Raw genomic sequence first — 576,716 nt, 5'->3', positions numbered from 1 at the left:
GGCTTGCGCCACATCGCTGCGTCCAGAGTGTCATTGATGCCCCCTGAAAATGCTGATGTGTCCTTTAAGAACTCTGATGTCCCCAAACCTGCAGTAGAAGATCCCGTCGCCACCAGCTCGGCGACTATCATTGCTGTACCGGAGAGACTCTATTATGTAAGAAGCCGGGTCCGTGGCTTGCAGCCAGCTCCACCCAGACCAGCGGAGCCTCCTGCAGTGATTATGCCTAGGCCCATGGGGCCACCGACAATATTTACCCCTAGGCCTATGGGGCCTATACCAGTAAGGGTTCCATTTATGCTCCAGTTACCGCCTAATACAATTTTGTGGGCCCAGCCATATGTGGATCCTCGGGTCAGGCCCAATTTGCAGGTAGAACCAGGATGTCCCCACCAGTGATGACTCTAATGAACGTGATACATTCCTGTGAGTAGGCCTGCCAGGCCATGATCCATATTTGATTTTTGCTGAGGGACCCTTATTAAAGAGGATTTAACCCTTTCAGGACAGGAGTCCTTTGTTTTGGCCCATGTTGCTGCTGCCAGTTACCCACGGCTCAGTGGTAGTGGTCAGCCACTGAAAATACCAAAGGTATCAAGGCCACATTGTTTACAGGACCTCCTGCCTGCTTCCATAGTACTTGAACCAAGTTGTGCCTATTTTTGTGTTTGCACCTTTAACCCTTTTTAACCCCCTTTTCAGGTTGATTAAGGGATATTGCAGAACTTATTTTTATAAGCCATTTTAAATAATGTGGATTACTTTTATGTGCTGTGACTTTTATTATGCAACTTAAATTCCAAGGAAATGGGCCCAGGGATAGACTCCAATACACATGAGCCTCTGAGATCTTGCTACTTTAAGGAAATGCACCCAGAGATGGACTCCAATGTATGTGAGCCTCTGAGATTCTGTTCTTCTGCACTATATTCATGGTTGGAGGGTAACTATATTTAACACTTGCATTAACTAATCACAAGAAGGAAACCTGGGTACGGACTCATTTATATACCTTGAGCCTCCAAGAATTGTTATTTGATGTTTGCATTTTTCTATGGACTACCACTGTTTTATTATGGACAATTGCACTTCTACTTTTATTATGGACTATCCTGGTATAATTGATACGCTGCACCAGGTCAGCGCCCCTGTTCCCTTATACTATCCTGAAAGAAGAGAACGACGCCCTTTTTCACCGAACTTGTTCCTAAGCCAGGAGAACTGCTTGAGATATATATATATATATATATATATATATATATGTATTTGCAAATGTAGATGTATGTTCCTGCTTTGCATTATTTTTGTCTTCTAGGTGCAGTCTCCAGCTGGGCAGGGCCCCTTTATGTTGCGCCGAGGACGGGCAACGTTGTAGCGTGGGGGTATGTAGTGTCCCACTAGATATGGGTGGGCACTACACAAGGGTCAATTGGGTCACGTGTTACTCCTACTCCTAAGGGACAGTAATATTATATTTGACCATATACTTTAATGTATTTTCTATGTGCTTTTGCATGTATATTTCCCCTGTGACATGCATAGCAGGTCTATTAGGGTGTAGTTAGGCATCCTAGGCACTAGAGGGAGATAGGGATCCCCTAGTATAAATGTTCAGGCCCAGACAGGGAGGAGTTAGTATGTAGTCAGGAGTCTGTGGACACAGAAGTGAGAGGGCATCTTAGCCAGAGATATGCTGAGGGCCTCCTCCTGACATGCAGCTAGATAGTCCAGGCTGCTAGTTGCTACCAGGAGGCTAGTGAAGGATTATAGCCTGCCTGTTGATAAAGTGAGCCACAGTTAGCTCAGAAGATTACCCCAAGAGAAGAGATGTGCCTCCTGGGAGAAACCTGCAGACACCCGCAAGCCAAGCAGTGCCAGTAAAACCAGCTCAGATAAGTAAGCTGATGGGCAGAGGTACTATAAAGTAGAGCAAGGGTCAATACGGGAGGAAGATTAACTACCAAGGATTAAAGCCAGCATTTAGGCATCCGGGCCTTGGTATACAGCCAGCCAGAATAGCTGTGAGATAGTGCAGCCTGGTCTGTGGAGCATTAATTGTGTACCCTCCGAGTATCTTGCAAGATTATTACCTGCCATATTGTTGAGAATAAGCCTGCTTGTGGAACATTGATATAAGGGACTGCATCATCATCTGTATGTACAAAGTTGGACTGTTTAAAGTAAAGCAACATTTGGTTCACTATACCACCTGTGTACCTCACTTATTGCTACTGGAAACCGGTGTGCCACCGTTACAGGCACTGGCATCACGATCCTTAACCACCTCCGGACCGCCTAACGCAGGATCGCGTTCCGGAGGTGGCAGCCCTGCGCAGAGTCACGCATATATGCGTCATCTCGCGATGGCCGAGATTTCCTGTGAACGCGCGCACACAGGCGCGCGCGCTCACAGGAACGGAAGGTAAGAGAGTTGATCTCCAGCCTGCCAGCGGCGATCGTTCGCTGGCAGGCTGGAGATGTGTTTTTTTTAACCCCTAACAGGTATATTAGACGCTGTTTTGATAACAGCGTCTAATATACCTGCTACCTGGTCCTCTGGTGGTCCCATTTGTTTGGATCGACCACCAGAGGACACAGGTAGCTCAGTAAAGTCCCACCAAGCTACACTACACTACACCCCCCCCGTCACTTATTAACCCCTTATTAGCCCCTGATCACCCCTGATCACCCCATATAGACTCCCTGATCACCCCCCTGTCATTGATCACCCCCCTGTCATTGATTACCCCCCTGTAAAGCTCCATTCAGATGTCCGCATGATTTTTACGGATCCACTGATAGATGGATCGGATCCGCAAAACGCATCCGGACGTCTGAATGAAGCCTTACAGGGGCGTGATCAATGACTGTGGTTATCACCCCATATAGACTCCCTGATCACCCCCCCTGTCATTGATTACACCCCTGTCATTGATCACCCCCCTGTAAAGCTCCATTCAGACGTCCGCATGATTTTTACGGATCCACTGATAGATGGATCGGATCCGCAAAACGCATCCGGACGTCTGAATGAAGCCTTACAGGGGCGTGATCAATGACTGTGGTGATCACCCCATATAGACTCCCTGATCACCCCCCTGTAAAGCTCCATTCAGATGTCCGCATGATTTTTACGGATGCACTGATAGATGGATCCGATCCGCAAAACGCATCCGGACGTCTGAATGAAGCCTTACAGGGGCATGATCAATGACTGTGGTGATCACCCCATATAGACTCCCTGATCACCCCCCTGTAAAGCTCCATTCAGATGTCCGCATGATTTTTACGGATGCACTGATAGATGGATCCGATCCGCAAAACGCATCCGGACGTCTGAATGAAGCCTTACAGGGGCATGATCAATGACTGTGGTGATCACCCCATATAGACTCCCTGATCACCCCCCTGTAAAGCTCCATTCAGATGTCCGCATGATTTTTACGGATGCACTGATAGATGGATCCGATCCGCAAAACGCATCCGGACGTCTGAATGAAGCCTTACAGGGGCATGATCAATGACTGTGGTGATCACCCCATATAGACTCCCTGATCACCCCCCTGTCATTGATTACCCCCCTGTAAAGCTCCATTCAGATGTCCGCATGATTTTTACGGATGCACTGATAGATGGATCGGATCCGCAAAACGCATCCGGACGTCTGAATGAAGCCTTACAGGGGCGTGATCAATGACTGTGGTGATCACCCCATATAGACTCCCTGATCACCCCCTGTCATTGATTACCCCCCTGTCATTGATTACCCCCCTGTAAAGCTCCATTCAGACGTCCGCATGATTTTTACGGATCCACTGATAGATGGATCGGATCCGCAAAACGCATCCGGACGTCTGAATGAAGCCTTACAGGGGCGTGATCAATGACTGTGGTGATCACCCCATATAGACTCCCTGATCACCCCCCTGTCATTGATCAACCCCCCTGTCATTGATCACCCCCCTGTCATTGATCACCCCTCTGTAAGGCTCCATTCAGATATTTTTTTGGCCCAAGTTAGCGGAATTTATTTTTTTTTTTCTTACAAAGTCTCATATTCCACTAACTTGTGTCAAAAAATAAAATCTCACATGAACTCACCATACCCCTCACGGAATCCAAATGCGTAAAATTTTTTAGACATTTATATTCCAGACTTCTTCTCACGCTTTAGGGCCCCTAGAATGCCAGGGCAGTATAAATACCCCACATGTGACCCCATTTCGGAAAGAAGACACCCCCAGGTATTCCGTGAGGGCCATATTGAGTCCATGAAAGATTGAAATTTTTGTCCCAAGTTAGCGGAACGGGAGACTTTGTGAGAAAAAAATTAAAAATATCAATTTCCGCTAACTTGTGCCAAAAAAAAAAATTTCTATGAACTCGCCATGCCCCTCATTGAATACCTTGTGGTGTCTTCTTTCCAAAATGGGGTCACATGTGGGGTATTTATACTGCCCTGGCATTCTAGGGGCCCCAAAGCGTGAGAAGAAGTCTGGTATCCAAATGTCTAAAAATGCCCTCCTAAAAGGAATTTGGGCACCTTTGCGCATCTAGGCTGCAAAAAAGTGTCACACATGTGGTATCGCCGTACTCAGGAGAAGTTGGGGAATGTGTTTTGGGGTGTCATTTTACATATACCCATGCTGGGTGAGAGAAATATCTTGGTCAAATGCCAACTTTGTATAAAAAAATGGGAAAAGTTGTCTTTTGCCAAGATATTTCTCTCACCCAGCATGGGTATATGTAAAATGACACCCCAAAACACATTCCCCAACTTCTCCTGAATACGGCGATACCACATGTGTGACACTTTTTTGCAGCCTAGGTGGGCAAAGGGGCCCATATTCCAAAGAGCACCTTTAGGATTTCACAGGTCATTTACCTACTTACCACACATTAGGGCCCCTGGAAAATGCCAGGGCAGTATAACTACCCCACAAGTGACCCCATTTTGGAAAGAAGACACCCCAAGGTATTCCGTGAGGGGCATGGCGAGTTCCTAGAATTTTTTATTTTTTGTCACAAGTTAGTGGAAAATGCTTATTTTTTATTTATTTATTTTTTTCATACAAAGTCTCATATTCCACTAACTTGTGACAAAAAATAAAAAGTTCCATGAACTCACTATGCCCATCAGCGAATACCTTGGGGTCTCTTCTTTCCAAAATGGGGTCACTTGTGGGGTAGTTATACTGCCCTGGCATTCTAGGGGCCCAAATGTGTGGTAAGGAGTTTGAAATCAAATTCTGTAAAAAATGACCTGTGAAATCCGAAAGGTGCTCTTTTGAATATGGGCCCCTTTGCCCACCTAGGCTGCAAAAAAGTGTCACACATCTGGTATCTCCGTAATCGGGAGAAGTTGGGGAATGTGTTTTGGGGTGTCATTTTACATATACCCATGCTGGGTGAGAGAAATATCTTGGCAAAAGACAACTTTTCCCATTTTTTTATACAAAGTTGGCATTTGACCAAGATATTTATCTCACCCAGCATGGGTATATGTAAAAAGACACCCCAAAACACATTCCTCAACTTCTCCTGAATACAGAGATACCAGATGTGTGACACTTTTTTGCAGCCTAGGTGGGCAAAGGGGCCCACATTCCAAAGAGCACCTTTCGGATTTCACAGGTCATTTACCTACTTACCACACATTTGGGCCCCTAGAATGCCAGGGCAGTATAACTACCCCACAAGTGACCCCATTTTGGAAAGAAGAGACCCCAAGGTATTCGCTGATAGGCATAGTGAGTTCATGGAAGTTTTTATTTTTTGTCACAAGTTTGTGGAATATGAGACTTTGTATGAAAAAAAAAAAAAAAAAAAAATCATCATTTTCCACTAACTTGTGACAAAAAATAAAAAATTCTAGGAACTCGCCATGCCCCTCACGGAATACCTTGGGGTGTCTTCTTTCCAAAATGGGGTCACTTGTGGGGTAGTTATACTGTCCTGGTATTCTAGGGGCCCAAATGTGTGGTAAGGAGTTTGAAATCAAATTCAGGAAAAAATGAGGAGTGAAATCCGAAAGGTGCTCTTTGGAATATGGGCCCCTTTGCCCACCTAGGCTGCAAAAAAGTGTCACACATCTGGTATCCCCGTACTCAGGAGAAGTTGAGGAATGTGTTTTGGGGTGTCTTTTTACATATACCCATGCTGGGTGAGATAAATATCTTGGTCAAATGACAACTTTGTATAAAAAAATGGGAAAAGTTGTCTTTTGCCAAGATATTTCTCTCACCCAGCATGGGTATATATAAAATGACACCCCAAAACACATTCCCCACCTTCTCCTGAGTACGGAGATACCAGATGTGTGACACTTTTTTGCAGCCTAGGTGGGCAAAGGGGCCCATATTCCAAAGAGCACCTTTCGGATTTCACAGGTCATTTTTTACAGAATTTGATTTCAAACTCCTTACCACACATTTGGGCCCCTAGAATGCCAGGGCAGTATAACTACCCCACAAGTGACCCCATTTTGGAAAGAAGAGACCCCAAGGTATTCGCTGATGGGCATAGTGAGTTCATAGAACTTTTTATTTTTTGTCACAAGTTAGTGGAATATGAGACTTTGTAAGAAAAAAATAAATAAATAAATAAATCATAATTTTCCGCTAACTTGTGACAAAAAATAAAAAGTTCTATGAACTCACTATGCCCATCAGCGAATACCTTAGGGTGTCTACTTTCCGAAATGGGGTCATTTGTGGGGTGTTTGTACTGTCTGGGCATTGTAGAACCTCAGGAAACATGACAGGTGCTCAGAAAGTCAGAGCTGCTTCAAAAAGCGGAAATTCACATTTTTGTACCATAGTTTGTAAACGCTATAACTTTTACCCAAACCATTTTTTTTTTACCCAAACATTTTTTTTTATCAAAGACATGTAGAACTATAAATTTAGAGCAAAATTTCTATATGGATGTCGTTTTTTTTGCAAAATTTTACAACTGAAAGTGAAAAATGTCATTTTTTTGCAAAAAAATCGTTAAATTTCGATTAATAACAAAAAAAGTAAAAATGTCAGCAGCAATGAAATACCACCAAATGAAAGCTCTATTAGTGAGAAGAAAAGGAGGTAAAATTCATTTGGGTGGTAAGTTGCATGACCGAGCAATAAACGGTGAAAGTAGTGTAGGTCAGAAGTGTAAAAAGTGGCCTGGTCTTTCAGGGTGTTTAAGCACTGGGGGCTGAGGTGGTTAAAGGAACCTTGTCCCAGGCACTCAAAACACCCGTATTTATAGAGCCGGTCATTACGGACGCGGCGATACCTAATGTGTGCGTTTTGTTTTTGTTTTCTGCTTTTTATTATAAAATAAGCGGAAAGGGGCGTTTTTTTTCTTTTTTACTTTATTCATTTTATTACTTTATTTATTTTATTAAAAACACTTTTTTTTTAACTTTTTTTACTTTACTTTATTTATAACATTCACTTTTGGGGGTCTGATCCCCTCTGCAATGCATTACAATACATCTGTATTGTAATGTATTGCCTGTTAGTGTATGACACTGAGTCATACACTAACAGGTTGCCTAGGAGACCTAGCCTGAGGCTGAATCTCCTCGGCTCCCGTAGAAGGCAGTTCTCAATGCCGTGCAAGGCATTGGGCAGCCTCTGCATGGGATCGGGCTGCCTTGTATCGCATCGGGTCCCCGCCACAGCAGTGCGGGGACTCGATGCGATCGTTCACCTGACACAAACCTCTTCTATGTTGCGGTCAGCGCGGACCGCGGCATAGAAGGGGTTAATCCACCAGCATCGGCTTTTACAGTGATGCCGGCGGATACAGCAGGGGCCCGGCTACCAAGGACTGCCGGGCCCCTGCAGTGATCGTGTGCGCACCGCTCTGGTGCCCGTGCGATCACTATGACGTACTATTACGTCAAATTGCGAGAACTCAGTGGTTCCCATGACGTAACATTACGTCAAAGGTCGGGAAGGGGTCAAAGAATTGAAATTAAAATATATGAATTATAAGGGTTATATTATTTGCTGGACTTAGGTTTCCGTCCATAGCGGTCGCTGGATCCTGCCGACTACGCCAAGTTGGTAACCATGTACCGGGGTGTCCAGTCCTGCAACGTCATGTTTTTACCATCAAATTTTGGCAGATGACGCAATAACGTCCCCACAGGGATGTACCCTACTGGGGCGGGCATGGCGGGGCAAGCTGTATCATCGATGTTGGGGCAAGTTGGCCTTGCACTGGCGCACCCTGTGCTGGGTCTTGTACCGGTGCCATTGGCGCCGGGGGAAGGTCTCCCGCCGCATTCCCGTCCATAACGGTTGCTGGATCCTGCCGACTACGCCAAGTTGTAAGCCATGTACTGGGGTGGGCTCCCCAGGATACAGCGAAGTCACGAACGAGCAAAGCAACTCCGACACCCGATTTTGCAAAAACAGAATTTTACTAACACGTGGTACTGAACACAACCACAAATGCTAAGAATATAAAATAAATTTACATACACCCAGCCCAAAAGCTGAGACCCCTGTGTTGCACTGCACGACGCCCTCTGATGGATGCCGGAGGAAATTTAGCGGTACAAAAACTGCCTCGCCGAACCTATTATTACCCTAAAGCAAACACGAACAATTGTTTGGGTGCTTATTACGGGCTAGCCTGCGGTGCAACACAACAGTTTATAATCTTACCGTGCTCTATAGTATTCCCCCTCCCATAACTAGTCTGGTGGCACATGCCTGATTATTATTCCTGAGCAAAACGCTGAACTAGATGGAGTTCATGGGGGAGTTTATCAGCTCTCAAATGTGCAATGTCCCTTTAAGTAATGGAGTCCTTGTAGTAATAGTAGCAACACTTTAGGCCCGACACAAAGCAGAGACCCTAACTAGCTAACTACAGTTGTGGTCGGATCGGCTATCAGAAAGGTGAACCTAACTTATCTAACCCCTATCTACAACAAGCAGTGGAGTTATGCCATTACTGCCGTGGTAGGGCAGCCTAAAGGGGGCCACCCTAATGTGAAGTGACTGTAAGAAGGTGTGGGTGGGTGGGTGAAATCAGCTGAATCATCATCAGCCTGGGCCCACAGGTGCCTATAAATAGCCTAGTAATCAGCCAGCCTGGGCACACAGGTGCGTATAATCAGCTTAGTAATCAGCCAGCCTGGGCCCACAGGTGCGTGTAATTAGCCTTGTAATCAGCCTCCCCTCCCACAAATGCAGCAATATATTTGCTTAATACTTGTGGTCGGATCGGCTATCAGAAAGGTGAACCTAACTTATCTAACCCCTATCTACAACAAGCAGTGGAGTTATGCCATTACTGCCGTGGTAGGGCAGCCTAAAGGGGCCAAAAAGAGCAGACCTTGTTTAGAGTAAATATATACATATCGTTACGACACCCGATTTTGAACAGAAAAGACCCTTCACGATGGAGGTGCGGAATATACCGTATATATCACAGTGACTTCCATCTACCTTACCTCTTTGTCATGTGTACCGCCACATCGTTCTTGGAGATGGTTAATGCTGATGCAATTGAAAGAGTGTCTGGTAACCAGGAACGATTTACTCCTATGTTGACTAACATATGACCATATTACGAGAAGGTCTGAATCCTGAGAGACTGAAACAAACAATGGTAAATCTGTTGGAAGTGCCTAGATCAGGCATCTCAAACCGCGGCCCCCCAGCTGCCGCAAAACCACAACCCCCACAACGCCCTGCTGTAGGCTGATACCTGTAGGCTGTCCGGGCACCATGGGAGCTGCAGCCCCGCAACAGCCGTAGGGCCGCAGCCCAAGACCCCCGGCCCAGATGAACCCCAACCATCCGCCAAGGGCCCTGATCGGGCACCAACTGTTCCTGGTGGCAAAATACTTTACCTCTACTTATTCCCCAGGCCACACTTCCTATTAAGGGCCCAAAAGTCAGAACATGGTGTCTGCCGTCTTACTGTAGTAGTAAATTAAGTGAAATGTGTAAACCCACTAGGCCTGGGGAACCATCCACAGGAATACATGGCTATTTCGATTAACGAGCTAATGTTGCCTGTAATAAGGACAGAACGTACACAATACCTGCAGTTATGACAGAAAATGCTTAAGGTCGTGATAAACTATGTATGCTGCGCCTGTAGTCGTGATAGGACTTGTCGTGTCAGAAGAAAGTCAGGGAAAACAATAAAGTGAGTGAGACTCTAATGGCACAAGTCACACGTGCGAGCCACCACAATAAAATTGTATTGCAAGCCACAGATGACCGAGCCATGCGAGCGGGTCTGAAGGCAGAAAAAGACATGGAACTTACTTGTTGTGGGACCACGCAGCCGGCCTCGACTGGCGTTGTTGTGTATAAAATTTTAACGGAGAAGCCATACGTGAGAGACTCTAATGGCAGAGCCATGCGTGAGAGACTCTAATGGCAGAGACATGTGTAACACTAAAAGGGAGAAGCCATGCGTGAGAGACTAATGGTGGAGACATATGTGTAACACTAAAAGGGGAGAAGCCGTGCGTGAGAGACTAATGGCGGAGTCATGTGCAACACTAAAACGGAGAAGCCATGCATGAGAGACTAATGGCGAAGTCATACGTGTAAGACTAAACGGAGAAGCCATGTGTGAGAAACTCTAATGGCAAAGCCATGCGTGAGAGACTTTAATGGCGGAGTCATATGTAACACTAAAAGGGAGAAGCCATGCGTGAGAGACTAATGGCGGAGCCATGCGTGAAAGACTCTAATGGCGGAGTCATATGTGTAACACTAAAAGGGAGAAGCCATGCGTGAGAGACTCTAATGGCAGAGTCATATGTGACACTAAAAGGGGGTAAGCCATACGTGAGAGACTAATGGCGGAGCCATGCGTGAAAGACTCTAATGGCAGAGTCATATGTGACACTAAAAGGGAGAAGCCATACGTGAGAGACTCTAATGGCGGAGTCATATGTGACACTAAAAGGGAGAAGCCATGCGTGAGAGACTCTAATGGCGGAGCCATGCGTGAGAGACTCTAATGGCGGAGTCATATGTGTAACACTAAAAGGGAGAAGCCATACGTGAGAGACTAATGGCTAAGTCATATGTGACACTAAAAGGGAGAAGCCATACGTGAGAGACTCTAATGGCGGAGCCATGCGTGAGAGACTCTAATGGCGGAGTCATATGTGTAACACTAAAAGGGAGAAGCCATACGTGAGAGACTAATGGCTAAGCCATGCGTGAGAGACTCTAATGGCGGAGTCATATGTAACACTAAATGGGATAAGCCATACGTGAGAGACTCTAATGGCTAAGCCATGCGTGAGAGACTCTAATGGCGGAGTCATATGTAACACTAAAAGGGAGAAGCCATACGTGAGAGACTAATGGCTAAGCCATGCGTGAGAGACTCTAATGGCGGAGTCATATGTAACACTAAAAGGGAGAAGCCATACGTGAGAGACTCTAATGGCTAAGCCATGCGTGAGAGACTCTAATGGCGGAGTCATATGTAACACTAAAAGGGGTAAGCCATACGTGAGAGACTCATGGCGGAGCCATGCGTGAGAGACTAATGGCGGAGTCATATGTGTAACACTAAAACAGAGAAGCCGTGCGTGAGAGACTAATGGCGGAGTCATATGTGTAAACCTAAAAACGGAGAAGCCATGCGTGAGAGGCTCTAATGGCGGAGTCATGTGTGTAAAACTAAAACGTAGAAGCCATGCGTGAGAGACTAATGGCGGAGTCATATGTGTAAACCTAAAAACGGAGAAGCCATGCGTGAGAGACTCTAATGGCGGAGTCATATGTGTACAACTAAAACGAAGAAGCCATGCGTGAGAGACTAATGGCGGAGTCATATGTGTAAACCTAAAAACGGAGAAGCCATGCGTGAGAGGCTCTAATGGCGGAGTCATGTGTGTAAAACTAAAACGGAGAAGCCATGCATGAGAGACTCTAATGGCGGAGTCATATGTGTAAAACTAAAAACGGAGAAGCCATGCGTGAGAGGCTCTAATGGCGGAGTCATATGTGTAAACCTAAAAACGGAGAAGCCATGCGTGAGAGACTCTAATGGCGGATTTTTTATTTATTTATTTATTTATTTATTTATAAACCACTTATGCAGCACCAGTATGACTTGGGGACTCGCATAACCATGACCCTCTCCGACAATAAACCTAGGAAGCTAACCAGCCTACAACCATATTGTACCCCTAACGAACAACATGAAGAACGGTCATCGGGCCCCCGAAGCCATGAGGCCCCCTGAAGCCAAGAGATTGACCTGGATGACCTTACAGTGACGATAAGTAATTAAAACGTGAGCCAGACCTAATGGCAAATGCATAGACATTAGTGATCCAAACCACTTGCATGAATGAAACATTAACCAACCGCAAAATTGAAACAGATGGGAGAAAAACAAGAGCCAGAGGCATTGCAGTTCGCTAAGAAAAGACCCTTGTCGTGACAAACGAATGAACAACTGTGAAAACATAGTAGGAACTTACTCCTATTGGCCCACTGTCCGCTAGGGAGCTATTTGGTTAACTGGGGCGGGAGATCAATCTGCGTGAATGCGGACCAGAAGTAAAAGGAGACCAGTCGGAGTGAATGCAAACCAGGATTAAAGAACACCACCCATTTTTTATTTTTCCTCTCTCTTCCCCCCAAGTAAACAGAAAAAGGTAGGCCTAAGGAATGTAACAAACCACCGAGGAAAGAAACGTAAGCCTGAAAAGAAAGCAGCTATGTTTATCGGAAGAGCAGTATCAGAGCGGTGTGCTGATAGCCCTAGTAAGAATACTGAGTAACCATTATGTAGCAATGAAAAGAAATGCAGAGTTTAACACATGATGTAAGAACAAGTGGGTAAATGCAGCTCTGGATGTGAGTGGTGCCTAAAACATGGTATGGGCACAGCTCTGAGTATGAGCATGAAGAGCATGGTATAAAGCAGCCGTATGAATGCAATCTGAAAGTGAGCAGAGTATTAATGTAATGCAACAGCGAACGCTGCTCTAGTAGTGAATGGCCTATAGGACAAAATGTAAATGCAGACACACGGATGTAGCTATGAAGGTAACAATCCTAACCACGATCATTTGACCATGGAGCCCAACCCCCTTCGCCCCAGAGCGCTACAAGTCACGGACCGTGTAACCAAGTCCGATCCTACCGTGAATGCAAGCACTCGCCTGGCACCTTCTGCCATTGCCCAGGCGCAACCGAACCTCCACATGATGCTGCAGGAGTTTTTTTCTTTTTTTTTTCTTTTAATCTACCATTGATCCACATTTACCATCACTTAAACCTAGCACGCGTAGCTTGAGCCAACTGCAGACACGCGCCCCGCATGTAAACCAGGTATCAGAAAACATACAACCATGCCCACTCTAAGCACATGCTACCCCAATAACTGTATGCAATGGCCCCACCAGGCCTCTGAATAGCCGGACAAACAATACTAAAAACCATCGTTCGACCATTAGCGCCCAAACTTTTCTTCATCCCAGAGCGCTACATGTGGTAGACCGCAGCGTGGGTCCCGTACAAACAACTCCGATCCTACCATGAATACCAGCAACCTTCTGCCGTCGCCCAGCCGTAAGGAGCCTCCACACCATGCTGCTGACTCAGAGGTAGTGAAATCAGCTGAATCATCATCAGCCTGGGCCCACAGGTGCCTATAAATAGCCTAGTAATCTGCCAGCCTGGGCACACAGGTGCGTATAATCAGCTTAGTAATCAGCCAGCCTGGGCCCACAGGTGCGTGTAATTAGCCTTGTAATCAGCCTCCCCTCCCACAAATGCAGCAATATATTTGCTTAATACCTGTTAACTTATACTCCATGTGAGTCTGCCCCTGCATGTAACTCTGCAATCACTAATAAAGAAGCGTGAACATGAACATGGATGGTGAGTGCGATGCATCTTTTTGATCTTGCTTTCAATTATATTCTGCTTAATCTTCGCACCCCGTTTTCCTGGATGGTCGGAGGAGGCCAGGGCTGTGTTCCCTGATATCTCAGGTGCAGGACGGTGCCCTCAATACCTCTCGTTATATATAACTACAGGCCTGGTCTCAGTCTCTGGGCGCCAACTCTGCAATGAGGTGAATGTACGATCTTACCGATCCGGGTCTGCTCTTTATCCGCTGATGACTCTGAACCGAACAACCAGTCTCTCCAGCAAACATGAGGTCCTGCAGGGTATTAAACTTGTTCCTCAGCTCTTATCAGCCTTTCTGGAAACCGTACTTCTTTTCCCTGGACAGTATCTGGGTCTTGGACAATGATCAGCTTCACTCAGCTGCAGCTGTGGTCACTGAAGGGTCTTCTCACTCCTGGACCCATCAGATTCTCTGCTCAAGCATCATTCCTCGGTCTCAGCTCTGCTTCTAAGATGACTGCTGTGTCTCCTTGCTAGCAGGTTCTCAAAAACCCACCTCCTTTGAATATTCAAATATCTGCAGTCTGTTAGCTGTGTTTAAGAAACAGCCGCATCTTGTGGCAAAACAGCAGAATGTCAGTCAATAACAATGAATTGAATTCACACAGTGTTCAAACAATGAGAGCTGTTTCCCATCTCACACAATGACCTCCTCACAGGTCACAGAACATGCCTAGAAAACTGTCCCATAAAAGTCAATGATGTCCCCTCCTGACCATTGTGTCTATACCATAGGGCTGCCGTAAAGTAATCTTCTTAACGCTTTCTAAATTTTGTTAACAGCAGCTCAGGCAAGATGGTTGTCTCCCCAGTGTCGGACTGGGTTGCCTTGGGCCCACCAGTAAAATTTATTTTGGGGGCTCACCATACAGATACATTCAAAAGGTTTTTTTTAGATAAACTTAGGCTGGTTGAGGTGCTGTACAATGGCTATCTATAGGTAGTGCAGTAAGTCTACTGTGTCATGTGCTACTTGTGCAGGGGGTGGTAAACTAGGGCCCTCTTTGCTCAGGGGCCCACTGGGGGATTCACCTATACCCTTGTAGGCTAGTCCAAGTGCAGCGTCCCACTCAAGTAACTGTGGGCCCCGCAAACGTGTTTTTATCATGTATTACAGTGCTCCAGCCTAAAAAAAATACCAAGTAGCCATTGGCTCCTGAACTGAAAAATTTAGGAGCCAAATCAAATTTTTAGTCGCCAAATCGAAACTGAATCAAAATTTTGGTATCGTGACAACGCTATGCCGATCAGATCGGCGTAGGGTTGTTTTGAAACCAAAATTTTGATTCGCTTTCGTCACCATAAAAAAGTATTGCGATACTCAATACCGCGCAAAAAAAACAAAAAAAAAAAAAGCTGCGTGCATTTCGCATTTTATGAAACATTCAGCCCATAATAGAACCGTCCTATCCTATTTTTTGGGGTGACAAGTTGACTAAAAATGGCGAATGCTCACCGCATAGGAGATATTTTTGAATAATTTAATAGTTTGGACAGCGCTATGTAATATGTTTATTTATTTATTTATTGTTTATATATTTTATATGTAAAATTGGGAAAGGGGGGATTTAAACTTAATATTTTAGGGTACTTTCACACTAGCGTTATTCTTTTCCGGCATAGAGTTCCGTCCTAGGGGCTCTATACCGGAAAAGAACTGATCAGTGTTATCCCCATGCATTCTGAATGGAGAGTAATCCGTTCAGGATGCATCAGGATGTCTTCAGTTCAGTCATTTTGACTGATCAGGCAAAAGATAAAACCGCAGCATGCTACGGTTTTATCTCCGGCGAAAAAAAAATGAAGATTTGCCTGAATGCCGGATCCAGCATTTTTCCCCATAGGAATGTATTAGTGCCAGATCCGGCATTCAGAATACCAGAATGCACCCGCACTAAATCCGGACCCATTCTCTTCTATGGGGCTGTGCACATGAGCGGTGATTTTCACACATCACTTGTGCATTGCGTGAAAATCGCAGCATGCTCTGTTGTGCGTTTTTCACGCAGCGCAGGCCCTATAGAAGTTAATGGGGCTGTGTGAAAATCGCAAGCAAGTGCGGATGCGGCGCGATTTTCACGCATGGTTCCTAGGATGAAAGTCTATTCACTGTATTATTTTCCCTTTATAACATGGTTATAAGGGAAAATAATAGCATTCTGAATACAGAATGCATAGTAGAAGGTCAATATAATAAACATTGGTGGTGCAGTGCGCCCCCCCAACACTCCAGTATGATAAACATTGGTGGTGCAGTGCGCCCCCCCAACACCCCAGTATAATAAACATTGGTGGCGCAGTGCGCCCCTCCAACACCCCAGTATAATAAACATTGGTGGCGCAGTGCGCCCCTCCAACATCCCAGTATAATAAACATTGGTGGCGCAGTGCGCCCCCCATCACCCCAGTATAATAAACATTGGTGGCGCAGTGCGCCCCCCCAACACCCCAGTATAATAAACATTGGTGGTGCAGTGCGCCCCCCATCACCCCAGTATAATAAACATTAGTGGCGCAGTGCGCCCCCCCATCACCCCAGTATAATAAACATTGGTGGCGCAGTGCGCCCCCCATCACCCCAGTATAATAAACATTGGTGGCGCAGTGCGCCCCCCATCACCCCAGTATAATAAACATTGGTGGCGCAGTGCGCCCCCCCATCACCCCAATATAATAAACATTGGTGGCGCAGTGCGCCCCCTCCTCAAAATAATAAACATTGGTGGCGCAGTGGGCAGTGCCAATGAGGGTTAAAAAATAAAAAAATAATTTACTCAACCCTAACCCGCCTCCTGTATTTGTATAAGAAACGTTGGTGGTACAGTGCGACCCCCCCCCCCCCAAGTATAATAAACATTGGTGGCTCAGTGGGAAGTGCCAATGAGGGTTAAAAATAATAAAAGAAAATTAACTCACCTCCTCCAGTTGATCCGTAGCTGCCGGTCTCCTGTACTTACTTCTTTCTTCAGGACCTGTGGTGACGTCACTGTGCTCATCACATGATCCATTACAATGGTGATGAGCTCAGTGACATCACCACAGGTCCTGAAGAAAGAAGTAAGTACAGGAGACCGGCAGCTATGCGATCAACTGGAGGAGGTGAGTTAATTTTCTTTTATTATTTTTAACCCTCATTGGCACTTCCCACTGAGCCACCAATGTTTATTATACTGAGGGGGGGGGGGGGCCGCACTGTGCCACCAATGTTTCTTATACTGGGGTGTTTGGGGGGGGGGGGGGGCGCACTGTGCCACCAACGTTTCTTATACAAATACAGGAGGCGGGTGCCGGAATCAAATAGCCGGCACCCGACCTTTGTGACAGGGGGCTGCGATCAGCTACAATTAACCCCTCAGGTACCGCACCTGAAGGGTTAACTCAACTGCAGCTGATCGCAGCTCCCTGTCACAGAGGTCGGGTGCCGGCTATTTGATTCCGGCACCCGCCTCCTGTATTTGTAATACAGCTCAGTTTTCTTCATTGGTGGCGCAGTGGCCACAGCCCCTCCCCTCCTCCTGCCTCTTCTTATTGGCGGAGGCGGCGGCAGCAGCAGCACAGGGGGGAGGGAGAGACTCCTCCTGCGCTGCTGAGAACGATCATCAGCTCCTGTGCCCGCCGCTGTACCTGAGGACTTATTAGGCACCTTTGTACTAGGTGTAGGAGATAGCTTGAAGCATCTACATCTCCAGTTTAAATCCTGAGGACAGTCAGGCCAACTGTCAGAACAACATTGGAATAGAAGTTTCAGGATTCAGAAAAGCACCTTTTTATTCAAGGATTAGAATCAGGCCGGAGTTTTGACCAGTGTAAGACTTTCATCATTACCAGCCTAGTCTGAGCAGTAGTCTTCTTATGTATTACAAGAGCCTGTACTTCATTGAGGATTTGCATTTCCCGTTCCCCATATGTATGGGAGATTGTGCTTAATGCCGGATTGTATCAAGAGACTGTTTAATGCCTATGGATGTATTGTAATCAAGAGTCATCATCAGTAAAGTGCCATTTGGAGTTTCACCCTGCTTGCCTCAGACTCAGTTCCTCTATTAACACTATAGTAAATGATTGTACCTCCATATAAAAGGTACTGGCGTCACGATTACAGGGGACATTGCCACTGGCACATTAATACAGACCACCAAGGGCACCTCCAACCACCATCTGACCAGTGTCCCTTACACCAGAGTGTGCCCCAGAGAATCCTTGTGCCGTTCTCCTTTTCACTTATGCGAGCCTGCCGAGGGACGACCTAACCATGAGTAACCAGAAGTGTATTTATCTCGGCCCACCTATTGCTCACACCGTGACCTCACACATAATACCCCTGCAAGGTCTGGCATCCCGCACAAGCCTGATTGGGGGCACTACAGGGGGCATTATAAATACTGGGGGCACCTTTACTAATGAGGGCATTTTGGGAGAAGATGAAATACACACTTTAGCAGACAGTACCACACATAATATGATTAGATACACAGAACACCTGCTTGGCAATTTTTGGAAGTTTCAAACCAGGGAATAAGGAGGACAGTTTGCATGTGCAAGGTGCTGTCCGTTCACTTTAAGACCTGTCCCACCTATCTGACATGTATGGCATATCTTAGCCATATGCTATAGAATGTCCCAGATGGGAATATCCCTTTAAAAAATGTCCTCTTTGGAGTTCATTGGTTACCCATCCTTCAAGGGTTCCCCCCTGTACCCGTTCAATACACCCCTAGGATACCTATAGAAAACAGGGGCACTGGAGAAATGGCACAATTTAAAGGGATTGTCTTATCTCAGACAAAGGGGGCATATCACTAGGATATGCCCCCATTGTCTGATAGGTGTAGGTTCCACCGCTAGGACCCGCACCTACATTGAGAACGGAGCCCCGAAAGTGGTGGATGGCGCACTACACAGCCGTCCTACATTCATTTTCTATGGGGCTGCTGAAAATAGCCGAGCACTAGCTCAACTATTTTTGTCAGGCTCATAGAGGTGAACGGGAGCGGTGTCCGGTCATGCACTGTGCGCTCCTATTCACTTCTATGGGGAGAGCGCTTTGTGGTGGTCGGACCGGAGTCCTCCAGCCACCACTTTGTGGTGGGACCCGCACCTATAAGGCAATGGGGGCATAGCTTAGCCATAGGCCCCTATTGCCCTAAATGAGACAACCCCCTTTAATATATAAGAAAGAAACACAGCAATCTTTTTTTTTTTAAAGAAACACACACAAAAAACTTTATTTATTATCAAATGTTCTTGGATTTCTGTGGCTCTGGCCCTTTAAGGGAGATGGCGGCTCCTTCTTTACTTTCTCCTGGGATTCTTCCATTGAAGGAGGTTGAGTGTTGCACCTCAGGCAGATGTTTGGGGGCCGCAGAGGGTCACACACAGCTCTCACATTGTATAGAAAAGAAAGATCAGCAACACAATTCCGAAACACGAGGAGAAAAGCGGCCAAACTTACCCGATCTGGTCCTGTGCTGCTCATCAGAGGCACCTAATGGTGAGAGCCAGCCCTGGAGACTGAGGCTGGGGTCAGTGCGTCACCTCAATTTATACCCACCACTGATTATGACGTCATATGTAAATGAGCCATGGTTCCCATTATGATGCCACAAGTAAGTGAGTCATCTGCCAGGATTCTAATGATGACATCACAAGCAGGGTCTCAACATGACAGCGGCCATTTTGAATGTAATGAGGTACAGACTACAAATAATGGGTTAGCACTTTGTCCTTGCAGTACCCCAGAACAGGGAGTAGCTGCAAATGGTTTGTTCTTTAATCTAATGTTATGGTAAGTATTGTTTTGCCATGTAGTGGACCCAGCATAGCCATGTATAGATGGCATAGCCAAGGGTTAATAATCCTGGCTCAGTGCTTTGCAGGAGGTTGGGTAACCAGGATCTGCCCCCAGATCCATTAGGGGGTGATAAGTGAGAGTTGAGAGCGGAAGAAATTTGTGCCTTATGCTCCCTCCTTTTTAGGGCTCATGCACACGACCGTATGTATTTTGCGGTCCGCAAAACACGAATCCACAAAAAAATACGGATGATATCCGCGTGCATTCCGTATTTTCCAGAACAGCTGGCCCCTAATGGAACAGTCCTATCCTTGTCTGTAATGCAGAAAATAATAATAGGACATGTTCCATTTTTTTGTGGAACGGAAACAAAATGCACATGGAGTAACTTCTGTTTTTTTGCGGACCCACTGCTCCGATGCTCATCTCAGGGGGGCTGCCTGGGTGAAGAAGGGGTTATGTTCAGGCTCAGCTCTGAACCCGGACAACCCCTTTAATAGTCATTTTACTCGTTTTGAGGTTTTAAATGATACAAAGGTGACTAGTCATATTGGTTGCTGTGATGAGCGGATGGTTGGCCTGTCCCCTGCAGATGTTCATTGTGTTTTAAGTAAAATAAACCCAGAGAAAAGCTGCTGGCCCGGATAATATGTCTGTTCGGGTTTTGCGGGAATGTGCTGATCAGTTACTTCTTGTTTTCGTCGACATTTTTAACCTGTCATTGTGCCAAGCGGTTGTCCCATCATGATTTAAGATTTCAGCTATTATTCCAGTCCCAAAAAAAATCTGTAGTTGTTGGTCTAAACCAGGGGTGCACAACCTGCGGCCCCCACAGCCATGGTTTGCGGCCCCCATCCTTCTGGGAAGAGACACAGCTGATCACCAGCTCTGCCCTGTACAAAGCCTCGCTCCTCTGAAGTCCTAAGCTGAGTTGCGGTTACAATGCTACACTGCTCTGTCGCTGGAAGATAATGATGGCCTGGATGCAATGCCACAGTTTGGCCACTAGATGTAGCACTGTTGATGGGACTTAGGCTCAGCTTCATAGAGGGAGCTCAGTGGAAAAATTGCCAGCCCCCTTGTGGTGGTAAGCAGTGGCACATCCAGTATGTCACCAAATGTGAAGGACAGTAGGCATCCCCTCATAAGCACCTGATAATGGCCTATTGGACAGAGTGCAGGGCATACCGCGTGTTAAGGCACTCCTCTCTCAGCGGAGGATGAGTGAGCACTATGCTTTTCTGCAGCAGGTGAAGAGCACTTGTTCCTTCATCCAGATAACAGAACCAGAAGAGTGTTTCCTGCAGAATGTGGAACAGCCATGCTGGGATGTCCTGTGTATCCTCTGCTAGGGGTGCGCCAGAAGAGGGATGCAGCAGCATAAAGACTAGCAAAGGTGCAGGAGACTCAGAGATGACAAAGTGGTGCACGAGTGTTGGAAGTGGAGCACTGTCCTATGCCAGGGATGTGCTAAAGCCTGAGCCACAGACCAGGCCCAGGATCACAGGCTGCAGACCAGTCGTGGAGCAAGGTCCCTGACGAGGATGAAGTGAGGCACTCACCATGGTAATGATGATCAGGAGACAAATCACCAGAGCAGAGTCTGTAGGAGCACGGACATCTGAAGTGTTGCATGTGAGAAGTGGAATTGGTAAGAGATGTCCAATTTGCCTGCACAATACCAGACAAGAAAATGAGTGCGCAGAGCAGCGCCAAGGGAGTGTGGCTGTCCATGGACAGCCATCTGGCTGTATAGCTGTCTATTGGAAGAAAATATACTGTACAAAAAAATACAAATAAAAGGAAAATAAAAGTGCAAAAAAAACCTCTTTGGGGACATACAGTGGTGCAAAAATATATGAAATAAAAAAATAAAAAAAATAAATAACATACAAGTAAAAGAAAACTATAAAAAGGAAAAGTGCAAAATAAAATTGTTTACTGTTAATAAATAAATAAAAAGTGATGATAAAAAATTTTAAAGATACAAAATAAATAAAATACAAATAAAAGGAAAAAAAGGAAAATGTGCAAAAAAAAAGTCATTGTCCCCCAATGGTCTTTTTGTAGCAGAAAAGTATTTTTAAAAAAGTTAAAAAAATAATAAATAGTAAAATACATTTAAAAAAAACTCCCACACCAACCAAAACCATTACAAGTATCACCCCATTCATGTGAAACTACACATATTGTATAATAAAATGATCCAACACATATATTTGCATATTTAACTAATGAGCTATAGTTTGAATTAAAATTACTTTTAAAAAAAGAAAATTGTACAGTTTCCCCCTAATAAAACTAAAATAATATATTAAAAAGCCCTGTGTTATGTAGTAAAAAGCTGTAAAAGCTATAAAAGTTATTTTGGTAGTCAAAAAAATAAAAAAGTTACAAGTGTTTGAACCACGTGTGCTGAATCACAAAAAAGTGACTGGTCATTAAGGCCTTTTCAGGCCTGGTCATTAAAGGGTTAACCAATAAGTGCTTTCCCGGCTACTAAGTCTTCATACACACGACCGCACCTTTTATTTTGGTCCGAAGGACACCAGCCATGCATGTTTTGCATTCTGCAGAATGGAGTAACGGATGCGGACAGCACATGGAGTGCTGTCCGCACCTTTTGCAGCCCCGTTGAAGTGAATGGTTCCACATCCAAGCCACAAAAAAAAAAAGTGTCTCAGATGCGGACTAAAACAATGGCCGTGTGTGTGACCCTCAGGGAAAGTGCTTACTGGTTATTGCAGGGCACCTACAGTATATCTGGGTGGCAGGAGGCGGTAATAACCAGTGAGCGCCGTCCTCTGCAGTGAAGTAAAGCGATCATTTGTGAATAGGAGGCAGGAAGGAAATGTCGCCACTTAACCTGTTCCGGACACATGACGTACCAGTACGGCGTGATGTCCCAGTACTTAAAGAGGACCTTTCACATGGAAAAACATTGTGAATTAAGTATGCTAACATAGAGAGCGGCGCCCAGGGATCTCACTGCACTTACTATTATCCCTGGGCGCCGCTCCGTTCTCCCGGTATAGGCTCCGGTATCTTCGCTCTGTAAGTTATAGTAGGCGGTGTCTGCCCTTGTCCTGTGGGCGTCTCCTTCTCCTAGGCTGAAGCGCTGGCCAATCGCAGCTCACAGCCTGGGAGAAAAAAACCTCCCAAACTGTGAGCTGTGCACTGCGATTGGCCAGCGCTGCAGCCTAGGAGAAGGAGACGCCCACAGGACAAGGGAAGACCCGCCTACTATAACTTAGTGAGCGAAGATACCGGAGGGCATAACGGGAGAACGGAGCGGCGCCCGGGGATAATAGTAAGTGCAGTGAGATCCCCGGGCGCCGCTCTCCATGTCAGCATACTTAGTTCACAATGTTTTTCCAGGTGAAAGGTCCTCTTTAAAGGAGTTTCCTAGTTAAAATGATTTTTAACCAGTTCCTGCAGCATGGCCCCTGACACAGAAGATTCCCACTTTCCTGCTCCGTGCTGACCTCGCTGTCTCCCATCCTCCTGTCTCGGAGCACCTCTCCAGCAAATGACTGACTTTAGCGGTGACACGCTGCTTGTGGCCACTTCACCACTGAAGCCAGTCATTGGCTGGAGAGGTACAAGTGACTCTGCCCCTATCCAACCGGATGTAAACAGCGCTGGAACCAGAAGATGGAGACAGCGGGAGCGGCAGGGAGCGTATGAGTCTTCTGTTTCAGGCCCATGCTGCAGGAACGTGTTAAAAATAATTTTTTACCAGGAAATCTCTAAGCCCCTGTTACACGGCACGATATTCAGACAATTACTGGGAACAAATGTTCATAGGAACACTCATTCCTGATATCTGGCCGGTATAATCGTGCCGCTGATCAGCTGATAAACAAGGAATCGCTCGTTTGTCGACTGATTTGCATATTTTATCAGGATGAAAGATGTACAATTATCGTCGGCACATCTCACCGTGTAATCAGGAATGAGCTACCGATAATCAGTAGAGAATGAGGGAGGAATGCCTGTGGTAGCGATCATTCCTCCCCAGTCACTTTACATTAGCCGGTGTAATAGGCTGATGCAAACAAGCGCTGATTAACTTTTTTTGCGGCCCCTTGAAATAGTGCGATGTGACAATGCGGCCCCCAGACCAAAAAAGGTTGTGCACCCCTGGTCTAAACGATTATCGGCTTGTGGCTTTAAGCTCTATAATAATGAAGTGTTTTGAAGGCCTGGTAAAGGAATACATTGTAGCTAACTTACCGTCATCTTTTGATCCCCTACAGAAGGGGTTAGCAACCTCCGGCACTCCAGTTGTTGTAAAACTACAACTCCCAGCATGCTTGATTCACTTCTATAGGAGTTCTGAGAACAGCCAAGCAAGTGTGCATGTTGGGAGTCGTAGTTTCCCCAAAGCCGGAGTGCCGAAGGTTGCTGAACCCTGCCCTACAGTTTCCCTACCGTATTGGTAGGGTTGCCGCCTTTTCTTCAAGCCAAATCCGAACACTTTAGCACCTCGCGGCAATTTTTGGGTAAAGTATACACTATGCACATATTTTGTAATTAAATAATATTGTAGGTAATCACAAGGTATCACAATACATATGGAGTTAATCACAACTTTCCAAATGTTGTACTTAAAAAATACAATATTTGTGCTTTGACGGACTCTTTGTATAGGAAATGTTATTACCTATACAAAAGGCATGTTTTATGTGCAATACTAACAAGTGCAACACTTCAAATGTTTTAAATACCTTTTTTAGAAGTTCAGAGGTCCAGGTGTGTGGAGAAGGACGGCAGTCACGGCGTTGGTCGCAGAGGTTGACTCCCAGACGAAAAGAAGAAGAAACTGCTCCACGCGCAGGCTGCCGGAGAATGATTTCTCCCACGCTCCCTCTCTCTCTCTCTCTGATGTCACTTCCTCTCACTAGCAGAGAGAAGGAGGGAGGGAGTATCTGAACACAGCGCCGCCCTGCGCTAGCATCACTCACAGCTGATCGCCGCGCCGGCAGTGACAGCTGATCGTCTGCTGCTGACACCTCATCGCCCGCTGCCGACACCTCAAAGCCAGCCGCCGCTGACTGACACCTCATCGCCGGCAGCTCACAGTCACCACTTGCCACCACTCACCACCTGCCGCCGCTCACCGCCAGCTGTCAGGTGAGCAAGTCTGCAGTTTGAAATGAATCCTGTACCCGGGTCTGAGAAAGGCTTGTACCTGGACACAGGATTAGTGTTGAGCGCGAATATTCGAATATCGATTTTTTTTTGCGAATATCGGCAATTCGCTAATTCGCGAATATTTCGAATATAGCACTATAAATTCGCTATTTTGAATATTCATTTTTTTTTTTTATTGTTATATTTTTTTCTTTCCACTTCCCAAAAGTAGTTCTTACCTGTCCTGAGGATTCCTGGCTTCCTGGCTGCTCCAGTCAGTGCCCGTTGCCGCTTCTACCGACTTCCGTGCTCATGGAGCGTCCCCATCACCATGGGAACGCCTCCATACTAGAATGTACTGTAGGATGTGAGAATTAAGTTGAAATCGCAATTCGATTATTATAACTTGAATTAATTAGTGATGAGCCGGAGGTGCCATATTTGATTTCGACGAAATTCGCGAATATTCGCTTGAATATTCGTCTCATATTCGTCGAAATCGAATATTCGTCATTATTCTAGTTATCGCGATTAATATGCGATTTAAATAATCGCGTATTGCGATTTTTAACTTAAGGTAACTTTCCTATTGGTTTGATATCTAGAATTAGCGAAAATGACGAATATGACGAATGTATTCGTCATATTCCTCAAAACGAAGAAAACAAAGTATTCTCCATCTTCGTTTTAGCTCCATATTCGTCAACTTCGCTAATTCTAGCGATCAAATAGGAAAGTTGACTATAGAGACAGCTAAGTTTAATTCGCTATCCGATTATATTACTTTGCTTTTTTTTTAAATAAATAGAATAATTATAATAATTATCAAGTATTATAACTATTTTATTTATTTAAAAAAAACAGCAAAGTAATATTATCGCATAGCGAATTAAAAACTTAGCTGTCGCTATAGTCAACTTTCCTATTTGATCGCTAGAATTAGCGAAGTTGACGAATATGGAGCTAAAACGAAGATGGAGAATACTTCGTTATCTTCGTTTTGAGGAATATGACGAATACATTCGTCATATTCGTCATCTTTGCTAATTCTAGATATCAATAGGAAAGTTACCTGAGTTAAAATCGCAATATGCGATTATTTAAATCGCATATTAATCACGATAACTAGAATAATGACGAATATTCGATTTCGCCGAATATGAGACGAATATTCAAGCGAATATTCGCGAATTTCATAAAAATCGAATATGGCACCTCCCGCTCATCACTACACAGGATTACAAACCTGGACTGTCTGGGTCATTCCCGTACGGGTGGCAGCCCTACGTATTGGTCAATCAACTGAGGGAGCTATATCAACTTCATTCAGCTGAGGCTGGATCATTTGGAGAAGAATAACCTACGTGTACAGACTGTATATTGTTTGCCGGCTTTAGCTCAACACGATAACTCCTCAACAGCTGGTGGGGAAGCTTAGGTACGTTGGGGTTCGGCACTGCCTTGTGTGATTGGATTTTGAGTTTTTTTACAGGTCGAACTCAATATGTTAGGATAGGCAGGATCGTATCTGATTCTCTCCTAAGGAATAGTGGAGCACCGCAGGGCTGTGTTTGAAGTCCATTGTTATTTACTAGGTTGACCCACGATTGTTGTTATGCTTCAAATTATATTATAAAGTATGCAGACGATACAACAATTGTGGGTCTTATTCAAAATAATGATGAGACGGCATACAGGGAGGAGGTGAGAACTTTTGCTGAATGGTGTACAACTAATAATGTGACTTTGAACGCTAAAACATAAGGGAGTATTAGAAGGGCAGATTTTCTGCCTGGTGATCGCTAACAAGTGTACGTATGGACGCTCGTTATCGATCATCTTGCAGTGTAATATCGCCATCAATTACACTCGTTCATCTGGCAACCCCGCTCTTTCATCGTGCTGAAAGATCAGGATTTGCTGACGGCAGATCGTGCTGTCTAGTTACAATCTGCCGCCGGCAAACCACTGTACAGCATAGGGACGAGCGATAGCATAGTAATCGCTCCTCCCCATGTTGCTGAGGAGATCGCAGCATGTAATAGCGGCAGCCTCCTCCGCTAGCTAGCAAGCAAGCAATTGCCGGGACGGAACGCTTCCCTCCTGACAATCGTCTGCGTGATCGGGGTGTCTAATACACCCTTAATAATGGTACAATACACCCTTAAGGAGTTAGTGATGGATTTAAGAAGGAAACCCCCCTAAGTATGAGCCTATTGATATCAATGGTACCTTGGCTGAGATTGTTCACAGTGTAAAGTTTCTTGGGGTCCATGTTTCAGACATTCTGACATGGTCTTTGCATACCTCAGCATTGGTTAAAAAGGCGAATCAAAGACGTTTTTCTTCTGCGGCAATTAAAGAGACCTTCTTTTAGCTCCTTTGTACTTAGAACTTTTAACCGAGGTACGGTAGAAAGTGTGTTATGTGATAGTATTACCTTATGGTATGGAGGCTGTACCAGTATGGAAAAAAAGGCGTTGCAAAAAGTTTTAAAGGTCGCTGAGAAGATTATTGGGGCTTCTTGGCCTAACATTGAGAATGTGGCTGAATAAAAAGGGCGGCTCATAAAGCGAGAAGCGTTATTGGGGATTCGTTGCACCCCTGCCACAGTCTGTTTAATCTTTTGCCATCACAAAGAAGGTATAGGACAGGGGTCAGCAACCTCCGGCACTCCAGCTGTGGTAAAACTACGACCCCCAGCATGCACACTTGCTTGGTTGTTCTCAGGACTCCCATAGAAGCAAATGGAGCATGCTGGGAGTTGTAGTTTCACCACAGCTGGAGTGCTGGAGGTTGCTCATCCCTGGTTTAGGAGCTTGCAAAGTAACACACATCAGTATATAAATAGTTTTTATCTGTCAGCAATTTTATTTTTAAATAATGAGATGAATTGGTAGGGCCTTTATTATTTTCTATTTCTGTATGTATTGTTTTTTAGGGCGCTATCTATTTTAACTTTAATTGCATGCTTGTAATGTCGTTTTCTGTGCTTCTCGTACATTGAAATGACAAAAATAAAAACTTAGATATATATAGATAAAATATAGATATTTTTTGACATCACCATATTCTGACTTTTTTATACTTATGTCTCTCGAGCTGCGTGGCCCACATACATGTCCAGGTTTTATACTATTGCACTTTATCTTTTTCAGGTATGGTTCTATATTTCTTGATGCTACATTATCATTTATATATTACTTTCTTTCTTGACATTGAATTGGACTTTAGATTATCCCGGACTGCACGTGTTTGGACCCTATTGTGGACCTTGGTGGGCTGTGTATCTGTGCCTGGTTTCACTTATACCGGCACATTGTTCATTGTATACAATTTTTTAAGTGTTTGTATGTTGGTCCTGTCTACTAAAATTGTTTCAGAGATTTTATATCTATTGGATGTGCATCTTTTTACGGTTTTCTAAGCTCTTTGGCTTCTTGGTTATCGAGCTGCATGGGGGCTCATTTTTTGTGGGATGATCTGTAGTTTTTTATTGATACCATTTTGGAGTGTGTGACTTTTGGATCACATTTTATAAAAAAAAATTGGGGTAAGTGGAGTGATGAAAAAAAAAATTCTGTTATTTTGTCATATGGGATAAATATTTTTATATTTTAATAGTACAGGCATTTCAGATGCAGTAATGTCCATGATGTTTATTTTTTTCTATTGGTTATGTATTTATTTTTTATTATAGTGGAAGGGGGGTTCAATTTATATATTTTTCTTTTTTAACTTTTTTTTTAGTCCCTCTAGGAGGCTATAATATGCACTAGTCAGACTTATTTGCGGTTATCCTATAGAGTGCTGCCACCTGCAGGCCTCTATAGAAACTGCATCTCTGATACGCTGGGTCTTGGACAGAGTGCTGTCTGCATCTTTTGCGGCCCCACTGTAGTGAACGGGTCTGCATCTGACCCACAAAAAATGCAGATTAAACGCGGACCCAAACCACGATCCTGTGCATGAGCCCTAAGGGTGTACATATATTTATGCAAGACATTATTTTAGTTCTTTATTTTTCCACCCTAAAAGATTTCAGTTCTTCAATTGAATTGTACCGATTATAGGTGACATTAAGGCTGGTTTCACACGGGCGTTGCGGGAAAAGGTGCGGGTGCGTTGTAATGCGTTGAGAATCAGTGTTCTGTAGATTGTATTATTTCCTATTATAACATGGTTATAAGGGAAAATAATAGCATTCTGAATACAGAATGCATAGTAAAATAGCGCTGGAGGGGTTAAAAAATAAAAAATAATAATTAAACTCCCCTTAATCCACTTGTTCGTGCAGCCGGCATCTCTTCTGTCTTTAACTGTGAGCAATAGGACCTTTGATGATGTCACTGCGTTCATCACATGGTCCATCACATGATCCATCACCATGGTGTGGATCATGTGATGAGCGTAGTGACGTCATCAAAGGTCTTATTGCTCACAGTTAAAGACAGAAGAGATGCCGGCTGCACGAACAAGTGGATTAAGGTGAGTAAAACATTTTTATTAATTTTTTTAACCCCTCCAGCGCTGTTTTACTTAGCATTCTGTATTCAGAATGCTATTATTTTCCCTTATAACCATGTTATAAGGGGAAATAATAATGATCGGGTCTCCATCCCGATCGTCACCTAGCAACCGTGCGTGAAAATCGCACCGCATCCGCACTTGCTTGCGGATGCTTGCGATTTTCACGCAACCCCATTCACTTCTATGGGGCCTGCGTTGCGTGAAAAACGCAGAATATAGAACATGTTGCGATTTTCACGCAACGCACAAGTGATGCGTGAAAATCACTGCTCGTGTGCACAGCCCCATAGAAATGAATTGGTCAGGATTCAGTGCGGGTGCAATGCGTTCGACTCACGCATCGTATCCGCGCGGAATACTTGCCCGTGTGAAAGAGGCCTGTGGCCCCTTTCACACGAGCAAGTTTTCCGCGCTGGTGCAATGTGTGACGTGAATGCATAGCACCAGCACTGAATCCTGACCCATTCATTTCAATGGGTCTGTGTACATGAGCATTTTTTTTTCACGCATCAGTTCTGCTTTGCGTGGAAAACGCAGCATGTTCTATATTCTCCTTTTTTTTACGCACTGAAGTGAATGGGGCTTCAGTGAAAAACGCATTGAATCTGGAGGCAAGTGCGGATGCAATGGGTTTTTCACTGATGGTTGCTAAGGCCCCTTTCACACGAGCGTGACGGATTAGGTCCAGATGCGTTCAGGATGCGTTCAGTGAAACTCGCACTATATTTCAAGCAAGTTCAGTCAGTTTTGTCTGCGATTGCGTTCAGTTGTTCAGTTTTTTCCGCGCGGGTGCAATGCGTTTTGATGCGTTTTTCACGCGCATGATAAAAAACTCAAGGTTTACAAACAACATCTCTTAGCAACCATCAGTGAAAAACGCATCGCACTCGCAAATGCATTTTTCACTGAAGCCCCATTCACTTCTACGGGACCAGGGCTGCGTGAAAAATACATAGAACATGCTGCGATTTTCATGCAATGCAGAACTGATGCGTGAAAAACAACACTCATGTACACAGACCCCTTGAAATGAATGGGTCAGGATTCAGTGCGGGTGCTACGTGTTCACGTCACGCATTGCACCCGCGCTGAAAACTCGCTCGTGTGAAAGAGGCCTAAGGCCTCTTTCACACGGGCGTTGCGGGAAAATGTGTGGGTGCGTTACGGGAACACCCGCGATTTTTCCGTGCGAGTGCAAAACATTGTAATGCGTTTTGCACTCGCGTGAGAAAGATCGCGCATGTTTGGTACCCAAACCCGAACTTCTTCACAGAAGTTCGGGCTTGGGTTAGGTGTTCTGTAGATTGTATTATTTTCCCTTATAACATGGTTATAAGGGAAAATAATAGCATTCTGAATACAGAATGCATAGTAAAATAGCGCTGGAGGGGTTAAAAAAAATAAAATAAAATTTAACTCACCTTAATCCACTTGCTAGCGCTGCCGGCATCTCGTCTGTCTCCTTCTTTGCTGAACGGGACCTGTGGTGAGCATTCATTCCAGGACCTGTGGTGACGTCACTCCAGTCATCACATGATCCATCACATGACTGTCACGAGGGTGTCAAGAACCACGCCTGACTCCGTTATACCCGGGGTCAGGAAGTCGCAGCGGTTGGCTGCGCGTTCTATGTAAGATAGGGCTGTTTCCTTATGGTAGCTTTCTGGGTTTGCTTTGCAAACCCTTTTGGCTCACTCAGGGATCCGTAGCTCCTTCTCCTCAGCTGTTCCTTGTCCAGCACTCCCAAACCTCCTTATATTCCCCTCTCACACTTCTCTGGTTGCCATATATAGAGCTTCCTGCCTGGACATCTATTCTGACCCTCTGGAGCTGTGTTGCTGCATTCTCTGGTTGTTGATCCAGAACGCTACCCTCCGAATCCCTGTTGGACCTTTGTGGACTGCGGACTAGCGATCCCACCGGCCAGTTCACTATCTAGGGCTCATTTCACGGAAAGCCAGGGTTTAGGCACGTGATCGCCGCACGGGTGAGGAACCCGTCTAGGGACGTCAGGGCAGTCAGGTGCCAGCCGCAAGGTGAGTCAGGGGTCACCACCTTTCCCTCTCCCTTGGGCAGGGCTTTCCCTTTTCCCTCCCTGTGCGTGACGCCGGTCATTAAATTATATCTGGCCCTTATTTTTGTGTAGGTAAAAAAAAAAAATAATAATTTTTACCTACTTAGAATCCAGTATGGATCAAATTGCTGCTCTGTCCAAACAATTTCATGGCCTGTCTTTGGAGGTGGCAGGATTGAAGGTGTCGGTCCTCCAGCAACAGCAGCAATTACAACAGACCGCAAGCCCAGCGGTTGCTACTGGTAACCAGGTTGTTGCGGAACCCAAGGTCCCTCTCCCTGACAGATTTTCTGGGGGAAGGGACAAGTTTTTGACATTCCGTGAGGCCTGTAAATTATACTTTAAACTGCGCCCTTACTCCTCTGGTAATGAAGAACAGCGGGTGGGGGTTGTTATTTCCCTGCTGCAGGGGGACCCGCAGTCCTGGGCGTTCTCTTTACCTACTGATTCCCAGGCGCTTCGGTCAGTGGATGAGTTTTTCGGGGCCTTGGGTCTCATATATGACGACCCTGACCGAGTCGCACTGTCTGAATCAAGATTACGGAGAATCTTACAACAAGAGCGGCCGGTAGAGGAATATTGCTCTGACTTCCGTAGGTGGGCTACGGATACCCAATGGAACGACCCGGCTCTCAGGAGTCAGTTCTGCTCTGGGTTATCCGAAAGGGTTAAGGATGCGCTTGCATTATATGAGACCCCCTTTTCCCTTGATGCGGTTATGTCCCTTTCTATCCGAATAGATAGACGCCTTAGGGACAGGTTGAAAAAACCGGAGCCATTGGTAACCCCTCCCAAGCAGCAGTTAGTCTGTATGGACTTAGACGAGCCTATGCAGCTAGGAGGAACTACTCATCAGGTCTGTCCTCCTGAGGCTCGCCGTAGACAGGGGGTTTGTTTTTTTTGTGGGGAGAGGGGTCATTTCATTAATGTCTGTCCTTCTTTCCTCAGAAACAAAAGACCGTCGGACAACTACTAACCCCAGGCTGTGTGGAGGATGTCAGCCGGGGGGTATACGTTTCCTCCATACGTACATCGCAATTTGTGTTGCCAGCGGTTATTGTTTGTGGTGATAAGACAGACTTTATTTCTTTCTTTCTAGACAGTGGAGCAGGGGTAAATTTGATAGATTGAAAGTAAAAAGGGAGAGTGAGCACTCACAACGTCTGTACCATATGGAATTAGTTTTACTAAGACCTGATTGGTCAGATAAGGTTAAACACTAATACATTGAACACTAATGCATTCACATTAAAATACAATTGACTTAAAATATATAAAAATGTTACAATATGGTACCAAATATGATTTCCACTATTTGTGGTCGGGGTAGAAAGTTCATGGCCGCACTCCGTAACACTTGTAGCAAAAATGTCAGTAGCTGTGGATAGAGTGGGTAGAAGCGTCCTAAAAGTTCCTCATATAGTGCACTTCTGAGCGGACTCCTTATGTAATAATTCCTTTAGGAGAGTTCACTCCTATTAAGACAGTAAAGGCAATGTTCCAGACTTGTAATTATCAGTTCCTACCTGGTTCCTTGGTAGTATGTCCCACTGTGTGGCGTCTCCTCGAGGCGAGCGGTGCCGGCCGTCCGAGTATCTTCCGCCGCAAGTATCAGGCGGGTGACGTCACAGTATCGCGGGATCCTGGTCAGCGGTCTGCGCTGAAGGCTGTGTCTGTGTTAGCTTTGCCAGGAATTCATTCATGCATGGCCATGCAATCCATAGGGGGGTCCGGTATATTCGGTGGGCGCTTTTTCTCCTCTGTTTACCAGACGCGTTTCGGGGCGTCTACACCCCTTTCTCAGTGGTCAAAACCACTGACCACTGAGAAAGGGGTGTAGACGCCCCGAAACGCGTCTGGTAAACAGAGGAGAAAAAGCGCCCACCGAATATACCGGACCCCCCTATGGATTGCATGGCCATGCATGAATGAATTCCTGGCAAAGCTAACACAGACACAGCCTTCAGCGCAGACCGCTGACCAGGATCCCGCGATACTGTGACGTCACCCGCCTGATACTTGCGGCGGAAGATACTCGGACGGCCGGCACCGCTCGCCTCGAGGAGACGCCACACAGTGGGACATACTACCAAGGAACCAGGTAGGAACTGATAATTACAAGTCTGGAACATTGCCTTTACTGTCTTAATAGGAGTGAACTCTCCTAAAGGAATTATTACATAAGGAGTCCGCTCAGAAGTGCACTATATGAGGAACTTTTAGGACGCTTCTACCCACTCTATCCACAGCTACTGACATTTTTGCTACAAGTGTTACGGAGTGCGGCCATGAACTTTCTACCCCGACCACAAATAGTGGAAATCATATTTGGTACCATATTGTAACATTTTTATATATTTTAAGTCAATTGTATTTTAATGTGAATGCATTAGTGTTCAATGTATTAGTGTTTAACCTTATCTGACCAATCAGGTCTTAGTAAAACTAATTCCATATGGTACAGACGTTGTGAGTGCTCACTCTCCCTTTTTACTTTCAAGCTTTTATTATTATTGGGATCGGGCACCCAATTTAGAGTTAGCAGCACCCATCATAGCTATTAGGTGTGAGCCACCCGCCCACATATATACACTTAAATTTGATAGATGCCCATTTTGCCCGCACTATGGGTTTGTCTCTCTGTACGCTACAGAGACCTATTCCCATATTTGCTATTGATTCTGCTCCTCTGTCTCAGAGAAACCTCACCCACATTGTTCATAATTTACACCTTCGGGTAGGGGACCACCATAACGAGATGCTTTCATGTTATGTTCTGGAGGGGCTTCCCTCTCCGGTCGTGCTGGGTCTTCCCTGGTTGGTAGCGCACAATCCAGTGGTGGATTGGCAGGCCAGGGAGATATTGGAGTGGAGTGAGCAGTGCAGAGAAAATTGCTTAAATAGCAATTGCTTAGTCGCCTCCATAACTACCCTACCTACATTTATTTCGGACTTTGAGGACGTTTTTTCTGAAAAGGGTTGCCAGAAGTTACCACCTCATCGTCCTTATGATTGCCCGGTTAACCTTATTCCCGGCGCAAAATTACCCAAGACCAGGTTATATAATCTTTCAGGTCCAGAGAGACAAGCCATGAAAGATTATATCTCCGAGAGTTTGGCTAAGGGACACATCAGACCCTATTCTTCACCCGTGGCTGCAGGGTTTTTCTTAGTTAAAAAGAAAGATGGGGGCCTGCGTCCTTGCCTAGATTTTCGCGAATTAAATCGGATAACCATCCGAGACCCATACCCTCTTCCTCTCATTCCTGACCTGTTTAACCAGATTGCGGGTGCTAGGTGGTTCTCCAAACTTGATCTTAGGGGGGCCTACAATCTGATTCGTATTAAGGAGGGGGATGAGTGGAAGACAGCTTTTAACACCCCTGAGGGGCATTATGAAAATCTAGTTATGCCTTTCGGTCTGACCAATGCTCCTGCCGTCTTTCAACATTTCGTTAATGACATTTTTAGTCATCTAATCGGCAGGTTTGTGGTAATATACCTAGATGATATTTTAATTTATTCGTCTGATCTGAGAACACATGAGGTGCATGTCAGACAAGTACTGCAGGTCCTACGGACAAATAAATTATATGCTAAAATTGAAAAATGTGTCTTCACCGTTCAGGAGATACAATTCCTAGGTTATTTTTTATCTGCTTCAGGTTTCCGTATGGATCCTAGGAAGGTCCAGGCAATTTTGGATTGGGATCTTCCTGAGAACCTCAAAGCACTACAACGGTTCTTGGGCTTCGCAAATTTCTATAGGAAATTCATTAAAAATTATTCACTTATTGTAAAACCCCTTACTGACATGACTAGGAAGGGTACTGATTTTTCTAAATGGTCTGACGCCGCTAAAGTTGCTTTTTCCTCTCTAAAAGAGAGGTTTACCTCAGCACCTGTACTGGTCCAACCTGATGTCTCTCAGCCTTTTATTGTTGAAGTCGATGCGTCAGAGGTGGGAGTGGGGGCGGTGCTGTCTCAGGGTCCGTCTCCTGGCAAATTGCGTCCTTGTGCTTTCTTTTCTAAAAAACTATCTGCAGCAGAAAAGAACTACGATATTGGCAATAGGGAACTGTTAGCTATTAAACTTGCGTTTGAGGAGTGGCGTCACTTTTTAGAGGGGGCAGTCCACCCCGTCACTGTGATTACAGACCACAAAAATCTTCTGTACCTCGAATCAGCTAAGCGTCTCACCCCTAGACAGGCTAGGTGGTCGCTATTTTTTACCAGGTTTAACTTTGTGATTACCTATCGTCCTGGGGCAAAGAATACCAAGGCTGATGCACTATCTCGTTGTTTCCCTGGAGGGGGAAATGTGAGTGATCTGGTGCCCATTCTTCAAAGAGGAGTGGTTGTTTCTGCGGTACACTCTGTTCTGGAGGGGAAGGTGTTAGAGGCCCAGGGGTACACCCCGGTCTCTTGCCCCTCAGAGAAATTGTTTGTACCGTTGAACCTACGTTTCGAATTATTAAAGGAACATCATAATTCGGCACTTGCTGGGCACCCGGGTAGTAAAGCAACCTTGGAGCTATTGTCTCGTCGTTTTTGGTGGCCAAGGTTGCGTCAGGATGTATTGGATTTTGTGTCTTCTTGTTCTACCTGTGCGCCCGCAAAAGTTTCACATACACGTCCTGCAGGGTCTCTATTACCACTCGTCATTCCCAATAGACTATGGACACATCTGTCAATGGATTTTATCACTGACTTACCTTTGTCTGCGGGTAAAACAGTTATTTTGGTAGTAGTGGACAGGTTTAGCAAAATGGTACACTTCATTGCGTTACCCGCACTACCTAATGCTAAAACTCTTGCTCAGGTATTCGTCAGTGAAATCGTGAAGCTTCACGGGGTCCCTTCCGATGTTGTTTCGGATCGGGGTACCCAGTTTATTTCTAAATTTTGGAAAGCTTTTTGTTCCCGTTTGGGGGTACACTTGTCCTTTTCCTTAGCTTTCCATCCTCAGTCGAATAGACAGACTGAGCGTACCAACCAAAACCTGGAGACATATCTAAGATGTTTTGTGTCTGAAAACCAAGAGGTGTGGTCATCATATTTACCGTTAGCTGAGTTTGCCATAAATAATCGTCGTCAGGAATCCACTGGCAAGTCACCATTTCTTGGTGCATATGGTTTTCATCCCCAATTCTGTACTTTCAAAGAGGGGGGGTCTTCTGGGGTTCCCGAAGAGGAACGGTTTTCGTCATCTCTTTCATCGGTATGGCAGAAGGTGCAAGCTAACTTGAAAAATATGGGAGGTATATACAAATGCATGGCTGATAAGAGACGGTCGCCAGGTCCGGACCTAGGAGTGAATGACTATGTGTGGTTGTCTACTAGGAATATTAAATTGAAGGTTCCCTCTTGGAAACTGGGTCCTAGGTTTATTGGTCCTTACAAAATTGTAGCCATCATCAACCCCGTGGCTTTTCGCCTGGAGTTACCTCAGACTTTTAAAATCCATAATGTCTTTCATAAGTCGTTACTCAAAAAATATGTTCCACCTCTAGAACCGTCACCGCTGCCACCCCCTCCTGTTGTCGTGGATGGTAATCTAGAATTTCAGATATCCAAAATTATTAATTCTCGTCGGCCGCTCTCTTCAATATCTGGTGCATTGGAGAGGTTACGGTCCCGAGGAAAGAATGTGGGTTCCTGCGTCTGAGGTAAACACCGACAGGCTAGTTCGGGTTTTTCATGCCTCTCATCCTGAGAGACCTGGTCCTGAGTGTCCGGAGGCCCCTCGTAGAGAGGGTGTCAAGAACCACGCCTGACTCCGTTATACCCGGGGTCAGGAATTCGCAGCGGTTGGCTGCGCGCTCTATGTAAGATAGGGCTGTTTCCTTATGGTAGCTTTCTGGGTTTGCTTTGCAAACCCTTTTGGCTCACTCAGGGATCCGTAGCTCCTTCTCCTCAGCTGTTCCTTGTCCAGCACTCCCAAACCTCCTTATATTCCCCTCTCACACTTCTCTGGTTGCCAGATATAGAGCTTCCTGCCTGGACATCTATTCTGACCCTCTGGAGCTGTGTTGCTGCGTTCTCTGGTTGTTGATCCAGAACGCTACCCTCCGGATCCCTGTTGGACCTTTGTGGACTGCTGTGGTCGCCCACCTGGGTGTATGTGTTTGTCTGTATTGTCTGTCCTCTCCCTGGTGTTTCCCTCTTAGTTCAGTGGTGCGGACTAGCGATCCCACCGGCCCGTTCACTATCTAGGGCTCATTTCAGGGAAAGCCAGGGTTTAGGCACGTGATCGCCGCACGGGTGAGGAACCCGTCTAGAGACGTCAGGGCAGTCAGGTGCCAGCTGCAAGGTGAGTCAGGGGTCACCACCTTACCCTCTCTCTTGGGCAGGGCTTTCCCTTTTCCCTCCCTGTGCGTGAGGCCGGTCATTACAATGACCCATCACCATGGTAAAAGTTCATGTGATGGATCGTGTGATGACCGGAGTGACATCACCACAGGTCCTGGAATGAATGCTCACCACAGGTCCTGTTCAGCAAAGAAGGAGACAGACGAGATGCCGGCAGCGCGAGCAAGTGGATTAAGGTGAGTTAAATTATTTTTATTTTTTTTAACCCCTCCAGCGCTATTTTACCATGAATTCTGTATTCAGAATGCTATTATTTTCCCTTATAACCATGTTATAAGGGAAAATAATAATGATCGGGTCTCCATCCCGATCGTCACCTAGCAACCGTGCGTGAAAATCGCACCACATCCGCACTTGCTTGCGGTTGCTTGCGATTTTTACGCAACCCCATTCACTTCTATGGGGCATGCATTGCGTGAAAAACGCAGAATATAGAGCATGTGTAGTGTCCCACTAGGTAAAGGTGGGCACTGCACAAAAGGGGTTAATGTGTTTTTATTACCTGTAATGTTATGTGTATGCATTTCCCTGTGTTAGCTGGGTGTCAGGCCTGTCAGGGTGTAGTTTAGCCTCCCAGACGTTAGAGGGAGCTAGATAGCCCTAGATATATATAGGTAGGCCCAGACAGGGGAGTGGTAGTTCATTCCAGGGGACTAGAGGAGTTACTTCGTCCACCTGAAGCTCCTGAGGCTAGGCTTAGCTCAGTAGAGACACCCCGGTTGCAGGACGTCACCTCCTGGGAGAAACCACAGCCCTGCAGCAATAAAGCCAACATACTACAGGCAAAGATAAGTAACCCTGATAGGCAGATGCTTTGGGAAGAAAAGCAAGGATTTAATACGAGAGGAATATACAGTGGGGGAAATAATTATTTGACCCCTCACTGATTTTGTAAGTTTGTCCAATGACAAAGAAATGAAAAGTCTCAGAACAGTATCATTTCAATGGTAGGTTTATTGTAACAGTGGCAGATAGCACATCAAAAGGAAAATCGAAAAAATTACTTTAAATAAAAGATAGCAACTGATTTGCATTTCATTGAGTGAAATAAGTATTTGAACCCTCTAACAAAAAAAGACTTAATACTTGGTGGAAAAACCCTTGTTTGCAAGCACAGAGGTCAAACGTTTCTTGTAATTGATGACCAAGTTTGCGCACATTTTAGGAGGAATGTTGGTCCACTCCTCTTTGCAGATCATCTCTAAATCCCTAAGGTTTCGAGGCTGTCTCTGTGCAACTCTGAGCTTGAGCTCCCTCCATAGGTTTTCGATTGGATTAAGGTCCGGAGACTGACTAGGCCACTCCATGACCTTAATGTGCTTCTTCTTGAGCCACTCCTTTGTTGCCTTTGCTGTATGTTTTGGGTCATTGTCGTGCTGGAACACCCATCCACGACCCATTTTCAGTTTCCTGGCAGAGGGAAGGAGGTTGTCGCTCAGGATTTCACGATACATGGCTCCGTCCATTTTCCCGTTTATGCGAATAAGTTGTCCTGTGCCCTTAGCAGAAAAACACACCCAAAGCAAAATGTTTCCACCCCCATGCTTGACGGTGGGGACGGTGTTTTGGGGGTCATAGGCAGCATTTTTCTTTCTCCAAACACAGCGAGTTGAGTTAATGCCAAAGAGCTCTATTTTGGTCTCATCAGACCACAGCACCTTCTCCCAGTCACTCTCTGAATCATTCAGGTGTTCATTGGCAAACTTCAGACGGGCCTGCACATGTGCCTTCCTGAGCAGGGGGACCTTGCGAGCCCTGCAGGATTTTAATCCATTGCGGTGTAATGTGTTTCCAATGGTTTTCTTGGTGACTGTGGTCCCTGCTAATTTGAGGTCATTAACTAACTCCTCCCGTGTAGTTCTAGGATGCTTTTTCACCTTTCTCAGAACCATTGACACCCCACGAGGTGAGATCTTGCGTGGAGCCCCAGAGCGAGGTCGATTGATGGTCATTTTGTGCTCCTTCCATTTTCGAACAATCGCACCAACAGTTGTCACCTTCTCTCCCAGCTTCTTGCTAATGGTTTTGTAGCCCATTCCAGCCTTGTGCAGGTCTACAATTTTGTCTCTGACATCCTTGGACAGCTCTTTGGTCTTTCCCATGTTGGAGAGTTTGGAGTCTGCTTGATTGATTGATTCTGTGGACAGGTGTCTTTTATACAGGTGACTAGTTAAGACAGGTGTCCTTAATGAGGGTGACTAATTGAGTAGAAGTGTCTAACCACTCTGTGGGAGCCAGAACTCTTAATGGTTGGTAGGGGTTCAAATACTTATTTCACTCAATGAAATGCAAATCAGTTGCTATCTTTTATTTAAAGTTATTTTTTCGATTTTCCTTTTGATGTGCTATCTGCCACTGTTACAATAAACCTACCATTGAAATGATACTGTTCTGAGACTTTTCATTTCTTTGTCATTGGACAAACTTACAAAATCAGTGAGGGGTCAAATAATTATTTCCCCCACTGTATATATACCAAGGATATAAGCCACCATTTAGGCATTTGGGCCTTGGGATTGAAACCAGACAGGAGTTCTAGAAAGGTACAACCTGATTCTGAGTGCATTGTGGATTTACCCTCTGAGTATCTTGCATAACTTATACCTGCCATCTTGTGGAATAAGCCTACTTGCAAGCTGTAATACAAAGGACTGTATAACTACCTTACTGTATAAAGTTGGACTGTTCAGTAAAGAAAACGTTTGGTTCACTATACCATCTGTGTACCTCAATTATTCCCACTACAAATCGGTGTGCCACCGTTACAGGCACTGGCGTCACGAATCCAAAAGGGACCTTGCCCCAGGCACTCAAAATACCTGTAACATCCAGGGCACCTCATCCACCATCAGGCCTGGTCCCTACATACAGAGTGTGCCCCAGAGGAACTGTGTCTACCTCTCCTTCACTGCCGCATGCCTGCCCAGGGTTCTCCAATACAGTGAGCAACCCTCGATTGCCCAAAACCGTGACCTCACATCGCAATACCCTGCAGGTCTGGCGTGCTGCACATGCTGCGATTTTCACGCAACGCACAAGTGATGCGTGAAAATCACCGCTCATGTGAACAGCCCCATAGAAATTAATGGGTCGGTATTCAGTGCGGGTGCAATGCGTTCAACTCACGCATCGCATCTGCGCGGAATACTCGCCCGTGTGAAAGGGGCCTAAGGGTAGAAAAGTTTCTAAAATGATTATTCTTGGTCTGATTTTTTATCTTTTTCATAAAACAAAAACCTGACATTTTAACAGGGTTGTGTAGATTTATTATTTATTTATATTCTTATATATAGTGATACCCACTGTAAACTGGAACAGGGCAGTGATGTTACACTATGGCCTCATGCACACGGCTGTTCTGCGGCCGTTCCGTGCATTGGGGACCGCAATTGCGGTCCCCAATGCATGGGCAACATCTATGCAGCGGGCCGGACCCATTCAACTTGAATAGGTACGTGGTATGGAGTGATTACCTCTCTCTGACAGAGGAGCTCTGGCAATCGCTGGTGTGGAAACTGAGCCCTGTGCTGGGCTGAAAAGCTGAGTGTGTGTTGGTAAAGCAAGCCACCTAAAGCCTGCATTTTGACTGCTGGAGGCAGAACCGCCGACAAAGTGAAGTTTTTTTGCTATGCACAAACTTTCTACTCGGTGTGGACAAACACCAACCTTGCAAATAGTGTTTTTTGTTTGACCTTATGTGTGAATAAACAGGGACATTTGAACATTAGAAAACTAGTACTTTGCCTCTGTACTGCACCCACTTATCTTAACCACCAGAGCGAATCCCCACACGATGTTCTGTTTTTTCGGGTTTCCCGTCCTTATGGCTCTCCTCAAGGAAAAGAAAAGGCTCTCTGTAAGGACCAGAAAAGAGCCTTTAAATCTGGAAACAAGGAGGAGCTTAAAACTGTGCAGAAGGAGCTGAGAAGGAAGATCAGAGAGGGGAAAACCATCTACAGGAAGAAGATGGAGGACCAGGTGCAGCAGAATAACACATGCGAGGTCTTGAAAAGCCTGAAAACCATCTCAGGTCACAAACCGGGTCAAATCCAGACTGCAGGTGACTTGGGGTGGGTTAATGAGTTGAACAAGTTATTTAATAGGTTTGACCAGATATCCACCCCTCCCCTGACCCAATCCCCCATGCTGCTACAAACACACAATCTTCTTCCCCCTCAACTACCATCACTGCCTGTTCACCTCTTAGCAACCTACAACCACTCTCCTCCTCTACACCAGAGTACTCCATCGTTCACCCCCCTCCCCACATGCCCAACTTGTCCTTCACCACACTCCAGGTGAAGAAGGTACTACAGAAAATCAAGGTGCGTAAAGCTGGAGGACCAGACGGCATCAGCTCCAGGCTCCTGAAGTGCTGCTCAGACCAACTGTGTGGCATCATGGGTCACATGCTTAACATGAGCCTGAGGCTGAAGCTGTGGAAGACCTCCTGTGTGGTACCAGTGCCAAAGACCTCACACCCGAAAGACCTCAGCAGCTACAGGTCGGTAGCACTGACATCACACTTGATGAAGACCCTCGAGAGGCTGGTTCTCAACCATCTTCACCCCCTGGTGAGGTCTTCATTGGATCCACTGCAGTTTGCTTACCAGCCTAGCATCGGGGTGGATGACGTCATCATCTACCTCCTACACCGAGCTCGCCTGGAAGCACTGTGAGGATCATGTTTTTTTATTTCTCCAGTGCTTTTAAAACCAACCTGGACTTCTGAGGGACAAGCTGGAGATGGCAGGAGTGGACCACCACATGTCACATGGATACTTGACTACCTCACAGAATGCCCACAGTTTGTTAAATCTCAGGGTTGTGTCTCTGACAAGCTGATCTGCAGTATGGGAGCACCACAGGGAACTGTGCTGGCACCATTCCTCTTCACCATCTACACTGCAGACTTCTCCATCAACTCCCCAGGCTGCCACCTACAGAAGTTCCCTGATGTCTCTGCCATAGTCGTCCTTATCACAGGTGAGGACGACTCAGAGTACAGACAGGGGACACAGGATTTTGTGGACTGGTGTCAGCGGAACCAGCTCCAGATCAACGCGGGCAAAACCAAGGAGCTGGTGGTGGATTTCCGCAAACACAGGCCCTCTGCTTTGGTTCCGGTGAACATACAGGGAATGGACATTGAGGTGGTGGACTCTTATAAGTACCAGGGTGTTCACTTGAACAATAAACTGGACTGGAGCCATAACACTGATGCTCTTTTCAAAAAGGGTCCGTGCAGACTCTATCTGTTGAGGAGACTGAGGTCCTTTGGAGTGCAGGGGACGCTCCTAAAGACCTTCTTTGACTCAGTGGTGGCATCAGTCATATTCCATGGTGTGGTTTGTTGGGGGAGCAGCTTATCTGTGGCTGAGAGACAGAGATTAGATAAGCTCATTAAGAAGGCCAGCTCTGTCCAGTGGCGTACACACATTCCATGGGGCCCCGGTGCAAAACTGATCTATGGGGACCCACCCGCCGCCGCCGCCCCCCCCCCCCCCACAACCTGCCTTCACCCCCCCCCCCACTACCTCCCCTACCATTCACCCAACATGCCTCCCAACAGTACCACTTTGTGCGGGACAGGCCGATTTTGGATGGCAATCCTTCTGTACTGCGATCTGTGCATAACACACTGTTATGGGGGGATCTGTGGATGACGCACTGTTATGGGGGGTATCTGTGGATGACGCACTTATGGGGGGTATCTGTGGATGACGCACTTATGGGGGGTATCTCTGGATGACGCACTTATGGGGGATATCTGTGGAGGGCACTTATGGGGGATATCTGTGGATGACACATATATAGCATCTTATGCTATATATGTGTCATCCACAGATATCCCCCATAAGTGCCCTCCACAGATATCCCCCATAAGTGCCCTCCACAGATATCCCCCATAAGTGCCTTCTAGTAAAGTAATGTATTAGTGGGGGGAAGGGAGGAGACAGGGACACTTGCGGCGGGGCCTGTGCAGTGCCCGGCACTGTGCACACACCGGGGGCAGCTCCTACCTTCTGGAAGTTAATTCTGCTAATGGCCGGCAGTGGGCAGCCGAACTAGAGCGCCGCTGCCCGCCCTTCTGCTGCTGTGCTGCCTGTGCGCAGCGTGACATCTCTCCCTCCGTCATGCGCCTCCTGCCCCGCCTGCCTGCTTCATTCATAAAGTGGAAGGAGCAGACAGACGGGGCAGGAGGCGCATGACGGACATTTTTCAAGCAGATTGAGCGGCGCGATATGGCTGCGCGGCCGCCCACCTGCGCCACTTAGACGTAAGGGAACACTGACTGCAGGGGCCAGGGGGGTCCACAGGCGGCCGGGCCCCAGGCCCCTGGAGTGCTGGGCACGGTCGCAACCGCGACCTCTGCAACTCCTGTATGTACGCCACTGGCTCTGTCCTAGGTTGTCCCCTTGATCCAGTGCAGGAGGTGGGTTACAGAAGAACTCTAGCAAAATTACCATCATTGTTAGACAATGTCTCCCACCCCATGCACAAAGCTGTTGTGGAGCGTGGAGCTGACAGACTGCTGCATCCTAGGTGCACGAAGGAACGTTATCGGAGGTCCTTCCTCCCAGCAGCGGTTAGGATTTATAACCACCACTGTTTCCAAAAAAAAGGTAAATTTTGTGTTATGTTTTCCTTGTTTTTCTTCCCGACCTTTGACGTATAACTACGTCATGGGAACCACTGCATTCCCACAATTTGACGTAATAGTACGTTACGGTTATCCTCTCCGGTGCCCGCGCGATCACTGCAAGGGCCCGGCAGTCCATAATAGCCGGGCCCCTGCTGTATCCGCCGGGATTGCTGTAAAAGCCGATGCTGGTGGATTAACCCCTTCTATGCCACGGTCCCCACTGACCGCGACATAGAAGGGTTTTGTGTCGGGTGAGTGATCGCATCGAGTCCCCGCGCTGCTGTGGGAGGGACCCGATGCGTCATAAGGCAGCCCGATGCCGTGCAGAGGCTGCCCAATGCCTTGCACGGCATCGGGAACTGCCTTCTACGGGTGCCGAGGAGATTCAGCCTCAGGCTGGGTCTCCTAGGCAACCTGTTAGTGTATGACTCACTGTAGTACACGAACAGGCAATGCATTACAATACAGATATATTTTTTGTACCGAACTTTGTGGCTGTTCTGCTTTTGTCTGCTGTAGATAGGGTTCCCAGCCCCGTTATCATCAAAAACATAAATCACAGCAGTGGTTTTCTTTCATGGGTTTTATTTTTCATGGATATGCAGCAAAAGATTTTTTTTTGTGCAAACGTTTTATGTAAAACTTACATGAATAAAAAAAAGCAGGGGAAGATGCTAGTGCATACGTGGAGCCTATGGCCGCCGAGATGTGTGTATACGCACATCTCGGCGGCCATAGGCTCCACGTATGCACTAGCATCTTCCCCTGTTTACCTCCAGCGGCACAGTGCCTGACGAAGGCCAGATACGGCCGAAAACGTTTGCACAAAAAAAAATCTTTTGCTGCGTATCCATGAAAAATAAAACCCATGAAAGAAAACCACTGCTGTGATTTATGTTTTTGAGAATACAGATATATTGTAATGCATTGCAGAGGGGATCAGATCCCCAAAAGTGAACATCAGAAATAAAGTAAAGAAAAAAGTTTAAAAAAAGTGTTTTTAACCCCTTTATCACTTTAAGTGGTGATAACTTTAAAATGCTTTGACTTATCCAGGCTATTCTGAGATTGTTATTTCGTCACATATTGTACTTCATGACACTGGTAAAATGAAGTCAAAAAAATTAATTTTTATTTATAAAAAAAATACCAAATTTACCAAAATTTGTGAAAAATTGCAAATTTCCAAGTTTCAATTTCTCTACTTCTATAATACATAGTAATACCTCCAAAAATAGTTATTACTTTGCATTCCCCATATGTCTACTTCATGTTTGGATCATTTTGGGAATAATATTTTATTTTTTAGGGATGTTACAAGGCTTAGAAGTTTAGAAGCAAATCTTGAAATGTTTCAGAAATTTTCAAAAACCCAATTTTTATGGACCAGTTCAGGTCTGAAGTCACTTTGCAAGGCTTACATAATAGAAACCACCCAAAAATGACCCCATTCTATAAACTACACCCCTCAAGGTATTCAAAACTGATTTTACAAACTTTGTTAACCCTTTAGGTGTTCCACAAGAATTAATGGAAAATAGAGATACAATTTCAAAATTTCACTTTTTGGCAGATTTTCCATTTTAATAATTTATTTCCACTTACAAAGCAAGGGTTAACAGCCAAACCAAACTCAATATTTATGGCCCTGATTCTGTAGTTTACAGAAACACCCCATATGTGGTCGTAAACCGCTGTACGGGCACACGGCAGGGCGCAGAACGAAAGGAATGCCATACGGTTTTTGGAAGGCAGGTTTTGCTGGACTGTTTTTTTTTACACCATGTCCCATTTGAAGCCCCCCTGATGCACCCCTAGAGTAGAAACTCCATAAAAGTGACCCCATCTAAGAAACTACACCCCTCAAGTTATTCAAAACTGATTTTACAAACTTTGTTAACCCTTTAGGTGTTCCACAAGAATTAATGGAAAATAGAGATACAATTTCAAAATTTCACTTTTTTGGCAGATTTTCCATATTAATAATTTATTTCCACTTACAAAGCAAGGGTTAACAGCCAAACCAAACTCAATATTTATGGCCCAGATTCTGTAGTTTACAGAAACACCCCATATGTGGTCGTAAACCACTGTACGGGCACACAGCAGGGCACAGAAGGAAAGGAATGCCATATGGATTTTGGAAGGCAGATTTTGCTGGACTGTTTTTTTTGACACCATGTCCCATTTGAAGCCCCCCTGATGCACTCCTAGAGTAGAAACTCCAAAAAAGTGGCCCCATTTTAGAAACTACGGGAGAGGGTGGCAGTATTGTTGGTACTAGTTTAGGGTACATATGATTTTTGGTTGCTCTATATTACACTTTTTGTGAGGCAAGATAACAAGAAATAGCTGTTTTGGCACCGTTTTTATTTTTTGTTATTTACAACATTCATCTGACAGGTTAGATCATGTGATATTTTTATAGACCAGGTTGTCACGGATGCGGCTATACCTAATATGTGACCTTTTTTTTATTTATGTAAGTTTTACACAATGATTTCTTTTTTGAAGCAAAAAAAATTATGTTTTATTGTATCCATAGTCTGAAAGCCATAATTTTTTGAGTTTTTGGGAGATTACCTTGGGTAGGGTATGATTTTTGCGAAATGAGATGACCGTTTTTTTTTTTGCACTATTTTGGGGTGGGTGTGACTTTTTTATTGCTTGCTATTACACTTTTTGTGATGCAAGGTGAAAAAAAATGGTTTATTTAGCACAGTTTTTATTTTAAATTTTTTACAGTGTTCATCTGAGGGGTTATATCATGTGATATTTTTATAGAGCCGGTCGATATGGACGCAGCAATACCTAATATGTATACTTTTTTTTTATATATGTAAGTTTTACACAATGATTTCATTTTTGAAGCAAAATGATCTCCTTCATGTTTAACCCATTGTTTACAACAGGTATGCAAACACCTTTCCTTAGAATATGGTTCCCCAAAAAATTATTCCGTTTTGCAGATATTGTGGACTACAGAACTCTAGGTCTTCTATCATTTGACGAGCTAAAATCTTCCTATCAGCTACCAGAGTCTTCTAGATTCCAACATGTACAGATATGCCATTTTTTCTCTAGCCAGTTTCATTCGGTAAAAGTATCGACCCCCACACTATTCGAGAAACTGTGCAAACTATCGGTTACCACTCGGGGTCTCATATCAGACATATATCTCATTTTATCATCCTCATCTGTTACACACTCTTATATGACTAAATGGGAATCAATTCTTGGTAACCCTATCTCACGTGCGGAATGGACACAGATATGGGAAAGAGTTGCAAAGACGTCATCATGTATCACGCATAGGGAAAACGCATATAAAGTGTTAATGTTTTGGTATCATACTCCGCAACTTCTGAAACACCTTAACGTGGCTATATCAGATAGATGTTGGAGGTGTAAAACGGGTGAGGGAACCTATATACATATCTTCTGGGAATGTCCTATGATTGAACCTTTTTGGAGGGTGGTGGGGTCAGTCCTCTTCCAACTCCTCAGCATCCAATTTCCTTTTGACCCTTTTTTCTACTTATTGAATATGCCAAGAATGTCGTTAAAGAAGTGTTTCCTGCTCCTAACTTGACGGTGGTATTGGTTACCTACCGTCCGACCCTGTAATCCTCCCCTATTCTTCAACTTACCCCCCTCCCCATTCCCCCGATAAATTACCTCCCCCCAGTGTTCTATCCCCAACATTCCTTAATGAAACTCAGACACCGGGTTTGGAATAAATCGGCCACAGCAGCCGTTTTTATTAACATACAAAACATATAAAAACCATATAAAAACCATGAACATATATTAAATAACAATTCCCTCTGAGGGGAGGTCCTTGAAGCCCCAAACAACTGCAAATACCCCACCGGGGTGAGCCATCTTGACTCCAGCCGTTGCCCACCAGCTCAGAAGCACCACTGAATGGCCCCTTTTAAATCCGCCACCACTGGGAGTCCAGTCCCAACCATGGAGCCCTCCCAGCATCCTCCTCTGTGAATATAACCAACTTCAAGGACCTCCCCCCGCCACAGCTACCGTGACACATTAAGCCTCCCTGTGCACCCTTTCACCACCAGACCTCTCCCCCTTTATCTCCTTAAACATAGGGAGGGTGGGCGGGAGCTCTTTTACCAAAACTTAAAATGGTCCCTTTTCTCCCTTGGCTATAACTATTTAACCCCTTGACCCCTCCCCTTAAACTTAAAGCAACTAATCCTCCCTTTACCAAAGCCCCTTGACTCTCGCCCTGTTCACGCCCTCCACTGAACGGGCACCCCTCCACACCATCCTCGGGACTATGTCGAACCAGACAGTTACCATTCATGGGAACAACACCCATATCCTCAGCAGGTCAAATTTAATGTCCTGCAATAACTCGCGGAAAGGCCGTGCGCCAGATCATTACCGCCCACATGCAGTACTAACGCCTCGGGTGCCTTATCCTGCCTCACAAATTGGTGAATCTCTGGCAACACCCCTGCCCAAACCATGCCCCTGCGCCCCAGCCATCTTACCACCGCCACGGACCTTGAAAACCCCAACTGCTGACCGTCCGGCCGAACTGCTGCCCGGACGGCCCCCCAGAAGACATAAGAATGTCCGAGGATCCACACTAGGGCTGGCACCGCACCTGCAATGAGAAAAACAAAACCAAGAACAATCCAGCAACAACAACTCAGATGTCCCAACAAACCTCCCTTTTATTTGACCCTCGACCGTTCCCTTACAAACTATTCAAGCGAATGTAGGATTTAAAACGAATAGACTCCCATCACCCAATCTGTTTTATGATCTCGTCGCCCAACCTCCACCTCGCTGCCTCCGTCGCCGCCCCAATTCTAAAGGAATGACTCGAGTACCTCTCATGATCCAACCCCAGCCGAACCAAACATTTTGAAAAAACTGCCGAAAACTGGAAACGAGACAAAAAAGAGTCGTCCCTATGTACTAACAACGGCAATGCCCCGCTCCTCCTATCCCCCCAGTAATCCCGCAGACATTGAACCGGGCACATAGCACAACCCAGAACGTAAAACAGCACTACTCTCCGCCCCCTTCCCTCTGCATGTGTCTTAGAGCGGCGAATGAGGAATTCCAACCTATCGTGGAAGAACTCCACATCCCCCTTTTGTAACCCCCCTGCTCGCCGGACTGTCGGGAAAACCAACTCCCCCAAACTTAAAGCCCCAGAAAACGCCAATGAAAAGGCCAATCTAAATAACCGCTCCTCCGAGGCGGAACTACAAACCTCCCCTAACCGCTCCCCAGCTTCAACAATAACCCAAAGGACACTGGTCTGCTATCTTCCCCGGCCCGCGCCCGACGCCACCCCTTCAGCGCCCGCACGACCAAAAAGAACTTCGTCACATCTGGCCACTTCCTACACTTAAACCCAAAAGCCAGCCCGGCCACGCAACTGTTCATCTTCGCCACCGACCAACCCTCCTCTCTACAGTGGCCCACAAACAATAGCATCGGAACCTCCAACTCACCGTCCCCAACCCCCAACTTACTGCACCAATCCTCCCAGTACTGCCACGCTTTCAAGTACGTGCCGGGCGCCAGCGATGCCTGAATGAGACCCGTTACGGTTCTTTCAGTACCACCCATAGACAACTCGGGCACTCCCTCCCAAATTCTTCCGCCTCTGGGGCCAGCTGCCGGAAACGGTCCCACTGTGAACGAGAAAGAGCGGCCCCCCTAACCATGTCCAATCCACCCAAGGGCCCCGACACCCTCCACACAGGCAACGGGGACGTCCCCCCCATACCCCAGCCTGCTAGCAAACCCACCAGCCCCCCCAATAATTGACCTAAACCCCTGCCAAGATCTAACGGGGGCCCCCCAACACACCCAGCCCCCCCCCCCCCCGCTACCTGCGCTAACGTTCCCATGATATCTCACCTGGCTGCCTGGGTGCTGTGTCCCCATCAGCCGCAGATCCTGACTCCAGCAGACCGATCCTCCGCGTCGCCGCCTCTTCATCCAGTCCCCTAGCCAGGCCCAGGCTAGAGACGTTAGATCTTCTATCTTCCCGGGCTTGCTCAGAGGGGGCGGAGCTTTTTCTTCCCTGCAGTGTGGATGCTGGTGACAGGGGCCTGCTGCCGGATACCGCTGGAGCTGCAGCAGCCCCATTCCTCCCGACGTCCTGTACACGCTGGGGGGCCTCTTCCTCCGGTCCTGGGCTGGCGACCACCGCACCTGGTCCAGATCCCACACCGTCCGTCCCTGAAGACCGAGGTGACCAAGCCCGGCCACCTCGCAGGCTCTGCCTACAATTCGGATTCCTCCCACATCGGGGAGTACGGGAGGAAGCGGGGGGGCTGTTAGGACTGTGGGCTGTAGTGCGCCGCCAGATGGCCCGCCGCGGCTGGTTTAATATGGGCTGAGGCAAGGCTGGAGCCTCAGCCGCCCCCCGAAGCATCTGCTGCACCTGCTCCTGGATCCATCCTGCACCGCACACCTCTGTTGCTGCTCTCAGCTGGCTAATGGTCGCTTCAAGCTGCTCCATCTCAGGTACCACTTAGCTCTTTTACCAAAACTTAAAATGGCCCCTTTTCTCCCTTGGCTATAACTATTTAACCCCTTGACCCCTCCCCTTAAACTTAAAGCAACCAATCCCCCCTTTACCAAAGCCCCTCAAAACCCACCCCTTTAAACCCAGCCTATCACCTTCTACCTGGGGTCTCCCTGAACCAAACCCCCCGTCATGATGGCCTCCCCTAAAGGCTCTGCCCCCTGTCCGCCCATAACTTTACAGGTGCTAACGGCAGCTAGACGCCTAATTGCGGGGTTTTGGTTGAGGACAGACTTACCTACTCGACCGGACCTCATCAATAGTATCATGGAGGTTAGGAAAATGGAATACTTAGCAGCTTGCGCTACTAATACGGTTGATAGGTTTGCAAAGGTCTGGCAGATATGGGATGATTCTTATGCCCCCTATTCATAACGGTCTACCGGGCATCTGGTTTTGTTCTTTTCTCTCCTTTCCCTTCTGTGTCGTGTCCTATGTCTTTACCCCATGTTATTCATGTAATTAACCACACCTTTTGAGGGAAGCTACTGTATGGTTGTCGGAACTGTTGATCTATATTTGTAGAAGACTGATTGTATGTTTTATGGTAATTATCGCTCTGGCATCATTGCTTCTTATTGTGTACGATGGCACTGGATATAGAACAGTGATGGCGAACCGTTTACAGACCGAGTGTCTAAACTGCAACCCAAAACCCACTTATTTATCGCAAAGTGCCAACACAGCAATTTACCCTGAATACCAATATTGTATAGCTTCCATGTACTTTATCATTTAGCTATAATAACCTGTCTACATTCAATGCGCTGCCTGTGCTGTTCATAGCGCGCCCTGCGCTGACGAATGGCAGGAAAAGTCTAAGGCATATTGGTACACCATAGACTTTTTCCAGGGTGCGGGTGCCCACAGAGAGGGCTCTGAGTGCCGCCTCTGGCACCCGTGCCAAAGGTTCGCCACCACTGATATAGAATGTACATTTTGCTTTCCAATGTGTAATTTTGCTAATTGTTGTATGCAATATGACACTACAATTGTATTTTCTTTTATTGTTGGAAATACTTATATAAAACAGACAATTATAAAAAATAAAAAAAATAAAATCACATGACCTAACCCCTCAGATGAACACCGTAAAAAAAAAAAAAAGTGTAAAAAAAAAGGCATTTTTGTCACATTACATCACAAAAATGGCAACAGCAAGTGATCAAAAAGGCGTATGCCCCCCAAAATAGTACCAATCAGACCATCACCTGATCCCGCAAAAAATTAGACTCTACCTAAGAGAATCGGTCAAAAAATAAAAAAGCTATCACTCTCAGACAATGGAGACACTAAAATATGATTATTTTTTGCTTCAAAACTGCTATTATTGTGCTAAAGTGATTTTTTTTTTTAAAAAGTATACATATTAGGTATCGCCACGTCCATAACAACCAGCTCTATAAAAATATCACATGACCTAACCCCTCAGGTGAACACTGTAAAAAAATAAAATAAAGAAAACTGTCAAAAAAAGCCATTTTTGTCACATTACATACCAAAAATTGCCAATCAGACTGTCATCTCATCCCGCAAAAAATGAGACCCAACCTAAGAGAATCGGTCAAAATATAAAAAAAGCTATGGCTCTCAGACTATGGATACACTAAAACGTCATTATTTTGGTTTCAAAAATGCTATGATTGTGTAAAACTTAAATAAATAAGAAAAAGTAGACATATTAGGTATTGCCACATCCATAACGATCTGCTCTATAAAAAAGTCACATGACCTAATCCCTCAGGTAAACTCTGTAAAAAAAAAAAAACGGTGCCAAAACATCCATTTTTTGGTTACCTTGCTAAATCTGCCTTCCAAAAACAATATGGCGTTCCTTTCCTTCTGCGCCCTGCCGTGCGCCCAGCAGTTTACGATCACATGTGGGGTGTTTCTGTAAACCACAGAATCAGGGTAATAGATATTGTTTTATTTGGCTGTTAACCCTTGCTTTGCTACTGGAAAAAATTGATTAAAATGTAAAATCTGCCAAAAAAGTGAAATTCTGAAATTTCATCTCCATTTTCCATTAATTCTTGTGGAACACCTAAAGTGTTTTACAAAGTTTGTAAAATGAGTTTTGTATACCTTGAGGGGTGTCGTTTCTAAAATGGGGTCATTTTTGGGTGGTTTCTATTATGTAAGCCTCACAAAATGACTTCAGACCTGAACTGGTCCTTGAAAAGTGGGTTTTGGAAATTTTTGCAAAAAAATTTCAAGATTTGCTTCCAAACTTCTAAGCCTTCTAACGTCCCCAAAAAATAAAATGTTATTTTCAAAATGATCCAAACATGAAGTAGACATATGGGGAATGTAAAGTAATTACTATTTTTGGAGGTATTACTATCTATTATAAAAGTAGAGAAATTGAAATTTGGAAATTTGCAAATTTTTTAAAATTTTTGGTAAATTTGGTATTTTTTTATGAATAAAAATGATTTTTTTTTTTTACTTATTTTTACCCCTAGTATGATATGTGACGAGAAAACAGTATCAGAATGGCCTGTATAAGTAAAAGCGTTTGAAGTTATTACCACATAAAGTGACATGTCAGATTTGCAAAAAATGGCCTGGGCAGGAAGGTGAAAACAGGCCCGGGGTAATTTCTAATTACTCTTATTTTGCTCCTGTTGTGAATGTAATTGCTGCTGTTATGCCAAAATTTCCCCACTGAGGGACAATAAAGTGATTTTTTTCTTCTTATGGGTCTGGCCTTCCAATAACTGGATGAACCAGTCTGACGGCAAGTAACAGTAATGTGACGATAAACGTGGTATGTACAAGGAAACTCCAAAGATACACATCACGCACGCAGGGTTACGGTGTGACTCATCGCTCTTCTATGTAGGGATAGACGGCAGCATTTACCATTGTAAGGATCGGAAAATATGAGTAAAGTGGAACCGAGACCAAGCTAAACGTAATATCGAAGCTCATGTGATATTTACACATAAACAGGTCAACAATGGAGGTGCAAGTCATACATGAACATGGATGGAAACAATAACAGTTCCTAATGGATGACTGCAAGCAGAGATATTAAAAACTATGAGCAAATGATATGGAAGATACATTGGAAAATATTCAATTTCTCATTATACTGTACAATGAATCTTTATTTGCTGAATGTATACTATCTCTTTCAGGCTAGGGCTACACAGCGACATTTGTTGCGTGACTTCTTGTCGAAGAAAAATCACGCAACTTTTTTATAATGAAAGTCAATGGTGCTGCGCTGCAAAAATTGGTCCAAGTTGAATTTTTGAGCGAAGGTCGTGTCGCAGCATGTTACAGTACGACACCATCGACTATCATTATAAAAAATGTCGCATGACTTTGGTGCGACATGAATGTCGCGTGACATATGTCGCAATGTAGTTGTACCCTTTTTGTAATGCGAAACATGTTGCCGTGTAGCCCTAGTCTTAGGGGTTTGGCTACACGGTGACGTGTCGCAGAAAAGCTGTGCAACACAAAAATCTGTGCGACTGGAACTTGCTGTCACGTGACTATTTTAGAACTGCGTATCCTGCGCAACTTCCATTAAAGTACGTCTATATTTTTCGTGACTGCAAATGTCGCATTGAGACACTATCACTGCATGCTTGGACGCGTGACACACGTTGTACCCTAAGCGCTTTTTCACTCAAGCAAGTTTTCCGTCCGGATGCAATACGTGTTGTGTTAACGCAAAGCATCTGGACTGAATCCTGACCCATTCATTTCAATTGGTCTGTGCACATGATCGTCATTTTTCACGCATCATTTTTGCGTTCGGGAAAAATCACAGCATTTTATATATTGTGGGTTGTTCACGCAGCTCTGGCTCCGCAGAAGTGAATGGGGCTTACGTAAAATACAGAAGGCAACTCGATGCAATGGAAGAGATATAGGTCGTTATTCTTCACGCGTGTGAAAATCGCATGCAATCCCGATACAATCTGGATGGGAAATAAAAACGCACTGAACAAAATCGCTGAAAAAAACTGATTGAATTTGCATGCAAAACTATCAGTTTTTCCCTGAACAGACACAATCCTTATCCCTTGGGTGAAAGAAGCCTAAGGCTAGGTCTACATGACGACATTTGTCGCGCAACATAGGTTACAACTACACTGCAACATGTGTCGCACGACATTAATCTCGCGCGACAATTTTTATAATGGCAGTCTATGGTGTCGCACTGCAACATGCTGCGACTGTGACAGTCGCAGAAAAATCCATCTTGAATGTTTTTTTGCGACTGTCGTGTCGCAGACGCAGCATGTCGCAGTGTGACACCATAGACTACATTATAAAAATTGTCGCGCAACATTGGTGCGACAAAATGTCACGCGACAAATGTCGTCGTGTAGACCTAGCCTAAGGGTTGCCATACACATTAGTCTAAGGGCTCATGCACACAACCGTATGTATTTTGCGGTCCACAAAAACGGATCCGCAAAAAATACGGATGACGTCTGTGTGCATTCCGTATTTTGCGGAACGGAACAGCTGACCCCTAAAAGAACAGTACTATCCTTGTCCGTGATGCGGAACGGAAATACGGACATACGGAAACGGAATGCACACGGAGTAACTTCTGTTTTTTTTTTATTTGAATTGAATGGTTCCGCATACTGTCTGCAGAAAAACGGAACGGACAGGGAAAGAAAATACATTCGTGTGCATGAGCCCTAAAGCAGGGAGGCCTAACCTGCAGCCCTCCAGCTGTTGTAAAACTACAACTCCCACCATGCCCTGCTGCAGGTTGATAGCTGTAGACTGTCTGGGCATGCTGGGAGTTGTAGCTTTGCAACAGCGGGAGGGCCGCAGGTTGGGCATCCCTGGCCTACAGCTATCAGCCTACAGCAAGGAATGGTGGGAGTTGTAGTTTTACAACAGCTGGAGGGCCGCGGGTCGAGCATCCCTGGTCTAAAGTATATAAACCGGATGATTTCAACCAAAACGAACATCTGGCAGGTGAAACATTGCCACAAACGATCGTTTTATCCAACTGATGACAGACCGCCATTTTCTGAAAATAGGTTGGCCGTATTTTTACAATTTATTTAATTTAAAGAAATGTAATTTGTGGACAAAAGCTCTCTTTAAAAGGGCGTTCCCATAAAGCTCTTTACCCAACATGCATGCCCAGTTTAAACAACTAGACTGGCCAATGTGGACTAAAATGTGTGTGGCCGTGTCTGCGAGATGATCATTCACCAGACGATCATTTGTTCAACTGCTGTTCAACCATTAACCTACTGCTAGCTAATGTGCTTGACCGTCTTAAGCATGTGCAGCGCAGCCTTGAATACCCAAAGTCATTGGGCATGTGCCCTATGAAAGCGGCCGATTGGAATCTGTGCAGGATTCGGGAAGGCCAGGCGATGATGTTCCCTTAATGATATTAAGATATAGGAGTTGGGCACAGAAAGCGTGACTTTGAGGCGGAAAGTGTTGGCCTCCTTCACTTGAAGCAGCTAATATACAGTGGATATAAAAAGTCTACACACCCCTGTTAAAATGTCAGGTTTCTGTGGTGTAAAAAAATGAGACAAAGATAAATCATTTCAGAACTTTTTCTACCTTTAATGTGACCTATAAACTGTACGACTCAATTGAAAAACAAACTGAAATCTATTAGGTAGAGGGAAGAAAAAATATAAAAATAAAATAATATGGTTGCATAAGTGTGCACACCCTTAAACTTTGCACTTCTTTGCAAAAACACTCCAAATCTGTCAGATTGCGAGGGCATCTCCTGTGCACAGCCCTCTTCAGATCACCCCACAGATTTTCAATCGGATTCAGATCTGGGCTCTGGCTGGGCCATTCCAAAATTTAATCTTCTTCTGGTGAAGCCATTCCTTTGTTGATTTGGATGTATGCTTTGGGTCGTTGTCATGCTGAAAGATGAAGTTCCTCTTCATGTTCAGCTTTCTAGCAGAAGCCTGAAGGTTTTGTGCCAATATTGACTGGTATTTGGAACTGTTCATAATTCCCTCTAGCTTAACTAAGGCCCCAGTTCCAGCTGAAGAAAAACAGCCCCTTGGCATGATGCTGCCACCACCATGCTTCACTGTGGGTATAGTGTTTTTTTGGTGATGTGCAGTGTTGTTTTTGCGCCAAACATATCTTTTGGAATTATGGCCAAAAAGTTAAACCTTGGTTTCATCAGACCATAACACCTTTTCCCATATGCTTTTGGGAGACTTCAGATGTGTTTTTGCAAAATGTAGCCTGGCTTGGATGTTTTTCTTTGTAAGAAAAGGCTTTCGTATTGTCACTCTACCCCCTCAGCCCAGACATATGAAGAATACGGGAGATTGTTGTCACATGTACCACACAGCCAGTAATTGCCAGATATTCCTGCAGATCCTTTAATGTTGCTGTAGGCCTCTTGGTAGCCTCCCAGACCAGTTTTCTTTTCGTCTTTTCATCAATTTTGGAGGGACGTCCAGTTCTTGGTAATGTCACTGTTGTGCCATATTTTCTCCACTTGACGATGACTGTCTTCACTGTGTTCCATGGTATATCTAATGCCTGGGAAATTCTTTTGTGCCCTTCTCCTGACTGATACCTTTTAACAATGAGATCCCTCTGATGGTTTGGAAGCTTTCTGTGGACCATGGCTTTTGCTGTGGGATGAGACTAAGAAAATTTCAGGAAAGACCAATTAGAGCAGCTGAACTTTATTTGGGGTTAATCAGAGGCACTTTAAATGATGGCAGGTGTATGCCGACTCCTATTTAACATGATTTTGAATGTGATTGCTTAAAGGGATTCTGTCACCAGGATTTCACTTACTGACCTGTTAACCTGACCACTTCAGTCTCCATGATTTATATTACAATCTACTAGTATTACTGCCCTGTGTCTTGTATTTTGTCAATTAAATCACTTTTATTAATATGCAAACTACCTAAATAACCTGTCCCTCTGTCTGTTGGAGCCCAGCCGCACCCCTTCTCCTTGAGCACCGCCCCACTACTAATTTATTCACTCCTCATTGCCGACCACATATGCCTGGTGCGCCGTAATCCATGCGCTGTGGATAGACCTGTCATCGCCCGCGCGGTGTCCTAGCATCAGCCTCACAGAACACATTGCGCTGACTGGTCTTTCCACGGCGCATGCGCGAGATTACGGCGCACCAGGAATATGAGGTCAGCGATGAGGAGTGAATAAATTAGCAGTTGGGCGGTGCTGGGCTCAAGGAGAAAGTGTGCGGCTGGGCTCCCACAGACAGAGGGACAGCTCCTTGGGCTCCTTATTTAGGTAATTTGCATATTAATAAAAGCGATTTTATAGACAAATTACAAGACACAGGGCAGTAATACTAGTATATTGTAATATAAATCATGAAGACTGATGTGGCCATGTTAACAGCTCAGTAAGTGAAATCCTGGTGACAGAATCCCTTTAATTCTGAACACAGCTACATCCCCAGTTATAAGAGGGTGTGATGATGTGGCTGGAGGTACATTAGGCGGTCACTGGATACAAATTTTACTGTAGGCCAGTACAGGCCCCAAAAATGAGGCATTCACCTGACAGAAAAGAACTTGTGATGATGTGGCCTTTTATGCTGCTGTATATACATAAGACAAGGACCATTCTTTGTTCTGGGTGGTGGCGGATATGTGTCAATTACACGTGGTCATCACAGATGTAGAATTCCTCAGAGATCCATGACTCATTCATTTTTAGAAATGTGAGGTAGTCCACACTGTCGTGAGGTTGGCGAGTGGGCTTATCGGTCACGATCCCCCCTGCTGCGCTGAACGTCCTTTCGGACAGGACACTCGACGGCGGGCAAGCCAAGAGTTTCATGGCAAATTGTGCCAGCTCTGGCCACAGGTCAAGCCTGCACACCCAGTCGTCCAGGGGTTCCTTGCTTCTCAGAGTGTCCACATCGGCCGTTAACCCGATGTAGTCGGACACCTGTCGGTCTAGGTGTAGCTCGCCAGCTAAGACCTGTCCTAGGTTGTTAGCATAGCTGTGACGGTAACGTACACTACACACAGGGGGGAGGATAGTGACCACTGCGCTCCACCCTCACCCCTGGCCTGCCTACTTCCCTCGCAAGTCCTAATGACAGGGGACAACTAGATGGCAGTCCCTAACTTAGGATACGTGCTGGGAAGACAGACAAGACAAATAACGGAACGTGAACGGACCGGTTCAATACCTAGAGAGCTACGCAGTACTAAGGAATGAGCAGAGAATAGTCAGGAAAAGCCGAGGTCAAATACCAGGAGAGAAACGAAGTACAACAGGAGTCCACAAAGAATCGTCAGGTGGAAGCCGGGGTCAGGATACCAGGAGAGATGCGCAGTACAGGAGGAGCACGCAGAGAATCGTCAGGGAACACAGGATCAGGTAAGTATGCAGGAACAAAACAATCACCAGATACCTAAAATTAACAGGCAACCTGTGGCCAGCAGGATGCCTGTATTTATAGTGGGGAGTGAGGGTCATGTGACGTGGCTAGCATCACATGACCGACAGACCGACCAGTCGAGCACCGAGTGATCAGCTCGGCGCTCAAGGCAGACCTAGGAGCAGGGAGTCTCCCAGCTAGCAAAGCTGCCCTGGGAACAAGGTCAAACACAGATCCTCGCTCCCGAAGCTAAGCAGCAGGTCTGCGGCTGATGGGAGACCGAGTGAGCCTTCGGCACCCCGTTACAGTACCCCCCCTTTTACGAGGGGCCACCAGACCCAAGACTTCAGGCGATGGTCTTTCAGGGTGTTCTAAATGAAATTTTCTAACAAGTCTAGGAGCATGAACCTCCCTGGCAGGTACCCAAGATCTCTCTTCAGGTCCATACCCCTTCCAGTGAATCAGGTACTGCAAGGAATTACGCACCTTCCTGACATCCACTATTTTAGACACCACATACTCAACAGCATCATTAACAAGAACCGGCAGAGGCGAAGCTTTTGATGGTACTACTGGTTCAACATATCTTTTAAGCAGAGATTTATGGAACACATTATGAATGTGAAATGACTCGGGCAGCTCCAACCTAAACGATACTGGGTTAATTACCTCCATGATCTTATATGGTCCAATAAAACGTGGAGCAAATTTTTTAGAATCTACCTTGAGAGAGAGATTCTTCGAGGATAACCACACCTTATCCCCAACCAGAAAATTTGCGCCCCTTGAACGTTTCCTATTGGCTTTGAGTCTTTGAGCCTTTTCTAGGTTCATTTAAACCCGGGCCCAAACTGTGCACAGTTCAGAAGAGAGCCTATCCGCCTCAGGGTTAGAGGAGGAGACGGATGACCCAGAATGAAAACGGGGATGAAAACCATGGTTACAAAAGAAAGGGGAGACCCCAGCAGAAGAATTAACACGGTTATTCAAAGCAAATTCAGCCAACGGAAGGTATTTAACCCATAATTGCTGGTCATCAGCAACATACGACCTCAGGAATTGTTCCACAGACTGATTAAGGCGTTCAGTCTGCCCATTACTCTCAGGGTGGTAGGCGGAGGAAAAAGACAACAAAATCTGACATCTTTGACAAAAAGCCCTCCAAAATTTGGACACAAACTGCACACCCCTGTCAGATACAATATTTTCCGGGATACCATGTAACCGTACAATTTCTTTCACAAAAATAGATGCCAGGGTCTTGGCATTCGGGAGTTTAGACAGAGGAATGAAATGAACCATCTTGCTAAACCTATCGACCACTACCCAAACCACAGTCTTGCCCTCCGCCGGCGGCAGGTCGGTAACAAAGTCCATCGAGATATGGGACCAGGGTCTACTGGGAATGGGTAGGGGTCGTAGGTTACCAGCAGGGCGAGTCCTAGGTGTCTTAGACCGAGCACAAACCTCACAGGCTGACACGTAGGACTTGACATCCCTAAATAGAGTGGGCCACCAATAGGATCTAGAAACCAGCTCTTTAGTGCCCTCAAAACCAGGATGTCCACAAAAGGCAGAATCATGACACTCACCCAACAGCTGGAGACAAAATTGTATGGGAATAAACAACTTATCTGTTGGGGTGGTTGCCGGTGCCAGATGTTGTTGAGCCTTAATGAGAGCCGAGATATCTTGGGTTAAGGCTGCTACGAAGATATTTGCTGGTAGGATAGATTCAGGCGGTGCCTCTGTAGGCTGAAAAGCATGGAAGCCCCGAGATAATGCATCAGCCTTCACGTTTTTACTTCCAGGCCTTAAAGTAATGGAGAATTCAAGTAAAAAACAATGCCCATCAATCCTAACGAGGATTCGACCTCTTAGCAGATTCGAGAAACATAAGGTTCTTATGGTCAGTGACAACAGTTACACAATGCCTTGCCTTTTCCAGAAAATGCCTCCACTCCTCAAATGCCCACTTAATGGCCAGCAACTCCCGATTCCCTATGTCGTAGTTTCTCTCGGTTGAAGAAAATTTTCTGGAAAAGAATGCACACGGTCTTAGGATAGTTAGACTAGCAGGACCTTGTGAAAGGACTGCTCCTGCGCCGTCCTCAGATGCATCCACCTCCACAATAAAAGGTCTCTCCTGATCTGGCTGAATCAGAATAGGAGCGCTACTGAATGCCTTTTTTAGTGTTTCAAACGAAGTAATGGCCTCAGTAGACCAGTTCTCCAAATCCGCCCCTTTCTTAGTAAGGTCGGTCAACGGTTTAACAATTACTGAAAAATTCTTAATAAATTTACGGTATTGGCAAAACCTAAGAACCGTTGTAAGGCCTTTAAGGATAAAGGCCTTACCCATTCCTTAATAGCTAGTACCTTACCAGGATCCATCTTGAAGGCGTGAGGGGTCAGGACATGCCCTAGAAACAGTATCTCCTGTACACCAAAGACACATTTCTCTTGTTTAGCGGACAACTGATTCTCCCTCAACACCTCTAATACTTGTCTAACATGAGACACATGAGATTTGAAATCAGGAGAAAATATCAAAATGTCGTCAAGATAGACAATGACAAATTTACCTAAAAACTCTCTAAGAATATCATTCATAAAGTTTTGGAACATAGCTGGGGCATTGCTGAGTCCAAAAGGCATAACCTGATATTCAAAGTGCCCAGCCGGAGTATTGAACGCCGTCTTCCATTCGTCTCCCTCCTTGATTCGGATTAGATTATATGCCCCTTTCAGGTCAATCTTAGAAAACCAAGTTGCCCCCAGAACCTGGTTAAATAAATCCGGAATCAATGGGAGAGAGTATCTATTCTGGATAGTGATCTTATTCAATTTCCGGTAATTGATACAAGGCCTAAGACCACCATCCTTCTTCTTAACGAAGAAAAACCCTGCTCCCATAGGAGAGACAGAAGGTCTAATGTGCCCCTTACCGAGGCTTTCCTTAATATAATCCTCCATGGCCTTGCGTTCGGGCTGAGAGAGATTATAAATACGCCCCTTAGGAAACCTGGTACCTTCTACTAACTCTATGGCGCAATCATAAGGTCTATGGGGTGGTAGAACCTCCGGGGTAGGTGATGAGAACACATCAGAATATTCCTTTATGACCGTGGGTAATATATCAGATTCTACTGAGACCCCAGCTTGTACCACAGACAAGCACGAGTTACACTTAGGTCCCCATTTCGCCAACTCTCCCCTGGACCAATCAATAGTGGGGTTGTGTAATCGGAGCCAAGGCAACCCTAGTACCACCTCGACCGGTAAGTTCTCCAGTACTAAGAGGTAACATTTCCCAGAGTGGCACACCCCCACGGTTAAAGAAATCTCTGAGGTACATGACCTCACCATACCACCTACCAGGGGAGTGGCGTCAATAGCCATGACATGGATAGGTGTAGGAAGAGAAAAAATTGGAATACCCAGTCTAATGGCGTACTCAGAGTTAATAAAGCTGGCCGCTGAACCAGAGTCAATAAAGGCCTTACCCGGCCATTTATTAACCCCCAATGTTTAAGTGGGTGACCAGCAGGCCATTAATCATACACTGCTCAAAAAAATAAAGGGAACACTTAAACAACACAATGTAACTCCAAGTCAATCACACTTCTGTGAAATCAAACTGTCCACTTAGGAAGCAACACTGAGTGACAATCAATTTCACATGCTGTTGTGCAAATGGGATAGACAGTAGGTGGAAATTATAGGCAATTAGCAAGACACCCCCAATAAAGGAGTGGTTCTGCAGGTGGTGACCACAGACCACTTCTCAGTTCCTATGCTTCCTGGCTGATGTTTTGGTCACTTTTGAATGCTGGCGGTGCTTTCAGTGGTAGCATGAGACGGAGTCTATAACCCACACAAGTGGCTCAGGTAGTGCAGCTTATCCAGGATGGCACATCAATGCGAGCTGTGGCAAGAAGGTTTGTGTCCAGAGCATGGAGGCGCTACCAGGAGACAGGCCAATACATCAGGAGACGTGGAGGAGGCCGTAGGAGGGCAACAACCCAGCAGCAGGACCGCTACCTCTGCCTTTGTGCAAGGAGGAACAGGAGGAGCACTGCCAGAGCCCTGCAAAATGACCTCCAGCAGGCCACAAATGTGCATGTGTCTGCTCAAACGGTCAGAAACAGACTCCATGAGGGTGATATGAGGGCCCGACGTCCACAGGTGGGGGTTGTGCTTACAGCCCAACACCATGCAGGACGTTTGGCATTTGCCAGAGAACACGAAGATTGGCAAATTCGCCACTGGCGCCCTGTGCTCTTCACAGATGAAAGCAGGTTCACACTGAGCACATGTGACAGATGTGACAGAGTCTGGAGACGCCGTGGAGAACGTTCTGCTGCCTGAAAAATCCTCCAGCATGACCGATTTGGCATTGGGTCAGTAATGGTGTGGGGTGGCATTTTTTTGGAGGGCCGCACAGCCAGAGGTAGCCTGACTGCCATTAGGTACCGAGATAAGATCCTCAGACCCCTTGTGAGACCATATGCTGGTGCGGTTGGCCCTGGGTTCCTCCTAATGCAAGACAATGCTAGACCTCATGTGGCTGGAGTGTGTCAGCAGTTCCTACAAGACGAAGGCATTGATGCTATGGACTGGCCCGCCCGTTCCCCAGACCTGAATCCAATTGAGCACATCTGGGACATCATGTCTCGCTCTATCCACCACAGACTGTCCAGGAGTTGGCAGATGCTTTAGTCCAGGTCTGGGAGGAGATCCCTCAGGAGACTGTCCGCCACCTCATCAGGAGCATGCACAGGCGTTGTAGGGAGGTCATACAGGCACGTGGAGGCCACACACACTACTGAGCCTCATTTTGACTTGTTTTAAGGACATTACATCAAAGTTGGATCAGCCTATAGTGTGTTTTTCCACTTTAATTTTGAGTGTGACTCCAAATCCAGACCTCCATGGGTTGAAAAATTTGATTTCCATTTTTTTTATTTTTGTGTGATTTTGTTGTCAGCACATTCAACTATGTAAAGAACAAAGTATTTCAGAAGAATATTTAATTAACTCAGATCTAGGATGTGTTATTTTTGTGTTCCCTTTATTTTTTTGAGCAGTGTACTTTACCTCTCCTGTATAACGTTTTCTCATCCTAAATACCTATGACATTCCCTGTAATTTTTTTATACTCGTTCCAATGACAGGCTCTCTCAAGAGTCCTGTATTGTTATTTACCGTCACTACCTCCCTGAGTCGGTACTGGGAAATTTGCGCGCCCCCGTCTGCCTTTCTTGGAAGTGGTAGCCGTGGCCATCCCTCAGGCTCCCTCTCCGGAAGCGAATCCTGATTCCCCATTACCCGTGGTCACCATGGTAGGCGCAAAAAAGAACATTGAAAGTTAATAGAGCAGACATCCGAATAGATCGTCAACATCACGGGGACGTGTGATCAGCTTAGAAGTTATCTAGAGTTAACAAAGCGGCAGCAGGCCCTCACCTACAATTTTTTACACGGTCAGCTCAACGTCCGTTCCTCTTCCAAGTTCATTATCATCAGATGATAGTCTGGTCAACACAATCGTAATCACCGGGGGTCATGTAACTAATTAGCATGGAGGAGTGTCTTTGGTTATCGGAATGAACCACACAAATCGACTCGATCCACACGCTCAAAACGGCCATGCACCACCACCCACAGAATCGCGAAATAGGTATCAATCTGTCAATCCTTTCTGTGTCCGGGCCGGGTGAGGCTTCCCGTGCGTAGTCAAATTAAGCCGCAGGCTCCACTCCTGGTGGTGCCCTTCCATCAATTAGTTTAAGTTTCAGCTTTGCAACCATACTCCCCCCGGAACCCAAAGACTTTAGTTTCCCAGAAAATGCTCGGCGGGAAATGGGAATAACGCTGCGGGGGATCGTCTTCGAACCTCCAACTTAAGTTGTTGATTAATGAAAACGTTTGTGGCAACAAAGGTTTCGGCTGTGGTTCGGCTTGCGCCGGTACAAGAATTTCACCTCTACAGGTACAATACGGATGCCCCCAGCCGTTCCTCTTCCAATGAGTTCAGTTTGATTGTCCAAGAGTCCAGTCATGGCCCCAGTTCCAAAAATCACAAAAAATTTTGTCTGAACTTGCTCTTTATATAAAAGTAAATATACAGGAAAGAATGTTTCCTAACAATTTTTCATCTAAAATCGCTTTTATCTTCGGTTTTGTGAGTTTTATGGTCAGTCTGTAAAAGTGGCGTACAACTCGGGCAATATCGTTACTAGCAGCGATATTGTAGCCCAAGATGCATCCAGACATCCTCCCCATGCTGTCCCCGACCCATTTCGGTGGGGTTTCCATAAATTTCCTACCTTTTCCTATGAACCAGGCACCCTCCCCAGGGGGTGCCTGGTTTAATGCTCGGGTCCTCCCATTTACTTCTATAGGGCTCGGGTGCTCGGTAGAGCACCCAAGCATCCCGGTGTGCTCGGGCAGAGCACCCGAGCATCGGGGTGCTCGATCATCACTATTAGTATTGTGTTTAGAACTGTATACTGAACTAGATATATATGTGTTCACTTACAGTTCCACCAATTGCAACCATACAAATTCAATTGCAAACTACAAAGAGCAATCCATACAAATTACATACAGATCAGTAGAACTATCGGTCAAATCTCAGATATACCTCTCAGAGAGATCATAAAGTGCTTAAATAACTTAAAGTGAGAGTACAGATACTCAAGAGAGAAATATTTTATGCATACCGCCATTTTGTGATATCTTTTCAACACGTGTTTTGTACATGGACTATCTGCTGCATTTGGTGTGCTCTTTAAAGCTACTGTTTCCATAGAACAGCGCTAGAGGAATTACAGTCTGGTTAGACTAAAAGTCAGAGATATCAAAATTCTTCTAATGCCACAGCGCAAAAGGCACTTCATAGTGCTGCTCCTGCCACACTAGATGTTCCCTGAGGCTGGATCCGGAGGGCAGCTATCAATGGGTTGGCTGCAAAAATTATCTCATATTCGTAGTGACCAACACATCTTCAAACTGCCCTCTTCTTGCAGGTGCGGTAGGATTGGTACCTGCACCTGTTTCGCTGTGGGTGGAAATTCCTCTGACAGCGCCCGCAACAGGACAATGCAGCATCTCTCGCAGCAAGGCCTGGATATGCTGCATTCTGGCAGCCCTCTGTGATACTGGTAACATGTCCACCATTTTGTGTTTGTATCGGGGGTCTAAGTACGTTGCCACCCAGTACAGGTCCTTGACATTTATGCTTTTTATACAGCAGTCCCTCTTCAAACACTGGAGCATGAAGGCCCCCATTTGCACTAAATTGGAAGCGGTGGAGCGCCCTGGCTCCTGATCATCGCCCAGGAGAATGTCGTCCTCGGTCTCCTCCCCCCAGCCACGGACAACACCTGGGATCCCCAAAAAGTTTAAAGTCCCCCTCAAAGCCTGCTCTTCATGCTCCTCCTCCCCCCCAGCCACCATCCTCCTCTGACTCCTCTTCAGACTCCTGCTGACTTGTCCCAGATGGAGTAGCCCCCCCTGGGAATTCATTCAGCATTGCGACTTCATCTTCCAGCTTCGCGACGGCTTGATCAATGACATGACGCAATGCACGCTCTAGAAAGGCGTAAGGTAAGATGTCACTGATGGCGCCCTGGCTGCGACTGACCAGTTTGGTGATCTTTCAAATGGCTGCAGAAGTCTGCATGCATCACGCATGAGCTGCCACTGGTGCGATGAAAAGAAACCAAGCTCCCCAGAACCTGTCCTGCTGCAGAGTTCGTACAGGTAGTCATTAACGGCACGTTTCTGATGGAGCAGCCTATCAAGCATATACAAGGTGGAGTTCCAGCGCGTTGGGCTGTCACAAATCAGACGTCTGATGGGCAAGTGGTGTCGCCGCTGAACGTCAGCAAAGGCGAGCCATGGCCGTGTAAGATCTTCTAAAATGGCAAGAGATTTTCCTGGCCTGCCGCAAGACGTCCTGGACCCCGGGGTATAACAAAATTCAGGATGTGTGCTATGCACGGCACGTGTGTCATTTTGCCCTGTTTCAGCGCGCTCAGCAGATTGGCACCGTTGTCGCACACCACTTTACCACTTTGTCAAATTGAGCTGGGTTAGGCTTATTGCACACGAACGTGTGCGCCCCATGGCCGTATTGCGGACCACATTTGCGGATCCGCAATACACGGGCACCGTTTTGTGTGCATTCCGCATCACGGATGCAGACCCATTCACTTTAATGGGTCTGCAAACCGGAGATGCGGAATGGTGCGAAAAGGAAGCACGGAACGGAACCCGACGGAAGCACTACGGAGAGAGTGCTTCCATGGAGTTTCGTCCCGTACTTCCATTCCGCAAAAAGATAGAACATGTCCTATCTTTTTGCGGAACGGCCGGATCGCAGACCCATTAAATGTGAATGGGTCCGTGATACGCTACCCCACGGTGGGTGTTCGTGCAAGAGGCCTTAGCCACTGATCGGCCTGTGACCGCACAGCTGAAAGCAGTGCAGGACCGATGTGGCTCTTGGCTTCCAGGCACAGCACAGCATGGCACCGTCCCACCTGGGACGTCAAATAGGTTCTGTTGAGCTTGGGGGGCGCAGCGGAAGAGGCGGCAGCAATGGAAAAGGAAGAGTCAGCCGAGGAGGAGATGGAGGATGGAGTAGGAGAAGAGGCAGGCCTGCATGCAATCCTTGGCGGTAACACCAAATCCACATGGGAGCCACGGGTTACATGCTTGGCAGCCGTCAGAAGGTTCACCCAGTGGGCAGTAAAAGATATGTACCTTCCCTGCCCATGTTTGCTAGACCACATGTCTGTGGTCAGATGTATCTTGGCACCGACACTGTGTGCACAGATATATTCACTTGCCGTTGAATGTTGCCATATAGTTCTGGGATGCCCTTCTGGGAGAAATATTTCCTTCTGGGGACCTTCCATTGCGGTGTGCCAATGGCCACAAATTTTCTAAAGGCCTCAGAGTCCACCGGTTTATATGACAGTAGTTGGCGGGCTAGCAGTTCCGACAAGCCAGCGGTCAGCCGTTGGGCAAGAGGGTTATCCGGCGTCATCAACTTTTTACGCTCGAACATTTGGGCCACGGAAGCCTGCCTTCTGCCAGATGAACGCGATGACAGCACGATGAAAGGTGGAGCGGAGGACAAATGGGAGGAGAGAGGAGAAGGAGAAGAGGCAGGACGTGGAGTGCCGGGAGTGTGGCTTTGTGGGTTCTGACCGCGTTGCTCCCACTGGGCTCGGTGATGGGAGGCCAGGTGCCTTCTTAAGGCGGTCGTCCCTAGGTGAGTGTTGGGCTTACCGTGACTTATGCGTTGACAGCACAGGCTGCAGATGGCAACACTATTGTCAGCAGCTGACACTTTAAAAGAAAAGCCCACACTGCGGAGTCATATGCCGGCGTCCTGGGAGTGCCAGATGAGACCATGCATGGTGGATGGCTCGCTCGAGATACATTTGCAGTCTGCTTTTTGCCTCCTGTGCCCTGCGAGCTCTGCCTGCTTCTCCTCCCTCTCTGCTGCTCCTTCTCTCCCTCTGAACTCCCCTCCTCTTCCTCTCTTCTGGGCACCCACGTGACGTCCATCGACACGTCATCATCGTCACCTTCACCACCACTGACATTTGAGATCTCGGAGTAGGCAGCAACAGCGGGGACCACCCTCCTTAGGCTGATCTGGGTGGCGGCCGATGCTACCTCCTTATCCGATGCCAAGAATGGCTGCGCATCGGTAAGGTCTGGGAATGGATGGGAAAATAATTTCTCTGACTCAAGTGGAGGGGCTATGGTGGTGGTGTCTGTGGGGGTGCACACAGCAGAGTGAGGAGGGTGCAGATACAGAGGATTAGCAGGGTGCAGAAGCGGAAGCTGAGTGAGCCACTCAACCAACTCTAGTGTGCCCTTTGAAGTAATCGCACGCGCCTTCTCCAACTTCCTAGTTAGGTTCCGGCCTGGTGCACCTGCCCAACCCCTACCACGCCTGCGGAATGGCCTGCCTCTTCCTCTGCCTGTCATTTTCAAAATGACCCTGTGCCTAAGTCCCTAGAGAAGAGCAGTTTTGTGGAAGCAGGTATATCGCAGGCCTCAATCAATATTTCGTGCAAACAGGTATATCGAACCCCTTAAAGGGAGTCTATCACCATCATATGACCATATACAGTGCTTACATTGTCCTATAGCACACCTATACATGAATGTAATGGTACCTTTGTTATTTTCTTTAGACTTGCAGAAGCTGGAAAAACGAAGTTTAATTCATATGCAAATGAGCACCCGCAAGTGCCCTGGGGCAGCATTCACTGTGTTGGAGCCCAGGCTGCTCTGCCTTTTTTCATTGTTTCCCCATCCCAGCCTTTGCCTATGCCCGCCCTCCTATTCCCTTGTGTCATCCTTCGGTCCGGCCGAGATCCCGCACCTGTGCACTGTCTCGCCGGGGCATGCGGACTGCGATGCCCATTGTGGGCACTGCGCATGCCACATTAACGCTGGTTTTGCACCACTCGCTGGCGCATGCGCAGTAGTTAAAGCGATACCGTGCCAACAATGGGCATTGCAGTGTGCATGCCCCGGCCCGGCGAGGCAGTGTGCAGGATCTCGGCCGGACCGAAGGATGGCGCAAGGGAATAGGCGGGCGGGCATAGGCAGAGGCTGGGGCGGGGGAAACAATGAAAAAAGGCAGAGCAGCCTGGGCTCCAACACAGTAAATGCCAACCCTGGGCACTTGCGGGTGCTCATTTGCATATGAATCAAAGTTTGTTTTTCCAGCTTTTGAAAGTGTAAAGAAAAAGACAAAGGTTCCATTACATTCATGGATAGCTGTGCTATAGGACAATGTAAACACTGTATATGGCCATATGGAGGTGACAGACTCCCTTTAATCGGTATTTTGTGGAAGCAGGTATATCGAACACCTCAATTATTTTTTTTGCCACAACAGTTATATCACACCATCCTGTTTATTTGGGGCAACAGGTATATCGCAGCCCTCAATCTGTATTTTGTGGAAGAAGGTATATCACACCCATGCCTCAATCCGTTTTTTTGGGGGGCAGCAGGTATATCACACTCGTTGCAATTATTTGTTCCAATAGCGTTTGTCCCTCTGTATAGCTGCAGTATCACAGCAGAACCGCACACAACTGCTGCACAATACAAATGCACTATATTATACTTTCTATGTTAGAAGGTATATTATAGGTATATCACACCCCTCAGTATGTCACACCTATCGATAGCACACCTGTACCAGTGCTTAAAATGACTTTTGTGGCCCTATCAGCTAGCGTTTGGTGTCCCTAACAGTCTGTCCCTGCTCCACACAGCAACCTCTCCCTACACTGGCAAAAGACTGAATGTAAAATGGCGGCCAGATCAGGTCTATTTATAAGGTAGGGGGTACGTCCATGTGCTGAAATGTCTCAATTGGCGGTCCTGTACCACCCGATGGATGTGTCATGGGTCAAAGTTCGGCGCAATGCAAAAGAATATGGCGCGTGCGAATATCACCATATGTTCGCATGTTCAGCGAATCGCGAACGTGCAAAGTTCGCCGCGAAATGACCACCGGGCGAACCGCAAGGCCATCTCTAGTCTGGAGGTCTAATGGGGGTGTGACTGGGGGTCTGGAGGTCTAATGGGGTCTGGAGATCTAATGGGGGTCTGATTGGGGGTTTGGAGGTCTGATTGGGGGTCTGGAGGTCTAATGGGGGTCTGATTGGGGGTCTGATTGGGGGTCTGGAGGTCTGATTGGGGGTCTGGAGGTCTGACTGGGGGGGTCTAGAGGTCTAATGGGGGTCTGATGGTCTAATGGGGGTCTGGAGGTCTAATGGGGGTCTGATTGGGGGTCTGGAGGTCTAATGGGAGTCTGGAGGTCTAATGGGGATCTGGAGGTCTAGTGGGGGTCTTATCTGAGGTCTTACATGGAGGTCTAATGGGGGGGTCTGATCTGAGGTTTAAAACTGGGGTCTTATATGGGTCTGACATAGAGGTCTAAAGGGGGTTTGGTCTGAGATGGGGGGGATTTCATTTAGGGTTTTATATGGGGGTCTGATGTGAAAGGAAGAGGGATTTTTTTGTACTAGCGCACAAAATAAAGGGTTGTTTTTGTCCAGATGCAAGTACTAAAAAAGACCTGGCAGGAGAGGTTAGAGGTCCTCTTTAGTACGTCATGGCCTATGGATGTATTCACAGAGGTGAAAAGAGTGCACTTGGCCTCCGTCGGGCCGGTATATGTCAGTATACTCTTTTTTTCACTGCACTTTTCTATGTAGAGGCATTCGACAGTAAAAGTACATGGAGCAGTATATTTTTTCCAACATGGGGGCCAAGGGGGCGCAGTTCTTCGGCTCTTGATTGTGTAGCAGCTGCCCAGGAACATAGGAGACTATGACACATATTCAGTGTAAGTGCATTTCCCATATACTGCATACGATGTGTGAACAGCGCCTTACAGGTTATACTCACATTCTCACTTTTAGAGTACCTTCACACTAGTGTTAAAGTTTTCCGGTATTGAGTTACGTCCCAGGGGCTCAATACCGGAAAAAAACGCATCAGTTTTATCCTAATGCATTCTGAATGGAGAGCAATCCGTTCAGGATGCATCAGTTCAGCCCCTCTTACGTTTTTTGGCTGGAGAAAATACCGTAGCATGCTGCAGCTTTATATCCGGCCAAACATCCTGAACACTTGCCGGAATGCCGGATCCAGCATTAATTTCCATTGAAATGCATTAATGCCGGATCCGGCCCCAGGTTTTCGGGCAAAACGGATACGGTTTTGCGATCTGCGCGTGCACAGACCTTTAAAAGTGTATAATAAATAAATACCGGATCTGTTTTTCCGGATGACACTGGACAGACGGGTCCGGTATTGTAATGCATTTGTGAGACGGATTCGTTTACGTCCGGATTGCCGGATCGGGCAGGCAGTTCCGGGCGACGGAACTGCCTGCTGTAATCCTTTGCCGCAAGTGTGAAAGTAGCCTTAATTTCCATTGAAATATATTAATGTCGGATCCGGTACCAAGTGTTCAGGAAATTGCCGCATTGACGGATCCGGTTTTCCGGTCTGTGCATGCGGAGACCTTCAAAAATGTGAAAAGAATAAATACCGGATCCGTTTTTTTCCGGATGACACGGGAGAGATGGATCCGGTATTTCAATGCATTTGTCAGACGGATCCGAAAGCAAATGATATCCGTTTGCATAGGGATTTCCGGATCCGGCAGGATTCTTCTAACGCTGGTGTGAAAGTCCCCTTATTCAGTAATATACATCTAAACATCATTATTTATATTGTAATAAAAAGTGACCGAAACCCTGAGACACACACAAGGGCCCCATCCCCGCACACGCCCTGCACTCAGTAATCGCACTCCACGTCAGTCAAAACTACCAGCACTTCAGAGACATATTTGCGATCGCAGGCGCCACGTGACCCCGCCGCCGACCAATGGCAGAGCGGCAGCTGCAGGACCGGTTTACGCCGGTAGGAAGATGCTAAGAGCGGAGAGAAGGAAGGGGGAGGGAGAGCGCGGCGAGAAATGACGTCACAGGGGAGATGGGCGGGGCGATACGCTAGGGAAAATCTATAGCTTACGCCTTGAGGGAGGCAGTTAGCCAATCAGAGAAGGCCCGGCCACACCCAGGGGAGGAGGCTGACCAATCAGAGGCGAGCTTTGACAGAAGGCTGCTTGTGGTACATTCCTTGCACTTCCCAGATTGGAGATAACACGTAGTAAGTGCAGCTCGGCGCTACTCTCCCTACAAACCGAATTATAACGGCCCCGGATCGTCCGCCTGCAGCCGGAGAATGGCGTATCCTGGATACGGAGGGGTAAGTGGCCCTCACAGGGGGGGGAGCTGTGTGCCCACATGGTGTAGTGCGCCCCTACTGGTGTCCTCCATCCCCGGAGGAGGCGCATTGTGGTCGGGCGGTATCTATGGACGTGCCGCACGTCCGTGCCTTACACGCATATGGGGCACGTTTATCACATCCCCCCATAATAGGGCAGGCCAGGACATGCCCGCCAAGCAAAGGGCCCCCATCATCCCCTTACAGAGGTATTCCACCCTCCAGCATGTACCCCCCCCCCCCCAGGACTCCCCCCACATGGTCTATGGGGCAGGAAATGTATAGTCACATATGGGGATTACTGAACACGCCGTGCGAAAAACCTGCAACCGCTAGGTGTGTACCTACCTGAGCCCTCCCCCCCCTCTGCGGCTGTGGTGGGCACCGGTGTCTTCCATGCTAGCCGACAGACCCCCACTGGCCTAAAGCTGGCCCAACGTACTGATTTCGGTGGGACCAGCTGCCCATCTGACGGGTATGGGGGTCCCCTGACATTGGGGAGAAGGCGTTCATAGCTGAACATGGCCGCTAGATGTTTCCGTCAGTGACTTTCTCCCCGGCTGAGCATGCATGTGTGTGCAGGGGGTTGGGTTCAGCTAACGCCTGCCTAACATCTTTGCCAGCTTTAGAGATACCGCCTGGGTACTGTAGGTGTTCTCCGCTGATTTCTGAAATAGCAGCCGAACGCCTCAGTGACGCCATAACCGTGCCGGCGGAGTGGACTGGTGTCCCGTGTGATTCCGTACACCAGGGATCCGACGACGTCCCAGCTGTTCTGAAACTACAACTCCCAGAATCCTCCTTTCACCGCTACGGGAGTTACAAGAACAGCCAAGTAATTGGGCATGCTGGGAGTTGTAGTTTCACAGCAGCTGGAGCCCGGAAGGTTGCCGATCGCTGGCTGTACATGGTGGGTAACAGTGGCGGCAGATTTCTGCTCCCAGCCAGTCGTTTCCATTGCCGCCCCTCGTCTCTGCCCTGATACCCGTTTTCTGCTTCTCTTCCCACTTGACGGACGGATAAATCAGGAATGCCGGGAGCTGCTCGTACACGTTCCCGTCGCAGGAAGGAAAGCCGATATTGTAACCAGTTTCACAGAAGTTTTTCCTCTTACCTGGAGGCTCTATAGCCGGTCTATAAGGGCCCCAGACTGTAACGTACCGACGGTGTTCGGTGTCGCCACCCACCAGAGGAATTGTGCAGCTCTCATTGGTTCTCCATCAGGCATAGGCTACTGCCAGATAGCGGCAGAGGCGGTGGAGTCTCCACTTTAGTAATGTGTATTTGGGCATTTGACCCATGAGGGGGCTTCTGTAGTAGCCAGAGCTGCTGTAAAGAGGGGCTTCCATTCTGGAGATGCTGGTGCAGGCATGTCTGACATGGTCACCCATTAAAGGGGTTGTCTGGGTTCTGAGCTGAACCCAGACATACCCCCATTTTCACCCAGGCAGCCCCCTGATATTAGCATCGGAGCATTTTATGCTCCGATGTCCTCCCTTGCCCTGCGCTGTGTCGCGTCTGCCGAGCAGTGTTGCTGGTGACCGCCTAAAAAACGCAACGGAGGCCAAACGCAGCCAAATTGATGCATTCTGAACGGACCCTTATCCATTCACAATGCATTGGGGCTGAACTGATCCGTTTTGGGCCGCTTGTGAGATCCCTGAAACGGATCTCACAAGCGGACCCAGAAACGCCAGCCTAAAGGGAATCTGTAGCTCCAAGGCCTGTATTACACCAACAGATTATCTGACCAATAGTTGGTGTGTATAACAATGATCTATGTGTGTAATTGGGCATCATTTGTTTTTCTCCTTACGTACCGTTTTTTGCGTTCCATATACGGACCGTATACGAAACCATTAATTTCAATGGATCCGCAAAAAAACGGAAGGTACACCATATGTCTTCCGTTTCTGTTCAAAGATAGAACATGTCCTATTATTGTCCACATTACAGACAAGGATAGTAGTGCTGTTCTATTAGGGGCCGGCTGTTCCGTTCCACAAAAAGCCATACAGTCGTGTGCAAGAGGCCTAATACAGGCCTTGGTGGTGAATAGTGTAAATCGGGGATCAGCGACCTCCGGCACTCCAGCTGTTGTGAAACTACAATTCCCAGCATGCTCCATTAATTTCTATGAGATTTCTTCAAAGAGCAGAGCAAGTATGCATGCTGGGAGTAGTAGTTTAACAGCTGGAGTGCCGGAGGTTGCCTACCCCAGGTGTGAGTGGTGTGGAGGAGTCCTCTTGATGCATTTTACTGCTGATTTGTGGGAGCACTGCGTCAGAGTATGAAGATAAAAATTACCGTACATAACCGGACTCGGCACCACTTACACTATTCTCCGCTTAGGGCTTGTTCACACGACGGCGGAACTTTGGAGCTGGAAGCCGTGAAGGTTCTGCCTCCCATACATTTCAGCCACTAGACCGCTCTGCGATCCTCAGCGCAGCCTCGTATTGAGGTGCATCGGAGGCAGAAAGGACGCGGCCGCTGGCGGCTGCCAAATTCCACTGGGGAATAAAGCTGTCATGTGAATGGGCCCTTACTCTAGTTTGGGGGCTGTTTTACAGCTAAAAGATTCACTTTAAGGCCTGATGCACACTACCGCGCTTTTTGCAGATCGGATGTGGACCCATTAAAGGGAACCTGTCACCTCCAAAAGCTGGCCTGCTCGCACTGTGAATATAACTCGCCGGCGTGAGCGCGCACGCTGATTATTGCCGGCCAGCGCATGCGCAGTTACAAAATTATGCCAGGCTGACTGCGAGAGCCCGAGACGGGATCGTGCAGTCACAAGCGGTGCACCGCGCAGGGCGCCAGACTGGCACTATCCCAAGGAATGGTAAATATGTAAATCATGGTCAGGAGGGGACGGGTAAGAGGCGGACATTGCTTGACTTGAAGCAAGGAGGGCGCTGCCCCTTTGACTTCAAGCTCACTGCAAACAAAGCGCTCAGGAGACAAAAAAAAAGCGTTTTTCACAAGTATGGATTGATGAATTTCTGGCTCTCACACATGATCAATTACAGACGGGGGGCTGCTATAAGGTATTGCTGGCAGTTTTATATCACTTTTGGAGATGACAGGTTCCCTTTAAAGGGTTTCTCTAGGAATTAAGAAAATGAAAATACGTAAATATTACTTTATAATAAATTTCCCAAATACCTTTCATTACTAATAATGGCTCGTTTTGTCTGGAGAGCAATCATTAGGAGAAATAAAATGGCTGCAGTCCTACTAGTACACACAGAACCTGTCCTAATCACACAGGAGGACAAGTTACTTCAGAGCAGTTGGGTAAAGAGCTCACTTGTCAGAGGTTATGGTCCTGAATACAGTTTAATGTGATCTTCAGATGAATCTCTGTAGGAATCGGGGTGGATTTGATTTAAATCACTAGTCAGTAAGGCCTCTTTCACACTTGCGTTGTCCGGATCCGTCGTGTACTCCATTTGCCAGAGGTGCCCGCCGGATCCGTAACAACACAAGTGAACTGAAAGCATTTGAAGACGGATCCGTCTTCAAAATGCGTTCAGTGTTACTATGGCACCCAGGACGCTATTAAAGTCCTGGCTGCCATAGTAGTAGTGGGGAGCGGGGGAGCAGTATACTTACAGTCCGTACGGCTCGCTGGGCGCTCCAGAATGACGTCAGAGCGCCCCATGCGCATGGATCACATGATCCATGTGATCACGTCATCCATGCGTGTGGGGTGCCCTGACGTCATTCTGGAGCGCCCAGGGAGCCGCACGGACTGTAAGTATACTGCTCCCCCGCTCCCCACTACTACTATGGCACCCAGGACTTTAATAGCATCCTGGGTGATATAGTAACCATTCAGAAAAAGCTAAACGTCGGATCCGGTAATGCGCCAAAACGACGTTTAGCTTAAGGCCGGATCCGGATTAATGCCTTTCAATGGGCATTAATTCCGGATCCGGCCTTGCGGCAAGTGTTCCAGATTTTTGACCGGAGCAAAAAGCGCAGCATGCTGCAGTATTTTCTTCGGCCAAAAAACGTTCCGTTCCGGAACTGAAGACATCCTGATGCATCCTGAACGGATTTCTCTCCATTCAGAATGCATTAGGATAATCCTGATCAGGATTCTTCCGGCATAGAGCCCCGACGACGGAACTCTATGCCGGAAGACAAGAACGCAAGTGTGAAAGAGCCCTAAGGCTTGATTTAAATCATAGTTTTCTACATAAAGACTAATTCTTGCTGGTATAACTTATAATATGCAAGTAGATGAAGATTTTTTAGAATAACAACTTTTCATATTAGTTTGATTAGGTTGATTCTGTATTCATAGGTTTCTAGAAGTTCGGATTAAGGTCTTTTTCTCAACTCTGTTCATGTTGTAACATTTTTGCTGTGATGAAGAGGCCTGTGATCTCTGCTGAGTCAAATTCAGTTTTGAGAACTGCAAAAGTAAACCAAGCAGCTGTGATAATATCTTGTAGGCAGAGAGACTGCCCAATAATCTTAGGCTACTTGCACACTTGCGGCAGTGTGATCCGGCGGGCAGCTCCGTCATCGAAACTGCCCGCCGGATCTGCTGATCTGCATGTGGCTGAAAGCATTTATGAGATGTTCCGGATGCGGATCCGTCTTACAAATGCATTGCAAGAGCGGATCCGTCTCCGTTTGTCATGCGGACAGACGGATCCGTCTTGTAACTTTTTTCACGTTTTTACCGGTATTTTGAATGCCGGATCCGGCACTAATACATTCCTATGGGGAAAAATGCCGGATCCGGCATTCAGGCAAGTCTTCAGTTTTCTTTTCGCCGGAGATAAAACCGTAGCATGCTACAGTTTTATCTTTTGCCTGATCAGTCAAAATGACTGAACTGAAGACATCCTGATGCATCCTGAACGGATTACTCTCCATTCAGAATGCATATCAGTTATTTTCCGGTATAGAGCCCCTAGGACGGAACTGTATGCCGGAAAAGAAAAACGCAAGTGTGAAAGTAGCCTTAGGGCTCTTTCACACCTGCGTTGTTGTCTTCCGGCATAGAGTTCCGTCGTCGGGGCTCTATGCCGGAAGAATCCTGATCAGTTTAATCCTAATGCATTCTGAATGGAGAGAAATCCGTTCAGGATGCATCAGGATGTCTTCAGTTCCGGAACGGAACGTTTTTTGGCCGGAGAAAATACCGCAGCATGCTGCGCTTTTTGCTCCGGCCAAAAATCCGGAACACTTGCCGCAAGGCCGGATCCGGAATTAATGCCCATTGAAAGGCATTGATCCGGATCCGGCCTTAAGCTAAACGTCGTTTCGGCGCATTGCCGCATCCGACATTTAGCTTTTTCAGAGTGGTTACCATGGCTGCCGGGACGCTAAAGTCCTGGCAGCCATGGTAAAGTGTAGCGGGGAGCGGGGGAGCAGTGTACTTACCGTCCGTGCGGCTCCCCGGGCGCTCCAGAGTGACGTCAGGGCGCCCCAAGCTCATGGATCATGTGATCACATGGATCACGTCATCCATGCGCATGGGAGCTCTGACGCCATTCTGGAGTGCCCGGGGAGCCGCACTGACTGTAAGTATACCGCTCCCCCGCTCCCCGCTCCTACTATGGCAACCAGGACTTTAATAGCGTCCTGGGTGCCATAGTAACACTGAACGCATTTGGAAGACGGTTCCGTCTTCAAATGCTTTCAGTACACTTGCGTTTTTCCGGATCCGGAGTGTAATTCCGGCAAGTGGAGTACACGCTGGATCCGGACAACGCAAGTGTGAAAGAGGCCTTAGGCTACATTCACACGTCAGTATTTTTCTATAATCCGATTTTCTGTCAGTTTTTTGCGGATCCGTTGTTCCTGAAAATGTTTCCGTATGTCATCCGTTTTTTGCGGATCCGCAAAAAACGGAAACATGTATAAATTTCAATAAGCAAATAAAGTTGTTTGGATTTCTTGAAGAAAAAATAAAATAAAAAATTGTCATTTCCAGGAACGGATTCTGTATAAAACGGATGACATACGGAATGACATCCGTATGTCTTCCGTTTTTTGCGGATCCATTGACTTTGTATTGTACCAGGATCCGATTTTTCAGGAAAAGAATAGGACATGTTTTATATTTAAACGGACATGCGGAACGGAACAACGGAAACGGACAGCACACATTGTGCTGTCCGTTTTTTTTCCAGGACCCATTGAAAATGAATGGGTCCAGATCTGTTCCAGGAAAAACGGAACAGATCAGGAAAGAAAAAACGGACGTGTGAATGGACCCTTACAAAAACCTCTGGAAGAGCATGACATTGTGAATGGATTAATGGAATTTATTTACCAAACAAATTAAACATATACATCCTTATTCTACATAATTAAAAAGCAAATTTTTATTTCATGATGGAATAACCTTTGGATGGTAATATATTTTCCTCAAAAAGCATTTTATATAAAAAAAAAATCTGATTTAAATAAAAAATATTTCATTGATTTTTATCCACCCTGGTAGGAATGGAGTTCTTGAGGAGACATGAAGTACAGAAAGGATGGACAGGACAGACTGTGGTAATGGATACAATAGATGCTGTATCTCCACCTTCTCTCTGTACTTCATGTCTCCTCATGAACTCCATTCCTACAGAGATTCATCTGAAGATCATATTAAACTGTTCAGGACCATAACCCCTAACAAGCAGAGAGGAGGATGAGGCAGCTCTTTGCCTCACTGCTCTGAAGTAACTTGTCCTCCTGTGTGATTAGGACAGGTTCTGTGTGTACTAATAGGACGGCAGCCATTTTATTTCTCCTAATGATTGCTCCCCAGACAAAACGAGCCATTGTAACTAATGAAAGGTATTCAGGATTATATTTATAATAAAGTAATATTTAGATATTTTCTTTTTCTTAATTCCCAGAGAGCCCCTTTTATTTCATTGAGTTCGCAAAAATGTGGCCAGCACACCGTGCCCCCCTGCAAAAAAGATAGTTTTGCGGACAAGCATAGGCATTTTTACCATAGTGTGGGACGCACACGGCTGTTACCTGTGTTTTGTGGATCAATGGCTTGCGGACTACAAAGAGCATGCAGTCATATGCAGGAGGCCTAACTGGGATAAATGACATGTACTACCTTTTTTCTTTCACTGAAATTGGTGATTGGTATCATCCAAGGGGTGATGTCAACTGATCAATGCATTGAGAAAATTTGCAACCCCTTAAAAGGATGCATGGCAGGGTTAAACAAAAAAAAAACCTGTTACCGGTGCTCCAAGCTCCCTGCTGGACCGGAGGTACGACGTGCCTTCTACACGGCTGGCTGTGGTGCCGTGTGTGCATCCTGCCTGGCAATATAAAAAGAGGTTCCTGGTCTTGGAGAATAGGAGGTTTCCAAGCTATGTTGATTACAGGCCAACTGCAAGGGTGTTGAAATAATAGAAAAACCCTTTAACTCCTCTTCCGATCCAGCACTGCCGCTTTACACCCCCCGCCAGGCTGGCATAGATTTCAGTGATTTTTAAATGAGTCGGGATGTGCGGGTCTCAGCCACCTTTTTATTTAAATTGTTGCATAAAATAGGGCCTATGCAACAATTTGTGACTTTTTGGCACAACTATTCTGGTGCGGGGGAGTGGGGCTTAATAAATCTTCCTCAGTGTCCCAAAGCTCTTCTGAGCGCTGTGCTTCATTGTTCTTTAAGTTTTGGGATCTTAGAGCAAAAGTAGGGTGGAGCTGCTGAGGGATCTAAGATGGATAGAACCAGTGGGTCCATTTTAATAAAAATTCTGGATTACTCGCCGGTAATCGTTTTTCCATGAGCCCATGACAGCAGCCTTGAGAGAGACCGTCTCCATCCAGGACAGGAAACAGGAACTTTCGTGGAGAGCTCATAAGGAGGGACTCTGCCCCTGTAGCACCAGTTAATTGCGAGAACTTGTCCTAAACACAGTTTTTTTTTTTTTTTTTTGGAGGGGGGGGGGGGGGGCGACGACGACGACGACTTTGCACCTTTCATTTATATACATTTTATTTTTTATATTCATTTACATAAGTACCGTATTTCATGCATGTGAAACTGAAACATTGGGTGGGAATAAATCCCGGGTGCTGTCATAGGCTCATGGAAAAGCGATTACCGGTAAGTAATCCTGAATTTCCCCTACGCCCATGACAGGACCCTTGAGAGACGACTAGAACTAGCTTTGGGGGGACGACTACTACTACCGCTTGTAACACTTTCCTTCCGAAGGATAGACTATCATTAGAATTTAAATCTAACTTGTGTTGCCGGAAAAAAATACATGGAGACTTCCATGTAGCTGCCCTACAAATTTGCTCTATAGATGCATTGGCCCTTTCTGCCCATGAAGTAGAAATGAATCTGGTTAAACGAGCACCGAAACCCAAGGGGGGAGTTTCACCCGCTGAGGAATAGGCCAAAACGATAGCCCCTACTATCCATCTGGCTAGGGTTCTAGATGAAACCTTATTACCCTGTTTGTTTCCCCCCCCAAACTGCACAATAAGCCTAAAGGATTTCCTCCACTGACTGGTGACATTCGGATAATGAGACGGGCTTCTTTTAACGTCTAGACAATGGAGCCTCCTTCCCTTCTCATTCTTAGAAGATTGACACAAAGATGGGAGAACAATATCTTGGGACCTATGAAAAAGAGAGACCACTTTGGGCAAAAAAGATGGGTCGGGTTTATTGAGCACTCTGTCCCCCAGGATGTTAGTATAGGGAGGAGAGGTTGAAAAGGCAGAAATCTCACCCACTCTCCTAGTTGAGGTGATGGCCACCAAAAAAGCAGTTTTAATAGATAATGTTTTAATAGATAAATCGTTTAGCGGTTCAAAAGGAGGCGCCATCATCCTAGACAAAACTAGATTCAGATCCCACGGGGGAACAGAAGACCCGATTACAGGCTTAATTCTACTGACTGCTTTAAAGAATCTCCTAATCCAAGGATGATTGGCAATGGGGAAATCAAAAAAGGCACTCCGAGCAGAGACCTGTACTTTAAGGCTGGGTTCACGCGGGCGTTGCGGGTGCATTGCTGGAAATGTGCGATTTTAAATTTTCATTTATTTTTTCCACCGCGAGTGCAAAGCGTTCTAATGCGTTTTGCACACGCGTGAGAAAAATTGGCATGTTTGGTGCCCAGACCCGGACTTCTTCACAGAAGTTCGGATTTGGCTTAGGTGTAGTGTAGATTGTATTATTTCCATTATAACATGGTTATAAAGGCAAATAATAGCATTCTTAATACAGAGTCGACGAGATGGGGAGGAAATTCCTAGATAGGGGTTATCCGCATAAACTAGTAGAGAAAATGATACAAAAGGTGGGGGCCATTGACCGTGAGTCCACGCTCCAAGGCAAGAAGGGCAGGGATCAGAAACGTATTCCCTTTGTGTCCACTTATGGTGCCCTTAGTGGGGAGATTGCACGCATTATACGCAAGGAGTGGCATATCCTACAGAAAGGGTTACCTACACTAGGTGAGTTTGAGTATTTCCCCATGATGGCGTACAAAAGAGGCGCTAACTTACGGGATAAGTTGAAGACAGAAATTGGGGATGCCCGAGGGGATGGACAAAGGTATCTGGCGCAAAGGAGGTTGGGATGTTATCCCTGCCTTGGCTGCTGCAACTGTGGCAATATGGTGAAAGGAGATGCGTTTGCCCACCCCTATAGTGGTAAAACCTATAAAATAGAAGAATTTTTGACATGTAGATCTCGTGACGTGGTGTATATGATCACGTGCCCTTGTGGCCTCATCTATATAGGTGAGACCACGATGCAGGCCCGTGAACGGATTAACTCCCATAAGGGCAACATTAGAAGGGCCCAAGTGGATAAGCCTGTAGCGAAGCATTTTGTAGAGCGTGGACACTCGGTCAATCAGCTACGGTTCCGGATTATTGACTCAGTTTGTAGAAGGAGACGTGGGGGTGACGGGGATCGAATCCTACGTAGGAAGGAACTGAAGTGGATTTTTAAATTGAAGGCACTCCAACCGTTTGGGATGAATATTGAGTTCTGTGTGGTAGGGTTGTTGCGGGTATCGAAATTTCGATACCCAATCGATACTTTTGTCCCGGTATCGATACGATACCGGGATTTCCGTTTTTTCGATACTGGGCTGCGCTTCTGCGCAGTCTAGTATCTCTGAACATGAGCGCGCTGCTATCGGCGCGCTCATGTTCTCTCTCAGCAGCACGGGGAGAAGGAAGCTGTCCTCCCTCCCCCTGTGCTGCTGCCGCTGCCACCAATGAGAAGAGAGGGGCGGAGGAGTGGCGGCAATGAGAAGAGAGGGGCGGAGGAGGGGCGGCAATGAGAAGAGAGGGGCGGAGGAGGGGCGGCAATGAGAAGAGAGGGGGTGGAGGAGGGGCGGCAATGAGAAGAGAGGGGCGGGCGCACTGCGCCACCAATGATAGGATTACTATCGGAGCGATGGGAGGAGACATCAGCTTCACTAGTGGGCGTTCCTTTTCCCTTTGCTGCGATTGGACAGCGCTACAGCCAGGGAGAAGGAACGCCCACTAGTGAAGCTGATGTCTCCTCCCATCGCTCCGATAGTAATCAGCAGCATGTGGAGCAGGAGAGGAGACAGTAATGGGGCACTGCGGGCGAACGGAGCGGCGCCCAGGACTAAATGGTGAGTGCTGAGACATCGCTGGGCGCCGCTCTGTGTGGCCTAATAGTGAAAGTCTGGACTCATATACAGTAGTCAGTCTTTAACACATACAGGAGGCGGGTGCCGGCAGCAGAATCGCATTGCCGGCACCCTGCCCCTGACAGGGAGCTGCGATCAGCGGCAGTTAACTGCCGCTGATCTGCTAGTACCCGCCTCCTGTATAAAGGGGTAAAATTATTGGTGGTGCAGTGTGCCCCCCCCCCTCAATCCCCCCATCCCATTAAAATCATTGGTGGCACAGTGCGCCGGCCCCTCTCAACCCTCCAGTATTAAAATCATTGGTGGCAGTGGCCACAGGGACCTCTCCACTCCCCCTCATTGGTGGTGCAGTGGCAGCTTCTGATCGGAGCCCCAGCTGTGTAAGCCTGGGGCTCCGATCGGTTACCATGGCAGCCAGGACGCTACAGAAGCCCTGGTTGCCATGGTAACATCCCTGATGCTGTGTGCACAAAGCACAGAGCAGCAGGGACAGTGTGGAGTCCTATTCACCCTGATAGAGATCTATCAGGGTGAATAGGAAAAGGGATGAAAGATCCCAGGTTCTAGCCCCTAAGGGGGGAAATAGTTATTAAATAAAAAGTGAAAAAAAAAAAAACACTAAAATATGAAGTATAAATCACCCCCCTTTTCCCAATTTCACATATAAAATATATAAATAAACATATTACATCGCCACGTCAGAAAAGTCCAAACTATTAAAATATAAAAAAAAAATCTAGGTGGTGAATGCCGGAACAGAAAAAATAAAATAAAAACTGCGCGATTCGCCATTTTTAAAAATGAGGAATGCACGTGGCTTTTTTTGTTTATTTTTTTCGCGTGGTATCGAATGGTATCGAGTATCGCAATACTTTTTCATGGTATCGAAACCGAATCAAAAATTTGGTATCGCAACAACTCTACTGTGTGGGGAAGATATAGGTTATCCATGTAATGCTGTGACGAACTTGTACTCTGTATAGTGATTTTTAATATGTACCTATTTACATTAATGTTATATTCACTTATGCTCACTTTGTTTTACACATTGAACACTGCCTCGTGATCCACCTGATGGAGGAACTTGCCCCCCTCAAGTGAGAGTGAATATACGATCACTGGTTCTTAGGGATACGATGCCTTTGCCAGCATCACTAACGAGGGGCGGGCGGTTCGCTATTCGTCCCTAGCAACGGATCGCTGCCTGGGTGAGGAGTAGGAGGTGGCTCGGCGGCACTGATGATCGCTAGGATGGGTTAGTCTGCGATCATGTGGTCAGTGACTGACACGTGAGTGAACGGCGACTCCTCCTCCCCGGACATGCGCACTGGTTGCTGAAGGACGCTCTGGAAGCGTGCATCACGGAGGTGTGTGTTCCATTGCGCTTCACTCTCCAAATGGGAGGACACTTGTATATACGGTAAGCAAATTTATATGTACACACCTGGATGCACTGTGGATAATCATTGTATTATGTAATCGGCCACGTCCGTATGTGGAGGTGACTTACACTTTTTAAACAGGATCATTTGGGGATCACTGGGTGCTTGACAAAGGCTATGCTGTAGCCGAAACGTAGCAATCTTTTAAACATGTTTTGCATGTAAGCAGTTCCCAATAAAGGGATTTTCACCGGACATGTTGCCTCCGTTATCACTTATTGGATAGAAAAATAGGGATGGAGGGGTTAAAAAAAAATATTTAACTCTCTCCTCATCCACTTGTTCGCGCAGCCCAGATTCTCTTCTGTCTTCTTCTTTGCCCAGGAGGAAAAGGACCTGTGGTGACATCACTGCGCTCATCACATGATCCATCACCATGGTGAAAAAAAGATAGTCAGTCTCCCTCTCCGGTAACCGTCATTGCTGACCAGACTTGGGGCCTGAAATGAACTGGGTATTAAAGAGGAAACCTTTTATCCCTTCTACCTCCCTGTTTTCTTTCCAATTATTTTGCTTTTCATCTGTTTTGTTGAAGACTCATGTTTCTGCAAAAAAAAACTGCTGGTTCGTAGGGGGTTGTAGATGGGGAAAACCTTTCTTATTATCACAGGCCTTCTCTAAAAGATCATCCAAAACTAACCCAAAAAGAAAATCTCCCTAGAACGTGATAGAGCAAAGCTTATTCTTTGAACCTGTGTCTAACGCACATGTGAATATACTGTAAGGGAACATTCACCGCGCCGTGGTGCAACCGTGCACTCATGGGCACGTTGGCACTACGGTCGTGTGAATGTACCCTTAAAGGGAACCTGTCACCTGGATTTTGGGTATAGAGCTGAGGACATGGGTTGCTAGATGGCTGCTAGCACATCCGCAATACCCAGTCCCCATAGCTCTGTGTGCTTTTATTGTGTCAAAAAAATGATTTGATAGATATGCAAATTAACCTGAGATGAGTCCTGTCCCCGACTTCTCACGTACAGGACTCATCTCGGGTTAATTTGCATATCTATCAAATCATTTTTTTGACACAATAAAAGCACACAGAGCTCTGGGGACTGGGTATTGCGGATGTTCTAGCTGCCATCTAGCAATTGATGTCCTCAGCTCTATACCCAAAATCCCGGTGACAGGTTCCCTTTAAGCAAATCGCTCTCCTAGCTGAGTTGCAGGGGGCCTTGGATCTGGCATTTAATCTTTATTTTGGATATGGGATTCTAATTCCTGTAGCCATAATTTTAAGGACCTAGCGGTAGAGGTAGTGGCTATATTAGGCTTAAATGCCTGAGTAGAGGCCTCCCATACTTTAAGGTACAGCTCTGCCCGTCTATCCATCGGGTCTTTTAAAGTGCCAAGGTCTTCAAAAAGCAAAGCGGATCTCTTTGAAATTTTTGCAATAGGAGCATCCAGTTTAGGAGGCCTATCCCAACGTGATGACTCGCCCTCATCAAAAGGATATTTTCTCTTAACGTTCTTGGGAATAAAAAAAACTTCTTGTCATGTTTTTGCCACTTTTTCTGAATTAAATACTTTATATTTTCGTTTAACGGAAAAACTCTAGATTTTTTTTTTTGTGACCCAGATCACCAAACATTATATCTTGAATGGATTTGTGTTCTCTGGATTCATCCACCTTCATCGTGGCTCTAATAGCTTTGAGCAGAGAATCGGGGGGGAAATAAAGGTCTACCCGTGGATTCTTCAGCTGAGGAAGAGCTTGAGTTATCTAGGATTTCTCCTTGCTCATTCTCGTCCGAAGAGTCTGTATCGGATATGACATTAGAATGACCCTGCTTGCCCGCCGCTGAGGAAGGGAGGTATTTTTTAAAACCTTTTGATAGAATCTTAAACTTCAGATTTAACAATGTCTTTGATATTCTAAAGTAGTGATGGGGAATCCTCCTCTACCACCTTGTTAACGCAATGCTGACATAACCATTTAGACCAGGAAGGAGCGAGTTGTTGCTGGCTGGGATCCTTCTGACCGCGTGCTGATAAGGTTTAAAACCCACAGGTCGGGTCCCTGTCTGCGGCCCCTTATGGAAGAAGGATGTTTCTCCCTCATTTCTGGAACGCTGGCCACCGGAACCACATGCGTTCCAAATACCAGAAGTTGCATCACACAATTTCCAGTTCACGCATGGCGCGTGCTCAGAAAAGTTCAGCCCCCCCGTCCCTCTGTAAGCTACTAGAGGCCAGGGGGAAGAAACACTAGGCCCTGGACCTCCCAAAACAACGCCAGGAGGGTCCGGAGTGTCGGCATTACCTCCCAGTAACACCGGGACTGCCCAGGAACGCCGGCTCCGAGACCTAGAAGGATGGCCCCAGACTTAGCAGGCGGCTCCTAGTGGAGTCTTACGCCACACCAGGTAACCCCTTAACCTGAAACACATGCGGGGTTCCTGCAGCCTAATCTTTAGCTCTCCACTATAGGTCCTATCCATAGGACAGGAAACAGGAACTGGTGCTACAGGGGCAGAGCCCCTCCTTAAGAGCTCTCCACGAAAGTTCCTGTTTCTTGTCCTGTTCTCTCAAGGCTGCTGTCATGAGCGTAGGGGAAAATCCGGCACCAAGGAGTTGTTGGAATTAAACTTTCTATGTGTGAAGGTAATCCTGATATATGGAAGGGATTACAATAGGAGAAGATTACAATTGAAAGGAGGCTGTAGGAACCTGTTGGTGTCTGTAGCCTGGATACAGGATGAGATACGGCCTCCGGCCTGGACACAGGTCCTGCACACTGGTAAGTCACTGAAGCTGGCGTCCAGGCTGGTCCCATAAATGATCAATTAACCATAAATCTGGTGACCGGGCAGGACAAGGAAGTGGTGTAATCTGGAGAAGACGTTCCTGGGAGACCCTTGCTGCTGAGAAATGCCAGTTGGAAGCCCGGCCATGACTGGCATTTCTATCTGGGTGTGTTTTTATTAATGGTTTGTGTAAAAGCTTTAATTGCACAGATCACTTTGGTCAGAGCTGAGCTCATTAGGCGCCTATTATTCCTCAGGGGTATCACTAATTTGTGGAGGGTGAAATGTAATTGGCTTGGTTCACAGGATAATAAATACAAGACCTTTTTATATAATCCGAATCCACCACCACTTCTGACAAGCGTCCACGTCTCCTTTTACACCACTGTTCTCACTCAGTGGTCGGACGTCTTGGAGCTGACTTCTCTGAATTGTGACACTGGCAGTGTGTGTAAAGCGGCCATTAAAAGGGGGTATCCGACCCCTGAAATGCCCCCTCACCATATACCTGGGCTCCTCACAGACAATATACTTTCCTTTCTCCCCGGCACCCGCGTTGCTCCTGGTCTCCACACGGCTGCCGCTGCTTCTCCCCATTCGTGGATGAAGGCATCGGGGGGTGGGGGTGGGACATTCAGCCAACGGTGGACGGGGACGAGCCTCCCTAGCATCGTGTCCATCAGATTCTAGCTTATTCAGACTGTAGTTGTCGCAAGACTAAGTTTGAACCTAGCAGATACGGATTAAAGGGGGTTATCTTGTACCTGATATTGATGACCTATCCTACTTTATATTGGCGGGGTCTGACACCTGGGACCCCCGACAATCAGCTGTCAGAGGCCGACTCTCTAAGAGTGCTTCGGTCTCTTCCTAAGGGCTCATGCACACGAACGTATTTTGTTTCCGTGTCCGTTCTGTTTTTTTGCGGACCATAGTGGAACCATTCACTTCAAAAACGGAAGTTATTCAGTTTCCATATGTCCGTATTTCCGTTCTGCAAAAAAAAGAACATGTCCTATTATTGTCCGCATTTTGGACAAGGATAGTACTGTTCTATGAAGGGCCAGCTGTTCTGTTCCGCAAAATACAGAATGCACACGGATGTCATCCGTATTTTTTGCAGATCCTTTTTTTTGCGGACTGCAAAATACATCCGGTTGTGTGCATGAGCCGTAAGCCATGTGACATATCGACACTTCGCCGTACATGGGTCACATGGCCTAGTTGCAGCTCATCCCCATTCAAGTCAGTAGGGCTGAGCTGCAAAACCACAGCCACTACATAATGTGCAGCGCTCACCAGAGCTCCCCGAAAGAGCCGATGCCAGGAATCGGACCGCCGCCTATCCTGTGGATAGAGAACTAATAAAAGCGTGGCTGCACAATATTTCACATGCAAACAATAGAACTGAGAAATGAGGATCATTCTAAATTAAAGTGATATTATACCTACTATAAATGCAAGCACGACATCCACTGCTGGATTACAGGGGGGTTGTAACTATAGAAACGAGCAGTGTATAATATGGTGGAAAAATGAATCCAGCCAGCAAAGGAGGCAACATGGACATCGGAATACATTAGTAAATATGGCAGGCACAGCACAGGTGCTTTGCGCTGTGGCATTAGAAGAATTTTGATATCTCTGACTTTCAGTCTAACCAGACTGTCTATTAGGCTATATGCACATGACGGTTGTTTTTTGCGGCCTCCGTTCCGTGTGTGTGTTTTTTTTTTTTTTTTTTTTGTTTTTTTTTTGTGGATCCTATTCATTTCTATGGATCCGTTAAAAATGCGGTGGACTCATCCATTTCTTGTTCACGTCCGTATTTCCCATCAGCAAAAAAAGTATTGCATGTCCTATTCTTGTCCGCAATAAACGTTTTGCGGACCCATTAAAGTCAATGGGTCCGCCCAAAAAGCGGATGGCCAACGGAAGCCATCCGTATGTTTTTTTTTTGGCGGATGGTTGCTGGGAAACCTGTATATATTAAATTTCAAGAATTACAGCCTTCAAGTTTTTGTTTTGTTTTTGCGGACCGCAAAAAAACCAAACGCAACCTACAAATTTTGCGGATGAATGGATGTAAAAAAAAAAAACAGGAACACGGATCCGCTATGTAGCCTTAGGCCTCATGCACATTGACTTTCAATGGGTCCGTTAAAAACTCTGCTAATGCAGTTTGTCATCCGCTTCCGTGAATCGCGGTTCCAGTCCGTCAAAAAAATATAACCTGTCCTATTTTTTTCACTGAAAACTGTTTGCGGACCCATTCAAGTCAATGGGACCGTGAAAAAACGCGGAGGCACACAAGATTGTCGTCCGTGTCCGTTTTTTTTCCTATCATTTGCATGGCAAACTTGACTTAGACTTTTTTTTTGCTTTCCTTCATGTCGGAAACGGAAACGGATCACGGAACAACAGAACCCCATTTTGCGGAACGGAACACAACGGTCGTGTGCATGAGGCCTTACTCTGTAATTCCTCTAGCGCCGTTCTATGGAAACAGTAGGTTTAAAGAGCACAACAAACGCTTTAACTTTATTAACTTCAACTTTTCTTCATATATAACACTGCCGGCTCTGCAGCAGATAGTCCATGTACAAAACACGTGTTGAAAAGATATCACAAAATAGTGGTATGCATAAGATGGTGGTTCAACTGTTCAATCTTGCCATTTAACAAAATGGTGGATATATTTCTCTTGAGTATCTGTACTCTCACTTTAAAGGGAGTCTGTCACCTCCATATGGCCATATACAGTGCTTACATGGCTCTGTAGCACAGCTATACAGGATTGTAACGGTACCTTTGTTCTTTTCTTTAGATTTGCACAAGCAGGAAAAACGAAGTTTAATTCAGATGCAAATGAGCCCTCGCAAGTGCCCAGGGGCGGCGTTCACTGTGTAGGTGCCCAGGCTGCTCTGCCTTCTTTTCACTTTACTCTTCCCCAGCCTCTTCCTTTGCCTCATTGATGAGGCAAGAGACTTGGAGGGCGGGCATAGGCAGAGACTGGGGAGGAGTAAAGTGAAAAGAAGGCAGAGCAGCCTGGGCACCTACACACTGAACGCCGCCCCTGGGCACTTGCGAGTGCTCATTTGCATCTGAATTAAACTTCGTTTTTCCTGCTTGTGCAAATCTAAAGAAAAGAACAAAGGTACCGTTATAATCCTGTATAGGTGTGCTACAGAGCCATGCAAGCACTGTATATGGCCATATGGAGGTGACAGACTCCCTTTAAGTTATTTAAGCACTTTATGATCTCTCCGAGAGGTATATCTGAGGTCTAACTAATAGTTAACTTGCAGTTAGCAGTGACTATTTTCAGATTGGTTGAGTATGTTCTGGTATGGTTGTAATTGTAGCTTGCAATTTGTATCTGGCAATTTGAATTTGTACTTTGCAATTGGTGGAACTGTAAGTAAACTCATATATATCTAGTTCAGTATACAGTTCTATACACAATGCTAACAATATGAACATTATATAACTGTTTTAAATACCTATATTGGCCTCTTGTTCCCATAAAACTCAGCTCTCAGTGGAGTGAATGTTTCTTCAGCTCCTGTCTCTGGTGAATAATGATTCTAGAAGCAGGAGCTGTGGGAATTCCCAGACAGGCTGTGTGTGAGGCTGGTTGTGATTGGTGATAACTCTTGCTGTATGAGAAGCTGGCTGTGATTGGTCTAGACTTCTGCCCAGCAACAACAGATTAACACTATGCTTTCTGTTGTTTCTGCTGTGTCATTGAGCTTACCTTGCATAACAAAATGAATCTTAACCCCTTAAGGACACAGCCTTTTTACACCTTAGGACCAGGCCATTTTTTGAAAATCTGACCAGAGTCCCTTTAAGTGCTGATAACTTTAAAACGGTTTGACTTATCCAGGCCGTTCTGAGATTGTTTTTTCGTCACATATTGTACTTCATGACACTGGTAAAATGGAGTCAAAAAAAAAATTTTTTTTGCACCAAAAAATACCTAATTTAACAAAAATTTGAAAAAAATTAGCAAATTTCAAAGTTTCAGTTTCTCTACTTCTGTAATACATAGTAATACCCCCAAAAATTGTGATGACTTTACATTCCCCATATGTCTACTTCATGTTTGAATTGTTTTGGGAATGATATTTTATTTTTTGGGGATGTTATAAGGCTTAGAAGTTTAGAAGCAAATCTTGAAATTTTTCCGAAATTTACAAAAACTCAATTTCTAGGGACCAGTTCAGGTCTCAAGTCACTTTGCGAGGCTTACATAATAGAAACCACCCAAAAATGACCCCATCTAAGAAACTACACCCCTCAAGGTATTCAAAACTGATTTTGCATACGTTGTTAACCCTTTAGGTGTTGCACAAGAGTTATTGGCAAATAGGGAGGAAATTTGAGAATTTCATTTTTTTGTCTAATTTTTCATTTTAACCCATTTTTTCCACTAACAAACCAAGGGTTAACAGCCAAACAAGACTGTATCTTTATTGCCCTGACTCTGCCATTTACAGAAACACCCAATATGTGGCCGTAAACTACTGTACGGCCACACAGCGGGGCGTAGAGTGAAAGGTGCGCCGTTTGGTTTTTGGAAGGCTGATTTTTATGGACTGGTTTATTTACACCATGTCCCATTTGAAGCCCCCTGATGCACCCCTAGAGGAGAAACTCCCTAAAAGTGACCCCATCTAAGAAACTACACCCCTCAAGGTATTCAAAACTGATTTTACATACGTCGTTAACCCTTTAGGTGTTGCACAAGATTTAATGGAAAATAGAGATACAATTTCAAAATTTCACTTTTTTGGCAGATTTTCCATTTTAATATTTTTTTTCCAGTTACAAAGCAAGGGTTAACAGCCAAACAAAACTCATTATTTATGGCCCTAATTCTGTAGTTTACAGAAACACCCCATATGTGGTCGTAAACAGCTGTACGGGCACACGGCAGTGCGCAGAAGGAAAGGAATGCCATATGGTTTTTGGAAGGCATATTTTGCTGGACTGGTTTTTTTGACACCATGTCCCATTTGAAGCCCCCCTGATGCACCCCTAGAGTAGAAACTCCAAAAAAGTGACCCCATTTTAGAAACTACGGGATAGGGTGGCAGTTTTGTTGGTACTAGTTTAGGGTACATATGATTTTTGGTTGCTCTATATTACACTTTTTGTGCGGCAAGGTAACAAGAAATAGCTTTTTTGGCACCGTTTTTTTTTTGTTATTTACAACATTCATCTGACAGGTTAGATCATGTGGTAATTTTATAGAGCAGGTTGTCACGGACGCGGAGATACCTAATATGTATACAATTTTTTTTATTTATGTACGTTTTACACAATGATTTCATTTTTAAAACCAAAAAAATGTTTTAGTGTCTCCATAGTCTAAGAGCCATAGTTTTTTCAGTTTTTGGGCGATTATCTTAAGTAGGGTCTCATTTTTTGCGGGATGAGATGACGGTTTGATTGGCATCTATTTTGGGGTGCATATGACTTTTTGATTGCTTGCTATTACACTTTTTGTGACGTAAGATGACAAAAAATGGCTTTTTTTACACCGTTTTTATTTTTATTTTTTTACGGTGGTCATCTGAGGGGTTAGATCATGTGATATTTTTATAGAGCCGGGCGATACGGACGCGGCGATACCTAATATGTATACTTTTTTTTTTATTTATGTAAGTTTTACACAATGATTTCATTTTTGAAACAAAAAAAATCATGTTTTAGTGTTTCCATAGTCTAAGAGCCATAGTTTTTTCAGTTTTTGGGCGATTATCTTGGGTAGGGTATGATTTTTGCGGGATGAGATGACGGTTTGATTGTTACAATTTTGGCGTACATGCGACTTTTTTGATCACTTTTATTACCTTTTTTGGGAAGTAAGGTGGGCAAAATTCAATTTCATCATAGTTTTTTATTTTTTATTTTTATGGTGTTCACCGTTCGGGTAAAGTAACATGACCGTTTTATAGATCAGGTCGTTACGGACGCGGCGATACCAAACGTGTAGGGAATTTTATTTTTTTCATTTTTTATCAGTGATAAATGTGTTTTTTGATTTTTACTTTTTTTTCACTTTTATTCACTTTTTTTTGACCCAGACCCACTTGGTTCTTGAAGATCCAGTGGGTCTGATGTCTGAATAATACAGTACAGTACAATATATATTGTTCTGTACTGTATTTTACTTACACTGAACAGATCTATGCCATTCAGCACAGATCTGTTCAGCACCATGGACAGCAGGACGCCTGAGAGGCGTCCTGTTGCCATGGGAACCTTCCCCGTCTGCTCAGTACTGCTCAGAACTTCGCAGACGGGGAAGGGTAAGGAGGGGATCTCTCTGGGGGCTCTCTCCCTCCCCATCGGGGGGCTGCAAAGGCACAGCAGCCCCCCGATGGGAGAGGGAGGGAGCTCCCTGCGCTGTTAACCTTTTCCATACAGCGGTCCGTACGGACCGCTGTATGGAAAGGGTTAAACGGCTGACACCGCATCGCAGATGTCAGCCGTTTATACCAGGGTGCCAGCAATGTGCTGGCACCCTGGTATCCCCACTAGACACCAACGATTATACAAGGGGAGGCGGGCGGGGGATCGCGATCCCGCCTGCCGCACCGCCCGCCTCCCGCACCGCCCACACCGCCCGCAACCCTCCCCCTGCACCTCCCGCCACCATAAAAATCATTCGGGGGTGCAGGGGGGGGTAAATAAAACTTTTTTTATGGCATATAAAGTTTCTGATCCCTGCGGTCAGGGACTGCGGGGACCAGAAACTTCAGAAATCGCAGCAAACCGCAGGTCTGAATTGACCTGCGGTTTGCCGCGATCGCCGACATGGGGGGGTCACGGGACCCCCCCGCGCATTTAGCCTAGGTGCCTGCTCGATGATTTGAGCAGGCACCGGGTTCCGATCACTGCCAGCCGCACGGCAGTGATCGAAAATACACAGGGCGTACATGTACGCCCTGTGTCCTTAAGTACCAGGGCACAAGGGCGTACCTGTACGCCCTATGTCCTTAAGAGGTTAAAGGCATATTATCTTTTTTCTGCTTCTGTGAACACAAAATAAAATATAACAGTAATATGACATCCAAAACATGATGTCACAGTAAATAACTCTGCTTTTCTCTAACACATAAACATGTATTAAGGCTATTAGCAGGTTTAGCTGTATACACATATAAGCCATACTAGCAACCTAGGGCAGGTCCTAGCTGGCCAGCTACAGTAAGTGCCTTGTATTAGCTTTCTGTGCATGATAAATGCCATTTGCTGAAGTGAGACGACCCGTTTTTAATAGTAACTTATCTTTCATAAGACTTTTGAAGTGTCAGAAGTTATGATCGGTGCGGGGGGTCTTTGTGCTGAGACCTTTAATAAGGGGTACCCTATTAGGGGCCCAATGTATGTAGGGGAAGCTCATCAGTCCCCCAAAAATGAGCCTTTGGGGGGGTGGAGGGGTAAAAGAACATTTGTAGAAGACGCTACCAGAGGTCATGCTCGACCGAAATGGCTACCCAACAAATTATTGTTCAGCTGACAGTTACCCAATGAGTGAAGAGACTTGGGATTTTCCGCAGTGGGTTTCCATACGGCAGCATTTTACAGTATCTGGTCCTCCCCACGGCTTTTGTTTCCTGCTTGGCTGCAGAAATGAGGTGACCATATACCCCATGTGACTGCTGGGACATCGATTAAGCCAAATTGGGTGGGTTTTGGCCATGGCCACCACGACTCATTCCCTGAGTGGCTCCACCTCCTTGACTCCCTGAAAGGTAACTTACAGGAAAGGGCAGACATTAAAGGGGTTTTCTTGTTGTCTGTCCAGGGTAGGCCATCAATATCTGATCTTTAGTGGTCTAACAGTTCCCCCATCCTCCGCCCGCCCCCTGCCGATCAGGTGTTTGAAGAGGTTGCCGCCTCCTCACATCGCCGTACGTTGCATAGTGGCTGTGCTTGGTATTGCAGCTCATCCCCATTCACAAATAGACCATAGGATGAGTGATGTCACAGGACATTACTGGAACACATGTGTATGTAGATCAGGCATCCTCAAACTGCGGCCCTCCAGCTATTGTAAAACCAACGCCCACAATGCCCTGCTGTAGGCTGATACCTGTAGGCTGTTCGGGCATGCTGGGAGTTGTAGTTTTGTAACAGCTGGAGGGCCGCAGTTTGAGGATGCGTGATGTAGAACCTGGCCGTTCCCTCAAGACTGCAGTGTTGGGCCACATTCACATTCGGCGGGCTGTTCTGGCACAGAGCAGCCTGCCGGATCCTGTACTTCACTGCCGGATCCCCATTGAGTGCAGTGAGGCCAGCGGTAATCCGTCCGCTTCCCAGCATAAGGCTTCATTCACACATACGTGGATTTTCACGGACCGTGCTGAGTGCACGAGCGCAAGGCGTCATTGGTTGCTATGACGCGGTGCGCTTTGTGCAGCTGTACAGTAGTACACTCGTATGATCTATAGGAGTGTATTACTGTACAGCGACGGCGTCATAGCAACCAAGGACTCCATGCGCTGAGAACGGCAGTCCGGGTGAATGAGGTCTAAATGCCGGTTTCAGCCGGACGAAAACAGTTGCTTGCATTTGCTCCGGATCAGGCAGTCGATCTCCTTAACGGAACGTAGCCTTAAAGGGGTATTTCCATCTCAAGGATCCAGCGGCCAGAGGTGGTTTGGAACTACAGGAACAGCCAAGTGGGCTGTACTACTGCGTGTTTCCCTAGCTCCCGTGCAAGTGAATGGGAGTTAATGAAATGAGCTTTGCAGTTGTTTTTTTTTTGTACTTTTATTTCTGCTGCATGTGAATGTGCGATCAAATATACTCCATTTGGGCTCATTCAGACGGCCGTATGCTATCCGCAAAAATGCGGATCCGTTTTTTTGCGGATTAGATGCTGACCCATTTACTTCTATGGGGCCCTTTTCTATTCCACAGTTCCGCAAAAAAAATGAAACATGTCCTATACTTGTCCGTGAAAATCAGGACATGGCCCCATTGAAGTCTATAGGTCCGCAAAAATACTGAATGCTATCCGTTTTTTTGCAGATCCATTTTTTTGCGGATAGCATTCAGTATTTTTGCGGACAGCATACGGCCGTCTGAATGAGCCCTTAACCTGAATTGGAGGCGAGTGGATTTAATGAGGAATTGCAGTAGAATCTGCGCCTAAATTTGGTGAAGAAATTCTGCAAAATCTGCATAAACTATGCTGCTGCTGTGTGCACAGGCCCTTACCAGGGTGTGAACAGCAGGCTCGGGCCTTGCACTCATCACGCAGCACCTGCTCCTGATAACTCATCTATTTAAGGTCTCTCTGGTTCTCGTTTCCACAGCCCCCCACCCCACCCCCATCACCAGTTTGTCGCGCTTTATTCTTTTCCAGGAAACCAGTGCAAAAAAGAACTAATGTTTAACAGGGGGGCTTTGTATACGTTCTCCCATGTTTTATTGTAATATCTAAGCACTCTTATTGGTGGACTGATGGTTTACACTGACAAACTGATTTATACACTACACTATAATATCCACTTTTAAAGGTTGGCACCTGAATCTGGTACTTGTGTTGTACACCATGGTCATAATTGACATCTTCAACTAAACAGGATCTTGAGATTGTGTGTACCATGGGTAAAATTGGGTGTCCCTCTTGGCTGATTGGCTAAAAGGGATCACCTGATCGGCCCTGTCCTGATTGTGAGCGGTCTTGGTGACAGGTCCTCCTTACGGGTGGTAGCCTTCAGAACTGGCAGATTATCGTCATTGTGCACCTTCTGTTCCTGTTGCTCAGCAAGACCCTAGAGAGCATCTCTCTCTCTCGAGATCCGGCCTGTGTCTAAAAATGACAGCGCGAAGGCTGCCACTGACTCCGCCATGTTCTCCTATCAATGTTCATGTATTATATTTTGGATGTTCATTTTCATGTTCCACCTTCCCTGCTCTGAGCGGACCCCCCCCCCCCCTTTTTGTCACAGGTGGCTTCCTGATTTGGGTGGTTTTGGTAGTTTAGAAGCCAAAGACTACATTTCGCAGCGTGCATCATTGCAGTGCAAAGAGATTTATTACTATTTATTTTTAAAGCGCCATTCATTCCATAGCGCTGTAATATGAGATGAGGTATACAAACATAATACAGACAATTGCACTAAGCATAAACAAGACGAGTTACAAACTAGTACAGGAGAGAGGGCCCTGCCCGTGAGGGCTTACAATCTACATGGTATAGTAGAAGGACACAGTAGGTGAGGGTGAAGTTGGTTATGGCGGTATAAAGGCAGCAGGGTCACTGGTTATAGGCTTGTCTGAAGAGGTGGGTTTTTTAGGTTTCTTCTGAAGGATTCCACTGTAGGTGAGTCTGATATGTTGGGGTAGCGAGTTCCAGAGTATGGGGGATGCACTGGAGAAATCTTGGAGGCGATTGTGATAAGAGGAGAGGAGAGGAGGAGGTCTTGTGAGGATCGGAGATTGCGTGTGGGGATGTATTGGGAAAGTAGCTCAGATATAGGGAGGGGACAGGTTATGGACGGCCGTGTATGTATTTGTTAGTATTTTGAACTAAATTTGTTGGGCAATGGGGAGCCAGTGAGGGGATTGGCAGAGGAGTAACTGGGTGAGAGGTGAATTAGTCGGGCAGCAGAGTTGAGGATAGATTGGAGGGGTGCGAGAGTGCTAGATGGAAGGCCACAGAGGAGAATGTTGCAGTAGTCTAGGCGGGAGATGATGAGGGCATGTACAATTAGTTTCGCAGACTCAAAGTTGAAAGCGCGGATGTGGGAGATGTTATTGAGTTGGAGGCGGTAGGTGGTGGAGAGGGCAGAATCCAAGGTCACTCCAAGGCAGCGGACTTGGTTGACCAGGGATAGTGTGCAGCCATTGATTGTGATTGATAGGTCTGTTGGGGGGGGTTGAGCAAGATGGGGAAAGATGATGAATTCAGTTTTATCCATGTTAAGTTTTAGAAAGCGAGAGGAGAAGGAAGATATGGAAGATAGACATTGTGGGATTCTGGATAGTAGGTTGGTGATGTCTGGGCCAGAGAGGTAGATTTGTGTGTCATCCGCATAAGTGATACTGAAAGCCATGGGACTCTATGAGCTGTCCCAGGCCAAAAGTGTAGATGGAGAAGAGCAGGGGTCCTAGGACAGAGCCCTGCGGGACACCAACAGAGAGGTAATGAGACGAGGAGGTTTTCTTCCATTGCTGTTCTGCAGCCCTGGAAGCTTGTCTGAGTTTTTTGGTCAGGTTTTATTGTGTGTGAGGGGGCAACAATGTCCAGAGCTGTACTTATTGTGGTTATATAGGGTGGTGACAGTATCTGGGTCTTGGAGGGAACAAATGGTAGAGAGTTTGGGGAAAAGAGTCAGAAAGCAAGCGAGTCGAGATGTTTAAAGGGGTTCTGCACTTTGTTTAAACTGATCTATCCTCTGGATCATCAGCATCTGATCGGTGGGGGACCGACACCTGGGACCCCCGCCGATCAGCTGTTTGAGAAAGCAGCGGCGCTCTAGGAGCGCCGCGGCCTTCTCACTGTTTACCGCAGGCCCAGTGACGTCACGACTAGTATCAACTGGCCTGGGAGCGGCTAAGCTCCGTTCCCTTGAATAGAGCTTAGCCCCGCCCAGGCCAGTTGATACAAGTCGTGACGTCACTCGGCCAGCGGTAAACAGTGAGAAGGCCGCAGCCCTCCTGGAGCGCCGCTGCCTTCTCAAACAGCTGATCAGCGGGGGTCCCAGGTGTCGGTCCCCCACCGATCAGATGCTGATCTATCCAGAGGATAGATAATCAGTTTAAACAAAGTGCAGAACCCCTTTAAGGTTCCTGTGGGGGTGTGTTAGTGTGTAGACCGGGGGAGCAGCAGAAGAGACCAGTGAAGAGAAGGTGAGTATGTTGTGGTCGAATAGGGGGAGATGTGAATTAGAAAGGTTTGATAGGGAGCAGAGGCGGGTAAAGATGAGATCCAGAGTGTGACCATCTCTGTGGGTGGGAGCGGAAGACCACTGAGAGGCCAAAGGAGGAAGAGAGTGACAGGAGTTTAGATGCGGCTGAGTGGCCGGTGTCAATAGGGATGTTGAAGTCACCCATGATAGTGGGGATGTCGGCAGAAAGTGTAGAAGCCAGGTGTTAAGTTTGTTAAGATGGTGGCTGGGCCTGGGGGGGGCGGTAAATGACAGCTACTTGGAGGTTGGAGGGAGAGTAGATGCGAACAGAGTGTACTTCAAATGAGGTGAGCGTATTGGAGGGTGGCAGTGGAGTTGGGCTGTAAGAGCAGGTGTCTGATAGGAGAAAACAAACTCCTACCATGTTTTCAGTCGGGGCGGGGGTGTGAGTGAAATGAAATCCAGGTGTCGGCCATGTTTCTGTGAGACTCAGAAAGGAAAGTTTTCGAGAGATGAAGACGTCATGAATGTAGGACAGTGTGTTACAGACAACGAGCGTTCCATAATGCTCCTGCAAGAGGAACCAAAGGAGCAGGGGTCACAGGAATGGTTATTAGGTTTAAGGGGTTGCAAAAATTTGTAGTAGGAAGTAGAGGTGATGGTGGGGATTTGCTTAGGGGGGCCAGGATTTGGAGAGCTATCGCCAGCAATAAGAAGCAGAGGAAGTGTTAGTAGGTGAGAATAAGAGAGGCCATGAGGTATCTGTATGTGTTTGGGAAGGAAGTGTTTTAAGTTGCCAAACAGGTTTGTGCAAGCGGTCAGATGAGAAGATAAGATGGCGGGAGAGATGAATAGTTCCTTGCTGGGTAAATGGATATGGGGGTATTTCAGGAGGTTGTGGAAAAGTGGGAAGAAGATGAAAAATAGAAACATTGTTTGCATAACTATGTCTGTAATTACCTTTGGTCCCCTTCTGGTTCCATTCTGGTATAATTCAGTATGTGCACTTAAAGAGTTGCACTTGAAAGATGTTGCATTGAAAAGACCCAAGGACTTAGATTTATACCACTCAGTGTTCAATCACAGTGCAGACACATTGGGCCAGATTTATCATTAGCTCAAGTCAGAATAATGGAGGGAAAAAGTCGCAAAAAAATGCGCAAACGCTAAAATGGCGCACAAATTTGCGACTTTTTTTCTGCTCTGCACTATGCTCGCCAGTTTTCTGAAAGTGGGTGTGTTTTCTTATGTAAATGAATCTCTGGACAGATTCACTATTGGGACTATTTAAAAAGTCGCAAAAAAATGCGCAATTTCACTCCAGTGAGGACCATACTTATCTTAGACTTTTTAATAGAACATGCGACTTTTCGTAAAACGTACGACTTTTTCGTAAAGATGTGCGACTTTTGTAAAGCTGCTTACTGACGGATAAACTGCTACCATCAAACCACATTTATTACAGTCTTAAAGGGCCGGTCATAAATCTGACTTGGCTAAAACTGACTTTAGCCATATGTGAAAGTGGAGTGAGCTGTCAGAGTAATGATAAATCTGGCCCACAGACTTCAGTGTGTCAGCGATCTGCATGTTACAGCCATGTCTCCTCTTTTGCCGCGCGGAGGCATGGACACAGAAGACCTCTGCACACAACTGTTATTTTATCTGCCCGAATCCCGGCGTATCTGATGGGTAGCGGCTAGATCTCTGCCAGATCCTATTATAGTCAATGGGGCGGTAACATTTGGGTATACTGGATTCCAAAAGCTCCGAGCATCTTAGAAACCTTAGCGTTGTGTCCCGTCCCGTCCCCCCCCCCCCGGCTACACGGGGAACTGCAACCAGTCATATGCGATACACCATCGCTTTATAAGATGGAGTACCCCTTTATGTAATCAATGGGGTTGCTCTCTTCCTTGGGCGGCTGCCTTCCCCATATGAAAGGTTTCAACATCTAAATTTATACCGCATGGTCTGGACGCTATGATCTACTGGCCCCCCACAGCTGGGAAAAGTGACAACCAGATTGGAAGTGTGCACTGAGTGGTTGTCACACTGAGTGGGTAACCATTTAATGCCACGTCCTCTGCCTCATGCCTTACCTTTACTAAGCAGATTTGCCGTTCAGGAGTTTAGGAAGCTGTGAGAGCTCTGCAGGCAGCAATACTGGCTGTCCCCCAGCTTTCCCACTTGCATAGACTTCTGTAAGCTATCCTGGTATCTTCAGATGAATATTCTCACGTGACAGTATATCGTCAGTTGCCCTTTTCTTCCACTTTCTTCTCCATTGCCAGGAAGCTTGGGTGCAAAGGTTATTAGAGGGGTTCTTCTGCTATAAAAGTAGGGTGTCGTAGGCTGCTGATGTGTGGACGACTCATATGGAATACGTTTTTGATTGATCTTATCTCCGCTCCCCCTTTCTACAGCCGTATGGAAACATGAACCCACAAATGGGAATGATAGGGCAGACAATGGCACCGAATCTACACGGCGGCTTCTATGGACAACCCCAGTATGCTGCAAGCGATCCGATGTGGAGCTACTTCACAGCAGTGGCTGGACAGGTAAGATCTGTACAGGTCATGTCCTCCTCCTATGGGAGCACTTGTCTTACTTGAGGCAGCGTTTTTTCTACTGACAGTTTCCCTTTACCGTTCACTTCTACAGACAAATTATATGTAATTAAAGGGCATCTGTCAGCAGATTTGTACCTATGACACTGGCGGACCTGTTACATGTGCACTTGGCAGCTGAAGGCATCTGTTTTGGTCTCATGGTCATATGTGTCCACATTGCTGAGGCAAATAAGCCTCTAGGAGCAACGGGGCTTTGCCCTTACATCTAGAGTCTCTGCTTTCTCTGCATCTGCCACGCCCCCTCTAATTTGATTGACAAGGCCAGACAGGCGTGATGATGTTTTCGCTGCCTGGACTTGACAAAGTGCAGAGTGCACGGCGGTTGCAGAGAGAGCAGAGCCTCTAACCGTAACGGCAACGACCCCATTGCTCCTAGAGGCTCATTTGCATATAGTAAAAAATCTTTCTGAGCAATGTGGGCACATGTGAACATAGGACCAACACAGATGCCCTTAGCTGCTAAGAGCACCTCCAACACGTTAGGCAAATTCATAGGTGCAAATCTCCTGATAGATCTCCCTTAAAAAGATTCTGTCAGAAGTTTTTGACCATGCTGAACTGCTAACGACACTAGGTAGTAGCTGAGAACAGTGCAAACATACCTTTTGTGCAGAGCTTTTATTATGAGGAGTAGTGTGGATATGAACTTTAATTCTGCCAGTTTCTGGTCCTTCAACTGCCCTGGAGGCGAAGCTTTACTGTGAAGTGCTGTCTACCTTGAGCTGCATCTGAGCGACAACTCTAGTGGTCTCCTGGCTGGATGCTACAGCTGTCACTCAAAGGGGAGGGGCCGTAATGCAACTCGGTGAAGGGAGCTCTTCACAGTGAAGCTCCGCCTGCAGTGCACTGTCAGGAGCAGAACCTGGCAAAATAAAAGTTCATATTCACACTACTCCTGAAAATAAAAGCTCTGCAAAGATACAGGTGTCCTCTTCCCAGCCCCTACCTAGTGGTGTCTGCATTGTTAGATTTGCTGACGGGCTCCCTTTAAGGGTACATTCGCACGACCGTAGTGCTAACGTGCCCATGAGTGCACGATTGCACCACGGTAGGGTGAATGTTCCCTTACGCTATGTTCACATGTGCGTTAGAGGCTCTGTTCGGGGCCTTCATCACAGATCGGAAATAGTGGAGAGAAAAGTCTTGCCTACAGGGCAAACCTTCTCCAGTATGGACCCCATTATAGTCAAGGGGATCAGTTCAGCTCCATCCCTGTCAGTTGTGTGCTGAATCCGGAACTTCCGTTATTTTTGTTGTTCTGCTCCTATAACAGAACAGAAGAATGGAAATAGATAATGCTGATGTGAACGTGCCCTAATACCGGAGTGTCACTGAGTGTTGCCGGGTTTCTGGTGGGTTAGCAGGAGGCGTCAAGAATTTTTAGTTTTCAGCTGCTCTGGGTTTGGAGCCGTTCTGCTGATGGCTTCATTATGGGGAGTTTTTACATCAGTAGTTCCCTAAAGTTCTCTGCTCTCATCGTAGAGACGTTGATGCAGTATGTTTTAGTTCCTGCTAAGGGGGACCTGAACTGTTTCTACCATTAATGGTAGCCTTTCACAAGAGGCCTGAAGATCTGCTTTTTCTCTGTTTGTTTGCAATGGAAATTCTGATAAAGGGTAAATGATGAATGGTGTAATGTTATGTCATATCCTGTGTGAGGAAATGATTGTACTTCTCAGAGCTCGTTCTGTACGTGTCTTACAAATAAGATCTTCTAGGAACTCTCCAGGGAAAACGTATACCCTGTTAGCCCAGTACAAGGCCTGAGGGCCGTCACTTAAAGGGATTATGCACTCCTTTCCAGATCTATGACTGGTGTGACCCAATTTGGTTATGGTAATACTTGCCTAATGCCTGGCACTGGGTCCCGACTCATGGTCCCTCACTGGCCGCTGCTCCCCTTGCACCATGTGAAATGGTCGCATGACCCAAGGAAAGCAGATCACTGCCGCGGCCAGTGATTTGGCTGCAGCTGCATCAACAAAGTGGAGGCCAGGGAGCGAAATGAGTTGGGACCCAGTGCCAGGGATTAGGCAAGTATGATCACCAACTTGGGTCACGTCTGGTGCGTTCCCGATAAATGCTTGACATGTAAAAGGATTTTTAGGGATTTAAAGGGGTTGTCCGAGTTATGAAAAAAAAAAATATAGCACTGAAAATCTGATATATAACTGAGCTAAGCAAGTTTTATGCAAAAAAAAAAAAAATATATATATATATATATATATATATATATATATATATATATATATATATTTCCTCATTTCCCTGGTTTCTTTTCTGGCCCTTTGTTTACATGCAATAAAAACAATCTCTGCCCCTCCCCCTGCACTGCTAAGGGAGTGGATACAAGAGCTGCCTGCTGGGAGACTCTGCAGCATGTTGTATGTGTAGGACTACAAGTACCAGCTGTATAATGACACCGCTAAGGGAGTGGATACAAGAGCTGCCCTGAGTGCTGGGAGAATCAACAGCAACTTGTAAGTGTAGAACTACAAGTCCCAGCTGTATAATGACACTGCTAATACACACAGGATCTTCGCCCTACCTTCTTGTGCAATGCTCTCTGTAGTCTGTCAGATCCTGTGCCCAGAATTGTCACTGCTGCAGCTAGCCAGTATGTGCAGCTGAAGGGGTTAAGAATCTTAGGGGGAGAGCAGACAGCAGTGAAGGGGGGCGTGGCCAGCACATATCAAAGCAGGGAGAGAAGCTGACATCACAGGTCATGTGACCCTCAGTGAAACCTGAGAAACCAGCCACCGGAGATAAAGTGAGTTAATTGGAAAGCTGTTATATTTGCTTAGTTAGGAACATAGAACAAAATAATAACTCGGATAACCCCTTTCAAGATATTCCAGGTGCTGTCCCTTTAAGAGAGACCTCTTTAATTTAGCAATTCTGTATTTGTTTCTGTAAAAACCAGTATTGGCGCTGATGCATTTCTCACAAACCACACCTTATCTGTAGATCAAGCGCCCCTTTGGTCAACAGTTTTGCAGCCAAGTATGCATGTGCTCTGATGGGGAAGATGGGAGAAGGCTGTTCCTAGACGCCTGGCAGGGGCTCATCTCTCCTGACATCTGCGATCGGGTGAGAGGCGGCACATTAGACCGGGACCATATCACCGTTCTGTTTTCCATTCTTCTGATTCATCAGCAGAACAGAAAACGCCAGGAAAAAAAACGTATTCTGTATCTTAACCATCCGTCGTGCTCCGTTTATGTACATTTTGCATCTGGTTTAACCATTTCCGTCTAAGGGTACTTTCACACCTGCGGCAGAGGATCTGGCAATACAGACGCAAACTGATGGCATTTTTCAGATGGATGCGGATCCATCTGAAAAATGCATTGAAACACTGGATCCGTCTCTCCAGTGTCATCCGGAAAAACGGATCCGGTATTATTATTTATTTTTTAACGGTATGCGCAGACGTGAAAAGCCAGATCTATTTTGCCGGAACACTTAGTGCCGGATCCGGCATTCCGCAAGTGATCAGTCCAAAAAAAACGTAAGAGGGACTGAACTGATTCATCCTGAACGGATTACTCTCCATTCAGAATGCATTAGGATAAAACTGATCAGTTCTTTTCCGGTATAGAGCCCCTGTGACTGAACTCAATACCAGAAAAGAAAAACGCTAGTGTGAAAGTGCCCTAAGTCTTTCTGCAACTGCTACAAATTGAAAATGTCTGAAAAAGAACTTTTACAATGCTTCAGTTCTAGATGAATGCTTTCTTGCCTGTAATCCCTTTTGGGTGTGTTTTTAACTAAATGCTCTTCTGTAGGATGGTGAAATAGACGCTGAAGAACTGCAGAGATGTTTAACCCAGGCTGGAGTTAGTGGCACCTATTCCCGTAAGTCCATTATACCCTGGTTACTGTCAGTACGGCGGTTTTACATGGAACGTCGTTCTTAGATGTGTGGTGTGTGAGGGTTAAATAGATCCTGCACCCATTACCAAGAAAGCTGTGGATAAAACTCATGTTGGGTAAGCCCTCATGCACACAACATGGAGGCTCTGTGCCAATAAGCTTTACGAACCTCCACATGCCCGAGTACAGTGCCCTGTCGGGTGCCATGTGGGTCACGTATAATGGCTCCACACAAAGCTTAGCCGCAATAGGGGAGTGCACGAGGCCTTGGCGTAGGGGAAAATGTTCTTGGTGATAAAAACAGGGATCAGCAACCTTCAGCACTCCAGATGTGGTGAAACTACAACTCCAAGCATGCACATCTGCCTGACTGTTCTCAAAACTCTCATAGAAGTGAGTGGAGTATGCTGGGAGTTGTAGTTTCACCGCAGCTGGAGTGTCGGAGGCTGCTGACCCCTGGTGTGCAACATCTGGTAGTGCTCCAGTGTTATCTGTGCGAGCCAGATGTCTTTTGTAATGAGCTTTGATAGGGGAATGTATAGATTTGTATATGCTAAACTGAGTGGATTGAAGGGGCGCTACTGTCAACATGTTTATCACGTTACCCTATAGGCCATTATGCTATGCATTAAAAAAAATTTTTTTTAGTTTTCTATATTATATTTTTTTTTAAGGGTTTTTTCAGGGATTTTAATATTGACAACTTATTCTCAGGATAGGTCATCGGTATCAGATTGGCGGGGGTCCGACAACTGGGACACCCGCCGATCAGCTGGATGAAGGGAAGGCCGCGCTCCATGCGACCTCAGCCGTCCCTTGTTTGTAGGGTTGTTGCAATACCAAAATTTCCATTCTTTTTTATGGTATCGAAATCGTATTTCGATACTTGATACCATTCGATACCACGCGAAAAAAATAAAACTCCAAATGGAATGTCCGGCCGATAATCGAACAGTCCGTTCCTATTTTTTTGGGGGGACAAGGTGACAAAAAAATGGCGAATCGTGTGTTTTTAATTATAATTTTTTTTTTCTGTTACGGGCTTCACCACATAGGAGATATCTTTCTATATTTTAATAGTTAGCACTTTTTTGGGCGTGGCAATTATGTAATATATTTATTGTTTATATAGAAATTGGGAAAGGGGTGATTTAAATGTAAAATTTTTATTCTTCAGTAGCGTCCTGGCTGCCATGGTAATCGATCGGAGCCTCAGGATTACACTGCTGGGGCTCCGATCGGAAGCTGCCACTGCCACCAATGAGGAGGAGGGGACCCTGTGGCCACTGCCACCAATGACTTTAATACTGGGGGGGGGTCGCACTGCGCCACCAATGTTTTTAGTACTGGTGGTGGGGGCACGCTGCGCCACCAATAAAGATACATAACCTTTTAATACAAATACAGGTGGCGGGTGCCGGCAGCAGAATCGCATAGCCGGCCCCCGACCTGTATGACAGGGCGCTGCAGTCCGTGGCAGTTAACGGCTGCGCCTGAGGAGTTAACTGCCACGGATCACAGTGCCCTGTCAGAGGTCTGGTACCGGCTATGTGATTCTGCCACCGGCACCCACCGCCTATATTTGTATTAATGGGTGAGTTATCATTGGTAGCGCAGTGGCCACAGCCCCTCCTCCGCCCCTCTCTTATTGGCAGCAGCGGCACAAGGAGGGGTGGAGAGACTCCTCCTCCCTTGTGCTGCTGAGGAGAACATGGCGCGTGCTGAGAGCAGCGTGCGCCATGCTCTCTGATACTAGGCTGCACAGTAGCGCAGCCTAGTATCGGTAAATGTCAAATCCCAGTATCGAGTCGATACGGTACAAAAGTATTTGATTTAGGGATCGATAATTCGATACCCGCTACAACCCTACTTGTTTGTTTACCTGCTTGCCGTCGACATCGCAGAGGTCAGCAGGCGTAATTACAAGCCGTCTCATTCATTTACTACACGACTCTGTAGTATTCAAGAGTATAGGAAGGAGCCGTCCAATAGAAGTGAATAGGAAGGCTTGTAATTGCACCTGCTCACCACTGTGCTGTCTTCAGCAAGCAGGTAAACAATTACACGGAGTTCGGCCTTCCTTACATCCAGCTGATCGGCGTGGAAAACCCCTTTAATGTAACCCTGGACTATCCCTGTGCTCATCTCTCTGCGGTGGAGGTGTGATTATATTGGCTTGTTCAGGGCAGTATCTCCGATTGCTGGTAATCATTGACTATGACATGCAGATAACCTTTCGTAGCACCTTTTAGAGATCTATAACTTTGTCTTGTCTTTGCCAGGAGTTTTAAACTGGTTTAATACTGATTACTAGGGATGAGTGAATAGAGTTCGGATGAAGCATCCAAACTCGGTTGGCATAAAACTTTGTTGTAATGCTGTACAGTATTAGAATGTATTGGCTGCGATGAGCCGAAGTTATTACTTTGCGAAGTGTCGCGAGACTTTGTGTAATAACTTTGTGAATTACTACTGTAAAAAAAACCTTAGTACCGAACTCTGGTTCGGTTCCAAGTGGTACCTCCCGCCCCGTACAGTATATTACAACTAAGTTTTATTCGAATCTACTTCAGATGAAGTATCCGAAGTCGATTTGCTCATCCCTACTGATGACCTATGTTGAGGACAGGTCATCATTATCTGATTGGTGGGGGTCCGACATGGTGGGGCTTGAACAGGCTGCAGTTCTCCAGATAGTGCTGTTGCCTCCTCGCCGCATATCAAGCAAAGTGCTGTCCATTGGATAGTGGATGTGCCTGGGCCATGTGATGAACGTTGCGTCACTGGCTGGGGTTCCAGGAGTTGGACCTTTTCCGATCAGACACTGATAACCTATCCTGAGGATAGGTCATAAGTAGTAAACACTTGGACAACTTTTTTTTATTTTTATTATTATTTTTTGGCATAATGTGACTATTTGCAGGTTTGTACTGAGTGGTTTGTGTATTCAAGTAATTGTCAAAATTTATCTATTTTATTGTCTTATTTTCTTTCTATTTTAGCCTTCAGTCTAGAGACCTGTCGGGTTATGATTGCCATGTTGGATGTATCCTTACACAGAATAGAAAGTGAAATATGAAAGTTTGTTGTCATTTCAAACACGTGGTAAATAGGCAGATGCCATAAATGCAAAAACGAAATTGCTGAAATGAGAAATGTAGATTTGCTAATATAAATTGCATGTAAAAAATATATATATTTTAAAATGTAATTGCTGGGCCAAAAGGTTGAAATTGCAGGAAGCCTCTGACGAGAGCTGCTTTTCCTGTGTTCTCCCCCCTCCTCCCCACACACAAACAAATTCTTCTTTTCACGTGAAATGTTCTGGGGACATTCTGCCTTGTAGCAACCAAATGCACAGATACAGTCAGGTCCATAAATATTGGGACATCGACACAATTCTAACATTTTTGCCTCTATACACCACTACAATGGACTTGAAATGAAACAAACAAGATGTGCTTTACCTGCAGACTGTCAGCTTTAATTTGAGGGTATTTACATCCAAATCAGGTGAACGGTGTAGGAATTACAACAGTTTGCATATGTGCCTCCCACTTGTTAAGGGGCCAAAAGTAATGGGACAGAATAATAATCATAAATCAAACTTTCACTTTTTAATACTTGCTTGAAAATCCTTTGCAGCCAATTACAGCCTGAAGTCTGGAACGCATAGACATCACCAGACGCTGGGTTTCATCCCTGGTGATGCTCTGCCAGGGCTCTACTGCAACTGTCTTTTTGGGGCATTTTCTCTTCAGTTTTGTCTTCAGCAAGTTAAATGCATGCTCAATCGGATTCAGGTCCGGTGATTGACTTGGCCATTGCATAACATTCCACTTCTTTCCCTTAAAAAAAACTCTTTGGTTGCTTTTGCAGTATGCTTTGGGTCATTGTCCATCTGCACTGTGAAGCGCGTCCAATGAGTTCTGAAGCATTTGACTGAATATGAGCAGATAATATTGCCCGAAACACTTCAGAATTCATCCTGCTGCTTTTGTCAGCAGTCACATCATCAATAAATACAAGAGAACCAGTTCCATTGGCAGCCATACATGCCAACGCCATGACACTACCACCACCATGCTTCACTGATGAGGTGGTATGCTTAGGATCATGAGCAGTTCCTTTCCTTCTCCATACTCTTCTCTTCCCATCACTCTGGTACAAGTTGATCTTGGTCTCATCTGTCCATAGGATGTTGTTCCAGAACTGTGAAGGCTTTTTTAGATGTCGTTTGGCAAACTCTAATCTGGCCTTCCTGTTTTTGAGGCTCACCAATGGTTTACATCTTGTGGTGAACCCTCTGTATTCACTCTGGTGAAGTCTTCTCTTGATTGTTGACTTTGACACACATACACCTACCTCCTGGAGAGTGTTCTTGATCTGGCCAACTGTTGTGAAGGGTGTTTTCTTCACCAGGGAAAGAATTTTTCGGTCATCCACCACAGTTGTTTTACGTGGTTTTCCGGGTCTTTTTGTGTTGCTGAGCTCACCGATGCGGTCCTTCTTTTTAAGAATGTTCCAAACAGTTGTTTTGGTCAGGCCTAATGTTTTTGCTATCTCTCTGATGGGTTTTTAGTTTTTTCAGCCTAATGATGGCTTGCTTCACTGATGGTGACAGCTCTGGAAATGATCTCTGGACCTTTTATCTGCTCATTGTCATTAAGATAATGAGGGAATAACACACACCTGGCCATGGAACAGCCGAGAAGCCAATTGTCCCATTACTTTTGGTTCCTTAACAAGTCACATATGCAAACTGTTGTAATTCCTACACTGTTCACCTGATTTGGATGTAAATACCCTCAAATTAAAGCTGACAGTCTGCAGTTAAAGCACATCTTGTTCGTTTCATTTCAAATCCATTGTGGTGGTGTATAGAGCCAAAAATGTTACAATTGTGTCCATGTCCCAATATTTATGGACCTGACTGTATACGTTGCAATGGAGTGGAAAAAATCTGAGGCAAATATGGGGGGGGGGGGGAGGGAAATCTGCAACTTGTATAACCACAGTAATCACCAGCACACTAACACACCCTTTGTTTCACAAGACACTTAGCTAGACAATTGATGGCAACACACTGAGCATGCTCGACCTAACAAAGGCTCAGAACTACAGGTCGATGCCATGGTAATTTATGAGGAAACAGTGGGTAGCAGAGGAAGAAAACTACTTAACTACTGAACAGTAAATATGTGAAATTTACATTATATTTGGTATACACATATTGTGTGCCAGGACAGATCTGTTTGGCTTCACTTCGTCAGGCGGACAGCAGAACGCTGCAGCCTTGAGATTCTGTAGTAGCAGGCTCTGTATTTTTACATTTATCCCATCAGGCAGCTCAGCTGATGGCAAGTGTTTTGAGCTATTAGTAATTTAGAGAGATGCACAATGTGAAAGTACGATTCACACAGCTGGACAGTTCAGCCTTTCAGACAGAACAGCTGAATATTTTTAATAAAAACCAATAAAAAAAAATTTTTTTAGCCCAAAAGGAGTAAAAATGCAATTACAAAAAAATCGACCCCAAAGGTGTACATGTGCCTGTCTGTTTGTAACATGGCAGACAATGAGATCACCTTGCTTCAGGACAGAAGACTTCTGCGCTAAAGTTTTTTTTATTTCTCAAAGGAGGTAGTCTGTAAGTATAAAGTATCCGATAAACTCCTTAAGCAAACCAAAATCAGATGGACCATACTGGCAAAATGGGATTCAATGAATTCAAAGAGCTCTGGGGTGCATTGAGTGCCTGGAAACAAAACTTCTGTGCCATTGATCGTGACAGAAGTGGAACGGTGGAGCATCATGAGATGAACCAGGCCATTCTGTCTATGGGTAAGTTACTGAATGTGTGCTAACCGGTTAATGTTCTGTCTTTAGATCTTCTTTAAAGGGTTATTCCAATCTGAAAATGTATGGCCTATCCACAGGATGGGCCCTAAATGTCAGATAGTTGCGGGTCCCATATGCAGGATGCACGCTGATTTTAGAGAATGGGTCCTCCTCTAGCTCCACTAGGAATAGAGAGGTGGACATTATTGGCTCCCTCTAATGACCTCTATGGGACTTCAAAAATAGAAGTTAGTGGAAAAGTCTCACATGCGGCCACCTTCTCATTCCCAGCAGTCTGAGATAGGTTCAGGTTCCACTTCTAGGAACCTGCATTTATTGGAAATGTTATGGTATCTTGTGTGGATGTGCCGTAAATGTCCAGATGGGAATAACCCTTAAAGGTGTTTTCCGGTAAATATTTTTAATAAGCTCCTCTAGTGCCCCAGAAACAGAAGATTCATATTTACCTGCTTCCTGTTGCTCCATCCTCCACACTGCCTCCACTCTTTCCATCTTCTGGTCCTGGCACTATAGACATTTGGCTGGCTATGGGCATGGTCAAATGCTCCAATCCAGCCAATGACTGGCTTCAGCAGTGAAGTGCTGAATGTGACCACATTACCGCTGAAACCAGTTTAAATAGAAGGAGAGAATCCTATTTACCTGCTACCAGCCATTCCAGGCATGTATAGTGGTTCCCACACGTCCATCTTCTGGTCCATGGACTATTTACTTCCTTCCAGGCATGGGCATTTGATCCACTGAAGCCAATGACTGGCTTAAACAGTCACCTGTCTATTGTGGACACATCACCACTGAAGCCAGAGGTTGTCTGCAGCAGAACACATGACCAATGTCCATACTGGGGGGAGGAAGTAAGCAAGATGTGGACTGGAAGGTGAACACATGGGAATGGTGGAGTGCAGGTAAGTATCATACTTTCAGTTGCGGAGGCATTTTGCAAGCATCTGTTAAAACGTAGTTATTCCCAGACAGCCCCTTTAAGTCTATATCGGAATAGCTATTCATGATATTTTCAATTTTTGCAGTCTGTTATTTTATGAAATCTGGAAGTGTACAGATCCTGCAGCAATCTCAGCATTATGGTCCCATAGGGCTGATTCACATGACCATGTTCAGCCCAGCAAACAGGTTTTGTGTTTGGGCAGCACCTCTCTGACCGACCGTGGCTCCCTGACCCAAACTGACAGCATCATAGTAATTAGTGACAGTCAGTTCATATGTGATCGTGGGTCTATTGTACTGTGCTCACATCATGTATACAATAGAGCCGCAAATGGATATGAACTGACTGTATCAGGCTGGCCACACACGGGCAGCTGCTTAAAGTGTACATTAGTGATCTTAGAGGTCTCGCAGTAATTTCAAGTAATTTTTATGGTGCAGAGATGAGAACCATTAACAAGGTGCAAAGCTAAGTCTGCACAGATTTTAGTGAGGGGTTATCTCACTTCAGTTAATACAAGGCACTTACTAATGTGTTGTGATTGTCCATATTGCCTCCTTTGCTGGCTGAATTCATTTTTCCCCTCACCCATGATGGCACCCATGCGACCAGGACCTCCCATCCAGGACAGGAAACCTGAGAAGATAAAAAGGTTCACACCCCCACCACACCTCAGCTCTGTTTCCTGTCCTCCGGATAGGAGGTACCTGAAGAGCTCTGGCTCATTCTTCGTTTTGGTTCTTGCCTTCGGGAGCTGGGGAGGTCCGGGACCTATCCCTGGCGGTGTCAGTCTCCTTGGGGATCTGCTGCCTGAGACTGATCTTCCTCCTGCATTCCCCCTTTGCCTCCCAGGGAGCCGCTGTGGCCATGGTCAGGCGGCTCCCGGTCCGTTGCTGCGGTATGATCGGCGTCCCACTTCCGAGATGGCGGCCCGCTCTCTTGGGCGTTGCATGCGCGCGGGGACGGCCTTTTCCGGCACTTAGACGTCATACCCGGGTGCTTGCCGGAAGAGGTGGAGGCATCCTCTGACATGGATTAGGCGCTCTAAGGGGACCTATTGGTTTAAAGGAGTCGAGGCGCGAAATATAAATTGGCGGCATGAGAAGACAGCCAGCCTTGGATGCACACAGTGCTGTGCAGGATCTGGGTTCCCGCCAGTATGACGGAACCAGGTGAAACGGGACACGCCAACACACTGAAATCCTCGAGGCCCACAAGCTTGGTATTGGTCCTGAGGGGTGGGGAAGCTGGACTCTACTACTGGTGAGATTTATCCTCTCCTAATTAATGGGGGTGTTGTCTTGCTTTATTGTTATAGGCAGCAAAGAACCCTAAGAAATCATCCAGGAAAACTAAGCATAGAGTGTGGAACATGTAGAGTAGCCTTAGCTTTCTCCTACGTTAAGCCGCTATGTCAAGCATGTATAGATAAGTTGGTTATGGAAGAATCTCCCAACTTATCTAGAAATGAGAGCTTTAATACGGTCAGAGGTTAAAGCGTCCATTACATCACTTGGTTGGAGTCGCCAAAGGTCTACAGACAAGCCTTCTTATTATAAGGACTCTGATACAGTTTTTTCGGATGAAGAAGAGGATAAAGAATCTGGCCAGGCCCTATCGGAGGATTCTTTCTTTTTAGATAAGGGCTTTTTTTTCCCACCAGAAGATATCGAGCCATTACTGAAAGCTGTCAAAGCCACCATGCAATTAGATGTAAAACAACCTAAATCTATTGCTGACCAGGTTTTCGAGGGTCTTGGCTCTAGAAAGCATAGTTTTCCCCGTTCATAAAAATATGGAAGCATTAATCAAAAGAGAATAGAAAAATCCTGATAGAAATTTTTTCATTCCAAAAAAGTAAAGAGGAAATACCCATTTGAGGAATCTGTAGCAGGAATATGGGATAAAGCTACCACCGTAGATGCCCCGGTGGCAAAAATAGCTAAAAGATCGGCTCTACCCTTTGATGACTTAGGATGTATAGTGGATCCTTTGGATAAGAATGCAGAAGTCTATCTTAGGCGTGCTTGGGAGTCTGCCTCAACCTGTCTTAGGCCGGCCGTGGAAGTCAGGGTGTGATTTTACCCTCCTTCTGTCCAAATTCAACCAATAACCTGGAAGTGAAGTTCCACTGTTTTGATGTCAGGAGGTGTTTGCTTTTCTACCTAGAATCCACGTCAGCATGGAGGATTGACGAGAATCTACTTATTCAATTTGTGTGGATGAGGGGAAAACAATAATTGCTCTTACCGGTAATTGTTTTTCTTGAAACCCATGACGGCACCCAAAAATCCCCCCCCTTCTTTTAAACTTTGGGTTTATTAGAATCGCTGAGGTGTTGTGGGGGTGTGAACCATTTTATCTTCTCAGGTTTCCTGTCCTGTCCTGGTCGCATGGGTTTTAAGAAAAGCAATTACCGGTAAGAGCCATTATTGTTTTCCATCACATTATACACTGCTCTTTTCCAAGGTGGCCGTGACTGAGCTCCCACAGTCCCGGCCACCAGAGAGGCCAGTGCTTTTTCCTACAGTGTGCAAGCACGACCACCGCTGCTGGATTGCAGGGTGGACGTAAACCCTGGAAACGAGCAGTGTATAATGTGATGGAAAAATGAATCCAGCCAGCAAAGGAGGCAACATGGACAATCACAATACATTAGTAAGTGCCTTGTATTAACTTTATCTACATAAATGCCATTTGCTGAACTGAGACAATCCCTTTAAGTAAAAAGTATTTGTGTTGAAAGCTCTGCATTTTATTTGCATGCAGTTCTGCTGTGGTGCAGCTGTTACCATTTTCTGAATCTGATCAAACGAGGTAGCCTTCAGGGTCCTTTATGCAGAGACTTGACGATACAGACCCAATGCATGGGGCTGCCCCTCTGAAGATTACCATGTCCCCTGCTGATTTGACTCCTTGCACAGTGTCCATTACACTGCAGTGCACCTGACATGTTATCACTGCTCCCACTACATGTACACCTACCTCTGGCCTCCAGCGTCTCTATGAAATCTAGGGGAAAAAAACATGACCTTGAGTTTCTGTGTTTTTATTTTATTTTATTTTATTTCTAGGGTACAGGTTAAACCCACAAACCCTGAATGTTCTAGTGAAGCGTTACAGTAAGAACGGCAGGATATACTTTGACGACTATGTGGCGTGCTGTGTCAAGCTCCGGGCTTTGACAGGTAATGATTTATCTATTCATAAAGCTATGTGTAACTTATTAACCCCTTAAGGGCCCTTGCCGTACATGTACTTCACTACTGGACGGACTTGAGGACCAGTGACGTACATGACGCACCCGCACGTCACTGACAGCCGGACCCCTGCTGCATACGCCGGCATCTGTGTTTTCGTATTAACCCCTTGTATGCCGCTGTCAAAGCTGACTGCTGCAGTGGCAGGGACCCAATGGCAGAGAAGGCAAGCCCGATGCCTTCCATGGGCATCGGAGCTTGCCTCCTACAGAAGCCTGTGAGATCCAGCCCCTTAGGCTGGGTCTCACAGGCAGGCTGTCAGCATACAAGTTGACAGCCAATGCATTACAATACACGATGTATTATAATGCATTGCAGAGGGGATCAGACCCCCAGAAGTTGAAGCCCCAGAGTGGGACAAAAGTAAAAAAAAAACTGTTTTCCATAATAATAAAAAAAAAAAAAAGACCCTTTCCCAAAATAAAACGCAAAATTGTAAAAAAAAATAAATAGAAAAACAGACATAATTGTTATCGCCGCGTCTGTAACGACCGGCTTTATAAAAATATCATATGACCTAACCCCTCAGGTGAACACCGTAAAAATAAAAACTGTCAAAAAAGCCATCTTTTGTCACCTTACATCACAAAAAGTGTAATACTAAGCGATCAAAAAGTCATACGCACCCCAAAAAAGTACCAATCAAACCGTCATCTCATCCCACAAAAAATTAGCCCCTACATAAGACAGTCGCCCAAAAAATATGGCTTTCAGAATATGGAGACTCTAAAAAAAAAAAAAAAAAAAAAAAAAATACATTTTTTCAAAAATGCTTTATTATGTAAAACTGGAACAGACAACCCAAAAAAGTAGTCATGTTTGGTATTGTCCCGTCCGTAACAACCTGCTCTATAATAATAGCACATGATCTAACCTGTCAGATGAACGTTGTAAATGAAAACCGTACCAAAACACTTTTTTTTTTTTTTTTTTTGGTTACATACGGACGGCAGCAGGCGAGCGTCCTCCACTCACTGCGCCTAATACTAAAATGGACGGGTCAGAATTTGCGTGGCACAGAGGAGACCGAGGATGTCAATCACCTTTACAAGGGCGTGCCAAACTGTGAGAGGACGGAGCCTCTAGGTGCTGCAGCAACGCCCAACTAGCACCTAGAGGCTCATTTGCAATATGAACGGTGGCAGGGAGATATAAGTCATACAGTTATGTTCTGCTGACATTAGCGATGTGCTAATGTCAGCCAGCTACATATCGTTATTTCTGATGACCGAAACCCTTTAAGTAATTAAAAAAAAAAGTTCAAAATAGAAAAAATAAATAAATTATATATATATATATATATATATATATATATATATATATATATATATATATATATATATATATATATATATATATAATATTGTTATTGTTGCATCGTAACAACCGGCTTTATAAATATCACATGATCCACCCTGTCCGATAAACACCCTAAAAAAAAAAAAGCCATTTTTGTCACCTTGCATCACAAAAAGTGCAACTCCAAGTGATCAAAAAGGCATATGTTGCATTGGGCCGGACCGTGGTATGGTTACACGGACGCCAAATTATGCAGTTGGTCAGGATATGGGTATAATAGTCTATGGTTTTGTTCGTGACGCCAATTGCAGCGTGCGCAGGGTAGAGTCACAGGGCCCTTTTAAGGTGTTGTAACTCACGTACCAGGTTGGGAATGCCAGAGTGGTGTAACGTCTCTGTGTGGTAATAGCAATAGTGTCAACGGTGTCTCCTACCTTAGTACGGCTGGACTCCTGGATCCTGGCTCACTTGCAATAAAATGAGTGTGTTGCTAATAGGAGTAATTGAAGGATTAGCAGCAATAATTGAGATCCAGACCTTTGGTAAAGTTCAAATTGGTCTTTACTTGTTGCAGCATTAATCCACGTGAGATACAGCATTAGTCTGAAGTCCCAGCAGGTATTGGCAATGTGTGGCAGGAATCTGGCTTCTGCTCTATCATGTGCCTGGAGCTCTTTGCAGGATAAGTCGTCTGCTTAGTGGCTCTGTAATGTGGCAGGAATTTATTTTCTGCTATCTTGGAGACTGACTATCTGAGGAGGAATTTGGCTTCTCCTGGTCTCTGGACGGTACTCACAGTTGTGCTCACAGGGTATGCTGCTTCCTGGAATACTGGAGGTGGCTGCTTGCTTTCTACCTGCTGAGGCTGCAAGGCTCAGGCTGGGAATGATGATCAATTGTCTCAGCCGAGACAAGATCCTGGCTTTGGATCCCTATATTTGGGAGCTCCTACACGCACAGCCTTCCCCTAGCCGGGGTGGCTGGCACACTAACTCAACTTCCTTCTCTCCCCATGAGGTAGGATGTGGGAACATTCCACACCTCCTCAGAGGGGGGAGCTTAACTGGAATGTACTATTCCAGCCTAGAAACACTAAACTGACACTAAGTCCCTGCTAACACATTGCTGCCACCCGCTGGTGAACATGGAAATTACAGCAACATACAATTAACAAGGCTTAGCATGCACATATATGAGAATATAATGTGAAATTACACAAGATGACAAAGTTAATGCCCTTAACAGGTTGTAGCGGGGTAAAAGAGTTTCGTAACATAACTCTGGGATGTTACATGTCCCACAAAATGGTACCAATAAAACCATCACCACCTCCTGCAAAAATTGAGCCCCTATATAAAAAAAAAAAAACTATAGCTTTCAGAACATGGAGACATTAAAACCATTTTTTTTTTTTTGTTCAAAACTTGTGTTAAAGGGAAATAAATAAAAAAAAGTAGCGGTTAGGTATCGCTGCATCCATAACAACCAGCTCTATAAAAATTGAATAAACAGTGCCAAAAAAAGCATTTTTTTTTTTTTGTCACCTAACATCACAAAGTGCAACACCAAGCGATCAAAAATGCATATGCCTCCCAATATACACTGCTCAAAAAAATAAAGGGAACACAAAAATAACACATCCTAGATCTGAGTTAATTAAATATTCTTCTGAAATACTTTGTTCTTTACATAGTTGAATGTGCTGACAACAAAATCACACAAAAATAAAAAAATGGATTTCAAATTTTTCAACCCATGGAGGTCTGGATTTGGAGTCACACTCAAAATTAAAGTGGAAAAACACACTACAGGCTGATCCAACTTTGATGTAATGTCCTTAAAACAAGTCAAAATGAGGCTCAGTAGTGTGTGTGGCCTCCACGTGCCTGTATGACCTCCCTACAACGCCTGTGCATGCTCCTGATGAGGTGGCGGACGGTCTCCTGAGGGATCTCCTCCCAGACCTGGACTAAAGCATCTGCCAACTCCTGGACAGTCTGTGGTGCAAAGTGATGTTGGTGGATAGAGCGAGACATGATGTCCCAGATGTGCTCAATTGGATTCAGGTGTGGGGAACGGGCGGGCCAGTCCATAGCATCAATGCCTTCGTCTTGCAGGAACTGCTGACACACTCCAGCCACATGAGGTCTAACATTGTCTTGCATTAGGAGGAACCCAGGGCCAACCGCACCAGCATATGGTCTCACAAGGGGTCTGAGGATCTCATCTCGGTACCTAATGGCAGTCAGGCTACCTCTGGCGAGCACATGGGGGGCTGTGCAGCCCTCCAAAGAAATGCCACCCCACACCATTACTGACCCAATGCCAAACCGGTCATGCTGGAGGATGTTGCAGGCAGCAGAACGTTCTCCACGGCGTCTCCAGACTCTGTCACGTCTGTCACATGTGCTCAGTGTGAACCTGCTTTCATCTGTGAAGAGCACAGGGCGCCAGTGGCGAATTTGCCAATCTTGGTGTTCTCTGGCAAATGACAAACGTCCTGCACGGTGTTTGGCTGTAAGCACAACCCCCACCTGTAGACGTTGGGCCCTCATATCACCCTCATGGAGTCTGTTTCTGACCGTTTGAGCAGACACATGCACATTTGTGGTCTGCTGGAGGTCATTTTGCAGGGCTCTGGCAGTGCTCCTCCTCTTCCTCCTTGCACAAAGGCGGAGGTAGCGGTCCTGCTGCTGGGTTGTTGCCCTCCTACAGCCTCCTCCACGTCTCCTGATGTACTGGCCTGTCTCCTGGTAGCGCCTCCATGCTCTGGACACTACGCTGACAGACACAGCAAACATTCTTGCCACAGCTCGCATTGATGTGCCATCCTGGATAAGCTGCACTACCTGAGCCACTTGTGTGGGTTGTAGACTCCGTCTCATGCTACCACTAGAGTGAAAGCACCGCCAGCATTCAAAAGTGACCAAAACATCAGCCAGGAAGCATAGGAACTGAGAAGTGGTCTGGGGTCACCACCTGCAGAACCACTCCTTTATTGGGGGTGTCTTGCTAATTGCCTATAATTTCCACCTGTTTATCCCATTTGCACAACAGCATGTGAAATTGATTGTCACTCTGTGTTGCTTCCTAAGTGGACAGTTTGATTTCACAGAAGTGTGATTGACTTGGAGTTTCATTGTGTTGTTTAAGTGTTCCCTTTATTTTTTTGAGTAGTACCAATCCAACCGTCACCTCATACTGCAAAAAAATGCAACACTAACTAAGCCAATCGGTCAAATTTTTTTTAAAATATATGGCTCTCAGACTATGGAGACACTAAAACATAATTTTTTTGTTTAAGAAATGCTATTGTGTAAAACTTAAATAAATAAGAAAAAGTATACATTATATGTATTGCCACGTCTGTAACGATCTGTGTCACACGACCTTACCCCTCAGGTGAACGCTGTAAAAATAAACTGCTAAAACAACCAATTTTTTGGTCACCTTGCCCCATAAAGTGTAATAATGAGTGATCAAAAAATCATATGTATCCAAAAATGGTACCAATAAAAACATCAACTCTTCCTGCAAAAAACAAGCCACTGCACAAGACGATCGGCAGAAAAATAAAAAAATATGGCGTTCAGAAAATGAAGACAGTTGCTTTTTTTTTTTTTTTTCCAAAAATGCTTCATGTAAAACTCAAACAAAGAAAGTAGACCTATTTGATATCATTTTGTCCGTAACAAGCTGCTCTATAAAAATAGCACATGATCTAACCTGTCAGATGAATGTTGTAAAGAATAGTGCCAAAACAGCCATTTTTTGGTTACCTTGCCTCACAAAAAACGTAATATAGAGCATTTTAAAATCATATGTACCCCAAAATAGTACCAATAAGACTGGCACCTTTATCCCCTAGTTTCCAAAATGTGGTCACTTTTTGGGAGTTTCTACTGTAAGGGTGCATCAGGGGGGCTTAAAATGGGGCATGGCGTCTAAAAACCAGTTCAGCAAAATCTGCCTTCCAAAAACCATATGGCGTTCCCTTTTCTGCTGCACCCTGCCGTGTGCCCTTACATCAGTTTATGTCCACGTGTGGGGTGTTTCTGTAAACCGCAGAATCGGGGTAATAAAGATTTAATTTTGTTTGGCTGTTAACCCTCAATGTGGTAAAGAAAAAATGGATTAAAATGGAAAATCTGCCAAAAAAAAGTGAAACTTTGAAATTTCATCGACATTTTCCTTTAATTCTTGTGGAACACCTAATGGGTTAATAAAGTTTGTAAAATCAGTTTTAAGGTAACTTGAGGGGTGTAGTTTCTACAATGTGGGGTCATTTATACGGTGTTTCCACAATGTAAGCCCCACAAAGTGACTTCATAACTGAACTGGTCCTTTAAAAAGTGGGTTTTGGAAATGTTCTTAAAAATTGTAAGAATTGCTTCTAAAATTCTAAGCCTTCTAACGTCCAAATAAAATGACATTTACAAAATGATGCCTACAAAAAGTAGACATATGGGGAATGTTAAGTAATAAATATTTCGAGGTATCTTTCTGTTTTAAAATCAGAGAAATTGCAATTTTGAACATTGCAAATTTTTCTAACTTTTTGGTAAATTTTGGATTTATTTTATAAATAAAGGCGAAATATATCATGAAGTACAATGTGTCATGAGAAAACATTCTCAGAATGGCTTGGATAAGTAAAAGTGTTCCAAAGTTATTACTACATAAAGTGACACATGTTAGATTTGCAAAAAATGGCCTGGTCCTTAAGGTGAAAAATGGCAGGGTCCTGAAGGGGTTAGAGGGCATGTCTAGTTAGGAAATCTCGTTTACTATTGTTCCTTTAGGGTTAGAGCGTCTCACCGCTGGGACCCCCAAGATCTCTACAGCAGGGGTCCCGAGTCTACTTTCTTCCTCCGTGCAGAACCACAGTGAGGAGAGGCTTGAATGAAGTTGCGACCATGCATGTATGGTACCGTTCCAACCAGTCTATGGGAATGACAGCGCTCAGCTGCCTCCATTAGCCCCATAGACCTTGACTAGAAGGACGCATGCCTGACTGCATCTAGGTTCAAAGTTTTCTTCACTGTGGTCATTCAGTGAGGGGGGGAATGGATGGACTCGGGACCCCTATTCTGGGGGTCTTGGGAGACCTTGTGTTGGTTCCTTCTGAAACCTGACCTTATCCCCTTTCCGGTGGATAGGATGCATAACAAATCCCTTAACAGGGGGATACTCCTTTCAGTATCGCCCCCACATTTCAACAAGTTCACTGATATCAATACTTCTTGTAATGCCGGGACCTTTTGCAGATAAGGGTACGGCCACAGAGTTTTTTGGATGAGGTTTCGAGGCAGGTCTGCCTACATGATTTTCAGCCAAAGCCAGAAGTGGATCCACCAGGAAGAAGTATAAATGGCTCCACCATGAAGGAGAAATAGGAGGATATTTCTGAACCCTTTCGAATCCACTTCTGGCTGGAAAATCCTGCCTCAAAACCTCCTCCAAAAAACTGTGTGGCCGTACCCTTATCTGCAAAAGGTCCCGGCATTACAAGAAGTATTTATCAGTGAACTTGTTGAAATGTGGGGGCGATACAGGGGAGAAGGAACACTTGCTGTTGGATTTCTCTGTCCTGTATTTTAGCCAACTGCACGTTTCTTGTAACTACGTAACCCTAGTATGTGCATCACCTTTTTATGTACCTGTGGGTTTGAATGCACTAAAAGGGTTGTCTAATTTATTGAACCAAACTTGTGCAATGTATTTCCGTGATCTCCAACCTGGAGTCTTGACAGGTGGCGTGCGACTTCCAAGGCATACTGGTAGTTGTAGTGGAGATTGCTGTTCTAGAACAATTTGGTGCCCAAAAGACCTCTGCTACTGTGAATGATTATGGGAAGGCAGGGCCATAAATTAATGGTCTTGTGGTGTAGCATCCGTGGCTTTATCCCGTGTACGAGAGAAAGGGAGTAAAGGCTATGACCACCTTTTGGAGGCCTGTTTTTTATTGATTTTAGATGTATTTTGGGCCAACGCATATTATAGGTTTTTTATTCCTTATGACATGTTTTAGCCCCAAATACATCTAAAATCAATTAAACAGGCCTCCAAAAGGTGGCCATATGTTTCCCAATATTTAGCAAGCTGCAGAGAGAGTGGTCCCTCTCTGTCACGGCTGAGGATGGGGGAAATCCTCAGCCGTGCAATGCCAGATGCTGTAGGCCTACTCGGCCAGGAGAACAGGATAGGGAGCAGGTCACCTCCTAACAGCGTCCCTACCCTGACCCTAACTGCATGGGCCGACCTTAAAGGTAGGAGGACCCATGCGCAGGAACCTCGGATCCCTAACTCACCCTCCGTCCGGTCCCTGCGCTAGGAGTCAGGGTAAGACGACCTACTCCTCCTAGACGCGGAGGAGCAGGAGTCTCACTGGCCAAGCTGTTGGGAAAAAGGGGAACACAAACAGTTTTACGGGTATGGCAGGCGAACTAGAAGTTCCTCCAACCTGCCACAGCCTTGCTGACTGGATCCCTGAGCAACAGGAATCCAGAACCGTAAACTGCACAAAAGTGACAAGGAAGGTCCCAACAGAACATCACATACAACATGACATACAAGAAGGCATAAACATAAACTTAAACTTAAATCTATGACCACAGTGGTGGCTCTCACAGGCAGATGGAAAAACACAGGAGGCTGCTATCAGCAAGCATGCTGAAGCAACCTCCTGAGCCCTGCCACAGAGAGAGGTTATATAGGCCCAAAGTGGCCACACCCAAAGGAAGGACACACCCAGTGACATCACACACACACTGGGAAGGGAGTTAACCCTACACACACCACAGAAGGGAAACTCACAAAAGGGAAAAGTGTCCAACAGATCACACTGTGGCCGTTGCCGCAAGCAACGACATGGGTGGCACACGTTTCCAGGGAGTCAGCCCGAAGGCCGGGACAATGCCACCACATGTACAAAATACCACCTAAGGTTGCCACGGGTAACCACAGTGCGGGGAATGATGTCCGTGCGCACACAAACATAAAACACAGTGCACACCAGACATACAAACGTGCATCCACAACAACTCCCCGGGAACCGCACACAAGGCTGTTGTCCGCGGCAACCGCACCGAGGCCAACTACATAATGCCTCAGCTGCGGTTGACACAACAACCAAAACCGCGGGCAACTGTATGCGACTCCCAAGGAGTCACGACCATAACTGTGGCCGTGACACTCTCTGACCTCTCCTGGGGAATCTTCTAAGCTGATTTATGACCAAATCAAAGTAGACCTTGTATAATAAATCCCCTTGTAAGGTGAAACTCAAATAAGACTCTAGATAGTCTTCTATGTAGATGATGTTGTAGTTGCATTAGGTTTTATTTAGTTTATGCTTTTATTTTTCTCAAATATTTCTAAGAACTAACAAACAAAAATAACCTTTACCTCTGTCCTTGTTCACACAGACGTTTTTCGACGAAGAGACGCCTTGCAGCAAGGAATGGTCAGCTTTATGTATGATGATGTAAGTATCTGCACAGTACAAGTTGGTGTCACTCTGATCTAGCAGTGTTCTCCTAAATTATTCAGACTGATAAAATTTTGAAAACTTAAAAATTTTGTAGCAAATTGTCCACTGGGATTTCTTACAAAAACAGACCCTTTTCAAAATGAAGCCCATGATGTCATGGGCTTCTCTTTTCCTATGCGGGGATCCTCCAGCGTGCCTAACATGACATGTGGACAGGGATTTTTTTCTAACAGAGTGTCCCTTTTGGAGGGCTGTGGAAAGGTTAATGCTGCATAGCTGAGATTCAGAGGTTACTCGACTCTCCAGACTGCGTCTTTGTCCTTGCAGATAGATCTAAAAGAAAGCTGAATGCAGAGGGTTCCTCCTTGCACTGATGATGAAGATGAGCGTAGGAGGGGAAAGAGGGCAGTGCAACTGTTATTGTAGGGTTGTTGCGATAACAAAATTTTGATTCTATTTCGATACCATAAAAAAGTATTGCGATACTCGATACCACGCAAAAAAATAAAACTCCAAAAAGCTGCGATCAGCGGCAGTTAACCCCTCAGGTGCCGCACCGTACTTCGCAGCCTAGTATCGATAAATGTCAAATCCCGATATCATATTGATACCGGGACAAAAGTATCGATTGGGTATGGATATTTTGATACCCGCAACAACCCTACTTCATAGTTTTCTCTGTGATCGGGGGGAGATACTCAGGAAGGTTCTCCCCGATCAGGGGGAGCTCAGGGAGTCTGGAGCAGAGAAAGGATAACACTTGCAGAGGAAAAGCTACATATAGAAATAGGCAGAAGTGATGTGTATGAACTCTGCCTGTCCTGAGCTTTCACTTTTAGCAGATTTTCTCTGCTCTGCTCAGGTCCAACGTTTAGCCCCAAACATAACTTTTTACACTTTTTTTTTTTTTTTCCAACATTTTACAGTTTGATACAAAATTATTATTATTTTTGACCGGGTCCTATTTGTGATAATTGTCCAGACCGTAAAGGTCTATATCAGTCAGCCTTACCGTAGTTTTGTTCAGGCCTCCTGTAATTGAACACTGGCTTGATCCTGTCGCCATATACTTTGATGCTTCTTGTGTTTTTCCTCCAGTTCTTTGTCACATTTACTAAGATGTTTTGCCTCTTTCTTCTCTTGGACAGTTTTTGCTGACCACCATGGCCCTCTGAATATCCATGAAGAACATCATGCCAAACATGTGAATTCTACAAGGAAGGAACCAAGTGTATCTGTTGTATACTTTAGTAGCCGATAACGTACATGCGACATAAGTGCTGAAGCCTAATGCGTTAACTTATTTTGTATTTGTATACTAGGGCACAGGGGTCACTGTAATAAAATGTAATGTCACCCTCGCGGATCTGATTTTTCTTCCCATTATGGGTATAAAAGCCATTATTTTGTTTTACGCATAAAAAGTGCCTGCTTGTAATACGTTATTATGTTAGAAGGGAAATCGCTGTCACTTCTCTCCTTTTTTTTGAGTGTTTTGTTTTTGGGCTTTTCCATATAATATTTTAATCATGTATTCAGACCGATGCACAACTTTACAATGGAACAAATAAACATTTTTTATATACCGGTATATATTTTTTGTTGTTTCTAGCAGAATTTTGATGCATTTTCACGCCTTCCAATATCAAAAATAAGTCGGCGGCCCTCAATTTTAAGAACCATGGAAAATAAAAGACTTGCTGCCCAAAGCAACCAGAGCTCCACTTCCAATCTTTAATGTACATTGGAAAAATGAAAGCTGCGCTGTGATTAGCTGTGATGGATTATTGAGCCCCTCACTCGTTGGGCTGTTTCTTCTTCCATACAGATTGTCACCCATCTTCCCTAGAGTCTGACTTGCTGCATAAGTTACTAGGGTTGCACTCTGGTAAAGATGGTTAACAGGGGCACCAAACCACCACAAGAGTGCCTGCGCCTTCATAGCACAGGGTTGTGGGGTCTCCTCTTCCTCCTCCGCACAGCTTTGTAAGCTTTCTCTTTTAAAGAGAACTGGTCTGCTCTACTGACAAGTCTGTTGTAATAGTGAATTGTATTCACCATAGTTTAACATCTTATCGAGCATCTGTGGTGTGCTGTTCCTCTGTTATTCCTTGTCGAAATGTATGATAAATTGACAACTGGGTGTTACTAGTTGTGGGAGTGTTTCCCTACACAGTCTCACACTGTGCAGTCAGTGCCAGTAATACCAGACTGTGTAGGAGCATGCCCTTGTGAGAAGGGGAATGCTAACACCCAGTTTTCAATTGATGCACAAATTTCTAGGAGGAATAGCAGAGGGGCGGTATAATGTAGAGTTGTACCTGAAGATGCCCCAGAATTCTTTTTCATGGCAAATAAAATTATTTAGTGGAACAGACATGACTGGCGTGATGACCGGTCCGATCATGCGTAATATTTGAATTTTTTTTGCCAAATTAGTGTAATGTGGCAAGAAATGTACAGACAAGCGTGAAATTTTTCTACTAAATACTCTTTTGGGTTTTTTTTTGTTGTTTTTTTTTTTATATATACTGGTTACTCCTTTCATATTTTAACCCTGAAAGTTGTTCTTGCAAGAATCAAACACACATTTGTACTTGTGCAATCAAATACATGTATTTTATTAGTGTTTTTTTTATTTTATTTTTAACACCACCATTTGTATAAATAAAGCTAGTGAATTTCAATAATGTCATCCGTATTTTACTGTGTACTGCTTGTCATATATTGGTAGCTCTCGTCATTTTAAGACCATAGCATTTTGGTATAGAAACTGCGGAAAAACTAGACAATATAACCAGTATGCTTATGGTGTCTTAAAGGGGTTCTGCTAGAACAAGGATCAGGAACCTGCAGCACTCCAGGTGTGGTGAAACTACGACTCCCAGCACGCACACTTGCTTGGCTGTTTTCAGAACTCTCATAGAAGTGAATGCTGTGGGTTGTATTTTTACAACAGCTGGAGTGCCGCAGGTTGCTGACCCCTGTCCTAGAGCATTTAGCTTTTTTAGTTACCTGAAATGGTGCCACATTTGTCCAGGGCGCGGTGTCTGGTATTGTACACTGCTCAAAAAAATAAAGGGAACACTTAAACACAATGTAACTCCAAGTCAATCACACTTCTGTGAAATCAAACTGTCCACTTAGGAAGCAACACTGAGTGACAATTTCACATGCTGTTGTGCAAATGGGATAGACAGCAGGTGGAAATTATAGGCAATTAGCAAGACACCCCCAATAAAGGAGTGGTGACCACAGACCACTTCTCAGTTCCTATACTTCCTGGCTGATGTTTTGGTCACTTTTGAATGCTGGCGGTGCTTTCACTCTAGTAGTAGCATGAGACTGAGTCTACAACCCACACAAGTGGCTCAGGTAGTGCAGCTTATCCGGAATGGCACATCAATGCGAGCTGTGGCAAGAAGGTTTGCTGTGTCTGTCGGTGTAGTGTCCAGAGCATGGAGGCGCTACCAGGAGACAGGCCAGTGCAGTAGGAGGGCAACAACCCAGCAGCAGGACCGCTATTTCCGCCTTTGTGCAAGGAGGAGCACTGCCAGAGCCCTGCAAAATGACCTCCAGCAGGCCACAAATGTGCATGTGTCTGCTCAAACGGTCAGAAACAGACTCCATGAGGGCCCGACGTCCACAGGTGGGGGTTGTGCTTACAGCCCAACACCATGCAGGACGTTTGGCATTTGCCAGAGAACACCAAGATTGGCAAATTCGCCACTGGCGCCCTGTGCTCTTCACAGATGAAAGCAGGTTCACACTGAGCAGCTGTGACAGAGTCTTGAGACGCCGTGGAGAACGTTCTGCTGCCTGCAACATCCTCCAGCATGACCGGTTTGGCATTGGGTCAGTAATGGTGTGGGGTCGCATTTCTTTGGAGGACCGCACAGCCCTCCATGTGCTCGCCAGAGGTAGCCTGACTGCCATTAGGTACCGAGATGAGATCCTCAGACCCCTTGTGAGACCATATGCTGGTGCCGTTGGCCCTGGGTTCCTCCTAATGCAAGACAATGCTAGACCTCATGTGGCTGGAGTGTGTCAGCAGTTCCTGCAAGACGAAGGCATTGATGCTATGGACTGGCCCGCCCGTTCCCCAGACCTGAATCCAATTGAGCACATCTGGGACATCATGTCTCGCTCTATCCACCAATGTCACGTTGCACCACATACTGTCCAGGAGTTGGCAGATGCTTTAGTCCAGGTCTGGGAGGAGATCCCTCAGGAGACCGTCCGCCACCTCATCAGGAGCATGCACAGGCGTTGTAGAGAGGTCATACAGGCACGTGGAGGCCACACACACTACTGAGCCTCATTTGGACTTGTTTTAAGGACATTACATCAAAGTTGAATCAGCCTGTAGTGTGTTTTTCCACTTTAATTTTGAGGGTGACTCCAAATCCAGACCTCCATAGGTTGAAAAATTTGATTTCCATTTTTTTATTTTTGTGTGATTTTGTTGTCAGCACATTCAACTATGTAAAGAACAAAGTATTTCAGAAGAATATATTTAATTAATTCAGATCTAGGATGTGTTATTTTTGTGTTCCCTTTATTTTTTTGAGCAGTGTAGATTGACCCCATTTACTTGCATATCTCTATATTGCAATACCAAATACATCTTATAGGCGAGAGGTGCTGTTTCTTAGGCCTCATGCGCACGAACGTATTTTCTTTGTGTCCGTTCCGTGTTTTTGGAACCATTCATTTCAATGGTCTGCAAAAAAAAAAACTGAAGGTACTCTGTGTGCATTCCATTTCCATATGTCTGTGTTTCCGTTTCACAAAAAAAAAAATAGAACATGTCCTATTATTGTCCGCATTACGGACAAGGATAGTGCTGCTCTATTAGGGGCCAGCTGTTCCGTTCTGCAAAATACGGAATGCACAATGACGTCGTCCGTATTTTTTGCAGACCGCAAAATACATACGGTCGTGTGCATGAGGCCTTATACTGATGTAAGTCAGTATAAAGCCTCATGCACACGGCCGTTGGGTACGCAATTCGGAACGGAGTGACAGAATGCAACACCGGAAGCACTACGGAGTGCTTCCGCGGGGTTTCTTTCTGTTCCGCATCGCAAATAAATATGACATGTCATATTTTTTTTGCGGCGCAGACAGACCACAAACCCATTCAAGTTAAATGGGTCCGGCCCTCTGCACGGATGTTGCCCGTGCATTGGGGACCGCAATTGCGGTCCCCAATGCACGGAACGGCCGTGTGCATGAGGCCTAATTCTGTAGAAATAGTTATTTGTAACCTCCACTCAATCCTGTCTCTGAGCTCTACAGGCAGTTCTTTCCTCCTCGGGCTTAGTTTTTGCTCTGATATGCATAGTCCTCTGTGAGACCTTATGTAGACAGGGCTGTGTCTTTCCAAATCTTGTCCAATCAACTGAATTTACCACAGGTGGGCTCCAATCAAGGTGTAGAAACATCTCAAAGAGAAATAGGCGGCCCCAGAACTAAATTTCAACTGTTACAGGAAGGATCTGAATACTTATGTCCATGCAGAATTGTGTTTGTGCTTGTATACATGATCACACTCAATAAAAGACACCTTTGATATTTTAGAAACTACTGTTTTATTATCATAACAATGCATATATTCTCTCTAAATACTAAATCATTTTGCAAATATTTTGAATTGTACATAGTGAATTGTACGTTTCCATATTTACACATTTGTAAAATGTTTTCAAAATTTGATACTGCAAGCAATATAGAAATCCTAACTTTGATTTTTATTTTTTTATATATTTTTTTTTAATTGGGCTATTTATATAGCGTATACATTCACTAAAATGTGCTACTTACAATATGTACATACAGTTATATACTTGTAAAATCAAGTGCATGCCATCCGTACCCAAGCAGGGGGACTAGCCCGGAGATTGGGTAAATATCCTTACAAAATATAGATACGTTACATGTGAATTGCTCACGTGGTTTCTAAACATGCTCACACTAATCATGGTTGTGGGGTTTATTTTTTTTTTCCTTTTTGTGATCTGTGTAGTTTCAATAGCAAATGTGACCTGGCTGCTTCATGGTCTTGTGGGACTGTGACTTAAAATAGATGTTTTTTAAAAAAAAAGCAACGGATCATCGTGGTCATAGGAAAAGTTAAGCGAACTGTCATATTACAACTAATACAATGCAAAAATTGAGTCAGGCACCGTGAAATAAAATGATAGTTTACATATCAAACCGGTCTAATGGATAAAAAAAATGAAAAAAGAAAGGCCATGTTGTACATAGCAATCAACCTGATCTCAGCTTTTATCTCTTAAAGGGGTTGTCTCATCTGAAACGAGGGATTAGCCAGGCAACTCCCCTGCAGAGAAAATGTAGAACCCCCATGATACCCATTCAGATAAGGCTTAATGCACACAACCGTATCCGTTTTATGGTCCGCAGATCCGCAAAACACTGATACCTGCCATGTGCTTTCCAAAGCTTCCCAGTTCCACACATTCCCCCTATGCAAAAAATGCCTATTTGCAGAACAGACAAGAATAGGACTTTTTTTTTTTTGCGGGGCGGCGGAACAGACATTCGGATGCGGACAGCTCATTGAAATGAATGGGTCCGCATCCGATCCGCAAAAAATGTGGATCGAATGCAGACCAAAAATACGGTCGTGTGCATGGAGCCTAAAGTTGTCAAAACTAACAGAAAAACTTCCCAACCAATGAAAAGGCAGCTTTCATTTTTCTTCAGCAGTTTTAGAGATGAAAGCTGAGCTGTGATTGGCTGCCAGCTTTTTTTTTAATTTTTTTTTTTTTTTTTTTTTAAGGCTGATTGAGTTTTTTCATTTTATTTGAAAAAGGATGAAAACTATATGGAACTATTTCACATCTACAAACCATATATTGCTGGGTTTGGTCTATAATCTCTAAAAATATATATTTAAATAAATTAGAAATGTTAAAGCATACATGGATTCATCACTTGAGATCTGTACAATTTTCACAGCTTTTATTTGGAAGAATGAAAATCCATGGGGTGAGGCGTATCGGACCTACTGTTTTTAAATGGACAAGGGACGCTTTGGTTTAAGACTGGGGCACGTGTACAGTATAGGGATGAAAAGATTATGCAGCCTTAAAGGGGTTGTCTCATCTGGATCATTGGTGGCATCGTGCTGGGGTATGTCACCCATGTCTTATAGTTGCGGGTCTATCTCTAGAACAGAGCGCCCAAACTTTGGGAAGAATGCACTGCCCCGGCGTGGCCACCACTCCGCTCCCTTCCATGAAACTGCCGATGTAGCCGAGCCCTTGCTTTTGGGAGCTTTGTTCTAGAGATGGGTGCGGGTCCCAGAGGTGGGACCTCTGCCTATCCTAGCGATATGCCACCAATGTTTCAGCTGAGACAACCCCTTTTAACAGAAAGCAGGATCCCCTGTTAAACAGAGGAGAGAGTGGCTTCAAAGGGTGTATGTGTTTTTGGAGGACCCATGTATTGGATAGCCCACTTGGTCAAAATGGGCAAGCTGTAATACCCAATCTCCCCTGTAGGGGTGCTACAGGGAAATTGAATACCCTTTGGTTGATTCTTCCACAGATTGCCTTCATAGAGGCCTTCACCTGCATGACCAGCTTATCCCAAGGGATAAACCAGTAAAGCTCCCGACTCGCCTGCTTGATTCTAAAACATGGATCGCTATAAAGGATGATGATGGTTGTTGGTATGTTTTGAGCCTCATTCCACTAAGAGATGTAGCAGAGTAGTTTGTCATTTGGCACAGCTCATCATAACATTATCCATTATGACCAAGTTTTCATTCCCCCTCGCCCAGAAACAAAACCACTATGGATCATGGGTTGTGTCTGGTATTGCTGTCAGCCCCATCTATGGGGCAGATATATTTAGCCTAGCGCTTAGTATAAAGTCTAATGGTGAAAAACACGCCTAATTTATTAACATAGTCCTCCTAATAAAATTGGTCCATTTTCCGCCAGTTTGTCCGCCAGAAATTGAGGTCATAGCTGCCATAGATTTGACCTATAATTTACATCAGTTTGTGGTATAAATTATAGTGACTCTGATGGGCTGCAGGAGGCCACACCTCCTCCTGCTAAGCCCAACCCACTTTTGAAAATCAGCTTTAAGGGTAAAATGTTCTAGCTGAACTACGGAAAACTGCATAAATGTCTACTTTTTTGGCTGGAAAATAGTTGCTAACTTTGCCGCAGTTGATGAAATATACAGCAGATAAGATATGCTTTTACATGCAAAATGTAAATGTCTTCAAATCTCATCCACATGTAACATCCGGGCACTGCAGTTTATTCACAGAAATAGTGTAGGATGCAGAAAGGTGCCAATTGCACAAAAATTTCATAATAAATCTTATGCAGCTTGCAAGGCATGTCAGGTTCTGTTCACACTTGTTCATTTTTCCATAAGGTTTCCTATTTATTTAATTTTTTGCCTCTCAGAACAACATGCTCCTGTATAGTATACAGTTTTCAAACCAGCACCTGGATCTGAATACTTTTGTAATTGCATGTAATTAAAAATGTAGTATAGCCACTGAGTTATTCAATAAAATGTATCTGTATAGCGCCACCTGCTGTCTGTCCTTTTTCTAATTTCTCTGTCCTGCTCACTGAGATGGACACACATGCTCAGTTCCATCCATTAACTGCCACCAACTGCAGCAGAAAGGACTCACCCCCTAAACTGTCAGCTTGATATAAATCTAGCAGAGCAATGAATGGGGAGATCTCTGGATCCGTGTGAGGTACAGGGCTGGTTCTAGCTTTGTTAGAAAGAGATTATCATGTGCTCTATTATTTACATTTTTCATTGGATAATCCCTTTAACACCCTCCATTGCAGGACTACAATGTAAGGACCAGGACTGGGTGGGACACCACACCTTGGAGATCTTTGGACTGTGTGGTTACAGAATCTTATCAGTGTAAAATCTTGGGTTGTTATCTTTGTACTTTACGGCATATACAGGATATTGTAAAATTTTTACTGCTCACTTACATGTCAATTCCTAATTATAGCAGAGGTAGTTCAGCGGACTTCTTAAAGGGCTAGTCCAGTTTACAAAACCTATTTTCACTCACGTTGCGGAATGTGCGCAGCTCTTCAGCGTTGCAAGACTGAAGTGCAAGGCTGGAAGAAGCAGGAGAGAAAAGTGCCGAGTTTCACTTTTTTAATGAATGTTTTTGTTTATTTTGGACAACCCCAAATGGGTTGTCCTAAAACAGACCATGATCGGGCTGATGTAATGGACAGATGAGCCCAGATGCACAATCCTTCTCCATGAAAATAAATGGGAAACAGGCAAGGGGCAAGCTTGGCCGGTATGGATGCCGAGTCAGCCGCGCGACACCCAAAGAGTCTCATGTGTAGTAGGTCCTATTCTCATGCACAAGACATTTCAGGTGTTGTACACTTACATCAGCAGTTCTAGCACCAGGTGGTCTCCCTGCACAGACTAATGGTGGATAGACCCTTTTGAAAAAACATTGCAGATGAGCATCTTTCAAGTGAATGCGGCTGAGTTGAAATATTAGACATGACCCATGGACATGGTGGCCGTGCTACAATACCAGGCATGACCATAAGCAAGTGTGGCGCTATTTCTTGACAAAGTTTTATAGCAGGAGTGTAGCTAGTGGCAATTTGGCAGGCTTAATCGGCCTTGACAAGAGTATTTACATACAGGTCTAAGGCAGCAAATTAAGGCGCTCATTAACTTAAAAACACCTCCTTCGTGGCTTATATAAGTCGCAGGTTTTGTCGCATGGCATTGGAGAAAAGGGAGCGTGTCGTGGGTGGGGAAGACAGCAGTCTGGCAGACACGTCTCATTTATCATTTTCTATGCCAGTTTTTGCCATCGAAAATGGCTGAAATCTGCGCCAGCTCAATGTAGATGTAAGTCTGTTGCATCATGGCCTACTGGAGGAAGCGCTAAAGTTATGTGGAGGAAAACGCCGGTCTTAATAAATGAGCCCCTAAATCTTAGCCCAAATTGAAGGAAAATCGAGCTACAGCTCTGGTGGAGGTGGACACCACAAGTGGGATTAGACCAGAACCTCTCATTCTTGATATCAATGTATGTTCCTGCTGTGAGACCACCAATCTACTCATGAATGAGCCTGTATCCCCCCCCTACCCATAAATACTGTTTCTTGCAAATCTTCTGCTTACTGAATTCTCTAAATGTAGTGGTATTACTGCACAGCTGACACTGTACACAGAATAGTAGACTGAAGATGCACTGATGAATGTGAAAAGCTTAAAATGATAATGTCCAGCGAAGGTAACAATAACGAAAATCAACCGATGAGCTGAGATGATAAATAGAGAACGATTTGTATCCAATTTCCAAACTTATTGCTTTGCATTGGCAACAACCATGCACCAGAAAGACCTGACCTGACCACTAGGGGCACTGTTACATCACATCAATTCCATTAAAAATGGGTCGTCTGAGATTTTGACATTGATGGCCTATCCTTAGAATAGGTCATCGATATCTAATTTTTGGGGTCTGACTCCCAGCACTTTCTTCAATCAGCTGTTTGAAGGGGCACTCCGGTGAGCTCTGCGACCTACTCACAGCTTACTAAGCACAGTGCCGTACATTTTATAGTGGCTGTGCTTGGTATTGCAGCCCAGACCTATTCACTTGCATGGGACAGAGTTTTGTCTAGGCCATGTGACTCATGAACGTGACGTCAGTGGCCTGATGTCACGTTCATGAGTCATGCTTCAAATAGCTGATTGGCAGCGGGGCCGGAAGTTGGACCCCCCACCCACTTTTAATTAGACCCTGGACAATGTTGTACATAAAGTAAAAAATCCACTCACCTATTCCTATCCACTCCGTTCCTGCGCCAAGGCTCTGGTCCCCACCCCTTCCAGTCCCTTGCATGTATACTTTCAGTTGGGGTCATGTGCATCACTGCAACCATTCAGTGGTGACGCCTCCCCAAATGGCATGTTACCGCTGTGTCATATGACACTAGGGGACAAATCACGCAGAGGCCAGTGACTTTCTGCAGTGGGCCAAATGACCCCATTGGGAAGGTTACGGATGGACCTTCATCACTGAAACGGAGTAACAGGGAAGAGGTACCGTAAGTGGATTTTTTCCTTTACAGTGCCTTGAAAATATACTCTTCATACTCTTGAATTTTTGCACATTTTTTCACTTTACACACACAAACTTAAATATATTTTATTGGGATTTTTATGAGATAGACCAACACAAAGTAGTAAGTACTTGTGAAATGGAAAGAAAATGATACATGGTTTTCAAAATGTTTAATAATTAAAAATCTAAAAAAAACTGTAGCTTGCATTTGTATTTAGCCCCCTGTACTCTGATCCCCCTAAATAAAATCCAGTGTGATCAATTGTCTTCAGAAGTCACCTAATTAGTAAGTAGAGTCCACCTGTGTGTAATATATTCTCAGTATACCTACAGCTGTTCTGTGAAGGACTCAGAGATTTAATAGAGAACATTAGTGATCAAACAGCATCATGAAAACCAAGGAACACACCAGACAGGTCAGGGATAAAGTTGTGGAGAAGTGTAAAGCAGGGTAAGGTGATAAAAAGTATCCCAACCTCTGAACATCTCACAAAGCACTGTTCAATCCATCATCTGAAAATGGAAGGAGTATGGTAATAACTGCAAACCTGCCAAGACACGGCCGTCCACCTAAACTGACAGCACAGGCAAGGAGGGCACTAATTAGAAAAGCAGCCAAGAGGCCCATTGTCACTCTGGAGAAGCTGCACAGATTCACAGCTCAGGTGGGAGAATCTGTCCACAGGACGTGTACTCCACAAATCTGGCCTTTAGGGAAGATTAGCAAGAAGAAAAACACTTTTGATAGCAAGCCATAGGAAGTCCCATTTGCAGTTTGCCACAAGTCATGTAGGGGACACAACAAACATGTGGAAGAAGGTGCACTGGTCAGATAATACCAAAATGTAACTTTTTGGCCGAAATGCAAAACGCAATATGTGACGGAAAACTAACACTGCACATCACCCTGAACACAACATCCTCACCGTGAAAGATATTGGTGGCAGCATCATGCTGTGGGGATGCTTTTCTTCAGCAGGGACAGGGAAGCTGGTCAGAGTTGATGGGAAGATGAATGGAGCTAAATACAGGTCAATCCTGGAGGAAAACCTGGTAGAGGCTGCAAAAGACTTGAGGTTCACCGTCCAGCAGGACAACGACCCTAAACATCCAGCCAGAACTACAATGGAATGGTTTAGGTCAAACCGTATTCATGTGTTAGAATGGCCCAGTCAAAGTCCAGACCTAAATCCCATTGAGAATCTGTGGCAAGACTTGAAAATTGCTGCCCACAGACGCCCTCCATCCAATCTGACTGAGCGCGAGCTAGTATGCAAAGAAGAATGGGCAAAAATGTCAGCCTCTAGATGTGCAAAGCTGGTAGAGACAGACCCCAAAAGACTTGCAGCTGTAATTGCAGTGAAAGGTGGTCCTACAAAGTATTGACTCAGAGTACAGGGGGCTGAATACAAACGCACGCCACACTTCCCAGATTTTTATTTATTAAAAATGTTGAAAACCATGTATCCTTTTCTTTTCACTTTACATACTTGCTACTTTGTGTTGGTCTCTATCATATAAAATCCAAATGAAATACATTCAAGTTTGTGGGTGTAATGTGAAAAAATATGGAAAGGTTCAAGGGGTATGAATACTTTTTCAAGGCACTGTACTGTGTACTTCATTGTCCGGGGTTTAATTAAAATTGGATTTGGGTTTGAAAAACCTCTTTAATGATTCGTCTGCATGTTTTTGCTTTGTTTGGAGCTGTAATTGGGCCCCTGCAGAGACGCATGTGGCCCCTACTGTTTCGCTGTATGCCTATGATTTCATACAGAGGCATAAAGGGGTGACATTCTCATTGGATGGTGTATGTATGGAGGGGGGGATAGTTTCTGACCGGCAGCACACGGAGGATGCACAAGCTGCAGGCACACAGCTCAGCCATATGCATGTCTTTGATATTTTATTAATATACTACATTCGTTAGATAATAAATCATACCCCCTCATAATGTATATCAGAGGCCATATACCAATGTAATTAGGTCACTGACTCACTGTGAATACCATAAAGACATCTCCCAGTCAGCAGGAAATGCTCTGCACCCTGCACTTAACATGCATGTTTCCGGATCAGCACCCACATATAAAGGGACTCTGACAGGTCACATGATAGCACAATGCAAACAATAATTTCAGGGGACATTTTGCTACGGTATCAAACCCTGCTGAGCGCAATGATGTAGTGTATGAGCAGCCGGGGTTGGTAAATCCCAAGTATATGTAATATGAAATGCAATATAATATTATCCAATCAGACCAAATGCACCGGTAACATCATCAGACATTTGAAGGTGTGTTCCCATCTTATAAAATGACCACCAGATATAGCCGATGGGCTCTTTCTGGGGAAAAAAATAAATAAAAATAAATAAATAAATAAATAAATAAACAATTTTTTTTTCTTATTCTGGGAAATTGGAAATACTGTCCCTATACTGCCCCTAGTGGCCACACCAATCATGTCAGATTTCCTGCATGAAGGGACGTAAAGATCCCTCTTTCAGTCAGCATAAATCCATACATACACATTAATATTGCTACATTACATTACAAGGTCACAATCGCCATGCATTATTAAGGTGCATTTAGCGTGCCTCCGTTATATGTACAGGGATAACATATAGAAAAATAAACTTGTAAAAAATAAAGGAATATTTCATGTGTGCTACATACTGTTTATGTGTAATGTTACATACTGTTTAATATGTGCCTTAGGAATCACAGTCAATGTCAGGTGTCCAGTGGGACCAGAAACGAGATACTAGCGAGGACCTGGGAAGCATTGGTAGGGGTGTATGGGGGTGGGGGTATGAGGGCCAGGTAAATATCACCTGTCATTCTGATTTAAAAAAAAAAAAACAATGATGAAATGCTTTGGAATGAGTGGATGATGGTGTCTCTCAGGGCCAGATACATATATCATACAGTCCCATAGCAAAGCATGGTGCCCCGGGGAGAGATTTCTGCTGAATTTCCAATTTTCTTTATTAACGGGGTTGTCTAAGTTCAGCAAATGGCATTTATCATGTAGAGAAAGTTAATACAAGACCCTTACTAATGTATTGTGATTGTCCATATTGCCTCCTTTACTGGCTGGATTCATTTTTCCATCACATTATACACGGCTCGTTTCCAGGGGTATCTGCACTGCTGCAGGCGGTTGGCACAGGAGCTGCAGCGCATGCCGCCTATGTGCGCTTCCACGGTCCCGGCCACCAGAGAGGTTGGCGCTTTTTCCTATAGTGTGCAAGCACGGCCACCACTGATGCTGGATTGCAGGGTGGTCATAACCCCTGGAAACGAGCCGTGTATAATGTGATGGAAAAATGAATCCAGCCAGCAAAGGAGGCGACATGGACAATCACAATACATTAGTAAGTGCCTTTCATTTGCTGAAATGAGACGACCCTTTTAAGTGGAGGAATCTTTTAATAAATAAAAATATACATTCTGCACTGCCTCATCCATTTTACCCACTTTTTATGTCGGAAAAAGTGCAATACATGCTACATAAATATAGTGCTTTATGGTGTACTTACATCAGACAACAGGCAAAAAATTCTAACTCTAAATATCCCCCTCCCCTCCTACTGTTCTAAATCTCTTGCTTTGTTTCACACAATATATTATAAAACTGTATGTCTGTAGCCACCACTAGGGGGAGCTCCGTGCATAGGAACTTAGACAGTAGTTACCATTGAACTCAATGGCAGCCGTAAAACTCTCTTTGCACTAAACTCCCCCTAGATGTGTCTATAGGAAAAAAAAAATCTAGCTGTACGTAGGTAAGCATGAGACCGAGTTCAGAGGAACCTCCTCCCAATTGCGGGCCCCGTAGAAGTCACATGCCTGGCAAATGCTGGCAACGATTAGCCAAATTTGACAAATCTGTAAGAATGTACCCCATCTAGCATGTGCGAGTTATAGAACTAGTGTCTTCTTATGTGTCAGAAAGGACTTTAGGACACCTCTGGCATCTGGGCCTGGATGCCACCAGTACCTCTGCACCTCTTTAGGCCCATAAACCTTTCATAACTAGTTGCATATAAAGACATAACCCCAGACACAGATAGCTTTCTTGTTTCCAGTTGCCACCACAACCATTGTGAACATTGCCACATTATACTTTGTGGCAATAGTCATACATCCATATTTTAATTCCAGGGTTAAACTGTAATTCAATGTCAAATTTTATTGGCCTTTAGTGTTATTTATTTATTTATTTGTTTGTTTATTTGTTTATTTTTGTTAAAAATGACTTTATCGGCCATCAGTATATGTTAGGAATTGCCAGGGCTGGGATGACTGGTAGGCAGAAGTGGCCACCTAGGGATCCATTAAGGATAGGGGTGCATTTAAAGGGGTTGTGCAAGATAGTTTTTTGTTTTTTTGCAACATCTCCTCCCCCACTTGCTCAGACCTGTAAAGGGAAGTTTACCTACCTGCTTCCTAATCACTGGAGACTGGATCCCCTTACGTCATGACAAATGGTCATATGAGGCAAGGGGATCCAGTCTCCTCCACAGCCAGTGATTGGATGTGGCCATGTGAAGCTGTATTTTTTCATTGTGGTTGCTCAGCAGAACAGCCAAGGCCTGGAAGGGTAGGAGCGGAGAAACAATGCTGGGAAGCAGGTAAGTGAGCTTCCCTTTACAGGTCCCAACCCCTCCCTCCCATTCTTGCACAAACCCTTTTAAGCCTTGCCCTGGGAACCCAAAAAAATAAATAGATTGGGTCTATAAAACCCAACATAGAAAACTCTCATCTTTTCTGAATTGAAGCTCTGGTTTTAAAGATCATTGAGCTAATATCAGCAAAATCAATAGGGATCTGATCATCCTCAAAGGTGTCCTCAATAGTGGTATGAGCACCAATTTCCTTGCATAGGAATAGGGTTTAAACTACTGCCTGTTGTCACCACTAGAGGGAGCTTGGGTGCTTACTGAATACTGTTAATACAAGGGTAAGTCAAATATTATGCACACTCTTGTTGACAGATGGAGATGTAATATGTAAAAAAATGATGTAAAAAAATAATATATTTTTCTTTTCAGCTTAAAGTTGATGAAAACAAATTCTACAGCCAGGTGGCGGATATATACCTAAATAATAGTAGAAGAGTATGCAGTGAGCTCCCCTTAGTGGAGATTACAGGCAGCTACAGCGTTAAAATTTAATTCTATATCTAATCAGGAGATTTGGAGTCCTGTATCAGAAAAACAGAGCTCTGATCGCTAGAAAATAATCAGAACCAACAGGCAAAATTGGGAATAATGTCTGGGACAGGTAAATAGAATTTTTTTTTCTTCATGTCACAACGCTATGCAGCAACCCGCTTCTTCGCATTCATATTTATAGTGTGATGGGGTTCATCAGCAGATGTTCGCACTGAAGTATCAATACACATTTAGCCAAACAGTGATATAGTCATTTACCAGACGTCGACACATGTCCTCTAGGGGGCACTAGTGAGTCCGTTTGTTCCTGACTGATAAATGAAATACCGTAGCTATCCGTCCGGGTAATTGTTCCTATCACAATAGAAATATTCTCATACTCTGCCATACACAGCACATTTGTTAAAGGATATTCTAGTATCTCGGCTGCTCTATTCCGTTATGTTCCCTCAGGTGCTGTTCATCTGTATGCAAATACCCAGGACGTCTCTCCCGTCCTAAAATTAACATGCGAAAATGTTCTGGAAACCTATTAATTGCCCCAGGGACTAAAACTACAGGAAAAACACAGTAAAACTGAGACTTGTCAATCGCTTGGCAGAGCCCAGTACTCTGTGTGTAACAAGCTTTGCAAAAAAAAAATCTCCTTTTGGCTGTGTGGCTATAAAGAACTCGTTATTCAGTCACCCAAATCAGCATCTTGTGAGCCCATTAGATATGCACATAGATACATTTAAAGGCTGTGTGCACCTTCAGAGGCATTTTTTTGTGTGATTGCATTGTAATAATTTTTGGTTAAAAATCAGTTTTTAATTGGCCTTTATTTAAACTATTGAGCTGTTCTGTCACAAAGGGTTAACTGTTTTTCTACCTGTGTGACTGGAACTTTCACTTTCTGCCATCAAATTATTACTAAGAGGTCATAAAAACTTAAGCCACATTCTTATCAGTAAGATAAGAAGGTAAGATAAGAACTGAGCTATAATGAGTGTTTAGGAGGTCAGAGAGCAGAGATAAGGAGTCTGTCAGCTCCTGATCTGACGGAAAAGACAGAAAGTCCATGTACAGAAAAAAGGACTCTATATTTTTAATAAATCCCAATTTAATAAAGAATTTTTAGCCCAAATTGAGTACAATGCAATGATTTAAAAAAAAATGCCCCCAAAGGTGTACATAGCCTGTAACTTTACAGTCAAAAAATAAAAATAAAAAATTTATTTTTAATGGTGTCCCCTCTTTTCACTAACAAAAAAGACTTCATTAGGGATGAGTGAATCGATTTGTCTCATTCGCAGGAGTTCTTCACCTGTGAGGGTGGAGGCGAGGCGAAGAAGCGCCCACCTGCCTGTTTATTGACAGGGCTGGACACTCTTCCTGGCGCCGAAGCTTAAATTTGGCTTTGGTGGCAGCAACTGTGCATACGCTGCAACACTTCTGGGTAACAACTCAAGCGCAGTCGCTGCTCCCAAAGCCAAATTTCAGCTCCTGCATCACCACTAGCGCAAGGCTCAGATTGTCAGGGCTGAGCTATATGTCTGCCCCTGTCAATCAACAGGCAGGTGGGCGCTTCTTCACTTGTGGGGACAGCCCCTCACAGGTGAATAACTCCTGCTAATGAGACAAACTGATTGGTTAGAATCGATTCGCTCATCCCTGAACTGAAGGTCTTATAGACCCAGAGGCAACGCTATGTTTTCGATGTGGAGCCCTTTAAGCATGTAGGGTCTGTCTCATGAAGACAGCCCCTTTTTAAATGCCCTAGTTCAGGCATGCTCAACCTCCAGCTGTTGTGAGACTACAACTCCCACCATGCCCTGCTGTAGGCTGATAGCTGTAGGCTGTTCGGGCATGCTGGGAGTTGTAGCTTTGCAACAGCTGGAGGGCCGCAGGTTGAGCATGCCTGCCCTAGTTAATGGCCTCCTCTCTGTTAGCAAGAGTAAAGAGACGGTAAGAAAGATTGGTCCCTGCTCTGGTGGACCTGGTTACTTCACATATTACATGATTGGCCGCACAGGGGAAAGGTATGGTCAGCTGCAGCTTCCCTCAAGAGTGGCTGGAGCTGAGGCCTAAATTTTTTGTTTAAAAAAAAAAATAAAAAAAATTGAAAATTCTCTTAATTTTTCATGTTCTAAGGAGCAACTTGGTCAACTAGGCCTAAGGTTTGTATGAAGCTGTCCAATAGGTTTCCTATCAGGGCCAGTACAGGGTGGTTTTGTAGGGACAGTCTTTTGATTTACTTGCACTATCAATTCTCAATACTCCCAGGAACTGAAACTCACAGCCTACCGGTCACTACCCTCACCGCTTGAGAATGATAGTATCCACGTAGTGGTGCAGAACAGAAAGCGCCTGGGACTAATGACCTGCATATGGGGGTAGTGGGTGAGCCTTGTACACATGATGATATCTGATAACTTTTTACCCTTCCCAATATTCTCCTACATGATTACTGGTAATACATGTGATTTTTTTCTGTTTAGAGATTTTTCATGATTTGGTGATTAAAACTTTATAGATAGTCTTTCAGCTTGTTTTTCCAGTTAAACTAAGCAGAGTGGCACGTGGGGCTTGCAGAAATAAAGCTTCGGTCAAATATGCTGAGTGCTCCCAAGTTCCATCCCTATTCACAATAAGCCCCTCTTTTCCCTTCCTAATTGATGGTAGCAAAGAGCTTTACATATATTATCATCACTCACTGTCCCCAGCAGAGCTCACAATCTAAGTTCCCCATCAGTATGTCTTTAGAGTATGGGAGGAAACACGGGGAGAACATACAAACTCCGAGCAGACGTTGTCCTTGGTCAGATTGGAACCTAGGACCCCAGCGCTGCCTAGCCCTGTCAATCAAAAAAAGAAAGAAGGGGCTTACTATGAAGAAGGATGGAACTTGTGTGCACCGAAATGCTAGGGTGCACACAACATCTCATTTGCATATTTGAACAAAATGCTTTCTCTGCTAAATGTAGCAGTGGATTAAACAAAAGTATTCATTTCATCCTCTCAATTGTTCCTTTAAAGGTTTAATCAGACTTTTCTCAGTAAATAACGTAAGAAGGAGAAGTCGGCTTGTTGCCTCTTCACCTGATCAACATCATGAGGGTATAAACGCTTATTATTATCTACCTATACATACAACCAAATGGTTTATATTTGGGCAGGAGCTTTACCCAAACCAATTCAGCTTGGAAAATTTGTCTTTCAGATAAAAATGTATTCTATTTATAGGATTCCGAATTTTGAACCTTTCAAAAGCCCCATGGGCTGAGGTAGATGTTTAAAATAGAAGTCCAGTGGTGGTACCAGTAGTTCTGCAACAGGTAGCCAGAGTTGAATGATGGAACATTCACTCCCTGCAGCCAACACAAGGGGGAGCTCAGGAGCTTATTGCATACTGTTTTATTATGTATTCAGTAAGCTCCTAAGCTCCCTCTAGTGGCGGCAGCAGACAGAATTTAATCATTTACCCAGCAGATTTGGAGCTGTATATCAGGAAAAACTGAACCCCAACTGCTGTAAGGATAAATTACAAAAAATCATTTTTAGACCTATTAAAATTAAAAAATAAATTATGTTCAAGTATGGACTTTCAGTTTCTCAATATTAACATATATATTTATGTACATACAGTTTCATCCCTAAGGTTCAAAACACAAATAGGGGCATTTATCGAGGCTTTGACTTCATTACTGTGGAGTAAAAAGAAAATCACAAGTTATGGGTCACGGCATATTTGCACCATAATTTGCATCATTCTTGAGCTTCTCGACACTTTTCTAAAGTGGTTAGAAAAGGGGCCAGGGGCTTGGATCCTGGCTGTCATAGATTTGAGCCTCTGGCACACAGAGTGCCAGAGATGTTCTTGAAGGGGTATTCCCATCTGAGACAATGGAAGCATATCGCTAGGATATGTCTTAATTGCCTGATAGGTGCGGTTCCCTAATCTGGGACCTGCACCTACACAGACAACTGAGCAGGGAAGGTGGTGGCCGGAGCGCTCTCCCCGTAGCAATGTGGCACCGCACTTACGTGGCCACCCCTCCCATTCATTTCTATGGGGCCAACGGAAATAGCTGAGCCAGCGCTCGGCTATTTTTGGCGGACCCATAGAAGTGAATGGAGGGCGGCTGCGCATGCACAGTGCGCCCTCCATAACTTTCAGGGCTCTGTTCTCAGTTCCCACCTCTGGGACCCGCACCTATCAGACAATGGGGGCATATCCTAGCGATATGCCCCCATTGTCTGAGATGTGAAAACCCCTTTAATTTATTAAGAGGCTTCTGCCTCTTAATAAATTTGGCACATCTCACTCCAAGACTGGAGTATGGGAACCAAAGAGCTCAAAATCAAACTTTCCATGTGATTTCTTTCGATATCTTCCCAGTTCTGCTACTAAAAGGGACCTAAAACAAGTCTGTGCCGTATGCAGTGGTAGCCTCCTACCCCGGTGTCCTGTGATCATTGTCAGTGCGACAAGAAGACAGGCGGATGCTGGGCAACGTGGCCTACGATATCCTGCAGAGCGCACCACGTGGAGTAATAAAACTGATTATGCAATAGTATAGTATGCCAACAATACATGGTGTATGCAGTCACTTCAGCGAAGTTAGGCTACCTGCACACTTTGCTGATTTTCGTAATACAGTACCAGCAAAGTGTATAAGATTTGACAAATCTCACGCACACTTTGCTTCTTTATTCCGTGCACAAATTGACCTGCGGTGCGAATTTTGAAATCCGCAGCATGTCAGTTCTTTGTGCGGGTTCCACCCCGTTTCAAAGCAAGGGTGAGATCTGCGGCGAAACCACATCAAATCCGACCACAAAAACCTGCAGGCAACACATGACGTTTTTGGTGCGGATCTGTTGCGGCAAAGCACAGAAATCTGCATGGAAATGCGTAATTTCTCTTACACAGCAGGTAACCTTAGACTTATAGATTATACTCTCTGGAAGCATTAAATAGTGGAAAGTATTCACGTTTTTATATTAATATTATGTCTCTCAGAAATAATTTAATATCATTCTTCATGCGATAAAAAAAAAAGAAAAAAAAGTCGACTTCATAACATGCAAGTGTTAAAAAATAAAAAAATATAAGGTGCCTCGTGATGCTGGCAGTTTTATGTTTTAAGCGTACAGTCTTTCCATGATATCACATCATGACATCTCAAACATACCTTTAGTAAGCTTCAAATGTATCAAAATATACAGTACTTTTGCATATTAGATATCCATTTTTTTTTTTTGCCCCTGAGTCAAAGTAAAGAAGATTTTACGTACAAAGAGGAAAACAGCCATTAAAAGCACTTACAATAAATTTGAAGGTACTTAGAAAATGAACTCTTTTGGATTATTTTCCAGGAAGACCAGGGTCAGACTCATGCCTGTGCAGGGACATGTTCCCTTTGTGGTGCATGGAAGAATCTGGTAGAGATGTGTGTCTCATTGGGTTAAGATATGTTGTGCATTGCCTCGGCTGTAACTCTAGTGGAGGAGATTGGCGCTCTTGATCCAGGATCAACGTCAGGTTGTCCTCCGAGGCTGCATTTAGGTGAATCGTGTTAGAAATGGATTCTTTGGATTTTGGGGCGGGATTTTCAAAGTCCACTAATTCAGGGCTCTGTAAAAATAAATAAATAAAAAAATAAATACAATGTTGCAAAATGAAACTTTGCTACTCCTAGATAAAAGCTTATTGAAACGTGTGTCGGCAAAATTCCTGGGTGGTCCTCATCTTGTAGCCCATATTTTTTAATGTTCTTTAGTCCTTAGCATGGATTTCATAGTCATTTATGCAGTAATAAATGTGGATATTACGTTCTGGTCTACTGCAGCTCTTTTCTGTAGTTTTCAAAACCATATTCTGGGTCACACGACAGAACAGTTCATTCTGTTGTAAAATGGTATCTCGTGTCATTTGCTTATTCTTTATATTCACTGATGATGGAACCAATTACAAGCAGAAGATTATTCCTAATATTACATGAAACTAAACTTTCACTTCTGCTATATTTCCAGGAACAACTTGTGACACAGAATGCAAAGTTCACTGTTGTCATGGCGACGCTCCATGACCACTACCATCCTGCTATCCGCGGTGGGCACAGGCGCTCACCTAGCTTCTGCCCAGGACTGGCCGCCAGACTCCTGTGTCCATTGCTTTAAGTTGCAGCCTGCCTATTTATTGAACCTCACCCTGCAGCACTGCAAGGGTTAATTCCCTTTTTGCTCTGTGTTCAGCTGTTTGACTAAGGAGCTCATCGACTTACCTATATTATAGCTGCGACGTTTGTTCCATCCCTGGCCAGAGCAATATATTCCTTTTGGTTTCACTTGTTTGCTAAGCCCTGCATAAGAGCTAAAATCCATTTGTCTGTCCGACTTCTAACTGTTTCCTGGATCCTGACTCTCTGCTGCCTGACCTGATCTGTTCCTGTTCACCGAACTGATCCTGAGGCGGCTGCCCTGACCTTTGGATTGTTTAATGGATTCTCCTGAACTCTTCCCGCCCTGATTTTGCCCTTTTATTGAATATGTGTATTTCCTCCACACACCGGTGTCTCTGATCCCCATGGGTCAGCAGCTAACCACACCGGAACTATTTCAAGAAGTAGCAGCCTTGTGGCTCTCCTGCAGCGAAGGGAAGATCCCTGTGTAGGGGTTAAAGGGTGAAAACCAGGGGGCCACCAAGATAGCGCCCTCAGAGCAAGCCCAAAATCAAACCATTTGGTTGGCACAGTGGTTCCACACTCATTGACCAAAACAACTGTATATATCCTGAGCAGTATGAGGCGATAATCTGTGCACTACATCACTAAGTGAATTACCTCTATGCTGTGATGTCACTTTGTGCATTTTCTACTACTGTGACATCACTGTGCATATGATTTATGTGTTGTAACGTCTTTCTGTCAATTATTCCTTTATGTTATTTTTACAGTATGTATTATCTTAATGCTATGATATCTCTGCGTGCATTATGCCTGTATCGTGGCATTACTGTGTGCATGTCCTTGTCCTATGACATGACTGAATTTATCATATTTGGGCTTTGACATCACTGTGTGCATTATCCTAGTTATAACATCACTGTGTGCCTTATTGTTGTGCTGTGCCACCTCTGTGTGCATTATCCTTGTGAGTGACATCACTGTGTGCATTATCCTTGTGCTGTGACATCACTGTGTGCATTATCCTTGTGCTGTGACATCACTGTGTGCATTATCCTTGTGCTGTGACATCACTGTGTGCATTATCCTTGTGCTGTGACATCACTGTGTGCATTATCCTTGTGCTGTGACATCACTGTGTGCATTTTCCTTGTTCATTAGGGAAACACACAAAAGAACAGAGACCAAAGTAATCGTAAGGTTTTTATACTCAGGATTTGGTCCTGTAGGTGGTCTGTTGGAGTGGGGTCCCAAAGCTTTGCTATATGGTCCCGTAATGACTATAATGGACCAATTGTATATTTCCATTATGTTTAAAAATATAAATATATAATTGCGTTTGTTATCTCTGGTTTATTTCTCACTGACAGATCAGTATACGGCCCACAAAAAGGTTTATTCTAAATGGACAAATCCTTTAAGTGATGTCCTTCACTAAGGCTACTTTCACACGTGCGGTAGCCTTTTTTGGCAGGCTGTTCCGGCGGGGGAACAGCTTGCCGGATCCGTGCTACCGCAAGTCCACCATGCCGCCGGAAGACCGCACTGTGCTGTAGTTTTTGTCTGGCTGCCTCTCGGCATGTTTGCCTCCTGCACGCTCCCATTATAGTGAATGGGGCCGGAGCGGACTTCCAACAGCACGGCGGAAGCACGGATCCGGCAGGCTGTTCCCCCGCCGGAAAAGGCTACCACAAGTGTGAAGAGGAATGTTCTTTTCCGTGTACAGATTCACTGATTGCACAAGCACAACATTCATATGTCTGGAGACAGAGTATACGTATTTACTACATGCTTTGGCCACAGGGGTGGAAAGGGAACTTAAAGGGGCCCTGGAAAAAAAGAAAAAAGAAAAACCTAAGGTGTTGTAGGTGTGTCCAAATTGACAGAACACAAGTAGGTAGAGCCAACCACAGCCGCAAGAAGGCAGGGACAACAGAAACAGAGTGCACAAGTAGTGCAGCACAAAATACCGACCCAGCAAAACTCAATACCACAGTGCAGCACAAAATACTGCCCTATGACCATACTGAGGACGGTGATACAGGTGAATTCAGGAGGGCACCTGCTGGCCAGGTACATAATGCTGAGAGCATCAGATTGTTATGTACATGGCCAGCGGCCGTGAGAAGGGATCAGGTAGCCCCCTGGGCATCAACCCAACTGGAAATTTCCCTGTAGGGTCTATGGCCAGTCCGCCCCTGTTTGGCCATGTACTTGCCTGTGATGATGGAGAAAAGCTCCGGTCTGTTTTGATAGACGCACGGGAATGCTGACTGTTCACTTGTCTGACTGGCGGCCTCTGATATTCTGAATTGGCAGTTACCATGCTGTAGGCTGGAGGAACAAGCGAGGACGATCTCTGCAGGAGCTGTAGAATAGCTTGGATGTCAGCGGTCATCTGTGATTCTAACCTGTAATTATAAATAAACTGTGAATGAATGCAGATAATAAAAATCAACATAATAATCCCTGACAAGTAGATCACAGAGGAGGATGAGGCAACTCTTTAGCTCAGTGTTGTGAAGTAGCTTGTCTTCCTGTGTGATAAGGACAGGTTCTGTGTGTACTAATAGGACCACGGCCATTTTATTTTCCCTGACGATTGTTCCCTAGACAAAACAAGCCATTATAACTAATGAAAGGTATTTGGGAATATATTTATAATAAAGTAATATTTAGGTATTTTCAGTGATTTTATTTTCTTAATTCCAGGAGAACCCCTTAATTTTATAATGACTACAGTTGGGGCTTAGTTTTTCCAGATATACAGCTCCAAATCTGCTGGGTCTGCTGCCACCACTAGAGGGAGCTAGAAGAAGGACACACAGCAATAGCCTATTCCCACAGCCACCACTAGGGGGCTTACTTTATTATAAGGGGGAAATGATCCCAGGGATCAGAGGAATGAGTGCAGTGCTCACAGCAGTCTCATAGAAGTGAATGGAGTGATGGACACGCATGCACACCACCTCTCTGTTCTCAAGGAGCTGTTCAGCAGCACTTGGAGACCCTGTTCTTGTAATTGCTGTTGGTCCCAGTGGTTGGACCTCCAGATCAAACATTTATCCCCTGGGTGGGGATGAGAGTCACAACCCCTTTAAGCCCCTACCATCCTATTATGACATGGTACACAGGTCGTTCCTGCAACATAACATAATAGTGATGACTGGAGCGCGGGAGCTCTGTCTGCACCATCATTTGGAGTTGTCTGGCTGTATTTCACAGCTGTCACCTTCCTCTAATGACCAGGACCGTAGCAACTTCACTCCTTCAACCACCGGTCCCCCTAAAACATGATCATAGGGTGCCAATAGGTTGGTATGGCTGCTTATGGCCTAACTATGGTCCCCCAGGTCTGCCATCTTACTGCAACTATTGGCATAATACACTGCAATATAGAGGTATTGCAGTATATTATTTGAGCGATCAGGCTCATGTAAGTTCAAGTCCGTGAGTGGGACTAAAATGAAAATAAAATTTCAAATAAAATTTTAAAAATATTAAAAAAAAGAAAAATACACATAATTAGTATCTCTGTGTCCATAATGACTATGAAATTATCTCATTAGTTAATTAGAAAAAAGTTAACACACGGTGAATGCCTTAAAAACAAACCCTAAAAGTTTTTCAATAAATTATCTGTAACCCAAGATGGTGCCATTAAAACAAATAACTTGTCCTGCACTAAAGAAGAAGCCCTAATAAGCTACATCGATGGAAAAATAAAAAGTTATCACTCACGAAGGAATGGAAAGTCAAAACGTTTTTGTCACATCCTAAAGACTAAAGTAGACCATAGCATTTACCAACTGAATGTTCCTCACATAACCAGCAGAGGGCAGACCTGTACAATACTTTGCCTTTCTTGCCATTATCTAATTCTGGCATCAGACCGTTTCCTGATGTGCGCTACATATTAACTGAATATCAGCAAAATAAGGTTTTTAAGCTGTTTTGCAAATTTGTGAGTCTCATATGATATGAAACATGAGTGTAGACAATAGCTATCTATCTATCTATCTATCTATCTATCTATCTATCTATCTATCTATCTATCTATCTATCTATCTATCTATTATCTATCTATCTATCTATCTATCTATCTATTATCTATCTATCTATCTATCTATCTATCTATCTATCTATCTATCTGTCTGTCTGTCTGTCTGTCTGTCTGTCTGTCTATCTATCTATCTATCTATCTATCTATCTATCTATCTATCTATCTATCTGTCTGTCTGTCTGTCTGTCTGTCTGTCTGTCTATCTATCTATCTAGTCTATCTATGTATATCATGTCAATTTTGTCTGTCTGTCTATCTCAAATCTATTTGTATCTATCCGTCTGTCTAGCTCATATCCAGGGGCGTAGCTATAGGGGGTGCAGAGGTAGCAGTCGCTACCGGGCCCAGGAGCCTGAGGGGGCCCGAAGAACATGGTGCCACATAAGAAGACACTGGTATTGTAGAAAGTGCCTGCAGGTCAGGTTACACCTCTGGCTGGAGGGAAGGGGTTAGGTCAGGAACTTGACATGGAGAGGTGCCCTTTAAATGTTTGCCTCAGGCAGCACAAAGGCTATGTGCTTCCCGGCCCCTGGCCACAAAGCACTGAGGGAAGAGGGGCCCAAGCTGAACTCATACACCAGGGCCCATGAGCCTTTAGTTACGCCCTTGCTCTTATATATACTTATCTATCTGCAGTATACATCATGTATCTCTTATATCCATCTATTTAGCTTTTCGGGGAGTTTCAGTTGATCGCCCGGCCCTAGAATACACCAGCAGAGGATCTGACACCCACCAATCAGTAGAGCAGAGAAATGGTGTTGTTAGTCTAGGTACAGCGCCATCCACATGGTCTGCACCGCATATCAGCCCTGTTCACAGCGTCCCACAACTTATCCCAGACAAGTGTGCCAAACGCAGCTCTGCTACAATGACAAACTGAGCTCTGCTACATCTGTATATATATATATATATATACTGTATAATGTTAATTGTGGAAAGTCACAAGTAATGGACCATACAGTAACTGTTATAAGGCGCCAAAAGCAGTACAGAGGCTATTAGGAGATTATCCTCAACAGATGAAACATGTTGAGACTGTTCAGTTCTGAGTGAGAGAAGTATTGCCATTTCTTAGAAGAAGGTTCTGGCCATTTCTTCTAAACTCTATTATTTCTGCAGTCGGCATGCGAGGCAGAAAATCTAAGGTGACATTGTCCCATTTTCTTCTAGTCCCGCCACTTGAGCTAATCTTTCCTGTATATCTCCATACTAAAGGCCCAAGGCAAGCGCCGAGGCTCGTGGCCAGATCGGGCTGGCTGGTAGCGCACGTATTCACATGGAACATTAGCTTCTGACACATGGACCGGGCAAAGTCCCCGAGATCATCACACCAAATGCCAAAGACGGAAACCGCTCGGCAGAACATGGCTACAAGAATGTGACTGTATGCTGCAGCAACTCCAGCACCGCACCGTACGAACATGTGCACTAATGATAAATGACCGAGCGAACAGACACACAGCACTGACCCTGTAAAGGGGCACGAAGACTCCCTCAGGGACCCATAGTCCCTACAGGGAAATTTCCCGGTGGGCCGATGCCTAGGAGGCCGCCTGAGCCCTCCTCACGGCTGCGGGTACTTAATGATCTGATCCATCGGCATCTTGGCTGGCGGCCTTATGCATCATTACATAATAAGACACCATTATGACATCATAATCATAATGCATCATTCATCACATGACAACGATGACATCGAAATATATTGTGACCTTATAAGACTCGATTAGGATATCATAATGCATTAAAGGGGTTATCCGAAACTATAAACTGCCCCCCCCCCCCATATGCCGGGCCCCTCACACGGAATATACGGAATATACCCTGCTTCCTGAGCCACTTCCGGTCCCCGCACCGCCGCTGCAGCTTCTCCCCGTGCTCGGATGAAAACATCCGGTGTCGGGGGAGAGCAGCCAATGGCAAGGGGGACGGGGACGAGCCTCCCTAGCGTCACCCCTCCGCAATTGGCTGCTCCCCCCAACACTGAATGTTTTTATCGGTGCACGGGGAGAAGCAGCAGCGGCGTAGCGGGGACCGGGAGCAGCACGGGGAGCAGAGTAAGTATATTCCATGTGAGGGGCCCGGCGTATGGGGGGGCAGTTTATAGTTTCGGATAACCCCTTTAAGAAGTGCACTGTCATAATACATTTGTATAGAGTTTATAAGACACCACAATGACATCATAATGCATAAGTTATGACATCATAAGAGACCGATACGACATTCTAAGGCATTAATACTGAAATCACAAGACACCATCATTTATAAGGCACCATTATGACATCATCATGCATTCATTATGACATCATACAATAATTGTAGAGTTACGCCTTCAGCTTCATTGCTCAGCTTTTGTGAGGACCATAACAGCGTTCCTGGTGTGATATTTACGAATCAGCAAGCTCAGGATGAACAGTGCTTACGGGTTTTGCTGCAGATGGAATTGTGGGAGGGCAGCGAAGAAGAAGTGAAGGACAAGGCAACATGAATATGTATTACTAAGCAATGCCAAACCCGTGACTGCAGCCCATGCGGGGTTTCTGGAACGGCTCTTCACCATATTAGTCATTTACGGCATAAATTGAAGTCTCTGTTTCTCAGTGCTGAGTGTAGAGAGTGATCAACCATGGCTGGAAACCTCAGGGGTTCTTCTGGATCTTTATACTGATGCCCTGTCTTTAGGAGAGGTCATCAATATCAGGTTGGCGGGGGCGACACCTGCACCCCCACCCATAGCTCCAGTATCAGAGGTAAGTGCTGGAGCTCTGTCCACGGTGTAGTGGAGGTCACTGCAGTGCTGCTCCACCTGAAGTGAACTACGTTCAAGGCGTTGACCTGGCCTCCAAATTCACAAACCTTGATCCAACTGAGCATCTGTGGGACGTGATGGAAAAACAAGTCTGGTCCATGGAGGTTCGCACCTTGCAACTTACAGGATCTATCTTGGTGCCGGATACCACAGGGCACCTCCAGAGGTCTTGTGGAGTCCACGCCTCATGGGACCTATCCAATATTAGCAGTTAGCTTTAAGGGGGTTTTTAGCTGGTGACCTATCTTCTGGAATGGGCTGAGCTGCGATACAATAGACGGCGCTGTGCTAGGTGAGCCGAGAGAAGGTTGCAAGTACCAGTGCTGATCGGTGGGGGGGTCCTGGGTGTCAGTCCCCGATCGATCAGATACCGATGACCTATCCAGAGTTAAAAAGTCTTGGAAAAGCCCCTTCAATGTTTTGGCTGATCAGTGTATGACTATACCGAATTCACACATTCCGGTTTTATACAAGAGAATAATAAAGGAGCTTATAGGACAACCAGAGTTTGACCCCTTTACAAGCACCAGACCCACTTCTCTTACCTGTTCATCTGCTCCTGCATCAGATCTAACCTGTGCTCCACTTCTCCGTACGTCAGCTCGTTGTCACCTTCGCTGATCCCCCAGGCTACGTTGTTCAGGGCGTTGGTTATGCTCTGCTGTGGCCTGACGTTTTCTTTCTCCCAGCATCTCGGGCTCGCTATATCTGTCACAAAAAGAAAAAAAAAATAAGACGTCAGTACCTCAATTTTTGTCCTAGATATAGCATGCTGGGGTCTGTAGTTCCACACGACTGCAATAGACATCAGAAAGAGCACATTGTACTATTGAGACATACTGATTATGCAGCTCGCAGAGGACGATATTCAGAAGTATATAGGGGAAACACGGCTGTATTGCTCCGGTATCTTTAGAATAAAAATAAAATAGCTTAACAATGTATATCGATTCCTATATGTATCCATGGTTACAGACTACAAACAAATCCTTTGTAGTCTGATAATCTTGTCATGTGTTTTTGTGTTTCTCTATTTCATCTCCTCCCGGGGAGTGGAGTAAAGGTGGGCATACACATTAGATAGCTGACCCCACACGCTTCATTGGTCAACAAGAATTTGGCATGGGGAGGGGGGGGGGGCGTTTAAAGTTTTGCCTCGGGCAGCAGAAAGGCTTTGTGCTCCCCTGGAACTGGCCACAAAGAATTAAGGGAAGGGGGGCCCAAGCTGAACTCTTGCACCAGGGCCCGCGAGCCTTTAGCTACACCTCTGAATAGTATTGGTGGTTTCTATAAAATGAGCCACAAACTCAGCTCTGCTACATCTATATTTAAAGCTAGCCATAAGCAAATCAACGAAATGGATCTATACAATTTTTTATAAATTGGCAACGATTTCCCTTATGTTTATTGGTGCCGACCGATGGTCATGTGTCGTCCCACATATGTTCCTCTGATGTCCAGCATCACCCTAGTCTAAAATATTGGAGAACTGGTCAGGTCAGGCTGTAATTTAACCCATAACAAATAAACAAATAAACCAGTTGAACAGATATTTGTTCCAGTTAACACTGGTGGGGGGCATCTTCTTCTATCATAGTAAGTCTAAGCTTGTTCTTGTGCCCTAATTCCCTCTGCCAGTGTCGGCAGCAGCAGGCCGGATACCTTTGATGTCCCCTTAAATCTATAGAGAGCAGTTTTAAGGAAAAAAATGTTATTGATCAGCTTTGGTGCAGGCGGCCATGTACATCGTGTATCTCCAGCGGCATTACATACTGCAAGGTATCCTCCGCCTGATTGTCTGCTGTCCATTCCAACCTACCCGGGTGCAGGGTTACACGTCTGTTTCTTACAGACCAGATCATTAGATTCTCTGTTCAAGCCTAAACCTGTACAGATTACAAGGAATTCTATGCAGGTCCCAGCGATATCTGCACACAGCGCACCAGCGGTCTGCAAGGAGAGGGCACCATTGTAGCCATCAGGGACCTTATTTGGCTTGATAAGTAGGAGAAACTCTAAGATATTCTCAAAGGGGTTTAAAGTGGCAGTTCTCCAACGTTCCCAGGGCAGACAGCAGCAGTATGTGGACGTGCCTCCGCGCTGAAGGATACAGAATCTCGTGTAATTTAATAAAAACCAAAGGATGGATAGATAGATAGATGATAGATAAAGATAGATAGATAGATAGATGATAGATAGATAGATAGATAGATAGATAAAGATATATAGATAAAGATAGATAGATAATAGATAGATAATAGATATATACAGTAGATAATATATAGATAAATAAAAAAATAGATGATAGATAGATAAATAGATAGATAGATATGCGATAGATAGATAGATAGATAGATAGATAGATAGATAGATAGATATAGATAGATAGATACCTAGATATGGGGATAGATAGATACAACAACACAGATAGAGCAGCAGAACAGTCAGACTGTGTGAATAGGGTACAACTCCTCAGGGAAGGCAGGCTTCTCCTCCACTGTATAATACGTCCAAAGAACGAAGCAGCACTCCAAATTCTCATGAGGGGGTGATGACCCAATTTATTTCCCAGGCAACGTTTCGGCCTACTCAATGAGGCCTTTGTCAAGATGTAGTAGACAGATAAATAATAGATAGATATAGATATATAGATAAAGGTAGATATAGATGGATAGACAGATAGATAGATAATAGATAGATATAGATGGATATAGAGATAGATACAATGAGAGATAGACAAAAATATAGGCAGATGGATGGATAGATAGATAGATAGACAGATAGTTAGATAGATAGATTAACTCTCTAACTAGATAACCAGAAATAGTTTTGATATAGACAGATAACTACATGGAGATGGACCAGGCATACTTACATTAACCCCTTCACTTCCCTAGATCACCAGAGATACCAGAATTAACCCCCTGTCTGTCCTAGATCACCGATTACTGATCGTGCATGTAGAATATCTCTAAAGAGGAATACTGGAACATTTTCCACAGATACATTAGGGCAGTGACACTGTTGTGCGATATCTAAGTGGCATATCATGTGCCTCATGCAATTTACATCTACTGTATGACAGATTTTCCCGACACGGCTTGATGTAGGAGGACGCGGTTATTGTCTCGTACCTATAGGTCTAGACTTGATAAGAATAATTATGTTTTCTTCGGTTATTATCCGATTCTCTGAGGACGCAGTTATTACAATAAGTCACGGGGGCCACCTTTTTACCAAGAAGACACTGGTTTCTCTTTGTGCTTAGAAGCTTCTCAAAGACAACCTCAGGCTTGCTGTAATTGGATTCCTCCACTATATAAAGCAATCGATAACATTAGACTAGGAGCATACAATTTGCTGCGAGACTACAGCCAAAAATAAATCCTCATCGGGTTTCAATGGAAGTCGCCTGTGTTAAGCTTTATTACATTATTTGGCTATTATCAGGTTTTGTATTCATGTCTTCTGTCTGTAATGTTTAAGTAGGAAAGCTAAATAAAATATAAAAATAAATAAATAAAATATTCTGCGCATTCCAAAAAGACAGATTTGGATCCTGCACAGACTTGATGAAAATGCAGACTTTTTTTTTTGCAGACTTTCTAAATTTAGCACAGACTAAAACCTGCAGTGGGTTGCCTTGGTAAGAGTTGCTATGGCTGCAGGGACACAAAGCCTCATCCGAAATAATTCAGTGGAAAGAAATCTTTCAGTTGGAAAAGTCGATCAGGACAAGTTTGGGAAAAGAAGCTTTTGAGTGAGAGAAAGAAAGAAGAAAACTTGCCTTGCTCCCCAATAACCTGCCCAACGTCATAGGAAATGGGTCAATAAGCAACATTCAGTAACTGTATACAAAATGTTTTGAAAAAGTTATTTATTGTGTGTTCTATGCCTTTAAAAGACATCTGTCAGCAGTTTTGTACCTATGACACTGGCTGACCTGTTACATGTGCACTTGGCAGCTGAAGGCATTTGTGTTGGTCCCATGTTCATATGTGCCCGCATTGCTGAGAAAAATGATATTTTAATATATGCAAATGAGCTTCTAGGTGCAACAGGGGCGTTGCCGTTACACCTAGAGGCTCTGCTCTCTCTGCAACTGCCGCGCCTTCTCCACTCTGATTGACGGGGCCAGGCAGTGAAAATGCCATCATGCCTGGCTCTGTCAATCAAAGTGCAGGGGGTGTGGCAGGTGCAGAGAAAGCAGAGCCTCTAGGTGTAATGGCACCGCCCCCGTTGCTCTTAGAGGCTCATTTGCATATATTAAAACATCATTTTTCTCAGCGATGCGGACACATATGAACATGGGACCAACACAGATGCCTTCAGCTGCCAAGTGCACATGTAACAGGTCAGCCAGTGTCATAGGTACAAATCTGCTGACAGATGCCCATTAAGAACCTAAAGTTATAGATTAGAAAACTGCATAAATAGCAATTCCAAAATATAACCTAATAAACCAGAATCCTTCCCTATACCAATGAGAGTGATTGAATAAGCAGGATGCTGTAGACATGCATGTCAATATTTCTTACCTCGGTAAGACAGGCTTCTTTTCGTAAAGGTGATCTTATCAGAAGGGCACACAGCTTCTTCAAACTGAGGTGCTGGAGTTTTTGGGAAAGCAGAGCTAAGGCCACCAAGTTCTGCAAACAACGGCTTCTGCTCATTAATGGAAGAGGCCAACGAAGACGATCCACTTCTCCGTTTCTCAGCATTCGTCTTGTTATAGGAATAATTTCTCAGGTCATCTATGGAATTGTCTGAACCCTCTTGGCTGTTGTCCTTACTGACGTCTGCAAAATCAAAGGCAAACAGATGAGCAGTGATGACAATAAGCCTGCAGAAGACCCATGATTTCTATAACGTGTAAACCTACACCACGCACACATATGGCACTTACTTCAAAACAGTCATGATTTTTGGAGGACTGAACTGTAAAAGGGAGGGGGATGTATGATCATTTTCTTAATATTTTGGAGGTGCTTGAGTACAATGAGGAACTTAAAGAGCACCTTTCAGCATGATCAACCCTATTAAACCACGCATACTCCCTTGTTAGGCAGCCTTCACATAGTCAGTGTTTGGTCAGTGTATGATCAGTGATTTTCATCATTGATTGTGACACAGAGATAAGGTACAATGGAAATATTTGCCTTTTCTGTGTTTTTGACCTACACCTGGTTTTGGCTCACAATCACTCATGGAAATCACTGAGCACACACTGACCAAACACTGACTGTGTGAAAGTGATGGCCTAAGGGTGATGATGCTGTATCAAACGATCCCTTAGTGGTCGACATCAGTGGCGCCGTTGTAGAGAAATATTTCCCTCAGATCACCGTTTCACCACTGCCTATCCACCAGAGCCACTACTCCCTCACCTTATCCTCAGTCTCTTCCTGACTGGCCCTGTAATCCTGCTCATGCGCCAGCGAGCTGAACTGCACATGCACCAATAATTATCATATGAAATAAAGTGTTAGTAGTTTACCCAGCCAAGGTACTGTGCTGGGAGGATAGCCACGCTAACCAGTCAAGTCCTGGCTGGTTCACCTACCAGTGAGACTGAAAGCCAAGCAAATCGGATTCCTGGCAATCCCAGAGCTAGATGGGTAATTTATGTCTGTTACTCAGTCATTGCCAGTTGCCTGTGATTTTTTTGCATCCTGGCTCCTGCGCTTTGTGCTACCCATTACTACTAAATTTGAACTCCTCTTAATCTGACTGTGGTTTGTTTTCTGGATTAACCTCTCATTTGCTGATTTGCCTTCTACAAATTCTCATGGCATCCTGACTGGCTTGTTTTCTGGATTAACTTCTTGTCTGCTTATTTGGCTTCTACTATTTCTCCTGGTATTCTGACTGTGGCTTGTTTCTGGATTAGCCCCTCATCCTCTGTTTTGCACTATACATCTCTCCTGTTTCTGACCCTGCTTATCTGCTATTCTTTGCAATTCAGTATGATCAACCCTAACAGGCAGCATGACTGGTTTAACAGGGTTGATCATTCTGACAGATGCTCTTTAAAATGCCCCCATTGGTTAGTATGATGGTGCCATTATACTGGACACAGTCATCAATCCAATTCAGCGCCAACACAACCAATCCAAATTCCTGTTTGCCGAAGTATATTGTCTAAACTGGTAGAATCCACTTGACTGCAACTGTGTATTTAACGTTTAATGTCAAGTTGACCTTTGGAACTTCTGTAAATGCTGCACATTGTATTCCCCATTCATGAAAAAGCCACAATATGTCAGACACATAGGGGGTCATTTATTTAGACCGGTGTTTTAGACGCCGGTCTTAGTAATCCCTGCACTGGCAGTGGATCCTCCAAAGTTATTTAGAGGAGCCGGCCTCTTCATAACTTTGGTGCATCCACCGCCGGTATAAATCTTTGCAGATTTAGAAAATTTTCTGCCCCTAAAACAAACCACACACCCTTTTTTAGACCTGGCGTGATTGGGGAAAAGTCGCAGACAGATATACACCAGAAAACTGGTGTATATCTCATAGTAAATGACCCCCATTGTTCCTACCCATTAATGCTCCATCAAGCAAATGGAAAAATCCTACATGAATAATTCAAAATTTGGCGTCTGCAACAGCCATAACTCACAAATCAGCAAAAAACAAAACAAAAACAAAAAAGTTTTTTTGTGCTACAAACAAATGCTCTCAGGTTTCTTCCTCCAGGTGCCAGTGTGCTAATATGAATCGGTACCACACTGCCACTCCTTACTAAAAGAGGTACAACGTATCAGAGGCTGCCTTCCACATGCTGGTTGTTCATTTGCATTCACAGAACATTTGCATAATTGACATTTTTACTCATTTTCTACTTTTATTCTGCATGATTTATACCAGTATGTGTTCCAAATATGACTAAGATGATCTTATTTTTTTCCATATATTTTTAACATCATCTAACAAAATTAAATTTATCGCATTTTGCATCAACCCAAGATTAAGTTTTTCTTTAGCTTAGCACCATATGTTACCATTTCAACAAACTGCTGTCACATAAATAGAGAAAAAATAGCAGAAAAGCACAAAAGGCAAGAGCAACCGAAAGGGGAATTTCCATCTTGTGAAGTGGTTGCTTGGGGGCCGACCCCAGGGATCGCTTATCCTGAGAATGCTTCTGTGGTGTTCCGTGTTTCCGTTCCGCAAGAAGATAGAACTTGTTCTATCTTTTTGCGCAACGTACGGATCGCAGAACCCATTCAAATGAATGGGTCTGCGATTTGCATGTGGCTGCCCTACGGTCGGTGCCGCAGCACGGGCACGGAGCCCTTACGTTTGTGTGAAAGAGGCCTTAGGCTCAGTTACGGGTTAAAAACACTGAACAGGTGCATATCTTTTCATGATATCTTATCTGAGAGTAGGATTCGCTTCTGATTTTGGCTCACCATACACTAACTGCTGGAATTAATTGACCAGATAACTGAAGTGCGAACTCACAGGTCAATGTTAGCGTCAGGTATAATGTATAGATGTAGCCAAGCTAAACTTGACACTGATAACACATGGCACAGTGTTATCTTGGTTATCTCGTGACAAAAGCCATTGAAATCCATTGAAAAGTTAGTTATCTTTTTCTTGCCATTCTTTACTTAAAGCGCTAATCATCAAGTTTAGCTCGGCTGCATCTGCACTAAACCGTTGCAGTGGCCCAAGATTTGCCTCTGAAATAAGTTTTATTCAGATGGAAAAGAAGTCCTGCATGAAGTACTTTAATGATCTCTATCACACGGTAAGTATTTGGTCAGTTTTTGAGGAGAAAAAATAGTGGCCCAGTCAAGGAGTGGGGAGGGTGGTAACAACGAGAGGCGTCAACATAGTGGCCCAGTCACAGAGTGGGAAGGGTGGCAACAGAAAGAACAGTCAACATAGTGGCCCAGTCACAGAGTGGGAAGGGTGGCAACAGCGAGAGGAGTCGACACAGTGGCCCAGTCACAGATGGGGAGAGTTGCAACAGAAAGAACAGTCAACATATTGGCCCAGTCACAGAGTGGTGAGGGTGACAACTGCATGCAGAGTCAACATTGTGGTCCAGTCAAAGAATCGAAGGTGGGGACAGTAGCATTGGCAGTAACAGCACAAAATGGTGGCAGTAGGAGAAGATAGCAGCAGAGGCAGCAGATTTGTGGCATCAGGTGTGTGGCAGCATCAGAATAGTGGGTGAAGAATGTGTCCAAAAAGTAACTGGCCATTTTTCACAATGATCTATCGCTGCATTTCTGTAGTGATGGGATCAGGGGCGTAACAATCGCGGTGCGTCCGCGGGGTGGAGGCGGTATATGGGCGTGGCTGGAGGCGGAACATGGGTCGGGCCTGTAAGGGGGCCCTTGATCTATTTTGCCCGGGGGCCCTGAGGGTTCCCAGTCCGCCCCTGCGCACAGGCACGTCTTCTGAATGTTGCCAGCCCCGCCCCCCAGAGTGCTGCACAGCCACGCAGGGGAGAAGAAGAAGGAAGCAGGGCCCTCACCTCAGTCCGTGTCTGGCTGCCGCCCACAGACAGACATTGGTACCCGACCAGAGAATATAAGCCCAAGGTGTGTGTCACTGCTGCCACCCTGCCCAGTGCCCACTCCAGTATACCCTGTACTGTCATGTCACTCACTGTGCATGTTAACCCTGTACTGTGACTAACAATATAATTAATATGCACAGTGATGTCACATACAGTACAGCCAGCCCAGGGTTAATATGCAATGTGACATCACAGTACAGGGTTAATATGCACTGTGACATCTCAGTATAGCCAGGGTTAATGCAAAGTGTTAATATGCACTGTGAATATAAGCCCTGTACTGTGTTGACAACAAGCCCCCTCCATGTATCTTTTTGGGAGAGTCGGAGAAACGCTGTATCTCTGTCTCTCCCATAGAGATGAATGGAGGGGGCGTGCCGCTCTGAAGCCTAGCAGAGCCGGCGTTCTGGGCGCTGGGCACCAGATCGGGGCGCACCCCCCCAATCAGACATCTTATCTCCTATCCTGTGGATAGAGAATATCTTGTGTTCGTGGGGGCCTCATTTTCGAGTTTCGTCTAAGGCCTCACAAAGTCTAGAGCCACCTCTGGTCATCCCTCTGACGAATGGTGATAATGCGGCTGTCTCTATGCAAGTAACTCAGTATGCATCTGGCCATTTGCACAAGGAAACGGAGGGACTCCCGGCCTCCATCTCCATTGCATACTGCCATGGTCTGTCAGGGTCATTTGCCTGGTCTTCCTCATTCCCCTCGAGCTCCTTATGCTCCTCCTGCTCCTACTTTTCTCTCCTGGTGCTTGGGGCTATAAAACACCTATTGCTGTATACAATTCCTGGGCACTACTGCCCTCCCCCTCATCCTCATCATCCTCCTCATCCTCCTCCTCTGCCAGTTGAGCCCCCACAGGGCTCAGGTGGCCATTAAATGTAGACTCCACGTTTCCTGTCCCCTGGCCAGCCAGATTTATCAGCATCTGTTTCAGGATGTGAAATAGTGGAATGACATCATCCATCCTGTAGTCCTGGTGACTGACAAATAAAGTGGCCTGAGCAAACAGCAGGTGTCATGCAAAAGCTGCCACTGGCTAATGTTGAAGTTACACAGGGGAGTACTCCTGTCTGCCTGCATCATCAAGAAATCGTTCATTGCCTTCTTCTGCTCATATAGTTGGTCCAACATGTGAAGAGTGGAGTTCCAATATGTGGAAACATTGTATATGAAGCAATGTTGAGGAACACTATTGTGCCTTTGCAGCTCGAGGCGGGCATGTGTTTCACAGTAAGAGTGGCTGAAGTGCATGCACAGTTTCCTGGCCATTTTCAAGATGTCTTGCTTTTGGGTGGAAGACTTCAGAAACTGTGTTACAACCAGATTAAAGACGTGCGCCATGCAGGGTGCATGGGTCAGCCCTCCTTGATACAGCACCGACAGAATGTTCTCGGTGACCATGGTTCTGATCTTCAGTTGGCGAGGAGACAGACAGCATTTGATTTGTTGGCTGAATACACGGAGCAGTTACTCCCGATGTAACTCCATTCGCCCAGACTGGCCAGGTGCAGAACAGCGTGACACCATCATGTTCTGCATAGGTGGTATAGTGTAGGAGCACTCTAAAATGTGCCTACAGTGGAGGCTGAGGACAAGGTGGAGGATGAGGACGCAAAGGAGCACATTGGTGCCGGAATCATAGCATAAGAACGCGGAGGCGGCATTGCCATCACCTGCCCAACTTGCTGGTGTGGCTGGGCATTAACCACATTTACCCATAGGGCCGTAAAGGACATATATTGTCCTTGAACATACTTGCATCCCCACACGTCAGCACTGCCGTGAACTGTACCAGACACCGACAGGCTCAAGGACTGGCCTACCTTCTGCTGTATGTATGTATGCAGGGCTGGTACAGCTTTTTTAGAGAAGTAGTGATGCTTGGGACTCTCCACTTTGACTCCGCACAAGCCATCAGTTCTCTGAAATGAGTCAACCACATGAAAAGGAAGGGAGCATATTCAACTTCTGCACTGTTGAATGAGTGCACGCATACTTTTTGCAACTGCCTCGGTGATCTATTGATGGCGAAACGCATGACGAGGAGCAGGAGGAGAAGAAGAAATATCAGGACCAGTAAACAATGGGAAGGAAACACAGCTCTCTTCTGCTGAGGTGGTGGAGCCCTGACTGCTGAAGAAGTGGTGCGAGCCGCTGGAGATGCGTCATACTGTTGTACCACTACATTAGCGCCGTATTTTTCCCAGGCCACTTTATGGTGACGCTGCATGTGTTGACGCAGGTGCGTGGTGCCAACATTGGGACCCTGGCCGTGCTTCACTTTCTGCCCACAGATCCTACATACGGGCGCGCTGATGTCCTCCGGTGACTTGATGAAAAATTCTCACACCAGTGAATATGGTATTTTGCCCCCACCACTGTGTGATGACTGGCTGCCACTGGCTACTTATTTCACACTCACCAGTCTCATAGCCGCATCCCTGACCCCTTGCAACAACTGCTCCCACACGATTGTCATCATCGCTACTTGCACGCCTACAGGAGGAAGCAGCAAACCACTCCTCCAAATCTGGGCTGAGAAGTAGCTGCTAACTGTCCTCAAAAATATCCTCCTTGTTGAAAAAAAGAGCATAGCTGGCGGCATACATCACTTGCCTGGCAGAAGGAGCAGCAAAGTACAAAAGTACATGAAATTACAAAAGTAGATCCAGGTCCTGGTTTGAAAAATGCAGAATATTTTTTTGTGGGACAACCCTTGTAAAAGAAAAAACGTTGCTCCAGTTCTCTCTGAGGCTCACATGACAGCATTCTTGCATGGTTGCGCCCTCACATGACCCTAATTCAAATCACTGCCATCATCTATACCCTTCAGAATTCTTCAGTGCCATGTGGCTGGACTGTGGCCTGGTTCACCATGAGAAGCCGCCATGTCTATAATAAAGTGCCTCAATACAAACACATATTCAAAAATGGCCAAGACTAAAAGGCACAGTCCTGGTATTCTGGAGGTCAACAGGAATTAATTCCCATTGTCTGACTTACATTATTATTACCCAAAAGGAAAGTGATCTATTAGATAAATGCTAGGAAATAATTGCTTTTCAAACGCACAGGCTACAAATACCAGTTTAGAACTGGTACCACAAGCAACTCATGTGGCTACTGGCTAACCTTGGTAATAACAGATGCACTCAGAGGCTCGGACTGGCCCACGGAGAGCAGATGAACCCCCCTGTCTGGCCCTAAGCCATGTTGGGCCCCTAGTCCCCCACACTTAGATACATTGCATACAGTATGTCAACCGGTCTATATCCATAGAAAAACTGAGTACATTATCCGACAAACTACCCGGTGTATTATACATATATCAGGTGGGTATGACTTATAGGAGAAGACGCAGGATGACCAGTGTCCTTTTTCTCCATGGACGCCGCAGGGGCCCCCATAATCAATCATTTTGCTGCCGTTTAAGCATGTGTTGCTGGCTCATATAGCTAGGAGGACCCTAGTGCAAGGCAAGAGCCAGTCAGCAGGATACTGACAGAACAGTCTGAGGCACCGGCTAGGCAGCGGGCTACTGCTAAAAAAAAAAATGCATTTGATACAGTTGTTGGAATTTGGGAACGTTGGTCAGGTGACATTTGCAGTGGACCCCTAAAGTGAATTTTACTGGGGGGCTCTAGGCACCCCAGCTTGACACCGTCCGACCAACACTGGGCAGTATGGACACCCCAGTTATGTTCTGCTATGAAATACTTGCAGGTGCCTCCTTCTCATTCCATCTTAATATACATCCTTGGCTTTTACCGGCGGGCTTAAAACCCTACGGGCTCCCCCATCTGAAATCCATCTAAAACCTGTCATTATATTTGCCAGAGAAAGGTCAGCAAAAGAAGCCAGCGAGTTGTTAATTAAACACTTTTCTCAGCAACTCTGTCAAAATGAGGAGACAATTATGAGAAGCGACGTAACAAGCGCAGAAATTCTGGTTTTCAGCAACAGTGGAGACATTTCACCTGTCATCGGAGTGGTGTCCTGTATGTACAATGGTAATAGATAATGAAATGTGGTAAAAATCCAAACTGGACTGTAATAGATTTGCTTTTACTACACTTTTCTTAACCTCCTTTGCTTAAGCCTTTATTTTCTCATCAACATCGAATCTGTTTTAGCTACCAAATGTTCCCGGGGGTTGGCGCAGTACAGTGAAATGTGTACCTCTGGTAAATTTTTCCATAGATTTGAGGTCCTCAGAATGCCGTGGTTTCATATACTTAGCTCCAAATCCCTTACTAATGGCATACAGTCACATGATAAAATTGTGGCTAATTCAAAATCAACTGTATGCAGAACCTCTCTAAGCTCCCTCTAGTGGTGGCTGCAGAGAGAAAAAAAAACTGCTAAAGCTGACCATTTAGGGTGGGTTCACATATGCGTTGTGTATTCTGTTCTGTTATAACGGAATATAACTGAATTTAAGGAAGGAATGTAAAAAGGAAACCTTTAGAGCAGGGATGCCCAACCTGTGACCCTCCAGCTGTTGCAAAACTACAACTCCCAGTATGCCTGGACAGCCTACGGCTATTAGGGCATGCTGGGAATTGTAGTTTTGCAACAGCTGGATGGCCGCAGATTAAACATCCCTGCTTTAGAGGCATTCTGTCGACATTTGATCTGTCGACAGGACTTTTTTTTCTGTCTTATTTAACGGAGCAAGTTGGAACCGTTATTTGTGCCCATAGAACTCTATTAGTATGGATCAAAACAGAATACCTCTGAAGGGTTCCGTTATGCATTCCGTCCTTAAATTCTGTTATATTCCGTTATAACCCTGTTATATGGAATGGTATAACGGAATATAGAACGCATATGTGAACCCACCCTAACTCTTGTAAGACCTAATTGGCTTTTCCCATTTTGTAAAGTGATGGCATTTCACTAGGATCAGTGGGGCCCAACCTTTGGGACCCCGTCCAATTATTCACTGTTTTTCCCTGCATAGTGGCCTAGGCATTTGCTGTGCAGGCAACTGCAGCATAGCCATGGGACCGGCTGCAGTTCCCTTCCCGGCAGAGTGGAGTGGTACTGTGCAGGGAAAAGTTTGATACGGTCACAGCAAATCTTTGATGCAGTTCCTTAATTCTCAGGATCAGTGGTATTCGCAGAGGTCACTCCACCGCCAAGTCAAAAGTGATGGCATATCCTAGCTATATGCCTTCACCTTATAAAATAGGAATTTCACTTCAAAAGTTTTCTCTCTCTCTCTCTCTTTTAAAGAAGACATTCCATAGTCTGCAGTATTCTTAAAGGGGTTATCCAGGCTTTATTAACATTTTATTTTACCTGAAAATCGCTGAAAGTCACCGTGTAATCCCCTTCCGCCATTGGTCCTTGGTCACTACCAATTTCTGATTATTTGGCTGGAGCTGTGAGATCCCGTGCCTGCAGGTGACTACTCCAGCCAATCATAATGGATGCAGCAACCCTGACATTATAACGCATGACAGCAGAAAAAGTCTCCTCTGAATGCTTCTTTATGATAAATGCTGACCATTAAAAATGATGCTATGTGAACGTGGCCAGTCATGTGGAGGAGCTGAATGTCTAGGTCTCTTCTGAGCCAAACACTGACAGTGATGGTTAAGTTCAATGGAGAGAAAAACTGCAGTTACTACCTGTATGTCGGGGTGCTGGGGCAGCTAGTGCCATGAAATGCTCACCTCGGTCAGTTGTGCAAGAGGCACAACACTCCTACAGGCTCTGAAGGGTGGCCTTGGCAGGCTTCTTGATGCTTGTTCTCCGGTCCGCGATCAGGCCTGATGCAGGGAGGATAGCTGAATATGCAATGAATGGGGGCGCTGCCATAAGACAAGGCACCAAATGATCTATAAAAATGCTGCTTATTGTAGGCAGAACTATTTGTTTTAGGACCGCACAAGCCTCTTTGTCAGGTTAAATACAGGTATTGTATTGAACCCGATGAAGGAACCCGTCTGGCCCTGAAACGTTTTGTTCTGCCTACAATAAACATTTATATAGATCCTTTGGTGCCTTGGATCACAGCAGCGCCGCCATCCACAGCATATTCAGATAAAGGTTATATTGGTAGTTTAGCAGATGTTTGGCCACTGATGTCTATTTAAAGGGAACCCGTCAGCCTGTTTTTGCCTTCCAAACCAACCAGAATTCCTTTATGGTATCATGATGTGGTTCCCGATGGTGTCCTTATCTTCATTTTCTGACTTCTGAATGCACTAAAAATGATCTTTATTCCTCACTCCTGCAATATGCTAATGAGTCATTGCAAACCAAGGAGGTCGGCCTTAAAGTCGCTAACCTCACCCAGACCCTGCCCCTTCTACTTTGACTGATGTGTTCAGTCCTGGGAATGTCATCTCCTGGCTCTCCTGAGATCTCGCCTGGCCTCCGGATATCTTGCGCTTGTGTCACTGTGTAGCGTTGTCGGCACGTGAGCAGTAAAGCTGGGTGTACTCATTCCGGGTTAACTGACACTGGAGTGAATACACCCAACTTTACTGAACATGCTCCGACAGGACTACACACGTGCAAGATATCGGTAGGGGTAACCCGAGTTTAAGATGATAGGACATGATCGGTCATGCGAATTTGTCTGCCAGGTAATTTAATGAAAGTGAAGTCTCATTTGAGCCAGACCTTACTGATTCCTGGACAGTAAATAATATGTCATGTCTACTCAGGACACAGCACATCGATATTGTGGATTGAATAACATTTACAGTATATATATATATATATATATAGAATACAGATGCAAACCTGAAATGCATAACTAGACTAAACTAAAATACCTTCATCTGATCTTCCTTTAAAAGACAATTTCCTTCTTCGAAGTTTGCAGTTCTCTCCTTCATATTCAGTATCTGCTTGTGATCTTAGGAGCGCAGCCTGGGTAATGAAGCATACATGTTAATGACCCATAGATACAACTATCTTATCTGAGCAAAGCATGATATGGTACCAATAAACCTGTTTTATGCATGAGCAGAGTGGAAGATGGGAGGGGTAGTTTTGGTCCTAAGGTTGGTAGTAGTGCTCACAGTGGCCACCGCCAACCCCCCCTTCCCCCCAGCCTGGGCCTGTGCAGTGACTGGAGGGCATACCCTTTCTTGCCTTGGGGCACACCCTACTCTTGGGGCTCCTGTCTGGTGGTGATTTAGGAGCCCTTCATGTGAAGTGGTTTGGCAGGGTGCCAGTGGCTGGCGGATGATAGAAGAGTCAGTAACCAGGCCAGTTGATATCAATAAAAGTCTAATTTTAGTAAAGTGTAGAATAGGAGTAGTAGTACATCCAACAGTAATAAGTCTTAGTTTCAAGTAGTTCACAGAGCAATTCTTCTCCAACAGCAATGTATGGATAGCAGCAATGATGTGGATTGTAGTACTCCTCTCTGCCTGAAAGGAAGTTCCTTGTAAATGTTTCTGTAATTCCCGGGCTGAGGGGAGCAGATTTAAGTTAGGGCTGCTCAAACTGTCTCAAAGTGTGGAAGGAAATGCTAGCAATGTTCCCTCTCACAGCAGCAAAATATCTCTCTGTCATAAATGAATTAATAAGGATATCCACAGCACTCTTCAGTTTATGCAAAAAAAAAATTGATTCTTTTCATTCCATCAGCAGCATACAATGCGTCGTTTCGACTCAAAGAAGTCTTTATCAAGGCTTAATAAAGACTTCTTTAAGTCGAAACGTCGCATTGCATGCTGCTGATAGAATGAAAAGAATACATTTTTTCGCATAAACTGAAGAGTGCCGTGGATATCCTTATTAATTTGCTATCTGAAGGGATCTCTAGCCTGGACCTTTTCTCCGTGGGCACCACTGTTTGGACCTGATTCTTAGGTACCGGGACCACTGGTATGTTTTATCCCATGATGGGATTTGTAGCGCTGCTTACTATTTTGTATGATTCTCTGTCATAAATGTACACAATACCTTACTGACTGACTTGCAGATTCTGGACCTCCTGATTTCTCTTTCTCTCTGAAGCACTTTTGTTGATAAAGTTGTTTCCTTGGCCATACATTGTGTCAGAGATGAAGTTTCTCTGAGCTTGGTCCTAGCTCTGAGGAGCTTGCACAAGTAGGAGGTCCTCCTTCTTTCTCAGCTAGACTCTTACTACACACTAACATGGGGGTGGACCTAGGTCTATCTCCTAACAACTTAAAGGGATAAGCCAAGGTGTTAAGCCTAAACTGTCCATACAGTAAGCAAATACAGTAAATCCTAACAATTACATCAGCAACATAACATTACAACAATTTTCCCTTTGCAGTGACCCTTTTTTATGGCTTTTTATATTTTTTGGGCTAAGCTATGTAATGTATAACCATAGGACATAATATCCTGCATCCTCCTTACATAATCACCCACAACACACAGGCTACACTTGATTTTCTGTTGGTTTGACAATATCATCCAACATCACAGTTGCATGGCTTCTTTCTCCACTTTCTACAGTGCAGAATGGGTCAAGACTTTTCTAGCAAATCAAAATATGAGATCAATATCCAAGCTCCAACGCTGAAGCTCCAAGTTGAAGTATATTCAAGATATATTTAAAGATAGTGTTCTAGTAATACTAATAGTAATACATACTAAATATAGAAACGATACACACCTTTGAGATTTCATCTCTTAAATTAAAAGTCAACTCCAGATTTGTGAGAAACTGATCTGAAAATTCTGGATACATATCCAAAACTTCCAAAAGGTCATCTCTTTGGATTTTGTGCATGTCACAATACGTCAGAGCTCGTACATCAGCGTTTGATTTTCCAGGTTTGGCATAAAGGTGGACCATCTCTCCAAAAATATCATTCTTTCCTGAGGGGAAAAAACAAGTCTTTTAAAATAAAATATATCACCCCCTCAAGACGGCAGCTATTATGTGAGCCGAAACACTGCTCATTAGTATAAAGACTATTCATTCAGCCCAATGTGATAAATAGTTCTCATGCATAAATTGGATGCATATATACCATAATGCTTAGTAAAAAGACAAGAAAAATAAAGAATATGTAATATGAAATACCACTAGTCTACTAAGAAATTCCAATAAACAACTGGAACAATAGGAATGGCCACTGGGCCACCAGGATGAATAACGTACAGAATAACCAAGCATGTAGTCTACGTCACCACATCAGCTAGTAGGCTACTTTATGTTTCAGTCATAAATGCCCAGTAGAAATTCTCTTCATGAAACACCCCCGTCTATATGCCCTGTTAGGCCATAAGAACTTCATAGATGGGGTTCCTTGCCCAGGACTTCCCTCTATGAGTCAGAACAGGGAGCCACACTATATGTATGGCTCCTGTTCTGCAGACCACCATGTAATACTACATTTCCCTTACAGTGACTATGGCCTCCACCTGCAAAATCAGTTGTTTGCCCAGGGTGCCATAATTGGGACAAGGGATTATCAGCTGATTCCCCTGGGGTTTGCATTCTTAAAGGGGTTTCCTCTGATGAGACAACCACAGTAAATCAATAAAATAATCCTACAATGACATATCCCTAGATCATAAGCAAGTTCCACTAAATCACTGGAGCAATACAGTCTACTTGGTCCTGATTGAAGAGTGAGTCACCGAGGATGTCCAAGGAGGTCCATGGTTGTAGACTAAATGAAAATTAGATACTAAATCACTGCATGTAAGGAAATAGACACTGTGGGGCAGATTCCTCAAGACTGACGCTTCATAGTCCACTAGATGCACAACATTTATTAAGAGGCACAGGCCTCTTACTAAGTTTGGCTAATTTTCTGGTAGTCTGTGCGTCAAGGTATCAAGTCTATGTCACCCAGAGACCAACATTTGTAGAAACTCCCTGTCTGTTTAAAGGCAGCATGAATCTGTCCCTGGACATTGGGTTAGGAATAAATTCAGAAAAAGACTTGCATGATCCAATGCCTTGATGAAGCACATTATTCATGAAATGCGTTGCTGGAGGACGCCATGGAGATTTTAATATGCTAAATTAAAAGTTATGTTTTACTGTCAAGGCGCTGGATCACACAAGCCTTTTCCTATGTCAGCTATGAGCTGACGTAGATCTGAAATATAATTTCCGCCACGTTCTGTTACGCCCCACCATTTTTATCATCTTATGGTGGCGGTGCACCATAATTTGTGACTTTATTACTCCATAAAACTGGCATTGCAGCATTGATGGATCTGGCCCTACATATAAAAATCCGTTGATTGTAACCAACTGATTGATCTACCCTTGCTTTCCACATTGAAAGGTACAACTTAGGGGTCAACTACTTCTTTTGTACTTTTAGTTTATTGAAATGGGCTGTTCAATAGTCTTACCCTCACCTGATTCAATTGTGCAGAAATAGGAGAGATAAAGCAGAACATATTAAACTGTGGCACAGAATGATGGTGCTCTGTGCACCAGGAGCTGTAATCTAATGGTCCACATGATCGTCCTACAGTAAACCTTGACAATTTGCTCAAAAATCGAAAAATAACAATACTGCTTTTCATCGGATCTACAGGAAACCCAGAAGATCTTACCTAAAATTGCCACTACTATGTCATCTTTCAGAATCTCAATAGAGCCCCTTGACAAAAAATACAACGCCGTGAGCACATCTCCTGAGTGGACGAGAGTATCTCCGGGGGGCGCATGTGTGGTTTTAAACTTCATAGCCAAGGCTCGTAGACATCCTTTACTCGCTCCGTTGAATGCCTTGCAGTTCTGTAGCAATGTTTGATTGAGATGCAGGCAAATATCTGCTTGCAGGCATTCTGGGAATCCCTTGAGTACCTGGGAATACATAAATTGTAGAAGAGCAATAACTTGATGGATTAGAAAGACATGCAACACCAGGAAACAACCAGTGACGGGACACTTCGGGGTAAAATAGCAGATTTTCCATTGGTCAACTAGTATAACTTTCATAAGTATGCAGGGGAACATCTCCACATGTTGGCAGAATTTGGACAATTCATGTGGTGCACAATTTTTGGAGTGATTAGTGGTACAGTTTATATAGATAAGTATATTTTCTATGGTGCAGTTTGTCTCCCTTGAGAACAAAGAACTGGACTGTTGAATTTCAACATGCCCAATTCTTTTTTCCCCTGATATAAATCAAACAGAAGTTAGCTGGACACACATTGCACATTAAGAAAGTCATTTGGACTCCTTAGTCTATTGTGTACGACCACCTTTAAGTTAAAGGCCCTGCCTCCTGACCCTTACTTAGTTGCCAGGACCCTGAGGACTCTCTCGGTTTATGCTCATACAATGTACAAGAACCCTAGGCATTAGACCTATGAGTGACCTTTGATGTGTCCGCTAGACGGCTACATATGTCCCCAGTTCATGTTCACTCCATACAAAAATAATAGGTGAGCACAAATCCATATATTTGGAATCAGGGTTTAGTCCCAGTTCACATGTAGAGCAGAGTAACGGAATGTTCCAGTAAGTTCATATGCCTGGTAGGACTCACCAGTACCTCGACCAGGATATATGTTGAAAGTCACCAGGTCTCCTTTACAGTCTTGAACTGAAACAAAGTAAATGTTGCTCTCCTCTCTTCAGCCACTGAAAGGCTTCTATTACACAGGTCACTTGTCTCCTCCACGTTCCCAATCCTCGACAAGTATAACCGAGGAAAATCAAATGTAGTCTGCTCTATTGTAGGGAGCAAAAATAGTGTCTGACTGCCAGGAAAGGTTAAAAACCATAAATTTATTTGCCCTACTCATAAAATTCTAGTATAAAACAGCTTATCATAAAAGCATGTCGGCTCTACGCAATTTGCCCAACCCAGGGTTTCGTCCTCTCATGGCTTCTTTCGAGGCATGACCATACTGGAATTTTGTGAGTAGGAGAAATAAGTGTATGGTATTTAACCTTTTAAGGCTACTTTCACACTAGCATTTCTATTTTCCGGTATTGAGATCCGTCATAGGATCTCAATACAGGAGAAAATTTATTGTCAATGGGGACAAAACATAACTGAACAGAACGGAGTGCACCAGAATGCTTTCCTTTCCGTTTGGTTGCGTTCCCATGCTGGAAAGCCAACCGCAGCAAGCTGCGGTTTTCTTTCCGTCACAGAATGCAGAGCAAAACGGCATGACACACAATGCAAGTCAATGGGGGACGGATCAGTTTTCTCTGACACAATAGAAAATGGATCCATCCTCCATTGACTTTCAATAGAGTTCATGACGGATCCGTCTTAGGTATGTTAAAGATAATACAACCGGATCCGTTCATAACAGATGCAGATGGTCGTATTATCAGTAACGGAAGCGTTTTTGCTGATCCCTGCCGGATCCAGCAAAAAAGCTAGTGTGAAAGTAGCCTAACCAGTCTACACTATCTCTCTCTACAATAGAGCAGACTACATTTGTTTTTTCTTGGTTAGGGCGCCTTCACACGCTGGAGATTTTGTTGTAGAATTTTCTGCATCTGAAAATCAGTTCCATTCATTTGAATGTAGCGGCAAGCACATGGATTTCTGCAAGCCCCATTCAGGTGAATAGAACTGATTTTCAGGCACGGAAAATCCTGCAACAAAATCTGCCTCGTGTGAAGGTGTCCTTATACCTGTGGAGGATTGGGAACATGGAGGAGATAAGTGTGCTGAATAGTGCTGAGTGAATCGAACTCCACGAAGTGGAATTCGATCTGAATTTCAGGGAAAATTTGATTCGCCGTGAAGCTGAATCTCCTCATGCTTCGTAGTAACGAATACATTTTTTGAATGGTGGTAAAAAATAAAAAAAATCATACCTACTTCATCTGTTTGAGCGCAACAATGACGTCATAACGGGCCACGCTAGACCTTCAATCAAGATGGCGGCAGTGGCGATCAAAAGGATGAGGTAAGTAAAATTTTATTAATTTTCTATTTTTATATGTTACGCACTAATATCAATGTCAGATGCCCCGATCAGCAATGAACGCGGCATCTGAGGGGTGAGCAATGACGGGGAGCGGCGCACCCACTACTTATAAAGAAATGCGCTCTGTGATGAAGTAATTCGTCACAAAGCAAATTATTTTTATTTTGAAACAGCCAAATCAAATTTTTCAAACCTTCACCCCTTCATTTTCCTTTTACCCTGCTTTTCCACACTTGACCTCTGTGTCTTTACTGTAGAAGTCTTGACAATTACTATTTATTGGGTTTTATATATGGGCCAATAAGAAAAACTCCAGCTGAGAGGCACTGTTCCCTTTGATCAGTGATGGCGCGTACAAGAGACAGGGTTGCCAACCTGAATCATTATTTTTTCTTGGCCAACTTATCCAAAATTCAATAACGGCTAAAGTTTTTCACTGACAAACTGAAAAACCATAATAAAATAAAGATGATAAAGGTTTTAAGCAATATATGTCTATATCACAATATATGAGTTCATTATCAACATTCAGAAATCACAAAAAATCACTGAATCACCATTAGTCTGTAAAAAAAAAAATAATTTGATGCAACTATTTTTTTTCAAAGGTACTAGAAAATAGTCCTCTTTTTATAGACTATCCAGGAATTTGCAGACAGTTGTCAAAACTGCTGACAGCCAGAAATCAGGGGACTGGCAAAAATATGCCACACAAACCCTTCTCTTCAGTTTATATTATATTTCTAATAAAGCACAAGAGTGAGGAGGTCTGGCTTTATTACCCTCCAGTTGTATTTTCTGTAATGGACAAGTAGTAATGGTAATGTAATAGTAAAGGTAATGTCCCATGAAGAATATTCTACATTTTCCAAACCAGGACCTGAATCTGAATATTTTGGTAATGCCATATAATTAAAAATGTAGTATGGCCACTGAGTTATTCAATAAAAGGTATCTGTACTGTGCCACCTGCTGTTTGTTATTTTTCTTATTTGTCTGTCCTTCTCAGTAACAGGTGGTCACACATGCTCATTTCCATCCTTTAACTGCCACCAGCTGGATCTATCGTTAGAAGCTGTGGCAGTTACATGGTGAGAGCTGCAGCAGAAAGGACACATCCCCTGAAAAATAACACACACCCTGAGAAAGGACATGCCTCCTGACCTGCCAGCCCGAAATTTAGCAGCAAAATTGGAGCAATGAATGGGGAGATCTCTGGATCTGAGAGATTGTCATGTACTATATGATGTCTGATTTTCATTTTTAACCCATAAAATTCAACTTACACATAGCTATTGACCGAAACAATCCAACAAGGGAGGCCACCATACACATTAGATGGTCGGCTAAACCCGACAAAAACGTCAGGTTCAGCCAACATAGATCGAATGTGTTTGACTTTAGGGTTTCTCTGCATTTAGGCTTTTAAAGGACCACGTAGGAAATACAATTCTATAGTAACTCAGCACAAACTGGATAAAAGACAAAGGCTCTCTATTCATAAATTTTACAAGATGCGTTTTCATATTTGATGAAGTTCATTTTAGGCACTGTGACCCCCACCATGGAAGAATCTATATATACCGATGATAAATAAAACATATTTTACTTCTACTTGTTCAGCGTCAGATATTTCTAAAACCCAAAGACTCTGCTTTCCACTAAAGTGTCCATTTGAGAATCACTGAGAAGGAAATGCATTTAACCAAATCAACGTTGCTGATGGATTTTCATAGTGCCGACCCTGAATGCAGTTCTTGAGCTCATGATTTCAGACACACACCCCTAGGGCAACTTCCATTGAAAGCTAATTAAGCCAAGACTGTTTTTGGAATATGAGAAGGAACTGGAGCATCTGGAAGAAAACCCCATAAACAACCAACTCTACGCAAATGTTGCCTTTGTCAGATGTGAGCCCATAGTGAACCAATGATCTCAAATGTGAGTCCTAAATGGGCCCTGCTACTGCTGGACCCAGTTGTGGTAGACAGGCTGTGGGCATTCATTTAAATGGGGCCACAAAAGATGTAGACAGCAGAACCTGTGCTGTCCGCATCCGTAGTTCCGTTCCACGGCCCCGCAAAACAGATAGAGCATGTCCTATTCTTGTCGGCGGACAAGAATGGGCATTTATGTCATAGGGCCGGCCATGTGCAGTCCCTAAAATGTGGAACGTACATGGCCGGTATCTGTGTTTTGCGGATCTGCAATTTGCAAACCGCAAAACACTTACGGACGTCTGAATAGACCCTAATATGCAAAAAAATATCCACACACCCACAGCCATAAAACCCAAACGTAAATTGGACAGCTTATGCCTCCTTTGGGTAAATGGGGGCCTATGGACACCTGTGAAACATACAATGGGGGCTTACCTTATATCTATACAGCAAATGGCTACTGCAAAATGCAAATGGAAGCAACTGCAATGTATAATCTAGTTATTTCAAATTAACTCTAAGCAAGTCCATCATCATAGACAAAAACGAAGATTTTTTTTTTTTTAAGTACATAGTTTAAAGAAAAATGCCCTAATTAAAAAGACAGTAGCCTCCTAAAAATTAAGTCCTAATAAGATCTAAATAGAGATCTATATTTCTTGGGTTAATAAAAGTTCCAGTATGAGGTCGCTCCTATCAGGGCATTTCGTTCAATTTATTCTGTAAAGGGCACATCATTGGGTAACTAAGGGTCCAGGGTATGAATCCTCCTCATGGGCCCTTAGCAACAGCCCGGTACAGTTATCCTCTTTTAAGCCAGTTTTCTAGAGTAAAAGAACACTGAAATATTTTCCAGCCAGGGGCATCAGTACAGGCGCACAGACTGACGGATGTGGTACCTAACAACGGCTCTACGCAGGAATATGAATTAGGCGCAGCCTACGGCTGCACACCACCGGTCCATGATAAATCTGCCCTACTGTTACTATGTTGCAATATATCCCTCTGACTATCTTGGGTTATCTTTGATTATCCCTCCGTCTTTCTAAATTTCACCTCATTTATCCCTCCCCCCCCTCTCCCATCCATCCCATCCCCTGTCATAAGCATTTTAAGAATTTTGCTAATAAAATTTAGTCTGATAAAAAAAAACATTTACATTTTTCTCTCTCTTTATTTACAAGAATTATTTCACAACTTCCACAATATTACCTATAGGGGTCACTTTTCTGGGCAATACTTTCATGGAAGCCATAATTATTCCCTCTCCCTGAAATATAAATTTTAAGTGCCTGACTGGTCCAGAAACCACATTATCAAACTCCTGCTAGACATCAGGAAAGTTCACCCTTCTAAATGGATCAAACAGATTTGTAACCTTTAGACAGTCTCACTAGAGACCAGCCAACTTCAGAGCTATAAGAAGATACAACCCTGCCGGGCTATACTTTGAAAAATAAGTTTATTCCTGGTTTTATAGAAATACGTTCACTAGGGAACAGGCAACTATTGGCAGGCAAATAGGGAATTCATCATTATTCATATGAGAATATGACAGCTGACATATTTAGAAAACTTCTAGAGACCACCCAACGACAGCCACATGTTGAGGTAATAGCAGGTAATATTAAAATAAAAAAAGAATGCCACTATGAATGTGAGGAGTTTGGAAGAGAGACGTAACAGTGAATAATATTAACATCGGTGCTCATATACCAGCCTCTCACTGCTGACTTCCTGTAGGATGGAACAGCTGTCACAGAGCTGTTTTCTGGCCCAATGCTGTCATACAGCCTACGCTTCAAAGCTAAGTTGTATAAGAGTGTGGTCAAGAGGAAGCGAGTTTTAAAATCTTAAGTTTTGCAAATATTAGTGGTGATTTTTTTTGTTACATGCAATCATGTCATTATTCATGTTACGGCATTGTGTGTGGAACCACTGTTTCAACCTACATATTTGACTTTAGGCTACTCCTAAGGGCATTATACTGGCATACCCCTGGTATCCACCTTTTAAACCCTGTACAGGGATCTGGATGTTGCTGCAGAGGAACCACAAGGCCTCTACCTCCTGGAGTAGTCTTTGTATGATTGACAGCTGACCCACGGAGGTCACGAGACACCTGTGCAGGGGTCAGGTAAAATAGTAGTCAGGGACAGCCTGAAGTCAGGGCAGGCAGAGTACATGCTATACCATAAATAGTCTGAGGTCACGACTGGCAGAAAAGTGTGAATATGGAGATCAGGCACAGGTCAGGTCAGGCAGCAGAGGGTCAAAATTTGGAAAACAGGCAGAAAGTCAGTAAACAGGCAGGCAATAGAACAGCACACCTTTGCAGGATACTAACAAGCTAGGAAAACTATTGCTCAGGCAGGTGCCTTCAGTACCCCATGGCAGCAAGCAATAGGCTGAAGCATATTAGGGAGCTGGCCTTTTAAGAGTCGGAGGAGCGGTGTGTGCCCCACGGGCAGAGGAGGAGAGGCCTTGCCAGCAGCCAGCAGGCAGGCCACAGCTTGCATGGAGAACCACAGGAAAGAGGAGAGCAGTGAATGGGTCCATCCACACCATTGGGATAAAGAAAGCCAGGACTGGTAAGTTAAGCAGTGTTGATCCCGGGCCTCTGTAACAATTGGTTGTTTATCCTTTGTATTATAAATTTCTAAGAATTAATAGAAACTAGGACACCTTCCTAGCTTTGATTCATATTACCAAACACCCTCTGACTTGTCTTCAAGAAGTTCTAGTTATAAATGGCTACCCTCATCTTCAAACTGTACCCCATTCCAAATTAATATATTGAAAATCAAATTGCATTTTCCAAAATATATAGTTTTCCAGACAATGAGCACATATGTGCACCATAATAGGCAAGCTGTTCTGGTAATGTTGGAAACAATTGACCTAAAGAGGACCTGTAACACAAAAATGCAATGCAATTTGACAGCACCATGCTATGGAGCAGGAGAAGCTGGGCAGATTGATGTATATTTTTATGGGAAAGATTCAGTGAAACTGGTAATTTATACATTTATAGCTTTGCTTTTTCCACTTCCTGTGAACAGCTATCGGTACAGGAGGGAGGGATTATCAGTGATTGACAGCACTGTCAGTCACTGATAACACCTCCTCCCTGTACCGAGTAGCTCTTAGAAAAGGCAAAGACATAAATGTAAAAATCACCAGTTTTACTGAATCTTTTTCCACAAAAATATATATCAATCTGCTCAGCTCCTTTTTTTTTATGACAGTTCCTCTTTAAATCTATAACAAATAAGTCCATAAAGTAGACCATAAATGGCTATGACTTCAGACCCCTAAAATGATGACCCTGTATGTCAGATCTTTAATTGAATGTCAATGCCATATGCCTTGATCTTGTTCTAGGATATATCTTTGTGCTTTAGTTTGCTCGACATGATGATTTTCATAATGTTGCCATGCATGGCAGGTCACCAATACCAACCAACCAACTGTGAATCTAATTGGCTACAGATGACAATATACTGTGCACAGACAATTGAAAAGTTAACAAAAAAGGGCACATGCACACATCTGAGGATATGGAATCAACAGTCAAGTATAGACTATACATGTATATGTTTGGTAATAGTAAACATGTAAGTGGCATCGTTATTTAGGGTCAATGACTTGAGTTATGAGTCCAACACAAGATGGTCTTGGTATGGTGAAATGTAGGTCATCTGTATAGTAATGCCACCCTAACTATGAAATCAGTATTTACAATTATAAGTGCCTCCTTCGATGATCCTCCTAATTCCTGCTAAATAAGAGTGATTTTACTGTGTTTCAGCACCAGGCCAGAGTTACTGTGCACTCCCCGTCAGATTGTCATCACCATTGACTCTCAGCTACTATAGCTCACCAGCTAATACACTATGAAGATACTAATTCCTGTAATTTGTGTATAAGCTTCTGAGTTGGTCTTACTGTTTTTGAGTACTGTATGCCATCTAGTCCTGTTCCAGCCTGTTGGTTCAGTTCTGGTTCTTGTTTTTGAGTTGTATTATAAGGTTATTTTTAAGTACTGATTGGTTCTGTCCCCTTTAATTTTGTCTCTTTTGTGTCTCTGAGTGATCTTAGAGACACATCTCAGGACATCCGTGATGCACACCGGGAGAGACTGAGGTGTATAACTCTGGTTACACATACACATTAGGGGGGACTCCACTTGGAAGTTTATCCTTGGTAGGATGTAAGTATTGATTTGCCCCATCTTCTGTACACCCTGGGGTGTTGGTCATGTGTTATAACGTGGTAGACTGCCATGTTTATAGCATGGGTGACCAGATCCCTACCCCTAGGCTAGTGATGTTTATTTACTTTTAATTATTCTGCATGTGATTTGTCTATGTTATCTTATATTTAATCACACTTAGTAATTATATTTATTCACTTAGCCTGTATAAGCTTATTCATTCACAAATAGTCAAATTCACATTTTAAAACACAAGTATCCCTCACTTACCTACCCCACAGACTCTTCTGAAGCTATCTCCAACCTAAAAATCATCATGCTGAAAAGCATAAAATACCTAGCAGAGAGTACCAATGTGAAGCAAAGGATTGCTTAGATTCTCTATCTTTGTTTTGGCACTATCAAGTCTGTTTCTACATTGTTATATCATGTTTATGCCTTCAATCATAATGTGGTAATTCAGGGCTCAAAATAAACAACATAGTCCTCCCACAACTAATCCTATATGTGCAGGGGACTATAGAACCACTTCGGTCCAGTTGTCTTGGCTAAATCAATAGTTGCTGAGAAGTATATACAGACCAGGATCTTCCAGCATTGCCGGCCGCATATGCGTTCCAATATGCGTTCCAAGGACCGGAAGTGACGCATCGCGTCATTGCGATGCGGTCCACTTACCGGAAGTGCCTTCTCTTTGGCGTCCGGAAACACGTGTCAGCACCAGCGCTTAAAAAGCAAGCGCTGACACACTGCCATGAGCCCTCCAGTCTCCTAGCATACGCGCTGCACCTTCCACAGGGCCCCCCTCTGTCTGGTGAGTACATAGCATCATTTACACCATGGACCTGTTTTGTTCTATGTAAAGCACCGATTGACATATAACTAATTTATTATAGATCAGTATACTACTGCTATGAATGTCTGACATACAGTGTTTATATCTTCAGATTTGCATAAACACCTGTGTGAGTACATAACATTATTTACACCATGGACCTGTTTTGTTCTATGTTAAGCACCGATTGACATATAACTAATATACTATAGATCAGTATACTACTGCAATTAATGTTTGACATATAGTGTCTATATCTTCCGATTTGCATAAACATCTGACATAGAGTACCTTTTACCCTCAGACTCCATCATATATACGGACAAGAGGTACATATCTGTATACACAGCGCCATCAAGTATGCTAAGGAGCTAAGTACCATCTCTTCTCTTTTTTTAAGCACCATCTTTTTGCTTTCTTCATTCCCTACGTATATTACATTGTCATCACCTCCTGATGAGCTGCTGTATGCAGCCGAAACGCGTTGGGGTCGTGTCTTTATATTTTTTATATTAGACTTATTCTTTTTGTTTTGTTCACTGGATCAATATTTCCCGATCCAGCTTTTCTAAGTAGGGCATCACTAGGGCCATATCTAGGCCTAGGTACGGGGGCAGGGTGTCTCCACTATCAGGGGACATCCCTGTGCTAAGGACATAGTTCCATAGGGTCGTCTAGGGAGAGTAATTTTCCACAGACTTACCCAACATTACCCCCGTCCTTATAGTGATTCAGTATTTTACCACCTATCTATAATAGGAGGTTCGTTTTTTTTATACATCAGAGCATCTGAGCATATCGACCACTCTTGCTCATACCCATTTATTAATAAAGGTATCAAGTTTCCTAATTAAGCACGTTAATTTTCAATTTTCTTCCAATCAAGTCTATTCAGGTCTTAAAGGATCTTTCCATGTTCTAGATGTTGATGACCTAGCCTCAGGATAAGTTACCAAGATCAGAAGGGAAAGGGTCCGACACTTGGCACCCCCAGTGACCAGCTGTTCAGTGCCGGAAAAAAACACAATGGACTAAGCTGGAAGCAGAAAGCTCTGTCCACTGTGTAGTGGCCATGCTGGTTTCCTGCAGCTTAGCTCCCATTCAAGTGACCCTGCATGGAGACTATACAGTGAATGGAGATTTCTGCTTCCGACTCTATTCACTATGTATTTATTTTCCGGCACTGGGTGTCTGTTGAAAACAGTTGATCAGTGGGGGTGGGGGGTTGGATCGCCACTGATCTGATGTTGATGACCACTCCAGAGGGTAGGTCATCCATATCTAGAACCCAGAAAACCCTTTATTATTAGCAGTTATATAAATAGCTACAGTACTGTATATGTCTAAACCATGTTTCCTGCCGTTCTTTAATTATACTGTAGGTAACCATAGAGTGTGCTAATTGCTGAATAATTTCACAATAATTGGCAGAAACAACATTTCAGAAATAAAAGATTAATGTAGAGTACCAATTATCAATGCTGAAAAATAGCCTAATGCCTGAAGGAATGGTGATTTTTTTTTTATTGTTCTCTGCTTCAGTAAACAGATACATAAAAATCTAAATTCAATTACTTTACTCACAATGTGATCCATCTTTCTGACAATTACGTAAAACTAGATTTCCAAACACATAATATAAAAACATAACCGTTTATTGTGACTATAGCATTTAAAAAAAATAATGTCGTGAAGGGAACCTTCAAACTTTAACATGTTTTATTTTGCACTTACATAAAGGATATGTCTATCTTGGCAAACAATTATTCTTTATTGCTGCAATCGACCTAAAATTGTAAAAAATGAATCAACTTGGCAAATAGTCTTGAGCAACAATTTAAAGGTGTCCTACCGCTTTGTGCCTACAGCTTCTATGCTGACCTATATGTCTCCTGGGCTACAGACTACAATTACATCTTTGGTAGTTTGATCCCGAATTCTTTCTCCATTCCATCTGTACCCTAATTTGAGATAAGTCAGGAAGATGGAAGGCATTATGACTGCAGGATCAGACTACACAAGACTTTATTTGTAGTCTGTAACCACGGGGATACATAGGACTATACAGGAGCTGATGGGGCAAAATGATTAACCAAGACTATTTGCAAAGTTGCTTAATTTTTTTTATATTACATGGACTAGACTAATAAAGAAAATTTCTGCTCCCCTGCTATAGATAAAAATTACTATTGCCAACACTACAATAGCCCCTCTGTGCAGACTTTCTGTACTGCTGACTCTACTATAATACTACCGCATATCACTAGTGAGAGCCTTGGCCTCCTCGCAGCTCACAAAGCACAGTGCTATCAATTGTATAGTGGCTGTGCTTGGTATTGAAGCTCAGCCCCATTCACTTGAGTGGGACTGAGATTTGCCTAGGCCATGTGACCAATGAACGTGACGTCACAGGCCTAGGACGAGGCCTCGGTGCTCTGCTTCTTCAAACAGCTGATTAGCGGGGGTCCAGGGAGTTGAACCCCACAGATCAGATACTGATAACCTATCCTGAGGACAGGTCATCTGTATTAAACACTCAAACAACTCCTTTATCCCTCACCCATATACTTATCTTTTGAGATAAGTATCTCTTTAAATCATTTTACATCTTTCCTCTGTTGCTGACCATTCTGACCATTTAAACTAAATTTAAATGGTCAGAATGGTCAGCAACAGAGGCAAGATGGTCACCTTACTGTGCCACAATGGCCATTATTACTTGATAACACCCATTCAGGTGAGAACAAACATTTCTTCTATGCAGAAACCATGGCAACTTCTACTCACACAATGTTACTAGTGTTAAAAAAAATTCAGAGTTAATTAACACAGATTGTTGCAATCAACCCGCTAATTTCTATGTAAATGGAGTCATTTTAGTCGTTGCTAACTATTTTTACAATATCTGTAAAACCTGATACGGTGCAGGGTGTAGCAGCTCTAAAAAGTTTTGACAGGTGAATTCAAGCTTTGCATTATGTGACATTATCACTTCTATTTTTGTATGTACACGTTGTATGACACTGCAAGGGAACGGTGCATGATAAAGAGCGTCTAATTATACAGCAGGATTCCTGAATATTTCTGTCTTGTGCCGCAGTATGCTTGATTATCTACAGAAAATCCATGACTCATCAGATTACCAAACACATGGCACTATATGGCTGTGTTCACACGTTGCTTTGTATCCCAGTTGACTAGAACAGTGATAATTAACAAACATTAAAGGGCTATTTAAATTTAAAGGCTATGTACACCTTCAAGGGCAATCTTTTTATGATTTCATTTTATACATTTTGGGCTAAAAATCTTTTTATCAATTGATTTTAAATAAAAATATTGAGCTGTTCTGTCACAAATAGTTAAATGTTTTTCCTAGCTGTGTGAATCCTACGTTTCACTTTCACTTTTGTGCCAAATCATTATCTCTAAATTACTAAATGGTTCTAAACACTTATTTAAGCCACATTATTATTGGTTAGATAAGGATTGAGCTATAATGAGTGTTTATAAGGTCAGAGATCAGAGATAAGGAGCCTGTCAGGATTCGGCTACAAGAGAATCTCAGCCATGTACAGAGAAAATAGCTCCCAATTTTTTTAATAAAGCCCAATTGAAAAAAATTAGTTTTAGCTCTAAATGAATGAAATTATAAGAAAATGCCCCCAGGTATACATAGCCTTTAAATAAAAAAAATGATGTAATAAATTTAGATCATTGATACCTCACCGACATTCCGATGCTCCCGTTTTCATGCTTGCTGAGTCCCCTGACAGTCTTTACTTCCAGATGGCTCCCTTTTTGGCATATCATGTGACCAGAAAAAAGCAAACCGAATCGATTCATTCATCATAATTAGTTCTTCACCTCCGAGGACTGTCTCTGCTGCTAACAAAACTCCCCTGTGCCACTACATTGACAGGGCTGGACATCTCGATCAGCCCTGACAATTTCTGCTCCTCTGCTCTGAGTAGTGGCTCAAGCGCAGAGGCTCTGCTTCTGCTTCCTGAGCACTAACTGTTCATGTGCCACTACTTACTGTAGAAGTGTAGTGTAGCACATGCACAGTTACTGCTTTAGTATCGGTGGCATAGACTCTGCGCCTGTCGTTACTTGGAGAAGCGGAGCATGACCGACATTGTCAGGGCTGAGCGAGATGTCGGGCCCTGTTAATGAAGTGGCAAGGGGGAGCTTTGTCAGCAGGGAGGATAACCCCTTGCAGGTGAAGAACTCGTTATGATAAATGAATTGATTCGTACCAATAGATTTGATCATTACTACATGTGACCTGTGCGGCCAATCACTGGCTAAATAGGGAAGTCACTGCTTCAACCAGTGATTGGCTTCAGCATTCAATGTCTGTGCCGAGAAGAACCAGAAAATAAAGACCTGTGGACAACCTAGGAATCATCAGAATATGTGGAATGGTCTTTGACTTGAGACTGGACTTAGTGGTTTGACATAGGAAGGCTGGGGACAATGAGTGATAAGAATCTTCTCACGGGCTGAGGAATGTGCAGGAAATAAACTGGTACTGTGAAGACTTTTTATTGTCTGGATCAAAGGACATTTTTACACCTATGGCCACACTGGAATGTACAAGTATAAGTTGGTTGATAAATCGTTATTGAAGTATTGTACATGAAGCCATCAACCACATGTAACACATAGCTGATACCCTGCTGCAATAGCTGGGATTAGACACTTGCGCTTTCTCTTTCCGCTATTGAGATCTGTCATAGGATCTCAATAGCGGGGGAAAACGCTTCCATTTTGTCACCATTTATTGTCAATGGGGACAAAACTGAACTGAACGAAACAGAGTGCACCAGAATGCATTCCGTTCCGTTTGGTTGCGTCCCCATTGTGGACAGAATAATGCTTTTTCTGTCCACGATGCGTTGTGGAGCAAGACAGATCCGTCCTGACACACAATGTAAGTCAATGGGGACGGACCCGTTTTCTCTGACACAATAGAAAACGGATCCATCCACCATTGACTTTCAATGAGGTTCATGATGGATCCGTCTTGGTTATAATAAAGATAATGCAACTGGATCCATTTAAAACGGATGCAGGTGTTTGTATTATCAGAACGGAAGCGTTTTTATTGATATATGACGAATTCAGCAAAAATGCTGGTGTGAAAGTAGCCTAAACTGATAATAGCCTCAGATGATCCCTCTGTCACCCCATCTCCACCCCCACAATGTGATTAAGGGCTGCCGGTGGGTTGATGTGGAAGCTAGGAGTCTACTAAAGACCACCAGGTCTTCCATTTGTGTACCAGAAATGCCAACCATCCAGAAATTCCTTGACATGAATAGATATGTATATGATTTTTTTTTTAGGCTGGTGCTGGTTGAATAGGTCATTGTGGTTGGAATTATCATCTTTTTATTATAAAAGAGGACCTGTCACCACAAAATGCAACACAGTCTTCAGGAGGAAGGTTATAGAGCAGGGGGAGATGAGCAGATTGGTATATAGCTTTATGGGAGAAAATTCCGTAAAATGTGTAATTTAGACATTTAAATCTCTGCTATTTCTGAGGTGTTCTCAGTGATTGACACAGAGAATGCTATCAGTCACTGACAGCACCTCCCATATGAACAATGAAGTCAGAAATAGCAGGAATTTAAATGTATAAATTGCAAGTTTTTCTAATTCCTTTCCCACAACTATATATCAATCTGCTCAGCTCTGCCGAGCCTTTAACATGATGCTTGCAGATTGTGGTGACAGGTTCTTTTTGCATGCAGCTTGCCAATGCATTCATCTCAGTATACTGAGCTACAGACATGTATTTCTTATGATCATCATTCACTTTGGTTTTCCAATTTGTACTTATAAAATGTTGGCTATATGTGATTTTTGAATGTCCACAAAAAAGAAAAATTCAGGTTGGCAACACTGTTGCATACAAGCAGGGCATAATAGGATGCATGTCGGAGTTAGGGTCCATTCAGATGTCTGTAAGTGTTTTGCGGTCCGCAAAACACAGATACCGGCCATGTGTGTTCTGCATTTTGCAGACCGCAAATGGTTGGCCCTGTGATAGAAATGTCTATTCTTGTACGCGATTGCGGGCAAGAATAGGACATGCTCTATCTTATTTACGGGGCCGCGGAATGTGTGCTGTCTGCATCTTTTGAAATTAATGGGTCCGCAGCCAGAACTACGGACGTATAAATGGACCCTTATGCTGACCAGAATTGCTGTTTTCAGCTCATCAAGCCTCTCAAAAGTGAAATAAAGGTGATCAAAAAGCCATAATGTCCCCAAAAACGGTACCAGCTAACATTTTGAACTCGTCCACAGCAAAAACCACCTCTCATACATCTCCGCTGAACCTGCTAAAGACTTCTATAAGCCCCTCTTCAGCTAAGGGGAGAGTCGATCAAAATACAAGGAACAAAGAGCTCAGCTAAACCTTAGCATCTGTACCCCTAAAGCAAAACTTCTGACATGTCACCATGATGTGTCAAATGTTTTATAAAACTACAGTTACAATCATAATAGCAGATTCCAAACCTTATTTACAACCTTCCACCATGCGCCATCTAAGTGGCTGGACAGAGGTAAAGGGCTGCTTAGCCAGCCTATCGACACACAGCATGATAGGTTTTCATGACTTCTATGAGCCCATCATCATTTAACAAAGAGGGCTGATGAAAGTCAAAGGGGCACAGTACTCAGCTGAGCATTTTTACCACTTAATTTCAGTTACCAGTAGGGCTCACAGCACCTGGACCCCTCTCCATTTACTGAGGGATCATAGAAAGAGGTCCTCTACTCAGCCAGTTACAGTATTTGGCTTTTGGTAGGCTGATTCTGCTAATCACTAGGGCAGTTTCTTTCAGAGAAGTTTTTTTGTTTGTTAAGGCAATACCTTTAACCCTCCCCTCACTGATCGTTCTGGACAGTGTTGGTGCCGGCAGCAAAGGACAATACTGAGGGGCACAGGTTTAAAAGTAATATCAGGAAGTATTACTTTACTGAGAGAGTAGTGGATGCATGGAATAGCCTTCCTGCAGAAGTGGTAGCTGCAAATACAGTGAAGGAGTTTAAGCATGCATGGGATAGGCATAAGGCCATCCTTCATATAAGATAGGGCCAAGGGCTATTCATAGTATTCAGTATATTGGGCAGACTAGATGGGCCAAATGGTCCTTATCTGCCGACACATTCTATGTTTCTATGTTTTGAATGCATACTGTTTGGGGCTGTGTGGTTGCAGAAGGAAGAGGGGTCACTTCGAAGGGCTACTTCCTAGCTTGCCATTGAGCTACAGTCATAATGGTCTAAAGCAGATAATCTAATATTTTAAACAATACCAATATTGTGGCCCTAGCCCCGATACACAAGATATTGTTCTTAGAAATGGGTCCAAGTGAATGCTGTATATACCTGCAGTTTTCACTCCTGACCCATATTCTAACAGCTGTATCTCTTCATGTATCTCACCTAGCATTGTGATCTTAGTCTTGTTTAAAGCTGACATTGTCAGCTTTCAAACAAGTCCAGGCTTACACCTGTAGGTGCTACCCAGCCCAAGAAAAGTAGTGCCCCCTCACCTTTAGTTGTCTGTAATCTCATCCTGCTTGGGGGAGTGCTGACAGACTGCAAGACAAGAGAAAAAAAGATTCTCTCTCCATGTTTTAGGCTACTTTCACATCTGCACTTTTGTTGTCCGATTTTGAGATCCGGCATGGGATTGCAAAACTACAGCAAAACACTTCCGTTATTATAATACAACCAGCTGCATCAATTCAGAATGGATCTGGTTATATCATATATAAATTAACATGCCGGATCCAGCACTAAAACCAATGACTTACATGGTGTTTGGTGCTAGATACGGCATGCTTGCAGCGGTTTTGTGTCCTGCGTGGGAATGCAACAAACAAGAACGGAATGCATTCTGGTGCACTCCATTCGGGTTTGTTCTGCTTTGCCCCATTGACAATGAATAGGGACAAAACTGAATAGTTGTGCTGCAGTTTTGACACCCTGTGCTGGATCTCAAAATGGGACGGCACAATGCAGATTTGAAAGTATCCTTAACTGTACATGTCCCCATGGAGATAGTATCATACAATTCTGTGGATGCTATCACTGCCCCTTCACCCATCAATCAAAATCTACAATAAAAAAGTGAAATTTTTTGGAGTGTTTTTCCAATTTTGATGTTACTTTTTTTTTTGGGGGGGGGGGGGGGGAATGGGCATAAATGGAGAGCACAATTGTCCACACACAGTTTGAGCAGTTTGGTCCTGTATAGTATATACTAGGGATGAGTGAATCCATTCTGAACTACCTGGATTTGTTACGAATTTCACAAAAATTCTGCGGCCAAATGAATCTAAAATGGCCATTCGCTTTGGATAAATTGCAAAACTGTTTATGAGCCATTTTACTGTGAAAATTGGCGGGGAAAAAATAGGAAGAAAGAATATGGAGGATCACATGATCCTGGGAGTGGGGGGTCTTCTCCTTATTAGCTTAAAGGCTAACAGACAGCCTGTTAGCCAATCAGTGGGCAGGATTTTGGAAAGTGCTTTTGCTCAGAAGGAAGGAACTCCATTCTTGGACTAGTTTGCAATCTGGTATCATGTGTTTTGGCTGATACCAATTACAGACACGAGCCAGTAATCAAGGTGTTATTGGGAGCGTATAAGTAGAGTTTAGAGAGATTATATAGATAGAATTAGGTTGATTTAGGGTTTTATAAGGGAAAAAAATTGAGAGTAAGGAACTGGTCACTCAGAGTTGTGTGTTTCATATAGACAAGATCTGCATAAAAAAAAAAATCCTGCAAAAACCTAATTCTTTTATGTAAATGGACAGCCAGCCAGCCTTTTTTTTTGTTGGTATAAACCTCAAGTTTCCTACAGTTCATAGGCTTATTGCTTTGTATTATGTCAAGATATTGTGCAGTTTTAGCAAACACATTTTACTGCAATACCTGCATTAGTATACTTGTTTTAGAGAACACATTGCATTACTTCAAGATACTGTGCAGTTTTAGCAAATTAATTTTACTGCATTAATATAGCAGTTTCATTCAACACATTATATTGCCATTGCAAATAGTAAATACCAGTGTGCAGTGTGTTTGTAGAAAGGAGAGATATTTAATTGCACCTATATCTATAAATTACAGAAAAAACACTTGCAATTTTGCTAGTACTATTTAATAGTCTGTGTACCAAATCTGTGACTTTTCAATTATAGGCCTTATAGTAAAGTATCTGGCAAAGGTAAGAGTGCAAAATTAAAGACCCAGGTCTCATCATCCGAAAGTTAGAATGTGGGTGTCTGCAGTAGTGCAAATAGCAGTAGCAGTACCAGCCTTTCAGTCAGTATCTGAAGTAGTAGTAGGCCACAGTTCTCCCTGGCTTCCGATAGGCGCCACATTATTATGGAAGACTAACAGGATGACATTGTGGAGTGGATGGCTCACTCCCCCTCTCAGTCACAGCAGAATTATGTTGATGTCACCTCTGAGTCTGACACTGTGCCTTGGAGCCAGAGGTCTTCAGAGGTCACAGCATTCCCCCTGCTCCTCCATCTTGCGGCCCCAGAGAAGCCTTTCACTTGCATCATCTCTGTCTTCACTTCCCCACAAGGTGTCTTCTTTTTTCCTACGAAGAGACAACAAAACCCAATATTGTATGGAAGATGCTCAAGATAATCTCCCTATTGATGAGCTGTGTAAGAAGCTGTCTTTGGACTGCCATGAGGAAGAGGTTCAGACCTTATTCATAGCTGTGTTGGTGATAGTGGTAGTAGTAGTGGCACTTGTAGCCTCAGTGGTGGCGGTAGAGCAATCATAATGACTGTGGCACTCGGGGCAAATGCAGAACAGGGAATCGGGGGGGGGGGGGGGGTAGTCCATGATGACATATCACAATCTGATAGAAGTGGCAGTGAGAGCCATGATAATGATTGTGTGCAATACAGTGTCCTCAAGCAATACAGTGTCCTTTTCATCATAATAAGCTTCTTCTCTTCCTGCTCGGACCCCTCCTCCTCTTTGTCCTCCACTACAGTGATAAACATCTATAGCGGGATGTGTGGCCATGAGAAAACTATTCACAACCAGCAATTTGTTCGTGTGTAAGCTGAACTCCCACCTGGCCAAGTTGCTGGCGGAGTAGTTGCAGCAATACCACTTAGTTGAGGTAAATGTGGCACAGTTCCGTGTCTCACCCAAGTTTAATTCTGTTCCAATTTCTATAGTGTTACTACTTCTGGCCAGTTGTCCATAAAAATTGTTCTGTGCGCTAGATCCAGTGGGAAAATATAACTGTTCAGCAATTAAAGCAAGTCCTCCTTCTCACACATCCACAAGCAGTACAGTGTCCTTGCCATCGTCCTCATCAGTTACTTGTTCTTCTGCTCAGACTCTTTGCTCTGCGTCAGTAATTGATAATGAAACTCTACATGCTTAGCAATCTTGTGAGAAAGCTGAATTCTAACCTGGCCAAATTGCTCGCGGTGCAGTCGCTACAGTGCTACTCAGTTGTGGTAATTGTCATACAGTTCCACACCTTGACCAAAATGTAGCTCTTCTTTAGAATTTTATTCTACTCGAAGCCTACAGTCGGACTTTTGGCTAGTTATTCATAGTGGTGCTATCCCATGCCTTCAACGAAATGCAATTCTTCTATGCCGTCAGCTGGACTTTTTGCCAGGTGTTCATTTGTTTTTCAAAAATGTTTTTTAAATTGTCTCGTTTTCTAAATGACTGTGGCCTTTCTCCGGCACATACTTTGTTCCTTGACCCTATGGACTTCTAGGCAGGCAGATTAGAATAGTGGCTGGAAATGTCCCAGTTTGCCCTCGCTGTACTGTCTTGTCCAGCATTCAGTGCCATCTCAGAGAGGATTTTCAGCTTTGCAGGTCTCAAACGGACAAACTTGTCCTCTGCTAGTGTACAAAACATTACATTTGTCAAAATTAATGAGGCATGGATATGTTCAAGCCGATGAGTACAATTGCCACTGGTGACAGTGGCTAATGATCGCCAGCCCAATCATGCCACTGTTGCTGTCTGCCTTCCTACTATCATGTTCTATATGGCTTGGATGCTGAACCTCTAAAGAATGTGCTGGAGCCTAAGATTTTTTTATTTTAAGCCACGGGAGTACGGGCTCCAAAAATTAGGCATTCACCTGACAGAAAAGAACTTGTGATTATGTAGCTCGGGGTACATTAGGCGGTCACTGTATAAAAATGTTACTGTAGGCCACTGGAGTAGAGGCCCCAAACATTAGGCTTTCACCTGACAGAAAAGAACTTGTGATTATGTGGCTGGAGGTACATTAGGCGTTCACTTGATACAAATTTTACTGTAGGCCAGTACAGGCCTCAAAAATTAGGCATTCACCTGACAGAAAAGAACTTGCAATTATGTGGCTGGAGGTACAATAGGCGGTCACTGGATAAAAAGTTTACTGTATGTCACTGGAGTAGAGGCACCAAACATTAGGCATTCAACTGACAGAAAAGAACAAGTGATTATGTGGCTGGAGGTACATTAGGCGTTCACTGGATAAAATTTTTACTGTGGGCCACTGGAATACAGGCCCCAAAAATTAGGCATTCACCTTACAGAAAAGAACTTGCGATTATGTGGCTGGAGGTACATTAGGCGTTCACTTGATAAAAATTTTAATTTAGGCCAGTACAGACCACAAAAATTAGGCATTCACCTGACAGAAAAGGCCTTTTATGCCGCTGTAGATACATTCGACAAGGACCATTCTTTGTTCTGTGTAGTGGCGGATATGTGTGGGCTGGCATAAGGAAATTAAATTACACGTGCTCGTCACAGGTGTTGAATTCCTCTGAGATCTATGCCTCATTCATTTTTAGAAATGTGAGGTAGTCCACACTGTCGTGAGCTAGGCGAGTGCGCTTATCGGTCACGATCCCCCCTGCTGCGCTGAACGTCCTTTCAGGCAAGCCAAGAGTTTAATGGCAAATTGTGCCAGCTCTGGTCACAAGTCAAGCCTGCACATCCAGTAGTCCAGGGGTTCCTCGCTTCTCAGAGCATCCACATCGGCCATTAGCCCGATGTAGTCAGACACCTGTCGGTCTAGGCGTTCCCTGAGGCTGGATCCGGAGGGCGGCTGTCGATGGGTTGGCTGCAAGAATGATCTCATATCCGAAGTGATCAACACATCTTCAAACAGCCCTCTTCTTGCAGGCGCGGTAGGATTGGTACCTGCACCTGTTTTGCTGTGGGTGGAAATTCCTCTTCCAGCGCCCCCAACAGCAGAATGCAGCATCTCTCACAGCAAGGCCTGAAAATGCTGCATTCTGCAAGCTATCTGTGATGCTGGTAACATGTCTGCCATTTTGTGTTTGTAACGGGGATCTAAGTACGTTGCCACCCAGTACTGGTCCTTGCCCTTTATGCTTTTTATAGGGGGGTCCCTCTTCAAACACTTTGTATGAAGGCCCCTATTTGCACTAAATTGGAAGCGGTGAAGCGCCCTGGATCCTGCTCATCGCCCAGGAGAATGTCGTCCTCGGTCTCCTCCCCCAGCCACGGACAATACCAGGGATCCCCGAAAAGTTTAAAGTCCCTCTCAAACCCTGCTCTTCTTGCTCCTACTCCTCTTCCCAGGCACCATCCTCCTTTGACTCCTCTTCAGACTCCTGCTGACTTTTCTCAGATGGAGTAGCCCCCCTGGGAATTTATTCAGCATTGCGACTTTCTCATCTTCCAGTTCCTGCTCCTCGATGGCTTGATCAATGACATAACGCAATGCATGCTCCAGAAAGGAGAGAGGTACAATGTCACTGATGGTGCTCTGGCTGCGACTGACCAGTTTGGTGATCTCATAAAATGGCCGCAGAAGTCTGTATGCGTCGAGCATGAGCAGCTACTGACGCGGTGAAAAGAAACCAAGTTCCCCAGGTCCTGCTGCAGAGTTCGTACAGGTAGTCATTAATGGCACGTTGCTGCTGGAGCAGCCTATCAAGCATATACAAGGTGGAGTTCCAGCACATCGGGCTGTCACAAATTAGATGACTGACGGGCAGGTGGTGTCGCTGCTGAACGTCAGCAAGGAGAGCCATGGCCATGTAAGATCTTCTAAAATGGCCAGAGATTTTCCTGGCCTGCTGCAAGAGGTCCTGGACCCCGGGGTATTTGGCAACAAATTGCTGCACGACTAAGTTCAGGATGTGTGCCATGCCATGCACATGTGTCATTTTGCCCTGTTTCAGTGCGCTCAGCAGATTGGCACTCTTGTAGCACACCACTTTACCAACTGTCAAATTGAGTGGGGATAGCCACTGATCGGCCTGTGACCGCAGAGCTGAAAGCAGTGCAGGACCGGTGTGGCTCTTGGCTTCCAGGTACAACAGCCGCAGCACAGCATGGCAACGTCTCACCTGGCACGTCGAATAGGTTCTAGGGAGCTTGGGGGGTGCAGCGGAAGAGGCGGTAGCAGTGGAAAAGGAGGAGTCAGCCGAGGAGGAGACGGAGGATGGAGTAGGAAGAGGAGAAGAAGAGGCAGGCCTGCATGCAATCCGTGGCGGTAACACCAAATCCACACGGGTGCCATGGGTTACATGCTTGAAAGCCGTAAGAAGGGTCACCCAGTGAGCAGTAAAAGTTATGTACCTTTCCTGCCCGTGTTTGCTAGACCACGTGTCTGTGGTCAGATGTATCTTGGCACCGACACTGTGTGCCAGAGATATATTCACTTGTCGCTGAACATGGCTATATAGCTCTGGAAAGGCCTTCTGGGAGAAATATTTCCTTCCGGGGACCATCCATTGCGGTGTGCCAATGGCCACAAATTTTCTAAAGACCTCTGAGTCCACCAATTTATATGGCAGTAGTTGGCGGGCTAGCAGTTCCGACAAGCCAGCGGTCAGCCGTTGGGCAAGAGGGTTATCTGGCGTCATCAACTTTTTTATGCTCGAACATTTGGGCCATGGAAGCCTGCCTTCTGCCAGATGAACGCGACGATGGCACAGTGGAAGGTGGAGTGGAGAAAAAATGGGAGGAGAGAGGAGAAGGAGCAGGACGTGAAGCACCGGGAGTGTGGCTTTGTGGGTTCTGATGGCGTTGCTCTCATTGGGCTCGGTGATGGGAGGCCAGGTGCCTTCTTAAGGTGGTCATCCCTAAGTGAGTGTTGGGCTTACCGCGACTTATGCATTGACAGCACAGGCTGCAGATGGCAACACTATTGTCAGCAGCTGACCCGTTAAAAAAAGCCCACACTGGGGAGCCATGTGCCGCCAACTGTGACCGTGCATGGTGGATTGCTTGCTCCAGATACATCTGCTTTTTGCCTCCTGTGCACTGTGAGTTCTGCCTGCTTCTCCTCCTTATCCGCTGCTCCGTCTCTCCCTCTGAACTCCCCTCCTCTTCCTCTCTTGTGGGCACCCACGTGACGTCCATTGACATGTCATCATCGTCACCTTCACCACCACTGACATTAGAGATCTCGAGTAGGCAGCAACACCCTCCTTGGGCTGATCTGGGTACTGTCGTCAGACCGCTGGGTGGCGGCCGTTGCTACCTCCTCTTCCTCATCCGATGCCAAGAATGGCTGCGCATCGGTAAAGTCTGGGAATGGATGGTAAAATAATTCCTCTGACTCAAGTGGAGGGGCTATGGTGGTGGTGGTGGTGTCTTTGGGGGTGCTGTCACTACCAGAGCTTTGGGACGTTCTCACAGCTCTGTTTCTCCACCCCTGTGATGATGTCACTACTAGAGCTGGGAGGAGTTTTCTGTTTCCTTCCTCCCAGCTGTTTCTCCTCCGTTTGATTTCCCTGCCTTTATATTCCCCCTCCTCCTATTGTAGGTGTGGATTATATTTCTCATTTGGGTTGTAGCTCTTGCTTGAGTATGTTCCCTTGTATGCTATCCTTTCACTGGACCTGTGTTCTGCTGCAGCAAGTACTCCGGATATTGCCAGCCTGTCTTTGGATCCATCTTCACTGCGGCTGCAGCCCTTCAGCTAAGTGTGCAGACATTGCTGTGTATCTGTGTGTTTTCTGACTGGATCCGAGGCGATCACGGTTCCCTCCATATACTGAGCAGGGCAACGGTGGCCGTGCCCCTTCCACTATTGTAGGGGTTACAGTGGCCATCAGTTATAGGTACGCGGGCATGCCTCCTTCCACCATTTGGATCCGGGCATGGGCTTAGCAGCATAGGGAGAGCTTTTGAGGGTCGGACAGGGGTCACCCTTTATCCTCCCTAGTTTGGGTCCGGTCAGTAGCTCTATTTTCTGTGCATGCTCTTGTTGCTCACACACAGCCGTGACATTATAATCCACCAAAACCGTATTTTTTGACATGGATCCGCTTTCTGGCCTGGTTGACCGCATGCAGGGTCTTTCTTTGGAGGTAGCGGATCTCCGTCAATCTATGACTCAGCTTCAAGCATTGGGCTCTGCTCCGGCCCATGGAGTCTGTTGCGAGCCAAAGGTCTCACTTCCGGAAACGTTCTCCGGGGGCAGTGAGAGTTTTGTTCGCTTCAGAGAGGCATGCAAAACTCCATTTTTGCTTGTGTCCACATTCCTCTGGTAATCAGGAGCAGAGGGTGAGGATTGTCATCTCCCTGCTCAGGGGTAATGCTCAGACTTGGGCTTTTTCGCTGCCATCAGGGGATCCCTCCCTTCGATCCGTGGAAGGATTTTTTGTGGCCCTGGGGCAGATATATGATGACCCGGATCGTGTTGCTCTGGCCGAATCTAACTTACGTTTTTTATGCCAGAGCAAACTGTCTGCGGAGCTTTATTGTTCTGAATTTCGGAGATGGGCAGCTGATTCAGGTTGGAATGATGCTGCACTCCGGAGTCAGTTCTGTCATGGTCTCTCAGAGAGATTGAAAGATGCGTTTGCTTTCCATGAGTGACCAACGTCCTTAGAGTCTGCCATGTCACTGGTGGTACGCCTTGACAGGCGTCTAAGAGAAAGAAACGAGACCTCTCTGTCCAGCCATTGTCAGTTTAGGGGCAGTGGTGCGGACTCATTCAGTGTGCAGGGGATTCATCCTGTCTCGCTCCCCTCTGAGGAGGAGCCCATGCAGCTAGGTCGACTTGCCCCTGATAAAAGAGGATTTAGTCCTCAGAGTATGGTGTGTTTTTGTTGTGGGGGCATAGGTCATTTGGCAAATATTTGTCCGTCTAGGAGATTCTTGAACTGTACTAAGAGCGATAATAAGAGAAAATCCTCAAAAGGTAAATCATCAAACTCTGCTTCATCTGCTACTTTGGGCAAAGTTGATGTAGGAATTGATGCTTTTCCTCTGACCTGCAGTTCCCGTTTTCTCCTGTCTGCCAGGGTGGCGCTAGAGAGCAAAGTCATTTCTTGTGAGATTTTTGTTGATAGTGGAGCGGCCGTCAATCTTATTGACACTCAATTTGTAGCCATGCATGGTTTTCAGGTTTGCACATTAGAAAAGGATATACCTGTTTTTGCTATTGACTCTGCTCCACTCTCACAGAGATCTCTGAAGGGCATTGTTCACAATATTCGGTTAGCTGTAGGTGACACTCATGTGGAGGATATATCTTGTTTTGTCCTTAACGGATTGCCTTCTCCTCTAGTTTTGGGGTTACCCTGGCTCACTAGACATAACCCCACTATTGATTGGCAAGGAATGCAAATAAATGAGTGGAGTGACTTTTGTAGAGAGAATTGTCTTACAGCGACTTTTGCAGAGGTGTCTACTAAAACTGTGCCATCATTTCTCTCTGATTTCTCGGACGTGTTTTCCGAGAGCGGTGTTCAGGAGCTACCTCCTCACCGGGAGTTTGACTGTCCATTAACCTCATTCCCGGCGCCAAGCTGCCAAAAGCTCGCCTCTACAATCTCTCACAACCGGAAAGAATCGCATGCAAACCTATATCTCCGAGAGTCTCGATAAGGGGCATATTCGTCCCTCAAAAATCACCTGTTGCCGCTGGTTTTTTTTTTTGTTAAAAAAAAAGATGGCTCTCTGAGACCTTGCCTAGATTTTAGGGAGCTGAACCGTATCACGATTCGCGATCCCTATCCCCTTCCTCTGATCCCGGACCTCTTCAACCAAATTGTTGGGGCCAAGGTTTTTTCCAAATTGGATTTGAGAGGCGCGTACAACCTGGTCAGGGTCAGAGAGGAGGATGAATGGAAAACGGCCTTTAATACCCCTAACGGGCATTTCGAGAATCTCGTTATGCCTTTCGGCCTGATGAATGTTCCGGCCGTCTTTCAGCATTTTGTTAACAGTATTTTCTACCATTTAATGGGGAAAATTGTATTGATGTATCTTGATGATATTTTGATTTTTTCCCCTGATGTTCAGACCCATCAGGATCATCTTTTTCAGGTTCTGCAGATTCTGCGGGAAAATAAACTGTACGCCAAGCTGGAGAAATGTGTTTTTATGGTATCGGAGATTCAATTTCTGGGTTTTCTCCTCTCTGCTTCTGGTTTTCGCATGGATCCGGAGAAGGTCCGTGCTGTACTTGAGTGGGAGCTTCCTGAGAATCAGAAGGCATTGATGCGCTTTTTGGGTTTTGCGAACTATTACAGAAAGTTCATTTTGAATTATTCCTCTGTGGTCAAACCCTTACTGACATGACAAAAAAGGGGGCGGATTTTTCCTCTTGGTCGGAGGAGGCGCTTGCAGCTTTTTCTAAGATTAAAGAAAGTTTTGCATCTGCTCCCGTCTTGGTGCATCCCGATGTTTCCTTACCTTTTATTGTTGAGGTGGATGCTTCCGAGGTGGGTGTGGGTGCGGTTTTGTCCCAGGGCCCTTCTCCTGCCAAATGGCGACCCTGTGCCTTTTTCTCTAAAAAACTCCCCGGCAGAGAAAAACCATGATGTGAGAGATAGGGAGTTGTTGGCCATCAAGTTGGCTTTCGAGGAATGGCGCCATTGGTTGGAGGGGGCCAGGCACCCTATCACCGTTTTTACCGACCATAAGAATCTGGCATACTTGGAGTCGGCCAGGCGTATGAATCCGAGACAGGCCAGATGGTCTCTGTTCTTCTCCAGATTCAATTTTGTCGTCACATTCCGCCCTGGGATCAAAAATGTGAAGGCTGATGCTCTCTCTCGCTGTTTTCCGGGAGGAGGAAACTCCGAGGACCCGGGTCCCATTTTGGCGGAGGGGGTAGTTGTTTCTGCTCTATATTCGGATTTGGAGGCCGAGGTTCCAGGCTGCCCAGACTGAGGCACCTGCCCGTTGTCCTTCTGGGAAGTTGTTTGTGCCTCCTGAGCTACGTCACAAACTCTTCAAGGAGCATCATGATACTGTTCTTGCTGGTCACCCCGGGAGTAGAGCCACGGTAGATCTCATGCTCGGAGATTTTGGTGGCCGGCTCTTCGTAAGTCGGTGGAGGGTTTTGTGGCTGCTTGTGAGACGTGCGCTCGCGCTAAGGTCCCTCGTTCACGGCCTTCAGGTTCCCTTCTCCCGTTACCCATACCCTTCCCGTCTTGGACACACATGTCCATGGACTTTATCACGGATCTTCCTCGTTCCTCAGGGAAGTCGGTGATCCTGGTGGTGGTGGACCGTTTTAGCAAGATGGCCTCATTTCGTACCTTTCCCTGGTTTACCCAATGCTAAAACGTTGGCGCAAGCTTTTGTCGACAATATTGTTAAATTGCATGGCATTCCCTCTGATATTGTTTCCGATAGAGGCACGCAGTTTGGTGTCCAGGTTCTGGAAGGCTTTCTGTTCTCGCCTTGGGGTTCGGCTGTCCTTCTCTTCTGCTTTTCACCCGCAGTCGAATGGTCAGACTGAGCGCCTCAATCAGAATCTGGAGACATATTTGCGCTGTTTCGTGGCAGAGAACCCGGAGGATTGGTGTTCATTTCTCCCTCTTGCTGAGTTTGCTCTGAACAACCCGCCGTCAGGAATCTTTGATAAGTCGCCATTCTTTGGTGCATATGGGTCCATCCGCAGTTTGGGACATTCTCGGGAGGGGGCTCTTTCTGGTTTGCCTGAGGAGGAGAGATTTTCCTCGTCTTTGTCTACCATTTGGCAAAAGATTCAGAGTAATCTTAGAAAGATGAGTGAGAAGTATAAGCGTGTGGCTGATAAGAGACGTGTGCCTGGTCCGGACCTGAGTGTGGGTGATCTGGTGTGGTTGTCTACAAGAAATATTAACTGAAGGTTCCCTCCTGGAAATTGGGTCCCAAGTTTATTGGGCCTTATAAAATCTTGTCAGTCATCAATCCTGTTGCCTTCCGTCTTGATCTTCCACGGGTTTGGAAGATAACATAATGTATTTCACAGATCTCTCTTAAAACCATATTGTCCAGCCACACGGTACCCTCCTCTTTGCCTCTCCCTCGATTTTGGTTGATGGCAATCTGGAGTTTGAGGTTTCCAGAATTGTGGACTCTCGCATTGTCCGCAGTTCTCTCCAGTACCTCGTTCATTGGAAGGGTTATGGTCCTGAGGAGAGGATGTGGGCTTCTGGTGTCGGACATTAAAGCCACTCGCCTCATCAGGGCATTTTCTAGGGCTCATCCTGAGAAGGTGGGTCCTGGGAGTCCGGAGTCCACCCGTAGAGGGGGGGGGTGGTACTGTCACTACAAGAGCTTTGGGACGTTCTCACAGCTCTGTTTCTCCACCCTGTGATGATGTCACTACTAGAGCTGGGAGGAGTTTTCTGTTTCCTTCCTCCCAGCTGTTTCTCCTCCGTTTGATTTCCCTGCCTTTATATTCCCCCTCATCCTATTGTAGGGTGTGGATTATATTTCTCATTTGGGTTGTAGCTCTTGCTTGAGTATGTTTCCATTGTATGCTATCCTTTCACTGGACTGTGTTCTGCTGCAGCAAGTACTCCGGATATTGCCAGCCTGTCTTTGGATCCATCTTCACTGCGGCACTGCAGCCCCTTAAGCTAAGTGTGCAGACATTGCTGTGTATCTGTGTGTTTTCTGACCTGGATCCGAGGCGACCACCGGTCCCTCCATATACTGAGCAGGGCACGGTGGCCGTGCCCCTTCCACTATTGTAGGGGTTACAGTGGCATCAGTCTTAGGTACGCGGGCATGCCTCCTTCCACCATTTGGATCCGGGCATGGGATTAGCAGCATAGGGAGAGCTTTTGAGGGTCGGACAGGGGTCAACCTTTATCCTCCTAGTTTGGGTACCGGTCAGTAGCTCCTATTTCTGTGCATGCTCTTGTTGCTCAACCACAGCGTGACAGGTGCACACAGCAGAGAGTGAGGAGGGTGCAGATACAGAGGATGAGGAGGGTGCAGAAGCGGAAGCGGACGCACCCAACTCTGGTGCGTCCTTTGACGTAATCACACACCCTTTCTCCAACTTCCAACTTAGGCTCCGGCCTGGTGCACCTGCCTGACCCCTACCACCCCATAATCAGTATTTTGTGGAAGCAGGTATATCACACCCCTCAATATGTATTTTGTGGAAGAAGGTATATAGAACCCCTTAATCAATATTTGGTGGAAGCAGGTATATCGCACCCCTCAATCAGTATTTAGTGGAAACACTGACAAATGTAAGGTTATGCACATGGGAAGGAATAATGCAAATCACCAGTACATACTAAATTGCTAAATGGTAAAACACTGGGTAACACTGACATGGAAAAGGACCTAGGAATTTTAATAAACAGCAAACTAAGCAGTAAAAACCTGTGTCAGGCAGCTGCTGCCAAGGCCAATAAGAAAATGGGTTGCATCAAAAGGGGCATAGATGCCTGTGATGAGAACATAGTCCTACCACTTTACAAATCACTAATCAGACCACACATGGAGTACTGTGTACAGTTCTGGGCTCCTGTGAACAAGGCAGACATAGCAGAGCTGGAGAGGGTTCAGAGGAGGGCAACTAAAGTAATAACTGGAATGGGGCAACTACAACACCCTGAAAGATTATCAACATTGGGGTTATTCACTTTAGAATAAAGACGACTGAGGGGAGATCTAATTACTATGTATAAATATATCAGGGGGCAGTACAGAGATCTCTCCCATCATTTATTTATCCACAGGACTGTGACGAGGGGACACCCACTGCGTCTGGAGGAAAGAAGGTTTGTACACAAACATAGAAGAGGATTCTTTACGATAAGAGCAGTGAGACTATGGAACTCTCTGCCTGAGGAGGTGGTGATGGTGAGTACAATAAAAAAATTCAAGAGGGACTTGGATGAATTTCTGGAGTGTAATAATATTACAGGCTATAGCTACTAGAGAGGGGTAGTTGATCCATGGAGTTATTCTGATTGCCTTAAGTGGGCAAAATTGGCTTGTCCCTCACAGGTTTTCTTTGCCTTCCTCTGGATCAACTTGCAGGATAACAGGCTGAACTGGATGGACAAATGTCTTTTTTCCTTATAAATGCCTTATATACTATGTTACTATGTTACTAGGTGTATCGCAGGCCTCAATCAGTATTTAGCGGAAGCAGGTATATCAATCCCCTTAATTTGTATTTTGTGGAAGCAGGTATATCGCTCCCCTCAATCCGTATTTGGTGGAAGCAGGTATATTAAACCCATTAATCAGTATTTTGTGGAAGCAGGTATATCGCACCCCTTAATCAGTATTTTGTGGAAGCAGGTATATATTAAACCCCTTAATCAATATTTTGTGGAAGCAGGTGTATCGCAGGCCTCAATCAATATTTGGTGGAAGCAGGTATATCAATCCCCTTAATCAGTATTCTGTGGAAGCAGGTGTATCGCAGACCTCAATTAATATTTGGTGGAAGCAGGTATATCAATCCCCTTAATAAGTATTTTGTGGAAGCAGGTATATAGAACCCCTTAATCAATATTTGGTGGCAGCAGGTATATCGCACCCCTCAATCAGTATTTTGTGGAAGCAGGTAGATAAAAACTCCTTAATTAGTATTTTGTGGAAGCAGGAATATCGCACCCCTTAATCTGTATTTTGTGGAAGCAGGTATATAGAACCCCTTAATCAATATTTGGTGGAAGCAGGTATATTGCACCCCTCAATCAGTATTTTGTGGAAGCAGGTATATCACAGGCCTTAATCAATATTTGGTGGAAGCAGGTATATCGCACCCCTCAATCAGTATTTTGTGGAAGCAGGTATATCACAGGCCTCAATCAATATTTGGTGGAAGGAGGTATATCGCACCCCTCAATCAGTTTTTTGTGAAAGCAGGTTAATTGCACCCCTCAATCAGTTTTTTGGGGGGCAACAGGTATATCACACCCGTTGCAAATAGTTGTTCCAATAGCGTTTGTCCCTCTATATACCTGCGGTATTTCAGCAGAACCGCACACAACTGCTGCACAATACAAATGAACTATATACCTTCTATGTTAGAAAGTATATTATAGGTATATCACACTCCTCAATCAGTTTTTTTGGGGGCAACAGGTATATCACACCAGTTGCATTTAGTTACTCCAATAGCGTTTGTCCCTCTATATACCTGCGGTATCGCAAAAGAACCGCACACAACTGCTACACAATATAATTGCACTATAATATACTTTCTATGTTAGAAAGCATATTATAAGTATATCACACCCCTCAGTATATCACACCTATCGATAGCACACCTATACCAGTCCTTAAAAGCACTTGTGTGGCCCTATTAGCTTGCGTTTGGTGTCTCTAACAGTCTGTCCCTGCTCCACAAAGCAACCTCTCCCTACACTGGCAAAACACAGAATGTAAAATGGCTGCCAGATCGGGTTCTGTTATAGGGTGGGGGTGTCCATGTGCTGAAATGTCTCAATTGGCTGTCCTGTCCCACCTGATGTATGTGTTATGGGTCAAAGTTCGTCGCGAAACGACTGCCGGGCGAAACGCAAGGCCATCTCTACTTGCGAGTGTGTGTAAACAGGGGAAGGCATATGGCCACGTTAAGACATAATTTTTGGAACACATTGTTTTTTCTGACACTGTATGTCTAAACCCTATCTGTCTCCAATATGGGACAATCTCTGGAATATTTTTTCATTTTAAAAACGCATAAATGCAGTGTGTTTTTAAACGGGCTATTTGCTAACAACGTTAACCATCCATTTATCCATAAATATGTATGTCAGTTTCACACTGAACTTATTTGTTATTACTCTCACTATGTTAATGAGCCTAAAGGGATGGGGTAGTGGACAGAGAGAGCAAAAAAATTGAAGAAAAAAGAAAGAAAGACAAGACAGAAAAAATATAAGCCCCAGGAGACCTCAGAATATGATATACTATAAAACATTTCTAGGCAATTGGGGCACTTTTGATTTGGGTACAATATATTCGAACACTAAGCAAATCATTTACAAAAATTTGACTAATTGGAAACAAAAGAAATTTCAGGAAGTTCACTCATTTCTAGTATACAAATCTAAATACCTTAATGACCAAGCAATATTAACAATTTTCCTTTTATTATCCTGAAACAAAGCGAATTGTGATGGAGCATCTGCCGAGGTTATTGCTACACTTGTAAAATACAATCTGTTCATCCTTCGATACATGCAAAACATATGATTTGCTTATAATTTCTGAATAGCAGTTGTCACTTAGAACATTATCAGCGGGACTGACGTGTCCTCAAAGCCTTTAAATGTGAGAAATATAAGTCATTATGGACTGAATCATAATTCACACCTTTCACAATCTATTATATGCTATTAACATGTATGTCTTCAGTACAACTTGGAAAACATATATATAATTTATTAATATAATAATTTGTCTACAGATTTTTATTTTAAGCTGATTATTACAGAATTATTATCAAAACCCTTGCATAGACGTACTGTAGTTAAATAATGCAGTTGTGGCTGCATTTTACCACCTCTAGGGGGAGCTTACTGCCCATGAATTATCCATTTAATTATAAATATGTGGTCAGTTCCTCAGCTCCCTCTAGTGGCTGCTGCATGCAGTCAGAATTTTGTCATCTGACTACTGGACCGAAAAATTACATGATGAAGATTGAGAAGCTTGGCAATATAATTACACTGAATAGTCTGAATAGTTCCTGTTTATCAAGGCACTATAAATGACACCTTTTAGTTTGTAGACGGCTCCAGTATTTTAGAATGACATTTTATTTTTGGTTTGCCTGCCTGAAGGGTTTCTTTTACCAGTAAGTTGTATAAGTTCCTGGTGCTGCCATAGCCACTTGAAGTTAAGTGTTTTCTTTCCCTTTTGTATTTTGTTTGGGTTATTCTGTGTGTTGCATTTCCCTGTCATATGTATTAAGGCCTGAGGGAGACTCCTGTTCGTCCTTCCTTTTGAAGGAACAGGTTGTCTCAGTCCTGACATTAGTACCAGGGTCCTATAGGGTGAATAAGGACATTAGGTATTCCTGTGTATGAACTTACCTACCTCTGGGGTCTGTTCATACTGGTAGTTAGTCAGGACTTTTATTAGGGTTTTACTAAGAGGTGTCCATCTACTTTCCCTAGTTTCCAGGCCTTATTCCCTCACCCCTTTCCCTCCTATGTTCGGTGTGGTGTTTCCCTCCCACACCCGAACGTGACAGCAGGGCAGTAAAAGGGGAGTGTCTATATAACTAGCTGGGTGGGAGGAGCTATAAACTAGCTGGCTGTTGTTAGGGGCGGTGCCAGAGCTGTGGCAGAAAAAGTAAGATTGCATCATGGGATTGGTTGAATATAGCAACAGGAAGTGCTAAATACCAGATGGAAATAAACCAGAATGATTGGTTTACAAGGACAGGAAAGTCCAGATTTAAAAAAGAAAGAGCATGAGGAAGATGCTTGTACACGAGGAAACAACTACATGAGCATATGTGTTAAAAATCCTGAAAACCCCCTATTCTGCCAGAATCATGTATTGGTTGACCGTACATCTGAATGACCACTCTGTAATTTCACCAGGAAATGCCTGGGAAGCTTCCCTCAGCAAAATCAACTGTTTGAAAGAGGTGCAGGACCAGGAGTGATGAAATGGGGGCTACATTTTGAAGAACATTTTTTTTACAGTTCTCTTCATGATCTACAGTATATTACACGGTATCATAATAGTGTTGTAAAAAGACCAAAAGTTCATAGTTTAACTTACGGATGTAGTGGGGTTAAATCCAAACTAAATGCGTTAAGCAAACACCTTCAATTGCTTTTTAATGGCTTTTGTCTCAAGATAATGCGATGAGTTAAGAAATTTGAGTTAAGAGCTTGAGTGCTAACCCTGCTACATCTGTATTCTTCTGCAGTTTTGATTCAGAGCAATCATTGATGATCTATCTTCATACACAGTGTATAGAGCCTTCTGCTTCTAGCTCCATAGACAGTATAGTTTCAGCGCCAAAACATCTGATCAGTGGGAGTTCCATATCTGACCCTCACTGATCTGATATTGATGACCTATCTAGAGGATAGGTCATCAATATCTGTAGCCCAGAAAACTGTTTTAATCCCTGGATTATTAACCTCTCAAAACAACCATCTCAAACAATTGGTTACAAATAACTTCGACTTTAATGTTGCACTTATTCATTTCTTAACAAATTATGTTTATAGCTACAAAGCATTATTTGAAGTTTAGAAAAAAGCTAGAACTGATATAAATCTATATATACAAAGAAGGACATATGAATGTCTGTATGTATGTATGTATGTTCCGCGATCACTCAAAAATGCAACCATCGATTTCAACTAAACTTAGTATACACATCCCTTGCTACCTTGAAAGAAATATTGTGGGTGTCGCTCTCTAGGACGTACCGTTCCTGAGATATTCCCCAAAAATTACCTGCATTAGCTAATACAAGCCTTTCTCTTCATATCCCAACTGCCATACACACGGTCACATGTCCCTTATCAGCCAATAGAAGCTCGCAGGCCCTTAGTCTCCACATACACACAGTTTTACTTCAGGTTTCCATAACAACCCAGCCATTTTTCTTCACTATTGTAGGTCAGCTTTAGGCTAGGGCTACACGACGACATGTGTCGCATGACACATAGGGCACAACTACACTGTTACATGTGTCGCGCGACATTGATGTTGCACCAATGTCGCGCGACAATTTTTAGAATGATAGTCTATGGTGTTGCACTGCGCCTATCATTATAAAATTGTTGAGACAAAATGTTGCGCGACACATGTCGTCATGTAGCCCTAGCATTAAAGGGGCAGGGCACTGTGGAGGTCACTGTTAAAGAGGTGTTTACTGTGGATGTTACTGTTAAGGGGAAGGCTGCTGTGGAGGTCACTGTTAAAGGGGCGGACACTGTGGAGGTCACTGTTAAGGGGGCAGGGTACTGTGAGGTCACTGTTAAGTCAGCGGGGTACTGTGGAGGTCACTGTTAAAGGGAGGGCCCCTTAGGAGGTCACTGTCAAGGGAGTGGGGTGCTGTGAAACTCACTGCAAAGGTCAACGTTAAGGGGATGGGCTGCTGTGGAGGGCCCATTTTAAAGTGGCGGGGCACTGTGGGGGGGGGGGTCAGTGTTAAGGGGTAGGGGACTGTGGAGTTCACTGTTAAAGGGGTGCGTGCTGTAGAGGTCACTGTTATGGGAGATACTGTCATTAAAACACACAAACATTAAATCAAATAGATGAAATATACCCGTGTGAAGCCGGGTCTTTCTGCTAGTATATATAAAAGTAATCAGCTGAGAATGTTGGACTGATGGTGGACAATCACTTTAAAAATCAACTATCGCAATGTCTTGAGTTCCACTGCTTTGACAGTAAAAACCCCTTGAATGATAATGGTGAGACCCTAGTCTACATTTAGTGGATGGACGCTTGTCAAAGTTATTTTCTAGGTATAAAAGCTCATTAGAGACATCTCTGTATTAGCCATTGACATTCCTGTTCAGAATAATTTGGCCAACTTCAATTCTGTCTTCTTTAAGAATAATAGAAGTCTATAAAAGGGTTATTTTACTCTTACTGTAACAGCTACATTGGTATTTTCAATTCACATGGTTGATTGAATCTACACATTCAATGCTAACAAAGGTTATAATGATCTTTGTAACTAAGCTCCATAATTAGTCATAATAGGAGATTATAATTAAAGCATATAAATAATTATTTTTTGCCTGAAACCAAGCCACTTGTACTTCTATTTGATCAGCTTCATTAGTAATGCATGCATCTGAATTAAAATACCAGCTATTGTATGCAATAAAATATCTGACAACAGATAATATTAATATTCGGTGGGGAAAAAGAAAGCTGCTGTGTCTGACAAGGTATAGCCCCTATCAAAAAAACTCAGGCTAGCCCTTAATGGCACTTCAACCACATCAACCCTTTTGGCATTTCAACCACATCGACCCTTATGGCACTTCCACCACATTAACCCTTATGGAATTTCAACCACATCGACCCTTATGGCACTTCAACCACATGAACCCTTAGGGCACTTCAAGCAAATTAACCTTTATATGGCACTTCAACTACATCAACACTTACAGTACTTCAACCACATTAACCCATATGGCAGTACAACCACATCAACCCTTATGGCACTTCAAACACATCCAACCTTATGGCAGTACAACTACATCAACCCTTACGGTACTTCAACCACATCAAGCCTTACGGTACTTTAATCAGATCAACCCCTACGGCACTACAACTACATCAACTCTTATGGCACTTCAACCACATCAACCCTTATGGCACTTCAACTACATCAACCCTTATGGCACTTCAACCACATGAACCCTTATGGCACTTCAAGCAAATTAACCTTTATATGGCACTTCAACCACATTAACCCTCATGGCACTTCAACCACATCAACCCTTATGGCAGTACAACCACATCAACCCTTATGGCAGTACAACCACATCAACCCTTATGGCAGTACAACCACATCAACCCTTATGGCACTTCCACCACATCAACTGTTTTGGCACTTCAACCGCATCAACCCTTACGGTACTTCAACCACATCAAGCCTTATGACACGTCAACCATTTCACTGCACTTCAACCACATTCTATACCCTTATTATATTGACAGTTTGTGTGGTTTGGCATGGCTGAAGGTTTTTTGGAGTGGACAAAAGCTTTGTTGTATCTCTCAGCAAGTACCCAATCTCAACATATTTAATTTTTTAAAGGGTATGTATATTTTTGCAACCATTTTTTTCTATTGCTTCGATGTATTTGAAATAAAAAAGGATGCAACTTTGCATTCTTGATTAAAAATGCCCTACATTTTGTGTATGCAGCTTCTATGCAAACCTATGTATGTCTATGTTGACAAACTACACGCAAGCCCTGTGGAGCTGACAACCACTGGGGACCTACCTATTCTTCCTAGACATAAAAAACGACCACTCACCTGTCCGCGTTCCCACCACTGCTCCATTACTGGACACTTCTGGTCCCTGAACCCATGACCGCTGCAACCAATCAGAGGCCTCATTGGCTTGAACACTACGTCACAGCAGTGATGTACCAATAATGCTGGAAACAGAAAAGTGATGGGACCGAGGACAGGTGAGTGGGGTTTTATATGTTCATTTGGACAGGGGAAGAGCCCAGGGTTTGTTGTGTCCAAGGTTGGACAACTCCTTTAATCCTGGACTCTTGCATTGTTCCACTACCTTGCCTCCCTCTTTATAATCTACAAACAATAGAAGCTGCAGCCACAAACAACATATTTTTATAATGTTTATAGGTGCCTTGTAAGCAATGAAAAAATTGGCTGCAAACATCTTCTTATCCCCGGAACACAAGCCCTGGTAGTGGCGGATGTAAGTGGCCTGAAAACCATGTCCAAAGGCAGTAGGTGCATTTTTCTAATTTGGTAGTCAATGGATGCACGATTCTGCTGATAATACGTACGTTTTACCGACAAAGCCAATAAAAATCTATGTGAATACCCTTTCCTCCGCATTGGTTTTCAGCTGCATGTGGCTGTCACCATATTTCTAAATATGAAGTTAATCCCCCGATGTACTTCAGTGCTCAGTTCCTTTACAGAAGACTTTATGTGGCTACCATAAAGAGCTTTTCCAAAGCAACAAAAATTGGTGTCAGCGGGCTCAGAATGGGTTAAAAATATAAAAGAATTGATACTTGCCGATCGCAGTCCTTGTCATTCGGACCCTTTCTGGGTTCCCGCTAATGTGTGCTTCCTGTTCCCGTCTCAACACACAAGAAGTGTTCACTCAACCAATCACAGGCTAAAGAGGGTGAATGATACCTCTAGTGATTGACTGAGAGGGCATTTCCAGGCATTTCTTGTGTGTTGGGACTGGAGCAGGGAGCAGAGAGCAGCGGAGACTTGATAAGCATTAGAATAGCTTGGTAGTGGATTGGTGGAGGAAAGTATTGGTTGTTTTATGTTCCTAACCCAATATGAGCCCATTGTCACCAGTTTTGTGTTTACGTGTGCATCTGTTCATCAGTAACCAAGTTAAGTCTTTGCTACAGAGAAATGTATCAACAGTTTCATCTCTTGGATTTATTCCATGAGAGCTCTACTATGAAAAGGGGAAATGGAGGGGATTCATAATACGTAAGTAGTTGTCACATCCCTTCCCAAGCACAGAAGTGAGGGGCGTTATTCACACCTGAATACACATGGAAGCACTTGTTAATTGTTGTAAATGCATTGTAACAGTTTGTAATATACCCAAGCTCAAAATAAACTAACTTCGTTCTTTTGTTCTTTCCTAACACAATGATTTCATGCAGGTTGAGTCATTCACGAGGCGCATGCCGTCTTCCCTGTCTCGTGAACATACAATTCAGAGCCATCTATGGTAGCAAAGTGAATCTTAATCAAAGTGAGTTCTAAAATACAAGCCGCTTTATATAAAAAGAATTCCTGATAACATTCACTGGACAGAGGGCAATAGTCCCTGTGCCTTCATACGGCATTGAGATGCTTGGCAATATGTTTCCTGCAGAAAAACGCAGGAAGAAAAATTGTGGTTGTTAGTAGAAAGTGTGGGATCCTTGTAGACAGCTGCCAGTTCCCTTCTCCCCCCAAAACAAGTGAAGGGTAATACATGTGAAATTGGAGTGGGGGTATCTGTGAAATATTGGTCACTAGAGCTAGAAGCAATGCTTCTAGGACAGCTACATAACCCAGCGCATGGCAATACATGGCACATATGATTCAGCCAGTTCCTTAGGGAATCCGACAGAAGAAAACATTTATATTCCTCAGTATCAAATTGGAGGCATATGGAGATGAGGTAGACCCCCATACAAGTTTATGGCCTCACAGTTGTATGGACCAGTAAGTAATATGTACTTATGCTTGAGGTTCACATGGATGCTTGTCTTTGGTAAAGGAATAAGCCATGCTTTCAAATAATATTAGGTTTTATCCAGAATGGGGAGAGGAGAAAAAGCTGCTGCTGGACTCCTCTGGCTCATCATCACCCAGAGAACAAAGGGGTGGGCCAAACCTTCTCATCCCCAACATCTACCATCAGTGGAAGGTCAGGACATCCTCATGTTCAACAGATAGTTGGCCGGTGCAGCTAAAATGGTCAAATTCAGCCGACATTCAGCTAAAATGTATGATCCAGAATGTTTGGGATATCATTAGACCAAATTCCGTGAAGCTCTAGAAAGTTTATCTGTGAATGTTATAATGAATTATTATATAAGACCGCTTGTATTTGAGTTATTCCATGGTCCCACTGCACACATATTATACGTAATATGGAAACATATTTAGAGGCTGAATCATTTCTAATTTCTGGGAGCGTAACAAAGCATGTGCAATGCAGCATGATAATAGCAGGAAAGTGGCTTATATCAGCAGTTCATCATGAATAAGGCCTCTGGCATCAGTGTCTGGTTTAATGAATGTATACAGTCTTAATTTCTGCCCACACACGCTGATGAAGGCGGCTTAGCTGCAGGAGAGAATTTAAGTCCATTCTTCACTCTTGCATCGGCAAACTACTCACAATGTTGGGGGTCATACAATACTTTATACTTCTGACCACTGATGCTAATGGATAATTGTACATGCTGTGTTTGCAGCCATAGGAAAGGGGGGGGGGGGGGGTAGTCAGAAAGCCTAGTGCACAGGAAAACAGCAACGTGTCATTGTGCCAATGAAATATTACTTGCAGGCCTCATTTGCAACATGTGCATACTGTATTGTGGGCTCCGGGGAGGTGTTAGATATTATGAACTTTAATGCTCTGCTTATAAGATGAATAAACATTTTAAAACCATACATTGCTACTGGTGTGGCCTAATGGATGGGCGAAGTCTAATGCATGAGATGGAACCCTACTTTAGTGCTGTACTCGGCTGTCTCCGTCAGTCCCATAGACTGACCCATTTGAATTGAGCTATAGAGGGCATGCCTGACCACCGCCCCATTCAAGCTCCTCCTCACTGTGGTCAGGCAGCAAGAAGGAACCTGGGAAACCTTCCTAGTGATCAATCTCCATCAGTCCCACAGACTTTGAATTGAGCATGCCTGACCACTGCCCCATTCAAGCTCCTCCTCACTGTGGTCAGGTAGCAAGGAGGGGACTGGAAACTCTATTCTAGTGAGCAATCTCCATCAGTCCCACAGACTTTGAATTGAGCATGACTGACCACTACTCCATTCAAGCTCCTCCTCACTGTGGACAGGCAGAAAGAAGGAACCTGGGAAACCTTTCTAGTGATCAATCTCCATCAGTCCCACAGACTTTGAATTGAGCATGCCTGACCCACTGCCCCATTCAAGCTCCTCCTCACTGTGGTCAGGTAGCAAGGAGGGGACTGGAAACTCTATTCTAGTGAGCAATCTTCGCCAGTCCCATAGACTTTGAATTGAGCTATAGCAGTCACATATGAGTCTATGTGTCTATTGGGGCCCAAAACATCTCTGCCACACCAGTATTATAAATAGTAAATAGTACATGGAGGTCACTAGGGTCATGAACATGAGACACATTTGCGTCAGACACTGCATGGCCAAAATCATGGTTTAGATAGGATTGTTTTCCTGTGCTCTAGTTATAATCCCTACAATCGTTATCGAACTACACCACCCATCATGCTCTGCTGGCTACTGGCAAGGTTTCAGCTTTCTTATATTTGAAATTCAGTCTCTAAATATTCTACTTCTATCACTCTAGTTCATGCAAAGGGATGAAGCAAAATACCAGGTATAACATATGAACCACACTTAAAGGAAAGTTATATAAAATACCTCCTGTTCTTACCAGTGGTGGTGTTAGTCCAGGAGACAGGGGTTGAGGCAGGCACAAAAGAGATAAATCTATTATAAGTATGTTAGAATAAAGGCAACACAAACATTTATAGAAAAAGATCTAAACATATAAATAACTAAAATGGAAGAAAATTCTAATTCATCTACGGGTTATATAATTATTCATATATAGCTTATAATGGGTCAATATACATGCAAAGCGCTGGCATGCTATGGAAGGCATGGTGTTTTTTGCATCATTGTTATACTAGACCTTATACTATGCAGTACCCCATAAATTAAAAGAGAGAGTTCGTGAGTTGTCTTCTTCCTTTTGGACATTGGCCAGGATATGTTATACGGTTAAACTTTGCTAAGCAGAAACCCTTAAGTGCAACCATTTCAGTGCTTAGAAGTGTCGTCACCCAGCTGAATAACACCACAAGGAGTATCCATGTGGAAAACTGGGTGACTTTGACCATTCTGGACTGTTTTGGTTTTAACATTTTTACTATTGGCTAATGGCCAACAAATGTTCGTAAACAGGTGATCGGCTTTGTTGAAATTCTTTGGCTGGTCTTTGCCTTAAGATATGTGTTCATGGACAATCACTCACCAAATTTTCATTTGCTCTTACCAATTTTTTTTAAACCGTGTCCCTCATCCAACAGTACAGTCTGGCATGTTGAGGGTTTGAATGTATGATTGGTCGGCCACACTGATGACCGATCTAGATCTAATGCGTACATCTGGCTTTACCAAGGTTGAAAACCAAAACAACGTATAAGTAAAATCTTTAACAATTTATGTATATCCAGGTATTTTTCTTTATTTTACAGTGGAATATCTTCAAACAAGTTATACTACTTAGATGTTGGGTTGACATGTAGACTGAATTCAAAAATGTTAACCAGGATACTTTTGATATTGGGCATGGCAGAAAATCCTCTACTAAATTCTCTAATTTGATATCGGGCAAGGTGGGAAAATCCTCTTTGAAATTCATTTATTATATAAAGTGATGTACTCTAGGTTTAAAGGAATTTAAAGGAACTCGAAACCTACAAATGAATGACAATGTCAACAGGGGACAATGTTGCCCACACTGTTAGTCAGTTTGCAGCATTTTCTACATGTTACTGAAACAAACAGTCATGTCAATTTCCTGCAGATAACACATGTGTTAATATCCTGGTGACATCTTCTATCTTCATTTAGTGGCTAATATAGGGGTGGGGCTAGCAATCTTATAAACCTTGTCATACGGCAGAGAGGGCACAGCAGGGAAGCTCCTGCTCCAGCTAGTTGCCTTATACATAGACACAGAAATTTGAGGAGGAAGAGAGAAGCAGATGGATGATCTCCCAGTAGACATAGAACAGATTTCTTTATAGATATCTCAGTTTTAATTGCAATATGAGACAAATTTAGACCAAGGGAAAGAAGGAGAATAAATAAGTAATGAGATATGTTTCTGTGTTTGTATTTTCTATGTTTAGTGTCCATTAATCTACAAATCTGACGTGAATGACCCACCTTTCCCATATTGGCCATCTGCAAAAGTGGCCAAGTTGGATATAATTCCTGTTAGTTATATGAGTTCAACTATCCAGCAGGACAAGTTTGCATGGTTCCATGCATTTTTTGACAAATCTTTACGTCTTTAAATGGGTTTTCCAAGAATGATTTAAAATGGCCACCAGCAACCTGACCTAGAATGTGAGTAGGACTGGTTGCCACCACTTGCAGAGCTGCCCAGGGGAGCGACAGGACGGGGCCTCACTGCACACTACACTGCTCTATTATAGATGGTAATGATCCTGCCTACAGTATGCCATCATGGCTGAGCAGCCTGATAGGAACACTAACCAATATGTAGTATATACAAGTGCCAAAGAGCAGTGTGTGGTGAGGCCCTGCACCCTTCCCTTAGGCAGCTGTGCAAATAGCAGCAACCAGTCCTCGTCACATTCTAGGACAGGTTGCTGACAGCCATTTTAAATCATGCCCGGAGAACCCCTTTAGTCTCAAAATTTCATCATGACAAGGACATGGGTTACAGTTGGTCAAATCTTGGACCTTATTTCTAGTTCTATAATGTTACATAGTTGGACGTTGACTTGCTTAACATGATCTAATCATAACTTATATTTCTGGCATTATTAAAATATATTTTAATTTTAAGTAGATGCAGTACATTAAGTATAACATTGAAGATACCAATTTTAAATGTAATATACAGTACAGTTAATAATGTAATACAAATATATCTTATATAATATACTGTATATATCCATTACTGTACTAGATAATTGCCTTTGTTACCTGTTATTGGGTTAATTTCTGTATGTATTTCCTCATGTTTTTTGAAGTCCATTGAGGGTAAAGCAATCCATACAGTGATCAGAAATGAAGGTACTATGCCGTTTGTTGGCTACCATATATAACTGCAGTAATATTGGGCTATTGTACATATATTATCTGTCCAAAAAAAAACAATCCTAATGTGTCATAATATAAAAACCCTATGAACTGTCATCTCCTTTAGACCTCTGTGACCTTCAATCTACTCTAGACGCCTTCTTTAGATACAACTCATTCATGGTCACCTCTTCCCAAGTAAGAAAATTATCGAATACTGATGCTGACTTTGAAGCCTGTAACTAAAAGTATCAAAATGTTTAATTGCTTTTCTGTTTTAAGGGTTTTCTTAGCCTCAAATCGGTTGTCTCATCAGACTTTACCCCTTTTCCGTCTGCAGCTCAATACCTGCAATACCTCTTGGTACCCTCAGCAAACAGCTGAGATTTCCAGGTAAACCACATGTTCTGGTGTATGGGAAATATAGTACTAGGTACTATTCACATGAGTCCATTAGAGTCAGAGCTGCCCTTATAGAGCGGCTCTCAGTTCTGGTTTAGAGGAAGGGGTCCTTTGTGACACAACCATATTAAGAACCCGTTTCTCTATCCTGTAGAATATGTAACATTAAACTTTATAACATACTTACCTCTAAAACTGAGCATTGCTCCCACTCCCCCAGTCACCAGGTTACACTGCCGTTTCTTGTTGCCACCACTGCAGGTTGCAGTGTCTTCTAGCATCACATCATGTGACTGACAGCCAATCTGCTTTCTTAGTGACAGGTCCTCCATGAGTCACTGCCCCAATGAGCTATTGGCTGCTGTAGTCACAGTAATGTGATGTGGTGCTCGACAACACACTATTGCACAGCGATGTCAAGATAACATAAAGGGGTTGTCCCATCTGGACATTTATAGCATATGAATAGGATATGCCATAAATGTCTAATTGGTGCCAGTCCCACCACTTGGGAACCAGCTCCTATCTCAAAAACAAGGCCTCGTCATGAATACAAAGAAAGTTGCATTTGTGTCAATACCACTGCCTTCTCAAACAGCTGATCGGAGGGGGTCCCGAGCGTCAGACCCCCATTGATGTATTAAAATATCGGAAAACCCCTTTAAGGCTGTGAAAGACTGTAGGAGTGGTTATGGGCTCTTAGCACTTAAGATCATGGACTCCTTTGCAGCCTGTAGAACCATGATACACTTCTGTTGGGTTAACAAAGTAAATATTAGAAACACCTGTCCCTTGCACTGTTGTCATTTGTATTGCACAAAATTCTGACCTGGCCAGATTATTGGGACAATATTCGGGAATGAATGTTCATATGAAAGGTCATTCCTGATAATTGCCCCCTGTAAATATGCACCGATTACATGATAAATTTGTAAAATTCTCTTTTGTTGGCTGATCCAACATTTATGCGGCACAAAAGAAATTTTTTTGCAGCACATTGCGCTGGGTAAACAGGGATATGTTGGTGACAAACAATGAATCTGTATTCGGATGAATGATCACAGTAGTGATCATTCACCCCCATACAGAGGGGATGACTGCTACATGTAAATGCAGCTTTTAGAAGCTAACAATTTATTCCAGATCACTGCCTAATGTATCAGCCCATGTAAATGGACCACCAAGAGTATAACTGTGGCCAAGGATCCCAGACACTACCTTAATGTTTGAAAGATCATTCTACCCCGTGGTTTAGGAAAAAAATTAAAACATTGATGAGACTTTGTAAAATTAAATGAGAAGCGCCACAAAGACCACTTTTTTTAAAATAATGACTGCCAATGTAATGCATGATTAAACCTATAGGGTGCCCCCTTATGAAGTCCATCTTCCCTAATAAAAACATAAAGGTGAGAATTTTCTCTTTAAGAGTTCCCTAAAATATTTTTTCATTATATTACCTTCCTCCCATAGGAACATTCAAGGACAACAGTGTGAACAAAACTTACAAAGTATATACGGTAAAAAGTATATAAAAGTAAGACTAACCTAAGTACAAATCATATTGAGTTTTGATATATATGTACTGTACAATATTATAGTAGAGTGCAGTTTCATTTGAAAAAGATTAGTAGCATACCATATTCATGTCAATCCCATTGGTGTAGGTCCACGCATGTTGAAAGTATTCTTCAAGCCTCTGACGTAAAGGATTGGGAATTTGGTGAAATCTTATGAATTCTTTTACTCGGAGCATTTGCATGTGGTACCGTGCAGTTCCTGAATATAATCTTTGGATTATTGCAGACACATTTCCAAAAATACTTGCATACATTAATGCTGGATTGAAAAACAAAACAAAACAAAAAGATATTAGGTGAGCAAATAAATGCTAACAAAAAGAAGATATATATGTATATATATAAAAAAATATACAAAAATATTAAAAAAAACTTACCTTAAAAATATTAATTTTGAAAAACAACACAATGTTTTCCTACAGTATTTATATTCCACACAACCTACAGTATGTAGATCACTAACGGGAATGTATGTATTATAGGGAAGGTGTGCCTAATGTCAGCTGTAACTGCAGAAAATGGGTGTTTTTGGATAGAGAAGAGTCCATACACTGATACAGTCTCCAGGAAGGGATGGAATATTACTCCTCCCACCAGAAACCAAAGAGCTGCATACAAAGCCTTATCAGTGTGTTAGGTTGCTATTCTTCTAGGCCACCATCAGTGCAATATAGCTGTTAATTGTTATTATGTCCCTAGCCCTCTGAGGATAATGAGATGACTCTGCGGACTCTGCCACTTAAAGGCAAAAACATAATTTTTTTAGTTTTTCCTTGGACAGCTGCACTTCTGGTCATTCAGCTGTACGGAAACTACTACAAAGTCACATTCACTTGAATGGGGCCAAGCTTCAGTCCCCTGCATCAGTCCACGTGTATAAATATAACAAGGGGATGCAGGACTAAACCAGGCTCTAATCACTTAATTTTCAGAATTGGTGAAGATCCCAGAGGTTGGACACCTGAGACCATAAAGTAATGGCATATACTAGAGATATTGTATGTTATCATTTTACAACATGGGAATATCCCTTTAAGTTTCATAGATTTGCAAAAAGCACCCAAAAACAGACACATTTACCAAAGAGTAAAACTCCCTGTGACACTCAAAGTACAGCATGTGATCATGCCTCAAACCCATGCCGACTCTAGTGGCATAACATGTAATATTCTCCTGATATTTATACTAATGAAACCTATTTCTAGACCATTAGTCATTGCAAGTTACCTTCAGAGACATGGAGACCTTAGAAACCTGACTGAGCTAATTAGCAGTTGGTTTAGAGGCCTCACTGGGGAGAATTATAGATCACCCTCTTGCACTTAAGCAACAATTATCAAGGTTGGATATCATCGCAAGTCCATAAAGCAGAACAGCAGTAAAGGATGGAAGCCGTTTTCAAATTGATAGTCATAATGAGAAAAGTGGGAGTTCCGGGCTTATTTTATAACCTTCCATTGCAATTAATTTCCTGTCCAAATTGAGATGGATGAAAATCAATGTTGAATTACTTTTTGATATTCACTTGTCTTCTTCTCTATGCCAACTGTCTAGTTAAATGCCAATTCTCCAGTTCAATTTTTTAAAGTAACACATGTAACCAGCCAGCAGAATGGTATCTATTATCTGCTGACCTACTATATTGAGACCCCATCGATTGATATGATGAAAGGGCTATGGTGTTTCTTGAAGCACCATAACTCTTGGATTTTTTGGGTGGATTGAAGTAGTGCAGGTACAGATACAGAAACCCTTTGAAGTTCTCTGCACAGTGTTTGGACAGGAGCAAAAAATGCTTAAGGGGCTTGGCCATTCTCATCATCAGTTGGGGGGCCCAGAGGTCATACTCTTACAGCAAGTAATGGCATATGCAAGTGATATACTATCGCTTACCAAGATGACAAAACCCCGTTCTCCCACTTGAAAGGGAGCTGAGCTGCAGTACGCCAGTATGACCCCTACACAGTGGATGAAGCCTTTTGCTTCTGGCTTTGTCCACTGGTTAATTGCCAAAAACAGCTGATTGGTGAAGAGTGCCAAGTGTTGGACCCCCACTGACCTAACATGGACAAGCTATCCAGAGGATAGGAGGGGCATTGTGGCTGTCAATTGAAACTTGTTTGTGATCTCTCAGGTACAGTTTTATACATATAGGTCATCATATGGGAATGACCACCTACCCATATGTGTACCTCATTTTTACGAAAGGGGTCAAGCAAGATCTCAACCTATCAATCATTAGTAACAGTTATAGCATGCAAGTGACAGGAATGCCACTTGCTAATTACCAAACGAATTACGAAACCCTTTTTATGAGTTGAAACAATGTGAGGTGTTGCTCCAAAGACTACATGATCTAAAGTGTCCGAACACAAAAAGAACATATAATCTAGTATATATCACATTTATCTATATGCTACAAAAAGCTACATGGTCGTTCCTGCACCTCAGTGAGCCTCCTCAGGCTCCAGCCCCATAGGAGAGCTCAGGAATGATTGGACTATCCAGGCCTCCATGAATGGGAACGGACATTGTTGAAAGTTAGTGGCCATTCATTATGAAACAAAAAGCCCCCAATAATCACATCCCAACACATTTTGTTATAAGATATATTTGCTTTACACAGCCCTTACTGGCTTCAACAATTCTTTACAGATAAGGAGATTTTAGATCTTGGTACTTACAGCCGATCAACATAACACAAATGGAAAATACTTTTTCCGAGTTGGTGTTGGGCGACACATTTCCAAAGCCCACGCTTGTCAGACTGCTGAAAGTAAAGTAAAGGGCTGTCACATACTTGTCCTTGATAGACGGGCCAGAACTGGGATCGCTGTAGTTGTACGGTTTCTTTATTTGATCTCCTAAAGCATCCAGCCAACTAATCTTGTGAATTAAGTAAGGTCGTTCCACGTTGCCAATGGCATACCAGATGCAAGCTAGCCAGTGAGCAATTAATGCAAAAATGCACATGAGCAGCATTAGGACGGCAGCACCATATTCTGAATATCTGTCCAATTTCCTTGCAACTCTGACCAAACGGAGTAACCTTGCAGTCTTTAAAAGTCCAATGAGGGTGGTAGTCTGCAAAGATAAACATACTGAATTAGATAGTATAAGTTATAAAATTATGATTTCTGTTAGAATTAAGAATTTTTCTTTTTCTTGGGGGGTCTGCTCACTACGATGTTATGGTTTCCACTTCTACAGGATCATGATGGATCAGTTATGATCTGTTTGATGGATCTGTCATGATCTATTATAATCCATTAGGATCTGTTCCCCCATGTGAATAGGACTGTGTTTCACCATCAGGAGCAGTGTGGCGCTGTTTTTTTTTTACGAAAAAAACCCTTTTTGGACAACTCCTTCAACCAGTATAAATGTCATACCTTCTGAATGATAAATAAAAAAATATCATTGTATACCCCTTTTCCCATATTTCTTCAGAAAATACCTCCCAACTGAAAAGGCCACCCAGCACATTACAATTAGAGATGAGCAAATTTCTCAAAAATTCGATTCGGCCGGTTTGCCAAATTTTTGGAAAACATTCGGTTTTGATCCGAATTTATTTGCGGCGAATTGCGTTAAAAAAGGCTATTTCCTGGCTGCAGAGATCCTTTATAGTGGTGTAGAACACTGTGCCTTGGAGTAACATGCATATGGAATCTGCTGTGGTAGTGAAACAATACTGTGAGTCAGTATAACATGCAGATGACAGGCGTCGCTCTTAGAATCACTGCACACTTCACTTATTTGGCGGTTATGGGGCCAAAACTGACCAAATAACTCAAGTGTGAACTCAGCCTTACAGGTCAATGTTATAGTCAAGAAGAGGCGCACTCCTTTTACACCGTCGGCAGCTGATTCCACATAGATGTATACAGAACCTGTCCTATTAAACGCTTATACAAGTAGAGCCCCCCTGACAGAGTGGAGAGGGTGTCAGCAGTAAGTATGTGTTGACGTCACTGATTATTTTGCCCTTCCTCTGATCCGTCAGAACGATAACCCCCAAAAAACTGATCCTGTCTGTGGAGCATCCGCCTTAGCTCTGTCAGCATTTGGTCAGTAATCCATCAGTATTGCCAAAAAAAAACAGGAGTGGATCCAAAACAGAGATGACACATGAATGGAATATTTCTTCTGTGTTTTGTACCCACTTCTGCTTTTGGCTACCAAATCATAAGCCAATTCTAATGCAAAATAGGGATCATGTCACGCAGGCCTTACAGCTGTTACATAGACAGGATCCGTTGTGCGTCTCATTTTTCCTTCCTTCTGACAGTTAAGAAGAGGGGTCAAATAAATGATTATGTCAGCCAGGCCGGAGGGTGGGGAGGGTGGGAAAAGCATGAGAAGTCCACAGAGTGGCCCAATGACAGTGTGGAAGTGGCAGCAGCATCAGGAGGCCACAGAGTGGCACAATGACAGTGTGGAGGTGGCGGCAGCAGCATCAGGAGGCCACAGGGTGGCACAATGACAGTGTGGAGGTGTTGGCAGAAAAAATATCAGGAGGAGGCCACAGGGTGGCACAATGACAGTCTGGAGGTGGCGGCAGCATCAGGAGACTACAGAGTGCCACAATGACTGTGTGGAGGTGGCGGCAGCATAAGCATCAGGAGGAGGCCACAGGGTGGCACAATGACAGTGTGGAGGTGGCAGCAGAATCAGGGGGCCACAAAGTGGCACAATGAAAGAGTGTGGAGGTAGAAACAGCAGCATCAGGAGGAGGCCACAGGGTGGCACAATGACAGTGTGGAGGTGGCAGTAGAAGCATCAGGAGACCACAGAGTGGCAAGGTGACATAGTGTGGAGGTAGAAGCAGCATCAGGAGATCACAGAATGGCAAGGTGACATAGTGTGGAGGTGAAAGCAGCATCAGGAGATCACAGAATGGCAAGGTGACATAGTGTAGAAGTGGCAACAGAATCAGGAGACCACAGAGTGGCAAGTAGTGTTGAGCACGAATATTCGAAATGCAAATTTTTATCCCGAATATCGCAACTTTGAGAATTCGCAAATATTTCGAATATAGTGCTATATATTTGTTTTTCGAATATTCGTCATTTTTTTTTCCATCTGAAGTCATGATTCCTTCCTGCTTCTTGCTTGTGGGCCAATGAGTCAATGGCTCACAAGCAACTTAAGCAGGGAGGAATCATGACTTCAGATGGAAAAAAAATGACGAATATTCTAAAAAACTAATATATAGCACTATTGCTATATATTAATTTTTTAGCATATTCGTCATTGAAGAATATTCTAAAAAAATGAATATATAGCAAGAGCGCTATATATTTGTTTTTTAGAATATTCGTCATTTTTTTCTCTCTAAGGTGAACAGTCATTGGCCCACAAGCAACTTAAGCAGGGAGGAATCAATACTTCAGATGGAAAAAAATGACGAATATTCTAAAAAATGAATATATAGCACTATATTCTATAGTGCTATATATTCATTTTTGACCCACACCTGTATTGATCGCGTAATATTCGCATATTATGCGATCATTACCTTGCCGATTTTCGAGTAAAAAAAAAATGAATGTAGAATATAACAAATATTCGAATTCGAGAATATTCAACGAATATTCTACAAAATATTAGCAAAATATCGCAAATTGGAATATGACCCCTGCTGCTCATCACTAGTGGCAAGGTGACATAGTGTGGAGGTGGCAGCAGCATCAGGAGACCACAGAGTGGCCCAGTGACAGAGTGAGGAGGTGGGTGGCATCAGGCGGGTGGCAGCATCAGAATAGTAGCTGGGGCAGGTAGCCAGAAAAAAACGGTCTCTTTAGTCAAAATGTTGGTGTGGCACCATGGATGATCTAGTCTGATGCATCAGGCATTGGTGGATGGAAATCCTGGCTGATCCACACCTGATTCATCTTGACAAAGGTCAGTCTCTCCACATTTTGGGTGGACAGGCGAGTTCTATTTGGGGTAACTATGGCCCCAGCCGCACTAAACACCCGCTCTGATGACACACTACTGGCTTGGCAGGACAGCTTTTCCAGGGCAAACTCTGCCAGTTGCGGACACAATTCCAGTTTGGCTGTCCAGAAGTCCAGCGGATCTTCAATGTGGGGTGGTAGGGTGTGGTCTAAGTATGCCACCACCTGCTGGTTCAGGTCCTGCTCCAGGTCTAGCTGCTGCTGTTGCTGGTGAGTAGTTTCTTCACTAGGTGGGTGAAAAAAGCTGCTCATCAGTGACTCTAAACTCAAGTTGCTGCTGATGGAGCTGGAATTGCTCCTACCCCCCGACCTTGCCACAGCAGCCATGGCAGAGGTATGTGAGAGCAGAGGGCCCCCCGGTCAGACCTGCGAGAGGATTAATGATGAGCAAGTGAGCATGCATCGGGCCATTTGTGCAAGTCACTCAGAGGGACTCCCTGCCTTCATCTCCACTGCATACAGCTATGGTGTGTCTGGGTCCTCTTCCTCGTCTTCCTCATCGCCCTGTAGCTCCTCTGGCTGCTCCTGCTCCTCCTCTCCTGTTACCTGTGTAGAAAAACCACCCATTTTGCTACACATTACTTGTGCTCCAATGTCCTCCTCCTCCTCCAGTTCAGCCCCCACAGGGCTCAAGTGGCAGTGAGATGTAGTCCCCACATCTCCAGTCCCCTGACCAGCCAGATTTACCAGCATCTGTTCCAGGACATAAAGCAGTGGAATGACATTGTTCATCCCGTAGTCCTGGCGACTGACAGATAATGCGGCCTCCTCAAAGGGCCTAAGCAAACGAAAGGGGTCGCACATGAGATGCCACTGGCTGACATCAAAGTTACACAGTGGAGTACTCCTGTCCGCTTGGATCATCAATAAATAGTTTATGGCCTTTCTCTGTTCATATAGTTGGTTCAACATATGGAGGGTGGAATTCCAATGGGTGGGAACATCACATATCAGCCTATGTTGGGGGATGCTGTTCTGCCTCTGCAGCTCTGCCTTGCGGTGTACGAGTGGCTAAAGTGCGTGCAAAGTTTCCTGGCCATTTTTAGGATGTCTTGCACATGGGTGGAAGACTTCAGGAACCGCTTGACAACCAGATTAAACACGTGTGCCATGCATGGATCAGCCCTCCTTGACAGAGCGCCGACCCCATGTTCTTCCCGTTGTCGCTCACCATTGTCACGATTTTGAGTTGTCGCTGAGAAAGCCAGGATTCAATTTCTTGATGAAGGACACGGAGCAGTTCCTCCCCTGTGTGACTCCATTCGCCCAGGCAAACAATATGCAGAACAGCGTGACACCGCTGTGCCCTGCACATATGGTATGCTGGAGGGGCACTGAATTGTCCCTGCAGTGGAGGCTGAAGACACGATGGAGAATGAGGAGGCAAAGGCGGACATTGTCGTAGGACCAACGGCGTGAGAATGTGGAGGCGGAAGCATCATCACCTGGCCAAGTTGCTGGTGTGGCTGTGCAGGAACCACATTCACCCAGTGGGCCGTAAAGGACATGTATTGTCCCTGACCGTAGTTATACCTCCACATGTTGGTGCTGCCGTGCACTTTGGCAGACACCGACAGGCTCAAGGACTAGCCCACCTTCTGTTCTACATACGTGTGCAGGGCAGGTACTGCCTTTTTGGCAAAGAAATGACGGCTTGGGACTCTCCACCTCGGCTCGGCACAAGTCATTAGTTCTCTGAAAGGTGCAGAGTCCACCACTTGGAAAGGGAGGGACTGCAGCACCAGCAACTTGGCCAGGAGCACATTCAGCTTTTGCGCGGTTGGATGAGTGCACACATACTGTTGTCTCTTGGCTATCGCTTCGGTGATCGATTGCTGACGGAATAACTGACGAGGAACAGGAGCATCAGAACCAACAGATGATGGGAAGGACAGACAGCTCCCTTCGGCTGAGGTGGTGGAGCCTTGACTGCCTGAAATCGTGTGCGTACCACTGGGTGATGCAGTGGTTGCTGCGGCAGGCTGGAGCACCACATCGGAGCCACGGCTCTCCCAGACCACTTTATGGTGATGCTACATATGTTGACGCAGGGCCATGGTGCCAACATTGGCACCCTGGCCACACTACACCTTCTGCCCATAGATTCTACAAATTGCCATGTTCACCTCCTCCGGCGGCTTAACAAAAAATCGCCACACTGCCGAGTAGGTGATTTCACACTCCGCACTGCGCACTGACTGACTTCTACCGCAGCTGCTTCCTTGAACCCCTGCACCACTACTTTACGGGCAGGTAGGCTCCTGCGAAGCGGGTGGTCTACCCTGGGCACGTTTGGCTCCCGACCTCCCACTGCTGCCACCCTGCTGATTCCCAGCCATGCTAGCGAATTGCTGGCTCTGCCGCTGCCTCACGGGCAAGCTGCCACCCTCTTCTCCCAATGATGATGAAGCCTATAATTCACCCGGCTCCCAAGTGTGATCAGCTACATCATCATCGAGTACTGTCTGCACGTCACTAATGTCGTCCTCCTCAATGGTCTCTGGGTCAGGAGCCTGACCGCTTGCAACACCAGCTACCACGCCACTCTCCTCATCACTACTTGCCCGTCTACCGGAGGAAGCAGCGGATGTCTCCTTCACATCTTGGCTGGCCAGTAGCTGCTGACTGTCCTCTAGTAGCTCGTCCTCGCAGTATAGAGGGAATAGAAAAGTACAGAGGCAGGTTGAGGACAGGTGGGGGTACAGGGCCTGCTCTCGGGCCATGCCAACTAAGTGTTGTGTCTGACGAAACCCACGACTCTTGGCTGAGGGTGTCTGATGTCACTTGGGGCGAAGTGGATGACCGAGTCAACCATTCAAGAACCGCTGGGTTGCTGGTCAAGACACAACCGCTAGATGACACCGGGAGGCAGGCCTCTCGCTGCGACCCCGGCTGCCACGCACCCTTACTCTGCTGTGACCTGTGCCTGCGTCAGAAACATTTAGGCCGCTGCCACTCCCCTGTGCACAACTAAAAAAGGTGAGCACCTTTTCTCTCTAAACAATTTATTTTGTATTGAGCGTATTACCCTATTGTGCACCCCCCCCACCCCTCTTGTCTCTTTTTTCCCTTTGTGACCGAGTGGAATTTAGAATCACCCGTGGTTTCCAAAACTCTTATGTGCAGGGCCTGGCACCTCTCTGTCTGACATACTGTTAGATCAAATAAATAAATAAAATGTATATTAAAACACCCTAAAAAAGTCTGTAATTTTCTCACTTCACCACACAACGGCTAATAAGCCCTTTTTTCCCACTAATACACGCCAAAAAGGGCTTTAGAACATATAACTGCACTGCTGAACTGCAAATAGGCCCTTATTTTTTTCCACTTATACACGCCACAAATGGCTTTAAAACATATAACTGCACCGCTGAACGGCAAATAATATATTTTTTTGCCACTAAAACATGCCAAAAAGGACTTTAGAACATATAACTGCAAAGCTGAACGGCAAATAATATATATTTTATTGCCACTAATACACTCCAAAAAGGGCTGTAATTTTCTCACTTCATGACATAATGGCTAATAAGCCCTTTTTTCTGACTAATACAAGCCAAAAAATGCTTTAGAACATATAACTGCACCGCACAAGGGCAAATAAGACGTAGAAATATTTCCTTGTAATAAACCCTGTTAATGGCTGTATCAAACAACACTTGCACCCCAATAACAAGAACGGTCTGCTGGAATTACAGAGCTATATAATGGCAATTTTGATCTCCAGTCAGTGCAGCAAGGTGTAATAAGATTGTTCCTATTACCCAGACTGTAAACTCCCCTACTGAACCCTGCTCTGCTTCAATACTGTGGAATGATTCCTCACTATTATTTCCCTAAAATTCTATACAGCAAAATAAAAGTTTTAAAGTCTTTTCTACCACTGTCCCTAGCACCTGCTGACGTCTCTCCCTGCACTAAGTACACTGGAAAAAGGCTGAATGCAAGATGGCTGAGGCTATTTATAGGGCTGTGACATCTCAGGGCTGGCTGCTGATTGGCTGTATGCATGGCATTGTGGATGATCCCTCGTTCCCAGAGTTCCTTGCTCCATGTCCTAACATGTGCAGCAGCCATTTTAGGAAAAAAATTGATTTGTTACCACGAAGCGTGAGGAAATTCTGATTCGGTGCGAATCAAACTTTTCCTAAAAGTCGGATCGAATTCCACTTCGTCAACTTTGATTTGCTCATCTCTAATTACAATCATGGCCGCATTCATGCAATTTTGTGTTTAACTTTTCGAAAAACTCCTAAAAATAAAAGCTCAAGATGTGTTGGGCTCATACATTATACCTATGTCTACATTCATATATCATCACGTATACACCAGAACTGAATAGACCAAAAATCTCAATGATCCAGGCAGGGAGTTTCCCTGAAACGACATAGTCGAAAACAGCATCACAACTTTCACGTGGCGGAGGCCCAAGGCAGACCTCCGGGACATCAGGGAACCAGGACACGGCAACATAGTCCAGCAGCAACAAATAGCAAGAGCTGCAACAGGACATACAGACGTACGCACAGGCGCAATACTACACGGAACAGCGGATGTGGACACACTGTGCCACTGACTGGCAATGCTCTGAAGGGACGTTACTAAGCAACTCCCTGGTATTCACTAGAGTCTGAGGTGGTGAGGATAGACTTGAGCCAGTAAGGTAGTTGCCAGGGGCTACTCCAGAGCAATCCCTGAGTCAGTGGCAGCTGGTCCAGACAGACCATAAGGTACCTGAATTAGGCACTGGCATGCATAGACAGGCAGATAGAGATGAAACAAGAAGCAACGGCACAAACAAGAGAAACACACCTCAGAGCTACAAGGCACAGAACAGGCTAGAGATTCAGGCAGACAAAAGATTTAAGGCACACAGAGATTTTTGGCACACAGAGATTCCCCCTCCGGGGAAGCCAGGGACCCTCTTCAGAAGGCGGAACACAGAACAGACAACAAACAGAAGCAGTTAAGCACTGCCAGGCTATCGGATGCAGTTACACACTGCTAGGCGAACAAGGAACAGATCAGGAACAGAACATGACATAAAATGATACAGGGCAGGTACAGAACAGAACAGGACATGACAATAAACACCATAACAGAACAGGTACAGAACAAAGACCAACAATCCAAAACTAGGTCACACCATGCAGAATGGTAACAGGAACCCCGGGACAGAAGCAAGGTGCTACACCTAGCCAGGCACAGACAAAACAGAACTGACCTCCAGCCCCCAAAGCCCACAGACGAGGGCACCTGGAAAGCCCCACCCAGGCACAGATCCACAGGCACAGAACAGTGGAGTTAACCACAACAGAACCGGAGTACAGAACATGACACACAGGCTGCAGCACAGGCCGTTGCCCCTGGCAGCCAGCATACACGGAGACACCCGCAGCCAGTACAACAGAGCACAACCAACCCGTGACACCTCAGACAACCAGGGAAGCATCACAGGAAAAGTAAACATTCCGTGACACAACAGACACGGGGAAAGCAACATACACAGGCGCATTCAAGACACCGCAGCCAGCATGCAGCCCCAAGCAACCAGCCTGCACAGGTAACATCCTGCAGCCAATACGCAAGGGAGCATGCAGCCAGCCTACACGAAAAACTGTCACAATGAACCGCACTGTGACAGCAACACTGCAGCAATTTTTGGTAATTTGTGGCTGCTCAATGCCAGTTTGGTTTATGAATTTGTGAAAGCACCAATATTACAGCCTGAATTGTGCTCTGGGTGGTTGCCCTTTTTCTTTTGTGTAGGTGTTTTGGGTATACAGTGGACTAATATTCACCCAGAGAAGGAAATATTTGGAGAAAAAAACCATGACTAAAGGCTATTTATATGCTACAGATTTCCATACCTCTGCCCAATTCCTCCTGAAAACTCAATCCCCCATATATAATCTAATACAGATGTAGTAGAGTTAACACACATGCTTTATGAGACGTGTTATCTAAACTAAATGCTTTAAGCAAACACCTTCAACTGCTTTTCAATGGCTTTTGTTTCAAGATAACACGATGAGTTAAGAGTTTGTGTGTTAACCCTGCTACATCTGTAGGCTGTAGGAGGTTATTTTAGGCTAGCGCTGGACCCTTTTACCTACTGGACCCCCATGCAATTGCACAGGATGCTTTTGGTATGTCCAACCCTGTCCCTCTCCTATCACAGGATATGCCGGCTCTTGTCTCTCCCATGTTCATAAGGAATGATTATTTTTGTAGGAATATTTGCAGGTTTCTCTTCTACATGCTTATAAATTTTGCACTGGCTATAATGGGGAGGCAGATGGGAGCAGTTAATTTCCATAGACATAGCCTCACTAATTAGGAAGACACCTGCCTCCATCAGGTTGATGTTCAGGGCTATGTAAGGATTGAGCAGTATTTTAATCATGACTTCTCAAGAAGCTAGAGACGCGTTTCAATTTTTTTTATGATAGGCTAAATTCTGTAGTCTGCATATTTGGTAGCAGCATTAAGCTGACAGCATAGATGCCTGCTGTTCTTACATGTCCTAATTCAGAATCAGATCAGGTCGAGAGAGATTACTGCAGATAGGGGTTATGTGGAGGTATACATCCAAGGCTAATATAACTGTGTAATGGATAGCAAGAATACATTGTCCATGTCCTCCAGAGCTCAGTAGGATAGGATGCAAAAAATAAAAGATGCTGAAATATTGAAGAAATTAAACTTTCTAATTGTATCTCAATCTATATGAGCCGCAGGGGTGCACAGACGGCTACGGAGGAAGTCAAATGGCTTATAGTGGGGCGGTCACGTTCCGGAGGCCCAAGGAAGATCTCTGGGACGTTTTGCAAACAGGACAGGCAAGATTCAAACCAGGGACCAACAGAGTACTTTATTACAAATGTGAAAAGAACATGACAGTAAAGCAGTTTAGGCAATAGTGATAGCACTACCACAGAACCAAGTGCACGGGCAGACTAGAAGCAAACCCCAGAGGGCAGAGAGCCAGCGAGCCCCGTTCTTCACAGAGCCCCTGGTGGTGGGGATGAGCGTGGCTGAGGGCTCACTGGTTGCACCTTCAGGAAGGTCCGGGTACACTTGACCGCTACTTGCAGAGAACCACGCAGGTGCAAGCACCAGCGGAACAGACAACAGAACTGGGACCCAAGCAAACACAGGAGATGGATCAGACGACAAGACAAACAGGAACCAGCACAGAAGTAGATGCCTGGACGCCATACGGAACGGAAGCATGGCGGTCACAGGCAGAGCTTCACACAGACTAGAGATCCTCCCTCCGGAGAAATCAGGGACACTCTCACGAAGGCAGGACAGACACAGGAACAGAAGCAGTAAGGCACTGCAGGACAGACAAGGAACAGACTGGATCAGAAGCAGTTGGCACTGCCAGGCTGGACATAGAACAGGCAGGATCGGAGGCAGTTTAGCACTGCCAAGCTATCAGTTAGAGCACTGCTAGGTTAAACATGGAACAGAGTGCATACATCAATGACACAGAACAGGTACAGAAGATAAGGCAAGGCATGGACAAGGATAACAACATCACCACAGAGCATGTACAGAACATCAGACAAGGCAGTAACATCAATGCATACAAGGCAACACCACAAACGAGGGCAGATAGCAAAACCCCCTGGGTCAGCAGCAAGGGGCTACCCCCAGTAAGGCACAAGCCCCAAAGCTCACAGATAGATATAGCTGGATTAACGAGGGCACACCCAGGAGCAGCTCCCAATGTACTGGAGTAAATGAAAACTGCAAGCACTAAAGTTTCAACCTTTTTACTGAAAACCAAATGGATGCAGCAAAACAATAAAATGTGATTAAAAGTGTCCATAGCCTACAAACCGTATCAACTAGACCAGTGATGCCCAACCTGCAGCCATCCAGCTGTTGCAAAACTACAACTCACAGCATGCCTTGACAGCCTACAGCTATCAGCCTACAGTAAGGCATGATGGGAGTTGTAGTTTTACAACAGTTGGAGGGCCGCAGGTTGAGCATGCCTGAACTAGACTTAACGCAATTGCAGCAAATTTCCAGCTGTGAAAAGTTGCACAGGTTTCCTTTCACTGGAAGGAGAAATCTTTAAAATAAGAGATTGAAACCCCAGGTATATTAGATAGTGTTTTATATAGATGGATTTCAGGGGAAATTTGATTCACTGCAAAGCCGAATTTCCTCGTGCTTCGTGGTAGTGAATCGATTTTCCCTGAATGGCGGTAAAAAATAAAAAAAATCATACTTACCTCCTCCGTTTGACCACAAAGAGCCGGCCACCATCTTGAAGATCTCACACGAAGTCCCTTGCGCGGTGACATATGACGTCACCACACCAGCCGAGGTGATGACGTCATCACGGGCTGCGGGAGTTACCGCGCTAGATCTTCAATCAAGATGGTGACGGCCGGCTCTTTGTGGTCAAACGGAGGAGGTAAGTATGATTTTTTATCATATGAACGTGGCATCTGAGGGGTACAATGAGGGCGAGAAGGGAAGCACAATCGCCGCACCCTGTCATTGCACGCACTACTTACAAAGAAATGCGCTTCGTGATGAAGTAATTCATCACAAAGCAATTTTTTGGGTAAAATTCGACGAAGCAGTTGAATCGCATTTTGCAGTACTTCGCTCATCACTAATATTAGACATTTATTTTGCAGAGCTTTTCAATGGCAATTATTGTATAAATTATGATGTATAATGAAGTTTCGGTTTTGGCTAAAAATAAAGTATTAAATGAACTATGTGTTAATTATACAACTGAGTAAAAATGATGAGGAAGGAAATATATCTCTTGGGACTTGGTCATCTATATTTAAACATGAAAATCTCATGCTAAATCACAATTTCACATCATATCTCAGGGGAATAGAGCACCAATGATATAGCCTTGGGTTTCTTCACACACTTTCAGGAAATAGCTCTGTACAAGTCATGATTGAATTTCTACTATTTAGCAGATATTAATTTCCTTGCTGTAAGAATTCTACCGTTCAGGGACTGAGGTTTATAAAAATGATTCCTTCCTGGTAAATATTCAACAAACTGAAAGCTGCTGAAGGAATATAGATATATATATATATATATATGCCTGATGGAGGGAGTCTGAGAACACATACCTGCTTATATTATAAGGAGAGGTAAAAAATGTACCCAGAGAAAGACCCTCAACTGTGTACCACTGTATTATTACTAAATCTGGGATTCGTCACCCCCGGCCTCGCCTACTTCTCTTTGGCTCCCTCAATGTAAACATTCTCTTTGACACTGCTGCAGCCAATCGCTGGCCACAGTGGGGACCTGCTACCCTTGAGTCACATAAACCACATGACCATTTGTCATGAAGCAAGGTGTGCTGCAGGTCACCACTGCTGCCAGTAATTGGCTGCAGCTGTCACGTGACCCGCTTGAAGCAGGATGTTGACTCGGGCACACCAGGGAGCTGCAGAGCTGGCGGTGGAACCATTGATCTGGGAACCAGTGGCAAGGATCAGGAAGCACTGTACCTATCCCAAGGATGGGCCGTGAATGTAAGAGTCCTGGAAACCCCTTTAAATGGCACGCAATCACTTATTTGGATGGGCACTGAAGGAGATTTTTTAAAAGGTTTTTAGGATTACTGTGTTCTTTAGTACATCCTTCACATGCTTTTTTGTTTTTTTCAATTTGGACTCTACTGACCCGTTTTCATCATGTAAGGTTACTTTCACACTAGCGACAGGGCTCAACAAAAACGCTCAGGAAGGGTGGGTTCCCACTAGCATTATGCCATTCCGTTTATAACGGAATATAATGGAATGGCCAGACGGAATACAAAACGGAAGCCTTTAAGAGGCATTCCATTTTACTCCGTCCTAATTGAAGTCTATGGGCCAGCATAACGGATACATTTGGTTTCCGTTATGCAGGACGGAGAAAAAAGTCCTGTCGAAAGGAAACCAGACGGATCCGTTATGCTTGTCCATAGACTTCTATTAGGACGGAGCAAAACGGAATAACTCTTCAAGGCTTTCGTTTTGCATTCTATCTGGCTATTCCATTATATTCCGCTACAAACGGAACTTTTAACGGAATGGCATAACGCTAGTGCGAACCCACCCTTACTGATAATACAACGATCTGCATCTGTTATGAAGGGATCCGGTTATATTATCTTTAACATAGCAATGATGGATCTGTCATTAACTCCATGGAAAGTCAATGGAGGACGGATCCGTTTTCTATTGTGTCAGAGAAAACGGATCCGTCTCCATTGACTTGCATTGTTGGTCATGCCGCATCCCAGGACGAAAAGAAAACCACAGCTTGCTGAGGTTTGCTCTCCGGTATGGGAACGCAACCAAATGGAACGGAATGCTTTTTGGAGCATTCCATTCTGTTCAATTGCAATTTTGCCCTCATTGACAATAAATAGGGACAAAATAGAAGCATTTTTATCCGGTATTGATATCCTAGGACCGATCTTAATACCGGAAAATAGAAACGTTAGTGTGAAAGTAGCCTAAACCATTCACTTTCCATCCTGTATCTAGCACTTCCTGTTCCTGTATCCAACCAAACCCATGATGCACCTCTCCTTCCTCTGCCACAGCTCCATTACCGCCTCTAACAACTTCCATCTAGTTCATAGCTCCTCCCACCCAGCTAGTTACATAGACACTCCCCTATCACTGCCCCGCCCATGGACATAACATCAAAGGAAATAAGAAGGAGCTGCGTGGACATGGTCATGTCCATTTTTACTAACCTCATCTGAGCCAGATCCAAAAATCAGAAGATCGAAAGGTATTGCTGCGACCATATCTATTAGGAACCAGCCTTTGAAGTAATGAATCGCTATTTTTGCAGGGTCGCTGACAACTTCTTCATTATGATTAACGTATGTGGTCCGGAAGTTTATGAGTATATCGATTATGAACATGATATCTACCATTAGGTCTACAACATTCAGGGGGTTGCAGGAATATCCACACGCGCGCCTCTTCTGCTCCTCTACGTCATTCAGTAGGAAGGCAGCTGAGTAGGGTGTGAAAATGGCAGTGTATATAACAAGCAATAAAATTAGCCAGTCCCATACGGCTTTGAATGGGCTATAGTGCAATATAGTAAACTTATTGATACGAGGTGTTTGAAGTTTGTATTCCGGTAAGACATCGGCTCCCAGTGAGAGGACCTGTGGAGACACATCATTAAAGATGACAATTAGTGAAGATGTATTCCTTGTATTACCATAAAAGCTGACTTTTTATTACCCATTTTTACAATATATCACTGCAATATTTCACCGCTTTCTATAGGACACACATTTTGTGATCTTATTCAATGGTCTTATTCTATTGTCATATTCAGATGCACACACAAATGTAAATGATCTTATAGTATAGTTTTAAAGTTTGGAAAGAGACGAGAATCCCTCAAAGCTGTTATCCCACAAATTTAAAATTCTTTTATTTACTCACTTATCTGGTTTTCCAGAGAACTTTCTTCCCTTTCTGTTGACGGGCAGCAGCTCACATAAGACAATCAAGAACCTGCATCTTTCAAGATGCATTACATTTAGCTCTTGTTTCCTCCCCTGCATAGGAAACAATCCCATATATAGCCCCAGAAATACATACAGTATGTAACGCTCCCACAAATTTCTTCTCCACTGTCTAGAAAGATATGAATTTAGAAGTAGAGATGAATGAATGGAAAGTGTCTGTCTGGACCACTTCACCTGCTTCAGTATGAGATCACTAGACCAACACCGAGGAGAAGGGGAGCAGGGAAGGACGAGGAAGACCAGGAGGATAAACAGCAGGGGGCACTACCGTTTTCAGGGAGGAAAATGTTATATACATTAAAAATTAGCAATATTTTTATTGCATGTACTGTACATTACAATAATATTTCATTTGCAATGCCCCTTTTATTGCATGGTAGTACTTTTGGGGAATAACACCTTTAACCCCTTTGTTCCCCCTGTCATAAGAGGTGTATAGAGCGGGTCATGAGCTCCATACACAGTCGGTACCCAGCTGTAATGACCAGAACTGAAGCCCAATCCTGGTCATTTAACCCCTCAGATGCTGCTGTCAGTAGTGACCGTGGCATCTGTGGGGTTATCGGAGCCCCACAGCAAAATTCACTGATCCATTTCTATGACAGCCTAGGGCAGTGATGGCTAACCTTGGCACTCCAGCTGTGGTGAAACTACGACTCCCAGCATGCTCCATTTATTTCTATAGAGTTCTGAGAGCAGCCAAGCAAGGGGGGCATCTTGGGAGTTGTAGTTTTACCACAGCTGGAGTGCCAAGGTTAGCCATCACTGGCCTAGGGCCTTCTGAAGTCTCCCAGCATTCTCATACTGAGCTGCCTGCAGAGCTGTGCCTGAGGCAGCCTGTAAAAATCCTATATGTATTCTATTGCAGTATATGGGACAAGTGATTAGAAGATCGCAAGTACAAATCCTCTAAGAGGACTAAAAGTGAAGTGAAAAAAATAAATAAAAATAAAAATATGTTTTTAAAAATATATTTCACAAAAATATAAAAAATTCAAAATCACGGTTTCCTACTTAAATATTTAAAATAAACAAAAAATAAACATATTAAGAATCACTGAGTCAAAAACTGTTCAAACTATTAAAAGATTAAAGTATTTTTTCTGCGCGGTGAATGCCGTAATAGAAAAAAATAAAAGTGTGTGATCTGGCATTTTCAGTTACCTTGGTCTTCCCCCCCAAAAAATTTAATAGAAAGTGATCAAAAAGTCATATGTACTCCAAAGTGATAACGATAAAAGCTACAGTTCACCCCACACAAACAAGCCCTAACATACAGTAGCTCTGTAGATGAAAAACATAAAAAAAGTTATGGGTGTCAGAAGATGGCAATGCAAAGAAAATGATTTTTTTTTTCAAAGTTTTTTTTAAAGTAGTAAGAGAAAATGAAAACGATATAACTTTGGTATTACCATAATTATACTAACATTTGACATTGCCCCAATTATACAACAAAGCATTTCTCCCTGTTTTTCAATACAAGTGAAATGTCATTAAAACATACAACTTGTCCCACAAAAAATAAGCCATCATAAGGGTGCACGAACAGAAACGTTTTTTTAGTGTTTTTCTGACTTTCCTGCTTCACTTCACAAAGCCACAGAGTTACATGATAATATTTTTAACAATACATCTCCAGCACTTCTTTATTGCAAAATCCTTAAAAACATCTTCTACAATGATTAAAAACCATACCTACGCATTTCGGACATAGCATACCATGATTGGGGACAAGTCATACTATGTCCGAAACGTGTAGGTCTGGATTTTAAGTGCTGTACAAGATGTTTTTAAGTATTTTTAATTAAAGAAGCAAGGGAGTGCTGGAGAATAAATAATAATAATAATAATAATAATAATAATAATAATAATAATTTATAGTTTTTGAATTTATTAATTGTGGATACACCTGTTTCCAGCTCAGGACATCTCCGAGCAACTGTTATTTGGACATCCAACAGAGACAAGGCGGTGAGCATAATCAGTTTTTTGTGTATCTTATGATAAGATTTTACCTGCTTTCACCACTAGGGGGAGCTTAGGTGCTAAGTGCATACTGTTGTACTATAGAGTTCTATGTATAAATTGTCTTCAGTAAGCTCCTAAGCTCCCCCTGTTGGTGGCACCAAGTAGCTAGAATTATATGGTTATTTAGGGGATACAGAACTATCTTTAAAAATAGAGTCCTAAAATGCTTTAGAGAGTCATGATTAAATGAATCAGCACTGAATTTTGGGATTAAAAAAAAGTGAAGAAAACAAGTGTTAAAAGATAGACACTCACTTTAAGGTACTTATGACCTAATGCCCCATTATTATAGATTCTCCTCTTCTGACTCGCATACAGAGGAATAATGAACATATGCAAATGGAACGTTACTAGACCTTGGATCCTAGTCATTATACTGCATGAGGTGATGTGAGTCCCGCTGGTAAAGAGCGGGGCTGGATTTTTCATTGAAACCACTTATCTTGGGAGAAGCTCCCTCATAAGTTCAGCATTAGATTCTCTCTTTTAACAAACGGCTGAGTGTTCGGTAGTTTTATACCTCCGGATTTCATGATAAAATAGAAAATATAGTACAACAAAATATAATGCACGTAGCTTCTGAAATTATGTGCTCGCAACAATAAAATAGCTGAGTTGTTAGGAACACCACCGGCAAAATGGACTTGAAGAGAAAACATCTATTATCTCATGGAATGTACTCAGTGGTTAGTGCTCCATGAAACAGCCATGGCCTGAAATTACTACAACAATTTCACATTGTTACACTAACCACCCAACAATATAACTGATTTAAAGAGCTTTTATTTCCCAGTAGGTTGGCGCTTGCTGTAAAGCACGCTCGTGTATTGCCCTACAAAGCATCAAGTAGCCAAATATGAGGCTACAATTGCACCTGCCAACGATAAAATTGTAGGTATAAAAAAAGCAAGGATGTTAATATAAACAGAAGTTAATGTAAAATTGATTTTTTTTGTTGTGTCTATTATAGTCGTGGAATTTTCATGCCTTTTCTCCACACAGGTTGTATAGACATATTCTCCTGCCTGATGTGAAGTGGCATGAGAAGAGACACCACTGCACGTTGGGCAGCACAATTCTCATGAGAACCATCTGTAACCCAGCAAATGTCTAGCTTGGGGTCTATTCAAATTAAATTAAAATTAAATGTGACCTGTGCATGATACTCATTGGGCATCAGACGGTTGTGTTATACTTTCCTTCCCAGCGTGCAGCAGTGTCAATCCATAGGCTAAAGAGACTAAAGAGGCTATGCCATGATTAATTAAAAAGATAAAAATCATACATAAACTAGTACATGACAGCCTCTTTCTAACAAAGCTAGAACCAGCGCTGCACCTCACATGGATCCAGAGATCTCCCCATTCACTGCTCCAATTATTCTGCTCAATTTATTTCAAGCTGCCGGCTTAAAGCACTTGTCCATACTCAGAGGACATGTCCTGTCTGCTGCAGGTAGTAGCAGATGAAGGACGGAACTGAGCACGTCCTTCTATCTCAGTGAGCAGGACAGAGAAATTAGAAAAGAGCAAACAGCAGGTGGCGCCGTACAGATAGATTTAATTGAATAACAATACATTTTTAATTACATGCAATTACAAAAGCATTCAGATCCAGGTGCTGGTTTGAAGACGGTAGAATATTATTCTTGGGACAACCCCTTTAATCTCTATTTTGCTTTCCTTTGTACGTAGCTGCAGTCTTTTTGTCCTTGTAGAGTAAAAACAGCCTGTTCCAGTATAACATGTACAACACATCAGTCTTTACACTGTAGTCAAGAGGCAACCATTGGTACAAGGAGAAACATCTAAGAAATGGCTTGTCTGAAAATGGACTTTGTCCACTTCTAGTTGAGATCTGGCCAGAATCTAGCAGGGGTAGGAGCAAGTGTTTCATAAGTCATTCTGCATTAGTCAGCTCAGTAGACTAGAGTAAAAATGATCTCATGTCCAAAGTATGCGAATTATGGTTGGTATTAGAGATGAGCGAATTTCTTGAAAATTCAATTCGGCTGATTTGCAGAAAATTCACCAAAAAATTAGCTTTGTGACGAATTACTTCATCACGCATTTTTTTGTAAGTAGCGGATGCAATGACAGGGAGCGGCGATAGCGCCGCCCCCGTCATTGTACCCCTCAGATGCCGCGTTCATACATGATCGCGGCATCTGAGTGTACAAACAGTGTAAAATTAACATTAAAAAAACATTACATCAAACGTCCATTTGCGCGCTAAGGGCCGGCCGCCACCATGTTGCTTGAAGATCTCGGCCGAAATTATGTGCAGTGTGAGATTAGGTCATCACGCCGGCCGTCGTGATGATGTAATCTTGCACCGCGCGGGATTTCGGCCAAGATCTTCAAGCAAGATTGAGGCTGGCGGCCCTTTGCGAGAAAATGGAGGCAGTAAGTTTGAATTTCTAATCGATTCGCTAACACGAAGCACGAGGAAATTCGGCATTTAGGCTAATAATTCCTGAAATTCGGATCAAATTCCACTTTGTTGGATTCGATCCGCTCATCTCTAGTTGGTACACTCAAAAAGCTATACATTAGAGGCATCTAAGGACAGATAAATCAAGTTCAAGACAAACAAAATGCATGGCATGGATCCTAATAGTCCTAGAATGGAAGTGATGCCACTAAATATTCAATTAATTCTTGACGATGTGCATTTTTTGTGTTAAGTTACAAAGCCAAGTAAGGCCGGGCTCACATCACCATTTATTTTTCTGTTCTCCTGATCCCTTTAGAAGAACAGAAGAATAAAGAAAAAAACGGATCCTGCATTTTAAGAATTCGTTATGCTCATTTATGCACATTTTGTTTTAGATGGCAAAAAAAAGTCCTACAATCGGGACGTTTTTCCCCATCTGAAATAACAGATCTCAGGCAGAAATGGCTAAAACATGGCTAAGACCAAATGTGCATACAGTAAATAAGCATAGCAGATGCTTAAAATACAGGATCTGATTTGTTGACTATTTTAGTTTGACAACCCCATTGAATGTTCTTACATCTTCTAGGAAACTGAAGTTAAAATTTATCAGAAGGGATCTGACAGCGAGTAGTGACAATATGCTAATTAGAAGCCACATGTAATTAATTGACACGACAACTTTAATGAGAACTTTCTGCATTTGTTGAATTAATTGTCGTGTTTAAAGAACTGTCACATTGGGAACCTTGAATAAAAAGGAACGACCAAATGTGCAGGAAAGTGTGAAATTCATTTGTGATATGATGCAGTGAAAAACTCTAATTTTTACATCAATCATATTTGCCTTGAATGGAAATGGATGGTGTAGATTTCCTTCTGTTCTAGAACCGCAGTTAACATAAATGGTCAGATATAAACATTCATCATAAAATGTCCTCATTAGCAATAAGTAAGTGCACAACTACATTATAATGTTACAGGCTGTGGTATAATCCTGAGTATATGGAAGACAACAGCTCAGAAGGAAGGAAGGTTTGGAAGTCTATTTTCATATATGTCCCAGGAGATCAGCCATTTCTACCCAAATCTGTAGCTGGCTGTAAGGCAACTGGCTGCATTATCAGCCCTACCCCCCATTGCTCTGTCTGCTATTCGAGACTAGGAATGTTAAATTACATCCTTAACTAAATTGGTACACTGGCAGCCAGTCTCCGTCACTGCCCCGCTACTTCTATTAGGAACATTATTCATTGAGCTACTACTACTCCCATTTTAGCCATCACCACCACTCCCCTCCTTTCCTTGCTCTGTGAACAGTTGCACGGATGCTTCTAATTGTTAATCCGCTTTTTCTATAAATGCTGGGCTGCCCTCTTACTCCTTTCCTGAGCATAGGTTACTAGTTTACTAGTTTAACCTGTGAAGGTTTGCTATTTTGATTGTCTGCCAGTGTACCGTACTTCTCCCTATTTACAGACTCTGATACTCCTCTACCTGCCCTGACCTTAAAGGGGTCATCCGGGGATGAGCGATAGCATAAGCATGTAGTGGCAGCGGTCTCCTCCTCTAGTGATCAGGCGATTGTCGGAAAGGAACGCTTACTTCTCTACAATCGCCTGCTTCCTCTGCAGGTGTAATAGGACCCTTAGCTTGTCTACTGTACTGACCCTTTGCTGCCTGCCCTGACCCTGAATAACTTCACAGAATTGGACAAATTTTGCCTGCCTTGACCTCTGCCTAACTACTATGAGTATTGCCTGATCCTTCAGTGCTTTTCACCAGTGTCTCTGATCACTGTGGGTCAGCTGCCAGCTCCATCAGGATTATTCCATGAGGTAGCGGCCTGGTGGTTCCCCTGCAGCGAAGGTCAGATCCGTGTATAGGGGTTAAATAGTAAAAACCAGGGAATTGCCAGGAAAATACTCTTGGGAATAGTCAAAAGTCAAACCAGTTATTTGGTACACTGGGCCCACAACCATTGTCTGTTACATAAGCTTAATTTCTCTTAGCTATCTGCCAATAGATAACCGAAGAGCTCAGGTGTAAATTGGGAAATCAATCTTCTCTGGAAGATTTCGACATAACCGTTTTGCACACTATCGTGTGGACAAGTTTCTTTTGTTTCATTGTAATTTTCTTTGTTTCGCGCTTATTCAACCTGTAATTGGAAGAATGTCACAATTATACAATAATTGTCTGTCCTTCTGCAGATTATCCAAACATTACAGTGGAAATGCAGAGTCTCAGGCCTCTTTCTCTTCAAGAAACTGATGATTGTGGGTGCCCCCAGCATCAGGACCTCCCATGGCTGGCCTTTTTTCAAATGGCCTATTGGTAAATGGTTCAAACTAGACAACACCTTTAACCCTCATAGTCACCCAATCAATAAAGCTATCCACACATGGGCCAGAATGTCTGCCTGATCTAACAAAAATGTTGCATATTTGGGGGTAACAAGCACTTGTTAACGTTAGAAGTAACTGTTTATACAGTAGGCCAGACAAGAGTCTAATAGATCCTCCTCTTTTCTCATATGCAGAGTTACCAGCAATATAGCAGGGATTGATGGAACGGGCCAATATCTCCTCATTGATGAAGCATCTGGCCATTTGTGGTTGGGGGTGGCATTTTTTGTGTGTACACTTTGAACCTTTTCAGTAAATCTAATCAGTATTTACTAATATTATACAATAACAATTAATGTCAACACCTAAAGTAACTTCACACATGATCTAGTTTTCCATATCCAAACTGGAAGATATACCGTATGTTTCGCCCCATAAGACGCACCAAAGATTTTCATTAGACCTCAGATGAGATCAGCAATGAGACCCTCAATATTAATCAGACCTCAGCTCACAGCCCAAATCAGACCTCCAATGTTAATAAGACCTCAGCTCAGACCCCAATGTGAATGACCCTCAATCAAACCTCAGATCAGAGCCCAGCCATATGTAATCAGCCCCCAACCATATATGATCAGCCCCCAGCCATATATGATCAGCCCCCAGCCATAATTAGGCAGCCCCCAGCCATATGTAATCAACCCCCAACCATATGTGATCAGCCCCCAGCCATAGTTCAGCAGCCCCGCCACTCCTCTCCTCTAGTGCTCTTCTTCTTCCTGCTGTCGGCTGTGCTGTGACCTGACGCGCACAGCGTGAGGTCACAGAGCGCCCTCACACTGTGCGCAGCCACAGCACAGCCATCAGCCGAGGACCAGGAAGCGGTGAGTACAGAGCCTTCACTGCTTCCTGGTCCTCTGGTACTAATAATCGCTTCCAAAATGGAAGCGCTCATTAGTCTTCACTCCATAAGATGCAGGGAAATTTCCCCCCCACTTTGGGTGGGGGGAAAGTATGTCTAATGGGGCGAAAAATATGGTACTTCACATTGGATAGAACATGAAGTATAAATACAATAAATTCTGAAACTTGTAATGATAAGGCTGGTCATTAGCGTGATGATAAATACAAGAATTTGCTATTTTTAGTAGAAACCATTAATAATGTATATCCTTGGGAGGAATACTGAATTCCCTATGTGGACAAAGAATGACTTTTACATGACTGTAATCACTGTGTCCATTTCTCGAGGTGATTATTCTGCCAGGGTGCCTGCTCATGCACAAGCACTGTCTCACAGGCAAGAAAAGTCTGTATGTATTAACAGAATTGGCTTGACATTTTGCAGTCTTGTAAAAATGGACTCTTTATATGCATTTTGGTTATAGCAGATTGCCACTTATTATTTTTAGGACCTGGACTTAAGAGCTCTGGTGACAACTGCTGAGATAACCAATTGATTATATCACTATCCCCACCACTTAGTTCTCAACATGCATTGCTCCCCCCCAGAAGTTTTCTCGTTGGTGGGTCATCTTGCACCTTTATAATGGATCCCAGTTGCAGTATTATTTAGGAACTGTAAAGCATTGTAACTTGAGCTGTATAGGACTATTATGCAGGTGCTTATTACAGTATTTAATGGCCATTCTATGGTGGTATTGTTAGCCCTTAGGGAGAGATTTATCAAGACAGGTGTTCCCATATGCTAGTTTTGATCTCCTTGCACTAAGATGCACCTAATTATCAACAGACAGGTGAAGATGAGTTTTATTAAATTCGTCACATCTCTGCCCCTGGTGTAAAATTGAGCTATAACTTACACCAGTTTCTGGCATAAATTATAGTAAATTCAGAGGTCCGTGCTAATCCCCAACCCCACCTGCTAAGTCCTGCTACTATCCTCGACAGTTAAGAACAGTGTGAAGAAGCTTAAAAAGTTGCAAATTATGAAGCGTGCCATAATATGCAACTTTTTTACACCACAATTGTGGCATAAAATCCTTAGTTTATGCCCCACTTCAAGTTTTACTGGTAATATTTTAGAATAATTATCAATGAAAGATTGGCACACTCATACATATGGAGCCACACGGAATCTTAACAATTGTGCCAATCTTTCATTGATAATTATTTAATTTGAAGGGTGAATTCATCAGATTGTGCACCTTCCGTGAGTGTGTGGTCAGTGAGCTATTTCCCCAAAATTTTCAAAATATTTTAGAATAATTGTACATAAGGGATAACAAAATGAATGGCCGTAATATGTCTATCTGGCATTTTTAGCAGTCGCTAAGATTTTTTTCCAAGCTAGTGGGTGGACACTAGCTGGCTTCACATTTTTGCACACACTATACATGGAAAAACAGGTGATCTTGCCTAGTGACTCTCTGCAGCACACCACGAGATGCAGCAGCAGTAATGGAGGACATTGTACAGCAGAACTACACAATTTAGATGTAAATCCAGCAGTTAGGTTAGACAATAAATCATTCAAAATCAGCATCAATTTCTCTGTGTTAGTCTCTCTGTCTCTGTCTGTCTACAACAACCCCTCCATTTTCCTCATCCTCCTCACTCTCCCCTCTCCAGTAATCTCATCCTTCAGCAAACAGGCAGCCCATCATCATCACTGATGAGCTGGGAATGGAGTGAGTTAGTGAAGGGGGTACAGTGGAGCAGTCTAATAAGAAGTGAAGTAAGCATCATTCTGGATGATATATGGCCGTTTGTTGTATTCACTTGTACTCTTTATATCTGTGACAAAATTGAAACAAGACTTACTCATTAAAGGGAGACTATTAGCAGTTTTGACCATGCTAACCTCTGTGTGGGTTTTGGAGCTCAGTACAAACATACCTTTTTGTTTTTGCAACCTTACTTATTAGGAGTAGTGTAGGCTCTTGCAAGTGCCCGCGGTGGGGCTTTATCAGGGGCGGTGGTGCAAAAGTTCAGCTTGGACCCCTACTATCCTCAGTGCTTTGTGGCCAGGGACAGGGAAGCACATAGCCTTCATGCTACCTGAGGCAAAAATTGAAACAGAACCCCCCATGCCACATTTTTGACATAACCCCTTCCCTACAACCAAAGGTGTAACTTTTCCAGCATGCACTTTCTATAATACTGGTGTTTTCTTATGCAGCACAAGGGTCTTTAGGCCCCTCAGGCTCCTGGGCCCGGTAGCGACTGCCACCTCTGCACCCCCTATAGCTACGTTCCTGGCTTTACTGTAAAGGCCTCTCTGCATTTAGCGGCTTCATAGCCTCTCCCCTCTGCTCATGCCTTTGTAGTATCCAACCTGGAGATCAGTATATTTGTCACTTAGAGCAAAGTTGAGTGGCTGTGAAGAAGGTCAATACACGGAGAGCAGAGAGCATGTCACAGTGAAACCCCACCTTGGGCACTTGCAAGAGCAGAATCTAGCAGAATAAAACTTCATATTCACAATACTCCTGGTGAGAAAAGCTCCACAAAATGCATGTTAGTACAGCTCTCCAGCCCCTACTTAGTGCAGTCAACGGTTTAACATGGTCAAAATTGCTGACAGACTCCAATTAAATAGCAATATTATTTAACAACTATATGGTAGCCTAATCTACATACTATATAACAATATTACTTGGACACTATATGAAAGCATCATTTAGGCTCTACACGGCAGTATTATTTTAGAACATAAAGTGTACTATTTAGGTACTATACAACAGTATTATTTGGGCACTGTAGGGGAATATTATTTGGCCACTATTATGTGGTATCATGTAGGCTCTTTATGGCAGTAATATGTGAGTACTATATGGTGGCATTATTTATACCCTAAAAGGTAGTATTCTTTGGGAACTCTATAGTAGCATTACCTATGCACCATATAGGGTTATACTTTGGATAGTATAGCAAAGGAATGGGAGCATTTTCCAAAGATTTTGATCCAGTCCTGCATCTATATAAAGGGTTAAGCTCAGGTGCGTAGCTGTAGGGGAAGCAGGCGAAGCGGCTGCTTTAAGGTCCAAACTCAGAAGGGGCTCACCCAGGATGAGGTCTAAGAGATTTTATTGTAAGGGCCTCATAAACAGTATTATACAATTATTATATACATATACATTATATAGAGACACTGTAGGAAACGGACGGAGTGGCTGCCGGGCCTTGTATGAGAGAGCGATCTTAACTAGCCACAAGAGTGGGGGTTGCATGGGAGATGGGGGTTGAAAGTTTCTGGGGGTCCATTCAAAAATCTGCTGTGGGACCCAGTCATTTCTAGTTACATCACTGGTTAGGCTAGTTTCACATATGCAGTAAAGGTATCCAGCAGGCTGTTCTGGCAGAGGATCAGCCTTCCGGAGTTCACCTTATCCGGCCTAAATGGATAAGACCTTTCACTGAAAGAGTCTATTGACCATAATGAGATGTGGCGGGGATTACTGGCAAAGAGCTGAGATAGGTTTTGGCTAGACAAAAAAAAATAGCCCTCATGCCCGAAACCAGCCCAATCCCTGCTAGATACCCATTTATAGTCAATGAAGTCCAGTGGTGCACGGTCTTCCATGGCTATGCTGGATATGGTGAACTCTGGCAGGCATTTCCTCTACTGGAATAGCCTGCTGGATACCTTTACATACAGTACAGACCAAAAGTTTGGACACACCTTCTCATTCAAAGAGTTTTCTTTATTTTCATGACTATAAAAATTGTAGATTCACACTGAAGGCATCAAAACTATGAATTAACACATGTGGAATTATATACATAACAAACAAGTGTGAAACAACTGAAGATGTGTCATATTCTAGGTTCTTCAAAGTAGCCACCTTTTGCTTTGATTACTGCTTTGCACACTCTTGGCATTCTCTTGATGAGCTTCAAGAGGTAGTCCCCTGAAATGGTTTTCACTTCACAGGTGTGCCCTGTCAGGTTTAATAAGTGGGATTTCTTGCCTTATAAATGGGGTTGGGACCATCAGTTGCGTTGATGAGAAGTCAGGTGGATACACAGCTGATAGTCCTACTGAATAGACTGTTAGAATTTGTATTATGGCAAGAAAAAAGCAGCTAAGTAAAGAAAAACGAGTGGCCATCATTACTTTAAGAAATGAAGGTCAGTCAGTCAGCCGAAAAATTGGGAAAACTTTGAAAGTAAGGGCTATTTGACCACGAAGGAGAGTGATGGGGTGCTGCACCAGATGACCTGGCCTCCACAGTCACCGGACCTGAACCCAATCGAGATGGTTTGGGGTGAGCTGGACCGCAGAGTGAAGGCAAAAGGGCCAACAAGTACTAAGCATCTCTGGGAACTCCTTCAAGACTGTTAGAAGACCATTTCAGGGGACTACCTCTTGAAGCTCATCAAGAGAATGCCAAGAGTGTGCAAAGCAGTAATCAAAGCAAAAGGTGGCTACTTTGAAGAACCTAGAATATGACATATTTTCAGTTGTTTCACACTTGTTTGTTATGTATATAATTCCACATGTGTTAATTCATAGTTTTAATGCCTTCATAGTCATGAAAATAAAGAAAACTCTTTGAATGAGAAGGTGTGTCCAAACTTTTGGTCTGTACTGTATATGTGGAAGTAGCCTTAGTTTTATGGTAAAACAATGGGGCATGGACAGCAAGCATGGTCCGTCAGTTGCCATTTTAGACAGATTTCAAGTAATTTTAATATACCTGGTGGTCTAGAGTATTGAAAGGGTTGGCAGTTAACAGATCATTAGCAAATTTAAGTTGTCTCTGGAAATACCTTTCCTAAGAAATGGAAAACCCTAAGAAATGGAAGCAGAGGATAGCCAATTTGCCAGCCTCTAAAACTGGCCAATGTCCAAAACACCAAAATTTAGAAAACTAGAAAATAGGCTAATATACTACAACTGTCAGAAAAAAAGCTACAAAGTATAGTTTAACCACTATTTTTATGTGATACAAATGTTAGTAACAGATGATCTTTTATTATTAATTTCTTTCTACCACACTCTTGTAAAATCATTTCATTATTCCTTTATTATTATTTGTTTAATAGAAGCTCACAAAATATCTTTTAATCCACATTTAAATGCAAAGCCACAATATCTAAATGCTAGCATGCAAACCAATTAAATTCGGAATACATTAACAATGTTTATTTTCCACCAGCGAAGATGAGCAGTGACTTGAAATGTGCGATTATGTGATGATACGTCAATGAATATTCATTAGACTGGACATAGTGGTTCAAGATCATGAAAATTAATGGGAAGCATTAACTATACTATAAAACTAAACACAGTAATTTTTTTTATAACATCAGCTTCTAATAATTGACATAAGCATATTTCCAGATGTTTGTATAAAATAAATTGCACAGATATACCTTGGGGGAAATAAATCATTAAATCCATGCCAGTTTTAAGGCATAAAAAAGCTGCAATCCTTGTGTTTGCAACTTTTTAAACACCACTGTGCCTAATGTAGGTGCCAGTGGAGATTCTATGGTGCCCTTGACACTTGTGAAAAGGGTACATAGTAAGGGTGGGTAGAGGCCAGTGGGCCCGGCATATTTATCTACTTTAATGCCAGTTTTCTGTCGTAAAAACAAGACCAAAATCTAGGCGAGCTCTGAGATGGCGTAGATTTCGATTTAGATCATGGACTGCTGGAGGATGGCCTGCACCTCATCAGAGCAATTCTTTAAATGTTTTTAAAATGCTGTTTAGAACACCTCAGGCAAGATGGTTGCCCCCATAATCATGTTCAGAAAATAGAATTTGCAATCAGAAAATAAAAACAGATTAGACATTTTTTTACTGTCGGGGTGGACATGTACAGGCTCTTTTTTTTCCCTCAATGACACCTCCAAATGTATTTGATAACTTGAATTTGAAGTAATAAGAAATAATCAGAAAACCTTAAATCATAAAAATAAAAAATGGGGTAGAATATGATGTAAAAAAATATTCACTTTCAGAATGGAGCATTCCAAAACATCAGACTTTAGTCTGGGCATCAAAACCCCAAACATCCCTAGTTTTGAAAGGGTTCATTTACAAGAAGATGAAAAACATCTGAGGCTGGTATTTTGCGAAAAATTTGCAAGTATCAAAATAATTCGTAAAGATGTACTTAGGATAGGTCATCAGTATCTGATGGGTGGGGTCCAACACCCGGGACCCCTACTGATCATCTGTTTGAGAAGGCAGCCATGTTCATGTGTCACGTGGCCTAGGAGCAGCTCACCCGACATCTACAGTGTTGTGCTTGGAGAGCTGCGAGAAGGCAACGGAGCTCACAGGAGCGCCACTGCCTTCTCAAAACAACTGATTGGCGGGGGTCCCGGGCCTTGGACACCAAACGATCAGTTAAAAAACCTGAAAAACCCTTTTAAATACAGACCATGGACTGCTCAAAATAATAAACATGGGCTGAACGATATTCTACAGGGTGGGCCATTTATATGGATACACCTTAATAAAATGGGAATGGTTGGTGATATTAACTTCCTGTTTGTGGCACATTAGTATATGTGAGGGGGGAAACTTTTCAAGATGGGTGGTGACCATGGCGGCCATTTTGAAGTCGGCCATTTTGAATCCAACTTTTGTTTTTTCAATAGGAAGAGGGTCATTTGACACATAAATCTTATTGGGAATTTCACAAGAAAAACAATGGTGTCCTTGGTTTTAACGTAAATTTATTCTTTCATGAGTTATTTACAAGTTTCTGACCACTTACAAAATGTGTTCAATGTGCTGCCCATTGTGTTGGATTGTCAATGCAACCCTTTTCTCCCACTCTTCACACACTGATAGCAACACCGCAGGAGAAATGCTAGCACAGGCTTCCAGTATCCGTAGTTTCAGGTGCTGCACATCTCGTATCATCTGAAGGCAATCGTCTATGCTGTGAAGATACGAGATGTGCAGCACCTGAAACTACGGATACTGGAAGCCTGTGATAGCATTTCTCCTGCGGTGTTGCTATCAGTGTGTGAAGAGTGGGAGAAGAGGGTTGCATTGACAATCCAACACAATGGGCAGCACATTGAACACATTTTATAAGTGGTCAGAAACTTGTAAATAACTCATGAAAGAATAAAGTTACGTTAAAACAAAGCACACCATTGTTTTTCTTGTGAAATTCCCAATAAGTTTGATGTGTCACATGACCCTCTTCCTATTGAAAAAACAAAAGTTGGATTCAAAATGTCCGACTTCAAAATGGCCGCCATGGTCACCACCCATCTTGAAAAGTTTCCCCCCTCACATATACTAATGTGCCACAAACAGGAAGTTAATATCACCAACCATTCCCATTTTATTAAGGTGTATCCATATAAATGGCCCACCCTATATATTATATAATACTGATATTATATTATCTATGATATCTATAATTTTCAACAATAAATGTTATTATAATAATTAGTCATTATAGTTTATGTTAAAGGAGTTGTCCTATCAGGACATATCCTGCCTATATGCACTATTAGATCATATGGACATAATAAAAAAGAAGTCTTCAACTCAAGTTCTCTCTATGAGCAGAGCAGCAGACCTCAACAAACAGTGGATCACGCTCTGGCAGACTTGATCCATCAATTGATTAGATGGACGACCATTCATGGTAAAAAGTAATACTTTTTTCCATCTAAAGCGGATAATGCTCCATGGAAGCCAAGGCTAGAAGTGCGGGTGACATACCCTTCTGTCATTGTCATCAATAACATTAAAATAGAAAAGTAAAAACAGTTACATTTTCTACAACATTTAAGAAATTTCACAGCAACCAAGCATTTTTATCCAAATTTGCAATAAAAATGTAAAATGTTTAATGTTTAAGCTTTTTGTTACCTGTGTAACCTTTTCCGTAACATTGTGCGTTCGCTCCTTAACCTTGGGTGCTATAATGGCCTTTTCAGAAGATGGAGGTGATGACGCCTTTTTTTCATTTTTTATGTCTGAAAAGTTCAAAGTGAGCTGTGGAATTTTGTTGATTGTGCTGTATTTGTTCAGGTTTGAATCGGATGTAGAACCCAAAAGACTGGATTTGATATGATTAAAAGGGCCTGGAAGTAGTTAAAAATACAAGTTAACAATATACAAATAATATAACCCTTTTGATGAAAACACCAAAGGAGCATAAGTTTGTAAAAACGTATCCATTCATGGGTTAAATGACACGTAGAAATAAACAACCTTTCAAGCTTTTAGTTGCATATGAGTAGTATAAGTAAGTTCAGTGCTAGTGTGTGACAGCTTTGTGTTCAATAAAATAAATAATTGGTAATAAAGGATCATATTTAAGCACCAATTGTAGACAAAAAGGCCCCACCCCTGAGGTTCTATAACTCCACCCAGGAGCATCTTCAATGGTAACTTTCGAAATATGGGGAAAGCGCAATATGTCAGCGCTATATAAGTCAGCTAAATAAATAAATATGACTAAAACCTCATGCAGACTTTAAAGCTGAGTATAAGGAGGTTTATGGAGACGCATGTAGTCCCAGCTTCTCTAGGCTAGGAAGCAGTAGGCACTTCATGCCTCACACTTGCAGAGTTTGTGGTAGCACGTGGGCCATGGACTAAACTCTCCTAAGTCCCTAGTTGCCAATTTTGTGAAGGGGCCCAGGAGATTCAAAGTATCCTTTTGTGCAAGGTCCCTTCTTCTAGCACCATATTGCGTTTCTAGAGGAAAGTCCCTCTATAGTACAGCAACAAATGGAACATATCATCACAATTTCTTTTATATATGATTTTATATGAATATGACAAAATCTCTGCATGTCTACATATTAAATCGTATGCAGATAATGGTATAGTATCGACCCATAGACTTCTATGGGTACCATATTAAAGTTCCATACAACGCTGAGCCCTAAGTTAACACAAAGGATGAACCAAGGAACCATATTTATCCATTGTATCAATTATTCACAGAAATGTGTTTTTCACTTTTTTAAATGTGCACAGGATATTGAATGTAATAGGTGCTTTGGTCTTTCCATAGGCTGCCAACTGCATTGCTCACCTCATACAGTAATATATCAGGGATCCTCATGGTGAATTTGTTAAATATATCAATTATTACCTTTGTTTTTGTCTTTTAGAAGTTGTCAGAAAAAAAATGAATAAATGATCTACTTACACTACAAACTACAAGTACATTAGGGCTTGTCATTGACATGTGATGCAGTGTGCTCCATTTAATCCAATAAGTGTATATAAGATAGAACGTTCTGAAGTATGAAAGATCGTTTGCTTTATTCCACTCGAATAGTGCAGACCCTGCAATTATCTAGCATTATTTTCCCTCTGAGTAATTCTATGACTCACTAAAATCACCAATGCGATCAGTCTTGGAGCTGGATGCAACCATTGAATTGAAGGATACATTTCATTAGCCAGGAAACTAAAAACTTTGTGTGACAAAATATCAAAGACACCGAAGCTCGCAATAAAAGCCATAAGTCGTATCGATCCTGGGGAAATGTAGATTTGTATAATTGCTTGGTGCAGTTTATTCTCACTGTGTAAGTGATATTGCTACGATGAATCCAATGGAATAATACATTTTGCAAATTCATTTGTTTCCTAATGCTGCTTTGTTAGAAAAATAAGAGTCTTACTTCTAAAGCTTATTCGAGGTCAGTAGAGGACCTGTGCTCCTGAAGGCTGCACAGATTTCCCAGGTAAAGATTGTGACTAAAGGGACGTTTACTACCGTAATTATTGTTTAGATGTGAAGACATTAAGGAAAGGGCGAAGCTATAGGGGGTGTAGAGGTAGCAGTCGCTACTGGGCCCAGGAGCCTGAGGGGGCCCAAAGACCCTTTTGCGCATAAGAAGACACCGGTATTATAGAAAGTGCCTGCTGGTCAAGTTACACCTCTGGTTTGAGGGAAGGGGTTAGGTCAAGAGTTTGGCATGGCGGGTGGGGTGGGGGGTGCCGTTTCAATTTTTGCCTCAGGGAGCATGAAGGCAATGTGCTTCCCTGCCCCTGGCCACAAAGCACTGAGGGAAGAGGGGCCCAAGCTAAACTTGTGCACCAGGGCCCATGAGCCTTTAGCTACGTCACTGCATTCTTAATAAGCCCCTGCGTGTTGGTGTTTGATCCACTAAAGTTATGTAGAGGCGCCAGTCTAAATGCAAGCCAGCTTCCTAGCTGTCTTCCATTTAGACCATTTTCTATGCCTAAAACAGGTGTCCCATCCCCCCCACCTCAATTTTTTAGACCTGGCGTGAGCGGGGAAAAGTCACAGATTGCGGCGCAAATAACCTTTGCACTGCAATCTGCGCCGGAAATACACCTAATATATGCGCATTTCTGTATAGTAAATGGCTTCCTAAGTTCAGAATGATAACTAAGCAATGTATATTGAAAAAAAGCTTTGATCAATCTCTGCGGTATGCATGGAGGTCCATTGTCCTAAAGAGTTAGGGGTACTTTCACACTAGCGTTAAAGTTTTCTGGTATTGAGTTCCGTCCTAGGGGCTCAATATCGGAGAAAAACCCATCAGTTTTATCCCAATGCATTCTGAATGGAAAGCAGTCCGATCAGTATGCATCAGGATGTCTTCAGTTCAGTCACTTTTACGGTATTTGCTCGGCGAAAAAATACCGCAGCATGCTGCTGTATTTTCTCTGGCCAAAATTCCGGAACACTTGCCAGATCCGGTACAAAGTGTTCCGGAAAACCGGATCCGGTTTCCCGGTCTGCGAATGCGCAGACCTTTAAAAATGTGGAAAAAATAAATACCGGATCCGTTTTTCCGGATGACACCGGAGAGACAGATCCGGTATTTCAATGCATTTGTCAGACGGATCCGCATCCGGAAACAAATGGTATCCGGCAATGGACAGTTCCGGCAATGGAACTGTCTGCCGGATCCCTCTGACGCGAGTGTGAAAGTACCCGTATGCATGGAGGTCAGACATGCATGGATTTCAGTAGATATCTTAAAGGGAATTTTCAATCAAATTCCAGAATTGGCCAGGTATTAGAAAATAAAAAATTAGACCAACAGGCAAAATTTGGAAATGATTGTAAATATACTTAAAAAGATATCATCATTTTTCACTTTACTTATGGCAGCCATTTTGAAAAAGCGATAAAAAAGAAGTATAGTCATATGCTTTGAATTAGCTTTTCTGAACCTGATGGTAAAAGTTAAACTGTCTCTTTGTTGCTCTTGGAACATGCTGAAACAATGATGTTTACCGTAAGCGTCCAAGACGCTAATGGAATGGAAATCTAGGATTAAAGGGCCACAATTGAAATGAATAGGACCAGGCCTGAGCAGAAGACATTCTTAACTAGCAGTTCTCTATTCTGGCTAATATAGAGGCTCCCAAATGTAAGGACCACCTTTCAATGACATCCAAATTTCCTATAAGGCCACCTGAAATAGTTTATACGGCCGAAAAAAGACATCTGTCCATCCAGTTCGGCCTGTTAAATGATAAACGCTGAAAATAAATAAAAAAAACAACATAATTTATGTAAAGAAAATAAACAATCTGAGTGATATGTGCTCCGGGGGGAACACATAAATCATAGTAAAATGTACAACAGGGGATTCTGCATATTATGTGGATATAAAGCACATTTTATATCATTAAACATTCACTTAGAAGATTAGTAACTCCATGAGAACAATAAACAAATAGTCACAATGGTTAGTAAGCATACCATGTGTTACAGCCTCATAATCATACACAGCATGCAAGCTAGCAATTTCACACTCAAATACCACACTGAATGGTTTGCCGCAGGCATTTATTGACACCAATGTCTAGAAAAAAGGCAGAGAGCTGCATTACCTGATACATATATTTTACCAGCAGTTTTCTATAGAAACCAGTTTATAGAATAAGATTCTTTACATTTAGAGTTGGCCATACAGGGATCAATGGCTCCTAGAGTGCAGAAAGTTATCAAGAAAAAGTTACTCCGTTTGATCGAGGATTCCTATATGTCTAGGGATGAGCGAATCGCTCAAAATTCCATTTGGGTATGATCGGGCTAAAACGGTTGACCAAATTGATTCTAGCCAAAACAAAAGTCCTCCAAATGGCTTGAAAATTGTTTGACACTCTGAGGTCTTCTAGAACTCAACTTCTAGGCTCAACTATATGTATGACCCATGGTCTCTCTGTTCACAAAATATGTAAAAAGTCTATATTCTACAAATAGTTCCAGGAAAGCAGATGTGAGGAACCTGAGATCCTCACCACTGATCTCAATTACTCAGGGAATTGTTCATAATGAATTTCTCTAATATTCTAGTGTTTTATGGTGTGACATAAGAACTGGTTATCAAACACTGACTGGCAACGACCTGCCACAGGGATGTCCGGCAATTCCAAAATCTGGTCTGTTTTGCTATCAAAAGATCAAGGTCAGCAGATATGGGTATAAATATCATAGAGACCACTCCTGCACCAGCAAAGGAGGATGCTGAAGGGAGCTGGGCTTAGTTCATTTTGCTAAAGGGAACTGGGATTAGTTCATGTTGGGACTGTTGCCAGGTTGGCTCCTTCTCTCCATAGATATTAAAATCATACCAAGCAAGGTAGAGGAATCTGAGATCTGAGTCAGACCACTCAACTCTTTGGTCTCAGACCTTCTGTTCCATGATGCTGAAGAACATCCAAACTAGAATAGCTTGTCCTTCACATTAACTTACTCAAAGTCATAGTTAGACTTTCCTTCACTTAAGAGGAAAGGTTCAGTCTGCTGCCCTAGCGCTGCACCTAAATACCCTGGCCAAGGCAGGAAGGGATGTTGTTGTCCCCACCACCAGGAAACCAGGAGTGTTCTGCTCCTTTAAAACTAGTTCCCTCACTCTCTGACCTATGAATGTTCATTTTGAATCATCTATTTCCTGAAAATCTTTGTCTGTCCAAAGTAACCATAAGGTTCGGGGGATATCAGATTGAATGTTCTCAATAAATACAACAATGCACAGGGCAAACCGTTTCAGTGGGCATCATACTCCATAAAGCATGCATGAATATCTAAACTTCAAAAAATAAACCATACCCCCTGCCATCCAGGAATGTGAAACTAGTTTTAAGGAGACAAAAGAGGAGTAAATGAAGAAAATATGCAATACTTGCTTCTTTCAAATTTACCTCTTTGCTACCAGAGGATGAATAATGCAATAAATAACGATGTGTCTGGCAGCAAAGGAGTTAACTAGTTCTCATTATTGTACCTCCAACCCTGTAAAATTAAAAAATTAATACATCAGTGGTTAGGAGTTCAACTTTACACTGAGATATCAGCCTATCCATATGGCGTGCTGCCGCAGAGAAAGCTAGCCATCGGAAGCCAAACAAATTGACAGATTCAATAATGCACCTAGTTACTATCAGGCCAGCAGAGGGCACCGCATCTCATAGATCATGCAACAGGCAAATTAACATGCCGGGCAAAGTGGCACTCTTAAGCATTAAAGAAAACATTTGTTAATCACACATTACCTTTGATATCGCGACCATTGTCTGATATTCAGCAGAGCAAAAAGAAATATAAAAGAAAAAATTCTAAATAGCTTAGACTCAAAAAAGACAAAAAAAAATTGCAAAGAAAATGATGGTGGTTGTTTAAAAGGGTTTTCCAAATTTTTCAAAGTGATCCTCTGGATAGGTCATCAGTGTCTGATCGGTGGGGGTCTGACACCCAGGCTGTTTGGGAAGACACCGGCGCTCCTGTGAGCTCTGCAGCCTTCTGTTTGCTCACTAAGCACAGCGCCGTACATTGTATAGCGGCTCTGTTTGGTATCGCGTTCAGCCCCATTCACTTTTATGGGGCTGAGCTGCTCCTAGGCCACATGACAGATGAACGTGTTGAGAGAAGGCTGTGATGCTCATTGGAGTGCCGATGTCTTCTAATTCATCTGATCGGCAGAGGTCCTGGGTATCGGACCCCACCGATCAGATACTGATGACCAACCTAGAAGATAGGTCATCAGTATAAAAATTTCGGAAAATCCCTTTAAGGTAAAGAAATGAAAAAGTCACATAAATTTGAAATATTAGGGCCCAAACCTTATAGTCATTATGATTCAAAACATGGCTAAAAGTTGAATTTTTTTTTTTTGTAAGAGGTTTGTTTATTTTCCAGAAACAGCACCATTCTTGTCCATCGACTGTGCCTGGTATTGCAGCTTAGCCTCATTCACTTCAATAAGGTTATTCTGCATTACCAGAGACAACCAGTCAAGCATATGCACCGCTGCTCCATTCATCTCTCTTGTGCTATCTTGGCTACCTTCAACAGTTCCACAGGCTTTGATTGGAGGAGTAATGTGCATGATTGACCACCTTCTTGTGTGTCCAGTACAGGTCATCAATGATGGAGCCAGAATGAGAAGGCTCTGTCCCCTGTATAGTTTCTAGTGCTGTCAGTTACCTAAAACAGCTGGTTGGTCACTGTTTTGATCATCAGTATATAAGTCCTGGAACACTTTCTTAAAAGCTAAAATCCTAAGTGTCTACAGCCACCACTAGAGGGAGATCAGGCTCTTACTGAGTACTGCTATATTATTAAATTGCACATAAAGTATGCAGTGAGCTCCCAAGCTCCCTCTAGTGGTGGTGGCAAGTACACAATATTTTACCTTTGGCATGCCTCTTAGTTTGGCACGTCTTTTGGATGTCCGTATGGCAGAAAATCAAAGCTATGCCTGCTATGAGCAAGGGTAGATTGGTGCCATAATTTATGCCAATTTCTGGTAGGAGCTATAGTTAGTATATCTGTCAAGCTCTTCTGTTAAACTCCACCCACTTTCCTCATCACTGAAAGGGACAAGAAGACGGTCATAAATTGAACATTAAATTTCCCCTGAATATATATGCAGGGGATTTGGAGCTCTGTATCAGTTAAACAGCTCAGACCGCTATACAGTATATGTTAAAGGGTTGTCCGAGACTTTTATACTGATGACCTATCTTCTGGATAGGTCATCAGTATCTGATCAGTGGGGGTCCAACTGCCGCAGCCTTCTCTCTGCTCACCAAGCACCATGCCATACTTTGCAGCTCAGCCCTATTCACTTTAATGGGGTTTAGATGCTCCTAAGGTCACGTGACAGACTAACGGGATGTCACATGGCCTAAGCTAAGCTGCATGAAGGCAGTGGCGCTTCTGAGAGAGCCAGTGCCTTCTCAAACAGCTGATCGGTGGGGGTTCTGGGTGTCAGACCCCACGTCGATCAGATACTGATGACCTATCTAGAGGACAGCTCATCAGTATAAAAGTCTCGGAAAACCCCTTTTAGAAATTATTTATCACATACTTAGAGATAGACCTAAAAATGGCATAGAGTTGTATGGTAAGTTTTCACTTAAAATGACTATAAAATGGTCCTATTTTACATGTTATTAACCCTTTAACACTGTCTTACTAGAAGAACGCTGGCAGGAAGCAGTGAAGGATTATAGAAATACAAAAGATTGGTTTTTTAAGGTCACTGTCTGCTATTTCTAATACTGACTTCTCCTCTAAGGGAATGCAATACAGAACACTGCAAGACGCTTGGGAGAGAAATGTTTTGGAGAGAGACGCTCTGACCGGCACAGAGCTGAGATCAAGCGATCAATACCAATATCTGTTCCAAATAGCAATGTCTCCAGCTCTAGCTGCTACAATAATGGTTCCTTGCAACAGTGGTGCTAACTTAGTATTAACCCTTAACATCTCATTCAATAAATCCGGCACATACCTCTGGATTTGCCTTTTTGGACAATTATCTGTAATATTAAGACCTTCCAAACGTCTTCTTTTATGCTTACGGGATACATTTTCAAATGTCACAGAAGACAATCAAACCAATACCATGAATACTGCCAATTCTTACATCACCTAAGCCAACAAGGCCATTTCAATGTTGTAAAGTGATACTAAAGGTGATAAAGGACTCCATATTTTTTGTATCCTTCCCACACACATACAGTCCTTGGTAAAATCACAGTTGCCTGTGTCTGCCACTAGGGGGCAGTAATCTGTATGACCCTTCTATTAAAGAGAACAGGAAAAAATCTGCAGGTTGTATGAGATTGCAAAAATGTCCCCCAAATTTCCCCGTAACAGCCGCACTAAAGCCTTTCCCAGTAACAGCATGTCCATGAGGCTGCTACTGGGAAATTCTTGCCGTTTAGTACATTGTACATCTTGTCCCTAGTATCTAGTCTAATGTAATTACACAGATCACATATCATTGAAACCCAAATTCATTCATCTACAGTACAGACCAAAAGTTTGGACACACCTTCTCATTCAAAGAGTTTTCATGACTATGAAGGCATCAAAACTATGAATTAACACATGTGGAATTATATACATAACAAACAAGTGTGAAACAACTGAAAATATGTAATATTCTAGGTTCTAAGTAGCGACCTTTTGCTTTGATTACTGTTTTGCACACTCTTGGCATTCTCTTGATGAGCTTCAAGAGGTAGTCCCCTGAAATGGTCTTTCAACAGTCGTTAAGGAGTTCCCAGAGATGCTTAGCACTTGTTGGCCCTTTTGCCTTCACTCTGCGGTCCAGCTCACCCCAAACCATCTCGATTGGGTTCAGGTCCGGTGACTGTGGAGGCCAGGTCATCTGGCGCAGCACCCCATAACTCTCCTTCATGGTCAAATAGCCCTTACTTTCAACGTTTTCCCAATTTTTCGGCTGACTGACTGACCTTCATTTCTTAAAGTAATGATGGCCACTCGTTTATCTTTACTTAGCTGCTTTTTTCTTGCCATAATACAAATTCTAACAGTCTATTCAGTAGGACTATCAGCTGTGTATCCACCTGACTTCTCTTCAACGCAAATGATGGTCCCAACCCCATTTATAAGGCAAGAAATCCCACTTATTAAACCTGACAGGGCACACCTGTGAAGTGAAAACCATTTCAGGGGACTACCTCTTGAAGCTCATCAAGAGAATGCCAAGAGTGTGCAAAGCAGTAATCAAAGCAAAAGGTGGCTACTTTGAAGAACCTAGAATATGACATATTTTCAGTTGTTTCACACTTGTTTGTTATGTATATAATTCCACATGTGTTAATTCATAGTTGTGATGCCTTCAGTGTGAATCTACAATTTTCATAGTCATGAAAATAAAGAAAACTCTTTGAATGAGAAGGTGTGTCCAAACTTTTGGTCTGTACTGTACATATTTTGAGTGAAGAATATACAGTCTGGGTTATATATAATATTAGGAAACGGGACAAGCAAAGCTTCTGTGGTTGGAGCTATCTGACAGAAATTTCAAATTATCCTCAGCAAGTCCAGCGGTAAACTTTAAACTGTTCTATACCTGTCTGAATCTATCTGCAAACTACAGGCTGTTGTAAAATGTCTTACAGCATATAAACAGAACAATTGGACAGAAAGAAAATTTTAAAGGACAATAAACACAGAAAATTTACAAAAGTAAAGAAAAACAAAAAAAACACCACTTTCTCCCTTGATCTCCTCATTTCATTTGATCCTTATATTGCAGTTTAATACTGAGAACACAAAACAAGTAGCTCTTCTATATGTGTTCCAGGAGAATGCCATGTTCTATTTCCTCCTTCTCACAAACCCTTGACTGCAATCGGAGACTTAGACCTGCCCCTTTACTAAGTCCAGCCCTGTCTGATGTCTGACAACCACAAAATGAAAAAGATTAGGTAAAACTCAATCTCTTGTTCTCATCAATAATTTCTAGAAGACAAGTTCAGGTGCTGGCGGACAGTGCCAGCAAATGACTATTCGGTTTACTCTTACTCTTTCTAGATTTACTGTTTTCCCAACTGCCCTTATCTAATTATAATAATATTTATAACAGCAAATTACAAAAAAAATACAATACAAAATACAATCACCATAGACTTTGAATTGTCTCTTGTCAATTTATAAAAAAAATATATTAGTAAATCTGGATCGGTTAGCAAACAACCAATAAAACTGCCATTACTGCTCTCAAAAAGGTTGTCAGCCAGCTTTCCCAGACTCCTAAAAAGGTAATCTGTTGTATAACTAGTCATGGACAACCCTGGGCAAACGGGTGAACTTCTGTGAAAGCTGGATCGGAAGCTATACTGGTTGTCACCAAGCTTTCCAAATGTTGACAAGAACATTTAGCATCTTAACAGATGAAGACAACTTAAAGGCTAGGTACACCTTGTTTATGATTGCATTTTACTCATTTTTGACTAAAAATCATATTTTCAATTAGCCTTTATTAAAAAATATTGAGCCATTCTGTCACAAAGGGTTAACTGTTTTTCTAACTGTGTGACTGATACTTTCACTTTCATTTTCACTTTGTGCCAGTCATCTAATAAAACTTATCTCTAAACTACTGAGAGGTCATAAACACTTATTAAAGCCACATTCTTATCAGTAAGATAAGAACTGAGCTATAATGTCAGAGAGCAGAGATAAGGAGCCAGTCAGCTCCCAAAATGACGGAAAATACAGAAAAGCCACAGGCTGCTACTACAGCATCTCAGCTCTCTACACAAAAAAGGGCTCCATATTTTTAATAAGGACCAATTGAAAAAAATATTTTTAGATTAAAATAAGATTTTCATTGAAAAAGCATACCATTTGTCAAAGAGAGGTGGGGGCATTTCTAGGTTGTTTCTGAATGTTCCCACCTGAACATGGGTGGGGCTTGAACATCTCATAATTTGGGATTCAGATGTTGCAAGGTATGGTAGATGATTTTCCCTTCTGGAAACTGTTACAATATTTCAGCTACAGGTATATGCTTATGTTAAGGTTGAAGCCTGTGATGTTTCTTTTAAAGAGAGTGTATCATACCTTCACTTGCATGTCGGTCTCTGAAAACACTTTTGGGATGAATGCTAAATCCTTCAATATCCTGCACTGAAGATGCTCGTCTCATGCTACAAATGCTTTCTTTTGACCGTGAATGAGACAAGTGAGACCCTGCCTGCATTGTGTCCGGGAATAGCTGGTCCCATTGTCGTTTGGGTGAAGAATGGTCCAGAGGTCCAGTTATGTTAACCAAAGGTGAACACTTGTTTGAATCGATCAGTGCTTTTGTGTCATCTGCTTCTGATGGGCTGCAACTTTCCTTTGTAGGAGATTTAAAGTGCTTCATAGCCATAGAGTCATCACTGTGCTTGGACGAGTCCACTATGACGGCATCGGGATCTTCCTGCGGTAAGGACTGCTTTCTGTAATGTAAAAGTCTCAGTGATGGTAACCGGAATCCAAACAATTTACCTGAAAAGAAAGGAATAATTTGATTTTAATAAAACTTTTTACACAAATTTCTACAATTCTACAAGCAATAGGTAGATTGCAATCTCCAACTCAATTAATAAACATTTTATGATTGAGCACCCAGAGTTGTCAAACACCTTAATATCTTAATGACAATTAGCTAGAGCCGACAGCAGCTAAAAATAAAGCCTCTTTCGGGTAGGCCCAGACAGTCGGCACATTACACAGAAAGCCCACTTATTTCAAATAGTACCATGTACTACTTAAAGGGAACCTGTCATCGACTTTGTGCTGTCCATACTAACGGCATCATAAAGTAGAGACAGGCGAGTTGATTTCAGTGTTCTGTCATTTAAAAGTTAAAAGTAAGTGGTTGCCGAGAACCAACATCACAATCATTGCAGACTGGGCCTGGAAAAGAGTCCCGGCCACCTGAGAAGAGTCATGGTTATTCCTACCCACCTGCTGATGACTGACAGTCGTCTACCTAGTTTTTTCCCTTTCTCTCTAGTAGAGAACTGCCAATCATCAGCAGATGGGCGGGATAGCAGGAGATTATGAATAACCAGGACTCTTCTCAAGTAGATTTGACTCTTTTCCACGCCTGGGCTGCAATGAATATGATGCTGGTTCTCAGCAACCACTTACTTTTAGCTCATGAGTGACACACGGCTTAAATCAGCATTTCTGTCACTATTTTCCGCTGCCCCCAGTGAGATCAGCGTAAAGTTGATGACAGGTTCCCTTTAAAGGGATTGTCCCATAAAAGTATTCAGCATTCTTTGGAACAGCACCTGGATCTGAATATTTTTGTAATGGAATTTAATTAAAAATTTAGTATAGCCAGTGAGCTATTCAATAAAATGTATCTGTGTAGCGCCACCTGCTGTCTGTTCTTTACCTTATTTCTCCGTCCACCTCACTGAGGTGGTCCACCAGCAATATATTGTTAGAAGCTGTGGCAGTTAAAGGGACAGAGAGGTACAGCAGAAAGTACATGCCCCCTGAGAAAGAACACGGTCCATGAGCAGCCAGCCTGAAATGCATCTAGCAGAAGAAATGGAGCAATCAATGGGGAAATCTCTGGATCCATGTCAGGTACAGGGCTGGTTCTAGCTTTGTTAGAAAGAGATTGCAATATACTATGTGATGTCTGATTTCATTTTTTTTTTTACATCAATCATGGCATAACTCCTTTAAGTTACCCTGTAGTGGTGCTTTAGGGATGTTGAACACTTGCTGTTGGTTGTTAACAGATGACAGTTGAATGTTGGGGAAACTTATAAAGGGATGGTACAAAGACTATGGATCATTCTAAACTTTTTTATGATGATTTTTGAGAACACAAAGAAAAACTTTTAAGTAGCTTTCCAAATGTAATAATTATCTGCAAATAACTTACATGCAGTAAGATACTGCAAGTCAGCTAATGTCTGTGTAGCTGAGATGCCTCTGTAAGCCAATCTCAGTCTTGGTATTTAGCTCCTACTTTGTATGACACCCCGCACACTGAATACTTGGTTATCCCTCCTCTCTCCTACCTGTAGTGCAGGCCATCATACATTATATGCTCAGCATCTCTATTGCTCCCTGTCTCTGGAGGGATGATATTTCTCATACTGGGCAGCAGAAAAGTTTCTCAGTAGCAGATCTGCACTGTGTGTGAAGACCATAAGTACGGTAAATATAGCACTACTTTTTACTTGTGGTAGAGGGCCACAGCCATCTGTAAATAGAAGCAATGTCTTTGAGAGTAATCATGTGAACTGTAATCCCTTTTATTGATGATCCTGAATACTGCAAGTCCTAGTGGCATTGAAACAAATGTGCAGCACAGAGCTGGGTAAGATGTGAGAATTAAAAATAACTACTCCTGTTGTGATCCATGGTGGTATTACCTGATGAGCAATCAGCATCCCATTAGGTATTTTAGCTCTGAAAGCCTCATTAAATCAAGAAAACACACAGGAAAAGGTAATTACGTATACTGAAGAGGAGAACAAACTGCAGGAAGATGACTGAATATCACTACAGAAATCATGAATACCTCATTGACAAGTAGTCACCGCTAAATAAAATATGACTTCATGTGCCAAAATGTGGCGCCTCCATATTTTACCCTAAAAGCAAAGCATCTATCTGAGTAAATCTACCCTGGTAATACAGCACGTTTTGGGACAAGGCACTAATTCAATCACAGATTAATATGATATCTAGAGACAGAAGAAGATAAAGTATGGGTCAAAAGAATATTTATACTAAATGATAATGTTATACCACTTTTGTCACTATAAATGACTATAAAAGTAATTTAAGAACCTAAAACTGCTGTGTTGTACTTAACTTTTTAATGCAGCCAGACATGTATAGTAATAGAGGGTATAGATGTTATGGCTCCAGTATATTTGTACATGTAACAGGCAATGTATGAAATAAGGCATTGTATAAAATGTCTAAGTTTTCTACAGAATGCCTAAAATATTCAAGCAAAGTATGAAATTCTTAATATTTTAGACATTTCCTAGGCAGCCTATATAATGCCTAAAGGCAAACTAGCAAAGTGCAGAACATTCCCTTCCAGAGTTGGTCGCACAGCGACAGAGCCATAAAATGACCAAGTGCCACAAAATCTCCTCTTGTGTGAGGAAGACAATTTAGTGCCAATCTAGCCGTCCTTGTTGCAACAAGTGAGGACAATACTCATTTCTTTCTTATGTTTTTCATGCACACGGCGGGTCTGCAATACACGGGCACCGGCCGTGCGCACCCCGCATCACGGTGAATGGGTCCGCAGTCCAGGAGATGCGGTGCGGAATGGAAGCACGGACCGGAAGCCCACGGCATCAAGGTGAATGGGTCTCGATCCATCCCGGCCGCCGCACGGATGTTGCCCGTGCATTCGGGGCCGCAAATTGCTGTCCCCAATGCACGAAACGGCCGTGTGCATGAGGCCTAAGACAGTTCAGTTTTTCCGCTATTTTATAACAAATGTACTTTATTTAGGATTTCTTTTCTTTCACGTTTTCACATCAATAAAAGCTTCTTGACATTTCATACTTGGACTAAAGACTACTCGTCTCTTTACATATACCTAGGCAAAGTATATAATAGATTGAAATACACGTGCACGACCGTAGAGTAAATACCATTTTCCTTGCCTACAGTAGATATACACACTAAAATACATCTGTGCAGAATAAGCAATTGGGTTTTGTTCTTTTTTTCTTTTGTAGAAAATCCACTAAAAGAAATGCAGCAGCTCTACATTAATGTCCCCGAACATTGTCAAGGTAACAAAAATGGAAACATCCATGGTTTGTTCTAATCTCTACAGTGTATATGAAAAAGTAACTCCTTTTAGGAAATGCAGAGATGGCAGGGACACTTGGGTTTGCATAAAAGCTCTCCATCTCATAGCCCAGCAGAGTTTTAAAGGGTCAATGCAGATGTGAGATGGCATACAGATGTAGAGATCATTAACATAACATACAACTTTATTGATCCTGAAGGAAATTTCAGTGTCACAGTGCTGTACATAGTACAGGAGAAGGAGACAGAAAAAGATAACACTATAGTACAAATGGCAAAATAATTTGGGCATGTAGGGCAAGGTGTAGCTTGGCACAGTTCATGTATGATGCCTTACAGTACATCGCAGCTATATCAGTCTTCCGCTGAACGCGCTCCTCTGTTTGCCTACAGTAGTAGGGTAGAGATGAGCGAAGTTCTCTAAAATTCAATTTGGCTGCTTTGCTGAATTTTACAAAAAATATTTGCTTCTTGGCAAATGACTTCATATCGATTTCTTTGTAAATAGCGGATGCAATTACAGGGAACCGCGATCGCTGATTGTGGCATCTAAGATCCATAAAACAGCATTTTAGTGTTTGCAAATTGAAAAAAAAAAATTTAAATTATGCTTACCTCATTCATTTGAGCCGCCGTGGCCATCTTGCTTGAAGATTGAGCGTGAAATCTCGGAGGGCGTGTGATGAAGTTATTACGTCGGGCGGCATGGTGACGTCATACGTCACCGTGCACGAGAATCGTCAAGCAAGATGGCCGCGGTGGCCTTTTTTCGCACTCAAATGGATGTAAGGAGGCAAGTATGATTTTTTTTTTATTTCTACCGACATTTCAGGAAAAATCGATTCATTACCACGAAGCACGAGAAAATTCGGCTTCGAGGTGAATCGAATTTTCTGTGAAATTCGGATTGAAGTCCACTGCCTGAACTTCGATTCGCTCAACACTATACAAAGGGTGTAAAGTATTATCCATAATAGCCAGCAGCTTATTAAGTATCCATTTTTCTGCCACGACCTCCAGAGTGTCCAGTGTCACTCATTCCATTGAGTCAGGTGGACACGTTATATACATTTCTATTTACGTGTTCAGTTAATGCTTGCTTCCTCTGAATTCCTCAAGATTTAAGACCCTATCCTTAGGACACTTAGAAGCCCCCACCTCGATCTGCCAGGAACGCCCATGAAATATCTAGAAATACCTCAAAGGGGTTGGTCCCATGAAAAATATTGTACAGTTTTTAAACCAGCATCTGGCTCTGAATACTTTTGTAATTGCATGTGATTAAAAATTTAGCATAGCCACTGAGTTATTCAATAAAATCTATATGTATAGACTATAGCGCAACCTGCTGTTTATTTTTTGCTTATTTCTTTGACCTGCTCACTGAGATGGCCGCACATGCTCAGTTTTATCCTTTAACTGCCTCCTGAGCTGTGATAGAGAGAGCAGAGACACGCCCCCTGAGCTGGGATAGGGAGAGCATGGACATGCCCCCTGAGCTGTGATAGGGAGAGCATGGACACGCCCCCTGAGCTGTGATAGGGAGAGCATGGATACGCCCCCTGAGCTGTGATAGGGAGAGCATGGACATGCCCCCTGAGCTGTGATAGGGAGAGCATGGACATGCCCCCTGAGCTGTGATAGGGAGAGCATGGACACGCCCCCTGAGCTGTGATAGGGAGGGCATGGATACGCCCCCTGAGCTGTGATAGGGAGAGCATGGACACGCCCCCTGAGCTGTGATAGGGAGAGCATGGACATGCCCCCTGAGCTGTGATAGGGAGAGCATAGACACGCCCCCTGAGCTGTGATAGGGAGAGCATGGACACGCCCTCTGAGCTGTGATAGGGAGAGCATGGACACGCCCGCTGAGCTGCAGCAGAACGGACACTCCCCTTGAGCTGTCAGCTTGACTTAAATCTAGCAGAGCAAAGAATGTGGAGATCTCTGGATCCATGTGAGGTACAGGGCTGGTTCTAGCTTTGTTAGAAAGAGATTGCCATGTACTACATGATGTCTGATATTCATTTTTTATATTAGTCATGGGACAACCCCTTTAAAGTCCTGTTAGGAGGTAGACATGCCGAGATTTTTATAGACCTTACCCAGCACAAAGAGGAGTGGATAGCGGTGGGTGTAGCGCCCAATAGAGCCATTTTCCATATGGAACCATAAAAAAGGTTTCAAACATACTGTATGGGTAGTTGGTGCACCAAGGCTCATAATCTTCAATATATGTTTCTGACTAAAGAGAGAACACTACAGGTCCAGTTTAAACTGGGCTTCTATGTCGTATTTTGTGTACCTCTACACATGAGGGAAGGGGCACTGGATGTGGAGGTGTTTACTAGCCCATGTATTGATGTAATTGTTTTGTTCCGGTGTAATCTTGCATTCACTATAGTGCGGCATTACTTCAATCAATCATCTTCTAGCTACAGTAACACGTTGTAATATGAGTCAGATCAGTCTTGAGCTTCCACGCATTTCATTGACGTGCTGAAGCATTTCTAACGCACAGCAGTAAGTACACCCAGAGAAACATATATCTGAACACGTGGACGGCATTTTTTACATCATTTTATTCTATAAAGGTACAGCAAAATTCCAGTCTTTAAGATGTTCTGAATCTGCCAACACCAGAAACAGAAGACTGAGCGGAGAGAGCCAATTATCAGATTTGTCCCAAAAAAAAAAAGTGATAGGCGAATATTATATAAAAGCCTTCTATTTCAGGCTGGGGACCAGAAAATGTATACAATTTTGTCTACGACTCTAGCATATCTACATGCTATCAATTTGTAGTTCGCTGATGCTACGGTTTTACTATCAAAAGGAATATATCATCTAATCCTTTTATCTAATTAAATATTGAAACTTAGGGCTACTTTCACATGCGTTTTGGCTTTCCGTTTGTGAAATCCATTCACACACGGTCCAAAACGGATCAGTTTTGCCCTAATGCATTCTGAATGGAAAAGAATCCGCTCAGAATGCATCAGTTTGCCTCCGATCCGTCTCTATTTCGCTTTAGAGGAGCACACCAAAACGCTGCGGACACCAAAACACCAAAACTGAGCCAAACGGATCCGTCCTGGCACACAATGTAAGTCAATGGGGACGCGGGTGTGAAAGTAGCCTTAACCTGTTTTATTTTCTGATTGTATATTTTCTATTCCGTTCTCTGTACGCAGCCATTTTACTGTAGTGGCATTTCAAGAGATGTGCATAAAAGTGAAGAATACAACAACAACAAAAAAGTCACTTCCCCACAACCCCCCTCTTCAGTGGTTAGACAAGACCGCCCACACTCCCCATACAACTCCCTATCCACTCAGCAATGTAAACAATATAAAAATACTGGACAAGAGTCAAGAGTTTACTTTACTGTATGTTGCCCTGGCCCTATATGCCCCATTGGTGCCCCACAAAGTAGTTTTTCCCCCTTAGTGCCCCCACAGTAGAATGCCTCCTTAGTGCCCCACACAATAGTTATGCCCCTTTAGTGCCCCCAAAGTAGAATGCCCCCTATGTGTCGACCACAGTAGTATTTCCACTTAGTGCCCCTTTCATAGAATAGTTATGCAAGCTTAATGCCCTCACACAGTAGTCATACCACCTTATTACCCTCACACATTAGTTATTCCCCCTTAGTGTCCTCTTTACATTAGAATGTAACCTTAGTAGTTATCACAGTAGTTATGCCCCCTTAGTGCCTCCACACAGTAGAATGCCCACTTTGTGCCCACCACAGTAGTATGTCCCCGTAGTGCCCCCTTCACAGAGTAATTATGCACCCGTAGTGCCCCCACACAGTAGTCATGCCCCTTTAATTCCCTCACACAGTAGTCATGTCCCCTTAGTGCCCCCACACAGTAGTCATGTCCCCTTAGTGCCCCCACACAGTAGTCATGTCCCCTTAGTGCCTCCACACAATAGTCATGTCCCCTTAGTGCCTCCACACAATAGTCATGTCCCCTTATTGCCTCCACATAGTAGTCATGACCCCTTAGTGCCCCCACACAGTAGTCATGTCCCCTTAGTGCCTCCACACAGTAGTCATGTCCCCTTAGTGCCTCCACACAATTGAATGCCCCATTAGTGCCCAAACACAGTAGAATGTCCCCTTGTTGCCCTCACACAGTAGTTTTGCCACCTTTGTGACCCCTTACATTAGGGCTGCTCCTGTAGTGTCCATAAAATAAATAAATATACTCACATAGCCCTGTTCCCCCAATGAATAGAGCCCATCATGCTCTCTCCAGCAGCAGGCAACATGCAGTGACATCAACTTAGCTGAGCAGGCAACATGCAGTGACATCACTTAGCTGAGCAGGAGAACAAACAGGTTGGATACAGATCAGAAGGTGATCTTGGGCCCATGTGGTCTTCTACTTGGGCCCAGCAGACGTGATGATGTCACTGCTTCACGCCTGCTGGGGAGATCACAAGGGAAAGAGGCCATAGTGGTTGACAGACTCAATAGTCACACTTGGGCCTAAATTTCGGGCTTCAGTCCGGATGCTGAGTTTGTCATGCATTATGGCCTAGCCAGCACGCAAACAAAGTAATCATCACTGTGTGTGTGCTGACAGATGAGGCCTGGGTCTCCCTGCTACTGCAGGCTTTGGTTATTTGTAGCCAGTGAAGGGACTGGCATAGAAGAGAGGTGATAGATGAACAAAGGAGCAATAACTTAACCAGGCAGCAGAATTGAGCATGGATTGGAGGGGTACATGAGTTTTGAACTAAGTCCTCAGAGGAGAATGCTATAGTAATCTAGGTGGGGCATGATGAGGGCACACAGAAGAATTTTGCTTCACTCAAGGTTGAATAACTTTTTGAAAACTGTATTGAAAAGTATAATTGATTACGCTTTTCAAGAGAGACTGTGATAGTATTATAGACCAAAAAGTTTTCTAATGTACCAGTAAGGGGTTAGTGCCGTTCATTGTATCTGTAACAGAGAAGGTTTCTACCAGACAGAAGATGGCACAGGTCAGTGTGAACTGGTTTGCGCTGGCATCCAGTAGAGGAGGCTATAGTTGCAGATAAACCAAATAAGGTCCTAATGACTGGCTTTATCCACATAATTACTTTATTCACACATCACTAAAATATTCATACGCAGGTGTGATATGTGCATGTTGAATTAACTGTTTCCCAATAATTGGTAAAATTCTGCTGCAAAAATTAGGTGTAAAAAAAAATGATTGCCCGTCTTTTAGATAATGCTTTTATAAAATAAACGGGACGCAAGCTATTAGTCAAAGAAAATTTTGAGCATGGACCCAAACATAACAGTTTTTTGAGTCGTTTCTCGCTCACTGCCGTCATTATTGTATGGTTTCACTAATTTGGAATATCAGACGAAAGCAGCTGTGGTATTTTTCTACTGATTTAACAAGGGAACTACCCTAACAAGAGATACCAAGCATAGCCGTTATACAATGTACAGCGCTGTGCTTGGTAAGCATGGAGAAGGCCGCGGTGCTCACGAGAGCTCTGGTACCTTCTCAAACAGCTGATCGGCAAGGGTCCCGGGTGTCAGACCCCCACCGATCAGAGACTGATGACCTATCCAGAGGATAGGTCATCAGTATATAAGGCTCGGAAAACCCCTTTAAGACTTTGCACTATAATAAGTCTATATAGGTCTATACATTTAATGAGTAATACATTGAGAATGCGAACGAGGGACAATCATGTTCCTGGGAATCACAAAAAGCGAGCAACTAGGCAACATTCTCCGTCAGCTTTGTCATTTGAAAGCATCTCCTGATATGAAAGCTGCCTGAATACCCTGGACGACACACAATGCACCCAAAGGTTTTTTACGGTGTAATAGAAATATTCTCCGTAGGATCCTATTTGTAGCAATATCTCAGCAATTTTCACAGGGACTGAAAATGCATCAAGCGCCCGTGCTTGCTTGGAAAGCAGAGAACTCATACGCTGGAACTTAGCAACAATATAAGTCGGTCTTCTTGCATGAATTGTAACCATGGAAACGCTATAGTTATCTCACCAGAGACAAACATACCTGCATCATCAAGAAAAAAAATAGGAAAGTTTCAGACGGTTCTTTACTAGGTCACTGTACGTGATGGAGGTCTGCTAATGTTTAGCATCTCACCCAGCTCTGAGAACGCTGATGGTCTGGTACTATAAATTATGTACAGTCTATTTTATCTTTCTCCACTCAGAAAATTTGAGACATCATTAATTTGCATCTGTTCTGGCCTCTGTTCTGTTAGGAAAATTCTCTTGGCAGGCTGAATAATGAAGCCTAGTGAAGTTCTACCTGGGAAAACAATGGAAACTTAAAGGGAATGTGTCATCAGATAATTGCCTATTGGTTTTTTTATGTTAAACATATTTTTAAAGAATTTTTGATGATATTATTTTTCATTTTCCATGTCAATATATATACAGTACAGACCAAAAGTTTGGACACACCTTCTCATTCAAAGAGTTTTCTTTATTTTCATGACTATGAAAATTGTAGATTCACACTGAAGGCATCAAAACTATGAATTAACACATGTGGAATTATATACATAACAAACAAGTGTGAAACAACTGAAAATATGTCATATTCTAGGTTCTTCAAAGTAGCCACCTTTTGCTTGAAATACTGCTTTGCACACTCTTGGCATTCTCTTGATGAGCTTCAAGAGGTAGTCCCCTGAAATGGTTTTCACTTCACAGGTGTGCCCTGTCAGGTTTAATAAGTGGGATTTCTTGCCTCATAAATGGGGTTGGGACCATCAGTTGCGTTGAGGAGAAGTCAGGTGGATACACAGCTGATAGTCCTACTGAATAGACTGTTAGAATTTGTATTATGGCAAGAAAAAAGCAGCTAAGTAAAGAAAAATGAGTGGCCATCATTACTTTAAGAAATTAAGGTCAGTCAGTCAGCCGAAAAGTTGGGAAAACTTTGAAAATAAGGGCTATTTGACCATGAAGGAGAGTGATGGGGTGCTGCGCCAGATGACCTGGCCTCCACAGTCACCGGACCTGAACCCAATCGAGATGGTTTGGGGTGAGCTGGAACGCAGGGTGAAGGCAAAAGGGCCAACAAGTGCTAAGCATCTCTGGGAACTCCTTCAAGACTGTTGGAAGACCATTTCAGGGGACTACCTCTTGAAGCTCATCAAGAGAATGCCAAGAGTGTGCAAAGCAGTAATCCAAGCAAAAGGTGGCTACTTTGAAGAACCTAGAATTTGACATATTTTTAGTTGTTTCACACTTGTTTGTTATGTATATAATTCCACATGTGTTAATTCATAGTTTTGATGCCTTCATATTCATGAAAATAAAGAAAACTCTTTTAATGAGAAGGTGTGTCCAAACTTTTGGTCTGTACTGTATATTTAAACAAAAAACACACAATCCTGCAGTTTTCGCACTGGCTACTAAGCCTAATAATAGACGCTACTTCTTGCTTTGTTCAGATCACTTTACTGCAGTTATCTGCTTATCTGCCATTCTAATCCTGCCTGTAATGATATCACCTCTGTGTATAGATAAGACAGAATCCACCATTTACAATAGGTGATGTCACAACTTATCTATTCTGTCCTTGTACAATGACCTCTGCACAGGTCACAGAGCATGCCTAGAAAACTCTCCCATAGAAGTCAGTGAGGTCCCCTCCTGACCATTGTGTCTATGGCCCATGGAGCTGCCGTAAAGCAATTTTCTTAATGCTTTCTAAAAAAAAAAACTTAGGTAAGATGGCCGCCCCCAAAATCATGTCCAGGAAATGATTAAAAAATCCGTAATCAGAAAATAAAAACAAATTAGAAAAAAAGATGTGTCGCTAACTGGTTTTAACTGGCAGATAAAATGTTGGTGAGACATTTTTACTTTAACTTTCACGGACTGAAACAGAAGGGATCTATTGCTCCCCGTTAACATCAGCACTGGATTTCCATCCCAGAATCTGTAGACGCAGATTGTCTAGCGCTTTAGACTCCGCCCATCAAGTGCCCAGATATGGATATCCTCCCCCTATGACACCGTGAGGACCTGATGAATGGCCGGCTTTGGACAATCCCTATTTTTTTATGTGTCCCCAGAAATCAGCTGTGGAGAAATCTATTAGTGTTAAATTTTCCTGCAGCGCCATCACAGGGCAAACTGTGCATTACACAGTGGCCATTCAAATCATGGACAGGGTAGGTCCTGCAGAGCTAGAGACACGGATCGTAACTAGAGGACCTACCTTTATTAACTCATACTTGCCTAATTGTATATGAAAATGTGTTTTTAGACAATTCCTTTAACATAAATATAGGGGGTCATTTATTAAGACTGGCATTGTAGATGCCAGTCTTAATAACCACTGAGCTGGCGGTGGATCTGCTGTAGTTATGCAGAGACGCTGGCCTCTACATAACTTGGGCACATCCACTGCTGGTCTAAATCTATGCCAACTCCTTTGCTGGCGTAGATTTAGAACATTTTCTAATCCTAAAATAGGAGTAGAAAATGATAAATGAGAGGGACCTGGCGGCGCACCCAATTGCATGCCACCCCCCCCCCCCCTCTTTTTAGACCTGATGTGAACGCGGTACAGGTATACTTACTGCCTACAGTTTTGTGTCAACAGTTCTTATCAGGATCCATGTGTCTCCAATGGTAACAGAATAGCAAGAAAATGATCCTGCAGTCATCCTCCCATCTGAGCCTTTCATCTAATCTCCTTAGCAGAGGGGTCTGACAGACTAGAGCAGGGATAAGTAACCTAGGACCACGCCAGGTGTGATGAAACTACAACTCCCAGCATGCGCACCTGCCTGACTGTTTTCAGAACTCCCTTAAAAGTGAATGGAGCATGCTGGGAGTTGTAGTTTCACAACAGCTGGAGTGACGGAGGTTTCTCTGACCCCTGGACTAGAGTAACACAAACTGCATGGTCAGACTACACAGGGTCATTAATATCAGATCAGTGGGGGTCCGACTCCCGGCACCCTCGCCAATCAGCTGTTTGAAGAGGCCAGTGGCGTCATGTTCATCAGTCACATGGACTAGGCGCAGCTCAGTCTCATTCAAGTAAATGGAGCTGAGCTGCAATACCAAGCACAGCCACTATACAATGGATGGCGCTGTGCTTTGTAAGCTGTGAGGAGGCGGGTGCGCCGGACTCCCACTGATCTGATGTTTATGACCTATCCAAAGGATAGACTATTAATATTAAACTCCTGGATTGATGTAAAAAAATGAAAATCAGACAATCTCCACATTCATTGCTCCAATTGCTCTGCTAGATCATCTTCAGCTTGGCAGCTCAGGGGACGTGTCCTTTCTGCTGCTGCTCTCTCCCTGTAACTGCCACAGCTTCTAATAGAAGATATGGCTGATGGCAGTTGAAGATTTAAACTGAGCACGTGCGACCAGCTCAGTGAGATGGACCAAAAAATAAGGAAAGGAACAAACAGCAGGTGGCGCTATACAGATAGATTTTATTGAATAGCTCAGTGACTATATTCAATTTTTCATTACATGCAATCACAAAAGGATTCAGATCCAGGTGCAGGTTTGGAAAATGTACAATATGCTTGGTGACATCACCCCTTTAAGTAGAAAATCCAAATAGCCAAGCGCCTTATACATTTCACCTGATGACATGGCTATGCATGCACTCGGTGTATTCATATCTAGATTCCATATTTCTTAATTCTAAAACCATTTCCATGCTCAGTGACACTATTTCATTTCCCATCGCTTAGTTAGAGCCAGCCAATAAATCATATGTTTTCTAATGAAAACCATTAGCCATTTATGGATTCCCCCAAATTCATCTACTTACAAACAGGATTCGAGCCGGGTCTGCAGTTATTTAACTGCCACGTGAACTACTTATTGATGTCTTTAGAGGATTTTATTGGAAAAACATTAAAATTGTTCTGATGAAAAATAACAATTAGAAAAGGTAGAAGCAAAAAGTGGAACTACTGGTAATGGATGGAAAATGTAAATATTTGCCATCAGATACAATGATAGATGAAGTCATACATCAACTGGGCCGAACATAAGTTCAAAAGATTGTTTAGAGTATAGGAATCCCCGCCCGAAACAGCGCCCCTCTTGTGCAGTGGCTATGTCTGGTATTGCAGCTCAGCCACTTTGAACTGAATGGGCCTTGGCTACAATACCAGACACAATCCGTGCACAAGGGTGGCGCTGTTTCTTGGAGAGAAAAAAAATCCTTTCTCTGAAGCAGCCCTTTCAATCAGACATTTCAGAAAGTCGGATGAGAGGGGTTTCAGCAGGTGAGACCTTTAGGATTGTGAGAATGAATTTGCTTCTTTAAAATATGTCGGAGTTATATAGACTTGTATTGAGAGTGCTCACTTTTTGCCTTCCTGCATACGACCGTATCCGTTTTTGCAGTCCGCAAATGCCGAGAGCCTGCCGCAAAACGGACAAGAATAGGACATGTTCTATTTTATGAGGAAGCCGTGCAATGGACACAGTGAGCTGTCAACATATTTTGTGGCCCCATTGAGACGAAAGGGTCCGAATCTGAACCGCAAAAAATACGGATCGGATGTGGACCAAAACTACACTGTGTGCATGAGCCCTTAGTGTATGAATAGACTGGCGAGTACTCTGTGCTTGGTACTGCAGCTCAGCCCCTACACTTGAATGGGATGAGCTGCGTCTAGGCCGATCAGTGTGACGTCACTGACCTAGGTAGAGGCCGCGGCAGTTACCGGAGCGTTACGGTCTCTTGAAACAGCTGCTCCCCTTTAGTAGTAACAACTATCAATGTAAAAAAGTATATTTATTTAACAATTTTTAACAAACTATAAGCTTAACAATTCAAAAATCGCACATTTTTGCAATTTTAATGTGCATTTATGTAAATAGAAAATGCAAAAATATGTACAAAAGCCTGTATTATTCACACAAATTCCACATAAACCATGTCACTAGCCCAACACGTGATAGAGATATAGCTGACCTGTGTGAAAAACTGTTAGCTTTGTCTGGCCTGAAGACAAAAAGTTACCCTGGTCCTAAACTGGTAAAAAGGGTATTCACATTTGACAAAATTATTTGCCATCACGTTATGATTGGAGAGGGTCTGACCTCTGGGACCCTCATCGATCCTGAGAATGAAGGGGCCACAGTGATAATTTTATGCTTCCGCATTTTCTTATCTCTGCATTGAGGTGCTCCCACCACCAGCTATGCAGGGAACTGCAGCATGACCCCATTCACTCCAATGGAGCTGAGCTGCAGTTTCCCTGCACAGCAGGTGGTCAGCAGCACCACGGCATTGGATAAAACAGTGAAAGGGGTGCAGTGCTAATGGCGCCCCCTGGAGTTTAATCTATATAGTAATGTACATGTCCACCTACTAAGGTGGCCGCACATGCTCAGTTTCATCCTTCAACTGCTACCAGCCAGATTTATTATTAGAGGCTGTGACTGTTACAGGAAAACTGATGTAGGAGAAAGGACATGTCCCCTGAGAAAGGACACAGTCTTGGAGAAAGGACATGTCCCCTGAGAAAGGACACAGTCATGGAAAAAGGACATGTCCACTGAGAAAGGACACAGTCATGGAGAAAGGACATGTCCTCTGAGAAAGGACACAGTCATGGAGAAAGGACATGTCCCCTGAGAAAGGACACAGTCATGGAGAAAGGACATGTCCCCTGAGAAAGGACACAGTCATGGAGAAAGGACATGTCCCCTGAGAAAGGACACAGTCATGGAGAAAGGACATGTCCCCTGAGAAAGGACACAGTCATGGAGAAAGGACATGTCCCCTGAGAAAGGACACAGTCATGGAAAAAGGACATGTCCCCTGAGAAAGGACACAGTCATGGAGAAAGGACATGTCCCCTGAGAAAGGACACAGTCATGGAGAAAGGACATGTCCCCTGAGAAAGGACACAGTCATGGAGAAAGGACATGTCCCCTGAGAAAGGACACAGTCATGGAAAAAGGACATGTCTCCTGAGCTGTCAGCCTGAGAAGAGTCTAACAGAGCAACTGGAGCAATGTATGGGGACATCCCTCAATTCATGTGAGGTACCGGGCCGGTTCTAGTTATGTTAGAAAGAGATGGTCATGTACTATATAATATAAACTATACATATTACGGAATAACCCTTTTAAGGGTAGGGCTTCTTGGCAACAAAGGGTTGCCCAAAAGTTGAAGTAAAATTACTGCACATATCACTGAAGAAAAGAAAATTACCTTCTAAAATATAACTTTTAATAAATATATATAAAGATACTCCCACATAAAATAAAGAATCTGTCTACAGAATACATAAATACAGTCTAATATAATACAAGTAGACACCCACTCAAAGGGTGGAGGGTATATCTCCGGGTAAGACACAGTCACATCATTCGCTGATTAGATATCAAGGTGCTGCAGCATGGATCAGTCTGTTATGTTAACGGTATCATCCATAGGTGAAAGTCCGCTCTTAGGCAGTGAGATACTATCCCTGTATGGCTACCATGTCCCTGTCTAAAAGCGGAGTAATCGCCCCGAAAGGGACGGCCCCACTGATCGGTGTGTCTCACCCTGTACACTAAATCTTCCTTCCTATTATAAGGTTTCCAATATGGTGAATGTCTATAAATGATCACAAGGACCTTAGAACCGTGAGTGAGCACTCTGTGGCAAATATTTGGCTTACCCGGAGATATACCCTCCACCCTTTGAGTGGATGTCTACTTGTAATATATTAGACTGTATTTATGTATTCTGTAGACAGATTCTTTATTTGATGTGGGAGTATCTTAATGTATATTTATTAAAAGTTATATTTTATAAGGGTAATTTTCTTTTCTTCAGTGATATATACAGTTACACTTACATTTATTCTCCTAGACAGATCTAATAAAAGATGTGCCGGCGATTTTCTCTATAGAGTGCAAGCACGACCGCTATTCAGAAACAGCGGCTTCGGTGTAACATCATTGTTTGATAGAACGCTGCAATGTGTAATCGGCCAGCAGAGATACTTATACACTGCAGGCTCACTGCATCCATCATAAAGATGGCGTCATAAAGACACACATAAACATCATGGGAAATATATAACATGGAAAATTGGTTATATTGCCGTATGTCATTCTAGGAGGCCGAATGGCTTACAATGTGACTTGCCTGGCAGAACCAGAAAGTGTCATTTACAGCTGTAAAAACAGCTGGATTATATCAGAGCATGTGGATAATATATAGCATTCTTTTTGAACACTGTACAGTCGTGGCCAAAAGTTTTGAGAATGACACAAATATTAGTTTTCACAAAGTTTGCTGCTAAACTGCTTTTAGATCTTTGTTTCAGTTGTTTCTGTGATGTAGTGAAATATAATTACACGCACTTCATACGTTTCAAAGGCTTTTATCGACAATTACATGACATTTATGCAAAGAGTCAGTATTTGCAGTGTTGGCCCTTCTTTTTCAGGACCTCTGCAATTCGACTGGGCATGCTCTCAATCAACTTCTGGGCCAATTCCTGACTGATAGCAACCCATTCTTTCATAATCACTTCTTGGAGTTTGTCAGAATTAGTGGGTTTTTGTTTGTCCACCCGCCTCTTGAGGATTGACCACAAGTTCTCAATGGGATTAAGATCTTGGGAGCTTCCAGGCCATGGACCCAAAATGTCAACGTTTTGGTCCCCGAGCCACTTAGTTATCACTTTTGCCTTATGGCACGGTGCTCCATCGTGCTGGAAAATGCATTGTTCTTCACCAAACTGTTGTTGGATTGTTGGAAGAAGTTGCTGTTGGAGGGTGTTTTGGTACCATTATTTATTCATGGCTGTGTTTTGGGGCAAAATTGTGAGTGAGCCCACTCCCTTGGATGAGAAGCAACCCCACACATGAATGGTCTCAGGATGCTTTACTGTTGGCATGACACAGGACTGATGGTAGCGCTCACCTTTTCTTCTCCGGACAAGCCTTTTCCAGATGCCCCAAACAATTGGAAAGAGGCTTCATCGGAGAATATGACTTTGCCCCAGTCCTCAGCAGTCCATTCACCATACTTTCTGCAGAAGATCAATCTGTCCCTGATGTTTTTTTTGGAGAGAAGTGGCTTCTTTGCTGCGCTTCTTGACACCAGGCCATCTTCCAAAAGTCTTCGCCTCACTGTGCGTGCAGATGCGCTCACACCTGCCTGCTGCCATTCCTGAGCAAGCTCTGCACTGGTGGCACTCCGATCCCGCAGCTGAATCCTCTTTAGGAGACTATCCTGGCGCTTGCTGGACTTTCTTGGACGCCCTGAAGCCTTCTTAACAAGAATTGAACCTCTTTCCTTGAAGTTCTTGATGATCCTATAAATTGTTGATTGAGGTGCAATCTTAGTAGCCAAAATATCCTTGCCTGTGAAGCCATTTTTATGCAACGCAATGATGGCTGCACGCGTTTCTTTGCAGGTCACCATGGTTTACAATGGAAGAACAATGATTTCAAGCATCACCCTCTTTTTAACATGTCAAGTCTGCCATTTTAACCCAATCAGCCTGACATAATGATCTCCAGCCTTGTGCTCGTCAACATTTTCACCTGAGTTAACAAGACGATTACTGAAATGATCTCAGCAGGTCCTTTAATGACAGCAATGAAATGCAGTGGAAAGTTTTTTTTGGGATTAAGTTAATTTTCATGACAAAGAAGGACTATGCAATTCATCTGATCACTCTTCATAACATTCTGGAGTATATGCAAATTGCTATTATAAAAACTTAAGCAGCAACTTTTCCAATTTCCAATATTTTTGTCATTCTCAAAACTTTTGGCCACGACTGTATGTATTCGAAAATACAGGCAATTATTTAAGCAGTTTATGGCAGCAATATATTTGTACTGTGTGGTACGCTTATCTGTTTTCTGTATGACTCTATTTTGTGGATATGGCAGTATTATATTTGCACTGTATGGCGTTATTAGTGTTGATCGAGCATGCTCGGCCGAACACCAGTTCGGCTTGAGCATCTTGATGCTTGACACATGGCGGAACTCGACCGAGTACCACATGTACTCGAGCGCAATTCTCAAGTCTCGTCCTCGCATGTTTCTTGGCTGCTACGTAGCCAATAAACGTGCAGGGAGGTACTGGCACTAACTGTAATGCCATAGCGATGTTGGTTACTGACATTACAGTGATTGGCTGGCTGGAGAGATAGTGTAGGGAGTGATATAGGAATACATTTATTAGAAAAAAATTTCAGAGACCAAAAAGTCCTTTTAAGGACATCTGTGTGTGATAGCAGCAATATATATTTTTTGCGCATCCTGCGCTAAATAGTGTCTAATAGGTCGCTGCGGGCAGTTAAATTATCCGCGCAACATCTCCTGTGTAAAGTGTGCGCATCCAAAAAATATCTGTGACATCCCATGCTTAGCCCACGTCTTAAACTTAGTGGTTCAGCGGTTTCTCAAAACCTACCCCAATTTGCCTGAGCTACTGGCGAAGGTGCGCCGCGTGTGTGCACATTTCCGCAAGTCATCAATAGCTTCAGCCGGTCTGTCAACGCTGCAGCAGCGCTTGAATTTGCCAGCTCACCGGCTGTTGTGCGACGTGAGCACGCGCTGGAACTCGACGTTCCACATGTTGGACAGGCTTTGTAAGCAGCAGAGGGCAGTAGTGGAATACCAGCTGCAACATGGTCGTCGCCTTTCCAGTCAGTTTCCGCTCTTTACATGCGACGAGTGGGCATGGATGTCTGACCTCTGTGAGGTTTTACACAACTTTGAGGAATCAACACAGATGGTGAGCGGCGATAACACTATTATCATCGTCACCATCCCACTTCTGTGTCTACTCAAACGCTCGCTGCTCACAATTAAGGACAACGCTTTGCATGTGGAAGAGGTGGAAATGGGGGAAGACAATACACAGGGTGATAGCCAGACCACCCTCAGTTCGTCTTCTCAGAGCGAATTGGATGATGAAGAGGAGGAGGAGCAGGAGACGGTTCCCTCCGCTACAGAGGGTAGTACCCATGGAAGTTTAATTCCATCTGTTCAGCGTGGGTGTGCAGATGAGGAGGAAGAGGATGAGGAGATTGAGAGTCATCCTCCTGATGACAACAGCGAAGTCTTGCCTGTTAGTACACATGTCTGACTTCATGTTAGGCTGCCTTTCCCGCGACACACGCGTTATAAGTATTTTAGACAACACGGATTACTGGTTGTTCACCCTTCTCGACCCCTGCTACAAAGAGAACTTCTCATCTCTCATTCCTGTGGTGGAGAGGACTAGCAAAACGGTGCAATATTAGAAGATCCTTGTTGACAAATTGCTCCAAAAATTTCCATCTGACAACGCTGGCGGCAAAGTTTGTAGTTCCTTGGCCAACCGAGGAGGGGAGACCACGGGAACACACAGCAGTTCCAACAGAGTCAGGGCAACACTCTCCAAAGCCTGGGACAGTTTCATGACATCCCGTCAGCACCCTCTCCCTGATGCACAGCCTAGTCTCACAAGGAGGGAAAATTTTTGAAAGATGGTGAAGGAGTACGTAGCAGAGCAGTGTCAGCATCCTCAATGATCCCTCTGTGCCTTACAACTACTGGGTGTCCAAGCTGGACATGTGTTACAAACTGGCACTCTATGCCTTGGAGGTGCTGGCCTGCCCTGCCGCCAGCGTTTTGTCTGAGCGGGTATTTAGTGCTGCTGGGGGCATAATAACTGATAAGTGCATCCGCCTGTCAACTAAAAAAGGGTGACAGGTTGACTCTTGAACAAAATGAACAAGGCCTGGATTGACCATGACTTCTCGACTCCACCAGAGGAAAGCGGCTGAACTTAAAGGCACTTTAAATGTGTTGTTTATAATATCCTGAATACACTGTGTAACGGGGTGCCGAAGGCGCACTCGGTCTCCTATCAGTCACAGACCTGCTGCTTAGCTTCGGGAGCGAGGATCTGTGTTTGGCCTCGTTCCCAGGGCGGCCTTGCTAGCTGGGAGGCTCCCTGCTACTAGGTTTGCCTTGAGCGCCGAGCTGATCACTCGGTGCTCGACTTGTCTGTCGGTCATGTGACGTTGGCCACGTCACATGACCCTCACTCGCCACTATAAATACAGGCGGCCTGCTGGCTACAGGTTGCCTGTGATTTTTGTTCTATAGGCTGTGTACTTTATTGTTATTAAGCTACTTCTGGAATTGAACCTCGATCCGCCTCTTGACACATTCTTCTGCCTGCTCCCTGTATCTTGACGCTACTTCTCTGATTTTGACCTCGGCTTGTTTACGGATTTGTCTTTGCCTCTTCCCTTGTTCTGACGTGACCTCCTGGACTGACTTCGGCTAGTTGACCCGCCTCGCCTTCCGTTTTTGTTCTACCTCTTGTCCGCCTATTGTAACTTCTCAGTGGCTGTCCTCTTCCCTGCTGTCTCTTTCTCTCTGCTTGCACTTAGTAGGTTAGGGACTGTCGTCCAGTTCCGCTCCGTCACCTAGGGCTGGTGGTGCAAGTAGGCAGGGACAGGGGACCGGGTGGCAGCTCAGGGGGTGCACCTCCGCTCTATCTTGATTCCCGTGACTCTACCCGTGACACACTGTATTCCCATGCACCCCTTCCACCACAAACAAGGGTATATGGTTGAATCTTCCTTTTCTCATCCTCCTTTTCCTCTTCCATTATATCAACCCATGCTTATTCGTCGCATATAATGCCCTCGCATATATGCCCTTTGCATATAATGTTTTACAGGGTCACCTCAGCTGCAGGCCCTCAACTACAATGTTTTACAGGGTCAGCTCACCTGAAGGCCCTTGCATATAATTTTTTACAGGGTCAGCTCACCAGCAGGCCTTCACCTACAATCTTTTACAGGGTCAGCTCACCAGCAGGCCCTCGCATATAATTTTTTACAGGGTCAGCTCACCAGCAGGGTCAATGTTTTGCAGGGTCAGCTCACCAGCAGGGTCAATGTTTTGCAGGGTCAGCTCACCAGCAGGGTCAATATTTTGCAGGGTCAGCTCACCAGCAGGGTCAATGTTTTGCAGGGTCAGCTCACCAGCAGGCCCTTGCATATAATTTTTTAGAGGGTCAGCTCACCAGCAGGGTCAATGTTTTGCAGGGTCAGCTCACCAGCAGGGTCAATGTTTTGCAGGGTCAGCTCACCAGCAGGGTCAATGTTTTGCAGGGTCAGCTCACCAGCAGGCCCTTGCATATAATTTTTTAGAGGGTCAGCTCACCAGCAGGCCCTTGCATATAATTTTTTAGAGGGTCAGCTCACCAGCAGGCCCTCGCATATAATCTTTTACAGGGTCAGCTCACCTGCAGGCCCTCACCTAATTATACCTAATAGCTAATTTGCACGCATGATGCCTTGGATGTAGTAGCCGTAGCCGTTTCTCAGGCTCCCTCTCCGGAATGATGCCCTCTTTTATGTGTAATAAAGGGTGTATTGGAGTGCCGGTTCCTTGTAATTTTTGGAAGCCCTTTCACTCAGTGCATAGGCTTTATGAGTGTAGGAGTCCCACTACCTGAACAATTGTACCACAATGTGAATGAGGCCCTCCTTTATGTGATAAACAGGTTGTATCGGAGTGCCTCTACCTTGTAATTTTTGACAGCACTTGCACTTTATATACAAGTAAATATACAGAAAAGAATGTTTCCAAACAATTTTTCCTCTAAAATCTATTTTTTTTCTGGTTTTGTGCGTATTATTGTCAGTCTGTGAAAGTGGCGTACTACTCGGACAACATCGTTCCCAGCAGCGACCTGGGAGTCCAAGATGCATCCAGACATCCTCCCCATGCTGTTCCCGAACCATTTCAGTGGTGTTTCCATCAATTCCTGACCTTTTCCTATGAACCAGATACCCTCCCCTCTTCAGAGCAGGGGGTGCCTTGTTTAATGCTCGGGTTCTCCCATTGACTTCCATTATACTTTGGTGCTCGATCAACACTAGTTATTATCTGTTTACTGCATGGCACTATTCTGTAGATGTGGCAGTATTATATTTGCACTATTCTGTAGATGTGGCAGTATTATATTTGCAATATTCTGTAGATGTGGCAGTATTATATTTTCACTGAATGGTGTTGTTATCTGTTTACTGCATGGCACTATTCTGTAGATGTGGCAGTTTAACTGTATATCTGCACTTTATGATGCTATCTGTTTCCTGTAAGATGCTATCCTGTAGATATGGCAGTATTATATATGCCCTGTATGGTACTGTTATCTGTTTGCTGTATGATACTATTCTATAAATATAGCAGTATTATATTTGCACTGTATGGTACTGTTATTGGTATACTGTAGGACACTATTCTGAAGATATGGTAGCATTATATTTTTTACTCTATGGTGGTATCTGATTACTGTATGACACCATTGTCTAGTTACTATATGACAGCATCATATTTGCTCTGTTTGGTCCTGTCACGGTATCTTTTTACTGCATGGCACTATTCTGTAGCTATGGCAGTATAATATTTGCACCTTATGGTGGCATCTGATTACTGTATGACAGTATTCTCTAGGTACTGTATGACAGCCTCTTATTTGCTGTCACAGTATCTTTTTACTGTATGGCACTATTCTGGAGATACAATATGGCCACAATATGTTTGCAGTGTACTGTATTGTCCTGTTACCAGTCTACTACATGACACCAATAGGTGGCACTACCTCTTTAAAGCCTTACGCAGACGTCCGTGGAACACGGTCCGTGAGATACCGGACTGGCATTGCAGGAGCGCACGGCGTCATAGTGACATGACAAGGAATACCGTAATACAGCATTGTATAACGTGACATTGTGAGCTGTAGGCAAAAACCGTTTGCAGTCCTTGAGCTGCTGCCTTCAGGGATGTCATTTTTACTATTTAAGAGGCAGTGTCAAAACCTGATGCACTGGAGCATTTTTACCAGAACATTTCAGTGGTCCGGAGGGCATCATTTACTAACTCTATGTGACCAGATGGCATTCACTCAAGCTTTAAAAGAGAGACTACAGCAGAAATTACCCTGGCTCTAGTCACAGGCAATCAAAGACGAGGACTCTCAATAGATACAGGACCTGACAGTTTCTTCTCTTATCTTCAGAACAGCCCAGAGAACTTCCCAAGATCGTCACAAATCACTGAAGCATCATCCGGCTACAACCGCGCCTTTCATCTCCGCAATAGTTTTTCTTTTCGTTTATCAGACGGTCTTTGATATCTGAAACTGTCACTTTTATACACATAAAATGCAGAGGCTGTCAGTGTTAACTGCCAAGGAGGCGCACAGGAAGCACGCCTCACAACCTCATTTATTGTAAGACATAAAATAGATGCATAATAGATGTGAGATGGATGGATGATGTAAAGATAGATGCAACATAGATACTTGGATAGATCAGATGGATGGATAGATAGATAGGGATAGGGTTGAGCGAACCGGTGGAAGTTCGGGTTCGCCCAAACTTCAGGTCAAAGTTCGGGTTTGGGACTCGAACTTGACCTGAACTTGACCCTAAACCCGAACCCCATTGAAGTCAATGGGGACCCAAGCGTCACTTGATTATTTTCCATTATAACATGGTTATATCGGAAAATAATAGCATTCTTAAGACAGAATGCAAAACATATGGCCATTTAGGGGTTAAAAAAAAACAAAAAAACAACTCACCTCCTCCACTTGATCGCGCTGCAGCAGCTTCTTCTACCTTTACGGAAAAGAAACTGCCAAAGGACCTGTGATATGCGTGATGACATCACCATGTTAAAATGGAAAATAATAAAGTGTTCGGGTCCCCAGTGGCTTCAATGGGGTTCGGGTTCAGGGTCAAGTTCGGGTCATGTTCGGATCCCAAAGCCGAACTTTGACCTGAAGTTCGTCCGAAACTATCCCCATCATCTATCTATCCATCTGATCTAATCTACCTTTCTATGTTGTATCTATCTTTGTATTATCCATCTATTAACCATGTTATAACGGAAAATAATAAAATCACCCAAACATCAAACCCGAACCTGGACTTAAGTGCAAAAGTCTGGGTTCGGGTCCGGGTACCCGAACTCGCAAAGTTCGGTATGAACTCGAACTTTGCAGTTCGGGTTCACTCATCCCTAGCAGCAATGCATCTCAAAAAAGTTGGGACAGGAGCAACAAAAGGCTGGAAAAGTAAATGGTACTTATAAAAAAAAAAACAGCTAGGGGAGCAATTTGCAGCTAAAGATTTTTTGACAGATGATCGCTAACGAGCGTTTGTATTCAAGCCAGCAGGTGGCAGCACTGAATTGTAATATAGCTTTTTATGCATAGGATAATGGAGAAAATTCCATTTCTCTACACAAATTGCATTCTGATGACTGCAAATTGTGGTCCACTTGGGAACAAAAAAAAAAAAGTTCAAAAAATATATAAAAATTCAAATCATCCCCCCTTTCCCCCAAATCAAAATACAAATACTTAAACAATAAAACAATCAACATTATGGGCATCTCTGCATGTGAAAACACCCATTCTATTAAAAACTTATCCCATACAGTGAATGGCATAACTGAAAAAATGGCTGATTCACCATTTTTTCATCACTTTACCTCCCAAAAAATAAAAGATCAAAAAGTTGTACACCCCCCCAAAATGGTATTAACAAAACCTACAGACTGTGCTGCGAAAAAGGAGCCCTCATACATCTCCATAGACATAACTATAAAAAAAAACTTGGGGGGAAAAGGGGGTGTCTGAAAATGGCGATGAAAAAAAAGAATTATTTTTTCTAAGTTTTTTTTTCTTCAGTATTAAAATGCAAGAAAAACTATACATATGTGGCATTGTTGTAATCATACTGACCTGGAGAATGAAGAGCACAAGTCAGCTTTACTGGGTAGTGAACGTCATAAAAACAAAACACATAAAACTGTGATGGAGTTGCGTTCCCCCCCCTCAATTACCTAGCATATACCCTAGTATCTGGTAGTGCAGTACCCCAGTATCTAGTAGTCAGTACCCCAGGATCTAGTAGTCAGTACCCCAGTATCTAGTAGTGCAGTTCTCCAGTATCTAGTAGTCAGTACCCCAGTATTTAGTAGTGCAGCACCCCAGTATCTAGTAGTCAGTACCCCAGGATCTAGTAGTCAGTACCCCAGTATCTAGTAGTGCAGTTCTCCAGTATCTAGTAGTCAGTACCCCAGTATCTAGTAGTGCAGTTCTCCAGTATCTAGTAGTCAGTACCCCAGTATCTAGTAGTGCAGTTCTCCAGTATCTAGTAGTCAGTACCCCAGTATCTAGTAGTCAGTACCCTGGTATCTAGTAGCATAACTCTTAACTTCGTAAACGAACAAAGAGGGAAACATTGTGCGGTGCGCGCAGCACTAGGCCACGCCCCTAACTCCGCCCATAACATAATTATACACCTAATTCCACCCAGTCCCCTTAATGCCCCACATAGTAATTATTCCCCCTTCATGCCACCGCACAGTATTTATGCCCACATTGTGCCTCCTTCACAGAATTATGCCCAGCTGTGCTTCCAGTAATTTGCCCACTTATGTGTCCCCAGTAATATGTCCAGCTGTGCCCCCAGTAATATGCCCAATTAAGTGCCCCAAGTAATATACCCAGTTATATGCCCCCAGTAATAAGCCCAGCTGTGCCCCCAGTAATATGCCCAGTTATGTGCCCCCAGTACTATGCCCACATTGTTCCCCCATTAATATGCCCACATTGTGCCACCAGTAAAATGACCACAATGTGCCCCGAGTAATATGCCCACATTGTGCCCCCTGTAATATACCCACATTGTGCCCCCAGTAATATGCCCAGCTGTGCCCCAGTAATATGACACATTTTGCCCCCAGTAATATGCCCACATTGTGCCCCCAGTAATATGCCCACATTGTGCCCCCAGTAATATGCCCACATTGTGCCCCCCAGTAATATGCCCACATTGTGCCCCCCAGTAATATGCCCACATTGTGCCCCCCAGTAATATGCCCACATTGTGCCCCCCAGTAATATGCCCACATTGTGCCCCCCAGTAATATGCCCACATTGTGCCCCTCTCAGAATGTAAAAAAAATAAACACCACATACTTACCTTCTTCCTAGCACAGACAGCTGTCAGAAAGCGGGACATACCTCCCCTGTACCAGGACAGCGGGACAGCCACTGAAATCCGGGACTGTCCCATCAGATCCGGGACGGTTGGAAGGTTTGTAGTAGTGCCGCACTACCAACACTGCCAATAAAAATCACTGCGACAGGAGCCCCTGACGAAGCTTGGAGCGAAACCCGGGTCGGGCGTGCACAAGACTGCTGTGTTTTATCTCTTTTGATTTGCCTATACCACTACTGACGTTTGTGAGTATAATAAATGTTTATATAAACATTGGTGACAGTGCTTCACTATCAGGGCAAATTTTCTGTGAAAAATGGACTATGGGAAGAAAAGAATAGGAGGAGCTTGTAATGACGGCTTTCGTCTGATATGCTTGTATACCCGCGTGCGCTTATGAGTATAATACCAGGAGTGCATGGGGTTAATGATAGCAGCACTTCACTATCGGTGTGATTTTTGATATTCCACAGGAACGAGTGGAGGAGGAAGTTGTCTGTGGAAACCAATATTTTACCAATATACGCAGAGGCGGATGGTTCTGACTTGGAGTGGTTATCTTGAAAATTGTTAATAATCGCGCGGTCCTACAAGACGCATGCAACAAGAGCTGGATTCGTCCGCACAATGATGCATAAGTGCTGTAGAGCAGCAGCACCCATGTGCCATGCCGCCGATTGACAGCTTTCTCCCTATACACAGTACAGGACGGAAGCTGCCAATCATCCACCCTTCGTGAATACCAGGACTACAGCACTTGGGTCCCACTAGAGTTCTCAGGGATTTTAAGAAAGCTACTGCACAGCTGAAAGTGACTCTGTGGTGGAACCAGGGTAGGTCACAGGTCTCTCAGATAGGGCAGTATAAACTGGCAGTACAGTAGACTCCCTTAAACCAGAGGCTAATCTGTTTTGATGGGTGAATCCATAAGATTCCCTGTCGCTTGGTGTCATCAGGTTTTGTAAAACAGTGTCACATTCCTGGCGGTCGCAGGTCCTCATACTGTTTGTTTGATTCTCTATTTCTAATCAAGTGTCAGCATGGAAGCCACATCCACAGTATAACAATGCAATCACACCTCGCACACAAGGTCACAGAGCTGCTATTCCTGCGCTGTGACTGCAGTGCGAGGCTTATAAAGCCGCCATCGAGTACACAATCAGCTGCGTCCCTCGGATTTAAATATGTTAGAATGTCTACCAGGAATCTGCAAACACTTGCATTGTCACAGAGACATTTTAGCATTCTATTAACCCACTGAGACATGCTGAAGCAGCGATTTTAGAAAGAAGCAATATTTTACAGCATTCCCGTCTAATACGTTAAAGAGTCACTGTACTTTTATACAATTTCATTTTATTTAATAGAGAATGGTGTAAATGGGGAATTTCTAAAACAATTCATTCAAAAAATCTACCTGCATCCACCTGAAAAAAAGGTGTAAAGTTATGGCCACTAGGGGGCTCACTTCCACCTAAGTTGCAGTCTACTGCCTGTTGTCATACTAGATCTGTCCCTAGTAACAGAGACTCAGAAGACAGCCGAGAGGAATTGGGGGCGTAAAAAAAACAACCCCCTGGTGGTGAGTTTGAACCATGCACCACCGCCAATTTACCATGTGCTTTTAATTAGATAGATTGTACAGCTGTATTCTACTTTGCCCATATTGCAGGCTGACAGCCTGGGAGAGGCAGGTGTAGGATATAGCTGGGTGCTACTTTGCCCAGATTGTAGGCTGTAAGCCCAGGAGAGGCATGTTAGAGTAGGCCCCATCTGATTAGAAGCCACCTTGTCGTCTGGTAGATGGGCCCAACATATTTTTGATCAATTATATGCGCAAACTGCCCTTGCAGTAAGTATGGCCACCAAGCAGTTATTTTTTATTCAGTATTTGCTTATATCTTTGTGCAATTGACTAGCAGTGTGCTGTTACCTGTAGTTCTACTAATTCCAAGGAATTGGGGGTGTGTCAGAGTTAGCTGAGATCCTGAGCCTGATAAAACAGCTGCTTTTACACTGCTTCTGAAAATTAGAGGTGCCTCATGTGTGTCTGTAAGTGTGATTTTTACCCTCCTTAACTGTTCTGTGAGCTCCAGAGCTGAAAATACACATAATGGGAAGTAAGGAAAAGGACATCATAGCAGTACAGTGCTGGCAGATTCCACAGAAGGGAGACAGCCCTGCTTCTGAGAGAAATGCATCTAGCTCTGCAGATGAAACAGGGAATAAAATGGCTGAAGGAGACATTAGGGAAGCCCAAAAAAGACCTGTTTAAAAAAAAAAAAACTCAGGTGAGCTTTAAGGAACTCTTTTATTAAGACCGGCATTTTAGAGGCCAGTCTTAATAACCCCTATAGCTGGCACCAGCCTCTTCATTACTTTGGCAGCTTCCTTGTTGTCTTACATGTAGACCATTTTCTACACCTAATGGTACTTTCACATTAGCGGCAGGGGACTCCGGCGGGAGAACAGCCTGTTGGATCTGTCCTGCCGCTAGTTCACATGTGCCCCCGGAATGCCGCTCCGTCCCCATTGACTATAATGGGGGAGGAGTTCCGGCGGCAGCACGGCAGCGCACGGCGAGAGGCAGCCGGACTGAAAGTACTGCATGTCGTACTTTTTGTCCGGCTGCCTCTCGCCATGTGCTGCCGTGCTGCTGCCGGGACTCCGCCACCGCCCCCATTATAGTCAACGGGGATGGAGCGGCAGTCCAGGGGCACACGTGAACTAGCGGCAGGACGGATCCAACAGGCTGTTCACCCGCCGGAACAGCATGCCAGACTCCCCTGCCGCTAGTGTGAAACTAGCCTTAAACAGGCGTAGAAAATGGTAAATGAGACGGACCTCCCGGGCACCTCCTTCACCGACCATCTCCTTCCTCGCTCACACCACACCCCCTTTTATAGACTTAGCGCGAGCGGGGAGAAGTCGCAGATTGTGGCACAAAGGACCTTTGCGACACAATCTAGGCCAGAATTACGCCTAATTTAGGTGTATTTCTGTTTGATAAATGACTCCCTAAGTCTTTTAACATCTTACTTATTCTGGATGAACAGGTCATACATAGAATTTGGGTGACAACCACTTATGATTACTCTTACAGAGCCCAAAGGGATTGTCATGCAGCTTTCAGTCTTCACTGTACTTCTGGTATTCTATTTTTGAACTAGGATGCTCAGAATCAAAAATACAGCAATTGGACATGCCAAGAATTTTTGAGAATGTTGATGTCATGTACAAGAGAGTCACTCATAGCCACGGAAATGCCATGAAGACACAACAACGTCAAGATTTTCCTAAGGGACTGTGCAAAAGTCACGGTGATGAAAGAACTTGATCTCTAGGCTGCAAAGACATATGTGTTAAAATGAAAAAGTGTCCGGTCAGCAATTCCCTTTCACGTGGAAATAATTTTGAGTGCAAGATATAAAATGCATGCTGACCTCACATGAAAAATGATAATTGGATGCATGTAGAACAAAAGAACCTCCATTTATTCCTAACAATGCCTATATTCTTAGCAAACAATAAGTGCAAATATAGATTAACCTCCAAAGTGCAAAATCATAAAATCTATGAGAGGGGTGAATGCAAAAAAAGGACCTCATGAAAAAAATGAATGGTATATTGGGAAATGCAGACATGAGTGATTTATGCTTCAGGCGTTTTTCAATACCATTTATAATAGGATACCAGAATTCCATAGTCCCAAAGAGGTTGTCTACTTTCGATATTCTCCTTTTATTGGAAGGGCTCCTCCAATCTAAAGCTAATCAGATTGTTTTCCACTGCTGTGCCTCCTGGCAATCAGCTGGAATCTGTGCAGGAACCTGACAGCAAGTGTTCATTTTCCCTGCAGTGTGTCATGAAAGGGTAGGGAAAATTGCGGCCCTGAAATCCACCTGGACCACTGTCCTTACCTACTGGCACAATCTGCCCTGAACGGTGGCCTACAACTTGGCGACGTACCCTGACTTAAAGGGGTTATCCAAAAATGGGCACCTCACATAGAATATACTTATTCCCAACGACCACCGCTGCGTCTCCCCATTGCACAGATCAAAACATCCGGCGATTGGGGGGGGGGGGGGGGTTGGTTTGATCAGCCAATAGCAGGCTGCGACGGAGATGAGCCTCCCTAGCATCGCGGGTGACGCTGCTCCAGCCCCCACCCCTGTTGCCGGATCCGCGCGATGGGGAGATGCAGCGGCGGCCATGCAGTGATAAGTATAATCTTTATGAGGTGCCCGGGCATTGAGGGAGTCATTATAGGGGTTGGATAACCCCTTTAACTAAACACAGGGACCTTGGTCAGCACCAGGCAGGCAAAACCAGGACCGGATCAGAATCCAAAAGATAAAGTCAAATACACAGCAAAGTGAAACCAGGAGATAACGTCAGAGACAAGGTCAGCAGGCTAGGTGAGGTGGTCACATCAGAGACAAAATCAGGGAAACAGGCAAAAGGTCAGCAATTCAGAGTAAGAAACATAAAAGCGGTCAGGAATACTAATCACAGGCAACTGTGGCCAGCAGCTGCCTATTTAAATAGCCCGTCCTCAGGAAGCATGTGATGCCGGCACCGCACCTGATTGATCCTGAAGCATTACATGGTGCCTGTTGAGAACCATGGGCTGTGAGCCTAAGACACAGACGTGGTGGGTCTTCCAGAATTACAGATGTTCTTTGTAGCTTCTGTGGCTCATTGATTCTATCTATTAACACAGAATTCTCTAAGGTTACATGCTCCTTTAAAAATGGACACACTCTCCGTTTTTCATGGCCATTTTGAATCAGTGTGTGCATCCATTTACATCCGTTTTGTATTCGTTTTTCATGTCCGTTAAAAACAGACATGAAAAATGGATGAATTTGATTGGCAGTTATTTCTAGACCCACCCTTCTGAGAACACCCACAGGATGGTAGGCCCCCAGCTGAAATAATATCCCCCATAGTGTAGGAATTATTATTTGTTGCTCCCCCCAGCTTTAATAATGCCCCCATGTAGGCCCCATCTTAAATGATGTCCCCCATAGTGTAGGAATTACTTTTTTAATGTCCCCAGCTTTAATAATTTGTTGGTTTTACAAAAAAAAAAAAGACCTCTCACCTTATCCACTTGCTCGCACTGCAGCAGTCTCTTCTCTCTTCACAGAACGGGACCTGCCGAAGGTGCGCGATGACGTCACTGCACGCTCCCACGTGGTTACGTCACCACGCAGATCGCAGGTCCTTCGGCAGGCCCTGCTCAATGAAGAGAGAAGAGACTGCTGCACCGTGAGCAAGTGGATAAGGTGAGGTTTTTTTTTTAACCCCTAAATGGCCATATAGATAACGTGTACCCATTTTTAATGGCAGTTAGACGGGTGCACTCCTGTCAATCGGCCGTTAAAAATGGTCCCATTGATTTCAACAGGGTCCGTCTGGCCGTGGAAACGGTCAAAAATAGGACATGTCGTATTTTTGGATGGACGCTATTCAATGTCCGTTAAAAGAACGGCCATGTGAATAGCCCCATAGACTTTCATGGGCCGTGTGTCAGCCGTTACTTAAATGGCCGTCACACGGCCATTACTCACTGTCATGTGCATAAGGCCTAACGTTTATTTCACTAATGCCTTTCTGAGAGACGGACGTTAAGAGTGGACACATTCCATTGTATGGGGGCAGTCTGTCAGTGAAAAACGGACAAGATAGAACATGTTATATTTTTTGACATCCGTCGTGTGCATGTAGCCTATACTATATAAAAAAATGGGGTTTGTAAACAAAAACAAAACTACTTAAAAGAACACTACCATCATTTCTCTCCACTTATTAACAGCCTGCATATAAACGTTCAAGGTTTTTATTTTTAATGCAAGTTAAGATGGTTTTCTGGATATTATTTTTTGAGCTATCATACTGTTATCCTAATTCTACAACCGACTATTGTATTAAGGCCCCTTTCACACGAGCGAGTTTTCCGCGCGGGTGCAATGCATGACGTGAACGCATAATAGCACCCGCACTGAATCCTGGCCCATTCATTTCAATGGGTCTGTGTACATGAGCTTTTTTTTTCACGCATCAGTTCTGCGTTGCGTGGAAAACGCTGCATGTTTTATATTCTGCGTTTTTCACGCAGCCCTGGCCCCATAGAAATGAATGGGGCTTCAGTGAAAAATGCATTGCATCCGGAAGCAAGTGCAGATGCAATGTGTTTTTCACTGATAGTTGCTAAGAGATGTTTGTAAATCTTCAGTTTTTATCACGGGTGTGAAAAACGCATCAAAACGCATTGCACCCTCGCGGAAAAAACTGAACACAACTGAACGCAATCGCAGACAAAACTGACTGAACTTTCTGGCAAAATGGTGCGAGTTTCACTGAACGCACCCTGAACGCATCCGGAGTCAATCCGTTTACGCCCGTGTGAAAGAGGCCTGACAGATAACATCTTTCCCTTGCAGCAGCAAGAAAATGATTCCCCATCTGTATGGGAGTTTTGTCTCTCTGTGCTGACTTTTGTTTAATTTTTAATGAAAAGCAGCCAAAAATTCTTTAAAAAATAGTTTTCTTGGAATATTGAGTTTCAAAAAAATTCCTTTTCTGATGGATGTGTCCCTTTAATACTGCATTTAAAATATATATTTCCATTCAAAGCTTTAAATGGCATCACAGGATACATTTACGCCTTTCTCATCAGGGGCATTCCCTGAGAAAGCAGCCCCTGGGGGGGATCAGCTGATCATCCTGGATCCCATTCCCAACACACAGAACAGCTTATACAGAGAGGCTCTGCATTCTGGTTCACAGACAGGGTCCCTTAATGGGGGATCCTCGTCTATGATGTCCATATGCCTTACGGCAGTGATGGCGAACCTTTTACAGACCGAGTGCCCAAACTGCAACCCAAAACCCACTATGTGCCGACTCGGCAGTTTATTCTGAATACTACAGTTCAATACAGTATATCTTCCATGTACTTTATCATTTAGCTATAATAACCTGCCTACATTCAGTGCGCTGCCTGTGCCGTTCATAGCGCGCCCTGCGCTGATGAATGGCCGGAAAAGTCTAAGGCATATTGGTACATCTTGGACTTTTTGCACCCGCGCCATAGGTTCGCCACCACTGCCCTATGGCATATAACTAGAGTTTGCGTTCATGAGACAAGCCTTTGGAGGACAACTCTGGAAAGAAGGGAAATGTTAGTGCACCCTCATGAGTCTTCCAAGTCCGCATTTTGCTTATTTTAGGGGAATAATCTGCAAGACACAAGTTTGACCTTTTTAAGTGGCAACACTATATCTGCTTGTGTTTTAGACTATATCTTTACAGAACATGCACATATCCACTTTTAATTGCATCTTAAATTTTGTTGACATCGTTAGTTTGCACAGGACATATCATCAATACGATCTAATAGCTTAACAACCCATAACTAGCATCAATGATTAGCTGAAAGGTCAGCTTTAAAAGGGAGTAGTAATTAGAACATCCTGCAGTCTAGAACATCCACCATCTGGTGGTCAATAGTATGCAGGACCACTGTATAGAGATGCAATAAAAATGAAGTAAACCCTTTAAAAGGAGGCTGCCAGCTGTGGATCTTGATGATTTGCGTGAATTCTGTGTGGCAGAGCATTCCTCAGACAACCATTGATAATCTCACTGATAACTTGCCAAGGCGTGTAAGTGCATGCATTTTTGTGCGTAGCACTCGCACCTGATACTGAATAAATCAAGATGTTTCGAATATTTTGTTTCCTTTTTTTATCATTTGCATAGAAATAACATGTCTATCGATCCCATGATTTCCATCATTCCTTGACTTATCTTTAGTGTTGCAATTTCAATGTTGAGAAGCTTATATATATATACATTTCACTCATATCGTACAACAGAAAGCTACAAAGTTACCAAATCAAATGCTTTATTATTAACTTACGATTTTCTGCCTTGATTGGAAGAATTTGGCTTAATTTATCTGGGGAACTTGGGCTTTCATCCGTTGTCACGTGATCAAAATTAATGATGAACATCATCGCTACACCTTCCTGGTTCTTTACTGGTATGACATGTGTGCTGCAGATGAACGTTGATCCTGAAAATGGAAAAATAATTAGAATTAATTCAAATATTGCACACTCAACGTTAATATTAACTTCACAATTTTCAATCCCACAACAGTGAAATTGGCAATTGATTTGGATTGCAACTCGGGGTGGTGGGAGCGACATCATTCATAGAATCCAGGGCAGCCGAAGAGAGAACCAGGTGAGTATGTTTCAGGCATGGAACTATAGTGCAGGGGTAGGCAACCTCCGGCACTCCAGCTTACTTGCTCTGCTCTTCTAAGAACTATCATAGAAATGAATGGAGCATGCTGGGAACTGTAGTTTCACAACACCTGGAGTGCAGAACGTTGCTGACCCCTGCTATAGGGAGTGAAGAGGAAGCAATCACACTGTGCCCTGGGGCCCCTGAGAGGTATTAAAAGCCTGCATGCCATAAACACCTATATCAGGCATGCCCAGGTACAAATTGTGCATCAGTGCCTAGGAGCTTCAAGCTATGTCTCTGCTATACTGTATATGCACTGCTTATTTATATTCTGTGTTGCCCATGGGTCAGCATGTCCGCTGTGACTAGATTGTGGCTATGCAGCCCCACACACAGCAGCTGTGATGAGATGTATCCTCTTGGACCTTTCTATCATAGCCTGTATTGATTTTTTCAGGATTGGACAAGACGGGCTAGCCTTTGCTCCCCACTCACATTGATAAGCCTTGGGTGCCCAGAACTCTGTCACAGTTTCACTAATTGTTTGTGGTACTCACCACCACATACTAGTTGTTTATAGGATTGGAAAATTATATATCAAATATACAAATAATAAAAACAATAATAAATGCTACAATGTAACAAAATAGAAAGAATAAATAGCAAAAGTTTTACGAACTTTAGGAGTAAAAAGAAGAATTCTCAGTCATTTCTATAATACATTTCTCCCCTGCTCTGCAATGAGCAGTTGGATCCTAATTTAAATGCATCATCTAAAGTTAAAAGTTACAAATATAATTAAAAGTTTTGTATGCTTCTACTTTTAGCTTGGTCATTAATGTGTAACGGTTAATTTGCTGCCATTGATTAGTGCAATAATAGACCGTGCAGATGTCCTAGTTTACAAGTAATTGACAAAACTTCTTTGTTGAGAAGTAAGGCTTTTTTTGCTGACTGGGAATCAATTTCTTAATATCTCAAAGCTTGGCATACTCAAACAAAAATCTTCAAATAAAAACACTTTCATGGAGAAAAGAAAACAACATCTAATCTAGCAATCAAAGGCCAATGTATGCTCTGGGGACTGTCCGTATAAAAAGAGTTGCCTTTGTCCATAATCCCTACTTGTTAGAAGGCTTCCTTTGACAATAAGTTGCCCACAAGGTTCCCACTTGTCCCAAAGATTAGATGTACATGGCGGTAAAAATTTGGCTGTAAAAATATTCAATTTCCCAGCATAACCAACACCACACAAGCAACAAAATATTACATAATGTCCACAAAGGATCCGGGACCTTAGAATTCTTTGATAAGGTATATTAGGTAGAGAATTACTCCACAAATGCCACCCTCCACCATTGAAGGTTGGGACTAAAAGTGGCCAGTTCAAGTGTTTGATGGGCACCCAGATGACAGGTCACCACAGATCACACTCTTATGGCTTGAGACAAAATGGTTAAGCTAGCTTGTTAGCGTTGGCATATGGTATTTTTGAAGCTCTTGCAGTTGTCCTCCCTCTCTCAAGCCTTCTTGATTTCTGCAAACCCAAAACAAACTGAGATGGCTCCACAGTCCTGAGGTTCCTTTACCCTTCTGCAAGAGTCCACAGATACCATAGCATGTGAACAGACTGGCGGTACTTTGCACAACCCATAGACAAAGTCGTTGCATGCCCACCTACTGGCTCTACTAATGTTTCCCAAAAATTCTGTTCACACAGGGCCACCAAAGATCTTTATTTTTAGGACTTCTAGAGCAATAACCACAAGACTATGTAAACCTCCAATTCACAGTGACAAATGTCAACTTTCACTAGTGACACTTATCATTACTCTCAAAACTGGAACAGCAAAGCTCAAGGATGAATGCACCATAGAGGCTATCTGTTATGGGGCCCTTAGGGAGAGAGATCCCAGCCCTGATTGATCCAATTTCCTCTGCCATTGGGGTTAGAAACCTGTGCAGGACTCTTCAGAGGAACTGCCTTTGCGAGCAAACAAGACAGTGAAAAATTGGTAATGAAAACAATATAGAGAAGGAAAAAGAATGTCCTTTTGTCCGGGATGCAGAACCAAGAAAACCCCTTTCTTACCCACAGCCCAATTCCAAGCAAAAAAAAAGGCCATCACTGGAGTGCCATAGATGGGTTTACTTCTCCTTTTGTAGAGGGCTCATGGTTTGGGTGATATTATTAGATATGCTGCTAGGTATGCTTAAAGGTTAGACTTTGACTATAGGGTAGTTATCACCAATAGGGGGCACTACAGAGACAGTTTTCCTTCTCTTGGTAATCAGCTAATCTGCATATCCCTTTACCCAACACTACTTTCTAAGATCCTGGCTACCCAAAAAGGCATTCTATCACCTCGACAGTAAGTGCAATGGTCAGTCTTCATTCTTTCTTTCTGTATTAGGGTATGTTCACACAGCAGATTTATTTTGCAGCAGAAACCTCTGCAGTTTCTGCTGCGGTTGTTCACTGTGATTCCACAGACCAGCTCACGGCCTTGCTAATCCATGAGGGGACACCCTCCACGGCTTCAAGCGGCATCCATCCGGACACCGCGCCAAGAAGGGACACGTCGGTCACGGCTTTAAACCACCAGCCTCTGGAATTTTGCCCCGGAATCCTCCTTGTGAACAGGCCTTTACTGTTATAAAAAGGCTAGGTAAGACTTTTTCTGAAGAACTTTCTCTGACTTCCTCTCCTTTAGCACGGTTTATCAATTTGTTATGATCAAGCTGTTCAAGTTTTATCCATTGTGTCTTCAAAACCATCTCCTGAAACGGTTACACAGCGGCACTCGCTTCAGTTCCCATGGAAACAAACAAAATGACTTTAGTAAACAGAAAATAAGCAATTTAGGATTGTTCCACAAATACTAAAAATAGCAATGCTGGAGGATAGGCAGCTCGGCCGGCGCAGACTTATTAAATAAATGCTGTAGCTTCCGCCATGGAGAATAGCAGTCTTTAGGCTAATGAATAATGTTTCATAAAGCTGTCTTAGCGGAGAGGGGATTTTTCATCTGAATGTACAGCCATGATATTTCCCTTTTTGTGCAGGCGTCAGCATTTACAAACGTTTTTTTTCTATTGTTTGTTTACATTCCCGGCCTAAAAAAAGAAAGAAAGAAGAAAAACAAAAACAAAAAAACAAAACACGCCGTTTTATCTGGAAAGCTCCGGACTGCAGAAGACAAAGCACAGTCGGTCTTATGTATCAGCCTAGCCTCAGGGTAAGGTACTGCACTTTTGCTTCTTTTCTCCCTTTTTTTTTAAATTACAAAACCCCAGCTACAGATGTTAGCTTAGGCCGGGTTCACATCACCGTTTCGTGTTTCCTTCTTCTGATCGATCAGAAGTACAGAAAACAAAAAAAAGGATCTTTTATTTTGAGCATCCGTTATGCTCAGTTACGCTCATTTTGCAATTTTGCATCCGTTTTGGCCATTTCCGTCTGAGATCCGTTTTTTTAGACAGAAAAAAAAGTACCCCGTGGAGGTATGGCTAAAACTGAGGATAACGGATGCACATAATAGAGGATCCTTTTTTTCTGTCTTCTGTTCTTCTGACAGATCAGAAAAACGGAAAAATAAACAGTGATGTTAACCCGGCCTTAGGGTACTTTCACACTTGCGGCAGAGGAATCCGGCAGGCAGTTCCGTCGGCGAAACTGCCTGCCGGTTCCGTCAAAACGTATGCAAACTGATGGCGTTTGTAAGACTGATCAGGATCCTGATCCGTCTTACAAATGCATTGAAATGCCGGATCCGTCTTTCCGGTTTCATCTGGATAAAACGGATCCGGCATTTATTTTTTTCACATTTTATTAGGTCTGCGCATGTGCAGTCCGGAAGGACGGATCCGGCATTGCAGTATTTTGAATGTCGGATCCAGCACTAATACATTCCTATGGAAAAAAATGCCGGCAAGTGTTCCGGACTTTTGGCCGGAGAGAAAACCGTAGCATGCTGCGGTATTATCTCCGTCCTGAACAGTCAAAAAGACTGAACTGAAGACATCCTGATGCATCCTGAACGGATTGCTCTCCATTCAGAATGCATGGGGATAAAACTGATCAGTTCTTTTCCGGTATAGAGCCCGTAGGACGGAACTATATGCCGGAAAAGAAAAACACTAGTGTGAAAGTACCCTTAAAGGGTTTCTCTGCTTTTGTTATATTGATGACCTATCCTCAGTCACACATCACCGCATGAGATTTCACAAAGTTTCTTCAATGATATGGCCGCGATGGTCTCACTGTGAGCAAATGGATGAGGTATGTTTTTTTCCCCTTTTACCGCCATTTCAGGAAAAATGTATTCGTTACCACGAACCGCGAGGAAATTCAGCTTCGTGTCGAATCAAGTTTTCCTGAAATTCGGATCGAAGAGTACACTTTGCTCACTTTGATTCGCTCAACACTAGTCGTAACCCCTGGAAACGAGCAGTGTACAGTCGTGGCCAAAAGTTTTGAGAATTACATAAATATTGGAAATTGGAAAAGTTGCTGCTTAAGTTTTTATAATAGCAATTTGCATATACTCCAGAATGTTATGAAGAGTGATCAGATGAATTGCATAGTCCTTCTTTGCCATGAAAATTAACTTAATCCCAAAAAAAACTTTCCACTGCATTTCATTGCTGTCATTAAAGGACCTGCTGAGATCATTTCAGTAATTGTCTTGTTAACTCAGGTGAGAATGTTGACGAGCACAAGGCTGGAGATCATTATGTCAGGCTGATTGGGTTAAAATGGCAGACTTGACATGTTAAAAGGAGGGTGATGCTTGAAATCATTGTTTTTCCATTGTTAACCATGGTGACCTGCAAAGAAACGCGTGCAGCCATCATTGCGTTGCATAAAAATGGCTTCACAGGCAAGGATATTGTGGCTACTAAGATTGCACCTCAATCAACAATTTATAGGATCATCAAGAACTTCAAGGAAAGAGGTTCAATTCTTGTTAAGAAGGCTTCAGGGCGTCCAAGAAAGTCCAGCAAGCGCCAGGATCGTCTCCTAAAGAGGATTCAGCTGCGATATCGGAGTGCCACCAGTGAAGAGCTTGCTCAGGAATGGCAGCAGGCAGGTGTGAGCGCATCTGCACGCACAGTGAGGCGAAGACTTTTGGAAGATGGCCTGGTGTCAAGAAGGCCATCAAAGAAGACACTTCTCCCCAAAAAAAACATCAGGGACAGATTGATCTTCTGCAGAAAGTATGGTGAATGGACTGCTGAGGACTGGGGCAAAGTCATATTCTCTGATGAAGCCTCTTTCCGATTGTTTGGGGCATCTGGAAAAAGGTTTGTCCGGAGAAGAAAAGGTGAGCGCTACCATCAGTCCTGTGTCATGCCAACAGTAAAGCATCCTGAGACCATTTATGTGTGGAGTTGCTTCTCATCCAAGGGAGTGGGCTCACTCACAATTTTGCCCAAAAACACAGCCATGAATAAAGAATGGTACCAAAACACCCTCCAACAGCAACTTCTTCCAACAATCCAACAACAGTTTGGTGAAGAACAATGCATTTTCCAGCACGATGGAGCACCGTGCCATAAGGCAAAAGTGATAACTAAGTGGCTCGGGGACCAAAACGTTGACATTTTGGGTCCATGGCCTGGAAACTCCCCAGATCTTAATCCCATTGAGAACTTGTGGTCAATCCTCAAGAGGCGGGTGGACAAACAAAAACCCACTAATTCTGACAAACTCCAAGAAGTGATTATGAAAGAATGGGTTGCTATCAGTCAGGAATTGGCCCAGAAGTTGATTGAGAGCATGCCCAGTCGAATTGCAGAGGTCCTGAAAAAGAAGGGCCAACACTGCAAAGACTCTTTGCATTAGGCCTCTTTCACACGACCGTTTTTTTTTTCCGTTTTGCGGGCCGTTTTTTGCGTTCCGTATACGGTCCGTATACGGAACCATTCATTTCAATGGTTCTGCAAAAAAAACTGAATGTATTCCGTATGCATTCTGTTTCCGTTTTTCCGTTTTTCCGTTCCGTTAAAAGATAGAACATGTCCTATTATTGCCCGCAAATCACGTTCCGTGGCTCCATTCAAGTCAATGGGTCTGCAAAAAACACAAATGCATCCGTATGTCTTCCGTATCCGTTCCGTTTTTTGCAGAACCATCTATTGAAAATGTTATGCCCAGCCCAATTTTTTCTATCAAATTACTGTATACTGTATATGCCATACGGAAAAACGGAACGGAAAAACGGAACGGAAACGGAAACACAACGGAAACAAAAAACGGAACAACGGATCCGTTTAAAACGGACCGCAAAACACTGAAAAAGCCATACGGTCGTGTGAAAGAGGCCTAAATGTCATGTAATTGTCGATAAAAGCCTTTGAAACGTATGAAGTGCGAGTAATTATATTTCACTACATCACAGAAACAACTGAAACAAAGATCTAAAAGCAGTTTAGCAGCAAACTTTGTGAAAACTAATATTTTTGTCATTCTCAAAACTTTTGGCCACGACTATATATTGTGATGGAAAAATGATTCCAGCCAGTAGAGGAGGCAATATGGACAATCACAATACATTAGTAAGTGCCTTGTATTCACTTTCTCTACATGATAAATGCCATTTACTGAAGTTAGACAACCCCTTTAAGCAGTGCTGCTATATTCTTTTTAGAAAGAAGAGACTTTCCCCTTGCAACCCTTCCAAACAAGTTATACTTGTTCAGTCTCTTTCCAACTGTGCTGTCATGAACTTGAACATTTAAAGTGGCATTCTCATATGAGATCACTAGGATATGCCCCCATTGTCTAATAGGTGCGAGTCCCAGCGGTATCTCCTAAACGGAGCCCTGAAAGTGATGGAAGGCACAATAATTTCTATTAGGCTGGCGAAAATAGCCGAGCGCTGCCTCAGCTATTTCCGTCAGGCCAATAGAAGTGCGTTCCTATTCACTTCTATGGGGAGAGCACTTGGTGGTGGCCGGACAGGAGTCCTCCAGCCACCACTCCGTTCTCAATACAGGTGTGGCTCCCACCGCTTTCAGACAATTGGGGCATATCCTAGCGATATGCCCCCATTGTCTCAGATGGGAAAACCCCTTTAATATTCTAACTGAGGCCTGTAGAGTCTTAGATGGATCTCTTTGCAACTTTTTGCAACTTCTTTGAGCATTGCATGGTTGGACATTTGGGTGAAGTTGCTTGGACTTCCAATCCTGGGAAGATTTTCAACTGTCTTTAATGTCTTACACTTGCGAATATTTCTTCTCACTGTAGAATCATGAATTTGGAGGCCACAGAGCAAGTAACATGTAAACTGAGAATTCCCTAATGGGGTATATGAAAATTGATTTTCTCAACTTGATAACTTCTTTAGGTCAAAAATGGCCTGGTCTACAAGGGGTCTACAAGAGGTTCCAAAAGAAATGTTAAAGTAGGGGATGGGTAGTGGCAGAAAACTGTATCTGGGTATCTGGGATAGCTTCATTCACAATGTCCACATTACCTGTCAGTCCAGTTTACTGCTTGAGTCACTAGAGATGTGATACAGAAAGGACGACACTCCCTTTGACATCACCGTGCAGACATTGCAAAGCTGAGCCATAAAAACCTTAGTCTCAGGCCTGATTAGCATCTGTCAGGAATGGTAATGGAAGCCACGTAAAACTGCCAACGCATCTTATCTTCCACCGACACATGTAAATGGACGACAGCCTGATGAGATGCTGTTCCGGGTTGACCTTTTACACAAATGAACTTTGCAAAACCATTAAAAAAATATAAGTCAGAGGATTGAGTTAACACGTTGGAGCTATCCGGGATGTGCCTCAGTGGCCGAGCCGGAGGAGCTTGTGTTTTATTTGATTGTCTTATGGTTAATAATTTAACGCCCTTCTCAAATGGTACCAGACAACATTCACCTACAGCGGCCGTCTTGTCTTTTAATGGAAAAAAGGAATGCAGATACGATCATTGTTTACCAGTCTGTTTAAAGGAAATGTACGGCCTAAAAGAAGCTGAAACGCCGTCATTTAGCACAGAAACTCTCTCCTATCAGGACTGCGCCAAAGTCAGGATTTAATAATATTACCTTTCATTCTACAAAGGACATTTTTGACATTATTATGACATCATATATTTCCGGAGCAGCTGACTGCGGAGCAACTGCGACCAAAATTTGCACAAAATTTAGAACATGGCGCAGAATTTATGCAAATCTTTACTTAAAGGGGTTATTCCACCTCAACATTCCATATGTACCACAAATGTCAGATAGGTGTGGGTCCCACCCCTGGGACCGGCTCCTTTCTCAAGAACAGAGCCCCCGAACAGAGTCCTCTCAATTCACTGATCCATCCAGCGATTGACTATTTTTGGAATTTACGTAGCAGTGAATGGGGGGTGACAGCGCTTTCATGGCTGTTCTCCTTCCACTTTAAGGGCCCCGTTCTGGTCATAGGAGCGGATCCTAGAAATGGCACCTATCTGCATTTGTGGCACACCTTCGCGATATTTCATAAAAGTTACGATTGAACAACCCCTTTAAGAGTTTTAAAAGGGTTTTCCCACTAAAAACACGTATTTCCTATGCACGGGATTGGGGGTAAGTGTCTGATCTGATGGCTGGGACCCCCAGGAATAATGAAAAACAGAGGTCCCTTATGAGAATGGAGTGGAGGTTGGCATTAATGATGAAAAATTTGATTTGGCAGCTTCGCCGAACTTCACCAATTCGTTATGAATTACTTTGTCACGAATCACTTTCCATAGTATGGAGCGGGAACAATGATGGGGAATGGTGATCGTGCAAACCGTGTGATTTAACCCCTCAGATGCTGCGTTCAACGCTGATCGTGGCATCTGTGACTCACATTCAGTCTTTTGGGGGTTAATCAGGGGTTAAAAAAAATTATACTCACCTCATCCACTTGCTCACAGAGAGGCTGTCCGCTCCTGCCTTGATTGAAGAAAACGGTGAGCGTGATTACGTCACTGATGATGTCACCGCGTTTGATCGTTGGGGGTCTGACACCCAGGACCCCCACCGATCAGCTCTTTGAGAAGGTCACAGATACATTCATTGGTCACGTGGCCTAGGCCGTAGCTCAGCCCCATTTAAGTGAATGAGGCTGAGCGCAGTACCTATTGTGTAGTGGACTGCCATGGTGCCGCTCCCCTTCACTTCAAAGGTGGCAGCGCTGGGGTTGCTATCTCCATCCACTACACAACGGATCTAACTGTGTCAGTTCTAGCGCCAATTTCCGGAACCAGTGATACTCTGAAACAGCTGATTGGAGTGGGTGCGGGATGCTGGACTCCCGCCGATCAGATATTGATGACCTATCCTAAAGACAAGCCTTCAATATTAAAATTCTGGAATACCTATTTTAGCTGATCTTTAATAAAAATGGCCACCACTGAATTTACCGTCCATCTAATAATAGCGTCCACGTGTTTTCATCCCTGCTTTATTACGTGCGTTGTGTGATTTACAATGCAATGGCATCTGCTTGAGTTTGTAGGGATTTATCATGTGTAATTCCGCGCAGGTTTACAGCAGTCAAGCCCATTCGTGTGGTTAGCGAATATACCGTTTTGATAAATATCCTGTGATGAACATAATCGTAGTGCATCCATTAATCCCATAGGAAATAGGTTTAGCCAGCATACACTAATCAAGACGAAAATCTTCCCCTTGCATTTTATAAGGGAGCTCAACGGCATTTACCACTTCAGAAATTTCCACGCTTACACGGCGTTACCTTTTCAAGAATTTCGCTTTGCCTCTGCCTGCCGCATGACATTTCATTTTTCTAAATATTCATTTTCTTTGTATTGTCAGCACTTTCAGGCCATCTGTTTTTTGCTTGCCGGCTCCGTCTCATGATTCACTGTCAAACTCTCTTATGTCCTACAGTTCCACGCTGCGTGTGCATGACCTTTCCAACCGGATATGGGAAGAGCATGCCAAAATAGGGAAACCCCACTGTCTTCATTATAGAGCGCCCTTATCCTGGAAGCATGCACACCACTGCCAACTATGGAAAGCATCTGTTCATTAAAATACAATCAAGCACAGGCTGTTCTGTTCGCGGTAAGGCTGCTAGGTGTACTCTTCCCTTTGGGCTGCGGTCTCACACCAGAAGTTACGCTGCAGTGCGGCATATCATCGCTTTTTTTTATTTAGCAAAACAGGGAAATGAGCATGTACTATCCAAACCTGGTGATCGAACGACGTTACTATAAGGTACCGAAATAACACCATTCAACCATTAAAGGGGCTCTGCTCTCTCTGCAACTGCCGCATCCTCTCCAGGCAGTGTACAGGCAGTGTAAAAGTCATCAACCCCCCCCGTCCCTGTCAATCAAAGTTGAGAGAATGCGGCAGATGCAGAGAGAGCAGAGCCTCTAGGTGTAATGACAACGCCCTACAAGCTCATTTGCATATATTAAAACATTGTTTTTCTCAGCAATGCAGACACATAGGAACATGGGACCAACACAGATGCCTTCAGCTGCCAAGCGCACATGTAACAGGTCAGCCAGTGTCATAGGTACAAAACTGCTGACAGATGCCCTATAAACGGGTTATCCCATGATTAAAGTAAAAAAATGAAAGTCAGACATTATATTGTGCACCTCACATGGATCCAGAGATCTCCCCATTCATTCCTCCAATTGTTCTGCTAGATTTATTTCAAGCTGGCAGCTCGTGGGCATGTCTATGCTCGGGGATGTGTCCTTTCTCTCCCTGTAACTGTCACAGTTTCTAACAAAATATAGAGCAGGTGGCAGTTGAAGGAGGAAACTGAGCATGTGTGACCACCTTAAAGGAAATCTTTCACCAGGATAATCTCTATTGAGGTAAAGCCATGGCCTAATAGCACTTAGTGCCTTATTTCCAGATGTGCCTTTGTTCCAGCAAAAGATGTTTTTTATCCTCTGAAAATCCAGTTTATTTGGTATGCAAATGAGCCAGTAAGGTGCCCAGAGGGGCGTCACTCTTGCAGAAAGGAGCCCAGACACGCCCCCTGCCCCTCCTATATCACATTCAAGCCATAACTCTGCCCCCCTTTTCCCTGCTCCCAGCACGAGGGCGTGCCTGGGCTCCTTCCTGCAAGAGTGACGCCCCTCTGGGCACCTTACTGGCTCATTTGCATACCAAATAAACTGGATTTTCAGAGGATAAAAAACATCTATTGCTGGAACAAAGGCACATCTGGAAATAAGGCACTAAGTGCTATTAGGCCATGGCTTTACTTTAATAGAGGTTATCCTGGTGACAGATTTCCTTTAATGAGGAAAATAATAACAGCGGTGTGGCGCTATACAGATAGATTTTATTGAATAGCTCAGAGGCTATACTAAATTTTAATACTATGCAGTTACAAAAGAATTCAGATCTAGGTGCTGGTTTGAAAAATGTAGAATCATGCCAGATAGGTCCCACCTCTTTCACCCCCTCTTAACTGGCATTGATGGCTCTTTGGGGGTCCTGTTCTGGAGATAGGAGGGGATCAAAGAGGTGAGACCTGTCTGGCATTGATGGCTATTTGGGGGTCTTGTTCTGGAGATAGGAGGGGGTCAAAGAGGTGGGACCTATCTCCAGAACAAGACCCCCAAAGAGCCATCAATGCCAGATAGGAGGGGGTAAAAGAGCTGGGACCTATCTGGCATTGATGGCTCTTTGGGGGTCTTGTTCTGGAGATAGGAGGGGGTCAAAGAGGTGGGACCTATCTCCAGAACAAGACCCCCAAAGAGCCATCAATGCCAGATAGGAGGGGGTAAAAGAGCTGGGACCTATCTGGCATTGATGGCTCTTTGGGGGTCTTGTTCTGGAGATAGGAGGGGGTCAAAGAGGTGGGACCTATCTCCAGAACGGGACCCCCAAAGAGCCATCAATGCCAGAAAGGTCCCACCTCTTTGAACCCCTCCTATCTGGCATTGATGGCTCTTTAGGGCTCCTGTTCTGGAGATAAGAGGGGGTCAAAGAGGTGGGACCTATCTCCAGAACAGGAGCCCCAAAGAGCCATCAATGCCAGATAGGAGGGGGTCAAAGAGGTGGGACCTATCTTAGATGAGCCAAACCCCCTTTAAGAATTTTCACCTGGAGCTGCATTATTTTTTTTAGTACTAAATAGGGGGTCCCTGGTCCTGGCAGCGATGAGGGCACTGTAACTGAACAGATTAAATTAGACTTAGATCTCTCTTTTCTTTTCTCTCTTTCATAGCCATTTTGGCTTACTGCATTGACACTAAGATAATGTACACGCTGAGATGGCCATTATTCCAGGTTGTAAATCGTATACATTGTGGTTTCTGAAGTCATAAACCGGTAATGGTAAAATAAACCTGCTGGGCTGAGGATCCTACAAATATTGCATCCCAGCTATAAGCGGCTTCCATCTCTGGTCATTTGTTTTACACCAGTGCGTCAAGAGGGAATCTCTGAATAGTTATATAGGGGACATTAAGTTGAAGGGTATTCTGTAGCAGATGGCAAAGACAACAACGTTTTCCATCAAGAGAGGCAGTAAAAAGGCTATTGCCGCCTCATGAGTACCTGGGGAAAACTGAACCTTGTCTTCTACACAGTAATGAACGCATAGGTGCTATTTAAATATAAGTCCTAGCCAAAGGTTTACTTAATGAGCGGGATAAGCGAGGGGGAATACAATGGAAAAAACAGAAATAAAACAAACACAATTTTTATACAGAAATTGCTACATAGCTTACAGTGACAGCCTATATAATCCTGAAGTGTACATTCCAAGCTTACAAAAGAAAAGAGTTACATACTCAGGGGTTGTCAAGATTAAAGGGGTTGTCTGTAATGTGCCATTCCTCTATTATTCCTTCTAGAAATTGTGAATGAATTGCTAGTAGTTTGCAATAAAGGTCAATCTGGGTATTAATGTCAACAGTGGTGATGCTACACGGGTATTGAATTATCGCTGCCAGATTCACCCACAGATTACATTTGATCACTGGGGGTCCAAGCAGCAGAATGTCTAGTATTCATTTTTTCTTTTAATACAAAGTGATGGAGTCAGAGAGAAGGCGGTATCTGAATCTACTGCTGTGCTTCTGTATTGCATTGTGCTGGTTTGGAACTTTTTGGCTTTTGGCTTCTCGTCTCAGGAGGCTGTTGTAATACCCCAGAGTGGTATTACCATTCCTACACCCTGCTATTGTCTTTAATGGGCTAACCATAATGTATTTATTCCACGTCCTCTTACACTGTGCATTCATTGTTCTGCTATGTAACTGTTATTTGTTGTATTTCATGTAATGTGCCTGGTTTACCAGCAAAGAAGTGAACCAGTCCAATTTCCTACCAAGGGAGGTGCTGTCTAGTCTAGAGTTGGAAGGAGAGGAGTATCACCCCGACTCCTTACAGATTTACAGACAGAGTATTGCGAGAAGGGTCAACAGCCAATGGCACCCCACTCCAAAGGTACCAGAACAGCCCTAAAGTCCAGCGACCAGACTAAAGCAGAGTTTAGCATAGCAGGGAGAGAAAGCAGAATAGTCAAGTTTGCCTGCCAGTTTACCCTAAAACCTGCTGGAACCAAGAGAAAGACCAAATATTGTCTGGATGCAAGTTGATTCAAGTAAAGCTGTTGAACTTTCACAAAGTCTGGACTCGAATATTTCTTCACCTCCACCATTACTCTCTCCTTTATTGCTTCGGAGCCTAACCTTGGGGAGCAACGGTATCCAGGTAGGAGCACCGTGACACACAGAAAACTGTTAAACCGCACCACACCACTCTGCATTCTGATAAACCTGGGACGCGATCGGCCCGGGGGGGGGAAGGGATGCTGCACTGTGATTTTTTTGTCTGCGGACTTGTAGCAGATACCAGAGAGACCTTACTCAGTCATCAACTGTAATTAGAAATGAGATCTCGATTTACCATCTTGGGCTGTAAGAATGGCATCAGTAAACATGGTATATGGGTCAGTATGAAGCTTAAAGCATTTCTCATCCAATGCTGAGAACCTCTTTAGTGACTCCAGCAAATGACAGGCAGAAGACGAGACATTAAAGGCAAGAGTGACTTCTTTAATTAAACTGGAATGGAACCTAAATGTTAAAACCTTTGGGCAATGCTGTTAGAAATGTAACTAAATCTGCTTGTCCAAGCCTGTGTAATGGGCAGAAAAGTAATACTATAAAAAGTATCCTAGCATGGCGGCATTTTCTCGCTCACACAGTAATAACATACAATGAGGTAAGTTATGTGAAAATACAGGCGATAATATCTCATGATTTTGGGTTCGGATACCGGTAAGTATCCTATGGTCTATAATAAAGGCTGTCACACAGAGGGGACATTTATCAAACTAGATACTTCAGGTTTTTGGTGTAAAAACGTAGCACGACATGCAGGGGCGCACCACCAATGAGGCCAGGTGAGGCAGTCGCCTCAAGCAGCACCAGGTAGGGGCAAGAGGGGGGCAGCAGAAGGGCAATGAGCGCTGTCATTGTGGCATAGGGGTTAGGTTACGAAATTGGCATGGGGGGCGCCATTTCAGTTATTGCCTCAGGGAGCAGAAAGGCTAGGTGCACCCCTAACAACATGCCAATGGCTACATTTCTGAGACATTTAGGAGACACCCCACTTTTTAATGTAGAAGTCAAGACACACCACTTGAAATGTTGCAGAAAAGTCACATCCTACGCCAGGCAACTCCCCGGTGTATTTTTTATGACTAAGGCATACAGTACAATGCAATTGCACTAAAGTTGAGTGAACACCTAGATGTTCGGGTTCGGGGAGTTCGGCCGAACTTTAAAAAAAAGTTCGGGTTCGGGACCCGAACTTGATCCGAACTTGGACCCGAACCCCATTAAAGTCAATGGGGACCCGAACTTCACTTTATTATTTTCCGTTATAACATGGTTATAACGGAAAATAATAGTATTAGCTTTTTCAGATCTGAGTTTTCACTATCGTGAAAACTCAGATCCGACAGTATATTCTAACACAGAGGTGTTCCCATGGTGATGGGATTGCTTCAAGTTAGAATATACTAAGAACTGTGTACATAACTGCCCCCTGCTGCCTGGCAGCACCTGATCTCTTACAGGGGGCTGTGATCTGCACAATTAACAACCCCCCCATCATTGGTGGCAGCGGTGCGGCAGTTCTGATCGGAGTCCCAGTTTAATCGCTGGGGCTCTGATCGGTTACCATGGCAGCCAGGACTCTACTGCAGTCCTGGCTGCCATGGTTACTTAGCACTTTTAGCAGGATTATACTTACATGCGCTGTCTGTGGCCGGCCGGGCGCTCCTCCTACTGGTAAGTGACAGGTCTGTGCTATAAGCAATGCGCCACACAGACCTTTCACTTACCAGTAGGAGGAGCGCCGGCCGGTCACAGACAGCACATGTAAGTATAATGCTGCTAAAAGTGCTAAGTAACCATGGCAGCCAGGACTGCAGTAGCGTCCTGGCTGCCATGGTAACCGATCGGAGCCCCAGCGATTAAACTGGGACTCCGATCGGAACTGCCGCTCTGCTGCCACCAATGATGGGAGAGGGGGTTGTTAACCAATGATTTTAATTAGGGGGGGGGCCCGCACTAGCCACCAATGATTTTAATAAGGGAGGGGTGGGGGGGCCGCACTGTCCACCAATGATTTTAATACTGGGGAGGGGGGGCCTGGCCCCCTGCTGCCTGGCAGCACCTGTGGGGTTAATTGTGCGGATCACAGCCCCCTGTAAGAGATCAGGTGCTGCCAGGCAGCAGGGGGCCGTTATGTCCACAGTTCTCAGTATATTCTAACTTGAAGCGTCCCCATCACTATGGGAATGCCTCTGTGTTAGAATATACTGTCGGATCTGAGTTTTCACGATCTAACACAAATCCGATGGTATATTCTAACATAGAGGCATTCCCATGGTGATGGGGACGCTTCAAGTTAAAATATACCATCGGATTTGAGAAAACTCTGATCCAATGGTATATTAATATTACCCGAACACCGAACCCGAACTTTTACTGAAATGTTCGGGTTCGGGTGCCGAACACCGTAAAGTTCGGTACGAACCCGAACTTTACAGTTCGGGTTCGCTCAACCCTAAATTGCACCAAATACATGAAAACTGTGCACCATTTAATAAATACATATACAGATTTAAAAGTGACATAAAAACGATTTCAAATCATTAATGTCCACCAGAATCTGTAGAAGTTAAGTAAGACAATTTTTACCTTATTTGCAATTTCTAGTCCTTCGAATGTCAACCATATAAAAATATGACTTCTTATCCATGGTTTCTAAGAGATTGCACATGTTCAATGCATCCTTCAAGGAGGATCTTTTGGCTCTCCAGACATTCCTATTTTAATAAATCATTCTGGAAAATCTTTTTTGATAGAGCTCTGCATTGTGCCATTCCTCTGTTACTACTCCTGGACATTTATAAAACAGGAGTAGTAACTACTTAAATTCCCCTTTTAATAACGATTTTGGAGCATCTTCTCATATAACTTTACTTTGTTTCTTTCCACAGTCATTGCTACTAGAAGTTTATTAATTAATCTGCAACTGGATGTTACTAGTTGGGGGGGGGGGGGGGGGGGTCTCTGCACAGTCTGACATTATCAACCAGTGCTGCCAGTATCAGACTGTGCAGGGACACACACCCAAATGGTAACTCTCAGTTGCAGAGTCAACTTCTAGCAGCAATAACTGAGGGACGGAAAAACTGTTATTTGGAAAGATGTTCCAAAATCATAATTTCATGATTAATAAAATTATGTAGTAAAAAAAGACATGTCAGAAGAGGTAAGAGGTCTTAAATATATTGACAACTGGGAGATACCATTTGGGGGGGGGGGGGTGTCCATACACACTCTGACATTGTCCAATCAGTGCTGACCGTAGGCAACACCCTTTTCACAATGAAAATGTTAACAGTCCAGTTGTCAGTTCATTGGGGGAGGGGGCTGGTAAACAGGAGAACTAGGCATTTCTAACTGATAAAACATATTACAAAGTTTCTTGTGGTCCCTTATATGACTAATTTATGCAACGTTGTGTGATAAGTTAGTGACCATTTAAAGTTTACTACAAAGTTCTGAAAAACCTTTCTTTGTATAATATTGCACATCTTACGATTAAGCTAATCTATAAAAATTAACACCTTCCTGCAAATAAGCATATCGTTATACCCTAATAAGATGTAATGGTAAATCCAGTGCACAACACAGGCACAGCTTGGGTGCCAGCTGTAGTATACCATTGGCATGTCTGGGATTGGAGTTACATCTGATACTGATCCTCTATGCCTTTAGATGCCCTGGCAGTGGCGTAACTACCGGGGAAGCAGCTGCTTCGGGGCCCGGGCTGCCAAGGGGGCCCGGCGTCCCGGCAGCGTGTGTGACAGTTTATTTTCAAGTTCGTTAAATATTGATGTCTTACTGTTCAGGGCCCCTTCACAGCAGCTGACCAGGCCCCCTCGCTAATGTGATCTAATCTTACTGTCTCCTAAAGTCTTCTGATGTGTCTGGGATTCGAACCCACAACCTCCAAAGTCTGAGTGTATCAGAGGCAAAGCATTTACCCTCACAACCATAAAGGCTGCATTACAACTGATTGAAAAAAAAATGAGACTTCTACTGTTATAGCTGGCTAAGTGTACATCTATACACATGACAGCTGCCCCAACACACCCAGCACTGCTATATCTCTATATGACAGCTGTCCCAGCTGTTACTGCCATGGGGGGAGAGGGGGGGCACTTGATACTGGCACATGGGGGGGAGAGGCACCTGATACTGGCACATGGGGGGGGAGAGGGGTTGGCACCTGATACTGGCACCTGGGGGGAGGGGAGGTTGGCACCTGATACTGGCACATGGGGGGGGGGAGAGGCACCTGATACTGGCACATGGGGGAGGCACCTGATACTGGCACATGGGGGGGGAGAGGGGTTGGCACCTGATACTGGAGGTTGAGGGGGGAGAGGGGTTGGCACCTGGGGGGGAGGGGGGTTGGCACCTGATACTGGCACATGGGGGGGAGGCACCTGATACTTGCACATGGGGGAGGCACCTGATACTGGCACATGGGGGGGGGAGAGAGGCACCTGATACTGGCACATGGGGGGGGAGAGGGGTTGGCACCTGATACTGGCACCTGGGGGGGGGGAGGGGGGGTTGGCACCTGATTCTGGCACATGGGGGGGGAGAGGCACCTGATACTGGCACATGGGGGGAGGCACCTGATACTGGCACATGGGGGGGGGGAGAGGGGTTGGCACCTGATACTGGCACCTGGGGGGGGGTTGGCACCTGATACTGGCACATGGGGGGAGACACCTGATACTGGCACCTGGGGGGAGGGGGGTTGGCACCTGATACTGGCACATGGGGGGGAGAGAGGCACCTGATACTGGCACATGGGGGGGAGAGGGGTTGGCACCTGATACTGGCACCTGATACTGGCCCCCTGGGGGGGAGGGGGGGGGGGTTGGCACCTGATACTGACACATGAGGGGGGGGAGAGAGTCACTTGATACTGGCACTTTTTTTTTCGTTACCATTGTGCAACAAGACAGCTTACAAACTTGTTTTGCTAGAGTCTATGAATAGCCTCCATTCATCGGGAACATGTAACTCCTTCATAAGACCATTTACATCAGTACAGAAACTGACATCGCTTTCCATTGCATAGTATGCAGCTAACTTGGTGTGTCGATGACGAAAGTGTGAAGTTGTGGTGCCTCGTTGTAGCAAATTCCATTCCTGAAGTCTAGAAGCTAGCAGTTCTGACTTTTCTTTAGATAATGACAGATCTCTTACCAGATCATCTAAATCTAATTGGCTCAGCAAGTGCGGCTGACCCTCCAGTTGTTCTGGATCGGGAAATACATTGTGACAATCAACATCTTCTTCTTCATCAGGATCAGAACCGTCTGTTCCAATTGCTGTTCCTGCTCTGGGAGGGGCAGGCACTGGATTCTATACATCGTGTGGTACTGGTTTAAGAGCAGACTCATGGTCAGGATACACAATTTGTGACTTATTTCTCTTTGAATATCTGGTGATTTTAGTCATGCAAAAGTAACAGTCTGAATGGTGATTTTTCTGCTTACGCCAAACCATAGGCACTGCAAAAGCCATGCCTTTCCTTTTACCATTCAACCACTGCATTAGCCCAGAGTAACACACAGTGCAACAAACATGAGGTGCCCAGCTTTTATCTTGATCTCCAATTTTACAGTCAAAGTAATACTTTTAAGCAAGACGCACTCGCTTTGTCAGATTCTTGCGCTGATCATAAGTAGTGTGTTTGCCACATATGTAGCAGAAATTGTCTGGATCATTAACACATTTGCGTTTATCCATCTAAAGTTTCATAACTGATAGCACTATAACAGATCACTTTATCAAAATCTGTCCAGCTTGCCTTATATACTTACTGCTGACATCAGCCTGAGTGCTTTCGAACAGATCTGGACATGTCCATTGGATTATCTCCAGTATAATGCATTAATATTATAACTGAATAGGCTTTGCATGTATAACTTAAAATCTAGATGTGTCAGGCAAATTCCAAGTTCATATTTGGAATCAGCGCGCTCATTTTTGTATAAATCAGATGTTTTTCTCTCAGTAGCAAAATCATTGTTGCGCGGTAAATGGTACACAATATGACAAGTCAATTTATCTAAATATAATGGCTTTTATTTGATCAGGGAATTCCTTCATGACTTATAATATTCTTCTAATTTACAGTAGGTAACTAATCTGATGCACGGTCAATGAGTATTAATATTATAATGTACTGTCTGTGTATCAGTAGTCTATCTAAATCGCCAGAAATGTGGTGTGTGCCAAGAAACGCGTGCCAAAAAAAATAATAATCAATGTTCCTGTATAATATTTGTGTTTCCTTCCATAGGCAAATGTTGACTCGTGTTGATATGTGCTCCCCCATGAGTCATTTCTCCAGGTCCCTTTGCATTTGTGACATTACAAGCTGTTGGGCACATTAAAATATTCCATCTGCAGCATCATTTATTTATCCAGTAACAGGGAGGACATGTTAACACATCATCTGTAAAATCTTGTTGTTATAGCAATGCTCACCCAATGCAAATAGAGCTGCGAGTAAGTTGTGCAATTTGCTGCTGCTGCAAAATGGCCTTTATATATTGTTGGCATAATGCATTTCACACAGCGGGAATAAGTAAATGCATAATTGCATATTAAATACCAAATTAATGCAGATTCTAGTATACATTATGCAACTATTTAAAAATGCTGCTCACAATGATTTAAAGGGAACCTGTCATGTGGATATTTGATTATAATCTAACTAATTATATACAATCATTAACTACTAAAAAGTGTTCTAGACGTATTCACTTACTGGTGTGACAGATGGTTACCTCATAATATACACACAAAGATGCCACATGCCGTATGCTAATGAGCTGATTTGAGTCCAGCGTGATGTCAGTGAGTCCAGCGTTTTTTTAATTCAGAGCTATAGCCACTCCCCTGCCTACCTGCTGCTGATTCATATGGAAAATAACTGTCAATCAGCAGCAGGTAGGCGGGGAGAGTCAGGAGCTCATGAATATTCAGGACTCATCATTATCAGCTGGAGCTTTTAAATACAAGATGTTGGCAGATTGACTGGGTCAATTAAAGAAAGTGACCCAGCATTTTGCTAAGAGAATCAGTCACTTATTTATGTTGCCCTTAGTTAGGACACCATAAAACTGGTGACAGGTTCTCTTTAAAGGTTGTATCCTCAGAATGAATGGCACCATATAATACATTTTTCCCGCAGTGAATGCCTCAGGGAAATCTCTGGCTGGGTACCCCGTTATGGGCAGAAATAAATAGGTTTCAGCTTTACAGATACATTCAGTCTGGAAAGCTGTGGTTGTTTGAGATTAAAGACTTCCAAAACATGATCAACAACATTTTGATTGGAATGCCCCTTTTAAAACCCAGCAGGTCCTGCAACCCCATTTTAACTACATCTAACAGGTGTGCTGTCCCAACTAATGGTTTCTCAAACTAGAATTCATTATTGGATTCTGTTACTAGAAGGACCCGGCTTGGCACGGATATATTTCATCTATTTCATTTAATGTTTGTGTGTGTTGTTAAAAGTTATTGACAGTATCCCCCATAACAGTGACCTCTACAGCAACCCGCCCCTTTAACAGTGAACTCCACAGTCCCCCACTCATTAACACTGCCCCCCCCCCCCCACAGTGCCCCGTCACTTTAAAATGGGACCTCCACAGCAGCCCATCCCCTTAACTTTGACCTTCACAGCAGCCTGCCCCTTTAACAGTGAGTTTCACAGCACCCTCTGCTGTGGAGCACCAATGTCGCGAGACACATGTAGCGATGTAGTTGTATCCTATGTGTCGTGCGACTTATTGTCGTCGGGTAGCCCTAGCCTAAACCTAACCTACAGCAATGAAGAAAAATGGCTGGGTTGTTATGGAAACCTGAAGTACAACTGTGTGTATGTGGAGACTAAGGGCCTGCGAGCTTCTATTGGCTGATAAGGGACATGTGACTGTGTATATGGCAGTTGGGATATAAAAAGAAAAACTTGCAGGCTTGTATTGGCTAATGCAAGTCATTTTATGGGAATATATCAGGAACGGTATGTCCTAGAGAGCCAGTCTAAAACCTTCCCGGACACTTGATAAACCTGTGTTCCAAATTTGGTGAAGATCGGTCCAGTCGTTTGGTCGCGCAAAAAGAACAGATAGACAGATGTTGGGACAGACAGAAACTCATTGTATACCAGCATGTTACCTCCACTGTATTCTTTCCCAGATAGTAAGTGTTATGTGTACCAAGTTTAGTAGAAATTGATCGATGAGTTTTTAAGTTACAGAGCAATATGTGTGTAGCAAAAACAGTTGGAGCATACAAACTCCATGCAGCTGCTGTGTAGGGGCGTATGACCCCAACAAGATTTCTTTCCAGGTAGCAAGGGATGTGTATACCAAGTTTCGTTGAAATCGATGGTTGCGTTTTTGAGTGATCGCGGAACATACATACATACAGTGCCTTGCAAAAGTATTCACCCCCTTGACTTTTTTCGTATTTTGCTACATTACAGCCTTAAGTTCAATGTTTTGTTAATCTGAATTTTATGTAATGGATCAGAACACAATAGTCTAAGTTGGTGAAGTGAAATGAAAACAATATATAAATTAAACTATTGTTTAGAAATAGAAAACAGAAAATTGGCATGTGCGTATGTATTCACCCCCTTTGTTAGGAAGCCCATAAAAAGCTCTGGTGCAATCAATTGCCTTCAGAAGTCGCAAAATTTGTGAAATGATGTTCATCTGTGTGCAATCTAAGTGTCACATGATCTGTCATTACATATACAGTACACACCTTTTTTGAAAGGCCCAGAGGCTGCAACACCTAAGCAAGAGGCATCACTAACCAAACACTGCCATGAAGACCAAGGAACTCTCCAAACAAGTAAGGGACAATGTTGTTGAGAAGTATAAATCTGGATTTGGTTATAACAAAATATCCAAATCTTTCATATCTCAAATCTATCATCCAAATGGAAAGAACATGGCACAACAGCTAACCTGCCAAGAGACGGCCGCCCACCAAAACTCTTGGACCGGGCAAAGAGGGCATTAATAAGAGAGGCAGCACAGAGACCTAAGGTAACCCTGGAGGAGCTGCAGAGTTCCACAGCAGAGACTGGAGTATTTGTACATAGGACGACAATAAGCCGTACGCTCGATAGAGTTGGGCTTTATGGCAGAGTGGCCAGAAGAAAGCCAATACTTTCAGCTAAAAACAAGGCACGTTGTGAGTTTGCGAAAAGGCATGTGGGAGACTCACAAAATGTATGGAGGAAGGTGCTCTGGTCTGATGAGACTAAAACGCTATGCTGGCTCAAACCCAACACATCACATCACCCAAAGAACACCATCCCCACAGTGAGACATGGTGGTGGCAACATCATGCTGTGGGGATGTTTTTCAGCAGCCGGGACTGGGAAACTGGTCAGAGTTGAGGGAAAGATGGGTGGTGCTAAATACAGGGATATTCTTGAGCAAAACCTGTCCCACTCTGTGCGTGATTTGAGGCTAGGACGGAGGTTCACCTTCCAGCAGGACAATGACCCCAAACACACTGCTAAAGCAACACTTGAGAGGTTCAAGGGGAAACATATAAATGTGTTGAATGGCCTAGTCAAAGCCCAGATCTCAATCCAATAGAAAATCTGTGGTCAGACTTAAAGATCGCTGTTCACAAGTGCAAACCATCCAACTTGAAGGAGCTGGAGTAGTCTTGCAAGGAGGAATGGGCAAAAATCCCAGTGGTAAGATGTGGCAAGCTCATAGAGACTTATCGCGGCTTTCAGCTGTGATTGCCGCAAAAGGTGGCTCTACAAAGTATGGACTTTAGGGGGGTAAATAGTTCTGCACATTGACTTTTTCTGTTATTTTTTCCTATTTGTTGTTTGCTTCACAATAAAAATTAAAAAAACATTAAAGTTGTGAGCATGTTCTGTAAAGTAAATGATGCAAATCCTCAAACAATTCATGTTAATTCCAGGTTGTGAGGCATCAAAATCCCCAAAAAAGTCAAGGGGGGTGAATATTTTGCAAGGCACTGTACATACATACACACACACATATATATGTCCTTCTTTATATATATATATATATATATATATATATATATATATATATATATATATATATATATAAAATAGATAGAAAATAGCTGTTATCCACTATACTTAGTGTACTTTGCTGCCATCTAGTGGTCGTTGTTATATTTGATTTTATGAAGTTATATATGGTTGTATTTCATTATGTCATTCATGTTGTAACTCCTCCTCGTCTGTGAGCTCACATTCTGTGTCCTTCAATCTTTTCCTGTTTGTCAGACATACATCACAGAGCTGGAGAAAGGATCTTCTTTTCACCTCTATCATCATTTCCCTCTACTTGAATTCTACAGGCAACTGGTGTTGCTAAGAGAATGATTATAGCGAGTTTACTATCTTCCATTGCTTGTACTAGAGATTGCTACTCACACTCATCACAGACTTCTCTCATGTATATCAGTGATAGAATAAAACGCTTGTGGAAGAAAGTCTGCAATATAAGTACCATTCTAAAGGTAGATCGGCCTCTTTGGAACCCAGTTATCTGGTGCTCTCTTTCTGAAAATTCTGCAATGTCACATCTGTGGCGAAAATAACCTCGCCACTGGGTTTTGGAGGGGCCTGTTTGCCAGCCTCTTGAATTATGGCCCATATACTATCTTTGAAGGTGAAGATAGACCGGCTGCACAGTCTAAATCTGTGGAACTGTTTTGGACAGGAAAGCCATGCTTGTGGTCGGTCAAATGTGACTCATGGAATTCGGGAACCCCTGCTCGGATCTGGGTGATTTTTGGATATTTTGTTCTCCCAGATCAGAGCTATACATTGATGTATAATATATGGGGATATGTAGGGTTTTGAGGTGTTTTCTGTGTTTTGGGACAAATGTTTGTTTTCTGCCTGTGAGTGATTAAGTTAATTGTATCACAGGCAGAGCCCATTGTATTTTGTTAATTGTGTCATAGGCAATGCCCATTGTATTTGTTGATTGCGTCACAGACAATGCCCATTGTATTTTTATAATTGTATCACAGGCAGAGGCGGGATTGTGTACAATTGCTGGGAGTATTTCTATACTGTAAATGCATGTGATTGGCTAATGTAAAAACTGTCTCAGTCTTCCACAAGGTCCCCAGGAGGAGTGTCCCTTGCTGGAAGACCTGTATAAAAGGCTGACATGTAGCCCCATTAAAGAGAGTTCCTGTTTTACCCTCAACATCAAGCCTCGTCTCATGTGTGGGGGAAAAGGCTGCATCTACACTAGGGATTGCTATATGCTATATACTCCCCTGGCTATAATCACTGAGCTCTTTTAAGAGCTTGTTCCTGCATCGTTCGCTGAAGGAAGAGAGGTTCACCCACTGGAGCCTTGTCGTAGGTCCAGGGTGGGTAGGAAGTGGCGAGACCCAAACCAAGCTGCGGCGGTTCGTGGGGTCGGCAGTGCTTACGGTGTCGAGCGGAGTGCTTGGAGCCCTCGGGAAGCACTAGGAGCATCCATTAACGGAGGTACCCAGTCGGGGTGCCAGGAGATCTGTTACAACATCCTTTACCAGGTTTCTGGTGTACTCAGCAGATGGTAACATCCCTTCTGCTGTGTATGGAGCCATAACTATTCCTCAGCCTGGTGCATGCACAGATTATGTGGATTCAGGAGTTTGTGCATGTACCAGCGAGTTTGTGCACATACCAGCAATTGTAAGACTATCACAAGCTTTCCTGTATAGGCAGCTCAGCTCCTATTAAGTTGATTGGGAGCTTAACTGCAGTACCCTGGAAAAGGCAATACATAATCTACAGAGATGTCTGCCTCCAGTTCCACACACTGTATAGTCTCCACTGCCGCAGAAAACTGAAACAGCCGATCAGTGGGGGTACCGGGTGCTGGATTTATATTTAGGAGGGGTAGCTATCCCAGGGGTAGCTTAGGAGCTTAATATTTATACATGAAAGGGTTTTTCCAGGACCAGGAGGAACCCTTTTCATATTGTCAGGTAGGATGCAGGGGTTTAAAAGAAAAAAGAGACTCACATGTCCCTGGCACTCTGATTCCAGGACTGAGCTCCCGCCTCCTCCACTTCCGGTAGATTGGAAGTATATTGTGTCTGTTTCCACGCATTTCGCTGCTGCTGGCCAATAAACTGCCTCAGTGGTGGCATTTGCAGTCACAGCACCTGATCACTGCTATCAGCGGGGTCATTGATTGTCTGGCAGCAGTGATGTGAGCGTAAATGGCATGTCACACTTCCAGTTCAGCAGGGGAGGTAAGTGGAGGAGAAAGCAGTTTTATGAACCCCTGTCTGGCCATATGAAAAAGGGTTCCCGGTCTAGGAAAATCTTTTTAAGTTTAGTAATAAAAAGGTATACAGTAAACTCCTAAGCTCCCCCTAGTGACCACCATAATGTTATAATTTAAAGGGGTTTTCTAAAGACCCTGTATAAGACTACCCAATATGACCATTTAGGCCAGTGATGTCTACAACAGTCACATTGCAATGCAGGAAACAATTTTTAAATTTAGATAATTCTCAGTTGTGATCAACAGTTTTTTTTTTTTTGTTTTTGTTTTTTTATCCTGAAAAGCCACTTTAAATGTATGAAGGGGATGTGTAGCTTTGATATAAGGACATATTATGTAATTTAAATGAGCTCATGCTTGGGGGACACTTTCTGAAACTTGTGTGCAACAGACTATTAGGTCCTACAGAAGGTGGCCACGCTATTACAATGTATAGCAGAATTTTTCAAGGGTCATGCGACCAAAGCGTGGCTTGAATCACCTACTGACTAATTTTTTATTTGTGTACATAAAACTTATATCTTTATTATTTCACTTTAAAAGTTAAACTCTAAATTTGTGATTAAAACTCCTCAGAATGAGCGGTGAGACTGTTGAATATATTTATATACCTCTACTCAGTATATACCACTGGATGAAAGGGCTGCCTGATAACTTTCTCAGGGTTTACCCAAACTCCAAAATCTTCACAGCAACTTTTATATTTAGTTGCTTGTGTGTCTCTGCTATGAGAGCTCACTACGCTCTATCTGATTCTAAAAATTATGCTCCCGCTTCCCTACATGTTTCGCCGAACCTTCGGCGTCCTCAGGGGATATGCAGGTTTGCAATGGAGGGGGCGGTCCCTAGGTTTTATGGGTTCGGTTCATGAAGGTCGGATGGCCTCGGCCAATCCGAGCTGTACTTTTAATGATTGGCATGGCTTGATACCAGTTATCCACGTCACCACCCCCTGATTTAGCATGATTCTCACTGCATTTGCAGTGTACACCAAAAGTATACTTTGGTAGGATCTACTTTTCCAATGGAGGCCTCCGTCGGGTGAATGGGGCTTATGGATATGGTTGACATATGGGCTGGACCATTTTCCGCTATGGTATGAACATAATCTTATAATCTTAGATAGTTTGTCCGAAACAGTAGTAGATTCTGGGAACTACTGTCCATCAAAAAAGTGGAAAAATATGAGTTTTAATTCTTTCAAACATTAATTAATGACAACATACATCAGATCTATTTAGGCTTTTGCCTCATGTATTGAATCCCATTCTAATGGCTCATATGTAATGAATGAATATGTTTGAAATAGAAGTGTAGCTGCACTACAAAGAGCAAGTGCCCTAGGTGTGGAGAGCACCACAATAAACCACTTTTACCACTTTTGGACAGGGTGTCTAGAAACCAGGCTTAGATGACTGCAGTACCCCGGAAAACCTAGTAGCACCTCTGCCTTGAAAACAACACATTGAACATCTAAGTGTTGCTTGTTATAACTTATATATAACTTTTCATATTAGGAACGGTTTATGTCTGTAGTGCTACGTAAAATGATGAGTTGCACTAAATGCCAAACTCAGCTCTACTATATCTGTACAGTATACCATAATATAAATGGGCCCTATTCATCTATATGTAAAGAATGCAGTGTGGCCAGGGTAACAATAAGGTATACAGCACAGGACTCCACCTGACAAATCTACAAGTAAGGGCTCATGCACATGACTGTTGTTGGCCGTGCCTGTATTGTGGCCTACAAACAGTGGGTCCGGCCGTTTGTGCACCACAACATGGATGCGGACCCATTCACTTGAATGGGTCCGCAATCCGGAAGGTATGGAACGTAGGCATGGAATCCCACGGAAGCGATACGGAGCACTTCCGTGGGTTTCCTGTCCGTGCCTCCGCACTGCAAAAAGATGGAACGTGTTCTATTTTTTTGATGTGTGGACGGATCATGGACCCATTCAAGTTTAATGGGTCTGCATCTATCTGCGCCAGCCACACGGACAGTGCCCGTGCATTGGGGACCGCACATTGCGGGCTGACCGCGCGTTCGTGTCCATGAGCCCTAAGGATGACTTATTCAACCAAAGAAGATCGGTAGTATAGTAATTATAGTGACTAAGGATATTACACAATTTGGGCTCAAATTACTAATGGCTATTTCCGATAGCCATACAATACAAAGCCATTTATATAATATAATACAATAGAAACCCATGAATTCAAACCTGTTTCTATGTTACTTTGTTGCATTTGCTGTAAACATGGAGGCAAAACAAAGAAAATATACAAATACAGTTTAATCAAACCTCTGGAGACACACAAAACATCTTTACTGAGTTATCTTCTTCCAGGAACTCTTAAGGGAACGCATTTACATTACATTTTACTGCTGAAGCCTAGAAAAAGTTTCCTTCTTATGGTTAGAATACAGCAACAGTCACAAATTTCCCATATATTTTATTAAAATGATATGCTCTGGACAAGTTCTAATTACTGTACAAATCATGAAATTGCTGAAGAAGGAGCCATACTGAACAGTCATATAAAAAGAATCGAATGGAAAACGCGGCCAAAATGGGCGCAATTGAATTGTTCTCTAGAATGGTCTTCATTACGCAGCATAAAATGACAGCAGTAAGATACAGTTATACTAATCTCAGAAAATACTTACCATGTGCAACATTTAATGAGATGAAGCAAAGACATGGGATAATACCTAATTAAATGAGGACCTTTTTCAGCGAGCAACCAGCAATCTAATGAAATTTAACTCTTGAGATGTTTTAATGGTAAAACCCAATCTGGAATACAATATTTTTTTTATATTGGGAAAAGGTTTTTAAAGTAAAAATCCTTGATGGCATCTGGTTATGGAATACAAATAAGGATGTCCTGCTAAAGTTAAAAAATCATCAGGAAATTTAAATTATTCTGCCCTCCTCTTTGGTAAAGTTTGAAAATGCTACTGCCATTTTAAGAAGGCTGGGTGATAATCAACATTGCCACCATAATAACTTTATCAGGAGTTGGCATAGAGCTAAACCGGTCTAGTAGAGGAAATTTGCCAATACATGTCTCCGTAAGGATGTAGGTTTTGGTTATTTTTGGCCATACACATTAGAATAATTGTTAATTTACTCATTCTGCGGTCCGGACCTGCTACCAGCAATTTTCATTTGGGTGAGCCCAAATACCGGGCCTGCTATGTTCATCCATGTAGGCTGCGGTCTACTTCCTGGCAAAGTCTCCCATCCTGTACCCATAGGGCGCACTCCCTGAGACTCTTAAAAAAACAGCGCATGCACCCTAATCCTCTCCAGCAAATGGCTGGCAAACTTAAGTATTTTCAACCTTCCCCAGTTGGAGGGTGCCTGACCAATAAGTCTCTTAGCTTCCTACGTTCCTTCTAGGTGTGCTGTATCTTGCTGACTGGCCATGTACAACCTCTGCCCATTTACTCGTATTTGATTCTGACCTGACCTGAGCCTGTTACCCAAATTGATCCTATAGTGCCTGCCCTGACCTAGGACCTGATACTATATTACGCGCACTCCTAATATGAGGGTGCCTGAGCAATAAGTATTTTAGATTGCTAAATTCCTAGTAGGTGTGCTGTATCCTGCTGTCTGCCCGTTTAACCATATTTGATCCTTTGCTTCCTGACCTGTGCCTGTTACCTGAATTGATCCTATACTGCCTGCCCTGACCATACTGCACACACTTCGCCAGCCCTGATCTTAGCCTGTCCCTGATTACAATTCCTCCTGACCCCTCAGTGCCCTGCACTGGTGTCTCTGAACCCTGTGCATACGTTGTTAACACACAGTTACTACTCCAGGAGGTAGGGGCCTGAGGCTTCTCCTGCACCAAAGTCCAGATCCCTGTATAGGGGTTAACGTTTGAATACCATGAAACTGCCAGGATAAAGCCCTTTAGTTAGCCCAAAGCCAAATCAGTGGTTTCTACACCCCGTGCTGCAATAAACGTGATCCAAACCCGGTAATTTTGGCATGACCAGCTGGCCATCTTATGAGTATGGGTGTGTCCTGACTTTTCCACGACAGCAGATGTTAGGTGAAAGAAGGGTTAGGCATGTTGGATTTCAACAAGTCCTCTATTTTATCCTAAAGGGATATAAGCCAAAGACAGAGATGTCTTACAGAAGCTCATTCTCCTCTCCCAAATGAAAACCCATGCACACTCACTATGGAAGAAATAGCTTTTGGGCAAAGGAGCATTTTCCCAACAACTATCTAAGGCCATATTTACAGTGTTGGCAAACTAAGGATGTCTGGGTAAGAAACAGCACAAGTCATCAATAGCAACACAGATAACTCTTATCTAATATTATGTACACACTGTCAAGTCAAATTAATTAGAAGGATGGAAATAGACAATTGAATAACCTTTGCCATTCTACTGCATTTGTAGTGGGAACTGGGCATCATTTATGCAGGCCTATAAAAAAGGAACTGAAAAATCTGGTCTTGTACCAAGCCGTCCAGCTGAACAGAGAGATGTCGGCTTTTTTCTAACCTTATCAGATATCAGGTGCAGATTTATGAACAGAAAGTTGCAAAGTTCTCCCTAACTGGTACACGTTGCCAAGAACTGCTGACGAAAGTGAAGCTCCTTTACAGGATAGAGACAAGACTCTCACTGGCACCACTGTCACACGCAGTTTTTTTTTGCCAGAAACATGATAAGAACTGTCCAACTGCTCCACTTATCAAGCCATAGAATAAATAAGGAGAAAATTGTACTGCTGGAGTCTTCCACTTCCTTTAAGAAGCAAACTGTTTTGGACATATAGTGATGGCTCAGAAGTAATACTTCAGCAGTGTGATTTGCTCCATTGCAGCTCAATTTCATCCATAAATTTTTAACCATTTCAATGTCAGCAGAGGCTGATCACTAGTCTCTCCTGTGTGGAGGACTTCCAGTGAACTACAAGATTACATAATTATTTCTAAAATCTGTTCTGGTAGCTCTCAGGTAACTCCCCACCCGCCCAAAACCCCCTGCTTGTTCCTCTATATTTCCGTCTAGAGCTGAGGAATATATAATTTCTGCACTATCAGACCAGAGGAGCGGTGATATGATTGACGAGCCCATACAGTGATTAGAGGCAAAATTATAAAACTCCCCTGACTCACAAAGTATATACTTTGAGTGCTGTATGTAAAATCTCCAGTGTATTTTCTCACTGCTCTGCCTCCTGCTTGTACTAGCTGATCAAGAACCCTATCACATGCAGGATGCAGGGAAGACAGGCTGAAGCAGTATCACATCATTTCACCTGCTGCAAGGACCCAGAGCAGAGCCAGTGTAGTATGTGAAGATACTCTGACCTTCTGCCTATGAGAAACCAGAGGCATCATGAGAAGTGTAGGCTGCATTAGGGGAACCACATCAGAGAGGCAAGAAGGAATCAAGACAGAAGAAAACCCGTAAAGGGCACATAAACTCAAACAGGTATACACATGGCACACACAAGAGCATCTACATTATCCTTCAATGATAATTTAAAATGGAATTTTCCTTTAAGTGACCCTAATCACGAGCTGTAGATGAAGACTTTGGCACAGAGTTCTGTTTTCACATATGCTGTATTGATCTGTTGCTCTAGCTGATTTCTTCACAAGTAAATAGATTTAAATGGGTCAAATGACCTGCAATGTTCTCATGGTATAGAACGACAGACCAACAGTTTGATGGATATTGAACAGGAAGCAGTTGAATAAGTTGACCTTTTTGTACTTTAACCCCTTCAGGACCCTGCCATTTTTCACCTTAGGGACTGGGCTATTTTTTGGCAAATATGACGTGTGTCACTTTATGTGGTGATAACTTTAAAATGCTTTTACTTATCCAAGCCATTCTGAGAATATTTTCTCATCACATATTGTACATCATGACAGTGGTAAATTTGAGTCAAAATATTTCATTTTTATTTATAAAAAAATACAAAATTTACAAAAAATTTGGAAAAATTAGCAATTTTCATAATTTCAATTTCTCTGCTTTTAAAACAGATAGTGATACCTCCTAAAATAGTTATTACTTTACATTTCCCATATGTCTACTTCATGTTTAGATTATTTTGTAAATTACATTTTCTTTTTTTGGGACATTAGAAGGCTTAGAAGTTTAGAAGCAAATCCAAAACCCAATTTTTAAGGACCAGTTCAGGTCTGAAGTCACTTTGTGGGGCTTACATAATAGAAACCACCCATAAATGGCCTAATTTTAGAAACTACACCTCTCAAGTCATTCGAAACTGATTTTACAAACTTTGTTAACCCTTTAGGTGTTCCACAAGAATTAAAGGAAAATGTAGATGAAATTTCAGAATTTAACTTTTTTTGGCAGATTTTCCATTTTAATCCATTTTTTCCAGTAACAAAGCAAGGGTTAACAGCCAAACAAAACTCAATGCTTATCACCCTCATTCTCTAGTTTACAGAAACACCCCATATGTGGTCGTAAACTGCTGTACGGGCACACGGCAGGGCGCAGAAGGAAAGGAACGCCATATGTTTTTTGGAAAGCAGCCCCCCTGATGCACCCCTAGAGTAGAAACTCCAAAAAAGTGACCCCATTTTGGAAATTATGGGATAAGGTGGCAGTTTTGTTGGTACTATTTTAGGGTACATATGACTTTGGTTGCTCTACATCATGTTTTAGTGTCTCCATATTCTGAGAGCCATAGTTTTTTTTTTTTTTGGCCGATTGCCTTAGGTAGGGTCTCATTTTTTTTGTTGGAAGAGATGTCAGTTTGATTGGTACCATTTTGGGGTGTGTATGACTTTTTGATCACTTGGTATTACACTTTTTTGTGACGAAGATGACATTTTTGGCACAGTTTTTTTTTTTTTACGGCGTTCACCTAAGGGGATAGCTCATGTGATAGTTTTATAAAGCAGTTGATTACAGATGCCTTAATACCTAATATGTCTATATTTAACAAAAAAATCATGTTTTAGTGTCTCCATTTTCAGAAAGTCATTTTTTTAATCTTTTGGGCGATTGTCTTAGGTAGGGTATCATTTTTTGCGAGAAGAGATGACGGTTTGATTGGTACTATTTTGGGGTACATATGTCCTTTTGATCGCTTGGAATTACACTTTTTGTGATATAAGGTGACAAAAAATGGCATTCTTTGCTACGTTTTTATTTTTACTTTTTTACGGTGTTCACCTAAGGTGGTAGATTATGTGACATTTTTATAGAGCACGTCGTTACGGATGCGGCGATACCTAATATGTCTGTTTATTTATTTATTTTAAACACTATTTTATGGTGAGGGAGGCTTTTCTTTTATTTGAAACTTTCATTTTTTTATTATAAAAAAAACATTTTTTTTCACTTTTTTTACTTTTTATATTTGTTCCACTGTGGGACTTCACGTATTCAGGGTTTGATCCCTGCTTCAATTCAGTACAATACATTCTGTATTGTACTGAATTAAACAGTAAGACGCTGACAGTTGCCTAGGAGACTCAGCCCTCAGGCTCAGTTGCCTAGGAGACCCAGCCCTCAGGCCATTGCAACCATCGGCCTCCTGTCAGCTTGGGGCGCCAATGGAGTCAGTGGGAGCCCCCTCCCTCTGTAAACCCCGCACATGCGCGGTCAGCGCTGACCGCGGCATGTGAAAGGGGTATTCCGTCGGCATCACCGCATAGATCGATGCCTGTGGATGCTGCGGATCGGGCGGGTGCAAAAGCTCGCATCAAGTACATGTACGTGATAATGCGTGAAGGGGTTAACATTGCATTTAGTTTTTATTACTTTTGCACAATAAAAGCCTTTTTTGGATCACCACATGTCAAGAGCCATAACTATGTCTCTCTCTGTGTGGTTGTTTTACGGTTTGATTTTTGTGAGACAAGTTGTAGTTTTCACAGACACCATTTTGGGGCACATCCAACGTATTACTTTTAGGAGTTTTTCAACACTCATGATACTTTTCCACGAAGAGCTCACAATGGCAGAAAACAGCAAAAATAAGCAAGAGTTAACCACCATTCCTCCACTGTTCCTGCGCTGACTACCCCTTGGTGTTGTTGACTAGCCTCTGGTGTCTTTGCAACAGAGTTGTAAACAGAAGGCTATGTCCACTGTGCAATTGCATGAGTGCGTAGTGGAGCCTTCTGCTTCTGATATATCGTTTTCAGTGCAAGCAATTGCCTGAAACAGCTGATTGATGGAGATGCTGGGTACTTGCATAAAATGAATGTCTGGTCTTCAACACCATTGTTTTTAAACTGGTCCATGATGCTGCATTTATGATACTCCGGTGGTACAGTGCAATTACAACTGCTCTGTTGTTCACTTGAGCATATGAAAAATATTGGAAACCCATCAGATCATATTACAATGATCTAAAATGTAATATTAAAAATGATTATAAAACACAGATTACTAAACCAACAGTAAGAATATGATCAAGAGATTGCTACATACATACTGAGAGAAGTAAGCCTCAATGTCTCAATACACATCAGAGTATGAACTAGCAGAAATCTGGTGGGAGCAGCCAACAATCTAATGTGCATAGAGAGTTCCCAGCTCCACCCTGACAGATGTTGTTGGGAGGAAAGAAGGATTGGGCACAATTCATTTCAACACCCAATACTCTTGTTCCCTGGGAGGATTAGCCACCACTAGAGGTTCCTGGCAGTGGCTTTCTTCTCTGTCCCTATTGAGAAGACATACATGATCAGCTGTGTATGTACATGGGAAAGCACGGGGACATAACTGTTTGGGCCACAGCTGTTTAAGACATATGGGCTTTTCTACAAACCCCACAGAGTGACCAGACCAATGTTAGTAATCATGATCGCCACCACTGGCTAGCTCCATCACTGCCCTGCTGGCTCTGCAGGTCCCGGGTCTACTGACATGAACATCCGGTTTGACACTAGGTCATGCAACTGCTGCATCCAATGACATGTCTTCCATGCATCAGGTCATTGGGTCACGTGATAGGTATAAGTGACACATCACCACTGTGGCCAGTCACTGTGACGCGGGCACACCGAGGACCTGCAGAGCCGGTGGGGCAGCAATGGAGCTGAAACCCAGCAAAGAGGATCAGGTAAGTATGGTTACCACCGTGGGTTTGGCCATGCTGTTGGGGTCTGTAGAAAAGGTCAGCAGGGGAGAACAATCCCTTTAGTCCACGTGGTCCATCAATGATAATTTAGTTGACAGATCCACCACAATGTAGATAGGAGCCATATTACAAGAATGAATTAAGTCCAATTTAGAATCTACATTCCAATTAGGCATCTTCAGCTCCTAAATCAGCACGAAGGAAGTATGAATAAGAAAACACTGTTATATTCAGCACTCAGCTAATTGATTGTGGCTGGTCTGAGTCCTCTGTAGGGCAGGTTGATATTACAACATATTAGTACAGTAGTTTATGAAAGAATCTCGAGCTGGTGGAGGGTATCTAATAAGAAATGCCTTCATCTGCTTTCCCTCAGGTTTAGTTAACCTAATGTTCTCTTACAGATATGCAGCATTTTAGTTCAGGCTGATGGTGATGTCATTTTACTGCATGAGAGATAAGCAGGAATATCATAAAAATAACTCCAAGTGTCCGTACAAGTCCTTCCTTTTTCTCCCTCCAGTCACACTTTATAAGGGAAAGAGATGTTATTACATATAATCCTAATACTGGAACCAGCAAAAAATGAGAGATTAGTAGCCGGCTCATTCTTTAAAGTAGTGAACCTAAAGTAGTTGACCTGATTTGGTCAAAATTTCAAATCCAGACGACTTCCCCTCCTTAGCAGGTCTAGATCTCATATTAGGAACAGCTGTTTAAGCTGCTGGTGTTACAACACAATGTCGGTATGCTGCCACACATAGCTGCTGTGCTGTATTTTTCGTGCGGCAAAAAAAATGCACTTCAAAAAGTTATGCTGCGTTTTCTTCCAGTAAAGGGAAACACACAGCAAAACCTAATTACATTAAAAAGGGTTATCCAGCTATTAATAATGATGACCTGTCCGCAGGATAGTTCATCATTATCAGATCGGTGGGGGTCCGACACCCGGCATTCCTGATGATCAGCTGTTACGGGAAGGCGTAATCTGAGCTCTGGTGAGTGCAGCCGACTCTCGGCATCTCTCCCAAGCACAGTGCTGTACATTTTGTAGTCATTATGCTTGGTATTGCAGCCCAGACCCATTCGCTTCAATGCACTGGGCCACTTGATCGATGTACGGTGACATCCCATGGCCTAAGAGGCCACAATGATCACATCGTTTCAACCTCTTCTAACAGCTAATTGGCGGGGGTCCTCGGTGTCGGACCCTGCCGATCTGATGTTGATGACCTATCCTAAGGATAGTTCATCAATATTTGCTACTGGATAACCCCTCTAATTACAAAATAGAGTTACATTAAGGTAAATATAGGCATGTTGTTGCAACAATGCATGTTTTTTTGCTGTGTTTCTTTTTTTTTGCCATACCAAATACGCAGCATAGTCGCGACATGTGGCAGCACGCTAATTCTATAAATTATAATGACCACTTCCACCACTAGGTGAGGTGTCTTTCCTGAGAGCTCCGCATTGTGCAGTTCCTCTGTTATCCTTCCTGGAAATGTGCGGTAAGCCATTAAGGAGCTGGAGCGGAGGATAGGAGTGGCATTGGCTACGACTATAGGATGTGTTGCGGTGGTTTCCCTCAGGCTGTTGCCCCCTAGAGCCAATGCAGTGATAGGAGGGTGCACCCTTTCCTCCCTCAAGGCACTCCCTGTAGTTGAGGCTCCTGCCTGATCGTACAGTAGTTTGAGGTGCCCTTGATGTTGGTAGTTGTATGGGTGCATGGCATGAGGTGTAGTAGTGCAATTACCAGTGTATGGTGTGGTAGGTGTCAGATAGCGAGGTCAAAGGTAAAAGAATAAATGCCTATTATTTGAGTGCACATTAGAAGTTGCATTACATCCAACAGTAAACTGTATGCAGTGTCCTGAAACACACTGCTTAATGTTGTGATTGTGTTTCATGTAAGCTGTAAATGTGTTCTCATAAAGTTGCATAGGGAGGGGGAGGGGCTAACAAGCCTCCCAGGGCTAACTCCGCCCACACTCAGTGTGTGCACAGTGCAGGAAGAAGGTCAGTGTGTGATGTCTGAGGACAAGCTGAACCTCAGCAGCCATTGTGGAGAGGTATCCAAACTCCATACTTAGTTTCATTCACCAGCCCATAGAAGGGAAAAGATCACAGTATCTCCAGACAACTCAGAGAGGGGATGAGGATATTGACAAAGGAAGGTAACTGTCATTTATCAGACTCCAGACTCCTTTGCATTAGGTGGAGAGATCTCAAGCTACAAGCTACAAGCTACCCACCATAATTAACCCCTTAAGGACTTAGGACGTATCGGTACGGCATGGATCCCGAGTCCTTAAGGACCCATGACGTACCGGTACGTCATAACTTGAAATCTGTATTCCGGCGCCCGAGGGGTTAATCGGAACAGGATTTCGGCTGAAATCATTCAGCCGGCATCCCGTAACAATGCAGGGGGGGGTCATTTGACCCCCCCGCATCGGCGATCGCAGAAAACCGCAGGTCAATTCAGACCTGCGGTTTGCTGCGCTTTGTGCAGTTTCTGATCCCCGCGGGCCCTGACCGCGGGGATCAGAAGCTTTAGTGTCCCTAAAATATATATTTTACACCCCCCCCTGCACCCCTGCATGATTTTTTGCCGGCGGGTGGTGCAGGGGGGGAGTTGTGGGCGGTGGGGGCGGTGCGGGAGGCGGGCGGTGCGGCAGGCGGGATCGCGATCCCCCGCCCGCCTCCCTTTGTATAATCGTTGGTCTCTAGTGGGTATACCAGGGTGCCAGCACATTGCTGGCACCCTGGTATAAACGGCTGACATCGATGATGCGATGTCAGCCGTTTAACCCTTTCCATACAGCGGTCCGTACAGACCGCTGTATGGAAAAAGTTAACAGTAAGAGGGAGCTCCCTCCCTCTCCCATCGGGGGGCTGCTGTGCCTTTGCAGCCCCCCGATGGAGAGGGAGAGAGCCCCCAGACAGCCCCCCGAGAGATCCCCTCCTTACCCTTCCCCGTCTGCGAAGTTCTGAGCAGACGGGGAAGGTTCCCATGGCAACAGGACGCCTCTCAGGCATCCTGCTGTCCATGGTGCTGAACAGATCTGTGCTAAAGGCAGAGATCTGTTCAGACAAAGTGTAAGTAAAATACAGTACTGTACAATATATATTGTTCTGTACTGTATTATACAGACATCAGACCCACTGGATCTTCAAGAACCAAGTGGGTCTGGGTCAAAAAAAAAGTGAAAAAAAGTGAAAAAAAAGTAAAAATCCAAAAACACATTTATCACTGATTAAAAATGAAAAAAATAAAATTCCCTACACATGTTTGGTATCGCCGCGTCCGTAACGACCTGATCTATAAAACGGTCATGTTACTTTCCCTGCACGGTGAACGCCATAAAAATAAAAAAATAAAAACTATTAGGAAATTGAAATTTTGCCCACCTTACTTCCCAAAAAAGGTAATAAAAGTGATCAAAAAAGTCGCATGTACGCCAAAATAGTACCAATCAAACCGTCATCTCATCCCGCAAAAATCATACCCTACCCAAGATAATCGCCCAAAAACTGAAAAAACTATGGCTCTTAGACTATGGAAACACTAAAACATGATTCTTTTGGTTTCAAAAATGAAATCATTGTGTAAAACTTAAATAAATAAATAAAAAGTATACATATTAGGTATTGCCGCGTCCGTATCGACCGGCTCTATAAAAATATCACATGACCTAACCCCTCAGGTGACCACCGTAAAAAAATAAAAATAAAAACGGTGTAAAAAAAGCTATTTTTTGTCATCTTACGTCACAAAAAGTGTAATAGCAAGTGATCAATAAAGTCATATGCACCCCAAAATAGTGCCACTCAAACCGTCATCTCATCCCGCAAAAAATGAGACCCTACTTAAGATAATCGCCCAAAAACTGAAAAAACTATGGCTCTTAGACTATGGAGACACTAAAACATTTTTTTTGTTTTAAAAATGAAATCATTGTGTAAAACTTACATAAATAAAAAAAATTGTATACATATTAGGTATCGCCGTGTCCGTGACAACCTGCTCTATAAAATTACCACATGATCTAACCTGTCAGATGAATGTTGTAAATAACAAAAAAAAAAACGTGCCAAAAAATCTATTTCTTGTTACCTTGCCGCACAAAAAAGTGTAATATAGAGCAACCAAAAATCATATGTACCCTAAACTAGTACCAACAAATCTGCCACCCTATCCCGTAGTTTCTAAAATGGGGTCACTTTTTTGGAGTTTCTACTCTAGGGGTGCATCAGGGGGGCTTCAAATGGGACATGGTGTCAAAAAAACCAGTCCAGCAAAATCTGCCTTCCAAAAACCGTATGGCATTTCTTTCCTTCTGCACCCTGCCGTGTGCCCGTACAGCGGTTTACGACCACATATGGGGTGTTTCTGTAAACTACAGAATCAGGGCCATAAATAATGAGTTTTGTTTGGCTGTTAACCCTTGCTTTGTAACTGGAAAAAAAATATTAAAATGGAAAATCTGCCAAAAAAGTGAAATTTTGAAATTGTATCTCTATTTTCCATTAAATCTTGTGCAACACCTAAAGGGTTAACAAAGTTTGAAAAATCTGTTTTGAATACCTTGAGGGGTGTAGTTTCTTAGATGGGGTCACTTTTATGGAGTTTCTACTCTAGGGGTGCATCAGGGGGGCTTCAAATGGGACATGGTGTCAAAAAACCAGTCCAGCAAAATCTGGCTTCCAAAAACCATACGGCGCACCTTTCACTCTGCGCCCTACTGTGTGCCCGTACAGCGGTTTACGACCACATATGGGGTGTTTCTGTAAACTACAGAATCAGGGCCATAAATAATGAGTTTTGTTTGGCTGTTAACCCTTGCTTTGTAACTGGAAAAAAAATATTAAAATGGAAAATCTGCCAAAAAAGTGAAATTTTGAAATTGTATCTCTATTTTCCATTAAATCTTGTGCAACACCTAAAGGGTTAACAAAGTTTGTAAAATCTGTTTTGAATACCTTGAGGGGTGTAGTTTCTTAGATGGGGTCACTTTTATGGAGTTTCTACTCTAGGGGTGCATCAGGGGGGCTTCAAATGGGACATGGTGTCAAAAAACCAGTCCAGCAAAATCTGGCTTCCAAAAACCATACGGCGCACCTTTCACTCTGCGCCCTACTGTGTGCCTGTACAGTAGTTTACGGCCACATATGGGGTGTTTCTGTAAACTACAGAATCAGGGCCATAAATAATGAGTTTTGTTTGGCTGTTAACCCTTGCTTTGTAACTGGAAAAAAAATATTAAAATGGAAAATCTGCCAAAAAAGTGAAATTTTGAAATTGTATCTCTATTTTCCATTAAATCTTGTGCAACACCTAAAGGGTTAACAAAGTTTGTAAAATCAGTTTTGAATACCTTGAGGGGTGTAGTTTCTTAGATGGGGTCACTTTTATGGAGTTTCTACTCTAGGGGTGCATCAGGGGGGCTTCAAATGGGACATGGTGTCAAAAAAACAGTCCAGCAAAATCTGGCTTCCAAAAACCATACGGCGCACCTTTCACTCTGCGCCCCGCTGTGTGCCCGTACAGTAGTTTACGGTCACATATGGGGTGTTTCTGTAAACGGCAGAGTCAGGGCAATAAAGATACAGTCTTGTTTGGCTGTTAACCCTTGCTTTGTTAGTGGAAAAAATGGGTTAAAATGGAAAATTAGGCAAAAAAAAGAAATTCGCAAATTTCATCCCCATTTGCCAATAACTCTTGTGCAACACCTAAAGTGTTAACGAAGTTTGTAAAATCAGTTTTGAATACCTTGAGGGGTGTAGTTTATAGAATGGGGTCATTTTTGGGCGGTTTCTATTATGTAAGCCTCGCAAAGTGACTTCAGACCTGTAGTGGTCCCTAAAAATTGGGTTTTTGTAAATTTCTGAAAAATTTCAAGATTTGCTTCTAAACTTCTAAGCCTTATAACATCCCCAAAAAATAAAATATCAATCCCAAAATGCTACAAACATGAAGTAGACATATGGGGAATGTAAAGTAATCACAATTTTTGGGGGTATTACTATGTATTACTGAAGTAGAGAAACTGAAAGTTTGAAATTTGCTAATTTTTCTAAATTTTTGGTAAATATGGTATTTTTTTATGCAAAAAAAATTAACTTTTTTGACCCAATTTTAGCAGTGTCATGAAGTACAATATGTGACGAAAAAACAATCTCAGAACGGCCTGGATAAGTCAATGCGTTTTAAAGTTATGAGCACTTAAAGTGACACTGGTCAGATTTGCAAAAAATGGCCAAGTCCTTAAGGTGAAATAGGGCTGAGTCCTTAAGGGGTTAAAGACAAAAAAGGCCATTTGTCAGAGTATAGTATTCCTAGAGGAGGATACCGAAGTATAGGATTATACTACACAGCAGAGATAGTTTATCCCTCCAGCCTGGGGAAATAAGAGAGAGAAAGACTGATTGTTATAGAGGATGATTCCTTATGCAACTTCTGGGAACTAATGTGAATCACTGTAAAAGCCGCCTTTATGTAAATGACTGCTACATACCTTGATTATCTGTGGAACAGCTTCAGTAAAGTACTGGGAGTTTGTTAAAAGCTGTAGTCTCCCTTATTCTATATCATCATTTCAACTCTCTATATCATCATTTCAACTACTGGCGTCAACTACAGTACTACATTTCAACTACTAGCATCACGAACCAGGGGCCCAGCCGCAAAAGCACCTTACACCAATTACTGTCAACGGCACCTTAACCAACATCTGGCTGGTGTTCCCTGCAAACGAGAGTGCCCCGGAGGATTTCATTCTGTCTTTCCATCCACTGCACTGTCGGGCCCCAAGGGAAAACTAAACTGTGAGTACTACTATCCTCGGCACCTTGTCACCAGTACGCTCACACGCGCATCCTTCATAGGGAACCCCGGCATGCTGCATGTACACAGTGCAAATCCTATCCCAAATGGCAAGCAATAAGGAAGTGGGTGTGTCCAGAGAAACTGGTCACAAGAGAGAGCGCAAAATAGGGTAGTACGTTCCGTGCACAATAAAAATTGGTTAAAAAAAGTGAAGGTATAGATAGGCACAACCCTATTGTTGGCATGCAGAAAATCTGTGAACCAGAGGCCGGATATGCTGCTGTAGGAGTAAATCCTTGGTGCAGAGAATGCCCTATTCTTCAAGGCGACAATATGGAGAAAAAAAACTGTACCTCCTCTTTCAGACTCAAAGTATCCAATGCCAATGGAACTTAAGATTAACAAATCTTCTTTATTACGAACAAGACAGGTACAAGACAATGCGTTTCAGGTGTACTGAGGCCCCCTTCATCAGGTATCATACCTGATGAAGGGGGCCTCAGTACCCCCGAAACGCATTGTCTTGTACCTGTCTTGTTTGTAATAAAATAGATTTGTTAATCTTAAGTTCCATTGGCATTGGATCCTTTGCACCTGAAAGAGGAGGTACTGTTTTTTGCAAATGACAAGTAATAGCACTTTTGGTTTGCTTTAGCTTGCTAAAGTGTCTCTCTCTAGAATCTCTGGCTAGCAACTGTAATCTGGCAATTATGGCTGCAGTGTCCGATGCGGGTTGCAGGTTTTAAATTAATGTCTACCCAGAATGTGGTTAAGTGTGATAGGTGTCTTAACTGTAGTTCCTCACAAGCAGCAACGTCTGGATAGCTGAATTAGCATTTTACCTTCCTGACTCCTATGCTTTAGCCATGCATATTCCTAGGTCGGAGTACTCATTCCATAGCACAGAATTACAGTAAATTACAAAAGAAACACTGCAGATAGCCCTGTATTGGGGTATTGCAAATGTAGGATAAATTAAAGGGTCACTGAGTTCTCAGAAAACTTTTGATATGTCATAGAGATTGGGTCTGAGTGCTGAAACCCCACCGATAGAGCGTTATAAGAGGAGCGTCTGATATCAGTCACATATGATGTAATGTCTCTGGAGGTTATATCATCGCTAGAGCGTTATAAGAGGAGCGGCTGATATTAGTCACATATGATGTAATGTCTCTGGAGGTTATATCAGCGCTAGAGCGTTATAAGAGGAGCGGCTGATATTAGTCACATATGATGTAATGTCTCTGGAGGTTATATCATCGCTAGAGCGTTATAAGAGGAGCGGCTGATATCAGTCGCATAGGATGTAATGTCTCTGGAGGTTATATTAGTGCTGGAGCGTTATAAGAGGAGCGGCTGATATCAGTCACATAGGATGTAATGTCTCTGGAGGTTATATTAGTGCTGGAGCGTTATAAGAGGAGCGGCTGATATCAGTCACATATGATGTAATTGTCTCTGGAGGTTATATCAGTGCTGGAGCGTTATAAGAGGAGCGGCTGATATCAGTCAAATAGGATGTAATGTCTCTGGACAGTGCACCGCCCCCATCATTTAACCCCCCAGGTGCCACGATCAATGCTGATCGCGGCACCTTTGAGTGAAGGCGGAGGAATGTGGTTCCCTCTAATAAAAAAAGATTTATCCGTAACAGTTTCAAAAGGTTATTTATAGATTGTATTTCTTTACTTATTAGCAAATGGGTGTGACAGGGGAGGAGCCAGGGGTGGTTAATGGGCAGAGTTAGGGGGCCTAATTCTGATTCTTGCTATGGGGCCCAATGAGTTTTGTGTACGCCCCTGGCGCTGCCCACTAGACTCCTCAGCATAAAAAGATTTTAAATCGATAAATCCTAAATTCGACATAATCTTTTCTCCAAAAAACATATATCAATCAAGCTCAACTCCTGCTCCTGAATGCAGATTAGACAGCATGTTCAATGGGACATGTTCTCTTTAAAGCTATATTCAGAATTCTACAACATTTTTGTTGTCTGTTTCTAAGGGCGAACCTTGACACTAGCTATAAATATTAACATAGAAAACACATAATATATTCAACTTTTTCTGTGCATTTCAATTGTTTACACTTTAAGTATTTTTAATCTGTTACTCTTAGTTCCATATATAGAGATGAGCGAATCGAAGTTGGAATTCAGGAAAAATTCGATTCGCACTGAATCCGAATTTCCTGACATGTCGTGGTAACGAATCGCATCTTTTCCTAAAATGGCTGCTGCATGGAACAAGGACTTCTGGGAACTCTGGGAACGAGGGATCACCCTCAATGCCATGCATGCAGCCAATCAGCAGCCAGCCAGCCCAGTGATGTCAAAGCTATCTCGGATTCAGCCATTTTACAGTCTACTTAGTGCAGGGAGAGACGTCAGCAGGCGCTAGAGACAGTGGTAGAAAAGACTTGAAAACTTTTATTTTGCTGTATAGAAGTTCAGAGAAAGGATAGGGAGGAATCATTCCACAGTATTGAAGCAGAACAATGTTCAGTAGTGGTGGAGTTTACAGCCTGGGTAATAGGAACAATCCTATTACACCTTGCTGCACTGACTGCGGATCCAAATTGCCATTATACAGCTCTGTAAGCAAACATTTTTGTTATTGGGGTGCAAGTGCTGTTTGATACAGCCATTAATAGGGTTTATATCAAGGAAGACGTCTTATTTGCCCTTGTGCGGTGCAGTTATATGTTCTAAAGCCCTTTTTGGCGTGTATTAGTGACACAAAAAAAAGTATCTGCCATTGTGTGGTGAAGTGAGAAAATGACAGCCCTTTTTGGCGTGTATTAGTGGCAAAAAATATATATATTTGTCGTTCAGCGGTGCAGTTATGTGTTCTAAAGCCCTTTTTTGCGTGTGTTAGTAGCACAAAAAAAAAGTATTTGCCTTTGTGTGGTGAAATTAGAAAAGTAAAGCCCTTTTTGGCGTGTATTAGTGGCAAAAAAAAAAATATTTGCCGATCAGCCGTGTAGTTACTGTATATGTTCTAAAGGCTTTTGTGGTGTGTATAAGTGAAAAAAAATAAGGGCCTATTTGCCATTCAGCGGTGCAGTTATATGTTCTAAAGCCCTTTTGTGGCATGTATTAAATGTTTCTGGCACAGGTCGCAGTAGAGTAGGGGGGCATGGCAGCAGGAGTCGCAGCGAGAGGCCTGAGCTCCCGGTGTCATCTAGCGGTCGTGTCTTGACCAGCAACCCAGCGGTTCTTGAATGGTTGACTCAGTCATCCGCTTCGTCCCAAGTGACATCAGACACCCCCAGCCAAGAGTCGGTGGGTTCGTCAGACACAACCCTTAGTTGGCATGGCCCGGGAGCAGGCTCTGTGCCCTCACCTATCCTCAACCTTCCTCTGTCCTTTTCTGTTCCCTTGGCCAGACAAGTATTATATGCTGTGGGCTCAGCTACACTATACAGCGAGGACAAGCTACTAGAGGACAGTCAGCAGCTATTGGTCAGCCAAGATATGGAGGAGACATCCGCCGGGCAAGTATTGATGAGGAAAGTGGCGTGGGAGCTGGTGTTGCGAGCGGTCAGGCTCCTGACCCAAAGACCGTTGAGGAGGACATCAGTGACATGCAGACAGTGCTCAATGATTATGATGTAGCTGATCGCACTTGGGAGCCGGGTGAATTAGGGGCCTCATCATAATCGGGAGAAGAGGGTGGCAGCTTGCCTGTGAGGCAGCGGCGGAGCCAGCAAGTCGCTAGTGTGGCCGGGAGTCAGCAGGATGGCAGCAGTGGGAGGTCGGGATCAAAATGTGCCCGGGGTAGACCACCTGCTTCGCATGAGCCTACCTGCCTGGAAAGTAGTGGTGCAGGGGTTCACAGAAGCAGCGGCGGCGGGAATGGTTTTGCTAGTTCATCGCTGAGCTCTTTTAATAGCTTTGGGTGTATCCCATCAGGCCCCTGTGACTTATTTGTATTGATTTTAGACAGCTGACTTAGAACCTCTTCCTCTGTAAAGACACATGCATCAAAAGATTCATTAGTCTTCTTTACTAACTGAGGTCCTTTTCCTTCATTTTCCTTTGTAAAGACTGAACAGAAGTATTCATTGAGGCAATCAGCTAGTTCTTTATCTTCTTCCATATACCTTCCTTCTTTTGTTTTTAATTTTGTAATTCCTTGTTTTAGTTTCCTTTTTTCATTTATGTATCTGAAGAATGCCTTATCGCCTTTTTTCCCTGACAGCTAATTTCTCTTCTGCCTGTGCTTTAGAAGCTCTTATAACTTGTTTGGCCTCTCTCTGCCTAATCTTATAAATTTGCCTGTCATCCTCGTTTTTTTTTATTTATTTTTTTATAATTCCTAAATGCTATCCTTTTGTTTTTAATGATTTTGGCCACTTCTGCTGAGTACCACAGTGGTCTCTTCCTTTTTTTGCTTTTACTGACAAGCCTAATGCAATTTTCTGTTGCCTTCAATAGTGCCTCTTTTAAGTAGTCCCATTTCTCCTGGACTCCAATGAAACTGTTCCAATCTGATAGGGACTCGTATACCACTAATCTAATTTTAGAAAAGTCAGTTTTTCTAAAATCTAAAACTTTTGTTTTTGTGTGGTGTGACTCAGTCACTGTACTTATAGTAAACCACACTGACTGGTGATCACTAGATCCCAAGCTTTCCCCTACAGTAATATCATATACCAAATACCGGGCGAACAGGAAGACGAGGCAGAGGACCCAGACACACCATGGCAGTATGCAGTGGAGATGGAGGCAGGGAGTCCCTCCGAGTCACTTGCACAAATGGCCCGATGCATGCTCACTTGCTTGCGTAGTGACAGCCAAATTGTCACCATTCGGCAGAGGATGACTTCTGGCTCTCCACCTTGTTGGACCCTGGCTACCAGTCCAAAATGGGGGCCTTTTTTACACCCGCTGAGAGGGAGGACAATCTGAACTACTGTAGAGACATCCTATGTAGTCAGTTGGCCGCTGCCTATCTGCGCCATTGTCCATCCTCTCGCAGGTCTGACCGGGGGGATGGGGGGTGAGGGGGGGCTTCTGGGGGGCCCTATGCGCTGGACTACTGGGCAGCCAAACTGGATTTGTGCCCGCAACTGGCAGAGTTTGCCCTGGAAAAGCTGTCCTGCCCGGCCAGTAGTGTAGCATCAGAGTGGGTGTTTAGTGCAGCGGGGGCCATAGTTACTCCAAGGAAAACTCACCTGTCCATCCAAAATGTAGTGAGACTGTCCTTTGTCAGGATGAATCAGGCATGGATCAGCCAGGATTTCCACCCAACAATGCCTGATGCATCAGACTAGATCATGCATAGTGCCACACCAACACTTTGACAAAAGATACCGGTTTCTTCTGGCTACCTGCCTCAGCTACTATTCTGATGCTGCCACCGGCCTGATGCCACACATCTGATGCCAAGTGCTCCTTCTTTCATCCACCATCTTCAGCTGGTACTGGTATTGCCACCTACCTCCCCACTCTGTCCCCGGGTCACTCTGTGGTCTCCTGATGCTGCTGCTGCCACCTCCACACTATGTCACCTTGCCACTCTGTGGTCTCCTGATGCTGCTGCCACCTCCAAAATATGTCACCTTGCCACTCTGTGGTCTCCTGATGTTGCTGCTGCCTCCACACTATGTCACCTTTCCACTCTGTGGTCTCCTGATGCTGCTGCCACCTCTACACTATGTCACCTTGCTACTCTGTGGTCTCCTGATGCTGCTGCCACCTCCACACTGTCATTGTGCCACCCTTTGGCCTCCTCCTGCTGCTACTGCTTCCACCACCTCCACACTCTGTCATTGTGCTACTCTGTGGACTCCTGATGCTGCTGCCACCTCCACACCATCATTGTGCCTTCCTGTGGCCTCCTCCTGATGTTGCTGCTGCCACCTCCACACTCTGTCATTGTGCCACTCTGTGGTCTCCTCATGCTGCTGCTGCCACTTGCACACTGGCATTGTGCCACCCTGTGGCCTCCTCCTGATGCTGCCACCTCCACACTGTCATTGTGCCACTCTGTGGACTCCTGATGCTGCTGCCACCTCCACACTGTCATTGTGCAACTCTGTGGCCTCCTGATGCTGCTGCCACCTCCACACTGTCATTGTGCCATCCTGTGGCCTCTTCCTGATGCTGCTGCTGCCACTAGCTCCACAATCTGTCATTGTGCCACTCTGTGGCCTCCTGATGCTACTGCTGTCACCTCCACACTGTCATTGTTCCACTCTGTGGCCTCCTCCTGATGCTGCTGCCACCTCAAAACTCTGTCATTAGGCCACTCTGTGGTCTCCTCATGCTGCTTCCACCTCACCACTATGTCATAGGGCCACTCTGTGGACTTCTCATGCTGTTCCCACCCTCCCACTTCATGACTGGGCCACTATTTTGCCTTTTGGCCTGGCTGAAACTGACATCATGATTTATTTTACCCTTCTTGTGATATGTCAGAAGGAAGGAAAAATGAGACGCACAACGGATCCGGTCTATGTAACAGCTATAAGGCCTGCATGCAATGTACCATATTTTGCATCAGAATTGGCTTATAATTTGGTATCCAAAAGCAGGGGTGGGTACAAAACACAGAAGACATGCAAATATTCCATTCATGTGTCATCTCTGTTTTGGATCCACTCCTGTTTTTTTTTTTGCAATGCTGATGGATTACTGACCAAATGCTGACGAGGCAGATGCTCCACAGACCCCCGTTTTTGGGGGTTATTGTTCTGACGGATCAGAGGAAGGGCAAAATAATCAGTGACATCAACACAAACTTATTGCTGTCACCCTCTCCACTCTGTCTAGGAGGCTCTACTTGTATAAGCTTTTAATAGAATAGGGTTTGTAGACATCTATGTGGAATCAGCTACCGACGATGTAAAAGGAGTGTGCTTCTTCTTGACGCTAACATTGACCTTTAAGGCTGAGTTCACACTTGAGTTTTCGTTCAGTTTTGGCCCTGTACGGCCTCTTTCACACGAGCGTGACGGATTAGGTCAGGATGCGTTCAGGGTGCGTTCAGTGAAACTCGCACCATTTTGCAAGCAAGTTCAGCCAGTTTTGTCTGCGATTGCCTTTAATATAACTGCCTATTCTTGTCCGCAAAGCACGGACAAGAATTGGACTTGTTATATTTTTTTTGCGGGGCCATGGAACGGAGCAACGGATAAGGACAGCACACCGAGTGCTGTCCGCATCTTTTGCGGCCCCATTGAAGTGAATGGGTCTGCATCCGAGCCGCCAAAACAGCTCGGATGTGGACCAAAACAACGGCCATGTGCATGAGGCCTATAGAACATGTTGCTTTTTTCAATCAACGAAGAAATGATGCGTGCAAAAAAACGCTCATGTACACAGACCCATTGAAATTAATGGGTCAGGATTCAGTGCGGGTGCTATGTGTTCACTTCACGCATTACACCCGCGCAGAAAACTCGCTTGTGTGAAAGGGGCCTAACTGCCCAAATAAGTGAAGTGGGCTGTAATTCTAAGGCCCCTTTCAAACGAGCGTGACGGATTGGCTCCGGATGCGTTCAGGGTGCGTTTCGAAAAATTCGGTGAACAGGCCGAATTGAATCTTTGAGAAATTCGCTCATCTCTATCCATATACCATTCAGCCAATAGATAAAGATGCTATGACACAACAATTTGTATTTCCCTCAATAGAACTTTTTTTATGTCTGCCCTTTACCATAGGTACGTAACAAATCTTCTGAACAATTTTTTTACCTCTCCAAAAGGGAAAACACTACCTATCCCTGCCTGTAATAAATAGTGTTAAAATAATTGTAAATCTGTCACCCTGAGACAGCAATTTTTCCAGATTTATTTCTGTGCCTGAAATGTGTTAGTCTTCCGTCACGATTGTTTATTACACCCTCCAAACATTCTAAGGCTTTAGCCGAGGTTTGTGCACTTGTCTGAGTTCTATGCCCTCATTGATTTGTGTCTCTGCTTCCATTGTTTGCGGCAATCTCAGAGGGCCAGCTCCTTTCCAGCTGTCCTGTTATCTCTTTACACTGTGTATGTGTTTGTATTGTCAGTTAAGTACATGGTAACAGGTTAGGAAACCCCCTTCTGTGTAGGAAAAGAATTGATGTTGTCTCTGTATCTGTCAGCATTTAACTGTCTGAGTGCTTAGAAAACGGAGAAAAAGAAATCTGATTGCACAGGTTGAATACATATACTTGTTCCTTATAACTGGTCCATAAAGGCACCGCCGATCGCTCCACACTTATTTGTCGGGTGACCACAACTTTTATGTGGTGCCTAAATCGTTGATTGTCAGCAGCATATTGTTCTGTATAGCCAAGGATATGCTGCTAACAGACAATAAATCTGTATGGGGAAGAATACAGCGTTAATACATTTTTTGCGGATCGCGCGCAAAACCAATCATTTCTATTGGTCCACAAAAAACGTAGATAGCAGGTGAATGTCACGGATGTGTGGCTGTTCCATTTTGTGCATAAGAATTCTAGTAGGATAATGCGGCATCCACATGGCCGGTATAGGTATTTTGCGCATCCGTGGTTTGTGGACTGCAAAATGGATTTGGTCGTGTGCAAGATGCCAACTCTTCCTGGTGACCAATCACTCTTGGTTTTGGCTTCAAAAACTGCATGAAGAAACCTGACTGTCCGGTCGTACCCTTAGAAAACTTGCCTATGTTTGTAGAACGTGGGGTGGTGCGCTATCACTACACAGTTAACATCAGACACATTATTCCTCTCGAAGAATAATTTGTAGCACTGATGAGATCAGTTACATCAGAGCTGCAGGGGGTGGTCATTACCTAACTGTACAATACAACTAACTCTACAATTCGTAGTATTGCTCATGTTCGGAATATTTTACATATTCTTTATCTGCTAATATAACTGCCTGTCCTTAAAGTCTGCCGGCCTCTAACTGGCAAAATAACACAACGCTAATAAAAAAAGTATTTCACAATACTTTGGGGTGGGGGGAAGGTATTTATCAGATATCATTCTCCCTACACCACTTTTCTGGTGTAAAAAAGTTGCAAAACTTTTAAAATGCCCATTGCAACAAATCTTTTCACAAATGGCGTTTCTATGTTACCCTCACCACTTTCAGAAAAAGTGGCATGGTGAAGGTGAGGAAGAGTGCGGCCAGAAGCCCTGACACATTTATCTTCATTTACGCCAGTTTTCTAGCGTGAATGAAGACAGGAATGTACGACAGCTCGAAACTGTCCTAGATTTCCGTCTAGGCGCATAGACTGCTAGAGGATGCATCTAATTTATAATGAGTCTATCACATGGCTATGCGCAAGGAAAAAATGAAAAATGATGGCTCCTGGAAGGTGGGGAGGAAAAAAACAGAAGTAATGAAAATTGTCCTAATCCTTAAAGGCTATTTACACCTTTGGGGGCAATTTTTTATATTATAGCATTGTATTTATTTTTAGCTAAAAAATTTTTTTTCCCAATTGATCTTTTTTTTAAAATATGGAGTCCTTTTTTTCTGTACAGAGCTGACAGACTCCTGATCTCTGACCTCCTAAACACTCATTATAGCTAATTTCTTTCCTACTGATAAGAATGTGGCTTAAATAAGTGTTTAAGACCTTTTAGTAGTTTAGAGATAAGGTTTATTAAATGGCACAAAATGAAACTGAAAGTACCAGTCACACAGCTAGAAAAACAGTTAACCCTTTGTGACAGAACGGCACAATATTTTTAATAAAGGCCAATTGAAAATATGATTTTTAGCCAAAAATGATTAAAATGTTATCATAAACAAAAATTGCCTCCGAAAGTGGGGATTTGGAGCTCTGTATTAGTAAAGTGAATCTCTTAGCAATATAAACATAATTTACTAAACTAAATTCATCATATTTTTTAACTTATGAAAGGGACTCTGTAACCCCGATTTTGGACCATTATCTACAGTTATCCATGAGTAGTACTACAGATATGGAGTCCAGATCACTGTTTTATTTTTCTACTGCCCCCATTCCCCCGCTGTCAGCGCTCATAGCTGCATTGAAATACATTGTCAGGACTGTTAGAACAGCACAACAGTCCAGACTTTCTATTTCAGTGCAGCTTTGAGTGCTGACAGCGGGGTAATGGGAGCCGTAAGCATAAAAAATATTGATCTGGACTTCTTATCTGCAGTACTACTCAATTTATTACTATAGATAAATTGTCCAATATCAGGGTCTTCATGCACACGGTCGTGTCTGTATTTCAGTCTGCAAAAAAAGAATGCAAAATATGGACACCTTCCATGTTTTTCTCACTGCCATCAATAGAAAGGGCTATACCTTCCACAATATGGACAGTATTAGGAAACTTTCTATAATCTGTGGAACAGCCACACGTATTCTCAGAACATACTCCTATGTGCATGGCCCAAGTGTGCTAAATGAAAAATGAGGATGATGGACAAATGAAGAATATGATTGTGTGCGTAAAGCCTTAGACTTAAATAATAAATAAAATAAAATGAAAAAATAATGGTGGCCAAGGTTGGACTCTCTCTTTTTTCACTAAACAACTGCCATATTTGTGTCACATATATCCAACCCATATGAAGAGAACAAACACACGTTTAACCAGACCTACAGAAACCGTCTCCTTGAGTTATGCTGTGAGGCAGCGTCTTGTGAAATGTAAAGCCCGGCTATTAATATCACAAGCTCAGCGTTGCGTTGATGACTTTCAAAGTCCTCTACATGGCAGAATAACTGATGATCCTAGGGGCCCATCACTGCTTTAAATTTTTAAAGCGCCCAGATAGAAATTCAATATGACCTTATTATAATACACTTCATTATTCACATATACGGTTGGGGTATTAGGGTCTTCACTGTCAATTTAAATTTATAAAGGCGTCATGATTCCAGTTACCATCATTCCTTACTGTAATTTGGATCGCACCGTCTACGATGGCCGGTGCTGACACAGGGCAATTGCTCCCTTGGCTTGTACGTAATGACAGAATGTAATGACAGAGTTAGGACAGCGTTGCGGAGCTGGTTTTGTAAGGGCAGCCTCAGGGGATGCCGATCAGAACATCCGCAGAGGTCATTAGTCACCATTAGAGATGAGCTAAGTTTTGAAAAATTCGTTTCGGCAGCTTCGTCGAAGTTTGACAAGGAATTACATTTTTTACGAATTCATTTGTCACAAATCGCTATGTTAAAACTCCATTCAACCTATCAGTCAATGGAACAGTTTTTAGCAGCTGCTCAGACAGAAGTGCACCCGTAACGGCCATTAAAAACGGTAATACGCTAGTGCAATATGGCCATTTGGGTTTAAAACAAAAAGTACTCACCTGATCCACTTGCTAGCACAGAATTTGTCCGCTCCTCTCTTGATTGAAAAAGACCTGCTGAAGGACCTGCGCTGAGTGTGATCACCGTGTGCTCCCAGTCATCATCCCCACGTGATCACGCTCAGAGTTTGAGGTGACGTCATCATGCTCAGCGCAGGTCCTTTGGCAGGTCTTTTTCAATCAAGAGAGGAGAGGACTGCCTCTGCGTGAGCAAGTGGATGAGGTGAGTATATTTTTTTTCTGTTCTTTTTTAGACCACTCCAGCCGCCATTTTAGGAAAAATTATTCGTTACTTAACACGAATTGCACGGAAATTCATCTTTGTGGCGAATCGAATTTTTCCTAAACTTCGGCCTGAATTCCACTCCGTCTCTGACTGTAACATATATGTTTTTTTACTTTCTAGATAAACTACCATATTCTTGCCTCATGGGTTACATTTTCCAAAAATGTGTTTTCCTTCTGTTGCGATCATTAGAATAATTGTGTCTTGAAAATCCAGTTTGGAAGAAGTGACTGATGGTCTCTATATGGCACCCAGCGGTAATCCTTTAATCTGGCTATATGTATTACTTCCTATTTAAATCGATAGCTGTTACTGTAGCAACTTCTGCTGTTTTCAGTGAATGAATGACAGTGGAGATTTTAAATTCCCTGGGGGAAGGGGGGATCAGTCTAATCAATTGTCATTTCTTTAATACATCTATGAAGTATGACAATAGAAATGCTTACAAATCTAATCTGTAATGCTTCAGGTGGGAACTGCCAAAATACTGCAGACTATCAACATATCCTCTGTCCATAGGATTGGTTTCTTTCTGATAACTGGAGGTCCAACCACTGAAACCCCCACATTTAAAAGAATATGCGCCCTGTGCACCCTACTAATGGAGTAGCCGATCGAGCATATGTCCTATCGCTTCATTCATTCTCTGTATTTGGCTATCTCTGGCAGTTCCACACAGAATGAATGGAGGGGCAGCACATGCTCAACTGACACTTCATTCATTCGGGGGCCTGCGACCCTTGTTCTCATGATTGGTGGGGGTCCAATCAATTGGACCCTCACCAAACAAATACTTATATGCTTTATCCTGGGGGTAGGAGACAAAATTTTACATCATGGGACAACCTCTTTAAGGAACTTTTTAGACTGCTCAAATTAAAATTTTGCAGTGGCCTGGCAATAAGGAATGTTGTTGACATCAGGGCCAGAATGACGGATAAATGGAGTAGGTGGCCGCCTAACAGCACAATTCCTGAATAAAAAAAATGCACTGACATAAAAAAATGGCTTATTATTTAGACAAAATTGTTGTTTTTGAGGGTGTTAATGTTAATGGGTTAATAGATCATCAATATTAGATTGGGACGGACCAGCACCAGCATCCTAGCGGATTAAGCTGTTTAAAGAGGCTCACTGGAGCGCCGCAACCTCCTCCTATGCCGCTGACATCACGTAGCCTAGGCGCAGCTCAGTCCCATTCAAGTGAATGGAGCTGAGTTGAAATACAAAGCAAAGCCACTATCCAGTGGATGGTGATGTGCTCGGCATGCTGTGAGGAGGCTGCATCGCTCCCTGGAGCACCACATCCTCTTCAAACAGCTGCTTGGCAGAGGTCCCGTGTGCCAGACCCCAGGGGTGGACTGGGAACTTAAAGGGGTTGTCTCATCATGGACAATGGGGGCATATCACTAGGATATGCTCCCATTGTCTTATAGGCCCACTGCTGGGACACGCACCTATATTGAGAACGGAGCCCCGCAAGGTGGTGGCTGGAGGACTCCGGTCCGGCCACCAACAAGTTGGCTCCCCATAGAAGTGAATGGGAGTGTACCACGCATTCGCGGCCCCCGCTCCCATTTATTTCTATGCGGCTGACAGAAATAGCTGAGCCAGCGTTCGGCTATTTTCGCCGGCCCCATACAAAATTAATGGAGGGCGGCTGCACATGTGCAGTGCACCCTCCTTCACTTGCGGGGCTCCGTTCTCAATATAGGACAATGGGGGCATTTACTAGCGATATGCCCCCATTGTCCATGATGAGACGACCCCTTTAAAATGGCCCTGGAAAAAATACTAAAACTGGCCCCATTTTGTAGTTGGGTCCAAATTGATGGAAGGCAGGGGCAGTTATACCATATTGTGGCACATTATACTAAACCAACAGAGCCAAATACCACAGCCCATTACAAAATACATCCCCAAAAACTTCCTCTGGCTGGTCCCTTGGGCATCGGCCCACTAGTACATTTTCCTGTAAGGTCTATGGCCAATCCACCCCTACTGCTCTGATATAGGATAGGTCATCAATAACAGAATTTTGGAAATCCCCTTTAATGTTCCATAAATTCATGGCAAGTGCAGGAGAAGTGGGTCTTTTATAAATGTTTCTATGCCAAAGGTGTTTTGCGTCAAAATCTGCGATTTGTTCCCGCTCACACCACTTTTGCAAAGTGGTGAAAAAAGGGGCGTGGCATGGGCGGGTAAGAGGGAGGGCCGGCAGGCACATCTCATTTATCATTTTCCACGCCAGTTTTTGGCAAGCAAAATTACCTTAAACTACACCAGCAAGGTAGCAAGGCCAGGGGTAGCAAGCTCCAAAGTTCCACCGGCAGCGCAGAGAGATTAAGACCGGTGTTTGAATAGCAGTCCTTAATAAATGTGCTTTATCTGTACATACTGTGAATTTGCGGTAAAACGCTGCAGCTTTGCCATGTGGTACTTGCCTGCACAGCACACTACCGCCCTGCATCCGCAATGAGGACACCCAGCCTAACACACTGAATGGGCAATTAAGTCTCTCAAATATGCACAGGATTTCTTGTGATGCCCTATATCGTTGTATCTTCGAATGCAATCTGAAATCTGCTCTGTAGTTTTTAGGTAAAAAAAACAATATTCTGTTTCATTCTGAACAGAAGAATACAATGTAGGGTGATGGCCAATGGTTGGCCAAGGCTCCAGCAGACAGCTGGGTATTATAGCCTCATTAATTACAGCTGTTTCTCAGGGGGGCAATAATGGCCCAATAGGGAACTGATTCCTCCACTATGTAAGGCTGCTAAGGAACTGAATGAACAGCCAACTTACTTTATTAGAAATAACTTAAACTGCTGAGCGATGCACTAAAGTTAAGCCTCTTTTACAGAGAAGAAGCAATTTGCTTTGTTTTCTAACACTCAGGATCACATGCAGATGTATCGGAGCGGAGTTTGTCACATAACTTTCTGATTAACTTTTATTTACTCTTTCTGAGAGGGAGATGGGAAAAACAGCAATACTGCTTTACGTTATAAATTTTACGGCGTTCATTTTTTTTTGTATAAATAACATAATATCTCTATTCTCTGAGTCAGTACGATTACAGTGATATGAAATACATATAGTTTTTTTTACATATGACTACTTTTTTAGCAATAAAACCCCTTTTTTTAAAGAAAAAAATGTTTTTGCATTGCCGCTTCCCAAGACCCATAACTTTTTTTATTTTTCTTTCTATGAAGTTGTGTGAGGGCTTGTATATTTCATTGGTATCATTTTGGAGTAAATGGCGTTTTTTGATCGCTTGTTATTATGTTTTTTCGGTGGCAACTAAGAATAAATGAGCAATTCTGTAATTTATTTTTTATTTTTTACGGCGTCCACCGTAGGGGATAATTTACATAATATTTATGTAGTCCGGGTCATTACAGACACGGAAATAGCAAACATATGGGGAAGATTAATTTTTTTTCAATTTTTTTAATTGAAAAGCGTAAAAAAAAAAAAAGGGATTTTTTTTATTGAATAAATTAGTTTTTTCCCCTTTTTTTTACCACTTAATAGTCCCACAAGGAGACTATAACATACAGCTTTTTGAGTGCTTTTAGAATGCAATGCACTATCCCTATAGTGCATTGCATTTTAATGGCAATGCTATTCTGACATTGACCAGCAGGCTGCGCCAGTGAGGCTCAGCCTGCTGGAAATTACTGAAGGCTGGTCTGGGGCCTCAGGACCCCAGGAAGCATTCACACACATCACACCCCGCGATTGCATTTGCTCCCTCTGTCAGCACTTTACATGCGGCGGGCGCCATTACCCGTAGCATGTGAGAGCCGGGTCCCGGCTCCCCGCGGGAACCATGCAGCACTTATACTGGGCCGCCATAAAAAAAATGCGGCCCAGCCTATGGCCCCATAGTGACCGCCGTAAAACCACGTATGGGTGGTCACTAAGGGGTTAATCAGTAGCGCTACAAAAATGAGTCATCAGAAAGATTTCTGACCTCACTGTGCCGCCATTCAAAGGGCTTTTCTTTCCATTTCCTGTGTCATGACGGGACTGGCAGGGACCTGCTAAGTACTGAAACATCGGCGGCAGGAGATCAGTGAGGCGAATAACATTTGCACTATTAAAAAACGAAAACCCTTCCAGGATGTATCAGCTCCACTGAAGTATCACATTACACATGTGAAACAAGTCCATGGAGAGGGAAGGAGAGAGGAAGTGCTGAGTAAGACAGGACTCCAGGAGTGACATTAAAGAGACTGCTGCAGCTACGTAGGAACTTTATCTCAGCCCAAGTGCTTAATTCACAACTATACATGTCAGTCCTTCGCTGTAATGTCCTCAGTGACCCTGGACTGCTGAGTGCATATGAGAAGGTTGGGAAGAAGATTCTCCTCTACTTTATGTGTGCAGTGGATGGCAGCTAGTCTCCACCTACCATCTTCGGAAGAACTGCAAATTAGACATTCCCAACGCACAGAAAACTATTAAGAAATGTCAGATACAAGTCATATAGTCACCAGACACAGTGTTATTCCTCATGTACACACACTGTACTATTGATAAATGCAGTTTGTTGAAAGGTTAGGTACGCTTTATTTTTGTGACAGCACCAGTATATTTTGGATGTGTAATTAAGACAATAAATTTGTAGATTATTACAGGGTGAACATTATGGCACTGAATCAACCGAGACTGAACAAAAAATAAAGTACATTGCTCCCAACGCTATACTATTCCGTCACATTGAAGTGGATATAACATATGCCACAAGGTCACCAGTTTCACCACTATATATGAGTGAGGAAGAAATTACACTAACATGATACCAGCACTGACTATGGCTACAGTAGTGTTGTGATGGCACTCCATTCCTGCTACTGCCTCGTTCTTCCCTGCGGGCACAGACGTCATGCTATTAACTCTGCTCGCCACTGATCATCTCTGCCCTGCTTTTTTGTCAGTTGTGCTCCCAGCTGGGATCTATGTCTATCTGTGCCAGCTGTGGCCAGCATGCCTCCTGCCAGGACCTGGGCCTGTTTCTTAGGTCGTGTCCTCACTCTCAAGGCAGGGTCGTAACTACCATAGTGGCAGACCATGTAACTGCTATGGGCCCCAGGGCAAGAGGGTGCCCAGTTGGGACCATCTCTTCTTCTAATGGGGGTGAAAACTTGGTCAGGACTCTACCCTCTATAGAAACAACTTTTAGCAAACGAGGCAGTGGAAAAAACTGCTATGGGGCCCTTTGTTCTCTATGTACGCCACTGCCAGCATGTGTTCATCAAAATGTTTCCCCAGCCAATGGCTGGCTGTCCCTGTGTATATTTGGCGCCATCCTCAGTGGGAGAGTGCCTAAGTTTAAGGGTTTCTAGCATCTAGTAACCAGTGAAGGTGCGATCTCTTATTTGACCGCACCTAGCCTCACTACCGATTCTGCGCTGCAGAATATGTTGGCGCTATATAAATAAAGATTATTATCAATTGTTATTATTAATAATGAATAAAGATTATTATTATAATCTGCTCTCTCGCCTCCTGTCAAGAACTTCGGTATGTGTCTCACTTTGCTCCTTGCCGCCTGCCCCAACCTTAGAATTGCTATTTAGATTATACATGTACTCAGCCTGCCCTGACCTTCAACTGTATTCAGGCTATGCCTTTTGCATGATCCCTTGGTGCTTCGCACCGGTATCCCTGACCCCTGTGGGTCAGCAGCCAACTACACCATGACTACTCCACGAGATAGCAACCTGATTGGCTCCCTGCTGCGAAGTCCAGATCCCTGTACAGGGGTTAAAGGGTGAACACCAGGAAGCCACCAAGACAAAGCCCTTAGGTTTAGCCCAGAGTCAAACTGGTTAGTTGGCAGAATAGGTCCACACCCACTGTTTGTTACAAGTACATTAAAAATGGAAGCCATAACAAGTGACTTGTTAAAGGGTAATGTTGCTGTTGACATTCCCTTTACCATTAACATATTAGCTGCATTCTTAACATAATCATGGTTGGTGTGATGGAACTGTTCATAAAAGGATGCTCATGAATCCAGGTTGAATTATATTGGAGTCCTGAAATTATTTATTTTATGCACTTACAGTATATAGAGCTTTTATATTCTGCAGTGCTTTACAGACATTAGCATCATTTTCGTACAATTAGCATCAATCTAAGGCCCCTATCAGTATGTCTTTGGAGTGTGGTAGGAAACCAGAGAACCCGGAGGAAACTCACGCAAACTTGGGGAGAACATAGAAACTCCATGCAGATGTTGTCCTTGGTCGAATTCGAACCTAGGACCCCAGCGCTGCAAGCCACCGTGCTGCCCAAAAAAGTAAAAAGAAAATTATTATGAGAGTGTCAAATCAACTACTGGCTTCTTAATTTCCTAGCAGTCAACTGATTTAAATTTTGTGTTTTTTGCATCTGCGTTTATTTATTCCGCGTGCATGTATTTATAGTAAAACATGCAAATTTTTGCTATTTATACTCCTAATTAACAACTGCATTTGGCAAGGAACTCCTCCTAATATTCTGTATACCGCAAAATATTTTCCTCCCAGCGAAATAATTCTAATACAACGATTTAAACATGGAAATTTTATTCTAATATTACGGCTCTGATCCCCTTCGTTTAACAAAGCAACGCTGTTAATCTGTTTCTGCTGTTGGGAAGTAGAAAGATTTGCATTATTATGCAGCGGAGCTGATGAACGTCTCTTCGAGAAGACACGTCTACCAGTGCATTCTTTCGGTGCGTTAGAAGAAATGAGCTCTACATCCATGTTAATGGCCAAATTACATTTTCCAACAATGTTTATTCCTCGAGGAGGATAATATCATTAAAGAGATATGCAGCCGAACGATTTATAATTGTGTAATCTTATAAACCATGTGAAGCTTTCGAACACGGGACCTGACTCATGTCATGATCTATGTCAGACATATAATATGACAAGTAGGGCTACAAAGATGTCTCTGAGCACCTCCAGTCTGAAAAGATGTGTGTGTGTTAAAATTCAGCCCAGGAGCAATGCATGATTTGTGACATTAGCCAAAGGCCTCTGTCCCAGTCAGTATTAATAGGCCCCGGGCCGATAAGGGTATTTGGTATCAGACAGCTCTGACAGTTTACTATTTTATTCCATATCACAACATTTGGGGTCACCGTATTAAACAGAAAATGACAATGTCACATGTCATGTATAATTGGTAGTCAAAGAGGTTGACCAGTGTTTTTAAAAAAAATTGTTTTATTTGAAATGAATGAGGCTGAACTGCAATACCAGTCTCAGCCTATATACAGAAGTGGTGGGCTTTCTGAAAGCAAACCTTTTTTTCTAATTCTAGCCCAATCATAAGCTAAATCTGATATTAAAGAGGTTTTCTGATATGAAAATCGGGTGAATGGTTTTACAACTGTGATAATAAAAGGACCGTCTGGGGTGAAATAATCTCATTAAGGGCTCATGCCCACGACCGTTGCCCCGCCGTGGCTGTATTGCGACCCGCATACGGCCGGTCCGCAATACACGGGGCACCGGCTGTGTGCATTCCGCATCACGGATGCGGACCTCTTCACTTCAATGGGTCCGCAAATCCGGAGATGCGGTGCGGAACGGAACCACAGAACGGAAGCACTACGGAGTGCTTCTGTGGGGTTTCGTGCTTCCGTTCCGCAAAAAAGTAGTGCATGCACTACTTTTTTGCGGTGCGGACCATCGGATGCGGATTGCGGACCCCATTCAAATGAATGGGTCTGCGATCTGCATGTGGCTACCTCAAGGTCTTATCCGTGCATTGCGGACTGCAATTTGCGGTCCAGCGCATGGGCAATGTGCGTTTATGCTAGTGGGCATGAGCTCTAAAGGAGAACTCCGGTGACAACTAACATTTCCCATTTTAAACATTTATTATGACATCTTCCCCTGTTTAAGTTTTTTTAGTAGCCTGTGGGTTATCTGCAATATCAGTAGTTTGCAACAAATAATTAAACCATGTAGCCAAGATCTCAAACTAAAATCCCATGTGGAAAGGCTCTTACAAAATTCAATACATACAAACTGGCAAAAAAAACTTTCTAGCCCTATTATGATCTTCTATTGCTGTGTCCAGCCAATCTATCATCAGCTTTAACAGTTGTTATTTTTTTTGCAAGACTGCTTCATTAAAACAGCTACTTGCACGGTTGCCATGGGTTACTGCCATTGTTACCATGTTATCAATATATCAATATTGATGTTTAGAGTTCTATTAGCCAAACATACGACCTCTGAAGTCAGCTAATTAGGGCAATTTTACTAGATGTCAGCAATAAAATGATTGGTAATCTCAACTACTTTTTATTGACTTCTACTGGTTCTCGAGACATTAATCCACACAAGGCCAGGAACAGCAATTCTTCACTTAGTTTCTACTGTCCCCCCTCCTTCCCCAAAAGATAAATATAATATATGGCACACTGAGTAGTTAGGTAAAAAAATGGAGACATATATTCAATGTGCTGTCTCTAATTGCAGAATCCATCCAAAACAGTCATTTTTCACAAATTGATATTTGGCCCTGACAATGTACAGAGGAGCAAGACTATAAATCCACTGCAGACACTATCGCTCAGATCCCCAAATAGTATTTTTTCTTAGCAAAATGGTGGTTGCTAGTTTTGGGCGAGCATGCTCGGCCGAACACAATTTTCGAGTCTTCTCCCTGCGCATTTGTTGGCTGCTACTCAGCCAATAAACGTGCGTGGAAGTACTGGCCCTCACTGTAAGACTCCATTCACACGTCCGCAATTCCGTTCCGCATTTTGCGGAACAGAATTGCGGACCCATTCATTTCTATGGGGCCGCACTATGTGCTGCCCGGATCCGGAATTGCGGATCCGCACTTCTGGGTCCGCAATTCCGTTCCCGAAAAAAATAGAACATGTCCTACTCTTGTCAAGATTAGGCATTTTCTATTATAGTGCCGGCGATGTGCGGTCAGCAAAATGCAGAACGCACATTGCCGGTGTCTGTGTTTTTCGGATCCGTGGATCCACAAAACACACACGGATGTGTGAATGAACCCTAATGCCGTAGCCATGTTAGTTACTGGCATTGCAGCAATTGGCTGGCCGGAACGCGTCATCGGGTGCTATATAGCACCCGATGACACGTGGTTCGGCTCCGTCTTAGTCAGGGAGAGCTGCAGCAGAAGGGACAGATAGGGTAGGGACAGGAATTGTTTAGTGTTAAAAAGGTGTTAGAGACCCAAAAGTCCTTTTAAGGACTATTGTTTTATATGGCTGCTATATATATTATTAGTACAACCTGCGCTAAATTGCGTGCAATTGTTTGGTCGCTGCTGACAGTGACACAACCTCTGCTACATCTGTTGTGTTACATTGGCGCATCCTACATATCTGTGACATTCAGCGCAATTGTTTGGCCGCTGGTGACAGCGACATTATCTGCGCTACATCTACTGTATAACGTTTGCGCATCCTAAATATCTGTGACATTCAGTCTAATTTATTTGCGCATACACTTACAAAACCTGCGCTACTGTACATGTGACATACTTTCAAGCATATATACCATTTAATATGCGTGGCCATTCTGCTGATGGTGCACGCAGAGGCCGCGGCCCTGGGCGCGGTGAAACTGTGCCTGCTGCCAGAGCACAAGAAACACACTCATCCACGATACCTAGCTTCATGTCCCAGTTTGCAGGGAGGCTTAGGACACCAATCTCGAAGTCAGACCAGTGCGACCAGGTGGTCGGTTGGATTGCAGCAGATAATGCTTCCAGTCGGTTAAGCACCAACCTGTCTTCCACAAAGTCCAGTCTCAGTAGCCAAGAGTCTGGTCAACAGAATCCTCACCCTGATCCTCCTTCCTGCCACCATGGAGAGTCTTGGCAAACAAGTGATCCCACACTCAGATATTCAGCGACCATTCATTGATTTGGGCCTCTCGCCAAGCCCGCTTGAAGAGGGACATGAGGAGATCTTGTGCAATGATTCGCAAACTCTTGAGCATCCACAGTCAGAAGACGATGACGGTGTGGAACGGCAAATAGTGTTTTACAAGGTGGATGATGATGATGATGAGCCACAGTTGCCAATATGTCAACGGCAATTAGTGTCTCAAGAGTTTGATGATGAGGATGAGACACAGTTGTCAATAAGTGAGGTTGTTGTTAGGTCAACAAGTCAGGAGGATAACCAGAGTGAGGAAGTGGAAGAGGAGGTGGTGGACGGTGAAATCACTGGGAAGGTGGCAAGCCGAGTGAGGACAGCAGTACAGAGGGGGAGGGATCCACAGCACCGCAACAGGCTGGAAGAGGCAGTGGGGTGGCAAAAGGGAGAAGGCGGGCCACACCAAACGGGCCAGCAACTGTTCCCCGCCATTTGCAACCTGTGCCGTACTAAAATAAGCAGGGGCATGAACACTAGTAACCTCACCACCACCAGTATTATCTGCCACATGGCATCAAAGCACCCTAATAGGTGGGCCGAACGCCTGGGTCCATAATCAGTGTCTGCGGGTCACACCACTGCCTCCTCTTCCCCTGTGTTACATGCTGGCCAATCCCCTGTCCAAGAAGCAGGCACGGATGCCTCCCGCCCTGCACCTGGACCTTCGCAAGCACCATCAGCTAGAAAATCCACTTCTGTGTCCCAGCGCAGTGTACAGATGTCCATATCCCAGGCCTTTGAACGAAAGCGCAAATACCCAGCCACCCACCCACAGGCCATAGCCTTACACCAGCATGTGTTCCGTAAAATCACCTGTGCCCTGCCCCTGACCAACGCAGTTATTGGGAAGGTCCACTTAACGACTGACACATGGACAAGTGCTTTTGCCCAGGGACGCTACATTTCCCTGACGGCACACTGGGTGAACTTTGTGGAGGCCGGGAGCGAGTCGTACCCTGGGATGGCACAGGTGCTACCGACGCCAAGGATTGCAGGCCCTACTTCCATCAGGATTTTTGCCACCACCCACATTAGTGGCTGCAACCCCCCCCCCCCCCCCTCCACCTCCTCCTCCACTTCTACCTCTGAATTGTCATCTTGGAGCACCAGTCAGCCATCAGTCAGTAGCTGGAAGCAGTGTAGCACTGCAATGGGGAAGATGCAACAGGCCGTGCTGAAACTAATTTGCTTAGGGGACAAACAGCACACCACAGGGTATAAGGGACCAGACTGAGCTGTGGCTCTCGCCACTCAACCTAGAACCAGGCATGGTTGTGTCTGATAATGGCCGTAATTGGTGGCGGCTTTGGAGCTCGGCAAGCTCATACACATACCATGCCTAGCCCACGTGTTCAACTTAGTGGTTCAGAGGTTTCTCAAAACCTACCCCAATTTGACTGAGCTACTGGTGAAGGAGCGCCGCGTGTGTGCACATTTCCGAAAGTGATCTACAGCTGCCACCGGTCTGGCAACACTGCAGCAGGGCTTGCAATTGTCAGCTGGAACTGACGTTCCACATGTTGGCCAGGCTTTGTGAGCAGCAGAGGGCAGTAGTGGAATACCAGCTGCAACATGGTCATCTCCTTTCCAGTCAGCTTCCGCTCTTCACAAGCGACGAGTGGGCATTGATGTCTGACCTCTGTGAGGTTTTACGCAACTTTGAGGAATCAACACAGATGGTGAGCGGAGATAACGCTATTATCAGCATAACCATCCCACTTCTGTGTCTACTGAAACGCTCGCTGCTCACAATTAAGGCGGAAGCTTTTCATGGGGAAGAGGTGGAAATGGGGGAAGACAGTACACAGGGTGATAGCCAGACCACCCTCAGTTCTTCTTCTCAGTGCAAATTGGATGATGATGAGAAGGAGGAGGTGCAGGAGACGGTTTCCTTTGCTACAGAGGGTAGTACCCATAGCAGGTTTATTCCATCTGTTCAGCATGGATGGGCCAAAGAGGAGGAAGAGGATGAGGAGATTAAGAGTCATCCCCCTGATGAGGACAGCAAAGTCTTGCCTGTTGGGGCACACATGGCTGACTTTATGTTAGGCTGCCTTTCCCGGGACCCTCGCGTTATACGCATTTTGGCCAACAACGATTACTGGTTGTTCACCATTCTCGACCCCCGCTACAAAGAGAACTTCTCATCTCTCATTCCTGTGGTGGAGAGGACTAGCAAAATGGTGCAATGCCAGAAGGTCCTTGTGGAAAAATTGCTCCAAAAATTTCCAGCTGACAACGCTGTCGTCAGAGTATGTAGTCCCTTGGGCAACCGAGGAGGGGAGACGAGGGGAACACACAGCAGTTCCCACAGAGGCAGGGCAACACTCCACTCCAAGGCCTGGGACAGTTTTATGACACCCTGCCAGCACCCTCACCCTGATGCGCAGCCTAGTGTCACAAGGAGGGAAAAGTTTTTGAAGATGGTGAAGGAGTACGTAGCAGACCGTGTCAGCGTCCTCAATGATCCCTCTGTGCCTTAAAACTATTGGGTGTCCAAGTTTGACACGTGGCACGAACTGGTGCTCTACGCCTTGGAGGTGCTGGCCTGCCCTGCTGCCAGTTTTTGTCACAGCGGGTATTTAGTGCTGCTGGGGGCATAATAACTGATAAGCGCATCCGCCTGTCAACTGAAAATGCTGACAGGTTGACTCTTATCAAAATAAACAAGGCCTGGATTTCCCCTGACCTCTCTACTCCACCAGAGGAAAGCGGCTGAACATAAAGGCACTTTAAATGTGGCTTTTATGGTGTATTGAATACACTGTATTCCCATGCACCCCTTCCACCACAAAAAAGGGTATATGGTTCAATCTTCCTTTTCTCGTCTTCCTCCTCCTCCATCAGATCAACATGCTTATTAGGCTGCCCTCACTCCTAATGTTTGCGAGGGTCAGCTCAGCAGCAGACCCTCACTCCTAATGCTTTAGAGGGTCAGATCAGCAGCAGGCCCTTGCCCCTAATGTTTTAGAGGGTCAGCTCAGCAGCAGACCCTCACTCCTAATGCTTTAGAGGGTCAGATCAGCAGCAGGCCCTCGCCCATGTTTTAGATGATCAGATCAGCAGCAGGCCCTCGCCCATAATGTTTTAGATGGTCAGCTCAGCAGCATACCCTCACCCCTAATGTTTTAGAGGGTCCGATCAGCAGCAGGCCCTCACCCCTGTTTTAGAGGGTCAGCTCAGCAGCAGACCCTCACCCCTAATGTTTTAGAGGGTCAGATCAGCAGCAGGCCCTTGCCCCTAATGTTTTAGAGGGTCAGCTCAGCAGCAGACCCTCACCCCTAATGTTTTAGATGGTCAGATCAGAAGCAGGCCCTCGCCCCTAATGTTTTAGAGGGTCACCAGCAGGCCCTCGCCCATAATGTTTTAGATGGTCAGATCAGCAGCAGACCCTCACCCCTAATGTTTTAGATGGTCAGATCAGCAGCAGACCCTCGCCCCTAATGTTTTAGATGGTCAGATCAGCAGCAGGCACTCATTCCTAATGTTTTAGAGGGTTACCAGCAGGCCCTTGCTCCTAATGTTTTTAAGGGGCAGCATCAGGCTATCAATCATAATTTTTCAAGGGTCTGTATGATACCCTCTTTTATGTGTAATAAAGGGTGTATTGGAGTGCCGGTTCCTTGTAATTTTGGAAGCCCTTTCACTTAGTGCATAGGCTTTATGAGTGTATGAGTTCCACTACCTGAACAATTGTACCACAATGTGAATGAGGCCCTCCTTTATGTGATATACAGGTTGTATCGGAGTGCCTCTTGCTTGTATTTTTTGGCAGCACTTGCACTTTATATACAAGTAAATATACAGGAAAGAATGTTTCCTAACAATTTTTCCTCTAAAATCAATTTTATCTTTGGTTTGGTGCGTATTATTGTCAGTCTGTAAAAGTGGCGTACTACTCGGACAACATCGTTCCCAGCAGCGACCTGGGAGTCCAAGATGCATCCAGACATCCTCCCCATCCTGTTCCCGAACCATTCCAGTGGTGTTTCCATTAATTTCTGACCTTTTCCTGTGAACCAGACACCCTCCCCTCTTCAGAGCAGGGGGTGCCTGGTTTAATGCTCGGGTTCTCCAATTGACTTCCATTGTGCTCGGGTGCTCTTAACAGAGTGGCTCGGTGCACTTAACTGCTCATTTGCATATGGATTCTGGAGTACTTCTCCAGAATGAAGCAAGGGATCACTAGGTGAAAGGTATCAGCTGAGGTAGCCCTACATGTTATAGTGTCTGGTGCAACAGTGAATTTCCTGATGACACATTGCCTTTAAATAAACCACAGAGCTACATTTTTAAGCTGGTTGTATGATATCTGGTCATTGTGTATTGTTCCCTTGCCTTAACTGGAGCAATCTTGTATCACTGTGTATTTCCACCGCTGATTAATCCTCGTTCACCTGTACAGTACGTGGTGTGGGTGTGATTAATGATATACTATACTTGAATTGTATCCATAGTAACAAAGCTTTGTGTTCCGCTCCGTGAATTTGGGTTACGGGGTTTTGTGATTGATAGGGGCAGAGCATTGAGCAACCTTACTAAGCAACTTCTATTTTAGTGTATGTTATTATCCAACGTGGCTTCGTAGATGATGTGGGACTATATATCACAGCACGTCTTACGATCTGTGCTAATCGGTACCGATGGATTGAGTGGTGGACTTATGAAAACTGTCTAAAGGACTTATAGTCTCTAGTCTTTAGTCGCTATCATCTACATCAGAGGCTTCGCAAATTTTTCCCATCACTGATAGACACCTTGGCATTACCCAATAGACTCCATAATTTGTCAGTAGGGTCCACTAGTGCCTGTGGCATGAAGGTTTGTGGCATCTATTGTAAAAGGAAGCCATTTGTGAACACAGCCTTAGATACAGAGTGTTAAATGGGTTGTGTGAACCTGAAAGGGTTAAAAGAGTATGTATACTGCTCCAACTTACTAATATAGAGTATGTTCCAATTTGGTCCCCAAACATTTTCTGTAGGACAAGAGGTGCGGGGTCCAGGCTTTGTTCATCTGCACTCCCCACAGGAGCAATTATCCAGTCTGCACTGTAAGAACAGGATACCTACAGGAAAAGCAGCGCTGGATGCATGGTCTACACAGAGCGGCCATTGCCAAGAGATCCGGTAGGGAACGAAGGTACTGTAAGCAATGCCTGTTCCATCCTTTGCATCGCTGGTCGCCAAGAACAGCCCTGGGAGGGTCAGATTTGGAGGCATAAACCAGATTTAATATAAATCATATTTATTGAAACCCAGACAGAACCCTATAGACAGTCCTGATTTATCATATAGCCCGTATAGTAATTGCAAAAATAATACAATAGTGTAAAACTATCATAATATATTATGACAATATAACTAGTGCAATAGAAGACAAGACAATAGAAATAGACTTAGAGGGAATGCCAAGCTATGAACACATTTTGTTTCTAAATAAATCCAAAATTAGAATGCCTAAAGGCTATGGGGGCATTCTTACATTATTATTGTATTCTGCTTACCTTGGATTAAAAATCATTTTTCCAATTGGTCTTCATAAAAAAAATTCTAATGTTTGGCTCCTACGGCTTTTAGTTTCACTGTATCAGCAGAATGATGCTTCTCCTTCTCAGTAAACCTGTCAGAGAGCTGCTCTGATGGCTCGATCTGTAGCCATTTTCTTTACTTTCACAAAAGCTCAATAACACTCATTTAAACAGAATTATGATCAAACTTTTAAAGCTAATGGCTTTAATTAGGGTTTATGAGGAACGCACACATAAGAGCTATCATTCCAGCTTTCAGTGCAGCTCTCTGATGGGTTCCAATAGTCTGCAAATGCAGTGAAACTAAAGCCTGTGGAAGAAGGAAAAACTGTTGAAAATCTTTAAAAAAGACCAGTTGAGCAAATGATTTATAGTCCAAGATAAGTAGAATGCAACAATAAAATGTAGTCCCGAAGGTGTCCTTTAATGTCTTAATAAATCGTTAGCGTGCTCGTACACTGTGATTGTGCGGTCTACTAGTTGCAGGGCCACACCTGTACTTGACAAGGCTGCACCTGCACTTTCTGCTGTTTCAAATGACAAGTACAGGTAAAGCCTGGTAATTACTGGTAACTTGCAAGAGCATCCTACCACACCGTAAACAGGCACTCTTAGGCTGGGGCTACACTTTTAATTGATTTTTAGCTATTGAGTGATAGCTGCAGTGCACAAGATTGCATACAAGTGCCAGTACCTCAGAATAGGCTACTGGCAAATTGTTTCTGGTTATTTAAATGTTATGTAATGTTATTTAATGCTTCATACAACCTGGCATAGTTTTGTATAGATACGTCAGGGTTAACAAACCTGACTCTGCCCCTGTGGGAAGCTGGGAAATGGACTTGGGTACTTCCATAGTTTAGGTGGTAGTGTGTTAGCTACAGAGGTGAGAGAAGCTACATGTACTCAATACTCAGAGGACTAGGCCTACATTCCACTCATTACCTCTGAGAGAACCACAGAGAGAAAGCCATTTCTACTTCACAGTACGGTACTCTAGAGAGAGATAGGAAAGAACAAAAAGGGTCCAGAGTCTGCATGGCCAAGCAATGGAGTCAGTCAGTAAGGCATTCGTTGTTTTAGGCTGATGGAGACTTTACTGCAGTGAGAGACATTGCTAATACACCCTTCACACTTGGACAGGGTCCTGGCCAGCTGTATCTTAACCCTGTATTCCTCAGCTGGGAATTACAAACAAGTCTTGCTAAAAACATATTGTCAGCCTTGGAGTCTGCAGAGAGATACAGAAAAGATACAGGAAAGGAGTACCACAACCCCCATCCATTCTTCTATCCATACATCTTTATCTGGGAAGATTTGCACTGTGAATTGTTTGGAACTGTCTTTTGATACAGTTGGGTGTACTACAACTCCCATTCTGAACTTTAGTAAAGGGAGACTAATTTATTTTCTATAACTGACCTGGATACTGACTCTAGCACCAGCAACAGCGAGTGCATCTGCTGCCTTGCACCCGTGCAACACTCATAACACCATGGGAACCCCAACTACCACGAGGCAGGAGCCCCAACATCAGGGTTTTACCCTGAGGGAAGAAAGGGGGCAGCCTCCTGTCATTGCCTGGTGTAAGGATGGCCACTGTGGGTTACGAGAATAACTGTTTCAGCCAGAGCCACCACCACTCCCATCATCAGTTACCCTCCTCCCAGGCTGGAGCACAAGTAAATTTACTGCTTTGGACTATAGCTGTCATGCCCTATTTAAAATCATTCAAAAGTGCTACAAAAATATGTAGTCTCAGCCTTACAGCCCTTAGTGTTGTACTGAATTTCTACTTTCCTAATAAAGAACTCCCTATACCTTGCATTGAATTAAATTCTTAATTGCTGGCTGCCTGCGGCTACCACCAGGGGGAGCTTAGTAGTCTGCTGCATACGATTTACCAATTGTGCTAGAGCTCCACTTGTTAATGCTGCAAGTAGCCATTCATCTATCATTTAAAGGTGTTGTCCTATCTACAGGATAGGGGTTAAGTATCTACTGGGACTGCTGGACTGTTCACAAAAAAAAAAGGGTCATGTTCCCCTAATAGAATGGAGCAAGTCCAGCATGCATGCTGCCCCTCCTTTTACTCTCTGTGGGATTGCTGGAGTTATCTAAGTACAGAAATAGCTGATGGTTGGATCAGCATTTAGCTGACATCTATTACATGCTATAGTTAGTATTAGTTATACCCCTATGGTATGTCAGCATCGTTCTAATGTGAAATGGTCACTTTTGGCATCTTGATACAATCACAAATAGAAATTTAGATGAAGAAAATGTCAGTATCTGATCTTATCATCAACACTTTATAGGTCAATGATAGGTTGGATGAGTGATTTTCACCATAAACTGGCAGCGATCAGGAAAACCGATTTGTTGGCTGATCAGATCTTCTATGGGGGCATAAAAATGTTGGGTTGTCAGTAGCACATCTCCAAATGTAAACAGGGGATGTACTGCCGCCATAATGTAAATTGCATAGTTTGTCCCCTATGCAGTTTCCCTCGGTTGGTGTGAAGGATTTTTAAATGAGAGCCGATTAACTTGTTTTATCATTGATCGGCGATTGTTATGACCCAATATTGGGCCGACTAAAAGGACTCTAAGCGTCAAAAGGTTTAGATCTGGCAAATTTCCATAATACCTGACCACATAGTAACGTAGTAACATAGTTTATAAGGCTGGAAAAAGACATCTGTCCATCTAGTTCAGCCTGTTACCCTGCAAGTTGATCCAGAGGAAGGCATCCGGTTAAATATTCTGTGCATTTAAGATAAAATGAACTAATATCCTTCTGGTACCGAACACAACGACAGAAGAGAATTATGAGCTAAGTTATAATGTTGCATCTGACTTTTAAATCAAGCATTTCACTTTCTTCTAAATTTGAGACAGCTTCCAGACGCCAGCTGGAGCCACAGTTTGGTAGCTGATGTATGAGTTATTCTCCTCTGCAAATCCCTAATTTCTTTAATCGTGTTCATTACTTGAAGAGGTTGTCTGACTTCAGCAAATGGCATTTATCATGTAGAGAAAGTTAATACAAGGCACTTACTAATGTATTCTGATTGTCCATATTGCCTCCTTTGCTGGCTGGATTATTGTTCCACCAACATTACACACTGGTCGCTTCCAGAGGTTATGACCACCCTGCAATCCAGCAGCGGTGGACATGCTAGCACACTATAGGAAAAAGTGCCGGCCTCTCTGGTGGCCGGGACCGTGGAAGTGTCATAGGCAGGCATGTCAGTTAGACCCCCTTGTATCTGATCTGCAGTGGTGGACATAATCCCTGGAAAACCCTTTAGAGACAAGGCAGCCAAGTGATCAGCAAAATACAGCTTTAAAGATGCTGCTGCAAGGTGAGGGGTGACAATTCAGACATCACCACCTACCTAAACCATCACTAGGCCTGAATAACTTCAAGCGGCACCTAAATCCACAAGGGCTTGCTAGTGCCAACCTATTGCCTTCAAAACAGCCACCATACCCCCTCATCTTTTGTGAGAATCTGCACTTTGTACTTTATACTGCTGGATGTGCCAGAAGTTATATTTTATACATTTATTTCTGGAATGATTCTTCAGACTGCATTTTTCACTGCACCGAACCCCAAAGAGTGACAACCTGAGGGAGTACACTGTGACATAGCATCTTATCAGGTCCACTACTACTCCCATCCTCAGTACAAGCTTCTCAGGGGCTTGCTGCACATTACAGAGAAGTACTGACCTGAATGGTTGGCAATACAGCCAATGTGCTGAGATATAATTCTCCTATGTAGCTGTGGAGTCTCTTTAGAGCAGTGTTGGCGAACCTATGGCACGGGTGCCAGAGGCGGCACTCAGAGCCCTCTCTGTGGGCACCCACACCCTGGAAAAAGTCTATGGTGTACCAATATGCCTTAGACTTTTCCTGCCATTCATCAGTGCAGGGCGCACTATGAACGGCACTTTACGATAAATAAGTGGGTTTTGGGTTGCAGTTTGGGCACTTGGTCTTAAAAAGGTTCACCATCACTGCTTTAGAGTCTCTCTCTTGAGATCCCCCATCTCACTCATACTTCTTAGCCCCAAGACAATTGAAAAACATGGCGCTCAACATACAGTATAGTTAACAAATTTTCTTTATTGCACTTGGATAGGAGGCCTTGATCTCCACCTCCTATGTACTTGCAAGTACAATAAAGAGGATTTTGTAACCATATGGTGCCATATTTTACAATTGTCTTGAATTATTGAGTATGAATTATTTCTCCATGACATAGAGAACCGCCTATGATCTGTTTACATTGTTTAGTAACCAGCGGTCGTACGCAGTGATTGGGTGAGGCCTCAGTAGTGCCAGCTCCTATTTGTTGTGTCACTCATGCTTCTGCTCACTCCTCCTCCCTCCCCTCTCTCTAGACTTGACATATGTAATATGTGTTTGGATGTTGACAATTGGGAACTGGACCATTGAGACCCCAGTGGCGGACCAAAGGAGCCAGAAACCAGCAGTAGGGAACAGGTAAGTTAGCCATAAGGGGGGGGTGGAGGCAACCAGAAAGGCTGCCAAAGCTAGACCCTAAAAAGTAAGCAGCTCTGTAGTAAGCAGCTGTGCAGTTCCAATGCCTGGTTCCGAAGCATGTGAAAACAGCTGATTGGTGGGGGTGCTAGGAGTCAGACCCACGCCAATCTCATATTGATGACTTATCCTAAGGATAACTATGTCCTGAAAAACGCGTTTCACAAGACAAACAGTCCTGTCACTATCTCATCATTCCCATTATCCACGTGGTATCCTCCCAAAACTCCTTTCCAATGACTCTCACCCAGCCTTCAAATAGTCCCACCCAAATGAAGCCTAGTTTTTCAAGGAAGAAAATCAACAGACTCTCAATACGCAAAATCATTCCTTTTCCTACTGCTGGAAAATGAAGTTTGTTTTGGAACTTGGTGCATCCCACGGGGTAATGTAGCTTAGCGTATTATGCCTGTATCAGCAAAGTACTTTTAAATGGCATCAACCAATCACACACTGTATTTCCAGAAATCCTCATTAAAATGGAAAACAAAGTTCTAGTTATTCATTACATTACACCAGAGTTCCAGTAATTGCTTTTATAATACAGAAATCCCCTTTTATGTAGGTTAACTATTTCAGCTGCATATTTCCTTTCTATTAGATGGAACATTCACTGCTGGCAGAATACACTTTTTCTGTTGGATCACAGCCAAACCCGACACTTGAAGGGGTTTTCCAGGGACAAATATTTACTGGCAACAGATTAGAAATCCACTTATTCGAACAGTACCTTGGGTAGCATGCAGAGTTCGTCTTCTCAGTGGATCCTGATGTGTAGCCTATCATCCACTGCCAGTGGGTGGGCTTTTTAATTTAAAACACCCACTCACTGCCCCTGAGGAGCAGGCTGGGAGCATTAATCATTGTCAGAATTAGGTTGGTTTGACATAGCCATAAAACAGTTGCGTCTGTGTTATGATCACGACCACTGTCATTCATTAACCATAGAACCCTATGGTCATCAAAATTCTGTTAATTTGGGGGCCCAAATGTTGGGTCTATAATGTTGATCCTAAGATTACCCGGTATTATGGACGCGCAAAATTTGGGTTTACGCTGAACTTACACCACAAGCCCCAAAAAGTGGTTGTCTCTTTTAACAAAACCATATCAAGTGGCTAACTTATATAATATTATATTAACGTATTATTATTATTGATATTAATAATATTATTATTATTTAGCTAGTACTGATTACAATAGTCTTGTTTTAACTGGAATATCCCCTTATGCAAATTACAATCTGTCACTTTCACCGTACTCAAGAACTAGAAGACATAGTAAACTGCTGCTGGCGATCATTACCTTGCAGGGCCTGGACCACAGAGGGACTTTTACATCCATGCAGTTTCCTGATAAGTGCGTTTGGATAGCCTATAGGATTTCCTAATAATTAATGAAACATAAACTCCAAAACAAAACAAAAAAACAAACAAAAAAAACTATACTTCAAAGGGATTGTCTCTCAGAGAAGTTGTTGCTTTTCAACCCCTAGTAAACACCTGATATTGCCAGGGCAAGTTGCTGTTCACCATCCATTCCCACTGCAGTCGTTGTTCCCAAATGCCTTACATGGCGGTATGATCACTTTAAAACCAGTTTTGTTGGTGAGAGACTCCCTTTAACAGACTCAGGTTCAAGAAGAAGGAGAAGAAATGAATGACAGATCTGTTTGGCAAACAGTAGCGCATCTGATGTAGGTTTTACAACATCAGCCGCTACAGTGGAAAAGCAAATTCCCACTGTGGCCTAAATAATTCAAAACATATCAACCCAAGTGACAAATGCTGCTGACGTTCCAGCCGTATAAGGCTTATAGACATGATACATTATTATGGAGGATATACCGTATAAGAAGGCATCCACTGTCATTGATTTGGAGGCTGGTTCTTGAGTAATACATAGGTACAGGGGTGACTCTTCTGGTGTGTGACCAGTGCAGGGATACACAAAACCTCCCATGTGCTTGTTATGGAGAGATGGGATCTGTCTACATTCCCTAAGGGCGGCTGTATGGTCATGTTATTTGGGCACTGCGTGGTAAGGTTATTTGGGCAAGATATTCTTGTATTATTTAGGAAGTATATGGCACCCCATATGGAGAGAGTCATCAAAAGAAGGCACTGCACAGGACTGCATCCAACCTAGGGCTCACCCTGCTTATACAGTATATGCTTAGATGTAATGATCAGCAAAATGAGACCTGCGAGTGTCAGTTGCCTTCCCAACTGGTAACACCTTTATTGAAGACTGCAGGCAATTCATTCATAAACTTTTAATAAGAATAATAGAAGAATGACAAAACATCGACACAACATAGAGTCAAGAGTAGCTGCTTAGTCCAGAATTTTTATTACATGGAGAATGCAAGTTGATATGTCAGGAGAGGTGACAGGTCCCCAACCTGCAGTATGCGTACCCCAAGAGGTGCACACCACAGGGTGAAGGGGTACATGGGACTACACTAGCACCTAGTAATGGTTGCTAGGGCCTCTTGGTAATCAACTGTATTGCCATCCTCAGGACAGCAATATAGTTGATTGCTGCAGTCGGGCATGGGAGCCGACGTCTCCCTGCCCCCCCCGCTGCCTTCTCTCATACACTACAGGCACTAGGCAGGTGCAGGAGGTACAATGTCATCATCATCAGGCCGGAAGAGACCTTGTGTCCTGCTGCACAGCGCAGACAGCGGCATGGAGGTATTTGCATTTGTTATTTTCATTTGCTACCGTGGTGCAGCACTATTGGGCCACTATGGGGGGAGGGGGGCTTTATTATAACTGGGGTAGCACTTCTGGGGTGCTGTAAGGGGGTCATTGTTATAAATGGGACAGCACTATTGGGCCACTATGGGGGGAGGGAGGCTTTATTATAACTGGAGCACCACTATAGGGGCACTTTAGGGGGATCATTATTATACGTGGGGCAACACTATTAAGGCACTATGGTGAAAGTCATTATTATACCTCAGGAAGCACTATTGGGGTACTATAGGGAGAGTCATTATTATAACTGGGGGAGCACTATTGGGGCACTATAGAGGGGGTCATTATTATAACTGGGGGAGCACAATGGGGACATTAATACTACAGGTGAGACACTAATACTACTGCAGGAGATATTTTTTTCTACTAGAACAAATTATGGGGACTTTATTAATACTTGGGGCACTATAGGGGGAATTCATATTCATACTACTGGGGCCACTATAGGTGGGCATTATTACTTCTAGGGCATCTGGGGGCTATAATACTACTGGGAGGCACTGTGGTGAGCTTTGTTACTGCTTGGGCACTATACGGGCATTAGAATTACTGAAGGCACTATAGGCAGGCATTATTACTTATGGGTGCATAATTACTACTAGAGGCATTATCGTGGGCTTTATTACTACTTGAGGACTATAGGGAACATAATTACTAGTATGTGCAATATAGGGGAATTATTACTTCTGGGCCACAGTGAGGGATATTACTATTGAGGGCCACTGTAGGGGCACTATGGGAGAGAACTATGACTATTGGTGGGACTTTAGAAAGCACTATTGCTGTGAGCACCCTAGGACATTATCAGCTTACCACTATTATGTTTGGGGGACACTATGTTTATGGCCCCATTATTGTAAGGTTGCAATAATTATTGAAGGGGGGGGGGGGGCACTGTCTGTGTTGTACTAGTATTGTCAAGGAGACTATCTGTTTCCAATTATAGTATTGGGGAGCAGAGTGGGCACAGTATTAAGGGTGGCAGGATAGGGGGGTTCAGAAGGTTGGAGAGGATGATGGAAAATTAAGAAACGAAGAAGTCTGCGTGAAAAACTCTGCAGAGACGAGACATGCCTGAAAGAAGTCATCATGGCGGTCTGGCCAGAATGGAGGAGATAAGGAAAGAGAAAATCTATATCAGAGGAGATGTTACTGGATGTAATAGGCAGGTGGTGCTGTATTCTCCTGTATGTTTGGTAACGCTGAATGTAATTTAAAAAGTAATGGTTATCTCTCATGGGTCCTAATGTGGTGTCATATTGACAGGAAGGTTAACTGCTGACAGAGGCTTCGAACAGTGCCTGTGACGGTGGTCTGAGAACAGCCTTATTTGGTTAACATTTATCACTGTTCGCTTCCTTGGGGGTACTCGGTTCAAACTTCTTGTCACTAGTGGGTACTCAGCTTGAAAAAGTTGAGAATCACTGCACTAGACAATCTGTGCAAACAAGCTCCTGAGATCCGTTAGTGGTTAGACCCCATTCCCATGCATTGTACTGTACATCCGGTACTGGAATTCTGCAATTACTCCTCAGTGATCAGCTGAATATTAATGCACACCGTCTTATATGTAGTACCTTTATGTCCATCAGTTTTACAGGAAGAGATAATTGATTAGACGTCTTCTAAAATGAGCAAATCAAATGCCTAATGAAAACGTTAAAATAAAACAGAAAAATATTTATTAGTATAATAAGTAAAAGGAAAATAAATAAATCTGGATAAACCCTATCAAACACCAAATAGGCAGATATCCCAATGTGAATGAGACAGGGAAGAATTAACTGACTGACTTGACAAAAATCTGTGTGTCTATAAATAAGATGCAAAACCCAAGAACGTCAGATGTGATCCCTAAGGCTACTTTCACACAAGGTTTTTGCTGGATCGGCAGGGTTCAGCAAAAACACTTCCGTTACTGATTATACAATTCTCTGCATTCGTTATGAATGGATCCAGTTATATTATCTTTAACATACCCAAGACGGGTCCGTCATGAACTCCATTGAAAGTCAATGGAGGACGGATCTGTTTTCTATTGTTTCAGATTGTGTCAGAGAAAATGGATCCGCCCCCATTGACTTACATTGTGGGTCATGACCGATCCGTCTTGCTCCTCATCCCAGGACGGAAAGAAAACTGCAGAATGCTGTGGTTTGCTCTCCAGTATGAGAACAGAACGCAATGCATTTCGGAGCACTCCGTTTTGTTCAGTTACGTTCTGTCCCCATTGACAATGAATGGGGACAAAACGGAAGCGTTTTTTTTTTTTTTTCTTCAGTATTGAGACCCTATAACGGATCTCAATACTGGAAAATATTAACGCTAGTGTGAAAGTAGCCTTAGGCTGAGTTCACACCGGCGTTGCGGGAAAATGTGCGGGTGCGTTGCGGGAACACGCGCTATTTTTCCGCGCGAGTGCAAAACATTGTAATGCGTTTTGCACTCGCGTGAGAAAAATCGCGCATGTTTGGTACCCAAATGGTTATAAGGGAAAATAATAGCATTCTGAATACAGAATGCATAGTACAATAGCACTCACCTTAGTCCACTTGTTCGCGCAGCCCGGCATCTCCTTCTGTCTCCTTTGCTGAACAGGACCTGTGGTGACGTCACTCCGGTCATCACATGATCCATCACATGATCCATCACATGATCCATCACCATGGTAAAAGATCATGTGATGGATCATGTGATGACCGGAGTGACGTCACCACAGGTCCTGTTCAGCAAAGGAGATGCGGGCTGCGCGAACAAGTGGACTAAGTCTACTTTCACACTTGCGTTCAGAGAGGATCCGTCTGGTGTCTGCACAGACGGATCCGCTCCTATAATGCAGACATTTGGATCCGTTCAGAACGGATCCGTCTGCATTATAGTTTAGAAAAAATTCTAAGTGTGAAAGTTGTTCAGACGGATCCGTCCAGACTTTACATTGAAAGTCAATGGGGGACGGATCAATTTGAAAATTGAGCCATATTGTGTCAACTTCAAACGGATCCGTCCCCATTGACTTACATTGTAAGTCTGGACGAATCCGTTTGCCTCCGCACGGCCAGGCGGACACCCGAACGCTGCTGAGCGGAGCGGAGGCTGAACGCTGCCAGACTGATGCATTCTGAGCGGATCCGCATCCACTCAGAATGCATTGGGGCAGTACGGATGCGTTCGGGGCCGCTTGTGAGAGCCTTCAAATGGAGCTCACAAGCGGAGCCCCGAACGCTAGTGTGAAAGTAGCCTAAGATGAGTTAAATAATTTTTATTTTTTTTAACCCCTCCAGTGCTATTTTACTATGCATTCTGTATACAGAATAATAATGATCGGGTCTCCATCCCGATCGTCTCCTAGCAACAGTGCATAAAAATCGCACCGCATCCGAACTTGCTAGCGGATGCTTGCGATTTTCACGCAACCCCATTCACTTCTATGGGGCCTGCGTTGCGTGAAAAATGCAGAATATAGAGCATGCTACGATTTTCACGCAACGCACAAGTGATGCGTGAAAATCACCGCTCATGTGAACAGCCCCATAGAAATGAATGGGTCGGTATTCAGTGCGGGTGCAATGCGTTCACCTCCCGCATCGCATCCGCGTGGAATGCTCACCCGTATGAACGTAGCCTAAGGGTATGGCTACATGGTCAGGTTTCTGCATGCAGTTTTGGAACACAAAATCAGGAGTAAAAGGAGAGAAAGTATAAAGGACAGATACAAGTCTCCTCTTTTTTCAATTCTCACCTGGTTTTGGCTTTCAGAAGCCGTGTGGACGTGCCATAAGAAGATAAAATGTCCGACAGCCCTGACACTACAGATTGTATACACAGAGGCTGAACTTTATGTAATGCCTGTGTATTGGGTGAAATAGGATGCACAGCGGCTACAAGCTTAGATAGACGAAGAGAACCTGGTCAAAAACGTAGGTATATAACAACTTATTCTACCAATAAACATTTTTTATTTTAACATCTTCAGTAGGGAGTAAGTTGATCTTTATGTCCATCAACCCAACAACCGTATGAAGATCTCCTGCCTCTGCTCTAATATTCCAAGTATCAGCTAATACTCCGATAACTTCACACTGTTAAATAAAATCCTCCCAGCTTTTAGCAATCCTTCCAAAATCTGCAACCTTCAGTGTGACTCAGCTTTTTTGAAGCCAATCTGATGCTCGCCGAAGCCTACACCGCTTCCCCGCGCTTTCACTGCCGATGTACTCACTATTAGAAATGTCAAATGGAAATGAGTTAGATGGAGCCCTGCAAAGTATACAGGTCTTCTGCAGTCATATTATTATTAACTCTGGTGCCCTCTCACATGACGCTTGAAGAGATCATCTCCAGGAAGCATCTACCCATACTCAGCAGGCTGTATGCAATAGGGAGCATTGCAAGATGACTGTGTGTATTGCACCACAAAAAAACTCAAATGTCAACTCAAATACCTGAGGATATTAAGGGTGGTAGTGCTGAGCGACAACAGATTTTTTTTTATAATATACTCCAAGTAAGGCCTCATGCACACGACTAGAGATGAGCGGAGCGAGCTTCAGATGTTACCAGTTGGGACCGAAGCTCATTTCGGTTTTAAGTTTTTAAGTGGTTTTCCACTTTAAAAATCAATTACCGAAGTTATTCACGCGCGACTTTGCGAATAACTAACTTCGGCTCATCAGAGCCCATACCTTCTAATACTGTACGGAAACGGATCTCCGTACGGTATTAATCCGAAGTTTTGAACGAAGCGACTTCGGATGTAACTCCCGAAGCTTGCTTCGTTCATCACCACACACGAACATTGTTTTGGTCCGCATCCGAGACACATTTTTTGCGCCTCTGATGCGGACCTACTCACTTTAATCGGGTCACAAAAAATGCGGACAGCTCTCCATGTGCTGTCCGCATCTGTTGCTCCGTTCCGTGGCCCCGCAAAAAAAAAAAAAATGTAACATGTCCTATTGTTGTCCGTTTTGCAGACAAGAATAGGCATTTCTATTAGGCGTGGCGCGTTCGGTTTCCGCAAATTGCAGAATGCACACGGCCGTCATCCGTGTTTTGTGGATCTGCGATTTTCTGACCGCAAAACGCGGCACGGTCGTGTGCATGAGGCCTAACTGCCTGCCTTTTTGTGAATGAAAACTAGTGAGATTCATCAGTACTACACAAATATTATCATGATTCTTAGGTTATGACCACATGGTAAGGCCTCTTGCACATGAAATTGTGGGCCGCAATGCACATACACCCACCATGGGGAAGCCGTAGCGGATCGCGGACTCATTCACTTTAATGGGTCCGCGATCCGGCCGTTCAGCAAAAAGATAGGACATGTTCTATCTTTTTGCGGAACGGAAGTACGGGACGAAACCCCACGGAAGCACTCCGCAGTGCTTCCGTAGTGTTCCGTTCCGTGCTTCCGCTCCGCACCATTCCGCATCTCTGGATTTTCGGACCCATTGAAGTGAATGGGTCCACATCCGTGATGCGGAATGCACACGCAACGGTGCCCGTGAATTGCAGATCCGCAATAAGGCCACGGAGCGCACACGTTCATGTGCAATAAGCCTAACTTGTGGACGTGCAACATAACCTTAGTGGTGATTTTAGAAGTGTCGTCGTGTAGTCGTATAACCGCTATACAAATGATATTCAGAGTTCAAAGTCTTTGCTCATACATGGAAGTGCACAGACTAAGGCCTCATGCACATGACCGTATGTATTTTGCGGTCCGCAAAAAATACAGATGACGCCCGCGTGCATTCCGTATTTTGTGGAACGGAACAGCTGGCCCCTAATAGAACAGTATTATCCTTGTCCGTTATGCGGACAATAATAGGACATGTTCTATTTTTTGGCAGAACGGACGTACGGAAACGGAATGCACACGGAGTAACCTCCCTTTTTTCTTTTGCTGACCCATTGAAATTAGTGGTTCCGTATACGGTCTGCAAAACCCCCCGAAAGGGACACGGAAAGAAAATACGTATGTGTGCATGAGCCCTAAGGGTGCATTCACATGACCGTATGTATTTTGCGGTCTGAAAAACGCAGTCCGTGTTGCATCCATTTTTCTTTTTTTTGTGGACCCATTGTAACAATGCCTATTCTTGTGCAAGGCTGCGGAACGGACGTTACATTTTTTGCAGCCCCATCGAATGGTTTCCCATCCAATCTGCAATAAAATGGGGATCGGATGCGGAGAAAAAATACAGTTGTGTGAATGGGGGCCTAATATAAAGAGGCAATAAAGAAAAGATTAATGCCGGGTGCTGAAATATGTGCAGAGAACAAGAACACTGTAACCCGCACCGTACATCTGCATTGACACTGTGTGCAATAATACAGTCAATTGTTATGACACATTTAAGTGCAGCGCACGTCTTCCTACTGATTCAGAAATTACTGCCTAAGCGTACATTACTACTTCACATCTGAAGACTTGAAACTACCATAGTTATCCCAAAAAGAAAAGATAAATATATAGCTACTTTATATGGGTCAATTAACTTAAAGGGAACCTGCTAGGGGCGTTAGCTACAGTGGAAGTCGCTGCTACAGGGCGCAAACTCAGAAGGGGCCCACCCAGGAGCAGGACTAAAAGATGCTATTGTCAGGGACCAGTATTATACAGTGACATTATATACAGTATATACGTGTAAGAAATGGATGTACCAGAAGCACGTTATCAAACAGATTGATACATAGTTTTGTGGGAGAGGATTCAATTTAACTTGTAATTTAGTGAATAAAATCTCTGATCTTTCTACGCAAAGGAGTCCAGTGGGTGGAGTCAGCGATTGACCGCTATCTCTCTAGGCATATTTATACAGGAAAGGCTGTCAGTCACCGAGTAGGACAACCCACTGGACTCCTAAGCCCACGACGAGCAGGGATTTCAAACAAGTTATACAGGATCTGTTTACACCAAATAATATATCAATCGGCTCAGCTCCTCCTGCTCTATACCATGATGATAGTAATGTAGAGGTTTGAAATCTCTGCCCTCTTCTCTACCTGCCACAATACATCTGAAGAGTGTCATGTCAGCTGTAAGACTAGATTCTATAGATATTGCAAGGGAAATGAAGACGGCAATAATGAAATTAGATGTCTCCTAAAATTTCAGAAGCCACAATTCCGTTGAAGCTTTCTTCCCTGACAGCTAATGGGGTTGTCTCACAAAGATTTAGAAGGGCACGGGGATATCATAGAGGGGGCTCCTGCTCCTTCTTGCTTCCTTAGTTCCTGAAAAGTCTCAAAGGCCCGGCTGTCAAATAAGAAGAACCCAGTATTATTAAGGGAGCATGGTAGGTGGGGGCCTAGTACAAATTTTGGGACTCGGGGGCTTTGAATTCGCCTTTGTGCTATAATGTGTGTACTGACACATCTGATGATTTCTCTGGATCATTAGTTTTACCACCGAGAATGACACCGTCATGCAGCGTAGGAACTGCCATTAGTTTTACAGCCGATTAGTCAAAGGCTTCACTTGAAGCTCTTGAGACATATAAAAGCCGTACTTGGGCACACCAACGAGTGACAAGCTAATATTTTGAATCATGTGATTATATTACATTGGTTATTACCGATAGCCTGCAGAATATTACACCTGCTATTCATTTGCACAGTAGCAAAGCTCTGTACATCTTGATGATATCACAGACACAGCAGGACCCGGAAGAAGTGGTGCAGTGAGTCCTGCATACGTAGAGCCGTCCAGAGCATGCAAAAAATGCATTTAGAAAAGTTATTTATTTATTATTATTATTTTTTTTTTTTTATGTCTGATGTGAGGTCTGATGGGGGCTGTGGGGTGCGATCTGAGGCTGAGTGCGGCTGGGGAGGTCCAATCAGAGACTGATAGGAACCGATTGGGGGTCTGATCTGAGCTTGATGGGGGCTGGGGGGTCTGATGGGGACTGATCTGAGGCTGATGGGGGCTGGGGCATCCAATCTGAGGCTGAAAGGGGCACGGGGGGGGGGGGGGGGGGGGTCTTCTCTGAGCCTGATAGGGTCTGATCAGAGGCTGATGGGGGGCTGATCTGAGGTCTGATAAAGAATGGTGGTCTGATTTGGAGGTCTGCTCTTAGGTCTGATAGAAAATATTTATTTTCTTATTTTCTTCCTCCAAATCCTAGGTGCATCTTATAGTTCGGTGCATCTGATAGTCCCAAAAATATGGTACTTTATAAAATATAGAAAATAGTGCTGAATATCAACAAAGGCTATATTAGTCATATAGTCCTCTTACAAACACATTGGTAAACAGTAACCAGAAACTGGCCAGTCCCTTATTAAGAGGAGAAGAACCCTTTAATTTATATGATATTTAATCAAAAAGTCTTCACAAAGTTTGTTGGTGTCAAGGATTTTTCCGATCGCTTCCTCTAGCACAACTCCTGAATGTGTTACATTAATTTAAATAGTTATTGACAGTGTTTATTTTTTACAATGGTTGTCTAGGCAACCAAGATATATTTCTATTTTCAGCAGTGTTTTCATCCATCCACAGACATAAGTGGTTTGCAAAAAAATGCATTGTAATCCTGAGGTCTCTGTGGAAATCTCCCCTGGGTGCCTTTGTCCAAATAGTTCAAACACGTAGCAATTTGCTGATGGGCAATTTAGGCTAGTTTCACACCAGCATTAGAGACATCTGGCAGGCTGTTCTGGAAGAGAAGAGCTTGGCTGAATTTTCTGGATCTGCCATAGAAACATAGAAACATAGAATGTGTCGGCAGATAAGAACCATTTGGCCCATCTAGTCTGCCCAATATACTGAATACTATAAATAGCCCCTGGCCCTATCTTATATGAAGGATAGCCTTATGCCTATCCCATGCATGCTTAAACCCCTTCACTGTATTTGCAGCTACCACTTCTGCAGGAAGGCTATTCCATGCATCCACTACTCTCTCAGTAAAGTAATACTTCCTGATATTACTTTTAAACCTTTGCCCCTCTAATTTAAAACTATGTCCTCTTGTAACAGTTTTTCTTCTTTTAAATATTCTCTCCTCTTTTACCTTGTTGATTCCCTTTATGTATTTAAAAGTTTCTATCATATCCCCTCTGTCTCGTCTTTCTTCCAAGCTATACATGTTAAGGTCCTTTAATCTTTCCTGGTAAGTTTTATCCTGCAATCCATGTACCAGTTTAGTAGCGCTTCTCTGAACTCTCTCCAAAGTATCAATATCCTTCTGGAGATATGGTCTCCAGTACTGAGCACAATACTCCAAATGAGGTCTCTCTGTAGAGCGGCATGAGCACCTCCCTCTTTCTACTAGTAATGCCTCTCCCTATACACCCAAGCATTCTGCTAGCATTTCCTGCTGCTATATGACATTGTCTGCCTACCTTTAAGTCTTCTGAAATAATGACCCCTAAATCCCTTTCCTCAGATACTGAGGTTAGGACTGTATCACAGATTTTATATTCTGCTCTTGGGTTTTTATGCCCCAGGTGCATTATTTAGCACTTATCAACATTAAGATTTTTGACCATTCCTCTAGTTTTCCTAAATCCTTTTCCATTTGGTGTATCCCTCCAGGAACATCAACCCTGTTACAAATCTTTGTGCCATCAGCAAAAAGACACACCTTACAATCGAGGCCATCTGCAATTTCGCTGATAAAGATATTAAACAATATGGGTCCCAGAACAGATCCCTGAGGTACCCCACTGGTAACAAGACCTTGGTCTGAATATACTCCATTGACTACAACCCTCTGTTGCCTATCCCTCAGCCACTGCCTAATCCATTCAACAATATGGGAGTCCAAGCCCAAAGACTGCAATTTATTGATAAGCCATAGTGCCGCCTGCCCGCCAGAACCCATTGACTATAATACGGAACCGGTGGCGATCCGGCTGCTCCCCGGCATATATGCTATGATTCTGCCACCAGGGCCGGCGCAACCATATAGGCGAACTAGGCGTTCGCCTAGGACGCCGGCCTGCTGGGGGCGCCCTGGTGGGCTCCCCCTGACTGGGGCTGCAGCCCTGGGCGACAGGATGAGCAGCTCTTGAGCCGCCCCCAGCGCTGTTACAGGGGGGCCAGGAGGTGGAGGTCCTTCTTAAATATGGCAGAGCAGGCATCTGCTCACCCTGATGGCAGGTGCCTGCTCTGCCAGTAAATTACCGGAGGAGAGGAGGCGGGCGGCAAGGGAGGCTGTTCTAGCAGCTCCCCACTACTCCCTTGTGTGCCCTCTGTGATGCCGGAATATGACGTCATTCCGGCCCCGGCATACTAAACGGCGCGCTGGAGGACTGAGGAGCTGCACCACACTGGACCCCAGGGAGGTGAGTGTTTAAGTGTTTGACTGAGTGAGTGTCTGTCTGTGTATTTATGTCAGTGAGTGTGGATGTCTGTCGGTCAGTAAGTGTCTGTGTGTTTGTCAGTGAGTATTTGTATGTTTGTCAGTGAGTGAGTGTATGTGTGTGTTTGTCTGCCAGTGAGTGAGTGTCTGTCAGTGAGTTTCCGTGGGTGTGTTTCAGTGGGTAGGTGTATGTCTGTCAGTGAGTGTCTGTCAGTGAGTGAGTGTGTGTCTGTCTGTCTGTCAGTGAGTGTATGTGTGTCTGTCAGTGAGTATGTCTGTCAGTGAGTGTATGTGTGTCTGTCAGTGAGTGTATGTGTGTCTGTCAGTGAGTGTATGTGTACGTCATTCAGTGAATGTCTGAGTGCATGTCTGTCTGTCAGTGTGTGTGTGTCTCTGTCAGTGAGTGAGTGACATGAGGGGGCGGCAAAATGGATCTTGCACCGGCCCTGTCTGCCACAAAAAGGTTGCTGCATACCCCATTTTTGTCTGGCAGAACCCCAGCATATATGCCAGAAGAGCAGGATGTATCCTAGTGCTAGCTATATACTTTACTATAAGATGGATTTTGAGTTTTAATCACATAAAGTAAGCACTGATGGACGAATGTCAAGATCAACTGTAATTCAGCAAGACTGGAGGAGGAAAGTCCAACTATATAGAGTTCAAAATTTTAGTTTTTTATAACTAATTGCAGACAGTCTATAAACTGCATAAAAATCTCAATCATTTCCTTTCCAAGTGGCAAGGATTATTATCAGGTAATTCTCTTTGGTGTTAAAGTATTTAGTGGCAGTCCACATAATACGGTATGCTATGAATGTCTGGGAATCTCTGAATTGAAACACAGGGAACCACACCTATGTGGAGAAGATTGCCCACCTCCAGGCAGGAGCTGCCTATTCCGACATGATCATTCTGGACAGGGAGACGAAGGACGAGATTCAATGGTGGATCCAGAACCTATCGGTCTGGAATGGCAAAGCCCTATTCGGCCCTCTTCCAGATCTAGTTATAGAGTCGGACGCCAGCTTGCACGGATGGGGAGCGCACTGCAATGGGGTATCCACAGGAGGCCCCTGGTCCCCCGAGGAGGCTCGTCTCCATATCAATGGTCTGGAACTGCTAGCAGGGTCGTTAGCGATTCGCAGTTTCGCCAACTACAACTCACAACCTGTATCAGACTACGGATGGACAATGTCTCCGCGGTCCGTTACGTCAACGGTATGGGAGGCACACGTTCTTCAGTCCTGACCTACCTGGCGAAAGACTTTTGGGAATTCTGTCTCGACAGGGGTATCGTGGTGATTGCAGAACACCTCCCGGGTCTTCACAATGTGTTAGCGGACTGGAATTCACGATACATTTCGGATTCCAGCGATTGGAAGTTAGACGAGGGGATATTCCTAGCTTTGTCATCTCGGTGGGGTTCCCCCTCTGTGGATTTATTCGCGAACCGTTTGAACACCCAGCTTCCCAGATTCTTCAGCTGGCGTCCAGATCCTCTGGCGGAAGCTGTGGACGCGTTCCTGCAACACTGGGGAGGAGCGTTAATGTACGCTTTTCCCCCATTTACTCTGATCCCGCGAGTTCTCCTGCAGGTTCAATACCAAGCAGCGGAACTCATTCTGGTCCTACCCCTCTGGAGGTCACAGTCTTGGTTCCCGCCGGTTCTGGAACTATTGGTGGATTTCCCACTTCTCCTTCCGGACCAAATCTCCCTCTTACGGAGTCCGTCGGGGGAAACCCATCCCCTTCTACAAGCAGGTCTCCTCCGTCTGCTAGCTTGCAGGATCTCGGGTGTCCCAGCTCACTGTCTGGAGTTTCAAACACGACTATTTTCCTACTGGAGAGCGCATGGGCCCCCGGAACCAGACGGGCTTATCGTTCCGCCTGGGACGCTTGGGCTCGTTGGTGCGGAGGACACTCTCTGGATCCCTTTCGTGCCCCTGTAGCTTCTGTCTTATCCTTTTTGTCTTCTCTTTATGATTCAGGTAAGGCCTATCGCACGATTAACCTTTATAGGTCAGCGATTTCCTCTAGACACGAGGGTGTGGAGGGTTTCCCGGTGGGCCAACATCCTTTGGTGTGTCGCTTGCTCAAAGACTCTCGCCTATCTCGTCCTCCCAGACCTCGTTTTTCTACAACTTGGGATGTAGAACTGGTGTTAAATTTCTTATCCTCTTGGTCTCCTAATGCTCAGCTATCCCTACGCCAATTATCAGCGAAATTAGCAACTTTGTTATGTCTAATTTCTTGTAAGAGGGTTTCGGATGTGCGCGCCCTGGACTACGATGCGCGGTCATTTATTCCGGAAGGTGTCCAATTTAACATCTCCAGACGTACTAAAACAGGTATACGTTTGGTATCCTATCCTTCCTTCCGTCAGCTCCCGCAACTTTGCCCAGTTGCTTGCTTACGGGAGTACGAGTCCCGTACTTTGGCTCTGCGTTCTCCAGAATTTCTGCAGTTATTTATATCTTTTCGGAGACCTTATGCCCCCGTCTCCAGTGTCACCTTATCACGCTGGGTCAAAGAGATTCTGGGTCTGGCAGGCGTTGATACTAATACCTTTACCGCCCATTCGGTTCGTAGTGCTTCCGCTACGTCCATGTCGGTTTCTGGAGCCCGTTTGGAAGATGTAATGCGCTTAGCGGATTGGTCCAGGGTATCCACGTTTCGGGAATTTTATTTCCGTCCCATGTCACATGCATTCACTTCTGTTGTTTCTCAGCTTTAAACTTGCAATAGGAGCCTCCGTGTCTTGTCATAAAATTTCATGATTTTCCTATTCCATGACGTAAAGTCATGATTTTATTAAAGACACGGAGGCGAGTATTGCCCACCCTACCCTCCCTAACCTAGTTTGTAGGATGTTCGGATTGTATTATGTATCCTCGTCTTTCTTTCATCTCAGCTATTTAAGTGAGTTATAGTTAATTCTGTTTGGTGCATTCCTTTACCTTTTGATTCTACCGTTGCTGTGTGTTTCAATTCCACAGGTTGAGACGACGATTAATTTCCAGAGTTGGTTCCAAGAACAGGTCCCGTGTTGCTACGCCGTCAAGGTTCGTTTTCCTTTCTGTTGAAGGTGTTATCCTGTCTGCGTGGTCAAGAGTTTCGGTCCGAGATGGCCAGTTTCGCAAAGTTTACAGTTCGGAGCAGCTGTACAAAGAAAGAGGATGATCCCAGGGGCTGAGCCATTATATACTGGGATGGTGGGAGGAGTTTGGTTACTATGGTTTTCTTCTTGTGATTGACTGTTCATTCTTTGCTGCTATGGTAACAGTAAAGAGAGTTATTGCAATACTTGCCTCCGTGTCTTTAATAAAATCATGACTTTACGTGATGGAATAGGAAAATCATGAAATTATACTTGATAATGTTACAAAAGTCAACTGCAGAGCCGTGTGTAACATAAAACACAATAAAAGCTAATCCAGAAGAAACTAGAACCAAGATAGCCATAGACACATATAAATCCAGTGTGCACTAGCCTATACGCACTGTGTTATGTTATGTTAGAAGAATCTGCTCTGTCACAAAGAGTGGATTATGGTTGCTAATGCAGAAGGAGAAATGCCTTTTATTGAGTAATTGGAAATAATGATATTGCTTTTCATTCCATCTTGCTTGCATCTAGCTCTAGTAGGCTCTTTGCATCAGAAAATCAATACACACAACAGTTGTTAAACTTTCTTAAAGGATAACTGTCATTTTTTTAAATTTGCTAGTTTATTAGAGCTAGGCATGTATACCTGAGTTAGTCTGTCAATGATTGCCAAAAGATCTGTAATTACCCTACAATAACAGCTTTCTTTAATGTCCTCTGTCCCTTTCCACTGCTGCATTAAAAGACCGTTGCTATGGCTCATCTGTAACAATGGAAAAATGGGCGAGCACTCATACACTTGGCAACCAAATTGACATATGCAGAAAATATTTATTATTAAATCCCCATAAAATTCAAGTAATAAAAATAATAAAAACAGTGTATTATAGCAATGACATACAAAAACTACAATCACATAAACTATAGTAGATATAATAGTATAGTCGATATTGTATAGTAGTATAGTCGATATTCCCTCTATATGAGCTTGCAGCACCACCCTGTAACTACTAAGGAGTGAGCCACTACAACCCACTACTATGGCTCATCTGTTTCTGGCTAGGAAGACAGGAAAAAAGAGGGGCGGTCCTTCACACTGCATGCCTGCATTAGGCTTCAGAGTGAGGAGGCGTGTCTCTCAGTAATCAAATCTGATTGGCTGGCATGAAGCTGCTGGCTACAGCAAGTTTGTATATGACCTGAGGGAATGCAGTTTTGGCCTCAGAGAACTGGCAGAGGAGCCCTCTTGAGAGGATCCTCATAATGTAGGATTCAAAACAGCCATAACTAAGGGAAAAACTCAAGGAAAACAGTTGTAAGTGAAGAAAAGATTGCTTTATGCATAATGCTGCTGCAGATGTTTTAATGAAAATATGACAGTTATCCTTTAAGTACAGGACATCAATACTGTGAACAGGAATGTCATTTTCAGGATACAAATGACGTCTGTTTAATATCTATGTTACCAACCAACAAAGCACTGGGCTGCTCTGTGTCTTCTTAACGATAGCTGAAAGCACATTTTCAGAGATCTGAGCCAACAAAAAAACATTTTGGTTATGTGCCTAAGGATTTAGGAGCACAATCACATTTCCAGTTTTAACTGGATGTGCAGTGCCCCAGAGGACCACTGCAAAGGGTTAATATGCCATTTAGGGTTAATATATTTTCCATGCTTTGAGTGTGATCCAATGACATGTAGGTTGCACAGCTTAGTTACTGCTCTAAGCAGAGAGGAGGTTGGATTTTCCCCCTTTGAAGGAGGAAATGTGTAGCCTGATTGCATCAGCCATTGAGTCTCGCGTAAGCAGCCCAAGTTTGAGGAGCTACATGGGTCTGTAAAGTGTGAGAGCTACTACAAGAAGTTCTCCATCACTACATGCTGAGGACAAGTGCCAAACTCCCGGAAGAAAAAGGACAGATGCCTGCAGACTTTTTAGGACCACAGGGCATTGTGCATGATAGTAAAGGTAACATTAATTTATGGCTTTGAATTTTGCTGCTTATGGAGAGGGTATATTGCCTCCAGTACACACCACACATATATAACGGACTGGCTGTATGTTTGAGGATCTTCACCCCACTGTGGGAACTGCAGTACTGATTGTGAGAGTTTTGCACACCTGTGATCAATTTGGAAGGATTGTAAAGTATATAGAGAAAGACACAGGGACTACTGCTGTATCACCCATCATCTACTGGTCATCGTCTGCACCATTCGCCAGCCCTCGACCTGACCTCCTGCCTTGAACCCTGCCAACTGTTCATCCTCAAGGCCACCTAACTACAACCAGGCAGGAGCCCCAATCCCAGGTTGTCTCACGAAGGAAGAAAGGGTGGGCCCTCCTACAACTTCATTGCCCGGAAGAGCCAGGGTGAGTGCCGTGAACTGTGAGCACTACTACCACTCTTATAGCCACTACCACTCCTCCAGGTCGCTTCAGATGCACACTATCAAAGCAGACTTTACAGAGCTCTCATTCTGGTAAACTAGGAATGTTAATTTATTATATGAACAGCCAATTATCTTTAAAGGGAATGTCCCCAGCAAGACAACCCCTGACAATTCTCTATGTCCCCTAAACTGCACTGGACCCAACCCCAGGGCTGGTGTCTGCACCAGCCATACCAGGGCAAATGCCTGGGCCCAGTGGGCATTGAGAGCCCAGGGTGATCTGAATACATCCTGCATACTCTTGTTGAGGGTGTGATAGGCATACACAACGAGACCATGTTGCCCAAGTTTTCACATATACTGTGAGCTAGTCCTCCACCCTTGATCTGCCAGAGGACAAAGTTGTTTAGGAGGAGGGGCTCCCAGTTGAAAGATCTCAACCAAGCCATGAATCAAATGGTTACCTACTCCTACTTTGATTGGGCACCATGTGGGTGGAAGTGGGTAAAACCTGCAGTAACTGCATATACAGTATCTGTAGTGTATATATTATCTTTTTTTAAGTCCACGTTGATATCAAGTGTATTTTGAAGGATGCAGTGCTATTAAACCAATTGTCATTTGGTGCAAGTAGAGTGGTCTACCAGGACAAATACACTGTAGCATCCATCTACTGGGACAATAACACTCTAACTACACTGCCTCAGTCAATCAGGGGAGGAAGTTGCACTGAACTGTAGGGTAAGTAGCAGTCCCTATCCTGGGAATACCCCATCACAGGGTATGAAGAAACCAAATCAGCTGGCCTTAGACGTACACTAGCAGAGGAGTAAGAACCTGGAACGGTACGCTCTGGCAGTGGCGTACCAAGGGGGGGGGGGCGGGGGGGGGGGGGGGCGGCCCGCCCCGGGTGCCACTCACAAGGGGGGTGCCATGACGGAGTCACCCCTCCATCCACTGCTGCACCGCGACGCGACTCCGCCAGGCGCCGGCTTCTGTGGAAGGATTATTGCGGCGCCTTGACGGATCTTTTAAAGAAGCGGAAGGATCCATTACCAGCGGTCGGACGGAGCCTGAGGCATCATCAAAATGTGAGTAAATAATTGTGTAATTAAGGGGTGTGTGTGTGTGTAATTAAGTGGGGGTTTGTAATTAAGGGGGGGGGTGTAATTAAGGGATGTGTGTGTGTAATTAAGGGAGGGGTTTGTAATTAAGGTGGGGAGGGAGGGGGTGTAATTAAGGGAGGAGGTGACGTGTAATTAAGGGAGGGGGTGTAATTAAGGGGAGAAGAGAGGGGGTGTAATTAAGGAGGGGGGGTGTAATTAAGGTGGGGAGGGAGGGGGTGTAATTAAGGGGGGGTGTAATTAAGGGAGGAGGTGTAATTAAGGGGAGAAGAGAGGGGGTGTAATTAAGGGGGTGGGTGTGTAATTAAGGGGGGGGTGTAATTAAGGTGGGGAGAGAGGGGGTGTAATTAAGGGGGGGTGTGATCAAGGGAGGGGTGTAATTAAGGTGGGGAGGGAGGGGGTGTAATTAAGTTATAGTTTTTTCAAGTTGATATAGAGCTTACAAATTTGTAATAAATATTATTGAAAACATTGAAAAAAGTTTGTGTATGTTTTCTTAACTTTCTTGGGGGGGGGGGGGGGGGGGGCAAACAAAGGGTTCGCCCTGGGTGCCAAATGCTCTAGGTACGCCCCTGCGCTCTGGTATCTGCCAGGTCCAACCCTTCTCCCTGAGAGAAGTGCTCCCTTTTTGAGGATAAAATAGATGAAGTGGTCCCCCCAGCATGAAAAGGAGCTAGTGGAGTAGGTGGAGCAGGCTCTGCTACATACAGGGTGCAGATCAAGAAGTGTGTCAAAGGTCAGGGGGACCTCTATTGCAAATGCAAGGTGGATGAGACACTAGAATTGGCCAAGGAGCTGGTTACCCACTGCCTGATGCAGCGTCATGAATCCATATAGGCTACAGACCCCACGCTATAGAAGCACCTGTCCTCCAATATGGGAGATACCAATTGGGCACATGTATTAAAATGTTCTGTTAGTTATGCCATGCACTGCCTCTTTGTGCAATACATACTTCATTTAAATCAAGCAAAAATCAGCAGAAAGCAAATCAAAACTTCTTGTATTTCTGAACTGGAAAAGTGAAGCATGAATAGGTTGTTATGGACAAGTCGTTTTTTTATTTCCCAAAGACAGTTTGATACATGAGACCCACTATGTGTAACGAAACAATTCTGTGTTATAATTGCTTGCGTATTCTGGAGTGTTGCCGTGACCTAAATAGTAAACTCTCGGGACAGTGATTCATCTTCCAGTATTTTGGACTTTCATTTCCAGCTCTTCCCAGTGATGATATATAATATTTGTTGAAGTGTCAGTAAAGTGCTATATCCTATATACAACACAAGGAAGCTATTGGAATCACCATGGCACAGCTGCTGACAACACTGAGGGATGCATGAAGTGCTTATTGTAGTGTTCACAGGTAGAGATGACCTTGCGGTTCACCCGGTGGCCGTTTTGCGGCGAGCTTTGCGCGTTTGCGATTCTCCGAACATGCAAACATATGGTGATGTCCTCTGGTGCCATATTCTTTTGCATTGCACCAAACTTTGACCCATAACACATCCATCAGGTGGGACAGGACAGCCAATTGAGACGTATCAGCACATGGACACCCCCCACCCTATCACAGAACCTGATCTGGCAGCCATTTTACATTCTGTGTTTTGCCAGTGTAGAGAGAGGTTTCTTTGTGGAGCAGGGACAGGCTGTTAGGGACACCAAAAGCTAGCTAATAGAGCCACAAAAGTCCTTTTAAAACTGATATAGGTGTGCTATTGATAGGTGTGATATACTGAGGGGTGTGATATACTTATAATATACTTTCTAACATAGAAAGTATATTATAGTGCATTTGTATTGTGCAGCAGTTGTGTGCAGTTCTGCTGCAATACTGCATCTATATAGAGGGACAAGAACTATTGGAACAACTATTTGCAACCGGTGTGATTTACAGTACAGACCAAAAGCTTAGACACACCTTCTCATTCAAAGAGTTTTCTTTATTTTCATGACTATGAAAATTGTAGATTCACACTGAAGGCATCAAAACTATGAATTAACACATGTGGAATTATATACATAACAAACAAGTGTGAAACAACTGAAAATATGTCATATTCTAGGTTCTTCAAAGTAGCCACCTTTTGCTTTGATTACTACTTTGCACACTCTTGGCATTCTCTTGATGAGCTTCAAGAGGTAGTCCCCTGAAATGGTTTTCACTTCATAGGTGTGCCCTGTCAGGTTTAATAAGTGGGATTTCTTGCCTTATAAATGGGGTTGGGACCATCAGTTGCGTTGAGGAGAAGTCAGGTGGATACACAGCTGATAGTCCTACTGAATAGACTGTTAGAATTTGTATTATGGCAAGAAAAAAGCAGCTAAGTAAAGAAAAACGAGTGGCCATCATTACTTTAAGAAATGAAGGTCAGTCAGTCAGCCGAAAAATTTGGAAAACTTTGAAAGTAAGGGCTATTTGACCATGAAGGAGAGTGATGGGGTGCTGTGCCAGATGACCTGGTCTCCACAGTCACCGGACCTGAACCCAATCGAGATGGTTTGGGGTGAGCTGGACCACACAGTGAAGGCAAAAGGGCCAACAAGTGCTAAGCATCTCTGGGAACTCCTTCAAGACTGTTGGAAGACCATTTCAGGGGACTACCTCTTGAAGCTCATCAAGAGAATGCCAAGAGTGTGCAAAGCAGTAATCAAAGCAAAAGGTGGCTACTTTGAAGAACCTAGAATATGACATATTTTCAGTTGTTTCACACTTGTTTGTTATGTATATAATTCCACATGTGTTAATTCATAGTTTTGATGCCTTCATAGTCATGAAAATAAAGAAAACTCTTTGAATGAGAAGGTGTGTCCAAACTTTTGATCTGTACTGTACCTGTTGCCCCCCAAAAAACGGATTGAGGGGTGTGATATACCTTCTTACACAAAATACTGATTGAGGGCTGCGATATACTTTTGCCCCATATATTGATTGAGGGGTGCGATATACCTGCTTCCACAAAATATTGATTAAGGGGATTGATATACCTGATTCCAAAAAATATTGATTGAGGCCTGCGACATAACTGCTTCCACAAAATACTGATTAAGGGGATTGATATACCTGCTTCCACAAAATACTGATTAAGGGAATTGATATAACTGCTTCCACCAAATATTGATTGAGGCCTGCAAGATACCTGCTTCTACAAAATACTGATTAAGGGGTTTGATGTACCTGCTTCCACAAAATATTGATTGAGGCCTGCGATATACCTGCTTCCACAAAATACTGATTAAGGGGATTGATATTCCTGCTTCCACAAAATACTGATTGAGGTCTGCGATATACCTGCTACCACAAAATACTGATTAAGGGGATTGATATACCTGCTTCCATAAAATAGTGATTAAAGGCTGCGATATACCTGCTTCCACAAAATAGTGATTAAGGGGATTGATATACCTGCTTCCACCACATATTGATTGAGGCCTGCGAGATACCTGCTTCCACAAAATACTGATTAAGGGGTTTGATATACCTGCTTCCACAAAATATTAATTGAGGCCTGTGATATACCTGCTTCCACAAAATACTGATTAAGGGGTTTGATATACCTGTTTCCACCAAATATTGATTGATGCCTGCGATATACCTGCTTCCACAAATACTGCTCTTCTCTAAGGACCTAGGCACAGGGTCATTTTGAAAAAAATGACAGGCAGAGGAAGAGGCAGGCCATTCTGCAGGGGTGGTAGGGGTCGGGCAGGTGCACCAGGCCAGAGCCTAAGTGAGAAGTTGGAGAAGGCGCGTGTGATTACTTCAAAGGACACACCAGAGTTGGTTGAGTGGCTCATTCAGCCTTCCGCTTCTGCACCCTCCTCATCCTCTGTATCTGCACCCTCCTCACTCTCTGCTGTGTGCACCCCCAAAGACACCACCACCATCGCCATAGCCCCTCCACTCGAGTCAGAGGAATTATTTTCCCATCCATTCCCAGACCTTACCGATGTGCAGCCATTCTTGACATCGGATGAGGAAGAGGAGGTAGCAACGGCCGCCACCCAGCGGTCTGACGACAGTACCCAGATCATCCCAAGGAGGGAGGTCCCCGCTGTTGCTGCCTATTCCGAGAGCTCAAATGTCAGTAGTAGTGAAGGTGACGATGATGAGAGAGGAAGAGGAGGGGAGTTCAGAGGGAGATATGGAGCAGCAGAGAGGGAGGAGAAGGAGGAGAAGCAGGCAGAGCTCGCAGGGCACAGGAGTCAAAAAGCAGACTTCAAATGTATCTGGAGCGAGCCATCCACCATGCACGGTCACTTCTGGTGCTCCCAGGAGGCCGGCACATGGCTCCGCAGTGTAGGCTTTTTTTAACGTGTCACCTGCTGACAACAGTGTTGCCATCTGCAGCCTGTGCTGTCAACGCATAAGTCGCGGTAAGCCCAACACTCACCTAGGGACGACCGCCTTAAGAAGGCACCTGGCCTCCCATCACCGAGCCCAATGGGAGCAACGCGGTCAGAACCCACAAAGCCATACTCCCGGCGCTCCACGTCCTGCCTCTTCTCCTTCTCCTCTCTCCTCCCATTTGTCCTCCACTCCACCTTCCACCGTGCCATTGTCGAGTTCATCTGGCAGAAGGCCCAAATGTTCAAGCGTAAAAAGTTGATGACGCTGGACAACCCTCTTGCTCAATGGCTGACTGCTAGCCCGCCAACTACTGCCATATAAACTGGTGGACTCGCAGGCCTTTAGAAAATTTGTGGCCATTAGCAGACCGCAATGGAAGGTCCCTGAAAAGAAATATTTCTCCCAGAAGGGCATCCCAGAGCTACGGATGTAGTAGAGTTAACACTCATGATTTATAAGACGTGTTATCTAAACTAAATGCATTAAGCAAACACCTTCAATTGATTTTCAATGGCTTTTGTCTCAAAATAACGCAATGAGTTAAGAAATTTGAGTTAAGAGCTTGAGTGCTAACCCTGCTACATCTGTATATGGCCACGTTCAGCGGCAAGTGAATATATCTCTGGCACACAGTGTCGGTGCCAAGATACATCTGACCACAGACACGTGGTCTAGCAAACACCGGCAGGGGAGGTACATAATTTTTACTGCCCACTGGGTGAACCTTCTGACGGCCGTCAAGCATGTAACCCGTGGCTCCCGTGTGGATTTGGTGTTACCGCCACGGATTGCATACAGGCCTGCCTCTTCTTCTCCTCCTCCTACTCCATCCTCCGTCTCCTCCTCGGCTGACTCCTCCTTTTCCACTGTTACTGCCTCTTCTGCTGCGTCCACCAAGCTCCCCAGAACCTATTCTACGTGCCAGGTGAGACGTTGCCATGCTGTGCTGCGGCTATTGTGCATGGAGGCCAAGAGCCACACTGGTCCTGCACTGATTTCAGCTCTGCGGTCACAGGCCGATCAGTGGCTAACCCCGCTCAATTTGACAGTTGGTAAAGTGGTGTGCGACAACGGTGCCAATCTGCTGAACAAATGAAGCAAAATGGCACACGTCCTGAACTTAGTTTTGCAACGATTCGTTGACAAATACCCGGGGTACAGTATGTCTTGCCGCAGGCCAGGAAAATCTCTGGCCATTTTAAAAGATCTTACACGCCCATGGCTTGCCTTGCTGACGTTCAGCGGCGACACCACCTGCCCGTCAGATGTCTGATTTGTGACAGCCCGACGCGCTGGAACTCCACCTTGTAAGCTTGATAGGCTGCTCCAGCAGCAACGTGCCGTTAACGACTACCTGTACGAACTCTGCAGCAGGACAGGTTCTGGGGAGCTTGGTTTCTTTTCACCGCACCAGTGGCTGCTCATGCACGACGCATGCAGACTTCTGCGCCCATTTGATGAGATCACCAAACTAGTCAGTCGAAGCCAGGGCGCCATCAGTGACATCGTACCTTACACCTTCTTTCTGGAGCGTGCATTGTGTTGTGTCATCAAGCGGTCGAGGAGCAGGAGCTGGAAGAAGAGGAAGTTGCAATGCTGAATGAATTCCCAGGGGGGCTACTCCATCTAAGACAAGTCAGCAGGAGTCTGAAGAGGAGTCAAAGGAGGATGGTGGCTGGGGGGGAGGAGGAGCATGAAAAGCAGGCTTTGACGGGGACTTTAAACTTTTCGGGGATACCTGGTGTTGTCCGTGGCTGGGGGAAGGAGACCGAGGACGACATTCTCCTGGGCGATGAGCAGGAGCCAGTGCGCTCCACCGCTTCCAATTTAGTGCAAATGGGGGCCTTGATGCTCCTGTTTTTGAAGAGGGACCCCCGTATAAAAAGCATAAAGGGCAAGGACCAGTACTGGGTGGCAACGTACTTAGACCCCCGGTACAAACACAAAATGGCAGACATGTTACCAGCATCACAGAGGGCTGGCAGAATGCAGCATTTCCAGGCCTGGCTGTGAGAGATGCTGCATTCTTCTGTTGCGGGCGCTGGCAGAGGAATTTCCACCCACAGCAAAACAGGTGCAGGTACCAATCCTACCGCACCTTCAAGAAGAGGGCGGTTTGAATATGGATCATTCTTTCAGCCAACCCATCGACAGCCGCCCTCTGGATCCAGCCTCAGGCAACGCCTAGACCAACAGGTGTCTGATTACATCTGGTTAACGGCCGATGTGGACACTCTGAGAAGCGAGGATCCCCTGGACTACTGGGTGTGCAGGCTTGGCACAATTTGCCATGGAACTCTTGGCTTGCCCCTCGTCGAGTGTCCTGTCTGAAAGGACGTTCAGCGCAGCAGGGGGGATCATGACTGATAAGAGCACTCGCTTAGCTCACAACAGTGTGGACTACCTCACATTTCTAAAAATGAATGAGGCATGGATCTCTGAGGAATTTAACACCTGTGACAACCATGTGTAATTGAATTTCCTCATGCCAGCCCACATATATCCGCCACCACACAGAACAAAGAATGGTCCTTGTCTTATGTATATACAGCGGCATAAAAGACCTTTTTCTGTCAGGTGAATGCCTAATTTTTGGGTCCTGTACCTCTAGCCACATCATCACAAGTTCTTTTCTGTCAGGTGAATGCCTTATTTTTGGGGCCTGAACTCCAGTGGCCTACAGTAAAAATTTGTATCCAGTGACCGCCTAATGTACCTCCAGCCATATCATTACAAGTTCTTTTCTGTAAGGTGAATGCCTAATTTTTTGGGCCTGTACTGGTATTTACAGCCAGGTGAGGTCAATTACCGGACCGGATTTTAAATGCCGTTCCTGGTTTTGGCAGCACCTGGCTGTCCTTAAATAGGCAGCTGGGCTCAGAAGCGATGTCTCTGAGTTGGGATCTGGGAGCCTTGTGTCTGGATGAAGGCTTGCTACCTGTTTGGCGTGAAAAAAGGTTGGTGCTGCTATGAGCAAGGACTCTTTGAGGCAGAATTGCCGCATGGTGTGAATTACCACAAACACCGCAAGGTGACTTTTTGTTTGAATATGACTGCTTGTTTTGTCACTTGCCTAATGTGTGAATAAAACACTGAACTGTTTGATCCAAAGAACTTGTTGTTGCATCTATACTGCGTCCGCTAATCCTGTCTACCAGAGTGAGTCCGCACACCAGTGATCGCCTAATGTACCTCCAGCCACATAATCACAAGTTCTTTTCTGTCAGGTGAATGCTTAATTTTTGGGACCTGTACTCCCGTGGCCTACAGTAAAATTTGTATCCAGTGACCGCCTAATGTACCTCCAGCTACATCATCACAAGTTCTTTTCTGTCAGGAGAATGCCTAATTTTTTGGGCCTGTACTGTCTGACAGTAAAATTTGTATCCAGTGACCGCCTAATGTACCTCCAGCCACATCATCACAAGTTCTTTTCTGTCATGTGAATGCCTAATTTTTGGGGCCTGTCCCCCTGGCCTAAAATATTTTTTTCTAGGCTCCAGAAGGGCACATTTTTGAGAGTTTCCCTTTAAGACGCTTAAAAATGGCCCCTGATTAAAATACATATTTTATGTGGGAATTTTTGCCATTGATCCCCCTCTGGTATGTCACTGTCCATGTTGGGGGACTATTTGTGCACTTCTAGTAAGTATTTGGTGGCTGCAAATATGACCTGAAGGTTTTTCAGGTTGGCCTGCCATTAAAGTCAATTTAGGCTTTGCATACAGTATGTTCACATACCGTTTCCTAACTACATTCAGGTTAGATGGTAGGAAAACTCTCAAACCATAAGCCGAACACATCCATAGAGTCCACGATACCTGACACACGCCAAAAGTATATGGCACGGCATGCCTATAGAGTGGCATACAGTACATTGCAGAAGGACAAAACTGATATATGAACAAGTTCATGTGCATGAACAAAAATATTAGAATGATTTATTTCCTATCTTTCCACAATTGTATGTGTCCCACATGCTGGATGCTAAGGGGAGCCAAAAAAACAATCTGTCCTGACTAAGATAATTATAAACAGGGCTATGAAAGCAAACCAAACATTTGACCGGGTGAAGGTATAGCTAGCTACAAAGCTTTGATTCTTGTTCCCCCAATAATTCCTGCTACACTGCTTACTTAATTCCTTTTCCTGCTCAAAGTTTCAAATCTAGAATCCCCTGCCATTATGAGCCTATGGAGGGGTAAGTAAGAGTGGTCCTCAGCTGTTCTTCTTTCAAAGAGTATACTCAAGAATTAGTGCTAAAGGTGTCTACAGTACCTTTTAACATCCTGATGTCAATTTCTTAATATACAGTGGGATGCGAAAGTTTGGGCAACCTTGTTAATCTTCATGATTTTCCTGAATAAATCGTTGGTTGTTACGATAAAAAATGTCAGTTAAATATATCATATAGGAGACACACACAGTGATATCTGAGAAGTGAAATGAAGTTTATTGGATTTACAGAAAGTGTGCTATAATTGTTTAAACAAAATTAGGCAGGTGCATAAATTTGGGCACCACAAAAAAGAAATGAAATCAATATTTAGTAGATCCTCCTTTTGCAGAAATTACAGCCTCTAAACGCTTCCTGTAGGTTTCCATGAGAGTCTGGATTCTGGTTGAAGGTATTTTGGACCATTCCTCTTTACAAAACATCTTTAGTTCATTCAGGTTTGATGGCTTCCGAGCATGGACAGCTCTCTTTAAGTCACACCACAGATTTTCAATTATATTCAGGTCTGGGGACTGAGCTGGCCATTCCAGAACGTTGTACTTGTTCCTCTGCATAAATGCCTTAGTGGATTTTGAGCAGTGTTTAGGGTTGTTGTCTTGTTGAAAGATCCAGCCCCGGCGCAGCTTCAGCTTTGTCACTGATTCCTGGACATTGGTCTCCAGAATCTGCTGATACTGAGTGGAATCCATGCGTCCCTCAACTTTGACAGGATTCCCAGTCCCTGCACTGGCCCCACAGACCCCCAGCATGATGGAACCACCACCATATTTTACTGTAGGTAGCAGGTGTTTTTCTTGGAATGCTGTGTTCTTTTTCCTCCATGCATAACACCCCTTGTTATGGCCAAATAATTCAATTTTAGTTTCATCAGTCCACAGCAACTTATTCCAAAATGAAGCTGGCTTGTCCAAATGTGCTTTAGCCCACCTCAAGCGGCACTTTTTGTGCTGTGGGTGGAGAAAAGGCTTCCTCTGCATCACTCCCGCATACAGCATCTCCTTGTGTAAAGTGCGCCGAATGGTTGAACGATGCACAGTGACTCCATCTGCAGCAAGATGATGTTGTAGGTCTTTGGTGCTGGTCTGTGGGTTGACTCTGACTGTTCTCACCATTCGTCGCTTCTGTCTATCCGAGATTTTTCTTGGTCTGCCACTTCGAGCCTTAACTTGAAGTGAGCCTGTGGTCTTCCATTTCCTCAATATGTTCCTAACTGTGGAAACAGAAGCTGAAATCTCTGAGACAGCTTTCTGTATCCTTCCCCTAAACCATGATGGTGAACAATCTTTGTCTTCAGGTCATTTGAGAGTTGTTTTGAGACCCCCATGTTGCTACTCTTCAGAGAAAATTAAAAGAGGAGGGAAACTTACAATTGACCCCCTTAAATACTCTTTCTCATAATTGGATTTACCTGTGTATGTAGGTCAGGGGTCACTGAGCTTACCAAGCCAATTTGAGTTCCAATAATTAGTTGTAAAGGTTTTGGAATCAATAAAATGACAACAGTGCCCAAATTTATGCACCTGCCTAATTCTGTTTAAACAATTATAGCACACTTTCTGTAAATCCAATAAACTTCATTTCACTTATCAAATATCACTGTGTGTGTCTCCTATATGATATATTTAACTGACATTTTTTATCGTAACAACCAACGATTTATACAGGAAAATCATGACGATCAACAAGGTTGCCCAAACTTTCGCATCCCACTGTATATGTTAGCTCCATTTTTCTGAAACATAGCTCCAAATCCCCAGCCTAGGCAAACAGTTAATATGCATTATTCCAATTGCTAGAATCACCACTAGAAGGAGCTAAGGAGCTTACTGCACCTACTGTGTATACATTAAATGTAAAGCGTTTTAGAGTGAAACAAAAATGGTTTGCAGGGTGGACGGAGTGTTTGTTTTTAGAACATGAAAGAACGGATACCAGCACAGATCTGCTGCGACTGCTGTTCAGAGGCTGCCCAGGTCATTTTGAGGCTTGAGACTGGGGTAGGAGCCAGAAGTAGAAAGCAGTAGGGATCCAGGCAGCAGGGCAGGGGATCAGTTGGGGTGAGCATGGATTCTTTTCTATTTTAAGCCTCTCGGACCCTACTGCAAACTTTGTTGTTTTACTGAAAAACCCCTTTAACAGTGTGTAGAATTGTTTCCTCTAGTGGAACCAGAGTCTATCATTTAAAGGGGTATTCCTATCTCATTAAGTGATGACATATCATCATGATATAATTGGTGTGAGTTTGATCTCTGGAACCTCCTCAGATCCTGAAGATGTAGGGGGTGCAGACCTGATTCAGGGGAACTACAGCATAGCTGCATCTTCATTCAGTTCCCTAAGTGCAGCTCCGCAGTAAAAACTGTGAAGGAGCAACAGCACTGAATTAATGCTGCAGCTCCATCATCCTCATGATCGGTAGTGATGATCGGCAGGGGCAATATTCGAATTCGCGATATTTCGCGAATATTTGGGCGAATATTCGCCATATATTCACGAATTCGCGAATTCGTGATCTCCAGGCATTATTTTCTTGATTGCGAAAATTTGCATAAAATTTGCATTAAAAAATTCGCATAAAAATTTGCATGAACTCGTATTTTGAAAAAAATTGAATATTCCCGATTACAAATATATTTTGGGATATTCTAAATATTCGCGAATTCTCGAAGTGCCGATATTCGGGATTAAAATTCGCAATTCGAATATTCGTGATCAACACTAATGACCGGTACGGGTCCCAGAGGTTGCACCTCCAATGATCATAGTGATGTCATGTCCTAGAGATATGTCATCACGTTATGAGATGGGAATAACGCTTGTAACTCTAGGTCCATGGAGATCATTTGGCACTCTTAGGAATGGTCCTAAAAAGTAATCAGCACATCACTGTGGACCTGTTTAGGGAGGAACATTATTCTATCCATTTTTTGCACTAACTGCGTTTCTGCAGCCAATCTTCAAAATCACCATCTCATTCATATTCTTGTCTCTTCTATCCACTAAGTAAAAGCATAAAATGCTTAAAAGACTTTAGCAACAAACCAGTTAACAAAATCCAAAACCTTTATGATTGCTTCGCCTCCTCGGATCTTTTCCCCACTGCCCTATTTACTTCATACTGTAATAACTCCACCATCGCCTGAGGCCCAGTACTCCATAATGTTCTGCACATTTTCCTTGCGCTGGAGAACCTTCACACTAGGGACATTTTTACACTTGGGGCAATTTGTTATTTTGCTCCATGGTGAAACCTAATTTGTAATATCGCCATTCTTAACTAGAAAATTCAGTTTAATCCAAAATGTATGAAGTCTCTGGGACTGAGAAAGGCTGCAGAACTGTTAACCTGTGATAACACGGCCTGCTGGAGAAAGCGCCAAAGTTATGTACAAGTCTACGCCTCCACATAACTTTAGCACTTCCTCCAGCAGTGAAGAGACAATTAAGACCTGCATGGAAATCGCTAATCTAAATGAGCTTCTAGTTTACTAATGTGCGCTGAATATTCTGTCCAATCTACGAGTAGCATGCTATAGAGTAGGAAGGGTTTAGGAGTCCAGTGGGTGGTCCTACTTACTGACTGACAGATATTTCTGTATGCCCACAGGGAAGGCTATTAAATATGCCCGCCCAATGGACTCTCAAGATCAGAATCTTTTCCCACAAAACTATATACCAATATGCTCAGCTCCTCCTGCTTCTCCAGCGTTATAACATGCTGTTTGAACAACTCAACAGGCTCCCTTTAATGTATGATCAATGGGGCCTCACAGGTGAATTGCTAGGATAAAAAATATAAAGTAGAAAAACAAAATTATTCTGCAATTTGTTTCTTAATTGGTGTTCTCTACTCTGTCTCTTTTTTATCAGTTCTATGAAATTACAAATTATATTGAAAGTCATTACCGGATTATCAGAGTTTCTGGATTATTTGATAATAGATAAAAGGAATTTACTACGGTATGTTCATGTAGTTTTGTATCTGTATAATCAGTGATGGATTAAATAACCCATAGGCCCTGAGCTGTTCAAAAATCTCGCCCCACCATTTCTCCATGCCGTGCCATGCTGTGGCTAAAGTCAACACCATCTTTCTGTGCTTTACCCTACGGGGAGGGCCACTCAAGCCGCCTTGATGGCCGCAGGCCAGGTACACAATGATATGATGCTCAACGACCGTAGGTGGCCTCCTGAACTCAACTGTATTACTGTCCTCAAGGTGGTGATACAGTTGAATACTGTGGTTGGGGCGGCAGTATTTTGTGCTGTCCTGTGGTATTTGGTTCTGCTGGTGCAGTATTCTGCACTGCACTACGGTATTTCAGGCCCCACCTACTTGTTTTGGTCCATCTTCTGTCAGTTTGAACCCACATGGGGCCAGTTTTTGTTTTTTGTAAAATGTAAAATGCTATTTTGCAACAACGTGGATAAACCCGTCTTGGGGGACACGTCACCACTTTGGCAAATCATAGGAATAAGTGATTGCTAAGGGTTAGACTTAAGGGAGCCACACAGATCATGAGAACAGGGGTCCGCAAGTGCTGCCAAACTTCTCAATGAGAATGGAGTGGTGGTACGTATGTTTTCTATGGGAATGCTAAGAACAGCACTTGCGGCAGTCCATAGAAGTGAAATGGAGCGACGATGCAGACCACCGTTCTCATGATTCCTGGGATCACAGTGTCCAAACACTCGGCGATCAGACACATCCCCTATTATGTGGATAGTGGATAAGTGTTATTACTGGAACAACCCCTTTAACAAATACAAACCCAGGAACAACCCTCTAACCAGACCCTCTTACTAGATACAGCTCAATTTTGATCACAAACTGGCAACAGTATCATCTGCTATTGTGTTTAATATATATTTAATATTTATTTCATTTATTTATTCAGCGCAACTTATACAGAATCAGAAGGGATAATATCATGTCACTTTGCATTCCATGGAGACCCTAGTTTATGTGGATATTAGAAGTAGTAGTTGATGACTCAATGGAAATATCTCCAGATCTTGTTCTTCTGGTGCTTTCCTCAAGAATGAGTCATTGAGTCTCAGTACAATGACAGCACCTTGTATTTTCCTTGAAGTTTCCCCCCCCCCCTCCTTGCAGGGAGGTGTACATACATCTCGCATCCACTCTAGATGCCATTTCATCTTAGCCCTGTACGGTAGATGTATAAATCACTTCGGGAATATCAAGGCGGCAGCAGGTTTTGTAAATTCCACATGTTACACTGACAAAGGAAACTGAAGCCACTGAATAAGACTTAGCATGACGCAGAGGAGTTACCGGCTATTTGGTAATGTGACTTACATATTTAGCTGGGTCAATAAAGGGATGGAAAGGTAGCAGTAACAGCCGGGTCCTGGTGCGTGAGGAGACCCAAAAGCCCCTCTGTCTCGTAAGAAGGGGTAGGTGGGGGCCACGTTACTGATTTTGCATTGGGGCCCAGGAGCTCTCAGTTAGTCTACTTTCACACTTGCAGCAGAGTGATCCGGCAAGCAGTTCCGTTGCCGGAACTGCCTGCCGGATTCGGCAAAACGTATGCCAACTGATGGCATTTGTAAGACTGATCAGGATCCTGATCAGTCTGAAAAATGCCTGATCAGTGAGAAAAATGCATTGCAATACCGGATCCGCCTTTCCGCTGTCATCCGGAAAAACGGATCCGGCATTTATTTTTTTTCACTTTTTTTTCGGTCTGCGCATTCCTATGGAAAAAAATGCCGGATCTGGCATTCAGGCAGTTGACCGGAGATAAAACCGTAACATGCTGCGGTTTTATCGTTTGCCTGATCAGTCAAAAAGACTGAACTGAAGACATCCTGATGCGTCCTGAACGGATTGCTCTCCATTCAGAATGCATGGGGATTAAACTGATCAGTTCTTTTCCGGTATTTAGCCCCTAGGACGGAACTCTATACCGGAAAAGAAAAACGCAAGTGTGAAGGTACCCTTAGGCTGCGTTCACACGGGCGAGATTTCCACGCGGATGCGATGCGGTAGGTGAACGTATTGCACCCGCACTGAATCCGGACCCATTCATTTCTATGGGGCTGTTCACATGAGCAGTGATTTTCACGCATCACTTGTGCATTGCGTGAAAATCGCAGCATGCTCTATATTCTGCGTTTTTCACGCAAAGCAGGCCCCATAGAAGTGAATGGGGTTGCGTAAAAATCGCAAGCAAGTGCGGATGCGGTGCGATTTTCACGCATGGTTGCTAGGTGACAGTCTATTCACTGTATTATTTTCCCTTATAACATGGTTATAAGGGAAAATAATAGCATTCTGAATACAGAATGCTTAGTAAAATAGCGTAAAATAGCGCTGGAGGGGTTAAAAAAAATTAAAAAAATTAACTCACCTTCTCCTCTTGATCGCGTAGTTCCCGGTCTCTTCTGATGAGCTGTCGGCTAAAGGACCGTGGTGATGGACCATGTGATTGGAGCATGTGATCTGACGTCACCACAGGTCCTAGCCGGTAGTTAATCATTAACCTCCTCAGGACCGCCGTACGCAGGATTGCGTCTTTGCGGCGGTCCTGTTGTTCTGGGTGGACGCGCCGGTGCGTCCTCTCGCGAGACGCGAGATTTCGTGCATTGCCGGCCCGCGCATGCGCATCGCGGGCCGGCAAAAGTTAAAGAAGTATTTCGTCACCAGCCTGCCAGCAACGATCATTGGCTGGCAGGCTGGCGATTTTCAAAAAATCAAATCAAAAGCCAGATAACAGATCATATTAGTAAATATGATCTGTTATATGGCTTCTCTGCTCCTCTGCTGGTCCTTTTCGTCGGTTGGATCCAGCAGAGGAGCAGACTTCACTGTGAGTACCCACCAACACTACACCTTAGCCCCTGATCACCTTCCATCACCCCCATCATCCTAATTAACCCCTTGATCGCCCCCTGTCAATCACTTAGTGAAAGACAAAAAGTGATCAGTGTAAACTGTCACTTTTTTTTTTCACTAGTATTGGCTGTTAGGTTTTAGGGATAGTTTAGGCCCCTTGGTTAGGTAGTTAGCGTCAGTTAGCGCCCAGCCCACCGCACCGCAGTCACTTTTATTCGCTGTTTAGCGTATCGCTAATCAGCATTTGTACTTTTATAGTATCTGTAAGTGATCAAAACTGATCACGGTCAGATCTATAATAGTATTAGTGTCACCTTAGCTCGCCCTCCACTCAAAACGCAGTGTTTGCCCGATCAGGCCTGATCGGTCGCCCACACGTGCGTTCACCCACGCCCGCCCTGCACATTCACTTTACACGCACTGCGGCGATAAAAAAATCAGTTTTGATATTTTTTATCAACCGCAGCGTCCTCCGGTACTTCGCTAGCCTCCCCTTTGTAAGACAGGCTTGCTTTTTTTCTTGGGTAGTCTCAGGGAATACCCCTAAATTTAGTAGTCCAAAATGTCAAACAGGGGGTATTCTTCTGAAGAGGCCTACAGGATTCTGACCCAGTCGGATGAGGAGTGGGAACCCTCATCTGACGAATCTAGCGGGTCAGAATATGAACCTGTGGAAAGCAGTGGCTCTCTGACCCAAAGTTCGGACGAGGAGGTGGAGGTCCCTGGCAGCACCAGGCGTACCCGGCCCCGTGTCGCTAGACCACAGGTTACGCAGGATCCGCTTCAAGAGCAGCAGAGTGGGGCTGTCGCTGCCGGATCACGTGGTGAGGCATACACCAGCAGCGCAGCCCTTCCTGGACCTAGTACCAGCACTGCCGTACAACATGGTGACGTGGCGAGCACCAGAAGGGCAGTTGAAGCTGGTATGGTGGCACGTGCACTAGTTACCCCGTCGCAGCCACCGCGCAGACAGGCCCGTAGAGCCCCTAGAATCCCTGAGGTGCTGGCAAACCCTGATTGGCAGTCACCAACTTCAGCCGCACCTGTAGTTCCCCCTTTCACCGCCCAGTCTGGAGTTCGGGTTGAGACGGCTCAAATCGGTTCGGCCCTGGGATTTTTTGAGCTGTTCTTGACTGCGGAGCTCTTGGACTTAGTCGTGGCAGAGACAAACCGGTATGCCACACAATTTATATCCGCCAACCCGGGAAGCTCTTATGCCCAGTCTTTCCGGTGGAAACCAGTCCAAGTTTCCGAACTTAAAATTTTTCTGGGCCTTCTCCTCAACATGGGTCTAACTAAAAAGCATGAATTGCGGTCATATTGGTCCACGAACCCGATTCATCACATGCCCATGTTCTCTGCTGCTATGTCCAGGACACGATTTGAGACCATCCTGCGTTTCCTGCACTTTAGCGACAACACCACCTCCCGTCCCAGAGGCCACCCAGCTTTTGACCGGCTCCACAAAATTCGGCCCCTCATAGACCATTTCAACCAGAAATTTGCAGATTTGTATACCCCCGAGCAAAACATCTGCGTAGACGAGTCCCTAATACATTTTACCGGGCGCCTTGGCTTCAAACAATACATCCCAAGCAAGCGTGCCCAGTATGGGGTCAAATTGTATAAGCTCTGTGAAAGGGCCACAGGCTTTACCCACAAATTTCGGATCTATGAGGGAAAAGATCAGACCCTGGAGCCGGTCGGTTGCCCTGACTACCTGGGGAGCAGTGGGAAGACAGTCTGGGACTTGGTGTCACCCTTATTCGGCAAGGGGTACCATCTTTATGTGGACAATTTTTACACAAGTGTGGCCCTCTTTAGGCATTTGTTTCTAGAACGGATTTGCGCCTGTGGCACCGCGCGAACTAGTCGCGTGGGCTTCCCCCAACGGCTTGTAACCACCCGTCTTGCAAGGGGGGAGAGGGCTGCCTTGTGTAACGAAGAACTGCTCGCGGTGAAATGGAGAGACAAGCGTGACGTTTACATGCTCTCCTCCATTCACGCAGACACGACAATCCAAATTGAAAGGGCAACCCGTGTCATTGAAAAGCCCCTCTCAGTCCACGACTATAATGCGCTCATGGGAGGGGTGGACTTCAATGACCAGATGTTGGCTCCCTATTTAGTTTCCCGCAGAACCAGACGCTGGTATAAGAAGGTGTCTGTATATTTAATTCAATTGGCTGCCTATAATAGTTTTGTTCTCTACAGTAAGGCTGGGAGAACAGGATCCTTCCTCAAATTCCAGGAAGAGATCATCGAGAACCTCATTTATCCGGGAGGTTCCGTGGCCCCATCCACCAGTGTAGTTAGCCGTCTACACGAGCGACATTTCCCCAGTGTCGTTGCTGGTACCTCAACCCAACCGCCACCCCGAAAAAAATGTCGTGTCTGTAGCAGGAGTGGAATAAGGCGTGACACCCGCTATTTCTGTCCTGACTGTCCGGACCACCCTGCCCTATGCTATGGTGAGTGTTTCCGGAAGTACCACACACAGGTACACCTAGCATAGGGATCACATCTCACCAGGACAGGCACACAGGGCTATTAGGGCCCTTTCTCTCACAGCTGCTGCAAACCTCTCCTTTCACCTGGGATAAAGTGCATAACGTACTTCGCCACATCTTTGGGCGATTTGCGCTTTGCACATTGTCCCATGGGGAAGGAGAGGTTTGCTCTATAAAGGTAAAAAAAACTAATCCAAAAAAAAAATACCGGTAAGTAAAAAAGTTAAACGTTCAGTTAAAAAAGTTTAAAAAAAGTGTCTATGTTCTGTTCAACAGTTAATAAAGTTATTGCTTTGCGGCCTGGTTTTTTCTTTTTTGTTTTGTTTTTTTTACCTTCCAGGTGGACCAACCGATCGACCAGCTGCAGCACTGATGTGCATTCGGACAGAAGCATTGCGCTGCTGTCAGATTACACGCAAGTCGGTGTATGCGGCGCTGCAAGACGAGATTTCTCCTCTGCAGTAAAAGATATGTTTGCCGAGGCATATGAGCTGAGGAGGTGGCGGTGTTCATATACTTTGGCAAACACTTTGTATATATAAAAAAAAAAATCCCGGCAATGATTTATTCATCCACATCGATTGATGTGAATGGAGAAATCTGGTTTGCCAGGGCATACGAGCTGAAGTGGGTATGGATGTTGGGCGGAGCTCCTATGTCCTGGCAGACGCCTTTCCCCTCCTTTTTCTTTTTTTGGCAGAGATTTTTTCATCCACATTGATCGATGCGAATGAAGAAATCTGTGCCGTTCATTTTTTTCTTTCAGCCCAGAGGCTGAACGGAAAAAAAAAATCTCATTACCCGTATGCTCAATATAAGGAGAATAGCAGAAACTCCTAATGCTGGGCATACATGTAATGATTGCGGAGACCCTCAAATGCCAGGGCAGTACAAACACCCCACAAATAACACCATTTTGGAAAGAAGACACCCCAAGGTATTCGCTGAGGGGCATATTGAGTCCATGAAAGATTGAAATTTTTGTCCCAAGTTAGCGGAAAGGGAGACTTTGTGAGAACAAAATCAAAAAAATCAATTTCCGCTAACTTGTGCCCAAAAATTTTTTTTTCAATGAACTCGCCATGCCCCTCATTGAATACCTTGGGGTGTCTTCTTTCCAAAATGGGGTCACATGTGGGGTATTTATACTGCCCTGGCATTTTAGGGGCCCCAAAGCGTGAGAAGAAGTCTGGTATCCAAATGTCTAAAAATGCCCTCCTAAAAGGAATTTGGGCCCCTTTGCCCACCTAGGCTGCAAAAAAGTGTCACACATCTGGTATCTCTGTATTCAGGAGAAGTTGAGGAATGTGTTTTGGGGTGTCTTTTTACATATACCCATGCTGGGTGAGATAAATATCTTGGTCAAATGCCAACTTTGTATAAAAAAAAATGGGAAAAGTTGTCTTTTGCCAAGATATTTCTCTCACCCAGCATGGGTATATGTAAAATGACACCCCAAAACACATTCCCCACCTTCTCCTGAGTACGGAGATACCAGATGTGTGACACTTTTTTGCAGCCTAGGTGGGCAAAGGGGCCCACATTCCAAAGAGCACCTTTCGGATTTCACAGGTCATTTACCTACTTACCAGACATTAGGGCCCCTGGAAAATGCCAGGGCAGTATAACTACCCCACAAGTGACCCCATTTTGGAAAGAAGACACCCCAAGGTATTCCGTGAGGGGCATGGCAAGTTCCTAGAATTTTTTATTTTTTGTCACAAGTTAGTGGAAAATGATGATTTTTTTTTTTTTTTTTTTTCATACAAAGTCTCATATTCCACTAACTTGTGACAAAAAATAAAAATTTCCATGAACTCACTATGCCCATCAGCGAATACCTTGGGGTCTCTTCTTTCCAAAATGGGGTCACTTGTGGGGTAGTTATACTGCCCTGGCATTCTAGGGGCCCAAATGTGTGGTAAGGAGTTTGAAATCAAATTCTGAAAAAAATGACCTGTGAAATCCGAAAGGTGCTCTTTGGAATATGGGCTCCTTTGCCCACCTAGGCTGCAAAAAAGTGTCACACATCTGGTATCTCCGTACTCAGGAGAAGGTGGGGAATGTGTTTTGGGGTGTCATTTTATATATACCCATGCTGGGTGAGAGAAATATCTTGGCAAAAGACAACTTTTCCCATTATTTTATACAAAGTTGGCATTTGACCAAGATATTTATCTCACCCAGCATGGGTATATGTAAAAAGACACCCCAAAACACATTCCTCAACTTCTCCTGAGTACGGGGATACCAGATGTGTGACACTTTTTTGCAGCCTAGGTGGGCAAAGAGGCCCACATTCCAAAGAGCACCTTTCGGATTTCACAGGTCATTTTTTACTGAATTTGATTTCAAACTCCTTACCACACATTTGGGCCCCTAGAATGCCAGGGCAGTATAACTACCCCACAAGTGACCCCATTTTGGAAAGAAGAGACCCCAAGGTATTCGCTGATGGGCATAGTGAGTTCATGGAAGTTTTTATTTTTTGTCACAAGTTAGTGGAATATGAGACTTTGTATGAAAAAAAAAAAAAAAAATCATCATTTTCCACTAACTTGTGACAAAAAATAAAGAATTCTAGGAACTCTCCATGCCCCTCACGGAATACCTTGGGGTGTCTTCTTTCCAAAATGGGGTCACTTGTGGGGTAGTTATACTGCCCTGGCATTCTAGGGGCCCAAATGTGTGGTAAGGAGTTTGAAATCAAATTCAGAAAAAAATGACCTGTGAAATCCGAAAGGTGCTCTTTGGAATATGGGCCCCTTTGCCCACCTAGGCTGAAAAAAAGTGTCACACATCTGGTATCTCCGTACTCAGGAGAAGTTGAGGAATGTGTTTTGGGGTGTCTTTTTACATATACCCATGCTGGGTGAGATAAATATCTTGGTCAAATGCCAACTTTGTATAAAAAAATGGGAAAAGTTGTCTTTTGCCAAGATATTTCTCTCACCCAGCATGGGTATATATAAAATAACACTCCAAAACACATTCCCCACCTTCTCCTGAGTACGGAGATACCAGATGTGTGACACTTTTTTGCAGCCTAGGTGGGCAAAGGGGCCCATATTCCAAAGAGCACCTTTCGGATTTCACAGGTCATTTTTTTCTGAATTTGATTTCAAACTCCTTACCACACATTTGGGCCCCTAGAATGCCAGGGCAGTATAACTACCCCACAAGTGACCCCATTTTGGAAAGAAGAGACCCCAAGGTATTTCGTGATGGGCATAGTGAGTTCATAGAAGCTTTTATTTTTTGTCACAAGTTAGTGGAATATGAGACTTTGTATGAAAAAAAAAATAAAATAAAAAAATCATCATTTTCCACTAACTTGTGACAAAAAATAAAAAATTCTAGGAACTCTCCATGCCCCTCACGGAATACCTTGGGGTGTCTTCTTTCCAAAATGGGGTCACTTGTGGTGTAGTTATACTGCCCTGGCATTCTAGGGGCCCAAATGTGTGGTAAGGAGTTTGAAATCAAATTCAGAAAAAAATGACCTGTGAAATCCGAAAGGTGCTCTTTGGAATATGGGCCCCTTTGCCCACCTAGGCTGCAAAAAAGTGTCACACATCTGGTATCTCCGTACTCAGGAGAAGTTGAGGAATGTGTTTTGGGGTGTCTTTTTACATATACCCATGCTGGGTGAGATAAATATCTTGGTCAAATGCCAACTTTGTATAAAAAAATGGGAAAAGTTGTCTTTTGCCAAGATATTTCTCTCACCCAGCATGGGTATATATAAAATAACACCCCAAAACACATTCCCCACCTTCTCCTGAGTACGGAGATACCAGATGTGTGACACTTTTTTGCAGCCTAGGTGGGCAAAGGGGCCCATATTCCAAAGAGCACCTTTCGGATTTCACAGGTCATTTTTTTCTGAATTTGATTTCAAACTCCTTACCACACATTTGGGCCCCTAGAATGCCAGGGCAGTATAACTACCCCACAAGTGACCCCATTTTGGAAAGAAGAGACCCCAAGGTATTTCGTGATGGGCATAGTGAGTTCATAGAAGTTTTTATTTTTTGTCACAAGTTAGTGGAATATGAGACTTTGTAAGAAAAAAAAAAAAAAAATCATCATTTTCCGCTAACCTGTGACAAAAAATAAAAAGTTCTATGAACTCACTATGCCCATCAGCGAATACCTTAGGGTGTGTACTTTCCGAAATGGGGTCATTTGTGGGGTGTTTGTACTGTCTGGGCATTGTAGAACCTCAGGAAACATGACAGGTGCTCAGAAAGTCAGAGCTGCTTCAAAAAGCGGAAATTCACATTTTTGTACCATAGTTTGTAAACGCTATAACTTTTACCCAAACCATTTTTTTTTTACCCAAACATTTTTTTTTTATCAAAGACATGTAGAACTATAAATTTAGAGCAAAATTTCTATATGGATCTCGTTTTTTTTGCAAAATTTGACAACTGAAAGTGAAAAATGTCATTTTTTTGCAAAAAAATCGTTAAATTTCGATTAATAACAAAAAAAGTAAAAATGTCAGCAGCAATGAAATACCACCAAATGAAAGCTCTATTAGTGAGAAGAAAAGGAGGTAAAATTCATTTGGGTGGTAAGTTGCATGACCGAGCAATAAATGGTGAAAGTAGTGTAGGTCAGAAGTGTAAAAAGTGGCCTGGTCTTTCAGGGTGTTTAAGCACTGGGGGCTGAGGTGGTTAAAGAAGTAAAGAAGAGACTGGGAACTACGCGAACAAGAGGAGAAGGTGAGTTAATTTTTTTATTTTTTTTAACCCTCAATTGATCACCTCCTAAGCATTCTGTATTCAGAATGCTATTATTTTCCCTTATAACCATGTTATAAGGGAAAATAATACAAGTTACAGAACACCTAACCCAAACCCGAACTTCTGTGAAGAAGTTCGGGTCTGGGTACCACAGTCGGTTTTTTATCACGCGCGTGCAAAACACATTGCATCCGCGCGATAAAAACTGAACATCGGATCGCAATCGCAGTCAAAACTGACTGCAATTGCGTACCTAATCGCGCGGGTTTGCCGCAATACACCGGGACGCATCCGGACCTAATCCGGACACGCCCGTGTGAACCCAGCCTTACAGCTCTGCATTTAGATTGCCTTCAGCTATAATTGCAAACATGTTACACGTATGTTAACCGCTTAGTGACCAGCCTAATAAACAATGTTTTCTGTGTGTTCATCATTACTTTCCAAGATCCATAACATTTGTATTTTTCCATTAAAAAACATATCTTAAGGGTTTCTGTCAGCACAATTTTTCATATTAAGCTGCCAATAGGTTCTCTGGGGTCTCCTTGAGTATGTTGGAAGTATACCTGTGTCTCAGAAATGCTGTAGTTTTATTATGATGGATCAAAACGGAATGCCTCTTAAAGGCTTCTGTTTTGACTTCCGTCTTATGGATTCCGTTATTTTCTGTTATAACCATGTTATAACTTAAAACAAAGACGGAATTCATTACAGTGAAGTGAACCTGCCCTTAATGTAAAAAATTCACCCTAATTACACAGAACACACCCATAGAAAAAAGTCTCTAATATTCCAAAGTTGGGTGGATCAGCCACTTGGTAAACTGGAATATGGCCCTCTTCTTCTAAAAATCCTGCTTCCAAAGTTGCATGGATTGGCCTCACATTAGCCTGGTCACAGGACGCTCCTTTGCTGACGTTATGTACTTTGCCAGGTTTCTAACCTTGGCCCACGGACATGGAGTCCATTCCACCGTGGACAGGGCCGGATTTATTCCTCTACCTGGCACATGCGCAGATGTGATGGATTTAGGAAGAAGTGTAATTTTTTGCCTTGTCCACAGCAGAAATCCCATCCCATCCCTAGAGCAGGTTGGAAACCTAGTAAAGGATCTGACGTTGGCAGAAGCTGGATTTTCCAAAGATGAGAGTCATGTGGCCAGGTTAATCAGAGGTCATTCCACAGAACTTTGAAACGATAAGTATATTGGAAACTTTCTCCTACAGGTGTTCTGTGTAATTAAAGTAGATTTGCGTAACACACTGGGTCCCAGATAACCCCTTTAATGACCACATTTTGGGTTACATGTAATGTATTTTATGACCTTCATTAATTTTGGATGGAGTGGAAAGGGAAACAAACAGAAATTCCACCATTGTTTTTTGGGTTCACCATGCTCCATTATATTTCAATCTGCAGAGCTTTATGAGCCCTTTTTTTGTGGGATGAGTTGTAAGTTTTTTATTGATACCATTCTAGGGTAGATACAGTTGCAAGAAAAAGTATGTGAACCCTTTGGAATGATATGGATTTCTGCACAAATTGGTCATAAAATGTGATCTGATCTTCATCTAAGTCACAACAATAGACAATCACAGTCTGCTTAAACTAATAACACACAAAGAATTAAATGTTACCATGTTTTTATTGAACACACCATGTAAACATTCACAGTGTAGGTGGAAAAAGTATGTGAACCCCTAGACTAATGACATCTCCAAGAGCTAATTGGAGTCAGGTGTCAGCCAACTGGAGTCCAATCAATGAGATGAGATTGGAGGTGTTGGTTACAGCTGCCCTGCCCTATAAAAAACGCACACCAGTTCTGGGTTTGCTTTTCACAAGAAGCATTGCCTGATGTGAACGATGCCTCGCACAAAAGAGGTCTCAGAAGACCTACGATTAAGAATTGTTGACTTGCATAAAGCTGGAAAGGGTTATAAAAGTATCTCCAAAAGCCTTGCTGTTCATCAGTTCACGGTAAGATAAATTGTCTATAAATGGAGAAAGTTCAGCACTGCTGCTACTCTCCCTAGGAGTGGCCATCCTGTAAAGATGACTGCAAGAGCACAGCGCAGACTGCTCAATGAGGTGAAGAAGAATCCTAGAGTGTCAGCTAAAGACCTACAAAAGTCTCTGGCATATGCTAACATCCCTGTTAGCGAATCTACGATACGTAAAACACTAAACAAGAATGGATTTCATAGGAGGATACCACAGAGGAAGCCACTGCTGTCCAAAAAAAACATTGCTGCACGTTTACAGTTTGCACAAAAGCACCTGGATGTTCCACAGCAGTACTGGCAAAATATTCTGTGGACAGATGAAATCAAAGTTGAGTTGTTTGGAAGAAACACACAACACTATGTGTGGAGAAAAAGAGGCACAGCACACCAAGATCAAAACCTCATCCCAACTGTGAAGTATGGTGGTGGGGGCATCATGGTTTGGGGCTGCTTTGCTGCGTCAGGGCCTGGACGGATTGCTATCATCGAAGGAAAAATGAATTCCCAAGTTTATCAAGAAATTTTGCAGGAGAACTTAAGGCCATCTGTCCACCAGCTGAAGCTCAACAGAAGATGGATGTTGCAACAGGACAATGACCCAAAGCATAGAAGTAAATCAACAACAGAATGGCTTAAACAGAAGAAAAAACGCCTTCTGGAGTGGCCCAGTCAGAGTCCTGACCTCAACCCGATTAAGATGCTGTGGCATGACCTCAAGAAAGCGATTCACACCAGACATCCCAAGAATATTGCTGAACTGAAACAGTTCTGTAAAGAGGAATGGTCAAGAATTACTCCTGACCGTTGTGCACGTCTGATCTGCAACTACAGGAAACGTTTGGTTGAAGTTATTGCTGCCAAAGGAGGTTCAACCAGTTTTTAAATCCAAGGGTCCACATACTTTTTCCACCTGCACTGTGAATGTTTACATGGTGTGTTCAATAAAAACATGGTAACATTTAATTCTTTGTGTGTTATTAGATTAAGCAGACTGTGATTGTCTATTGTTGTGACTTAGATGAAAATCAGATCACATTTCATGACCAATTTGTGCAGAAATCCATATCATTCCAAAGGGTTCACATACTTTTTCTTGCAACTGTAAGTCTTTTTGATTGCTTATTTTTGGATGGGGGCAATGGGGGAGAAGACGGGAACACTATCCCTCTGAAACCCCCTAGATGCCACAGTCACTATTGACTAAGTGGTTCACCGCTGGTCTCTGGTGACCTGATGACACGCTGCAGCGGCAAATGACTGCTCCAGCCAACCGCTGCAACATGGGATTTTAAAGGTAAGTATATGCCTCTTCACTTATTTTATCACATTTACAGCTGCCAGACTTGCTTTGTGATAGCCCAGAAAACCATGGTTTTTATTCTCTAAAAACCTCTAGTCCTTCTACAGACTGCACATTCCAGGAGTCATGAGCAGAGAAGGCACAGCGTATAATTTCCTGCCAAAGTGAAACCATGACTAGTAACACAACAACAAAAATAGTAAGTTATCTACATACTGAGTCAACATCTGAAAATACCGCTGTATCCAACGCTATAAAAACACCTCAAAGGTGGCACTGATGAATACACCCCAACATTACATGCAGGAAGATGCTTGAACAATGCTCTAAAAAGATATTCATTTATGAACAGACATGATTTAGAAGACTTAAAGGAGCTGTCCAACCTAGGAGACGACCCTTGCCAGTAACGTGTGCCAATCAAAAAAAAGAAAATACTAGTGGCTAACTGTTCTAGCACAGGTGACCCCAGAGGTCAGTGACTGGCCACAGCAGTCAAGGGATAAATTCTAGCCTGGAAGGGACCCAAAGTAGCTGTGAAAGGAGCTGCTTCTTGAAATGGTGGGACTGTGAACAGGACCGTTTCCTGGACTTCAGTGGAAAGGCAGTTTGACAAATTAGGCCTGAAGTAAAAGTATAAAAGTCTCTCTTTACTTAGTGCCAAAAAAAAAACTTGTGGCACATCCAGCAGTATAAAGTACAAAGTGCAGTTTCTGGCACCACTGGTTGGATGACAATTTAATAGCACTTGCAGGATATAGTTGTCCACTGTGATACGTTTGCATGGCCTAGTCGTTAGGTAGGTGATGGGTGACTGAGCCGTAGTCCCTCACCTTGCAGCAGTGTCTGTAAAGCTGAAATTTCATTAATCACTCTACTGCCTTGTTGCACTGATGTTTTCTGGAAGCAGTCTTCTGGTTTCTGAGGATCTCACAGGTGTTGGTCTCACAGGAGAATTTGATACGGTCCCTAGGAGTAGGAGCGCTGACATGTGCTTCCTCTCTCTTTGCTTTCTAGTCTGGAACTCCCCCTCCTGGCAGGAAGTAGGCCCACTCCTACAGCTTCTAATTTTTACATAGACTTATCTATGTTTCCAGTGTTTGCTTGTGTCTTTGTGCATGGAACAGTGTGCTGCTGCATATAGTGTTTGTTTGCTTTTGTATGGCAGCTGTAGTAGCGTGCATCTGTACTTTGTTCCATATTGTTTGGAGTTGCCGGTCTAAGTTTTTTTGCACTATCCAGAGGCTAAGCCAGTGGTGGCGAACCCATAGCACGGGTCCCCGCACCCTGGAAAAAGTCTATGGTGTACCAATATGCCTTAGACTTTTCCTGCCATTCACCAGCGCAAGACGCACTATGAATGGCACAGGCAGCGCACTGAATGTAGGCAGGTTATTATAGCTAAATTATAAAGTACATGGAAGATATACTATATTGGACTGTAGTATTCAGAATAAATTGCTGTGTTGGCACTTTGCGATAAATAAGTGGGTTGTACGGTTGCAGTTTTGGCACTCGGCCTCTAAGCGGTTCACCACCACTGGGCTAGGCAATCACTTACAAAAGGCTGGACAACCCAGTGAACTTATAAATCAGTATGCAACAAGCATCTGCTGGTAACCTGGCACATCACTGAGGGGAGCAGCCTGGATTTTGCTTGGAGATGTCCACGCTTGCAAATAACAGATTGTCAAGTTGTTGTTTTTTTCTCCCTTGCAACATCACAAACACAATCAGCAAAGCAGAAGCTTCTGTCGGAAATGGCTGTTGAACCACAAACCACCTATTTTGATACAGCAGAATCTAACACAACATCGTATCGCCATATGGTTTCAAAGCAACCTCACATCAGTTGGGTTCATGCATATTTCTAAGCTGTCCATCTCAATTCTGCATAACTACATCAGAGATTATGAAACAAGCAGACTATGTCAGTCCAATGAAGTAATAATATACATATGCCAGGTATGTTACTTAGGATGTGTTCACATCTCTGCCAGAGGCTACGCTAACAGATTCCATCATAGTTGATGGAAAAAACAGATCTGCCCTTTTTTTGTGTGTGTGTATGTGTGTCAAATTGGCAGACACTGCTATGGACCTCTACCCTTTAATGGGGTGCATCAATTGCTAGTGGTCTCTGCCACTGGACGGATCTGATTAAGTGTCATGGTTTCCTCAAGATGAGCCATCAGTATCAGACTGATGAGGGTCCGACACCCTGTACCCCAACTACACAGCTTCGTCCATTGTGTAGCGATCTGAGCTGGTCACTGCAGTCTTGCTCCCATTTGCTTCAGTGACCATTGCTTTGTGGTGGTGCGGGGAGCCAGACCAGTGCAAATCTGATATTGATGGCCTATTCTGAGGATAGACCATGAATATCAAAATCCTGGACAACCCCTTTCAATACAAATCATGACACAGTTTTGAACATATCTTTAAAGGGGTTTTCAAGGGCAAGCATATTGATGGTCATCAATATCAGATTTGCGGGGGGTCTGACTCTCTGTAAGCTCCTTAGCTCCCTCTAGTGGTAGCTAGCATATTACTATTTAAAGAGGACCTGTCACCTCTCCTGACATGCCTGTTTTAATAGCTACATGCATCCTCTGTGTAATAACAATTCTGAAGCATCTATTCTTATGTCTCTATGTTGTGCTATTCCTTTATTATTCCTGCTAGAAGTTATAAATGAAAGCTAGCAGTCTGCAGTAAGGGTACAGAGGGGAGGTAACCAGTTGGGGGGCGTGTCCCTGCACAGATTCACTCTATCCAATCAATGCTGCCATATTCAGACTATGCAGGTTCACACCCCCAACTGGTTACCTCCCCTCTGTACCCTTACTGCAGACTGCTAGCAATTCATTCAACTTCTAGTAGAAATAATAAAAGAATGGCACAACCTAGAGTCATAAGAATAGATGATACAGAATTGTTATTTAACTCTTTATCTCTATGGTAAGTGGGTGGATTACAGGTGAAACTCAAAAAATTTGAATAAGTTCATTTATTTCAGTAATGCAACTTAAAAGGTGAAACTAACATTTGAGATAGACTCATTACACGCACAGCGAGATATTTCAAGCCTTTATTTGTTATAATTTAAATGATTATGGCTTACCGCTTATGAAACCCCAAAGTCACAATTTTGAGGTCCCCTTTGCTCAGGGAATATGGATTAATGAGCTGACTAGAGTGTGACACTTTGAGCATAGAATATTGAACCTTTTCACAAAATTCGAATTTTAAGCTGCATTAATGCAATTCCTTTAAATTTGCATTACTGGAATAAATGGACTTTTGCGCGATATTCTAATTTTTCGAGTTTCACCTGTATGTGCAGATAAAGTAAGAAATGAATCTGTGCTCAATATTAAATCTAAAAATGACAGGGTGTTAAAAGGTGGATGTTCACTTTAATGTCGATCCTCAATTTTGTTTTGTATCCATCTAGTAATTACGTTTTGGCACCTAATGGAATGTTTGAATGTCAGATTAAAGGAACTTCATTCTCTTTGAAATACCTTGCAAGATTCCACACGATTGTGCATAACCCATGGAAGTGGTATTTGTACATCAAAAAAATAATTACGTAGGTCTGAACATGATAAGAACCACGATTCCAGTTAATCACATTGCTATATACCAAGTCATGTTCCTATTTACCAAGATCACTTCCTATATGGCAGGACACATTGACTCTGTATTCTATAATAAGAAAATACCCATAGGTATGGATTTCCTGCAGCCCTATTTCTTTATGGCTAGCTAATATTAGATTTACACTAATAAAAGTCTATTACTGAAGATATATCCACCACTTGTCCCATTTACTTCTCTTTACCCCCAGGCCATGAGTTGCTACTCTGCCAGAACCAGCAATAATTCTCTTTCTATTAAGGAACAAAATAGGATCAGATACTGGATATGACAAGAGGTATAAAGCATGTATGACGAAGGATCTTTCTGCAATACCTGGAGATCATGTGGCATGTGGCAAAATACCATTCAAAGCAAAAAATGACTATCAGCTATAGTAATATGAATCCTTACCGTTCTGCAAGCTGTTGAAATGACAACATATATACAGTCGGGACAAAGGCCATATACACTCACCTAAAGAATTATTAGGGGCACCTGTTCTATTTCTCATTAATGCAATTATCTAGTCAACCAATCACATGGCAGTTGCTTCAATGCATTTAGGGGTGTGCTCCTGGTCAAGACAATCTCCTGAACTCCAAACTGAATGTCAGAATGGGAAAGAAAGGTGATTTTAGCAATTTTGAGCGTGGCATGGTTGTTGGTGCCAGACGGGCCGGTCTGAGTATTTCACAATCTGCTCAGTTACTGGGATTTTCACGCACAACCATTTCTAGGGTTAACAAAGAATGGCGTGAAAAGGGAAAAACATCCAGTATGCGGCAGTCCTGTGGGCAAAAATGCCTTGTGGATGCTAGAGGTCAGAGGAGAATGGGCCGACTGATTCAAGCTGATAGAAGAGCAACATTGACTGAAATAACCACTCGTTACAACCGAGGTATGCAGCAAAGCATTTGTGAAGCCACAACACGCACAACCTTGAGGCGGATGGGCTACAACAGCAGAAGACCCCACCGGGTACCACTCATCTCCACTACAAATAGGAAAAAGAGGCTACAATTTGCACAAGCTCACCAAAATTGGACTGTTGAAGACTGGAAAAATGTTGCCTGGCCTGATGAGTCTCGATTTCTGTTGAGACATTCAAATGGTAGAGTCCAAATTTGGCGTAAACAGAATGAGAACATGTATCCATCATGCCTTGCTACCACTGTGCAGGCTGGTGGTGGTGGTGTAATGGTGTGGGGGATGTTTTCTGGGCACACTTTAGGCCCCTTAGTGCCAATTGGGCATCGTTTAAATGCCACAGGGGCTACCTGAGCATTGTTTCTGACCATGTCCATCCCTTCATGACCACCATGTACCCATCCTCTGATGGCTACTTCCAGCAGGATAATGCACCATGTCACAAAGCTCGAATCATTTCAAATTGGTTTCTTGAACATGACAATGAGTTCACTGTACTAAAATGGCCCCCACAGTCACCAGATCTCAACCCAATAGAGCATCTTTGGGATGTGGTGGAACGGGAGCTTCGTGCCCTGGATGTGCATCCCTCAAATCTCCATCAACTGCAAGATGCTATCCTATCAATATGGGCCAACATTTCTAAAGAATGCTATCAGCACCTTGTGGAATCAATGCCACGTAGAATTAAGGCAGTTCTGAAGGCAATGGGGGTCCAACACCGTATTAGTATGGTGTTCCTAATAATTCTTTAGGTGAGTGTATAACATACAGCGAGCCCTGGTGGAGATGTAAAGGCCAGTGTAAGTGTTCCCCGTCTTAGGGTGGTGTGAACTTGTGCAAGGTCTCCCCAACATTAGCAAGCAAGGGAAGGGAAACCTGTCATAAGTCAATGCACCAATTTTCTCCTGCATAAACGATGGGCCTTGGACATGTCTACTACAAGATTATGGGGTGTGGTGGTATGACCCAATCATACCGTAACTATATGTATATAGCTATATTTCAATATATATTTATACAAGTATATGTTTTTATTGGTGTAACTAAGATTCCAATGCAATATCAGTAGCATTCCTCTATCCATTTATAATACTGGAGTTTTACTTTATGTGGCAGAGAACCCTATGCTGTTCCTCAGGTACCAGGGCCTGCGGGGGTATTTAATAGTGTGATATATGTAGTTGTGTGTCTAACAAGAATGTACAAGCTAGTTGAGGGCTCCTGGTCAGTTCCTTGTTGATGTTCTTCAGGCCTTGCTTCGCAACACCATGTTGCCATCTCTTGAAGCCATACAGCACTCTAGGAGACCCAATATACAGCATTCCCACAGGCTTCACATCACCCTCTTCCTGACCTACAGTTTATCAGCACTTCTGAAAAGGACATGCATGGCCAAACTGTCTCATAGGCCAAGCACAGGTTCTCCAGGACCTTCATGTGGACAAACTGCATTCAGTCTCTTGGCAGCAAACCACTCCCTTTTAACTCCTCCTCTCCATCCCTCCTATGATCACTGTGGTGCAACCTTCCAGCCTCACAATGCACACAGCCACATCAATCTGAAACTTCTCTTGTGCCTATCCTGACGCTGGAACCTCCTCCTGTTAGCCGGCAGATAAGAAACCAGAATTTTCACAGCCAGTTACCATGACATGACATGGCAGTTCCACCATGTACCCATGTACCATGGCCTGGCAGTCCTTGCAACCCAGGACCTCAAGGTGCACAGACAGTGCAGGGCACACCACATATCCCACAACCAACACAGGATGACCCTCTACAGCCATCAAGAGGGAACAAGAAGAAGAGACTGGCAGGGGATCTAGGAAGCATCGGAAACAGAGATAAAGGGGATCAGTAAGGAGAGTGTTACTTCTTTTGTTATTTTAGAACATTTCAAAATGTTTTTTAATATTTTTTTACTGGCTGGACAACTCCTTTAACCGCTTCCAGACCGGGCTATATGCCCCCTTCCTGACCTGATAATATCACTGTAGTTAGGAACGTTATGGGGATTAGATAAAATTATTACTTAATTAAATATGCAAAAATTATAGAGGAAAGGAAACCTACTAACTATATAAAAAATCAAAGTGACCAGAGTGTATCCACAATTCCTGTGGCGGATCGAGGTAACACAGAAAGGACCACGATCCGTGATGCCACTCAGGTGTGGAGACGGTCACTAAGAGATCCACTACAGGTGCACTATGGTTGATTGCATAACCATGCCATCGGCTATAGTGATCTATGCACAACCAAAATTATACACCGTGGCACGGACAAGCTGCTCAGCTCATTCACCCAGTTTAGATGGCCCTGGACTAGATTAATAAATAGACTAATCCATTGATAAACATCTACCCTTAGGATCCGACATATATCAAGAACCACCTGTCATGTGTATGAACCAGATGTCTGATCGTCGGCCCTTAGAGCACGAATCAAGGGACACTAACTACCTGGGTGTGAGCAAGAAACCCTTCCTGACCTAGCCTTATTTTACAAATCTTAGATATGTCAATTTATGTGGTAATAACTTTGGAATGCTTTTACTTATCCAAGCCGTTCAGAGACTCTTTTCTCGTGACACATTGTACATGTTAATGGTAAATTTGAGTCAATATATTTCATATTTATTTATAAAAAAATCTAAAAGTTAACAAAAATTTGAAAAAATTCACTGTTTTCTAAATTTTAATCTCTCTGCTTTTAAAACAGATAGTGATACCTCATAAAATACTCATTAATTAACATTCTCCATATGCCTACTTTATGTTGGCATCATTTTAGTAATGTAATTTTATTTTTTAGGATGTTAGAAGGTTTAGAATTTTAGAAGCAATTTTTGAAATTTTGAGGAGCTCACATAATAGAAACCTCACATAAATGTCCCATTTTAGAAACTACACCCCTCAAACTATTCAAAACTAGTTTTAAAAATGTTGTTTGCCCTTTAAGTATTCCACAGGAATTAAAGCAAAATAGGGGTAAAATTTCAAAATGTCACTTTTTTTTGCAAGATTTCCTAATTTAATCAATTTTTTTCCTGCAACACATCAAGGGTTAACAACAAAACAAACCTCAATATTTATTACCCTGATTGTGCAGTTTACACAAACACCCCATATGTGGTCATATACTACGTTAGGTTGCATTTGAAGAGACCCCGAGGTTCCCCCACAGTGAAAACACCCAAAAAGTGACCACATTTTGTAAACTACACCACTCAAGGAATTTTCTAAGGGGTGTAGCAAGCACTTTGAGCAACAGGCATTTCATAGAATTTATAACCCTTGGCTGTGAAAATTCCAACTTACTTACTTTTTTTTACAAGAAAATGGTGCTTTAGGCCAAAACTTTCTTTTTCACAAAAGAGAACAGGAGAATATCCCCCCACAATTTGCTACCCATTTTCTCCTGAAAACAGTAACAGCCCAGTTGTAGTCGTAAAAAGTGTTATTTGGGGATACTCCAGGGTTCAGAAGGGAAGGAGCAGCATCTGGATTTTCTAACATGGAATTTTCTGTCATGATTTTTAAGAGCGATAACTTTTAAAAAAATTTGTTGACTGAGCTGTGTGAGGGCTTATTTTTTGTGGGACAAGGTGTAGTTTTTATTGGCACCATTTTGGGGTACATTTTGCTTTCTGGTAGCTTTTTATCTAATTTTTTAGGAGGTGAACTCACAAAAAAAGCTGTTTGTCATTTTTGTATATATCTTTTTTACACTATTCACTTGATAGGGTAGATCATGTGATATTTTTGTATATATGGTCGTTACGGACACAATGATACCAAATGTGTCTATTTTTTTTTCATATTTTTTTTAAGCTTTACGCTATAAGAACATTTTTAGAAAAAAAAACATGTTTTTGTGTTGCCATTTTCTTAGAGCCATATTTTTTTACATTTTTCTGGCTATGGTCTTGTGGGATGGCTTTTTTTTGCAGGATGATGTGATGTTTTTATTGCTACTATTTTGGGCTACATATGACTTTTTGTTTGATTGATATTATGTTTTTTGGCAGGTGCGGTGACTAAACAAAGCTGTTTTGGCATGATTTTTTTATTTTTATTTTTTTACGCTGTTCACTTGATGGGGTAGATTATGTGATATTTTTGCAGAGCCAGTTTTTACGGACGCGGAAATACCAAATATGTCTATTTTTTTTTTTTTTGTTTTACACAATAAGAGCATTTAAAAAAAAAAAAATATTATGTTTTTGTGTTGCAATTCTCTTACAGGAGAACTACACCCCCCTGATAGGCTGTACAGCATAATAGAGCACTGAAAAGCCTCAGTACAGGGCTAATCGAGGTCTGTGGAAGACCCGGCAGCTCCTGCACTCACCTGGCCCCGGCAGTCGCATGACCACTGGGCCGGGACAGGAAGTGCACATTGCTTCCTGATCTGTATACACAGCGCTCGTTGAGCACTGTGTATACAGCGATCTAGAAGGCAGGGACACCGAGCAACGGTCCCTGCCTTCTCCCTGAGCAGCCCTGCTGTCACTGACAGCGATCAACCCGCTCAGCAGCTGCACGATTAGCGTGCAGCTGCCATCTCTGAAAAGACATTCCAGAACGTCCATTCAGAGATAAACCCGACTGCCCAGGACATTTATAGTCAATAAGCGGACGGCAAGTGGTTAAAGAGATATAGAAGGATGCATCTTGTTAAATTGTACGCATAACAACATGCATACATAATTACATAAACCTAGAGAGCTTGACTGCATTACTAAACCCTTTCCCAAGAGCTACCCATACCAAGGGAACCCACAAGATGACAACTGCATCTATGACAATGACAAACATTTGTAATGCGCTTTTCTCACAGGGACTCAAAGCGCAGGGATGGTTGTGCGGCTGGGGTGATTCCCTGGGAAATCCGTGACAGCCGGAGAGTTAGCATCTAGTACTGATATAAACATGATAAGACATCAGGCCCCATTAATAACAATGGAAGAGCACCGATTTTGGCGAGTGCCCTGCTATGCTGCTTTTCCTGGAGCAGAATATTGCCTCCTTACGATAAGATGGACAGCAGCACACTCTCCTGCGATTGAGGAACCCCCATTGTTTTACCAAATTCCAATTTTACAAATTTGCCAAGAAATAGAACCTGCGTATGTCATTAGATAAAGGAATATCATCTCTCGGATGTCATCAGAACAATTTCTATAAAGCTGAAAACAGCAATCACATTCGGGTAAAGCTTCTATCTGTCTGGGACTTGTCAACAGATACTGACAGGTATATATCGGCATAATGGATGGTGTTTGCATTGTTGATGTGTAGGAACATGACAAATGCTTATGTTATGTAAACAAGGTATTACTTTGTGTATGTATTTATCCCCTTCAACATCGAGTCATTTACACAGCCCCACCCCGACCAGGCACATTTTTTGTGTCTTCGAAAGTTGTAAATATTTTTCCATTTGGTTATTTAAATATATGTTGCATCTTTTTACAGTGATACATAGATTTTTATTTTTATGACATATTTATTATAGTATTTTGGTTTTGTTTATTCTTTATACCTGGAAAAAAAGTTAAACAAATTGTCACTTTCCAAATTTTTTTTTTTTAAATAGCACAAAGTGCAACTAAATATATTTCTAAATTGGTTTCCCTTTCCATTATAGCCAGTTTTATATAGGGGATATATATATATATATATATATATATATATATATATATATACAGGGAGTGCAGAATTATTAGGCAAATGAGTATTTTGACCACATCATCCTCTTTATGCATGTTGTCTTACTCCAAGCTGTATAGGCTCGAAAGCCTACTACCAATTAAGCATATTAGGTGATGTGCATCTCTGTAATGAGAAGGGGTGTGGTCTAATGACATCAACACCCTATATTAGGTGTGCATAATTATTAGGCAACTTCCTTTCCTTTGGCAAAATGGGTCAAAAGAAGGACTTGAGAGGCTCAGAAAAGTCAAAAATAGTGAGATATCTTGCAGAGGGATGCAGCACTCTTAAAATTGCAAAGCTTCTGAAGCGTGATCATCGAACAATCAAGCGTTTCATTCAAAATAGTCAACAGGGTCGCAAGAAGCGTGTGGAAAAACCAAGGCGCAAAATAACTGTCCATGAACTGAGAAAAGTCAAGCGTGCAGCTGCCAAGATGCCACTTGCCACCAGTTTGGCCATATTTCAGAGCTGCAACATCACTGGAGTGCCCAAAAGCACAAGGTGTACAATACTCAGAGACATGGCCAAGGTAAGAAAGGCTGAAAGACGACCACCACTCAACAAGACACACAAGCTGAAACGTCAAGACTGGGCCAAGAAATATCTCAAGACTGATTTTTCTAAGGTTTAATGGACTGATGAAATGAGAGTGAGTCTTGATGGGCCAGATGGATGGGCCCGTGGCTGGATTGGTAAAGGGCAGAGAGCTCCAGTCCGACTCAGACGCCAGCAAGGTGGAGGTGGAGTACTGGTTTGGGCTGGTATAATCAAAGATGAGCTTGTGGGGCCTTTTCGAGTTGAGGATGGAGTCAAGCTCAACTCCCAGTCCTACTGCCAGTTTCTGGAAGACACCTTCTTCAAGCAGTGGTACAGGAAGAAGTCTGCATCCTTCAAGAAAAACATGATTTTTATGCAGGACAATGCTCCATCACACGCGTCCAAGTACTCCACAGCGTGGCTGGCAAGAAAGGGTATAAAAGAAGAAAATCTAATGACATGGCCTCCTTGTTCACCTGATCTGAACCCCATTGAGAACCTGTGGTCCATCATCAAATGTGAGATTTACAAGGAGGGAAAACAGTACACCTCTCTGAACAGTGTCTGGGAGGCTGTGGTTGCTGCTGCACGCAATGTTGATGGTGAACAGATCAAAACACTGACAGAATCCATGGATGGCAGGCTTTTGAGTGTCCTTGCAAAGAAAGGTGGCTATATTGGTCACTGATTTGTTTTTGTTTTGTTTTTGAATGTCAGAAATGTATATTTGTGAATGTTGAGATGTTATATTGGTTTCACTGGTAAAAATAAATAATTGAAATGGGTATATATTTGTTTTTTGTTAAGTTGCCTAATAATTATGCACAGTAATAGTCACCTGCACACACAGATATCCCCCTAAAATAGCTAAAACTAAAAACAAACTAAAAACTACTTCCAAAAATATTCAGCTTTGATATTAATGAGTTTTTTGGGTTCATTGAGAACATGGTTGTTGTTCAATAATAAAATTAATCCTCAAAAATACAACTTGCCTAATAATTCTGCACTCCCTGTATATATATATATATATATATATATATATATATATATATATATATATTAGTTTACATTGAACGAGGGTGGGCATAGAAGTTGTGGTGTGTGTTAGTGGTCAGCATCACTGCAGAACTGGTATGGGTCTGCTAAGACCCCACAATTAGTGCAGTTACCTAGACCTAGACGATCATATGATCGATAATAACGAAGCGGGAAGCACCACTGCCATCACCTTATCTATATACACATCGCTCATTGAGAGCTGTTTATGCAGTGACCTGCAGGAGAAGAGCTGGGAGGAGGGGAGTGGTAGCTATCGCACTGATAGGGGTGGTGGTGGTTCACAGTGGTGTCCTCACTCCAACAATCGGAAGGGCCAGGAAGCGAATGGAGGGGCACAATCCTTTTTCCCCACTGGGCACTCCCTGGTATTGTGGGCTCATGCCTGATGGTGGCTGGGGGGACCTTGTTATTAGATGTGTGTGGTGATGGGGTGCAAGGCAGGAGGCCTGAGCTGGATAATTGCCGATAGTGTTGCAAGACAATAACCAGGCTGTAATTGGGAGTAAAAAATCCAAGGCACTTTACTGAAGTAGCTTTGGCAGTTCATAAGCGCATTCACTGGTAGTAATAAGTTCATTTCGTTCCAGAGTGCCCTTGTTGCTTCACTGCAACTGCCATCACGAAAACAAGTACTTTTTTCTCTTAAAGGGCCCTGGGCGGAGGTGGCATATCCACATTAAAATTGGATGGCGGGTTTAGGAATTTCAGCTCCTTTACATGTGGCACCCTGTTTTTAAAAGGGGCCAAAAGTAATTGGAAAATTGACTCAAAGGCTGTTTCATGGGCAGGTGCGGGCAATTCCTTCATTATTTCATTCTCAATTAAGCACATAAAAGAGTTGATTTGAGGTCTGCTGCTTGTATTTTGAAGATTTTGCTGAGAAGTAAACATGCGGTCAAAGGAGCTCTCCATGCAGGTGAAACAAGCCATCCTTCATCTGCTAAAACTGAAAAAACCCATCCGAGAAGTTGCTACACTATTAGGAGTGGCAGAATCTACCTTTTGGTACATCCTGAGAAAGAAAGAAAGAAAGAAAGAAAGCAAGAAAGCACTGGTGACCTCAACAATGCAAAAAGACCTGGACGCCCACAGTGGTGGATGATCACAGAATAATTACCATGGTGAAGAGAAGCCCCTTCACAACAGCCAACCAAGTGAGCAACACTCTCCAGGATATAGGCATATCAATATCCAAATCTACCATAAAGAGAAGACTGCATGAAAGTAAATACAGAGGGTTCACTGCACGGTGCAAGCCACTCATAAGCCTCAAGAATAAGAAGGCTAGATTGGACTTTGCTAAAAACATCTTAAAAAACCAGCACACTTCTGGAGGAATATTATTTGGACAGATGAAACCAAGATCAACCTTTACCATAATGATGGAAAGAAAAAAGTATGGTGAAGTCATGGTACAGCTCATGTTCCAAAGCATACCACATCATATGTAACACATGGCAGAGGCAGTGTGATGTCTTGGGCATGCATGGCTGCCAGTGGCCCCGGGCCCTAGTGTTTATTGATGATGTGACACAGGACAGAAGCAGCCGGATGAATTCTGGGGTTTTCAGAGACATACTGTGTGCTCAAATCCAGCCAAATGCAGCCAAACTGATTGGTCGGCGTTTAATAATACAGATGGACAATGACCCTAAACATAAAGCCAAAGCAACCCAGGAGTTTCTTAAAGCAAAGAAGTGGAATATTCTTGAATGGCCAAGTCAGTCACCGGATCTAAACTCAACAGAGCAATTCACTTGTTAAAGACTAAACTTCAGACAGAAAGGCCCAGAGACAAACAGCAACTGAAAACCTCTGCAGTAAAGGCCTGGCACAGCATTAAAAAGGAGAAAACACAGCGTCTGGTGATGTCCATGAGTTCAAGACTTCAGGCAGTCATTGCCAACAAAGGGTTTTCAACCAAGTATTAGAAATTAACATTTTTGTTACAATTATTTAATTTGTCCAATTACTTTTGATCCCCTAAAATGAAGGGATTGAGTTTAAACAAATGCTTTAGTTACTCACCTTTTTATGAAATCATTTTGTTCAACCCACTGACTTAAAGCTGAAAGTCTGAACTTCAACTGCATCTGAATTGTTCTGTTCAAAATCCATTGTGGTAATGTACAGAACAAAAATTAGAAAAATGTTGTCTCTGTCCAAATATACAGTATATGGACCTAACTGTATATCAGGACAAGAAGGGGTCAATTGCTCTTACCATTGTCTTTACACACAGGCAGTTTCACTAAGTACATAGCTTTGTTACTCGCAACAGATTACAAATTATTATAACAGGAATAAACATCAGCCTGATTTTATGCTGATGACGTGTTAGGGCGCCTTCACACGTGGCAGATTTAGTGGCAGAAGTGCCTCACAGTATAAATATTTCCCCAGATAGTGCCCTCCGTTCTGTTGGGTCAGCCCATGACAACAGCCAAAAATAGGACATGTTATATTTTTTAACGAGTGCTATTCACTGGCCACACAAAAAAAAAAAAAAAACGCCCTGTTAACAGCCCCATAGACTTCTATTAGTTCTGAAATCGGCATTGTGATGGCCGTTACAAAAATGCCGTCACACAGTCATTTTTCATGTTTGTGTGAATGTAGCCTTAATCTTCATGCCTTGTAATAAAAGTCTGAGGAAAAGAGTCTCTGTGTATGTCTATACAATATATGTTTTTGCATATGTATGTATGTAGTTTCTGGTTAAAGTACCCCAATAAACAATGGCTTTGTGCCCCCTAAAACAGTATCACTGGAATGCACTTGGATAAAGACCCCGCTAATCCCCTGAAGTGTGGCCCCATAAACAAAACCAGCATAACGTCCCTTATAATGGTAGGAGAGGGATCATTGAGCGGAGCACACCCCATGGCCCTTCAGCTAACATCTAGAGCTGGTGCCCCCCTACCTCCCCAAAAAAACGCACAAAATATGAAAGTACAAAATATGTAAAATAGCTCCCCTAAAAGGGCTTTTCCAGATCAGAAAACATTAATACTAGGTTTACATTAGCAATGGCATCTGTCCGGCCAAAAGCCTGCACTCATGATGGAAAGTGGCGGGATGCCCTTTGGATCCCATTGTAGTCAATTCGGATCCGGTGGTTCCTGGCATTATCTGGCTATTCTGGATACGGTGAACTCCAGCAGGCGGTTCCTCTGTCAGAGCAGTCTTACAGATATCATAACGCTTCTGTGAACATAGCCTTACTTCCATGCCATGCCTGCTTCGGTGCTCCCCACTGGGTTCCATTAACTCTGCTGCAGTGGCCTTCTCTCTGCTCACCAAGCACAGCGCCGTACATTGTATATCGACTGTGCTTGGTATGGCAGCTCAGCCCCATTGACTGCAATAGGGCGGAGCTGCGCCTAGGCCACGTGACAGATAAACGTGATGTCACATGGCCTAGGAAAAACTGGAGAAGGCAACGGCGCTATTAAGAGCACTGGTGTCTTCTCAAACTGCTGATCGGTGGGGTTCCCGGGTGTCAGACCCCTACTAATCAGATACTGACGACCTATCCTAAGCATAGGTCATCAGTAAAAAAAACTATTGGAAAACCCCTTTAAATATAGTTATAACCCATGGATAATGAACTGATGCCAAAGTACAGGAAACATTTCATAGTAATGTTACAGTAGCGATGATGCTCACAGTGATGTCACAGTACGGGAATGGTACACAAAGTGCTGTCACAGCAAAGGCACACAATGATGTCACAATACATATACATAGAGGTCACATTGCAATGATGCACAAAAACTTCCATAGAGGTGAATAGAGAAGTTGTGGCGCTTGCACAGTGCGTTCTCCATTCGCTTCTATGGAAGCTCCGGAAATAGCGGAGTGCTCTTCCTCAGCTCTTTCCAGAACTTCCATAGAAGTGAAGGTAGAACATGCCACACATGTGTCGTGGGCTCTTCTTCACTCTTGGGGCCCCATTCTAAAAATAGATGTGGGTCCCAGAGGTGGGACCCGCACTTATCCTAGCAATATGCCATTAATGTATGAGATGAGCAAACCCCATTAAAATTTACTTGCCTACGACGAGTACTTGCAAAGTTTCCAAAATGTCATTAATTCTGTGAAAAATATTAACTGTTATACAGCTCAGGAAGTGGTTTCTTGCGGTTTAATTAAGAGCTGTAACTTGATGCCGTGGACTCTACAAAGTGTGATTGCTCCGAAGCTTTGAAATAACATTCATAAAATACAGAACGTTCTTATTCCTTGTAACAACATTAAGGAAATACGTCTCAGCAGATAAAACTCAGAAGATTTTATGAACTTGAAATTCACTTGATGGAACTATTACCAATAGTGCATCCATTAGCGCCAGACGGAGATGAAGTTACTTGGAAATCTATAGACGAAACGTGATTATTCCTGATCACTTATGATGTTGTATTGGCTTATGATTAGTTTTACTGCATAAAGTCATTTTAGATGCACTCTAATAACTGACAAATCTCATATCTGGAAGTGAGTTATTGTAGGTGAATACACAGCCAATGAGTGTCGTATACAGGGCCTTCAGTATTTTTATAGAAGGAAGGAACCCTATTAAAGGGTATCTTCGGCAGAATGACATTTCTGTATATACAGTATAGGGCAGAATGGGTTGGAAAATAAAAAACAACAAGAAACATTACACCCCTGCCACTGCCATTCTGATGCTTAAAGGGGGTTGTCCCACGAAAAATATTCAACGGTTTTCAAACCAGCACCTGGATCTGAATACTTTTGGAAGTGCATGTAATTAAATATTTTGTATAGCTGTATAGTCTGTATAGCACCACCTGCTTCTTATTTCTTTGTCCTACTTACTTAGAAGGCCGCACATGCTCAGTTTCATCCTTCAACTGCTTTCTGAGCTGTCATAGGGAGAGAGCTGCAGCAGAATGGACACGCCCCCTGAGAAAGGACACTCCCCTGGAGCTGCCAGCTTGATATAAATCTAGCAGAGCAATCGGGACAATGAATCGGGAGATCTCTGGATACATGTGATTTACAGGGCTGGTTTTGGTTTTGTCAATTTTTACATTAATTATGGGATAACCCATTTAAAGAAGACCACTAACCTCTCCTGACTTGTCTGCTGTAGTAACTACTTGCATTCCCCATGTAATAACAATTTTGGAGCATGTTTTTTTATGACTCTATGTTGTGCCATTCTTCTCTTCTTCCTGCTAGAAGTTTATGGATAAAGGTACTGATGCGTGCTACCAGTTGGGGGGGGGGGGGGGGCAACTATATAGTGTCAAACTGTGTAGGGACACCCCCACCCAACTGTTGACACCCATCTGTACAATAGACTTCTAGCAAGAATAGTAGAAGAATGGCAAAACAGAGTCATAATAAAAGGTGCCCCGAAACTGTTATTATATTGGGAAGGCAAGTATCTACTAAAACAGACATGTCAGGAAAGGTGACAGTCCGTCAGTCAATCATGACCAGGCATCTCCTGCCATTGCCTGTATGTTGGAACAGAACCAGAAAGTGGAGACCAGCGAGGACCCAGAAAGTGTTGGAATGGCCGTGGTGGGGAATTGTTGAGGTCAGTAATTACCTTATTTTTTATTTACCCATTCGGCCCCATATATAAAAACCATAATCCCACCAGACAACCCCTTTAATAAGACCCCACTCTAATTCTAATATGCATAGAGCTCTGCTATCATTGCTACAGCTGCTGCTTTACTTGTTTACATGAAGTCCTTTTAGGAAACCTCACAAAAGAACCATCCCTTTGAGAAGACCAGTCAGTCTGGACAAATATTTTCTTTGAAGCTAAAACACCAGGTTACAAGTGGGGCCACACAACCAGTTACAAGCCTACAAGAAAGTGTTTTTATCTCTTTTGTAGGTAAGATTTTCTTTTATACCTTTCCAATTCTCTTATACCTATGTATACTGTGTCATGTCCTCGGGATAGGCCGTTACCTGATCAGCGGTGGTCCAACATCCAGTATTCCTGACGCTTAGCTGTTCTGCAGTAGCTCCAGAAGTACACAGCTCTGTCCATTGTACCAGTGCACCGCTGCTCCAACTGAAGTGAACAGGAGCAGAGCTGCAGTAACCAGATCCATCCACTGCACAACGGATAACGCTGTATAATTCCAGCACTTGGTTCTGTTGCTGAAGCTATTTTGAAACTGCTAATCAGTGGGATTGCAGGGTGTCAGGCACACCTATTCTCAGGATAAACCACCGGTCTTAAAATCCCGTAAAACCACTGTAATCCTTTACCTACCAGAGAAACGTTGTGCCAATTAAAAAAATAAAATAAAAAAATGCATCATCAGAAAGTGTTTAAATTGAGTTTTATGTAACATATTTTTAAACATCTTATAAACATTTTGTGATTTTTTTTTCACTTTCCTTGTCACTGTATGAAAAAAAAAAAAAAATTATATATAATATATATATGAAATATACTGGCCAGATAATAAACTGACACTTCCTGTTCTGTAGAGACCACTTCCTGACAGTCAACTCGCAGACAGGATTACAATGAAAGGTAACACCTCTAATATAAAGCTGGAGGCTTATAACACAGGATCCACCATTGACACCACAGCTTAACCCCTTCAGGACACACATTTTTCACCTTCAGGATGCAGACTAATTTTGAAAATCTGACAAGTGTCACTTTATGCGGTAATAACTTTAAAAGCCTTTTACTTATCCAAGCCATTCTGAGATTGTTTTCGCATCACATATTGTACTTCATGACAGTGGCAAAATTGAGTCAAAATATTTAATTTTTATTTATAATAAAATACCAAATTTACCAAAGATTTGGCAAAATTTGCAACTTTCCAAAATTCTATTTCTCTACTTATATAATACATAGTAATACCTCCTAAAATAGTTATTACTTTACATTCCCCATATCTACTTTATGTTTGGATCATTTTTAAAATGACATTTTATTTCTTTCGGACGTTAGAAGGCTTAGAAGTTTAGAAGTAAATCTTAAAATTTTTAAGAAAATTTCCAAAACCCAATTTTTTCAGGACCAGTTCAGTTATGAGGTCACTTTGTGGGGCTTACATAATAGAAACCACCCATAAATGGCCCTTTTTTAGAAACTACACTCCTCAAAGTATTCAAAACTGATTTTACAAACTTTGTTTACCCTTTAGGTGTTCCACAAGAATTAAAGGAAAATGTAGATAAAATTTCAGAATTTCACTTTTTTGGCAGATTTTCCATTTTAATCAATTTTTTTCCAGTAACAAAGCAATGGTTAACAGCCAAACAAAACTCAATATTTATTGCCTTGATTCTGTAGTTTACGACCACATATGGGGTGTTTCTGTAAACTGCTGTACAGGCAGGGCGCAGAAGGAAAGGAACGCCATATGGTTTTTGGAAGGCAGATTACACTGGGATAATTTTAAGTTGCCATGTCACATTTGAAGACCCCCTGATGCACCCCTAGCTAGAGTAGAAACTCTAAAAAAGGGACCCCATTTTGGAAACTATGGGATAAGGTGCCAGTTTTGTTTGTACTATTATATGGTACATATGATTTTTGGTTGCTCTATATTACACTTTTTATGAGTCAAGGTAACAAAAAATAGCTGTTTTGGCACCGTTTTTATTTTTGTTATGTTCATCTGACAGGTCAGATCATGTGGTATTTTTTATACAGCAGGAGGTTACAGACACGACAATACCAAATATGACTACTGTTTTTTGTTGTTTGTTTCAGTTTTACATAATAAGGCATTTTTGAAAAAAAATATTTTTTCAGTGTCTCCATATTCTGAAAGCCATAGTTTTTTTTTTTGGGGCGACTGTCTTATGTAGGGGCTATTTTTTTTCGGTATGAGATGACGGTTTGATTGGTACTATTTTAGGGTGCATATGACTTTTTGATCGCTTGGTATTACACTTTTTGTGATGTAAGGTGACAAAAAATTGCTTTTTTGACACACTTTTTATTTTTACTTTTTTACGGTGTTCACCTGAGGGGTTAGTTCAGGTGATATTGTTATAGAGCTGGTCGTTACGGACGTGGCAATACCTAATATGTATACTTTTTTTTTTTTTTTTGTTTTACACAATAATATTTTTGAAACAAAAAAAAATCATGTTTAATGTCTCCATAGTCTGAGAACCATATTTTATTTTATAGACGATTGTTTTAGGTAGGGGCTCATTTTTTGCGGGATGAGGTGACGGTTATATTGGTACTGGTCTGGGGGGCATACGCCTTTTTGAATTGCTTGGTGTTGCACTTTTAGTGATGTAAGGTGACAAAAAATTTTTTTAGCACAGTTTTTATTTTCTTTTTTGGACGGTGTACACCTGAGGGGTTAGGTCATGTGATATTTTTATAGAGCCGGTCCTTATGGACGTGGCGATACCTAATATGTATACTTTTTGTTATTTATTTAAGTTTTACACAATAACTGCATTTTTGAAACTGTGTAAATGAACAATAAAAATTTTTTTATTCAAACTTACCTCCTCCATTTGCTTGCGACTGGCCAGCTGCCATCTTGCTTAAAGATCTGGAGCGAAATCTCGTGCGTGTGCGAGATTACGTCATCACGCAGTCTGGCATGGTGACGTCATACGTCACCATGCACGGGGTTTCGGCCGAGATCTTTAAACAAGATGCCTCGCTGCCGCTGCGAGCAAATGGAGGAGGTAAGTTTGACTTTTTTAGTTTTTACACTATTTCAGGTTAAATCGATTCGCTGACACGAAGCATGAGGAAATTCTGCTTCGAGGCGAAACCAATTTATCCTGAAATTCGGATAGAATTCCACTTCGTGGGATTCGATTCGCTCATCTCTAGTCACCACACCGGCCGGCGTGATGATGTAATCTCGCGCCACACGATATTTCGCTCAAGATCTTCAAGCAAGCGAACAAATGGGTGCGGTAAGTTTGATTTAATTTTTTTTTATTGTTCATTTTACACAGTTTTTACACTCAGATGCCGCGATCATGTATGAACGCGGCATCTGAGGGGTACAATGACGGGGGCGGCACTATAGCAGTTCCCTCTGATTTCTACTTAAAAAAAAATGCGCTTCGTAACTAAGTAATTCGTCACAAAGCAAATTTTTTGTAAAATTCGGCGAACCAGCCGAATCAAACTTTTTTCAATTATTCGCTCATCTCTACCCACTACACTCTCACATGCAAGTCAATGATAATCTCCAGACTACAGGGTCCTATGGTCCATGGGACTGCTGTAAAAGATATCTCTGAAGGCTGTTAACAGCAGTTTAGACTCATAATCTTATACAGAACATAAAATCTACTACATATGTCTGACTGGATCATCCTGGATTTTATATGCTTCAATAAAGATGGATTTGTTTTAGAATTTGCTGGAATTTCTCTTTTTCTTTTCTGCCGTTCTTCTATCCCCCCATGTCTTTCTGCTCTATGCAATATCCGCCACGACTGTATGAATGAGTCACATACTGTATGCAATAAATAGCGTTCCCAGCAGCAGCCGCTATAAATGTATTCATCTATTATATCAAGTTATATGTACTTACAAACAAGGCAAACAAAACTGATTAAACAGAAAGCATTTAGCGCAGGAAAGATAATTAGCGCGTGAGTTAGATAAACAGACAGGGAAATTATTTCCCAAACCCGGTTCATATTCGCAATGAAAACACCGTTTGTCACGGTAGGACGCTGTAACTACTGCGACACATCCAAATCTGCATTATTATGCTGCAAAAATGCAATTACATAGCTTTCTGTTTTCGGATTTATATCAACATTGGTCAATTCCTAGGATATCCTGCAGATCAGGGCTTGTCGTTTTTAGTCTTTTACTATAGAAGATTCTCAGATTTCTTCCTTTACTGCCACTGTAAAGCACTAGAAAAGCATGCTTTTGTCTTTCCAAAGGCAGAGGTGAAGCTTTAAGGCTCCGATGCAACGGGGATCTCTAACTGACACCTCAATGTCAGTGTAGGTGTCCCTTATGGGGCCAAAGGACCGTTGGGACCCAGGGTTTAGGAACAGCCTAAAAAAACTGCTCCTTCTATAGTTAAAGGGGTTGTCCATTTATAAAATTATTCATGTCTGCTGTGATGTCATTGGTGAAGCAGGAAAAACAGAGAAAGGCATCAGAACAGGAACCACGGGGGATAAGTAAGCATGGGGTATTTTATTATAACATTCTAAACAGTTTTCAAGTTTTATAAGGGCTTAGTCACACGACAGCGATTGGCCCAGGAAACACGGTCAGAGTGTCGGATGAATCTACTAGGCCAACAGCATCTCCCCTGACACTGAACTGACTGTGTCAAAGTGTGTTATGATACAGTTAGTTTATATGTGATGGCGGATCTGTTCTACTGTATTCACAGGTCAGATGAGCCATGGTTGGCCCAGGTGATGCATCCGACACATGGAAGGAACAAGTTTCCTGGGCCGATCACAGTCGTGTGAATCAACCCTTAATGTTGTATGGATGGGTTTCCTCTTTAACTGCAGAGGGTGCATAGGTTGCAGTGGTTTCTTGGTCTAGGATCTCAACTGTCCATCTACCAGTCCCCTGCAGCTCAAGTTCCAATGCTTCCCACTACCCCACTCTGTATTTTCCCGCTCCAGCAATGACGTTCAGACATGTACAAGAGATTATTGGAGGACCCCAAAAAGTCAGAACGAGAGCGACAAAGGATTGGTAAGGTAAGTATCACTTCTTTTATTAAATTATAACATTCTAAACAATTTTCAAGAAATATGGACCTTTTACTATAGAGCGCACAGAGCTTGTTCCTTGGCATTGGGTCAAAACTGTCCATCTACCAGTCAAATGCCATCACTGTTAAGACTCTTCCAGTCATATGTTGATCTCTGTATTTCCTGCTCTAACAATGATGTCCCAACTCCCCAAGTTGTACAAGCAATCATTGGAGGACCCTCAGGAGTCCGAAAGGGACCAACAGGGGAATCGGTAAGAGGAGTGTGACTTCTTCTATTTTATAGCATTCTTTTCAAAAGATTTTCAAGGCTGGACAATTCCTTATAACGTGACGCTCCTTTTATTGAGCCATTTTAGTATACCGTATTAGGTATTTGCATATTAAGAAACTCCCAAACATGCATTACTTGAACTGCTCCCTTTATAAATTTGAATGTTAAATGTTAGAATGGGGCAGCTCCACAAGTTAAATTAAACCATGACTGGAGGATGATGGCCTTGAAAGAGCAAAACAATTCAATTAAGTCATATCGACCCACTCCAAAATCATTACTGATGCAGACTCTTATGCAATGAGAACTCATTCCGAATGCATTAGACTGGGATCCGGCACCTTGCGTTTTAACAGCCTTTTATTGTAATTGTTAAGTGTTTTCCGACTAATAGAAACAGTAAATACAGGAAACCCCGTAACGGATGCTTATTGAAATAATTGGATTCTTCACGTTCCACCACAATAAATACTTAAGTGGCTAATTTACAGGTATTGGCAACATTGAAGACAGATGGAAGACAAGTGAAGGGCAAGGCATTTAAAGGGGATGTCCAAGTTAAAAATTGACTCCCAAGGTTGATATCTACAGCTCCTTTCATTCAGTGAATTCATTACAGCACTAATGTATTCAGACATCTCAGACATTTCAGACTTGTTCTAAGGATATTGTATAGATAAAAATCACTATCTGTGTCAAGGTCCACATAGCACCAGGAATACTAAAGGTTAGAATACAGACAGCGATGTAAAAAATGCTATCATGGGCTTTCTGGAGTAGCTGAACACTTCTAGTCTATCACTTGTGACGGTAACGTACACTACACACAGGGGGGAGGATAGTGACCACTGCGCCAGATACCTAAATTAACAGGCAACCTGTGGCCAGCAGGCTGCCTGTATTTATAGTAAGGAGTGAGGGTCATGTGACGTGGTCAGCATCACATGACCGACAGACCGACCAGTCGAGCACCGAGTGATCAGCTCGGCGCTCAAGGCAGACCTAGGAGCAGGGAGCCTCCCAGCTAGCAAAGCCGCCCTGGGAACGATGTCAAACACAGATCCTCGCTCCCGAAGCTAAGCAGCAGGTCTGCGGCTGATGGGAGACCGAGTGCGCCTTCGGCACCCCGTTACATCACTGCAATGGTTGACATCTCAACACAAGGTGAAATGCAATGAAGAAGTATTTGTCAGAATGAGCACAATCTCAATGGACAGGACCCAAGATAATGAAGGAAGATAATGATAATGATGGAAGAAGAAAAGATGGCTGAAAGTAGTTTTATTTTATCTTCAGATTATTCCAATCTTGGTGGTATATCAAGTTTCTCATATTTTCCTGGGTCCCATTCACTGGGATTGTGCTCTTCAATATAAGGACAGCTTGAGTTCACCAGAGCTGAAGTCACTCCTATAGAGTCTCTCTCTTTTCTCAGAGAGGAGTCCTTAGCAGAGATGTCCAACCCTATTTTGTCTATGTTGACAGGTATGATGTTTCCATGTAAATTGGGGCTGGGGCGTAGAATCTCCAAGAAATGGGAATTAAGTTTTGGGAGGTATGACATAGTTATGTACTCTACATTCAAGGCAAAAATACCTTTTCCCTTAGGTGATACATATAGCTGAGTCTGCTCTTCCAAGCTTGATGGCACATGGAGGTAACAAGTAGCAAACTAGTACATGTGTAGGTTTTGCTCTCTTGAATTTACATGCCCTTAAAGAATAGACATAGGCATTAAGCAGAGTTGGTTCCTGCCTAGATTGAGGTCACCTTGCCGGGGTAGGTGGGCTCAGATACTTTTGGATCAAAATGTATTTGCTAAGAACCTCATAATTATTTATCAAATCAATGCGGTATTAGTATCTATATATATTACATTTGAGAGTGCTGGTATGTCCTGTTTTTATTTTACAAACTTTCTCTACAGATAAATTTTGTAGAACGGCATCTGTCAGCAGATTTGCACCTATGACACTGTCTGACCTGTTACATGTGCACTTGGCAGCTGAAGACATCTGTGCCCTTTAATGTGGGTTCATGGAACACTCTGGTCATAGAAAAAAAGTTTAATTTCAACTTTGTAAGTTTTCTGTCAGTTACATTGCTAAACATCTTATCTAAGTTTACATTTCCTCCAAGATAGCCGTACATACAGTGAGCAGAGAGCTGTGTTCATGTGTGATAACATCATAAGCCTTTGGTACAACAGTTATCATTAAGTGGAGAAATGATCCGGGGAAATATATATTGCACACGTTATTCTAAACCAAAAACGTTTAAAACAAGTTCATTTTCTCATTTAAATAGCACCAATATATACCACAGAGCTGCATATAGATTGTCATCACTCCCCTTGTGCCTTATTGGGGCTCACAATCTAAATTAAGCTATCTATATTTTTGATATGTGAGAGGAAACAGGAATACCTGGAGGAAACTCTTGCAAACTTGGGGAGAACATACAAACTTCAGATGTTGTCCATGCTCAAATTTAAACCCTGGTCTTCAAGGCAACAGTACCAAGCCCTTTAATTTAAAAGGACAATATCTAATACTTAGAGGGATCAGAATACTTTTGTAATTGCATGTGATTAAACATTTTGTATAGCCAGTGAGATTCAATAAAATGTATCTGTATAGCGCCACCTGCTGTTTGTTTTTCTCCGTATTTTTTGTCCGTCTCACTGAGCAGGTCGAACATGTTCAGTTTAAATCTTCGCCAGCCACCAGCCATATGTTCTGTTAGAAGCTGTGGCAGTTACAGGGAGAGAGAAGCAGCAAAAAGGACACGTCCCCTGAGCTGCCAGGCTGAAGAGAATCTAGCAAAATAATTGGGACAGTGAATGGGGAGATCTCTGGATCCATGTGAGGTACAGGACTGGTTCTAGCTTTGTTAGAGATTAGCACATACTATATGACTTCTGATTTTGATTCTTTACACAAGTGGCGTACATAGAGAAGTAAGGGCCCCATAGCAAGGATCAAACCAGGCCCCCCACACAGGACAGAAGGGTTTCTACCTAAACACCTTTTACTGACCCTTAGGCCATTTTTTCCTCTGCCTCATTTGCTAAAAGTTGTTCCTTTAGAGGTTAGAGTCCTGACCAAGTTTCCACCCCCAGTAGAAGAAAAGATATTCCCAACTAAGACTGGGCCCCCTCTTGCCCAGGGCCCCATAGCAGTCTCATGGTCTGCCCCTATGGTAGTTACGCCCCTGCTTTACATCAATCATGGTACAACCCCTTTAACTGAAAAACCGATACAGAACGCATGGCAGAAACAGAACGGTCCAGTTCCATGTCAGTGATAGAGATAGTGATCACATGATAGGCAAGGGACACATTGGGGGACATTTACTAAGCATGTTGCGACAGAATTATGGCGTAAAATGCGCGAAAAAGAATGGAGTTTTTATTTGTGCCAAGTCTATCAACAGTTTTCTCCAAAATTTTCACCATAAAGATTGCATCACGTCAGAAATGAGTTACAAATGTCAAAGTGGGTGGGGCTATCAAATTGGCGCATATCACGTCTCATTTATCATCCTCTTATCAGCAGAAATGGCTCCAATTCTTACGGACAATTAAGCCAGCTTTTGTGGTGGTGTTTTATGTAAAAAGTAGCAGTTATTTCATAAAGATGCAACTTTTTGTCAAAAAGTCGCATTTATGAAAAGAAAACTCGTGGTGGGAACAAGTGATAGGCAAGTATTAAAACAGGAGGCATTTATCTAATACAAATGAGCTAAACAACAGGGTTTTGTCAGTAAATAGACATTCAACAAAAACAAAATAATAACAAAAACATCCCAAGTCTGAGACAAAAGTTGTAATTTACCAACGGAAATATGCTTCAAAAGTTGCAATTGTGATCTGGCAGGGTTGGCTGAAATGGCGCATTTTGGTTTAAAAAAGTCACATTTTAGTGCTATTGGTGTTAAAATGTCGCAAATCGAGAAAAATAGGCAGACAATCAAGTTTATATTTTAAAGTCACATTTTAAAAGTGCCGTGAGCCTTTTGATATACGAGGTGAAACAAATCACAACTTTTGATTTGTAATGTTAGAATTATCTTGGTGCAAATTACGCCATTATTGATAAATGTCCCCCATTTAGTTGCAATGACTTGAGATCACTTTTATTTACTACTAGTTTTTATAAATTGGATAGAACGGGACACATTTTTTAAGTCTAGCTGTGCTCAGCCTGGTTCACTGTCTGAATATCCAGAGTGACATATGCATATACCTCAAACCACCGCACCTGTCTTGAACAAAGTACTGAAAATGTCAAGTAGTACACAAATATAATGAAAGTTTTCCGAAATTATATGCATAAGGCTACATGCACACGAACGCTGTGTGTTTTGCGGTTCGCAAATCGCGGATCCGCAAAAACACGGATAGCGTCCGTGTGCGTTCCGCAATTTGCAGAACGTCACAGGCAGCCTTTAATGTAACTGCCTATTCTTGTCCACAAAGCGCGGACAAGAATGGGACAGGTTATATTTTTTTTGCGGACCACAGAACAGAGCAACGGATGCGGACAGAACACAGAGTTCTGTCCGCATCTTTTGCGGCCCCATTGAAGTGAATGGGTCCGCATCCGAGCCGCCAAAACTGCGGCTCGGATGCGGACCAAAAAAACGCCCGTGTGCATGAGGCCTACGATGCATATAAAAATAATGTTGTATTAGTAAAAATAACAGTAGGTTTCCATAAATATGACACATATATGAATGAACCATATTTATTAATGCAGCTAAGGGCTCATGCTCACGAATGTATTTTCTTTGTGTCCGTTCCGTTTTTTTTTGTGAACAGTATACAGAACCATTCATTTCAATGGGTCCGCAAAAAAAAAGGAACTGACACAGAAAGAAAATACATTCGTGAGCATGAGCCCTTAGCTGCATTAATAAATATGGTTCATTCATATATGTGTCATATTTATGGAAACCTACTGTTATTTTTACTAATACAACATTATTTTTATATGCATCGTAGGCCTCATGCACACGGCCGTCTTTTTGGTCCGCATCCTGACACCTACAACATTATTTTTATATGCATCGTAGGCCTCATGCACACGCCCGTTGTTTTGGTTTGCATCCGTGTGCCTTCCGCTTCCGTATGTCAGTTTTTCCGTTCCGCAAAAAAATAGAGCATGCCCTATTTTTGTCTGCATTACGGACAAGGATAGTAGTGTTCTGTTAGGGGACAGCTGTTTTGTTCCGCAAAATACGTTATGCACATGGACGTCATCCGTATTTTTTTGCGGATGCGTTTTTTGCCCATGCCTGCCCTATATACCCTGTAATTGCACTGGATCATGATGATCATATGATGATACAAGATTAAAATTTAACAAGCAAAGAAAAATACTGTGTGCTGCAATTTTCTACTACTTGATCACGACTAAACAAGTCCTTGCTGGCATCAGCAATCAACGGTGTGCGGTACTCCAAATTTAACAGATAATACTGTTTTCAATTTTGCCAACTTTAAATGTAATCCAATCAGAATACACCAATTCCTAATCTAAAGGGATATTCATTGACGACCAAGCCTTAAAGGGGTTTTCCTGGGAGTTTTATCACTGGCGTAACTAGAAATGACTGGGCCCCCAGCAACTTATATACTGTCACTGTATATAATGTCATTGTATAATACTGTTGAAATCTTTCATTTCTCCTCCTGGGTGGGCCCTTCTGAGTTTAGCCGCCTCCCCTGCTTCTACTATAGCTATGCCCCTGAGTTTTATACTCATGACCTATCCTACGTTTATAAATACAGTTTATTTCTTTCCCATCAAGAGTGATGGAATCTGTGACTGAGCCTCCAGAGGTGAGCACATCCTCAGCAAGAAGACCCATTGAATGCACAAATGAATCTAATTTCTGAGTCAATCCTGTGGCGGCATACTGTTGTTACCTGATGCTCCATGGCTCTCAATTCTGTAGACTTGTGCTTCTTACTTTAAACAGATTAAATCCCAGCCAGTGTAACATATTTCCATAGAAATAACATTAATCTACCATAAAGTTAAACTCTAATAGAAATAGATTACTTCTTCCCAAAGAGAACCGAATGGTAACAGCAGTCGCCGCCTAACCTTAGGTGAACCAGCATGCTCTCAATGATCTAATATTATTCCCTGTCAGATCCTTCTTTACAGCTTGGCAATTCACAATTGCCGTCCCATTGAAAATGAAATGTTATTGCTCATTTTTGCTCATTTGAATGTACGGCATTGAACATAATTTAAGCATTTAGTATTATTATATTTGAAAAGGTCAATAAGGCTTCATTAACATGGAATCAATACTTGGATCTGGTACAAATGTAGAAAGAAAACTGTTCAGTAGATGTGAATATAATTATTAGATGAAGATTCTGGTGCGGAAATGAACAGAAATATAATCAGTCGTTTCATCAGCAAGGCCTCTTTCCCACATCTATCATGACATCCATGATAAGGTGGTCATCTGTGAAGATGATCGTAAAGGATCCATGTTTGGTCCGTGTGTCCGTTTTTTGCTTTACGTGTGTCTTCCCTGTTCCACGTACACTGCTAGGCTGAGAATTCGTTTCCAGAGCAACCAATGGTCCATGAAAATCACTGACAGAGAATGGATACCATCTGTGTTGTGTCACAGTGGTTTTCACAGACCCATAGATGCATGTGTTTGGCCAGCATCACGGACCAAAATAGTCCATGTCTCTATGGTTTTTCCACTGATCCATGGTCAATTGAAAATCTCTGATGTGTAAACGTGTTCTTGGAGAACATGTACAGCACACGTCCGTGACTCACTGACATGTGAAAGAGGTCCCCCGGGATCCTAGTAACAAGCCTAAAAATAAGTCTCCTGTTTTCTTCAAGTCTCAGATGGTACTTGGTCTTGTATACACCTGATGTTCATGAGATGTATTGCTAGTAGGGAGGTATTGTACTAATTTCCTGAAGACAACTGTCTTGGCATATGGAAATTATAGAGGGGAGTCCTCCATTTGGGACCCCCTCAATGAACCAAAATGGAGAGTTTGTCTTTATGAATGTCTGGGGTTCTGGCTGTCCTTGCATTATATGGATGTCCATTCAGTCTGAATGACCACCATCTGATGCTACATGCCTCCTTCTGTGGATGATGTAAGTGGAATGCATGGCTGGCTTTGACTCCACTGGCAAAACCAGCTTTTTCTGCTGAGAGCAGGACCTGGGGTGATCAGCTGTTTGCTGTGGAGGGCCATATTTTAAATATGACTGTTTCTGATGAGCTGGAGAACTATCATGAGAAAAACCCTTTAATCAAATATATGTTGTCAAGTATTAGATCTATATTGGCCCAAGCCACCTATTTCATGGGATTTGGTTGTACTTCTTCTGTCTATGTGTCCTCCTGACTCCAAAAGGAATAAGCTGCCAGAGGTGTACACATGGCCAGATCCCTATATAGGGTTTATGCTCCTATAGGCTATGATTGCATTTTACTAATTTTGGGCTAAAAATTATTTCTTAAATTAATCTTTAATCAGCTGACAGCTTATGTGAATCCTTTCTCTGATCTCCTGACTTCATAAACACTCATTAAAGCCATATTCTTATCAGTTTGATAAAAAACAATTTGCTATAGTTACTGTTTATGAAGTCAGGAGGTCAGAGATAAGGCTTCACATGAGCCGTCAGCTGATAGGACAAAAAAAAAATTATACTCTGCAAATAGACAGATTTTTTAACCCCTGTATCTCACAAACAGCTGAACATTTCAATACATTCCAATTTAAAAATAATGCTTTTTAGCCCAAAATGAGTAAATACAATCATACAAAACATTGCATCCCAAAACATATTGAATCAAAAGGCAAAATGCAGCAACAGAGAGTAAAAAGAACGGTATCATTTTATTACACTCTGCAGGCCCTATCAGGCATTATGCTTGGTTTAATAGAGAACTTTGTGATGACTGACCCTCCTTTAAAGAGGAGTTATCGCCTCTCCTGACATGCCTGTTTTAGCCACTACTTGCTTCCCTCTAGTAATATCAATTCTGGATTATCTATTATCGATAATTAGCTTGCAAGTCCTAATGAAGGTGTGCTTTTCAGATTGTCTGCCTGCGTACTAAACTCTGCCTGTTTTCTGACTCTGAGCCTCAGCTGCCTGTCCTTACTTCTGCCTGTTTCCTGACTATGAATATTGCCTGTTCCCTTAGTGCTTTTCCCTGGTGTCTATAACCACCGTGGGTCAACCACCAACTACACCTAGACTATTCCAAGAGATAACCTGGTGGCTCCTCCTCCAAAGCGAAAGCCAGATCCCTGTACAGGGGTTCAAGGGAAAAAAACAGGGGATGCCAGAAATAATGCCCTTGGGTCTAGCCCGACATCAAACCGGTAAGTTGGTACAGTGGATACACATCCACTGCCTGTTAGAGTTACCAAAATAGACATTTAGGAGAGGTGACAGAACCTCTTCAAGGGTCATAAAGGTGTCTATAGACCAATGCAGTCCGAAACACGTCAATCAGAATACCGCTTGCGTTTGCAATGTCTGTACATGGAGTTATGTTGCTAAAATAAACTGAAGATTTTACTGCAAAGCATCCATTGTGCCGGATTTCTCTTCTTCTTAGCAGTTAATTTACTTTATAAACACCGGGTGTAAATTCAATTTCTTCCCATATTTTCATAGTGAACAATATTTACAATGTAGCAAAGATTGGTTAGATAATATATGCAAATATGGGATCCCACAGAAAAAAATCACTCAATATAATAACCTCACCCTTAGTGTGAACCAGCAATAGAGAAGATAAAAGTGACACATAGCCTGCACTTTGTACACACAGTAAAACGCGCCATGTTCTCATTTGCCTGAGATCAATCTTTCACTGCATTTCCATAATACACAGCGTTGCCTGCTTTGCGTAAGATGTTGGGTAATACAAGGCAAATGAGTGATGACACAGGCAAAGTTAAACTTCTCATTATGGATGCTTGAATGACTCCGGCAGAAAAATCACATTTTGAAGGAAAGGAAAAAGTGGCCAAAATCCTATCCCAGCGTACAATGTGGTCATAACAAATGCACAATTGCTCTATCTTCCTGCGGCAGGCAAGGCGACTACTGCTGTGCAGCTGTCTATGGAGCTTTTAAATTGGAAGGAGTTATCTGTATGCATCCACAGCGGCGCTAATAGAAGCTCAGATAGGAAATTGTTCCATTGAGTCCTGAATTGAATTCCTATTTCAAACATGGATTCTGATGGAAGGCTTTCATGACATGTCACTTACAAATTTAACAAAAAAAAACTACATCCAAGGGTAGGGGCTCAGCACCAGGGGCCACCAACAACATGAGAACGAATACGTTCCGGCAATGGTTTTCATAAAGAGTTTATCTATGCTCTACAATCAATGGGAGTTATGTAAACCCGTAGACATAGGTTCTCATCAATATACAATTTATGACAGGTCTATTGCAGGAAGACATCAGAAACAAGGGAAAAAAGGAACAAAAACAAAAAATTGTAGCAGGACACCCAGTCAGGGGTGTTGCTTTGGATGGCTCAGTGGTTAGCACTGGTGCTTTGCAGCGCTGTGGTCCTAAGTTCAAATCCGGCTAAAGACAACATCTGCATGGAGTTTGTATGTTCTCCTTGTGTTTGTGGTGGGGTAACTCTGGTTTCCTCACACATTTCATAGACAGACTGATTGGGAATTTAGATTGTGAGCCCCATTGGGGACAGCGTAATGCTAATATCTGTAAAGTGCTGAGGAATATAGTAGTGTTATAAAAGTGAGTATAGTAAATAAATGATGCATATGTAATGGTCACGCCTGGACCTTATTGTCTCAAAGGGGTTTCTAGCCTTTCAGATTCTTTTTTTTACTGTCACTAGCAGCTTGTTTTACCTGCTCTCTACTGCTCTGTCCCAGCTCCCTGGGTCCTTGGCTCCCTTCTGTGGTCTTCTGGTCCCCACCCTATCAACTTTGGGATGGAGAGGGTCATATGTACCATTTTAGTCAAGGACTGGCCTCAGTGGCAACATGTCCTTGAGCAACACGTCACTGCTGGGTCATGTGAGGCTTGGGGACACATCACTGCTGAGGCCAGTTGTTGGCTGCAGAGGTGCAAGTTTGTCCAAAAGTTTACAGGATGATGAAGGAAACTTGGGAGCTGGAGTGGAATGACGGAAAGCAGGTGAGTATGATTGCTCGTGACAGTAAAAACATTTAAAAAAAGGGGCCCAAAATTCACAAGTTTGTTCCCAATCATTGTCTTGTGTAAATATCCTGTTTGTCTGACGGCTGATCATGCACTTTTATCATTAGTATGATTAGGTTACATGTAATCTAAAATCTAATCTGAATTTGCCTCTACATCCTGCAGTTCTGACTATACTCATCAAAAGAGTGGATTTAGGCTTAAAAGAGCTATAGGTACTCTTTGACCCATAACTTCTATAAGCTAGAGAGAGCAGTACTACCACCAACACATCCCATTGTTCATCTCGTATCAGACATTTCTGCCATATCTGGTGGCTATACCATAAAAGTCCAAGACAAGAAAACCCCTTTAAAAGTATTGTACTAAGATATTAACTTATCCTTTATCCACAGGGAAGAGGATACGCCTCTGATCTGTGGGGGTCCGACTGCTGGGTTCCATATCAGTACCAAGAACAAGGGTTCCATGTGTCGAAAAGAGTGGAGCGGCAGTTGAAGCATTCATGCTGTCACTCCATCCCTTCTCTATGGGACTGCTGGAGCTAGTCGAGCGCTGTACTCGGCTATCCCATGGAGAATGGATTAGGAGGAAAGTTCTATGTCTTGGTACAAGCCTACAAGAAGCAGACACAATGATCAATCTGTTTCTATTATTTCCTGCTGTGAACGTCTGGACGTCAAATAGAATCCGCTTTCTGATAATTCAGCTCCACTGACAAACAATAGCCTAGCTACCAACAGCTAATAAAGTAGTCGAGCGCCTGGGAAACATATCCCCGAACAGTCTTCAGTGAAGCAGAGCAAGAAAAAATATTGCTGCTCCTCCGGGAAATCCTACACACATCATAGGAAGATCACGTGACCAGATCCACTGGGAAACACCACCTGAAATCCAGTGCACGGCAAGCCTTGATGTACACAGGAAACAATCTACGACCACTTCTAAATGCAGGAAGCATCCATCATGTTCTAGAGGGAGATGCTTCTGCAGAAACTGCAGAGTAAGCTTCAAGGCGCCAGATATCAGATACTGGAGGCTGCCACATATATCTCTTCTCAAACTGAACCCCCAAGGTATTCAGACCAAGGATTTCATGGAGAACTATGTAAAAAAAAAAATGCAGGCTAACGTAAAGGGGTTATTCTATGACTAACTTAAAAAATAAAATAAAATCAGCCATCATATAGTACATGACAACTTAACAAAGCTACAACCAGTGCCTCACCGGAGCTCATATATTTGAATGCTGTACAGAGAGGAATCTCCGTACAGCATTAAAATAAAGTTTCGAGCGATCTAGGATCCGAATCTCGCTTCGCTCATCCCTAGCAATTACATATCCACTAAGGGTACGGCCACACGGTCAGGTTTCCTGAAGCAGTTTTACAAGCCACAACCAGGAGTGAATTCAAAAAGGAGGAGAAGTCGTATCTGTCCTTTATACTTTCTCTCCTTTTATGATCCACTCCTGATATTGGCTTCCAAAACTGCTTCGGGAAACCTGACCGCGTGGCCGTACCCTAAGCTCACACTTTATGCTTTACCTTTTTGTATCCATGTTACCTTTTTTATCTGGTAGTAATTATAGGCCTTATTATCACACAGAAACCAGATCTTATAAAGTAGAAATGTTAGCATGACCCCAATGTATTCTGTTTACACTTAGGCTACAAAATACAAACACAGATAAAGCAAAATTGTAACATTCAGAAGAAACAAGTTGTTTGGAAAGGTAAGTTGCCAATTTTTCGAATACTATCATTTTTTGTCTTGTGGCTGCTAACATGTATTATTTCATTAGATGGGAGTCCTGGAAGTGTAACTAGACATTAATGGTACATACTGTATGTACAATATGCCATGAATACAGTATTTCAGTTGTTAATACCCCTTAAAATTGTATTTTTGGCCCTTGACCTTGGTTCAATCTGACAATGTGGCCCCCACCCAGAAAATGTTGTGTTCGTATTAGCTGTTCCTAGCTTCATAGTCTTCAGCTTCCTGTCTATTAGTAAAAGCCCTGCATCTGTCTTGGCATTAAGTCTCACCTAGAAGTTCACGTCTATGTATTGATTTACAAAGAATGAGGACATTAGCAGCATGGATGCAGAAGTTCCTTATTAGCTACTAAACTGGCAGCTTCCCATATAACCTCTGACCAGTCTCCAGGCAAGGCCGTGAATATAGTACTGACTGCTAGTGGATGGGAGTGCCAGTGACATGTGACAATGTGTTTTTTTGTTTTGTTTTTTTTAACTCTTGCATCTTGTTTGGCCACCTGAAAGTGGGTTTCTGGTCTTGGGGTACTTCTTTAAAGGGTCTGTCTGATCTCAAACACTGATATGCCATTAATGTTAGATAGGTGGGGGTCCTAAATCTGGGAACCACTCTTATATCCACAACAGGCCCCCCCCTCTCAAAATGAAGGACAGTGCACCACACATGCGCACTTGCTCTTCATTAGCTTCAGAAAAAGAGAGCACATGCATGGTCACCTCTCCATTCATCATGGGACTGCCAAAAATAGCCAAGCCAGAACCCAGCTTTTTTCAGAATTAGAACTCCAACAGTCGTGAATGGAGGGTGGCTGAGCTTTCGTGGAGGCCTGTTCTAGGGATTGGAGTTTGTCCCAGAGGTGGGACACCCGTACCTATCTGACATCGGTGACATATCCTAGCGATATGCCACCAATGTATAAGAAGCGATAACCCTTTAACTATGCATTTAAAAGAACCAAACTTGGAAAAAAGGTTTGCTAGTTTTACATAAATTAAGCTTAAGGGAACCTCACTCACTGTTGATTGACGGATTTTAAGATGGATTACTCTCTGGCATCACTATTTTGAGTGAAGGTCATCTGCAAAGTTTGAGACATCTTACATATAACAATGGGGATTTAGATTTTTTTCTGGTATCCCTAGCTGATCTTGTACATTATTTTGCAATAACTGTCTCTTAGACATTTGCATTACATCAAGTTTAGCTTGTTTAAGTTTTTTTTTCAAATTCTGTATTGTAAAAATCCATCTGTAAGCTATGTACTTCATGTACATATTCATCCACTTAAATAAAATTTCTATATCTATGGGAGGGAGACTCAGGACTCATAGGCCTTCTCTGTGTTTAGGTGGGGAAAGCAAGGCTCTCAGACTTTCTCTATGTGTGAGGGAGGCAGGACTCTCAGGTTTTCTCTTCATGTAGGGGAAGCAGGACACAGGATTTCTATATGCGTGAGGGATGCAGGACTCACAGCCTCTCTGTGTGCGATCAGGGAAAACAAAGATTCACAGGCTTTATTTATGTGTGGGTGAAGGAAGCAGGACTCTCAGACTTTCTCTGTGTGTGTGTGGTAGGACTCACAGGATTTCTGGTGACAGCGACATTACCCTCGCTACATCTCCTGTATAACGTTTGTGCATCCTAAATATCTGTGGCATTCAGTATAACTTATTTACGCATACATTTACAAAACCTGCGTTGCTGTACGTGTGACATACTTGCAAGCATATATACCATTTATTATGCTCAAGGCGAGCAGTAAGGGATGGGGAAGTGGCCGTGCTGCTGATGGTGCACGCAGAGGCGGTGGCCCTGGGCGCGATGAAACTGTGCCAGCTGGCAGAGCACAAGAAACACACTCATCCACGATACCTAGCTTCATGTCCCAGTTTGCGGGGGCGGCGCAGGACGACGCTCTCGAAGGCAGATCAATGCGACCAGGTGGTCAGATGGATTGAAGCAGATAATGCTTCCAGTCTGTTAAGCACCACCCTGTCTTCCACCAAGTCCAGTCTCAGAAGCCAAGAGTCTGGTCAACAGAATCCTCAACTTGATCCTCCTTCCGCCCACCATGGAGAGTCTTGGCAAACAAGGGATCCCACACTCGGATAATCCGAGGAGCTCTTTTCAGCGCCATTCCTTGATTTGGGCCTCTTGCCAAGCCCGCTTGAAGAGGGACATGAGGAGATCTTGTGCACTGATACCCAAACTCTTAAGCATCCACAGTCAGAAGAAGATGACGGTGGGGAACGGCCATTAGTGTTTCACAAGGTGGATGATGATGATGAAACAAAGTTGCCAATAAATCAACGGCAATTATTGTCTCAAGAGGTTGATCATGAGGATGAGACACAGTTGTCAATAATTGAAGTTGTTGTTAGGTCAACAAGTCAGGAGGCTGACCAGAGTGAGGAAGTGGAAGAGGAGGTGGTGGACGATGAAATCACTGACCCAACCTGGGAAGGTGGCAAGCCGAGCGAGGACAGCAGTACAGAGGGGGAGGGATCCACAGCACTGCAACAGGCTGAAAGAGGCAGTGGGGTGGCAAAAGCGAGCAGGTGGGCCACACCAAACATGCCTGCAACTGTTCCCCAGAGCACCCCCTTGCGGCAATCTCTCTTGCCAAGGGGTAGGTGTACCACAGTCTGGCACTTTTTTGAGGAAAGTGCGAACAATAAAAGAATTGTTATTTGCAACCTGTGCTGTACTAAAATGAGCAGGGGTGTGAACAAGAGCAACCTCACCACCAGCATAATCCGCCACATGGCATCAAAGCACCCTAATAGGTGGGCCGAACGCCTGGGTCCACAATCAGTGTCTGCGGGTCACACCACTGCCTCCTCTTGCCCTGTGTTACGTGCTGGCCAATCCCCTGTCCAAGACGCAGGCCTGGATGCCTCCCGCCCTGCACCTGGACCTTCGCAAGCACCATCAGCTACCACATCCACTTCTGTATCCCAGCGCAGCATACAGATGTCCATACCCCATACTTTTTAACGAAAGGGCAAATACCCAGTCACCCACCCACAGGCCATAGCACTAAATGTGCACCTTTCCAAATTGCTGGCCCTGGAAATGTTTCCATTTAGGCTTGTTGACACTGAGGCTTTCTGCAGCCTGATGGCGGTGGCCAGACCTCGTTACTTAGTCGCCAGCCGCCACTATTTTTCCCGGTGTGCCGTTGTGGAGTCCGGGAGCGAGTCATAGCCTGGGATGGCACAGGTGCTACCGACGCCAAGGATTGCGTGCCCTAATTCCATCAGGATTTCCGCCACCACCGACATTAGTGGCTCCTCCAACCCCTTCTCCACTTTTACCTCTAAATTGTCATCTTGCAGCACCAGTATGATGCCCTCCTTTATGTGTAATAAAGGGTGTATTGGAGTGACGGTTCCTTGTAATTTTTGGCAGCCCTTTCATTTAGTCCCACTACCTGAACAATTGTACCACAATGTGAATGAGGCCCTCCTTTATGTGATATACAGGTTGTATCGGAGTGCCTCTTCCTTCTCAAACTCTTTCAGTGGTGTTTCTATCAATTTCTGACCTTTTCCTGTGAACCAGACACCCTCCCCTCTTAAGAGAAGGGGGTGTCTGGTTTAATGCTCGGGTTCTCCCATTGACTTCCATTGTGCTCGGGTGCTCTTTAGAGCACCCGAGCATCCCAAAGTGTTCTACTCGAGCACCCGAGCACTTTGGTGCTCGATCAACACTAATCATTTTATTTGTTGGACATTTTTTCATGACCAATGCAGATTTTTTTTTCATCAGCACCTAGTCTCTTCCTCATGCTGGTTCTCAGATATGTGTGAACCTTCTGCGGTTTACTGTGTTTACTAATCAAGAGATATCAATATCGAAAACGATGCATTAAGAGTCCTAAGATGATGAATGCACAATCTTGAGGGAGCACTTTAGAAGCGCTCCTCTATTTCTAATAAAAATGTAATCACTTTATGTATACATATTTTGCAGCCCAAATTGTGTTCTGTTAACAAGGGTAATGTCACAGATGAGATCATAAATTCTCTCTCCTACTCACACCAGAACCATACAAGCTACTACAATGCAGTAGCATCTGTCATTTATCTAAGTTTCCAAACCAACTGACCACCACTGGTTTGAAAAGACTAAAGAAGGCCTCAAAGCAAAGATGTCTCAGTATGGTTTTGTTTTTTGCCATCCAAGACAGAACTGGTAGGCTTGTGGGGCTTGTTTCCTCCTGTGCACTCTTTCCATGACGCTTTGAGACTCCATGTTTGCTAACCAAGCAGTTCCTCTTCAGAGGGGGATCCAAAACAGTTATCGAAATAATTTTGTAGACAAGATTATTATTTTTTCAAATATTCCATTGGTTTTCATATAACACAAATACATACAAGAAAATAAACACAGGCAACAAAAAAATAAAAAATAAAAAGTCTAATTTTAAAGAGGAAAAAGGTTTACAGTTAAATTGATGTCTTTTTTTGCCACACAACATTAATCGTCAAAACCAAGTGTATTTAGATTTTCTTGTGTGTTTTTTTTCCAGCTGAACCTTTGCTATATCAATTTCTTAAAGGTGACTACTACTGTAAGTGAGTGATATGATAGCTATGAGAGTTCTATGTGGTATTGAAGAAGTCCCTGTTGTTTCTATAGAATTTGAAGCTTTGAACATCGAAACTTCCCTGTGGTTGTCCCATTCGCTTCTCCATGGGAAGTCAGAACCTATATAGGACCATTCTGAGAACACCTAGGCTCATGCCTAATGCAGTTTTCTTCCTACCTCTTCCCTATAGAAAATATGGGAGGTTCTAACAAGCTATTTTTGCATCCATATGTCTTACATTTCTTTTTTTGAACATGTTAGTTTTGTGTTTTTTTCCTTATTTGGGAGGAACAACTGGTCAGAGGGTTATGCTGCCCTTCTCTTGCACTGCATGAAAGAGTCATTATCCATTGTCCATGAAAGAGTCATGATCCATTGTCCATGAAAGAGTCATGATCCATTGTCCATGAAAGAGTCGTGATCCATTGACTTTTGTTTACCAAAAATACAAATATACGGTGTTCAAGGTTGCACTGGCTCACTAGGGTACCATACCAGAGGATCCTCTGGTGGGCCAGTACTCTGCCAATAACATGTCTCTAATACATCAGGTCTGCAAAATGACAACCACTTTTAAATTTTATTTTGGAGTAAAAGATCTCCTGTTAACTGATATATGAATATTAAATCAGTTGGTTTCTATTGCTGATATGTACTTTGTGTGCAATAATAACTAAAGTAAACAGTTAATATTGCAATTAATAGGGAACATGCCCATATTCTGTATAGAGGAATGGTGGCCCTCAGAATCATTTCCTCTGGTGGTCACCTCACACTTTTTTCACATTCTTGGAACTTGGTTAGTGATAGCAGATGTGTACTTCCCCAATAGAAGGTTTACTTATTTGTCTTATATGGTATATATCCTTCTTTCTATGTAAACTCTTGATTTGTTATGACAGCTAAATCTTCTCTCTGCCTTAGTGGCTCCTCTGTGTGCAAAACACCTAAATGACTCCACATACCTCATCATAGATGCATTTATGCAGGAAAATATGGCATATGGCACAAGCTCATAGACACAAGGCAAAAATCAAAGAGCTTTGCTGTGATGGAGCCTTCCATCATATTCAATTTTACAATTAAAGGGGTTTTCCAGGTGTAAAATTATGTGTGTGTATATATGCTAGTGTATATATACACACACTAGCATGTGTGTGTCGTTAACACTGACCTCCATAGGGGACCGTCCCCTTATCTGTGATCTCCACTGTTCCCTGCCCCTTTAACAGAGACCTCCACAGCACCCGTCCCTTTAACAGTGACCTCACAGTACCCTGCTGCCTTAACAGTGACCTTATATACAAAACAGATGGCTGGCACTCCACAACTCAGAGAATTCTTTTTTCTCTTGGTGCTCAGTAAAGAAATGATATCCAAATGTTGTAGAAAAAAATTCAAGCACATAAATAATTTGCAACATAGAAATTGAGTGTTTATTCAAGCCACCATTGGTTTTCAGTTTTATATGGCCAACGTTTTGGTCTCTCTCGGACCTTGTTCACGGCCTCCAATGTGATACTGACTGCAAGAAAGGTGGCGCCTGAATTATTTAACAGTGACCTCCACAGCAGCTGCCCCTTTAATAGTGGCCCCTGCCTCCTTAATAGTGACCTCCACAGCGCCCTGCCCCTTTAAGGCTAGGGCTACATGACAACATGTTTCACGAGACATTTTGTCGTACCAATGTCGCAAAACAATTTTTAGAACGATAGGCTATGGTGTCGCACTGCGACATGCTGCGACTGCGACACGACAGTCGCAAAAAATCCATTCATGATGGATGCATGTAGCAGCATAGTTGTGCCCTATGTGTCATCGACTTATTGTCGTCGTGTAGTCCTAGCCTAAAGCTGACCTACAGCAGTGAAGAAAAATGGCTAGGTTGTTATGGAAACCTGGAGTAAAACTGTGTGTATGTGGAGACTAAGGGCCTGCGAGCTTCTATTGGCTGATAAGGGACATGTGACCGTGTGTATGGCAGTTGGGATATGCAGAGAAAGACTTGCAGACTTGTATTGGCTAATGCAGGTCATTTTTTGGGAATATCTTAGGAACGGTACGTCCTAGAGAGCTGAGACCCGTTCTAAAACCTTCCCGGGCACCTGATGTACCTGTGTGCCAAATTTAGTGAAGATCGCTCCAGTCGTTTGGTCGCGCATAAAGAACAGACAGACAGACGTCGGGACAGACTGACAGAAACTCATTTTTGTAATATAAGATATATATATATAAATATATATATATTATCCTCAGTATATGTCATCAACATCTGATCGGTAGGGGCGGACTCCCAGTACCCCCTGCCGATCAGCTGTATGAAGAGGTCTCTGATGAGTGGTGAGACTTCTTTGAAGGCTAGAGATGTCACATTTGTCAGTTACATGGCCTATTTGAAACTCAGTCTAATTCAAGTGGATGGGCCTATGCTACAGTACCAAGCACAGCCATTTTAAAATTTACAGGACTGTGCTTGATATGCTGTGAGGGGCCCACTGGAGCCCCATGGTCATCTATATCAGAGCATAGGTTCTCAGAACAGCAGATCATTGAGAGATTCCAGGTATCAGACTCCCACTGATCTGATGTTGATGACCTATCCTGAGGTTAGCCATCAATATCTGGAGTCTGGAAAACCCCTTTAATTTGTAATTCAGTGTCCAGTTAAATAGAACTGATATAAAGGAGCACTTAATATCAAACTGGAGTGTAAAAATGTAATAATTTTAATGGTTGTAATATATAAAGAAAGCGGAAGGAAAAAAGAATGTCAGATCTTGAGTAATTAGGTAGCCAGTAAATCTTGACAGGGCAAGCTGTGCACACCGGCTTTCAGTTTCCTGACTGAAAGTTTTGAACAAAAGTATTTTTCTTTCTTCTAATACTATATAAAACCCCTGAAATTGAAAAGAAGCAATTTCAGTCAGTAGGGTGCCGAGTTACAAAAACTCACACTTGTCGTCTACACACTATGGAAGTATCCATTTTGATAATACAGGCAATAAATTTTGTTATAAACATGGAACTACAGTACGTCTCATACTCTTTCTGAAAGCTCACCTGGCCAGAGGGGAACGTTTAAGGACAAAGCCTTGGTTTTCAAACGGGAAATTAGGTCGGAAGGAATTTTAAGAACCATGGAAGTCACCCAAAGGCTACTGAAGATTTAGTATGAATATTATTTAGTTGTATTTCAGTAAAAAAAAAACACTTTTAGAAAAGCGACACCAACTGAGACTATTTGCCATCTGATTCTTCTATTTATCTTCCCCTGAGTACCATTTAATAGTTCAACAGGAATAGGCATTCCTAAGATCTCCAGGGACTTTCTGGGGACAAATGTGCCTAAAGGTGTGATGTTCTGCCTAAATTAAAAGAAGGCTTTCTAAGGTATGGCAACCATGTGTAAAAAAAAAAAACGAAAAAAATAAATAAAAATAAATATATATATATATATATTGGAGTGGAGTTAATTATATGAATTGTAGCTTACCCTGGCAGGGGAGTGCACTATGACTGCATTGGTTGATGAATTAATTGGTCACGATGTGAAGATGTATTTATATATGCACGTATGCACTTTATGTTCACTTGACTTGAGAAAGGTTCTGTGAGAGAACCGAAACGTTGTCTTTTTTTGACATGTGTGAATAAACTGCACATTTTTTACTTCAAGGAGTGCTGCGGATTTTCTGTGTTGTTTATCCTGTCCTGTATCGGGGGACCACCGCGGGCACCTGCACAGCTACAGCTGTTTATTAAGGAGTGTTGCCTGACCCTTTCTATGGATCCATTGGCGACTGAAGGCTCTGCACCCGACCCTACCAACATGCAAGGTAGTACATCCCAACAAGGGGACATTGATACACATGTCTTTTCATACAGTAATGTGGATATACAGAGGATCATGGGAAATGTGGAGGGGGATGCTGCCTTCCTCAATGTACCGTCGGCTATTAACATCAAGAGAGATTATGAAAGCATTACCAAAAAATTGCTATCCACCGAGCTACACTCGCTTACATTAGCGCAATATTATAAAAATAAACGCATACCAAGGGGGATGCGGTCCTGTTTAAAGCCAAATATGTTTTCTCAAGATGGCGAATTTAGAGCACGTTTTGAAGCCATTTCCAACAAATATGCGATGGATATTATGTTGCTCAATATTGAGTTTTCACAGAGAGAAATGGTGGCACTGAAGAGTAAATTGCAGGACACTGAACAACAGCTTAAATCGACCGTGTCTATTAATGAAGCTGATGCATTTCTGGAGAAACAACAGTCTTTCCTGGAAAAAATGCGGAAAGACCTTGAGGAGGTTAAAAGGTCAAAGTGGCACAGAGACCAGAATGACTACACATCTGGTCATGTCTACACCTGGGAACAACCTTGGCATATGGATCGGAGTCTGCCGCCTAAAAAGATATCGAAACGGAATAAAGAAACAAATAAATGGGTGAGAAACAAAGATGCAAATGATGATTCCAACTCTAGTCAGCCTGGAACCTTTTTAGGTCTACGTGTTGCTATGGGAGACGCCCCACGAGACGGGGAGGTCTCAGACACAGAAGATCTGGAAAAAACCAGAGCACAGAGATTAACGAGGATCAACAACTCCAGACAGACGAACATACCAAAGAAGAAATAATGTCAAATGTGGTGGTAAACATTTCATCTTATACATTGACTGAACATGAATTGAAAGCACTGAACAAAGGACTTTCCTTCTGTCCACAGGTTAAGCCTGATTGGTTCCAGTTGGAACTGGACTTGAACCGCCTCTTCAGGAATTTAAAACTGAGGGTGTGGTTCGACTCCGGTTCCTCTGGTACCATGAATACCAACGAGGCCAATAATCTTGATGGTCAATTGACTTTGAAACTGTTTGGTCTGCATTTAAAAAGTGATTTCTTTCCTCTTGTCAATTCACATGCCCTAGAGTGTTTTTCGGAGGCGGTTAAGAGAGATGTAGCCATATTGAGAAAAAACACTCAATTTGATACCTTCAAAAAACCAAATATCACGGCACAGGAAATGTCTGCTTTGGAGAGTTTGTCTAGTAACCCCGATCTCACCATCAAGCCTGCGGACAAGGGTGGTGGGATCGTGGTTATGGACACCTCTTTATATATTAAAGAGATACAAAGGCAATTGGGCGAACCTGGTGTCTATGAACCTTTGGTCAGGGACCCCAGATTCGATATTGCCAGGAAAATTGATGTACATTTGACTGTTGCGATACAGGATGGTATCATTGATAGACAACTTAAAGAATTTTTGGTGGTGAAGTCCCCGGTTACACCCACTATATATGTATTACCAAAAATACACAAAAGGTTGGTCGACCCTCCGGGGCGGCCAATAATTTCAGGCAGGAATTCGATTTTATCAAATATAAATGTGTTTTTGGATAAAGTACTGAGAGAGTATGCTATGGGTGCTAAATCATACATTAGGGATACCGGAGACTTCATCACCAAAATTAAAGGAATGCGGGTCCCAAAGGGGGCGATTTTGGCATCTTTTGACATAGTGTCATTGTACACCTCGATTAACCATGGCAAGGGTCTGGCGGCTGTAGCGGAGATGTTGCGACATTCGGATTACTCCGCTCCAGCACGTCAGTTTATATTGACACTGTTGGAGCTGTCCTTGAGGAACAACTATTTTGTGTTCCAGGGACAGTTTTTCTTGCAGACGATGGGCGCTGCAATGGGGTCCAATGCCGCGCCCACTTATGCAAATATTTTTGTGCGGTCATTTGAGGAAAGTCTTGTCTATGTATCTCCCCACTTCAACCAGGTTTTGACGTGGTGGAGGTACATAGGCGATATCTTCCGCATTTGGGTTGGCACCATGGAGCAACTGATGGACTTTCACGTATTTTTGAACTCTCTTGACCGGGAGATCCAATTTACGTTAACGGCATCGGTTGACCGGGTGCAGTACTTGGACACCCAAGTATACATCGAGGATGACCAGGTACACATGGATTTGAACATCAAATCCACAGATAAGAATACATTATTGCATTTTACGAGTGGGCACCCAAGAAGGATGGTGGATTCTCTGCCGTTCAGTCAAATGCTTCGAGTACGGAGAATAGTTGACAAAGATGAGAATATGAATGTAGCAATGAATAATATGGAACAATCCTTCATAGACAGGGGGTATCCTAGAAGACTAGTGAAAAAACATGCTGATAGAGCAAAAGCAACCCCCAGGGAGGAGTTGCTGACCTCTAAACAAAGACAGGCGAATGATAGATTGCCTTTTGTATCATCATATAATGAGTTGAGTCCAAGCATCGAAAGGATAGTGAGGCGACATTGGGGAATACTGAGTAGTGGTCACCCCAATATCGCTGCTTTTAAAAAACCGCCTATGATGGCATATAAAAGAGCAGGGAACATCAGGGACAAGGTTGTACACTCCAGAGTGCCTGAAAAGGGTCAATTAAGACAGACGTTTCTTAAGACAAGGCGCACGGGCTCTTTCCCGTGTCTGGGATGTGTGAACTGCAAACTGATGGTGAAGGGATCAGTGTTCGCACATCCAGACACGGGAGAGATCTTTAATATAAGGCATTATGTCACCTGTGATTCGTCATGGGTGATATATGTATTATGGTGCCCTTGCAAACAGCTCTACGTTGGTGAAACCACGTGTGATTTAAAGACTAGGTTGAATAACCATAGACAATCCATTAGGAATAAAAGAAGGGATTTGCCCGTGTCGAAACATTTTGTGGAAAAAAATCATAAGGAAAGTGATCTGAGATTTATGATCATAGATCATGTTAAACCTTTAGATAGAGGAGGAGATCGATTGAATATATTAAAGAAAACTGAGCTTAGGTGGATTTTCCGGTTAGATACACTGAAACCCAAAGGGCTAAATGTCGAATTTAGGGTTACAGGAGGAATGGTTAGCTAATATCCTGTCCATAGGGCGTGTGATCTGACGTATTCTGTATATTGTATATGGTGGATTTAATAGAAGCTACAGGGATATGTTCATGTTAAACATATGACATATCTATATGTATATATTGTTTAAATTGCTATTTAGACTTTTGCCTATGCCGGGTAGTAAGTATGAAGAGGAACTATAAGGAGAAATAGAGGTGTAAAGCATTGCTAACTAAAAATGGCGGATTTAGACCAGTGATGGGGCGCGGACGACTAGTGCAGCGCACTGGCGCATGTATGATGTGCGCGATGGACGCTGGCACGGTCGATCGGGCGTGATCACGTTGGGTCTCCGCCCAGGGGTGATGTAAAATGGTTATGTACTGCGTCACAAGGGAAGAGGGACTGACACATGCGCACTAAGGAGTAGCAGACGCGGAAGAGTGGCGCGGCTCCACACAAGTAAAAGACGCCTTCTCCGTGTACTTCTCCTCATAAATTCCCGGCAAGGTATTACAGTTAGGTTTTTAATGGCACTGTTTATTTTTTATATGCACTTCTGTACACCTACGATGATTAATCACTACTGAGAATATCACTGATATGCACTGAGAATAACTGGTGCGTAGGTTAACATGTGGAGTTAATTATATGAATTGTAGCTTACCCTGGCAGGGGAGTGCAGTATGACGAAGATGTATTTATATATGCACGTATGCACTTTATGTTCACTTGACTTGAGAAAGGTTCTGTGAGAGAACCGAAACGTTGTCTTTTTTTGACATGTGTGAATAAACTGCACATTTTTTACTTCAAGGAGTGCTGCGGATTTTCTGTGTTGTTATATATATATATACAGTACAGACCAAAAGTTTGGACACACTTTCTCATTCAAAGAGTTTTCTTTATTTTCATGACTATGAAGGCATCAAAACTATGAATTAACACATGTGGAATTATATACATAACAAACAAGTGTGAAACAACTGAAAATATGTCATATTCTAGGTTCTTCAAAGTAGCCACCTTTTGGTTTGATTACTGCTTTGCACACTCTTGGCATTCTCTTAATGAGCTTCAAGAGGTAGTCCCCTGAAATGGTCTTCCAACAGTCTTGAAGGAGTTCCCAGAGATGCTTAGCACTTGTTGGCCCTTTTGCCTTCACTCTGCGGTCCAACTCACCCCAAACCATCTCGATTGGGTTCAGGTCCGGTGACTGTGGAGGCCAGGTCATCTGGCGCAGCACCCCATCACTCTCCTTCATGGTCAAATAGCCCTTACTTTCAAAGTTTTCCCAATTTTCCGGCTGACTGACTGACCTTTATTTCCTAAAGTAATGATGGCCACTCGTTTTTCTTTACTTAGCTGCTTTTTTCTTGCCATAATACAAATTCTAACAGTCTATTCAGTAGGACTATCAGCTGTGTATCCACCTGACTTCTCCTAAACGCTACTGATGGTCCAAACCCCATTTATAAGGCAAGAAATCCCACTTATTAAACCTGACAGGGCACACCTGTGAAGTGAAAACCATTTCAGGGGACTACCTCTTGAAGCTCATCAAGAGAATGCCAAGAGTGTGCAAAGCAGTAATCAAAGCAAAGGGTGGCTACTTTGAAGAACCTAGAATATGACATATTTTCAGTTGTTTCACACTTGTTTGTTATGTATATAATTCCACATGTGTTAATTCATAGTTTTGATGCCTTCAGTGTGAATCTACAATTTTCAAAGTCATGAAAATAAAGAAAACTCTTTGAATGAGAAGGTGTGTCCAAACTTTTGGTCTGTACTGTATGTATAATCTTTGCAGCTGTTGTATGAACAGATCTGTGACCAGACACTGAATAAGGAAGTGCACTCTGCCTCTCCCCCAGCTAAGAATCCTAGCATGGATCTCCAGCATCAGTTACATATTTCCAAATAGAGACATGAAAGAAGATATAATTTCTCTGAAACTGAGACATCCCGTTCCCTGACCAGCTATTATCTTCTTCACTAAAGAATCTCCCCCTGAAGTTGCTTTAGTTATTTTTGTCAGAGGAAACTTCCAATAATTAGCAAACATGAAATGGCCTACAGTATTGGACTGGGGTTCCTTTGGCTTAAAAGAGGAATTCTTTCTGGATTCCCACCCCCTCATTTTAAACTTTGTTAATATTGCACATGGAGGACATATTATTCATTATTTTACTAATTATAGATTATTTTTGAAAATACCTTAGTGGCAAGTGATTTTTTCCAATGAAAGGAATCTTCAAAAAAGGCTCTCGTGTTGGACCTTTGGGGCTTACTATTGTGTCAGAACCTAGACCCACCAAAGGATTTAATGATTAACGACACTCTGTTGGGCCAGTACAACCCTAATGGTATCTAAAATGCAGGTGCAGTAAAAATTTCACATCACCAGACCGCTAACAGACTACGATATCCAATTACAGGGATGGCCTTAGTGGTTGGAGACCTGTGAAGCTTTTCCATTGGGCAATGTTATTTGGAGACTGTATGTTATATCTATGTGTGTACTATATGATTGTATTATTTGGGCAATACATAGTATACCCTGAAATGGGAGTAACAATGGAAGGTATGACACAGGGCACCATCCTAAGTGTGGCTCATTATATTGGGTTTACACCTAAAACCTCATTGAAACTGAAAAACACTAGGAAAGAATAAGACAAGAATAAGATCATTTACTTTCCATTAGTCGTTTATTTTACCGTTTTTCTCAAGACCATCACCTAATGCAATTTAAGTCCATATTTTACACGTACTAAAACAAGTGCCGATTAGTAGGCGACGAACAACGGGGAGGGGGCGAACATATCTTGCAGGAAATTGCAACAGAACATTATTTTAATTTTGCGTTTCGTCCATATTGTAGATGCGTCTGGCTGTAGCGATGAGTCACTCAAATTGGCAGTAATTTTCAAAGTATATAAATGGCAGGATACATTATCAGAGTAATATACAGTGTAAAATATTATGACAGCTCCAACAATAAAAGAAAATGTACTGTGTGCACAAAGGAGGCACAATGGAGGCAGCCATTAATGTGGGCTCTAGCAGCATTCATTAGGTGGCTGCTTATCAGCACATTGTGAATCAGTGCATTATAATTATTAGTCGTGACATTTTCAGGGACTGTAGATCTCAATATATCAACAGTCTATTTAATAACCGTTCTTTTTGCTAGTGAAATGTAATAGATACTGATTAAAATTGGAGGTTCCCATTATAACCATTTAAGCCTCATTCAGGTTAACAAATTGTAACCGTATCCAAGATGTAACATCCAGACCCCCAAAGCTTTTCTTTATATTATGTGCTTAGTGCCAAGTAGATGTCTTCACCCAGCTACTCCTCGTCGCTGCCCATCATATTTCAACAATACTTAAAATTGGCAGCTGCATCCCCCTCCACCCCTCTCCTTTTTGTGTAGTATTAGCTGTTTTGCTCTAGCTTATAGTTTGAGTAGTAAGCATGTTTCTGAGCACCTACCAGAGAACATGCCGAGGGAGAAATCTGTACATATTTAAAAGCATGCCATCGATTTAAAAAATCCACAGCTTTCTCTATTCTGCCAAAGGCAAAACGGGATTGCAATTCCGTGTTAAAATCTCCATCTTTATCCCTGCAGATTTACTGCCAATTTACTGTGAGAGCTAATTCACATGGCCGTTTTTCATATCTGTGTGGGAACCTAGCCTGTAACAACCCCAATACTGTCCACACACAGACCCCATAGTAATGAACGGTAAAAGTCACTTGAACCTTGTTCTGAATGGGCACACACACAGTCGGACCATAAAAAATAAAAAGCTCAGCCTGCATCATCAGCTCCCATCACGATCCAAATGTAATCACAAAATATGGCAGTTGTTGCCGGATACAAAAAGGCTTTTTTTTCATATGTTCTTGTAAATTAAGGCCTCTTCCACATGGCCGTTGTGCTCCCGTGGCTGTATTGCGGGTCGCATATGGCGGTTCCGCAATACACAGGGCACCGGCCGTGTGCATTCTGCATCATGGATGCGGACCCATTCACTTGGAGATGCAGGAAGGACGGAACGGAACCCCACAGAGGCACTACGGAGGTCCAATCTGTAATCCTGACCTGCTTTCATTCCACTTCTAAAACGGGTGAGGCTCACGAAATGTTGCAAACTTTGACCTTGTGTGTCCAAAATATGCATAAAATGCTGCACAAAGTCATAAGTTGCAATGTTTTTAGGCACAAAACTGGCATAACAGACTTAATAAATGACCCCCCATGTGTGCAGATATTGTCATATGCTACTATGAACTAATGGTCTCTAAACTGTGGCTCTTCAGCTAGCTATGGTAAAACTACTACTCCCATCTTACCCTGACCAGCAAAATTCAAGTCATGTTGGGAGTTGTCGCTCTGGAACAGCTACGCAGCCACAAGTCTTGGAACACCGAGGTTTCTGCATTCAGTTTTGGAAGTCAAAATCAGGAGTGGATCATAAAATTAAAAAGGACAGATACAAATTCTCCTCTTTTTTTTATTTTTATTCACTCTTGGTTTTAGCCTCTAAAACTGCATCATGAAAACCTGACCGTCTGGCTGCACCCTCATATAAACTATCAGCAGACACTTGGCTCTGAATTTTTGGCTTCAAATGTACAAACTCCTGAACCCACCTCATGCGATAGGGAGGAATAATTCTGGCCCTGTCCACAGAAGAAGTGACGTCCTGTCCCAGAAATCTGGTAAAAGACGTGACATCTGTGGAAGCTGGATTTTCAGTCGTGCCACGTGGCCTGGTTTCCAGTGATGGTCAGTTCGCAGTGTTCGCCAGCGAACACATGCGGGCTGCCATCTTTAGTAAGGTAGACTCACCCATCCGGCGATGCACAGGTAAGCCCTTACCTGTGCCTGTGCCGGGAGCCGGTCTGAAATCAAATGCAGTCATCGGGAGCAGGCAGTACCGAGAACGGCCGCCGGGGGCCTTCATCGGGCTGTTCTCGGAGCTACCTGCTCCCGGGGACTGCATTTCATTTTAGACCGGCTCCCGGCACAGGTAAGGGCTTACCTGTGCATCGCGGGACGCGTGAGTCTACCTTACTAAAGATGGCAGCCCGCATGTGTTTACTGGCGAACTGACCATCACTGCTGGTTTCCAACAGTATATACACTCACCTAAAGAATTATTAGGAACAGCATACTAATACGGTGTTGGACCCCCTTTTGCCTTCAGAACTGCCTTAATTATACGTGCCATTGATTCCACAAGGTGCTGATAGCATTCTTTAGAAATGTTGGCCCATATTGATAGGATAGCATCTTGCAGTTGATGGAGATTTGAGGGATGCACATCCGGGGCACGAAGCTCCCGTTCTACCACATCCCAAAGATGCTCTATTGGGTTGAGATCTGGTAACTGTGGGGGCCATTTTAGTACAGTGAACTCATTGTCATGTTCAAGAAACCAATTTGAAATGATTCGAGCTTTGTGACATGGTGCATTATCCTGCTGGAAGTAGCCATCAGAGGATGGATACATGTTCTCATTCTGTTTACGCCAAATTCAGACTCTACCATTTGAATGTCTCAACAGAAATCGAGACTCATCAGACCAGGCAACATTTTTCCAGTCTTCAACAGTCCAATTTTGGTGAGCTCGTGCAAATTGTAGCCTCTTTTTCCTATTTGTAGTTGAGATGAGTGGTACCTGGTGGGGTCTTCTGCTGTTGTAGCCCATCCGCCTCAAGGTTGTGCGTGTTGTGGCTTCACAAATGCTTTGCTGCATACCTCGGTTGTAACGAGTGGTTATTTCAGTCAACGTTGCTCTTCTATCAGCTTGAATCAGTCGGCCCGTTCTCCTCTGACCTCTAGCATCCACAAGGCATTTTTGCCCACAGGACTGCCGCATACTGGATGCTTTTCCCTTTTCACACCATTCTTTGTAAACCCTAGAAATGGTTGTGCGTGAAAATCCCAGTAACTGAGCAGATTGTGAAATACTCAGACCGGCCCGTCTGGCACCAACAACCATGCCACGCTCAAAATTGCTTAAATCACCTTTCTTTCCCATTCTGACATTCAGTTTGGAGTTCAGGAGATTGTCTTGACCAGGACCACCCCCCTAAATGCATTGAAGCAACTGCCATGTGATTGCTTGACTAGATAATTGCATTAATGAGAAATAGAACAGGTGTTCCTAATAATTCTTTAGGTGAGTGTATATTGACAGTGTATAATAAGTATATTACAAACATTCTCTTTAAAACATGTCATTAAGGAATTAAGGGGGTGGGGGTTGTGAGACTTGCGTCATCCCAGGAAATGGCTCCGGTCATCACCTGCCATCAGAATATAAGTTTATGTTCTTTATGTTTCTTATTATTATTGCTGTTAGGGAAATGTTTTTAAGTTGGTGGTAATTTTTTGTTTTCAGGAGATGCTTCTCGTGATGTATTTTGTCAGGGCAATATTGAGTCTAGAGAATCAGGTAAAATGAATGATGTACCCGCGCTGAAGCCTCACAACCTTTGATGAATTGCTCTCACTATGTGATTATGTGTAGTCTGACTCACTTGAAACTACCGGTAGTTTTACAGATCGCTGAAAAGCATGATCCGTATCAATCTGAAAGGAACGTCGCGTTCTTTTCTCAGATGCAATCCAAGGTATATTACAGGAGGCACCGGGGAGAGATGGATACTTGCCGGAAACGGATGATTTGTAGACATCATCAGCTTGGTCATTTAATAGCCTCATTCACTTATAGGCTAAACAAATATGCTTCTCGAACAGCTCGTTAGCAAAACACACAATTAACTGCTATGTTTTCTGTGACACACATGATACTTGGTAAATAAGCTTCCATCTGTTCTGAAATACTCCTACATCATGAAGCGAGCACATTCTGCCTGTCACACCATGTAAATACCAGCTACGGAGTTTGGATAGCCTATTTTTAAAAACACAAATGTTGGCAAAGATATGACGTGTCTGGAAGCCGGGAAAGAAAGAGGCACCTGCTGGGGACTGAACCTTGGGAACAGCTGAGAGACACGAGAAGTAAGGGATCACCCCGAGGATGCTGATGAATATAGGACAAGGCATCCAGGTAGAAATGTATACATCCTTTTTTTCCCTGTAACTGATTAAACAACAAACTTTGGAGTCATACCGGAGACCTGATGAAGAACCCTTTGAAGGGGTTGTCTCACTTCAGTAAATGGCATTTTATCATGTAGAGAACGTTAACACAAGGCACTTACTAATGTATTGTGTATTGTCCATATTGCTTCCTTTGCTGGCTTCAATAATTTTTCCATCACATTATACAATGCTCGTTTCTATGGTTATGACCACCCTGCAGTCAATGAGTGGTGGTCGTGCTTGTATACTATAGGAAAAAGTGCCAGCCTCTCTGGTGGCCAGGACTGTGGGAGTGCACATAGGCTGGTGCTTTTTCCTATAGTGTGCCAGCATGACCACCACTGCTGGATTGCAGGGTGGTCGTAACCATGGAAACAAGCAGTGTATGATGTGATGGGAAAATGAATCAAGTCAGCAAAGGAAGCAATATGGATAATCACAATACCTGGTATTAACTTCCACGCCATAAATGCTATTTGCTGAAGTGAGACAACCCCTTAAAGAGGTCTCTGGTACGCTGTTCTGGTAGAGCCAGATGTTACTGCAATGCCTGCTGGCCCCACTGACTATAAGGGAATCTGACAGAGATTTGTCCGCTTCCCAGAAAATTTGCAGGGATTCGGCCAGACAAAAATTGTTGCGTGCAACGTTTTTTGTCCATCTGAATCACAGCAAACAGTATATATATATATATATATATATATATATATATATGCAGTACAGACCAAAAGTTTGGACACACCTTCTCATTCAAAGAGTTTTCTTTATTTTCATGACTATGAAGGCATCAAAACTATGAATTAACACATGTGGAATTATATACATAACAAACAAGTGTGAAACAACTGAAAATATGTCATATTCTAGGTTCTTCAAAGTAGCTACCAAGTGCTACCTCTTGAAGCTCATCAAGAGAATGCCAAGAGTGTGCAAAGCAGTAATCAAAGCAAAAGGTGGCTACTTTGAAGAACCTAGAATATGACATATTTTCAGTTGTTTCACACTTGTTTGTTATGTATATAATTCCACATGTGTTAATTCATAGTTTTGATGCCTTCAGTGTGAATCTACAATTTTCATAGTCATGACAATAAAGAAAACTCTTTGAATGAGAAGGTGTGTCCAAACTTTTGGTCTGTACTGTATATATAATTTTTTTTAGTACTGCCACTTCATTGGTCCCCCTCCAGCTCACTCACCGGGCTCCAGCAATAATGTGTCGACATGACATGTGACTGCTGCAGCCAATCACTGGCCTCAGCAGATACTACCGAGGTCATCACTACAGCACATCATCGTTGGAGTCCACTGAGCAGAGACCGGTGGGGGACCCAGGAGTGGTGGGGAAATTGGTGAGCATCACTCAGTTTGTTATTTTATATCATTTTAAGCTTTTGGGGGTTAGAAAATTTCAAGCAGGTGCACAACCCTATTTAAAGATGAAATAAAACATCAGCTGTTTTTACTAATAAATAATGAAGTAAAGACAATTAGATAAGTCAATTGATATCTACTTTAATGTGGAATAAAGCTCAGGACGGAAATGTGCTCACATTAACATATACCCTGGGGAAGAAGAAACTGAAACGGCTGAATTACACCGGTACAGAGATGGGATATTTCCAATTAACTGTTAAACCTTCTGTTACTCGGGGTCATACAGCAAATTGAAGCCATTTAGCCCCTGTCAACTGTGACTTAGTGGGGTAAATGTGATTAGATACAAGCGTTCAGATATACAGAAAATGTAAAGGTGACACAGGAGAAGACTATTTCTAGGAGGCAAGTAATGTAAGAACACGTGGCTGAACGTCCAGATACAAGGGTGATGTAACATGAAACTTTGCCGACAGAGTTTTGGACTTGTGGAGCTGCCAGTCATGAGTGGTAACAACAAGATGTTGCACAATTCAAAGTATATCCTGGATAATCTTGCTAGCTGTAACCAGAAAATCCAATAAGGATCTGCAAATTATATTTGAACTGATACCGTGCTAGGCAGGAGGACTTACTGTACTTGAAGGGTTATTTAAAAAAAAAAAAACAAAGACTTCAGCACTCACCACCGATGACAATTACATTTCTTACCGGCCAGAGTTCCGTGCAATGCAACCCAAATGTTCTATCAAGACTGATCCTATATTACTGTTCAGCCTAGTATATGGTTGTTTGGACTCCATACATTTTCCATTTACATGACTCATGAAACCTAAACCTGCAATACATTAAGAGGGTCTTCAGAGCAACAGTAGATAATTAAAATGGGTTGTCCGTCAGGGCAAAGTTTGCAGATAAGTTGACAGAGTGGTTATAAAAGTAAAAGTATCAATCCCTCATTGTTCCCCTGTTGCTGCTGGTCTAATGCTTACTAGATCCCTGCTGGTCTCCACTTCTTGGTCCAAGCTTCACCTAAAGGACTGGCAGCAGATGACTAGTGATGAGCGGCAGGGATCATATTCGAATTCGAGATATTTCGCGAATATTCGCAAATTCGAATATTCGTTATATTCTACGATTTTTTTTACTCGAAAAATCGGCAAGGTAATGATCGTGTAATATGCGAATTTTCGTCATGCAAATTTTAGTAATGCGAATTTTAATTGCGATTTTTTCAACTTACAACTATTAGACAAAGAAGATTATAGAACTATATTAGCTAAATTGCTCTATATTTTTATTTATTTTTTCGAATATTCGCTATATTGCTATAACTTAGTTTTTTCGAATATTCGTAATATTCTAAAACAAGAATATATAGCAATATAGCGAATATTCAGATGAGAAAAAAATTACAACTATTAGACAAAGAAGATTATAGCACTATATTAGCTAAATTGCCCTATATTCGTTTTTTTTCGAATATTCGCTATATTGCTATATATTCTTGTTTTAGAATATTACGAATATTCGAAAAAACTAAGTTATAGCAATATAGCAAATATTCGAACTAAAAAATGAATATAGAGCAATTTAGCTAATATAGTGCTATAATCTTCTTTGTCTAATAGTTGTAAGTTGAAAAAATCGCAATAAAAATTCGCATTATGAAAATTCGCCTTACGGAAATTCGCAAACAACACTACACTACTCCTAAAGTCAAATATACTGCAGCCTTCTCATTGGCCCACAAGCTAGAAGCAGGGAGGGATCATGTGTACTGATTAAAAAAAATATTGAATATTCGAAATTACGAATATATATCACTATATTCGAAATATTCGCAAATTTTCGAAGTACCTATATTCGCGATAAAAATTTGAAATTCGAATATTCGTGATCAACACTAAAGATGACCACAAAGCCAATCAATGAACTGTTTTGGTCAGTGATTGGCTGAGCAGGTCTTCCCTGGCATTTCTTGTGTGTTGAGCCAGACAAAGAAGCGGAGACCCAGTAAGCATCAGAATGGCATCAGATCTTACTGGATCCCCACTGTTCTCCACTTCCTGGTCTAATCTCAATATACTTGAAATGCTAAGAAAGCCCACCAATCAATGGCTGATGGGTCACTGCTGCGTCCAGTGATTGGCTGAGTGGTCATCTCCTGCCATTTTCTTTGTTCCCAACCCAGACCAATGGAGACAAGCAGGAACCCTTTAAGCATCACAACATCATCAATGAGAAATCAATGAGGCAGAGAATTGATTCTAATATTTCCTTTAAGCCACTCAAAAATTGTAACAATGGATAACCCCTTTAAATTCCTTACTGTTACTCTGAAGACCCTCTCAGTGCATAGTTGGCTTAAGCCTCATGAACATGGTCCATCAAGTCATTTGGATTTTGTGATGTGAGTTTACAAGTATGGGATCTGGGGTAATTGTGGTCATTACTAGCTAAAGGGAATGAATATTTATACAATTCCCTCCATGACCTAAGTGGTCCTTTAGGTGGACTTTAACAGTACCACAGTGCATGATGGAGCAATTTTGAGTTTATAACAGTGTTCCTATGGTCAAAGTCATACCAATTATTCAGCAATATTACTTGGAAATGGAATGTATAAATTCTGTCTTATCTGATATTATAGTAAAGAATTTGAAAAATCACCTGCACCTGACATGTAGCCACCATAAATGAACTTGGCGTATTAGTATTGTGCTAATGCCTTAAGTAGCCGACGTTGACAAGTCAAGTTGCAAAATTTGACATCTGCACCATCTGCCAGGAGAAGAGCCACGAGTCGTCTAGGAACAAAAATAGCCGGGTAGAATTTTTTTGCCTAAAGCGCTGATGCATTTGTGGCAATATTTGTTAATTAAAGATTAGCTTAACAGATTTCCCAGCTGGCTTTGACATATTTAATTAAAAATAGATCCAGCATGCCATGCCAAAGATTGTTCTGCCGGAGCTATATATAGAGCAAGGATGGGATAAGAAAATTGAGGTTTTCCTTTTTTTTAATAAAATGTCAAGCAGCTCACATGTCCAAACTAACAAGTTGCCAAGCTTTCATCTACCATCAATGCTAAACAACGAGCATGAAATTAGAATTTTGCTTTTCCATGACAACTTATAAAAAGAGGATTCGCAAAACGTGGATGCCGTCTGTGTGCCTTCCGCAATTAGCAGAACGGAACGGACGGTCCATTATAGATGAATAATCTTTGAGGGGACACGTAACGGAACAACGGATGCGTACAGCTGTTTGAGAAGGCAGAGGCCCTCACAGTAGCTCAGTGGCTTTCTCTCTGCGAACCAAGCCCAGCGCCGCACATTGTATAGTGACTGTGCTTGGTATCGCAGCTCAGCCGCATCCACTAGGTCATGTGACCAATGAACATGGCCTAGGCAAAGCTGGAGAAGGCCTTAGAGCTACTGCAAATGCCAATGCGTTCTCAAACAGCTGATAGGCGCCGGTCCAGAGGATAGGTCATTAGTAAAAAAAAACTCTCGGAAAAACCTTTTAATTTGCATTCCAATCTATTCTCACATGCTTTCCGCTGCTCCATTCTGGTTCCCTGCCACTCTTCACTAGTCTTCTGGTCCCTATCTGTCATCTTCCACATGAACAGGGTCATGTGAGCCAATGCAGCCAATGACTGGCCTCAGTGGTGACGTGTCCCCTAGGGGCACCGGGAAGCGAGCTATTGAGGAGCAGAGGATGTGAGGGGTAGTGACTCTGTCTGTCATGATCAATCATGGTGGATTTCTTCACACCATTGCTACTTGGGGCCTTTCAGTGAAAGGAGGGAGCACCTTTCATCTTCCTGTGCACACCGTGGTTCTGGGTTTCCTGCCTGATGGTAGCTGGGGTGCCCGTGATGTTAAGTGTCTTATAGGGAGTGTAGTCAATAACCAGGCCAGAAATAGAATAAGTGTCTCTCTTTACTGTAGTGCAAAATGGGAGTTGTAGTACATCCAATTATAGCAGTCACAGTTCCAACTGTACACATGTACAATGTATAGATTTAGGCAATAATGGGGGTTATGGTGCTCTTCCCTCTTTGTCTTGCTAAAGTCATTTTTAGTAGAACATAAGGCTGGCAACAGTAACTTGGTAATAATGATTGTAGGGTCCACTGCAGGATACAGGGTCTTGAAGGCATGTCTGGCCAGGATGAGTCCAGATGTGAAGGGTGTTTTAACAGTGCCCCTCAGAGCAGCAAAGTCAGACTGGCTGTAGTAGCATATTACCTTGCTGACTCATATGCTTGGCCATACAGATTCCAAGTTCCCAGATTCTCTCCTTCTCTTTCTCTTAATCTTGCAGTAATTCACACAGAGCTCTGTTAGTCTCTGAAGCTTTCTGGGCCTGAGGAGAGGAAGCATAAAGCAACAGCTTCCTCTCTCATTGAACTCTCACGTAAGCCTCACTAACTGAACTGGGGCAGATCTTGGATCCCCATCCAAACTCTTTCAAGGGGCTGAACCAGGAGAATTAACCGTGGCTGTGCAATCCATACAGTTATGCTGGGTATAATGTATAACATAACAATACATGATGTAACATTATATTATATTGCATTAAATAACAAAAACGTTTGCAGATACCCCTGCTCTAAGTTACTACACATAACCCAGCAGTGACTTGCTGCTTAGGGACATGTCTCTGCTGAGGCTAATCACTGGCTGCAACAAAGCATGTTACCCCATTTATAAGGAAGTGGACAGACCGGGACCGGAAGACAAGACAGGCAGCAAACCAGAACAGAGCAGTGGGGAGAAGGTGTGTATGGATATCTCCTTAGGTATTACAGGCTGGGGGATGCCAATTAAAAGGTTTTTCCGAGAGTTTTTTTTAACTGATGTCCTATCCTCTGGACCCCCGCTGTGCAACCTCTTTCATTTGTACTTTCTCTCCTTTACGTGGATGGACCCATTGGGGGAAAAGGGTTCCTGCGTTTTATTATATTGTTTTTGTACTTTAAAAAAATGAAAACCAAAACTGTATATAGTGGTTCATTCCCGAGGCCATGGACCACTGTGTAGACTGAGTGGGGAAAAAATGTTCTCAGTGCCTAGAGAGCTGGAAAAAAAACTGATAAGAAATAGATATTATCGCCCTTCTAGGCGTAATTTGTCTATTAAAAGAAGGCATTAATTGTAAACATTTTGGAATACTATTAAAAAACACTAAATATATATATATATATCAGTAGACAAAGCAAATGCGTCTGGTCGCTTTATTTACGGGCGGGACAGATTTGCGCTATTACTACCACTTGAATAGATAGGCAATTCTGTTTTAAGCATACCTTTTCAATATAATAGGAAATATTAAAGTGACACAAAGTGCTCCATTTATTTCCATGCCGTGAACTGCGCGTTTGGCAGCACAATTTATTTTACGTAAGAATTATTATAATAATGCGCTTAAAAGGATAGCCACAGAGAAAAATGAAATCCTGAGCGCAGCGGCGGCATGGCAAACCCGAGCGACACACAAGTCCACTGTGTCAAATTTTGTTACGTGATTAGTCAGCAAAACTAGATTACCATTGAGGTCTCTGGAGGAGAAGGCTGCCTGGGGCTCACATTATAACAGCTCTTGATTTAAGATGTGATTTTTCCTACAGTCCAGTTATAAATTACCATCATTTTCCAACTATATATGGTGGTAAATCATTTTGCAAATTATTTATTTTAAAGCTTTTGGAGAAACGTAATGAGCAAGTCTAAATTTCACATATAGCAGTTAAAGGGTTTTTCGGGGAACAATATATATTTTTTTAAATGTTCCGGTTAGGTTAAAAAAAATCATTACATATCTTGCAAATTCCCTGGTGGCGCCATTCCAGCACTGTTCCAGTCCTGCTGTTCTCCACTTTCTGGCTCCAGCTGAACACAGGAAATAGACAGAAATGCCGCTTAGTCATCCACTGGCGGCACTAGTGACTATCCTCAGCCAGTGATTGGCTGAGTTGACATTTCCAGCCATTTCTTGTGTATCCAGCCAGGAGCAGAAAACGAAAAGCAGCAGGAACTGGAGCAGAGTTGGATTCGCAGTGGTGGGGGATCGGTGAATAATGATTGCTTTTAAAAATTTTCAGCAGAGCAGGGGCTGTATAATATAAAAAATTTTTTTTTAAATTTACTCTTTTTAATGTCCCACTATTCCTCAGCCGTTCCTGCACACATGACCGCTGAGTGATTGGCTGAAGCGGCCACAAGAATGATGAACAGCATATGACTGTGCTATCTTAGGGCCACTTCAAAGTTTCCAATCTTAGGCACAAACATACGCACTGCGGTTAAGTTCATAGCACATCAATGAAAGGGGTTTTCCAGGTGTACAATATTGATGGCCTATCCTCAGGATAGGTTATCAATATCTGATTGGTGGGGGCCCAACTCCGAGCAACTCCGCCAATCAGCTGTTTGAGGAGGCTGCCACCATTCTGGTGAGCGCCTCTGCCTTTTCCAAGGCCAGTGATGTCACGTTCATCGCTCCCATGGCCTATTCGCAGCGTACTGTAGTTCCATTCAACTGATGAACTGATGTAAGTGATAAAAAGATAATATCCAAAATGAGCAATTAAGAGTGCGTACATTAGTAGCATAAAAACAGCAGATACCGTAACTCATAATACATCATGAAAAGTCCCGTATACTTGAGCAAAGTAACAATTATTTCAACTTTGAGGATAACTTCCCGAATATAAGAACAAACAAAAACAACAACATAAAGGAACACTTTGAGGGTCCGACATGTCTCTGAAGATTGCACAGACAAACCAATGATATCAATTGATGCAATGTAATACTTGTCTTCCCCAGAGGTGGAAACACACGGAAGCTGAGAACTTTAAGGAGTTGTCCAGGGTTCTTGGGTTTTTTAAATGATGGCTTATCTTGAGGATAAGCCATAGCTAGATGATTGGTGAGGGTCTTAAATCCCACACCATGCCGATCAGCTGATCTGTGTGACTTTGTCTACAGGATTCAGTGCCAGAGCTACACAGCACTGTCGACAGTGTAGCAGCAGGAGTTCACTACTACAGTGATGCTCCCATTAAACTCAATGGGAGCAGGCCTGAAGTAGAGAACTCCCACTGCTACATTTTTACTAGTGCTGTGTAGCTCTGGCACTGAATCCTGTAGACAAAGCTACACAGATCAGCTGATCAGTGGGGTGCGGGATTTAAGACCCTCACCAATCATCTAGCTATAGCTTATTCTGAACATAAGCCATCACTTAAAAAAACCAAGACCCCTTGGCAACTCCATTAAAATTTTTTGAAAATCTGCATAAATTGGTCGAGAAATGTAAGATGACTTAGCAGCCAATCACTGACCTCAGTTGTATTGACACCACTATTCAAATGTCTGGGTTAACACGTCATCGCTGAAGGGCATTATATAGAGACTGGCAGGGGACCAGGAAATGGAGGCATCAGGGGCTAGTCAGCTGAGTAATACTTTTTTATTGTTTTATACCATTTTAAATGTTTTATTTTCCAACAGATCCAGGTGGCTGGACAACCTCTTTAAGTCCTACCCACAGATTATAGCTGCTAAAACTGATTGCTGGAGGTCCAACCTGTTCAGCGGAACAACCAGTGATCAAGTTATTTTCACTGGACCTTTAGAGACTGTGAAAGTAGCACAACACCTATTACAATAAGAACAAAACATGAAGTGACATAATTATGCCACAAAGGCAACTTTTCATTGCTTTTCAAAAGGAAATGTGGAGCTTATGGGAATTATATGAACAATGTTATAACCCAGATCACCGTCATCAAAACTGAAGGTACAAAGTGCACAAAAATACCTTTTCTACTGATGCGTTAAGCAACAGTAATGATTTCAAAGTCATTTCATTTGACCTCTACTGAAGCACATCCCTTAAATCCTGTCCTATAGTTGGTCCCTCGGGATGAACACAACAAACATAAAAGGGAACTCAACATATTGCTGGAACAAGCCAATGACAGACATATATAGAATTAATCGATAGGACTCTAAATATGGATGCCAATTTAAGAGATCTTCTTGGCGGACCTTACCGTCTTTGTGATAATAGGTGACCTCGACTTTCCGTTCTTCTGACCCCAGCAAAGCTTGAGCTATCTGAGCAACGTCATGCCTTTTGGTCTCCGGTCCATGTAAGAAGTCACAAGTGCATGGTTTCTGCATGACATCGGGCCTTGAGAATCCTGTCAATTCGCAGAATCCGTCATTGCAGTAAATAATTGCACAGTTCTGCACCCTGGCGTTCGCAATAATGAATTTTTTATCTGTAACAGGAACATAGTTTACAGTTAGAGGTTATCTAACACATGATACATCTAGTGTGCGTAGCTAGAAATGACTGGGCCCCACAGCACATTTTGAATGGGGCTCCCCCCCCCCCAGTAATTTTTTTGGAACACCTTCCTTTCATGCCGCCCCCATTCCTGTGGCTAGTAAAGGTCACTCTCTCAGACCAGGCCCAGCAGCTGTTCCATCCGTTTTCTACACTGTCTATACTGTCACTGTATATAATTGTGTAATACTGTTGAGGGGGCCCTGACAAAATCTTTTAGTCCTCCTCCTCCTGTAGGGTCCCAAAGCAGCCGATTCCCCTGCTTCCCCTATAGCTTCGCCCCTGGATACATCATCTTCCATAACATAATTTCATCCTACTCGTCTTCCCAAATCTATCAAAGAATCAGCAGAAGTGCGTGTCTACTCAGGGGCGTAAACAGGGGAGGAGATTTTATGCAAACTAGGCTTTCCTTAAGACCAATAGGACTGCAGGCTATTTTTACAGATACACAGCCCCCAAAGAGCTTCCGATCCCATAGAAGATCCCGTAGAATAGTGGCTGTGCTCAGTTTTGATGTCACCTATCTCCAACTAGAAGACACAAATCTAATTTATGGCATACCACTGTGACTACTGCAGGACAACAGATAAAATCTTATATCTGCCTTACAGAAACTATGCAAGCATTTGGTATCATTATTATTGACCTTTATTTTTTACTTCTGGAAAACCTCTTTAAAGCCCTCTGCTGAGAAAGTATTCACATCTGTTGTCACCCAGGAGGAGCATATTACCTGACCTCGGGTACGCACACACAAGGTATAATTTCACTAGAAGACAATTAATCTTATGAGCATGTTTTGATCTGAAGTGACCAAAGAAAAGACCTTCATTCGTGGGATACACACTTATGGGTATGTTTATTAACATGGCGGCATTCTGGTATAATTTCACAGTGTTATTAAGCTTAAAAGAGGAATACATACAGTATGTTATGATGATTGTATGACAATGCAATGGGTGAGACAGTTGGATACTACACGTAAGGATGGTAAGAGCTTCAACTTTGGTCTGTGGCCTTCGATCATATGTTTCTGAGAAGAAACTTTAAGCTAGATTAGCACATGCTTTATGGATTTTTTTTTTTTTTTTTAATAAAAAATGCATCAAATATGCAAAACCATTGCAAATAGCCCCTTCTGAGTCTAGACAAAGGCCTAATCTGCATGGAAGACTTCCGAACAATGCTAGTGTGAAAGTACCCTTAGACGGAAACAAAAGTACTGTATGCAGGATCTCAAACGGATGACAAATGATGCAACAGGATCCGTTTTTTTACAGGATCCTGTTTTTTTTTTTTTCTCTCTCTCTTCATCTCACAGATGAGAAGAACGGAAAGCTAAGCAGTGTTGTGAACTCAGCCTTAGAGATTATTAGGTTGACCACAGTTCCATTTTCTTCACACACCCCAACTTGAACTCTGTTTGAACACTGTCCCTCCTGAGTTGGGATGGCTCATGTGAAGCCTCATCTCTGATTTCCTGACCTCATAAATACTCATTTAAGCCATAGTCTTATCAGTTTGATAAGAGTTTAGCTATAAGGAGTGCTTGGGGGAACTCAGGAGGGACTGTCTAAAAATAGACTAAAGGTATAACAAAACTGCTGAAATTTTAAAAAAATTATTTTTAGCCCAAAATGACTAAAATAAAAAATTGCCCTAAAGGTGATCATAAACTTTAATGAGAACAGCTGTGATTGGCGTTTAAGTGGCAAAGCTTCAGGGGGAAATAATATGCAAATAAGTATCTCCTAGAGCAGTGATGGCGAACCTATGGCACGGGTGCCAGAGGCGGCACTCAGAGCCCTCTCTGTGGGCACCCGCACCCTGGAAAAAGTCTATGGTGTACCAATATGCCTTAGACTTTTCCTGCCATTCATCAGTGCAGGACATGCTATGAACAGCACAGGCAGCACATTAAATGTAGGCAGGGTTTTATAGCTAAATGATAAAGTACATGGAAGATATATGAAATTGGTGTGGCACTTTGCGATAAATAAGTGGGTTTTTGGTTGTAGTTTGGGCACTCGGTCTATAAGAGGTTCACCATCACTGTCCTAGAGGAAGAGAATTGCCTGGCTAGGGCCACTCATCATAACTCCTATAAGCTGCCTCCAAGGTATCTCACTCAGCCATCCACAATCCTACTCCATTTTGATAAGGCGCAAGAACCCACAAACAGTCTAGGAACTTCTGCAGAAGGGTATATGGCTTGGTTATTTTCCTTATCAAGTACTAAGGCATTTTAAAAAAAGTGGAACATTGATTTATAGGGAGCCCCTTGCAATGGGTTCTCTGGGAGACATTTCTTTGCAAATTATTTTCCCATAGGGCATTGCCAACCCGACAACATGCACTGCTGGTCTCTTTAAGGAGAACCAGTACCCCCCCTAAACTTCTATTTGTGATTTATGTACAGTACAGTATGTGTTTGGGCAGATCAGACATGATAACCGCTCAACTAGCTTTCACAGACTCCTGAATGTCAAATCTACCTAGTTATTCAATTACTAGCCAATGTCCGCACCACATACAGTAGCTAAATGAACATTAACCATTCAGGAGTCCGGAAAAAGTGGACACTAAACTATGTGGATGCTGTGATGGCTGCTATATAGTCACTAAACTTTTCCACATCAATAAGGGCATGACCACACAGCGTGGTTGTGATCCAGTCGGTTGTGGTCATCTGTGGTCAAAAAACATGTTTGGCCAATGAGGGGGCTGGCACATGATATTTAGCTAATAAAGACCACACCGGTGGTCTAAATTCTTAATGGTCGTGTGGTATTGAAGGTGACGCGTGGCCATTAAGAATTCAGACTGCTTATACAATGCGGTCTTCATTAGTTAAATATCAGGCAGGTGCGGCCCAATTGGCCATGTGGTTCTTGACCGCAGATAGCCACAACCTGACCAGATCATGACCATGCTGTGTGGTCTTATCCTAACTTTTCAGAAGAGGTCAATGCAAGGACTTTTCTGGGGGTTTCTGTGTTATACTTATTAATTAGTAGCATATATGTAACGGATGTTACAGTTCCATTATGCTGATAACCTCATTCAATGTTCAGAAAGACTTTCCTCATGCATTGGGTTATAGAAAGTAAATTAGATCATCTGTCTGCATTCCTTTTACAATGTCACTTGTGCTAATCTGACTCCCTGAAAGAATTAGTGATTGTCACATCCGCCAGGTTGTGCTGGAGTAAAGTCAAGGATGAGATAAAAGTTTATACGCAAGCCAAAGCAATGTATCCATTTCCATATGAATAATTGTAATATTCTATCACAATCAGCAGGCTTGTTCTCTCTTCTTCATTGTGTCAATAGATATAAATCATTTTGGCAGTTGTTCTGTTCTGTGACGAAAGTAGGTAAAACAACTTTTTTTTGCAAAATATATTTCAACTCTTTCTGTATAAAAAGGTGGTTGAATTTAAAGGGTTTATGTGGGCTAGAGATACTGATTACCCTTTTCTCCGGACAGGTCATCAATATCAGATCGGTGGGGGTACGACACCTGATACCTTCATTGATCAGCTGTTCTGGGTGCTGGAAACTATACAGTGTATTGAGCTTCATACCCTATGCAGTGACTGTGCTGGAGTCCTTCAATATGCCAAAACCAGAAAGCACACAGTGTACAGAACCCTCTGCTTCTTTTCCATTCACTATCAGTCCCCAGTGATATGACTGCCTGAAAACAAATAATTAGTGGGGGTGCTGGATGTCAGACCCCCACCTATCTGATAATCCTGACCTAGGTCATCGTTACGTCATCAATATCTGTCACCCAGAGAACCTTACACTACTGTATAAGACAAGTTGTGAAAAGCCATGATACTGCCCCCTATAGAAGTCTACGAGGACCTATGGTTCCTCCATATACCTATGATGTCAAACACACTATATTCCTTTGGATGCAATATTAGGCTTAGGGTGGAAGCAGAATTCAAGTTATGATGAATCTGTACATGATGGATACCAACAGGGTCCATCGAGCTCTGTCATGGCATCCATCATTTTGCCAAAAATATAGGGCTATTTCTTCCAGCAAAAATGTCACCTTCGTGAGTGTATGGGTGTGTACAAATGTCTTCACTGTGTTGGACTGAATTTCCTCTTGGTTCTCCAATTTCCTACTCCGAAAACATTGGCTTCCAGCAAAATCTGCTTAAGGGCTCATGCACACAAACGTATTTTCTTTCCGTGTCCGTTACGTTTTTTTGCGGACTGTATTCATTTCAATGGGTCCGCAAAAAAAAATACGGAAGTTACTCTTTTTGCATTCCGTTTCCGTATGTCCGTATTAATCCGTTCCGCAAAAAAATAGAACATGTCCTATTATTATTGTCTGCATTACGGACAAGGATAGTACTGTTCTATTAGGGGCCAGCTGTTCTGTTCCGCGAAATACGGAATGCACACGGGTGACATCCGTATTTTTTGCGAATCTGTTTTTTTGCAGACCGCAAAACACATACAGTAATGTGCATGAGGCCTTAATGTGTTTGTCTGAGATTATCAACGTGCAGGCACATGCCTATATATTGTCAAAGGAGCATTGCCAATACGTCTCCATACAGGACTGTTGTCTTTACGGAGATTAAGAAGCAAAGTCTAGGCACAGTAAGCCTGTTTCTATAGGTGGCCCCCGAGGATGAGCGCCTGCTAAAATGAAATTTTGCCTACGAGCAGCATGGACTCATATGTACATTTTGGTTATTCTCTAATTGGATACTCACAGTTCTGTGAGAATGACAGGAGGACACCCAGAGAGGAAAAAGGGCAAGGCTGCAGAGAGAGCTAGATGAGTTGTTAAAAATGGACCCCAATTTTCTGTTTAATTGTATAAAAGAAGATACCTAAATGACTACAAGGAAAAGTTCAGTCTAAGGCGCCACACAATCTGCTGCTAAAATGTAAATCCGGCATTGCCGCGTATAATGGTGCTGTAGGAAGGCACCGTATGGCAACAGAGCCGACCGGACTCCTTGCACCTTCTTATCATCTCTGCCATGTGAACGATGCCTTGGAGACAGAGGAGCGTGTCTATCTGAATGTTCTGGGAATGGAAAACTCCTGTAGAATCCAACCAATGAAACAGGATATCCCCACACCCTCTCTATTACCCAGGACACGGGCGATGACGAGTATCAATATCCATGAACAGAATTTCAATCCAATACAAAGGTACTGTATTTATTGTGCACTCATGAAGCCTGGAGAATGTAGATTTGATTGTGTGAACATGACATGAAGAAATCCTCCAGATAAGCCCTCTTCACATAACGTTTGGGAGAATGGCTCTTCGCTAAGTCTTTTTTTAAATAAAATTTTAAAAAAAGTCATTTTTGCCTTATGGACGGCAGAAATGTTTCTGTTTTCATCTCACAGCTTTCTATCACTCAAAGCTTTTTTATTTTATTTCTATGACTGCATGAGCTGTTTAGGACCTTATGGGCTGTAGATGTTTTAGAAACTAGCATGGAGCGCGTAGAAGTTAATGTCTATATGAATATTGGAATTTCAGGATAGGTTTTTCTATTTACACCATTTACCATAACTAAAGAAATAACATTATTTGATTTGCTATTACGAGGTAAGGTAAGGGATCCATGCACCCTATCCAGACTCCCATTTTGGCTTTCCTCTCGTCCCAGTGACATGTTGCTCCTCTCTTCAAGAACTTCTCTACTGGCCTGGGCAATGTACGGACATCATTACTGACGTCACATATATCATAGGCCTGAAGAGTCTCTGGGGAAGCAATGCTGCCCTGGAGCCTGCCCTGGAGCCTGCCCTGGAGCCTGCCCTGGAGCCTGCCCTGGAGCCTGCGCAGTTACAACTATGTACTGAGCCTGCATCCTGAAACAGGCCAGAAGCTTGTACACATCGGGGCCATTGCACGGATACAGGTAACATGGAGCGCTGGACTGCACAGGAATAAAACTGTGGGAATTTGGGGGGCACTCAAATCTCTGGACACAGGGGCGTAACTACCGTAGCGGCAGACCATGCGACTGCAATGGGGCCCAGGGGGCGGGAGGGGGCCCAATTGGGATCATATCCTCTTCTACTGGGGGTGAAAACTTGGTCAGGACTCTACCCTCAAAAGCTTGACTCCATTCCACATGTTATTTTTTACTGAGACCCCCTTTGTAATTGATGCTCTACTGTAAAAGACTTCCAAGAATGTATACTGTCGACCACTGATGAAGGAGCAGTAAGCCCCAAAACGCGTATGGTGAAAGACAGTATCCTTGATTATCAGGATATTTGATGTCACCTGCTTTTTAACTTCAATATACTGAAAGTGGAAGCGCTTCCTTACTTCACCTGACCCTCCGCATACAAGTACAATCCAAGAACACATCAAAATAGGAACCGGCCAATCTAATACCACGTTGGGGCGCCACGTGAGACGCCGACAGAGTGTAATACTCAGAGACTGCTGCCATATATCCACATGCCGACAGCATACATCTGAACCAAGCGGATGGATAATGTAGCCAGTGTGGCACTAAATTGATATGAGCATGATGTTATTGTGAGGTGTGAGACGCCGATTGAACGCAACCCTCAGAAATATTGTGATACATTGTTACACCGACAGTATACACTTGAACCCAGTGGACAGGCAACATAGCCTAAGTGGCACTCAACATGATATAAGCATGATGTTATTGTTGGCTATATACAAAGCAACTGCATGAGATCCTGGATACAAGATTTTGGATCTATACATTTTTTAACCAACAGTAATAATTATTTTTTAACCAACAGCAATAATCATTTGTACACAAGTGACAGTGGACGTATATTTTATACACTGACAGAGAACTATAAATTCTTTCCCTTCGTGTATTTATGCGGTATTTTGTACCTGGGGGGAAACATCAGTATTTTAAATATCAGCGTTTGAAATTTTGGGAGGAAGCGAAAAGCTGAAGAGTTATATATATATATATTTTGAACGTAGTTGCGCCACGTTAATACATTTGATTAACAGGTGTGCAGACCCCGGCCTTATCCAAATTGGGACGCATATCGGAATGTGTAATTGTGTTGTATGTTTTTTACAGTATATAATCCTTTTTTTATATAACCCTATTTTACATCCTAAGTGTTTTTAATTTTGTGTTTTTAGATATATTGGGATCTTGAATAAATTTTCATATAAGAAACATAATGGTCTACACTTCCATATATTATCCAGAGATTTGAGTGCCCCCCAAATTCCCATTTTCGTATCTACCTATGTATGATTATTTCTGGGCTTAGGGTGTTGCCCTTGGAGAGAGCACCTTTTCCAGACTATACCTGTTGGTGAGCCACTGATATCACGATTTAGGAATAAAAAAGTATTTGGCGGACACCTACGATGTAGGGAGTGAAAAGTGTGCAGTTTAAAAAAATTGCATACGGGTATATGTAGTCCCTCAGAACATCTCTGGTCAAATAAACTGTATTAGTGTCGATTCTTCCCAGTAACGACCATACTGTACCAGTAAAAACATTTGCAGTTTTCACAAACTGTGTCCGACGCTTCCTTTTACATTTAGTTGCTATTCCACATCCAAAGCTGGGGATGAGTCTGTCCAAAATGTCACATATGGCAAGTTGCTGTGGGTCTACTAGTTGCGACTGACCTTCAGTACGATGGGTGTAGTCCCATGTGTATGGTCCATCAACATTAAAATCATTTTCCCACACCATGAGTGATCTGATAAACTTTTAAAGGACTGAGAACTGGGGTCCCATCGATGGGGGCCCCAACTGCTATGCCCAAATCAAATTGTTATATACACATTAAATAAGCAATTGCAACAAACTTTAAATTAACCAAAAAGCCAAAGCAATGTCAAGAGGTTGTGCACTTTTTAAAATTAAAGGGGTTGTCCCATCTTGGACACTGGGGGCATATCGCTAGGATATGCTCCCAATGTCTGATAGGTGGGGCTCCCACCTCTGGGACCCGCACCTATCGTTAAAATGGAGCCCGCAATGTGACGGAGGACGCCCCACGCATACGCGGCCGCCGTCCATTCATTTATATGGGAATGCTGAAAACAGTCGAGTGCTGGCCCAGCTATTTCCGTAAGCCCCAGAGGTGGGAGCCCGCACCTATGAGTCACTGGGGGCATATCCTAGTGATATATACCCTCAATGTCCAAGATGAGACAACCCCTTGAACTGGCTTGAGTGGTGATATGTGCCTCAAGCAACGTGAACATCCACAAGGCCAAAAATCCACAAAGAACCATTTTTTTACCTTTTAAAAATAAAAAAACTATACCTATACATTAAATTAAAATTATCAGGCAATCACCATACTAGGTAAGTATTATTGGTATACAGGCATATGTTTAATACCAATCGCTATTTGGCCAGATTTCACTGAGATACTTTGTATTTTAACTCTCCACTGTGCTTACTGATAAACCAGGTTGTACACAGATACTGGTATTCTACTTGTCTAAATATTATGGATAATAGATATCTGTATTTGTAAACAGAATATAGAAAGGGGTATTTGTGTACATGGACTCGAAGTATACTTGAATATAGAATATAGTAAAATTATGCTTCTAATAGATATATTTGGGCACCAGTTTAGCATTATTTCCAATAAGCAACCATATATTACTATGGAGAACTCTTTAATAGTGTTGAGCGGCCGAATATCGCGTGTGTTCGGGCGCGATGCTTGAGTTTCCTCCTCGCACGTTTGTTGGCTGCTACGCAGCCAATAAACGTGCAGGTGCAAGTGCTGCCACTCACTGTAATGCCGTAGCCATGTTGGTTACTGGCATTACAGTGATTGGCTGGCCGGAACGCGTCTTCGGGTACTATATAGCACCTGATGACACGTGTTCGGCTCAGTCTTAGTCAGGGAGAGCTGTGCTGTAGAAGGGAGAGATAGTGTAGGGAGTGAATTATTATGTTTTTGTTAGGCAGGGTTGGTGTTAGAGACCCCAAAGTCCTGTTAAGGACTATTGTTGTATCTGGCAGCAATATTTATTTTGCGCTAAATAGCTTGCAATTGTTTGGTCGCTGCAGACAGCGACATTATCTGCGCTACATCTCCTGTCTAACGTGTGCGCAGCCTAAAAATATCTGTGACATCCAGTGTACTAATTCCTGATGAGGACAGCGAAGTCTTGCCTGTTGAGACTCTGGCACACATGGTTGACTTTATGTTACGCTGCCTTTTCCGTGACCCTCGCGTTATACGCATTTTGGCCAACTCCGATTACTGGTTGTTAACCCCTTCTCGACCCCCGCTACAAAGAGAACTTCTCATCTCTCATTCCTGTGGTGGAGAGGACGAGCAAAATGGTGCAATACCAGAAGGTCCTTGTGGAAAAATTGCTCCAACAATTTACAGCTGACAACGCTGTCAGCCGAGTACGTAGTTCCTTGGGCAACCGAGGAGGGGCGACGAGGGGAACACACAGCAGTTCCAACAGAGGCAGGGCAAAATTCTCCAAGGCCTGGGACAGTTTCATGACACCCCGCCAGCACCCTCACCCTGATGCGCGGCCTAGTGTCACAAGGAGGAAAAAGTTTTGGAAGATGGTGAAGGAGTGCGTAGCAGACCGTGTCAGCGTCCTCAATGATCCCTCTGTGCCTTACAACTATTGGGTGTCCAAGCTGGACACGTGGTACGAACTGGCGCTCTATGCCTTGGAGGTGCTGGCCTGCCCTGCCGCCAGCGTTTTGTCAGAGCGGGTATTTAGTGCTGCTGGGGGCATAATAACTGATAAGCGCATCCGCCTGTCAACTGAAAACGCTGACAGGTTGACTCTTATAAAAGTGAACAAGGCCTGGATTGCCCCTGACTTCTCTACTCCACCAGAGGAAAGCGGCTGAACATAAAGACACTTTAAATGTGGCTATTATGGTGTATTGAATACAATGTATTCCCATGCACCCCTTCCACCACAAAAAAGGGTATATGGTTCAATCTTCCTTTTCTCGTCCTCCTCCTCCTCCATCAGATCAACATGCTTATTAGGCTGCCCTCGCTCCTAATGTTTTAGAGGGTCAGCTCAGCAGCAGACCCTCACCCATAATTTTTTCCATGGTCAGATCAGCAGCAGGCCCTCGCCCCTAATGTTTTAGATGGTCAGCTCAGCAGCAGACCCTCACCTCTAATGTTTTAGATGGTCAACTCAGCAGCAGGCCCTCACCCATGTTTTTGATGGTCAGCTCGGCAGCAGGCCCTCACCCATAATGTTTTAAATGGTCAGCAGGCCCTCGCCCATAATGTTTTAGAGGGTCAGCTCAGCAGTAGGCCCTTGTCCATAATGTTTTAGATGGTCAGATCGGCAGCAGGCCCTCGCCCCTAATGTTTTAGCTGGTCAGCTCAGCAGCAGGCCCTCGTCCCTAATGTTTTAGGCTACTTTCACACTAGCGTTCGGGGCTCCGCTTGTGAGCTCCGTTTGAAGGCTCTCACAAGCGGCCCCGAACGCATCCGTACTGCCCTAATGCATTCTGAGTGGATGCGGATCCGCTCAGAATGCATCAGTCTGGCAGCGTTCAGCCTCCGCTCCGCTCAGCAAGCGGACACCTGAACGTTCGGGTGTCCGCCTGGCCGTGCGGAGGCGAGCGGATCCGTCCAGACTTACAATGTAATTCAATGGGGAAGGATCCGTTTGAAGTTGACACTATATGGCTCAATGTTCAAAAGGATCCGTCCCCCATTGACTTTCAATGTAAAGTCTGGACGGATCCGTCTGAACAACTTTCACACTTAGAATTTTTTCTAAACTATAATGCAGACGGATCCGTTCTGAACGGATACAAACGTCTGCATTATAGGAGCGGATCCGTCTGTGCAGACATCAGACGGACCCGCTCTGAACGGTAGTGTGAAAGTAGCCTTAGATGGTCAGATCAGCAGCAGACCCTCACCCCTAATGTTTTAGAGGGTCACCAGCAGGCCATCAATCATAATTTTTCAAGGCTGTGTATGATGCCCTCCTTTATGTGTAATAAAGGGTGTATTGGAGTGCCGGTTTCATGTAATTTTGGCAGCCCTTTCACTTAGTGCATAGGCTTTATGAGTGTAGCAGTTCCACTACCTGAACAATTGTACCACAATGTGAATGAGGCCCTCCATTATGTGATATACAGGTTGTATCGGAGTGCCTCTTCCTTGTAATTTTTGGCAGCACTTGCACTTTATATACAAGTAAATATACAGGAAAGAATGTTTCCTAACAATTTTTCCTCTAAAATCGATTTTATCTTCGGTTTTGTGCCTATTATTGTCAGTCTGTAAAAGTGGTGTACTACTCGGACAACATCGTTCCCAGCAGCGACCTGGGAGTCCAAGATGTATCCAGACATCCTCCCCATGCTGTTCCTGAACCATTTCACTGGCGTTTCCATCAATTTCTGACCTCTTCCTATGAACCAGACACCCTCCCCTCTTCAGAGCAGGGGGTGCCTGGTTTAATGCTCGGGTTCTCCCATTGACTTCTACCGAGCACCCAAGCATCCTGCACTTTGGTGCTCGATCAACACTACTCTCTAAATGTTACACAGCGTCCTGTGAAATCTGGCCAAACAGCAATTGGTACATATCCCTTCATACTAAAAATACTTACGGTACCTAATCTGGTGGTTGCCTGATAATTTTAATTTAATGTATGGGATAATTTATTATTTTTTAAAAGGCAAATAGAAGTTATATTTTTATAAAAGTTATTGGGTGGTCCTAAGTGGGAATTTATGGCCTTTTCATTTACTTTCATACTGATTTCCACAAGACCTCCCAAGGGGATACTATAATAAGTCACTGTTGGGTCATGTGCTGCTTGGGGACATGTCATTACTGAGGCCAGTGTTTGGTTGCAGTGGTACACGTGACCCTGTCCGTCCGGAAGACCGGTGAAGAGAGGTATGGAGCTGGAAAGGAGCGGTGGGAAACAGGTAAGTATGAATGAGCTTGAAATAAAAAAAGCGCACCAAGGATTCTTACATCTGTAGAGAATGATGTGTCGGAGTGGCACGTCATAAATATACGTAGATTCTAGGTGGGGAACGTACACGCTAATAGTAACTTGTGCAAAGGTAAATTTCCTCCCAAGCTTCCTAATGATATAAATGATGCAAACATCTTCATCCACGTCCATTTCATGAATTGGAAATACTTATTAGTGGATGATGTTTTGACAGCTTGATTACACAGCACATTGAGATATATCCTCCGTACGCTGGCAGTGCACTATCTACTGCAGATTCCTGCTCCTGTGGAAGTCGGCCTCTTGAAAATCTTCCTCCACAAGCGATCTCTACAATCTCCCAGTACAAGGGCTCATGCACACGACACGACCGCTGGATGTTTTGCGGTCCACAAATTGCAGATCCGAAAAAACACAGATACCGCCCATGCGCATTCCGCATTTTGTGGAACGGAAGGGCCGGCCACTGCCAGAACAGTCCTATCCTTATTCGCAATAAGGACAATAATGGGACATGCTCTATTTTTTGGCGGAACGGCCATGCAGACATACGCACGCGGAATAATTTCTGTTTTTTTGCAGCTCCATTGAAGTGAATGGTCCCACCTAAGGGACGCAAAAAAAGTATATATTCGTGTGACTAAGCGACTTTACAACACGCAGGCTCTTATCGTGTGTCACCAGGACGGTGTTATCACGGCAGACTGTGATAGTGAAATTTCATTTTAACTTCAAAGCTAAATGTCTTTGGTTTAGTAAGACGGACGAGATGTGCTGCATGTACTACTGCGCTCCTCCTATCTTCCCACCGCTCCGTGCACTGTGGGGCGGTGATACGGTATCACAGGGAGAGACCATCCAGGGGTGGCACTGAGGGGAACACAGGTGATAAAGGGGATTCAGAGCGACCTTCTGCTCAGAGGTCAGTTGGATTTCTTTCCAGAAATGGGGCAGCCCGATCTTCATCTTCAGTACCAGGACAGAGGGCAGACATAGCGGGGCGCCATTGCCCACTGACCTCTAATGGGCTCTGAAGAGTCTTTACAGGTCAGTCTTGTGAGAGGCTCCAGGCTTTCTGCTGCCCCATCCTTCCCTGTAAGGCACCGCAAAAAGAACAACAACTGGCGGGACCCCCGGGTGACAACCTGATGTAGGGCACATTAACCCCGTACTGGTAGTATAATAATGATAGACAAATAACTGTAGATAGATAGATAGATGTAGATAATAGATAGATAGGAGATATGAGATAGATAGATATATAGATAGATAGATAGATAGATAGATAGATAGATAGATAGATAGATAGATAGATAGATATGAGATAGATAGATAGATAGATAGATAGATAGATGTAGATAATAGATAGATAGGAGATATGAGATAGATAGATAGATAGATAGATAGATATGAGATAGATAGATAGATAGATAGATAGATAGGAGATAGATAGATAGATAGATAGATGTAGATAATAGATAAATAGGAGATATGAGATAGATAGATATATAGATAGATAGATAGATAGATATATAGATAGATAGATAGATTGATAGATAGACAGAGAGATAGACATAAGATAGATAGATAGATAGATAGATAGAGAGAGAGATAGAGAGACAGATAGATAGATATAGATAGATACAGTAGATAATAGATAGATAGATAGATAGATAGATAGATAGATAGATAGATAGATAGATGTCTGGTGAATAAAGTCTGAAATTATTTTACGCCTTGGAGGTGCCGTGGAATTTTTCTTGCTTATTATCTGAAGGGGGATCGCCTTCACAGCCGCTGGCACTCCGCCATACTTGATTTATAGCTGTGCTGCCCAATTTATATTTTTTCTAGATAGATATGTGATATAGATAGATAGATAATAGATAGATAGATAGATAGATATTAGATAGATAGATAGATAGATAGATAGATAGATAGATATTAGATAGATAGATAGATAGATAATACATAGATAGATAGATAGATAGAGAGATTAGATAGATAGATAGATAGATAAGAGATAGATATGAGATAAATAGATAGATAGATAGATATGAGATAGATAGATAGATAGATAGATAGAAGATAGATAGATAGATAGATAGATAGATAGATAGATAGATATTTTCAGAAGGCCAATATCTGCCCTGTTATATGTCCTCCCAGAATATAATGCTGGTATACAGTATAATACTATAAATTAGTTAAATATATAAATAATCTGATAAATATCTTGTAGATGATAGATGAGATCAGGGGTGCACAACCTGTGGCCCCCAGAGCCGTGGTTTGCAGTCCGTCCCCGACTTCCATGAATGAAACACGGCTAATCGATAGAAGTGAAGGAGGGAGGAATGACTGCGGTTATGGTAGCGATCATTCCTCCCCAGTCACTTTGCATTAGCCGGTGTAATAGGCTGAGTACACACGCGCTGATTAACTTTTTTTTTGTGGCCCCTTGAAATAGTGCGATGTGACAATGCGGCCCCCAGACCAAAAAAGGTTGTGCACCCCTGGATTAGACAGGATTTCTGGAATTCCTTCTGCTTCTTCCTTGTGGGGGTCTCTCCATCCCTACAGCAAAATGTTCTCTACATTTCCACAACTTCTCAATGATCCACAGCGTCTGATAACTTGTCTCAGGGAAATGCTTATTACGGGCATTTTTCACATTCATTAGTTGCAGTATACGGCACCGTAATATTTCATGATATTATAACACTCAGCCTTTGAGCAATTATAAAATCTATGAAATTAATGAGACATATATAATTACCTGAAGTGTAATGAATGTAAAATGTCTGTGCTGAGTCTGCAGGGCCGCTCTTATCGGTGACTCTGCTGTCACCGCCACCTGTGTGCTATTTACATGGCATTTACAGAACATAACACATTGTAACGCACCCCCCCCACCCCTGAAGTTCCTGTGCTGTATATGATGTGTCTTGCTCTTTAATGACCTATGCGTAGACCGAATCTTGAAACCATCCGATTATTATTCAGTGACTTTTCAGCGCAGCATCTAACTGGAAAAGACCACTCCTGCTTATATTTATGGGATTTGTGTGCTCACTAGAAGGACTATAATCTGCCTCATCTGGAGCTTTCATCGCAGTCTACCGGGATACTGTACATTGACCCAAAAACCACTCGTACATTCTGTAAGCACCAATGTAGCAGAGCTGAATTTGACAACAAACTCCATGAGAGATATAGATGGAGGTGGCCATATAGGTGCACTCACAAACTCAGCCCTGCTACATTTTACAAACTCAGCCCTGCTACATTAAACAAACTCAGCCCTCCTACATTTTACAAACTCAGCCCTCCTACATTTTACAAACTCAGCCCTCCTACATTTTACAAACTCAGCCCTGCTACATTTTACAAACTCAGCCCTGCTACATTTTACAAACTCAGCCCTGCTACATTTTACAAACTCAGCCCTCCTACAGTTTACAAACTCAGCCCTGCTACATTTTACAAACTCAGCCCTGCTACATTTTACAAACTCAGCCCTCCTACAGTTTACAAACTCAGCCCTGCTACATTTTACAAACTCAGCTACATTTTACAAACTCAGCCCTCCTACAGTTTACAAACTCAGCCCTGCTACATTTTACAAACTCAGCCCTGCTACATTTTATAAACTCAGCCCTGCTACATTTTATAAACTCAGCCCTGCTAGATTTTACAAACTCAGCCACATTTTACAAACTCAGCCACATTTTACAAACTCAGCCCTGCTACATTTTACAAACTCAGCCCTGCTACATTTTACAAACTCAGCCCAGCTACATTTTATAAACTCAGCCCTGCTACATTTTACAAACTCAGCCCTGCTACATTTTACAAACTCAGCCCTGCTACATTTTACAAACTCAGCCCTGCTACATTTTACAAACTCAGCCCTGCTACATTTTACAAACTCAGCCCTGCTACATTTTACAAACTCAGCCCTGCTACATTTTACAAACTCAGCCCTGCTACTGGTGCAAAACTGACAACAGTAAGTGTTACACTTTGGAAATGTAGCAGGGCTGAGTTTGTGATCGCATGGTGAATGCATTCCTATAGAATATAAGTAGGTGTTACAGATTGTTTTCACAGTCCTGATTGTTTTTTACATTTGGATAATGTTGTTAAAGGGTTTCATCTATAGTATAGAATACGGGTGAAACTGGGAAAATGTGAATATCGTGTAAAAGTCCATTTATTTCAGTAATGCTAATTAAAAGGAATTGCATTAATGCAGCTTATCATTAGAATTTTGTGAAAAGGTTCAATATTCTAGGCTCAAAGTGTCACACTCTAGTCAGCTAATTAATCCATACCCCCTGAGCAAAGGGAACCTCAAAATTGTGACTTTGGGGTTTCATAAGCTGTAAGCCATAATCATCCAAATTATAACAAATAAAGGCTTGAAATATCTCACTTTGCCTGTAATGAGTCTCATATGTCAGTTTCACCTTTTAAGTTGAATTACTGAAATAAATGAACTTTGCACGATATTCTAATTTTCTAAGTTTCACCTGTAAGGCTAGACCAGTGATAAGTGTAATATCCATCAGATCCGTCTCCTAGTGCATCATCATTACATAACCCAGGCTGCAGGGAGGCTACATTGTGTTACACCTGGAGTCTGCACAGCACCTTCCCCTTCAGTCATTTCTTCATTCATAGATTCTATCTATCTGTGTAAATGTAAATATATTGTCACAATAAGGGTCACATTTCAAGATTTGAAACGCGTAGACGCTAACGCGGAGTGTCTGTACTGTGTCACTGGATATTTTATCTTTTTGAAGAATAAAGACTAGCACCTATTCATGGGAGGATGAACGTCTCTCCTTGTTTTGGATATGTAAATATATATATATGAATGTACACACAGAACATAGTGTCTCTCTCTATCTCTATTAAATACATAGATTGAAAGAGATAGATACAGTAGATAATGGATCGATAGTGTGCTGGATAGATAGATAGATAGATAGATAGATAGATAGATAGATAGATAGATAGATAGATAGATAGTTAGATAGATAGATAGTTAGATAGATAGATAGATAGATAGATAGATATGAGATAGATAGATAGATAGATAGATAGATAGTTAGATAGATAAATAGATAGATAGATAGATAGATAGATAGATAATTTGTGTATGTGTGTCGATAGATAGATAATAGATAGGAGATATATAGATAGACGATAGATAGATAGATAGATAGATAGATAGATAGATAGGAGATAGATAGTAAAATAGCAGCACAGTCCCTTCTTCTCCAGGTGGGGACCAGTCATGCTGCTGTTGTCACTGTGTCCTGTGTCAGTAGAAAGTTGTCCCCACACCTGGAGATCCCAGGCTGAATGCACTGGTCAGATACAATGATACAACGCACATGGATACACAGGCTTGTAATAAGCATATAATGGACAAGGGGTGATATACTCACTCTGCCCTTCAAATTTCCTGATAATGGTCCCCAGAAATGTGTTTTGTGGGGCCACATGCCCTCTTCTCACAGGCATTTTTGGAACTGAGTGGAATTCCGTCCTCTCCTTCGGAGTCCACGATGCTTCTGCTGGGCTGTCAGTGGATCAGGAGAAGCATCTCCTCTTCTTCCCAGAGCATTCTGCACAATGGAGCCCAGGGATGCTGCACAAGGGGGTCCTGGAGTGCTGGTACCCTGGTAGACATGCAGGTGCAGGAGGCCCCCCTCCCCCCCGAAGCAGGGACTGTGAGGGTCTCTGTCCTTCCCCTCCTCACCTCCAAAGCCTCAGGCACAGCTTGTGATGTTATGGGAGGAGGAGGAGGAGGAGGAGGAGGAGGAGGGGGGGAGAGGCAGGCTCAGAGCAGCCACTATAGGAGGCTCCATGGCAGCAGGAAGAGCATGGCTCCCTTCTTGCAGCAGCCCCCTCCCCTCCATCACATCCCCCTGTGTGCAGCTGGCACATCTCATTCTCAGCATAGGGAGCTGTCAGGAGGAGCAGGCCATCTACAGTACAGGCATCCTGTGCAATGTGACACAGAGACCTGCAAGAAGTTACCAGTCCTAGTCAAAGATGTTCTGCAGCAGCTATCACTCTGTGACAATGATTGCGTTCCTGTTACACAGCCCACATTGGGTAAATTAGACAATTGCTTGACTTGCAATTCCTCAATATGCTGTAATTATTAGAATCCATACCTTTACTGATGGGATTACATGTTGCCATCTTGGGTGGCTCTATGAATCCTTCAATGGACACAGGTTTGGTGTAAATGTCCAGTGATTGACCAGGGGGTGAGATAAATGGCATAGATGTCTGATGGGGTTCAGGGGACAGCAATCTTAGGTATAACGCCACCATTAAACGGGTTATCCAAACTATAAAACATGCCCCCCAATGCCCGGGCCCCTCATATAGACTATACTTCCCCGTCGCCCAGCAGCCACATCGCTCCTGGTCCCCGCACGGCCGTCACTGGGAGGGAGTCTCGTCCCCGTCGCGGCCTGCTATTGGCTGGCCCCCACCCCTATCGCCAGATGTTTTGATCAGCGCAACGACCATGAACGACGAGTGCCGGGGAGCGGGGTAAGTATAATCTATATGAGGGGCCCAGGCATTGGGGGCCATGTTTTATAGTTTGGATAACCCGTTTAAAGGGGATGTCTCATCTCAAACATTCGTAGTATCAATGTCAGATGCCAACGCTGGGACCCGCACCTATCTCCAGAATGGAGCCCAGAAAGTGAAGGAGGGCATGCTGCGCATGCGCAACCTGCTCTCTATTCATGACCATGGGAGTTCTGTATATAGTCGAGCGAGTGTGCTCAACTATTTTTGGAAGTCCGATTTTGGTGAATGGAGAGCGCACTGTGCAAGCGCCGACACCGCTTCGTTCACCACCGTGGGACTGTTGGAAAGAGTTGAGCTAGCGCTGGTTTATTTTCGGAACTCCCATAATGGTAAACGTTGGATGGCTGCGCATGTCGGCTGCTTTCCATTCACTTTGGGGACCCTGTTCTGGAGGTAGGAACAAGTCCTATCTGACATTGATGCCATATCCTGGTGATATTCCATAAATGTCTGAGATGAGAAAACCCCTTTAATCTCTTGACAGATTTCTGGGAGATCACAGGGAGTTGTCCTATTTAAGGAATGATAATAATGCTATATGATGAGAGTGAGGTATAAAAGGATTGTCACATTTTTAAATAAAGCCTCTGCCCACATGATCAACCCTTTTAAACCAAGCCTACTGCCTGGTAGGGTTAATCATGCTGATTAAAACAATACCTTCATTATCTCTGTAGGTTGCAGCGCTCCAGAGACAGGAGGGTTTTTATCTTTATGCAAATCAGGCAGTTGGAGCACCAGGAATTTGGAAAATTCAGAGTTAGGCCTCATTCACACGTCAGTGTTCGGTCAGTGATTTCCATCAATGATTTTGGGCCCAAACCAGGTGCGGATATAAACACAGAATGAGGAGCAGATCTTTCCCTTATACCTTGTGTCTGTGGAGGCTCCAATCCTGGTTTTGGCTCACAATCACTGATGGAAATCACTGACCAAACACTGAAGTGTGAATGAGGCTTTAGTAGAGGAAGAGGAGGAGGTCCCATTTCAGGACCTTCATCTATCAGCTAGAGCAGGCAGTGTCTATCACACTGGAGGCATTACATTGATAACAGCGGGCACAATGTATTGCTTCCAGGGCCGGACTGAACTGCCGGGATACCAGGAAATTTCCCGCTAGGCCGGCAGGCCTGAGTGCCGCAAGGCCGCGGCCCTGGTGACAAGTGGGGGCGGCCGGCAGCAGGGCACAGCAGCAGGAGATGAGCGCTTCCATTGTGGAAGCACTCATCTCCATAGTCATCTGTATCGCCATCCTCAGGACGGCGATACAGATGTCTATTCTGCGGCAGGGGAGGGAGAGGTGTGTCCCCTCCTGTTCCTCTGATAGGCTGCCGGCCTAGTGCTGGCAGCCTATAAGAGGCCGGTGCAGGCGGCGCGATGACGTCATCGCGCTGCCTGAGCCGTATAGCGAGGGACACAGGCCGGAAGAGGCCTGCATCGCATCGCTGGAGGTAAGTATAAGTGTTTTTTTTTTTTATATATAGGTACAATAGTGGCACATTATTATTATTATTATTATTATTTATTATTAAAGCGCCATTCATTTCACAGCGCTGTACATATGAAAAGGGGCATACATACATAATACAGACAATTGCACTAATCATAAACATGACGAGTTACAAACTGGTACAGAAGGAGAGAGGGCCCTGCATAAGGGGGGACTACTGGGCTGGCACATGATAAGGGGGGACTACTGGGCTGGCACATGATGAGGGGGGACTACAGGGCTGGCACATGATAAGGGGGGACTACCGGGCTGGCACATGATAAGGGGGGACTACCAGGCTGGCACATGATAAGGGGGGACTACTGGGCTGGCACATGATAAGGGGGGACTACCGGGCTGGCACATGATAAGGGGGGACTACTGGGCTGGCACATGATAAGGGGGAATACTGGGCTGGCACATAATAAGGGGGGACTACTGGGGTGGCACATGATAAGGGGGGACTACCGGGCTGGCACATGATAAGGGGGGACTACTGGGCTGGCACATGATAAGGGGGGACTACTGGGCTGGCACATGATAAGGGGGGACTACTGGGCTGGCACATAATAAGGGGGGACTACCGGGCTGGCACATGATAAGGAGGGACTACCGGGCTGGCACATGATAAGGGGGGACTACTTGGCTGGCACATGATAAGGGGGACTACTGGGCTGGCACATGATAAGGGGGGACTACTGGGCTGGCACATGATAAGGGGGGGACTACTGGGCTGGCACATAAGGGGGACTACTGGCACATGATGGGGGGGCTACTGGCACATGATAAGGGGAGCTACTGGCACATGATAAGGGGGATTAATGGCACATGATACGGGGGACTACTGGCACATGATAAGGGGGGCTACTGGGCTGGCACATGATAAGGGGGGACTACTGGGCTGGCACATGATAAGGGGGGACTACCGGGCTGGCACATGATAAGGGGGGACTACTGGGCTGGCACATGATAAGGGGGGACTACTGGGCTGGCACATGATAAGGGGGGACTACCGGGCTGGCACATGATAAGGGGGGACTACCGGGCTGGCACATGATAAGGAGGGACTACTGGGCTGGCACATGATAAGGGGGGACTACTTGGCTGGCACCTGATAAGGGGGGACTACTGGGCTGGCACATGATAAGGGGGGGACTACTGGGCTGGCACATAAGGGGGACTACTGGCACATGATGGGGGGGCTACTGGCACATGATAAGGGGGGCTAATGGCACATGATAAGGGGGATTAATGGCACATGATAAGGAGGACTACTGGCACATGATACGGGGGACTACTGGCACATGATACGGGGGACTACTGGCACATGATAAGGGGGGGCTACTGGCACATGATAAAGGGGGCTACTGGCACATGATATGGGGGCTACTGGAACATGATATGGGGGCTACTGGCACATGATATGGGGGCTACTGGCACATGATAAGGGGGCTACTGGCACATGATAAGGGGCGGCTACTGCCACATAAGGGGTGGCTACTGGCACATAAGGGGGACTACTGGCACATAAGGGGGACTACTGGCACATAAGGGGCGGCTACTGGCACATAAGGGGCGGCTACTGGCACATAAGGAGGACTACTGGCACATGATAAGGGGGGCTACTGGCACATAAGGACGACTACTGGCACATGATGGGGGGACTACTGGCACATGATAAGGGGGGGGGCTACTGGCACATGATAAGGGGGGCACTCTGGCTACTGGCACATGATATGGGGGGGGGCTCTGGCTACTGGCACATGGTGGTGGGGGGGCTCTTATTACTGGCACATGATTGGGGCATCTATGGGGGCACATCTTACTGGCACATGATTGGGGGCATTTGTTGGGGCACTTATTACTGGCAGATTATTGGGTGGCACTATAGGGGCATCTACTGAGGCTAAAAAGAAGGGGTATTTTATATGGGGGGCTCTGTATAGGGGCATTTTATACTGGGACAGATTATGGTGGGTACTATGGGGAAGGGGGGAGAGGAGTACTATGGGGTCATCTATAGGGGCACTGAGAAGGGGTATTTTATATGGGGGCTCTGTATAGGGGCATTTTATACTGGGATACATTATGGTGGGTACTATGGGGAAGGGGGGAGAGGAGCACTATGGGGTCATCTACGGGGGCACTGAGAAGGGGTATTTTATATTGGCACATTATGGGAACATTAGCTCAACTGGGGGCATTACAAAGGGGTATGTTTTGCACATTCTAAGGAGAATTATTTCTACTGGGGGGCATTATGGTGGGCTTTATTACTCTCACATGGTATGACCCCCTAGTAGCAGCACCAGCCTCTCCCTGCTCTGCTATCCCTCTGCCCCTTCTCCAAATCCTTATTATGAATAGTGATGAGTGGCAAGGGTCATATTCGAATTCGCGATATTTCACGAATATTTTGTAGAATATTCGTCGAACATTCGCGAATTCGAATGTTCGTTATATTCTACAATTTTTTTACTTGAAAAATCGGCAAGGTAATGATTGCGTAATATGCGAATTTTCGTAATGCAAATTTTTCGTAATGCTTCTTGCTTGTGGGCCAATGAGTCATAGCACTATATCGAAAATATTCGTTTTTTCAAATATTCACAATATTCTAAAACAAGAATATATAGCAATATAGCGAATATTCGAAAAAAACAAATGTAGAGCAATTAAGGGCTCTTTCACACTTGCGTTCTTTTCTTCCGGCATAGAGTTCCGTCGTCGGGGCTCTATGCCGGAAGAATCCTGATCAGTTTAATCCTAATGCATTCTGAATGGAGAAAAATCCGTTCAGGATGCATCAGGATGTCTTCAGTTCCGGACCGGAACGTTTTTTGGCCGGAGAAAATACCGCAGCATGCTGCGCTTTTTGCTCCGGCCAAAAATCCTGAACACTTGCCGCAAGGCCGGATCCGGAATTAATGCCCATTAAAAAGGCATTAATCCGGATCCGGCCTTAAGCTAAACGTCGTTTCAGCGCATTGCCGGATCCGACGTTTAGCTTTTTCTGAATGGTTACCATGGCTGCCGGGACGCTAAAGTCCTGGCAGCCATGGTAAAGTGTAGTGGGGAGCAGGGGAGCAGTATACTTACCGTCCGTGCGGCTCCCCGGGCGCTCCAGAGTGACGTCAGGGCGCCCCACGCGCATGGATGACGTGATCACATGGATCACGTCATCCATGCGCATGGGGCGCTCTGACGTCATTCTGGAGCGCCCCGGGAGCCGCACGGACTGTAAGTATACTGCTCCCCCGCTCCCCACTACTACTACGGCAACCAGGACTTTAATAGCGTCCTGGGTGCCATAGTAACACTGAACGCATTTTGAAGACGGATCCGTCTTCAAATGCTTTAAGTTCACTTGCGTTTTTCCGGATCCGGCGTGTAATTCCGCCAAATGGAGTACACGCCGGATCCGGACAACGCAAGTGTGAAAGAGGCCTAAGCTAATATATTGCTATAATATTTTTTTTTAATAGTTGACATTTTTTTCCAATCTGAACTTCAGATGAGAAAAAAATTACAACTATTAGACAAAGAAGATTATTACACTTTATTAGCTAAATTGCTCTATATAATTTTTTTTTCTAATATTCGCTATATTGCTATATATTCTTGTTTTAGAATATTACGAATATTCGAAAAAAGAAATAGATTCGATATAGTGCTATATATTTGTTTTTTAGAATATTCATCATTTTTCCCATCTACAGTCATGATTCCTCCCTGCTTCTTGCTTGTAGGCCAATGAGTCATTGGCCCACAAGCAAGAAGCAGGGAGGAATCATGTTTTTACTCAGCAATTGAAAAATTCACGATAAAAATTCGCATTCCGAAAATTCGCATTCCGAAAATTTGCAATCAACACTACTCCTAAAGTCAAAGATACTGCAGCCTTCTCATTGGCCCACAATCTAGAAGCAGGGAGGGATCATGTGTACTGATTAAAAAAAATCTTGAATATTCTAAATTATGAATATATATCACCATATTCTAAATATTCGCAAATTTATTCGCGATAAAAATTTGCAATTCGAATATTCGTGATCAACACTAATTATGAAATCTTTCTCATTAGGATAAAACACAACATCAGCTCCACCGAGCCCCCGGCCAAGTGTTGAAGTGGTGTCCGAGATCCCCAAGGGCCAAGCCAAGTAATTGTAAGTTTTTATGTGAAATATGTTTATATTTGTAGTTGATCTTTATTTTCGATTTTACATTGCAGATTTTTTATTTTTTTTTGCAGCATATGGGTGAGATTTTATAAATATTTTTATTATTTGGTTGAAAGGCTCATTGTAACAGGACTGCCATAGAATATCTAAAATAGCTGGTCAAGTAAAATGTTGCATGCAACAATCATTAAATAGGTGGCCAACAAAAAAGGGGCGGGTCAAAGGGTGTGGTAACACTGTCTGAGCATGCTGAGAGTTGTAGTTTTGCAACAGTTGGAGGCATCCTGGTTGGAAAAACACTGTGATAATATGAACAATGGGGGTTCTACAAAAGAGCTATCGTGGGGCAAAGTTCATATTCGTGTTTACACACGTGTTTTAAAATGAATGCTTTCCCCTTTTATAAACAAGTAAATAATGACGCAACGCTGTGGGGCTGGTGTGCAACTTTTTCCAGGGCTGGTTTTTATCCCCAGTCCGGCCCTGAATGCTTCCGTTTCCCTGTGGTGGCGCTGCAGGGAAAGAACACTTAAAGCGGTATTCCAACCTTGAACATTAGGGGCATATTGCTAGGATATGTCCCTAATCTCTTATAGGTGGTGATTTCACCCCCACCTATACCTAGAACGGAGCCTGCAATGTGCCGGAGGGCGCACAGCGCGTGCGGCCACCCTCCATTTATTTCTATGGGAGTGCCAAAAATAACTGAGCGCTGGCACGATGCATTTTCCATTCATTTCAATGGGACTTCCGAAAATAGATGAGCGTGCCTTGGCTATTTTCGGTAGTCCTATAGAAATGAATGGAGGGCGGCTGCACATGCATGGTGCACCCTCTGGTACTTTGTGGGTTTTTCCGCATCTATCAGACAATGGGGGCATATCCTAGCGATATGCCCCTAATATCCAAGATTGGATTACCCCTTTAATGCTGGGGCCCAAAATTACAGCGGAAGGTGGACACCCTGCAATTAGCTTATCATCAGACCCTTCTAACAAAAGGACATAACTCCTATTTCATGGGATTGTTCCATGGTATGGCCAGCAAAGGGACAGGACATATTGCAGCGAGCCGGGCCCGCAGGGGGATAACTTGTGAGGTGACGGTGTACCGGGGAATAATAACAGTTAGTTCTTTACTCACAGTTTTGACGCTCCCTGGGCCGGGCTGCAGTGAAGGGGAGAACAGCACCAGATTCTCCGGGGCACACTCTTCTATAGGGGACACCGGCCAGGTGGTGATCGAGGTGCCCTTGATGGTGACTGGATTTTCTGGGTGCTTGTGCGGCTGGGCCCCTGAATTAGGTAATATCGTGGCGCCAGCACCTTAGTGGTGCAAAATGATGAGAGTGGTTGTAGTGTGGCGATGGAAGAATGAGACAGGGTTCGAATCCAACTAAGAACTTTACTGTAACCAGGATCTTAACAGCAATTTACATCCCGATGGAGGTTGAATGCTGTAAATCCAGGTAACAGGCTGTATATGTGGCTATATCTCAGGCTATGGTAGGAGATTGTGTACTCACTGGTATTTAGCTCTTCGCCTTGTTCTAATCTCAGTAAAGGTGGTTCAGGACCTTATCTTCTACACACTAGTGCTACACCAGATGGCCGGTCTGTCTTCGAAGTAACGGTGAGGCTGCCGGAAGCTAATAAATCCTTCACCTTGATACAAAGGCGCCTAAAGCCTAGAATAAGATCTCACCTCTGCCAGTTTCTTAGCTTGACACTGAGACAAACGAATTGGCTCCTCTGGGCCGTGGAGCCCAAGAGAGAGCTGAGAGGAGGGGGGACCTCTCCTTCCCCCTTGCTCCTCACTCCAGCTCATCCAACCAACCAACTAGGCCTGAACTCTGGTCTATATAGACTATGGTGCTATCCCCATCTAGTGGTGGAATATGTGTAGTGCACCTAACAGCCTGTTAACAGGGAATTTACCTAAAGGTAAAATACAGCATGATATAACATATAATATAACAAGCTTTGCAGTGCCCACGTACACGAGTGGGATGCGGCATGTAAGGGGTTAAACAGCGCGGATCAGTGCATCGCTTAGACTGGGCAACCGTGAAAAGGTGGCAGCTCAGCCTAAGGTCTCTTAGTGACTGTTGTAAAAAGGTATATTGGTGGTCCCTAAGGGTTAAAATGTTTCCTAAAATGGATGCTTCTGTGAAGCTTTGTGGGTGCTAAGGGTAGGGCTTAAAAGTCCTGCGAACGGCGATTCAAATGTTGGTAGACATCAGAAAACATTGTCCAAAGTGCACAGCCGACTTAAGCCATTCAGAAAGCATTAACCAACACATTAATTACAACCTGTAATATACGTCTTGTGCAAACCAAAGTGAGTGACAGATGTATTCATTGCAAGAATTAGCCGTGGATGAACCTTCACATATTCATTCATTACTTCCTGGAAACAGAATGCACTCTGCTACATCCGTAGATGCAAATCCAGATACCTAGGGAGTCATTTCACTGGTAGCAGAAGCCAGAATGTCCGTATTGTTGAATTGTCCTTTTATGGGATATTCTCTGACCATTCTAAGACCACAACCGCTTTTATCAAAGGTCACCGTAAGTCAGCATAAATAAAATATAAGTAAAGCTGGGGAATGGTGACGTCTCCCTGCTTCACCATTGCATGCAACAGTATCTGTGTCCTCAAGACGCTGATATAGCTGGAAGCGGGACGTGCTGCATCCTCAAACTGTCTCGCTGAATCCGAATGGTTGGGAGGAAGGAGTTGTTTGGTGCACTGCGCCGTTCACCCCATGGTTAAAGTGGCCCTGGTTCCAAAAACAGCCAAACCAGTGGGCATGTTGGGAGTCATAGTTTCACCACAGCTGGAGTGCCGGAGAATGCTGATCTGCACTGGGGGGGCACTGCGATCCACCAATCAATGAGGCCACAGGGCACATGCCCTCTCCAGTCAAAACTTTTGACAGATCAGAACCTGTTTTATTACAGTACATTGCATTGTGGGCTTTTCCGTAGGATTGTAGGTAAAACTCAGACTAGAGTCATCAGCTGCACAAAGGAAAAATCAGCTTTCTGCAAAAAGCAAACAACCTTGTACAACTGAACGAGCGGCATACAGAAGAAGGGTTTATATAGTCAGAGCTAAGGTTGGAATAACAAGGGGTGAAATCAGTTTTATAGATTTTTTAATAATCAACTCAACCCTGTAACTGCCGAGTATTTGCACATTACACATGGCACGACTCGGGATGAACTCCGCCGCGCACGCTGCGCTCACAACCTCGACCACTATAATGACAATGAAGGAAATCTGCAATATCATGAACAGGCCATTTCAATCTGCATACATTACAGATCAGAACGGGGGGGATCCCACCTCTCACACCACTGGGACCCCCACCAATCTCTGAAAGGTCTCCCATGTTCTGCTTGAATGTCAAAGTCTAGCAAGTGGAGTCTCCAGTAAGTAATCCATCATTTATTGCCAAACCTGTAGATACCCAAGTCCACTTTAATAGGGAGCGTGTCCCTATGAGAACCCTCACCCATTATTCATAGCTGAGAACACCTAAAAAGAACATCACTCTCTGGAGTACCTGTCAACTCTATACATTACCCAGACAGCACATTGACGTCAAAAGAACTGCGTGATACGTCATTTCACCTGTGGTGGCGCTGCAGGCTTGCTGCTGGGTTCTTCTATAGATTGATCATTGGAGGGTACCTTGTGATTAGTTTCAGGGGACCCGTCTAATAAAACCCAGTGCAGCCCTTTATCTCACATTGCATCTCACCTGTCTGACATTTAAAGGCATTCTTTATAGAACACCACTTTAAAGGGAAACTGTTAGCAGGCGTATGTTGCCCTGCCTGTGGACAGCATAAGCTGGTGACAAAGACCCTGATTTGCAGGGTCACTGACGTTTTTGTACAGACATTTTCTGAAAATCAGGGGGACCTGAGTATTGGAGTCCACTCAGTGTTGTGCTCCAGGCTCCCTATGGTTGCTGATTGGCAGCTTTCTCTCTATACACAGTATTGGAGAAAGCTGTCAATCATCTGCAGCTGATGAATACACAGGGGTAGATTTATCAAACTGGTGTAAAGTAGAACTGACTTAGTTGCCCAAAAACAACCAATCAGATTCCACCTTTCATTTTCCAAAGGAGCTGTGAAAAATGAAAGGTGGAATCTGATTGGTTGCTATGGGCAACTAAGCCAGATCCACTTTACACTAGTTTGGTAAATCTCCCCCACAGACTCCAGTGCTTGTGTCCTGCTGAAACTGCTTAAAGGGGTTGTCTCACTTGAGCATATGAACAATCACAATACATTAGTAAGTGCCTTGTATTAACTTTGTCTACATGATAAATGTCATTTGCTCAAGTGAGACAACCCCTTTAAAGGGGTTGTCCGGGTTCAGAGTGGACATACCTCCATTTTCACCGGGGCAGACCCCCTGTCTTTAGCATCGGAGCAGTTAATGCTCTGATGCTCTCCTTTGCACTGCGCTAAATCGCGCAGGGCAAAGGCATTTTCAAGAGTTCCGGTGACGTACCGGGCTCTCCATGGGGTTGTCAGGAAGCTCAGTGACGCTCAGCGCTGCCCTAGCCAGTAAAACGGGTAGGGCAGCGCTAAAGCCCGCCCATCAGAGCCGGTGATGTCACCGAACACACTGCCGGGCGGAACCTTTCGCCCGGCATTGTGTTATTTTAAACAAAAGAGCCCGTGCCCTGTGCGATCTAGCACAGGGCAAAGGAGAGCATCGGAGATGCTCCGATGCCAACATCAGGGGGGCTGCTTGGGTGAAAATAAGGGTATGTCCAGGTTCAGCTCTGAAACCGAAAAACCCCTTTAAGGCTGAGCAAAGAAAGGTGTTCGCATCTGTGGCATCAGATCTAGCAGAGAGCAGCCTGCCAGTTTTCACGGATATGGCATTGCCAGATTCTACAGTTCACCTCTGGATTCACATTGAGTATAATGCGGTCTGGCAGTGATGGGGCCATTCTTTGGCATAAATGCCAGATTTCAGCCAGGAAAAAATAAAATAATATATATATGTATTTGCATGTAACAGTTATTGTCCAGCTGACAGCCGTCATTTGTACTGGGTCAGGCTGCCAGATCAGGCATACTGCAGATGCGAACATCCCCTAAGTAAGTGACCCTACGCTGTAATCAGGCTTACTATCACCAGTTTATGCTGTCCACAGATAGGACAGTGACAGATTAAGGGTCCATTCACACGTCCGCATTTTGTGACCGGATCCGTTCCGCAATTATGCGGAACGGGTGCGGACCCATTCATTTTCAATGGGGACGGAAAAGATGCACTTCCGGTCCGCGGCTCCGCAAAAAAATAGAACATGTCCTATTCATGTCCGCAGCTGCGGACAAGAATAGGGATTTCTATTGAGCTGCCGGCCCGGTGTTTTGCGGATCCGCAAAACAATGCGGATGTGTGAATGGACCCTAAAGAAATCCCATGACAAATATTATACTTTTTAAAAAAAGCACCTGGATCTGAATACTTTTGTCATTGCATGTAATTAAAAATGTAGTATAGCCACTGAGTTATTAAATGAAATCTATCTGTTTAATGCCAACTGTTGGACTTTTTTTTTAATTCTCTGTCCACCTCACTGAGGTGGACATGCATGCTTATTTCCATCTTTTTACTGCCACTAGCTGCAGCTGAAAGGACACACCACCTGAGAAAGAACACCCCAACCGCCCAAACTGTCAGATTGAAATACATCTAGCAGAGCAATGAATAGGGAAATCTCTGGATCCATGTGAGATACAGGACTGGTTTGAGCTTTGTTAGGAGGAGATTGTCACGTACTAGAAGATGTCTGATTTTTTGTTTAAAGGGGGTTATCCCATGACTAATATAATAAAATGAAAACCAGACAATATATAGCACATGACAACCTATTTTTTTTACAAAGCTAGAACCAGCCCTGTACCTCACATGGATCCAGAGATCTCCCCATTCATTGCTCTGCTAGAGTTATATCAAGCTGGAGGTTCAAGGGGAGTGTCCTTTCTGATGCAGCTCAGGGGGCGTGTCCATTCCACTGCTGCTATCTCCCTATCACAGCTCAGGAGGCAGTTGAAGGATAAAACTGAGCATGTGCGTCCATCTCAGTGAGCAGGACAAAGAAATAAGAAAAAAAACAACAGCAGGGGGCGCTATACAGATACATTTTATTGAAAAACTCACTGGCTAGGCTAAATTCTTAACTACATGCAATTGCAAAAGTATTCAGATCCAGGTGCTTTTTTGAAAAATGTACAACAATTTTCATGGGACAACCCATTTAACTTTAACATAAGACAGCAGGTTTACCCTTAAAACCAAAGATGAAATACCGTGATATCATGGCAACTTTTGCTACAGGCAAAGTCAGCTCTGCTTCCCCCTACAAACAATTTTATCTGTACAATGTTAACTGTTTATTCTGGGCATGCTCTGTGACCTGTGCAGAGGTCATTGTACAAGGAAAGAATAGATAAGCTGTGACAACCACCTACTGTGAATGGTGGATCCTGTCTTATCTATACACAGAGGTGATATCATTACAGGCAGGATTAGAACGACAGATAAGCAGATAACTGCAGTAAAGTGATCTGTACAGACCAAGAAGTGGTGCCTATTATTATTAGGCTTAGTGGCCAGGTCAAAAACTGCAGGATTGTATGTTGTTGTTTTTTTTGTTTTTTTAATATAGATATTGACATGGAAAATTTAAAATAACGTCCTCAAAATATATTTAAAATATGTTAAACATAAACCCATGATTTAAACAATAGGTCATTTTCTGATGATACATTAGATAATTTGAAGTATGAAGGGTTTTGGAACCGCGCTGCTCTGAACCGAGTCTCCCGATAAACGTGGATGGCAGAGGATGAGCCCCTTTTTCCCAACACCCAAAGGATCCAATCTTCAAAAGATCTCCTCCTCTAAGGGTTCAAATGGGATAGGCAGAATAGTGAAGCACCCTTTGCAGTTTTTTCTTAAAAGGTTTTATTATACTCACAAGAGTTGGTAGACAAAAAGCATATAATACAAATGTCAGAACGTCAGGTTCCTGCCCGACCCGGGTTTCGCTGCCTCGCTTCCTCAGGGGCATCTACTGTGCAGGCTTGCACTCAGGCCCTTAAATAGCCCAGCTGCTCTTAATCAGTTAACCGGTGTAGTTCCGGAACATGCAGCAGTTACTAAAACACAGTTGTGCATCTCACATTCTTATTTTATCATTGACATTCCTTTATGCATTCACAAACACATTGGATCTAAAGATAAAGACCAATTCCTTCCTGTTTCATAAAATCATACATAAAACATATAAAACATTAATAAAAGACATAGATCAAAAATAGGAGACCAATTCCCTCTATTACAAAAATAAACCACATATATATCCTTTGGTTGCCGCACCATTACATATTAAGTTACAGCCTTATTCGCATTATAATTATATATACCCAAAATCTACATTGCCGTTCCTTGTATCCACCCACTCCTAGTGCATAATGCTGGTGTCCCCGCGCCTCCAAAGGACCTGTGGGTGACGTCGTGGGGGTGGAGTGATGATGCCCCAATAGACGCGCGCCGGGGGAGGGAGGCGTGGTTGAGGATACCCGGATTACGCTATAGGAGGAATTAGGTGGAGATTGTTGGATATAAGATCCAGGAGTGGGCAGTTTAGGGGACAGTTATATATCTACTATATGCTTTAGTAGTTTGTCCGCACCCATGGCAGCATCTGTCCTTCTTTTGCTTGGCTTCTCAAGGACCTGTGGGTGACGTCATGGTGCCCGGACCGTTTAATTGGGCGGTGCTGCCACATGCTATGCACGACAGAGGAGGGAGGCGGGGTAAGGGATACCGGGATGACGCCATCAAGAAAGGGTGGGGACACCAGCATTATGCACTAGGAGTGGGTGGATACAAGGAACGGCAATGTAGATTTTGGGTATATATAATTATAATGTGAATAAGGCTGTAACTTAATATGTAATGGTGCGGCAACCAAAGGATATATATGTGGTTTATTTTTGTAATAGAGGGAATTGGTCCCCTATTTTTGATCTATGTCTTTTATTAATGTTTTATATGTTTTATGTATGATTTTATGAAACAGGAAGGAATTGGTCTTTATCTTTAGATCCAATGTGTTTGTGAATGCATAAAGGAATGTCAATGATAAAATAAGAATGTGAGATGCACAACTGTGTTTTAGTAACAGCTGCATGTTCCGGAACTACACCGGTTAACTGATTAAGAGCAGCTGGGCTATTTAAGGGCCTGAGTGCAAGCCTGCACAGTAGATGCCCCTGAGGAAGCGAGGCAGCGAAACCCGGGTCGGGCAGGAACCTGACGTTCTGACATTTGTATTATATGCTTTTTGTCTACCAACTCTTGTGAGTATAATAAAACCTTTTAAGAAAAAACTGCAAAGGGTGCTTCACTATTCTGCCTATCCCATTTGAACCCTTAGAGGAGGAGATCTTTTGAAGATTGGATCCTTTGGGTGTTGGGAAAAAGGGGCTCATCCTCTGCCATCCACGTTTATCGGGAGACTCGGTTCAGAGCAGCGCGGTTCCAAAACCCTTCATATTGTATTCACCAGTGTGTACGACCTACCACACTATTCCGGGACCAGCAGCAGCGCAAGTAATCTGTCCGTGTGGGACACAGGACTGACTTTTCATTTTTCTAGATAATTTGAAGGCCTTGGGCGGATATTTCAGCACCATGGACATCTCCCAGCTCGGGGTCGCATGCAGCTCTGCACCATTTAACTAGCTGTATGATCTCCCTCCAGAGCAGGATTATCTAAGTAAAATAATCCTACTAAGATATTAGCATAAAGCTAATGAGATCTGCGTGCTGGAAAAGGCATTTTGTAGTAGAGTATCAGGTTTTTAATGTCCATTTTAGTACATGCCCTTAGGAAGGGGAATACTTTGTATAGGGATATTACTGAGCTGCTCTGGTAGAAGGAAGACGAAGGCTACCTTATTGTGTCTCAAGGCTTGCTCTGGTAAGGGGTCCTGTGTTATGGTGCGTCCCATAGGAAAAAGGTTTATTGGAAGACAAGTACACATCTGCAATTAGCGGGCAGCTTTGTGAACACAGAAAGGCGTCTGCTGTCTCCTGTGAGGTGACATACAGCAATATACAGCTTCTCCTTTACGGATCGATCGCCCTCATGACTTCATCACTTATCAGCCAGGATGGGCACCAGATTGCTTGCGTGCCAATATGACCATACATTTTTTTTGCCAAGAGCCAAATAAACAAAGATGGTACAGAGTCGACATGTAGATTTCACTTTGCATTAAAGGGGCGTCCCATAGAAAATATTCTATATTTTTTCACACCATCACCTGATCTGGATACTTTTAAAATTGCATGTAACTAAACATTTAGTATAGCCACTGAGTTATTCAATAAAATCATCAGTATCAGTATAGCGCCACCTGCTCTTTGTTCTTTTTCCTCCTCTTCCGTCCACCTTTCATACATGCTCAACTTTAATTGCTCTAATTCTATCTACTGCTAGAAGCTGTGACATTTATAGGGAGTGAGCTGCGGCAGAAAGGACATGCCCCCTGAAAAAAGACACACACACCCTGATCTGCAGTGGAAAGGACATGCCCTCTGAGTCACCAGCTTGAAATAAATCTAGCAGAGCAATTGGAGCAATGAATGGGAACACTCTGGATCCATGCAAGGTAGAGTGCTGGAAAGAGATTTTCATGTAGTATACGTTTATAACTGGACCATGAAACAATGGAAGAAGGTGGCCCGGTGTTATGAATCACATTTTCTTTTACATCATGTGCTCAGTGTGTGTGTGTGAATCACTTACCTGGGGAAGACATTACTCCAAAATGCTCTATGGGAAGAAGGCAATCCAGAAACCTTGGATCATGACATCAGTGTGGACGTTACTTTGACATGTATCGCCTACTTAAACATTATACAGACCATGTACCACCATTCTTGGCAACGGCATTCCCTAATGGCAGTAGCCTCTTTTAGCAGGGTAATGTTCCCAGTCACATTGCAAAAATTGTTTGTGAATGTTTTGAGGAACATGGCCAAGAGCTCAAGGTGTTGACTTGGCCTACAAATTCCTTGGATCTCAATCTGATGATCTGTGGGTCGCACTGGAACCAAAAGTCCAATCCATGGAGACTCCACCTTACAATTTACAGAATCTGCTGTTAATATCTAGATACCAGATACCACAGGACACCTTCAAGGGTCTTGTGGAGTCTATACTTCAATGGGTATGAGTTGATTTGGTAGCACAATATTAGGCCTCATGAACACAGCTGTATTTTTGGTCCTCGTCTGATCTGCATTTTTAGCAGATCACATGCAGACCAATCTTTATGGGCTCTGCAAAAAATTCAGACAGCACACGGATGTCATCTGTGTGCTGTCTGCATCCGTATGTCCATATAGAACATGTATTCTTGGTCGCAAACTGCTGTCCATGCGTCCACTAAAAATGTGGATGGCCATCCGTGTGACATCCACATTTTGCAGACTCATTGCTTGGAAAGGCCAGAGATAGGCCAATTTCCGTTTTCCATTTTTTTATTAATTTAAACAATACGGGCATCTTTTGTGGACATGTAGAACGGCTGCTGGAGCAAAACAAAATCCCAACAAATAAAAATGCGGGCTCAGATCTGTGGTTTAAGGGGCCACAAAATGGCAACAGGTATGTCCATGAAGCCTTAGGCTGACTGTTTCAATGTTATGGAAGATCACTATATATATATATACAAACCGTACCGTGCTCAGAGATGGACCTAAAAAAAACATCTTCACTGGGAAGAATAACATCTTCACTGGGATTTTAGCACTAGGACTGGGATAATGAAGCCGTAGATCAAGTCAATCGGTGAGAGGTGCAGAGATAAGTTCATCAGCAGATAATCACACTCAGGTCTGACGCTCAACCAGTTTCATCAAGGTGAGGATCAAGTACATTTAGATGAGGAGCAAGGAGAAAAGAGTTGCATCAAAACAAGTCTAAGAAATACTGAATGAGAAGTAGTACACGTGTAGTTTGCTAGGTCGGAATTCATCATGCTATCTGAGTATGTTATCGCTGGTTTTAGTTTTGATGGGCATAGACCTATTGTCCTGAAGGTGCTCTGTGTTTTTTAATTGAAGACAATCAGCAGCGGTCGACATTTTTATTTCATTCAGTAGTTCAAATATTTACCGAGTACAGATGAGGGAATCGATTCGTACAAACTGATTTGTCTCCTACACCACCTGACGGGGCAGCACGGTGGCCAAGTGGTTAGCACTAGTGCCTTGCAGTGCTGGGCTCCTATGTTCTCCCCATGTTTGTGTGGCTTACCTCAGAGTACTCTGGTTTCCTCCCATACTCCAAAGACATACTAAAAGGGGGACCTTAGATCGTAAGCTCCACTGGGGACAACAAACGATGCGCTGGAATATGTCAGCGCTATATAAGTAAGATAAATAAATATTATATATAATATTATAATAAAATAAATGATTGAGAGGGCCACACAGCGCCTGTGCTGCTGCTCTGGGTAGCGGCCAAGCGTAGAGGCTCTGCTTCCACTACTGGAGTAGCAACTGCGGGTTATCAGCACATGAATAGTCGCTTCTCTGAAAACGGAAGCAAAGCCTCTGGGAAATTATCAGGGCAGGCTGAGATATCTGGTCCTGTCAATCAAACTGCAGGGGGAGCATCCTCAGTTTCGTAGACACCCTGTCGCAGGTGATGAGATGAATCGATTCATAAAAATCTATTTGCTTATTTCTACTACTGAACCAAAAATGTCTGGATCGTCAGGAATGTGGCTCTGAAATGGTTGCTGGTAAGGTCAGGAGGAGTATCTTCACCCTTCAGTAGCCGAGTGTTGGAGGAATCTAAGACTTGAGGGCAGATTTATCAAAACTGTCTAAAAAAAAAAAAATCTTTGTTTCCCATGGCAACTAATCTAAAAGAGATTAGATAATTTGGGGATGCACTCCCCAAATATATGTATACTAATGCCAGAAGCCTGACTAATAAAACTGGTGAACTGGAATTAGTGATGTGTGAGGAGGACTATAACATAGTGGGAATAACTGAGACATGGCTGGATGATAGCTATGACTGGGCAGTTAATGTCCAAGGTTACAGTCTGTTTAGAAAGGATGGTCAAAACCGGAGAGGGGGGGGGAGGGGTTTGCCTTTATGTAAAGTCCTGTCTAAAGCCCACACTCCGTGAAGATATAAGTGAGGGACATGAACATGTGGAGTCACTGTGGGTAGAGATATATGGAGCTAAAAACAATAATAAATTACTAATAGGAGTTTACTATAAACCACCTAATATACCAGAGTCCACAGAAAATCTACTACTAAACAAGATAGACGAGGCAGCAGATCATAATGAGGTGGTTATTATGGGGGACTTCAACTACCCAGATATAGACTGGGAAACTGAAACTTGTATATCTCATAAAGGAAACAGGTTCTTGCCAATAACCAAAGACAATTACCTCTCCCAACTGATTCAGGACCCGACTAGACGGACGGCCATACTGGACTTAGTATTAACCAATAGGCCTGACAGAACAACAGATGTGCAGGTTGGGGGACACCTGGGAAATAGTGACCATAAAGTAATAACCTTCCAATTATCATTCAAAAGAGCGTTTCTACAGGGAGGAACAAAAATACCAAACTTCAAAAAAGCTAAATTTAGCCAACTAAGAGAGGCCATAGGCCTAACTAACTGGGACAAAGTCCTCAAAAATAAAAATACAGCCACAAAATGGGATATCTTTAAAAACATCCAAAAATCTCATTGCGAGAGGTACATACCGTATGGGAATAAAAGGTTAAGGAACAAAAAGAAACCAATGTGGATAAACAGAATAAATGACAAAAAGAAAGCATATAAAACACTAAAACAGGAGGGTAGCACGGAAGCACTGAAAAACTATAAGGAAAAAAATAGAACATGTAAAAAACAAATAAAAGCGGCCAAACTAGAGACCGAGAGATTAATTGCCAAAGAGAGTAAAACTAACCCTAAAATGTTCTTCAATTATATAAATTTTAAAAACTATAAATCTGAAGGTGTCGGCTCTTTAAAGAGTAATGAGGGGGGATTCGCAGAGAGCGACGAGGAGAAAGCAAAGCTGTTAAATATTTTTTTCTCCAGTGTATTCACTGAGGAAAATAAACTGTCAGATGAAATGCTGAATGTTGAAATAAATTCCCGATTAAAAGTGTCCTGTCTGACCCAGGAAGAAGTACATAGGCGACTTAAAAAGATTAAAATAGACAAATCGCCAGGATCGGATGGCATACACCCCCGTATCCTAAGGGAATTAAGTAATGTCATAGCCAGACCCTTATTTCTGATATTTGCGGACTCTATACTGACAGGGAATGTTCCACAGGATTGGCGCATTGCAAATGTGGTGCCAATATTCAAAAAGGGTCCAAAAACAGAGCCTGGAAACTATAGGCCGGTAAGTTTAACATCTGTTGTGGGTAAACTGTTTGAAGGTTTTCTGAGAGATGCTATCTTAGAGCATCTTAACGGAAATAAGCAAATAACGCCATATCAGCATGGCTTCATGAGGGATCGGTCATGTCAAACTAATTTAATCAGTTTCTATGAGGAGGTAAGTTCTAGACTTGACAGCGGCGAATCAATGGATGTCGTATATCTGGACTTCTCCAAAGCATTTGACACTGTACCGCATAAAAGGTTAGTATATAAAATGAGAATGCTCGGACTGGGAGAAAACGTCTGTAAGTGGGTAAGTAACTGGCTCAGTGATAGAAAACAGAGGGTGGTTATTAACGGTACACACTCAGATTGGGTCACTGTCACTAGTGGAGTACCTCAGGGGTCAGTATTGGGCCCTATTCTCTTCAATATATTTATTATTGATCTTGTAGAAGGCTTGCACAGTAAAATATCAATTTTCGCAGATGACACTAAACTGTGTAAAGTAATTAACACTGAAGAGGACAGTATACTACTACAGAGGGATCTGGATAGATTGGAGGCTTGGGCAGATAAGTGGCAGATGAGGTTTAACACTGACAAATGTAAGGTTATGCACATGGGAAGAAATAATGCAAGTCACCCGGACATACTAAATGATAAAACACTAAATGGTAAAACACTGACATGGAAAAGGATCTAGGAATTTTAATAAACAGCAAACTAAGCTGCAAAAAACAGTGTCAGGCAGCTGCTGCCAAGGCCAATAAGATAATGGGTTGCATCAAAAGGGGCATAGATAACCGTGATGAGAACATAGTCCTACCACTTTACAAATCATTAGTCAGACCACACATGGAGTACTGTGTACAGTTCTGGGCTCCTGTAAACAAAGCAGACATAGCAGAGCTGGAGAGGGTCCAGAGGAGGGCAACTAAAGTAATAACTGGAATGGGGGGACTACAGTACCCTGAAAGATTATCAACATTAGGGTTATTCACTTTAGAAAAAAGACGACTGAGGGGAGATCTAATTACTATGTATAAATATATCAGGGATCAGTACAGAGATCTATCCCATCATCTATTTATCCCCAGGACTGTGACGAGGGGACATCCTCTGCGTCTGGAGGAAAGAAGGTTTGTACACAAACATAGAAGAGGATTCTTTACGGTAAGAGCAGTGAGACTATGGAACTCTCTGCCTGAGGAGGTGGTGATGGTGAGTTCACTAAAGGAGTTCAGGAGGGGCCTGGATGTATTTCTGGAGTGTAATAATATTACAGGTTATAGCTACTAGAGAGGGGTCGTGATCCAGGGAGTTATTCTGATTGCCTGATTGGAGTCGGGAAGGAATTTTTTTATTCCCCTAAAGTGGGGAAAATTGGCTTCTACCTCACAGGGTTTTTTTGCCTTCCTCTGGATCAACTTGCAGGATAACAGGCCGAACTCGATGGACAGATGTCTTTTTTCGGCCTTATGTACTATGTTACTATGTTACTATGTTACTCACTGTCCAAATGGTAAGGTGCTTCGGTGGAGTGGATATGATCCAAACATAAATGAAAAAAAGAACCAACGCACACTCAGGGATATATGTAAAAAAGGAGTTATTTAGGCTACTTTCACACTACCGTTCAGAGCGGGTCCGTCTGATGTCTGCCCAGACGGATCCGCTCATATAATGCAGACTTGGGATCCATTCAGAACGGATCCGTCTGCATTATATTGTAAAAAAAATTCTCAGTGTGAAAGTAGCTTCAGACGGATCCGTTCAGACTTTACACTGAAAGTCAATGGGGGACGGATCCGTTTGAAAATTGAGCCATATAGTGTCAAATTCAAACGGATCCGTCCCCATTGACTTACATTGTAAGTCTGGACGGATCCGTTTGCCTCCGCACGGCCAGGCGGACACCCGAACGCTGCAAGCTGCGTTCAGGTGTCCGCCTGCTGAGCGGAGCGGAGGCTGAACGCTGGCAGACTGATGCATTCTGAGCGGATCCGCATCCACTCAGAATGCATTAGTAGCTGGACGGATGCGTTCGGGGCCGCTTGTGAGACTCTTCAAACGGAGCTCACAAGCGGAACCCCGACGCTAGTGTGAAAGTAGCCTTATTTTGACAAAGAACAATTGACAATAATTAGAATGTGACAGTTATCTTGACGTTTCAGTCACAGGCGGTCACTAAAAGATAAAAGAACACATTAAGGCCTCATGCACACGACAGTTGTTTTTCTCGGACTCCGTTCTGTTTTTTTCACGGTTAGGATGAGGACCCATTCATTTCAATGGGTCAGCAAAAAAATGCTGATAGTTCATCCGTTTGTGTTCCACGTCCGTTGTCCGTGCTTTCAAAAAAAATAGCGCATGTCCTACTTTTTTCACATTTGCGTACAAGGATAGGCATTTATTACAAGGGATCTGTGGGGAAAAAACGGATCCTCCAAAAAAAAACAGATGCCGCGTTTTTTTTAGCGGACGCAAAAAACAACTGTCGTGTGCATGAGGCCTAATGATGAGGGAAAGTAGTGAGATTAATAATATGGAAAAACGAATGTACGGATGTAGTAGGGTTAAGACTCATGCTTTATGAGATGTGTTAACTAAACTAAAGTTAACTAAACGCGTTAAGCAATTGCTTTTCAATGGCTTTTGTTTCAAGATAACGCGATGAGATAATGAAATTTGAGTTAAGGGTTTGAGTGTTACCCCTGCTACATCTGTATAAGAAATACAATATAGTGGGGCGCCAGTTACACGTGACCGATATTACAAGGGGGGTAGTATAGAAATATATGTGTATATAACAGTATACAGATTATTCACAACCGCTCAAATAGCAGTTCTATTGGTGCTGGGTTAGAGCTATATAGAAAACAGGCCATAACTGTGATGGAATAATATTATTAAAATGAAAAATAAGTTAAGTCCAGGGACTTACTTCACCAGGGAGGAGGATGAACAGGATAAACTCAAGACACCTGTCCTCCTTACCTCCCTCGCCGAGGTCGCCTGTAAGATGGATACACACCCCGTCCTCGTGATGAAAGGAAACTTGAGGGCTTCAAACCAAGGATGCTTGTTTATTCCAATAAAAAGCTCGACGCGTTTCGGGGATTACAACTAAGTCCCCTTTATCAAGAGCATAAGTATAAATATAAGCATCCTTATACTTATGCTCTTGATAAAGGGGACTTAGGCTACTTTCACACCTGCGTTCAGAGCGGGTTCGTCTGGTGTCTGCACAGACGGATCCGCTCCTATAATGCAAACGCTTAGATCCGTTCAGAACGGATCCGTTTGTATTACCATGAACAAGAAAAAAAAAAAATATATATATATATATTTTTTTTTTGTTCATGATAATGCAAACGGATCCGTTTTGACTTTACATTGAAAGTCAATGGGGGACGGATCCGTTTGAAAATTAAGCCATATGGTGTCAACTTCAAACGGATCCGTCCCCATTGACTTACATTGTAAGTCTGGACGGATCCGTTTGCCTCCGCACGGCCAGGCGGACACCCGAACGCTGCAAGCTGCGTTCGGGTGTCCGCCTGCTGAGCGGAGCGGAGGACAAACGGTGCCAGACTGATGCATTCTGAGCGGATCCGCATCCACTCAGAATGCGTTGGGGCTCTACGGATCCGTTCGGGGCCGATTGTGAGAGCCTTCAAACGGAGCTCACAAGCGGAGCCCCGAACGCTAGTGTGAAAGTAGCCTTAGTTGTAATCCCCGAAACGCGTCAAGCTTTTTATTGGAATAAACAAGCATCCTTGCTTTGAAGCCCTCAAGTTTCCTTTCATCACGAGGACGGGGTGTGTATCCATCTTAACGGCGACCTCGGCGAGGGAGGTAAGGAGGACAGGTGTCTTGAGTTTATCCTGTTCATCCTCCTCCCTGGTGAAGTAAGTCCCTGGACTTAACTTATTTTTCATTTTAATAATATTATTCCATCACAGTTATGGCCTGTTTTCTATATAGCTCTAACCCAGCACCAATAGAACTGCTATTTGAGCGGTTGTGAATAATCTGTATACTGTTATATACACATATATTTCTATACTACCCCCCTTGTAATATCGGTCACGTGTAACTGGCGCCCCACTATATTGTATTTGTTCTCTTGCGTATGGCACACTGTCCATGTTCCTGCGCCTTGTCTCTTTTTAAGTGGGCAGCTGCCTTGCACTGTGGCCAGCCTATCACAAGCTGGTAATTTGACGCTAGTTTCAAGTTCTCCTCTGGCGCTTCACCCCTCCTATTCTCCTCTCCCTGTCCCAATCCCCCTCTCCACAAATCCACTCCAATTTTTTCTTTTATCTTTTACGTACATCTGTATAAGAGAAAGGATCAACGTATAAATGAAAACAGACATTGGATGTAGTCTGTATACAGGATAGAAGGCCTATGGCCTGTGTTGGAGGCACCCCTGAGCTGGGGTCTTGGATAGACTGATTGTAGTGTTCCAATGTAGGCGTAGGTGACTTAACAATGAAACTTAGGAAGTATTTAGTAGTAGTTTAAAATAGGAGAACATGTCAGACCATAAATCATGGGGATATGCGCAAGGAAAGAGATTAACCTCAAATAGGGAATAGGGGGTAATCAATAAGTCATCTTTGAGCAATATTAGCAACCTTGTAGAATAGAGTTAGGGTCCATTCACACGTCCGTTTTTTCTTTCCTGATCTGTTCCGTTTTTTCTGGAACAGATCTGGACCAGATCTGGACCCATTCATTTTCAATGGGTCCTGGAAAAAAACAGACAGCACAATGTGTGCTGTCCGTTTCCGTTGTTCCGTTCCGCATGTCCGTTTAAATATAAAACATGTCCTATTCTTTTCCTGAAAAATCGGATCCTGGTACAATACAAAGTCAATGGATCCGCAAAAAACGGAAGACATTCGGATGTCATTACGTATGTCATCCGTTTTATACGGAATCCGTTCCTGGAAATTACATTTAAATTTTTTTTTTTTTTTTTAAAGAAATCCAAACAACTTTATTTGCTTATTGAAATTTATACATGTTTCCGTTTTTTGCGGATCCGCAAAAAACGGATGACATACGGAAACATTTTCAGGAACAACGGATCCGCAAAAAACGGACCGAAAATCGGATTACAGAAAAATACTGACGTGTGAATTTAGCCTTAGGAAAAAGAGCTGACAATCAATGAGTCACATATTGATGATAAATAGCCATATGTAGATAGTAATGTGTGTATTGTAATGGTGGCCATACTATGTAGATAGTAATAGTAGCCATATTATGTGTATAGTAATGGTGGCCATATGTAGATAATAATAGTAGCCATGTGTAAATAGTAGTATAATAGATGGTATATTGGTGGTTCAGGGTGTCTGGTGGAGTAGTAGAAGAGGGGCAGCAGCCCCAGTGCCGGCGGAAGAACTACTACTACTAAATACTTTCTAAGTTTCATTGGTAAGTCACCTACATTGGAACACTACAGTCAGTCTATCCAAGACTAGTAATGAGCGGCAGGGACAATATTCAAATTCGCGAATATTTGGTAGAATATTCGTCATTTATTCGCGAATTCATGAATTCGAGATTATTTTCTTGATTGCGAAAAATCGGCAATGTAATATTCGCGTAATGCGCACAAGATACAGGCGTGGGTCACTGTTGCTCCATTTTTCAAGCTGCTAGAAGTTTCCTGAGACTGGAGAAAATGGTTGGCACGGCAGAACATCACAATAGCTTTATATGCAGATAGAGTGCTCCAATATATTCGCGATTGCGAAATCGGCACCAATGATGCGAATATTTTGGAGCAATACGTGCAACTTCACATTTTAACAGGTCTGACTACATATTACTGATTGGTGCACTATGTATTGTTGTGAACCAGAGGATAGATCATCAGTTTAAACAAAGTGCAGAACCCCTTTAAAGTTTTGGAATGGCCCAGCCAGAGCCCAGACCTGAATCCGATTGAAAATCTGTGGGGTGATCTGAAGAGGGCTGTGCACAGGAGATGCCCTCGCAATCTGACAGATTTAGAGGGTTTTTGCAAAGAAGAGTGGGCAAATCTTGCCTAGTCAAAATGTGCCATGCCGATAGACTCATACCCCAAAAGACTGAGTGCTGTAATAAAATCAAAAGGTGCTTCAACAAAGTATTAGTTTAAGGGTGTGCACACTTATGCAACCATATTATTTTATTTTTATATTTTTTCTTCCCTCTACCTAAAAGATTTCAGTTTGTTTTTCAATTGAGTTGTACAGTTTATAGGTCACATTAAAGGTGGAAAAAGTTCTGAAATGATTTATCTTTATCTCATTTTTTTACATCACAGAAACCTGACATTTTAACAGGGGTGTGTAGACTTTTTATATCCACTGTATGTAGTCTGAATGCTGGGGGCCCCACTACTGGGACACCCACTGATCTCCAGAAAGGGGGTGTCTACTCTACTTGGATGACTCTGTTAGTCGGGGAGTGCTTGACTGTCACTCCAGCCAAACTCATTCTTACTGTGATTGTACAGTGAGGAGACATGGGGGATTGGGCCTCCCATTTTCATGACTGCAGGGCTTCCCAGCAAATATTCATCATTTATCCTGATAAATGTTATTTGTGGAAAAAAAACAAAAAAAAATTAAAAGGGGTTGTGCAGGTTTAGAAAAACATGGTTGCTTATTTCCAGATAGAGCGCCACACCTGTTCACTGGTTGTGTTGGGTATTGCGGCTCACCTCTATTGATGTGTATTAGGTTGACCTATAAGACCACACACAAGTGCCTCTGTGACATTGATATCTGACCGCTTTCATGTTTTTTCTCTACATCTACAGAGAACTCCTCAGAGATCTTATCAAGTGGAAAAATTTTATAAATCGTAGAGAACTCCTAAAAATTACAAATCTGTAGGTTGTCAGGATTTCCTACATTGTTAGGGCTCATGCACACGAACGTATTTTTGGTCCACATCTGATCTGCATTTTTTGCTGTTCGTACGCGGACTCATTCACTTCAGTGGGGCTGAAAAATATGCGGTAAGCACACCCATGTGCTGTTCATATCTATACGTCCGTTCCGCGGCCCTGCCAAAAATTATGGAATTATGGAAAAGGATAGGACAGTTCTATAGAGGGCAGGACGTTCCATTCCGCAAAATGCGGAACACACGGCCAGTAGCAATGTTTTGCGTACTGTAAAAATGAGCCCTAATATATATAGCTACACCTGTGCTTCACCAGATCTTGTGAACTACAACTGCCAGTGTGCCCTAACAGCCTCACATGACAAGTCTTTCTAAAAAGAAGCCAGCACATCTGGCTTCTCTCATCCCTGGTGATGGGTCAGGAGCAGCCATGTATGTGGCATTACATTCATAGACATACATTTATATAAATGCGTCCAAACAATACATTGACACACCATGTCCGAGCGATTTTGACTCTCTGTTCTGGCACATAGAGGGAGTCACAATATGGAGACTCTCCCTCTATATGTCTATATTCCCTAATAAGTAAGATGGACTGGGATGCCTTGGTAAATACCCCTTTAATTGTGCAGTGGACATAATCAGTTGAGTCTTAGGCTAGGTCCATGTGAGATGGGGAAACAGCTCGCATTGTCCAAACATTGTGTTTGTTTAAATGAAGTTAAAGGGAACCTGTCATGGGGATATTTGATTATAATCTAACTAATTATATACAATCATTAACTACTAAAAAGTACCTTAGAGGAATTCACTTACTGGTGTGACAGATGGTTACCTCATAATATACACACAAAGATGCCACATGCCGTATGCTAACGAGCTGATTTGAGTCCAGCGTGATGTCATTGAGTCCAGCGTATATTTAATTCAGAGCTATAGCCACACCCCTGCCCACCTGCTGCTGATTAATATGGAAAAAAACTGTCATTCAGCAGCAGGTGGGCGGGGAGAGTCAGGAGCTCATAAATATTTATGACTCATCATTATCAGCTGGAGCTTTTCAATACAAGATGTTGGCAGATTGACTGGGTCAATTAAGGAAAGTGACTCAGCATTTTGCTAAGAGAATCAGTCACTTATTTATGTTGCCCTTAGTTAGGACACCATAAAACTGGTGACAGGTTCTCTTTAAATGTTCTGTACTGACGTTCTGCTGTTTGGCCACAAGATGCTGCTGTTTCCCAGGCACAGCTGACTGCATAGATATTTCCATATTCATGAGGGGTGTGGTTTGAGAACTTGCTAGAGGAAGCTGCCGCCATCTTGGGAGAGCTGAGGAGTTGTGTGTGAGCAGAAAAGCTAATGGATCCAGGAGTGAGAGGACCTTCTCTGTGACCACAGCTGCAGCTGAGTGAAGCTGATTGTCGTCCAAGACCAAGAGCCTGTCCAGGGAGAGGAGGACTGTTTCCAGGAAGACTAACAAGAGCTAAGGAACAAGCTGCATACCCTGTGGGTCCTCGTGTTTGCTGGAGAGAATGGTTGTTCGGTTCAGAGACATCAGTGGATAAAGAGCAGACCCGGGTCGGTAAGATTGTGCACGCATCTCACTGCAGTTTGGCGCCTGGAGAATTAAACCAGACCTGTAGTTAGATAGTTAGGGTCTCTGCTTTGTGTCAGGTCTAAAGAGTTGCTACTCGTAGTACAAGGACTCCATTACTAAAAGGAACATTGCACATTTGGGAGCTGATAAACACCCACACAAACTCTATACAGTTCAGCGTTTTTCTCTGGAGTAATAATCAGGCACGTGCTACCGGACTGGTTGTGGGAGGGGGAATAATATAGAGCACGGTAAGAGTGTGAACCGCTGTGTTGTACCGCAGGCTAGCCCATAGTAAGCACCCAACCAATTGTTCATATTTGCTTCAGGGTAATAATACCGTAAGTACGGTGAGGCAGTTTTAGTTGTGCCCACCAGTGGGTAAATTACCGTGAAATTTCCGCTAGCATCCATCAGGGGGCGCCGTGCTGTGCAACACAGGGGTCTCAGTCTTTAAGCTGGGTGTATGTACACCTATTTCATGTTCTCGGAATTTGTGGTTGTGTTTATTATCACTTGTTAGTAAAAATTCTGTTTTTCAAAAGCTAGTGTCCGAGTTGCTTTCCTCGTTCGTGACTTCGCTGTATCTTGGGTAGCCCAGCCCGGTATACGGCTTACAGCTACACGACGGCATGTGACAAATAGGACACAACTACACTGCGACATTGATGTCGCACCAATGTTGCGCGGTGCAATTTTTATAATGATAGTCTATGGTGTCACACTGCGACATGCGACACGCTGAATACTCGCGCGGAATACTCGCCCGTGTGAAAGGGGCCTAAGGCTAGAGCTACACGACGGCATGTGTCGCTCGAAATTTTGAGTGACAATTTTTAAAATGATAGTCTATGGTGTCACACTGCGACATGCGACACGCTGTGACTTGTGTGGATTTTTTTGCTACTGCCGCAGCATGTCGCACAGTGTGACACCATAGACTATCATTTTAAAAATTGTGACTCAAAATGTCGAGCGACACATGCCGTCGTGTAGCTCTAGCCTTAGGCCCCTTTCACACGGGCGAGTATTCCGCGCAGATGCGATGCGTGAGTTGAACGCATTGCACCCGCACTGAATCAGGACCCATTCATTTCTATGGGATAGTTCACATGAGCGGTGATTTTCACGCATCACTGGTGCATTGCGTGAAAATCGCAGCAAGCTCTATTTTGTGCGTTTTTCACGCAACGCAGGCCCCATAGAAGTGAATGGGGCTGCGTGAAAGTCGCAAGCTTCCGCAAGCAAGTGCGGATGCGGTGCGATTTTCACGCACGGTTGCTAGGAGACGATCGGGATGGAGACCCGATCATTATTATTTTCCCTTATAACATGGTTATAAGGGAAAATAATAGCATTCTGAATACAGAATGCATAGTACAATAGCGCTGGAGGGGTTAAAAAATAAATAAAAATAATTAAACTCACCTTAATCCACTTGCTCGCGCATCCCGGCATCTCTTCTGTCTCCTTCTCTGCTGATTGCAGGAAAAGGACCTGTGGTGACGTCACTCCGGTCATCACATGATCCATCACATGATCCATCACCATGGTAAAAGATCATGTGACGGACCATGTGATGACCGGAGTGACGTCACCACAGGTCCATTACCTGCAATCAGCAAAGAAGGAGACAGAAGAGATGCTGGGCTGCGCGAGCAAGTGGATTAAGGTGAATTAAATTTTTTTTAAAAATTTTTTTAACCCCTCCAGCCCTATTGTACTATGCATTCTGTATTCAGAATGCTATTATTTTCCCTTATAACCATGTTATAAGGGAAAATAATACAATCTACAGAACACTGATCCCAAACCCGAACTTCTGTGAAGAAGTTCGGGTTTGGGTACCAAACATGCACGATTTTTCTCACGCCAGTGCAAAACGCATTACAATGTTTTGCACTCGCGCGGAAAAATCGCACATGTTCCCGCAACGCACCCGCACCTTTTCCTGCAACGCCCGTGTGAAAGAGGCCTTATAGTTTCTATTGTGTTCTCTCTCTCTCTATTTTGTCTCTGTCCCCTTTAATGTATAAGAAAAAGTAATTAATATTATATATCTAATTTCAATAATTATTTGCCATGCGATCATCTTCAGATTTGCAGTACTATATCCTGCTTGTATAGACTCAAGTGTCTTGAATTTGCAAGCAATGAACGCTCTCTGTACAAGCTCTGGCCGTTCTTACCACAGAACAAATAGCTTGCGAGCACTGAAAAATTAAAAGGTCATTAAGATACGAGACTCTCTTGCTACTTTTAGCTGTAGAAGAAATGTATCTTGCTAGTGTCTAGTTAGGAGCCTGATACCGTTTAGATTGCCAATTATGCTAACAGAAATATTAAGCAGCACAGAGAGAATTATCCAATGGAAAAAAGTTAAGACACTTGAAGGCAAGTGGGTGGTAATGTCAAGTAAAGGTTGTGTGCGTTCCAATACATTATAAAAAAGAAACTAACGTAAAACATACAAAGCAGGCCCTTAATCACGCATCACAAAACACAAAAGAAAGTTAGAAATATCAATTCAACTATTTGCCATTACAGTATGGTATCTGCAGTGCATTAGACCAGAGTTTGTCCCAAGGTTTCCCCTACAATATGCCTACACAAGGCTATTCCATTGCAGGGACCCCGAGCCATCAGCTATAGGCTACATTCACATGACAATTTTGCGGAACAGGTGCGGACCTATTCATTTCTATGGGGCCGCAAAAGATGCGGACAGCACACCGTGTGCTTTGCGCATCCGTTGCTCCGTGCCGCGGCCCCGCAAAAATACCCCTCAAGGTATTCAAAACTGATTTTACAAACGTCGTTAACCCTTTAGGTGTTCCACAAGAATTAATGGAAAATAGAGATACAATTTCAAAATTTCACTTTTTGGGCAGATTTTCCATTTTAATATTTTTTTTCCAGTTACAAAGCAAGAGTTAACAACCAAACCAAACTCAATATTTATGGCCCTGATTCTGTAGTTTACAGAAACACCCCATATGTGGTCGTAAACCGCTGTACGGGCACACGGCACGGCGCAGAAGGAAAGGAATACTATACGGTTTTTGGAAGGCAGGTTTTGCTGGACTGTTTTTTTTTACACCCATATCCTATTTGAAGCCCCCTGATGCACCCCTAGAGTAGAAACTCCATAAAAGTGACCCCATCTAAGAAACTACACCCCTCAAAGTATTCAAAACTGATTTTACAAACGTCGTTTCTCATATATATATATATATATATATATATATACACTGCTCAAAAAAATAAAGGGAACACAAAAATAACACATCCTAGATCTGAATTAATTAAATATTGTTCTGAAATACTTTGTTCTTTACATAATTGAATGTGCTGACAACAAAATCACACAAAAAAAAAACAGGTTTTGCTGGACTGGTTTTTTTGACACCATGTCCCATTTGAAGCCCCCTCATGCACTCCTAGAGTAGAAACTCCATAAAAGTGACTCCATATAAGAAACTACACCCCTCAAGGTATTCAAAACTGATTTTACAAACGTCGTTAACCCTTTAGGTGTTCCACAAGAATTAATGGAAAATAGAGATACAATTTCAAAATTTCACTTTTTGGGCAGATTTTCCATTTTAATATTTTTTTTCCAGTTACAAAGCAAGAGTTAACAACCAAACCAAACTCAATATTTATGGACCTGATTCTGTAGTTTACAGAAACACCCCATATGTGGTCGTAAACTGCTGTACGGGCACACGGCAGGGCGCAGAAGGAAAGGAATGCCATACGGTTTTTGGAAGGCAGATTTTGCTAGACTGTTTTTTTTGACACCATGTCCCATTTGAAGGCCCCCTGATGCAACCCTAGAGTAGAAACTCCAAAAAAGTGGCCCCATTTTAGAAACTACAGGATAGGGTGGCAGTATTGTTGGTACTAGTTTAGGGTACATATGATTTTTGGTTGCTCTATATTACACTTTTTGTGAGGCAAGATAACATGTTTTGGCACCGTTTTTATTTTTGGTTATTTACAACATTCATCTGACAGGTTAGATCATGTGATATTTTTATAGACCAGGTTGTCACAGATGCGGCGATACCTAATATGTATACTTTTTTTTTATTTATGTAAGTTTTACACAATGATTTCAATGTTTCACAATGTTTTAGTGTTTCCATAGTCTGAGAGCCATAATTTTTTCAGTTTTTTGGCTATTACCTTGGCTAGGGTATGATTTTTGCAGGATGAGATGACGGTTTTATTGGCACTATTTTGGGGTGCGTGTGACTTTTTGATCGTTTGCTATTACACTTTTTGTGATGTAAGGTGACAAAAAATGGTTTATTTAGCACAGTTTTTATTTTACATTTTTTACGGTGTTCATCTGAGGGGTTAGGTCATGTGATATTTTTATAGAGCCGGTCGATACGGACGCGGCGATACCTAATATGTATACTTTTTTTTTGTTTATGTAAGTTTTACACAATTATTTCATTTTTGAAGCAAAAAAAATCATGTTTTAGTGTTTCCATAGTCTGAGAGCCATAATTTTCTCAGTTTTTGGGCGATTACCTTGGGTAGGGTATGATTTTTGTGGGATGAGATAATGGTTTTATTGGCACTATTTTGGGGTGCGTGTGACTTTTTAATCGCTTGCTATTACACTTTTTGTGATGGAAGGTGACAAAAAATGGTTTATTTAGCACAGTTTTTATTTAAATTTTTTTACGGTGTTCATCTGAGGGGTTATCTCATGTGATATTTTTATAGAGCCGGTCGATACGGACGCGGCAATACCTAATATGTATACTTTTTTTTTATTTATGTAAGTTTTACACAATAACAGCTCTTTTCAAACAAAAAAAATTATGTTTTAGTGTCTCCATATTCTGAGTCATTTTTTTTATTTTTTGGGCGATTGTCTCAGGTAGGGGGTCATTTTTTGCGGGATGAGGTGATGGTTAGATTTGTATTCATTTGGTGGGCAAACGCCTTTTTGATCGCTTGCTGTTGTACTTTTTGTGATGTAAGGTGACAAAAAAAATGGTTTATTTAGCACAGTTTTAATTTTTTACGGTGTTCATCTGAGGGGTTAGGTCATGTGATATGTTTATAGAGCCGGTCGATACGGACCCGGCGATACCTAATATGTATACTTTTTTTTTTCCCCTACTTTTTACCAATTTTTTTTTACTTTATTTGGGGAAAATGACGTTTTTGTTTATTTTTACTTGAAACTACATTTTTTGGGTGGAAAACTTTATTTTTTCAACTTTTTTTTTCACTTTATTTTTTTTCCCACTTTGGGACTTGAACTTTGGGGGGTATATTCCTTTACAATGCATTCCAATACTTCTGTATTGGAATGCATTGGCTGTATGAGTAATTCTGTGTGTATTACTCATACAGCTTCCGGGGCCTGTGAGATCCAGGGGGCTGGATCTCACAGGCTCTTCACCGGAAGGCAGCGCAATGCCTTCCTTAGACATCGCGCTGCCTTCCATGCCATCGGGTCCCCCCCACAGCCGCATGAGGACCCGATGGCACCGCCGCACAGCCGCCGCAAGCGCAGGTAAAGCCGCAAAACGCAGGTCTGAATTGACCTGTGGTTTGCGGCGATCGCCGATACGGGGGGGTCACATGACCCCCCCCGGCATTGTGACAGGATGCCCGCTGAATGATTTCAGCGGGCATCCTGTTCCGATTAACCCCTGCCGCGCCGCAATCGCGGTTTAAACCCATGACGTACCGGTTCGTCATGGGTCCTTAAAGACTCGGGAAACATGCCGTACCGGTACGTCATGCGTCCGTAAGGGGTTAATAAAGGGGTGGCCTCTATGGAGGTCACTGTTAAAGGGGCAGGCTGCTGTGGAGGTCATTGTTAAGGGGACGGGATGCTGTGGAGGTCACTTTTAAAGGGGCGGGCTTCTGTGGAGATCACTGTTAAAGGGGCAGGCGCTGTGGAGGTCTCTTTTAAGGGGACAGTCCCCTCTGTAGGTCAGTGTTAAGGGGCAGGGTGCTGTAGAGGTTACTGTTAAAGGAGCGGGTTATTGTGGAGGGGTACTGTGGAGGTCACTAATAAAGGGGTGACCACTGTGGAGGTCACTGTCAACAGAGAGGGCGCTGTGGATGTTACTGTCAAGGGGGCAGGTCGCTTTGGAGGTTACTGTTAAAGGGGCGATGTACTGTAGGGGTCACTGTTATAGTGGATACTGTTGATATCTTTTAACGACACACACAAACATGAAATGAAATAGATGAAATATACCCGAGCGAAGCCGGGTCCTTCTGCTAGTTATTTATATAGCACAAACATAAAATAATTACAATCAGAGGGTTCATGTACAAGGTATGGGGGCTCTGCTCACAAGAACTTACAATCTATGAGGAGATAGGGGTGACAAAGAAGGTAACAAGTGCTTGATTTGTACAATGGTCTGGCCATCTTAACACAATAGGGGAATATATATAAAACTGCACTAGTCGATGTCTGTAGTACTTCTGAGTGCAGCGGTGTGGATATTTGATGATGGATCAGGTTCTGAATGAATGCTGAAGAGGGAGCCGGTGAATGGAGGAGAGTTAGATCAGGGGATGTGATAGGCTAACCTAAAAAAGATGTGTTTACCACATTTGTATAGTTTTTCTTGCGTTTTTATACTGAAAAAAAAAAAAACCTTGAAAAATATTAATTCGCCATATTCCCTATAACTTTTTTGTAGTTATGTATACAGAGCTGCATGAGGACTTATGTTTGCAAGGCGATCTGTATTTTTCATTGATGCCATTTTGGGGTGTGTATGACTTTTTGATGACCCCTGATCCCTGCACAGCTGCTGCTGCATCTCCTCTTCACGCAGATCAAAACATCTGGCGATGGGGGGGGGATAGCCAACAGCAGGCAGAGACAAGAACGAGCCTCCCTAGTATTGTGGGTGATGCTAGAGAGGCTCGTGTCTATGGCAGCCTGCTATTGGCTGCTCGCCCATCGCCGGATGTTGGTGAGATGCACCAGCAGCCGCGCAGGCACCAGAAGTGACATGGGTGCCAGGGAGCGGAGTAAGTATAACCTGTATGAGGTGCCCAGGCATTTTGGGGGGCATTATACGTAGGTGTTGGATAGCCCCTTTAACCAGTTTAAGACAGCTCACTAACCAGGCGCAGTTTCCATTTCTTCAGTACATGCGTCTTTTTTTTCCATTTGGTAATATAAATACTTTTTTTTTTTTCACTGATTTTTTTATCTCATTTTTATTTTTGTCATTTTTATTTTTTATAACCAGGAAAATGTAAAAAAATAAAAATAAAAAAGGAATAACTAGTCTATTTCACATTTTATAAAATCTTTCTTGTTAATACCACAATGTGCAAAAAAAAAAATATATTCCTTTAATGATATCCTCTTTCCTTAACGGTCTTTTTGAGATATAGGATATATGGGTTATGGTCGCTGAGGGATGAGGCTAGAAGTTACCGTGTGGCATATAGTGGCTTTTATTTATTTTGTCTGTATTTTTTTATTTTACATATTGTGCCCCCATAAAGACATTTAACTTTTCTTTTATTTCACTGCTGATTTTTGCTTTAACAGGGGGTGATACATTGACAAGGCTGTACAACACTGCAAAGCTGACCTGGGCCTGCTAAGACTCCACAGCTCATGCCTACTCCCTTCCTCTGGCAATCACATGACCACTGGGACTGGAGTGGGCAGCAGCATTGCCACTTCCTGATCTCTATTGAGCACTGTGCCTAGATTGATAGGGAAGGCAGGGATGGTGAAAACCCATCCTTGACTTCTCTATGTGGAGCCCTGCTGTTACTGACAGCTTGCTCCTCGCTTCCCTAGCTTCACAATCAGTGCACAACTGGGGTCTCTGAAAGGATGTCTTATATAGTCAATGGGTGGTCAACATTGGTTAAGAAGGGAGCATTTATAGAAAGTACTGCATAGGGCACCAACCCACATGATGGCAGAATGTCTTATACCAATGCAATATAAGAAGTTATGGATTCATAATTATTCTGCAACAAACTGTGAATTGCATTGAAAACTATTTATGGCCTCCACAAGCATCTTCAGTATTCAGCTAATGGTTTCTGTAGGACATTGGTGGAGAACATAAAGTACTTGACAAGGGTGTGATAAGAATCAAATAGATCCCGGTTATACAGTTCCCTGAAATATTCATCGGCTCAGGGATGGGGATTCAGTTTAATATATTTGGTTCCTAAGATGGATGTGAACAGAGATGAGAGAATAACAGCTGTGCGCGATGAATGATATCAATGTGTAGATGTCTCACTTTCTCCATTATACATTGAAGACGCCATGCTATTTATATACTGCACAGATCCCAAAAATAGATGGAAGTGTTAGAGATGTTTCCATACAACTGAGGTCTCCAGAACAATGGAGGAGAAAGGTGAGAAGAAGGGAAGGAGGAAATCAGTCTCTAATGGTGTTTTCCATCTCTGGTGGCATATTTTATAAATAACCTTCACATTTTGGAGAGAATATGCTGATCCAGCATCTCTTCTGTTTCCCCGAAGGAACCTATGCATTTTTCATTCTGCAAGAACATGTACACAAAAAACAACCAAGCTTTTGACTTAAGCACAATCTAGCTTTCATAATCTCCTCCATACTCCTACCTCTCCATACTAAAGACAGCTAAAGACAGCAGTAATGTATTCAAGCATACGGTAGAAATTCCTAGTGTTTGTAGAATGGAATGTACTGTATAGAACTAAATAATAAATGCATTACCTATTATTTCCCATAAGGAGGTGAGTTTTCATCCAAGGGCAGGTATCATTGTTGAGCACTTGTTTTTCTGAAGGCAATTTTAAATCTGTCATATAGATTAACCCCTCAACCTGTATTCAATAGTTGTAGTAAGTATGGAGTGGCTTCACACACTGAGCTTTCTCCATACATTGTGGCTACTGGCTGTATAATACAGATGACACCCACCAGCAGTGACCAGGAACAGAGATGACAGTCTATTGCAGTGTATGGTACAAGCGATCACAAGGTCGCATGTACAAAGTACTGTGAGTTTTTAAAAATATAAAAAAACACAAGTATTAAATATTGAAATCACCCTTTTTCTCAATCAGTAGACCAATGTCACTCACAGCAGAGAGTTTGTGAATTAGCTCAATGCAGAGAATGTTTAACAGTGAAGCTCTGCCTCCTATTCACTTTCAGGAACAGAATCTGGCAGAATAAAATATCATATTCACCCTACTCCTGATGATAAAAGCTCCACAAAAAAAGTGTGTGGGGGGGAGATCGGGATGGAAGTGCGTCTTATAAGGTGAATGCTGCCATTTTTACACTGGTGACGCTGATACATCGCCGGCCGCTATGCTGCACAGCGTGGCCTGCAATGTATCAGCGGGGAGGGAGGAGGGGCTGGAAGCCAGAAAGTGATGTTGGAATTGCGGCGAGGCCTGGTGCAGTCACTGTACTCTATTACCCCGGGCCCGGCTCACCATAGTCTTTATATGTAAAGTGTAGACATGGGAGGTTTGTTAAAGTATGGCAATCCTCTACAGTAGTAGCGCAATCCCCTGTAGTACTCAATATGAAACTCCAGTAGCAGGAAGGCCTGGAGCGTAACGTCACTTACTATGTCACGCGCATGCTCCTCCCACTTTATGAATGAAGCAGGCGCGTGATGTAGTGAGTGATGTTACGCTTCCAGCCTGCTTGCTACTGGAGTTTCATAGTGAGTACTACAGATGATTGTGTTACTACTGTAGAGGATTGCCATACTTTAACAAACCTCCCATGTCTCCCCTTTTATATAAAAAGACTACGGTGAGCGGGGCCCGGTCTAATAGAGTACAGTGACTGCACCGGGCCCCGCCGCGATTCCAACATCAGTTGCCTCTACCCCCTGCATTGGGGGTCAGTATTTACACAGGGACACTGTTATGGGGGGGGGGGGGGTCTGTGAATGATTCTATATATGTGTCATCCACAGATCCCCCCCATAGCAGTGCCATTCACAGATCCTCCCATAGCAGTGTCATCTACAAATCCCACCATAACAGTGTCATCCACATATCCCCCCATAACAGTGTGTCATCCACAGATCCCCAGAACAGTATCTCATCTACAGATCCCCATAACAGTGTGTCATCCACAGATACCCATAACAGTGTGTAATCCACAGATCCCCCAAAACAGTATCATCCACAGTGTGACATCTAAAGATCCTCCATAACAGTGCATCATCTACAGATCCCCTCCATAACAGTGTCATCCACAGATCCCCATAACAGTGTGACATCCACAGATCCCCCATAACAGTGCATCTTCTACAGTTTCCATTGATAACAGTGTCATTCACAGATACCCCCATAATAGTGTCATCCACAGACCACCATTAGTTCAAAACCCACCAAAAGCACACCTTTTGGTTAAAAAAAAAATTCTCCTATTTTCACCCTTTAAAACCCGTCTTATGGGCAGGTGCGTCTTATATGGTGAAAAATATGGTATGTTCGCCCTGCTCTATCTAGTGATCAGTATAGTCACAACTAGTGTTGGGCGAAGAGAAGCATTTTAAGTGGAATTTGGTCCAAAGTTTAGGAAAACTTCAATTTGCAACAAATCCGAAGTTCTTTCAAATTTTCATTATTAAATGAAAGACAACTGCGGGCTAATTGGCCGCACGGTTATTCCCTGCAGCATGGCCTTGGTATATTTGACTCATAGCGATTCGTAAAGAATGAATTTGTAACAAATCTATTTTCTTGGCTAGCTTCAATTTTTCAAAACATCGCTCATCTCTAGTCACAGCACAACTGCTGACAGATTACCTTTAAATAGGACACTGGGGAATGAGTAGTGAACCTATGGCACTTATGGTCCAAAGTGGCACACATGAAAATTTTCCTGGCATATGCAACATCATTCAGTGGAAGATACTTCAGAATTATGGTGAGGAAGCAAGGTTGTGAGTGATATCCTGAGTGCAACTGCACTGTGTTGCCGTCACTGTTATAAGGATGCTGCAGTAGACATTGTATATTGGGGTCTTCTTGTTGTGACTATTATAAGAGTCCTATGGCTGCCACTGTTATGAGGGTTCTGTAAACACACATAAAAGAGAGAAAAACACAAGAAAGCTCCTAATAGACAGGAAAATATGACTTTTGTAAATGTATTGTCCAGGTTTTAGTGTTTTGGCAATCAGCTTTTTATGTTGTGCACAAGAAACTGTTTAGTAACATTTTTGAAGGGTTCTGGTGCCTTAGTTTCTTTGCCTGGTTTCTGCTTCTAAAGTCTAGTTTAGACATATTAATGTATGTTGCTCCAAAAAGTTGACCCTTTGTGGCGCAGTTTCCCGGTTAAAGACTCATAGGGCTCCTATATTCCATAAGCCAATATTCATTAAATTATGTGCATATAAAGCAATATATTTATGATCTGGATTGGATCAGTTCAATGGGGAATTATCTCTGGGGCAAGTTCTCCTACAGACAGACCTAACATTTCAGGGAGCAACACAGCAAGGCAATATGAGACCTCTTGGCTACCATGTTGTATTCACAGGGATATGAAGCTTCTTCTACTACAGTACAATACGTGCAACAGTGGATGGATCATGGAGGTCCACCGGATAATGTTATGTTTCTATCTAATAATGTTATGGCATATCAATGATCAGTGGGGGTCCACCCTCTGGGACTACATGGAGCACGATTGACCAGACAAATGCAATGTCCTTTTGGCATGCTTTGGAGTGGTATATGTCAGCATACCTTATTTTCAGCAGTATGAAATAGTATGAAAGTCAACTGTACAATACAGAGGTATCGGTATTAAAAGATCGGTCAAGAGGCCATCCATTCAACCCATGTAAAATGTCCTTAAAAAAAGCACCAATTGGCTTGCTAGATAGTCAATCTGTGCTTGTTATAGGCAGAAATCTACCTGTGTGAAAGGACCCTTAGGCAAAGGGAAAGCTTCACTACTTTATCAATAGAGATGAGCGAATCGAAGCTGACAAAGTGGAATTCGTTTAGAATTTCAGGAACAATTCGATTCGCACCGAATGCGAATTTCCTCGCGCTTCGTGGTAATGAATCGCAATTTTCCTAAAATTGCTACACGTCTGAGTACTGAGGACATGGGGCAAAGAACTCTTGCGGGATTATCCAGATTAAAATGCCTGCATGCAGCCAATCAGCAGCCTGCCAGCCCTTTGAAGTCACAGACCTATAAATACGTTGGCCATCATACAGTCAGACACTTTCCAGCTTTCAGGGACAGACGGGTGTAGGTGCTAGGGACAGCAAGTGGAAAAAAGATTGTGGAAAAAAAAAGACAGAAAAGACAATTTATAAGTGCAGGGAAAGAATAGGGAGGCATCTTAGTGCAGGGAGAGACGTCAGAAGGCGCTAGGGACATTGATAGGAAAGTGATTTACAAGTGCAGGGAACGATTATTTGGGGATCCTAATAGTCATTAGACAGCTCTGACATTCCAGCTTTTTGTTATTGGGCTGCAAGTGTTATGTTGAAAAGCCTTTAGAGGCTTATATCTTAGTATCTTATTCAGTATCTCATTCAAGAAAAATATATATGCACTGCCCTGTTGCAATTATTTCTGGTAAAAGCGTATAGGGACGTAGTTCAGTGCAACAAGAAAAATATATACGCACTGCACTGTTGCAGTTATTTCTGGTGAAAGCGTATAGGGGTGTATTTCAGTACAACAGGAAAATATATACGCACTACACTCTTTAATTGTTTTCTGGTCAAAGCGTATAGTGGCATATTTCAGATCAACAAGAAAAATATATTCTCAGGTCACTTCTGCAGTTATTTCTGGTGAAAGCGTATAGGGGCGTATTTCTTTACTTCAAGAAATATATATAAGCACTTCACTCTTTAATTTGTTTCTGATCAAAGCGTATAGTGGCCTATTTCAGTCCAACAAGAAATATATATTCTCAGTTCACTGCTGCAGTTATTTCTGGTGAAAGCGTAAAGGGGCGTATTTCAGTACTTCAAGAAATATACATATGCACTTCAATCTTTAATTTCTTTCTGGTCAAAGAGTATAGTGGCCAATTTCAGTGCCACAAAAAATATATATTTTCAGTGCACTGCTGCAGTGATTTCTGTTGAAAGCGTATAGTGGTGTATTTCAGTACTTTAAGAAATATATATACGCACTTCAATCTTAAATTTTTTTCTGGTCAAAGCATATAGTGGCCTATTACATTGCCAATTTTCGCAATCAAGAAAATAATCGCAAATTCTCGAATTCGCGAATATATGACGAACAATCGCCCAAATATTCACGAAATATCGCAAATTCGAATATTGCCCCTGACGCTCATCACTACTCAGCAGCCAGGAAATTGCAGTTTTTTACGTAAGTCGCCGCAAATATATTGAAATCAAATAGAATTTTTCCCGAAAAATTTGGCGAACCGGCGAATCGGATTTTTGAAAAATTCGCTCATCTCTATTTATCAGCCAACTTTACTTTGCAGTGCATTATGACCTTCCTAATAGAACACGATATATCCATTCCAATAAGGCTCATGGCAAGGAACAGTAATATCCTTTATGAAGGAAGCCATATGAACACAACCTCTCAGTAAAGATTATCCTTAATGATTTTTCTACATTAGAGACCTGTAATTAATTAGTGTCAAAAATGATGTAAGAGCAAGTTAGCAATGCAGGTGATGTAGGGAGATGGGATCTTTCACCGAGCCTCTGCATGAATAATTGCATTACATTAAGGACATGTTTCTTAAATCACATTGTTAATCTGATGGGCTGAACCGGTCCTTTCGTTTTACTGTAGTTCTCCATAGGCAATTAAGCAAATTAGAGGATCGAGGAAATACAGTCAGGTATGTTTTTTTCCTAATAGTTCCCAGTACCCTTGGCAGTAGTAGTAGGTACTGATGTTTAATTACACATCATGCAATGCAATTTTATTTGTGCCTTTATTGTCTGAGTATTAAATTAAAGTTGATCATTTTCAAAATTGTTAAAAAAAATGCAGTAATTATAATATGCAAACGTGTGAATAATAGCAGAAAATTAAGGTCCTCTCGGGACTTTTATGAAGTAAAACTGTTACATGTAAATTTATTGGGAAACTTTTGACATAAATGCCTTTATTTAATTTTATTAAGATACCTAAGAGGATACTAAAGATGAATTCTCATGAACAAGAAATGATATTACACTAAACAAAAATATAAACGCAACACTTTCGGTTTTGCTCCGATTTTCTACATATACAAAAGACCCATTACTCTCAAATATTGTTCACAAATCTGTCTAAATCTGTGTTAGTGAGCACTTCTCCTTTGCCGAGATAATCCATCCCACCTCACAGGTGTGGCATATCAAGGGGCTGATTAGACAGCATGAATATTGCACATGTGTGCCTTAGACTGCCCACAATAAAAGTCCACTCTGAAATGTGCAGTTTGATCACACAGCACAATGCCACAGATGTCGAAACGTTTGGGGGAGCGTGCAATTGGCATGCTGACTGCAGGAATGTCTACCAGAGCTGTTGCCCGTGCAATGAATGTTCATTTCTCTACCATAAGCCATCTCCAAAAGCATTTCAGAGAATTTGGCAGTACATCCAACCGGCCTCCTAACCGCAGACCATGTGTAACCACACCAGCCCAGGACCTCCACATCCAGCATGTTCACCTCCATGATCGTCTGAGACCAGCCACCCGGACAGCTGCAGCAACAATTGGTTTGCATAACCAAAGAATTTCAGCACAAACTGTCAGAAACCGTCTCAGGGAAGCTCCTCTGCATGCTCGTCGTCCTCATCGGGGTCTGGACCTGACTGCAGTTCGTTGTCGCAACCGACTTGAGTGGGCAAATGCTCACATTCGATGGCGTCTGGCATGTTGAAGAGGCGTTCTGTTCACGGATGAGCCCCGGTTTTCACTGTTCAGGGCAGATGGCAGACAGCGTGTGTGGCGTCGTGTGGGTGAACGGTTTGCTGACGTCAACGTTGTGGATCGAGTGGCCCATGGTGGCGGTGGGGTTATGGTATGGGCAAGCGTATGTTATGGACAACGAACACAGGTGCATTTTATTGATGGCATTTTGAAAGCACAGAGATACAGTGATGAGATCCTGAGGCCCATTGTTGTGCCATTCATCCACGACCATCCCCTCATGTTGCAGCATGATAATGCACGGCCCATAATGCAAGGATCTGTACACAATTCCTGGAAGCTGTAAACATCCCAGTTCTTGCATGGCCAGCATACTCACCGGACATGTCACCCATTGAGCATGTTTGGGATGCTCTGGATCGGCGTATATGACAGCGTGTTCCAGTTTCTGCCAATATTCTGCAACTTCACACAGCTATTGAAGAGGAGTGGACCAACATTCCACAGGCCACAATCAACAACCTGATCAACTCTATGCCACGGAGATGTGTTGCACTGCGTGAGGCAAATGGTGGCCACACCAGATACTGACTGGTTTTCTGATACCTCCCCCCGCAGTAAGGCAAAACTCTGCACATTTCAGAGTACCCCTTTAATTGTGGGCAGACTAAGGCACACCTGTGCAATATTCATGCTGTCTAATCAGCACCTTGATATGCCACACCTGTGAGGTGGGATGGATTATCTCGGCAAAGAAGAAGTGCTCACTAACACAGATTTAGACAGATTTGTGAACAATATTTGAGAATAATGGGTCTTTTGTGTATGTAGAAAATGTTTCAGATCTTTGAGTTCAGCTCATGCAAAATGGGAGCAAAACCGAAAATGCTGCGTTTATATTTTTGTTCAGTGTATTATATGTAACGCAATAAGCATTTAAGTGAATATGTTCAAATGGATTGTACAGGATTAGGAAAGTGTGTAGTGTCCCGCTAGGACACTACTATTGAACAGAGGGTTAATGTTTTATGCCTAACATCTTTGCATTTGCAGAGAAAACTGTAATGTGACTTTAAGAATATGTTAGACGTGTACTGTTAAAGGGTTTTTTCAAAATCCTGATATTGATGACCTATTCTAAGGATTGGTCATCAATATCAGATCAACGGTGGTCTGACGTCTGGAACCCCCACTAATCAGCTGTTTGAAGAGGACACAGCAATCCGGTGAGAGCTTTAGCCTCTCCCTAGGCTAGTGATGTCATGTTCATCGGTGATGTGGCCTAGGCACAGCTCAGTCCCATACAAGTGAATGGGGATGAGCTGCAATGCTAAGCATGGCAGCTTTCCAATGGACTGTGCTGTACTTGGTAAGCTGCGAGGAGGCCCTGGCACTCACCGGGCTCTACAGCTGATCGGTAGGGGTTCTGACTGTTGGATCGCTGCCTATATGATAAGAATGAATTATTCTGAGGGTCGGTTATTAATATGAAAATCTCAGAAAACCCCTTTAAAGAGGACCTTTCACCACTCCTGATATTCCTATATTAATAGCTTGATGCATTCCCCAGGTAATAACAATTCTGAAGCATCTATTCTTATGGCTCTGTGTTGTGCCATTCCTTTATTATTTCTACTAGAAGTTATGAAAGAATTGCTATTAGCCTTCAGTAAGGGTACAAATGGGAGGTAACCAGTTGGGGGGTGTACCTGCACAATCTCACTCTATCCAATCAGTGCTGCCATTTTCAGACTGCAGGTACACCCCCCCCCAACTGGTTACCTCCCCTCTGTACCCTTACTGAAGGCTAATAGCAATTCATTCATAACTTCTAGCGGGAATAATAAAGGAATGGCACAACATAGAGCCATAAGAATAGATACTCATGAAGCTATTAAACAGAAATGTCAGGAGTGGTGAAAGGTCCTCTTTAAAGCTGACAAAAGATTTCCTGTCTCTCTTGTTTGTTCTTTGTAGAACCATCTGGTAGGAGGACAGAGCTAAGCTAGCTTTGAGCTCATGCTCCCTTGCCATTATGGTCATTCTAGTGATAGCAATTAAAGATGAGCGAATCGAAGTTGATGAAGTGTAATTTCAGGAAACATTTGATTCGCACCGAATCTGAATTTCCCTTACGCTTCATGGTAACGAATCACATTTTTACCTAAAATGGCAGCTGCACGTGTTAGGACCTGGAGCAAAGAACTCTGGGAACGAGGGGTCACCCACAATGCCATGCATGCAGCCAATCAGCAGCCAGCCAGCCCTGTGATGTCACAGCCCTATAAATAGCCTCAGCCATCTTGGATTCAGCCATTTTCCAGTGTACTTAGTGCAGGGAGAGATGTCAGCAGGCGCTAGGGACAGTGGTAGGAAAGACTTGAAAACTTTTATTTTGCTGAATAGAAGTTAAGGGAAAGAGCATTAGAAGTGTAGGGAAAGGATAGGGAGCAATTATTCCACAGTATTGAAGCAGAACAGGATTAAATAGGGGAGTTTACAGCCTGGGTAATAGGAACAATCCTATTACACCTTGCTGCACTGAATGGGGATCCAAATTGCCATTATACTGCTGCTTTTAGGTTTGCAATAGATTATACCTCAATAATTCCAGCAAACCTTTCTTGTTATTGGGGTGCAAGTGCTGTTTGATACAGCCATTAACAGGGTGTATTACTAGGAAATATTTCTAAGTCTTATTAGCCCTTGTGCGGTGCAGTTATATGTTCTAAAGCATTTTTTGTTGTGTATTAGTGGCAAAAAAAAAGTATTATTTGCAATTCAGTCGTGCAGTTATATGTTCTAAAGCCTTTTTTTGCATGTATAAGTGGGGAAAAAAGGGCTTATTAGCTGTTGTGTGGTGAAGTGAGAAAATTACAGCCCTTTTTGGCATGTATTAGTGGCAAAAAAAAGTATTGTTTGCCGTTCAGCGGTGCAGTTATATGTTCTAAAGCCTTTTTGTCATGTAATAGTGGCAAAAAAAAGTATTGTTTGCCGTTCAGCGGTGCAGTTATATGTTCTAAAGCCTTTTTTGTTCTGTATTAGTGGCAAAAAAAATATTATTTGCCATTCAGCGGTGCAGTTATATATTCTAAAGCCTTTTTTGGCATGTATAAGTGGGGAAAAAAGTATTATTTGCCAATCAGTGGTGCAGTTATATGTTCTAAAGCTTTTTTGGCCGTTCAACTGTGCAGTTATATGTTCTAAAGCTTTTTTGGCGTATATTAGTGGTAAAAAAAAGTATTATTTGCCAGTGTGGTGGGGGACAAAATAATTTTTTTTTGGGGGGTGTATTTATTTCCTTTTTATTAACTTATTTGATCTAACAGTATGTCAGACAGAGAAGTGACAGGCCCTGCACAGGTGAGGGGCAGAGGCCACATTTTTTTGGCGCAGGCATAGGTCGCAGCAGAGTAAGGGGGAGTGGCAGCAGGGGTCGTGTATTGAACAGCAACACAGCGGTTCTTAAATGGTGGACTCGGTCATCCACTTCGTCCCAAGTGACATCAGACACCCCCAGCCAACAGTCGTGGGTTCGTCAGACACAACCCCTAGTTGGCATGGCCCGGGAGCAGGCCCTGTGCCCTCACCTGTCCTCAACCTGCCTCTGTCCTTTTCTGTTCCCTCAGTCAGAGAAGTATTATATGCTGTGTGCTCAGCTCCACTATACAGCAAGGACGAGCTACTTGAGGACAGTCAGCAGCTACTGCCCAGCCAAGATTTGGAGGAAACATCCACCGCTTCCTCTGGTAGGTAGGCAAGTAGTGATGAGGAGAGTGGTGTGGGAGATGGTGTTGCGAGTGGTCAGGCTCCTGGCTCAGAGACCATTAAGGAGGACATCAGTGATGTGCAGACAATACTCGATGATAATGTAGCCGATCACAATTGGTTGTTGGGTGACGAAGGGGCTTCATCATCATTGGGAGAAACGGGTGGCAGCTTGCGCGTGAGGCAGCGGTGGAGCCAGCAAGTCAGTAGCATGGGCAGGAGTCAGCAGGGTGGCAGCAGTGGGAGGTTGGGAGCCAAACGTGCCCCAGCTAGACCACCCGCTTCACAAGAGCCTAACTGCCTGGAAATTAGTGGTGCAGAGATTCACGGAGGCAGCAGCCGTAGCAGTCAGTGAGGATGGTTGGGGGTAAAATCACCTACTCGGCGGTGTGGCATTTTTTTGTTAAGCCACCGGAGGAGGTGAACATGGCTATTTGCAGAATCTGTGGGCAGAAGGTTGGCACCACGGCCCTGCGTCAACACATGCAGGGTCACCATAAAGTGGCCTGGGAGAACCGTAGCTCCGATGTGGTGGTCCAGCCTGCCGCAGCAACCGCTGCATCACCCAGTGGCACGCACCCGATTTCAGGCAGCCAAGGCTCCACCACCTCAGCCGAAGGGAGCCATCTGTCCTTCCCATCATCTACTGGTCCTGATGCTTCTGCTCTTCTCCCTCCTACTCCTCGTCAGTCATTCCGTCAGCAATCGATCACCGAAGTGATTGCCACAAGATGGCGCAGAAGCTGAACATGCTCCTGGCCAAGTTGCTGGTGCTACAATCCCTCCCTTTCCAAGTGGTGGACTCTGCACCTTTCAGAGAATTGATGGCTTGTGCTGAGCCAAGGTGGAGAGTCCCAAACCGTCATTTCTTTGCCAAAAAGGCAGTACCAGCCCTGCACAAATATGTATAACAGAAGGTGGGCCAGTACTTCAGCCTGTTGGTGTCTGCCAAAGTGCACGGCAGCGCCAACATCTGGAGCTGTAACTGCGGTCAAGGACAATATATGTCCTTTACGGCCCACTGGGTAAATGTGGTTTCTGCCCAGCCACACCAGCAACTTTGCCAGGTGACACGCTTCCGCCTCCACGTTGTAACGCCGTTGGTCCTGCGACAATGTCCGCCTCTGCCTCCTCATCCTCCACTGTGTTCTCAGCCTCCACTGCAGGGACAATTCACAGTGCCCCTCCAGCATACCACATCAGGCTATTCTACACTTCGTTTGCCTAGGCGAACGGAGTCACACAGGGGAGAAACTGCTCCGTATCCTTCATCAAGAAATCGAATCCTAGCTTTCTCTGCGACAACTCAAAATCGGAACCATGGTGACCGACAACGGGAAGAACATGGTGTTTGCGCATCGTCAAGGAGGGCTGAGCCATGCACCCTGCATGGCATACGTGTTCAATCTGGTTGTCAAGCGGTTCCTGAAGTCTTCCACCCAACTGCAAGACATCCTAAAAATGGCCAGGAAACTTTGCATGCACTTTAGCCACTCGTACACCGCAAAGCACACCCTCCTTGAGCTGCAGCGGCAGAACAGGGTCCCCCAACATAGGCTGATATGTAACATTTCCACCCATTGGAATTCCACCATTCATATTTTGGATTGACTATACGAACAGAGAAAGGTCATAAATGATTTCTTGAGGATCCAAGTGGACAGGAGTACTTCCCTGTGTAACTTCGATGTCAGCCAATAGCAGCTCATGCGTGACACTTGCCGTTTGCTCAGGCCCTTTGAGGATGCCACGTTATTTATCATTTGCCAGGACTATGGGATGAACAACGTCATTCCACTGCTTCATATCCTGGAACAGATACTGGTACATCTGGCTGGTAAGGGGACTGGAGACGTGGCGCATACATCTCATGGCCACATGAGCCCTGTGGGAGCTGAACTGGAGGAGGAGGACATTGGAGCACAGGCAATGTGTAGCGAAATTTGTGGTTTTTCTACACAGGTGACAGGAGAGGCGGTGCAGGAGCAGCCAAAGGAGCAAGAGGTAGATGAGGAAGATGAGGCAGATGACCAAGGCATATCGTGGCAGTATGCAGTGGAGATGGAGGCATGGAGTCCCTTCCGAGTAACTTGCGCAAATGGCCCACTGCATGCTCACTTGCTTGGGTAGTGCTAGCCGAATTGTCACCATTCGGCAGAGGGATGACTTCTGGCTCTCCATCTTGTTGGACCCTCGCTACCGGTCCAAAATGGGGGCCTTTTTTACACCCGCTAAGAGGTAGGACAAACTGTACTACTATAGATACATCCTATGTAGTCAGTTGGCCACTGCCTATCTGCGCCATTGTCCATCCTCTCGCAGGTCTGACCAGGGGTGCCCTCTTAACTCTTGTTCCACTGCCATGGCTGCTGTGGTGGGATGGGGGGGGGGGGGGTAGGAGCATTACTCACCAGCAGCAGCTAGACCTGGAGCAGAACCTGAACCAGCAGGTGGTAGCATACTTGGACAGCACCGTTCTACCCCACAGATTCGCTGGACTACTGGGCAGCCAAACTGGATTTGTGGCCGCAACTGGCCGAGTTTGCCTTGGAAAAGCTGTCCTGCCCGGCCAGTAGTGTGGCATCAGACCGGGTGTTTAGTGCAGAGGGGGCCATAGTTTCCCCAAGGAGAACTCGATTATCCACCCAAAATGTGGAGAGACTGACCTTTGTCAAGATGAATCAGGCGTGCATTAGCCAGGATTTCCACCCACTAATGCTTGATGCATCAGATTAGATCATCCATGCTGCCTCAACCATACCTTGACAAAAGAGACCACATTTTTCTGGCTACCTGCCTTAGCTACTATTCTGATGCTGCCACCAGCCTGATGCCACACATCTAAAGCCAAGTGCTCCTTCTTACACCCACAATCGTCAGCGGGTACTGTTATTGCGACCCACCCCCCTACTCTGTTACTAGGTCACTCTGTGGCCTCCTGAAGCTGCTGCCACCATACAACTCAGGTGTCCTCATGCTGATGCCACCTCCACACTCTGTCATTGTGCTATTCTGTGGCCTACTCATGCTGCTGCTGCTGCCACCTCCACATGATGTCACCTTGCCACTCTGTGGCCTCCTCATGCTGCTGGTAACTCAACACAATGTTACCTTGCCACTCTGTGGCCTTCTCATGCTGCTGCTACCTCCACACTATGTCACCTTGCCACTCTGTGGCCTCCTAATGCTGCTGCTGCCACTTCCACACTATGTCACCTTGCTACTCTGTGGTCTCCTCATGCTGCTACTAAATCAACACTATGTCACTGGGTCACTCTGTGGCCTCCTCATGCTGCTGCTGCTGCCACCTCCACACTATGTCACCTTGCCACTCTGTGGTCTCTTCATGCTGCTGCCAGCTCCAGACTTTGTCATTGTGCCACTCTGTGGCCTCCTCATGCTGCTGCTGCCACCTCCACTTTATGTCACCTTGCTACTCTGTGGCCTCCTTATGCTTCACACTATGTCAGCTTTCCAGTCTGTGGCCTCCTCATGCTGCTGCCAACTCCACACTATGTTACCTTGCCACTCTGTGGCCCCCTAATGCTGCTGCTAACTCAACACTATGTCACTGGGCCACTCTGTGGCCTCCTCATGGTCCGTCCGCAAAAAGATTTTTACAAAAGATGAAGGTCCAGAAGAAGGTCCGCTGAAACGCGTGTCAGGGCTGGCACCATTCTGGAAGTGACACATAATGGGTAATTGATTCTTGTCCTGGTCATACGCTATTTTGTTATATGTAGCACTTGCACTTTATTTTGTAAACATCATTTTGTGGACGGATATGAACTAATCACATTGTGTTTCCTCCGATTGATGTCACCTTTTCCCTGCACTTATACCTGTTTTTAAATCATGTAATTACTTATTTGTATTGAATCAATAAACATTGATACTGTTTTCAAGTGGTCTGGCAATTTCAATGTAGGTTTTATGTTTATGTGACTGCCATAGGCTTGTATGCATTTGTGCAAATGGGTGATAAAGTAATATGAAATTTTGTTATTTATACATTAAGCTGAGCCTCCTTTTTGTTGGTTTTCTATCTCTGTATATGCAGTAAAATGTATTGCCTCTGATGAGGCTGTGTAAAGATGGCCGTCGTTAACAAGAGACTTCATTAGTCTTGCACATGCGCCCTAACTGTGAGTAGCGGCGCATGCGTAAATATATTTCACAATGAATCCAAAACCAGATTCATGGTGCATACCACAATCATTAACAAATCCGAGTTCGGATTCAATATGAAATACAGGGTGGGCCATTTATATGGATACACCTTAATAAAATGGGAATGGTTGGTGATATTAACTTCCTGTTTGTGGCACATTAGTATATGTGAGGGGGGAAACTTTTCAAGATGGGTGGTGACCATGGCGGCCATTTTGAAGTCAGCCATTTTGAATCCAACTTTTGTTTTTTCAATAGGAAGAGGGTCATGTGACACATCAAACGTATTGGGAATTTCACAAGAAAAACAATGGTGTGCTTGGTTTTAACGTAACTTTATTATATCATGAGTTATTTACAAGTTTCTGACCACTTATAAAATGTGTTCAATGTGCTGCCCATTGTGTTGGATTGTCAATGCAACCCTCTTCTCCCACTCTTCACACACTGATAGCAACACCGCCGGAGAAATGCTAGCACAGGCTTCCAGTATCCGTAGTTTCAGGTGCTGCACATCTCGTATCTTCACAGCATAGACAATTGCCTTCAGATGACCCCAAAGATAAAAGTCTAAGGGGGTCAGATCGGGAGACCTTGGGGGCCATTCAACTGGCCCACAATGACCAATCCACTTTCCAGGAAACTGTTCATCTAGGAATGCTCGGACCTGACACCCATAATGTGGTGGTGCACCATCTTGCTGGAAAAACTCAGGGAACGTGCCAGCTTCAGTGCATAAAGAGGGAAACACATCATCATGTAGCAATTTCGCATATCCAGTGACCCCCTTAGATTTTTATCTTTGGGGTCATCTGAAGGCAATTGTCTATGCTGTGAAGATACGAGATGTGCAGCACCTGAAACTACGGATACTGGAAGCCTGTGCTAGCATTTCTCCTGCGGTGTTGCTATCAGTGTGTGAAGAGTGGGAGAAGAGGGTTGCATTGACAATCCAACACAATGGGCAGCACATTGAACACCTTTTATAAGTGGTCAGAAACTTGTAAATAACTCATGAAAGAATAATGTTACGTTAAGACCAAGCACACCATTGTTTTTCTTGTGAAATTCCCAATAAGTTTGATGTGTCACATGACCCTCTTCCTATTGAAAAAACAAAAGTTGGATTCAAAATGGCCGACTTCAAAATGGCCGCCATGGTCACCACCCATCTTGAAAAGTTTCCCCTTCACATATACTAATGTGCCACAAATAGGAAGTTAATATCACCAACCATTCCCATTTTATTAAGGTGTATCCATATAAATGGCCCACCCTGTATATCTATGCATGCGTCGCCACTCACAGTAATGACACATGTATGAGACTAATGAAGTATTGTGTTAATGGCAGCTATCTTTACGCAGCTTTATAGGAGGCAATATATTTTAGTGCACATACGGAGATAGGGATAGTGACGAATTTTAGTGATGCAGATGAACAAATCGGGTTCACCCACAATAGGACGAAACAGATTCGCTCATCACTAGAAAAGGTCATTAAAATTCATTAAAAGGTTCATAGGTTTTGGGGGAACAATGCTCTAAAATAATACGAAGTTTGACAATAAAGTTTGAAAACTCCCCACCGCAAGATTGGTGGAGCAACACTATACAGGAACTTGAGTATGGCTTTAAAACATTATCATATAGGCGTTTTACAGCAGTGTTTTGTAGACACATAACAATCTCATTCTGAATGACAACTAGCGATGTCTGTGAAAGAATGTCGGAGCTTGAATTAGAGCAATGAACAGTGATAAAATTTCTTGTTAAACTTGGCAAGAGGGGAAGATAAATCAGGGAGATGTTATTTCAAGTTTATGGGGATAGTGCTATGAAGAAAGCATCAGTTAAAAGTTAATTAAACGTTTTTCTGTCACTGACGAAGTGAGATCGGGATGGTCAACAATAAGCAGAATTGACAAAAAAAAATTGAAAATGTTAGTCAAATTGTACATTAAAGTTGACGGCTGACTGTCAGGAGCATTACAGAGCAAGTAAACATTGGCAGACAAAACAGTAAGGAAAACCTTAACTGAAAATGTTGGTATGAAGAAAGTTTGTGCAAAAATGGTCCCAAAGATGCTTACTAATGAACACAAGAATGAGAAATTTACCTAGACCCTTTCAAGAGGCAAAATAACATTTTGGGCCATGTCATCATAGGTAATGAAACAGGGGTCTACCAATATGTAAAACCCCAGAGTGGTATTACCATTTCTACACCCTGCTACTGTCTTGAATTGCTAACCACACTGTCATCTGTGTATTTATTCCAGGTCCTTTGTCACTGTGCATTAATATTATTGCTCTGAAACTGTTATCTTCATGTGATGTGCCTGGTTCACCAGCAGGTGGCAGCGGGTATATGACAGAGAAATCTTTAGCTAGAACGGAACTCACCATTCCATTCTTCCCCTTCTGGGCAGAAGTGGGCTAGTCCCGCTTCCTACCAAGGGAGGGCTGCAGGAAGTGTCTAGTCAGTCTTGGTAATTCTAGTGTCGGATGCAGATGTGTGAAGATGTAGCAGCAAGGGGAGGGCCCCTCTTGCAGCAGGAGTCTCTTCTTATCAATTGACAGGCAGAATATTGTGAGGGGTACTAGAACAGTCCTAAAATCCAGCTGCCAGACTAAAGCAGAGTTTAGCACAGCAGAAAGAGACATAAAGCAGAGTACTCAAGTTTGCCTGCCAGTTTATGCCAAAACTTGCTGGAACCAAGAGAAAGCCTGAATATTGTCTGGATGCAAGTTTATTCAAGTAAAGCTGTTGAACGCTATAAAGTCTGGACTCGATTTATTCTCCACCTCCACTCTCCCCTTTTTTGTTTCGGAGCCAAAACCTGGGAATCAACGGTATCCTGGTAGGAGCACCATGACACACACAGAGACTATTAAGGCCGCACCACACCACTCGGCATTCCAATAAACTTGGGACACGATCAGCCCTGGGGGGCGGCACGCAGCAAATACGACCCTGAAACGAAGCTGCAAAGTGCACAATTGAAGACTGCCGATTCTCCCCAACAATAAAAGTTCTGCCAGTTCAAATCAAAAGTCAAAATAAGGTTGGTAAATTTCTTTGACATTAGAGGGATTGTTCAGTATAAATTTGTACCAACTGGACAGACAGTAAACCAAATGTACTATTTGGAAGTGCTAAAAAGTTTGCTTAAAAAAAGTAAAACAACCCAAATTTTGCACCACAACAATGTACCTGCTTACTGTCTGTCATGGCTAATAAACAATAGTGATGAGCAGCAGGGGCAATATTTGAATTCATGATATATCAAGACTATTTAGGCTAATATTCGCCAAATATTCGTGATTTCGTGATATTCATGAAATCTTTTTCTATTGCGCTATTATGCATACAATGAAATTCAATAATGAGGTATGCTTCATTTTTACCATGACAAGTTCGCAAATTTATTGTCAGAACTCAAAAATTCGATTCGGCTGCTCCACCGAACTTCTGCAAGAAATCACATCTCCCCCGTTCCTCCCCCGTCATTGAACCCCCTCAGATGCCGTGCTAATTGTGGCATCTGAGAATCACAACTCATTCATTTGATCTGAGAATTCTCACCTCATCCCTTTGATTGCGGAGAGGTCATTGTGGCCATCTTGAAAGAAAACACACCAAATGGTGTCACTGGGCGGATGCAGTGACACCATCACTGATGATCAAGATGGCCATGAAGGCCTCTCTATGATCAAATGGATGAATAGAGTATGTTTTTTTTTTTTACCATCATTTTAGGAAAAAATTTATTTGTTAGGCTAGTTTCACACTAGTGGCAGGGGAGTCCGGCAGGCTGTTTCGGCGGATGAACAGCCTGTCGAATCCATCCTGCCGCTAGTTCACGTGTGCCCCCGGACTGCTGCTCCGTCCCCATTAACTATAATGGGGGCAGGGGCCGAGTTCTGGCGGCAGCGCACGGTGAGAGGCAGCCGGACTAAAAGTACTGCATGTCATACTTTTAGTCTGGCTGCCTCTCGCCGTGCGCTGCAGTGCTGCCGCCGGAACTCCGCCCCCGCCCCCATTATAGTCAATGGGGACGGAGCAGCAGTCTGGGGGCACATGTGAACTAGCGGCAGGACGGATCCGACAGGCTGTTCACCCACAGGAACAGCCAATCTCCGGCTTCTCCCCGTTCATGTCAGGTTTAAAATTGTGGGTGTGGTGTGGGCAGGGAAGGGGACAGGCTGGCAGGCCCATCTCATTTACCATTTTCTATTCCTGTTTTAGACGTAGAAAAAGGTCTAAATGTAAGACAGCTCAGAAGCTGTCTTACATTTAGAACTGCCGGGGGATCCGCTGAAGGTATGAAGAGGCTGGCGCCTCTTCTTAACTCTGGCAGGTCCACCACCAGTTTAGGGCTTAATTAAGACCGGTGTCTAAAACGCCGGTCTTAATAAATGTGCCTTATAGTGATAATTTACTCATTACATGCAATAGATAGGATTCCTGGTCCTTTTTTTTTTTAGCATTCCTGGTAAGCCAATCTTCTTACAAGCTATATTCACATATCTGGTGGTATCTGGCTTACATTTAGGCTAGTAGAGCTCAGATTCTTTTTCACTTTTGTATTGGGCACTAATACTGGTCAGCAGGGGCATAGCTAAAGGCTCATGGGCCTTGGTGCAAGAGTTCAGCTTGGGCCCCCCTTTCCCTCAGTGCTTTGTGGCCAGTGGTAGGGATTGGGAAGCATATTGCCTTCGTTCTGCCTCAGGCAAAAATTTAAACGGCACCTCCCCCCGATTCCAAATTCTTGACCTAACCCCTTCCCTCCAGCCAGAGGTGTAACATGACCAGCATGCACTTTCTATAATACCAGTGTCTTCTTATGTGGCACAAAGGTGTTTGGGGCCACTCAAGCTCCTGGGTCTTGTGACCTATCATATTCACCACTGGTATCACTTGAATCTCAGATAAAGACAAGGGTTAAGGGATATTTGGGCATTCTCAGGCTCCAGGGCTCTTGTCTAACTAAACCTTTGCACACCATACTGTTATGTCCTTGCTCTTTGCCCACGGACTATATTAGATTGTTATTTAATGCTAGGTTTTATTATACGTATTAGTAAAAAAAGAAAAACACTACAGAGTGGCTCTAATGTGAACAAGGTACAGAAAACGACGTTATAGTTCTCCAAACATGACTTGCCCCCTCTCCACACATCCTATATAGTTTCCATTCTACGATCACTGTCTACATCATCATTTAGAAAATGTGTGATGAGTGCAGGAGTCCAGATACTCAGAAATTGAGACATCTCTTGGGAAAATGAGCAGATGGAGGAAGCTTTGGTGCAGATGCTAATTGCGAGTTCTGCCAGGCTGGGCTCCCTCTCATTAGTATATTAGTGATTTGTATTTCAAACATTAAAATAGTCATATCATAGTCACTGTACTGGAACCTACAACTATTGCTAAAAACACAGAAAAGGATGCAAATTATGATCCTGTGATATTTACACTTGGATTAAAGACCCAATGACTGGAGAATATTTTGCATACAGATTTCCATGTCTATCAGTTGTTATTATAGACTTGCTATGCTCACTATGTGCTCCTATTCCATTGTCCCTGGATGAATGGAATGCTAGTCTCCCACTAAGCTTTCTTTGTGGTCTATTTTTGTCCAACACTTGTGGGAAAACATTTTGGGATGTCAGCATGTGTGAGCCGAGATAATATTGCTTGTCATCTGCAGATAGGACTCACTGTGATAGAAATGGAGGATTTGCCTATTATCACTATAGTGTTCTTGTTTTACTCACTGTGGCTCAGCAACAAAAAAAAGTGAGGAGCTGCCATAACCAACTGCTTGATAGAAAGAACATCAGTACGCAGAATCTCTCAACTGTCGGGGAAGTAAGTAAAAGGCACTGCCTGTGTGATCTAAAGGAAATCCAAAAAGGGGGTGTATTAAGACTTAACTTTTATTGACAATATACAAAAAAAATTCAAAATAAGAACAAAAATGGTGAAACAATGAACCCCAGTAGGGCTTGTAAAATTATGCAATGCAGAGGCAGCTACTATCAAATCCCACGGTATACCATGTCTGTATGGTGCTTCCCTATATGCAAAACCACACAGAAAACAGCTAGCAAAACCACTGCAAGTAAGAAAGTGACCTAAGGTAGGGAAGAAAGAAGGTACCTAATCAATGTATGATTTGGTTATCATGTTTCCTCTACACAAGGTAGAGATCATGGATATTGTGATGTTCCAAGTAGTTTAGCGGATACTCGGATAGCCCAATATTCCAAGCGATCTAGTAGATACGATGATCTAAGAAATAACGCAATGTTGAGAGTCTATACTAGAAATAAAAAAGCTTAGAGTAAAATACAAATAGGTGCCAAAAAGAATCCTACTTAAGTCAATGATATGCCCCCAGTGCAGGAAGTCTCAGTCAGTAGACTAGGGGGTAGATCATTGACTTGGGTAGGATTTCCTTTGCCACCTATTTGTATTGTTTTACTCCAAGATTTTCTATTCCCCAGTATTAAAAGCCCCCTAAGAAGTCTAGCATTATATTAAAGAAACATGGCATGTCGGGCAGTACTAGGGGTATGTTAGGGTCCAGGTCCTGGAGGAGTTCTGGATGGGGTTTACCTTATCAGGATGGGTGCTCTGTTTTTAGGTTACTAGCCCCTTTCCCCTAATTCACAGAAAGATATAGGGTTTATAACCTGTCTTTACCACACAGAAGACACAACTCTGAACACTGCTTTATTTCTTGGACCCTCGCAACTGTCTACTAGGCCACTTGGAATATTTGACCATCCGAGTATCCACCACACTACCTGGAACATCAGAGTAACCATGTTTTCTACTCTGCGCAGGGGAAACATGAGGACCAAATCATGCATTGGACAAGAGATATCTTATTTTTTACCTACTGAAGGTCACTCTGTCATCTGCAGTGGTTTTGCTAGCTGTATTGTGTGTGGTTTTGCCTTTAGAGCAACATCATACAGACATGGTGTACAGTTGGGTATGGTAGGAGCTGCCTCTGCATTGCATAATTTTACAAGCCCTTCTGAGGTTCATTGTTTCATTGGTTTTGTTCTGATTTTGACATTAAGTCTCAATAGGAAGAACATCCTGTAAATACTAATAGAACTAGTGCAAGACTTGTTAAACTTTCCACAATGCCACAGTTAAAGGCCACATCCATGTGTTAGACATACTTCCAGTATTGCATCCTGTGTCATCTCTCATATTCTTTGTCATTTCCTACAATGTGTGTATTCATTTTCTTGCAAATGTTATGTTAATATGTAATGTACCTGGTTAGCCAGTAGATGGCAGCAGATCTGAGCAGAGATAGTTTCTCTGAAGAGGAACCTCCTAGTTCCCTTCCAGCCCCCTTTAGAGAGGAAGGAGCTTTAGTTAGTCAGTAAGAGCATTCTAGTCCACCCTCCTTAGGGAGAGGTTGTGTGCTGCCTAGCAGAGCTACATGGTTGCTTGTCCCCTCCTGGGCTTGCACTGGCTTCATCCAAACTGAAGCTAGAGCTTCAGGTACTCCAAAGCCAGGACAAGAGGTTCCTAGGATTAAAGTAAGAGACAGACTACAGACAGCTAAACTAAGTTCCAGCAAAAAAGGAAAGTTCCTATTTACTCCAGCCAAGAATAGCAGAGCTGAGATTGTTGCAGAGAAGCGTTTGCCTGCCAGATTAAGCCAATACCTGCTGATGACCAAGATACCGTTTGGAAACTGGATTACCGTTTATGCCAAGTAACATAGTACATAAGGCCGAAAAAAGACATTTGTCCATCCAGTTTGGCCTGTTATCCTGTAAGTTGATCCAGAGGAAGGCAAAATAAAACCTGTGAGGTAGAAGCCAATTTTCCCCACTTTAGGGAAATAAAAAATTCCTTCCCGACTCCAATCAGGCAATTAGAATAACTCCCTGGATCAACGACCCCTCTCTAGTAGCTATAGCCTGTAATATTATTACACTCCAGAAATACATCCTGTGTTAAACGTTACTACAAGTCTGGACTCCATTTATTCTACTTACTCATCATCCAAGTTCAATTAGACTTTTTGCACTTGCTTCGGACTACACCATGTCTGGGATCCAAGGACATCCAGGTAGGGACACTGTGACATGTGTATACAACATCTACAGAGAGATTGTAGGCCACTCTACACCACTCTGGCAATCCTACCCTGGGTACCAACATTACCATCTACAAAGCTGACTCCATGTCCTCGTTGCTTAACTGCAACTGGCGTCATGTTTACTTGCGCTATAAGAGGGACATATTTTGTAGAAACCTTCTAAGGGGCAAGGGATCCCCCAGACACTGGCAGTGAGCTGCTGCACTTAATAAAAGGCATGTGTTAACAGAAAAAATACTTATTTTGTTCCCAATATTAAAGAAAAATCTCCACATTTTGCAGCTTTCACGCTGGCTACTGAGCCTTTACAATAGACTGATACATTTACATGCAGCAATCGCCTCTACTGTATGGGAACGAGCGATCACATGTCCCCATGCAGATTCATGGTTTCTGAGCAGCAAATCTGTTTGCACAGGATGATCGGCTGCCTAAGGCCTCATGCACACAACCGTATGTATTTTGTGGTCTTCAAAAAGCGGATCCGCAAAAAATACGGATGACGTCCGTGTGCATTCAGTTTCACACTAGCGGCAAGAGACTCCGGCAGGGTGTTCCAGCGGGTGAACAGCTGTCTGTAGTCTGTCTCTTACTTTAATCCGTCCTGCCGCTAGTGCCCGCGTGACCTCGGACTACCGCTCCAGCCCTATGTTGTACTTTTATTTCGGCAGCCTCTCGGCGTGCGCTGCCGTGCTACCGCCAGAACTCCGCTCCGCCCCCATTATAGTCAATGGGGCCGAAGCAGTAGTCCGGGGGCACGCGTGCACTAGCAGCAGGAAGGATCCGACAGGCTGTTCACCCACCGGAACACCCTGCCGGAGGTCCGTGCCGCTAGTGTTAAAGTACCCTAAATCATTAAAACATACTGGTCTTTGACAGGTACAGGACGGAACGTTTCAAACAGCCCTTAGACATAGCCTGTGTAATCAGTGCTCACTTGCATACTGTATTATAAACCAACACAGACCAATCACATAAGCCAACCATTGTTTTATTGATTGGTTCGTGTTGTTGTCAAATATGCATTTCTGTGCTGATGACGCAGACTATGACTGTTAGTTCGAAATGCACAAACATGCATGATCCAGTACGAGCCATATAGTGATATGTTTTTAATGATTGATGAATAAAGGATTGATTTCATCCCAAGAGAAATACCGACCAAAGACTCTTTTCTTCAATGTTGTATTCAAGCCTTGGAAGCCGACAAGGTGTCTGCTGCAACAGAAATAATATATATCAGCCTGACGTGGATTTTGTGTGGCAAACCAGCAGGGGGAGCACTATACTGATATTGGCTCCCATGACAATTCCAAATAGTCCAGGTTGTATTCTGCTCGACCTTCTAGACACATTATTATATAGAGTGCGGCCTGCATAGAGGGTCCTGTGGTGGGAAGCTATATTTCAGTGTATTGTAAAGATGTAAAGCGTCCTTCATTTTCTTTGGATGATGATGATTATTATTCGTAGTACTAGCAGTAGTAGTGGTAGTATTTCTTCCAGGCATTAGGTTTAAATATCAGAATGTCTCCGAGGGACATTTCTCAAATCAGATACTTAAAAATCTTACCATTTTTGTTAATTGCACCATTTTTTGTCACATTTGGTGACATTTTGCAACATTTGGTGAGCGTTGCCACTTTGAAAGTGGTCTATGTTTAAGGCCCCTTTCACACTTGTATTTCTCTTTTCCGGTATTGAGATCTGGCGGAGGATCTCAATACCAGAAGAAAATGCTTCAGTTTTGTCCCCATTCATTGTCAATGTGGATAAAACTGAACTGAACAGAATTTTTTTGTTCTTTGTATGTTTCTAACTAATCAAAAGTAACAGCTTTGCCATGCACTTACTGCATCTGTAGTTGCTTCTTTCTCAGGTTTCACTGAGGGTCACATGACCTGTGATGTCAGCTTCTCTCCCTGCTCTGATGATGATTTATGCACAAGCCTGAAAGAGCAGAGATGTGTCTGTACACCAGACATCACTGTGCTGGCCACGCCCCCCTTCACTGGCTGCTGCTTATTGCTCTCTCCCTGGATTCTTAACCCCTTCAGTAGCACAGGCTCAGGGCTTTAGGCTTTACTGAGTAGCTGCAGACAGTGAGGAGACAAATTCTGGGCGCAGGAGCTCACAGACTAGACAAGTTCTGCACAAGGACAGGTAGGGGTGAGATCCTGTGTACCAGCAGTGTCATTTTACAGCTGGGACTTGTAGTCCTACACATACAACATGCTGCTGAATATCCCAGCAGGCAGACATGTCACTCAGGGCAGCACTTGTATTCTCTCCCTTTGTAGAGCAGGGGGAAGGGCAGAGATTGTTGTTAATGCAGGTAAACAAAGAGCCAGAAGAGAACCAGTGAAATGAGGAAATAGACTTTTTTTTTACCTAAAACTTGCTTAGTTCAGTTATATATTGCTACCCATCAGATTTACAGTGCTATCATTTTTTTTTCATAACTCGGACAACCCCTTTAAAGACGGATCCCTCATGGCTGTTTTAAAGATAATACAACCGGATCTGTTCAGAGCGGATGCAGCCGGTTGTATTATCAAAAACAGAAGCGTTTTTGCTGATCCTTGCTGTATCAGGCAAAAATGCTTGCGTGGAAGTAGCCTAAGGGACAAAAGTGAGATTAGACCTGGATTATGACATATTTACTATGTGAGACTTTTGCAAAACTCACACAAAAGTCGCATTTCTATGCCAGGCAGGAGATTTGCAATTTCTACATTGTGAGATTTCCACATTGCAATCACCCTAATATATTATATGGATGCCCCGTTTCATAAATTTGGCGCAGGCACACAAAGTAAAAACATCAGCAAATGATAAATGCCCCCATCTGTCTTTTCAATCAGAGCATACATTTTAAATATAGAAACAAATTTGCTTATGTGATTTCCTTTTGCTCATCTTTTACCCTTTTATTTTACTTGGCCAAGTTCAATTTAGAGGAATTTGCTCTCAATCTTGCTTGGGGACATCATATGACTCACATAGTTGAACACCCATTGGAGTGACAGCGAGTCAGATGACATACACATCATCTGCAAAAACTGCACAGCATTAACTACTCAAGGTTTCGGGGTGTGATTTACTGAGGAACGTCCTTAAATACTGAAACAACTGCAAGAGTTAATTAAGAAAAAAGTTATAATTAAGATATGATTTCATTTAATTAAAATAATCCCACGAAGCAAAGAATTAACAACTGCAGCAGAACATATGTTTATTCAGCAGGACCGGATTGTATTGTGTCTTATAATAAAGTTATTTATTTGCAAATTGTGCTGACTAAAATAAAATAAAAAGCAAAGCAAGCACAAATATTAGTGGCTTCCAATTATGAATTCAAAATGTATTTGACATTAAGCTACTAATAAAATGTGATTGTTTGAATAAAGTACAGACCATTGGGGTCATTTATCAAATTGGTGTAAAGTAGAACTGGCTTTGTTGCCCATAGCAACCAATCAGATTCCATCTTTCATTTTTCACAGCTCCTTTGGAAAATAAAAGGTGGAATCTGATTGGTTGCTATGGGCAACTAAGCCAGTTCTACCAGTTTCATAAATCTCCCACCATATGTTTATTACTGTTTTCACCCAGATTATATCCTTGAATGAAAAGAAAGCCTAAAGGCTCTGTTCACATCTATGTCTTGCTATTCATTGCAGCTCATATATAGACATAATTATGCCTGTAAAATTGGTAGCAGACCATGCCACATACATGGGCAATATATATCTACAGTATAAGCTGTGGCAATATTATATATATATATATATATATATATATATATATATATATATAAAAAGAAAAAAGGCAGCACACCTCCACAGTCCATAAGTTAGCTGATACTCTGTGTATATACACGTAGGGAGCAAGTCCAATGTGTTACACAATCAGTTTTATTCGGAAATAGCCGTGTTGTCCAGGGTGGAGCTTACAATCTAGTTTACCTACCTCAGGCACACATGTCATATCCAATTATGTCACGTCTGCTGTTTACATTGAATCAGTGGGTCAAAGCAAAATGCCTGGAAAATATTACACGAGCTGTGTCTGTATATAACTTTTTTCTTATTAACTTTGGATGCATTCAGACTACATATGTAAAATTAATTTCTATCCAAAATAATAATTGTACTAAGTACATTAAAGAAAACCTGTCACCAAAGATGCAGTAAAATGTGTAGGTAGCATGAGCAGATTGATATATAGTATTGTGGGAAGAGATTCAGGAAAATTTGGAATTTATACATTTAAGTCTCTGCTTTTTCTGAGTTCACTTGTACATGGGGCTTCCTTGTCTGTAACTATATAAATCAAACTAAAAATATAAATCTATCTATCTATCATCTGTATCTGTGTCTATCAGTGGCGTACATAGAGAAGTAAGGGCCGCATAGCAAGGATCAAACCAGGCCCCCCACACAGGACAGAAAGGTTTCCGCCTAAACACCTTTCACTGACCCTTGGGCCATTTTTTCCACTGCCTCATTTGCTAAAAGTTGTTCCTTTAGAGGGTGGAGTCCTGACCAAGTCCCCCCTTCCCCCAGTAGAAGAAGAGATGATCCCAACTAAGACTGGGCCCCCTCTTGCCCTAGGCCCCATAGCAGTCGCCTGGTCTGCTGCTATGGTAGTTATGCCCATGGTGTCTATCTATCTATCTATCTCTCTATCTCTATATCTCTATCCATCCATCCATCCATTTATCTATGTCTGGCATTCACCCAGCTATAGCACTGGTCCTCCACCCAGCAGTCTCCAACCTGACCAGCACAGCAGTTCTGTGAGAGATCTGGAACATCACATCAATCAAATGCACAGCTGTTTCAGGGTCCCTGACTCAGAAATGTACTGCTTGTCAGTGCTTGTGATTCTTTAAATCATAGATCCAGTTTGTTCTTTGCACTCTGAACAGTGCTGTATTTCTGTTGGGCCTTCCAGTGTATTGACCTTGGCTTGCTTCAGGGCTTACTCATTGTTTTCTGATCTTCTACTGATTCTCCTGGCTTCAACTCCTTGGTTTGTTTCTAGCTTAACCCATTGTCTACTATTCGGCTTCTGCTGACCCTCCTTTTTTGACTTTGGCATGTTCTACTCTCCTGCTACTCCTTGGTACCTGATATTTCTGCTTCCTATAGCTATTACCTGGTTTCTACCGCCTTACACTGCAGACATAAGCTGAGTCCCTAGCAGCCAAGTGGCCTTGCAGTGGGATCTGCTGAACACCTAGGGGTGGCATCATCTACTAACTAGCAGCTTTAGAGTTTGTTGGCAATGACCCTGTATTTCATTCTCACCTCTGTATCCATACCAATATATCTATTTAATCACTTTATTTCTCTTATACCAATATATTTTTCTATCTATATTTCTTCTTTTTCTCTGCCTCTATCTATTATAAACTATATGCACAAAAAGTAATGCTTCATTTGAGGAAGCTGCTTACCTGCTGTAGAAGTACTGTAACTGAAAATGTAATGAAATGGTTCATCTGTCAATACGTACCATAAGATTTATTAGGCTAGATGTGCAAACATAGTATTATCTTGTCTTTATCTACCAAATACTCCAATATCCTGTGAGCATCAGGGATGGTAAAAGTCAGCTAATAATTAGTTAATTAACGATTAGAAGGATTTGTTAGTTGTCTTTCTCAAATTTCTATGAATGGGCAAATCTAAAACCTCATTCAGTGGCACTGCGATGTGTCATTAGAGTAGATGTATGCCAGATGGCTGTTAGAATCTTGGAGACCAAAAGGGAAAAGCTAAATGACAGTAATAGCACGTATAAATAATTTAATTAGTTAAAAATGGCAGAATGATTTAGTTAGAGAGTTGCTGTACGGTCTCTTAAAAATTACCACATGTAGTAGGAACAAAATATGCTTTATTGTCTCTAGAGGACTCCTTATGTTAATAATTGCCACCATGATGCCTGTTCTGCCATGGAAGAATTAAATGTAGACCTCAGTGGCCTTAAATATAATACAATGCTCTCAGACTACTTGTATATATTTCTCTGTCGAGAACCACAGCATTACTAAAATATACCGCTATAGACATAGCCATGAAGCCTTCAATGTTAATTGAAAGCAACCAGGACTGTCCTTAGAGTGAATGGTGCCCTGTGCAGCAAAGTGTACAATATAGTGCACACAAATAGTACAATAATAGAGGCTACCGGTAATCATACCATACAGTACCTAAATCATGCTGACCAATGAACTGGTGATGAGCGACAGGGGCAATATTCGAATTTGCGATATTTTACAAATATTTTGTAGAATATTCGTCATATATTCGTGAATTCTAGATTATATTCTTGATTACGAAAATCGGGAGTGGGTCACTTATGCTACTTTTTTCAAGCTGGCATAAGTTTCCTGAGACTGGAGAAAATGGTTGACACGGCAGAACATTAGAATAGCTTTATATGCAGATAGAGTGCTCCAATATATTTGCGCTTGCGAATTTTCGGCAATGAAGGATGCGCATATTTTTTTGCAATACGTGCAACTTGTATAGTAAGGGGCAGGGAACTCTTCTATTGGTTGCTAGGGATGTTGCTAAGCTGTGACAAAGCCTTCTCATTGGCCCACAAGCTAGAAGAAGGGAGGGATGATCACCTGATGTGTACTGTGTTAAAAAAAAACAACGAATATTCGACATTAAGAATATATAGCACTATATTCTAAATATTCGCGAATTCTCGAAGTGGCGATATAAGCAATAAAAATGAGCTTTTCGAATATTCGTGCTCAACACTACAATGAACTAGGCAATGTAGTCAAGACCCAGTACAGCTTTTGGATTTAAGGTTGTAAGACTGTGCCACCATTTTCAGTAGAGACAAAACATAGCGACATATGGGTTGGGTGTCTGAGTGCTGAGATCCCCATGATCCCTAGATCGAGACGAGAGAAGCGCTCTCTTCGCTACAGGAGACAGGTTCTATAGAAGTCTATGGGCCACTGATTCCAGCCTCTGTAGTGAGAAGAGAGCGTGATATATGAGCGCCTCTCTCTTCCTATTCTAGGGATCCAGTCCAGAGTAGCTCGCTATGCTAAATTTTTTGCGTAGCTTCCATTCACTACTATGGAAACAGAGGACAACAGTCCACCTGCCCATTTCCTTAAATTTGCCTATGCCTGGCTGATGCTTATTGAGATTATTCTCATTTTCGTCATGAAAGGGAATAATCCTTTATTTTTCTGCCATGTGCTGTCACCAATCTCTGTACCGGACAGTTTAATAGTCACAAGTGATGCGCCCTGGGAGACCACAAAAGGCACACACTCCTTAGACTGACTGTGAGAGCATCTGTTGTTCTATATGGATAAACAATATAGTAGGAAAGGCCTTTTTTCTTCTTTTTTTTTATAACTGGGCACATATTATGGGGGTTATTTATCAAACTGTTGTAAAGTAGAACTGGCTTAGTTGCCCATAGCAACCAATCATATCCATCCTTTCATTTTCTAAAGGAACTATCCAAAATGAAGGGTGGAATCTGACTGGTTGCTATGGGCAACTAAGCCAGTTCTACTTTACACCAGTTTGATAAATCTCCTCCTATATTTTCTGTGTGGAGATGTTTCAGTGGAAGGTACCCTTTGAAATATAGAGGACCAAGGTCTGAATGGGGCACCTTAAGTACATTGGAAGAAATAGTTCTGAGGTCCATCCTCCATTCCAATAGAACATGTGCACATCTACTATTAATTCCATTGTTATCTTTGTTGTTATCATTGTGCACACAGGATATGTCATCAGCAAGATCTATTTTGTGAATCAAAAGGCCCTAGTGCACAGTATAGTCATTCTGGGTACCTTACTAAGGGTACTTTCACACTAGCGTTATTCTTTTCCTGCATTGAGTTCCGTTCTAGGGGCTCAATACCGGAAAAGAACTGATCAGTTTTATCCTAAAGGATTCTGAATGGAGAGAAATCCGTTCAGGATGCATCAGGATGTCTTCAGTTAAGTCTTTTTGACTTTTCAAGACGGAGATAATACCGCTGCATGCTGCGGTTTTATCTCCGTTCAAAATTACGGAACACTTGCCTGAATGCCGGATACAGCATTTTTTCCCATTGACATGCATTAATGCCGGATCCGGCCTCGAGTGTTTCGGCAAAACAGATCCGCATGCTCAGACCTCAAAAAATGTGAAAAAAATAAATGCCGAATCCGTTTTTCCGGATGACACCGGAGAGACGGATCCGGCATTTCAATGAATTTGTCAGATGGATCCGTCTGACAAATGCCATTAGTTTGTATGCGTTTTGACAGATCATCTGCCGCAAGTGTGAAAGAACCCTAACTACTGTACTATAGTTGGTAGCTGCATTTTGAAAAATTCCACTGACTCAAGTAACACCATAAAATGCCCCCAAAAATGCCAGAAACCAAAACGCTTATGTTTTCCCTTTTTGACAATGCTACAGTACACTTGAAGGGGTTCTCCCATCAAGGCAACTTACCCTCTATCCACAGGATACGGCATAAGTATCTGATCAGCTGGGATCCAACTGCTGGGGCCCTGCCAATCAGAAGAATGGGGGCCTATGCTCTCCATTTGAATGGAGTAGCAGACACATAACTCTTTAGGACAACCGGAGATAGCCAAGTACAAGTGCTCAGCTATCTCTGGCAGCCCCATAGAACTAAATGGAGCTGCAGCATGCATACTTGATCTCAGCTTTCATGATCGGTGGGGGCCCCCAGTGGTCAGACCCATACTAATCAGACACTTTTCCCCTGTTTTGTGGATACAGGATAAGTTGTCTTAATAGGAAAATACCTTTAAACTTTATTGTACCGATTACCGAACTCAAAGCAAATGGGCTTTTAGACACTTTCTTGATGACTCGATGGGCAGTCCACTCCTTTCCTTGTGGTGAGCCTTTTCCTCCAAAGTTAGCTCCATTAGGGGTCATCTTCCACTAGACCTTTGTGGTCAATTATACCTCCAAAGTCAGCTCCATTTGGGGTCATCTTCCACTAGACCTTTGTGGTCAATTATTGGGTGACTGCATAGCAGAACATTTTGTGTCCTCTTTTGTATATTCACTGAAAAGGTGGCCACCAAGACTGGAAGTCATGGGTTTGTTAGGCAACTTTAAGTACGACATCCTTTCGAATTCACTAAAAGAGACCTACAAGAAGACACATAACGAAGGACACATGACACCTCTTTCAGGATATCAGCACTGTCATTGGATTATGTGTTTACTCCAGCGAATGATTGAATTAACCTTAGCTTCAAAAGTTTTTATTCACTTTTAGTCAACATTATCGTATTGAAACTAGCAAAATTGGAAATAGACTGTAACCATTTAGTTTGTAGAATGGAGCAAATTGAAGAAAAATTTCTAAAAAGCTGCCTCTGTTGCCCTTACAAAAGTTCCTCTGGCTTCTTGATTGTAGTCCTCTGGATGTACGGAAAATAGCTAAAAAAACTTCAGACATGAAGAAAGGAACATCCAGCACTCCTGTGAGCGGTATAAAATCTTCTATACTTTATTTAAAAGCACCAACATGGATACATCTTCAATATCTTTGCTTACGCATTTCAATAATAAGATCTTAGTCATAGCAATGATATGACTAAGATCTTATGATCGAAAAGCGTAAGCAAAAATATTGAAGATGTATCCATATTGATGTCTTGAAATAAAGTACAGAAGATGCTATCCTGCTCACAGGAGTGCTGGATATTCATTTCTTCTGTTGCCCTTACCAACCAATCACAGTGCAGCTTTCATTTTTCAAGAGCATTTCAAGACATGAAAACTGTGCTGTGATTGGTTGCAATGGTGCAACAAAAACATTCTTTCTCTGCCAGTTTCATAAATCCCCGTAGACATTTTTACAGGCATGTCTTCATGTATTCAGAAGACTAAGACAAGCAGTTTGCTGTTTTCTTGATACACAATGAATTGCCCCTAAGAAGTAATTGTGTTGAGCGCTATAAATCATGACTCATGTGTGTTCTCATAACATTATGGCAGAATGGAGCGATATAACGTTAGGTAATGATCGGTAATTTGTCAGAAACTCACGTCTAGGTGATTTGTAATCGAAACTCAATAGCAATGCGCACGTATCCAAAAGAAACACAATCATCTATTCTCATGTTCGCAATTTTCTTGATGATTGTCTTCTGCAGTTATTCAGTAAGTGGTTGGGTGACAACAATTGATGCTGAAAGACAAGGAACAAGATGCTTTCAAATGATTATACTTAAGTCAAGCAGCAGCAGTACAGGCATGTTAGTATGTAGAGGCAGAAGAAGATGTAAGAGTAGAGCTGAGCAAATTTCTTTCAATTCGTTTCGGGTCCGATTCAACTAAATCAACCGTCCAGTTTGATTCGAACTCGAAAAGGTTCAACTCGTAACAAAAGTGCTTCACTTGCATGAAAAGCTGTGGATGATAGTCTGGTCTCTCACCTCTCTCCCACTCTCTGTCTCTCTCTCAATTCTTCTGAATTTAATTACCTAAAATTCTGATTCTAAAGAAGCCAGTTAAAAAAAAAAAAAAATTGGTTTGAATTCTGATTCTATGATTTAGTGTTCGGTGTTCTGATTTTGATTCGGTGTGGTGTCATGTACCCTTTAAATTATCTCTTGATAGGCTACATTAACACAACCGTAAGTGTTTTGCGGTCCGCAAAACTCGGATAGCGGCTGCGTGCGTTCGGCATTTTGCAGACTGCACATGGCTGGTGCTATATAGAAAATGCCTATTCATAGGACATGCTCTATATTTTTGCAAGGCCGCAAAAGTCGTTCAATTTAGATACTCTTACGTAATAATAATTTAAAAACACACCTTGTTCCCTTAGATTTGCTGTAACCGGCATCTACTTTTTCTGTACAGTTTAAATAAAGAAAGTGTTTTAACCCCTTAAGGACCCCTCCCGTACATGTACGGCGCTGGTGGACTTGATTTAAAGACCAGCACCATACATGTACGGCGGGCTGATCGGGCGGATGCAGGAGCTGCACCCGCCAGATCAGTGGCACGGACCCGGCAGTCAGTGACAGCCAGGCCCCTGCTGCATACACCGACATCGGTGAAAACACTGATGCCAGCATATTAACCCCTTGTATGTCAAAACTAACCGCGAACAGCAGAGGGTTTGCGGAGGGTAGTGGTGCCCTCCGCATCTCCATCGGGTCCCCGCGCTGCAGTGACGGGGACCGGATGGCAGAGAAGTCAGCCCAATGCCTTCCATAGGCATCAGGGCTTGCCTTCTACTGAAGCCTGTGAGATCCAGCCCGTTAGGTTGGGTCTCACAGGCAGGCTGTCAGCATATAAGCTGACAGTCAATGCATTACAATAAAGGATGTATTGTAATGCTTTGCAGAGGGGACAAGACCCCAGAAGTTGTAATCGCAGAGTGGGACAAAAATAAAAAGTTTAATAAAAGTGTTTTTCATAATAAAAGAAAAAATAAAGCCCCTTTTCCAAAATAAAACACCTAAAATTGTAAAAAAAAATATTGAAACAAAAAGAAAAACAGACATATTGGGTATTGCCGCGTCCGTAATGACCGGCTTTATAAAAATATCACATGATCCACCTCCTCACCTGAAATCCATAGAAAAAATAAAATAAAAGCTGTGCTAAAGCAACCATTTTTTTTATCACCTTACATCACAAAAAGTGCAACACCAACGTCACCTCACCCCGCAAAAAATGAGCCTCTACATAAAAAAATTGGGCAAAAAATAAAAAAACTATGGCTCTCAGATTATGGAGACACTAAAACATGATTTTTTTTTGTTTAAAAAATGCTTTTATTGTGTTAAAAGTGAAAAAATAAGTCGCCCAAAAAATAAAAAAAAACTATGGCTTTCAAAATATGGAGACACTAAAAAATCATTTCAAAATGCTTTATTAGGTAAAACTGAAACAAACAACAAAAAAAGTTGTCATATTTAGTATTGTCACATCCATAACAACCTGCTCTATAAAAATAGCACATAATCTAACCTGTCAGATGAACATTGTAAAAAAATAATACAATAAAACGGTGCCAAAACAACTATTTTTTGTTACCCTGCCTCACAAAAAGTGTAATATAGATCAACCAAAAATCATATGTACCCTAAAATAGTACCAACAAAACTGACACCTTATCATATAGTTTCTACAATAGGGTCACTTAAAATTATCTAATTATCTAAAATTATCCCAGTGAAATCTGCCCTACAAAAACCATATGGCGCTCCTTTCAGTCTGCGCCCTGCCGTGTGGCCATACAGCAGTTTATGATCACAAATGGGGTGTTTCTGTAAACTACAGAATCAGGGTAATAAATATTGAGTTTTGTTTGGCTGTTAACCCTTGCTTTATTACTGGAAAAAATAGATTAAATTGTAAAATCTGCCCAAAAAAGTGAAATTCTGAAATTTCATCTACATTATCCTTTAATTCTTGTGGAACACCTTAAGGGTTAACAAAGTTTATAAAAATCAGTTTTGAATACCTTGAGGGGTGTAGTTTCCAAAATGGGGTCACTTTTTTGGAGTTTCTACTCTAGGGGTGCATCAGGGGGTCTTCAAATGTGACATGGCAACTTAAAATTATCCCAGTGAAATCTCCCCTTCAAAAACCATAGCGTTCCTTTCCTTCTGCGCCCTGTCGTGTGCCCATATAGCAGTTAACGATCCAAAATGGGCTGTTTCTGTAAAGTACGGAATCAGGGTAATAAATATTGAGTTTTGTTTGGCTGTGGGTTTGCTTTGTTACTGGAAAAAATGGATCAAAATGGAAAATCTGCCAAAAAAGTGAAATTTTGAAATTTCCTCTACATTTTCCTTTAATACTTGTGGAACACCTAAAGGATAAACAAAGTTTGTAAGATCAGTTTTGAATACCTTGAGGGATGTAGTTTCTAAAATGGGGTCATTTATCAGAGGTTTCTATTATGTAAGCCCCACAGTAACTTCATAACTGAACTGGTCCTTAAAAAAGTGGGTTTTGGAAATTTTCGGAAACATTTCAAGATTTGCTTCTAAACTCCCCCCCCCAAAAATGGCATTCACAAAATGATCCAAACATGAAGTAGACATATGAGAAATGTAAAGTAGTAACTATTATATGGGTATCACTATCTGTTTTAAAAGCAGAGAAATTGAAATTTGGAAATTTTCTAAATTTTCTAAATTTTGGGTTAAATTTGGGATTTTTTTAAAATAAAAATGAAAAATATTGACTAAAATTTACCACTATCATGAAGTACAATGTGTCAAGAGAAAACAGTCTCAGAATGGCTCAGAATGGCTTGGATAAGTAAAAGCGTTTCAAAGTTATTACTACATAAAGTGACAAATGTCAAATTTTCAAAAAACGGCCTGGTCCTTAGGATAAAAAATGGCAGGGTCCTGAAGGGGTTAAAGAAATCCATTATTGTCATCGATTCTGCATGAAAAGGAAATGAGCGAGTTCCTTGTTCATTGACCAGGCTTGTTTGTACGAACTACATTTTGGGCTTTTGCCTCTCAGCAGCCAGAACTTCTCGATCTTTTCATTGTTGTGGCTGTATGAGGCCTGGTCTTATCTGAGGGAAATATTTTGGGAACATATATAAATGATCTTTTTTTTTTTTTTTTAACAATGTGGGTATAGAACTATAGAAGAATACATTCTTGTAATTTTTTTTTGGTTTTATAAGTTTAACATTTTATATTAAATAACCGTGTGCTGGTTGCATCTTTTGCAGAATGGGTCCGCACCCGTTCCTCAAAATTGCGGAATGGATGTGGACCCATTCATACGGTCGTGTAAATGCACCATTAATCACAGCTTATACTAGAATATGAGAAGTAAATATTATTAAGAAATGATGCGTGGCTTGATGAAGCATATGATGTTTCGATGTTGCTTGTTGCATGTTTTTCTCTTTCGCTTCCAATGTTGATAGAAATTCTCAGTATCTTCAGCTATATAAACACTTGTGTTATCTTTATATGAAACTGACAATGGCCCACTTGCCAGATGACAGCTTCTTGGATTATTATTAGTATGTAGAATATGATTTCAGTTAAGATAAATTATCAGATATGTGGTATTGCACATGAATGCCAACTAAGCAAATTCATTCTGCAGTTTTAAAGTATTTATACACAGGATATTAGTGAACGGTAGCATATTATTTCTTATAATATAGCCCTTCATATATTTACTGCCAGGAGTGGATTAGGAACTTAAAGTTGCCCTGGAAAAATAACTAAAAGTGGCCCTATGTTGTAAGCAGTACACATACCACAGTACAACAAAAAATACTTCAGCAGCAGAACCCAATATCATAATACAGTACAATATACTACCCTTGCAGAACCCAATACCACTGTGCTGCACAAAATACTGCCCAACAGAACCAAATGCCATAGCTCCAGCAGAACCACATACCACAGTGCAACACAATAATCTACCCTGGCAGAACCGAATACCACAGTGCAGCACAAAATATTGCCCCATGAGAACCAAATAACATAGTACAACACAATATGCTACCTTGGCAGAAACAAATGCCACAGTGTTGCACAAAATATTGCCCCAGGAGAACCAAATGCCATAGTACAGTACAAAATACTGCTCCAGCAGAACCAAATACCGCAGTGCAACACTATATACTACCCTGGCAGAACTACATACCACAGTGCAGCACACAATATTGCCTCAGCAGAGGATAAAGAGGAAGAAGATGAGGACAAGTAGGAGGACATAAATGCCCAGGAATTTTATACACAACTAGGTGGTTTATCTACCCAATCGACAGGAGAGCAGGTTCATGAGGAGCTGGAAGGCGACAACGAAGACGACGTAGATTATCCAGACAGACCGTGGCTGTATACAGTGGAGATGGAGGCAGGGAGGCCCTCTGAGTCCTTTGCTTAAAAGGCCAGATGCATGCTTTCTTGGTTTGCATGGTGACAGCCACATTGTCAAGATTCGGCAGAGTGATTACTGGCTATCCACCTTGTTAGACCAAAGCTAAGGGTCAAAAATGGGTACATATTTTAGACCTTCTAAAAGGGATGCAAAAATGGACTACTATAGAGACATGCTGTGTAGTCAGTTAGGAGCTATATAGGAGCATCATCGCCTGTCCTCAGGAAGTTCTGACCAGGGGGACCCTCTGCGCTCATGCTCCACTGCCATGACTGGTAGGTGAAGAAGGACAGGAGCAGCACCAGCTCCAAAAGCAGCCAGTTTAGTCTGGAGTCTCTGATGAGCAGTTTTCCCAACTGCCTTATGAAGAAACCACCCAGCAGCATCGGGACATCCAGCAGAACCTCAACCTGCAGGTGGTGGCTTAATTGGACTGCACAATGTCACTCCAGATCCAAGATCCCCTGGACTACTAGGCATGCAAACTTGAAGTGTGGCCACAACTGGCCAGGCTTGCCATGGGCAGGCTTTCCTGCCATGCCAGTAGTGTGGCATCAGAACGGGTGTTCAGTGCAGCAGGGGCATAGTTACCCCTAATAGAACTCACCTTTCCACTCAAAATGTTGAGAGACTAACCTTCATAAAGATGAATCAGGCGTGGATCAACCAGGATTTCCAGACACTGGTGTCTGATGTAACAGAATAGATCATTCTGCCACTAATAATCATACTGTAGTGTACTGAAACACTGAAATATTGTGTAAAATGGGATGTCACTTCAGGCCATGTGGTGCTGCCACCCTCCTGATGCCACCAGCCTGCTGCCCCTAATGCCATTCCTACAGTGGGGCTTCTTGGTCTACTGATATGTACATGTTACATTTTTACAAGAATATGCATGCCATCACACTGCTGCTGTTGGGTTCTGCTACTACTATAATCTGCCACCATCTTGTGCTGTATGCCACTGCTGTCCCACCATGCCCACTCTGTCATGGGGCCACTATTTTCCGTGTTACTGCCACTGCTGTTGGCCCCATCCTCACTCTGTTATGAGGCCACTATCGTCAATGTTACTGCTACTGCTTCTGACCCCCCTCTCCACTCTGTTATAGGGCTACTATTGTGCCTGTTTTGCCATGTTTCCATCACATCTTATTTTTCTGTTCTTCTGATCCGGCAGAAGAACAGAAAAAAATATATATACGGATCCTGTATTTTGAGTATTCGTAAGGCTTATTTCACACGGTCAGTATTGGGTCAGGAATGGGTCCAAAACACAGAAGAGATGCAAATATTTTCATTACCTTTTGTCTCTGTTTTGGACCCTTCCCACTCTGTAATGGGGCTTCTACTGTCACTGCTACTGCCACTGCTGCCACCACCCCCACTCTGTCATGGGACCACTACTTGAATCTTGGTGCACTGCACATGCAGCGTCCCACTCAGGACACGTGGGAACTGCAAAATTACTGTGAAACGGCATTATCATATTGCATGTCATTTTGTATTACAACACCTGTTGTATCCCTGTTCATAGGCTGGTCTGGTGTAATTTATATTTCCCACCACTAGATGGGGATAGCACCTAGGTCATATAAATACTTAAGTCAGGCCTACTGTAGTGGAGTGGAGGTAGGTAGAGAAAGGTGAAGAGATGAGAGGAGCAGAGTCAGTTGTAAAGCTGAGGCTAAACACCACAGAGTAGTGGGTGGAGTCAGATGCAGCAATGAGGTAGAGCCAAGGTATGAGGGGCAGGAGAGCTTTTTCCTCCTGTGATCCTCTTAGTTCCTACGTCCTACAACCAGAGCATAGTGTTTGCGTCCCTGGAAGAAAACCAAGCTAAAGAGAGACATCAGTGATAACAGCCACTACCTAAGGCTTAATGGGCACCTTTGCACATGGTGGAGGACAATCTAGCTACAGGCAGCCTCACCATACATTGAAGAATACAGATTAGCTACCTGTTCAAGGGCTTGGAAGATACAGAAATAATAGGACTAAGCATACCAATAAGTATTACAGGCAACCTCACCAAATTACACTGATTTAAAAGGGACCTTGAAGCTAAGTTAAAACCCAGCCAAACCTATTAACAGTGGATCAACAGAATTCCTCTAAAAGAACAAAAGACGGTATTCTGTCTGGATGTATATGCCGCAACTATAACCAACCTCAGTAAAAGTTGTGAGTTGTATCCTACCACCGTCTACTTCATTCTTCAATTTCACTACAACTGGTTGTACCACCATTAACGGTACTGGCGTCACGACAAATACCACCAAGGGACTCAGCCGCCACAAGCACCCTAAACACCACTGCCATCAAGGGCACCTCAACCTTCATCTAGGCTGGTGCTTCCCAATCCCTACCACAGAGTGTGCCCTGGAAGAATTCGTGCTGTCTTCCTCATCACTGTGCTGCCGGCCCAGGGAGGCTTTCTGCTAACCGTGAGTAAACCGATGAACTGTATTATTATTGGCCCCTCATCGGCCCACTGTGCACCTCACGTGTCGCCCCTGCGGTTCTGGCACGCCGCACACAGTTAAGTCCACAGCGAAAAATTAGACCTGACAGTAACAGTGACCTGTAATACCAATGCACAGTAATTCAACAGTTAACAGAAGGGATTAAAAAGCATGTGTTTGCACTGCCACAACACATTTTCTGAGCATATAGTACTGGGCCCATTTTTGTTTTTTCCTCCCCACGTTCCAATAGCCATAATTTTTTACATTTTCCGTTTATATAGCCATATCAGGGCTTATTTTTTGCCGGATAAGTTGTACTTTTTAAGAGCACCATTTCATTTACCATGTCTGCTATAAGAAAACAGGAAAATAATTCTTTGTGGGGTTAAATTGAAGAAGAAAAAAAAAATACAATTCTGCCAAGGTTTCTGGAGTTTTGACATCATGGTGTAAATTTTTATTTATATTTACCAAAAATTTGTAAAAAATGGCAAATTTTCAAGTTTCAATTTCTCTACTTCTATAATACATACTCCAAAAATAGTTATTACTTTACATTCCCCATATGTCTACTTCATGTTTGGATCATTTTGGGAATGATATTTTATTTTTGGGGATGTTACAAGGCTTAGACGTTTAGAATCAAATCTTGAAATTTTTCAGAAATTTTCAAAAACCCAATTTTTAGGGACCAGTTCAG

General features: G+C 43.5%; 2 protein-coding genes across 2 annotated transcripts; one reads left to right on the top strand and one right to left on the bottom strand.

The window, feature by feature from the left end:
* Positions 1-73,083: 73,083 nt before the first annotated feature.
* Positions 73,084-126,940, top strand: GCA (grancalcin). Its single transcript, XM_040439384.1, has 8 exons — positions 73,084-73,246; positions 102,405-102,542; positions 106,403-106,472; positions 109,493-109,536; positions 112,187-112,334; positions 116,373-116,486; positions 125,285-125,343; positions 126,498-126,940. Exons 1-8 carry the CDS (start codon positions 73,223-73,225, stop codon positions 126,522-126,524), a joined length of 624 nt encoding a protein of 207 aa, XP_040295318.1. The 5' UTR covers positions 73,084-73,222; the 3' UTR covers positions 126,525-126,940.
* A 19,792-nt stretch (positions 126,941-146,732) lies between these two features.
* Positions 146,733-499,072, bottom strand: KCNH7 (potassium voltage-gated channel subfamily H member 7). Its single transcript, XM_040439382.1, has 16 exons — positions 498,781-499,072; positions 481,039-481,269; positions 298,489-298,644; positions 263,758-264,186; positions 258,426-258,446; positions 252,792-253,006; positions 236,364-236,789; positions 222,329-222,728; positions 219,704-219,903; positions 173,795-174,047; positions 171,885-172,090; positions 170,059-170,155; positions 159,252-159,512; positions 155,259-155,421; positions 150,057-150,249; positions 146,733-147,288 (listed from the first exon to the last, which is right to left on the bottom strand). The coding sequence occupies exons 1-16, from the start codon at positions 498,854-498,856 to the stop codon at positions 147,019-147,021; spliced, it is 3,597 nt and encodes a 1,198-aa protein (XP_040295316.1). The 5' UTR covers positions 498,857-499,072; the 3' UTR covers positions 146,733-147,018.
* Positions 499,073-576,716: the final 77,644 nt, after the last annotated feature.

The sequence above is a fragment of the Bufo bufo genome, chromosome 7 (assembly GCF_905171765.1).
Source record: "Bufo bufo chromosome 7, aBufBuf1.1, whole genome shotgun sequence".
Lineage (NCBI taxonomy): Eukaryota > Metazoa > Chordata > Amphibia > Anura > Bufonidae > Bufo > Bufo bufo.
This window is presented reverse-complemented; position numbering and strand designations above follow the sequence as displayed.

Bases quoted from the DNA above. Each gene is read 5' to 3' on its own strand.
- GCA (XM_040439384.1), top strand. From the start codon at position 73,223: ATGGCGTATCCTGGATACGGAGGG. The intron at 112,335-116,372 runs GTAAGTTACTGA...TTTTATTTCTAG, and splicing joins CCAGGCCATTCTGTCTATGG to GGTACAGGTTAAACCCACAA. The intron at 125,344-126,497 runs GTAAGTATCTGC...TCTCTTGGACAG, and splicing joins TCAGCTTTATGTATGATGAT to TTTTTGCTGACCACCATGGC.
- KCNH7 (XM_040439382.1), bottom strand. From the start codon at position 498,856: ATGCCTGTGAGAAGAGGGCATGTGGCCCCACAAAACACATTTCTGGGG. The intron at 264,187-298,488 runs GTAAGTTAATAA...CTTTCTTTTCAG, and splicing joins TCCAATCAAGGCAGAAAATC to GTAAATTGTTTGGATTCCGG. The intron at 172,091-173,794 runs GTAAGATCTTCT...TTTTCCCCTCAG, and splicing joins CATAGTAGTGGCAATTTTAG to GAAAGAATGATATTTTTGGA.